Source organism: Aquila chrysaetos, chromosome 9 (genome assembly GCF_900496995.4).
Source record: "Aquila chrysaetos chrysaetos chromosome 9, bAquChr1.4, whole genome shotgun sequence".
Taxonomy (NCBI): Eukaryota; Metazoa; Chordata; class Aves; order Accipitriformes; family Accipitridae; genus Aquila; species Aquila chrysaetos.
The window spans coordinates 39,375,688-39,944,842 of NC_044012.1; the positions used below are offsets into that span (position 1 = coordinate 39,375,688).

Consider the following 569,155-nt stretch of genomic DNA (forward strand, 5'->3'; position numbering starts at 1 on the left):
CATTTTGATCAGATGCTCATTCTTCCCCCAGCAGCCTACTCTCCCATGGCCACCTCAGCACTAGGTTTACCTGCAACGCTACGTATTGTGTAGATATATTGCATATTATGTAATATGCACTTTAATATAATATATTATGTAATACATATTATGTATTATGCACTTTAGAAACAAAAAAAGTCACACAGGATATGTAAAAGCAAAGCCCTCTGCCTCCTGTGAAATGAAAGCCAGAGATGATTGTTCAGTGACAAAATCGAGTACTGTAAGTGTTGCTGTTTGCTCTATGCCAGGCTACGGAGACGGAACAGGACTGCAGCCTCCTGTGCATCAGTGCACAGTCCCTTGCCAGCAAGAGCTGGATTGCCTGTATAGCACCAGGACATAGGAGTACAGTGAAAGGGCTTGGCATAACAAGAGATTTGAAAGTTTGGGATTCGTTCATTCCTGTCACTGACAGGACCAAGGAAAATAGTCTGGTTTGTCTTTCAGATCCTAGATTGGGTTCCAGGACAATTACAGTCAGATAAAAAAGCTGTAGCTTACTTCTGCTTTGATCACACTTAATCAGACAAGCGCTACTGGGCAACTATGTCAGACGCTTTGAGAGCGAATTTATGCCATAAACCATACTGGCCTTCAGGAGGATTTAGACAGCCCTGGATCTTGCAGAATCATTTCCCCAAACTGTCATGTACTTTCAACAAAACTAATTGAACTGTCTTGCTAATGAACATGCAGCTCCGTTTTGAGAATGTAAATCAGCTGGCAAAACACCTGCCAAGTCTAGTGTCTTATCCTAATGTAATGGGTGACTAAATACACATTCCTATGCTGGAGATTTAAATAATCTTTTAGAGCACTGCTGAGAGTACCAGCGGCCTTGGCAGACAGAGGAAAACATACCAAACAAGGTATGATGATGAACAAGGTGCAGAGACTTGTAAAAAACATCTTTTTTACTATTATTGTTGACAGATAATTTTTTTTTAATTTGAATTTTTATAAGGCTGTGTAAATACTATCATGTTCTTGTAGAATTATTTGTCTAACTCATCACAGTCCTTGGGATAAAGCTGACAGACTAATGGCTCTCCTGGCAGCTGCACACCACTACTGTGGCTGTGAAAATAGTGCAGAAGCCGGGTGTTAAAGAAGGTTTGGGAAGGTCACCCTGTAAATACAGCTCAGGTCTGAGCACAGAACTGTTTGGTGGCTCCTGAAGGGAGAAGCAAACCATTTTGCTTTAGCTCATGGCCACAAAAGAGCTCTGTAATACAGGACCTGATAGGGAATGTACTCTATAATGAAAGCAGGGAAATGAGCAGGAGGAGTGTTACATTCCTAGACATTGTGATTAAAAAAGAAATGTGCTGTTGTAGGGAGAGGACCTCTCTCACCTGGAGAACTAGAATAACTGGGAAAAGCAGAGATATCAGGTGCACAATCCTTAGTTCAGGTCTCAGTAATAGGACAGGGAAGTGGTGTAGCCAAGGAAAGTGCAAGTGAAACGTACCTGCTTCTAACTGGGACGGGGAGAGCTTGGCCTCTTTTTGCTGCAGGGTTGGAATGGTCTGGCTTCATTGCTGTCCTAGGAGAACATCCTGCCTCAGGCTGTTATGGAAGTTATTTACAAGAAAAGGCTTTGAGGAAAAGAAAAATCTAAGATTATTTGAATTTGTGATTTTAGAACTATTGTGAGACTAGGCAAAACTTTCCTTTTCTTCATTAGATGGCTCTGGGTCTGACCCATTAGGGTCAATGGGGTCATATTCATGTAGCAGAACGCAATCTAGCCTGAGGTGCCCTGCACTAACTGGCGAACAGCCAAACCTGAGCGTGGGTTCTTCATGTCACCAGCAGAGCTGTCCCACTGGGAGGGCTTTGCAAGCAGGGGGCTGGCAAAGGCCATCCTGGCCCTGGGCCACCCAGAACATTGTGCAGGAGGTGTCAGGCTAAAGGCCAGGGGGCCCCAGCAAGCTCAAAGTGGTCTTGAGACATGGGACAGTGCTCCCAGTCCAAGGACACCATCAGGGCACAGCTTGCCAGTCACAGGATCTCACATCCAGATGGGAAACCAAAGGCAGAGGCACGAAATAGGTGTGAACTGACAAGGATGGGGGGGGTGACACAGAGAGAGAGAGCAGCCAACAGGGTGGTGTGGCTGCAACGAGGAAGGGATGTTCACTGACGGTGAGGTGAACATGGAGACATGATGCTGTTCACACTCAGCTGTGGTCCTCTGCAGAAGCTGTAGGTCAATTTGAAGGCAGAGTCACACAGGAAAGCGTCCAGGCAACAGTGGCAAGAATGACCTGAGGCTTACAAACATGACAGAGGAGGAAAGATCAACAAAACTGTTTAGAAAGTTTCTACACAGTGTCCCTGACTCTCTACAGTTAGGCCTGGTGTTGTTCTGATGCAGGACACCCACTTATACTGTAATGTTCAGGGCATCCTACTGCAAGGGGAGAAAGATGGATGTTTTTTGCTCACAAGCCTGCCAGTGAGCTCTCAGCTGCCATACTGTGTCAGCCAGGACAGCTTGTTCTACACCCTTCAAAAAGTCAAGAGACCTCACTTTTATACCAACAGCCTGATCCCATGATGCTGCATGAAGCAGCCCCATTCACCTGCCCATGCTTCCAAAGGCATAGAAGCAGTGTTAGACGGCAATATAAGCAATGGGCAATACTGATGAAGAAATGACCTCAAGGAGACCAGAACATGGTATAGGACCCACTGTCTGCCACGTATTTCACCTGTATCATAATACTGAAGATGTAGAAGCTATTCTGGCTGAATATGCAGTTATAGGCAGCTAAACAAAAGAACATGTAGGAACAACTGTGTAATGAGAAAGTTCAGCAGAGAGACATTGACTGCTCTGTACAACATGTGAAGTAGCATAGGAAAGGCACTCTATTTTAAACTAAAATATGTGTCATTACCATGAAAAGGTAGAAGAAACAGAATGCCAATGAATCAGAAGTGCACTGGATATAAATGGCTGTGAGAAAATCACCCCTACCACAGAGAAACTCTGTCCAATAGAGCTTAGCTAGAAATGAGGCAGAAGTCATCAAACTTAAACAAGTTTGGCAGCGCTTCTTGAATAATTCACCATGTGAGTACAAGTTTTTGTAATGAATTGAATTAACTGAAGCTATAACACCAGTCTCTACCACTATTTACTGTTTTTGCACTGACTTTTTGTAAGCATACATGTTAAATATTAAACCAAAGACACTTGCAGGCCTTTGCCCCAAAGCAGTCCCAAATTCTTTGTGAATGGCAATGAATTATTAATACTATTCTGCAGTAGAGGGAGACAGTTTAAAGATCAGGGGTGGGGGGTCTGTCTTTGGCACCTCCCATCTTACAACAACATTCATAGCCTATTCTAATCTCCACACCACTCAAAGCGTGAATGGACCAAATGTCTGTTGAGCATTTTATTTTGTGCAAGGAAGCCATCCATTTTCTATCCATGTTCTTCAGCTTTAGAGCAAGATCCTGATCCTGACAATATGTGCCACTGGGATTGGAGGCACTTTCCAATATGGTTACAATATCTCCATCATCAATGCTCCAACTTCAGTAAGTACTGCTAGTCTGAGAGCCTCCTCCTGAGACAGACACTTCCTTAGTGTCCTCAGTCTGGCTATAAACAGTAGCCTGCCACTGAAAATACGCAGTCTGCTAATACTGAGGGTGAGAAGGGAAGGATGTGTTGTTCCCTCTGTATAATTCACATCTGAGGTACAGGACTTTGTTGTCAAGAGCCACCCTTGAGCAGGACCTAGTGTCACAAGAATTTATTCAGAAGCCTTGTTTCAACTGATTTAGCAAATCTAATTCTAAAATTTTCCAACCTGCATCCTTTGAAATTGGCTTTTGCCCTTAAATTCAAATCTGGACCCATGAAATACATTTTTAAATTATCCAAGATAGCTACATACAGATACAAACCAAGTACAACTTTTCAACAGCTACAGTTTTACACTCTAACCCTCTGTTAAAAACACATCTAAGAACTGGAGGCCATTTTTCAACCGAAGGTTTGGAGGCATGAACACAGAATAAACAGATATATTGATAAGGAAGCCTTTACATTTCTCAGTGCCCTTCATCCCTATGTCATGGTTATGCAGCACTGTCATTCCCTCAGTACATCCAGATGTTCATGAATGAAACCTGGCTGGAGTGCCCAGGCATTCCCCTTGAGAGCAACGTGATACTGCTGCTGTGGTCTTTCACTGTCTCTGTGTGCCCTCTGGGAGGACGCACTGGGGCTGTCGTTGCTGGTCCCATGGCCATGATATTGGGAAGGCTGGATTTTATTTTAAGCTTTGCAGCTTCCATTAGTCCAAGAGGAATTATGAGCCCTACAGCACAATACCTGCCACAGTTAAAAACCATGAAAACATGTTTTCTATCACAGATCAGCCTGCCATTAACATTCTGGCAGGGAGCTGGCAGGGAGAAACTACCTAATATGGCAGTATTTAATGTCTCAAAACCCAATGGGGAACAGTTCTTTCCCCCACATTACCTTCTCATCATATTCTGACCCAGCTGAAGTGCTACAAGGATTTCAGCTCAACTCCATATCACAGTAACCACCTACATAATCACCATCATTTTTGTGCTCAGCTTTCTGTCAACCTTTTAAATAGGAAATCATGATAGAACAGTAGATCAGTCATCACATGGCCTACAACAGAAGGGTCCAGCTGGCAACCTCGAGAGGTGGCTGACTGCATTTGTCCTCATCTCCTCTGTCTACAAGCTGAGGTCAGCATTTGTCTGCCTTGTCCAGGTGTAAGCATGAACATTCAGCCCATGTATCTGGCAGAAAGTGCCCCAAAGAAACTCAGAGGAGCTGTGGCCTTGACCTCTGCATCATTTACAGCCCTGAGGTTGGTGCTGTGTCAGGTTGTTGGACTCAAGTAATGTAGAGCTAGAAGACCAGTTTATACTTACTCTTCTCCATTTTTTTTTCTTTTTTTTTCTTTACTACCCCTCTTTTTTCTTTCTTTTTGAGTGTCCACATGCAGCAGAGGATGCTGGGCTCTTGCCAGGTTGTAAAATGTACTGTGCAAATCATGTTGGTTTGTTTGTTTTTGTTTTTTTTCTCTAGGGAGCTACTAGGAGGGGAGGAGAGCTGACCATTCCTTTTAGCTAGAAATGTGGTGCCTGCCCTGATCCAGCTCATGGCTCTGCCTTGGTTCTCTGAAAGTCCCAGATACCTCTTGATTGACCATGGAGATAAAGAATCCTGCTTCTCTGGTGAGTTTAGGGTGACTGTTAGCCTCTCACTGAGCATGTGAGATCTACTGACTGGGCACATAAACAGTGAGAAGGTTGATTGCCTATTCTTAACATACAGTCCAGCACGTTCAGTCCGAATCAGATTGAAATGTAGACTTCTTTCCAAGACAAATATTCTGTTTGGTGACTCTGCCAGCCTCCTTAGATGAACATAAAAGCTTTAAGCCCAATACCATGGCTATGTCACTAGTCCCATGGATAATGTTTTTCTAAACCAGAGAACCAGACTTGGTCTGTACAAAATACGTGGTGCCATCAATGTCTGTAATTGCATTAGCTGCCGCACCCTTAAATAGTGCCCAGGTGGTGGTTGGGTATGTATTTGTATGAACATCCACAGTAATTCCGAACGCAGATGAATGTATGCTTTTTTGCATCCTGCTTTTGTGCACAGTCTTGGGCCCCGACGTTTTGAGAATGGTGCCACAACTTTTACACGTAAGAAGTATCATATCAAGTTCCAAATATGATCACTTCCTCTTTCCAAACTAAATAACATTCTATAATCTTAAATATTTTTGATCTATTGAGGTAATTGAAAGGCATCTTCCTACAAAAGACTTTTTTGCTACAATGGTAGGGTCAAAAGGTGGGACTTGTGTTCACAATGGCGAATATGTTTTGTAACTATGAAGTGAAATAAATACTGGTTGAAGAGCTCATGACCAAATCTGAAGCCAATTCATATTAAGGGATTTGCTTAGATTTGTAGCATACAAATCCCCATATACAGAGTGGCTGGAATTAATTTCCGGGGAGTATATGCTGTGTACCAAGAACATCTTAATTGCCTGCATGTCCCAGGGAAGTCACTTGAGATCTGAGTCAGAAGCGTGGCTGCTAAAATGGCACTGGTTGGAAATACTGTCTTATCAAACAATGGTCAGGGATTTGCACTCCCTTTCCCCCAAATCCTTCAAGAGGCTGCACCACAACTGGCCGCACCACAACTGGCCATCTCTGTGAAGGTAACACCATGATCACAGACTCTGTCCTACAGCTTTCTGCAGCCATCACTTGCTGCTCAATCCATCACCTGGCAGAGCAGGCAAACTGAAGGTAAAGTTCAGGGAATAAGGGGTTCCCTTGTCCTTGCAGCACTGCAGAAGCTCAGAGGCAACAGTGACCTGAGCGGAAGAGATGCTGGCTGAACAGGCTGCTGTTAAAGGTCTGAGAGCAAAGGACCCTTGGGAGCTCTTCCAAAATCCAGCTTTGAGGTGGCAGCTGATGAGTATCGTTGTGCTGAGCAGCGCCATGCAGCTCTGTGGGAATGATTCAGTAAGCAGCCTGGCAGCCACAGCAATCGGCGGCACTGCTGTATCATGAGACATCGGTGCAAGCTCTTGGGTTTAACATTTCTGCTGCAGGGGAAGAACGAATAGTGGTCTGCTCTGCCTGTGGAGATCTTCAAACCTCAGGTGCATAGTTCCCAAAGTACACCTGTGTATTATGGCAAGATTCAGAGGGACGCTGTCAAAATAGTCTGTATGACAGTGCATTAGTCATTCTCTGCGTGATCCTTCAGGAAAAACAATGGGATGTATTTTCAGACATTTTCCCTCACTGCTTTCTCCTCTTTTCTCTCCCCAGATGTATTTTTATGCAGCTTACGTATTCCAGGAGGCTGGAATTCCTCAGGACAAAATCCCATATGTTGTAATCAGCATGGGGAGCTGTGATCTGATCATGTCTGTCACTTGTGTGAGACTCTTAATGCACTCTGCTGACATGCCAACTCTGTTGAGTCAGTGAGGAGGCTGTTAATTACAAATTTTGGATTTACATTGCTTTTCATGCCAAGGAAGCTCTTTATGTACAGCAGCCAGGCAGTCTCTCAGCACTCATGTCCAGACAGGTTAATGCAGAAGTATTTTGTCAGACACTGCATCATCGTCACTGTCTGAAATCTCTAAAAAATGTAACTCTCTTGCTAGTGACAAGATAGTGGCAGAGTTTAGGCTGCAGCTGGGACATTCTCATCTCCCCTGAACACCCTTCTTGCCTGACTCCTGCCAGCAGACTCTTTCCTTTGACTTTTCCTTTCTATGCTAAGAAGTGGACAACATCCTTAAAGTAGTTGTAGAGCGAACTAGGCATGGAGTATTGAAATGGGAAGAGAGAGCAGGCAGGAAATATAAACACAAGTTAAATATCTTGTTTTATTTCCCTGGGTTACTTTGTGCAAAATGTGATTCTAGATTATGCTGGTCGGAGGCCACTGCTCCTGGGTAGATGTATCTTCATGGCAGGATGGGCCATTGTCTTCATGGTTGCTCTGAGCCAGCAGGTAATAAACTTAATTATTTAAGTGGAATGGAGTTGGGCTTTGCCTTTTATATGACTGGGGTGTTTAGTGGTGGCAAATAAGTGTAAGTGCCCTCACTGTTTTTCTGTTGGTCTCTGTGGCTATAGATTCAGATTAGGTGGATGCCTTTATGTCAGCATGGCCTGCATTTTCACCCTTATCCTGAGCTTTGGAATTGGACCAGGTCAGTTTCCTCAGTGTTTTCACTGAAACTTTTGGGTCCTGCAGGGGCTTGGAGATGTGTGCAAGCAGCTTATGGAAACTCTAAGACCCTCTTTAGCCACAGCACACTCAAAAGAATGAGGCAATTTCTGCCAGCAGTTTTCAGCTGTTTCACGGGAGCTTGCATGCCCCTGGAAGTCAGTGTTGTGCAGGGACAGTCTGTGCCATTCTCTGTCTTGTTCCTCCTTACAGCCATCTTGTGATGGCACTTGGAGGCAATTCTTGTCTTAAATGGACAACAAGGTTTTGATTTGCTGCCCAATCCATTAGGGCTGTAGACCAGCATTTCTAATGCTTCACTTTAACCCTAGAGAATGACAGCTATGTCATCTGATTATTTACTTGCAGATACCTGAAAGCACAATTTCCACATCTATTTGTTAGCCTACTAACATGCATTTTCTTGGCAGAATCCATTAGTTTTTGTGGTCGTGGGGGCAGCACACAGGCTGTGTGCGTGTGCAGATGTTTGCGCCGTGTGTGAGTAGATGTGAGGTTCTGTTCACTTACATGAGTTTGAAAGAAGGCAAGTGAAAAAAGAACCAAGCTGCCACTGTCGCATGCCACATGAGTTGGCAGTAATTTCTTGTCCCAGTCCCTACGGTGCCATAGGGTTGAATTAATTATAAGCCATTCTCACAGTTGGGTCCTGGTGAGAATAATGTGGATTACAAAACCTTTCCTGGCAGTTTATTCTAACATGAGAGAGTTTGAATAATTAGCCAGTCCTTAATATTTAACCTAAAATTTCCCCACTGCAGTTAATCTCTATTACCACTTGTTCTGGCATTGTTGACTAGTGAGAATAATTTACTGTTCTCATAAACTTCATGTTGCTTCTGCTTGTTAGTATATGTTCTCTGGTTTTTAATATAATGTTAACGGTATTATTAACTTTCTTGCCATTTCTTTTTCCAGCTGGTGTAACAGGAATTCTCCCCACAGAGGTTTTTGATCAAATGTCCTGTCCAGTTGCTTACATGATCTGTGGCTCTCTGCTCTGGTTCAACCTATTTCTGGTTGGAACAGCCCTTCCACTCATTGTGGTGGGTTCCCAAGGCAAAGCAACCACCTGCAGCTCTTTAGTGTTTTGTACAAGAAAGAGGCTCTTATAGTGACCAGGAAAAGAGACAGGGCCTGGAATATCACAAGCTGCAGTCACACAGCAAGATAGCACTGCCATGAAAAGTATCTCTATGAGGAAAGTGGTCAGAACTCCTCTAAACCAAACTTCCTCCATGTTCCCTACTGTGATTTCTGATGTGAGGCTGGAAGAGGATTAATATGGGGCATGGATGACCAATATTCCTCCTCTGTCCTCAGCTGAGAACAGCTGGCACTAGAGTTGTGATGTAATTTCCCATGGTCAGACCCTGGCATCATTCCCTAAGGTGATTCCTGAAGTGAAAGGGAGCAGAACTCCACAATATCCAATCCTGTCTTATTTCCTACTGTGGGTCCCCATTCTATACAATTACATATAGAAAGACAGAAAAAGACATTTTGAGATACTACTCTTCCTGCTCTGTCAAATCTCCCAAACTGTGCTGGGGACCTGTTGCATTTAGGCATGTGAGGCCCTCACCAGGGTGTACAGAAATACTCCCCGGGTGAAGTGAGTCCACACAGGAACAGAGATTAGTGGCCTATTTGTCGTCGTACAGAATGTCACCAACACGGTCTTGTTTTTTTCCTCCTCCTCAGAAAAGTCTAGCACATTTCTGCTATGTCCCATTCCTTGTGGACTGCGTCTGCACTGCACTCTACATTGGGTTTTTCCTTCCTGAGACAAAGGGAAAGTCCTTCCTGGAAACCTTGGAGGAGTTCAAGAAATGGAACTTCAAAGCTCAGACCCATGTAGTTTTTTATAAAGGCCCTGAAGGGATCAAACCCACCATGTAGCAGAAGAGAGGAGGATGGTATCTGGGGGAAATTCTGCAGTGGTTGTGTTCTTTTGCAGGGACACTAAGAGAGAAGTAGGGTTAGGGACAATATATTACTCTTAGGTTCTTAGGTTCACCTTGAAAAGATATACGTGAACTGATATATCCCAACGAAAGTTTAATAATCTGTTTTCAGTTTTTAGTGCTAAGTAACATATACATATTTTAGAATCCATATTAGAGAGTGACAGAATGATGCCTTATTCTCTCATCAAGCAACACCATGCAATGCTTTAGCAAATTTCTCCTGAATTTCTTCTATATTTCTCCTCCAGACAAACAGTAACTTCCATCTCAGAAGCCTTTCTTTCCTTGCCCCTGAATCTGGGCTCCCTAACACAGAAATTAATATGATTAAGTTCTGTTTTCAGACACCAGATGGAATTCTCAGTACCTTGTCTTGGTGCTCCCCTTGTTTCTGCTATTAAGTGATTTCAAATAGACCCCTACTTGTTGAGCAATAGTGAACAGTTAATTATTTTCAGCTATAAAAACATGTGACATGTGGATTAGGAAGAAAGCTTCTAGTACTTGCTAAGTAGCTTATTATACAACTGACTTTTGGGCATTGTTTTGCAGACTATTTATTCTGGACTGGTTTTGTTCATGGCTTGTTTGTTGTCTTCCAGACAACTTGTGTTGCAAAGCACAAGTAATTCTCTAGTCCAACTTGTACTGCTCTCATGGACACTGCTGGTGCATCTTGTTGGGTTTTACACCTGCGCTCTGCTAAGGTTAGGGTGTGGTGAGGAGGTCTTATAGCAGCAGCTTATTTTGGATGTGGAGATTTAGATCACAGCAGAACATTCTTCACAGCATGTTCTTGTTGTCTCCATACAGCATATTCGAAAAGACCCAGATGTGGTACTGATTCTTTTTAGCTAACCTGGTACGGAACAGGGCAACACTCCTCATTTAATATTGCCTTTCACAGGCATTGGGTTGACTGGTGAAATTTCTCCCAGTTTCTTCTCAAAACCATAATCAAGCCATCTCTTTTCTTTTGGCTTTGTTGGTATGAAAATCACAGCACTGCTGATGGTTGCAGCAAAGAACACATACATTTTCAAAATAAGTAGTTAAAGTTTCTTTCAGTATATTTTTTAACTGCATTTTTTAAAAAATGCAACATTTTTGAATGACAAGACTAAACATTTCCGGAGTGTATTACTGTCATGCTGGTCATGAGTGGAGCAGCAGATCTATTGCTCAGAAGAGGAGTCTGTGCAAGAACTGTCTTTCACTACCTAAGGTTTATAACATAGGAAAAATAAAACTAAACTTTTGTTCATTTGTGATTGCTGCTATTTTAGAAGTCATTCGTATACAGACATGGGCAAGAGCAGGATCTCTGCTCTTGGACGACACTGAGATTTTGAAATACACAGGATTTTGAGACAAGACAATCAAGAGCAGGACTCCATGGAGCTGGGAACTGCAGAGATACTTTTCATTTCTATAGTTTGGAGAGAGCAGTAAGGGGCAGATGGAAAGAATAAAACACACAGTCAAAGCAAAAAGTGCTGGTACCATCATGAAGGTATCAAAATATTCTGTCATTCCTTTAGTGAGGACCAGAGAAAGGACAGGAGACAGAAGTGAAGCAAAGAAGACAAGGCAGTAGAAAAGATACAGGCTAGGAAGCAGGGGATGGACTGAAGAGACTGCCTGGGCAGAGGGAGGGACCTGGGACACACTGCTGAGATGTACACGTCAGAGAAGAATTGGTTAAGACTGGGAGAAGTCCTCCAATGTCCAGAGGTCCTCACCTTGGCGACTTTTGTGGCTACTCCCACGAGTCAGTATTGTTGTGCCTTTCCCCGGACCCCTGGAAGGTCGGAGGCTGTCTGCACCTGACAGTATGAAACATGCCTGTTCAGAAATTATGCACATTTACTTGACTTCCTGAGATTAGGAGCCAGTCCTGCAAGTACATGTGTCAGAAAACACTAATTCCAACCTCCAGCTTTTTTTCTGACTATGGCCTGAAATCAGGTGTCTTTAGACTGATTAAGCAAAGACAAACAGTGGTTACATTTTAATTGGTCTAATTGGTTACATTTTAATTGAAGCATTTAAGAAGTTGGTTAATTGTTACTGAATTAAAACACCTTCAACTGAAAAAATATATGACACTTGTTTAGGTCAATTTTCTTACCCTGTGAAGTGTTAAGCAAAAATACGTCTTGAAAAGTGATCGTCAGAGATTCATAGTTCATATTATTGTTTACAAATCAAACCACCATGCACTGTTGGATTGATTAATAACTATCAACACCAGAGAAAAATAGTTACTGCTGCTGTCCTCAGACAATGCTCCTCTGCACAAACCACCTCTCACTTCCAATCCAGCTGGGGCTGGGATTCTTCCAGACACCGAAGACACGCAGCATCCTAGCCTGGGGAACTGCCAAGTGCAGCCACTCACCAGGAGAAAGAATGTCCCCCTAAGCTGTTTGGATAACTTGTAAAAGCATTTTAACAGAACCATCTTGGAGACTGCTAGATAAAGAGGCCCTTTGAGAATTATGGATAAAAGTACAGATGTAATTTATTTATTTTACAGTCAGGATTTAAGACAGACATTCAACTTTCCTACCATCTACCATATATTACAGGGACACACACTTGAACTTTCAGGCAATGACCATTGCTCTTAAAGTGTCAACTGATCCCATAATTCAAGAGTTGAATGCATAGGCTTAGTCAGGCTTGGTCAAGTCAGGCTTCAGAAGGCTTTGCTGTATTGAGGCCTAAAGTAGCAGTCAGGAACTTTTCCTTTAAATGTGATAACTGATTACCCAACCTATGACCTGGGGAGTCCACGCCAGTCCACTCTAGTTTGCGCCAGTATCTGGACTTTGGCTTCCATCAGTGCCTTTTTTATTGTCCTTTACTCATCTCCTGCAGCTCATATTATTTGTCAGCTGCTGCTGGAGCTTCTCTTCCCTAGTGACCTGGCATGAACGCACAGCTTGCCAAAATTATCTGCAGTTTCATCAGTAACCAACACAATAATGACAAACCAAATAGCAAGAACTTCATGACAAACCAAAGGGAGTGGAAACACTGAGAAAGAATGAAATGACATGTTGAAATATTATCTCAGGCTACTCTTTCTCTACATATAGAGTGACTTTTTCCAAAGTAACCAAAGAAAGCATTGGGAAAGACCTAGTCTGCAAGTGGTGATGACTGCCTTTGCATGCAAGTTGGTATATGTTTATCTTTTTTTTCCCCAGATAGAATTTTTGCATACTTTTCCTTTCTGCTATTCTAAAAGACCTGTTGCATAAATTAAGTACAGAAAAAAAAAATCTGAATCAGATGTGGTTAAAATGATCGTATGAGGTCATATCTGAAAGACATCAAATATCTTGCAAGGAATTATCTTTAAAAAGCAAAGAAAACTGGATTTAAGAGCGTGTTTATATTTAATGTCTGATACATAACAGGGGAAGACAAACCAAGGGAGTTCAGAGCACAGCAACAAAAAAAAGCTATATGATTTGATAGATGGAGGAGGGCTGGAAGACTGAAAAAGTCCTCCACAATAAAAAAGTTATGAATAACAAAGTATCTGAAAGATGTAAACACCAAAGGATGGAAAACAATCCTTTCTAGTCAAGGAGGTATAGGAATGGATACCCAGAAAAGATATAACAAAAATGTTTTTAAAAAGCAATTTTAGGATGACTATTAAGTTAAAAAAATCTTCCTGAATTAAAAATCTATTAGACTAGAAAAGTCACCCAAGAGATGCAACAGAAGAAGCAAGCAGTGGTGTTATAGTACAGAATGGGGATGAGACTAAGAAATTTGCTGCAGGTGCAATATAAAATTTGCACTTAGAATAGGGCTTACTGATTTTTTTGCTGATGGGGAGTTTCCTGCTGATATGTGGCATTTTTTGTAGCACAAAGGATGGTAGGGATGTCTAGTAGTAGAGACTGTGAATCTCATTTCTTCCTAGTGCTTTGACAAACAGGAGATTATTGTGATTTAATATATGAATGTGCCAAATGCCAAATTTATTTAGAGCTGACTCCTTTGAAGCCAGTGATATTGCAACACGGATAAATTTGATGCCCATTCAAGCAATGGCATTCACCTGATTAGAAATCAGCTTGTAAATGTTTGGCAGTCATTGTTCAGCATTGCTTTTGAATATTATCTGTTCTAGAGATAGAAGTGCAGCATCATGCCATCATTGCTGGACAGAATATCACTAGGACACTCAGTAACAGAGAACAGTGGGAGTGGGAGGGATGGGATATGCATGTATCACAGTACTATATTGTGGGGGTTACTCTTAAGCCTCCTATCAGATATAGTTCTAAGAAAGGATGAATAAACAATGAAACCAGGAATGCCCTTCAATCCCCAAATGTTTATCCAGTCTCAGCCAAGTCACTGAGCAAAATATTCATTTAGGTGACATAACAAGTGGGAAAGGAGAAGGAGAAGAAAGGACAAATAGAATCATGCACAGAATGCTTGCACATTGCACCATGCTCCTGCAAATAGTTACCCTATGATAGTGCAGATTAAGATGGCCAAAGCTGAAAACAGAAGCACTGAAGTGTGTAACTGGGTTCTGGGAGACAGCTACAAGCTTTGCCTCTCAAATTTCTCACTGTCCTTTGCTTTAGTAGCTGTGGTCTTCTGTTGCACTCTGCACTGGCTCCTTGGTCTCAGAGGAGGCAGGTGCATGGCATTGCTCAAGCTGTTAGAGTTCCTGGAGGTAAAACAGGACAGCTGGGGGCATGTCTGAATAGCTCTACCAGCTTTGTTTGCTGTTTTTATTTCCTGCCAGAAAATGAGCTACAATCTCTTCCTCCTGGCTTTTGTCCTGGGCATTGGTGGAGCTTTCCAGTATGGGTTGCAGGTCTCCATTATCAATTCTCCTGCTGAGGTAAGCATGGACAGCTCAAAACTTGAGCTACCAGCATGGATTTCAGTGTTCTCATGCATTCCTGCCTCTATATGCAATCAATAACTTTTTCATTTCTGCTCTTAAAACTAGACTTATTGTGGTTTCTTGGTTCTAAGAGTGGCTGCTATTGCTCTTTTGTTTCATTTAGCAGAAGTTAAATGTCTGGTGCGACAGAACTGGGAAAGGGGAGGATGAGTGATATCTATAAAGTCAGCCATTTCCCCCTTACTGAGTTGGATTGCTTACAGGACATTCTCCTCTTTCCAGTGCTCAGGGAGTCCTTTGTACCATGTGCTTGGCCACATACACTAGGTCTAAGTGACTGTAAGGTGAAATAGGACAGGGAAGGACTGTAGCTCTACAGCTGAGGTCAGCACTGGTACCTGCAGCTGGAAAAGGAAAATCAGGGGACAAGTTAGTCATCCTGAATGGTGCCAAGGACATTGAACTCATACTATTACCACATTGGGAACCCTCATCAAGAATGAGGGTGCCATGGAGGTTATGAACAGTAGGTCAGAGAGACCCCACAATGGGCCACATCAAGCGACAAATCCTGATCTCACTGAAGTCAGTTGAAGTCAAACCTGGATTTCACCCAAGGCATCAGACAGGAAGCAGCAGGTGGACAAGAGAGACAGAGAGACAAGCAGGAATGGCAAGGAAGATCGGGTAGCAAAACAATCAGGGTTTAGCACATAAACAGAAGACCAACCTGCCACTCTCTTAGTGACACTCACCATTGATATTTAATATTGAGATATTTATTCATTGCACCTTGTTGGTAAGACATTAACTCTGGGGATGTTAGTGGCAAAATTCCCTTTGATTTCACTGGGGCTAAGATTTCAACCAAGGTGTTGATAGAAATGTATCAAAAAGAGCAGTAAGTAGGTAAGAGAAGTTAAAAAGAGGTGGAATTATGCAAAAACATGTTGACTGAGTCCATTGGTTTCTGTTTTTCTTTTAAAGTACATCAAAAGTTTCATCCGTGAGACCTGGCTGAAGAGATACAGCTTTTCTCCCAGCGAAGACATGATTACTTTGATGTGGTCCTTTGTTGTGTCCATTTACAGTATTGGTGGGCTTCTGGGGTCCCTGTCTGCTGGATATTTGTCTGTTAGATTTGGAAGGTAGGAATAGTGATTACATTAGTCTTTCTGTTTACACCCACAACTGCAAAAATAAGTGACTATGTCCTGGGAGAAACACTGCTTGTAAAGTGGCACTGTGAGCAGCCCAGACCTGCTTCAGATGAAGGATCAGTTCAGTGAAGAAACAGAATGGCAAAATCTGCCAATGATCACAAAGAAAATCATAGCCTCTCGCTTATAAATTCCAAAGCAAATCCAGTCCAGAGAAATCACATGAGGAGTGCATGCATTTTAAAGTGAATTTCACAGACAACTGCTCACAAAGCTTGCTCTTCAGTGTAGATATTGGCTCCACTAGAGGCATCAAAAGCTTCAACTAGCTTATCAGTCCATGACAAAGTTTTCCCATTCCCATTTCCCATTTACTTCACTGCAGCTGATCTCAGAGGCTGGCACAGTCTTTAACCATGGCACAATTCATGCCACTTCTGTCAGGCTGTGAATGACACAAGGACAATATTTACGCTCACATTAATTTAAATGAATTCCAGGAAGAAAGCCATGCTGTTCGCCAATATCCCTGCTCTGCTGAGTGCAACTCTGATGGGACTTAGCCGGCTGTGTGGATCCTTTGAGATGATCATTGCTGGAAGATTATTTTCTGGAGTGTGTGGAGGTAAATTAGCATTCCTACCTATGGTATTAAATAGTTGGGAGAACCAGTGACTGAGGGTCACAAAGATTTACCAAACTGAGTATACCGATCACTGATTTTTACTAAACTCTGCAAAGGGCCTGATTGCTGAATGCATTTTTAACTAAATAAGAAAACAGAAACATAATTAAATTAATCACGTGTGATATCTCCATTTCTCATTCTTTTATCTTTACATCCAATCCATATAAAAAGTACTGCCAACTTGTGAAAAAGCCAGCATATGCAATATTTCAGGGGAGCATGCTCACTATATAGAAAGCTGACCTCTGTTGTTTCTGTTGCTGCTTGTTGTGGCTGATACGGCCTTCCATATTACAGACAAGGGAATGGTTTTCATGCTGGGCAATTCTAATTTCCGCATGCCTCAGAAGATTACATTCTGTCAGTGTTTTCAATCCCTGAGCTATTGGATAAAGATAATACTAACCAGCAAAAAAAATTCGCTGAGCAAATGGAATATATAGCATTTGTTAACTTGTTGGTTTCAAGCACAAAGTAAGGCACATAGTATCCTGAGTAGACACTGAAATATATAATCTAGATTAAAGGGAGTAACAGCAATCCTGTATATGTGGCTGTAGGAAACATTGTAAGAGAAGGCCAGCCTGCGGAAGGACAGATTTCCCAGGGGAACATACTTGCTTAATGAAATATTTAGCAAAGATGCAAGGCCACTGTAGTGGGAACATGCTTCATGTCAGGCAGACACATACTCAGCACGGTTAAAAAAGTGTCTCAGAGCCTAACCCTATATGCTTTGCCTGTAATAGTCCCCTCCAAAACACCAGACCTATGGGAGTCTGAATTGCCCTAACAGTCATTTGTCACTGCAGGCTTAGCTCTGAATATCCATCTCATGTATGCTGGGGAATGTGCCCCACGGAAGCTCCGCGGCCTGATTGCCATAACAGCTTCTACTGCCACTGCTGTCGGAAAGTTTGTAGGATTTGCTCTGGGTCTCAGGTAAGGGGGTCTGAGAGCTATTTAATTTATTGTTATTAAAATATATGCATGTATCAATGCAAGCTTAGGATAGGCAAATCAGTTACTATTTTTAGACATGTTTTCAGGGTACCCTAGGCAGCCAAACTGAATTAGATCAGCCCAAATTCCTGACTTAAGTGAATGGGAGACAGAAATCATACAAAATATTTAACGCTGAAGAACACTGTTGCTTCCTAGCAAAGACAGATCAAAATACAGATAATAAAAACCTTTAACAGATTTAAATGGGTTTGAAAGAAATCTATCTTTTGTAAGAACTGACCTTTATGTTTTATTTTTTTAGAAGGAGCAGGGAATATCAGATCGATCCAAACTTTCTTGAAAATACACACAAACCGGCACACCCACTCATCAAACACACACGCAAAACCAGAAACATATGGTGGATTCATTCACCCTAGCACAGGCTCCTTCTGCCTGTCCTGTGCCAAAGATGGTCTGTCCCGTTCCCAGGGCACGCATCATTCTGGCGACAGTATTCTCAAAGCTGCAGGAAACCCAGTGGCTGCTATTTGGGGCAGTCAATATCAGGCTGATAACCCGTGGATCCTATCTTAATTGTAACTTGAGACTTTGGATCAGAATCAGAGGGATCAGCCACCGCAGGTTCTTTCTTCAGCGCTTGTGCAGGGACACTGTTTGTCCCTGTGGGCCCCCAGCTGCTGCAGGAGGAGGCAGTTAGCCTTGCTGCACTCGCCACTGAGCAACAGGTGGCTACACTGTGTAATTTGCGTGCTCCAGGCAACAGCACTCTGCTCTCCCCTTCCACCTCCCATTGAGATTTTCATTTTTCTGGGCTGAGAGATGCTGGAGACTCCTTGGCGCGAGCAGCCAGGACACACGCAGCAGGGCCGAGGGACCACCCTGTGTCAGCGTGTGCTCGCATGGCCAGCAGTTGCTCAGCTCCTCTCGCTCTGCTGGTTTTGTTTCAGAGAAGTTCTCGGAGTAGATGCTCTCTGGCCTGTTCTCATGGCAGTCAATGCGCTTCCCGCCCTCTTTCAGCTTCTCACCCTCCCCTTCTTCCCAGACTCTCCCCGCTACCTGCTCATTGACAAAAAGGACAAAGAGGGATGCATCAAAGGTAAGGAAATGGTCTTTTAGCTCTGAAACCACCTTCAGCTTAAATGAAAGACAGCCTCTTCTGTTTTGATATTAGTGCTCTCTTGGCACTAGTATTTCCCTTACCCTCTGCCAGGATCTTCTGAGGGACGTGATCACACAGAGCTTGTATTTCCATCAATACAGATTCTGCCCTGAACAGTCAGGGTGTGGATATGGTACTTTCTGGCTCTATGTAAGGAAGAGATGCTCTTTACTGTCATGCTATATCCGTAAGCATTCCAGTTCTTCAGTAACCCTAACAGCAACTACTGACATAAACAGAGAAACAGCCATTGTGGGTTTTTAACTATAAAAAGAGAGAACTCTTTAGATATAGACTTATTTTTTAATGTAGGAGTCATTTTTCCTTGTCTGTGTTTTGGTGTGTGCACTAGAACTGCACCTTTAGCAGGACGGTATTTGGGGAAGGATTGGTAAGACTTCAGGTGTGATTTACATTGAAACACTGTAAGCAGCTATTGGCCAAAGGTGAGGTTGTGATTATGGGTAAAAATAGATAGCAATGAACTGGATCTGTGCCTAATCTGAACCCAGATCTCTGGGAAGTTCACACAAGCACAGAGCCTGAAGCTCAAATAAGACACTCTGCAAGGCAGGAAGTAATCCTCTGAATTCATGTCTGTGCTGGTTAGCTTGGACCAGGAGTCATCTTCTCTCCTTGTCTCCTTCCAGCTGTGAAGCAGCTCTGGGGAGATGGTGACCATATGGCCGAAATAGATGACATGATGGCAGAGCAGGAAGCCATCCGTGGGGAGAAGGCTAAGAGCGTTTGTGATCTTTTTCGTGACAAAGCTGTCCGTTGGCAGCTCATCACTCTCTTCCTTGTCGCCTCCTGCATGCAGTTAATTGGTGTCAATGTGGTACGTGTGCTACTTCTCTCTGCTTTCTAGATTGCTTGCAGTTTCTTGGCAAAAAGTAAGCTCTGCAAAGAGTAGTAAAATGCTGACTGCAACAGTGGCTGTAAGGAGGGGATCTGTTGTTACTGTTCCTTATAATGTTTTCCCATGGAAGTTTGGGACCTGGGATAAGTCAAGAACTGTGTTTTAGCAAGTGTCATCTGAAGGCATCTCTATGGATTACCCTGCTATGATAAGAGAATGGAAGGGGATAAAATAAAATCCCAAATACAGAACAAGAAAAGAACAGCATAACCTCCTCTGGGTCTCTGAACTCCAGAATGCACTACCCAAAATTGTTCAGCCATTTCAGTACAAACTGTCAGGTTTGTAACGTACACTGGCAGTGCATTTCCATACTCTTACTTCTTTGGGTTTCTTTTTAAATCCTTTAACTTTGCACTTTCTCAGATTGCAGACAATTACAACATCCCAGTTACTGATACATACTCTCTAATATATCTTTTCTCTGTAACTATCTCTATCTATGTTTCAGTAGATAGTATTGAGTATTGGAAAAGTTATTGTATAAAATGAGCTTATGGTAAAAGCATAAAAGTTTTAAAATCCAGATTATCTTGATTCACCATCCCTGGAGGTATTTAAAAGACGTGTAGATGTGGTGCTTAGGGACATGATTTAGTGGTGGACTTGGCAGTGCTAGGTTAATGGTTGGACTTGATGATCTTAAAGGTCTTTTCCAACCCAAATGATTCTATGATTCTATGATTAATTTTGCAAATTCAGAAAGACTTCAAGATTCATAAGACCCCTTTCTATCCTCACTAGTGCAGCAGTAACTATACCATGAAGGACCAGTAGAAACTTAGCATATTAACAGTGGAGTTTCTTATGCTTTAGGAGTGCTTACATCTGGAAAAAATGATGACTATCAAAATCACTGCAAAGGCTTAAAGATGATGTAGAAAGATAATTTAAACCATTTGTTTAGTATATACTGTCCACATTTCTGTATGCTTCTCATCCAAAGTACATGAGATGCTAATACACGTGGAAGATGTCAGAATTATAACCTGTAACATAAGACAAAGGCAGTGCTGAAAGCAAGCTAAAAAAGAAGAAAAAGGCTGTATTTGTTACCAAGTTCAACACAGACCTGCTAGTAAAAACTGTTTGGCACAAATAAGCCACATGAAAACATTGAGGATTAGTTACTGAAATCAAGATTTTCACTTTTGTTAAGGGCTGATTAGTTATTTTCTGTCAAAAAAGACAGAAGCTGGTGTAAACATGATCACATGGGTAAAGCCTTCACACATTTCTATGCTTTCCAGGTTTACTTTTATGCATACAGTGTCTTTATAAAGGCTGGAATCCCCCCTGCTCAAACCCACTATGTCTCCCTGGGAGTTGGGATCACCGAGATCCTCACCACAGTTCTGTGTGTAAGTGGCTCTTCAGCTGAATTTCATTCTGCTATAATGCGTGGTTCATTTCAATCCTCAGAACTACTGTAAAAGGAGCTTCAGGAATCAAACTTCTGCAACAAATCAACCATAGTACTTTGCACTGATCACACAAAATCATCTCTACACACCATGCACACATGGGCATTTATATTCAATTTATGGTGGGACAGGAGAGTATTTCCCTCAAAATCACGACCCAGCCTGAGCCAGCCTTGGGAGTTCCAGTTTCCCCTGTAGGAAGGGCAGGTGACCATCCCTGAGTCCGCTTGCCAGTAAGACTAATGGCTGAAGGATTCATGGCAATTAACAGTGCAAGCATTTCCATTTTGCTCCCTTGCTATCCTTTGCCTGCAGAGTGCCATCTCAGGCCTCCTCTGCCTGGGCAATGCTCCCTGCAGCCCTGCACCTCCCCACCTTGCCCTGCCTCCCTGCAGCTCTTGGTCCTGCTCAGTACCCCCAGATGCCTTTACTCACCCTCCCAGAGGAGGTACCACATCCCAGTCCCTGACTCTGAAGACATCCCCTACCTGGCCAGTGAAGGCAGCTACTGCAGCAGCTCACCGGTGCCTGCTTTTAAGGTCTGTCCTTTGGAGCTGACAGCATGTCCTCCTGGTTGCAGGGTTTCCTAATTGAGCGTGCAGGGAGGAAGACACTGCTGTGGAAAAGCTACACTGTTATGGCCTTGGCTTTAGGGCTCCTCACAGTCACGCTTTCACTACAGGTAAGACCTCACACATTAGAGCTGTATCCTGTCTTCATGTTTTATTGTATGGCAGATATTACTATTTCCTTCCACCCAAATAACTTTTTAGTGGGAGTAGAAGTACTTTTGGGGCTAACCATCGTACTAACAGACATCCGTTCCCAGTCATGTACATGCAGATTAAAGCCAATAGCTTTAATACAACCATGATCACTGCCAAGACTATCTTCTTGTGAAGTTTCTGGAAGTAGAGGAAACAGACGTATGTTCAACATTGACACACTTAGCAGTGGTCAATGTTCTAATGGAGCTGGATAAATAAAATCTTAATTGCTTTTCATTTCCTACCATAGGATTCCTTTTCCTGGATACCATACTGCTCTGTTGCACTCATCTTTATTTTCATCATGAGCTTTGGCATTGGGCCAGGTTGGTATTTTCTACTGGAATGGTTTCATAAACTCATTCCTTCCTCACTGCAGCCTTTAGGAGAGGTCCCAGGCATAGCTGTTCCACAGTTAGTGTGAATCTCTACTCCTGATTCAGCGCAGGGGTAGATATTGCCCTCCATACTGTGGTAGGAGGTAAAACTTCATTTCATATTGCATTCCTACATGCCTTCCTCCTGAAGAGCCAAGCAGCACCTCAAACACTTCCAGGTCAGTTAAAACCATTAACTTCTGTGGCAATATGAAGTGTGAGTTACAGAAGCAGCTTGCAAAATTTCTAAACTTCCTTTTTTCTCCAAATTTTTTTTCAGCTGGAGTATTATGCCCCTTGCCCACAGAAATATTTATTCAGTCATACAGACCAGCTGCTTATGTTTTTAATGGTGCTACAAACTGGATCCAACTATTCATCCTTGGACTTTTGTTCCCTTTCATTGTGGTAAGCAAAGTAGGGTGTTTTGTTTCGGTTCAGAGGAGTTTAGAGCCTTCTTGAGCCCAGAGCATACTTCTCTTTTTCAACACTTCATGCAAAGGACAGAGCCCAAAGTAATTGCAGTTCTGATGGCCTCTTTCTTTTTACCCAGATTTCTAGTAAAAGCCCAGCAGAACCACAAAATGCTGCTAACTGTACACACAGTTAGAGTGTGACACTGGCAAACACAGAAGTGGTGACAAGAGGCACCAACACTGTCAGACATCATCTGAATGTTATGAGGGACTCCCTTCTTTTCCCCCCTTGTCCTGTATGTGCATGTCCTTTGGGGTTAATGTGGAAAATCGGTAGTCCCAGAGATCTCACCCAGCACTTGTAAGTAGCAGGAAGCTAAAGCCTTTGCAGTTTTGGACTGTGCAAGGAGGGGCAGAGCTAACACAATACGTACCTTCCACAGTCTAGCACAGACTGAGAAGGATGGAGCAGAAAGGAAGAGTAACTGAAGCTCAGCGCTTCTCTGAATTGTCAGTGACAATCAATCTCTGCCGAGCATACAACTTTCCTCCTTAAAACAGGGAAGGAGAATTAGTTCATCTTACCACTCGGTGCCATTCCCCAGGTGGCAGCAAGCAGGATTTACATCAACTGAGTCCATGACCAAGTTTTTTAGTAAATACAAAACCAGAAACTTCATATCATAAGAGAAAGAAATCTAGATCAATTTATATGAACATGTTTTGTCTCTTTCTTTTCCTACAGGAAGGTCTTGGTAGTTTCTCTTTCATCATTTTCCTGACATACTGTCTGTCCATGGCTATCTTTGTCTTCCTGGTGATGCCAGAGACCAAAGGAAAGACCATGCTGCAGGTCATGGAGGAGTTCAACCGCCTGAACTACCGTGGAAAGAAGAGACAGACAGCCCTACAGCAGAGTAACTGCTCAGTGATGACTGTTACTAGACTTTAATAACAAACTCTCCACTCCATATTTTGCTGTTTTATTACTGTAGTGCCCAGAAGCTTCACTAAGCAAGAGAGAATCCATTGCTCCACAAACAGCACAAATGTGTATTTTAAAAATAATCACCTGCAGTGTAGGATGCAGGATGAACTTGGTCGTTCTCTCCAACTGCTGAAATATGAGCCAAATTAAATCGTCTGCAGAAAAAAATTAAACATAGTGTATAAAGAAATAAGATCTTTGTCAGTCCCTGCAAGTTAGCAGCTGTGTAAACAGAAAACACAGGATCTGCTAATTTTCTTACCAAAACCAGGACTCCACAGCTACTGGAGGAAGTGAGTGTGGAAGGTTCAAATGTACAGCATACTTGTGAAACTGAGAGAAGGCAGCAGAGTTTTCACGTTGAAATTATCTGCTCCTTTTAACACGTCAGTGCTGCTGAGCTTTCCCAGAGAAGGAGCTTCAGTCCAGGTGAAAAGAAGTGTTTAGCTCTTTAATCCAATGGAAGAAGAGTATCTTGCCTATCAGTAGGCAGAACTGGTATGCAATGTTCCTCCCTCTTACAATTAGACTTGAGACCAAGTACATGGTATAGGGGCAACTAGGACATTCTTGAAGAGCTTATGACCATAATTCTGTGACCTGGAGCAAGGTCTTCACCCTTTGTTTTTGGAGAGGGGGCAGGGGGAACTCGTTGCTACATCTGAAGAAAAAAGGTGTAAAGGAGGTATAAAGTCCTGGTGTAAAGGAGACACTATGCTAGAGAAGCATCCCAGCATAACCTGTCACCTCAAGCCAAACGTCTTGCTTGGTAATTGCCTAGATTTTGGAGATTCTTCTATTGGGACAAATGTGGATATGTCAGCACTGAAAGAAAGCATGAGCAAAGAAAGCAGAGCTGCAGGAAATCATGAGTGGGCTAATCCACAGTGGGCAGGTTCTCCTTCTCCATTAGCAATAACTATGTAGCATGTCTTCAGCCTGGAGTTATTTCATGTCAGAGAGAAGGAACACTGGGTTTCAATGGAACTGAGTTCCCACGAGTTAACTGGTACTGATGAGACAAAAAAGAGTGGTGCCTTTCCCAGAGAACCCAGTCTGTAAGTCTGAGGGTTTGCTTCTCTTTCCAGGTCTCTGAATAGTCCACATTTTCATTACAAAACATGATGAAAAGGGCTTCATTTTTTGTGTTCATTGCTATATGACGTGACACACTCTTGCTCTTCTTCATGCTTTGCAGTTTACTGATAAGGAAATAAAAAAGCAGTGACTAGGAAAACACATCCTACTGATCATGCCTGCATTTGGTTTTCATTGATTGAAGAGTCAGGGACACAGGAGGGCCCATCTTCTGGGAGTGTGTTATTGGGGTCAGGGAATATTGTGTCTGTCTTGTTCTGGAAATGAGATCTTCACTATTGACTGTTGCAGATGCTGCACAATAAAATTTGCAAAAGGACCTGAATATTGAGTGGCAGTTTCTTTCACAGCCCTAAGGCTCTGCTATTTTATCTTCACACCGTCCTCTAACAATATTTCTAGCAGTGCCAAGAGCTAATACTAAGAGCAGTGGACTTGCCCAACACAGCCATCCTTCCTATGACAATCATCATATTACAAGAAAAGCTAGACAAAGTTTATACTTTCAAGGCTGGAGGTCACGGGTTGCACAATACCACAGTAAAAACCAACATAAATTCCTTCTTCTGGTCAAAAATGCAGGAAAAAAAAAGAAGAAACATTTAAAGTATAGTGAAAAGAAAGGATTAGGTAAGACCTTGATTATTTTAAAAGTCTTTATTTGGCCTGGTCTTTCTCAACCTTACTGCTTCCCAGTGAGGAAGTTTTTAGTGTCTTACAAGACACTAAAAACTCATTGGCTTATACATGTCTTTCTACAGCATGATCTTGTCCAGCATGCCTGACTTCTTCCCTTCTACTAGTAAATACCATCTGCAAGAGGGAAAGCGTGGTAAATCATTAACACTGCCATAAACTAGCATGGATTGGGAATAAAAGTTAAAGAGGTACTTGTGAATCTGCAGTGTATCTATTTGATTTCCAGGATCACACAAGTTCAACACGTGGCATCTTTGAAAACAAAATCCCTCTAAGCCAAAGGTATTGGGTGAGCTAAGTACTGGGTCTGGAATAACCACATTTCTTGTAGTGTTCAAATCCTAGGTGGAAAGACTCATCCTGTCCTCTTCTTTAGGAAAATAAGTAAAAGATCTATACTAGGCATTTAAGTCTTGCTTTTTCCATACTACAGCACTGAACAAAAGTGTGAGGCCAGATAGAAATGAGACGGCAGTATGAGTATTCTGGGAGAAACACGAACAGGAGGAAGAGGAACAGGGACTGTTTGATCAACTGGATGTTAAAATCCGGCCACAGACAGACAAAGTGTTTAAAAACTGCTCCAGAAAGTCCCAGAGCTGCCATGTGTGTCCATCCTTCCAGCAGCCAAGCTACCCATCCTCAGCTCAAAGAGCAAATCGTCCTTTCCCCTCCAGTTCATTCAGGCTTATCTGCTCCCTGCCCGTGGCCCCACTCTAAGGTGCCTGAAGACTGCTGTCTGAGTCTAGCAAAATGGTTTGCTGTTAATCTGACAGAACTCCTTTGAGAGGGAAAAGAAAAATAAAAACAGAATTGCAAGGGACAGGACAGCACGAAAAGGTCTGGAAACAGAGATATGACATTCAAATTTGATAGAGGAAACAGAAGATGTTAAAAGGAAAGATAAAATGAGAGAAACAGCAAAAGAGAAGGACAGTTATTTCAAAAGTAGCTTTTAGTGTGTCCTGACAGAAAGTAAGAAGTAACACTGAATTGTTCAAGTATCTCATTAGACCTTTCTGCCACAGAAGTTGGGAACAACAAAAGTTTACAAGAGTTCAAAGAGGATCTTTGGCAAATGTGTGGAAGGAGCAAATCTAAAGACATCATCCTGACCGAAAAAGTCTCAGGGCTGCACATCACTGGGGCCTGGAAGACGCACAGGGAAAGCATCACTGCACACTTGCTCAGTTCTTATGCTTTTGCCTACAACTGCTATTTGCAACTGACAGCTCTGACATATTCTGCTGGACACAGTTCTGGTCTGATCCTAGAAGATAAAGTGGCTGGTGGTGGTGGTAAGAGAGGACAGGGGACAGCTGTACAATCTGGCTGCAGTCTTCTCTGTGACAGCAAAATCTTTGGCTGAGGGGAGGGCACTGGCCAGCGTTGAAGTGACTGGAGATTGAGAGGAGGGATTTGTAAGAAGCAAGAGAAAACCTAAATAAAGAAGGGATTTTTGCAGTAGTAATTGAAGAGAAAGGTAGATTCTGGGGTGGTTTAGAAGAGAAAGTGATAACATTTGAGAAGTCTGTGCTAAGAGGGGAAGGAATAAATTACAAAACCACAGCTGATGTGGAGGTGATGAAGATTTCAGGAACAATGAAAATGGAATGGGTGGAAAGAAGAATTCAGCTTGAATTATTTCACTGTACTGATGTGCAACAAGACACCCGGGTAGAGGGTTTGGAGAGAGAGCGTTACTGGGACATCCAGTAGGAGAAAGGTCGAGGTGTGAGTCAGCAAGCTTGCCCTGTGCTGCAGGGCACACAGCCCAGGGGACAGCGTGGAGCTGTTGTCAGTTGCTGTAATGTGAAAAGCAGACTGTAGGAGGAATGTCCGTGCTTCCATCGTGTTGCCTTCAGAACTGTAACCCCACCTTCACATCTCCCCTTTCGGCACTAACCATAGACAGTCAAATCTTTGTAGTATGGGGTGAACTACGATGTATGCAGTGTCATACAAAACGTTATATGTAATGCATAGAAGCCTGAAGGAAGCAAGAATTAACTTACACTCTTTTTAAATAGTCAAGTCTTTAGCTGATTCAAACTCATTTTTTTTAAGGTGAAAAGTACTTCTTAAAATCAATTCTCAAGCCAGAACAGAATGAGCATCCCACTCCGGCACACTGTAGGCCATCTCCGTTGTTACAGAGAGGTAAGAGGGAGGCTTCTGAGTGGTTCTGGAAACAGTGTGACCCTCTGTAAAGAACTGGGTGTTAGCAAGGACCCAATACGCCAATATTCAGATACTTCATGTCCTGCAACCGCGAAATTGTTCAAATCACTTCAAGCAATTGAAAATCTTTTGGCATGCAAGAAGAGGTGTTACAGCTCAGCTACAATACTAAGTGGCTTATCTCTGTAGGAGACTGGAAAGGAGGAAAACACACTCTGCCTAAGCTGCTTGACAGAGAGGTGAAGAGGGACTCAGCTCTCCTGAAGGAAAGATGGTAGCACTGTCTGACTCCTCGCACAATAGGAACATGCAGTTATTTTAGCAGTGCGAGTAAGGAGGAGCTCTCCCAATACAAGAAGAATGTACGTTTACCGGTGTTGTAATCAGCTTGGCATATCTGGGTCTTAGAATAATTAAACCAGCAAGAAGAGGCCCTGGCCAGTGTTGGAGGAGGACACAATTCACTAAAAGCCACAAGGTTAGAATTTAACTTCTGTGCTATGATCCCAACTTCTTATAATCCAAGCATAGAAAACATATCTCTCATCTGACAGACTTGACAAGGGCTTTCAGAACAGGCAGGTTTTCAAGGGGAAATGGCTGTTTTCCTCTCAGACCTGGTGAGTATCCAACTTCTTGTCTTCTAGCCCTAGTCACTAACAGCAGCATGATCTTTAAAGATTACAGCAAAGGGAATCAAACAGTCCTTCCTGTAACAAAAATGAGCAACAGAGCACATGCTTGGGACAACACTGATTCAGCAATAAGACTGACTACATGGCACCTCCAGAAAATATATTAGAAATACAAAAGAGTGAGAGGTTTAAAAGAGGACCTGGGAAACCAGGAAAGAATGAGCATTTTGAGGAAGGTAGAGAAAATAGTAGCAAGGAAAAAGACAAAACAGAACCTTCCTCCCCCACTCTACTGCCCTGCAGTCTCAAGGATACTTGAGGATACTCATATGTTTAGGGTGTGACCTGACTAAATGCCTGAAAACACGTGCTTTTGAAGAGTGCTCTAAAATGCAGTGTACATCATGGAAAGACAGCATTTCAAATAGGAGTCATTCAAGTAGGGACTCTAAAAATGCAGTTTCCTATGGGGATAATAAAAGTGTAAAAAATGTAAAAAAAAGTAAGTTTTAAGAGGACAGACTTGATTAAACTCCGGAAACCGGTGAATGATGTCTCTGAGGAGGCAAAGTTGAAGGAAAAAAGGGATTCAAGAAAGCTGTAAGTTCTTACTAGTACAAAAGCAAACACAAACTATCTGAACAAGGCTTTTATGATTTTTTATTATTATTTCTGTGGCTAGCAGAACTAACAGTATCTGAAAAAGGCTTTTATGATTTTTTTATTATTATTTCTGTGGCTAGCAGAACTAACAGAATTAGAGACGGCATCTTTTCAAGCTGCTAATAACCAGGAGAAGAAGATAAAGGAATGTGCAGATTTGCATCTTAACAATTTCCCAGCAATTTTGCTTGATTATTGAAAAATTCAAAATGGGTTTTTGCATTTTAAACCCTTCTTAATCATTGAAATGTGACGATATAAGATCTCATAAATTATCTCATGGTCTGAAAGCCATGCTGGTATCAGGAACTTAGGATGTGTTTCATCATCTTTTTCAGGTTCAATACCAGAAGCTATTGCTAATGATTATGGTGCTAGGAATTGGTGGAACCCACCCACCTGGTTTTCAAATGTCTGTGATCAATTATACTTCTCCGATAAGCAAAGCCTTCATAAAGTCACATCTGTAACTGCTCTTCATGTGACTAGGCCTTACACTTTGAAGATACTCTAAAAAATCTGTTAGGTGTTGCTATGTGAGTTTATTCCCAGCTCTTTCCAATGCCATACTGTCCACTGTCAAAGGACAAAATGAGTTTGCATGATTGTTAGGAGCTCTGCTCCAAAGACAACTTCCCACAGAACTGTGTGGAGACAACATATTGAAACACCCTCCTTAAAGATTATGCCATGGAGAAAAAAGATTAAAAACTAGCTGATTGAGTCTCAACCTTCAGTTCAGCCCTTTTCTCTTTGTATCCACTACCTGCAACAAGAACACTTGCACTTCACTAGAATCAATAAAAGGTCCCAATATTTTGGTGTAGGAGAGCCAGGATTCAACAGACTAAAGAGTACAATTAATTTTTGAAAGATTCTGTTACACTATTAGGCTGTATGAGAGGAAATATCAATCCTAATTTGCAAATAAGTGTCCCATAGTCATGCTTTTAGTAATGACTATTAATCTATTTTTTTTTTAGGTTGTAAACATTATGAAGAACTATTGTCATTAGTGCCTCAGTGAAATGAAAATCTCTTTTTCTGTCCCAGTACATTCAGAAGTTTATCAGCGAAAGTTTGTTGGAGCAATACAGTTCTGTGCTGCATCAGGAGACACATTATTGTGGTCCTTCATCGTGTCTATGTACTGTGTAGGTGGAATGATAGGGTGTCTGTGTAGTGGGTATCTGATTGCAAAATACGGAAAGTAGGCATATTTGCCAACAGCTTGCTGATCAGCACTGCAACAAGGGAAGAAATTAAATATTACTCACCTAATATAATGGATTTCAGAATTCTCACTGCCCCCTTCTGGTGCAGACTTTACTCAGCATGTATAACTACACCTAGGTACATTAGAGAGACAAGAATATGCAACTATTTCTGATTCCCTTGTCACAGTTTTTGGTGCCATACAATTACTGTATTTTTGCTGAAATTTCAGTTAAAAAAAACCTCTGAAATTCTTTTATTGGGCAATAATATCCTAGGGAGCCAAACAACACTGCAGTAGTGCAGAAGGGGATAGATATTCTGTAGGCAAAAGCTTTTTTTTTTTTTAATTGATTGCAGCCTTTTAAAAAATTGTGCAGGTTCATTCCTCTGTAAGAATAATCAGAGTTTCAGCAAAGATAAGCAGAAGTCCCTCCGGCCACATTCAGAACCCTCTCTTTGAGGGTGGCCATAAAGGACAAAGCCAGAACTCCTTAGCTTGAGGTGGGCAGTGAAGCAAGTTCTCAGTGAAGCTGGATTTGCCTTGTTCTGGGGACACGTGCGGTGTTTGAGATGGGAGCCTTGCCCACAGGAAAGAAGTGAAAAAGACCAAAAAAGACCATTCTTTATCAGTATTTATCCTGCAGGAATTTCCTTCAGCCTCATGGTGTGCTCACATAGTATTAGCCTGGAAAAGAGGAATCTAGCTTCTCCCTTTCCACTCCCCTGCAAAGACATCATGCCTTTTCATAATCAGATATGGTAGTCCTATAAGCGATGGATTTAAACATGGCCATGGCTTGGTCTGTAAATCCAGAGGAGAACAGGCAGACATTAGTCAAAGACGAAAAAGTAAAATGTGGATCATACCCATGTTGTTTGCTGTTACAGGAAGAAACATCTGCTGTTCAACGATGTGGTCCTAATAATAGCCACGCTGCATACTGGCTTCAATAGTAGAGCCAAGTCTTTTGAGATGATCCTGACTGGGCGCTTCCTCAAGGGCATTGGTGGTGGTAGGACTCCCCACTACTCCATGTTAATGTGACTTCTTTGGGGTGGATACAGAAATCTTCCTGCTGGGAGTACCTGGGCATGCACAGTAACCCCAGTGGAACAAGGAACAGATTGGGGAAAGGTAAGATGAGCTGTCCTTTGCCTTCAAGAGTTCTTGTTGAGAGAGAAATCTGATGAGTTACCTAAACATCTTGCTTAAAGTAAAAGGTACATTTTCAGTCTATTGTTGTGGAGGATATATAGCAAACAGTTCAGGAGAGAGGAGAGAGCTACCTTTAGTCGGAAGTGAAATGAAAAGGGATCCTCTCTCTTGCTTTCTGAAGCTTTAGCTCTCTCGTGTCTTCTTCACTTTAGGAATAAATATGAATGCCCTCGTTCAGTATGCTGGAAAGATCTCACCTAAGAAGTTGCATGGATTTGTAAATGTGACCTCCTCTGTGTTTCTTGCACTAGGAGAAGCTGTAGCAAGAGTTCTTGGATTATGGTTCTTGTGCTGCTCCTTCTCATCCTATTTTCTATTTTTTTTTTTCTTCTGTATGGCAGGCAAGTGTTGTTCTCCCAGTCCTAGAAACAGACATACACTAAGGGTGGGGTTTTACTTTGCTTAACTACAGCTGTCAAAAAGGATGCATCTACCCCGTACCAGTCACCGAGGTTTCCATGTCATTCACTGGGGAGAGAAAGGCCCTTCTCTTGAGAAAGGATGAATCCATCTCTGGGAGTGGACCTGCATCAGAATTCTTTGTGCAGGATGGCAGATAGTCAGCCTTAGCTTTCATGTCCAAAATAGCAGGGAAGAATATCTTCTGAATACAAACTCAGAGCTCCTCTGCAAGGCTTTTTTTTGTCCTGCCTTGTAGTTAATCTTTTTTAATCAGGCTTTCAGTCAGTGAAAAACATTTTGTAATACCGTTGGTCTGGCATAGCTTTCCTCCAGCTCTCTGCCTGCCTGACCTCTTCAAACCTCACCTGTGTCTTGTTCTACTGTCCTTTAAATCCCTGGATGGCATCCTTGCTGTCACCTTTCCCATTTGCTATCCCATGCCTCCTGCAGCAGCAGCAGTGTGTACTGACCCTTCCAACAGCCACCAATTTCCACCCTTGATACAAGTGATCCAGCTACATAGTGCAGCTCTCTAGCTACTTCCAGTCTGGATGGTGGAAAGCAGTGAGGAACCCAGCATCACGGCTTCAGCAGTGCCAGTGTTTTGCACTGATTGCAATCTTGGTCTCAGCCCATAAACTTTCAGCTTCTTTCTGTTTCACAGATATCTTCTGGTTCACAAGAGATTTAAACATTTCTCTGAAGTTGTCTAATTCAATAAGACAATTAGGTTAAATCAGTAACAATTTTCCCCATGCTATAATTTGCTTGGAATTTGTTACTTGTTTTTCAGACCAGGGTGCAGTTCAGCTTACCTCTGTAGATACAACACTGCAGGTTACTTTTGGCCTTCTACTGTTTTCAGTAGAGAAAGGTAAGTAGTTCTAGTGAGCATCTACTACAGAGCTCAGTGTCATGGGCTTTTTCACAAATATTGCTTCTCCTGTATGTTTGGATCAGCTGTGCTACAGCTATAAAATTAATTTTCATTCTCTTCCTTCCTTTCACCTTTGTCTAGGATCAGTTCCTCTGGATGCGTTACTGCAGTGTTATTCTTATCTTTTTATTCATCATTGCCTATGGAATAGGACAAGGTGAGTACAACAGTAAAAGCAACAACAGGAAACCTTGGACCACATGGATAAGCACAGGCCATGAATGTATGGAAGTAGAACTAGACTGTGTGGATATTATCTTTGAAAATCAGCAGCTTAGTTTGGACTGAAATTGGGGGAGTCTCAATTTTTGATGAACTAATGACCCAAGAAACAATTTCTTTAACAAATTATTTGTAATTATTCAGACCCTGATGAATCAGGACCCTGTTTCCTCTCACTGGATTACAGCTTCAAGCCAAAAATTACTTGTTAATCAACTCACTAACACTTGTTTTGGAGGGTGTGAATGCTGTTCAGTGCACACAGGCTCAACTGGTCCATCTCTGTCTTTGCCTAAGGTCAGAGGTAGCCTCTTCTAAAATATTACAGTTTTCTCAACTCACCTGTAAAATCCTGCTCTATTAAAGAATGATACCTGATAGCACACATAGTCTGTCTCTTAGCATTGCTCTGTCCTTTCTCATCCTCTCAATGTCACTCTGAATCAGCTACATCTGTAACGCCAGAACCAAACTTACAGCTCTCTATTAGGACCTCACTCTCCTAAGACCAATATTAATGCCCAGAGTTGGTCCTAAGACCAACTCTGAAAGTTCCCTGACTAAACACTACTTTTAGTTATTACAGTCTCCAAATTCAAATGGCAGCCTTTATTATTGTAAAAGCTGTCCATGAGGACCATGAATATCTTGAAAACCTAACAGAATTCCCATGGTAGCAGAACCCAGGTGTCTCCTATGGGCAATTGAGAGAAATAGGCCATTAGGGCCATTCGTCTGCATATTTCATACATCTTAGGTGGATAGAAACTGCACTTCAGGGGTGTCCATCTCTCTCCATGGACCCTAAGAGAAGTCTGTAGGGGAATTCAGATAGACATGGCTGTGCTGATGAAATTTAAATGATCTCATGGTATCCTGACTTACTGGGGCTGTGTTTGACCAGTGACATTGGTTCACTCACTTTGAGGAAAATGGTTAACTACAACGTTTCTATTGCTTTTTTAATGGTTTTTCCTCAGCTGGAGCCGTCACATCTGTCATGAATGAAATCTTCATCCTCTCAACAAGGTCCTCTGCTTTTGTAATTGGTGGAATTGTCATTTGGCTAGGCCCCACTTCCACTAGAATGATCTTCCCCTTTGCTGTCGTATGTAATTTGATTCAAATCTTCTCTTTGACTCTATCCATTTAAACTGGTTTTCCAGGTTGGTCTGGACAAGGAGTAGGATGAAATGCCTTGTAGATGATCAAAGCTGTGAATCCCTTACTACTACTGGCATATGGAGGCCATTTATGTAAAACCCTTCCCTAGACTTCAGACATCATCTGCTGCCTCAAGAATAGATTGAAAACATTAATAAATATTCCTTCTGTAAAATCAACTTATTACTCATTTCACAGGGACAAATAAAAAATTTTCAAGAATCTGTTTGGGCAAGGGAAATCACTCATCTTACTCTATTTTTAACTCCAGGTGCTTCTTGGTCCTTTTTGCTTCCTCATCTTTATTGCTGGTCATTTCAGTGGTTCTCATCTACCTGTTCCTCCCAGAAATAAAAGGGAAGTCAACCACTGAAATCACAGAAGAATTCAAAATGTGCCAATTTAAGAAGAAATGTCATCAGAGTGTGGAGAACAAAGCTACCAAAGAAAAGACATTCTGCACCAAGCTCTGATAGGCCACCATAAGCAACTTCCACTGACAAAAAGCCCTGTCTCAAAATCAAACTGAAAGCTAAACCTTAACATGGACTTTTCTCAATAAAATGTAATCTAAAAAGTAATCCACAGATAGCTTGTCATTAATCCAAGTAGTCCTATTTTATATTCATCTTTGCTTTTCATGGTGAGAGACAATGGCTCCTTCCTAGAACAGCTCTGTAGCAGGAAGACATTAGTAACTACACACAATTCTCAGAACTGGCACATGGAAAACATTTTCAGGCATAACATATAAATTTTATTTTAAGTCTTTCTCCTTTGCTATCATTTTAAAGAAGCAAGATTTGTCTCTATGTTTGTTACTTTGTAAGAAAGCTCTGCTCAGGATTAAGTGCAGGATGAAGAGAGGATGAAACATAAACATAGTTCTTTCAAACAATTTTCATGTCATGTCTTTATGGTATCACACTGTAAAGGACCTAATATTGATCATAAACACTGCACATGAACAAATGCCAGGTGGAATAACAAAGAGAGCTCAATATTGTTCTATTTTCTTGAGCTGACATCAAGTAACTGTATGTCCTGATTGTCTCTATAATGACTGTCAGGGATCAGCCCCAGTCCCTGGGCATTTGGTACAGAAGAACTCTCACCTGCATCCTCTGGAGCAAACTGACTGCACCTTCCATGCATACCAGTTGTAGCACAATCTGGAGCAAGTTTTTGTAGTGTAAGCAGTGCTCTCAGCCTTATTCTGGGTACCTCATGGATGGCACAAGGGTTAACAAACATACAAGCAGTGCTGAGAGCTAGAGGACCAAAGCCCTGGAATGAGACAGGGAGTAAGACACTTTGAGAGAGTACTGAGAGAGTAGACACTTTGAAAGTTCAGCCCATTTTATAAATAATTAACTGCTCAAAAAAAAAAAAAAAAAGCAGAAGCTGTGATAGCCAGTGTCTGCTAGCTGTATATTGGCCTAGGACACATTGCATTCTGCTAGTGCACATCAGCATACAATAATACACTTTACCACTGCTACGCTCCACAGCACCCATGTACTGCTGCTATTCAAGAGCTGTTAGTCCTGATGACCACTGCAGCATTTAATCACTTTCCTTCCCAAACTCTTCTACCTTTGTATAGGGCGATCAATTATTTTTCCATTTTCTGTCACAGTTACAAGAGGTATACCGTGCCTCCTGTTTAGTAAGACCATAAGACCTACCTTTCTGCAGTTTAACCATTCATATTGATTATCATTACGCTGGAGCACTGAATCAAATTTGAGTTTTAGGGGGTTTTCTATTTAAAAATTTCAAATAATGTGCTTGCTACTTCTAAAGGAATAGCCACAAAAGAAGCTCTGATAGTAAAGCACCAGTGTGTGTTCCAGCAACTGAAACCTGGGTTAGATTTTATATTTGACCTGTATCAAAATAGGGATCACTCACACTACAAAATGTTCTCATTCAGAGGAACCTCTCCTGTTGAGTCATTGAAACATTTAATCCATCCGTTCTAAGCACTGTCCAATTGCTGCAAAAAACATCAGTCAACAGAAGTCATATGAAGTAAACAATAACCTCAGTCTCAGAGTCAGATGATTACTTAAGCAGAAGGTGCAGAAAAGGCATGACAGAAAACACTTCCTCAGTCTAAGAGAGTTCTGTCTGTCTGGGATCAAGCCACCCTTTCGATATAAGATGGAAAAGCTCCTTTCAGAAGTGGTGAGTGCTACAGCTGGTGGTATCGGCTGTTAATATTAAGCTTTCAGAAGAATTGAGAGGTTGCTGTTGCAATTAGCATTCCTGAAGAAAATACAATACATATGTACCAAACTGTTTTCAAAATAATAGGGTGGACAGTGGATAATCATTCTAATTTTGTTACTGTGAAAATTAGAGCTAACATTTAAAATAAAAAATCAAAAGACACAGAATTAACTTTCTGGACTAAGCCATCATGAAAACTTTGAAGGAAGTTCCAGCTGGGTAGAGAAACTGATTTTTAAAAAAATTGTAAAAGTCCTCTAGTACTTAAATAGTGAAGCATTTCCATACTGTTTTCACCTGCTCCCACACCTTCCCATGTACAACTGATACTATTAAGCTTTCCTAGCTAGTAGCCTGATAGTGATATGAAATTGTGCATTTGAAAAGAAAGTTTTTGTGGATTGGCTAATTAATTAATGTGAAGAAGAGCTTGTACTATTCCTTGCAGGTTCAGTACCAGTGGTTGTTTGTAATTCTGTGTTGTGAGTTGGTGGATTCCTCACAATTGGCTTTCAAATCTCTATGAACAACTACTTGGCCATGGTAAGAAAACTTTAAGCAGATACAGCATCTTCAGGAGTCATTGGTAGTAGGGTCAAAATGTAGAGGATGCTTCCCAAAACAAGTTGCAAATTGTTTCTATTGGCTTTCCATTCCCAGCTCTTTCCATCCCCCTTCTCTGCAGAAGAAAAGAGTAAGAGCTACACTATAGCTGCCTTTGAGTGGGCATACCCAGGTAACAAACACATCGGTCTCACCACTTAACAGCCATTAACATGGGCAGTCAAAATTTTCAAAAGATATCATGTAAGGTAATTTTAAATGAGGTAATTTGGGTACCACAACCACCTAACTAGCAGATAGCCTGCTGGGAGCTATCTCATCTTGTCAGCAAACTGCATGAATTACTTCATCAATTTACTACAAATTCTTTCCAACAAATCTGTCCAGATACAGCATGTCTTTGTAATTCTACTTGAAAACACATATGCATACAAACACAAAGCCCTTTAATGAATCAATACGCTACGTTATCAGTGCAAAGATAACTTTGCTGCCAGTTTATTGTGACCATAGTTTCTCTGTTCAGGTTCAAGGAAAGCACTTCCAAGGTGCTGTAGCCAGAGCCATGTGATCAGACAGGGAAAGAGAGAGATCAGAGACTATATTGATGTTCTGAGAACTGTATAGTGTTAATTAAGGTTTATATACTAACAACTGTGAGATAGGATCTTATTTTCTGCAAGATTGTGAACACAGGATACAACCATATGTCACTAGTGTTCTCATACCTTGCTTGTTAATATTATGATGTCTGAAACCTTAGGGGAATAACTAATTAATAATTTAAATAAATCTGCTTGTACAAATATTATGATGCATGAATAGCACAGTTGTATCAAGCTTTCCTCTTTGTTCTGCACAGCTATGAAGAAACTGTGGGTGAGGGAGAGCACCAGGCAGAAGTGGATGATCTGCAAAAACAAAAGGCAGCAATGGAAAACATCAAAATCCTGAGTGTGCTGGAAGTGATGGAAGACCAAAATCTGCACTGGCAGCTGTGCATTTTGATTATTGTGATCATAACTCTGCAATTCTCTGGCACTAATGCAGCTGGGTATCTTCCCCTCTCCACACACTAAAACAACTCTTAGGTGTCCATAAGAAAATTCTGTAGTTTAAGCTTGCGGACACTATAAAAGAAGTAGTATCTGGGTGGGAGTCAAGCAGTCACGAGATTTACTCCTGGTCATTGACTGGCTGCTGATTTGGCTTTGGATGTTTTTGCCCATCCATCTACCACTCTTTATTTGGAAAACTGGCATTCACTATCTATCTACCTGACAGAAAGAGAGATCTTCACTGAGCTGGCAAAGTGCTATATAAATGCATCATGTTATTTAAGAAAAGTTTTGAATTATGGACATTTATTCTGCAATAACTCTGGGTGCAGACTGAACATTTGAATTATGGACATTTATTCTGCAATAACTCTGGGTGCAGACTGGCTTGTACATGTTAACCTGCCCACAACAGCTCCTGTGCCCGCACACCTCATTGATTCCAAAAACACTAACAAGGTGCTGCCTGTATCCAGGATGAAATCTTATGCTTCTTTTTGCCACCATGCTCTCTTCCCCCATTCCTTCTGTGGTAGTGCTTCTATACAGCTTGCAGCTTCCCTAACAATGTTGTAAAGGGGAATTTCTAATGCCTGAGTCACCTGTTAGTTTGAAAATAAGAACAGCATGAGACCAAACAGAACACAAATATAACATTTATCTTCTTCCATGCTGTTCTTTTCCCAGTTTGCATAGATTTTACAATGTGGTGCAATGGCAAGTGGTAGTACTTCTGAACTGCGCTGAAGAGACATTAAAGCCATGGAGTAGCTAACTAGATATATGGAAAAATACATGTTAGGATCAGTGTACCAGATCAATAGTGTATTCTGCCATGGCAACTTCCATTTGTCAGTTCCTTCTCTCTGATTTTACTCTCCTCTTTCTCTCTTTCATATCTTCTTTTCAGGAGTCCCAACCTTTCTGCATATACAGAAGAGAGAATTTTCTGTTGTAATCTTGGTCAGCGTCACTTTGTCTTTGCTGGTCCTTTTGCAGGAAACAGTCTCAGCAGAAGCACAGCTGGAACATCGCAGAGAGACTGTTCATCCCTGTCACACAGCACCATGTCAGGTTTAAAAGCATGAGCTTTGGATCCCTCTGTTGCTCTCTTACAAAGTCCAACTATGTTCACTGATATAGCTCCAGTGTCTCCTGCAAGAAGTCAATCCTTCATGGGTAGTCTTGCTGGGCATCTTCACTACTTCGTGGCTTAAGGAGCCTTTCCATCTCAAGCATTCATCCTCCCAGGCTGCAAAAATGCAATGTACCAACCCTCAAGAGGCCTGTTCTCCCAAATGCTCATGATTGCTGCATCTCTTGCAGTTACTGATAAACCAGGCAGTATATGATTAACCTGCCAATATCGATGTTTGTGTGTTGCTTTAACCCCATGCCAAGGCCTCTCTTTCTCATACTTCTGCAAGCAACATCTCAAATTATTTTGACTACTGACCCTGCCTATCTTTTACTCAAAAGAGATAAAACAAGTAAGCTAGGCTTTTTTCTTTTAGCTTTTTCGTCTTTGTACTACTGCTTCAGTGTCATTGCTGTGACTGACAGCTTCAAGAAGAAGTTGGAAATTTAGATGCCATCCAGCCTTACTTATTTCAGTACAGGCCCATGCATCAGGGCCAAAATAACTGTTATGAGGCTGCAGCTGGCATCCAACAGAACTGAATACAAGCAGTGACATCACCATTAGTGTGTCAGGGTTATGCTCGCATCTGTTCAAAGAAGTTTATGTTCCGTAAATATTATGGCTTTGGTAGCTGTTGCTGTGGTTGTCAGGAAAGCTAATAAAACTGTCTAGAAGCCAGAGCACAGCGTCTTCAAGCTACTGCCTGCTAGAGCCTTCTCATCCCATATTTTTGTCTCTTTTCTTCAGTCTGCCTGGAAATAGTGGGGCTAGAATAGCTGTAGCAATAGTGAAAAGAGAAAGGAAAAATCTACACGTGACCTCCCTCATCTTCTTTAGGAAATTCATGTATCATTAACACCTCTATTTTCACTTCTGTAGGTCCAACACTAAATGATGATGATAGGTGTATCTCTTTTTTTTCTGGACCACAACTGACTTGAATCAGATGATGAGGAGGACTGAAACGAAAATTATAGCAGTTTCTTTCTGTTAAAAGCATGTGAAAAGCTTTTAAAAAGACACTTTCTATTCCTAACCCATTCTTGAAAAGAAGTATTTTCTCAACAATCAACAAAAAGGACAGGTCACTGGTGGAAATGTACCCTCTTTGCTTGCTTACCAGTCCTGACATCAGAGGTGATATCACACATGCAATCCACTGTTTCCAGTGCAAGTTTTTTTTCTTCCGCTGTGTTTTCTAGGTCTATTTCTGCACTTCTGAGGTGCTGCGCACAGGTGGGTTTGAAGAAGGCCTTATTCTGTATGTATCACTAGGGGTTGGTCTCTGTGTGTTCCTTCCCACTCTGCTGTGTGTAAGGCACACTGTATCAGTGTGTTACTCAGGCTTTAGCTGTGCTTGCAGTGAAGTGAGTGCTTTTCCTGCCGTTCCAGACCTTTATCATTGAGCAGTTTGGCAGGAAGACACTGCTGTGCAAGGGCTATGCTTTCATGGCCTTGGCACTGTCTGTCCTCACTGTTACTCTCTCCCTTCAGGTAAGAAGAAATTTTTAACTATTTTATTCCCATTGCTGTTTCACACCTAGAGACCGGCGTTTCATGTCACAGCGACAAAACAAAATGGATGTAGACAGCTACAAAGTGAAACTTTGTCATCATTGTCATCATTTCATCATCATGTTCAAAGTGCTTTAAAAGGACAAGCAAAAAAAAAACCCAAAAACTTTCTCTGGTTTATTTCCAGGAAAACCTCTCTTTGTGCTTCCTTATCTTTACTGGGATCCCCATCAGCTCAGGCATCTTCATCTACCTCTTCCTTCCAGAGACAAAGGGGAACTTGGTTATGGAAATAACTGAAGAATTTGGTGCTTTACTTTTTAGGAAGAGACCTCATTCCTTTACAGGAAATACTTTTCCTGAGGAACATATCACCTACACTAGCTTCTAGCTGGTTAGCAGAAGGACCATGTGTTAAGTAAGGTCATAAAGGACCTTGATGCTTGCAGACTGCAAAACAAAACAGAGGTAAATTATTTGTTTTCCATTATTGGAAAATATATGAGTATTCCTTCACAGGCCCAAGTGGAGTCTTCATGAATGAAAGTCACTCTCGTATCACCTTAAAAACCTGGGAGCAGTCAATAATCAATTAGTCATCATAACATAAAATATGTGCTATGCTAAACTTATAGATTTCACTTAGGAAATGTTTTGTGTCTAAATGCTTTCTTTAGTTCCAGTCTCCGTGATTTTGTTATTCAGAATTTAATTTGGAGTTTTGTGTTATAATAAACTAAAGTCTCAAATCAAACCTAGAAGAAACTACTGAGTTCCTCTCAGTGTGAAATTAAACTGCAGATGGCTTCAGTCATCCACAATGTGCAATATAGTGTAGATCAAGCTGGCTTAGAACCAAGCCCAGCTTTGAGCTCTTTAGACAAATTTGTGACACACCTCATGAAAGTGAGTTTCATGTGTTTGTCCATTTCACAGCAAGCATTTCTTACACCTCTATATAGAACAAATTAAAATATCTCCTTAACTGCAATAATTCCTTAAACATGAAACCATGCACAACTTTCATAGTGTAACAGAGCTTTTTCTAGAATATAGGTGAAATTTTTAACAGAAATGGTCAATTCCATTGACTTGACAAAAAACAAGAGGTAAATTTCTAGGATAAAATCCTCCTAAAATTGCTGATAAGGTGAAACAGTACCATGCTATACAGTCATGTGCAGGTCAGAATCACTGGAAATCCCCCCAAATGTAAGAGAAATTTCACTGTGAACTGGTGGTATTTGCTGCTCTTTGAGCTCCTCTGTAATTGTTTTCAAGGTGTGTAGCAATCCTTATTACATAGCCCCCCCCTTTTGATACAATTTAAGAAAAATTATGTAATAAAAAGGAAACATTAACATTTTGAAACAATAACTAGTCAATAGGTATGCAACTTGCATTTTTGTACAACCAAAATATTACAATTGTTGGTGTTCAAGAGAAAATACTTACAAAAATGCCAAATCATTCTAAATGCTACTGCAAGCCAGAATAAACAGCATTTGCTATGCAGTTGTATAGGCAATAGTTGGAATTACACAAGTAACCAAGGTTTTATTATTAACATGCATTTTTTCTCATTTCTTTAGACTCACAGTATTTGCAGTAAACCCTTCTGTAAATAATTGCATTCTGTGTTTTATGAACTGAAAGTACAAGTCCTGAGGGTGATCTTGGGAGTTTACTGAGGGCTTCAGTACAACTCCGTTTCCCCATCTGCCCCCACCCCAAGCCTTGGGGGTGGGGGAAAGTCCCCTGGCATGAGTAAGAGCAAGCAGAACACTTGAAAGAGAAAGCAGGAACAGCACAGGGCATCAACCACACACAAAAGTCCCAGGCAAACCTTTTTCTTCCAAGTGCTCTCTCTAGCAGAAGCCATGTAGAGCTACAGTTTGAGCTTCACCTCACAAGAGAGGAGCCTCTGGGAAGCAAAGGTGACTTTTCAATGGCTGCAACACTGATTTTGGAGTTGTTCTGTGTCAAAGCTGAAACCTGAGGCATTAAGATCCCGGTTGTCCCATCCTAACTCATTAGGGAATATTTACCTTCTTTGACTACTCTCATAAGTGGGTCTTAGTTACTGGCTGGTTTAAGTGCCTTCAGGACCAGATGCTCTATTCCAGAAGCCTCTGCCAGGGCACGATATCTCTTACTGCCTTTTCACCACACCTGGCCGACAAACATCCCCATAAACACCAGACAAGAAATACCCTTCCTCAGTACAGTCTAACTGGTACATAAAGCAAGAACAGCAGAATTAGGCTTTGAAATTTGCCTATTTTTCATCTAATAAATTATATTTACTATACCAATGAATCTGAAACAGAACACCACATACTTTACTTAATAATAAATAACAGTACCTAAACCTTGTACCAGCTGCTTTTTGCTTTGTGCAGATTATGGCAGATATACTCATCGGTCTGTATCATAGAAGTAAAGTATTTTACTGTTCCCGGAAAACTGTTTAGATTTTTTTGCCTGAACTGTTCTCCTTTCCTTTTCCAAAGCCCTTACTGCCCCCCAGGGTGCAAACTTCCTCTCCTGTGAAACTTTCCCCCTGCAGGCTGGACTAGGTGCAATTATTTCTTGAAATATTTAATCCAGCAGTGTTAACTTTGGCCAGTTGAAGTAAATATAAGTGAGTGAAGAGGAAATAATAGTAAAAATTTAACTCTGGTCCCTGAAGCCAAATGCCCACTGCCATACCAGCAGGCAGGAGACAGAGACACAGAAGCCTGTGATGACAAAGACACATCACACACTGGACAACCAGCCCCTAGCCAGAGATGACCAGCTTCCTATCAGACCTGGTAAGTACTTGGTGGGGTATTTACATCTGTGACATTTTTGTATGCTACTATGTTTCAAAGACAAAAAATCAGTATCTATCTCAGTAAAAACAACAAGGCTCCTATTCATGAAAAGCATCTCAGAAGTGGTTCTGCCCACAGTTTTGAGATACTACAGATGTTTGTACTTCATATGCTCTGCCATCCATCTTTGCCATATTTTTATCAATATGTTAATGTTTCTTAAATGTTTTGACTTACTGGAAAATATTTGCTTACCCTCAAACATAATTTGCTTTGCTTGACTGCTGAAAAAAGAGTTTTGTTAAATATATCACTAATTATTTAGTGCAAGAGATGGCAGGCAGAGGTTTTGAAAGGCAGGGAACAGGACTGGGTGTTGGCAGCTGTGGCATCTTGACAGGGATATTTGTGGGAGCCTGCAGCATTTACATCCTGGCTATGGCTGTCTTGAACCCTCACACATCAGTGAGGCACCTCCAATTGGGATAATATCTCTTTGAGAAAGAGCTCCCAGCTCCTGCCGAGCACACTTAACCACTCGTCCAGGAAAGAGGAGTATGTCAGAGCACCTCTGAAGGGCTGGCATTTTTTCATTCATTCATGGCATATTCACTATGTCCTGCAGCAAAGGCTGCTGTAGTGTAAACCTAAGTACCGTGCTGGTTGTGTATTTTCGGATCTGTAACCGACTAGAAAAAATCAAAGTGGGATGCCTGTTCTCAAAGCTCCCAAGAGATTAAGATGAGCATGCTGCTTGAGACAGGCAACAAGGGCAAGAGTTGAGAACTGATGACGGTAATAAGAGCTAGAAAAGACGTTTTCCTCCTGCAGCACAGTTTGAGCAGAACCAGTGCAGAAGGAACATTCTGTCCCAAGACTTTTCCTTGCTGTTCACGCCTCTCCATCTAGGTAAAAAACCATGGGCTGCTACATTGATGGAAACCTGAGTGGAAAAACATGCTACAAGCAACATTAGTCTCTTTTTTTGCTGATTTCAAACTTCTTTTTTTTAATTTTTAGCTGCTGTGGGCAATTTCAGGAGGCTTTGCCACAAAACTTGAGTTGAGGGATCACTGGCCACTATTCAAGGGCCTGAAGGGTAGCTAGCACAGCAGCTGCTCTCTCAGATAAGATAGGAAAGGTCTGGGTACAGAAGGCCTGGTCACTACTGTGGACACAGGTCTGAGCTGCAGATAGCCTGGCCACTGTCCAGATAGCAGCAAGGAAAGTAAGACCTCCCTCCTCAAAACCACTCTCACATGTATTAGTGTGGAATGACCTTCAGCTTGCTACTTTGTTGACTAATTATCAAGAAGGGTAGGGAAATGTTCTGGTTTCCATAGATAAAGGCTTCATTTCCTTGGGTTGGATGTAGGGAAATCACAGGAGGATGTACACCTCACACCAGGGCAAGCAGAGGGAACATGCCTATCTGCAAATCCCTTGAACAAATGAGACATTTCTGCAGAATGAAAGACACATTCCAAGACCAGCCTGATGTGGCTACAAGCTTAAGAAGATTTTGTTCTAACTCTGCAGGTACAGTATCGGGGGCTCTTTCAAATGATCCCTGTCCTGGGGATCGGTGGAACATTCCAAATTGGCTTTCAAGTTTCTACCATCACCTACACATCTCAGGTAGGCAAAGATGCATGTGGCACACTCATTAATGGTGGCACGGAGTCTACATTCCTGTTGAGGATGCTCCTTTCCAGCAGTCAGCAAGGGTTTAATCACAGTATTCTCCTCTCATGATTCTTTCCCATTACTATGCTATCATGTAAAGCAGAACATGTCAAAGTGTTGAAAACAGAAGAAAAGAGAGACCTGCAAGCTGTTGTTTATAGACTGTTCCTCAGAAGACACACACTAACTGGGGTGGCATCTGTCTTCCTTATAAACCTACAGCACATGTGCCTACTTCAGTGGTCTCATTTGACACTATTCTTCACTACAGGTCCATCCCTCAGTTCCTCAGATTTCAAAGACAAAAAAAACAAGGAATGAACTCCTTTTAATGGCAAAATGAACACACCATACTCTGTTACACTGTGTCTGTTAGCTAATGCACACTTTTAGAGTCTATATGAAATAGTGACCTTAGCTGAAGCAACAAAATTATGTTCTAAATATAATAAAATGCATGCACTAGAATCACAGTTATTGTTAATGAAAATTCTTTTTTCTGTCTCAGCATGTTAAGGCTTTCATTAATGAAACTTGGCTGAAGCGATACGGCTACCCCATCCATCAGGATAACCTCTTGTTCCTATGGTCTATCACTGTGTCCATCTTTGGTATAGGAGGTCTCTTGGGTTCTTCAGGAAGTAGATACCTGACTGTCAAGTACGGCAAGTATGTATGTTTAAAGACAATTTGTCAATTGAATCTTAGCTTAAGGAAATGACAGTTGAGGTTTTAAATGTGAGACAGACTTTTAGGCTTAGTCATGGCTGTAATACAGCCAGCTTAGCAGTGGTGTCAACAGACTTTGCTGCTTCCTGCCCTTGTCCTGTGGAACAGGTTAATCAACTGTGCTGCCAGCCTGTCACACCAGATGCAGTTACTCAGATTGGGTTAGTCTCAGCAAGGAGGAAAGGCAGCCCCCTGGATGAATACAGAATGGGTTTCTTGGAGGTGCTACTCAAAATATAGCAGCATTGAAATGCTCCTAAGTGCTACATCAATGTGTTTGATGATGGTTTTCAAGTGAAGAAAAGCTTTAAGACTTTTCTCCACTACAAAACCCAGAAGTGTTCCCAAACTCCCAGGTCTAGCTGTGTGCCAAAGCACACTGTGAGTCCAGAGTATCCAGTGCCAACAGTCTGGAAGGGCTTATTTTGTCCCGGACCACATATGTATAATTTCACAAAACTAGCAAGACAATTTCACCCAAGACATCCTACGTGCCAGGAGCTTAAGTGCCATTTTCCTTCTGATTTGCAAAAATTCTTTTTACTTTCTTGCACTTACAGAAAGAAATGTCTCCTGTGCAACAATCTGCTCATGATAGTGGCAGCATCCATCATGGGCTGCAGTAAAATAGCCCAGTCCTTTGAGATGATTCTAATTGGACGCTTCATGTGTGGAATGAGTGCAGGTAAGTGATTTCTCCCACAGGTCAGCAGGGTCTCCCAAAATTTTATATCTTTATTCAAAGTAAATAATAACCCTCCATTAAGAAAATAAAATATTAAAGTCATTGATCCCTTGTCAGAAGATCTTCTATAACACCCAGAAATAAAGAGCATAATTACTACTAATTTCAGTGGTACCAAAGGAAATTCAGCCTTCCTAAGTGCATAAATATTCAGAGCTGTCAGGAATGTTTTGATACAATATGAAACAAGTGTTTTTTCTGATGGAAAAATATGTATAATATTATCTTAATTTTGGTTACTAGTACTGGAAATTATATGGTATATGGTTTAAAGCTAGTATTCTCATAAGGCTCCAGACAACCAGGCTGTTCAAGGCCATGGCCAATTAATTTTGACTCTGAACATATTTCAGGTATGTTCTGCAAGTGTATTCAACTTGTTTCAAAGCAGTAAGTCCTTGAGGTTAGTACAAAGAGCTGGGCATAATCAAGCAAAATCACTCCTGGCAGGTAGACCACATGCAGTGAAAGCATCCTGGGCTGGTATTAGTATGCCTTCTATTTGTCTCCTACACAAAAAGTTGCTTTTCCATTCAGTTTGTATGTTCACAGGATGCCTATTTAAACTTACTTCATTAGAAATTAATGTCTAATTTTCAAATAACCAGATTTTGTACGTTGCTTCTCTGACATACAGTTGTATTGAGAACTACCCACGCACTCACCCTGCTATGGTCTAGAACCTGTATCATGCCTCATGCAAAGACCTAATTTTTATTAAAGAGATTGTGTATCCTCATTGCTTTGCCATCACGTAAAGCCAGGAGAAGAACATGTTGCTTTCAAAACAGATATAAGGGGCTGTGACTACCATATCAGGAAAAGGGTCTTGTTACCAGACTAGTTTTCAGCATGTCTGAGTTATTAAGTACTTCACATATAGCTGGAAGCATCAACTCTGCCTGAAATCATCAAAATCATTGCTGGACAGTGGAAAAGAAATACTTGTGTTTCCCCCTAAATCATGCACAAATCAACATTGAATATAGCACTGTATATTTTAATCTGCTATGCATCTACCATACAGCTCTTCTATAGCATTATGTCAGAAAAGGTTGAGATTATGTGGGCTAACTACAAGCGTATTAAATATTACTACAGCTGTTTAGTTATTCAGCACTTGCATACTCTGTGTTCTTTAAAATACGCTAAGGCTCATAAGAGATACTATGATGAGGCTATTACCCACACCCAAAAGGGAAAACTGTACATTTCTTAAGATCAGGAAACTGCACTATACAAAGAGGACCAAATACTTTTGTAGAAAGGGTTAGAAAACCTAGTACCAAAAAGTCTTATATCTGGGTGGAGGTATGAGAAACAATTTGGTGCATAAGGCAGCTATATTCTGTAATGCTTAACTATTTACAGGCAATTTTATTTCCAATAGTTATGAATGTCTTCTTTCTTCTTTCCCATAATTCTCTCCTCACCTCAAGGTCTTTGTGTTCCTCTACACTATCAATATGTTGGAGAAATTTCCCCTAGGAAGTTACGTGGATTTGCGAACTCTACTTCATCTTTATTTTGGTCACTGGGAAAAGCCGTAGGGCAAATTTCAGGACAAAGGTATAATACAGTTTATTTCCCACCCACTTAATTTCTGGATCCCCTCTATCTTTTCCTTCCTCTGCTTTTCCATCCATTCCTTTCTCTCCTCAAAACCAATGCAATGAACTTTCATTCTACACATATGTTTTATCCCTGCCAGGGAGCTGCTGGGCAGCCAGTCCCTGTGGCCCCTGCTGATGGCCTCCTGTGGACTTCCAGCACTGGTCCAGCTGATCACTCTGCCCTTCTTCCCTGAGTCCCCACCATATCTTATCATGCATAAAGGAGACCAGGAAGGCTGCAAAAAAGGTAACCAAGGGCTCCAGTTTCCTGTTCCCCACTTGACTTTCAATTGTTTTGTGAACCTTGCTGTCCCCGTATGGAGAAATTAGACAGGACAAAGTTTCTTCCTGCTCATTTCCAAGATGACTGTGAATACCTACTAAGTATATTTTTGTTGTAGTCCACACATAGAACATGAAAGTACTTCTCTTTATAGTTCTGTATTACAAAACCTTTCGCATTCAGCTGACACCACCTGAGCTGTCAGTCTAATGATAAATGATAAATTATAAATGATAAATGGCTGTTTGCACTGCCGGGCTCCACAGGGCACCCCTTAGCTCTGGTTGTTGGCTATGTACCCTGCTCATACCCTGGGAGAAGGAGGAAGGGAGAAAAGTGGACCCATGGGCAGGGAGGGAGTCATTGTGCACCCCACTAGGCCCCTCTGTCAGAACAGGTCCCTCTGTGCAGGAGGGGACCAGGGCTCTGGAACACCCTATAGGACATCTCTGCCTCATACCACAGCCACAGCCCATGCATGCTGTGCTGCCAGACACGTGCATTACCTACTCAACAAACTCCTTGGGCAACAACCAACAGAGACGAATTAACATGGCAGGTCTCGCTCTCCTTCTCCTCCACAGCCATAAGGCAGCTTTGGGGTGAAGGCCATCACCAAGCAGAGATTGATGACATCATGAAAGAGAAGGCAACAATGAAAAACACCAAGATCTTGAGTGTCCTGGAGCTAATGAAAGAACCAGCTTTCCGTTGGCAGCTGTACATGATAGCTATTCTGAGTGCCACAATTCAGCTATGTGGCATCAATGCAGTTGAGTGTATTTCCCCCTTAAAGTCTCAGAACACTTATTGACAATCTTAAAGGAGACATCATGGCTCCCAGAAGCTCCCTCCATTTTTCTCAGGCTTCTCAGGCCACAACTTGCTGTCCGCCAGCCCTCCTACAGGACAGCAGCAGCCTGCAAAGTTTGGCCGGGTTCATGTGACATCCCTCTGCCCAGCTCTTGGTCCTTGCTGGAGTTACCTTCCTCAGTAGTTAGGCTTATTTAACAGCCATGTTTGGAAGCCGTTACAAGGCTCCAGCACCCACTGTTACAAATGAGCCCACCCTATCTTGGCAAAATCTGCAGTGTAGTTTTATGTTACTGCTCCCTGCAACTGCTGCTATTTGCCCCCCCGGCTCTTACCATCCTAAGATGCTGGGATGGCAGTATGCTCACTCTACCTTTAAAGCTAATCAACAAGCATGCTTACTGTTCTGGCAGCTTCCGCAGTTCTCCCCTTCTTCCTCACAGCAGCACTTTTCTGGGATCATTTTGAAGCCACAGCTTTGCAATTGCCAGCGTGATTCTTCTACGTCTACGATCACAATGCAGCAACATCTGTAAAGGAAATAACACAGTTTAACTGGAACCTTTATCATCTCAGCATATCTCCAAACAGTAGCAGAGATACTTGAAAAGAACAGTTGCTTGGTTTACCCCCTCATGACTCCATAACCCATGCTCTTCTTTCTTGAGAATATCCTACAATGATGTTTTTGGATGGGCTCCAGAAGAGAAAATAGACCTGGCTGTTTCTGAAAGCACCTAAATCAGGACTTTGCAAACCTAATAACATTGCAGCAGCTGGAGGTCCTTTTATCCCAGCATTTTATCTTTTATCATAATAATTAATTAATTACATTTTATAGTGTTTTTGTCTGGCAATAAAGTGAATCCTACCAAGAATGCAGAATTCTAGCTCGCTCCAAAGCTGAGCTGCACGCTCCTTGGTTAGCAGCTCCTATCCAGGGCAGTGTCACACAGGTATGGGTAAGAAATCAGTTATTTTCCTCTCTTAATGTTTTATGGGGGTTTTTTTCCAGATCTATTTTTATACTTTTGAAGTCCTCCAGGCAGCTGGCTTTGATGAAAAAATGATCTCCTATATGTCCCTCGCTGTTGGACTCTCTGAACTCGTGGCTACTGTAGTCTGTGTAAGTCACATTACTACAGGAATGGGTCACAATTTGCTCTTCTGGCACTGATACCGGTGTGATTTCTGTCCTTCAGAGCTCCATCATTGAGCGACTGGGCAGGAAAGTTCTCCTAAGAGGAGGCTATTGGATCATGGGTTCACTGCTAGCTGGTATCACTGTGACTATCTCCCTACAGGTAAGGAAACAATTCTCATGGCAGATTTCTCTATCTATTCTGTTGATAACCTCTGCTCACAGGCACGATCATGCTGCTGAGAAAGGAAAGGGAGGCTTAGAAGTGCCAAAATAACTTCTGTGTTAACAGCTTACCCTGTGGGAGGGCAATATCCTAAAGGTCAAGTTTGTCTATACATAGGATTTAACTGCCTCTCAGCAAGTACTCTCTTGTACTCCTGCCTTCCTTTCAACATGATCCCATGAGCTCAGCAAGGAGCACATAAAACACTGGGAGACTAGGACTGAACTCTGATTTCATCAGATTGCAAGCACCAAATACTGGCCAGTGTAGATCAAAAGACAATTCTAGGAAAATGGCCTTTTCTATTCATGCAGTTTTTAACAACAAAAAACCCAGACTCTTTGTGTCAGTTAATCTGAAAATTAAGTTTGCTGCAGAAGATACTGGGAATGCACTTATTTGTTCACAGACTGGAGACCGGTTCATCTCTGTAACACTGTGTCATTGCTGTAGCTTCTTCCAAAGCAAGTCTCCTGGGTTACCAGTATCCATCCAAGAGCTACTCTACAGACACTACTGTAAAATTAGCCTTGAAGCAAGGTGGCAGCAGACTTCTATTTTTGTTTCATTCATGAAGGATCTCAAACATAGGAGGGAGAAATCTTTTTTCCTAAAGCATCGAGTCTTCTATCTTCTTGACTAAGATCTTGGAAAGTTCCTTTTCAGTACCAGTTATTGAACCTATCACTTAACAAAAGTGAAGAAAGATATGATTTGGCCTTCCCATATCTCTAACAACTGGGGGAAGCATTGTGGGGTCAAGAAGAAAGGAGGACAGGGCAGAAAAGTACAATTCAGGCTTCCCTTTAATTGAAGGCTTCCAAGCTTGACAGATGCTCTGCACCAGGAAACCTGCTTCTCTGCTCACCTAACAAAAACCTCACTGCTCCATCCACAGGAAAAAGTACTCACATTTCTCTGCCAGTTCCCCCCACACTGTATATTTTTTCTTGAGGTGACAGTGTTAGAAAACACGCAGCATTTCTCACCTATGGTTATCAACAGATTTCACCCAGAAGTTCATTATGTTTTTTTTCCCAGGACTGGTATTTCTGGATGCCATACTGCAGCCTTTGTCTGATTATCTTGTTTGTAGTTGTCTTTGGAGTTGGGCCAGGTGAGTACTTCATTCAAAAAAAATAAAGGAATCAAGTCATGTGAGTTTATTAATATGGTTAGGAAAATACTGCATAATATTGCATAACATTTAGCATAAGTAAATTCATTTAACCTAATCTTGTAGTCATTTAAACCTTGTGGGTCCAATCATTGGCCAGAAACTTTAATGCCATGAGGTTTGGCTTTTGCTAACAAGAGGAAAGGAAGAGAGCAAAAAGTATTTGCTGGAAAAATACAGCAAAAATAGAACAAAAGCAGATGGGTAAAAGATTTTTTAAAAATACTGAGAAAAAAAGAAAGAAAAAGAAAAGCAAGTGTTCTTTTAAATTCATTGTTGTATAATGTTACATCTTATCTCACATAGACAGCAGTGCAGAAGACCTACTTTGGAGTAATTCTTTTCCTAGTATATAGTATCCGCTCGTCTTTATTTTTTTTTTTTAAGCCTATTAATTTTTAAAATATTTGCCTTCCCATATGACAGGGCTGAATTATTTTCCTAACTCATAGCTGTCGAAGTCCTGTGACTTCAAAACAGAACCGAAATGCCCAGGAAGTGAATCTGGGAAGATCACTCATTGGTGATGTAGCAGTATAATGCTGAATTCTTGTTAGTAATAATAATTGTTATGCCATCCTTACACAGCTTCTTTCACAAGATGTCAGACTTTCTCAAGTGTTAACTGCTTAATTCTTGAATCTCCTCAAAAAATGTATTTGAATAATTTGCCATTTTAATAAGCTGATGTCTAGCAGTTTATAAGATGCCACAAACTTTTTCTTTTCTAAAAAACAGTGACATACTCAAGTCTTTTGAATGCCAGTCCATCACAGTAGCATCTATTTGCTGACTGTGTAATGGTAACACTCAATCCAAATGTCCAAACCAAACACATCAACAAGTAATAATTCTTATTCTTCTTTCCTTTCAGCTGGTGCCACAGTTTCCATTAGGACTGAAATTCTTAGGCTCTCATGCAGACCACCTGCCTTTGTGATCAGTTCAGTTCTCAACTGGCTGGGCGTCTTTGTGATCGGAACAACCTTCCCATTCATTGTGGTGAGTGACTTTCCCTGGAACACTCCCCAGGGACACTAAGCTCGAGCTGGCCATGGGAGCAGGAAGAAGAGCAGCAGGAGGTGACAATGCCATGTCAATTTAGAGTGGCCTTGGCACCTGCTCTCCCCAGTCCACTTTTACAACTGAAGGGCCCTGATTTGCCAAAGATACTTATTCAGACTGAAGTATTTGTCAAAGGTCAAAATGCAAAGACCTCCTTACCAAATTCAAAGTACTTTGGGACCCAAATACAAAAACTGTGCCAAGAAAGTGACAAAAGAAGAGATGTGCTCATCTTGCTCTCTTTCTCACTTTGCTCTTCCCTGCAGGAAAGACTCAAGCACTTCTGCTTCCTCATCTTTATGGGGGTACTTTTCACTTCAGGGATAATTGTCCACCTGTTCCTTCCAGAAACAAAAGGGAAATCAATTGTGGAAATCACAGAAGAATTCAATAAGCTAAACTTTAAAAAGAAGCGTCTTACAACAACTCCAAATCATGCCACAGAGGATTACACCTTCTGCACCAGGCTTTGACTGGCCATTAGGGAGAGTGAGGCTTTCTTAAAAGGAAGGAAAAAAACATATTTGTCATTTTCTGACTAGCAAGTCAGTCCAAATGGACTGTCAGCTTTCATATCTGTCACTTACAAGGTTCCCATTTTGCCAAACAAGCATCTTTCTCAAGCACTCCACTCTGGACAGCTTAGAAAAGGGATGATGGCTCATATTAACAGGATAGACTCATGTGAATCATGAGCATGTTGGCTTAACTTGCTGATGTGTAAATCTCTTCTTAACAGAGCAACTAATACACACTGAAACTACATGTAGAATTTATAAACACTCTGCTGACCACAGAGAAAGGGAAGACCTGTGATCCTCTCTCTCTCTCTGATTTCTGAATGTGTTTTTACAACCCTGAAATGGGAATAGTGAAGTTCTTGGCTTGCTATCTCTGGCTAGTGTTCAATCCATAACAGATTAAAGAAAAAATTTAGTGGAATAGGAGAGTAATTCTTTGTTTCTCTAGACTCAACTGAATAATCAAACCTTGCCAGGTTCCCATGCATAACACCATGTTGTCCTTGTGTTGTATCTAGTTTGACAGACTTCTACCCTTTTGGACTGAAGTTTTCAACGTCAGCAGCCATCCTTGCTTTGACTTAAATTTAATTTTTTGCTAAAAAATTCAGCCATTTGATTCTAAGCTCAGACTTGTTTATGAAAAAGTGTGGGGAGAAAGTTCCTATACAACTCTTCTCAAGGAATAGTACCTTTCAGTGGCAATACAGCTAAAGGACTCATGGATAGAATCCAGTTGCTATAAAAAACACAAGCATCTAGAGTCATTTTAGATTGTCTGTGCTATCTTGCCCATCACCGTCATCATCTCCAGTCTGTAGCTCCTATTCCAGGATCAGAGTTCCCACAGACATCTCATAGGCTGTGAATCCCATAGCAATTTATCTGCTACTTTGTGTGACTCAGCTACCTGGACCCAATTTACCCCAGAAGAACTGCCCCAGACTGGAACTCCTGGCCGTAACAGAATACCTGTTGCTTTACAGTTTCTCTTAAAGACATCTGTACAGTACCTTGCTGTATTTACAGCAGACTGTCAGCAAAAGCTCAGTCATGTCCTCCAGCTCTTGGATACATGCAGGGCTCCTGCCTAGGGTGTATTTCTCTATCATGACTAAGAAGTGATCACATATACTCATATTTCAGGGATGTGCAATCAGTACAGACTCTTCGGTTATTGTTCACTGCAAGTGTACATGCTGATTGACAGCTGTAGAGATGACTGTAAATATTTTATGCCTTGAATATTTTGTCAGATTCATATAGCTAGATAAGATTTACAGTAAAAGTGGGGAATGTAATTCTAACATAAGGAACTTCTAAGGCATTCATTTAAGCATTTCCAACAATAATTTATGGTTTAATTTACAGTCTCTCATAGGAGTTTTACAGATTTTTACAAGCATGTAGTGTGCACAAAGAAACAAAGTGAGAGACTATGTTAAAGAATATCATATGCAAGTTTCTAACTTCCAGATTTAGTGTGATATACCATTCCCAATGATATCTGTTGTAGGAATGGGTGCAATATAATGGCTACACTGATCTATAGTCAACATCTGTGCTTGAGTTCACATACTACAGGCTTTCAAACTGTGAATGATCTTCAAGGCAATCTAATACCGAGTTCCTAATTCCTCTTCCTGCTATACATAGTTAAAGGTGAGAAGTGTTTGTGAGCCTTATGGGATAGCATGATCTTGTGAAGTACCACAGGGATTAATTTCACCAGAAATTTTTTTTCAATATGCAAACTCATGGTTCTTTTCTTTTCTTTCAAAAGTGTCTAATATTCTGCATGTTTCCCTCTATTAATGAGAGGCTCACACAGTCCTAGTAGCAAAGCAATACTATTAGGAAGAACACAAACAAAGCTAAGGCTCACAGTGGAGCATGCTATACAAATTAACATCCAAACTCTAGACTTGCACAGTAAAATAAGTGGTTTTATCTCTGATATTGCTTTGACCGGCATATACTTCAACTCAAAAAAGGTTATTCAAAATATTAATTCAATTGTTCATCTTAACTGCTGCTTATTTTTAATTGAAAATGTTAAACATAATAAAAATGGCAGATTGCCTTTTAATAAAACTTCTGGCCTCCACAAATGGTTCTTTCCCAACATCAGGATCTTCCTTAGGGACAGCTGACTAGAAAAAAAGGTATTGGTGTGCATACCCTTACATGATTGGGGTTTTTCGTTATTCCTGTCTTTAGTATTGAGGGACACTTAAGACTTCTCACTAAAAGATAATCTACAAAACATGAAGTGTCATTAAAGTCAGAAAAGCTCAATAATTTTGTAGTGTTCCATATACATACAACATGATTAAAAACTACCAGTTATTTTGGAGACAACTACCAATATAGAAAGGAAACCTCAACTTTTTGCAAAACATAATTCTCTTTTCCTAACCAGTCATTCTGAAAACATCCTTCATTCCATTACAACAATACCTGAAGTCTTTGGAAACATAAGCAGAGTGGCAGCATGTAGCATTGCTGGAGTCACTCTCTAGTGAGCCACTTCTCTGATCTCAGTTATTCATTAGATGTTATTAGGAAAGCCTCCCCATAAGATCCTCACCAGGAAGCGAGCAGATGCCCTATGGAACATTAATGTGACAACGAAGTGGAACAGCTATTTGGAGCACAGGTCAACCTTTGCCTGTGCTCAGTGGAGCAAGAGCTGTGTTCTGGTAACAGTCTGGTCAAGGCATGAAACAGCAAAAAGGTATGGTTCAAATATACATGGGAGATGTCAGAGGCAAAGAGTCATTCAGAAGTTTCAGGAACACTACATGTACATTTTCTTGCAGAGACATCAGCTGATTGGTAAGATACACCTCAAATACTGACTCTAACTGAGCCAGATAGAAACACTTAAAAACCGTATCAGTGAACTGCTGTCACTAGACACAAAAAACATAGATCTGGTGTGTATTAAGGAAGGCCTAGCACAGCTTTGCATATGTGTGTCACATGTGACTGTAAAATTGCAAGATAAACAAGTAAACAACCTGATGTTGTAAGATTTACGGTCCTGATCACAATTATGACTAAAGGATATCTGTAAGATATCTGCTAACTACTTATTAGCACTAAACTGTACATCTAATAAAGGGGGCCTCACTCAGCACTGCGTGAGTAATAAGACCACAGAAGCAGTACAGTAACTAATCAACATAAATACAAATGACATTAAGCATTAAGGGCATTACAGGATGAAAACTCTTAACCTATCAAAAGTAGGAATCCTAAATTAAAGTACAAGAATGAAGAGTAAAAGTTACAATATGTATAATATATACTAAGTAGAAGTGGGTGAAGTAGAACAGAAGAAAATATGTGCAACAGGCTGCATTTGAGAAGGAATGCCCCATGCTGGTAGCTACTTATTATTGGCTGCTTGTGTCTTCCCCCAGTATCATCTAAGCAAGGCAGATACTAGCAGCTAACATGGCATTTCTTTCCTTTGTCAAATGCATGTTATGTTGTTTCAACTTTGTATGACTTTACAGAAAAGGAAATTAATTCTTAGCATCAAAGGGACAGTCTCATTTGTGCTCTAACAGCAGCTTATCTGCTGGAGAACCTAATCTGAAAAAAACCCGCCGTGAACTCTCAGCACACATCAACAACAAAGTCAACTTCATGATGACGATCGCATAACAATGGGAGAAATGGCAGGGTGGTGCTACATGCTACATTTCAGACACTAGCTAGAGAATCTGTGAATATTCTTTGCATGTGATGTATTTCCTAGCAAATATGAGTATTTGCATCCAATAAGCCCTTTGTGATGTCTTCATCCTCATCCTCTTTAACTGAAGTGTAAATGGCAAATGATAACTAAGCCATTTACCAATTTAGTACATACAAAACCCTCTTAACTATGAAATAAATGAAGTTAAAACCTGAGAATTTTCTATCTGAAGGAAGAGACAAAGCTCCAGCTATGGAGGTTACAGGACAGTTTCAAAGCACTCTTTTTTTCTCACAGACACAGAAATAAATATACTGACTAATGGAAATGCCAGACGAAACTGTGCATGACTTTGAAATCTCCCTCTCCCAGCAAAGGAAAATCAGCTCCTATGAAGTATTTAGTTGGTCAAGCCTGGTGTGCCACTGTAGAATCGTTAAGTTTCTAGGCCGTTCCAAAATGATGGAGCATTTCAATTCCTTTAAGTAATGATTAAGTTACGATGTGCTCCAGTTGCCGTCACATGAAGAGAGAATAGCTCTTTTCTATTATATATCAAAGTCCTATAGCTCACTGCCCAAGCTCCATCTAAGATTCCCAACAGATAACATTGTCTTTAGGATTCTCAGCTTTATATTGAAAACTAAGTGATTATTGGAATCCTGTTTAAAATTGATGTCTCAGTTCCCTCTACCCCTAGCACAACACAGAGTTCATAAAGTATACTGGTTCACAGCAAGGGAGACCATCTTGTTTACTTGGGCTAGGCACAACCATTGGTTGAAATATTTAATCCAACAATTCTAAACTTTGTACAACAGCTGAAATATGTGTAATTAACTCAAAAACCTTTGAAGTAAAATTTAACTTCAGTAACACGGGACTAGTTCACTGACACTGCTATTGCATAATGCGAGCATTTGGTTCTTTTGGCAGGTACTAGCCAGTAAGCAACAGGAATCGGCTCTTTCATAGGATATGGCTACCTTCTTCTCTGACCTGGTGAGTATCTGGTCACTTTTTCTCAGGCCTCTGACTTATAAAGGACAAAGCTAACATAATACTAAAGATCCAGATTCCTTAAAGATTGTAAGCTCTTTTGGGACAGAGACCATCTTTCTCTTCTTCATTTAATCATCACCAAGAACAATGGGGCTTGGGGCCATGAAAATCATGTTGCATGGTCTTTTCTGTGCAACAAGATAAAATAAAATAAAATAAAATAAAATAAAATAAAATAAAATAAAATAAAATAAAAACTAGCAAAAGTCCTGGCAGTTCTGCCACTGACAATGGTACTGTACATTTGTTTTCTGAATTACTGAAAATAATACTCATTATTAAGCACTCTGATTACTTCCCAAAGTAATGAGTAGATTAACTGTACTGCAAAAGGCTAAGAAATTCATGACATAAGCTTTAAAATAATTTTCCTCATTTCATCCATCAAGAGTTTCCATAGTCTTAAACAGGGAAGAAGTTATAAGTATTTCTTGCTCTATTGCTCAACTGCCAGCAAGAAGCTATTTTGCTTTCCTTTTTAAGTATTAAAATTGTTAATTTGTAAGTCTATTGCAAAAAAAAAAGGAAAAGTGAGAAGGTGAGTTCTTAATTTGTTTAAATGCTTTTGTCAATTAGCAAATCCATTTAATTTGAGACAGGATTTTTAAGGAAATTTAGAGTCGTCTGGTCCATAGCTTCTTGGTTCTTGTCATGTGATAACTTGGAAAATCCAGCTGTGGACTAATTAAGTAACAAGCTCTTGAAAGATGGACCTAAGAACCATAAAAAGGAGCATTCTTCTCAGTATCTCCCAGTTCAGCATTATTCACATTCACATTACTTTGTTCCTGCCTGGCTGCATTTTCTACCAGCTTCTCTTCATCCAGGCACTGATCTCCAAAAAGCTGTGAGCTCATGAAGTTCATATGTGACATGAAAAGAACACAGAGCACAGTGTCCTCTATACAGAGATGGTGTTACTGTCCTGGTCTGTGATGTGCTGAATAAAAAGGGAGATGCAGTTAAACACCAAAGAACCCTGAACATATCCTGATGGGGCTAAAATGGCAATTGTCCTAGGTTTGTTTTACTAGGTACAGTCTAAGCTGTATGAGGGTAACTCCATCTAGCCTTGCAGGCACTTGGAAACAGGACGGATGACCAGTGGTATCACATACCTTAAAAAGGTCTAAGTAGTTACATGTTATGTTTTTTCCTTATTTACAGTTAAAATTATTTAATTCAGCAAAGCAGTCAGCATATTTCAGTCCCTAATCCTTGACCAAGGAAATTATAGATGGACAGTATCTCCCTAGCCTGGAAGATGCCAAGCCCTTCAATATGCAAGCACATACTTTCATGGTTAAATAAATAGAAAAAATAAAATATTGAGAAAGGAGAAATGAAATCCCAAATCAAAGTTGGGAAGATTTTTATTTGAATGCAATTACAGGGGCTATTCCAAATTATTATCTTCTCTTTGTAGTCCATGCCTTTCTGAAAAAGCTGAATGTTAAAAGGATCTTTTCTTTATTATGCTTAAAGATACGACACAGTCAGAAATGAAAGCAGAGAGTACAATAAAATGTTGTTGAGTTTTAATGCTATACTTTTGTGGCATAACATTATGGTTTGATGTCCATAGGTTATTGTAGATTGCAGACAAGGAAACTGATTCCCTCTTCTCCGCATCCAGGACTGACACCTTTATCCAGCCAACCTGTCAGATATTGCAGGCATACAGTGAGAGCTGTACTATCAGGAACACCTTTTAAAAAACCTTTTCCTTCTTGCAAGCAAAGTGGTGGATTATCACTCTTATACTAGCACGTAGTCTTGCTATGGCCCTGTGGCTGATGATTGCACTTTGGCAGTAGGTTAGAGGGATTTTGGAAAAATGTTTAAATTCAAGAGGATTTGAAGTGGACAAAGGAGAAGGACAAATGTGGCTACAAAGACTCTGGCCCTGCACAAATCCAGACTAATAAGAAGCTGATGGAGCATTTTATTTTTGCTTCGCAGGTTCAGTTCCGGGGACTATTTCAAATGATCTTAGTGCTAGGAATTGGTGGTAGTTTCCCATATGGATTCCACATTTCTGTCATCAACTATCCTTCTGTGGTAAGTGGGCATCTCCCTGAAGTTGAAAACACAAAATGGAGAGCCTGAGCTCTCCATTCTCCCACAAATATCGAATTTACTGAGCATTCAGCTGATACATCTATGCCTTTTCTTTGCCTAACAGTAACATCAAATGGGTAGAGGCCTTTTTCTCCTTTAAAGAACAGGACGGCATTTTCTGTTTTAAATAAGTTCTTACCACATAGTATACAAGCCTCCAAAGGAAGACAGAAAATGTGCTTTTATCATGCTTCCTGGGAAGCTTACTGACTGATAAAAACTTCAAGATTTTGCAATGTGATCTCAGCTAACTTGTTTTACTAAGAAAGTTAGTCTCAAAATAAGTCTAATATTAGAACCACAGGCTAGATCTGAAGTACAACGGCCAAATAATATGAAGGGATCTTATACCCATTATCCACTCAAATCTCATTTTATTTTTCAGCACATCAGGAAGTTTATTAATGAAACCTGGATAGAGCGACATGGCTCTCCCCTCCATCCTGAGACAATCATGTTGTTGTGGTCCTTCATTGTGTCTGTTTATGGGATAGGAGGATTCCTGGGGAGCATCTGCTGTGGCTACCTGACTACAAAATACAGGAAGTAAGTGTTTCTTGTAACAGCTCAATAGTCAGAAAGTACAGGGAAATACCAAAGTGAACAAATAAACTTCTTTTTGGTTGAAGCGGTCTAATTGAAGACAACTGATTTGGTTTGCTAGAACATCCACTTCTTTCAAGCAGCAAGCAGTCTTCTATCTTGTTTATCTGCCCTCCCCAGTGAACCATATTTCTGTAAAGGCTGCATTCATCATCACATCACCAGATCAGTGCCCCTGGGAGTAGCAGGATAGTGTACCTGCCTCGTGTTCTCTTCAACATCCCCTATGACTCTCACAAAGATCTCCCCAGCTTTACAAACTCCAAAAAAGGAGCTGTGTGTCTTGTGTTGTAACACATTATATGCAGTTACTCTAACCACTGTGTGGAAGATATCCTTAAGTGTCAAATAAGAGCCAGATTTCCATTTAAATACACTCATTTTGGGGTGATGGCATTATAGTAAATATTCAGATCTAACCTAATGAAAATGTGAAGAGAATAGAAAAAAAAAAAAATTACCTGTAACTACGCTGTAAAGATGCAATCAGCGCCAAAACAAATTCTCCAAGAGACATCTCTGTTCTTCGCAATCCATTTTACTGAAAATCAGTTCCAAACTATTTTTCCCACTGAATGGAGAAAGGATTCCTCACCAGTCTGGTCTGTTCTCAGTGCCTTGTGTGTAACACCACTAATTTCATTTGCAGAGAAATTGGCAAACATATCTACTTGGTGTGACCCACTTAAAGATCTGCTCCACAACCCACTGATCCAGAGGCCCCTCATTTGGGTCTCAACAAACCATCTTAGCCTGCCTGCAATTGTGTTCTTTCCTATCAGGTAAGTGCCCCCAAGAAATTTCTTGTGGGACACTGCCTCATCCCACACTCAGGGCATCTCCCAAGACTGGAAACAAGATCGTGCACTTCTCCCATGGGTTATTTAACACATGGTAAACTAAGTGCTGAATCACAGTCTTCTAAACACAAGATCTCTGTGAATCTTTAATGTATGCAAGAGGACTCTTGTCTAGCAAACATCACAGCAAAACAACTGAGTGCAAAAGACTTTGATTTGAGCCTGAGACATCAGGGTTATGAACATACCAGCCCACGATTCACACGGAGTGTCTTTTGAAATATGCCTCTTAAAACTCTTTCTGCCATCTCAGACCACATCCATTTAGCCATGAGTGTCTTTAATATGAGTCATTCTAGAATGGGAGCCATGGACTTAGATTATTTCTGGGGAGCAACCTGACATTTTATGAGGAGTTCTAGCCATTTAAAAATCTTGGTGACAAGCTGGGCCAGTTCTTTGATCTCTCTTCTTTCCCCACTTGTACTGTGGAAATGCTGATTAAGTGTTCCAACTGTTTAAATTCTAAGCTAAAAAGTATTAACAAATTCAAATCTAAAGGATCCTGAAATCTTAAAGAATCACTTTGAATATCCAAATTCAAAAAGTCAAAATTATTTCAGCCATTCCTCAAAACAGCAGGAATGGCTGTACCATGCTTCCTGTCACAGCAAGATTAGTCAACAGGGTACAAGAGGTCCTCATTTCACACTAAGTTCTCATTGGCTTGCCTTTTTTTTCTTCCCCCACCCAGAAAAAAGTGCCAAATGTGCACCAACCTGATCATGCTGGTAGCTGCACTTTTCATGGCCTTCAGTAAAACAGCCAAATCCTTTGAGATGATTCTGGTCGGACGCTTTCTCTATGGCATTGGTACAGGTATGTGCTTATGCCACTGTGGAGTGCAAGCATACCTGCTGTCCCAGGATTGCCTCTACAGGTATTGCCATTCTTGGAGAGACATTTTTAGAGCAAATATACTAGGCACTTAATAAAAGGGAAACACATCATCCCTTTTGCAAGAAATTGTAATCCAAATACCCGAGTGAATGGAAACAATGTAGGAGAGGATGAAGTCAGAAAGTTAAGCTTTTCTAAATATTTTAACAGTCATTTATCCTCTTCTATGTTAAAGGTTTTTCTCTCAACATACATCCTCAGTATGTAGGAGAGATTTCACCCAAGAAGTTGCGTGGATTTACCAACTCCACAGTTGCTGTTTTTCTGACACTGGGAAAACTCACAGGACAGGTTATTGGACTACGGTAAATACTCCAATCTTTCTATCAGGTTACACTAAAAATAGTAGAAATGTTTCTATAACCTTATCCTCTCACCTAGTCAGTGACTGAGAAACCCTGTCATCTTCCCCAAAACAGGCCTTAGCTTATGCCAGAAGAAAAGTTTTGATCATAATTGAGGCAAACATATAGTTTTAAATATAGAAGACAGAAAATTAATTACTCATAATCTGATTTATTCTTATTTCCACACCCTTTCTACTAGGGGACTTCCCCTTAAAAATTTACTATACTTACATGAAAAGTCTTAGCAAGATGTTTTGATCCTGTGGTCAAACAGTGATCAAATGAGTCTCATCAGCTCTCTAGTCATTATATTGGATCCTGATGATATTTAGAAAGTTCTTCAAAATGCCAAATAATTCCTTTAAAATTGCCAGAAATAAAAATAGTCAAATTTGTGAAATTTGCCAAATTATCAATGCAGGTTTTTGTTCCACTGCACCCTTGAATGGAATTTGAGCAATCTTCATCACCCAGAGAAACTTCCTGAACATTCACTCCATTATTTCAGCATAATTTTGTTTCACATACACTTTCCAGGGAGATTTTAGGAAGCGAAGCTTTGTGGCCATGGTTATTAGCATCTAGTGGACTTTCAGCATTGGTTCAACTGGTTACCCTCCCATTTTTCCCTGATTCACCATCCTACCTCCTGATACAGAAGGGTAATGAGGAAGCCTGCAGGAAAGGTAGAGTGTCTACTTTCCTCACTTACTTCACTTCATTTGATATGTTAGAGTGACAGCCTCTGTCGAAGACAAGAAAGCAGGGCCGAGCTGTGCAGCACAGTGAGGTGCCACAGAGTAATAGCGGAGGCAATTCTAAATAAAACAGCTGAGGTCCCCACGGCAATACATCTGCATTAACTTGGGGCCTCACTCAGTTTAATTTAACCCGTTAAGAAAGATAGATATATATTAACATGTCTAACATTTCCCACTTTGGTGGGCCCTACTTTATTTCTTTAAAGGAAATAGTTTAGGCAGTTCAGTTTTTATTAAATAAAACATACTTAAATGTTTACTTTGTTTACAATTAAGTCAGCTCAGCATTAGAAAGTTATGCTATAATTACAACAAGAGAGGCAAAATTCTTCCGTTTGCCTACTGCCCCAGAAGCAACCAGATGGCAGAAGCAGACAACACTGACACCACCACCTACACCAATGGACAGGGAGACTAAAGCGTTTAACATAACCACTCGTGATGGAGCTATACTGGTAGAATAATCCACTCCCCTCTTTCTCCTCAACAGCCATCAGGAAGCTCTGGGGGGAAGGAGACCATCAAGCAGAAATTGATGACATTATGAAGGAGAAGGTTACAATGACAAGCACAAAAACTTTGCGTGTCCTCGAAGTAATAAAAGAGCGATCTTTGCGCTGGCAACTTTACATTTTGATGACTGTCATGACCACCTTGCAGCTCTGTGGAATCAATGCAGTTGAGTGCTCTCTTTATCCCCAGAACAAGAGACAACTCTAGGCAGCATTACAAACCCCTCTAAGTTAATGTTATCATACCAGCTTAGAATTGCACCACAATTGCAACACTTTTTTCACAAGTGCATTTCCTCTCTGCATTTTTCAGATATACTTCTATTCTTTTGAAGTATTCCACACAGCCAAGTTTGAAGAATACCTTATCCCATACGTGTCCCTGGGAGTTGGGTTGTGTGAATGCTTATCCTCTATACTGTGTGTAAGTCTCTTCAGACTTGAGTTTGAAGGAAAAATTTAATGTAGTCAATGATTGTACTTTTCCTCACTTGTAACTGGGCTCAGGGAAGATTTGCATAACCTAAGACACATCTTCCTACTTCTGCAAAGACAGATGCGGGATAAAGGCAGATCTTTTCCCAAATTATTTGCACAACTGTATGTCTTTTGACTCATTTTTATTCTGTAAAATAATTTCGTGATGTTCTGGACTAGATGTGTGTATGCATGTGTGCACAATTTGATATATACCAGCATGCAAGAAAGGACACTGTCTAACAACAGCCTAGGGTTGACTAATAAACACAGCTTAATTAATAATGAATTAGCTTTGAAGAAACAAATCAAATTCATTAGGAATTAAGAGACTCTCAAATGACATTGATTTCTGGCTATTATTCAGATAAGTCTTCTGTGAAGAACACATGGAGAGGGGAGGAATTATTTCATTTGAGAACTGGGATTTATGACCCATGTTTTCTTCTTTTCAGAGCACCCTTATAGACCGATTTGGGAGGAAGGTGCTGCTATGGGGAGGATACACGCTGATGTGTTCTGTGCTAGCACTCCTTACCATGACCCTGTCACTGCAGGTAAAGAGGCAGCAGCCTTCTGGCCACTTACCCAGCATCAGCCCACCTTTCCAGTCTTGCCTCACAGGATATGTACAAAAACTTGAGTCAGTGGCAGAAAATACAGAGCTCTGCTATTCTGTCATGTATCTAATGGTTTGATATCACTGGTTTCTCACTTTTAGCATCAGTTTTTCTGGATGCACTACTTCAGTGTTATCTTGATCTTCCTGTTCGTTGTCTTCTATGGAATTGGACCGTGTGAGTATATCAGTGGCAATGTTGGGAGGACATTTTGTATCATATTGGTTGGTGACACAACTGGCAGAGGAAGAACAATCTAGTCCCATGGTAAAAAGTTCTATAAATTAAGGAGAGAAGGGCAGATATGTACAAGTGGGAGACAGGAAAAGGATACAGACACCTCGAATTTTATTGCTGATCACAGGTTCTAAATAATTTAAAACACAGTGTCATCTTCTCCAGAGGGTTTGAGACAGAGATTTCAGAATGATTTTTAAAATACTCAGCTAAACCCAGGATTCTAGGCATTGCCATGTACATTATAGTAATCATAACTCATTAACTTAGCAAGTTAAGCTTTTTGCCTACCAACATGCTTCAGGTGGAACTGACCGCAGGAGCCAAAAGGGGAGTCAGTTTTATAAATTACTGCATGCTAATAATGGCTACCAGTGCAATATGGAACTGCACAAATCCACTGGCACCAGAAAAAGAATTCCAGTATGTACGAGAGAAACCTAAATTAACAGCTGAAGTCTGAAATTAACAGCTGTAGTCTCCTTCTGGAATCAATCACCCATGTAGCAGAGGCCACCTGCCAGCAGGCCACCTATTCTGTGTGTCTGACATTTTCTACCACTGCCATTGTAAGGATCTTCTAGCAGAGGAAATGTGCACTGAGGAACTAAAGATACACGTATACCTGGTTTGTGTTTTGCTTTTCTTTTTCAGCTGGAGCCACTATATCTATCATGGTTGAAATCTTCAGCCAGTCATTCAGACCATCAGCCTTTCTGATTGTTGGCTGCATCAACTGGATGGGACTGTTTGTACTTGGGATGATTTTTCCACTGATTGTTGTAAGTGACTCTAACTGGATCCCTCCCTCCAGGCTAATCCACTTCTGAATGCTGACAGGGAGCAAAATAATAGCAATAAATTAAAATGACATGCAAAGCTTACAGCTCTGTCCAAATACTAAACCTGCTCAGGAATCCCCCAGGCCTGTCAGAGGAGCAGCAGTTGGACTGAGGTCAAACGTGGCCGGTAAAAACTCATGCTTTGATACCTGTCCTGGTTTGTCTATTGAGCACACCTTTGAATTTTAACTACTAAGATACAGACTTGTACCCAAGGACAGGGAAATAGAAATGAGATTCTTATATTCCTTACAGTGTCTCCCATTTCTTCTTGCAGGATAACCTTGGACCCTTCTGCTTCCTTATCTTTTTGGGAATCCTTGCTTTATCAGCAATTTTCATCTACCTGTATCTCCCTGAGACCAAGGGAAAGTCAATCATGGAAATAAAAGCAGAATTCAACAAGCTGAATTTTGGAAAAAAAGAAACCTCAGTCACTGAAAATAGCTTTCCTAAGGAACAGTTGTTCTGCACTAAACTCTGAACATCCAGAGCAGAAATTTGCATCTCTTAGGAAAGACAGGAAACAATGTTGCAATAGAACTAAACAGGAAACATTAAAAAACAGACTGCAAGGTCTTCTGTCTCTTATTCCCTTTTTCTTTTTTTTTAATATAGATAAGAAATTCATTATGCTAGTGTTTTATTTCTTGCTGTTATCTAAATATTTTCACAGGAAATTTCATCACTCCATTTTAAGTTCTACTGGATATAATGAGATTTTTTCTAAAAAAGCCCCCAACCTTTTATGCTAGTCTACCTTATAAAGTTTTAAAACATTTTGTTAGCAGTTCATAGGGCCCAAATCCTGCTAGAAGAACATACATACAGGCTCTGCTCACATCCCTGGACCCACAACCCTGGGCCTCAGTTGGTCTCTCTTGTTCCCAGGAGTCCTGTCCAATGCCACAGGTACCTGAACGGTTTGTTATTAAGCTTTCCTAAATGAGACCTCACTAGCTCTAAGCACCTCATAATCAGCAAACTGCTGACAAATAGCTCAGAGTATCAGAAATATGAAGGAACAAGTGAAATAATTTAAGACGAACCAAGGGAAGGAAGGATTAAGACATCTAAATGATCATTAGTCATGAGGCTGGGGAAACACAGAAGTCTAAAATATTTGACTAGCAGGCTGACAGAGGAAAAGCTAGATACATGGTTTAGGGTGACCCGAGCAGATACAGATTCACAACATAGCACAGTAAATTAGGAAAAAAGTTTCCAGCCATGATAACAGAAAAAAATATTGAAGGTGAAATTGTACTGTGCAACAATCCTTCTGGAGATGTAATGGAAATCTCAGTGGAGAACACCATAGTAACTCTGGACAGGGAGAAGGACCTGCCAAACAGAGATATTATTGTATGCAAAAGAAGTAAAATGGCTGGTATAAAATAAAGCACACTCCCAAGAGCATCTGTGGTGTCTAAGGATCTGATTTCCAACCTGGTACATCAGCCTCTGGGAATTACATCAGATGTTTTCAGAGGAGAAAGAGTTTGTTTTGGAAATGTTTTTCTTGTTATGTAAGCAAACTGTGAATAACGAGTGACTATTGTACCCAGCAGAAAAAATAGGTTGTGAAGTTCATTGGAAATACAGTCCAAGTTTTTCCAAGTGACCACGAACAAGTATAGTATGATTTGTGACTAAATGCTTTGGATCATGCCACCTGCTTTCAACTAATCACTGCAGAAAAGATTCATCAATATTACAAACAGCAGTTCCTCTCCTTACAGATAGAGCTGTCACTTGAGTTTGTTTTTAGTGCTTTGACATAGGAAACATGCCCTGAAAAGGCTGTTTGTACAAACAGATTTTATTTCTGGATTTTTTTTCAGGATTTTCATTATTTTCAGAATGCTTTGGATACAGGAGGCACAATCCACTAACATAAGCTGTAGATTAACACTGTCACATAGTAATTCATCTCCTGAGTTTTTATTTGCTGGCTTTTTACAGCAAGGGCGCTACAGTGAAGGAACTGACTTAAAATCAACATACCCCACACAATCAACTTAAACATGTTCATATGGAGGTTTTTCACCATTTAAAAGTATTTGTTTAAATTACACCATTGCAGTACAAACATTTAGCACAAACTATAGAAAGCTCTCCCTCTTTTCCACAGACCGGGGAATGGAGTGAGTAGGAAAGCCCTTAACTCACAGAAACTACTGGGCATAAAGACACCCATCACCTTTAACACGGAGAGATTAACAAACCATTTATTTTATCTCTGTCAGCATTTTCAACCTGCTTTCCACACACACATCTCACTGCGAACACCCCCTACCAAATGCCATATGACCCCTCTAAATCACTTCTTTCATGTAAGACTCTACTAGGCAGCAAAGAGAACTGATCCCAGCTCTGCCACAGCCACATGCTCCGCTCTAGATAAAACCCTCTCATTTTAGAAAGCCGGTGGATTTCCTGTCTCTCAGGAGATCCTGTTGACTGTTATGGGACTATGTGCACAACGAAGGAGCAAGTTGAAAACAAGCTTCCTCTGAGTATGTAGATTCCAGTGCTCACCACAGTGGAAAATCAAGACCCTGATTTTAAGGCATCTTTGTCATGATTTAGTCACAGTTCAGGAAGGTTTCCACAACATGTGTTACTGGGATTTTTCTGTTATGGTCTATTCCACAGAAAGAGCCCCAGACCTCACAATTAAGGTGTCCATCTAAATTTTTTAAATAATTATGAGACTTGCATGAAGAGGCACATTATCACTCCCCCACTCTCAAACAGTCCCTGAAACACTTGCTTTTTCAATGGTTTTCACGATCAGGCTGTATCCAGTGTCATTTTGGATGCTTTGATTTCCAGAGTGCAAAAAGCCCGCTTCCCGCCCCCCCCCGAAAGCTACACCTTGACTATCTGCATTAGCAGCCAGCAGCCTGCAGATGGCACATGCAGCCTCGCCTTTCCCCAGGCACTCCCACCCCTCCAGGTGCACCTGGGGAAGGTACCACCGGCTATTTAAAGGCTCCTGAGGTACTTACTAGCATGGTGGGGTAAGCTGTCTTGTAGGTGAGTTAGGAACAACGCCGTGTAGAAGGTAAGCTGAAAGCAAGCCCTCTTGCAATCCAAAGATGCCTAAATTCATTGTTAACACAAACATTAGTAAGGATAAAGTTCCAGAGCCTTTCATGGGAGAGCTCACCCAGCAGTTATCAAAAGCAATGGGCAAACCAGCACAGGTAAGAACAGATGCTCAAATGTTTTCCTTATTTAGTCAGTTGTGCCTATGCAATGAGCTATTTCTCAGCGATAGCCTCTATAAACTAATATACCTAATGGCTCACCAGTATTTAGAGCCTTCTCTCTGTACAGATGTCAAATACTCGTTTGCTGTGACTTAGCTCTTTTGAGGTCTTAAAACACCTAAAGTATTTAAACTAGCTTTGTGTATGATGATATTCCATGTAGGTCAAGACACTGGATGTGTGGGGGTATGTATACACAGGTATCTCTGTGAATATCTCAAGAATCTAGCTGACTGAAAGCAAGCCTCACCCTCTAACTTCCTTGCTGAGTCCTGATGAATATGTTTGTTACCTGCCACCAAATTGCCGGTACCCTAGTGGTTACAGCTGAAGAAAAAAGAAGGCATTCAGCTTGCTTGGACATTTAGCAAAATACCCATGTAACATCTTGCTACTTGTAGTCAAAACACCAGAATAAAATCTGCTTGCTGGTTTCATTAGCAAACTGAGGCATTTTTACCTGCCAAAACCCCTGGCAAGATGCTACTGAGGTAAAGTACTGAAAGACTGTTGTTAAGGGTCTTATGAGGCTTTCATTTTCTTAATCCTGAAAGGTCACTAGTCACTCTATCCGTTGTTTACTGAAGACTGTTGATGAATACAAAAAACAAAGGGAAAGCTTCTCTATAGAGCTATAAGCTTTATAACATGAGCTACTCAGTTGCTGTAGCAGTAGTAACTTAAATGAATCGCCTGTAGATCTTTAGCAGCTTGGTGAAGTACACTGTCTATATATTCACTAGCAAATGAGTGTTTTCACAAAATGTTTCTTATTTTACTTTGGGAGTGATGCTTTGGAACTGTAGAAAGAATGAAGTTCTGGTGCCTACAGAAAGGATTCCGAGGGCTCCCCAGCAAACCTTTTTCTGCCCGCTGGGACATCTGAAGTTCTTGAGCAGATCTTTGCTCTTCATGGAAACAAAGCGCTCTGAAATGGTAGTCACTCTGGACTACTTAAGATGGCAACAGATGTCTCAGAACCCCTTATCAATCGTTTGATAACTGACACAGGTGGAAGTGTCCTGAGAAGTGAAGAAGGGGGAAAAATGGACCCAAACATAAAAACCAAGTGGGATAACTGGGAATATTAGAGCAAACTTCTGAATGTCTTAAAAATGGTAAGAGGAAAATTGAGCAGCTGGCATGGTTTTGTCAAAACCAGGAACAGTTTAAATAGTTCCACAGTAGTGTCATGCTCAGATCTAGTCAACACTTCCAATTAATAACTCAGTGGACTGGGTGTGCAGATGACAATAGCTTGTATGCACAGGAGACAGAGTAAGAATTCAAGAATGTAATTAGAGGTATCTTCTCAAATCGAGAAGCTTTCTTTCAATAGCTGATTAGTAAGTCAAGCTGCACAAAAGACAAAGAATAATTCATATAAGCAGAACAGATTTGGGGAGCATTATGGGTTACAACATGAATAAGAGTTAAGACAATACTTGGGAGGAGAGGAATTTCATATCTGTTGTGCACAAGGTGGAAGTAAGCCTCAGCAGGAATACTCCATCCATCCTCTCTACTGTGAGAAAGAGGTAGGCAGATTAGAGATGCACCAAAGCAAAAACACTAGAGAAATAAGAGAATTTAAGGATCAACAGATATTCTGGCTCTTCTAGAAGAGAGAAGGCTGAAGAAGGAGGCTGTTATGGAAAAGATGGGAACATTTTTTTTTTTTCCTTCCTCTCTGGCATAAGGCAGGAAGCAGCTGGCTTAACCTGCAGCAAGATTTCAGTCAGATCTTGCAGGAAAATTTTAAAAGTTTCTGTGACTTCCAGTCAGGTTCTGCATTGGACTTGTGCCATCAATCCTACCAGTGGTGGAATGGTTAATAACACTGACATTTCTTTGACCAATTAGAAATTCTCAGTTCAGTACTGATAATTAGAATATTTCTATTTGTTGTTTTGTGGCTGTAGACTTTAAAAGACAGTTTTATATGGTTGGATGTTCTCGTCAAATTGATTTGATGTCAAGTTAAAAAGCCAGCCAACCTGGAGAAGCCTGGTTCTACTGTATCTCTTCCAGGCAGATTGTTTGATGTCTGATAAAGGGGTCCCTCTTTCTCTAGGGACAGTAATGGAGCTCTATGAAATCAACCAGTCTCATTAGACATGTAGGAAATCAATCTCTGCCAAATTTGGCCAAAGTTAGTTATCTTGGGGAACAGAAGCATGTTTTAGGCTTGTATAAGCCTTGTCTCCACAGAAAGCAGGCTAAACTGTAAATGGGAGCAAGATTATTTTTTTTTTCCAACACATGCAGTAATATAATGAAATTCTTATGTAAAACTGATGTGTTCTATCCCTCTTCAAAAAACATTTTTTTATCAATCTAGCAAACAAGTACTTGCTGTTGGGGGGGGGGGGGGGGGAGGCGGTGTGGAGTGGTGTCATCTGGTGGTTCTTGCATAACAGCTCCTGAATATAAAGCTAGAGGCCAGGGCTGGGATGCAGCTGGAACAGGTTTGTGCAGCAGTGTGGAAGGGATATGTAATGGGACTTAAAAATATACAGGGAACAACAAAGATTTTTTTTGAAGAGGACATGCAAGCTCTTCGTGACAAAGGAGGCAATAGGAAAGGGAGAGTCTTTTAGTTATAACACAGAAAGAAGGAAAGGATTAGGGTGGGCTGGAATGCAGAGCTTTCCTCTTGCAGGAAATGGTACCATTTGAAAAAAATACTGATTTTTATTTCTCATCAAATAGTTTTTTTTTTCTACTGGAGAAACTGTTTCAAACACTTTCAAACTGCTCTAAGAAGAAAATAATGCTGATTAATACTTCAGCTTGATTTTTTTTTTAATAATAATCTGCTTCTGGGGTAGATGTTAAAGGCATATAGGTACCTACATTTGGTATAAAACTGAGAGCACAGGGTGTCCAGCCAGGGAAGAACAGGGCCAAGCAAGTGGTACCTCAGCAGGATCGCCTTGGCTTATCCTGTACTGCTGTGGTCTGATGCATCTTGCACCCAAACAAGCTGTAAATGACAGCCAAGGCTAATTACCCAGACAACTCCTGGTACTCAGGCTAGCTTGTTTTACCAAGAGGGTTAATTGCTGCTGAGTTTCAATGATGCGCTGCTAATAAACGTGGGTAAGAACAGAACAGAAGCCAGATGGATGCCAAAGGAACTGATCCCTGGATTCCTCCTTGTGTGGATCTGACACTGTGTATTAGCAGCAGGGAAAATTGCAGGCTCGTCATTAATATTAACATAGATACTTTCTTCTATTTTTCCTGCTATCAAGAACAAAAGTGGGATTAGGCTGTATTTTGTTTAATGAGGGGGATGTTGATTTAGACCTCTGCTGTGTCAGTTCACATGTACCTCAGCAGGGAAGACTGCAGCAGGAGCCAGTGAGGTGCAAAATCTCTCTGGAACGTAGGGCAGCAGCAATGCAATTGCACACCCCCACTTGCACCCGGCCTTCCCGCACAGGCAGGGAGAGCCCGGTGGCTCAGAGGAGGTTCTGGAGGTATTGCAGATCACTGAGCTCTTGGAGCACCTGAACTTTCTACCCAAAATTCAGAGTTGGTAAAGATGTTACTGCAGGGTCCTCCTTCTAACAGTGCACCTGGGCTGAGCATCCAGAACCCATCATTCAGTAGGTAATTGGGCATACTGGGGTTGAAGGTTGCAAGACAGCAGGCAGGGAAGGATCTTTGCAACAGGGTAACTTAAGAACAAGAGTGAAACTATTTGCACTTTAGTAAGTGGTGAAAAGCATCTCTGAGTGCCTGGGGCTGCTCTTTTTTATTATTATTATTATTTTTATGTGCTGCTAGTACTTTTAGTTAAGAATACGGCCATTCTGCAATAGATGAAGGAACTGTGATGGCAGTGCCTGCTCCCAAAGGGTATGTTGTGGGAATGTGATTGTATTTCACACCTTCTCATCTTTGACTTGCAGGAAAATGTTTAGGAAGCCTGGAAGTGCAATGAAGTACATGCAGGAGAATTTCAAAAGCTTAAGTGATAGGCATGCACCTATTTTCACTGCAGTTTAGGCACACAAATACCTTCATGGATTTTCAAAACTTTGCCTAACATGGCAAAGGAAAATAACATTCTTTTCTTATTCTTCCAACAGTATCTAGCAATACAGATCTCTCCTGATCAGCTGATGTCCTTCGGTGGCTCCACAGACCCTTGTGCTATGTGCTTTCTCTACAGCATTGGCAAGATAGGGGAGCAGGAGAACAAGGTGTACTCAAAATTGCTTTGTGACCTGCTGAACAAACAGCTGAAAATACCACCTGACAGGTGAGCTCATACAGCAACTTGTCTGACATGACTTTCTACAGATTAAAACTATTAATCCCACATTTGTCCTTCAGTGTTCCTCTATTAACATTCTGCTTGAAGAGGCTTAATGCCAAGTCAATAGAGCAACTCTCCAATTAAAAAGAAGAAAGGAGCAATTGCATGAGCTGCAATGCCCATGCCCAAAAGCTGTAAAATTTCACTTAGTTAAAATGATGGAGGCTCAGGCACTGCATGTACTCACAGATCTCATGTGTGCGAAACCCCAGGTACAGGCAGAATAGCCTGGTGTCATCAATTGATAACTTGAGTAACATGTACTAACACTTCCCAACTGCCTGTGGGGTACAAGTGAAGGTCTATTATAAAAGCTTCTGCTTAAATAAAAGCATTTCTAGTCCTTTTCCTGAAGGTACACCAATCTGCTCCAGAAATGACTGTAAATAAAACGCAGCATCCTGAGATCTCCTTAAAAGAAGTAGAAAAATACCAGGAACCCCAGAATGCAAGTAGGCAAGGCATTAAAAGGGGGGAGGGGGCATATGGAATATGCAACACTCGAACATACCTGCCAGAATTTGCAAAGGAAATGTGTAACTTGCTGAGACGCAGTGCAGGCCTGAGAAGCATAAAGCCCTGTGGGACAGTCTGCAGCACGGCTGTGTGTGTCCTGCTGCAGGAACACCCTGGCCAGCCTGCAGTGCTCTGCTCTCAGCAACTAATGGTGTCTGCCTTCCCTTTCAGAATTTATGTCAGCTTCTTTGACATCAGTGCTGGCGACGTAGGTTGGAACAACACAACCTTTGGTTGAGGTGCCCTCGGGTGGTAACAGCTTATTCCTGAACCCTCACAGTGGTTTTTGAGTGCTGCACTTCTAGTCATGTTACCGGTATCTGGCACAAACGCAAAAGGCAGCAGTACCTTAGTTGCTGCTACCCGCTGCTGTTTAACATCTTGTCTGCTGCTTAAATAAAAGTAAAAATCCAGCAGGAGCCTTATGACTGAGACTGTCTTATTCTGGAAAGGCCTGTGGTTGAGATAGAAGGTGTTTTCTCAAAATACTCTTAACAGAAGCTTTTCTTTTTTAAAAACAACTCAGTCTTTTGTGTGAAGATGAACACTCCATTTGGGTATGCCTTTGCCCTATTCATGCAGGACAGCCTGGCCAAATTTAAATACAGTTATATTGACCTGATTTCAAAATACACTTACATTTAAGTCAATAGATGTGGCTATCCATGTGGCATATGGCCTTCCCTTCAAAAAGAGGAAAGACTTGATTGCCTCTTATTTAAAAGGGATGGATTGCAGACCAGGTCTTCCTTAGATCTTAACACTACATGCACCTCTAGCTGCTTAGCAGAAAAACTCATGCTGCAAGAGTCTCCCAGGGCGCTGGATAGGCAGAGGGAGTAAGTGGAAAAACCCACTGTTCACTGTTCTGCCCTCCCCTTTTCATCCATTGAACAATTTGCAGTGACAGTGAAGATTAGAGCACAGCTCAAAATGAGGCAGAGGCACAGTGAGCCATTCCCAGAGGCCAAAGCAATGAATTACTTACAAAAAGAAGATTTCCATATAAATATTTATTATTCAAGCCCTGGGTCAAATAAGAGCATTTGCTTCCAGAGTGAAACAGAAAGATTGAGTACAGATCTGTTTCCTGAATCTCTAAAATTAGGTGTATTGTGACTTTTTTTTTTCTGGAAGAACAAACCCACCTCACCCCTGTTCTGAGCTCTGTTGTGAACATCCCATTTTGTCCCTATCACAGCTTTGCTTTGCAGCCACAGTCTTTAAATACAAGCCTGTACTTCAACCTGCAAAAATGCTTTGTTCAGACAACAAATGAAAGCTGCTTTGGTGAAGCAAAGCAGCACAGCCAATGAAGCAATATGCTACTTGGCACCTAAATACAGTGTATCTTATTAAATATTTTTAATTCCATTTAATGCCTTGCAGAGCTGCCCAAGGAAGAAAGACATGGCATGAGGTAGGTAGTCTTTTGGCAGAATTGCTTGCGGAGAACAGCTACGAAGCCCTTAAACACAGCAGAACTTTCCATGGGGAGGCAGTTCCCTTTTCCAGAAATCAGTCTGCCTTCTTCATAGAGCCACCTGGTCAAAGAATGCTGCCTCTGCCTGTTCTTGAAGCCACAGCACCAGCATTCTCTGATGTTCTTCTGGTTCCCCCTTCCCGGTCCGGTTGCTTTGTGCTCAGGTTTTGACTGTGATGCATGTGGGTATGTACCACTGCAACCTGTGAATGCCCCAGCCCTGCTATTTGCAGTCAGCCTCCAGGAAAGGCTTCAGCCTGCCCCACATATCCTCTGAAGCCTTTCTATGCTAGATGCTTTCAGAGTTATTCTCAGAGCATCCAAACTCCAAAATGTGTGTTCCTAAGGTACCTCATGGCACTAGTACAATTAAGACCACCTCTACTTGTTAATGGTCCTTATACCCTCTAAAATGGAACGTAAAAGCTTTCTTTGTCTCTGGCACATCATTAGACTGCTCTTTAGTATATTTCTGCAAAACAATTTACCTTTCAGTCTTTTGCTCTTAGACACATTTTTTCATTGCTCCTATTTTAATTACAGGCAATTGTGTTTTAAAACAGATGCTGTTCACCAAGAAAATGTATTATGAATGCATGAGTGTGGAGCAATCACTGGAGCGAGGGGTGTGCACGAGTACACTGGTATTTGGTTAACTTCTAAAGATGCATCTTTAGAAGCTATGAAAATGTACGCACTGCTTCTTCCTTAGTCAAGGGGGCAAAGGAGAATGAAAACACAGATGTGTCTCTGTTGTGTGGCAGCATGGCCAGGGTCTGCTGCTTTGGGCCTGGCAGGCTGCAGAGCAAGCGCACTGGTGGTGCCAGAATTCCCACCCCACCTCTATGCAACAACTCTGGGAGGCACTACACAATGGCAGGGAGCTGACGATATTAGTTCTCAATAGCACTGTTAATCACTAAAAAAATAAATGCTCTGGTCCTGCCAGTTCTCGGTCTTCTAGCCTGTGCCACTCCAAAGCATTCCCATACAATACTGTCCCTTACTTTTTGTTCAGGGCTACATGTGTTCACATGTGTAACATGTATGTATGGTCAAGCTTTCTAGCAGCAGCAGTGCTGGGACTTTGTTAAAAACTAACTCGTCCTCGATTTCTGTGTGTAAAATGTCTGTGTGGAGAGGGCTCTGGGCCTGATCCTCCTTAGCCTTCCCGTGAGTCATTCCAAGCACTGCGCTGCAGTCACGGCGGTGTAAGAGGCAGGGTGGGGAGTCGTGCCCTCTGCAGCCTACGTGCATCACATCACACAGCCCAGCAGAAGGCTCATCTCGCAGGCTGCCTCTCACCTCCGAATAGACACGCACCGTTTCATTTCTAAGCAAAAACAGATCGCTTCTGCCTTTTTCCAGCAGAAAAAATGTGATGTGAAAATGAGGATGCTGAGGAGTAATAGATCACTCTCAATTTGACTGAAAAACGTTAGAGAATAATTAACAGGTCAGCAAGTCAGACATTTCTCTTACATCCCGTTAAAGCTATGCACGCAGTTAGAACAAAAACCGTACAAACGTGCCTTCATTTTGCAAAAGAAAAAAATTCCCTTCGGAGCCAGGGCAAGTATCCCTTTTTGCAACTGCCAAGCTAGGGCCTCTAGCCCTTTTTGGCCCTGATCCTGCAAAAGCCAGTGGGAGTACTACAGTGGTAGTACCACATGCGCTGATACCAGGTTATGTATGAATTGCCCAGCGCGGCAGGACTCAGTTCCAGGGAGGAGCTACAACAATCCCCCCAAAAATGCTCAATGGCAGTAACAAAGCAAACAAATCACGGCGGAAAGGGGGGAAGAGCTCTGGCCGGGACGCTGCGGCGGGAGGGAAGCCGTAAGCCGCAGCAAGGGCAGCAGACGGGGCGGGGGGGGGGGGGCAGTCCCCGCCGCCCCGCTCCCTCCCCTCCCCGTCGGGCGCGGCCCCTTTAAGGCCGGCGCGGCTCCGCGCCCACTAAAAGCGCTGCCGCCGCCGCCTCGTTCCACTCTGCCGCCGCCGCCACCGTCGGTCCCTCCGCATCGCACCGTTCCGCTCCCGCCGCCGCCACCATGCCTATGTTCGCTATCCAGACCAATGTCTGCAAGGACGCCGTGCCCGACAGCCTGCTGGGCGACCTCACCCAGCAGCTGGCCAAGGCCACCGGCAAGCCCGCGCAGGTGAGGGCGGGCGGTGGGGCCGCTGCTGCCGGAGGCGGAGGGCCGCGGCCCGGCGGGGGCTGGGCAGGGAACGGGGCGAGCACGTGTGCGGCGCCCGGCGGGCCCGGCGCCGAGGAGAAGGCCCCGGCGGGGCGGCCGCGGGGCTGCGCCCGCTCTCTCGCCCACCCGGGGCGAAGCGGGGATGGGCGGAGGGGCCGCGGCCGCCGAGGGCAGCGTTTGCGGGCACAACGGGACTGCGGGCCCCGCTGCTCCAAGGGAAAGGGCTTGTGCCCGTTCCCCCACCCCGGCAGCCCTCCGGGGGGCGGGGGGCGGCGAGGGAGCCGCGGCGCGGCGGCAGGCCTCCCGCTGCCTCCGTCTGCGCTGCAGCCCGTCCCCAGGCCCATCGGCCTGGCCGCCCGGAGCAGCGGCCTGACCTACGGTGAACTGGGTGCTCGATTACCTACAACGCCGGAGATTTGTCCGCGCTTGTGCCCGGGAGTCGGGATTTCGGCGGCGGAGTTGTGCCAGCGGCACGTTTTGGGGAAGGGGCTGGTATCTGCCAGGCCAGGGAGCCTGGCAAAGCGAAGTAACGGATACCGGAGCTCTCCTCCGGGCTGCCTCCTCGCCCCGAGCTGCTCCCGGTTATCGCGGGATCAGATACGGCCCCTCTTGAGCCAGACCACTGCAGCCTGAGAAGCCAAAGCCCCGTAAGGCTGAATTGCAGACAGGCCCGGTGGCTCAGTCAGTGATTTGAGGGTGTGAATTTTGGCACACAAGTACGGTTTTAAGGCCTTTACCTCCAGCCACGTGCCCTTTGCCCTGCGCAGCGGCAGTGTAGCCGTCTCACCTGTGGCTTTGCACAAACACAACCTTCGTTCTGAGAGCCAGGCTCGGGGGGATCCACGCAGCGTGCACTGCGTGCCACCCGTGTGGGCTGCAGCCCCTGAGCCTGGCAGAGGGCAGCGCTGGGGAGCTGCCTGGGCCGCAATACAGCACACAACTGCACTGTGTAAAGTTGGTACCTAAAGCAAGTTTGCATCAGGAGAGGGAAGGCGAGATTCGCTGTAACTGTTTGTTCTCTTACCACAGTACATCGCTGTGCACATCATACCTGATCAGATGATGTCCTTCGGGGGCTCCACCGATCCCTGCGCGCTCTGCAGCCTTTACAGCATCGGCAAAATAGGAGGGCAGCAGAACAAGACTTACACCAAGCTCCTGTGTGATCTGATCTCTAAGCACTTGCATGTATCTGCAGACAGGTAAGGCTGGGATGTGATTTTAACCTTATTTTTTTGGCTTTCTGAAACTGCTTTGAAAAGTTTATTTTAAAATACAAAGAGCCAGGAATAAGTCCGTGTGTTTGAGAAAAAAACAAGTGATCGTTTGCAGTGTTTTCATGTCCAGTTAAGAGTTTGATGCCTACATCTTTCCCTTGAGAGTCCTCTGTTAAATGGCTTCCTGTTCTCAGAGTAGAGAAAAAATACCAGAGGTCTGACAAGTTGTACGGCGTGTCTTTCACCCCTGAGGTGTGGTGTCCTCTGGTGATGGGAGGCTGAAAGCACAAGGGAGGAGCAGTAACGGGCTGGAGCTGAAAGACAAAAGTAGAAACCAGCAAGCTGTGAACAGCTCCCTTGCAGGCTGCGGAGCCTTGGGAGAGTGTCTGTGTACAGCGGTGAAGGTCGGGAAGAACCTGCTGCCAGTGATGTGCTGGGGTTGGAAGGGAGAAGTGCAGAGCCAGCCCCGAGGGCCTGCTTGGCTTTCGTAAGGCTGCCTGTTTGACACGTGTGAAGGACTGCAGCATTTGGAAACAAAAGCGTTTGATCTCAAATATCTTGACAGGCTGCTAACCAAAAACTGTCTGGTGTCTGGACAGTCCCTGACTGAAGAAGACTTTGTATTTTAAAAAAGAAAAGAAGTACAATTCCAGGGACTCTGAGGAGTATTGACTGTTTGGAGGCTCCACCAGAGAAGTTAGCTAGATTTCAGTAAAAATTAAGCTTGAAATTTCTTCTGAGGAATGGGAAGCACTATCCTCTGTCCTGTTGTCCTGTCTCACTCATTTATATGAGTTAAGGTCATTGTTTGTGTCTTCCTGTGCCTCTTCTGCAGGGTGTACATCAACTACTTCGACATGAACGCTGCCAACGTGGGCTGGAATGGCTCCACCTTTGCGTAGAGCTCTCCCGGCTGTCTGAAGAGGCTGCTCCTGGACCTACCCTCATCCTGCCCCTTAGCAGAGACCACCGCACAAATGGCCCCGTGTTGCATTTTGTGCACTCTCACAGATCGATGGCTCCTTGCTAGTGTGTTTAAATATTGCTGCTTCAACATTCCTGTTTTCTCTGTGTAGAAAACAAATAAAGATTTAGAAGTAAGCTGTCTGGTGTAGGCTTTGGTGCATTGGGGATGGAGCTGGGCAATCAGCAACATATCTGTTTCACTCTGCTGAAGCAAACAAAAGGAACACTTTGAGCTTGCTTCTGTGTCTCAGACATGGTATTTCAGAGTACACTTAGACGGAGTGGCACGTGCCTGACAGCACTCCAGGGTCATTTTTACCTCGCTGGGCTCCAGAGGCTGTGGGTGCCTTCAGGGTTTCATGTTGCTTTGGGTTTTTTTGGCTGTGTCCTCTGTTGCCACAGCGGAAGCAGTCCTTGGGCCAGCCCCGTGCCTGCTGCTTCAGGGAGGCTTTCCTTTAACAACATGCTACCCGTGTGGGGCCAAACAAGCAAGCAAGGAAGGAGCGCTTTTGCTCACTGAGTTGAAACGCTGCTATCCGCATTACTTACGCCGCCTCCCTTCAGGCAGCCAGGGCTGGCCCCCAGCGCTGCGGTAAGCCTCTGCTGCTCTCTGCCCGCAAGTCCCCACAGTGATGCTGTGCTCTCCTGGGCCTCGGTGTCGGGGTGAGTGTGTGGGGGGGACCCGCGACTGTGAGGTCCTTTTGTCCCCTCAGCCGCCCTTCCCGCCTCAGCCGCCCTTCTTCCCCTCAGGGGGCGCGCGGCGCCGCCCCTCCCCAGCCGGCGGAGGCGGCGCGCGCCCCCGCCCGCGCGCCTTCTGGAGCCTTCCGCCGCTGCCTCGCGCCACGCGGGCGCCGCTGACGTCATCTCCGGGCGCCCCGGCGGCGCGGCGCGGCCCGGCCCGGCGCGGCCATGGCGCTTTTCTACATCAACAGGTAACTCCCGTCCCAGGCGCTGCCGGCCCGGCCCCGGCGTCCCTCGGCGGCACGGACTCGAGTGGGGGGGTGCCTGGCCGGACGGGCCCAGGCTTGTGCCTGAGCAGGTTTTGTCGTGGGCTGTTTCAGGTACGGCGGGGAGGAGGAGAAGCAAGGGGAGGAAGAGGAGGACGCTGAGGCGAAGGCCCGGGCTCGGGTCCTGCTGGAGCGGCTGCGCCAGCAGGCGAAGGCCCGGCAGCTGAAGAAGCAGCAGGAGGCACAGCCCGAGGGAGGGGAAGGCGGGCTGTCCGGGGGAGCCGACCCGGGGCTGAGCCCCGGGGGCGGGAAGAGGAAGAGGAAGGGGGAGAGTGAAGAGCTGAGCCCCGGAAGCGGAAAGAGGAAGAGGAAGGGGGAGAGTGAAGAGCAGTCCTGTGCGCAAGGACAGAAGAAGCTCAAGAAGAAACGGCAGCCTCGCAGCTCTTCTGAAGAAAGGGCGGACGCTGAGGAGGCAGCAGATGGCAGCACTCCATCGAAGAAGAAGGACAGTAGAAGAAAATCGGACGTGCCGCAAGAGAGGACTGAAGCAGGTAACGCTAAACTGAAGCCGTAGGATTTTGGTTCATTGGGGTGGACAGTTCTCAACGGAGGAGTAGACACAAGTTACCCTTTGAGTAACCTGCTGAATTTACCTGATGGTAAATTTTGTTTTCCTCTGCTTAATATATTCCCAAAGTAATTTGCTTTCTAGGGGAAAGCCCCATATTGCAAACTTTGGGGATCAGTTTAGTGTAAGGGAAGGAGGGAAGCATGTCACCTCAGTCTTCAGTTGCCTCCATACCAACGAAGAATTGTTCGGCTTTTGCACTTGGATTTAGGAAGAAAGAGGAGCTTGCAAGATTTGCTTAAGTCTGTTGTTGTAAAATGTTCCCTACATCCCTTTCCTGTAGCACGTTCTGACCTGTAGCTTTGTATTCTTGTTATCCAAATTCCAGATTCTGAAGAAGACATCAAACAACAGGAAAATAGAAGCAACCTTAAAAATAAGTCTTCTCAAAGGAAGAAAGCAGATGAGGAAACAGAGGGAGCTGAAACAAGGAAGAAAGAGAACAGTCAAAGAGCTGAAGGCAGTCAGAGTACAAAGGAGGAGCTGTCCTTAGCAGCCTTGGAGGAAGAGGCAAATCCTCCACCCTCCAGTTTGGTGGTTCTTGGAGACTATGACAGAAAGCCAGTGCAGAAGGTAACTAGCTTGACTGAATTTTGATGATGGTCAGGAAGGAGCATGCATCTTAACAGCTTATTTTATGTATGGTATTGTCTGTTTGATGGCAGAAATCCTTTGTTATTCTTCTTTCCCCACCTCAGGTTCAGCCCTTCTTACCGCAGTGGCTTGCTCAACCCAAACTAGTGCAAAAACGTATCAAAGATAATCTAGTTCCAATCGGAGATGTCCCAGGAATTCATCCCCGGCTGTTGAAAAAGCTGCAGATGAATGGGATAGAGTCCTTTTTTCCAGGTAATTTGATAGTGCTTTTGTTTCTTTCTAAACTGACTTAGGTAGTTCCTACAGTCTATTGCTGTATATTTTGTGTAGTCAGTGAAGTAAAACATAGAAAAGAACAAGCTTAATGCATCAAAGTGATTGTACTAGTTTTAACCCTTCTTTTTCAAAGCTCTACCTAGGCTGAGTAACCGAAGTGTGTTATCTAGTCATAAATGTAGCTCCACAAAATATGACAGCTTGAAGTAAGTAATAGCTCACAGCTGCCAAAAGAGGGAGGTCTTACTCGTGTCCTCCCGTTTTCCCCCCTTCCCACCAGGCTTGTGCTTTAGTTCCTTACCTTCCACCATCTCTGCTACTAATCGGACCTTTCTAGAAACCCGTTCGACTCATTAAAGCAGCAGAAAACAGTTCAAGGAAAAAAAAAAGCAGTTGGTTTTCCATTATTTTACCAGTTTTGCAAAAAAGCGCAGTAAGTGCCAGCTCCTGAATAAATAGAAAGCACAGCTGGAAGCAGGGATAAGGAGAGGAGGGAGGAAGGTGGGATCTCTGACCTGCAGTCAGTTACTTGGTCCAGCTGAGCCTGGAGGCTTAGACTGTATCAGAGACTCATCAAGGTTACATTGGAAAGGCAGCGTGTGTCTTCTTTTTTTTTTTTTTTTTTTAAGTATGCTGTTACATAACATTTTAATCTAAGTGCTATTGCTTATTTTGTCCGGGAAGATCATAACAGCTTGCTGATAGCAATTGCTTGTGTTCTCTCATAAGTGAAGTCCAGCTTATGGCACTTGGTAGTAGATGAATCAAGCAGTGTCACGCCCTGTCTGGTAGAGATGGTGTCCACTGAAGTCATACCTCATATGCCTCACTGAGTATGGTCTTGTCATGAAGCTAGATCCCCTGGCTGCTAAACCTCATAGATAAACCAAAGTTGGCCAGTTTGTCAGGGCTTGTCATGGGACAGGGAAAGGAGAGAGTTCATGCGTGACAGCCAAAGCTGTTGTCTGTACAGGACTGTTTGCTTCAGTCCTTGTGTACTCTCTTGCGGCAGACTTGAATGACTCCAAAGCCTATAGGAGTTGTGCATTTTGCTCCTTGGCAGGTAAGGCTGCGTTGCCGTGTTGCATGTTCTATGTTTATGTAAGGGCAGTTTGTACTTCAAAGAAAGGATGCTTACAGACAAATATTCATAGGTTTTAAATCTGCCCAGTGCCATCCTAACGTGAGAACAAGAAGACAGATATGAGTTGGAAACAATATTTAACACAGTAGCATCCTACCTGAGCACTAGAAATAGTTGAATTCTTGGAGAGGGAAATCTCTGTATTCAGTGCTAAGCTTCCATGAATGAACAAGAACCAGGTGAAACCAGATAGCATCTCTATTGACAACTGGTTTTGATTTCTTCCTCTCTTATGTCTATAGCAACAACAGCATAGATGTAGAAACAGATTCATTCTATATAACTGCTTTCCTGGCTACACTGGTTTTAGTCCAGCTAACTCTGTAGTTAATGTTTGTTTCCATTTTTCTTCAGTTCAGGCAGAGGTGATTCCTGCTATTCTACAGAGTGCATCCAATGGGTATTTGGTTGGGCAGGGAGGATACCGCCCCAAAGACATCTGCGTCTCAGCACCTACAGGCAGTGGTAAAACCCTGTCTTTTGTCATACCCATAGTACAGGTGAGTTTACCCCCAGTGAAGTACCTGTAGGGAAAATGCTGGGGTTGCTTTTGTTCAAGCAAAAGTAGGTCAGAAAGGAATTTGTGGATGCAAAGCAGCAGATTTTTAGCTTGGAGCTGTACGAGTCCCCTTCATCTCATGAAGGCATAGCATGAGAAGTTGGGAGGGTGGAGGGGAGTAAAACAGAAACATAAAACTCCATGAGGATGTGTCAAGCCCATCTCTTCTCCCTACCTTAGATACAAGAACCTCCTTCTCTCCCCACTGCTTTCAGGGACTCATTTGGCCTTTGTTTCGGCAGGTTCTGCTAGATCGAGTAGTTTGCCACGTACGAGCTCTGGTTGTTCTGCCCACCAAAGAACTGGCACAACAGGTATGTGGCTCTTCACCTTCTCTCTGAGTGGAACTGGGCCGAGGGAAAGGCTGGTGCAGAGAGTACTTTGCTTGGCTGTTCTGTGAAGCAGTTTGAAGATCCATCAGTGGGTTTGATGTTGTTAGCGTAATGGAAGGTATTACTTTAACTGATTTTGTTGTGGCTAACAAAGCCCATCTCTTTGCAGGTGAGTAAAGTGTTCAACATTTACACTGATGGGACAGGTCTGAAGGTCGTTTTGATTACTGGCCAGAAATCTTTTGCAAAGGAGCAGGAGATGCTTGTCCAGAAAAAGTAGGTTAAAAGTTCTTTTGATAAGGTTTATAGAGATCGTAAACTATTTAATCTCAGTAAGCAGAGGTCAAAATATAGGCTATTGCATCACACCATCGTGCAATAACAATTTTGGATAGTGGGTTTATGTGCTAGACACTGGTCATTCTGTCTTTGACAAAAGTGCCTGCTACTACCCCTTTTTTATGATTGTTGTGTTTTACTAGATTTTGGGGGGTCTTCACCAGCTGAGTAGAATGCAAACATTTACCTTATACCCACAGGTACAAATGATTGTTACGGGATTTTGCTGCAGCTAAGCTTTTTTTAAGAGCAATGCAGAATGATGCTTTTTGTTTAAAATGAGGGTTTAGTGTCCAGCACTGCCTTTGCGTGCTTTCCACGTAAAGTGCATATTTGAATTCTGTTCTTTCTCAGTTAAGTGAGTAGTAGGAAAATCTTAAGCTCTGCTGACCAAGGATCTCTGTTACGTGCTTTATGGTGTAGGGAGAAACTTACTGATGGGCTGCTTGTTCTTTCAGAGTGACAGGCTACTGCAGCCTGGCTGATATTATTGTGGCTACACCAGGGCGGCTCACAGATCACATTAGCCAGACCGCGGGGTTTAGCCTGACGCAGCTTCGCTTCCTGGTGAGTCAACTCCACAGGTCTCCCATCTTAGTGCAAGGCCCATTAGAGCTGTAATTCCTGCTTTGTTCTTGCATGGTACATAAATATATCTCTGTTGGAACTGTTGTATGGTTCCATTCTGCGCTCCAGATTGCTCAGGCAGCGGTCTCAAGATGAGATGTTTTATTCCAACTCGTGACACCCAAGCATCCACCTACTTCCCCTTCTCTCCTAGCCTCTTGCAAACACAAACTCAGAGTGAAGCCTTATTGGTCAAGGTCAAGGTAAATTATCAGACTGTAGTAGCTTCCACCACATAGAAGTCTGCAGAAACATAGTTGCAATCTTATTTATGATATGGAGATTTTTATCTCTTTTTCGGAGGCATGGAATGGATTTATGTGCAAATGAACTTGTGTGTAGTTTGAGTGTCAGGCTGGCTACTGAGCCGCTGAAACAAAAGCAAAATTCAGTTTTGGGATAGAAACTTCTGTCTTCATTTGAGGAAGGATAGGCAAAGAAAATACTTCTATTGACTAGAAGCTTCCATTATCTTACACTCTGGCTCAGTTGTTATAGATACAAAAGGAAAATAAAAGCTCCCTAGTGCTAGATGGTATTTAATAAGTAGTGTTTTTCGTCCTTGTGAATTCAGATCGTAGATGAAGCTGACCGTATGATCGATGACATGCACCAGAACTGTCTGAACCAAATTGTCAAAGCTGCATTCCAGGTAGAAAATGACTCTGGCTCCAACATGCTTTTTCAGAGGACCAAACCAGGGCCTATAACAGCAGCCAGGTAAGTTGCAGAATGCGTTTCTTTGAACTGGTAGCGTGGACACCAGCACTTAGATGTCACTGCCCTGCTTCACAGTACTCTCTCACAGGCACTCCCAAAGCTTGCTTACTTTGAGAAATGTCTGCCAAAGTAAGGCAGCTGCTTTTTCAAAGCTTGAAAAAGCAGGCAGTGAACAGCTGATAGTACAGGATGTCTTTTAGACTGAAGCCCAAGTATTGTATTCTCCAAGCTTTCCTTAACTAGACTAAGGGAGCATCAAAAGAATGCACAAATATTGCAAGTCTGTGATTCTTTTGCATGGTAACTATTTGAGTTAGTTGAGCTGGGTAATGGGTTTGAAGAAAAACTGTTGGAATTATCTATCTGCAGCTGCTGCTTTCATATAGCATGGTAGAGATGTGTCAGAAACAGAGATCAGCAACCAAGGAAGGAAGCGACTAGAATGAGGACACAGGTAACTAGGATGCAAGAATGTGTGCAGGGGTAACAGATGCAGGTTGTGCAGTTGGTTGAGGGCGCTGATCAGTTCCATCTGTGAACTCCACCATAAAACAAGGGTGTAAAAGAACCTACAGGAAAGGCCCAGAACAGGAAAAGAGAGTCAAAAAGAGTTAATTGCTTCCCTCATAACCTCATCTGAAGGCACTTGTGGAGGAGCTCCTTTGCCCCGTCCTCAAAGCTCAGTTTCTGTGTGCTATTTCTTTCAGCTCCTGCTATCCTCAGATACCCTTACAGAAACTGCTGTTTTCAGCCACATTGACTCAGGACCCAGAGAAACTGCAGCAGCTGGACTTATTCCAGCCTCGCCTCTTCACGTCTGTCTATTCTGAGAAAAAGACATTTGGAGTTGGAACAGAAACTGAACAAGATACTAAGAAATACACACTCCCCGAGGGGCTATCGGTATGACATTAATTGTCTTGAACAAATTATACTTGAAGATTTGTTTAGCTCTGGAATATGTAGTTGGTTTTACCCTATAAACAAAGATGTCTTCCATATGGTTCCTTGCATGACAGAGGTGCTGGGCAAAAGTGGCTTTGGGAGTATTTATGACCCAGAGAGCTCTACCTTTTGCGTGTTTGTTTTCTCAGTGCTTAGCGTTCATCTCGTTAAGACTGGATTAATATTTTTTTTTTATTAAACTCTCTTCATGCAGAATTAAGATATGAAGTAATAATAATGTAGTAGCACTTATCAACAGTCCATATGTATAACATGCATTTTGGGGCATGTAGATAGAGGTCACCCTGTAGACAAGAAGGCAGTGCATGTTGTTACTTGCTGTGGAGAAGTGAGAACATTAGAACAACACAGATCTCCTGTCTCCACCCTGTGTTGTATCATCCCAGCCTGTAACTGTGACTTTTTCTAAAGGGGGTGGCCTTGTTCTAAAGGGGGTCTGGTTTTGCTGCTATTACTCAGCTGTAAAACATCAAAGCCTATGTAGGTCTTGGACAGGTAGTGGGTTTCAGAGTAGATAGCCTTGGCAAGAAGTAATTTTTCTCTCTGAACTTCTTCCCTGTCGACTGCAGCAATGTTACGTGCCTTGTGACCTGAATTCTAAGCCTTTGCTCCTCTTGTATTTCATGCTGAAAATGAAATTTACCCGTGTGTTGTGCTTTACCAACTCCAGGGAAGCTTCTCACAGGTGAATATATTAATGAGATCACTATAGTAGGTATCTGTCAAGTAATGCTACAGAGGTAATGAAGTGACTGTTTCCATCCCGTTTACCTACAGGTTGTTCCTGCTGGTTCAAGCCTTTGGTGGCGTCGCTGTGGCTGAATTTTCTTCTCGGTTACCTCCAAATGAAAGACAGAGAACCATGAAGGAATTTGAACAAGGAAAAATACAACTGTGAGCATCTTAAATGAGTTTCCTGTGTCTCTTCCAACATAGGCTGTTTCCAGTGTGAGGAGCTAGGTAGAACCAACACAGTTAAATGAGGTCTTCTGTAAAACAGAGCGTGCAGGAACCAACTTGCAGAATGGGTGTGAGACTTGGACTTGTGACTTGAATTGTTACCCTGCCTGTAACTTGGCCTGTTCTAATCTAGCTGTAACCTGAATTTCTGTGTGTTATTTTATAACAAGCAGTAAATGTAACTGCTTGTTCATATAGTTGCCCAAAACACATACAGTTCAGAAGACCTTAAGTTTAATGTGTGTGCTTGGCATCTGGCACTTGTTGGAAGAAAATGGATGTTGGTGCTAGAAATATATATAGTATTAGTGCTTCCTACCGAGAAAATCCCTGATCAGACTGGCATACAGACTTACTTCTATCCATGTGTTTGATTTGCCTTGTGGTTTTGGTAGCTGTATGGGATTGCATCTGTGGAATGTCTCTGAGAAGAAGGTACATACTTATTTTCTGGATTTTCTTTTTATCCAAACCCGGTGTTTAAATTCCTCCTTGACTGCTGGAATTTTGCACCTCGCTGTCTGCAGAGGTCACTGAAAGTGCCTTTATGGAATGTTCAGATAGCTTACAGGTTTGTAGCCTCCATTGTGGTGGGAGCCGTCTGGCTTAGTGTCACATGCTTGGAGAACCTGGAAACTCCCAGTAACTTTTCATGCCCAACAGTAGGTGGCAAGCCTACAGTGATGCTTGGAGGTCTGCAGGCAGTTAAAAATGCCAGTGGCAATAAGGAGTGACTTACAATGCTGCTGTCGTGCTCAGAGGTCAGAGGCTGGCTGCCCAGGTTGAACAGAGATTAGCAAGAGTTGTGCTGAGTTCACTTGTGTTTCGCTTCTGTGGTAGTGCAAGAGATGTTACCTGAAAATGACTATACGTATGTTTAAAACCAGGTTAATCAGTACAGATGCCACTGCACGAGGGATTGACGTTAAAGGAGTGAATTATGTAATAAACTATGATGCACCGCAGTTCATCAGAACGTATATTCACCGGTAAGACAACCAGGAACAAAGGGAATGTGTCTGAGCTTGGTTTACTTTGAAATGTTTAGCAAAGGTGACGTGCACTTAAAAGGGTTTTTAGCTTTGGATTTTTTTGTACTTTAATATGCAAATAGCTTTCTAATTGAAATTAAGCCTGTAGCGTCAGCAGAGTAATGCAGCATTGAAACAGAGCGCTAGCACCCTATTACAGAAAATGTAGTTTACAGGAACTAGAAATACTGTCCTGGACAGCATTGAGTATTGGGTTTCTAGATGTTCAGAAAACTGCAGTGGCACAGCAGCGGTGAATGAGCCCTGGAAGTGTTCACCCTTTGTAACATATGGCTAGTCCTGCTGTGCTAACCTCAAAAAACTTGGAATCAGACTTTCTTAAATCTGGAGAATTTCAGAATCAGACTCTTGATGCTGATAATGGCAGTGACTGTGTGGCTAAACTGACTTGATGCTACTTTTTCTCGTTTCAGAGTTGGAAGAACGGCTCGTGCAGGAAAAGTGGGCGTCGCTTTCAGCTTGGTCCTTAGAATTCAGGTACGTCATTGGTGTGGGATTCATTTGGTAAGGATGCATGCAGGGGCATAAGGAAGATAAGGTTCATACTACTTCCCTCCTTTTCCAGTCAGCTGAGCTTTGTACTTGGAAACTTCAATTATTTCCTGACTAGGCAGCATGTTCCAAAATGCGCTCGTTTTCTAGCTGATAGGCAGTGGGGTGTCTCATCTCCTGTGTCCATTTTGTTATGCAGGAGCGGAGGTTTCTGCGGATGTTGAAGGATGCTGGCATTCGAGACATAAAGAAGCACCCGGTGAAGGGCAACTCACTAAAGCCGTTGGTGCAGAAATATGAGGAAGCTCTCTGTAAGCTTGAGAAGACAGTCAAGGTAATTGAAATGAGGAAGAAAAAAAAAATCGAACTACGACTTGCACAGTTTATTTTAACTCATGACTGGCACAAGTATTAGTGTCCAGGATCCTTTAACTGAGACATTTCCATTTCACTGTGAAGGCAGCGTGTGTGGGTGCCTCATTATGAAATACTCAGAAAGGGTGGGGAGGAGAGAAAGAGGTTTTCTGTTAAAGGAAAGGTAGGCAGCATCCCTGGAGGTATTTGAAAGACATGTAGACATGGCGCTTAAGGACATGGTTTAGTGGTGGACTTTGCAGTGTTAAGTTTACAGTTGGACTTGATCTTTTCCAAGCTAAATGATTCTATGATTATTTGTGGTGTTTCCTTTTCTATTCTGCCTTTCTCTTACCTCTGGGGAGCTGGGATTTTGGCAACTACCCAGAGGAGGGCAAACAAAATGCAGAGATTAAACCTTTCGTCATTACAGAGTTATATGACTGTAATTTACAGCTATGCTGACTAGAAGTTTGGGTATTCCAAACCAGGAAAGCATTTTCTGCAGGCCATTCTTTATACACCCGTGGGAAGGTTGAGAGCTTTCAGACAGAAGCAGGGTAGCATTTAACTTGCGAGATGGGTGGACTAGGGATCCATAATAGACTTTCTGTGCTGTATGATTTAGGCAAGCGTTCTGCTCTCTAATTTGAGGACTCCTTGAAAAATGATGATTTTGAGTTGTAGACTAGGAATGTTTGAGAACTGGGGCAGAAAGGATTGTTAAATTGTCCCATTGCTCCCCAAAGTCCCTTCTGTGTGACTCTGAGACAGGGGCATCTTCAGTCACCTTCTCACCTTTAATTTTGAACAGAACGAGCGAGCACAGAAACGAGCCTGAATGAATGGAAGCTGAGAAGGTCGTGTTTTGTGGCACTGAAGCTGCTGAGCGGATAGGTCGTGGGCTGCTACCCAGCATGGTAGCAATGAGACGGTTGCTGAACGGTTGGCTCCTCAACCTTATCCTATGCAAAGTCAGCTATTACAGGCCTCATTCGCCTTTCAAGGACACTGCAAACAGCGTTCAGTTACTGGTTTAAAACAACAAAAAAAAAATTTTGAGATACAGTTGTTCTGAAGAGGACTTTGTGTCATATCCTACTGGTATATGTAAAACTGCCCCCAGTGAAGAGAAGAGCCGTTACACAGCACTTGAGCATGGGCCTGATGGAACTGCCGATCTCCAAAGGTGAGGGCTGTGCCCTTCGTGCCTCTGAACTGCGACAACTAATGGTTCCGTCTTACTGCACAAGCAGCTGTATCTGCAAATGCATAAGCACATATACAGTGCCTACAGCAGAAGTGTGTTTGAAGAGCTGCTCTAGGCTGAAGTGACTGTAACTTTTAAATAAATACTATATATATATTTAAAACAGTGTCTAATAAAGATTCCTGAGTACAGGGATGGAGATTGCCTTGAAGGGCTTTTTCACTTCTATAGTCTTGTGCCTTTCTTGTCATTTTGTTTCCTTCCACTATTCACTACCAGTGGTAACGGCAGGTCTTACTAAGTGTTAGGTTGGCGTTAATGCAGACTAAAATGTCTGACGTCCAATATGAATATATTGGAGTCAGCTAGTATCGTAGCAAGCCATAAATCTGTATTTGAGACGTGCCACTGCTATTTTTAGCTGCCCCTGGCAGAAGGCTCAGAGCTACCACGTAGCTGCAGCCTGCACCTACCCTCTTAAGACTTTGGGCAGGAACCACCCCAGCTGTGGTTTATTATTTTGTAAAACAAAGTAAGGGTACACCAGCATTAGCAATACATTGTTGGAGCAAAACGAAGGGCTGGCAATCGTGGAGGGTTGGGTGTCGGGAAGGGTGGTTGCGTCTTGTAAAGGTAGGAGCAACGTGGGGTTGTTTTATAGCAGTGAAGTAGCGTCTGGCTTCCTACTGTGTGACTCTTGAGCAGTCTTTGCATAGCACGGCTGCCTGGGCTGGCGTCAGAGTAGCAGAAAAGAAAGTTCTCTTCTGCAAGAGCTGTGAGCTCCCGTCAGCAAAGCAAGTATCTACCTCTTGTGCACCTACACCCATCAGCCTGGCTTTGGTTTTCCTTCTCGTTAGGCAGTTCAGGCCAGTTACTAAGACAAGCCCGAGTTTCAAACGGGAGCCGGCAGAGCCCGGTTGGAACTCTGCCCTGGAAAACCGCCATCGCCCCTGGCGGGCGCAGCTCTGCCCGGCCCGGAGCGGTCCTGCTCTGCGCCACGGTCCCTCCGGGCCGAAGCCCCGCTCCCGGGCCGAAGCCGGTAACGCGGCGGGCGGGAGCCCCGGGCTCTCCCCGGGGCGGCTCCGCCCCGCGGCGGGAGGAACCGGGGCAGCCCCGCCCCGCCCGGGCAGCGCGGCGCTGGCGGGGCGGGGGCCGGGCGGCGGCAGTAGGAGCGGTGGCAGGGATGGGGCTGGAGCTGTACCTGGACCTGCTCTCGCAGCCCTGCCGGGCGCTCTACATCTTCGCCCGCAGCAACGGCATCCCTTTCGAGTTCAAGCAAGTGGAGCTGATGAAGGGTGAGCGGGGCCGGGGCTTGTGGCGGGGCTGGGGGTGGTTCTCTGTCCCCAGTCCCTGGGTTAGCAGGGGGGTCAACCGCTTCCCCCCCCACCTCCGGGCTGCTGGGCACGGCCGTGCTGGGACCCCGGGGTCCCCCCGCCGCTCCCCATCTCCAGGGCAAACCGCTGGTTGCCAGCAGCCCCCCCCCTCCACGCAGAGCCGCTCCGCGGGTGGGACCGGGTTACTCAATCGTCCCCATCAGCGCAAGATGCTTCAAGAGGGTGGGGTGGCCCTCCAGCTGCAGAAGGCTTCTGGTGTCAAAATAAAAGCAAAACCCGATTTCCTAAAGAAACCCTGACTTGAAGTGGCAGTCTCGGTGCCCGCGCTCCTCCGCAGCAAACGACGACTCTGCAAAGGCGTGCGGTATCTTTGAAATCGGCCCCACCGCAGCAGAAAGTGGGTCTCTGAAAAAAGGGCTGCTTTTCTGAGAAGAAACGCTCAGGATGGGCTAGGTCTGAGGCCGTTCCCCATCTAAATGAGAAACAAAAAGCAACAGAGATGGGACATTCACGTATGGGCGAGGATAGCGGAGATGTACGGTTCTTGCTCTCTAATTCAACTTCCTTAGAAAACTTTGCGCTCCGCTAAGCAGCAGCGGTTGCTGCAGAGCAGCTCTTCTCCCCTTCTTAGCAGGGGTTAAGAGCCCCTTGGGAAGAGCCCTCATGTGGGGAGCTTGCTGATGTCTCCCCAGGCAGGCCAGCCAGCCACCTCTTGGGTTGTTCCTGTTTACGGTCAGGTTACTTTGAGAGGATTGAGGACAGGCTCGCGAAGGCAGGGGAGCGAGGCAACACAGCCATCGGGGATCTGAACGCCGAGAAATGAAGGGAAGGTGGTTTAGTTTGTATTCAAACCATCTGATAATTGGTAGGAGCCTGCCCAGGAGGTATCATATATTTTCACCCAACAGTGCCTAAAGATCTGTATCTTCTTTCTTTGTAACTGAAGCTGGTAAAAGCTACCCTTCAACTTTTCCAGAGCTCTGCGGGAGTTGAAATTAAGGTAATGTATTGGGCATAAGAATGCCTCGGTAAGTAATGCTTAAAACCAATGAAAGATGAGAAGGCTTCTGGGGCTGAAATTGATAAAGGAACAAAAGAGGCTCCAGCCTGTGTCTTGAAGAAACCTCAGGCGTGTTGTGGTTTAGTCTCTGGGTGTTCCCCTGCACGCCTTAGCTGTGCATTGATTGCACCTTACTGCGGCTTTCCTCAGACCTGTCTCGCAGGAAGATGTTACTAGTTTTTGTGGCTGGGGGCAGGCTCATCTAGTGTCCTTCTCCTTCTCTCCCAATAAATAAACTGTTGTGGTGAGACACTGGTGCGAAGGACAGGAGACTGGCAGGCAAGTAATGGGAGCATCAAGGAGAATGGAACAACTGAAATACAGGTATCAGGGAACTGAGAGGAAGGAAAGTGAATTAAATCCCAGTTTCCCAGTGCTCTGTGCCCCGTGGCATCAGCGTTTGCTTTTGGTCAGTGTATTTCAGATGGGTAATTTGGCTTACAGCAATGCTAGAGGTGCATCCCGTTCCTGCAGTGTGCACGCCTCCCACGCCGTGGGGAAGCACTCCCGGTACCTGCAGCTGGGTTAGCTCGGCATCCAGCTGCTCGGCAGACGCGTGTGGGCACACCGGCCCCCAAACGAACACTCACTCAGGGATACGGTGCGGGTGGCCTCGCTGCACTAGTGCCCATCGCTGCACGGTGTGTAAGGACCAGGTGAGGGAACATATACTCAGATTTGAGCTGGTGGGTTGAATGTGTCCCCTCAGAAAAGCTCTTGGGCCCCCAGTAGGGTAGGTCTCAAGGAAATGGGTAGAAAGAGTGAGAACGGATAGAAATCACATGACACTCCAGGGACATCCGAGGACCTGGAATTTGCGCGTTGCGTGCAGGAAATCCCAGTGGCTTTTTGAAAGGGGGTGGGGAAGACGGGCTGTGAGCCAAGTGACAGAGGAATAGTCAGAAATGAGGTTTGCCAAGTAGTGGGAAAACTAAAACTGCTTCCAGAGCATATCCTCTAGCACAGAGATTCTCAGGTGACTCACGTAGCGGGACATGGCGTGGGGTTAGACGTTAGAGAAGCTTGAATACAGAGGTACACACGTGTGACTGAAGCCGGCAGCTGGAAAAGGCTGGCACGAACAAGTCACGTAAAACAAGGCTTCTGGGACTGAGTTCAAACGTAGTGGAGCACGCTAAGACCTCAGATGAACAAAGCACCTTCTTCTTGTCAGGTTCACTCTGCCTACCTTTTGGGGAGGACCTACAACATAGTTTAAAAGCACACTCAAATCCATGTTTGCTCTGCTAAAGATACGCAAAACCTGCAAAGAGAGCTGGTTAATAGATCTGTAATGAAGTACCCATGTCTTTATATGGAATCATAGAAATTTATTTTCATCTGAGGACTAAAAAGAGAGTTGAATATAAATTATGTTATCTTCTGGGGGAAAAAAAAAAAAAAGTCTGCTTTCTCACTGTCCTCGTGGTTCCTGTTTCTGATACCAAGATCCCTTTCCTCCAAGGATCTCAGTGTTCACTCTGGGTTTATACGGGACAGGTACCTCCAGGCACAAACTTAGAGCTGATAGAGCCCTGAGTTGACAAGCGCTGTTGGTATGAAAGGGCTCTTAACCGTTCTGACCTTTGTTGAGAGGTGGTTCTGGTATGCAGGCAATAAGCAAGTAAGCTGACATCATAGGGCAAACCCCCTATTTACCTTGTGGCACGTTTTGATTGCTTATAAACTTAAACGAGACTGTATTTGTACATTCAAAACCAGGAACTTGAGGCCAGCTGGTCCCCACAGATTCCTCGGGTGTTTGCAGACAGGTCCTGAGCATCACTGCCAAGTACAACTTCTCATTTCCCTCCTCAGGGCAGCACAGGACAGAGGAGTTCCAGAAGGTGAATGTCCTGATGAAGGTGCCTGCGCTAAGGGACGGTTCTTTCACCTTAGCAGAGAGGTGAGGCTCAAATAAGCTCAAAACCCTGCTGCAGTATTGTTTATCCTAATGCTTGGATTCTCCCAGTGCAGTGTTTGGTCGCTACTGGGACTCCAGCCCAGGTACTTCTTTGCCGCCTTCCTACTGGTTCCACTTGTACATAACATAAACCTGTGTTTCATGATAAGCTTTCTCATGTAAGCAACTTGAACAGCGTTAATCGTGGAAAGATCTGTGAGCTGCTGCTCGGAGCTAGCTTGCAGGTAGGCAGTGTTTCTAAGCTTAAATACCTGCCCACGTGTCCTCCTGCTCTCTGCCTTCAGCTGGAGGCTGTGGTTCGGTGCAGTAAATTTGACACAAGGCACCCGCTGCTGGATGGCCAGGCAACACAAAGCTCGGATTTGGTATAAACTCATTCTGTGGCTCATATTTGCTCAAAATTATTGATGGGGTAATTGTACCAGCAGGCCTCGTCTGTCTCGCTGGACTGATGTATCTATCACATAATTCCTGTCCACAGGCAGCCAGTGAAGCCAGCACAAACTCTCTCGTGTGCTGTGCCTCGCTGGCAGTTACGTGTCCTACACTTCTACCTGACTTGTTAGGTTTGTATTGCTGCTGGTCCAGCAATGCGAAATTTGGGGGAAGGAGAAAGGATGAGGTGCTCTTATCTCAGGTTATCAGCTCACCGGTCTGTCTTGCTCTCCGGGCAGCATTGCAATCCTCCTGTACCTGGCCCGGAAATTCAAGACTCCTGATCACTGGTACCCATCTGACCTGCAAAAAAGGGCTAGGGTTGATGAGTACCTGTCGTGGCAGCATGTCAACATTCGTGGGAAGGGGAGCAAGCTGTTCTTAATGAAGGTAAGACCATTGTATAGCAAAAACTAAGTGCTAAGAGCTGTGAGTGCAATGGCCCAGGAAGTACCTCCTGTGTGCAGGGCCTTTCTAAGCAAATGTACAAGCCAGGTGACAGACAGGAACAAAATTAGATCTGGAATTGACTCGCCTGCTCAGCTGAGCCTAACTGAAGTGTCCCGAATACTTCATGCTGCAGCCACAGGTCTGGGCACGCACTGAGATCCAGAGCAAATTCGTCCTGGGTAAGCTGCTAACACCAAACACCGTTCACTGCCTTCTTCTCAGCTTCATGGAAAGAATAAACCTCCCATTGGAAAACAAAATGGAGTTGCTTGCAGATGGTGCAGCCTTCCCTGGAGAGGAGGCTCTCGTGGCTGAAAGTTCAGACTTTCTAGGGAGGAGACAAGGACAGGCGGGAATTAATGACTGACATTAATGTTAATCTGCCACAAGAGATTAGCAGTACCGGTTGTTCTCGCACGTGGCTGGCGAGGGATCCTTAGAAGGCAGCAGTGGGAGGGTGTGGACTGAGTTTGGAGGGAAATATGTAAAAAGCAACTTGTTTCTTCTCCCTGCCAGGTGCTGCTGCCTCTCCTCACAGGCCAGCCACTTCCTCCAGAGAAACTGGAAAGTGTTACTGAAGAGCTGAACGTTGTCCTGAAGCAGTTTGAGGAGAAGTTCTTGCAGGACAAGCCCTTCATCGCGGGCAGCGAGGTCTCCCTGGCAGACCTTGTAGCACTGGTGGAGCTCATGCAGGTGAGCATCAAGCCCCCCCACAAGCTGGGTTACGGACAGGCCAGGCCAAGGTGTGGCTGCAGCAGCACCACCTCTTTAATGGCAGATCTTTCTCCCCGCAGTTAACTCCTTAGTGGAGTTAAATCTTGTTCCTTTTTGACTTGGACCATAATCGAGTTTGCCAGGGAACACCTACTTTGAGACAGTTCTCTCTATAGAAGTATGGACAAAATTCCTCAGGAAAAAAAAGATAAATTACAAACTAGGCAGAGAAAGTACAGATATTTGGAAGAGATGTGTTGGTGTGCACGGACCTCTGTGTTCTGCATTAGACAGTTCTTGGATTAGCCATGGCAGTGGTCTTTCGCAGCACGTCCCAGGGGATGGCAGCTGCTGAGGATGACAACACTTGCTTCCTACTAGCTAAGAACCAGAGACGAACTTCACCTTATGTGACGACTGTCTGCTGCCTTGAGCCAAAAGCATATCTGTGTGTCATTCTGGACCTATCCCTGGTAAATGTGTTGTTTGACTCGCTCTCGCTCTGCAGCCTGTAGGTGCTGGCTACAACCTGTTTGAGGAGAGGCCGAAGTTAGCAGAGTGGCGCAGGCGGGTGGAAGAAGCGGTGGGGAAGCAGCTCTTCCAGGAAGCCCATGAAGGGATCTTGAACGTCAAGAACTTGACCGCTGATAAGATCGCACCCGAACTGCTGGAGCATTTCAAGCACCAGCTCCTAAAGCAGGCCAGCCAGAATTAGGGGGTTATACTCTAAGTAAAATGGATTCTTTTCTGCAGGCTTTTTGTAGTATTTCAGCATTTCTTCTAAAAATCATACAGAAACATCATTCAACAAAATGCACTTCAATCACAGCCTTTCTGCAACTTAGAAGGGAAGAAAACTACATCTTAGACTGCAGTGAGCTGCTTTCCCCTCTTGTCCACTACAGGTATGAGCTGTAGCTCTATAGGCTTTTTCTTCCTTCAACACCACTGGATCTGTTTGAGGACAGAAGCAATTCGGTCCATGTGGGAACCGGGGCCAGTCAGAACTGCGCTTTCCATCCCTATTGAGTTTTCCAGGTCACAGCACTATAGAAGGGGCAAAGGCTTCCTGAGGGTATGGCAGAGCAGATCTGTCTGAAACAAGGAAAAATCATGGAAAATTACTTTCACTTTGTAAGATGCTCAGTTGGAAGATTTTTGCTCTTTACTAAAGAGACGGGCCAGGACCCAGCCCTTGGTGGGGACCCTGCCAGGGCTCTCCTAGAACACCTGGCCACTAGAGGCAGCTGCGTCACCTGTGGGAGCAAAGGGACACAGTGCCTAGGAGCAGGGAGGCTGGGCAGGTACCCAAGTGAGGCCTCCAGCTTCTGGGAACGATGGGGTTAGTCCCGTGAATAAAGATCCTCAACCATAGACTCATGCCATACTCTACAAAGAACAGCCTGCACAGTTGAGAAAAGCTGCTTTTTGAAGTGAAGCTGCTGCCAACCACACGGTCGCCCTCTGCAAACCGTATCAGTGCTCTGGCCTTTCCCCAGAGCGGTTTTGTCAGCTCACTGGAAGCCATTCAACGAGGCTCTGATGAGTGCTGTCGTGGCTGGGCCAGCATTGGTGGCAGAGGGAGCTGTGCTGGCCAGCCCCGGGGCGAGCAGAACACACAGGGTATGAGCTGAGTAACGCCTCAAGTACAGTTCCACTGCTCTTCTGTCATGTGAGATTCTCCAGTAAAGTTAACAATTACACATACCGTGTGTTGTAGCTCTGTTTGGATTTGTAATCGGGATTTGGAAGGAAGTGGCCCTTCACAACCTCTTGCCTGTGTCCCTTTGTGCCCCTCCTGCCTTCCTGTCTGCCTGTCCCTGTGACCTTCCATTTCCAGGTACAAGCCATGAGGACGGTTCCAGTTTGCAGAACTGTTTTTTTCCTTCCTTGTTAAGCTCTGGTTGTATCTGGAAGTCCGTTTGTCTCTGCTGGCTGGTTACACCATCCCCAGAGATGCCCGCATAGTATGCTGGCTGTGAGATGTCAGTCATCTTAATACAAGTCAAGTTATTACAGTGCTCAGAAAAGGTGAAAGTAGCTGCTCAAACCAGTCTCACACATCCTTTCAGCTGGACTTACTGGTTTTGGGGAATGAGCCAGCTGCCTCTTCTGCTTTTGTTTCCTGAGTAAACCTGCCCTTTAGTTCAAAAGGGCACCACAAACCACAGCTTGCAACACACATCTCTGTGGGCTGAGCTAAAGCAGCCAAGCAGGCAGGCTGGTCCCTTTCCGTTCTTCCAACCTGCAGGAAATCTTAAATGTCAGTGGTGAAAAAGCAGGTTTGCCCCCAAACTCTTTCAGTTTCAGTTCTGACACAGGCAGGGATATTTGTCTTCCTATCTGATTTTTTTATTGGTAAATTTGCTGAGGAGAGCCTGCAAAGTCAGTGACAGCAGCTTGCTTCTCACCCTGAGAGTGCTTGCATGGTTGGTGCCTGAGCAGCCACCCCTGTAGGCACTGCACTGCTGCTCTGCGGTAGCAGCTTGCCTGCAGTGCTAAACCTACAGAAAATGGCCTGTTTACATTGTACCGCCAACCACTTCCTTTTCTCTGTAACCTGCAGCTTACCGCAGCCACCAGCTGGGCTTCTGTGCACCACCAGAATATAGGAGGTCCTTCTTTGCTACCTCACCAAAGCTGCCCAGCCTTGCTGTACTCTCTCCTGTTAGCACATTTGTCCTTTGCCTAACTTCCAGATTCCTGACCTCAAACTTTTCCGTTTCTTGTAGAGAGCAAACTTCCTACCAGCACAGTAAGTGCTTCACACAGCTTCTGTTCAAGTAGAAGCAGGCAGAGAAATAATCAAAACCAAGAGCCTAATCTACAGAGTGCTAATCTTGCCAGATCTCAAACTGGGCTTGGTAGCAGGACTTTCTTGATACACATCTCCCTGCAGAATCTCAAGATAGGGCTGCTGTGCATGCAAAACCATTGCATGAGCCAAAGCAAATGAAGTGTCTTTTTTTTTCTTATTTATGGTACTTGCAGCACAAGAGCTCCATATAAGAGAGTCCTGAGCCAATTTTCTGCTTGTTTGAATAAGGCACAAGTTCCTTACGTGTCACGCATTGCGTGCTCTTGCAAGGACATGTGCCTTCAAAAACAAGCTGGAACTATGTCCAGAGCTTGTTGTCTGGTGCTCGTCTGCTGCCAGCATCACAAACGATAAATGCACTCGCCTCAGTCCAGCGTGGTCATGGTGATAAAAGGAGATTTTAAATTGTTTTCCCTATAGTCTTCTCTGTCTGTGCTAAGCCCACCCGAACTGTAGGTTCACTCTCCCAATGAAGCTGTGTGCAGTCAACAATGGTATTTGGGGCCCTTCTGTGCACGCAGGACAAAGCACCTCCCCAGAGTAACTCCTTGGATGGCAATAGAGTTGTACAACAGATAAATCCGCCTTCTTTTTTTGCTCTAAAATAAATCATGGAGATAAGGCATCTCGTCCTCGTACTTTGCCTTTTGCTATCCCTCCACCTCCCTCATTTTGTTAATTTGTGTCATCTGATCTTGGCCATTTCCAGCTCCTAGGTTGAAAGCCCAAGAGCTGCCTGCCAAAATCCAACAGGTTGTGCAAGAGTTTTGCCTTCCTCAGTGCAAGGTCTATTCCGTGTCCACTCCCCTTTCACCTGAATATGGAGAGAGGTTATACCTCCAGTGACAGTTTAATGTGCTGTTCTGAGTCAATTTCCTCAATTCTTGCCAGGGGCTATTTGGAAATAGGTAAAAGCCTGTGATTTCTACAATAAAATGAAGTTGGAACACATAAAATGGGAGGAATGTTTGAAAAACAGATACACATCCTGAGACCTTTTCTAAACAAGAAAGAAACTGCAAAACTTACTGCATTTATGCTGTTCCCACTTCCAAAAAGGTGATAAAGTACAGGCAGGAAAAATGGCCTTTGAGGTGACGGAGCCAAATGAAAATACAGCACTAGGAGCACTAGCCTAGGGCCAGGAATAATGCAATCAAATGCCATATAACATGACCAGAGAAAAATACCTCTTTGGTTGTGTGCAGTGAACCCACGCTGCTAATCTTGCTACCCACCGCTGAGACCAACAAATTCTTCTCAGTGATATCTCTGAGTGGGGATATGCAGCTATTTTGAAGCACAAAGACTTCTTGGACTATTACCTGTGCAGAGCCACACTCACGCTCTTTTTCCCCACTCCCTTAACATTTAAGATTTCTTTGCACTGAAGGAGTTTGACATGAACTCAAGCACCTGCCACAATACTCTATGAGCCTTCATCTCTGGCGTGTTGGTGCTGCGTGCAGGTGCTTTAGAGGGTAAACTGTACTGCAGGGGAGCTGAAGGGCGTACACAGCCCCTCTCCCTATTCTGGCCAAGAAACTGAAATACTCTTATCGTGCAGTTCTAAATCGGAACAATGACTCTGAAAATAGGTGCGTGGTACAGCAGACTCGATACTTCATTTTGAGACGCAGCTCGTTCACCAGACTGGCAGACTGAATGGTCTAACAGTAAGCCCCATTCCTAAGGAGTTCTCAGAGCTGAAGTCTTGGCAAAGTGGTATAAAGGGAAGCACCTGAAAGTGTTCCTAGTTTCTAATTTATCTAGTTGACGAGCTCCTGGCTCAGTATCCAAGCCTTTTCACCACCCTTTGTAATGATCCTTTACACAGTTCCCTCTCCCTGAGGTTCCTGTGGCTCTTTCCAAGGATTCGTGCGTGATCTGCAAGCTCTCTGGCACAGCACTGATAAAAAGGTGTCAGCTGAGCCGAGGTGGGTTTGACTGGGGGTGACTTTGCTCCGAGTGGTTCAGCCGCTCTATCTTCCAGAAGTCCCTGTGCTCAACCAGCATGTCACCTTCCCTGAATCACACAGCTGCGAAACGCTGCGGGCTCCATGCAAGGGCTTGAATTCAGTCTGAGCTTCTTTAGTTCTCCTCCGCTTGCGTGGAAATCTGAAATGACAAATACCAGGGGGAGAGGAAAGTCACTTCGCTGTGAGTATGCAGAGGTAATGCCCACAGAGAAGTCCTCCATGCTTCACTGCCATTCAGGCGTCACTCGCAGCGCCGGGCAGCGACTACGTGACCAAAGAATTATCTTTTGAACTGAAAACCACACTGAGATCTAGCGGTGCGAGATTAACGCTGGCTTGGAGGACGTCGTGCAAGGGCCCTGTTTGCGGCGTGACGCGTCCCTGCAGGACCGCGTTACAAACCCGAGCGTTTACCTTGCGAGAGCCGTGGTGGGATGCCGCGGGTGAGAGCGGGCTCCCGAGCCCCTGTGCTGTCAGCCAGGGCTGCGGCAGGCCGGGGGGAGCCACGACAGCCCCTGCTCCCTCAGCACTTAGCACCGACCTCTCTTTTGAGCTTGGTAATTTACCACTGCTCCTAAGTTACCATTACTCGCGCGTTACCTTCTTTTCCCGAAGCTGCCCTACAGGCACAGTGCCAGCCCTAGCGTGACCACGGCTGCCCATCTGTGTGGGACGGGGAACCCTGTCGTGTCTCTCCCCCCCCCCCCCGCCGTCTCCTCTCCCCGGCTCCGGCCGTGCCTCCCCGCCCCCGCAGGGAAAGCTCTCCTGGGGTCCTCCGGCATTCTCCCGTCCTTCCCCCGCAGGAGACTTTTGCCCCGAAGCCCCCCCTCAAGGCGCAGGCCCCGCTACCGCCCGCCCCTCACACCAGGGGAGGCCGCCGCCGCCGCCTCCCCTCAGCGCCGCAGCCCGGGGGCGGGCGCCTCCCGCCTGCCCACGCGGGGCGGCTCCGGGCGGCGGGTGACCGGGCCGGGCGGCGGCGGCGGCGGCAGGATGGGGCTGGAGCTGTACCTGGACTTGCTCTCGCAGCCCTGCCGCTCCATCTACATTTTCGCCCGCAGCAACAACATCCCCTTCGAGTTCAAGCAGGTGGAGCTCTTCAAAGGTGGGACGGACGCGCCCGCCCGCCCGCCACCGAGCCGCCCCGCAGGCGGGGGTGGGCGGCGGGCGGCGGGGCGGCTCGCAGCCCGCCGGGGGCCGCGGGCTCAGCGCCCCTCTCTTGCCTCTTGGCAGACTCGGTGCTGGGGAAGAAGCCGGCGGCGGGGAGCGGCGCGGAGCAGCCCCGCACAGGTGAGGGGAAGGGGCGGGGGGGGGGAGACCCACAGCGGGCACCGGCCCCCTCCGGGGCGTCCGTCCTGTCAGGCCGGGCCCGATCCCGGGCGGTGCTGGGTGCCTGGCGGCGGCCCCGCGGGCGAGGAGGGGACAGGCCGCGCTGCGGGGCGCTGGCAGCTACCGGGCCCTGTAACGCGATCCCCGGGCGGGGGCTGTCGGAGGGGCCGGGGCCGGGTTGAGCCCCCGGCCGTTGGCAGGGCCGAGCGCCGCGCTGGGCCCCGGCCGCGACCTTTAAGGCAGAAGGGCCCGTCGCTCCGGTCCCGGATCCCGCAGCCCGTGGTGTGTGTGTGGGGGGGGGGGGGGGGGGGGGGGGGGTTGCTTTCACGGCCCCCAGAGGAGCCCCTTCGCCTCCCTGACAGAGGAGCAGAAGTCTGCAGGGGTGCCGGGCCGTCAGCCCTCCGGCTCGGCTCCCTGAAGAGGGTCCCGCCGCCTCCTTTCACTCTCCTGCCCCGGGCTGCTGCTTCTCTGGGAATTGAGTATTGAGCCGGTTTGGACTGTTCCAGATGAATAGCGATGCAAGGGTCCTCTCCCTGCTGAGGCAACGTCAGCCCACGTTTGGGGAGGCTCAGCCTCAGCCGAAGGAGGACACGCTTGAACCCTGGAAGCTAGCAAAATGCTGGAGCTAGTGGAAGTGGGACATCACCTATTCGTGAGAGGGATGCAGGGGTGCAGAGCTCGGAGGAGGCTTATCTGCGGTCTCACCCTGGTGTCCTCTCAGGACAGGGTCCCATCCTGCCTGGGGAGGGTGAACAGGTCAAGCCTGCCCAGGCTTGTCCATCGGAGTGGAATCTGCCCCCAGCCCCTGGAAGCTCGGCTTGGCCCATTGGGAGGGAAGGACTAGCTCCTCGGGTAACCTGAGTGATTTTAAATGCATGCGCTGCCGAGGGGCCTGAATACAATGGTTTGACCGTGCAGCTCTTATTCCCAGAGCGGACTCATAGCTGTGCCACATCTATTTTTGTGGATCCCCAAGGAATGTTCCTCCAGCCATTTCTAGCAAATTAGTCACAGTGACAGCCGAGGAGTGCTCTGGGAACTGTGTACTTAGCAGAAACACTCAGCTGTTCAGACTTATCCAACTGTATAAGATGACTGTTGCCTATTTACATATTGCATTTTCCTAGTAAATTGTTATTTTTTTGCCTAAGGCAAAACATAGTACTTGGAAATCCTTGGCTGGGGAGATGATTAAGCAGGGACGTGATTGGCAAATAGACTAACTTTTTTTTCCTTTCTACTTCTGTGAAATCTTTTCCACTGCACTTTTTACCCACCAGTAAATGTCTTTCCCTGCACTATGACTTACGCTTAATAATCCCTCCTGCATGCAGCCTGCCCTGCTTTTTGACAGTGTACACTCTGCTTATTGAAGTTACTCCTCAAAGCCCAGCAATACACACAGTGTGTGTATATATATATCCTTGGGGGACATCGAGAACTAATTGCACCAGATGCAACTGATGTTAAACAGCACTGTAAGTCAAGTCAACATCACAGGAATGATAAAGATGGGCTACCTAATACCACTAGACAGAAAGGCTGGCTCTGCTTGCTGGAAGAGAGGCACAAGCTTAAACTCTGCTAAACGGCAAATACAAATATTGGTCTGTATTTTAATACAATAAGCAATCGGTCCCAATGAAGCAACCTGGAGTTAGTGTTCATACCGAGGCTTTTATCAGTTTGCAGCTCCGTGGCGGGGTCTCGGCACAGGTCTTTTATGTATGTATGCAAAGATCCTGTACGAGCCAAAGCAGATAAGGTCCCATCTCTGGGCTGCGGTGCAGTCTGTGTAGCAGACACTGACCTACTGTTCAACCTGCTGTAATGACATGTTAGTCCCATCAGGGTACTAATATGTTCAGTATTCCTGCTAGGACTGCTGCACAATGAAAGCAGGCTGAAATCTGATTCAGGCTGCCCTGACCCACTGCTTACTTCTCATATTGTTGTTTCTCAGTTGCCCGCTACCTTGGATAATAAACACAGACAGCAGAACAAGCAGTCAGCTAGGTCTGAGAATTGACTGATCATTAGTTGTAAGCATTATTGACTTGCAACTTTCTGCTGCATTTTTCCAAGGACCGCCTGAACTCTACAGATCTCACCAGAGCTGGGTGTGTGATGACCGCTGGCCTTTGGAGCCCTTCTAAAAGCACAAGACCAAGCAGCTTCCCAGAGCAACTCCTTGCATGACAGTAGATTTACACAAATTTGCTTCACTGTTTTTATTATATAAATCATGGGCGTAAGGCACCTTGTCCTTATACTTTGCCTGCTGGCAAGCGGGGCTTGATTTTCGGGGATTTTTTTTTAATATTCAAATTCAATTATTAGGCTTAACTAGCACTTTCTGTCTGGCTCATATTCTTAAGAAGCCCTTTCTTCCTACCTCTCCTGACAATGCTGCCTGGTTCTGCTGTGCATGTGGAACCTCTTACCCAGCTAAGCTGGAGGCCACCATCGCTGCAGGTAGGCAGAGATATTTCCCAGTGAGATGGAAGACATGGGTTTGAATCCCTTCAGACCGCAGATGAATGTCAACCTTAGTCTCTGATGAAGCTACTTACGTCAGAATTTGAAAAAGCACTTCTCAAAGAAGAAACAAGGTAGAAGCTAGAGTGGTAATGTTTGCTCTGCCTGATTTGTCTCAGTATGTGAAATCAATATTGGGAAAGTAGCCTGTAATTTGTAATGCAGCAACCTTCCTTTCTCCCACCTCTTCCCAAAGCCAACTGCAAATAAATGTGATAGTCCAAAGGCTGGTTTTATTTCTTGGAGACTATTTCCTGCTGCACTTTTGTCCAGTAAAGCAGACATTGCCACTGCCTCCTGAATGGGGGCAAATAGTTCTTGGGAATGTAGATCACTGTCCCTTAGTTAACGGCCCTTACTTTTTTTTTAACAAAGGGATTTTTGTACAAGATCTCCTGCTGATCATGCTGATTTGATCAGAATTTGCACCCTGAATGTCATGTTTCCTAGAGAGCACTTAAAACAAGCAAAGCAAACAAACTCCTCACACCTTTTCTTATGTAGGCGTTCCTGGACTTTTGTACAATTCCCTAGCATTTAACTGCTGACTGGCAAGTCCAGTGCCTGCAGCAGGAAACTGAAGACCTGATTGGATAGTCAGCTGTTAATGCCTCCAAACTCCAAGGGACTGTGGAGTTTAAACTCTTACAGGATAGTGTCTTCCTCCTGCATTTTCCTGACAGAGGTAGGTTGACGTGCAGAGCCAGGAGTAACACAGAGCCAGGCGTAATGCAGGGTAGAGGTGTTTGAGCTTCCCTGCCCCTAGCGAATGTCCACCGTGGCAGAGTGAATTATTTCATGAGCCTACTGTTGTATTGCTGGCATTCATGTTTTTCCCATCCCAGCAAAAACTCTGGAAACATCCTCAACTGCGTGTCTGCTGAGGGATCAGCTCTGTTGACAGCATTTACTTTCTTTGTAAATGCTCAATTCCCTCTGCTCTTCAGAGACAAACAAACAGGAAAAAGATTTTGCTCTGTGTGTCTGTAAGCCAGCTGGGTTCTCTTTGATTAATTAGCCACTGCAGTGGTCTCTGTGGGCACAAGGCTTTTCAGTTGCTTTCCATCATGACTCCATCCTAGCTAGTCAGCCACATTTACAAACTGCAGGAAGATTACTTTGTTTTGGTGTTGCCTGTGGGAACAGGAGTAGGAGTAGCAACTGTCTGCCCTCGTGAGGATGCTCTGCATGCAAACTCAGCTTTTCCAGACCTTGCTTCCTTGTCAAATATTAAGTATTTTTTAGGTACTCAGTTGTCTTCACCCTTAACTTCTGTCTTCCCCGCCCCCTGTCTCTAAAGCCGTAGGACACACTGTTCTCAAGTCAAGTCAGCTCTTCCTGGTTATCTGCAATAGTGTTTTCAATACCAGCACCTTCATTGTGGTATGTCAATGCCTCTCGGGGAGTGATTTTTTTCACTAAGTTTTGCAAGTATTACTGGTACCCGAGTCAAGCAATAGAATTCCTGTATAGAAATGTGAACTGCTCCATGCCACGTGCCTGGCCTGAGCTGACCTCCCTCTGCAGATAGCTTTTACACTGACTCTTCAATTTCATTACCTTTTAATTGTGAAATATGACCATACAGGGAAAACCTTACACAGTTCACCAATTGTCCAGTTGGCTACAGGTATTTGATTTATCATTCACTGGCAGATACACTTCTAACCTCTGATTTGTCTGTTCATGTTCTTAGGGCCATCAAACAGTGAAGGAGCTAGCAAAGTCAGCCTCTTGAAGAAAGTACCAGCACTAAAGGACGGAGACTTCACCCTAGCAGAATGGTAATAACTCAGTCCTTAGACTTCCTTGGGTACCAGTAATCTGTGCAGCATTTAGGAGATGTCATTCCTGCTAAATGATTAAGGATCATAGAATTTATGAACGTGTTGGTTGTTTATTTTTAATAGTATAACCTCATTTGCTCTGTCTCCATTTTCTGTTTGAATTATCTTTCAGAATGTAAACAAATCAGCTGACTTAACTTCTTGATCTTACCCTGAATGCACTTACTTCAAAATGGGATTGTAAACATTTCTGGGAAATGTTTAAAGCTTATAAAAATCCTTTTTACCCTAGGAAAAAATTCTGTTTATCTGAATAAGTCATAAAGGCCAAGTGAACACCTGCTTGATAAAATTTAGGGTTTACATTATAAGATTAATATGGAGACTGGTTAATGGTGTCATAATACTGACATCATTGAACTATAGTAGTATCAGCGTAGTAGGAGGGTCTGCATTTTCTTCTGTTTTGTCTGCACAGGATTTTCTGTAGCATCTCTTTTTGTATTAACAGCCTACATATTGTTCCAGATGACTAAGATATTTTTCCATCTGACTTCTCCTGCCAGTTAGTGAAAGTATAAACATCTGGACAAACACAAAAAGATTCTGTAGGCTCTCCTTCTTGGGACTTCCACTGACTTCAGTGGAAGCTGCAGGCTAGAGGCAGATCTGATGAAAAGGCAACATAACCCATTAGGGAGTTCCATTTAGTACACAGGCACATAAACATGCGCAGGTCTCGCAGACATGGGTCAGAACAGTCGAGGAACAAGTGAGGTTAACATTGCTGATAGATGATTATGGAGGTTTATTTTTTGTTTACCCCACTACTGTCCAGCAGTACTCTGCACCATAGAACAGTGCTGTGATTTTCCAGCAGGTTAAAGTTTTCACGGGAACTGAGGTGATGAAGTGCCATCTCTGATGTCAACATGAATTAGATGCCTATATATGGTCCCTAGTCTCCATTGGAAATCCTGATTGGAATGCTTTTTAGTGGAAGCAGCAAGTTCAGAAGGGGCAGGAAAGAGAGAGCTTAGGCAAAAGCCTTCTGCATCATAACTCCCTGACCACTTTCTTGTCTCTTATTAATGTCTGAGCAGCACTGCCATTCTGCTGTATCTGAGTCGAAAGTACAAAACTCCCGACCACTGGTACCCATCAGACATACAAAAACGGGCCCAGGTAGATGAATACCTCTCATGGCATCATGCTAACATCCGGGCTAATGCTCCTAAGACCATGTGGATCAAGGTAAGGAGACTCAATATTAAAATGCAAATAAAGTGATGTTTTCCTGGCAGAATATTAAGCATTTGAACAGCCCCAGTTCACAGAGAGTTTGTCATGCTGAAACAACAAACCTAGGCCATTCCTAGCTGAGAGGAGCTGTCAGAGAGGGAGCTGTTCCTAATTGCTCAATGTCAGGATCTGGCAAAAGCAGCTTTGGTCATTTTGTTTTTTTCCTTAAAGTAGGTCTGGTACAGAGGGTCTCAAAGCCCAACAGACTTCCATTGCCTGGATTTGTGAACAAATATATAACAGATTGGATATTGCCTCCAAGGGCCTCCCCCTCACTGCACAGCTGTGCAGAGTGTGCACATAGACAGAAGTTTTGCTTCTTTGGCAAGCATGTGCTTCATTGCTGGAAAGGCTTGTGTTCTTCATACAGCAAGTCCCTGTGGCCCCATCAGGGTGGAAATCCAGAAGGAGCCTTCTGCTTCCAGCACACTTAGGTACTTCTCTGAAATAGGCTCAGGGATAGACAGAATAGAGACACAGAGAGAATGGCAGAATTTCTTTATTCAGTGTGGTCAGATCAATTTACATTTAGGCAAAATTACCAGAATCACCCTGCAGCAGAAAATCATTTAGTATCAGATGATTTTGCTGGACCCCTATTTCAAGCCAACTCACCAGACTGTTAATGCAACTATTCTTGGAGAGACCCAGGTGCAAATATAGCCCTGCAAGTACAGCTGTAGTGTGGAACTTCAGATGAAATCAGGGTTGCCAGTAAGCAGGTAAGAACTTCACTCTTCCTGTGTAAAGTTTGTCCTTGTTTGTGCCTTACAAAGCATATCAGGACTCATTTAGCTTTTTTGATTTATTGACATTTGAATTTTTGGCTAGAGGGCACAGAGAAGCAATTCAAATATGAGTCAGATTCATACAAGAAGCAGTTTCTTCCAGTCTCTGCAGGCTGTTATTGCAGTGCTCCAAGGGAAAGAAATCCAACTCATTGCTGCTGCTGCTTAGATAACCCAGATACAGAAAAGGTCCTCAGAATAACTGAAAATAGGGAAGTATAGAAAGCCACCATGTAACAGAAGGCATATTAGCTAGACATGGGAGAAGGTGGACTGCCCTGAGATACAGAAAAGAATGAAGATGCTGTTTCAAGTGATTATACCCGGCGACCCCATCATGCGTAATTGGAACCACTTAGGAAGAGAACTGGCCATGAATTTTCTGATTAAATAGATTCCACATGTATTTGGCAAAAATCCTGGCTTGGATTAAGCAATCCCAATTTGAATTGTTGAATATGCTAGCAGTAAGTAAATATCCAGTCCGTTCCCACTGATGGAAATTTATATCTTTAATTTTGCTTCTCTAAATAAACTGTATTTCTTTAGTTGTGGTGGGTGGAGGCAGCGTAGTTGTGAAGCACTGCGGGCTCTGATGGTGCATACGCCTCTGTGAATGGTGACAAGTCTCACAGAAAGGCAACTACCTCCTGTGCCAGCAAGTCCGTGGAGACAAGGACCGTGCTTATATGATTGCTCTGGAAAAAATTTCTAGTGATTTAAAAAATGATGCTTGGGAGGCCACAGAAAGGCTGGTGTAAAAATGGTACTTGCCCACTCCCAGCCTCACTGGCTACCGTCACACATTTCCTGCCTCTCCAGCCAGTGTTGATGCATTCCAGTCCCTCCTACGCTCCCTGCCACAGCCACCACTGTGCCCTCCTTTCCATCACGCTGCAGGACAGGCAGCTGCCTGCCTGTCTGCTTGCCTCCAGCACCCAGTTACACAACAGGGTGGATAGCACGGGTGGCTGGTGGGCAGGCAGCCTGCCGAGCCGTCTTGGCAGGCTGTTGAAACAGAGGACATAGCAGGGGTGACTGTGGCAGACATTTGTCTTCCCTGGAGCTGTTGCCCGTTTTGTAACCCACCAAGGTGGAGCGGGAGGGCACAACTGCCAGGCACAAAACAAGATGAATCCTTGATTTCGTTCTCCACGTTGCTGCCCCTTAGCTGGAGGTTACTGTCAGGGCAGATCAGCTGCTTAGGACTGCTTCTGTGCTCTCTGTCCATGAGCTACTTGGAACTGTAGCAGCCTGTGAAGCTCTAGCATGATCCCCTCCTGCAGCTTTGCTGCAGGATCACTGATGATCATGAGTAGTTCATGGGGTGTAATGTAATAATGTAAATGATTCCCACCAGATCCATGAGAAGATGGATGACTGTACTCTTAAGTCTCTTCTCTCCTCAGGTGCTGATTCCCCTCTTCACAGGGCAGCCACTGCCCTCTGAGAAGCTCCAGGAGGTTATGGAGGGGCTGTCCACTTCCCTGAAGCAATTTGAGGAGAGGTTTCTGCAGGACAAGGCTTTTATCATCGGGAGCGAGATCTCTCTGGCAGACCTTGTGGCCATTGTGGAGCTGATGCAAGTGAGTGCTGGAGGGTTGTAAGGAAGTCTCAGCACAAGGGAAAACAGATGCTGCTGGGCAGGGAGGGGTGCAGCATGTGGTAACACTTCACTAGAAAGAGGAGTAAGGGCATATCTCAACAGAACTAGCCTAAGACAATGAGGAGAATATGGGAGTGGGTTCAGAAAACCAGTTAAAAAATAAAAAAGCTGGCGGCAACAGATCCCTTTTGTTTCTTTTCTCTAACAATACTTCTCCTTCATCCTTTATTGTGACTTTATTTTTAACCTCCAGAGATGGAGGTAATATATAAAAGTGAGAAGCAATAGCAGACAGGTCTGATGAAATAAGAAAATGATACAGGAATATTTTTATCATACAAGAATATTCTTCTTCAGATGGTACTTGCCCATGCCATGTCTGGACGATGCAAGACTGAATCTCAGATGGAGGCAATGAAATTAAGTCCATTACAAACTGGTTGTTCTCTGCCAGACTGTCAGGGCCTGGATCCTGCAGCCCAGAAGTGATTCTTTCTCCCAGTTCTATATCCCAGAGACTGAAAAATAGCAGTTCTGCTTCTCTACAGCAGTGTGTTCCAGAGAGTGGCACAGGCAGAAAGTAGAAGGGGGATAGATTATGTCAATTAAGACATCAGTTCAATTAAACGCTTAGCATTTTGTGTTGTGGTTTTGCTATATAATATAGCACTCCGTACTGTGGACTGTGCAGTTGTCCCTAGAACTGTCAGCCCTCCATCAATGCTGTAGCTGAAAATCACTCCCAGGAAGCCGTAGTCATCTCTGCTGCTCCTAACAGCTGTTCTGGCACTCAGGAATTGACTTGTAAGTGCCCTTTAAATATAGGCTAGCTTCTGTGTCCCCCAGATAGATACACCCGACCAGAGGATTTTTTCCTCCTTCCTAGTGCTCCTTTATGAGCTCTTCTTCATTTTTGTTTTCCTCTACCTGTACCTGCAGGTAGACTTTTGGTGCCTGTTGTCTTGGTGAAACCAAGATGCCTCACTGTTGCTCTCTCCCCCTTTCTGCAGCCTGTTGGAGTTGGTTGTGACATCTTTGAAGACAGACCTAGGCTGATGGAGTGGCGCAGGCGGGTGGAGGATGCTGTGGGGAAGGAGCTTTTCTTCCAAGCCCATGAGATGATCCTCAATATCAAAGAACTGAGCAACATTCAAATTGATCCACAGCTGAAAGAGCATCTGGCACCTATGTTGATGAAGATGTTGAAATGAATTAACCTATCTTACATTTTTCCTGCCCTTTTTTTTTAATTTCTTCTCTGACCTCCAGTTCTACGTGTAACTGGAAAGAGCACTGTAATTCTAACACAGAAATTGCAAAATTGCAGGGTGTTTCCCCCCCCACCCCCCTGCCAGGCCTTTCCTGTATCTTTGGGGGTGGTAGCTGGGGAAGGTTTAAGACCTGAAACATTAATTTTATACAGAAGGCTGAGGCCCTACAGGTCACTTAACATGTGCATCTGGGTTTTATTTCAGCGTCAGTCTTCTCAGAGATGGTAGAGACACGAATGGTATTTCCTGACAAAATTGGAGCCAGCCTACAAACTGGGAACATTAAGAGAACTGTATAGGATGAGGATCATTGTTTTCATGTGTTTTTAACATTTGCAGCTCCTTCTCAAGTGACAAGCACTGCAAAATGTGCCTGATCCTCATTTTCCCAGCACATGTCTGCATAGACAAGTACAGCACAAAACTACAGGCAGTCTCAAAAGTGAAAAAAAGACACTGAATTTTTAGTTTTTCTTTTAAATTTCTTATTGCTGAGGTATCTTGCTTGGCTGTCAATGTACATTCCACACTTCTTCTATTTGCCTTTAGGTTCCTGTGAAAAGTTTCTTCATATTCATCTACAACTGTGAATCTTCGTAATTCTTCAGTCTAACCACTACTCTCAATTTCTGAAAGCCTGGGTTTCGTTGGTGCTCAGTCTGCCAGTACACATATGGCAGGAGCTGATCTTGGAGATTCATGCGGTAAAGACCAAGCAACTTCAAAAAGCTGAGGGTGGCCACAGCCTTCGAATAACTGCCTACCTACTCTGTTGATGTTATATAGGGAATACACTGAAAGAATGCATTCACAGTGATTTCTTGAAAGAGAATATAACAGCAATCAAATTGGGTTTTTTTGTAATAGCAATCCACATTTCTCCTAGAAAATGCAGAGGGGGAATAAATCTAGATGTGCTTTTCTGAGACTGTTTTGGATGGAAGTTCACCAAGTAAGTCACCCTGTGCAGCTGAAGTAATAAGAGAGATTTTGTGCATTGAGCAACATATGCATCACAATAAAAGGGCAAGAGTTGTTTTGGAGCTTTTGGGCTCTTCCTTGGCTGTGTTTATTTCTGGTTAGCTGTAGCTCAAATACAAACCCCTTTTGTACTGCAGCACAATTTATGAGGTAAAACTGAGAGAATCCAACCATTTCTAGTTTCTTCAGTTGAAAATAGCAAATTGTAAAGGATGCAGAAACTGGTGGGTTATATATCTCTGCATATTTCCACTCATAAATAGTTGTTGCCCTTGAACCTTACCCTGAAATCCTTGCCCAAGAACTCTTCCTGGAAAGAATAAGACAAAATGAGTAAATAATTCAGGAATAGCTTCTCTTGCTAATCAAATAGCTTCTTTTCTTTCCAGTACTACGATGTCTTGGCTAGTGATGTTTCTGCTGTTAAGTTCTCTAAAACCAGATGTGTTCTGGTGATGGTTTTCACTAAGGTTTCAGTTCTAGGTACTACTGATTTAGTCCAGAGCCTAGGGAGATCTTTAAATTCCCTGTTTGGAAAGAGGACTCTATTATATACTTCAGCTTGCATTAGCAGGAAATTTTGTTTTGTAATTATGTTCTCTACAAAGAGAAGAGACCTAACTGAAGGCCCTCTCTTTTCATGAACCAAAAATATTACAAACAGGCACATGTTTATTCCCACCCTTCTTTTCTTCCTAAACATTAGCTGAATAGTATGTTTTTACTGATGTTTTATTCACAAAATATTGTCTACAACTGAGTTAAATTTTAAATGGGAAGTGGTTGATTCTTTTGATAATTTTGAGAGTGGAATTGCTAAGTGGGTGATGACACATGCAAATGTCTGCAGGAGGGAAAAAAGCTACCATGATTTTCCAAAGGCTGAGCATGTTTGAGAGCACTTGCTGCTGTGCTGTCTTCTCTTGGTTGTATGTTCATCCCCCTACAAGCATTTTAATCGCCCTCTCCAAGACAGAAGCAATAAAACAAATGTCTTTAGTTTAAAAAATCTGGGAGGCCGTGAACAATCTGCCATTCACATGGTGAACGATCAAGAGCGAAGGACAACGCGTATCATTAAAGATGTTCGCGACAGCCCCGTGTCCTGTTGTAATTGCTGAGATCTGATACTTGAATCTTCTCTTTTCCTTTTGGAGGCCGCCTGATATGCTGGCTTCTTGTCATGTGGGGGGTTTTGGCCTTGGAATTGGAAGAGATTTTTAGTATTTGAAGGAATGAAAGAGAAGTAGAAAAATGGATCCTAAATGGCATCTTACTTGGAGGCAATGGCTCCCAGCAATCAGGCAGTGGTGGGCTTGCACCCGGGGTTTGCAAGGTGGCTGAATACCCCCACTGCCTTCATTCCGGTGACAAACTCGGGATCATCTGTTCTCTTTACAAGATGATATCTTTCTGTAAATTAACCCTGGAATCTAACAGTTTTCCTGGGTTATTTCTTCTGCTGCTTTCCTGGATTTGAAGGGAGCGTCTGTATTACCGCTTACCACTGCAAGCAGCCACCCCCTGCCAGCCTGCCGTGCCCAGTCCCCTCTCCGGTTGGGTCTCTGTCTTCACAAGCTCTCTCCTAGAAATCTTTTTCCAGCCTTATTGCTGGCTGGTTGATACACACTGCTCCTCATGTCAGTATTGTCATTAGCAGAAGTGAAGGCCAAGCAATTACCCCATCAAAAAAATGAGCAATTCCATCAGTTTTCATTAGGATTGTCTAGAACTGTAGAAAACCAAAATGTCACATTATACAGGGCAAATTTTCACAACGGTGCTGTTTCTTAAATGAGATGACCTTTTAATCTAGCGGGTTCATAACCTTTTGCTGTAAATGAGCACGTGTAACCTTCAGTGGACAGTAGTTCAGCTTCTGAGAAACCTCTGATCTCTAGATTAGACACCTCTGATCTGTAGATCAGACCGTCCCTGCGAGCCAGCCTGCTGGGGTGACTTTTATCAACTTCGGAGCTCAAAGTCCTGATTGCAGAGGCTAGTTTGGTAATTATATATACTGGATAAAACAATAAACCTCTCTGCTTGCCTTTTAATTTCTTGTAGTGCTGGTTGGTCCGAGAGATCACTGCTCTTCCATTCTTAACCCTCCCTGCACAGACAGGCGCGGAAGCATCCGTCGCGGTGACCAAAAATGACTTCCCACCGGCAGTAAGGGCCATCGCAAAGCTCATCTTACCCTAACGTTCAGTGAGATGACCCATTTTGCCCTCGCAGTCTCCCGTCCACGTCCCGCCAACGCACACCGTAAAAAGCAAAAGGCCCGAAAGCCAGCTGGTGCGAACTGGGGTAAAACAGAGAAAAGCCGAAGCCCCGCCTGGGGCCGGTGCGAGGCGAGAGGCGGGTGGAAGGGCGAGATGCTCGTCGCGTTCCTGCCGGCGGTCCCGGGAGCTGTGGGCATGGCGCAAGGCCCCCGCTGCCGGTTCCCGTTCCCGTTCCCGCCCCCGCCGGGGCTCCGCTGCCCGGGCCGCTCCGGGGGCGAGGCGGGGGCCGGGCCGGGCGGGCAGAGGCGGTTCGCGGCTGCGCTGCTCCGGGTCGAGGCGCCATGCCGTTCCTGGAGCTGGAGACCAGCCTGCCGGCCGGCCGGCTGCCGCCGGGGCTGGCCCAGGAGCTGTGCGCCGCCGCCGCCGACATCTTGGGCAAACCGGCCGAGGTGAGTTGGGGGGGGGGGGGGGCCGGGGGGGGGGGGGCCCGGGGAGCCGGGGCGGCGGTGACTGACGGCGGCCCGTTGCCGGCAGCGGGTGAACGTGACGGTGCGGAGCGGGCTGCCCATGGTGCTGGCGGGCTCGGCCGAACCCTGCGCCCAGCTATTCGTCTCCTCCATCGGCGTGGTGGGCTCGGCGGAGCAGAACCAGCGGCACAGCGCACGCTTCTTTGACGTCCTGACGGCGAAGCTGGGCCTCGGCCCCGAGCGGTGAGTGCGGGCCCGGCCCCGGGGCGGCGGGGAGGGAGGGGGGGGGTCCTCTGCCTCGGCACCTCCTGCGCCCTCAGGGGGGCAAGGACAGCGTGCCTGCCCCCGGGGGCAGGGAGGGGGAGACCGCCTCTTCGTCAGGTTTCTGTGGTGGGTAGGAAACACAGCGAAGAAAAGTACAGGAAGATGGTCAAAGGGATGATGATGGTGACGATGGTGTAGGTTCCCACGTCCTCCGTGAGGAGCCAAGACTAGATTGCAAACGTTAAGTGCTCTTGGCTGCCGAAGCCCAAGGCAGGCTGTTTAGGTCCAGGTAAAACCACGGACTGCTTTGCGCTTGTTGAAACAGTCTGGGAAGTACCGTTCTCTGAAGGTGAGTAGTTCCAGTTGGTGTAATTGGTGCAGAACCCCGTGGGAATTGGTGGAGCTTCGCTGTGGGGTCACCATGCCAAATGCTGGAACAGGGCTGTTCCTGAAGGTAAGCCATGTCCCTCTCTGCCCCTCTTCCCCGTCTCCCCAAGGAGAGTAATAGCATTTCCCTGCCCCTTGCATGCTGTCAGGGTAGATGGCCGACAGGATTACAAGCTGCTTGGGTCCTTCAGAAGTGTATCTCGTACAAACAGTGTTGAAATTCAGTCTGCTTTTCAGTTTGCGTGGATGGAATCTGGCACCTGTTTGTACCCTGCCCGTACACAGCTCATTTTTGCTTCTGTTAAATTAACACCGTGAAGTGTGAGCCAGCGAGAGCTTAGTGCAGATTTTCTACCTTGTTGCAAACTGGGCATAATATTTATCGTAGTTGTAAAATAATGTTTCCTGTCCACTGCATTTTTGCTTTTATACCCAAAAAAGGATTGTCATCCGCTTTTACCCACTGGAGCCCTGGCAGATTGGCAAGAACAGAACAGTCATGACGTTCCTGTGATCCCTTGAGCGGCCAGTTGGAACAAAGCAATGATGAAGACGACCCAGAGATGACCAGCTCCGTCTATCTACTTGTTTCCTCTTATGATCAAATCTGTGTAGCTCTGCACCTTCACCTGTACGATTCACTTTTGTCTTTTCATCCCGTGCACACCAAGCTGAAGAGTGGGGCAATCAGCTATACTGATTTTACTAAAATAGTTCAAGGTCTTTGTCTCAAGCCTGTCTCATAGCCCAAAGGCTCTCCCGGTGCCTATGGCTAAGCCATTGCAGTCTGGTAAATGGCCATATGTGGGTCTAGAAAAAGCTCTCATAGCAGTGAAAAGTTTAATTCCAGAACATATTTGGCTTTATTGAGGACCAGAGAGGTTCTTGGGTTCATCCAGATTGCCTCGTACTTTGCAAGGCAGAAAGATGCTCTCTGTGGCAGCAGAAGGGTCCCAGGCTGGCTAAGTCAAATTCTTCTCTTTTCAGGCTCCCTAAGAGGCCTTTCTGGAAAGGGATGTGATTATCGGAAGGGAAGTTTATGCATTTATATAATTTTTTATTTAAGGCTTATGTCAGATCTTGTGCTCTGTGCTCTACCATTGCCACCCCTGGTGGCTGCTCCTACAAACTTTTATTTGTCTGCAAGATTTTCACAGCTGAATGTTTGTGTGCTGATGGCAGCGTGTAGAGGAGGGAGTTGCTTGTGAAGAATTGCGCTGTGCCACAGGAAAATATTTTGAAGATTCTGCTACTGCCAGCTTTAATTCCTGTTATCTGCCCAATTGTTCAAAATACTTTTCCTCACCCTGCTGTTACAGGGAGTTTTGGGACGACAGAGCATCTCACTGTGTTCTGTGGCTGGTGTTTTCAGCTCACTGTCCCTGCAGAGAAGTGTTTTGGGTTTTTAGGACCCATATACTCCCTTGCTTTATAACTGGAATACACATGGCATTTTATTAAAACAGAAGCACGGTACTTTTTATGTGTAATGTCATCTTTGCCTTCCACTGGTAATGAAAACATTTATCAGTTTCCTTTCCACTTTGTGACTTGGTCAGGTTGCAGACAGGGAGCCCAGAGGAACTGAGAGCATGCCTTTGGGACATGGGAATGCAAGGCTGAAGGGTGCTTCTGCGCTCCTTTGTCATTCTGATTGGAGTTTTATTTGATTATGACTTGAGGTCTCAAGATAGTTGAAAATATTCCTTCTAATTACCATTTGAAGTTGGTTGTTCCCTGTGCAGCATAAACATCTTCTATGTTTGCAAAATCTGTCAGGAATATAATACCAAACACAAATTCATGTATCAGGCTGGGGGGACTACACCTTATCTGGTTAATAAAATGTATCAAAGCCTCTTTTGTTAAGTGTCAGTTTATTGGTTTACAACATTGGGGTTTTGTAGGTCTTAGTGCTTGGAGACAGGTATCATGGCTGCCCAGGTCTCTGCATTTTCTCAGGAGGTCTCTTCAACCAGAAGTTTTTGAAACTCGGGTGATGAACAGGTGAGTGAACTGAATCTGAGACACCCATGTAACTCAGGAGTACTCTGTTGCAGAGAAGAGGGTGGACAGCCCTGGCGTTGCAAAGGGCTTGACCAACTTGAGGCGAATACTCTGAAATGCAGAAAATAATATCGCTTTAATTCTGATCTGTAGGCAGCTCATTTCCTGGAGGTCCTTTTACCCCATGAAGGAACAAGCACAAACTCTTGCCAAAGCCTGTGTTTCCTTTAGAGAAGCCCTGCTCTGCCCTGTGCCCCAGCTCTCTCCTTTTTCAGGGCAAGTTTGCCACTGCTAGGCACTACTGCAGGCTCTGTGCCTTCCCCTCGCCCTCGGCTGGTGTGGTGGTGCAGACCCCCCGGGGCCACTCTCACATCTCAGGATAAGCTGTGCAGGCTTTGGGAAAACCTCCCATTCTGCTGTTATCGTGATTACAAGTGCAGAAGCCTGGGGCTGGGGTGGCCAGGCACCCCCTGGCCACACCTGGGCCATTTGCTGCCTGAATTTTGTATCAGAATGACTCCGCACAAATTGTGGCCAGAATGTAAAATATTGACCGAAGCCAATCATCTCGAGACCCTATAAATAGCGATCCCAGGTGAGACCTTTTGAGCTCTCTGAGACCCCAGTGGGCTGTGTGACCCAGTATCTCCCCCTGAGCTGGGACGCCTCTCTGGGTAGATTTCATGGGGACTTAAAGGCTTGATTTTGTGAGGTTCGCTGACCATCTGTTGAATGCTGGCACATAAAAGCGAGTAATTAATGAAACTCATGAAAGGGAAATTTTAATCATAGGTTAACCTCTGTGTGTGTGTGTGTGTGTGTATGTAGGTAAAATTTGATTCAGAACTGTTTTATCTGTGTGTGTGCATTTGTGGTTTTGGTTCAGAACTATTTGTCTCTGTGTGGTTTGGTTCAAAACCATTTTGTGTGTCTGTGTGGTTCAGAACTGTTTTATCTGTCTCTGTGTGTGTGATTTGATTTAACCTCTGTCTGTGTGCAACACTTCTGTCAGTTTCGGGTGATCCTTGCCATTTTCTAATCTTTAACTAAGTCGCAAATTTAATTGTAACAAATTCCATCCAGTCACTCTGTTAAATTGGCTGATGATTAAGTACTGTTAAAATTATACAGCCTAATCTTGTGATCTATCTCAAAAATGTTAATAAATCCTAAATTGCTGCTAAACCAAAGCCATGTAACAAAATCTCATTCGTGACACCTGGGAGTGACTTTCCCGGCATTGCAGCGCTGAGCAGGAAGAGATAAGGAAGGAAAGGGAAAGCTTGGAAAAAAGTATGCCACGCAAAGATGTCTGAATAAAATGGCTCCTCAGCGTGACTTTCCCACCCATTTCCATGTTGTGTCTGCCTTCTGGCGTTATCTGACAAAACATCCTAGAATAATGCACAATCATGGCGGAAGTGCTGGGTCAAGGACCATCTTGAAAATGATATGGTTCATGGACTTTGAGCTTTCTTTTATAAGAGCAGTTAAAATATTAATCAAAGGATTGATGATTTGGTTATGAATTGTTTGCACCTTGGTCTGGGCCAATTGATAACTTTTTTGGTGCTGGGGCTTGTCAGCACAATGAGATTCAGAGAGTCCTATGAGCTTGCGGCTGGCTGTTTTCCTTCATAGACTGCTGGTGCTGAATATGCTTTTTATGTTAATGTGGATCTGAAGAGATGGCCTATTTTTCCTCCAATGAGCTAATGTTAGAGTAGGTTCGTACAATATTTTAGGGCTCAAGAAGCATACCCTGCAAAGAGGTTATGCAGCCCCGTGAAACCCACCCTAGAGCACGCACACAGAAAACAGCGGAAGCAGGAAACACTTTGCAACATCTCTGTTGCTTGTGTTTCCTAGCTGGAGAAAATCAGGTACGCCACCCTTACCTAAGGCTCAGCAATAATGTTATAAAATCCCTTTCCCTTGAACGCTATGTGCAGATTGTCCCTCTTCCACGGTAAGGAGCCTGCCTCACATCTGGATTTAGTATCTGTCAGCTACGGTAGATCTTTTTACCATTGCACTGACTCTGTAACTTCCCAGGTTTAACCTCCTAAGATTGACTAATATTTCTGCTCCCAGAAATGGCCTCTGTTGGTTTGTTTGAGAACTCTGTGTAGGCATGTTTGCAAATTCAAAGGTAAGGACCTGATTTTGAACGCTGTGTAACCATTTCCTAGCTTCAAACCTTTGAAGCAAGGACAGTATTTCCGTGTATTTGCACAAGAGGACCAGCGAGGCCCTAAGCACACTGAAGGGCACTGCTGACAGAAGAGTATTACAGAGTCACGGTAGCTTTGGAAGTTATTCTCCAAGCACAACAGTGTGGTGCTGCTGTTCACAGCAACCCTGTTCTTAGTTTGTCAGGATGGAAAGATAGGCTTTATTTTTTCCCAGGAATGGGACCCCAGAGTTCACACATTCAGGACGAAGAGGACTCTTCCTTGTAGTGCTAAATGCTGATCGAGTGAAACGCCTGAGCACAAGCTTAACTTCACCAGTGTGATGTGACCCGTCGTAACAAGAGATGGCTTTAAACCTGTGGTTACATCCCACAGACGGAGCAAGGCCCGAGCGTGCCCTTGTCATCCTGTCTGCTCAGAGGCTGTCCTGCCGCTGTGCCCGCACCAGGCGGCCTCCCTCGGGCGGCAGATGGCACGCCTTTTCTTCAAGGCTCGCTGCGATATGATCACCTTGCATTTACATAAAATTATTTCCACCAGGAGGCATCGCGGTTACTGCCTGCCTTGGGTCGCTGCCTCACGTTGTCCCGCTGCCAGCACACAGAAACAACCCCCCCCCCCCCCCCCCCCCCACCTCCCAGGGGCATAAAATCACGTTCCTATCTCCGTGGCTAGCACCACGGCAAGTTTTAGCGAAAACCAGTAACTCCGGGATGATTTCCACACCCAGCGGAAAGGGCATCGGGAATTTGTTGAAGCTTTTCCACACGCATCCCACGCACGCACAGGCCTCGACGCCTGACAGACCCGGCTCTAACTGCAGCTCCGCCCGCCCGCCTCTCCGCGCCTGCCCGTCCCCAGCGTCCCGATTGGCTGTCTGCGGAACGGCCGCTCGGCCAATGAGCAACGTCTTTATTGGCGCGCGGGGCTCCGCGGGGCTCGGAGGAGGTTTGCCGTCTCCGGGGAGCCGCCGCTCGCCTGAGGGAGCCGCTCCGGGACCCCCGCGGCGGTCGCTCCCCGCCGGCCGGGAACAGCGCCGGCATCCCGGGGGCGGCCCTGCGAGGTGAGTGTCCCGTCCGCCTCAGCCCGGTGGCAGGCGCCGGAGGGGCTGCCGGGGCTTTGGCCCTGCCCCCGGGCAGGGCGCCGGTGAGGGCTGCGAGAGCCCGGCCTGAGGCGGCGGGTCGTCGCCAGAGGGGAGCGTGGGCTTCCTCCCTCCCTCCCCCGCCTGCTCCCGGCCCTTTGTGCCACTCTCCGGGAAGAGCAGCCTGGCAAGCAGCGTGGGAGGCGTCCCCGCTCCTCTTTGCGGAAAGTGACCGTATTTCGGTAAAAACGGCTTTTGCTAAAATGCGGTCGGTGGCGATCTTTGCAATGTTAAAAACAAAAAACCAAAACAACCCAAAAATCAAGTGGGTTTTTTTTAAACGAACGTGTATTTGCAGTGTACGGATCCCAAGTGTAGCAACAACAACAAAAACCAGGAAAGCCCAAGTCACTCCCTTTGTTTCTTATTCTGAAGTTGAGAATCACACAAGCAGTGGGAGCCGGAGATGACGTTTGAGATTTTTACTTAAGTTTTAAACTACTGAGGTAAAAGAGAAAAGATTTTGAAGGCAAAAGGCTTTAAAGAGGTATTGTTGCCTTTTGAGGATGTGCTCCCCTGTCATAGCCACAGATTTACAGCTGAGACACTCTTGTAACTGAAACAATTCAAACCGATTTGTAATACTTTTTATTAAAGACTAATTCTTTTTTTCCCTGCCTAATTGATGCAGCTATGTTGCTCTGAAAGTGCTTGTAGTGACATACTTAATTCCTAGATGTTATGACACTTGTAACTCAGTCCACGGTTAGGTTTATAGCCATGTACAGTGCCTGGTTAAAAAAAAGAAACAACCCCCCCACCTGCCTGACACACCAGTATAAAAGCTGTGCAGAGGCAATATCCTTGTCCTGTTTTTTCAGAAGCGTTACATTGTTCTGTTCGGTTATGCTCTCTCAACTTGTGAACACCAGAGAGGAGAGGTGCTAAATATTTGTTACAAACTTTCTGTAAAAATAAAATGTAGAGTTAAAATTGTTTCCCCACCTTTTCTGTAGTTGCAGTTTCACTGGCAGTCTAACCATGGAAGTAAACTCTTGACTGTAGTCTCTCTCCTGTTGACTTCCTCTGCCGTCTTGAGCAAGATTATGTGGATTCAGCAAAAGACTTGAGCATATCTCTGAATATAGGCATATTTGTAAGTGAACTTAAAAACACTTGATTTACATATGTAATTGGTTTGGGATCATACAGTCTTATTTATTTAGATGTCATAAGCATCTGCGCTTTCTGTTAAAACCTGCAGTGTTCAATATTTCTGAAAGATAACCCTTACTCTCTGTGCGTATATTTTATCCATATGCAAAGTAGACAAGGAATCCTTGTCTTGAAAGAGAGTTGAGGTTTTATTAATGTTTATTTAGTGATTTAAAGAGAAAAATGCTTTATTGCTGTGCAGTTGTCAGTCTGATTTAGCTGCAAGCAAGAAAAGTAAGTGGTGCATGGGCAAGCAAAATATCATTGCTGAATGAATGAAATTCCTGTCAAAGCATTATTTTCTCTACATGCAGAACTAATCACGATGATGTATAAGTCAATTCAGCTTATAGTTCAAAACTCCCACTGCTTCCTGCTGTGGTTAATTCTGGACTTATTCTTCTATTAATGTGGTCTCCAATATTAAAGACACTTTTTAGCCTGTCTTGCATGTGTCATCTTTTTGTTTGAATTGATGGGGAGGTTTTATCACGTAGCAGTGAAGTTTTTCTAAAACAGCAGCACAGAACTCTTTCATATTTTTTGCCTTTACTAATATAATGTTTCAGGCAGTTAATAGAATATAAATTCTGGGTTTAGTTATGAGGAGAAATGACTTGCAGATTATAAATGTATATTTTTGCCTTCAAACTTTTCATCAGTGGTAAAAAGACTGGAAATATTAGTATCCTTCCTTCAGAATGAAGAAATACTAGTTAGTAAAAGTTGAGGTTCTTTTGTTTGCATAAATTTAATAGATCTAAGTGCATATGCAGTAGCTATAACTTGCTTTTGCATTAGAAGTAGTCTGTAGAAGTTGGTCAGCATAGTTGGAAAAGACAACTCTGTTATAAACACTAGTTCTGTTCTAGCAGGGATAGCAGTAATGAAAACATTTTTAATCAGAGGAGTTTCCAGGTGCAGACAATATTTTGAGCAATGGGTTGACTAGCCACTCTGGCCTGCTGCAAGGTCAATCTGACACAGATAACCTTCATTTTTTTCCTTTTTCTGTTCTGTAAATATCCATTAAGTGCTGTGGTTTCTAGACATGAGAGAGCATTCTGGTTTGTGCTATAGTTAAAAGGTGCGGAAAACTTCCCTTTTTTTTTTTTTTTTTTTTTTTTTTTTAAAGGAACTGAAGATAAACTCATAAGCTATAATGATTCATGCTCATAAAATGTCAGAATATTCAAGAAGCTTTTTTGGTTTTAGCTTTTGTCATTAAAGGGATTCATGTTGTAATGTTGTTAATATAATGTACGTTCATAAAATATTATACAGCAACTGAATAACCTTATAGCTGTAATTACATTGCCAATACTTACATTCCCCCTCTCACTGCCAGGACTAGAGTCTTGAAAGCCATCCTGAAGTAATGGATGTGCTTAACTTCATATTTTATTCTCTGTTTCTAGTTAAAATTCAGTTCAATGTTATTGTTCCTATGTGGTAGGGCAATTTATCTGTTGGCATGGGGTGGTGGTGACATAGGACAGTTAATTGTTATTGATTAAATTATTCCCAGCCTGTCTTTTACTTCTGAAAGCTTTCTTTATGGACAGAATAAATATTCTAAACCTGTTTGCTTTCCAGACATGTTTGTGTTAGGCCCTTCCTCCTAGTCCTGGAGAAAGACAGTGTGAATAGCTGTGAACATGGTAAGGGCTTATTGAGATGGTTTTAGAGATGTTTTGGTAGAAATAAAATAGAAAAATTTCTCTTTCCCTCCAACTAAGAATAAATTAGCATAATGAGAACTTTATTTGTGGAGTGATTGTAGTTATTGATAAATGTAAGAATTTGAAAAAATTCACTGTAATGCACACGTCTGTTCTAGGGAAGCTGTTGCTTGCAAGACACTTGAAATTTTGTTTTTTTCATCTGATTTTGGGGGGGGAATTGTTTTGATATTTTATTGTTTGCAATTAGTGATGACTAAATTCATTACAGTTCTTGTAACTTTATGTAGAGATCTCTCAGTATTGTCCATTTACCAAATAAAGTTAAAATTAAAAAAAAAAAAAAAGAGAAAAATCCAGTTTGCAAAGGAAACTGTGACACATGTAGATGTAACATTTATTGTCCCACCTTGACTGTCATTCTAGATTCGAATCGCAGCACTGAATGCGAGCTCCACGATTGAGGATGACTACGAAGGTACCTTCAAAAGTCATAAGACACAGACAAAGGAAGCTCAAGTAAGTAAACCCGCAGTTTTCTTAATGAAGTTTTGTCTTGATGGGAGTTTTGTCCTGTCATTGCAGGGATCGTTCAACCATAATTCTTTGTTTTTAAGAAAGTTGTGTTACTATCTTACCTCTTGAACCCTCCTTTAGCAAGCTAAAACTTCACTCAAATGAGTTATATTAGGTCGGTAAGGCTAATGCTCTGCTATACAGTCTAGATGTGGACTGCTATATAGCAGAAAGTATTGAAAGTGTGAAACCACTGATACTTATAATAAATATATTGTAATAAGTATATTTAATAAAGTTGCCCTACAAAATAGGTTCTAATTTTTTAAACCACAGGAAGCAGAAGCTTTTGCTTTGTACCACAAAGCTTTGGACCTTCAGAAACATGACCGATTTGAAGAGTCTGCTAAAGCTTATCATGAGCTGCTTGAGATTCGTCTTCTGCGAGAGGTCAGTGACCTTTAGAGAATGAAACTCTAGAAACTATTTTTATTTTATTTTGTATTACTTAATTTCTTATTGGCTCATTAGAAATGCCAGTGTTATCAACTGGCAAGTTGTTTGCTGTTCTTCTTACTTGTCTAATTCCTAATGCCCCTGTTGCATTTATTTTATCATTTCTAGGCAGTTCTTTCTGGTGATGAGAAAGAAGGGCTGAAACATCCAGGCTTGATGTTAAAATATTCCACCTATAAAAACTTAGCACAACTGGCAGCACAACGGGATGACTTAGAGACAGCCATGGAGTTTTACTTGGAGGTACAGTACAGCTGAAATAAAACACTGGGACCTCAGTGTTTGCAAAAACTTGCCAAAATACAGATATACACCTTTCAGCATATATCATTTGAATGTGTACTTTCTGACATTATATGTGATATAACTGGTCCACCATTCAGTCCCCAAATCAGTGGTGACCCTGCTGAAAATTAAAGCAGTGCCAATCCCTACAGACAAGTGGCTGTGTGTGTCTGAAATGTGAATAACGTTGTTTGTTATGCTTTCTAGGCTGTAATGCTAGACTCTACTGATGTCAACCTATGGTATAAAATTGGTCGTGTGGCGATAAAACTAATCCGCCTACCTTTGGCTCGTCATGCTTTTGAAGAAGGTCTCAGGTGTAATCCTGATCACTGGCCTTGTTTAGATAACCTTATCACAATCTTATACACACTCAGTGACTACACAAGTAAGTACAGTACACCAAAAAAAAATGTCAAGATATGTGTAATTTTATGTATCAGTAAAAAATTGTAACAATGCAATCATATAGGAGAAAGTGTATCTTGCGTAAGCAGTACATCAGGGTATGACAGAGACTTTTACTTCATGATAGAGATTTTTTTATTTCATGATAAAGTAGAATGGTTTGTATCAATTCTGGTTACCCTAAAAAATGCCTGTGGTCTCTTAGACCAGAGCTTCTGCAAGAAGTTTCCCTGTAGACTGTTCTCTTGGCTTTCAGTGTATGTTAATTTTGTCTTTCTAGTCATTACCAGCCACATAGTTCCAGGATTTGGGTATAAAACTACAGTCTAGTTCATAGTAGTATGATTAGTTGTAGTTACAGCAGTTGATACAACTGACCCTAAGAATTTACATTTGAGTAGTATCCAGTGGATGAACTGATTCAAAGGAAGTTTAGGAGAGAAGTTGCAAGGTGGCAGAAATGTTCAATCTGATCCTTTAGGTTTGTCCTACTGGAATGATCCTAATTCTCTTCACGTAATTACCCACGTGAGCAAAAACCTGGTGGAATACATTGCTCGTTACACTAATGGAATCTGCAGTTAAGACATTTGGTAACATGAAAATGGTATATGATTGTGATTCTGCTTTATGATTCTAATTTCTTTTGTGCAGGAATGGAGTCTTGAAAGTAAATAAAAGATGTACTGCAAACGTTGTTTAAACAAAATTAGTGATATTCTTTTTCTGGATATAGTACTTGGGAAGACATAATAGGTTATTTTAACTGTATGCGTGTAATTATTTGACATGTTACAAAGCTATTGCTCTAATTTATGTAAATGTCATATTTAGTTGGAATTTGTTGTATATGAAGCCCAGAAGTGGGAGCTTTTGAATGAACCAAAACGGCGATTGACCATTCAATTTCTATTTCTCTGTCAGCATGTTTGTACTTTATCTGCAAAGCTCTGGAAAAAGACTGTCTATATAGCAAAGGATTGGTTCTGAAGGAGAAGATCTTTGAGGAACAGCCCTGCCTCCGGAAAGATTCCTTAAGGATGTTTCTCAAATGGTGAATGTCATCTTATAGTATATACTGCATTTGGAGTGTAAATTTGGGGGTTTGGGTAGTTCAGAAAAGCTGGTGAGATACAATGCTTTAAGCTATATCAATATCTCGCTGACCTGCCTTCTAAATAATAAATCAGTGTGAAGTATTGGTGCTGCTGACAGAATATTCTTCAGTAATTACTTTTGGAGGGAGGTAGAAAGAGGCAAAAAATCCATTGGGTGCTGCTCACGTATTTTCATACCAAGATCTCTTATAATCATCTTCCTTTGTTTTATTTTACTTATTTGCAGCTGATATCTGCAGCATTCATTTTAGTTTTCCTAATTAAAAACCCAAAACAAACAAACAAAAAATCCAACCGCAAAACCCACACGTTACTGCTTTTCCAAGCAGTTACACATTTGGGACTTGATACAATTTTCTCATATCAGTATGTTTCAGTAAGTCTTACTGATTTTTATTGACAAATGAGTACAGTCAGAAGACACTGTATGTTTCATTAGTACCCAAGATGCAGAAATTCTTAGTTTATTAAGCTTTCAGACCACTGTAACTCTGAAAATATTTTGCAATATTATGCTTGAGATTTTAGTCCTTTATTATTACTTTTTTTTTATTGCAGGATGTAAAACTTTTAGTAAAAGCTTGGTGTCAGGTAGCTCTGCAAAGTAGACTGTCTCTTTCTGTGTGAATTTTGTAGTATGAGTGGGTAGGAGGAAAGGGAGAAAAGAAGGTAGAGGCCTGTAAAATTCACAGGATCTGTCTTAAGTTAACAGACCATTCAGCATCAGAGCTGCTTCTTATACTGTAATATGTTGCTGTGATGATTAGCAGAATTCAAGAAAGTTAAGTTTTTAGTTTAATTATAGTTCAGTCTCACTGAATAGTAGTTGCTGCATGTGCAGATAACATCAGTACCCTATATAAGTTGTATGTAGTAAATGGAAGTGGAATGTGCATCTTGGCATACATCCTTAAGTTATGCAATAAATCAGTCAAAAACATGTTTAACATTTTTGACTACTATACTCTTAACATCTAAAATGTGAAAGTACAGAGTATTTAGAAGATATTAGAAGAGAAAGGATAACTTAAATTTTAAGGCTCTAGGATTCTAAGTATAGCAGTAGACCTCTAACAGAAAGTCCTGTTTAGTTATTAAGCTGTCTTAGGTCTGGCTCTTAAAATAAGTTACATGCTGAATTAAGCCAGGGCTCTTAACCACTTGTTTTTTGTTTCTGGATTGTGATATCTCTGAAAAAGTGAATTATTTTTCACTTTAAAAAATTCCTTCCAAGATTCAGACTATACAAATCTGTGATGACATGAATTCCTCAAAATAGCACTTTGGAATGAAAGGGATTTCTCAGCCATACCATTTTTTTTCTGAACCAAAAACTTCTGTCCCAGAAAGAAAACAAAACTTCCTGCTTTCCTTTCATTTCTAAGTGTTTGGAAAACAGAACAGGACAATCTCCCTTTATCTTTTAATTTTTAAGGCAGAACAACGATTTCGAATGGTGAACGCTTCTATATGCATGCTGTAAAGTTTGTAAAATAATGTTATTTGAGTGCTTGTTTTAACACTGCTTATTTTTGTTACCTTATAGGAAGATATCAAATGAATCTCCCCAGGCTTTAAAAAAACCAAAACAACAAAAAACCAACCAACCAACAAAAACTTTAACTTGTCTTCATTTCTTATTATTTCGTAGTGACATGTCTATCCATAATGTAAATGTGAGTGCAGCTGAAACAGGAAGAATCATAGATGAAGCACTGGAGCTACGTAAGAAAAGACAAGCTTTGCTAGTGCGTGACAGAGAACCAGACCTTAGGCTCGTCCAGCCAATTCCCTTTTTCACGTATGTCTTTATATTTTCTCTTTTTAAAAGGTTTCTCTGAAGCCACTTATGCTGACAACTGTGTTGCACTTCAAATTTCTTCAGAAGACTTTTTTTTTTTTCTTGTAGAAATAAGCAAACAAACCAACCAACCCCCCAGTGTTTTCATATTTTGTGAGTTTATAGGTTGGTTTGGTGTGCTTACGATTTTAGCATAAACCCCATATCTATCAGTTTTCAACCTTTGAATTAAAACCAGTGATGGGAAAAAAAATCTTAACTAAGAATGATTTGGCAGCCATTCTAACTGTATTACTGGATTTTTCATATATGACTAGTTTGCATATGAACTTCAAAGTTCAAAGTAAGTTTAGCTTTTTAAAAATTGTTTTTACTATTGGGATAATAGCAACTCAGAAACAAATTAAAGTTCTTTATTTGCAGAAAGAAATAAGGATACTAATATGTTGTTATATATGTCTTTATTAAGGCATAAAGGATTGGGGTTTGGTTTGGTGTTTTTATTGCACATATTCTTCTGGAATATTAATGGACTCTGCAGGTAGATCCTGTTGTAGAGAAGTTGCTTCTACTTGTGGATAAAGGTGAGATCTGTTGTTGATTGAATGGTTCCTTTGACACTACTTTTTTTTAGGATTCAGTATAGAGTAATTTCCTCAGCAACTACTGCATAGACTTTTTTTTATTAGAGACTTTTTTTGAGATTAGGCACATTATTGACTCCCATTTCCTTCCTACTGCAGCCAACTCACCAGTTTCCTCTGAAAACTTTAGCCTGCTGCCACAGTTTGTTCTTGTTTTTCTAAGTGGTGTATTCTGAAGAAAAGTAGCTAAGGACCTCTGTTCCAGGCCTGAAATTGTCAATGGTCCACAGGAAATACAGAAAATTACTCTCCAGCTTTTCTAGTTGTGGGGCAGATTTTGACACTTAAAGGTGTATTCCTCTCCCACTGAAAAGCTGTTCTTATCACCTCTCAGCTATAGGAGAAAAACAATGTTGAATGCTGTTAGGTTTGTAAATATAATTTAGAAAATAATGTGGCGAGAATTGATGGAGTTGTGATGCCATTGTGTTTCCACGTGCAGGTGGAAGTGTTTAGGAGAAGCTTTACTTGCCATGTATCACCACCTCACCACATGTGATCCTCCTCGACCCAGTCTGGGAAAGAGAATTGATCTCTCGGAATACCGAGACCCAGTTCAACATTTGATTCTTTCTCCTACCTCTACTCCTGTCAGTGTTATTCAGCCAACTCCTGTCAGCACTAATCCGGTGGTGACAATGCCAGATCCTGTATTGCCTTACACTCCAACACCACCCAACTTTCCAAGTCACAGTCAGAATTCATTGGAACCAGGAGCTACTGTAGGTGAGCAAGGTACTTCAGTCTAAGATTCAAGATATCTTTCCTACTTATCTGGGTATTAAAAACACTGCAGAATTCATTGGGAAATGCTGTCTTTAAACTGCATGTTGGTGGATTCAGAACCTTTTTGGCATATGTATAACATCTCGTGGAAAATGTGAAGTTGAGCTCTATAAAATTAAGTTCTGTTAACCCTTCACATTAAAAAAGGAAGGCCACCTAAACTGCCTGAAAATCATTGATTCCTGATTAAGACATAGGACCAGTGTTCAGGACAATGGACTTACTTTCCTATCTAATGGAATTGAGAGAGTTTGATTTGTTGTTCTTGTTACTCCAGTGCAGGAGTATCTAACCTCTTCTGGTTTTGTGCTATTGACTCATGCTTCAGTTTTTCAGTCTTTAAGATTAGAAGAATCATGACTCCATTCCAGCAGTGATGCATATCAAGCTTTTAATGTTGTGAAGAGTCTTGAGCTCCTTAGAATGAATGAGCTGTTATAGAAAAAGATGACTGGATTATTCTCTGCTCATGTGTTACTTTAAGAACCTGAGAGAAGTAAGCTGTCAGCTCTATTTATCTGAAATCTGTAGCAAGAGGTTTGACTATTTTATACTGTAGCTGTATAAGTATTTACATATCTAAAACTATCAAGGAGTTTCCAGTATTTTGTTGATATTCATGGGAATTTACAGGTGTTTGTGAAGCTAAAGGTAGACTGCTCTGATTCCCATTTCAGAAACTTCTTGAAGGCTAAACTAATGAATTCTAATGAATAATGAAATGCAGAATTTTCAGTAAGTCTGCTTCTTGCCTCAGACCAGCATTTTTCTGCAAAATGAGATAGCCAGTTTATCTTAAAGTGAATTTTTTTATTATTTTTAAATTTGTTTGCACTGTCTTAGAAGGAAACCAATGAATCTCAAGTGCTGCTGTAGAATAAAGTGTTAGCCACAAATAATTTTTTTTTTTAATAAAAAAATAATCAATTTCTTGTTTGGCAATTTAACCTGTCACTATTTTTTTAAATTCTGTTTCTAGGTGACATATCTGCAGGTGATAAATCTAAGAAAGGTGTGAAGCGAAGGAGAATTACAGAAGATAGTGGTGAAACAGCAAAAAGGAGATCTGCTAGAGTCCGGAACACCAAGTGTAAAAAAGAGGAGAAGGTTGACTTTCAAGAGCTGTTGGTGAAATTCCTTCCTTCCAGGTACTGTACAGCAGTAACTTTCATTATGAGAGTTTCAAGAGCTAAGTAGAGGAAGCTCTTTGGGGTTTTGTTTGATTGATATGCCCCAACCTTAAAGCCACTAAACCCATGTTATTCTTTGAAGCCCATGTGATGTGTTGTCTTCTCATAAATTTAATAAAATTGTTTTTAGTGAAAATTACTAAAAACTAATTGAAAAATAAGAAAGCTTTTATTAACATGAAACTGAATTAGAGGACAATGCAGATGTCAAAATGGATAAGGTAAACAAAGAAGGTAATTTTGGCTTGGACAAAATACAGGGACTGGATGTAAATCTCTGAATTTGCTTCAGTTAATGTACTTTCACTGTTAAAATATGCACAACATGCCATGTTCAGGTTTCACTTACTACTGAAAGAAAGAATGAGGATTTTGTTGATATTGTGGGTTTTGCCCCTGCCTTTCACACAGATTAAGGAAATTAGATCCAGAGGAGGAGGAGGATCCTTTCAATAACTATGAGGTGCAGTCAGAGATCAAAGAGGAGAATTTCCAGCATGTTGGACCACATAGAATGTCATTTGATTCTACAACATTTATGGAATCTGGTAAGGATTTCATTATAACCCTCACTCTTTCTCTGTTGTTTCTTCCATATTGCATGCTTTATTTTCTGTGGTTTCCTATCATATCTAGAAGATACTGAAGTATATGCTATTTTAAAAAGTATAATTTTATGGCATAGAAATGTCTTGGTAACAGGTTTGTGTTTTGGTTTTTTTTGTTTGTTTTTTTTTTTTTAAGTCTTGGGGGCTGCTTAATTACTGTGTGCAAGAGCTCAATTGCGTGGAGCTTCCCATTTAAATAGACAGGAACACATTAACGTAATTCTGCATGTACGCAGCACAGGAGAACTGCGGCAAGATTAGTGCATAAAACACTGTTGAGACTTAATTGTTTCAAGTTATGGTCTGCCTTGACCTTAAACACGTATGGCTTTGTGTCTATCTGCTTTTTTCTAGAAAAGCAGGATGTTCATGAATTCCTGCTGGATAACCTGAACAATGGTGGCATCTTGGAGCTGATGATGAGATATCTAAAAGTCATCAGCCAAAAGTTCCTAGTGAAGTGGCCTCCTGGCTTGTGTGAGGTGGTCCTTAGTATCTATAATAGCTGGAGAAAGCATAGTAGTAGTCTTCCCAATCCATTACTGAGGGACTCAAGTAATCAGCATATCAAGGTAATGAAACACTTTTCCTTATGCTTCTGTTTGCTGCTGTGTTGCTCTCTGTGCACCAAGAGTACCTAATTGAAATCCAACAATAAGACCCAGATTTCGCTTAGCTGTCTCTGGGGAGCTGCTTGTCCTAGCTGTAGCATCTTTCAGAAACTGGTATACTGCAGCTTGCCTAACTGTTTGTTCCTGAGCTCCTGAACATATCTGGGTGATGCTACATGCAAGTATACCCTATACATAATATCTGTGTGTATATATATGTACACATGCATATAGATGTAATATAAATACTATAGACGTAAATATATTTTACTCCTTTACTCTGTTGTTGCTCTTTCTTTTTCTTCCCTCCCTTGGCTTCTGATATGACACAAAGTTTTGTTTTGTCGTCAGGTGAGTAGAGATGCTGCTTTGTTCACACTGGCTGATTGAGTGTCAGCATTTCTGCTCTAAATAGAGTAAATACAGTTTAATTTTAAAATAACCTGCAATTTACAGTAAAAAAAAAACCCAAACAAACCAAAACCAATTCCACCCCCCCCAGCATCACCGTTTTATTACCTTTATAAATCTGTAGATTTCACAATACAAATGGAAAAAATGGTAAGTTTGTTAAATTAGTGTTAAACTGGCTTAGTGACACAAGATGATACTTCTTGAATTAAAAACCAGTACTGATACTTCTTGTCCACTGAGCCTGCCTATGTTATCTTTTCAATGTTAGCAACGTGTATTCATTTAGAAAGTTATTTGCCTTTGGTATGACTGCAGTTTGAAATATTTTTTTTCAGCTCAACTGTGTTTCTACTTTTTTGCAAATGAAAAATGAATTCTGAAAACTATGTTCCATTGACTTAGCAATACTTTGTTTTGTAAACTATGTAGCAGCTGTTAAATTTTTTTATACATCCTGTGGCTTTTGTATTTCTGTATATTTTTCATACCTACATACCCTTTTTTAAACAAATGTAAATATATTCATAAATGTATTCCCTTGGTTCTCATTATGACTGCGTAACTGCTTGCTTGTATGTAAAATTTAAAAAGTCAAGACTTTGTAGCTATACTATTAAACAGCACTGTCCTCATGCTTGTCTATTCTTTTTCATCCTTGAATTTATTTTAAACTTGATCTGCAAGCTATCCTGAGTGTAATAAATACAGGTTTTTAAGATTGTAAAAGGCTATTCTGGTAATGTGTATGGACTTTTGAAGCTTTTCACAAGCACCTGTTTTTTACAGCTGGAGCTGTAGCCCTTATTTGTATCAATTTAATCAGGAAGTAGTATATTCTTCACTGCACAAAACTACCTGGCAGAGATCCATGGTGTTGTGATTTTTAATATATTCCTGAACTTTATCCAGCAAGCATTAATAAGCTGGTAAGACTAGAGTACATACTTGGTCTCACGGAGTTAAATACTGAAAAAATTATAGGATATAGACTTTTTATTTCTCAAGTATCAGTACTTCTACTATATTCTGGAAACATGCTTTTAGCATGATTTAGCAATTTAATATAGTTTTCTTTCAGCTGGATACAAAATTAAGGATGTCACTTTTTTCTAACATCAGGCAATGCTGTTCTGACTACCTTCTTTTATAAGCTGAGATTTTTTTTTTTATGCTTCTTCTAAGTATTGTTTTATTTTTTACGTGTTGATTTGTAAATGCTATTATACACCTTAAGACAGAGGAAGAATTAGTTATAGCTTGGGAATAGAAATCCCAAGAGGACAAGTTGAAGGTTTTCTTTGAAGTACATTGCAAATTTAGTGGTAGTTTTTTTTTTATTCTTCTTTTAATGTGTTTCTTCCTGTATACTCTTTTTTGCTATCTCCATACTTTTTCTGAAGGATATGATGTTGATGAGCCTTTCTTGCATGGAACTACAATTAGATCAGTGGCTACTGACAAAAGGGAAGAGTTCTACAGGTGAGAACTGGGTGTTACTTTCTTCAGACTCTAAAAACACTCAAGGTATATGAAGAAATGTTTCCAGGAATTCATTGGATTTTGAAGCTATTTTTTTCTTAAGGAATATCTTTCAGATCTGTATTCTATTGGCCTATCAGTTGTTTGCCTTAAAGTAGATCAGTACTTTTGAAATACTATTATGTGGGGCTCTTTTCATGGGGTGCTAGCAACTTTATGATAAAATGTAATTAATTGATTTGCAGTTTCTCCACGAAATTGCCCTGCTGCCTCTGTGAATGGAAAGTTTGGTCCTGACTTCCCAGGAACTCATTTCTTGGGAGACCTGTTGCAACTGTCATTTGCATCCTCACAGCGAGATTTATTTGATGAAGGCTGGATGGAGTTTGTCACTCGGGTGTATTGGCTGAAAGCTCGCTTTCTAGCACTGCAGGTTTGTTTTGATTTAATAAATAAAAATTTTCCCAAATTAAAATCAATGTTGTTCAGAGACGCTACAGCTGATTTAGGAATCTCAACTCATTTAAGCATGCAGATAAAATCAACTCAAAACATAGTGATTTCATTTTACTTTTTAATATAATTAACTATCCCTAAGGGTATAGGTGGAAATGAAGTAGGAGGTCTCACATGCTAAGCTAATATTCAGATATATTTAATATGTAAGTCTTGGTTTATATTAGCTCATGTTTAGCTTAAAAAAGCAAATTTGAACTGAAGTTGTTTGGAGTAGTATTGTGTAACTGCAGAACATGGAATTTTTGGGACCCACACTAGTGGATACTACCAAAGTCCCAGACAGTCCAAAATGCAGCTTTCAACTGAAGCAGACTGTATGTTTAATTACTCTCCCCTCTGCTTTTTCAAGGTAGCATGATTCTTCTTTTGGAGACATTTAACTTAATATGCAGATTTTGAAGCAGAGGGTTTTAAACCTATCTCTAAGGGAATAATCTGAAAGAAATGTTATTGGATCCCAGACCTTTTTTTCTCTCCAAGTGTTGCTTCCTCAGGACATCAGGGTTTGTTTATGCATCAATCATGTTTAAGTCAATTGTTGACTAATCATGTGAGTCAGTTTTGTAATTGTGAACTAACCAGTTCCTTCCATTTTTATTTTTTATTTCTAAGGATTCCTTTCTGATAAACTTACTTGAGGGGAAAAATGAGAGTTCCTATATGGCTACTGCCATTTTTTCTTTAGATACACAGAGTAACATTTTGCCTATGCAGCTTGCATTCCTCTCCTGACCATTCAGCTTCAGTATCTACTCCAGTTGGACAGAGCGAGTAGAATGCATTCACTTTGCAGAATATAAGAAAGTTTCTTGACTCAGTGTTTTTATTTGCACAAATGGAAGAGTTATTTCTACTGTTTTACTCTTCCATGTTTTTAAAGGAAAGGCATTTTAGCAATCCAAATTAATCTTTCAGATTTATGCAAGCTGAATTCTATTTCTCTGATTTGTTTTACCTGTTATTAAAGTCACTGGTAAGATATACTGGGGTGTTTTGGGTTGTTTTTTTTTAAATTGAGATTATGAACTGGAATTGGTTTTTATTTGGGAGGATGTGCAGTAATCACACTAGCAGTGCTTGCACTGAATTTCAACATTTTCTACATGCTTTAGAAAGCCTTGTTGCAGACGGAACTGTAGGGTTTTTTGTTTGTTTTCCTCTGTACTGTTTCTGTAGGGAGACATGGAACAGGCACTTGAAAACTATGATATCTGCACTGAAATGCTACAGAGCTCCACTACAATGCAAGCTAAAGCTGGCAATGAATGCAGCATTGTAATACGGTTACCTAATCTACATGTTGATTCTGTTGTTTCTTTAGAAGAGGTAAGAATTAATTTGTAGGTGTATTCTTCCCACTCCATCCCTCCCAGTTTTCATAGTCATCTATGAATTAGCTCTTTTGTGATGGAAGTTTACCATACCTGTCCCTAGAATTTTTCTAAGAATGAAAGGACAGGTTCATAGTTTAATGACGATGTCAAGGCCATCATCTCCTTTTCAAAAAGACGCCTTTTGGATCTCTTGGTCCTGTACAACTTACTGCTTTTATGCAAAATAAAAATATTAGAGCAGCTGCATGTAGAATGGTAGATTATTAGATTACTGTTTCATTTTCTGTTCTTAAACAAATTTCAACTTTGCTTAAACGAGCTCTTTACTTCAGCAGTCTGTTTTCCACACAACAATTTCCATACACTTTTAAACAAAGGGATGTCCATCTTCTATTCTTTCTGTTGCTGTTTTGGGGGATGAACTCCAACACAGGAGATGTCATCTTCACTTTGAAGTCCATCTGATGGATGTATTCTTGCAGTACAGAAATGTGTGATTTTGGGATTTGAGGCAAAAAAGTTTAAAATCATTATAGTACTGAAGTCATATACTATATAATAATTAAAAATCTGTGTAATGGGTGAAGTGTTACGTAGTAGGTGTTTTCTTCCTGGTTTATATTCCTGGATGTAGCTGTAGAGTTCACATAGCTTTACAGCTAAACTGCTAGGAGAAATGTCAGTAGTCAAATGTATATGAAGACAAAATGAAAGTTGGATTGTACCACCTGTGATGTTTGCAGATTGAAAAGAACCTAAAATCTCTGGAGAGATGCCAGTCTTTGGAAGAGATCCAGCGACTGTATGAGGCAGGGGATTACAATGCAGTGGTGCATCTGCTTCGTCCAACATTATGCTTTAATGGTTATGGCAGGGCAAAACATCTGGAATTTGTAACATCCATACCAGAGAGACCAGCACAGCTGCTTCTCCTACAGGTTTGTTTTGTTTCTTAAAAAATCTTTTTTACTAATGGATTAGGACTTACTTCTGAAAACAGGATGAAAGGAATTCTAGAGTGAGTGTTAATGGTTAATGAGTCTTATTTACAAAGCAAAACATGGAACCTAATCTGTAAATGGTCTGAACAGCATAGTTTTATCGACATCATTAGCAATATGCCAGCTTTTGCTAACTGAGAACGAGGCTAAAGATACAAGATGTCTGAGGCCTACATGAAGTGGCCAGAAAAATTGTGAATTCAAATAAACTTGAATCATTTGCAGAGTTATCTTATGGGTGGATTCATGCTATCTGCATCTGCTGTGAATACTTCCTGCTTTTGCTGATGTTGACTATATGGCAATTTACAACCATTTTGCAACTTAAAAGTTACCTAGCATGTGAATGATTTTTATGATGTAGTGTATCTGTCCTGCGTGAATGAAAAACCATTGGTAGGTACATCCAGTATAATTGCTATAGATTTAGTCCATTTGACACTATGAAAATAAGTGTACAAATGAGCTCAGCTGTAGGAACAATTTGAGCCTATTAGGTTCTCTGGGGGAAAAAAAAGGTTGCACAAAAAAAGACTAATGCTCTTTTAACTGGATTGAACCAAATCCTACAGCCTCTATGCCATCTCATGACCGAAACTTGGCAAAGTAGAAAGAAGCAGGAGGATGTTGCTATAATGCTAGCCTTATAGTTGCTATTTTGTTATTTATGAAGTAATAAAATGGTAGCACAAGATCATAAAGATCCAAACCCTGTTTCTGTAGGGCCTCTATTCAACTACATATCATTAGAATTCTGGACCTACAGCTATCCCTTTCCTGAATAATTTTTTTTCTTGCATCTCTTACTAAAGCAGAAAGATTCAGTGATGATTTTTTTGAAATTTAGATCCTACTTGTATATTTGTCATCCGTGGTCCATGGACCTCCTATTGTCCTTTTTTAATGTCATATTTAAAGGTGTTCTGTTATCGTTTCATTGAAGTAACCACATTAACTGTATATATTGTGTTGCTTTGCTCTGCTGCGCGTTCATGGTTTAAAATAAACCCTTCATCCTTATAATAGATTTTTTTCATATTTACATTCCCTAGGACTCCCTGCTCAAACTGAAAGATTACAAGCAATGCTTTGAACGCTCAGAAGTTGCCTTGAATGAAGCAATTCAGCAGATGATTAATATGACAGCAGCCTCTGCTAAAGAAGAGTGGGTTGCTACAGTAACACAACTGCTTACAGGAATAGATACTTCATTATCATCAGTCAACAGCATCCTGAAAGATTCTTCTGTAACACCAAGCCTCATTCGATTAACAAACAACCTGATTCAGGTAACCTGTTCAGTTGTGCTAGGAAAGAGGTATTGTGTGCTACAGACCTTCAGACATGATACAGCTGCTGTCTTAATTGCCACCCACTCGCAGTGATGTTTTGGGTTAAATTTTTGTTGGGGGAAGGTCGGGGGAAGATTTTCATTTCAATATGTTAGAGATGCATTCAGCACACCTGTGCTAGAATGAGTAGCAGCAGGTACCGTCAAACACCAAGCTGCCTAAAATAATCAAAGAATGGTAGTAAGACAACCCAAGGAACAACACTATTTCCTTACGCTATTTGAAATGGTGATAATGGGAAGACTGATTGAGCTGGCTGGGTTCAGTTTGTAAGTTATGGCACTGATCTTGGCTGTATGTGCTTTGGTCTAGAAAACAAGATCTCATAAGCCTTATGAACATGGTAGAGTTGCTTGCAAGTGCTGGCCAAGCTAAGATTTTTTCCAGTAAAAACAGAGAGGGTGATGAGAAGAGGGCAAGGAAAAAAGTGATGTGTGAGACTGTTTCTAGCGTTATGAATACAGCTAATTTTAGCCTTTTAAAGAAGGTACCTTCAAAGCTTAAAACTACTGAATGAATATTTTTTCAGTCCAGGTAACAAATGGCAGACTCAGTTCTGTTAAGAAGCTAGTCTAGTCAATGTCAAAATTCAATGTGCTTGCAACTCTTAAATCTCCACTTACTTGAGTAAAAGCCAAGGACCTTCACTACTCACAAAATCATACTCTCATTGTGTAAAGTTGTGTGTGTCACTATGTTACAAATGTTATGGAATTCTGGAGAACAAGAGTATTCATTGTAATATCCTAAATGGTTTCTGTAGTAATAATAAATATGATTCTTTAGCTACATAAATACCAATAGAAAAACTGTTGTATGTGTGAAAGAATGTAAGAAAAGTGTAGGACTTCAGAAATTTCTGGCAGTGTGGCAATAAAATGGGCAGTTGTCTGTGAGAAATGCTAGGGCAACGGTTCTGTGACACAGTATTGTGTTGCTCTGAATGTATTCAGTTGGTCTTTCACACTTGTTGTAAGACCTGGTAAAGAATTCAGGAATTCTTTTAACTACGTTCCTCTTCCTTGCTGGGTTGTAGATAAATTGTACAGTAATGAGGCCTACTAACACTAAGAATTTATGCTGTGCATTTGCTTACTTTGAATTGTTTGTATATGGTATTAACAGAGAAATAACTAGTTGGTAAATGATGATGCAAGAGGAATGTCAGGGTAGGGGAAATGATCTTCTACCCTTCCCCATACCGGTTGATCTTATTTGTAGGACTTTACCATCACTCATTGTGAGAAGCTGAGACTCAACTTTAGATTGTTTCCTTAGGATAAACTGCATTACCAACTTTGGGTTGTTTGGAAAGGATTCACACCTGATGTTTATTTTGTATCACTTTGTGTGTATAATGTCTGTTTCTTCATTAGATCATAGACTGCAGCATGTCAGTCCAAGAAGAACCAAAAGAACCATACGTCTCCTCAGTGCTTCCATGGATTATCCTGCACAGGATCATCCAGCATGAGGAAGATGCTTTTCGATCCCTTTGCTCCCAGCAGCAGCAGCAGCAGAACCAGGGAGAAGAAGGTGGGTTAATTATTCACTTTTACATATTGGAGCTGAGCTCCTTACCATCTAGCTCTGGAATATAAATGAGAAAATACTTGTTTGTCGTCTTATCTTGCTGGCTCAAGGGAGTAGAGGGGTATGCAAAAATCACTTTCTTATCACAGAGGAAACTTCTTTTTGCCAGATGAAGCATTGGCTATGTCCTGGTTTCAGCTGGGATAGAGTTAATTGTCTTCCTAGTAGCTGGTACAGTGCTATGTTTTTGAGTTAGGTATGAGAAGAATGTTGATAACACTGACGTTTTCAGTCATTGCTAAGTAATGTTTAGTCTGAATTCAAGGATTTTTTCAGCTTCTGATGCCCAGCCAGCAAGAAAGCTGGAGGTGCACAAGAAGTTGGGATGGGACACAGCCAGGGCAGCTGACCCAAAGTAGCCAAAGGGGTATTCCATACCATGTGACGTCAAATCTAGTATATAAATTAGGGGGAGTGGGGTGGAGGGATTGCCGATCGGGGACTAACTGGGTGTCGATCGGCAGGTGGTGAGCAATTGCACTGTGCATCGTTTGTACGTTCTAATCCTTTTATTATTACTGTTGTCATTTTATTAGTGTTATCATTATCATTATTAGTTTCTTCTTTTCTGTTCTATTAAACCGTTCTTATCTCAACCCATGAGTTTTACTTCTTTTCCCGATTTTTCTCCCCCATCCCACTGGGTGTGGGGGGGGGTGAGTGAGTGGCTGCATGGGTCTTAGTTGCTGGCTGGGGTTAAACCACAACAGGCTAGTTGGATTTAACTCAGTTCTGTGCTACTTTAATATTTACCAACTTCTTTCTTCCAGTGAGTCCAGATACCCCTATGTTGCCTTCTTCACTCATGCTGCTGAACACTGCTCATGAGTATTTGGGAAGAAGATCCTGGTGTTGCAATTCAGATGGCGCTCTTCTCAAGTTCTATGTAAGTGTTAGCATTGTAGAATAATTTAGGTTGGAAGGGACCTCTGAAAGTCATCTGGCCAACCCCCATCTCAAAGCAGGGAACAACTTCAAAGTTATATTAGATTGTTTATTGCCTTGTCTTCATGTTAAAAATACACTTTTAAATCCGCTTTCCTTGTTCTCCCAGACAAACACATGAATGTTTCAGTCAGTTTAATCTGAATAGCAAAGGCTTGTTATTCCAGACCCATCGGTATGCTTTCTAAACAGGACTTTTTGTCAGACAAGAGATGCCTTTGGATAACCAACTCTGTACTATAAAACCATCTTAAATGGGAATTAGTAAATGATCTACCTTGCCCTGAAAGAGAAAGCACTGGAGTAGTGTTAAGTGATTATTCTGAGTACTTAGGAGAAATGTGGGCCTGTATCAGCCACTGATTGTGATAAAACTTCAGTTGAATGACTTGAATTTTGTGGTGCTTAGCTTCAGAAGATGCATCTTCTACTGTTTAAAAATGAACAGAGGTAATGTTTGAAGCTAATAAAAATTTCTGGTGCTTATCAGCATTCATCCAGATGACTGGTAATACGGTAATTTGTCATTGTTGTATATTCTTTCGTGTGGTAAGGTCAGAGGTGGTTTGGGTTTTATTTTGGGTAACGAACATATAAAACGCATGCAGCTTGTGACCTGTGCAAAGGGAACACCCGAATACTGAATCTATATCCAGTTTTATCTTCTCCTTCTGTGTCTGGTAGCTCAGCCACACCCTTGCCCTGCTTGCAGCAAAGGTTTACTCTGATTTAAATTCAAAATTTTATTTTGGATATCCAAATAACATTTTGCTCATAATAACTCTTAATTTTTAGCTGTCCTCTGAGAATTAAGAGTAACAATTCTAAATTCACAACTGTTGATGGTGAACAATTGCCCCAAGTCTGCTAGCTAGAGAGAAAGAGAGTTCGCACATGAGGAATGTCAGGAAAAATAACAGCCAAACCAGAAAATCCCATCTTTCCTGCTTATCTCTCAAACATCTTGCTGGAAGGTGAGCTGTCTGTGTGGCTGGAGCATGCTTCCTGCTCCAATATTCCAGCAGTGACCATGACTTTTGTCCCCCAACCAGGAGGTAAGTTAGGTAGGATAGAACTGGCAAACTTTGAGCAAGAGGTGTGTGCCATCTCAGCAGTGCGTTTTGGTGGGTGTGCACTTCAGTCTTTCAGACAGGAAAAAAAGCAAGTGGGCTTAGCAGAGTTTGCTGTAGGAGCAGATAACCCTGGTTACCCACAAGGAGTGTGATCCAGAAAGTAACCAAACCATAGCATGGAGAATGAGCCAGTTAATTTCCCAGAAATGAGTACCAGGTATCTTGAATGGAAAAATGCTGTTAAAGTGATTGCCAGTAATGTTGCATAGCTCTTCTTCCTGAGAGAGACCAGTTTTCTTGTGTACCGTGCCTTTATTTCCTCAGAGTTCCAGTATTTGATAAGGATTTTGCAGTTAAGTAGATTGAACACTCATAATTGATGGTATTAGAATTCTACTCAGTTATGCATAGGTGAGACAGACATGATGTGACAATGCAAACTTTTGTTTCCTCCCGTGTGCTTCCATGTGCTTTCCTCCCATCAGCTTCAATTATATTCAGGTCTACTTTTCTTTTTTCTCCCAGTCCAATAACACAAGGATAAAAGGGATTTAAAATAATAGACTGAAGGAGGAAAGGGAAATACTTAATGTCATATGTAGCCACTTCAGGTGTTTTCTGTTGAACAATGCTGAGTTCATCATTAATTCATTATAATGTATAGTACCACTGAAGATATGCAGAATTTAGATACTGCTAAAGATAACTGTCTTGTGCTTTGAAGGATGATCTAATCATTCATATGAAGTAAAAATGCAGAAAAGACTTTTTTCAAAGCTTTTGTAAAGCATTGCATAACTTATTTTGTTCATTGTAGGGTTTTTCCTAGGTTTTGATTTTTGTTTTATTGCTCTCCAGAACACAAATGTTGCTAGTTCAAGATACAGAAAGAGCTTGGGTAGAAGTCTTATTTGTGCTGAAAGGGGGGAGTGATTATCCTTGACATACCTTATCATGTTGTCAAAGATGTTAAATGTAAGAATGGATGCAGCAGAGATGTGGATAGTTGGTAGTAGGGATGTGGATAGCTGACAGCAAAGCTGAGCAACTCAGTACATGGACTTTTTTTTTTTTTAATCAAAAATACTGTAACTGTTGCTTTCAGATGAAGCTTGAAGTATTTTAAATTTGTATAAAGCAAAATTAAATTTTTAAGGACATTTTTCTCTTACCACAGACTGTGAGACCAAGTTTCAAGTATTAGTGACCTTTAAGAGGAAGAATGTGGGTATAGACTTTGCTTTTAAAAATACGTTGAAGGGTGATTTCCTAGAAAGACAAGAAGTCAAGAATCATGCTCGTTTATGTTCAATAATCAAAATGATATTCAAAAGTCTTAATTGTGAGAACTCTTACGTTAAAGAAAAGAAAAAATTAAGAATAGTGAATGTAAGAAGAATGACAGCATACCTAAGTATTAGAATAAAAAAGTTATGTCCTGTTTGGAAGTCAGTTTTCTAAAATCTGGTGAGTAATAGAAATGAACACTTGAGTGTTGATATAAAATTAAAAATAAACCTGAGAACAGTTTATTTCCTGTCATAATTCCCCTTGTTCTGTGGACTTACCTTGCTGAGAATAATAATTGTTTTCTTCTGAGTTTTCTCCTCTGTTTTGCTTCTTGCACTAGTATTTTATTTTGTTCCTAGGATTTGAAAGAGAAGTAGGAATAACCAAGCAGTCTGATAGTACTGTACCTCATTCACAAGCTGAGAAAAACTACAGTGTTACTTTAAAATTGCTGCTAAAATAACCCAGTGGGATTCCATATTCATCTTGTTTCAGTGATTCTAAAGAAGTTGCTTATTTCACAGAACAGAATTTGTCAAGTGTTATGTAAAGTTTGCACATTTTCAATATAGGTAAATACTATTTAACATGTAAAAAAGAGTATATTTAACTGTCAGCCAGGAAAACTGCGTTTGGAATTTTGCAGTTAAACTTAGTTATATGTTTCTTCCAAGTCACAAGAGTAAAGCTTTGCAGGCCATTGTGTGTCCTCAGTTACGCATGTGGAATGCTACTGATTGCGCACAGACTGTGTGGTGTTACCCAGATTTGGTCCTGAAGCTGTGATGTATTTGGCTGTTCTGCTGTTGATAAATTTGATTTGTTTGCTTATACCTGCCTTGATTTTATACCACGGACTGAGAAAAATCGTAATTCTATTGTTTTCATGTTATTAACTAAATGTAACTTCAAATATACATCTAGAGTTCATCTACTGAACAAAGATGATGAGAATGAAGAATTACTTCAGTTCTTCACTTCCCTGTGTGTGAAGGCCGTTCTTTGATCTGTTTTTTAAATGAGTGTGTTAAAAGATCTAATATGCTTGAGAAATGGGTGTCTGGGCAGTAATGCTGTAGCATTATTAGATGAAAGGAGTTACCCATTCATTGTTGACCTTTTTAAGATTATTCCTTCAGGTCTAGTTGTTAGACCAGAAAAGAAATTTCCTGTGTATTGCTGTTGCCTCACTTTATCCTTAGCTTAGAAACTAAAGTGCAGTCAGGTTTTCACTGTGCAGTGTACTGACAGTCTGGGGTAGCCTGGCTGCTGGCAAAACCCAGATACACAGTACCATGGCATTCATTGGGCAGTGCTCTACAGGGATATTTCAGTGGCACTTTACAGATTCAGCTTGACTTCACTGAGGTTTATTACCTTCAGCCAAGAGAAAATCATGACGAGTTCTGCATAGAGCTACTCAGGAATCTCTTTAATTTCCCTTCTCAGCACTCCCTGGAGCTTATTAGCCACAGCTCAGTGCCAGACCACATCTACCTCTGGATTTGAGCAGCAGTGTGTCTAGGACAGTAATTTAGACAGCTAGGAAGGATGGTGTGGAGAGCCTGAGGGGTTCTACAGGAGTCAGCTCACCCTGGTAGGGCTGGAGCTAATGAACAGTGTTTGAACTGAGGCTGATTTAGTGTAGGACTATTAGATTATCTCCGCATCCTGCTCTCCTCAGTCTCCCTGGTATTAGGAGCATAATGCTGATACACCTGAGTTGTCTCTGGATGGGTCTGCCTTGGGTGCAGAGGGCTTATTAGCTCAGGCCCTGTGCTTCATGAAAATAGATAGCCTGTTTCCAGACTCGAGCTTGCGCTTAGATGCGGTGCTCCGAAGTGATGAATCTAAATTGTGACTGTATAGTCTGCCTGTATCCACAGCCTGGGGACTCAGATAGTATGCTCTGTGAACCTGGATAAACTACAGATAATTGAGAGCTGTGAATGTAGTTACAGCTAGATCTTTGCAAATGTCATCAGGTACTTTGAACAGAATCTTCAATTTTCAGCCACAGAATTGCCTACTTCTTAAACTGAAATATTACATAGTATTATTGAGCACAAGGATTTAGTTTTCAGAGACGAGTGTGTTGGAAGGGTAAGGAAAGACAAAGATAAAATGGAGTGAATTATTTGAAGAGAAAGGCAGCTTCAAGAATGTTAAGCAAAAGTATGTTTTAAAGACTGATATTAAATGATCGCTTTCTGTAGGTGAACTGTCTGCTCAAGGTAGTGTGCAAGAGAAGATATTAATATGTAGTTAAGTCCTTTAGTAATAGTCAAAGTCTGAATTACTAAGAACTATCCTGGGTTACTGCCAAGAATTATAAGAACACAGGAGATTGTTTTGAACACGATTCAAATGAGAATTCTGTTAGTGGTGTTAGATGTGATTTTGTTTGCAGCAGTAGGAATATCATGCTTTTGTTACAGTATCCTGTGATGCTTACCTCTTCCTTTCAACTTACTTATCTACACTTTTGGTAAATTTCAAACATTGTTCACAGATTCTTACAGGAAAAATAGTGGAAATCAGGTGTCTGCTGTGACTCAAAGATGATTGCTGTGACTCAAAATTTAATTGAAATGCCTTCTAAGAATTGTCTTTACTCTAATTTTTCAGGGTTTTGACTTAAAAAATAGTACCTTGTTCTTAGCGCGGATCTTTTAAGCAAAAGAAAATTAACATTTTATAGTTAATCTCAGCGCTTACGAATGAGCTTCTTGCATGCAGAATGACAGAATTTTGCCTTGTGATGATGTGCAGCATTTGTAGTGTCAGGAAAGCCAATCATAATGAGAAAGTTCTTGTAGCATGCATCGTCTGCATAAATAATTGAGTTTACAATCCTAGATGTTGAAAAACGATAAATGGTGATAAACAGGCAGCTGAAGTACTTTAAAAGTAATATGATGAGCTTTTATACGAATTGCAAATAGGCGAATGTTTTGCATTTTCAATTTATGACTGCAAAATTTCTGTTGAGGAGACTCTTAAGCAGTGTGTTGAGGAATGGGTGTGGCTGGTTTGGAGAGGTCATAACTTGCTAAAATGAATAAATGAAAGCTGATGCTTTCTATCAGAGGAAAAATGTTAAAGGAAATTACTTACCAGTTAATCGAACTCTCCTGGTCATATACAGCTTCCTAAAACTTTAGAGGCAAATCACAGTGGAGAACTTGGTATTTTTCTGTACCCTTCAGTATCCTAAATGATGATTACAGTAGAAGCATTTCTCTTCTACCACCTCAAATGAATTTTCTTTAGACATAACAGGTGCATTCTGATACTGGGGACACACATGACATGTTACTGTTGCATGTGTAAGATATTATGAATGTAATTTCTACTTACACATTTCATTTAAATTTAAATTTTGTAGTGGGACTTGTTGGAATTGATTCTTAAACCTCAGTGATTAAGTGTGGGTTTTGTTTTGGTTTTGAAATAAAGATGCAAAATCCCACTACACAGGTTATTCTTGGTGAACATGTTTTTACTGACTTTGAAATGTCTTCCTGGAATGTGTTCTTGTTTGGTTTGCTTTTTAAGGAAGCTTAGTGAAAATTTTCAAAGAATTACCTTTTGTCTTTTGGCATTCAGTTGCAGTTTTCTTTAATGAATGTTTTAGAGCAATAACATCTTCCAAAATATGCTAGTGTTGGGTACTTTTTCTTGTAATGTTGAAGTTAAAGATAGCAACTTGCTACAGTGTTTAGTCATTTGGGATCAATCCAGCCACTTGGTGTGTAGCCATCTGTATAATACTATTCATACTATGCATTTGTATATCCCTTTTAGCCAGATTTTCGTTAGCCATCCCTTCTTTTTCTGCAAAGTCCTCTCCATTCCCCTTTTTCCATGCAGAGGAAATTGATGTTTGTGAATTAGGGCAGAAGTTCTTCTGTGCCTTTTCCTTATTCACAGGGTTGACAAACGGTAGCGTTTATGTTCATAGAAGCAACTTGCGGTGTAGTGGAAAACTTTGAATGATCTTAAGTCTGAAACATTAAGCTAGTATCTAATCTCATTGATTGAAGACAAGAGTTCGTGAATTAACATAGGGAGAAATGTAAAAGCACTTTATTGCAGTTACAGTACCATTTAAAACTCTTGTGTGAGACTAGTTTACAGAAATATGGGTAATATTTGGTTGTAATTGGGGAAAACTACATGTAGTACCTTAGTGTCATTTTCATCATCTGCCTTCAGACAACTAGGCAGCTTGTCTGCAAGCTGAAGATTGCATTGACTTTTTCATTGATATTTGTGGTGTTGTAGGTTCAGGTACTACAAAAAGAACTTGCAGCATCCACTTCTGAAGATACTCATCCATACAAAGAAGAGCTGGAAACAGCCTTGGAACAGTGTTTTTATTGTCTATATGGTTTCCCTAGCAAAAAAAGCAAAGCAAGGTACCTAGAAGAACATTCAGTACAGCAGGTAAGATACATATTATTTAATGTCATGGAATATCCTGAAGTGATGAAAGATACACCCTTGTTTGGTTTTAATGCACCTTAATATATTTTTGAGAAAGATTACTTTTATTTCCTTGTAAAATTTATGTATTCTACATATTGTAGAAAATAAACTAATTTAAAAAAATGGAAGCCTTTATGAATATAGAGGGTCAGATATTTGAAGTGAAATGCTAGTATAATCTTATTCACAGTAGTCCGCCCTTTTTAAACTATTGACAAATTGATTTTATTGAGCCATGACTTTCCTGTTTTCAACAGAGAAGAAGTTCGAGTTTGAGGAAAATTAGAGAGGAAAAAGGTCAGCTTGGGAGAAGAAAACTTTAGCAGCCAACCTTGCAGTTTATGAAAGTGAAAAATGTCACTGTAAAAAGTTATGCAAGTAAATTATAATATAGCTTGTTTTGAAATCTATGGTGTTAAATATCTGGTAGCTTTTTATGAGAAATGTGTGAAATTCAGTTGAGTTTGGGAGAAGAATAGTTAAAGAGTGCCTTGGGAAGAGGGTTGTAATATTAGGGAAGGGACAGAAAAAGCAGGTTGGCAGTCCTCTGCCTTGAAACATCATTGATTTTGTTCAGAAAGCTCAGATGATTTTTGCATTTATCAAACACAAGTGATTAGAGAGTTATAAATGAAGAACAGTTTCATACAAGCAAAACAATTTTCTGGCTCCTTTGAACAGACCTTTTTAAATACACAAATACTGTTATGTTATTACTTCTTGAATATTTGTGAATTCTGTCTCTTAAAATTACCTGTTAGAAGATTAAGATAATGAGAAAATGGGAATAACTAAGAAAAAGGGAAGGGTAAGGACATTACCCTCTGTGCACGCCCTGCCCCCCTCTCCCCCCATCTGTTACATTGGGGCAATTCTGGATGAAAAAGTTCTTATTGGAATGATTGACAAATTGATTTCTAGTAATGTGATTTCCCCATTTTCAGTACAGAAGCAACATTTACGTAAGGAATGAGATGAACAATAAAAGGAGAAAAACTTAGTCTAGCAGAAGAGAACTGTAAATTTATTTTATTTTTTTTATTTACTATTTTGAGAAAAGAAAAGTGAAGGGAAAATGAGGAATAAATTCTGAAAGTACCTTTCTGTAGAGAGTTTGAAGATTTTTGAGTCTCGGAATTTTGTCTGATTCCCATTTCATTTATTCTCCTTACTTGAGTTTGATATTGAAGGTGTAAAGCTTTTCTCCTCCATGTCTTACCCATGATCTCAATGTCACTCAGGATGCTTGCAATTGACTCTTGCTTATAAACAACTTTTCTGAGCAACTCTTCTAAGCAAATAGAGTGACTTTATTTTTCAGTGGCATACAATAAGTTACAGCTCAATACCTTAGTCTTAAATCAGTGAGCAGTATGCTATATTTGTGAGCAGCATAAATTAACGGTGCCTTTAGTCATTCTGCTCTTGGGAAGTTTGTTTCCTGCTAGAGTAATATGTATATTCTTATGAACTAGAAAAGCCATAGAAACTCATCATTAGTAGACTATTGAATTTTGGAATTTGAGATAATTTTTTTCCTGTCTAATCTACCTCCCTCTTCAGGTTGATCTAACATGGGAAGATGCTTTGTTCATGTTTGAATATTTTAAGCCTAAAACTCTTCCGGAGTTTGATAGTTACAAAACCAGCACGGTGTCTGCTGATTTGGCCAACCTTTTGAAGAAGACTGCTACAATTGTTCCTCGAACAGACAAGCCTATGCTGAGCCTAGATACTGTATCTGCCTACATTGAAGGAACATGCAGCAAGGTATAATGAACTGCTTTAAAAAAAAAATAAAAATTGAAAGGAGTAAAAATTATTGTTGTTATTTTTATGTTGACTTTAAGATAGGGAGAGTGATTTATTCCGTGATGTTGGATTTCGTCGGGTAATTGCATTTAAATGAAATAAGAATGACACCAGCAAAGCTTTTAGTTTTGGAATGGCAAGATGTGATATTGATTAATAGGGAGTCAGTATGAGATGTTCGTTAGTGTTTGTAGGTGCTCTGTGTATCTGTGGAATGCTTTCACTGTCTTCATATTCAATACCTTCTATGATGAAAAGGCTACTATCACTACACGGAAGAAGCAAGTGTGCAGCTCATTTAATATGAACATTTTATTTAATATGAACCTTTACTTTTTTTTTTTATTTTCAGGCACCATCTCTCCCAGATGGTGCAGACTATTCTCCACCAGTGGTGACTGAGTTGTACTATCTTCTGGCAGACTATCATTTCAAGAATAAAGAACAGTCTAAGGCCATTAAATTTTACATGCACGACATTTGTATTTGTCCAAACAGGTTAGTATTATTGGATCCTGCTGCACATCATTCATTCTTCTCACTTCTTTCAGTACTGAAAAGCAGACAACAAAAGATATTTATTTTGGTTTTAGGAGTTAAAAAAAAACCAACAAAACCAAAAAAATACAAACCTAAAAAACCCACCTGCGATCCATTATCATAAGTCAATTGTATAATTAAAGGCATCTCTAAAACAAACAAAACAAAACCTAAACCCTAGTGTTAAGTGTTTGATTGTTTTGAAATTAAAACCAAAAAATGAAAGGGGAGGGGGAAGCTAAATTAAAATAAAGAATAACTGGGAAGGGCAAGGACTGAATCGATATTTCTTTTACACCTTTTGTTCTTTGTTTTGGCATGTTTATACATGACAAGGAATGAAAAATGTCACTGGTTAATAGCATGGCTATAGCACAAACAGCATTCTTTAGTGGATTAACTGTTTAGGCTGACCTCTTTCTAAAAGTATTGATCTTGCTGCTAGACAACTATTCAGAGAATACAAGCTCAAGTATTTAAGTGCTATTCAAACTAAAACACCTTGTTTATTGATAATTTACAACTTACTGAAATACCACCAAGATTAAGCACTCTCGTCTTAAAAATAAAGCATGTTTTGAATAAGTCTTCTAAAATGAAATTAAATAATCTTTAAATTTACTGATTAAATATAGGGTTTGCATATTACGTGTTAGCTATCATTTTAATTCTTCTTGAAGTTGATAGATGAGGGTCAGTGACAAAAACTCTAGATTGATAGGTTTGAGACAAAAAAACTACTTGTAAATCCAGTCACATAACAGAGACAAAAGGGAAGGTGAAGGCACAGAGCAATTTTACATGTGAAATCTACAAGGAAATAGCTGTAGCTTAATGTTTTATTGAATCTTCTAGTCTGGGAACTGTGACTAGCAGATTGCTAAAACTCTTGTTTGAAGTCTGATAAAGAATTTACCAATACCCCCCCCCCCCCCCCCCTTTTTCTGTAGTTTTGATACTTTAAAACCTAAATTCTTAAATAAATTAGTGGAATGCATTTTTACTTTAATGTGTGACATTTTGTTGCTCAGAAGATACTTTATGTGGTAGCATAGTATTTTTTACCCCAGTCATAGGAGGTGTTACTTCTTCAAATGTCTGTATTACAGTTCCCCTTCCATTCCCCTCAGGAATCTGACTATTGAGGTCACTTGACCCAGAAATGGGTTTTCAATTGAAGTCAGGAAGAAATTCCAAGAAAAAATGTGAGAACATTATGATTATTCCTTTGGTGTTAGAATCATGGTAAAATTGAAAAATTCCAGAGCCATTGACCCCAGATGTTAATGTGAGATTATGGAATATGGAAACTACTCTTCAGACTGTGTTGTCAATGATCTAATAAACACAGGACTAGATCCTGAACAGTCCCCTCAGTAAGCAATCTTTATTGTTCATCAGAATTTTCCTACATGAATGCCTTTTGGTTTTGTTGATTTTTATGTTGGAAAATGATGATGATGATGATAAAGACCATTCACAGTTCAGTCCAACAATACAAAATGTCATAATGGCTGTCTGCTGGCCTACAGAAATAAAAGGTGACAATGTTTGGACAGGACAGCATGGTTACTGAGAAAGGAAATCAATCGGAGTGCTGCCATTAGAAATACAGATATGCTATTTTTGCGTGGCAAATAAAGCTTGTTGTTTCATCTGTTTTTTATGTGTGACAATTACTGGGGACAGTGCTTTATTAGGGAACTATTTTTAATAAAATCAGTATGGTTTAGGCTATACAGCCTCTGTTCTGCTATGAGGGGAGGAGGAGGTGCAGAAATCCGTTTTGAGAGAATGTATGATGAAAGGAAGAGAAAGTTGCGGATATAACAAAATGAATCTTGTCTCTGCTATTCAGTGTAATGTTTAGGGGGGAAATTGTTCATGTGTTATGTTCTTGCTTGCATAGGTTTGATTCATGGGCTGGGATGGCCCTGGCTCGAGCAAGTCGTATTCAGGACAAGTTGAACTCTAATGAATTGAAAAGTGATGGCCCAATCTGGAAGCACTCTACTCCTGTCTTGAATTGCTTCAAGCGAGCCCTAGAGATTGACAGCTCTAATCTCTCCTTGTGGATAGAATACGGCACCATTTCCTATGCCCTACATTCTTTTGCATCTCGACAGCTTAAGCAGTGGAAATCGGAACTCCCCCCTGAAGTTGTGCAGCAGGTGGGATCTAACTGAGAGCAGTATGAAATTTTAAATTTAATTTAAATATTTAAATTATCTTTTCTAACATTGTAACTTTTTAAATTAAATATTTACATGCTGTATACCACATATTAGACTGTATGGTTACTTAGTAATATTGGAAATTCTAATATTCATTCATCTAAGCTGCTGGTGTCAAGCAGTATTTAAAGTTGTTTTTTTTTTTTCTTTCTTCCTGTGTAAAATTAGTTTGAGCCTGATCTTTGAATTATCTTTTGAAGGTGACACAAAATTATTGTAACCTTCTGGAAAGGGGGATTTTATTTACCTTTCCTTTCTGTAAATGTCATGTAATGTTTCCAGGAAAAGGTGAAATGTATACATATTTAAATAGTGAAAAGATCAGGAATTGCTCTGGTATCTGTGTCCATATGTCATCTCTTGTATCTAAAGACATCCTTCCCCTTTTCTCTGTTTTTGGACTATTTACTTAAACAAACAATCAAAATTAGGAGATTGGTAGAATTTTCATAGAAAAAGTTGTTATAAATTCATTAGCTCTTTATGCATGACAACGATGAGAAAGAGTTATTATGAAGTTTGTTGCTAAGCCAAAATGAGCGATTCTAAATACTCGCAGACAGTGATAAGAGTTGCTGGGGAAATGTTTTTTCTGTCTTTTTGGACCAGTAAACTCTATTTCTGATTGAACTCTTCCAACTTACAAATATTATGTAGTCCACAACTGGCAGCAGAATGAAAAAAAGAAGCGCTGCTCCTGAGCACCTGCTGTAATTTGTAAAAGCTCTTAGTGTTTGAACTATAGAGAACGGTATTGCGAACATCCTTTGTTTCCAAGAGAACGTATTTACAGCAAGGTGATGGGTCTTGCATCTGAGCTGCCTGTGTAACTGTATTAACATTGCACTTCCCAGAGACACTTACACAGCATTTGTTCCTCTAAGAAGAAAGACAATGTAAGCATGCATATTAAAAGAGAACAAATGGCTTATTAAATAGTATGTTTGAAATGACAACTAACAATAGATTTTTCTTTCTGAGGGTTATTACAGCCAAGAGCTCCAAAACTAACTACTCAGAAAATGAAGTTATTACATTTTATGCCTTCGATCTATCAAAAGTTTGGTCTTACTGTCTTGCAAGCCTCTTGGCTATGAGGGACTTGCTGAAGAATTCCAGGGATAATGCTGGAGTTATTTCTTATTATCAGATAAAGGGCAAATACAGAGCAGCCATCTTAAGTTGTGGATTAAATCAGAATGTTTATTTGAGACTACTTGAATCTTTCTTTTTTCAAGTGCATGTATTAAAAACTCATAATTTACTAAGAAAAGCTCTATTATAGTAAAAGATAAATTGGAACAATATCATCTCCCTTCCAGAGATATATCTCTTCAGGAATGTGTTTCTCATACATAAAAACTTTATTATTCTCGTCTCCTTACAAAATATTTAGGAAAGGAAAGGCTGTGTTATAGTTCTTGAAGTGCAACAAGTGCTTAGGATTCTGTTATAGCCCAACAATTTAAATTTATAAACTTCTTTTTCAAAGAGAGAAAATTACATTAATGCATGGCAGTTAACTTCAATTTATGCTGCTGGTTTTAATTTCTTGGGGGGGGGGGGTGTGTTAAAAAGAGTATTCTTGCCATATTCAGCTCAAAATTAGATGCATTGCAAGCAAGATGAAATACATTTCTTCACAAATGATAGTGGTCCATAGTGGCTCTAGCAGACTTCAGTTGCAGAACAAAACAAATAATTTTTTTTTTTTAAGAGTTAAGATAATTACAGCTCTGAAAAAGTGGTAAAATTTTTCTAGACATGTATATTGGTTATTTTTCAGATTTATATTTATATGCATATTCTTACACTTCCATCTTACTGTTTTGTTCTGGTTATTTGTGTCAGCAGTTACTGGAATGAACAAAAACCTATCCTTAAACACATTTTGTGGGTCATCAGGATGTATTTGATCACTTGGATATGTTCTATGTCTTCTAGGTTGAAAGCGTTTTAAGTGATGTACCTTGTTTATGCACTTTTATGTGCAGGAGTGTATTTTTAGAATTTTTCATCCCAGCCACAGTGAATTCATGTATTCTCAACACTTTGTTCGATCACAGATGGAAGAGCGTCGAGACAGTATGTTGGAGACAGCCAAATTGTGTTTTACGTCAGCATCTCGCTGTGAGGGAGATGGCGATGAAGAGGAGTGGCTTATTCACTACATGCTGGGAAAGATTGCAGAGAAGCAGAAACAGCCTCCTGTTGTCTATCTGCTTCATTACAAACAGGCAGGTCATTACTTGCATGAGGAGGCTGCCCGATATCCGAAGAAGATTCACTACCATAATCCACCAGAACTTGCCATGGAAGCGTTGGAGGTAAAAGAAAGTTAAATACGTGGGCTTGAAAACCTTGTTCTCTACAGAAAATGGAATACCAGTTATTATTAGTTCATACTATTAGGCATATGTACATGGTGCTCTGCATCTGGGAACGTTTACAGGACTAACTTGGAGAATAAAATGGAGCCTGTTGTTCAGGCTGGTTTTGTTTTAAAGGCAGTTTATGCATACAGTCTCAGTTTTGGACAGAAAGGCAGAAGTTCCACTTCTGGATTAGGCTGCACACAGTTGATCAGTCAGTTTTTATCAAAATCAAACATGGATAGGTTTCACAAGGATCGCATACCTGTGAAAGTCAAAGTTCATGCATGAGTTGGAATAGTAGCCACAACACCTTTGCTTTCACTGCGTTGTCTGGTAAAAATACTGTATCTAGAACATACCCAAGGACTTGCTTCTAAGGAGACCAGGTCTGCTTTCATTGTTGTATTCCATAGGTTGCAGTTGCAGAATTTTTACGGTGTTCAGATCTTGTAATTTACAAGCAACTTTCAAAGGCAGGAAAAGTCTTATTCAGGTAAGTTTAGGTAACAAATGACTGTCTTTACTAACTCCTGCAGTTTCTACAGAGAAGAGACTATTTGTAATAGGTTGCAGAGCTATGAATTCTCTGCCAACCAAATGGACTTCGGTGTTTTCTAGGTATACTTTCGACTTCATGCTTCTATTTTGAAACTTGTGGGGAAACCAGACTCTGGAGTAGATGCAGAGATACTAGTTAGTTTCATGAAAGAAGCTTCTGAGGGACCATTTGCCAGGGGTGAGGAGAAGAACACCCCAAAAGTTGCAGAAAAGTGAGTGCTAATTTCCCAAAGTATTCTCTGAAAGCATACTTATAAACTACTGTATAATAAACTATTAAAATGAAGCTGAATGAAATATAAACAAAACAAAGTGATTAGAATTATTTGTAATGTTTGCAGTTTTCAGGTATCACGAACAGTAAGATTACATGCTACTCTGAGATCTTCTCAGTAATTGGCACAGTGTAAATGGGAAGGGAACAAAATAGAACAATTTTGATCTTGTGATCCATTTTGAAGCCACTCTTATTTATTAATAAAATTAGGGGTTTTTATCAACTATTAACAAATGCAAAAGCAAAAATAGCCTTTATTTTAAAGGATAAGAGACTTTAGACCTCATAATTTGTCTCATTAACAACTACAAAATAAAGGATGTTTTACTATTGACCAGTGACAAGGGAGGAATATAACCTGTACTTAAAAATCCATCATTTAGTATTTGTTAGTAAGATTTGGTTCCTGTATTGGAAATGTCATAAGAACATGTAGTCGTCTTTTGTTCTTTGTACATGTCCCTGGTATGTTAACACTTTATTTTTTTTCTTGCCCCTCCCAGGGAAAAAGCTTGCATGATTGATGAAGACTCTCACTCTTCAGCTGGAACAGTGCCGGGCCCTGGGACTTCCCTCCCCTCATCCTCTGGTCCAGGTCTGACATCCCCACCTTACACAGCCACTCCAGTTGACCACGATTACGTCAAATGTAAAAAACCCCGTCAGCAGGCAACGCCGGACGGTACAGTCCCTGTTCTCAATACTGGCAGCACAGGGAGGTGCTCTAATCATGGGGGGTTTGACCAGGAATGATCAAACTGCTCATTTCAAGGAGGGTGATGGGTATGTGGTAACACGGGCAATATTGAAGCTCATTACCTTTATAAATTCAGTGCTTTAAATAGAATCAATGTACAGTCAGAGCTTTAAATATAAAATTCAAAGTTGTCACCTGCCACCATTGGCAACTGTCACTTAGTCAAAACGGGAATGTCAATAGGAGGAGTATGTAGCTGACTGAATTTTCAGTGATTCCCCCCCCGTCCCCCCCTCCAGAGCTAAATGTCTGTCTGAGGTTATCAGGAAAGATGTGGGTTCAGTCTTCAGAAAACTGCACACTGTGTTTCAGTGCCTGTGTGAAATGACCAGGTGAAAATTTGAACTGTGGCTGAAACAAGACAATTTGTTAAAAAGGCAAAACAGTATTATCCTTTTTTGAAGGAGGCAGGTGGCAACTATTTTGAATATATTGTGTATCAGCACGAAGTGATTTGCATGACAGTCCAGTAGACTTCATCTTTTAATTTTTCTTTATCATTTACAATGACTGGTTAGCAGCTCATCTCTGTAGACTATAAAGTGATATAATAAATAATTGGCTTATAAATGCAGAAGGTAGGGTGGTATCACAGTGTTAATGAAGATTTTGCCATATACATATGTAGTAGAAATTAAGTTACTATTTAAGTAACCTGACATTATTATTTGGCTAGGAATTTTACTCTGATTCTTCTCTTCTGGCCATTTGTTTATCTATCTGGATCTGTGACTATCAGCACTCAAGAAGGACTAAAATATCTGCAATGTATAGCTTAGTGTTGGTAGAATGTGGCAGGCCCCACAGAAATGCTCTGCGTGATATGAATTTTTTTCTGGAGGGTGGGCTGCTTTCTATTGTCATTTTCTGAAGAACAGTAATTTGTACATAACTTTGATATAGTTTTGAAACAAATGTTCATATGCCTGGAAACTCTGCAAGGTGAATTTATTCCTTTTCCCCAAGAAAACTTGGCGAAATTGACAGAAGATCCTTCATCTCTTTCACTAAATTGAATAGAAAAATGTTCATTTTATTCATGCTTACATTTCAATCAGGAGTAATTAATTGGACTGTTTTAATATCACATGTAGTGTGTTAGTGTGAATGGGTTATGCAGTGATTAGGCTCTTATATTAGTCTTTTGATGTCTTCTGACACAGCAAACACAGAAGGGAGCAAATATTTAAATATTTCCTAAATAATATTCCCTGAGAGAAGCAGTTCTGCCTAAGACTACATCTGCTTAGGTCCTGAACACTGTTGAAATGTTCCCAGGAGATACATAATTTAGATAAATATTCCAGTATGTGTCGTTAGTACATTCACTCAAAGTAAGATATTATGGACTGTGGCATGCGAATTGCCCGATGAGAGCAAAGTTGGCTGCTTAGCAAAGCCTGAAGGTGCAAGCTAAGGAACGTCTACCTCTGCCACGGCTGAAGTAGCAATTCTTGGGTCTGCTAACTTAGCCTAGCTAGGACTAAGCTTTGCTGCTGTCAAAGCAATTCTAATGCCAGGTGCTGAAGGAAGCAGAGTTAGGGTGACGTTTAGGAAGGCTGTGTATAACCGTGACAAGTAGAATTGCAAGGTATTGCATCATTCATAATGTTTTATAAGTTGCTGGCACAACTAAACTCTGGGTACAGCATACTGAAGAGCCCCAGGAAACTGAAATACATGCTTGCCTTGGGGCTGTTACAGATGGAGGGAGAGCTAACAGGCTAAACAATGCTCAGAAGTCTTCCACTTTTACATTATTACATATACTGTGCTCCTCTGCATGGATTTGCATTTTACTTGTATTAACATATATACGTTTAAAGTAAAATGCTCTTGACATCTTACACATGATCACATCACTGAGGAAAACTGGTGCCTGTGTCTCTGTTACATCATTCCTAAAAATAGCAAGAAAATATCCATCATTTGATTACTCTTTATATTTTTTTTTCACCATTCTGATAGCAAATGAAACTGTCTATATTGTTGTTCACAATTTGGCCTAAATTCAGCCTAGATATTTATTCTTTCTGAGGCCTGACAATGCTCTTATTTAGTCTTACTCTTGTGTAGATATTGTTGATCATATATGACATAAACAAAATAAGAGCATTTTACAGAGTCTTACCTAGAAAATTCTCTTCGTGTTACCACAAGCAAACATGCTAGTTGGGATCCCTGTCATTGCCGACCTGTGAGACCTCTTTTGACCATTTTTGTGTGCTATGCTTCAAGAAAACATGACCCGTGAGGAAAGAGAGAAGGAATTGGGATGGTTTGTCTAGAGGGGAGAAGGCTAAGGGGAGACCTGACAGCAGTGTGACCTAAGTAGCGTTGAAGGCTGTGCAAAGAGTTGGAGGCAAAAAAACAGGATTTCCATGTCTGTGGGAGACTGAACACACAATATTAGACTTAAAGTGCATTTTCAATCTGGACATTAGAAAATGGTGTTAGAGTAGTATTAGGAAATACTATTTAGCAAAAAAAAGGGAAACACTATAGTATGTTCTTGGGGATAGTATAACACTGCAACACTTCAGCACTAGAAGTCTTTAAAAAGTGGCAATACAGCCATCTGCCAGCAATGATGGAGATGTAATTTATCCTGATGGAAAAAGGAATGGACTAGTTGAACTCTTGCAGTTCCTTCTGAGCCCTATTTTTTCTATTAATTTTATGTTGTTTGTGGGGATTTTGATTTTTTTTTTTAAAGATATCCAACAATGTGCCTTCTAGTGCAGCAAATTATCTCATTATAAGCAGGAGAGAATTACTGTACAGCCGGACATCTCTTCTTGAAAATATTGGGACTCTGATCTTCAAGCATTCGTCTGTAGATAGGTAAAGTTGTGAGGGCAGACTTATTTTGGATACATTATATTTAAATGTTCATTATAGTTCTGTAGCTCTCCAGCACGTTTTGCTGGTGGAAAAAGACGAGCAGGATATGCAGAAATCACCATTAAAGTTGAGAGTATTGAGAAGCTTTATATGCAGTGAATGCTGGTGATACCAATTTTAAGCCATATATTTAATAGAAACGGAGAAAGCAACCAGTAAATAACAGCTTGTAAAGTAACTAAACTACTTTTTCCTTGTGGCAGCTGCTAGCATATATCTCTTTCAAGGAGACAGAAGTATTGCCGAGTGGCAGCTGTTATTTGCTGGCTGACTAGCTGCTGTCATGTGTGTAAAATAGGCAACTTCCTTTCTCTTTTCTTGTCCTTCCATTTGGCAACATCTTTTCCTTCCTTCTGTTAATCCTGTCTTTCCTGTCATCACCCCTACCTGTTGCTGTTTTATAACCCTCCAAAATGAAAACTTGCATTTGACAGTAGAAGCCTGAGGTTTAGACTCTCTCTATTTTCCAAGAGCAAAGTAGGAAACAAGAAAAAACAGGAACTCAGCAGGGACCAAGGCTGTCATTACCTGAGATGTCACCATATTTACACAGCTAAATGGCCAGTGTTACATATCAAAACAGACATGCTCATTGTCTTCCTGTGTACAAGCTGGATGTATGTAGTCAGTAAAGGCCAATTGCAGTACAGATTTCAAGCAGTTTAAATTTACCTGAATTTTGTGCTAAGCATTAAAGTTACTTCAGAAAGCAGTAAAAGTATTAAAATAAAATTAAAAAAATCTGAATGAGAAATCTATTTCCCAAAAAGTGGACTGGGAGATTGTTGTGAGGTCTTTTTTGCTGTAGTATGCTGCTGTTGTGCTGATATTCAATTCCATATTATTGTGGTGGTATGCAGATGATGTATTCAGTATCCATTGCTATTGCAGTGTTAAAATGTCATATTGTTTAAGTCTTCATCCATGTCATGTAGTATGTTGTGTGTAGTTAGATGTAATCGTCCTTTTTTGTGTTTGTCTTTTGCCTGATTGCTTTTGCAACCAATATTGCCCGTGCTGCCTCTAACCTTTATACAAATCTCTGTTCCCCAGGCATTCTCTTCCTGCTTTTACCTGTCACGGCTTGCTTTTAATAATTGGCAAAACCTGCATGATAAACTCACTGGGAAAGGCTACTTGCTTCATGCTGTGGGAGAAGTCTCACTTCATAGTTTGTCGGTCTGTAATTCTGCAAACTGAAGATGCACAGTTTTTTGTAAATGGGGGTTCTCAACATCCTGATGAGACAAAGGTGATCTCTGAGAAACTTTTTGCACCAGGTTGTCACTCATGCCAAACTAAATAAGCTTCTAAGATGGAGTGGATATTTCTGTGCATAAAAAGAACATCCACATTGCATTTTGTAACACTAAAATCTTACCCTTCAAAATTCTCTCTCCAGCAGTTTAAAATGAAATCTTTTGGTCTGCAGTACATAGCCTTTTTTGGCACATGGTACTGAATGTTCATGGGGACTGCATACTGGACTACATGAATAATGAATCAGATACAGTTTATTGCAGTATGCTCCATTTTTACCTTTCCTCAGTTTAACCTCTCTCTGATTAGTAAAAGTATCACACTGACATTTAGTGTGAGATTATGTAAAAAGAATTTGACTAAATAAATGGAACATTGATGAGATACTCTTTTGCTCTGCACTTAAAGACAGAAGAACAGCAATATATGACTGCAAGTTACCAAAACACATTCAGTGTTCAGTGCAGCCAGACAAAACATAGACTCTCATCTTTGACTCATGTTATAAGAGAACTCCCTTTAAACATTCAGAGGACTTGCTGTCCTCAAGAAATTAATCTGCTCCCATGCAAATCTCTGCAATTCTTTTGTTTTTAATAATGTGCAAGTGCCTTTTGATACAAAGCTGAATGTTGTCTTCTGTTACGGGTGGAATCTGTTTCAAGAAAGAGAATTGTGTGATGCATCATGTTTCTGACTACAGATCAATAAAGAAAAAATGCTCATACATACAAGTAAAGAGAAGAGGGGAGATACGGTGCCAGGCAGGCAGGACAAACAGAGAGACTCTGTACATACACAGCCTGTGAACAACCCACCTTTATTGCATGAGACAGGATTATTTTTTTTAATAATAATATATAGTTAGTTATTCATAAGCGCCGAACTATGCAGCAGGATTGTTCTTTACTGTAAATTGAGTTAGCATATGTATGTAGCTCTTTAGAAAAGCTTCTTGTCCCCCTCATTTCTGATTTTTGACTTGTAGTTGGTTGTTCATGACATTTCAGGTACCATCTTGTAATAGCTGGGCATACAGTTTCCTTCAGATATTTAAGACAGAAAAAGATATTCAGAAAAAGTGAGTTACACTCTGTTGGCTTTCTGAGCCTGTTACCTACCGCTATATGCGGATATTTCAGAGATCTTCTCCCTCCTGCTTTTAATTTCCAAAAAGTTTCAAAGGATGGAGGGCAGACAACATGATTACTGAGCTGCATAGTAATTAATTGACAAAGGCAGAATACCTCATTCATATTGGCACCATGAAGCTGTACTTCAGCTCCCCTGAGAATAAATTATGTAAGCTTGTACGATGAGAGATGTTACCTGGTCAGCATACTTAGCAGTAAGAGCTCTGTCATTAGGATTGTATGTTTGCTAGTTCAGGTCACTTAACACTTTAACACATCACTGTCTCTTCTCTTCCCTCCTTCAGCCCTGTGAGTGGACACAGTTTAGGTAACAAGGTTTACGGTATGTGGTCCACAGGGCTTATGGTGCCCATGGGAGAATGCTGGCACAGAGTAATGGCTAGTGAAGTACTGAGCTGTTTTTTTTCCTGTTGTATTTTGAAATTAAATAGTCATTTAGATTCCCCAAAGTTTAACACAACTTTTTACTGTTAATTGGTAGGCATGCAGGTGTTGTGCCTGAATGCTAATGGAGCAGTAACAATGACATGGTAATGGCTTTTTCTGGTATGGAGGAATAGTGGGGAATAGGGATTTTTTAAGTCAACCCAGTAAACCTATTTCATTCAGGATAAGATTAATCTTAAAATGCTCTTAAGCATAAAATTAAGTCAAATGGACTACAGGTATTTTTCTAAGACAGATGTGTTTCAGTAATGATAGTTACTTAAATATCCAAGTGACTGACAGGATTTAATTGTGATACAATGAAGGTCTTGGCAGTATAGATGAACATAAAAGTTCTTTCTTCCCAATGACATCTTTCCAATAACAATATTTTTTTACTGATGTCTTGGGAAGTTAACAAGATTCTTCCTTTTGACCTTTTTACATTTTCTGTCCAGAGCTGTTCTTTTTCACCTGTTGACAGAGTAGGTGATACAGTCTGACATGGAAATCCCTGAAATGTCACAATTTGAGTACATTATGAGGAATGAGTTTAAAAAAAAAAAAAAAGGCTCTCAAGTGCCGTTTCCTTAATCTTTAGAAATAAACACGAAATATTTAACTTTACATCGAATAGTGATTTCAGCTCATCATGTTGGAAATCTTCCTGAAACTTAGGAGTCATGCAACAAAGTAATGACGCAAAATATAATAACACCAAAGAGAGAATCTGGTATCAGGACATATTTTTAACAGGAATTCTGTTGCAGTTGCTTGTGCACAATTTAGTAGACCTTTTTCCCTATTCTCTTTTCTCTATTTCCATGACAGATAATAATTTTGGGACATTAATACCCAGTTGTATTTTTATCTTAGCTTTTGAAATAATAGGAAACTTTACAGGAAGCGACCCCAAAAGACTATTTAGTCCTTGATTTATCATTTGCTTATAACTGAGGGATTACTTCAGCTTTTTGGAAAAGCTTGTCTTATTGCTATTGCCAGATGGAGGAACTTAGAAAATACCTTAGGTAAACAAAATACTAAAATCAGTAATTTTTTAACTCTTAAATTACACTGAGTTGCATTAAATTGTCTTTAATTATAGCAGAAATTATTAAAAAGCACGGATGTTCTCTTCGATTTGCATCTTTCAAAATGACAGGTATCAATAGCAGTTGGGAATCTGGAATTAATTCTCATGTCTCACGGGCTGCAGTGGTCTTTGGCATGTAGGTTGAATAACACTAATGACTGTCTCAACTACAGTCAACTTACCAGATGAAGGAAAAGCTGAAGGAAAAACACAATGAATGTAAAAATATATGCCATGTGTCTGTCTAGTATATATAAAAGATATTTGTGAGTTAGGCTAGAAAAGCATAATACTTTCATGTATGAAAAATATGTAGGGTTTTGTGTTTTTTTTGTTTTTTTTTTTTTTTTTTTTTTTAAAAAGCAGAGTTAGGATGTGACTTGGTGCAGTTGCCATGAGTTCTGCATTACATACTGCAGTGTTTAGGTATTGACAGAGCTTTTTTATTGTATTATATTATATTATATAATTATTATATTAAGGTACATCTTGGGTAACCTAGCTATTTGTCTGCCAGTCCTTGAGAACCTCCAGCAATTCTATAGGTTCTTTATGCAATTTTTTTAACTGTATGTAACAGATAAGCTAGAGATTAAGGAAAAAAAACAAAAAAAAAAGCAATTTTCTTGCTGCAATTAAAACCTATTGCCTCTTGCTCTGTACTTAGTGAATATGAAAAGCAATTACTGTATTTTTATTTTGGTTAATTGTATGTATTTGGAAATTCTCCCTCATCTTTTTGATGATAAATAAGTCCAGTTCTCCCAATGTTTTTCTTATATGCCATCTCATTAATTTCCTCATCATTTTTTTTCCTCTCCTCTGAATTCATTCTAGTTATTCAGTGTCTGTATTTGGGACGCACATTTTAAAAAAGACACCATAATTAAGCTTAATTTTCATTAGTGCTCAGTAGAACAGGAAGACTCTTACGTATTTTTTCTGTGAAGTTACTGATTATACATTCAAGTGTGCTAGCTTACTGAATTGCTTTTACAATAGCATGACATTTTGGCCATTTCTGGCTTGAGAATCACTAATTCTTTACAGGCACATGTGAATATATGTGCTGGGATACACACACATTTTCTGCTACTGATCTTGTTACCTTTTAGGTGCTTATAAATGCATTTATTTATTTATGCTCAAATAATTCTGTGGAAAATGAAGGCCAGCTGGCTAATAGCTTTGACCTTTTATCCTTTGTAAAGATAGGTACTACACTTTGTTTTTCATTCCATGGAACTTTACCAATCCTCTGTGACTTCTGAGAAATTAATACTAATAACTGGTGGCTGCTGCTAATTTCTGAAATACTGCGGTGTTTTTTATCAGGCCTGTTTAGTTTGAAAGCATCTACTGCATTCAGGAAGTATCTAAAATAATAGGAAGTTGTCTCAATAGTAGTCTTCCTCTGTTTTTCAGTGATTAAGGAGCCAAATGTTAATATCATTATTATTTTTTATATAGTTAATGTGTTGAAAGAAAAGGAGAGTGAACATACATACCTAGAGCTACACTCATTTTAGTAGAAATTTCAAATAAAAGTAGCTAGCTAATTGTAAGGTGCTATTTACATTTGTTCCCCATAGGGAAAAGCTTCCCTGTCATGCATACGTTTGAAATTCAGCATGCTCAGTCATTGTCTGTCTTTGCATGCTGGGAAGTTAGTGTCATTTCCTAGTGATCTGATATCGTTCTCGCATATTGGTCTAGCAGATCTTGATTTACATTCTAATGCTTCATCTGTCATAACCCACACATCAGAGCTGACCTCCAGGCTTATGGCAACATTTGGAAATTTGCAATTTTTTTTTTCTTTCCCTAGATGAGTAATTCAGCCTCTTTGTCACAGATGCAGAAACTTCCTTTAAAAAAAATATCAAGGGAGCTACTGTAAATGTTTTCCCTGATGCCAACTGGGAGTTCAATAGTATCCATTTGTACCACAGAAGGTTATTAAAGCTTTATAAATGAGTCATTTAAAGCTTGACTGACCTCTCTTCAGAATCCTTCCCTTCCCATTCTTTATAATTATATTCTTTCTGTATAAAACTTGTCATCATTAACCAGCTATATAACTTCCAATTATGAAGCAAATACTGTTCCCCCATTCTTTTTCAAGATACAGTTTTATTAAGATCTGTTCACTGAAAGGGAAGGTTTTCTTTGTGTGGTAGTGAAAAGCCTACGGAGTGCATCAAATTTGGTTTAAATTTGTTGGAATCCTAATAAGCAGAACCTGATCTGCAAGCTGAAGGTCTGCAGAGGGATTTATCTTGATAAAATAAATTCATAGGAGACCCTTAGCTCTCTCCTGAACAAGTGCAATTCAGATGGAACAGAAGAAATTTAATTAAATTATCAGCTCATCTCAAAGCAAGGGCTTTTGCTTTTTTAATTTTCTTTCTTGATCTTATCAAGAAAATTAATGAATAAGAATGCAGTGGAACTACCTAGACAATGGAGGTAACATGCCTCTTGGTTAAGCTATTCCTATATCTTAAGCAGAAACTGGAAATTAATCTTTTGTGTGACAGATTTAGACAGAATTGCCTATATTGGAATTTTGTGTTGGACGCTGAATTGTGTTGGCACAATATTACAGAAAAATGCCAATTTCCCATCTCAGTAGGAATATGCGTGCATCTTTCTGTTGGAGATACTAAACTGCATTTTCTAGTCATGCAGGCTTGCGTCTGATTACCCTTGATGGAGAAGAACTTGGGTTATATCGGGCAGGTTTCAGACATGGGTGGAAGGTTTTCACTTGCCTGTTTGTTCTCAGGTGTGAATTTTATCCCCCATGATAAAGTCATGATCCTGTACAATTTCTTCTGTGCTGTAACAGCTATCAGCAGATTGACAACTTAGTTGTAACCGTAATGTAGTCAGCAGCCAACGTACACTACTCCACTCTCTCAAGACAAAGTCACTTCTTCTGTCTACTGCCTTGAAGTCCAAGAGTTTTCCTATCTATCTTAGACCTGGTTCTTTGATGGATTGTTTATTTGCCATATCAAATCACCTTTCAGAACATTTGGTGAACAGCATCTAACACCTGAAGGATAGATGGCATCAGTGAACACTCCTGTAAGTCTCTGCCCTCTAATGGTACTGGTTTTTCTGTCCTTCACAAGTAATTTTTACCAGTATTGTTGTTCATGGTTTTCTCTTGTCAACTGAGCTTTGCTTGTGTCAGACTGAAAATTATACTGGGTGCTTTTCAAGGTAAATGGCACGGTAAACCTGGGAAATTTTATAGGATCATACTAGCTGAAATATTGCGTCCTCAGCCTAACTGCTTTTGAAAGTTGAGCATCATTGCTTTTGAATCAAATTCCAAGATTATATTCTAGGAAGAAATGTGGTGGGGCTGGGACCTCTCTATTACATTAGCGTTAAGTAATACCTAGTGAAAGAAGACTGGGGTTTTAATTTCTTAGCACAAAGAAGTGAGATGAAAATGATAAGTTGAAGTAGACAACTTAAAAGAAAATAAATACCTTTTAGACAACAGAATTGGTGGTTGTTAAGGATCCTGTATTGCACTTGTAAGAGGTCTGCAGAGTGGCTGCGGTTTTATGTTGCTGTTACCAGCAAGTAACGGCTTGATGAGTATGAAATGGTGCATTCCTTCCTTATCTCTTTTGCAGAGAGGAGTCAGGATAGCACTGCAGCCGTGCTGTCTGACTCCAGTTCCACACAGGATATGTTTAATGAGCCTGCCAGTTCTCAAGACAGCCTGAGGAAGACTTACACAGAGAAGAGGATTTCTACTACCTGTGCTGATACACTGATGCCCAGCAAAGAGACCCTGGGATCTACAGAGGAAAAGAGTATGCCTGATCTAATAATGTCAGCTGATATATTCTCATTAAAATGTTTCTTCTGGCATGGAGAAATACTGAAATAAACTGCACTGTGACTGAGGATTTTAACTAGGCATTATTGCTGCTTGTATGTGTGTAGCTTAAAATTGGAACTGTGCTTTGCTTATATGGCTATCATCCCAATTTGTACTACCTGTTAAACCTTACAAAGAAAAGAATAATGATAAACTGCTGTCTGTGGTGGCCCTTTGACTGGCTTGCCTTCTTTTAGGTTATTATTTACTCTTTTTTTCAGTGTTTCACATCTCTAAATAATTTAAGTAGTTATTTGAAGATAATCTCAAGCAAAACAGTTGTTTTTCTTTCCCCAGGTATAGGTGCCCTTTTTGTTCTGGCCCATTAGCAGCTTGATATTCAGTACACAGAAGAGCACAAGTAGTGGAATTAGATGTTTTATTCCATTGGATACTTCAGTGGAGAAGCAGAATTGCTCTCTACCAGATTTTTCCATGTATAATAGTACTAAGTGTTCTGTACTCCATGGGAAAAATTGTTTCAAAATCCATTAGCTGGAATTTCCCTGTCTGATGTTTGTACATTTGGATGTGGCAGTAGATAGAGAGGCTGGACTTCAGCAGGGAAAGACAAATAAGACCAATGTCTAAATTTTGCCCACCTTTCCGGGTTGTGGCCCTTTGTGGGATGTTAAGTCTTTTTTTGCAGTTCATGCTATACTTTAGTCTTTTCCAATTTCATAGATCCAGAAACTGTGGTATGTGGATAGCCCTGATTCACTTCACTGATCTCTCTCACTAGGAACAACTGCTGACTAGTGATCTTGTTCACAGACTTGGATTAGCTTGGTTTCTTGTTTTTAAGAATATTTTACTTCAGTCTTGCCTAAGCTAGGGAAGTCTGTGGTGATGTTTGCATCAATATGGTGAAATAGATGGCAGTTCCTAGTTTTGTAAAGTAGTACTTACATAATCACTAAATCCAGTAATCTTTTGGGTACTAGACTAAAAACATGTCTCTCTTCCAGGCTTGCAGTGAGTTGTGTTATTGTCATCAGTTGTCTGTCAGAAAAACTGTGTTGAATGCATTCTTACATTACTAACATTTATTAGAATAAAAGTTGTATTTTTCCATAAAGCTATCTGTAGAGTAAAATTATAATGGACACATAGATTGTGCAAGTAAATTTTGAAAAATTTCTGTTCTGGAAAATAAGTTTGATTCAAAGTTCAGCCTTATCAGAGAAAAAGTAACAGAGCAGCTTTGTACTTGAGGATGAAGTATACTTTAGTATATCTGTAGCCTGCTAGGAGATAAGATCTAATGTAAGAGGCTCTTTATCCTAGCAAAGACAAAGACACAGTAAACTTCCATGACTAAAAATCAAAGGTAAAAAAATTAATCTGCATGTAGCATGCATGTTTTCAGTAATAATGACTAGCTAACAGGAAACATGGAAGCTCTTACTGTGTCAGATCTTTTCTGAAGAAAGATTTGGTATCCCTCAAGAAAAGATGGGTCAATTGAGCCATGAGTTACCAAGTTAATCGCAAAAATATTTGGATGGAACTGTAGGTCCTACATTATCCAGAAGGCCAGGTTAGCTGCTGCTAATCATTCTGTCTGAGCCTAAATTGTATTCTGGAATTGTGTTCTTCTGGGTAGATTGTTAAGCATAATAATATATTTCACTTGGTAGGATGGCTTTAATTTTCTGTTCCTTCTTCCTTTCTTTGCAATAGAATTTTACTGAATTTACACTTTCATTTTGTTGCTGTCCCCCCTCCTCCCCCATCTTCCAACAGTATATAAAATCCTGCATTGTGTAAGGTGTGCTGATTTCTTACTATAGCTCAGGGAAAAACCCAAATAAAGACAATGGAGAGACCAGTGTGTGGCTCTGTTAATGAGATGAAGATTACTTATTCATTAAACATCAGGAATAGTCATAATTGTTTCAGGAACCACTCAATAATTCTGTCTATGCCTTAATGAAGAAAAGGATTACCATTTGTTGTATTTAATTTTTGTCATTTTGTATATTTTATTTGCCATTTTATCATTTTCATTGTCACTTTTGTCTTCTCTTAATGTTCCAGTTGCAGGAAAGTCAGAAGAGCTGCTGGAGAGCTCAGAATCTTACCATCCTGCTGAACCTACTGGCCAAAAGATTCTGGTGGATCCTCAGTCTGCTTCTGGCAATCCCATCAAAGCTGCAATCCCCCCACCCTCACAGTGGGACTGCAAAAAGAAAGCTGAACCTTGTGGAGATGCATCTGAATTTCCTCATGGTCTTCCAGCAGACCTTGAGGAACAGCGGAAGTTCCTGACAGAGCAGTGTATTGCCTCTTTCTGTTTGTGTCTCAGCCGCTTTCCCCAGCACTACAAGAGCCTCTACAGATTGGCATACCTGTACACATACAGCAAAACACACAAGGTAAGCAGACCATTAATACAAAGCTGACTAACTGTGTTTATTGCCCGAGTAAACAAACTGTATTGTCATTTGTACTAATTCAGAAATCTCAGTGTTAAAATACAGTAGGTAAGTTCGTTTAATGCAGTTTGGTTTGGAACTGTGCTCTGGGAAGTCTTCAGCTCCTAGGTTGTCTGATTCATGTGTGTGAGGCCAGTTGAGTAGAAAATTTCTTTTTTTATTACAGAGCTAAGTGATTTTTTTGTCATTCAGCAGAGAATTACCTTTTAGATATGTCTCTTAAATTAAGATCTTCTTGTGAATATGACAGCAATTATTTATTTTACTGAATAAGTGGGCTGAAAAGTGACTTGGAAGGAGAAATTCATCAGTATTGGTGTAAACACGTCATGTGACACAGACTTTCTGGGTATCTTGGGTCTTTGTCTGTAGAATGAAAGTTTTCCTGTTGTCAGAGCGTAGAAGTCATCTTGAGTAAGAAAAAATTATTTACTGTTTAGAAATCACCGAGTGAAAGTCAGTCAGAGATCCTACTGCTCACGAGCCAGTGATTTTGGATTAAACAGGAATAACAATGTCTTGGTAACTGTAATAGTGTCAGTTCCTATTTGAGGTCAGGGCAAAATAACTTGGTTCCTCCAGCATGACCCTTGCATATTCTTCATCATAAAATTAATTTCAAAAGCCTTCTATGAATTATCATTGTTTTGGTTTTAGAATTATGTCATTCTTTATTTTACTTCTGCATACTTCTGTTATTATAATCCTTTGTCTTTATGAAGTATCAGTTAGTAAAATGCTTATGAATAGTATGTTGAAATTATCAGAATCATTTCACTAATTGTCATAATCAAGGTTTGAACTCACAGATTTCGTATTTGTAAGTCTTATTTTATGTCATATGCTGTGCTGCATGGCTTCCTGAATTCTCTTCTCCACCAGTACTGAAGCTTGTGTGAATAATAGGGAAGGGAAGGTAATGGAAACAAATCGTACCCCTTGCCTCATAGTAGAAAAGCAATCAACAGTACTGCTGCAAGTTGAGCAGTAGCATGTCTTACCAATCTACTGAAGGTGATGCATATTCCATTTGGCTGTACAGTGATTATCCAGAAAAATGTTACCATTTTTTTAAAGATAGCTTGTTTTGAAAACATTCTTATGCTGTTTGTATGTGACAGTTGTTAATTTTTCCATGGAGCTAATCATTAATAGGAGCCGTAGATTCCTGCAATCTGTCATTACTGTTGCTGACAAATGATTTTGTATTAACATTCAACAAAAAAGGCTGCCTGTTTTCAATTTATTGGTTCAAATAACATGTCCTTGCCTGAGGAACTACTTGCAAAATATTTTCTTCTTTTTATTTCCTGATGAAGCCTTCTCTTTTGCTTTTTGTATCTCTTCTTATATAAATACCAACTTAACAATTTGTAATATTTTTCTGTATGAAATATACATTGTTGTCTAAACCTATCTCCTCTTGGAACTCAGAAAAATTGAATGTTGCCTGTTTGAGACTAGTAGTTACCAGGTTGGCTTCAACTAGCATTGTTGGGTTTTACTGTCCTTTTTTATTACTTCTCTGCGTAACAAACAACTACTTAACACTGCAGAAAAAACTTCTGACTGATACGTGTATACTACATACTTTTATGAGGTTGTAATTTTCTTTCTTTGATGACTCATTCAGGTTCTTTTGTAGAGCAATGTCAAATGTCTGTGTTTTAATGGTACACTAGTATGTCTTCAGTGGGAGTTATGCTCCTGAACAAACGTAAAACACAAAATGCATCTATGCATTTTCAGGAGTAACTGGAGTAAGAAGTATGCTTAGATGTACTGATGATAAGCCTGATTTAAAAAATTAGATAAATTACATCAGGTTGAGTTGCTGTGGGGGAAGAGTGGATTACTGGTAAATTTTAGAAAGCTGAAATTAATTTTTAAATGCATATAGCCATCTTGGAAAATTCAGCATTTATGTACCAGTGCCAGGAATTTGTATGAAGAATTTAGACTGATGGCCAAAATTCATGGTTGGCTGGGAAAGGAGAGGATTGGCAGGTCTCCATAGTGCATAGAAAAACAAGTTTTCCATATGCAATCTGTTTTCTCCCATTTTACAGGTTTTGCTGTTGTGGGATTAGTAAAAATAGTTGTTCAGTGCTTTTTTTAACATCTTTTCAAAATCTTTCAACATTTTGTTTGGCTATGTGTTCTGTTTTTTTTTTTTCCCCCTGCAAAATCCTGCTTACTATTTGGACGCTATTTCTCTTTGTTTTATGCTGTTACCAGAGCAAATTTGTACATAGCTGGTTCTTGCTGGAGTAAATGTGCAGAAAAGTGAGGATGAATTTTCAGAAGTTACTTCGTTGCCAGTTTGGGCAGTAGTTTTAGCTTCCCATTCACCTTGTCTCTGTCTTGAAGTAAAGTCTTAATCCTTTGTGATATTTACCTCCAAAATGAGTGTTGGCACGGTTTGGAAGGAGAAGATAGGACTTGGCAAGACGCTGTTCGTCAGTATAACTAAAAAGTTTTGTGAAAAGTGTTTGCCTTATGGTCCTTATGGATCAGTACGTAGAACTGGTCTGATGGTCTGCCACCAGCAGATTGTCAGGAAATAAAAATATTTACCTACATGCTTTTTTTATCTTGAAATAAAAACCACTCTAAATCCCAGAAGAATCTGCTCACAGATAGTTTGTATGACTTAGGTTTTTTAAGTTTGTATCTTCTATTATGTGCATTATTAACAGAGCCCTTAATGGGGAAATTTGTCAGGTATAACATAATGTCAGTAGCATGACAGTTTAGTCAAACTAGGCATAATACATTCTTGTAAGAACTACAAGATTATATATATATGTAGGTTTAATATATACTTGGAGACAGGCATAATCTGTAAGCATAATAGATGTAAGCATTTCAAGTAGCAACAGTTTGATAGTAGTTCATTCAAAAGGCTACTCTTCAAGGTCAATAGTCTTTTTATTTTGCTTTTATTTGATGCAGTAGCACTAGGGTTTTTTTGACACAAAGCCTTCTAACAGACTATAAAAGAAAAATAGAGGGAAGGATTAAGGTATAGCAGGATATTTTCTACACCTCTCAGCCGCACTTCATGGAGTTTCCAAGTTAGGTAAATGTGGCTTCTGACACTATCGAGTTAAGGGGTATCCATCTCAGGTGACTCAGATTTCCACTTGGTTGACCATAAGAGATTTTCCTTTTCCACTTTAACAACGCTGGTAAACTTTTTTGCAAGTTATTGTACCCTGTCAGTCATCTTGTCTTTGAATCTTGGGGTGATAAAGATGTGGGAGGCAACAGCTGAAGTGGAAAGAGTACTTCATAATTGCCCTGAGTCAGACAGCCAAATCCAGCATTTCAGACTGGCAAGCAGTATGCCAAGAAGAATAAATCCTTTTTGCTATGTCCTGGATCCCTTCACCCACTCCTAATAACTTCATCAGCTAAAAACCAAGCAGAGCAGACTCTGAAATCTAATGAGTTGAGACCTGCTCAGGCGTATTTACTAGGAATAACTGATCATGCTGATTTAGGGGAAGGGTAGTGGAAAATCTGTAACTACGTCTTTTATTCCTATTAGTTTTGATTGTGTGAAGTTACCATGTAATTGCCTCATTTGTCTGAATGATCTTTTTTCCTCCTAGCTAGGTTACTGTCATCATCTTGTTCAATAAAAGCCTATGAATTATACGTACTGAATACATGTTATGGATGGTCAGTTTAATGTGCACAGCAGATCACCAGAGCATGATGCTACACTTAATGATTTCTTAACATTTTCATTGTAAAACTTAGATTCAGGAATACATCCCTAGCTAAAATTTGTTTAGACTGGGATTTTATATTTAAGCTTTGTAGTGGTAGCTTTCTTAAGGGTTTTGTTTTCCTTTAATTTTTATGTGATAGTTTTAACTGTAAGATTCAGATTGCCACACATTAGGCAGTTTTTTACTTCATTTTCACACTTGGAATTTACTTATGTTTCTGATGACTATGATTGGCATAAAATAAAGCATTTATGTGCCTGGATCTTGGACATTATGATAGGCTTATTTTTGCTGGATTCTGATTTTATTCGAAACAGGATGACTTTCACAGAAGACCAGATTTTTGTAGTTTTTTTTCTGGTTTGTATTTTCTTCTGTACATATTTCAAAGTATTTTGCAGGCTTAGGTTAACAGGATTACAGAAATACATATTACAAAAGAAATACCGTAGGAAAAAGTTAGTATAGAGTTAAGTTTACATACTTTGCTTGCTTCAATCTTAATTAAATTTGACACTCAGTGATAATAATTAAATTTACTGGTTCTCCTGACTAGCCAGAAAGTGCCTTGTGATGTTTATGAGTGAACATGTATTTGTTCCATACCAAAAGAAAACTATCCAAATCCCCTCAACTGTCTTACACTATAATCATGAAGGTCCTGTATAAGTACCTATATCAGCTCTCTGAATGAAGGATTTTTGACATCCGTAAATATCTGGTTAGTATTTCTAGTGTTCAGTGCTTTTACATATGAATCCATAATCAGCATTTTGCTAGAGGGGATGCTCTAATTCTGGTAAGACATTGGAGATTTCTGCACGATTACTGTCATTAGGACAAAAGCACTTATGATTGAGCAGGGCTTTTACTGTTTCACCAGAGTCTTGTAAAGAAAATAATCTGGAAGACAGGGTAAGAACTTTGATAATAACACCCTCCCCCTACTTCCCCCCCCCCCCCCCCCCCCCCCCAAAAAAAAAAAAAGATATTACAACTGGAATATACTTCTTGGATGGACATGATTTAATCATTTATGATTCACAGAAGCATATTTCCAGCCCACAGAACACAAATCAGAATTCAACATTCTCATTTGTCTCTATGAACCAAACATCTTCCTCTTTATCTGCTCTGTAGTGAAGTTGTCTCCAAAAAAGCCAGTCTAATGCAACTCAAATGCTACTTTCTAATACTGAAATAAAAATTGAAGTAAAACAAAACTTCCATCAGTGAAACCTTACAATTAATAATTGTCCCATCTGTTAGTAATGTTTTGCCTGGAGCCAACAGCTGTCCCTAGTTCTCAACTACACAAGAGATGTTCGTGCATTGAACTTAGAGGGGTGCTTTTATAAATTTTTGATTGTTGTTTATCATTTGGTCTCCTGCTGATACTTTCTTGTTAACTCATTGAGCGTTATTAACCAAATTTGATGACAGGCATGGAATTTTCCAGAGAGGTTAAGTGAAATTACACGGAGGGCAACGGCTGGGTAGAGGTAAAAGGCCTGAATGCACCACCCCACTAAAAGAAGGCTGCAGTTTAAGCCTAAAGGTGCCTCTTCTGCTAAGCCTGGGTGCTGGCAGCTATGCCTCACAGGTAGTTAGCTCTAGGGAAGAGCTGCAGGATGGCTTCCAGAGTGTGTGTGTGGGGGGAAACTGGAGGGACTGAGGGATAGGGGGGGGCTGGGGGAGGCAGTGGGGGGCCTTGTCTGTGGAGAAACGCTGCAGGATACCCAGGACAGCGAGTTCCAATGTTTGCTTAGAAACTTTATATTTTCATATATAAATTATTTTATATTGAGCATTAAAATTCAGCTTTTAACAAATTAATTAAGGTGTTTTAAATATACCTGTAGTTCAGGTTTCTGTAGGTGATAGGAGATGGAGGGTGGATCTCAGTGAAATGAAGACAGGTTAAAAAAAAAGATGAGAAGGCAAAACTAGATGATATGAAGCTGGATTCAGCAGCTGTAGGGGACTGACTAGTCTGCTGGGGTTGATCAGTCTGGATGCTTGCTCTGAGAAGCAAGCTGGCTTCTCTCTCCTGAGGGATGGCTTCTCCAAATCACATGCCTCTACAAATACTGTCAGAAGCAGCTACGTAGAAAATGAGAAATGACAATGCAGGTTAATAAGTAAAAGCAAGTGAGCACTTTGTAGTTCTACCTGTGGTGGCCTTTCTGTCCCCTGCCTGCAACTCACCTACCCCGTTTTGTCCACAGAACCTGCAGTGGGCCCGCGACGTGCTGCTGGGCAGCGGGGTCCCCTGGCAGCAGCTGAAGCACATGCCTGCACAGGGCCTATTCTGCGAGAGGAACAAGACAAATTTCTTCAACGTAAGTTTATCCAGCTGATAAACACACCCGTACTTTCTCAGCCATCATCTTAACACCTGTTTCTCATTTGAAAAGTTTGCAAAGGGACGGTACTGTGAAATTCAGCAAAGGCGCATTAAACAAGCCATGAATGGCTAAAGGAAAGGCAGAATTGTATTACAGAGATATTTACTGGGATTTTCCTCTCTTGAAGGGAACCACTTTAGAAGGATTATTTTCGATGAGCTTGAAAACATGGGGAGAGAAGCCACCAACATTTCTTAGTTATGCATCATTTACCATATACTTGATGGTTCAGCCCTCTATAAAAATTCTAATTCTGTTCATCTTAATTATCCTCTTGTTTACTGTTTCTCAACTAGACTTGGCAATTCTCATGACAAAAAAATAGTGCTGATTGCTCTAAGAAATTTCCAGAGTTGGAAGGAGCTTTCTTGTATTCAGCTTTTGTAGTGTGGCTCAGCAGAAAGAGTATTTCCAAGTCCGACAGTGTAGTAGCAGCACTGTCGTATAGATTGTCCCTGTGTCTGTGATATCTTCTAGCCCACAGGGGTGTCTGTGCCTCTCAGTGACATGGGACACAGAATACTTCTGAGACTTACATGAGCATTTATCTATCAAATTCCCTGCTGTGATTACAACTTAAAACATTGCTGTTGTCTCCAGTATCTCTGGCTTTTCTGTGGTATGTTCTAGGGTTTTGTGCCTTCTGCTCTTTTGTGATAGGATTCTGTAGCTGGTTTGTGGCTTGCAATGTGTGGTGACAACCTGGAGATGTTCTGTTTGTCTTTCTGGACTGTGTAGCTGTTACATGGTTGCTTATGATGGCAGTGACAGAAGGTTATGTCTCTGCTTTCCCATCCAGTTCTTCTGTTTTAATATTTTAATTGTGAAATTTATTTCCATTTTGTATCTGTTAACATCTATCTTCATTTTTGCTGTATGTTGCGTTAATTAGCACTTCTGTGCAAACTTCTGTTAAGTATAAGGTAAGTGCTCTTCTCTGATTATAATCCCTCAGATGGGTTGAACAACTAAGGAATACTGACAATGGTGCAAAATTGTATCGTGGATCAGTTTGTAAAAAGAGCTTCTATGTCATTCCATCTTTCTGGATATAAGTTTTGATTAACAAATACTGTAAGCCTGATAGGGTATAGACCAAACAGTTGTGACCTGATGGATGACTATGTGGCTTTGTTCTGGTTATTTCCCTGCAATATCTGCCTGCTTTCCTTACAAGAATCCTGCAGTGTGATTAACACTTCAAGCTGGTGAATACTTTGGCTCAGATCCAGATAACGCAAGTATTCACATAGAAGTTAATGAAATTATTCAACATGCTTCAAGTGAAGTGCGAACTTTGCATGATCGAGGCTGACTTGTTCATCATTGCAGGGTTAAGTGTCAAGAGTATCCAATGTTTTCATGTATGAGGAAGATGAGCAGTAAGTAGGGAAGTGAGCGGTGTGTATAAGGGAGTGTTTCTACTTGAAAACGTGAATTACCACATTAAGAGAGATCAGTGGTTGACCTAAATCGTGTCTAGTTTTTGAATATTAACGTTAGATAATTTAATTTAAAGGTAGATTCCATTGTATCCCTAGGTGGATGTTTCCAGCATTATTTCAAAAAATAATCATTCCTTATTCTGCATATTGATCTTTTTATACTCTGAAGGATGAAAAGTGCTAGTATGGGTACTAGACAGCTGTATAATAATTCTATTTTGTAAATCAAGAAAAACTTAATTCCCATAATTTAATATTATTAATTTTCTTTAATAAGAAGTAAAATACACTTTGAAAGAAAAGAGAACCTTCCACAAAGGGTATATGCTAGCCCAGTGCAATATATTGGCAATACTGTTAGAAAAGAGAAAAGATGTGTGAAAATTACGTTCTCAGCTTGAATGTGGGTCTGCCAACAGATGAAGACAATGTTAGTCTAGAGTCTTCTATGGAGACTGCTGCTGCCAGGCTTGAGAAATGTCAGTTCGGGGACTCAACTCCAGTGTGTCTCAGCTATGGCAATAGTATAACTAGCACATAGAGTGCCTCAGACAGCAAAACAACGTGTTGAGGCTTTTGTGAATGGGTGCTAACGTCTTGATTTATTGCTGCATGCATGTAGGTTAGTCTTCCTGTTAACAGGTACAGTGTACGCTATGAGTTTAGCATGGTAAAATATTTTGGTGGTCTCATTTTCTACCCAGCTATATTTTCAAAATCCTCTTCAAGTAACACTCTGTGTGGAACATGTGGCAATAATCCAGTACAGATGACACAGACATAGCACAGTGAGAAAATCCAGATCCGAGAGAGAAAGAGCTACAAGTGCCCATGTAAAAAAGCTGTTAGTGTCATCTGACATTCCAGAATTGGACAAACCTCAATCTGTGAACAACTTGGAAAAAAAATCTCTCAACGCTGCGTTGACCTTGTCTGGGTTAAATCTCAACTAGTTTGTTCTCATGCAAAGCTCCTAGCCAGGCAGTGGGTAAGCAAATGTACTGCACCATCTGGGTCAGTGCTCAGAATACAGACTTGTGTGTCATCCATTGCATACAGATGGTGTTAGAGCCCACTGTCCCAGCTAGTGTCTTCATATACAGAGTCGGGTGATAAAACAGAAATTACAGAGCTCTACAAAAGTAAGTAGTTGCATCTAATCTTAGAAATTAAATGGCCAACCTTAAGATTTTCTAAGCTTATTAATGTCCTCCAGGGTTATTTTCAAGAGAAACACTTTGCCTGAAGTGTTTATTTGCTTCCATTAAATGCATTTGGTTTTATTTTTGAAAACTCTTTGGCCTTCATGATACAAAAGAGTTAAATGAATGTCTAAGTGGCTTTCTGTACATACTTTACTATTGAAATACCTTTTTCTTCTGGAGCAAGTGGCACTAGTGTTTTTAATCCCTTGTACAGAAGATTCAGGGTTGTTGAAATTATAGCTGACTCAGTTTTATAAGTACAAACAACAGTGTGCAACAGAGAAAGCTAGCAGCTCAAAGACAAGCAGGGACTGTGCCAGCCTGCTCCTCCCAGACATTTTATAAATCATGCATACTCCTAGTAGAATTATTTATGAAATGTTTATGATAGCACTGTATGAAAAGAAATAAACCTGGGTAAAGCTGTCTCCTGTTAAATTTTACTGCAGAACTGCTGGTCTGAATCTGTGTGTCATGGTCTGTTGTCTAATTTGTTAGCTGTCACTCAGCTGCAACCGAAATCTCTTTGAATTCATTTTTTACTGTCTTCAGAATGAGCAAAAAAGGCATGTTCACTTAGCCCTGATTTCTTCTCATTTGACATACTAGAATAATGTCAGGATGCATAGAACTTACCTTTTTTGGTTTTAAGAAAAAAAAAATGCTAACTGCATTATGGTACCTGTTTGTTTCCCAAACAGAAAAGAATGGCCCTGATTTTCTACGACCAGAGGTTTTTGCATGTTGACGGCCCTGCTAGCGATGGCAGTCATTGTATGAATGATTACTGCAGTTAGACTTACAGAAGTTTTAGCTGCGTTGCTATAAATGAATACCAAATCTTTTTTGTTTGGCCAGTTACACGTTTCTCTATAACTGCATGTACCGGTACACTCTAGCTTTTCTCCTCTATCTGTGTGTGTGTGTGTAAATATAGAGAGACTTTTTTTTTTTAAGAGGGCTCCAGGATGGTTTCTATAGTAACTAAATTAGAAATTAATTCACCAGGAGAAAAAAAATAATCACAAAAAATTGCTTTATATAGTAGGGAACTTTTTTTGTATATTCAGATTTCATGCCACTATTAATAAAACAAAGTTAAACTTTGTGCACAGATGATGGGTATTCATCAGTCTGTGGGTGGGTGGTGATTGTGGAAGAAGCGTTTTGATGGTTGAGCTCAGTGCACCAGTAACTTCTTCATATGGTTTAATATACAGTATTTGTATTTTCCTGGCACATCTTCTGTGGTAATAATAATAATAATAATCTGTTGTAACAAAGATCGTGATGTCCATCTTTGGTAACTGTTCCCCACATATGAAAGCTGTGCATGCAAACAATATACTATAATGCAGGCATTCATGTGCATGAAGTCTTGCTGCAAACTGTTAAGGATAATTGTTCTATTTTTAGCTCCAAAAGAAACACAGTATGTTTATTCTCTCCTGTATTCCTGAAGCTCTTCGTTCTGTGGTCTGAGTAATCAGGGTCAAATTAAGGTAGCAGCATCCACTGGGAGTCAGACGCTGAGAGAGCGCAGTGATTTCACTTTAATTAGCCATTGTTCATACCAGGTGTGACTGGGTGCTGGCAGGAGACTTCTGCTGTGCAGAACTGCAAGTTCTGGACACTGACTAGTTGAAGAATAAAGTCTAAGTTTAGTGCTGCAAGGTTCTAGAGGTAGTTCTTATTATAGCATGGTGATTACCAGTGGGTGCTTCCTCTGTTGCTCTCCCTGCGTAGCAGGTTCTTTCCCTAGTTGTGTTTCAGGTTGAGAGTTACGTCTCTCTGTCTTACCAGAGAAAAGTTGTTTCTGAAAAGGAGAGCAAGGTGCAAGGGCTGACTCTGTTTTGGGATTCTGTACAACCAGAGCCATACAGGTGAATTTGAGATGTAGGAAAGAAGGCTGTTCTGAAGTCCCTAATATAGGGGACTGTTGAGGGGAAAAAAGGCAACATGCCTCAGCTTTCCCAGAAGCTGGGCAGTTATATCAAGGAAGTTTGCCTCAATTGTTTTTATACCTTCCCTTAGACATACATTACTGGTCACTGTCAGAAATACGGTACTGAGTGAGTATATGGGATTTTCTTTTGATCTGATACAGCCACCTTTTGTTTCTCTCCCAGCTTCTGAAGTGTAACCTTAGCATTAATGATTCCCATGACTTGAATTAAAATTAAACATTTGTTAGAGATTTTAATGTCTCTAATAGAGAAAACTGGATATATATCATCGAAGGGAAGAAGGAAATCCATTAGGGTGGTCTGAACCTATCCTAGACATTTGTTCTGCCCAGTCTGAGGTTGCCACTAATGTTGACCTGAAGAACCCCCAAATACCACGCAGGGCCAAGGGCAGCTCTTCAAGGCTGATTGTGGCAACTTGACTGAAGCCTCAGGTTCAGTGTTTCCTACCATGTACTGGAAAACTGAAACTGGAGGCAACAGCAGACTAAAATCACCTTCCTAGAACTTTTACTGCTCTGCTTTCCTTCCTGTCCTTGGCTGGTGATAGATCTGAGTTACTCTCCTCCTGCTCATAGTTGGTGTGTGTCTTTTCAGTTGGCAAATGTGCTTACAGCTCCTAGACATCTGCTATATGGAACATGAGTCTTCTGAGAAAAATAGTGCCATTTGAATCAGGTTGGGGGAAAAGGAAAGAACTTGAAGAAACTTACTGTGTTTCCACGTGAGTTGAGATTTTGTCTCGGCATGGTGAGAGTTTGAGTTTAATAATGGCTCTAAGAGAATTAATGGTTGTGTTTTAGCTTGATCATGATTGGTTGCAACTTTCTGAAAAAATGTTGGACTTTTTAGTGCTTCTAACACTTTGTGTGAAAATGAGTATGAGAGGTTGCCAACTGAAGTTTAAAAAAAAAAAAAAAAAATCACAAGTGACATCCCAGAAATCACAAGGGTTTAGTTATTCAGTTTTGCCCTTCTTGCTTCTGAGTGTTTTAGATGCCATTTTTATGCAACCACAAGGGAACAGAAACCATAAAGGAATCATTTAAAGAAAAACCCAACAGATTTTTGATTCCAGCAACTAGATAACACTTGAAACAAGTTATTAGACTTAGTACCATTTAATAGGCAGTATATTATATATATATATATTAAAAAAGTGTTTGGTAGAGGTGACCTCCAGCATTAACACTGACCTTCTGTGTAGTTGCATAAAACGAAATAATAACGATACCATAACGACAACACATGTTAATAGTCTAATATTTTTATGCTTCTTTTTTTCTTTTTTGTGCTTATGGTAGGCAGATAGGGACATCTGGTTAGAGGATAGTTAAATCCCTACCTACTTTAAAAGATAGAATTGTCTTTAATCTTTTCAGGAGATGGACATATTGTAGGCATGAAATATGTGTGTTTTCACTGTGCAGGAAATAGGCCCTGAAAGAGTGAGCTTTCTGCTTTGTAAAAGTGCCGTTCAGTAAATGCAGATTCTTACTGCGAGCTTTCTACTGACTGTGAAGTATTTGGACGTTAAGTAAAAAATATCTCCCTGCTATGTATTTTCTTCTTGTGCTAGGAAGAGCAAGCTACTTTATGAAATGATTTGACAATTTAGAAACTAGGACTGTCAGCAGCATGCTGGTGTGCTGTTAGGAGGCACTATGCTGCAGGGAATCTTTGCTGCAGAGGTGCTTGTGTGAGCCGAGGCTCTATGGGTCATCCAGTACCTCTCCTTAAGAAGAGATAACGGAGGCCTTGCTGTACTGCATTGGAGATATGTTGGAGCTAACATGCTGCCTGCCTGGCCCGCTTCCTCAGTAATTTTAACTAGTATTTCATCGCTTTTCCTACGTTCCTGAATAATGTCATTACAAAGCTATTGTTCTTCATCTGTGTGAGGAAACCATTTCTGGTGTGGTGAAGACATACTTGTGTGGAAAGCTGCTGAGGAATAAATAAAAAACCCTCCAGGAGTCTCTTCTGAGCCAAATGATTGTATAATCCTATGCCTTGATTTGTAAGTAGAGTCAGCTGTATAAATGGCAGGTGTTTTATGGTTATAGTATAAGCTAAAGTTTAGAAGGTTGAAGAGTGAAACCAAATCAGTGTCTTCCCATCCTCTGTTCCTTGTTTTTCTTCCTTTTTGGTCTTTGTTACTTTTCTCCACTTCCCTCCACTATATCTTGTGTGGAGCAACACCATGTCACAGGTGTGGTGCTCCCAACACCCATCATTGAATATCCATTGAGCCACAGGATAGAGGAACTCGTACTGAAAAAATCATTGTCTCACCTGCTTGCAGATTCAGGAAGGCATATTTGCATTGATTAAATATAATTCATATATACAAGGCTATTTTTGCATCAAGTCTAGAAACTTTTTTTTTTAATGAATGCTTAAATTTTTGATAAGTTGGTTCATTAAAATGCATAATGAGGTGATAGCCTGGCCCTTCTCTCAAACTGTGACTGAAAGTCAATTTTAGAAAAGTGAATGTATGGAAGAGAATTAGTTTTCTCTGACTCCATTAAATTTACTCATCTTAATGTCTACGTTTGAAACAGGCAGACATTTTCTGTGGGGGAAAAAGGTAGCTTTTCGAGAATCTGCATATTTTAGTCAAGTAAGGATATTAATTTCCATTATTTTTCTTGTCTGGCATGGTAAGTGGCTTCCACTGGAGGAAGGGGAAGTGGGAAGAAATTGTGATATTAGTTGCCCCTACAATAAGAGTAAAAATTTCATTATTTCTTTTCTGACTTCACCCTTCATAGTTGTTCTTTTGCCAGTAGCAAGCCGTTTTCCTTCTTTGTCCCCCCCCCCCCTTTTTTTTTTCAATTGTAAAGTTAATGTAATTCTACTCATACATCTCCTGCCCAGATTTTCTAATGTTTTAATTGGAAGAATGCTTTTAGTAGGTACAAAGGCGTTTGTTCTCTCATTCTCTCTCACTTGCTCTCGTGTGTGCTCACTCTCTTACGCAACCTTAATACCAACTCTGAAAACAAAGGTAAGCAAGGAGTTAACTGTGCAAGTGAAACTTTCATAGTGATTGGATTAAGACCAGAAACCAAGCAAGCAATGAAGTCTTAAAGTTGCCTATAAAAAGCTAGATAACTTTTTCAACCTCTGCCCAACATGTTATTTACAGTTCTTCACTCCATCCTCTTGGAAAAACAGAACTCATCAGTGAAAAATGTCTGTCGTTCACAGAGTTTTCTGTCTCAATATATACACTCTGTTCTTTCTGGCTAACTTTGCAGGCTTCCAAGACCCAGCTAGTAAAGATGCCAATAAATCTAAATCCCTGGAGATACAAGCATGGGGTTTTGAACTGTCGTTTGTGCCAGTGGATATTAAACAGCTATTTTTTTCCATTCTGTTTCCCTAGGAAAAGTTTCTTCTTTTGTTGAGTAGATTAATTTCCAGATGAAGGTAAGCTAGGGAACAAATAACCATAAAATAAATGAAGATACAGCTTTGTAGAAGAGAGATTGTCATGGAGGTTGTAGTGTGTCATTGTCGTGGAGGTTGTAGTGTGTTACAGGACATAAGGCAGTTTTAAAGCTGGATCTTAAAAGTTTTAACAGTAACCATTTCACCCACTCTAAACAGTATTTGAAAGGCGCAGGGTTGCTGGAAGAGTGTCCTTTTAGAAATGTGTAATGAATAAATCCATAATTTGATTTTTCCATCTGCCAGCTGTGTATCACATATGGATGAGAGAGCTACCTTTAGATACCTAGTGGGGTTAGTTTTAAACCTAGGTTAGGTTCTTTCCTTTTAAAAAAATCTAAATAGGATTATTAAAAAACGAAATAGATTTTTAAATACAGTAAGAGAGCAGAGTTTTAAAGGTGATGGGCCATGAAAGGTCTTTAAAATACATGTATTTTAATATTATACGTCTGCTATGGGGTTATAAGACTAGTTTTTGCATTTTCTTATTATGAGTTATTTATCCTAGTTTTATTATAGAAATAAATGGCAAGAACAGTTATGTCAGTGTACACTGCTGCATAAACAAAACAAAACAAACAAAACCAGCAAAGAGGAAATTTCAAATCTTAGAAGAAGATCTAAAACATGAAATTGAATCTTTTTAATTAGCTGTCGTTAACATTTTCCTTTCCCTTACAAATTCCTATAGGCTCTGACTGAAAGCTTTGACAGAACTCCTTTTAGTATCAATGTGTAAAGTTCACACAAGTGTGTTGAACAGGCAAGTAGTATGTATGTGTCTGAAGTCATACCTTGTCTTTAAATACCCTCTCCTTTTGTTCTAAAACTGATAGCATTACTCTGAGGAACATAAATTTAATGGATATATAGCCAGAATCAAGACATACTCAGAGCAATTTTCTTCAACGCTTTTTTTCTTAGGTGAAACTACGTGTGATATAACCAAGATGAAGTATGTTTCTTCTTGGTGAGCTGTTTCTACCAGTTTTGTATGTCAAGAGGATTCTGTGACATTAATCAAGGCAGTTTCCTCTTCTATATATTTAATTTTGTAGATATTTCCAGGACTGCTTTTGAGGTAGATATCAGACTGTATCTGATCTTGCTCAGTACAGCACTTGTCTGTTCCGTATTCCAGGTATGACAGATTTTTTTGTTCCTGTATCTTGTCTGTGTAAAAATACCAATCTCACCCTGAAGGTTAAAGGAGCCAAATGGCAGTAAGTGAATATAAAACCAGCTACCATCAGACAAACGGCTCATACTACCTTTCTGAAACCCTGTGACAATTTCATTCTGCACCTGTGATGGTTTTAATTTACCTGGCATTATGGTGATTTATTATAACTTTCATCCTTATAGAAAGACAAAAATTAATAGTGAAATTATTTTATTAAAGCAGCATATTTCATGAGGAATATTTCTGGAATTACAGTTCTCAGCAGAAGGATCTAAGTATTTTTTGTGGATATACATTGCCTTAGTGTAAAAATGAAAACAGAATAATGTGGGATGAGAGCAGCATGATACAAGTCCATGTGTACATCTGTGCAAGTGGATAGCATTTAGAGATAAAAATTTTTAATTTAATGGCTACAGCAGGATATAATTGGCCAAATTAAAAAGGTTAAGATGGAGAAGATAAGATGGCAGATGATGATAGGTAAGAACGTATTTTGTTGTTGTGCAGTAGCTAGTGTATGATGAACGGTTTGCTAGCTGACTGCAATATCACTGCGTGGAGCTTAGATGAAGATACTGAAGCAGGAGTTCTCTGAGTAATAGTACTCCATCTTTGGCAAAATTCCTAAAGTTAGAGGAGTAAAAATGTTGAATATTGTATAGTGTATTATTGTTCCAGACTGTTTGGCTCCTGTGGAGGAGGTAGGATTTCCTGGCATAATATGAACACTTTTGGAGTTTGCGTGATAGCTACTATGTGAAACAGCAAGGGTTGACCACTTAAACAAGGTGACTTTCTCAGTCTCCTGAAAGGAATTAAAACAAAATATGTTTGAGTGGGTGAGCAAAAGTAATGAAGTTCATAGTGGTCAGTATTTTAGCTTGCTCCTCTGAACACTCAAATGTATTACTGTGATCCCAGAAGGGAAGTTCCTATAAGAGCTTGAGTGAAAGATGGCTTATTTTGCAGGAGCTTTATGACCTTTGTTCATTTCAGTTGCCTACACTTTGTCTCCACCAGTTTGCTTACTCGCCTCCTGTCAATAAACAATTTCACAAGTTTGGCTTTTATGAAGTTGTTTAATTTTTCTGTAGGGTGGAGGAAGCAAAATCAGAAAAAAACACAAACCTTTCACTTGAAGCACTTCCTAACAGTTACTCAGAATGAATTATGAATTTTGCTGGCTATTTGGTTTGCTGACACAGAATAAAAATCAGAATTGAAAACTCCTACCAGGTCATTTTCTATTTAAATCTTTATCTCTTCAGCTGCTCCCTGTGTGTATATTCAAAGTATGTCAGCACTTATACTATGATCTCCTGCTTAGTAGACTGGAACTACTGTGAGTCATTAATATAATGGCGTTTTCTTAAGTATTCAGATGTTTGAGATAATTTAATGAGGTTGGTGAAACAGCTAAAATGATTTCTGTTTACACATGCCTAGGTTGTTCCTCCTGACAGACTGCACTAAGGGTTTAAGAGTATGTGTTGGGGTTTGTTGCTTGTTTTTTCTTAATGCTATAACTATCAATTACAATATTTTAGGGTCACTGAGCTCCTCTTATTCCAGTGATACTGACTGTGAAGTGACTCAAGTATTTCCAGTGGGAAAAATTTGGACAAACCTGAAGAGAGGACAGGTTTTTATGTCTATGTAGCTCATCCATGGAGAAGTGTGTAGCCATCCCTAACTCTGTGACACTTCAACACTGTCTTTTATTATGACTGATCTGCCTAATATAAGAGTACATCTGTTTATAATCTATGTACGTATCACAGCTAGTGGCAGATTAAGTATTAAAAAACTTCAACAGAATCATGAAGCAGATTTTAAAAAGAAATACAGATTTACAGGCCAATACAGTTGTATAATGAAGGTGGGACTTCTGATGTGAATGCAGTGCAATGATTTCAAAAGCATTTTCTTTGTAGCATAGGAGAAAATACTCATAACAGGAATGTAAGTGTTGAAGTAAAATGTACATTCCAATTACTTTGTAAGCTGAAATACTGACAGTGGGATGAACTTAATCTTTAAAAATGGTATTTGGTGACACATAAAGGTGATATTTTCATGCATGTAATGAAGTAGTTGTTTCAGCAGGCTCAAAAGAAAAAACATCTGACTTTCTTTGCCCTTAGTCTGACAGCTCTGTACTACAGGTCTTACTGAAAAGTACTTCCCAACAGGTTTTAGGTCAGGATATTTTCATTGTCATTTTCTTTCCAATAAACAAGAAAGCAAAGGTATTTTTCTGAATTAATTATACTAAAGTAAATGTTGCTTTTGGGACCAAAAAAAAACCCTTTCAGCATTTCAAGTAAAATGTGCAACTATGTATACAGACTGATGTTTTGAAAGTTAAGCTAATTCAAAACAAAGACTGAGATTTTGGAAGGTTAAGCTTTTACCAAATTTTTTTTTTAAGTTTTTTTTAAATATTTAAATTGCAACAGCAAATAAGCAATATTGCATATAGTTTGTAAATAAACACTAAGGTGTAAAAGTATTAGAAACTGATGAAAATTGAAATTAACAGTAGTCTTGTTTTTTGTATCAGAATTGATGAGAATGAAAAACTGAACAATTAGTGTTTGATTGGCACATTTGTTCCTTATTAGTTCTTCCTTTGCGTGAATCTTGAACTAAACACGTGGCATCTCCTCTGTATGTTTTATAATGAGATGTTCTTGCTGCTTTGCAAGAACAGCAAAGCAAGAAAAAATATTTGTGAATAATTTTTTTCACTTTAAGCAAATGAGAATTCACCAGTTAGTGCCATATACAGGAAGAGTCTTCAGGCTTTGCCCCCCGTAGTTCTTGTGGCCATTGTTGTATGAAGGGCTTTTTTTTGGGTTTTTTTTTTTTTCATCCTAACCTTGCAGCAGTAAGTCCCCCAAAACAATAGTATAGAAAGGAATGAAATTTTTCACCATTTCATAACTGGTCTTCAGTCCTTGCAGCACAATGGATCCATATATCTATCCGAGAAAGGAAATACAGTTTTCTCCATCGGGAGCGGGGAACACATAGGAAAATGCATCCTGAATGCTTTGTCATCAGTAAAACGGGTTCTGCAGGCAGTGAATTCTTGTCTTGCAGGGATTAAACAGAAGCAACAGTAAAAGGACTTTTTGAGTTTTACTCTGTATGCATGCACGTGTGTGTGTTTATGTGTATTTTAGGAGAAAGAACAGTTATAATGTTGAAGAACAAAGACTTTTTAAGGCCGGGTAAAAATGAAAGAACTATTATTTTAAAATATATTAGGCAATATAACTAACCTTAATAGGAGAGAAATGTTATCTTTAACAGTGGCTAACTGGCTAGAGGACTTAGTCCTACTCCGGTGACTGAATTCCAAAACTAAGATTTTGGTGAGAAGACAGTAGCATAATGAGATACTAATGCACTTTCTTCAAACATATTGTTAGTTTATTCAAATGTCTTGTAGAAGTGTGAAAGCTAAAAAGAATGAAATAATACTTTTGAGTCCAGTCACAGCTATTTCCAATCACAAAGAGAAGAGTGGAAATGAGCTTTAAGATGCATTTGCTGTACTTCACTGATGAGGGACTGCACAGTGTGTTCGAACTGGAGGGTCTAATGGGCCTTGATCAGGAAACATGTGTGGGTTCTCAGCGTTGCTAGGTTGTGTTACAGAATTTCAAGTGAAGAGATTTACAAAAACCAGTCTTGACTGCTTCAGAGATCATCAGTATCTGGATGAGAAATTTCGGAAAGTCAGTTCCCATGTTGAAATTTAGAAGTTTCAACTACTATGTCATAAAAGTTATGATTTCAGCTTGTGCCACCTGGCACCCAGGCACTTAGGAAGCAAAAAGATTTGAATTAGGGAAGAAAAGAGGAGACAGACAGACAGAGAGGTCTTAACTGCCTTACACGTTTCATGCCCAGAGAGTTCTCAGCCTATGATTTAGACAATCAGTCAATGTGACCCTGCTGAAAAAGTATGGGAGAAAAAGGGAGAATAATTTTAAGCAGAAGGGTGGGTTTCTTCTTTGTAGACTAGTAATCAGTGAATACTGCTGTCTTTCTGAGATCTTTGCTAGAAATCACAGACAGTATATTCTGGGCACAGCATTACTGTGACAATGTAGGCAGGTAAACCATTCACATGTAGGCCTATTTTCTGGGTTATTTTGTCACTGTCTTTTCAATATGTCACTTCTCTCCCTTCAAAATCTGACAAGTCTCTGCTTGCTATTTGTGAATAATTGAGCCAGAAAAAAAATTTCCTGCCTCTGTATGTTCTTAAATCGATAAGGTAAAGCAAAGCAAAGTGTCTTTCTTCCTGAAAACTTCCGTCTGAGAGCTGTCTCCAGCGGCAGACTGAAGCTGACAAAATGAAAGGCCCACCAGGAGATGAGTCTGAATCTGAAGTCTTTTAAGCATGTGGGCAGCAAGGTGAAGACAGCAAGATGATATACCACAGTTTTGTGTTCCAAATCTCCTTTCAGTTTCTCTTCTGCCTGTTGCTACCTTTTGACATATTCCTCTCCTATTTTTCCATTTGCATTTATTATTTCTTCTTCTGTTTGCCCCTTTAAGAACAGCAGTTTAAACGTAGAGTGTGGACAAATAATTAGGTATTATTTTGCATTTGTCTATAGACAAAGACAATATATGGTCCATATGAAATCCCCAAAATAATAGCTTTATCCATAGAAATTCCTGATCTTAAGAGTAGGTTTGTCAGGTATAAAATAATATCAAATGGGTTAAAATATTCTTTTACAATCAAAGTTGTGGTTTTCAAGCAAAACAGTAATTGTCAGAAGGGATTGAATCGCCCTTACTCATTAAATATTGGAAAGAGACAGGTTTTGAAAAGGTACAAGTGCTCTGAAGGTCCAGATTTGACACTTGCTGGTTTATGTTCCGCTTTGAAATTCAAAGAGAATAAAATTACCTCTTAATAAACAAGAAATATAAACCTGCGTATAAACAGGATAGCATCTTTGGATAACAAAATTGGTGAATCTATTTTTCTCCCCTCCCTTCTCTTCACTCTCCTTAACCTCTGTCTTTCTGTTACCTACTGACCACTGTGTGGGTTTAACTTTAGTGCAGGTGTGTTGTTGGTTTTGGTGGTAGCAGCCAATTCTGCTGCTCAGCATTAGTGGTCTTCTTACAGTAGTTCCAACAGTGACGGACAAGAGAATTTTGCCTGGAAAATACTTACATAAGACCACAAAATTTGCTACTCCGGATTAGACTGGGTTTTCTAGGCAAATATTCTGATCTGGTAGCTATTGTTATCTGACTGTTTGCAAGAAGATGAAAAATACCTAAGTTAAAGGAAGAAAATACTGTTGCTGAAGAAGAATACTTTCTAGTTCTTGCAGGACTTCCATTGCACTGGAAACTTGAGATTACTCTTATCTCTACAAGGGAAAAAAAAAGGCTATATATAAGTGAAAACAATGTCCTACTTCCTTGAAAACAAAAGATGAAATCGACTCTTCCTAAGTGGAAATAGAGTTCATGCTAGGATTTACAATGCATATCCTCTGAACTGAAGAAATAATTTGAAAGTGGAACAGAATTTCAAATATATTGACCTTAACAAACTCATATGCTGTGTCTGCAAGGAAAGCTAGCACCCTTATCTCGACAGTGCAGAGAGGTCTGGAATCTTTCTGAACATTTGTTATTTACCCCAGAACATTTCATCGAGAAATCCCAGTGTGCAAAAGTTAAAAATGCTTCAAAGTGTAAAATCACTCCCATCTGGCTCCAGGTATTGTGGCACTGGAGAGCGCGGGCTAGAGCTTACATCCCATAGGTGATTCTGGCTGAGATGTTCCTCAAAATTTCTCTGGTTGTTACTGATTTAAAGGTACAGAAGATTTAAAAAAATAAGGGTGGGGGAGCGCATTTGATGAAATGAGACTCTTAAAGAAGGAAACGTGGACTGAAATATAAACTTGCCACTTTTTAATGGTCTGGAATAGTGCTTTGCCCTCCTCCTTTCCCATCATAAAAAACTGAAAGAAGAGCATAGGATATGGTCTTTGAGGATTAACAGTTGCACCTAGGATAATTGTTCTTCTTTCTCAGAGTTGGTTTGCTCAACTGACAGTATTCATTATGAGTATTTATTTTTAAAAGGACAAATGTTAGGTCATCTTGTTGACTCTGGGCATGTTTCAAGTTCCCTGTAATTGCTCTATCAGTCTTTTTCCCATCCATCCTTCCTTGCCAAAATGCATAAAGTCACATTGTTTTGTTCCTGTATCACCTAAATTAAGCTGAAAAAGCAGTAGATGTTAGCTGTTTCTACAGCCCTCATTTGCACAGTTTCTCCACCTAATTAAAGAAGAAAATACTCTATCGTCTTTTACCCCCAATCAGCCAAAAGACTTGAATAGTGTCCCAAACACTGTGCTGTGTAAAAATAATGAAAGGGCCTTTGATATACGTAGTGTTATGTCTGAACCAAGAATGTGGGCGTAATGGTGCCAGCCATCTTCTGCAGCAGCCATTTCACCAGTGAGCCTGGAGCAGGCAGCAATGGGAGTAGGACAACCTAAGCCAGAGGTGTAGCTTAGAGGTGTGCTTGTGGGCGCGTGTGAATAACTCGAGGTTATTTCTGACACGAGCACTGAACACTTACTCCCTTTTTGGGAACACCAAGTAAATAGTTTTATCCACTTTTTGCCACAACCCTACTGCATTTAGGTGTCTCTCTAACTCCCTCCCATATCCAGAATGTGGAAGTCCCATGATACATTGCTGGTTCCCGCAAGTACAGGGGATGCCACGTACACTTCACTGAGCGTCTGTATTTTTTACCTTAGGTAACTAAATTGGAATTCTTTTCCTCAGTAGCACCATAAGTTATGAACACCTGCATGTGCAAAGAGCGCAAAATTCATTCTGCTTGTGATGGTTCAGACAACTGCATAATGTGTGCTGTAGGAGTCTGCAATGCAAACCTGGGAAATTTCATGGTGATTAATAAAAATGCTGATTGAGAGAGGGAAGAATTGGTAAGAAGCCTTTGGAATTGGACAGAATCGAAGATAATCTGTGGTGAAAAACATATCCTTTTAAACTCTAAGGAGACAAATTTGTTTCATTAATTTAAGTTGGTAATGGACCTTTACCAAATAATGTTTCTATACAAAAGCAAAAATGAATCAGACATGTAGTAAATGTTCCAATTAGTGATATTTTTAAGATTTGCTTGTTTATAAAGCATTTTGAAATCCAGTAAGTATTATCATAATTCTTGTTTACCTTCTATTATCATTTAAAGATGTCTGTGTTCTTGCTGCTTTTTATGGTACCGTGACTGTTCGCTGCAACAGCTAAGAGGTATTAATTAGAAAACAAAATCCTTACATTGCCATGCTTATGGCTTACAGGTGTTTAGTTGTGCAGAACTTTTATATGACATAATTTCCAATCTAGTGAACATCTAGTCCTTGGGCTATTACCTTTAAACACTTTACGATGTATTTAATTCCAGGTACAACCACCACTTAATTTGCATAAATAAATGACAATACATAGGCGGAAACTCCAGTGCAATAGAGGAGATAGGAGCTCTGCTGTTAACAGTGACTAAATGAGCAGCTGAAAAAGGGCAGGTCAAAAAGATGCCTGTTTGCATAAATATATAGAAAGAAAGTATTCATTTCAGTCCTGTATTTAAAACATAAATCCATGTTATGCAGTCAAAAGAGTAAAGGTTAATGGGTTTTTGAAGTGGTAGTGCCAAAGCTGCATTGTTAATCAGTATAGAATGGGTTATTGCCTTTGGTAGCAAGATGTAAGAGGCGATGAAGAAAGACATGGGTTATTTTAAAGAGCGGTAATGCCCATAGTGAAATCTTAGCTTTACAACAAAGAAGCGGACTCTTTAAATGGAGAGATAGACAAAGGCTATTGTTGTTTAATGTAATTTTATAAAAGATAAATAGGATAGCTAAATTATTCTTCAGCCTTTTTTTCAAGATGCTATTAAGCATAAATATGTGTGTGTGTATATATATATATGAAGTATGCAAATAAGTAGGAAGGGGCAAGCTATCCGGGGCTTTCAGTGTGAGAAGCCTAGAATTGATGTGTTAAGAGGAACACGAAGAAATTAAAAGATGGGTGAAAAGTGGCTAAAATCATGGGAAAGAAAGGTAATCTTAGCAACTGACTTCTGCAGAGCATATAGGTACTGTCACAGTTGTGGAGCAGGCTATTAAACCTGAGGTGTTAGTAAATAGGATGGATTCTGAGCACTTCAGAATAATCCTAGCAATCAGGAGGGGGGGAAAAAAAAAAAAGAAACAAAACAAACCCCTGCAATGCTTAGAAAGACAAGGAGGAAGTCAAAGCAATTGCCCCTCTTGCAAAAGTGAGAGAAAGGAACAAGTAAAGATAAAGTGTTTAAACTTCTGTGGTGAAGGTAATCAGGAGCAGAGCCTGGATGAGTGGCTGGGAAAAGAAGGTAAGTTCAGCTGTGCTAAGCTCAGATTGAGAAAGACCAATCAGACAGTTTTTGAGGCAGGATTAGATGGACTGAGATTGGCAGCGGACTGGTGTGTGTTTTGGGTCTCTCTTAATACGGCGTCGACCAAAATCATCGAAAGTAGGGAGAGGGAAGTACGGGGGGAAAGGACGAGGGCAGACCTTTGTTTCCCCCCTCAAACAGTTTGAGAAAGGGAGAAGGATGTCACGAAAGAGGTGGCAAAGGACTGGTGAAAGAAACGTGCCACCAGCCCCCTGGCACTGCAGAAGCTGGAGATCAGTTAACCCCCCCCAGGACTGGGGGGAAGGGACGATGTGACAGCATCTAAATACAATGAAATGGTGTAAGAGGGTTGTCCTGCCCCTGGGTGAAAGGTGTTTCGGTGACACGAAGGGGAGCCCGGAGCGTCGCGGGGGCGACCGCACAGCTGTGCTTGGTGCGTGCGTCGGAGGCCCCGCAGCCATGGCTGCAGCTGCCGCTGGCGGGGAAGCCGCCTGCGAGGAGGAGGCGGCCGGTGGCAGGAGGCCTCTGCCTCTCCCCTCCGCTCCCAGCACCCGGGCGGGCTCCGCCGGCTCAGCGCTGCGGGGAGGAGAGCGGGGACCCGGCCACGCCGGAGAAAAATAGGTCAGGAACGGGCCTCCGGTGGCGGCGAGGCGAAGGGCGATGGAGCGGCACCAGCGGGGTTAAACTGGGTCAGGGAATATTTTGGGAAGGTTCGGCGGACAGGTGGGAGCAGATAACTGGTTTTTATTAATGCTTGCAAACCGACGGGAGCAGCTGTTTACTCACTTGCCCTAAGTGGGATGGCTCGGAGCCAGGCTCGACAATAATCGGGAGCAACATCCTATGTCAAACAAGACCGTCCTCCGGCAGGAGTGCGAGCAAACAGCTCCAGCACTGCACGCCGCCCCCACTTGCAAAGAAGGAGGAGGGGGGGGGGTGTGGAAATTAAATAAATCGATAGCCGCGGCGGCAGGAAATCTAAGGTACGCGGTTTCCAGAGGCCGGGCGCGCTCCGGTGCGAGAGGAAGTGTGAGCCGAGCCGGGGCTCGGCCCGCGCGGTCAGGTGGGGGCGCGGGGGCGGCGCGGCGCGGGGGCCCGGGCGGGGGCGGGCGCGCTCGCTCCGGCTCCGCGGGCCGCCGGGGAACTCCGGCGGAGCGAGCCCGCCGCCTCGGTAATGGTGAGTGAGTGAGAGTGCGGGGCGGGGGGGGGGCCGCCCCGCGTGGGGCGGGTGCGGGAGGCTCGAGGGAAACTTCCACCCACCCCCCCGCCGCCGCTGCCGCCGCCCCGCGGGGAGGCCGGGGCCGGGGGGCCGGGAGGGGAAGGCGCCTCTCGCCCGGCGGAGAAAACGCGCCGGTGCTGCTGGCTGCAGGCAGGGAGCCGGGCTTGCGGGGTGATGCCTCCGGGGGGAGCCGGGCCCTCCCCGGCGGGAACAGATGAGGTGTTGTAGTGAAGTTTGCTTTCTCTCTGCCGGCAGAAGCACAAATGGCTTGCCGGCTTCCCCAAATCGCAGGGCGTTTCTCGGCGTGGCGTGCCCTTGCTCCCTGCCGTTCGGCTTGGCCGCGGGTGTTAAAGCCCTTCCCCGAGCAGCTGGTCGTTACCCGCGGCCGCCGCGGGGAATCCCTTCCCCGGGGCTGGGCTGGGCTGGGCGGGCGCCCGCAGGGTTCACCCACAGCGCCGAGCGGGCACCGATGTGCTCTGATGACATTTGCCGTCGTGGTTGGGAAACACTTATTTCCTTAGTTTTCGGTTCGCCTTCGGTTAGAGGCTGTAACAGACCTGCTTTTGCTGCGCAGAGGAAAATCCTGACAGCAATGGCAAACGGAGGAGTCGAGAGAAGTTTGGAAGGGGGGGCGAAAGGGTGAGGGATTTTTGTTTTCTTCTGCCTGCATTGTTTGGGATTTCTCGGTCTCCTTCCTCCAGCCCCTTAGCGGGATGAATTATTTAGCACCCTCGTTTTCAATTCAGCCCTAAAGCTTGCAAGGGGAGGCTTTCATGTCTAGAAGGAAAAAGAGATGGTAGGTCTGTAAAAATCACGTCTGGCACAGAGCAACCCAGCTGTGCTCTCTGGTGTGCACTCTGCTGTTCTGCCTACGACAGCCAGGCTCACACTGGAGATTCCCCTTCTTAACGGTGACCTAACAGAAAAGCCTGTTGTTCAGTATCTATTTTGCATGAGCTACTATGCTGTAGCAGTCACCGCTTCATTCAGCTAAAGAGAGCGAGAGAGAGAGGATAAGAGGATTCCAATTTAATTAGCAGTTTGTTAAAACCAGTCAGCTTTGGTCACATGTTTATAATTTTAGAACGTATGTCTTAATTGCAGTAAATTCTGGTGTTGTGCATAAAGCAAGTGCCACTTGCTGTTTGCGGCATTGGCTGTGGCAGCTTCATGTTTCTATTTTTTTAATTTACTGCAGCATGTGTTTATTTGTGCAACGGCAGATTTTTGTGTGTGCTGTGGGTATTTTGCGTGAAGCAGATCTAGGAGATCTAGGAATTAAAGCATATGCTGTGGAGGTTTTTATTACCCAGGGAGCTGCGAGATGTGTCTCTTTTATTGGAGCATATTCAGGTTGACATCTTGAATACCCAGATATTGTTCTGGTTGTTTTCAATAGCAGGACTTCTGTGTGTTTTTAGCATCTTTATCGGAGTTTGAAATACTCTAAATGTTGAGGCCTTCCTCGCTCCTCCTCCCCCTCCATAATTACTCTGGTTGTTCTCAAACAAATAGTTCCTATCTCGCAATATCCCTGAAATCAAACACCAACAGACTGTACCCTGTCTTCTGCCTAGCTAACTGAGTCACTGCCATGCTTTGTGCTAGATTAAGCTGTCGTAGTATTGCTGCTGGTTGAATATGGAAGATCCCCTGTGTATACTGTGATTTACGTTACTGTAAATAGGGTAATTGAATTATAGCTTCTCTGCAATGTCTTGTTCCTCTGGTGTTATCAAAGATCAGTCAACTTCAGTTGGGGTGCTAGGCAGGCTTCTGCCTAAATGTTTACTTGAATTAGATATTTCCACTAACTCTTATAATTGGAAAAGAACTACTTTTGTTTGTTTGTTTTTAAACCCTGTATTGCTGAGGAAGCCCTGGGAGTCTCTGAAAGCAAGACAGCATTAGGTGTTAACACACATTCCGCCCCCCCCCCCCCCAAAAAAAAACCCCAAAAACCTTGAATAGCAGGTTAATGAAATTCTGTTTTGTTGCATGAATTCCTGTATCAGAGGAGAAAAGATATTCCGAGGTTAGCTATGGGGTGTATAACACTAAGAGATTTTTTTGCCTTTTATAGCAGTCAGGATTCATTCAGGGCCTCCACTTGCTGGACAGAGAAGGGAAGTGTTCTATGGACGCTGCTGTAGTGGGTGGAAAAGAGATAATGAAATGAGTTATCTGTCAGCTCCTAATAACTTAATTTGAAGATCTTAATTGGCGAGGATGAAATGTGCAAACTCACGTAGAGCTCTAGTTGTTTGCGAGGATATGTTTTCTCCAAGGCTTGCCTACTTTTTACCACTGCATAGGTCTTTTTCTGGTTCGTAACTGCTAATATGGGATATTTGTTTCTTAGTACCTATTTTAAATAAGCTGCTTTCTGCCCTCAACTTCAGCTGACAAACAGTTTGAAATCCAGGATGTGTGCTTCTGTCATTCCTAAGCCAGTATGAAACCTCAGACAGAACTGTGACCTTCAAATATGAACTGTCATATATTTGCAAACACATATCTTTATAGAACTGGCATAAAAAAAAAGAATAGGGAACCCCAGTCAAATCTTACAGGATTCTGATTTGAGATTAAAAGGCTTTTCCACTAGCTCCTGCTGTCACTTTACCTCTGTCAAAACACTAGAGGAGTTTAAATTTTTGTTCAGTTCAGCTCCCTGTTACTTTTGCTCTCAGCGTTGACAAAAGATGCAAGTATTTCTCTGTCCTTCCAGATAGTGTGTGCATACCGAAATACCAGCTGGTGATGGAACATGCCATTCTTGTTGCTTTCGAAAAGGCTTTTAGAATTTGATGGCTAATAGCAAACAGTTGAGTATAATTTTTTTAGTACCCTTCCTGGTATGTATGGCATTTTATGTTTTCTCCTGGTTAGTGGTACTTGTTTATATTCATGCTATTAAAAATATTGACAGTTCTTCATTACATTTGCATATGCAGCTCTCTTAATTGTTGTAAATAACTTCACAGTCTATTCAGTGAAATTTACTAGCTTTTTCCATAATCTAGATTTGTTCCTAAATAAACTGTAAAACCCCCTACCTATGTATATTTTGAAGGCTGTGGCTTGTAAGCTACTAAACATGAGTCTGAGGTCATAACAGCCCTAAAGAAAATTTAATGAAAGATTGTCAGTATCCAGCCAGAGGTGGTTGTTACAACTACATATTGATATGTCACCTACTAATGACAACATGGCTCTTCTCTGACCAAGTTGCAGTATGTACAGTACACAAATCTGTTTGGTTTTGTGTTGCATCACCTCGAACCTACTTACTTTTTCGTACTCGCTAGGTTGTTCGACAGAAGCTATGCCCAACAGGTTGCTGAGGAAAAATGTACTCTTTTGAAAAGTCCTTACGTGGGCCCCCAAAGTTAGATGATGTGGCTGCATGATCACCCACAGTGCTCTGAGATAAGAGAAACTCATGTGTCTGAAGGATGCATCTTAGCCAAAAGGTATTGTAAGGAGAATGTTTCTAGGTAATTTTACATGAAGATGAAATTTTATATCAAGATGAAATTAAGCTGAAGGCTCTTCTCTAGCAGTTTTAAAGGATATCACTTGATTGTATTTTATGAGCTGCCATGTGATACTGCTTTAGAGTGTTTTGTCTTTTCAAAAACTGTGATGGAAACTAGTAGCAAGTGTTCTCTGGACCTTTTGATTTATGTTCCTTAAGGCTCGAAGACCTCTTTCAGCAGGACCTCCTAATGCCTTGTATTGTAGTGATTTGATGCCGACAAGAAAGAGCATTGAGTGCTTCATCAGTGTTGTTTTCTGAAATGATAGCATTTTCCTCTGCACTACTGATCTAACCTGAGACCCTCTAGCTTTTGGTATTTTCTGAGATTTTGAGTCTAATTCGGTGATCTATTTGTAAAACATACAGGTGGATGATGTTACTTTTTCTAAGCACTGTATGAATATGCTGAAATATTTTGCAAACACTGGGGTTTTACAGCTTCTCATCTTGATATTTTAGTGTGTGCGTCATTCTGTAGAAGAGAGTCTAAAAGCTGAAAGACACTCTGTGCTGTCAGTGCAGGGATGCTGAATGTCAGCTGTGGGGCAGGAGTGGGCAGTTAAGCATTTTTTTTGCTGAAAAGTAAGGGATGTAGGATTGAAGAGCAGGTTTTCTTGGCATAAGAATTTGAGTATTCTGGTAAAAGAACTTTATAGCACTCTGACAGCCTAGTTTAAAATGCTCAAAATCAGTTGAGTCTTATATGTGGAGACTGCCTTGCTATTAAAAGGGTAATCACTTACATTTTATGTATTGGGTAATCAGTAGTTTACATCTAGAATGTGGATGTTGAAGTAGGTGAAAATGTGTTTATTCAAACCCTGTGAAATCCTTCAAGCCTACTGAAATAGTAAAAGGTGGCATCCTATTCTAGGAGGAGACACTTTCTGCAGTGTTTCAGCATGAAGAATCTCCAAACAACTCATAATTCTACGTTAACAGTGTGCCAAATCTCAACAGTTAGCATACCTCTTAATGTTATGGAGTTCTGGTCCTCCTTTTCTTTCTAGTCTCATGTATACTGCACTAGATGATGGAGGTGAATCAGTGTAAGCTGTCTGGAGATAGACAACTTTAGGCACCTGTAAGGCAGGTAGATAAGGTTTAGCATTTTGCCTTTACTGTACTCATCCACCCAATTCGAAAAGTAGTGGAAAATCTGTCATCTTTTGCTTGTAGCAGCTGCCTTGCCCTTGGCCCGTTTGGACATTCCACAGATTGTATCGTTCTCCGCATCCTTTTGAACATCTGTCTTATGTTTAACTTCTCCGTTTAAGCGTTGTCCTGTTGTTATTCCCAGAGGAGTGGAAAGGCTACCTTTTGGAGAGTGAGGCATTTGAGACTTATCTCCAGACTTTAACTCTTCTGTCCCTGCATTAGATTGCTAGGTATTTCTAATCTCTCTTCTTCGTACCTAGGCTTTGTTATGCTGTACTGATCTTGTATTCTGTTAAGGCAGGAGTGTTGTCAGAATAACGTTAGCAATACACTGTGCCGGGTTCACTAATCTTGGCTGTTACCAGATGTAGCCAAAGATGATAGCTGATGGTTCTGTGTTTTGAAGCAGTTTTTGATTTTCTTAAGATTAGGCTGAGGTAACCCTCCCTCCACGAAATAGAATCTAATACTGGTTAAAATGCATGTACGCTACTAACTCTTTATTTTGTAACCTCTGGGAAGATGGGGACAGTCACTCTAGTGACAGAAGTGTAGGTGGGTAGGTAAAAAAATCTCACGATCCTGAAACCTGCCCTTCTCTAGGAACCAACAGCTTTGTGTTAGCCCCAATTCTGTTTCTGGTTCTGCAGCACCTCCCTTAGGAATAAGAATGAGTAGTGGGGCTCGACCTTGGCATGCCACTGATAGAGACGAGAACTGCCTTGCAGACTTGCCAGTTGGCATTTGTAACATTTGTCATCTTTTATGACTTAGTCATCATCCTTTGCGTTCAAGGGAGATGGTAATTTCTAGTGTGTAGCCATCTCATCCTAAGGTGCAGCCTATAATAGCTCAGGTGAGCCACATTCCCGAAATGCCTTTTTCTCTCTGTAAAAGGTTTCTGGGTGATACCATTAAATGTATGTGTCTATATCATATCTATAAAATGTGGAATTAGATTAAATGAATCCCACATGTCAAAAAAAGAGAGTTTGCTAGTGTCTGCAGGGGAGCTAGTGCAGGAGTCTGCCCTCTTCCAGGCACATGGATGGACTGTACCAAGCTTGTTTCATTAGCTTTGAGTACCATTTGCATCTGATGCCAGGCAGTCTGGTTGTAGCAGGTATGCAGAAAAGATCTAAGCAGAAAAATCTTCTTAAAACAAAGAAAGGCTGTCTGTTAGACAAAACCAGAACCCCCGTCAATCTCTAGATGTGCCCTGCTAACCACCTACTTTGGTGGTAAAGAAATCTTCCTGCGTCTGGCCCCTGAGGATGCCTAAAGAAATGCAAAATCCTGGTAAAGAGTTTTCCTGTTGAGGGTTTCATATTCTTTTATTAGGTTTCTGCATCAAATTATTTGCTTATTAGAAGATCTAGAAGCATTCTGTACTCTTTGGATTTCTGTGCTTTATATCCTCCCAAAGAAAGAATTCCAGGCCCTTTCTGACAGGGACAGGACATAAACTAAAATGTACCCCAGAAAAAGATATTGAAGTAACAAAGGCAGAATAAGAAATTCCAACATGGGTGAGCAGACACCTTGCTCGGTGTTTTCTTTTGAGTACATAAAGTGCCTGACTAAATCTCTGGATGACTTCTGTTCTTCTGCATCCCTTTGACAACCTTTTTTCTCTCCTTTTTAAACCCTGGATTGGCTGCAAGACACAGTGAGTGAAACTTTGCTGATAATTTAATTCCTTTCCTGACCAGTCACTTTTTCTCTCTTTCCTAAAATACAGCTGGTAAAAGGGAGCAACTTCTGGAGGAAATAAAATAAATGTACTAAAGTAATTTGTCCAAAAGTCTTTTTATCAATAACTGACCTTCCAGCTTGAGGAGTTGTCCAGCTGTCCAGAAGGGAACCTTTTTTAATGATGGCAACGGGGGCAGGGAGGGAACGCAAAAAAAAAAAAAAAAAAAAAATCAGTGTTCCACAGCTATATCTTCAAATCCACCTTTGCTTTAGCACCCTCGATTTGCAGAGTAGAGAAATGAGGGGCTAGACAAGAGGGAATCTAAGGTTTGTTTCTTAGAGTACTCTGGGGAAGGATACTCCACCGGCACTGCTGGCGAATTGGAACTGGAAAATTAGTGTGGGGAGCAGTCGTCTTCATCCAGGGGATGATGCATTATGCACATACCTCCTGTGTTTCCTGGATTTTCAAGTGGGTGATGTCTGCCTGAGGCACACCGTCACAGAGCTCCGGAGGGAACGCAGCTGTGTCATTGCTTGAAGAGGATTGCACCTTCAAAACAGGTTTTAAGAGAACAGCCTGTTGCTCCTTCTCACTTTCTTCTCTGTCTGTCTTTCCATTGTAGCCATGGAGTAGAATGGATTCTTTATTTCCTTTTTTTATAGTCTAGTTAGCCATTTCCCTTTAAAAAGAGGCGATGTGACTTTCTGTTGACGTTGTTGTGAAATCACATGGTACATGGGAACCATCTGAGTAAAAACTCCTCAAGCCTCCTGACAGAGTGAACAAAACCCTCTAGATTCTGCCTGGCAAACGGCCAAACCCAATGTTTTGCAAAACTATCTGTAGACCTCGGTTTCTGTTTCACAAATTCCACCTGAAGTTGTAACTCATCATCTTAACAAGGCATTTCTGGTTTTTTATAATTGCTTACGCAGCAAGGAAATTACTCCCTTTCCCTGCCTCGTGTGTGTATGTCCCTGACTCACGCTCACACATGATAGTCTCTCCAAGTGGATATGGCTTGAGTGTTCTTTTCATAGGGTTAAAACCAATTTAATGTCAAGTCAGCTGTAAAATGATTGTTCTAGAAATTGAAAAATCTGAAATTTAAGACTCTGAAAATGCGTTGTATTTTGGAGAGAGAAATAAGAGGTGAAAATTGTCCATTATGTATCTTTATCAGCATATGATAATTGGAGCATGTGGAGCATTTTCATTTGTCAGTATTTTTCATGCTGCTCTCTTGCTAAAATAATGCTGCAGAATTCTAAAGTTTTTCCAGAAAGCATACATGCTGTTTATTCAGTTCCAAGTGTGTGTGTATTTAAAAAAGAAGAAAAAAAGAAATGGACAATATTTACTTTGTAGACCAGGAATTGTAATGCTGCTTGGTTGTGACTTAATTGAAAGGAAGTTGCTGCAGTTTTGCCTTATTTCTGTTTCCTTTTCCAGGCTGATAAAATGTCATTTATTTATTGTCATGCTATTTTTATATTCTGTTACTGTACTATGTGAACAAGACTAACAGTAGACAAGAGGAGTGCTGCTTAAATACTCTGAAAAAGTTTGTAAGATTCTTCTGAAATTGGCTAAGTTACAGAAAGCAGGGGCTGCTTTTTTTTTTCCTTGATGACACAAGTCCCTGCAGCTAATAATTTTAATATTCTGAATATAGCTGCTTTCATTTCTTAATACTTTTGTACCCACTTGCATTCCTGTTCACAGGGGTGGAATTGTTCCACTACATACTGAATAGCTGTGTGGATGAAATGAGGAATTGAGGAAGAAAAATAATAGAATTGTCTGTAGAAAAGAAGAAAAGCTAAAATCAGGTGACAGTAAAATAATAAGAGATATGGCAGCATGTTAAGATTGGATGAGAAAAGGTGGTTTAGTAATTTGCTAAATGGGGGAGGGGGCAGTGGTTTTAATGGTTATACTCAGAACTAGCAGGAAGTCATGAGTAAAGCAAACACATGCTTACTGACTTGAAGATTAAATAGAGCGATGCTTACAAAGAGGAGTAGGGATGTTCAAGGGTCCGTGCTGCACTTTCCTAGCTGAAAAGAGTGAGGTTTCAAATCCTGTGTGTTGAAACTGTTCAGCCCGAACCATATTCCTTTCCTTTTCAGGCCGCCAGGGCAAGATGTTAATGTTGACCTAAGTAACTGTGAAGAGAGGGCAGGAGTAAAGCTAGTAGTACTTCAGTATGTTGTGCTTAACCCTGTATTAAAACAGAGACTTAAAAAATAAAAAAGTTTAGGGAAGTGTGAGCTTTCCAGGGATTATGTAATTGTACTTAGTTCAACTTCTGATTTTAAAATATTGTGTAGGTTGTTGCATTATTAATTGGTGGCTTCCCTGCACCACTTTATTAGTTGGTTTGTTAGTTTTGTCATATTTTCTAACAATCTTAAAACAGTGCTTGGATTAGTTTTGTTTTTACTAAAGGCTCTTCTTAGTAGGACATTACTGAGACTGACAAATGAAGTGTTTGTTTTTGCTTTGGTCACTTGAAGGCAGCAGTGGAATTGAGTTTGTTTTATGTGGTGCAACTTGCACTTCTGGGACTCCTTGGGAAAAAAGAAAGAAAAAAAAGGGGGAATTGAGTCGTAGGTAATTGGAGGTCTTTATTTGTAGCACTAGTTTTTATATGTATTTGCTTGTTATATGTGAATTGGAACATCTGAAGCATGGCTAGCATTTCTCCATTTCATTAAGAGAAACGATGGAGCACTGAGAGAGTAAAGTTTGATCTCGGCTTAGAAAATGGCTTACTCTGAACCTCTGCAGTGTCAGCAGCAGCTGTCCCCAGAGAAGTTTGGGTTTTGTTGAGAACTGACAGCCTTTCCTCCTCAGAGAGGCATTCCTAAACCCCAGGGAATCCCCTCCCGTAAAGTTCTGGAGTAAGCAGCGTGGAGGAATAATAAGCACTTCCTTCCTTTCTATTTTGAGTCACTGAGCTAGAAAGTATCCACTACTGCTGTAGCTCATGCTCACAAAACCCTGTACAGCGTGGTCCTCTTTTCCTCACCCTCCTCCCCGAGTCTTCAGTTCCTCTGCGAGGGGAGGTTGTGCAGCAAGTTTCAAGCTGAAAAACAACTTTAAAAACTGTCACCAGGAATATGGTGTACTGACTTCATTATTCAGTTTCACATTTAATGTAAAATTCAGTATTAAGTTATCCACAGAGTTTTCACATGCTCCCAGATCAGGCTTGCTTCCCCCGCCCCCAGCTCTTACAGAGTGTTTGTTTAGCCAGGAAGGCATGGAGAGCAGCTTGATGTTTTGGATCCTGAGAGGCATTTTGGAGTTGTTGGAAGCATCTCACTCCTTCCTCTAGTTTCATGTAAACAGCTTCGCTGGCTGTTGCAGGAGGGAGGAGAACCTTTCGACTGGGGGAATGGTGGCCAGCAAACACGAGCGGTGTGTTGGACGTAAAATCCTTTTGGTGGCCAGAGCCGGAGACATTTTGTCAAGTGGCCTGAGTGGTGATAAAGTAACAAAACCTTTCAAAGGACTGCAAATGTTTGTCACAAGGATCTGTACTCCTCTGTGTGTGTACTTTCAAGAGAGGTACTTTGCTAACAAATCTGAATTTTCAAATGATGATATGAAAACTGTAATTTTAGTCAAACTGAATAACTTTTTCCAGTCTCCTCCCCAGTTACTTCATTACAAGCTTTCCATTTGTATCTTTCTTAAGTTTTGTTAAAAATAAAAAGCCTAGCATTCAGCTTTTTAAAAAAGTTGCAATATATGATCTGAATTCAGAAATATTCCTCCTGAAGGTTATTGATACTTAGGAAGGAAAAATTCATGCCTGATGGGCTTAGTTAAACTTCTCTTTGGGAGAGGTTTGAATGAGACTGTTTCTTCAGTCTCTGACTCAAATTGCAGTCTTAAAAAGAATTCAACATCAGTCATGAAGTAAATTCTGATAAACTCACTTTAACATCAGTGTTTTGCATATTGCTTAATAAAATCACAGTGGGTGGAATGAAGATTGTTCTGACTCCTGATGGCAGGTTTCTTTCTGCTTTTGGCTTGAGGCTACATGTGAAATAGGCAGGTATGTTACATAGGACAGTAATCTTATTTATTGCTGTTTTGCATTTATAAAACTGCAAGTCAACACATGAAAAGGTAGCGACTTTCATTTTAAAATCAGACCTTCTTTTGTAATGCCAATGATAAAGTAAACTCAAACACTCCTAGTGTGAGTTTTAATTGAAGCTCTTCCAAGGTGCCCTGTTGTAGAAAGGCAGAAGAGCAGCATTCCCCAAAACATGCAACTTTGTTTCTGTCAGATGGACTTTATAACTTTCACAGCTTTCTAGCTGCAATTAGCATATTCTGTCATTGCAAATGGGTTTACTGCATTATTATGATTTCTGGGGTAGCATTAAAATGTATACACAGGACATGTGAGAAGGAGCTGCAAGATTATTTTCAACTGATTCCACATACGGCATGTGAAAGCTCCCTTCAAGTGATCTGCCTAATTCAAATGAAGGATGAGATAATGCTGAAAAAGACCAGGAACCTACACATTGGCTGTCTTCCATTCCTACAGTATGCATCTAAGTTGACCATAAATTGTTTTGTATAGTTAAATTGGCTAAGTAGGTTCTTGCAATGTGGTGCCATTATGAGGCATTCAGTTGTTTTAGGATTTGGCAGAAACCCAGTTTACATATGTGCAGAGAAGCAAAAAATATCAGCTCCAGAATGTGTGTGTTTCATCTGTAGCCTGAAAGGAAAGTCACTGTATAGTTTGGGCGAAGAAAAAGCTTGTCTGTTTAAATTAAGTATGTGCTGTTTTACAGAACTATTACCTACAAGATCTGTACATGCTTGAAAGCTACTGAGCTGCATGAGCAGATAAGATCTTTGCCACCAAGCCACAGAAGGTACTTGTGGACGTTGGTAGTTGGGCATAGGAGGAAGCGACGGTTGTGCCTCAGGGGTCAGTCATGGTTCGGTTTTAGGTACTTTCTAGAAAAGGGAAGCTACAAAAAAAAGTCTGCAAGAAAGCTTCAGGGAGCAAAGAGGAAAAATGGCTTTCTCTCTTACTCCCCCAGTGATCACAGTAGAGACCATGAGGAAAAGCAAGAGTAAGAAAATTTGGCAGAACAGTCTGTGCATTATATCTAGTTGAAGTCATTGTTTCCTATTTAAAAACACTGATATTTGTGTGTATTTTTTTTCCCAAGTTCCTATACATCCTATGGAGTAGAACTGCAGATTCCCTGAAGACGTGCGGGGGGAGGGTCCGCTGTAGACAGGCCCATTACTTATCTGCTTCTTTTGTGGTCAAATGTCATTTATGATTGTAGTAATCATTTTCTTTGCTTCCACCTTGCATTAAGTTCTGAAGAATTTTGCTCACACTAAAAGGAAAGCTAAAAATATCAAAGCAAGACCTTTAAACAAGGATAAAAGAGTAAATATTTGTATATCCTGCTCTCTGAACAGGTTTGGAAAGCAGAATTCATTTTCAGTCAGGTACTGATAGCAAGTACTGCTATCAGTGAAACTATTCTTTCCTGCATTGTCACAAAATGGTATACATGACCAGAGGATTTTCATCTTAAAGAGCTACTACAGGAAAAGTTTCAGAACTGAATAAAGCACAAGGGAAGGGTTTGGAGTGATGTAACAGCAGTTTTTGTGAAAGGTCATAATATAAGTTACATACTAACATGCAAGCATAGTAATATTTGCATTGCATTTTTTCAAATATGGTTGCCTAGTGCGTTGACAGCATCCATGTTAAACACCTGAAAAAATCTCCTTAGACTTATTAGACATTGCAAATCTGAGCTGACTAACCATAACTAAATTGTATTTTCTATCAGTCTCCAGCCTTGCTCCCCAAAGATTCCCTTGTCCCAAAATTTAATTAGAGGGATTTGAATCTGCCATTGGAAAATGGATACTGCTGAGGAATCTGATTCTTCCTATCGGACTGGTTAGTGCCATGGTGAACACTGATGATATCAAGGCAGTAACCAAGTTCTTAAGACATTCAGTAACAGATTATTTGAAGGTAGAAGCTTGCTGTGGCTGCACAAAAGTAGCAGCTTTCAGGCTAGGAAAGCTTATTTTAAGTTACTCCTTGTTTTTTATGGTAGTTGAGCTTTGGCTTAGGAAGACGTGTTCACGGACATATAAGAAAAATGCACAGTATAATTTAGGCTTTGCTTGCTTTTTTTCTGGGAATAGTTCAGAAGAATATTTAGGTGTGCTGTGGCCTCCTGCAAGCCTCCCTCTTTTGCTGCTGGCAGGAATCAGTTGACTTTAAATCCAGATCTCCCTGTCTGAAGGACCACAGTATTTATCTATCCATTTTTCCCCTGACCCTCAGTGAAATGCAGTATGCTGTGGAATCCGATTCATATTTCAAGATTTCTGTCCTTTTCAGTTGGATCCCTCTGTAGAGGTTTCCTCTTTTCCTTTTTCTGCAGGGAATCTGGCGCATCCCCGTGGATGAGATCGACCGCCCCGGCAGTTTTGCATCTCATATGAACCGCTCTATTGTCTTACTACTCAATGTGCTGTCACAACTAAAGGATTACAACACCTTGCTGAAAGTCTCATCTATGCTACAGAGAACCCCTGATCAGGGAAAGTATGATATATTTATTTTAATCCATTACTTTGTAAAGCTTTGAGTATATTTTGTTCAATTTGTAACTATTTTATTTAAAGATGTTCTTAGTTTAGGAAAAAAAGTGGTTAGACAGATTTCCTCAGGAATATAGTGGAATGATGGGTAATTTTTCTCAGGATTACAATTCCGTAATAGAGTCTAGAATTTCTCTGAATTTCTCTTGAAACTCAGAGCAGCCATACAGCTGCCTTAACAGACTTGCAGAGGTTTTCTGTCATGTGGAGGGATTCACTGGTGGAACAGAGCATCGTGACTTCTGCACCCCTCTGCTGGCCTCTTGCATAAGAGCTATGTCCAGTGAGGGAGGTCACAGCCCAGGCATCCTGCCTTCCTGTAATCCTTGACAGACTGAACAATGGTTATGTGCCTGTTGGCAGCTGATGCTATTTAAAAAGCTTATCCTATTCAGGGGTGATCTAATTTTAATTGCATTAACCTTATTTAAGAAAAAAGAAGCCATTTAATGTGAGCTATATACAGATTTGTATCAATGTGAAGACCAAAATAAACATCTAAGGAAAACATTGAAGCAACTGAGGTAAAATTCTAGTAGTTTGCCAAGTGGGAAATGTTGAAATTAGTCTCTGGCAAATGCTTAAGAAATCGAACTGAATGATTGATGGCAATAAGTTGGAGGCAATGAAGGTTTCTTCATGTGTTTTTGAGTGTGAGTGCATGTGAATTTGCATAGATTGTCGTATGTCTGGGAATATGTCACCACATGTCCAGCAAGCTTGAAGCCAAAAATACTTTGACTTTTAGCATATCAGAAGTACTGGACCATAGAAGGTTTAAATTCTGTCCTAAGCAAGCCCACATTTGTACTAAAAATATTATGTTATTTATAAGTCTAGACTGAATTTAACAAACAAGTAATTGGACATGTTGGATCAGCCAGTGCCAGCTATGGTGAACTATAGTCGTTACAGGAACTTATAAATGCAAATATTCTGGGTGTGTCTGGTGGTATATGCCTGTAACTACCCTATTTTTAAAAATAGGGTGTTTTTAGCTGAACTTTAGTTATTACTGAAGTAATGAGGAGCCAGTTTTTTGTATCTTTTTGCTGAAAAGCAAACCATAAAATTACCAATTTAATGTAATACTTTAGAGAGAAAATAGGCGTTTTAAAAATGTTGGCTTTTTGACTGGAATAGTACCCTTCAAAGTTATTTACTTGATTTTTAGCCCTCATTAAAACCAACCAATTCTGAAATAGAAGTTCAGTTTTCCATCAAACTCACTTAAGTGGGATTGATGGCTGGAAATGTTTTCCTTGAAAGTGGACTAAAGCACTGTGTCAGAATACACAGAAGTTACAGTGCTGTAGAAAATGAAATGAAGCTGTAGAATGAATAAGTTTTACATGCACAATATTATCTTTTTACCATGCTAAATAGGAATAAAGGTATTACCACACCAGTGTTTTAGCTCTAAAAAAACCTAGATTCAAAGACAACTGATATGACCAACGAGAAAGGATTTGCTCATGTCCTTAATCTCCCATGCACGGTTTATCCAGAACATGAAAATCACCTGACAGTTCAAGATAGCTTTGTGTGACTAATACTCTTTTTCAAGAAAAGGTTTGAACAAAAAGCTGGTATTTGAGGGGCACAGAAGGCTTGATACAAGAAAACTGTAATTCTGGTTGTCTGTTTTGCTCTCAGTTTGATTGGTTGGTTTGTTATTGATTTGGTTTTGGGTTTTGGGTTTTTTTTTCTCCCCTCTGTTTGTAGATAGTGCTCTTTTGCTTCATGCACGTCATCTTTGGTGATTGTGGGGAGGGGAAGAGGGGAGGGAAGCATAGCTAAAGTGTTATGTTTCAATATACAACTGTATATGTTTTGTTTGCTTTCTTCTAACTTGTTTTAAAATTGTTGTGTTGGGGGGTTGGTGTTGTGTTGTGTTTTGTTTTTTTTAATGTCCTGGTTCTTGCTTTTAAAGTCCTATAAGATTTTGGCAGTTAGTTTAATTTCTGTTCTCTTACTGTGGCACAGGAAGTACTTGCGTGATGCAGATCGCCAAGTTCTGGCCCAACAAGCCTTTGTGCTTACAGTGAAAGTGTTGGAGGACACTCTCAACGATCTGACGCAGGTAAGGCAGCAGTGTGTTTAATGGTCATTGATTTAGTAATTAGATTTTTCTAGGTTCAGTTTACTCATTCCTTAGATCTCCTGAGGCTGAAGGGCTACATTACTATCACTTATTTCTAATGCCTTTTGCTTATATGCAACCACACAGAAAACTTTCTTCCAGCATTGTTGTTTTTCGTTTTTGAAATCCAGTCACAAATACAGTTGTTGAGAATGGATTGCAGTAAGTTTGGTTTGACTGTCCCTTAAATTTCAAATCAGGGTAGTTACATGGAGTATAAGACGAGCTACATTTTCAGGTGGGGTCTATTGGAAATTTCCTTTTTAAAATGAACTAAGATTCCTCTTGCAAAACAAAACCAGACAACTAGATATGACATGCCTAGCCATTTTTAACTGCTAGACCTTGACAGCACCACACCTATTATTACATTTAATTATAATCTAGATTTAATTTTAAAAAGTCATATAGAGACCAATCAGTTTCCAGGTTAAGATGACTGGAAATTGGAAGTTTATTTGGCAAACACATTCAAGGAAGAACTTGTTCCTAAGGGTTTTCCAAGTTAACAGAGTATAGGTTTAACAAATTAAGTGAAAACATCCTTAAGGACGCTGGAACTCTGTGTATGAAATACTTTGTTCATAAATCTGGATGGAAGAATTGTATCACTAGCAATTTTTGAAAGAAGAGATGATGTACTAAGGTTTTCTACCTTTGGACCATCACCAAAGTAAAGGTCCAAAAATTACAATACTATAGCAGAGTTTAGCGTACTTCTTGATGTACTAACAAGAAGAAAGTTATGTAAGAGCAACCAAAAGGAAGATTCTTAAATTTGAGGTTGATCTGCAGCTGCCAAAAGAAACAGGTTCAGTTTTTACTGCAATATGTTAGAAGAAAATTTTGTGCTATTAAAACCTTGGATTTCGTTTAGTTGGATCCCATAGTATAGGCTGAAGTAGTGGCGGTGTGGGGAAACATTGCAGCTTTGGTTCAGCCTATGCTGTTGATTTTCTTCAGCAGAGGCAGTAATGTAAAGGTACTCACGGTCCATTCATGGTAGTCATAGCTGTGCTCAAATGCTTTCTGATTTCAATAATAACAGAGAAGAATGACTTCTTTTATTAAGGTTTCAGAAGATCAGAATTCCAAGTCTTCTAACCTTGCTTCAGGAAGGATGACAACAGACGTCTCTAATAAAGCTAGTGCTGAAGAGGGAAAAGATGTCCTTCCCAAAAAAGCAGTTTTATCAGATGGAGTAGTACATAGTACTGAAAATGGAGTAAAGGAAGTGACCCAGGGACAAATTCCCAATGCTATGGACATATTGGAACAAGATGACAAGAATGACAAGGAAATTAAAGAGCTCCCTGGACCTGGTTCAGTTGAGCCTATGGATCTTGATGGATATTCCAATGACCCTGAAAAAATTGATTCTTCATGTAAACGCAGTGAGCCAGACCGTCTTCAGTCTGGCAGGAACTCGAAGGAGAGAGCTCCAGAGAGCCGGACTCCAGAACTTTCTTTGGAAGAGCTAAGTATCAGCTCAAAACATCAGCAGCAGGCAGCTAAAGGAATAGTTCAGGCAGTACCTACAGAAGAACCTGTCCAGAGATCAAGCAGGAAGAGGAAATTACTTGAGGATGTGGAATCTGGGAAAACACTTCTGCTTGATGCCTATCGAGTATGGCAGCAAGGTCAGAAAGTTATGGCCTATGACCTGGGTAAAATTGAGAAGATCATGTCTGAAACGTACATGCTGATTAAACAGGTGAAATATTTTATCATTAATTGTAATTTCTCTGTGTGATGTCAGACGTGATTATAGAATAACAATAATTGCCAAACAAAGCAGTATAAAATTGGCCCTATATCTGTTCAAAAGTTGGGGAGATAAATATCTCTGAAGAACCACTCTCTTGACAAGACTGTTGCAGGGGGAGGGTGGAAAGTAGGACCCTCCACGTTTTGGAACTAAATATCTGAAATCAGTTAAGAGCTATAGTACCAATTATATGGGGTTTGATCATGCTAAATGTTAGTTTGAATTAAGAGGGAGTTGTGTATCTTTGAATATATACTCATGAATAACTTAAGATCACTATTCAGCCCTAGAAGTGCTGCTTCTCCCCCTTACTCCCATGCTCTACATCCCCATTTCATCTGAATTTAATTAGATTTATAGATGAGCTAAGTAATTACAGCTTCATTAGTTGTGATTCTCTGTTCAGGTGGATGAAGAAGCAGCACTTGAACAGGCAGTCAAGTTTTGCCAGGTGCATATGGGGGCATCAGCACAGAAACAGGTAAGCTCTGTGAAGTCCCTGGCTGCTTGTAACAAGCTTTTATTACTTAGTCTGCATGATCATGTCTGTTGCTGAGTGTTTGCAGCAATTAGAAATATCTACTTCCCTTGTATAGTTGTCATCTATGATAAGTTGGGCCACATTAGTGTAGGGAGCTCATCCCTTTTGTTAGGGTCGTTGCTGCCATTTATGTCAGGGCTTGAAGGATAGTTTGCGTGCCCAAAAGCTTTTGGGGAAACCCCAAACAATTTTCAAATTGAAATATTTATGGCTCACTACCATTTTCTTAAATGTCCGTGTCTTTCCTCAGCATTTCATGGATGGTAATTACTTCTCTCTGATCCCTAAGGGCTAAAAACCTCATCAGCTCTTCCCTTGCTAATATTGCACTCTGCTCCAGAGATACCTAATATCTTTCCTCTCAACTTGCATGGTCGAGAATCTGATTTTAACTGTTACATTACTCAGTTTGGTTTTTAGCTTGTGGTTCTGGGTTTATCCAGCAAACAGTTATAGAGCTTTAAAGAGATGGTTATTTATCAGTCCTTAATGTGAAATCAAAGCTGTCGTGGTTTAACCCCAGCCAGCAACTAAGCACCACGCAGCCGCTCACTCACTCCCCCCCACCCAGTGGGATGGGGGAGAAAATCGGGAAAAAGAAGCAAAACCCACGGGTTGAGATAAGAACAGTTTAATAGAACAGAAAAGAAGAAACGGATAATGATAATGATAACACTAATAAAATGACAACAGCAATAATGAAGGGATTGGAATGCACAAATGATGCGCAGTGCAATTGCTCACCACCCGCCGACCGGCACCCAGCTAGTCCCCCGAGCGGCGATTCCCCGCCCCCACTTCCCAGTTCCTATACTAGATGGGACGTCATATGGTATGGAATACCCTGTTGGCCAGTTTGGGTCAGGTGCCCTGGCTGTGTCCTGTGCCAACTTCTTGTGCCCCTCCAGCTTTCTCGCTGGCTGGGCATGAGAAGCTGAAAAATCCTTGACATTAGTCTAAACACTACTAGCAGCAACTGAAAACATCAGTGTTATCAACATTCTTCTCATACTGAACTCAAAACATAGCACCGTACCAGCTACTAGGAAGACAGTTAACTCTATCCCAGCTGAAACTAGGACAGTATCCACCCCTTATTCTATACCATTGACGTCATGCTCAGTTCCCATACCTTTAGTTACATCCTGGTCAATCATCAACACCTTATCTATCACTTTGAGACATATGAACAATGAGATATATATATACATACACAGAGATATCATTCCTTTAGTTTATGGGTTATGTTCATTAAATGTTCATTGAGTTCATTTAGTTCCTGACTCTGGGCTCCATCCGTCATACCAGTCTTTCTGGGCAGGAGGGATGGTGCAAAGTCCTCTCAGTCGGTAGAGCAGAGTTGGGCTTCAGTGCAGTATGACGAGCAGTTGACATTGGACGCAGCAGGAGGATGGTGTGCACCGTTGGATTGTTGCATGCTGGAGTCAGTTCTGGTTCCATCACTACTGCGCTTCGCTCAGTTTTATCACAGTTTTTCTTGCTTGATCTAAGTGATTCTTACTATAGTACTATGGATATAGCATATAACAATTATAGTAATGATAACATACAGTAGCAGGGTTATATAGCAACTAGTATCATACAGTTTAATTCTGGCTATTCTCACCTAAAATTAAATCCCCTTGAGGCACACATCGGACTTCCCCATCTTTTCGCATCACCCACCAAGTGCACCCAGGCCCTTGAGCAAAAGCAATCCCACGAATGGGTTTACCTTTGCCTGAGGCAGGAGTAACCCAGACTGTCTTCCCTAACATATTTTTTGTGTGCACTACAGGGACTTTATCCCCTTCTACAGTACGTAAAAATTCTGACTGGGCAGGGCCACCCCGATTGGCAGATCCTCTGGTGTTGACTAACCAGGTGGCTTTTGCTAAATGTGTATCCCAATGTTTGAAAGTTCCACCCCCCATTGCTCTCAATGTAGTCTTTAACAGTCCATTGTATCGCTCAATTTTCCCAGAGGCTGGTGCATGATAGGGGATGTGATACACCCACTCAATGCCATGCTCTTTGGCCCAGGTGTCTATGAGGTTGTTTCGGAAATGAGTCCCGTTGTCTGACTCAATTCTCTCTGGGGTGCCATGTCGCCACAAGACCTGCTTTTCAAGGCCCAGGATAGTGTTCCGGGCAGTGGCATGGGGTACAGAATATGTTTCCAGCCATCCGGTGGTTGTTTCCACCATTGTGAGCACATAGCGCTTGCCTTGGCGAGTTTGTGGAAGTGTGATATAGTCAATCTGCCAGGCTTCCCCAAATTTATATTTCAGCCATCGTCCTCCATACCACAGGGGTTTTAACCGTTTGGCTTGCTTAATTGCAGCACATGTTTCACATTCATGGATAACCTGTGCAATAGTGTCCATGCTCAAGTCCACCCCTCGGTCACGAGCCCATCTATATGTTGCATCTCTTCCCTGATGGCCTGAAGCATCATGGGCCCATCGAGCCATAAATAGCTCACCCTTATGTTGCCAGTCCAAGTCCACCTGAGCCACTTCAATCTTGGCAGCCTGATCCACCTGTTGGTTATTTTGATGTTCTTCAGTGGCCCGACTCTTGGGTACGTGAGCATCTACGTGACGTACTTTTACAACCAGATTCTCTAGCCGGGATGCGATATCTTGCCACAGTGCGGCAGCCCAAATGGGTTTACCTCTGCGCTGCCAGTTGCTCTGCTTCCACTGCTGTAACCACATTCAGAAGCATGCTAATTCCCAGCAGTAGGGCTAGGACCGTGCTGGTATCAACATCCCAAGAGTATTCAAATTTTTCAAAATTCCCAAACACCATTGTAACTGGACTGAAGGAGAAAGGAGAGGGGAAAAAAGGTATCCCACTCATAGACTGGTTTTCCAAGGAGGAAAGGTAAATGGTATAATTATTAATAGTTTCCCACAGATGGCTCCCGCCGTATAAAGGTGACAATGCTGAGTGCAAATACCGGATTAATTCCACAACTGATGACTTTATCATACCATAAACCAGTGTTATACAATACATCAAAGCAAAAACCTTAATCCACCTCCCACGGATGATAAGCAGGAGAAGAGGGACTACATACAGCAAGCGAGGTGATGCATAACAGAACTTCAAAAACCAGAGCAACAACTCTAAGAACACATAAATCAACATAATGACCAGCGACTATAAGACCAATATAATGAATGCTTATAACAAATTTGTTTTAACGAGCTCTGGTCAGGTTTGTTGTTATCTCAACCCTTCGGGCCCCACGTTGGGCGCCAAAATGGACTGTCGTGGTTTAACCCCAGCCAGCAACTAAGCACCACGCAGCCGCTCACTCACTCCCCCCCACCCAGTGGGATGGGGGAGAAAATCGGGAAAAAGAAGCAAAACCCACGGGTTGAGATAAGAACAGTTTAATAGAACAGAAAAGAAGAAACGGATAATGATAATGATAACACTAATAAAATGACAACAGCAATAATGAAAGGATTGGAATGTACAAATGATGCGCAGTGCAATTGCTCACCACCCGCCGACCGGCACCCCGCTAGTCCCCAAGCGGCGATTCCCCGGCCCCCCTTCCCAGTTCCTATACTGGATGGGACGTCCCATGGTATGGAATACTGCGTTGGCCAGTTTGGGTCAGGTGCCCTGGCTGTGTCCTGTGCCAACTTCTTGTGCCCCTCCAGCTTTCTCGCTGGCTGGGCATGAGAAGCTGAAAAATCCTTGACATTAGTCTAAACACTACTAGCAGCAACTGAAAACATCAGTGTTATCAACATTCTTCTCATACTGAACTCAAAACATAGCACCGTACCAGCTACTAGGAAGACAGTTAACTCTATCCCAGCTGAAACTAGGACAAAAGCCAAGAAGAAAACTGGATGAATGACATGTTTAGTGGTCATTCATTTTGCCAGCAAACCATCAGCTGAAAGCCCCAAAGTATTTTCTGGTTTTGTACTTCCCGTAATTTTTCCCACCAGCACACAATGAAGCAGTTGTTCAGCAGATTTTGACTAGAAGATAAAGCACGTTTAGAAGAAAAATCTATGTTCCTGGTTAATAGTCTGTGTTTTAATACTGCTTGGGGCTTTATGCATGTTTTACGCTATGAAAAAGTAGTATGTGTTATCGATTGCTAGCTCTCAAAAAGTAATTAATATTTGTCTAAAAACATTTGAAAAAAATCTGTTGGAGTGCAACTTAGAAAACTTTTGTTGTCTTTGAGTGTTTCAGAAGTGGTGGTCTGTATCATGCTTAAGTGTAAACCAGGAACCATCTCTAAGGTTTTCTGTACAAGAAAGGTAGATAACTATATGAATTTGTTGAATCATGTTCAGTACTGATTTAAAGTAGAGCTCTTTCAGAAGTGTCTTGAACACATTTGTTTTATGAGCTGCAGAAATTTATTCTGGTTTTCTGTGGTTTGTCTTTTCTGTCCCTCAAGTATCTCTTCTGCTATTATTTCATCTTCTATCATCTGTAACTTCATCTTCCTGTCATGTGTCTTACCCAGTAGACGTGTGCAAGGAGAAGTACATGCTATTGACTAGTCTAGAGATACCCACTCACTGCATTCCAACTTGCCAGTTACCAGAAGAAAAGTATTATGGTTGCAGGGATGGGGAGAATTGCCTACTTCTCCATCACTTGATTCTTTCCCTCTGCCTAGGCACTAATTTTCATTAAAATGGAAGGACAGTAAAAGTCTTTCAGAATTTCTTTTCATCCTCCATAGTTGGATGAGGCTTTTCTACTGTAAAAAAAACCCATCTGCTTTGCAAAAACATAAGCTTTTGAGGAGGTACATCTCTGATGTTAGCAAGTTAAGTATTGTCTTAGGTATTCAAATCCTTTTTCATTATCTCACCTGTTTTTTCAAAATAAATGCATTTTTTAAACCTCTAGATAGTTCTTCTAGTTCCTGAAGCAAATCCCCTGTCTATCACCAGAACACTGCCTCTGTTCTTTAGATCTTTTCAACGTAACCTCAAATAATGCACATTGCCTGGTCCTTCCTTCAATGTGTTAATGTACATGACCAACGCTTCTCAGAACTAAAGTGCAACTGTGTTAGAGGTGCTGGTTAATAGGTAGAAGAACTTAGAAGGTGAACCTTCTGTATTATATAGAGTTAAGAGGCTGGCCTTTTAGGTTTTTCCACCTAGTGGAGCTGAAGAAAATTGAGGCTGTAGGTCAACTCCTGTAACAAGGTTTAGTGCTGTCTACTCTGCAACTTTAGGAAAAGCAGATATTTCTGTGTCTTTTGTGAAAGGTTCCAGTTTTTTTGTTGTTGTTGTTTCCATTTAAGATATGTGCCTTTCGGTGGAGCTTGAACCTTGTGTTTTCATGCACTATTCTCTTGAATGTATGGGTTCTTGTTCTCCTCATCTCATTTTGATGAATATTGTTTTACTGGTGATTATTGCCTTGACCAGGAGGGTAGAGGAGGTTCAAACCCTCAGGGCAGACTCCGTTACACAGCATTTATTCAGACAAGATTACCTTCACACTACATTTCTTCCTGAAATGGTGTTAATTTTAGTTGTCAGGAGGCATGCCAACCTGTGTTTTTCCCCGTGCTGTGTAGGAAGTCTGAGTCTTGAATAACGATAAAAATTTTCAGTTGTTAATACTGAGATAAAAATTATCTAACAGTGTGTTTAGTTAAAATGTGCATTTGTACAGTGCATCTCTTAGCAGAGTAACAGGAGAGGATGTAAGAGTAAAGAGAGTTTATTAGATTTTCTTGGAGGTAACTTTCTCCAATTTGTGCCCCTCAGGAAGTCAGTAACTTTTTTCCATCGAACTATAGAAATGAACAGCAGTGTTGAGAGGTATTCCAATAGAAGTGTTTCTTTGCTCCTAGTCTGGTATTTAAGATTTTAATTTTTTTTTTAATAAAGAAATCTGGGCTCAGCATGGAAAGGCTTTTTTAGTTTATCTTAGGGAAAAAATAGGCGGCATCACACTGATTTATGACTTCAAAATAAAAAGAATTTGCTAATAAGCTGCTTTAAAAAGTAATGTTACTGTTTGCTTTTTGGATGTGTTCACCTTTTTAAAAACCACTCAACAAACTTGCATGTGTCAGCCAAGTTACTTGCTGGGCTTTCTTGAGGATTCTGGGTATGCAATTGCTATGCCAGCTCTTCCAGCAAAGTCAACAGTTACTGAGGCATGTGGCAAAACATCAGAATGGTGAAAAACCTGCACACAAACTAATCTTGAAAGTAGATAGAATAGGTGAGCTAGTATTTAACTGCACCGGAAGTTAGGAGATTTCCTGTTAAATCACTTGAAATAAAACATACCTCTTAATGTGATGCACTTTTGAAGCTTGTACGCGTTCCGTTTTAGGAAGCAGTCCCAGCTAATGAGACTATTACATGCTGCACTCTCATTTTTCGTCTGTTCCTAGCAGGATCTTGTAAGCCCTATGAAGCTGCCCTACTGCTAGTGTAACAGTATGAATTAGTGTGGAGACACAGGAATAGCCGCTCTCGTAGACATCTGTCTGTTTTCAACAGACTGAATCCTGTTTTATTTAAAATTGGCAAGTATTTGCCTTCTGTAAACAAATGAGTCATGTATAGAGCTGCCGCAGCACAGAGAAGTGCTTTGTTATTGGATAGTTTGAGTAGGTTTACAGGGCCTGTGGTTCTTCAGTCACTTATCCCAAGAAATTGACAGTCAAAAAAAAAAAAAGTGAACACAAAATCCACCTTGATGTATGTATTTCTCTGTTGGCTGTTGTATTTTACAGGTCCAGGCAGTATATGGTTTCTTTATGAAAGTTTTCACTTGCTACTAAAATTAGGATTTATTTGAGTTATGGCTTTTCAACTTTCTTCCAGACCAGTCAGAGTTTTTAACCTAAATATTTAACAACTCCGTTGAAATCTTTTTATATGCCTCTTCAGGCATAAGCAGGAAACAATACAGCAATCAGTAAATGGAATTTGACAAAGTGGGTTATTATACTTTTGTGATGACATCTAATCTTTTTAATAGCTTGGCAATACTGTGACCCTTTCACTTAATTTTAGAAATCCTCTGTAGTCCTCGTGACTAATGCAATGTTAACATGTATTGAGCCAATGAGACTCTTAACAACTTCTTCTACAAAGTCAGCTAAATACATAGGGAAGAGGCTTAGAAAGGTCGGCTCCCAGCTTTGAAGAAGGCAGAAAAACATGGTGATACAAAACCTTGCTACGGTAAGTTCCTGTGCTCCTGGAGAACTGTTGAAATTGAAGTATTCTCTATTGAAATATGATACATCAACGAAGAAATAAGTGTAGATGCTCTGTCATGAGATCTTGCATAGGGTGGTGACATAGCCTGCTCGTGCCAGGGACAGAAGATTGTGTTTCAGAAAGGGGTCCTTTATACATGTGGCTGCCGTTCATAGTTCAGGTGTTGCTTAATGTCTTTACAGGATGCTTAACAGTATGCTTGTGCTTGGACTGTAATAGCTTTAACAGAAAGGTGTACCTATGTGTACTCAGTACAGACTTGGATAAAATGCTGTAATGTTAGACCTCTAGTGGGGTGAGGAACCTTACCAGTTAAACAAAATCAGTTGAGCATCATCTTATCAATTAAACATCTTCTCAAACTTAATTGGATCCAACTCTTGCTTTCAGGAGTAATTGATGTTTTGCCATAGCAAACACAGTTTTGCTTTACCAAATCCTGCTAATGGGGGCTTTGAGTTTTTAATGTCTAATGCAGAAGCAGCTGAAGATGGGAAACAGTCATTCGAAGAGGCTACCAAAGAGAGACTTGTGAGCTTGAAGAAGCTGCTAGTACATACAATATAAATTAATCCATGTATACTACCATATTGGAGGGTGGGGGGGAGATCTTAACTTTATGAATAACTTGTACTGTGTTTGTATTTGGCTAGGTTCAGTGTTACTTTAAGAAGTATTTACTGTTAAACCATAATGGTGAAGTAAAACCTGAGCTTTTAACACTATCTAATATGAAAGTGAAAGGGGGGGAAGACTAAAACGTACGCAGGGTTTTTTTGTGTTTAATAAAAAGGAAAATACTTTATGGCGTGTGGGAGCAGAGTAGCGTGGACGAGATTCCAGTAATTGATATAAAAATGTATTCAGTGTAAGTTGCTGGGAGATATCTTTTGGTATTCCAAAATAATAATTTTTAAAAGTGATGTATTCATCAATTTCAGCACACTTTTGTTCAAAATCTAAAGAGTAGTGATGCAACATTCTTAAACTCTGATATTAATGCTGCTGTTTATCTTTCTTACCGTATCCTCAGAGAAGAGGACAAGGGCAATATTGTCTGATCAGTTTACAGTGTTACAGAAGATTGCCCAGTGAAGACTTTGAAAATAAATATCGTTTTATCTGTTACAACAGCATAATCATCAGCCCTTCAGAGAATTTTGTTTTGCTGCTTGTTGCATATTTAAGTGCTCTTGTTGGAAGTCGCTGAGTTGATCATATGACTAAACTAATATATGCTGAGGATTTAACAAAATATCTTCCCAAATATTCACATTTTCTAGTATCGCCTATTGACCCTTTAGCCTGTTGAACTGTTTTTAAAAACAAGAGGCCAAAGTTCCGGAGACTACTTAAATTTAGTTCAGACTATGGCAGCTTCCAAAAAAGGGTGTATGACCATCAGTAATGACCCATCAGGAGTGGGGTTGTGACTTAAAGATATGTAATAGCTTATGCTAGTATTTAAAGTCATGGAGTGAGTGGTCCTGCAATTGGAAAAGGTGGGAGAGCGGTAATTGAGGGAAGAAAGTAAGTAGTTCTGGTTGAATGTATGACTTGTGATGGTGTTGGAGTTTTCTGAACTTTTTTGTTGTTTAAAGTAGTACCTCTGGAAGACATGATAGTGAGTCATAGTATAAGAACATAGCATAGTTAAATCAGCACTTTAAAGTGAGAACTGCTGCTAGAAGTAAGCCTGCTTCCTTGGTGGCTGCTCTTTCCTCTGCCGTGGTATATGTTCCTCTCTGCTGGCACAGGCATTTTTATGGCCGTGCAGCACACAGGAGTGGAGAACAGGTGTGGATGAAAGTTATTCCTCCTCTTCTTGTCCTTTTCTGTTTAAGTTCTTCAGTGTGAGCAAGATTTTTGATACACACGCATCAAATGGGCTGAAATTGCTATGCAGTAGTGGTCACTGTGTCATTAGTAGTTAAATTACTAAAGTTACACTAGAGATTAATTCACTTTGTGGTCAAGCAGCATTTTGAAGTGTGCTTGTTCTTTTCTTTGATTTTTCTCAGTCTAAGAATGTTATCAAAAAGATAATCAGAGATCCTGAAAGCAGTCGGCTATTGCTCCGAGTTATAAGATATATTTTTAGTCTTGCCAACTATGATTTTCATGCGAAATTAATGGTCCCTGGAAATGGAATACCAAGGAGGCCTTGTTGAGGGACAATGAAAGATTTAGAGGCAGACTAGTTTGACCTTGATGTAGCATTACACTTAAATGTGTGTTCCTGAGGACCAAGGAGAGGATGTGCTGGCAGAAAGCAGTTGTGAGGCTTCTAGATAATGAGAGAATTTCTAATAAGCCTTTCCACTGACTGCTTAAAATTGGTCATATTAAATTCTTCATTTTATATAGAATGATGATGTCTGTGATACTGTTAAGGACGTGTCGACATGGGAAAGTTATTGCAGCACAAGCTAGGATGAAACTTCATAGTGCACAGAATATTCTATTAATGCGTGTTGAGATACTTCAGTCTAAGAACATATCTGTCTTCTTTTTTTCTTGACTTGCAATTTGAAAAGGTATTTTTATTACTGTGGACTTAATATTGAATGCCTTAATACTAAAATTACAGCTTTCACTACTGTTTAAATTGTCACAACAGGTAGCCTAAAGAGGACAGGTAAAACTTTGTGGTTGTGTGTTAGGATATACTGTATATCGCCAATCCTGAGAACTGAATTTATATAAAACAAATAGCTTAAAACATTGCAGACATCAACATTGCACACAGGGCTGGATTTAACATCTCTAAAAATACAAGAATGTTCAAAGGCAAAGTTCCAAAATGCCACTAAGTCTCTAGTCCTGTGTTGTGACCCTTGAGAATATGGGACTGTATGTAGAAAGTCCTAGTAATGGGTAGCGTTGTAGCAGCTGAAATTTCTATTGGCTTCTCACAGTATAGTATATCATCTAAATGTCACGAGAAGGGACTATTTCAACATTACTGAGTTATTTAAGACTCACTGCTGCCTTAGCCAAAAAATTCTTGCTCTGGGACCAGCTCCATCCCTGAAGAGAGAGGGAGAGAAAAGAAAATTTCAGCCACCCTTTCCTGCTCCAGCTGCCAAACCTCGAGCTCTCCCTGCACCATTCTGGCTGATCAAATCCTCCCTTTCTCCCTTAGCTTCACTTGCCTCTTCCAAAGTAACACATCCATGACCACCTTCTCCCACTGTCTGGTGCCAAGCTCCCAGTGCTCTCATTGTTTCCCTTTCTAAACCTGCAGTCAAAACTCTTCAGCAGCTTTCAGTGTCAGATCTAATTAAACATGATGCTTCCTGAAGAAGCTGCCACTAGAATCAAAACAAATAAATTTTATTATAAACACAAAGGCACAATCAGGTTATGCAAATCAGCCGTGCCTTTCAGGCTCCTGGCGGGCTGCCAACGTGATCCCTGGTTTTATAAAGTTTTGCTGCTTCTGTAATACAAAAGCAGTATTTGTTGAGGAAAGGCACTGTTTTAGTGCTGCTGTTACTGCCCTACTCTAGTTCCAAAACAACTAACTGAGGTCTTGTTTTCTCCTTTCACCGGTGTTTAACTCTTCCCAGTGCTGGCAATGGGTAATCTTAAACTGCAGCCTAGTACTGAAGAATTTTAGGGGATCATAGGTGATGGGCTTGCTGGGGGGGGGGCTGCAGCTGGAACCGCGCACAACCTCAGAAGCGCTCAGATTGACTCTGCAGCATCAGTGTAGTGGTGTTACAATCTCTGTGTTGGACCTTACAGTGAATGTGACGTTTTATTTGGAATGGAAAAAACTGTCTTCTGTGAGTGAAGCTAGAGGGCACTTCAGGGGATTTTTCCCCTTCTGCTGTGGAATGCAGTCAGCACTGCAGTGACATGGTCTTTCAGGCTTTTTTCTTCAAGGAGAAAACTTGTGAGCGACTTGTTTGAACTGCCTTGAATGTCTAGAGCATTTTCTTCTCAAATTCTCACTTTAAAAAAAAAAACAACCACAAAACAACAAACCACCAAGCTGTTCTCTTCAAGAAACAGCTAAAAGCCTTCTATAAAGGCACTTTGCTGGGGATGGGAGGAGATAAGTAAAATATTAAATAATTAGAAAATAATCATCTCTAGTTCTGCCTCGTGTTTTCCCCCCCTTTTTGTTCCACCCACATGCTGCTAATTTTCATCTTTTCTTCCTGCACATCAAGACGTCAGAGACTGCTTACAGAAAAAGTTGTTTTTCCTGAGTTGTCTGTATGCTTTATTAATGCAGCAAAGATGACAAGAAAGGAGGGGGAAGGAGGAGGTGCGGATAGGGGGGACAAAAGGACGAGCTCTTTCATGGTCTCACTCCTACCAAAGGGTGACCATTTTCTTCACTGTTGCATTTGCCAGTTGCCATGGCATCCCCCTCTCACTCTATCCTGGAGGTGTATTCTTGATATAATTAACAGCTCTCCTCCTTCTGTCTCCTGCAGAAAGCAATCATTAAGTGAACATGAAGGAAAGAAAAGTCACTTTTTATCTTTTACTTTGTCTATCAGTGTTTTTCATCCTACTACCTTATCTCTGTTGGTCCAATAATGATGTTTTTGTGTATGGAAGCATTGCTGGAATATGGCTGCTTGTGTAGAGCAGGACATTAAGCCCCTGCATGCATTTGTGTAAATGGAGGATTTTGTTAGGCTAGAGTGCAGTTCAGTCATATGTATGTAAACCTTCATTATTTTCTGTATATAAAACTGTAATCTTGGGAAATAAAACTGTAATCTTAGGAAATATAAGGTTCTTTAGAATCTGGATCGTGAATATTGCTGCTATTTCTAGTGTACCTTGAAGAAAACTTCCAAAGGACATTTCTTTCAAATATTGCTGCAGAGCGATTGAGAAAAAAATATGAATAGGCATAGTTTAATTAAAACACAATGTTGAACAGAAGTTGGAGTGGTAATTGTGGAACGTGGCCAGCATATTGTTTAGCCAGTTTGTATGACAGCTTCCAGGCTTTGTGGTGATGCGCTGGTATTCTTTTAAAAAGATGCACCTTTTTGTTAGGTGGATTCTGACTTCAGTCCCATTAGGGTGCTAAACTCAGACATGGGAATAATAAAAAAAAAAAAAAAAAAAATCAAACCAAGAAAATGTTACGTAACAGTTGCAGTGCCAGCATCTTTCATTAGGAAACTTCTGTTGGGAAGACTGTCACTTTCCCGTTCTATGGAACATTTGATCGTTACTTTTTCCCACAGGCCCGGAGGAGTGAACCATTCCAGAAGTAGTATCAGTAAGGTTCCCGTAGGATTTCTTTGTTTATCAAAATGTGTTTTGAAAACAACAATAAGTATGGTAAAAAATAAACCGTTGGTCAGGTTGTCTGGTTTATGACTTTGCAGCTAGTCTAGGAAGTAAAATTTTTGTCATGTTTTATCTTAATGCTCAATTTCTTTTTGCCGCTGCTGTTGTCTCACTACTGAAGTGCCTCACTGGGAAACTATAGGGAGCTGTTTTTTCCACTAACATCCCTGAAAAAATTCCGCACTTTTGCTGCTACTTTTCTCTGTGGAAGGCTGTCCCAGTGCTGGCTTTCCTGCATTTTCTTTACTTTGTTTTTGCATCAGCTTTCAACATGGGAAGGGTTTGTCCATAATCTCTGTGAAGCTGAATGAACTCTCCGAGAAGAGGCATATGCTGAAATATTCAAGGTTTTAACAAATAAGGAGACTTATTTTGTCACCTGTATAAGTCAGAAATAGTCACAGTTCACACAAACATGCATGCTCGTTATTCATTTAGATTTCAGCTTTATACAGACTTCATAACAAAGAACGTTTTTGCTAAGTATTTTAAAGAAAAGCAAATAAGATAGGGGATACTTATGGAAGTAATGGATTATTATTTTCACCGTCTATGACGTCTTTTGGATATTAATAAGCCTTAAATGTTTCTTGCATCCACTTTGATAGTATAGTAGTCAAGACAAAAGTAGTACTGCATGCTCTTCAGTACCTCATCTTGTTTTTAAAAATCCAGAGGGAAGTCTGATCTTGACAAGATGAACCTGCGATTACAATGAAAGATAGGAAGAAGACAGATAAAAGAGTTTTATTCTTATTTCAGTTATATGCACTTCTTCTGTAAGTAGCATCCTCATCAATGTAACAAAAGATTCCTTTCCTCTTGGTGACTAAAGCCACTTCGTAATAAAGCTACTGTATTTCAAATGCAGTGGTGGTAACAGACGCTCAGCACAGTGAGGTGGATTGGAGAGGGGGAAGGAGAATTTCTGTAGTTTTTACTTAGTGCCACAACAAAGTAAAAACTAAAAAAAAATCTAATGAGAAACCACATAAAACACTGGTAAAGGATTGTCACCATTCCTCAGTTTCCTACTGTATGTTTGTGGAAAATAATCTTTATTATGCTTTAGTGCTGGTATAGCAGTAGAACTAGATGAACATAAAGTGCTTCTGGGAAATCCAAGACTTCCTGTAATGAGTTTTTCTGGGTTTATTTCTCAGATGCAGTGTTACAAAGTCTTGTGTTTTCCTGGAGGCAGTCACCTGCAGGATGATGAAATGTGGCCCCATATGTCTTGAATAGTATAGTTAGTGACATTGCCCTGACCTGGGTTTTGTGAGTAGCATCACTTAGTGATCAGAGGCACTGGAAGTCTTGCCCCTATACTAAATTCAAAATCTCTTAAAAGAAAGGAACATGTGCCTCACTGTGGCACTTGTCTTAGCTTTCTGCTTACAGCTCTTGGGTGGTCTTCAGTTTCAGGGTCCAGTAAAAACATACGAAGCAGGTTTCAATCCCTTTTCTTAGGGCCATGCGAGTTGCAGAATACACAGTAGCCAAGGGTGTGTTTAACACTTTGACTCTTATTTTAAAGATCACTTTCTCTTCCTTTTTCTTCCACCCCCAGCCCCTCTTCTGAGAGAAGAAAGTCATTGAGCAGGTGTTTTTTTTTTTCTCCTCTCAAGGGCTCTGTTTCATTGGGTTGAAAAGAACTTGTCTATTTACAGAAGCCTTAGACAACTCTTCACCAGGTCACATCTGGAAGATTCCTTTTAGAGCCATAAATCTTTGGTTGCCATTCTTTGGTATAAGGCTGCACTTTTTGATTGCACATTAGAATTTTTAGTCATGATTTTACTGAGACAGAAACATCATGTTAGTTTCAGCTTTATTCTTTTGTGCAAATAAAATGTTACTCTCTTTATGAGGCAGGTTGATTCTCTGCAAAAAAAAAATTATTCTGCCCAAACCACATCTTCACCTGGAGGAACCAATTCAAAATAAAAACTGATGTATATTTCTTGTCCCTGATACGTCGTCTTCATTTTGAGAGAAATAAGATATGAATTTGGTTCTGTCTACATACACCAATAAGGGTTGTTTCAGTCTCAACCTTTTCTATGTGCTGGATCATCTACAACTTACAAGATGGCCTTTTCGATGTTTGTCACTGCCTCCATTGCCTCATTAAATGCGTGTTGGCCTGCCACTGGGATTCTACCTGACAGCCAGTTCCAGTGGCATTCCTCAGACTTACACCAGGGCATCATCCTTTCTGATGCCTTGGATGATGGGTTGGAGTGAACCCTTAGTGCGTTTGAGTGACACCAGTATGCTGGAGAGCAGGGCTACCTACCGTTCAAAGGAACTTCAGTAGACTGGAGGGTTGCATTGACAGGAGCTACCTGGAGGTTCAACAAAGAGAAACTCAAAGTCCTGCACCTGGGCCAGAATGACCCCTGTGCAACATAACTGGCTGGAGAACAGCTCTCCCAAAAAGGATATGGAGCCCTGGACAAGAGGTTGAACACAGGTCAACGGTGTGCCCTTATGGCAATGAAGTCAGAGCGAGCTGGCTTGCTTCATCCTGGAGAAGAGAAGACTAATGGAGGGTGGGGGTATGGAATTGCTATCTTCACCAGAGAGGAAGAAAACAGATGAGAGGCACTATTTAAAGTTGCAACAAGAGAAATCTGGATGAAGTGATAGGAAAAAATATTCACTGTGAAGGTGGTAAAGCACTAGAACAGGGGCCCAGAGGAGTTGCGGAATCTCCATCCTTGGCGGTATTTGGAACTGGGCTGGACATGAGCCCTCAGTAAGCTGATCTAACTTTGAAGTCAGCTCTGCTTTGAGCACAAAGTTGGACTAGAGACCTCCAAAGGTCCGTTCCAGCAGGAATTACTCTGTGACGTTGTGCCCCTTCTCTCACTAATCATTTTTCTTCTGTGTACTATCCAAATATTGCTGAGCTCCTTTCCAAATGTCCTCTTTCTGTCTCTGGAAATAGCTGTGCATTTTTATAGAATTATAGTCTGAGATGCAGATATATTTTTAACAAATATGTACCTAACTAGTAGTACCTTCGTGTATTTCTGCTGAGAAAATTTTGGATACAATACAAGCACAGAAACGTCAGATTCTACATAATGTATTATGTAAGTTAATGAAGTGCATGGGTGTGAAGGGTTTTCCCTCTAAATCACGGCTGAAAACATTTCCTCTAGTGATCTCACTTCTGGCTTAAAGCTTGCTTCTGCAGCTTAATTTCCCTCAGGTTTGTGTGATCCCATTTGTGTGTCTTGAGACCTTTAGTTCTGGAACTGATGCTTTAAACGTCAGAAGCTTGTTGCTTTCAGAGGCAGAATAGACCTTTTTTGATCCAATATGGTAATTGTTGTGACTATAGCTGCTATATTTTATCTTTTGTGTGCAGATGGAATCTGGCAGGTTTTAATCGTATGCTTTTTAGAGGTTGATTAATCAAGTTCAGGAACTTCAAAAATACATTCCACCAATTATTAAAAAAAAAAAAAAAAAAAAGTACTTGTGTGCTTTCTACCTCTGAATTTTAAGCGTGTATTTTCTGCAGCTGAAATTTACTCTGTTCTCTCAGTGAAATTCTGCTGACTCTTCTGGCATTGTAATAAATCTTTGGTCATCTAGGACATTAGGGCCCAATTTGATTTTGACACCAGAACTCCGTATTTCTATTTCAAACACTCATACTCTTATCACCGTGTTTAAAATGATTTTTTCTTCGAGGCAGAGGTATGAGACAGACAATTAAACAATTGAGGATTCCATTCAACCGTATCTTTTACGGTCCAGTAAGTCTCCATTAAATGAAGACTGTAAAGAGCATGACAGGCAAGAATACTTTATTTGGTTGCTGATAAAAATTACAGGGAAGATACTTGTTTTATGGGTACTTTTGTTCCCTTCTTTGGTAAATTTATGTCACCCTTCTACCTTCTCTCAATATAATCAGTGACACTGCATTGAATTCTTAGCTCTGGCTTTGGAGAAGAGCATTGCTCTTGGTGCCACTGCAAAGGCATCAAATCTTCCAGAGCATTGTTCCAAGTTGGACACCAATGTTACTCAGTTCTGCAGTCACTAGGAATTTATGATTAGGGGTTAGGCTGATCACTTATTTTGCAAGAAATACGTTTTTCTGCCTTCTCCTGTTTTTTCTCACATCGTTCATTAAGAATAATTTCTTTTAAGAATTTGCAAATTCTCTTAAAGCGCTGCAGGTCTGTTTGTTCAGGTCAAGGGTTTGTCAACATATTTTTAAATGAAAGAAATGTGTTTCTGTTCATAGGAGTTTGTAATTCATGCTTAATAACAGAGTTCAGGAAAGTATATTATGTTGTGAGGGATTTATCAAATAAAGCATTGTAAATGTGAATGTGAATAAATGACCAAGTGTTAGTTTGATAAATAGACCATAAAGAACAGAAAAATAATCCGTAAAGGAGAAAGATTTCTTTATAATAGTGACTGATTTTATATTCACTTTAGCGAGAGTGTTTTCTGTCTACAAAAAGTTGTACTGCTTGCAGTTGTCACTGAAGCAGGTAGCATATGCAGAATTACTGGCACATATTTTCTCACTGTCTCTGCCTGCCCTTTTTTGTTTTCTCTAGTCCACAGGAGAAACACCCACAACCCCAAAGCATACAAAGGACAACAGAGAGAGCTTCTTCCCAGTAACGCCAGCCACACTGCATCCTACCCCAGTGAATCCAGACACTGTGACTCCTGAAAATCTCCTGAGACTGAATGATTTGCATTCCAAATCCAAACCAGCCTCTTCGTCTTCATCCTCCTCCTCCTCAGCATCTTCAGTACCTCCATCCCAAGAGTCACACAGGGACACTGAGCATCTCCGGAGTCAAAATGTAGAGACTGCTCCCAGCATGAGTGATCTCACACGTGGTAAGTCTCAGGGAGATGACAATGGTTTGGCCCTCTCTAATCGGTTTGCTGCGGCCACATGGTGAGTCAGTGCCTGAGTTCTGCTTCTGTCCCATATTATGATCACTAGACCACATTCAAAAGGCTACACAGAGATTTTGTCTTGGTCCTGAATTGGGCACATCTACACAATTAATACATATTTTAATTACTAGGGTAGATTAAAAGAGTGACCACTTGTCTATGTAACTTGCATGTGAAATCATGGAATAGCAGCCTAAAAATAGTCATATGTTTTAAATAGAGAATTTAAGTCTAGTAGCATAACCTTCCCCCCCTCCCCAGTTGTTTTATTTTCTTCAAAGAGGTGAGGATCTAGTTCTTTAAAATACCTTAAATCTTTAAAAAAGTTAGAAATTATTGCAATTGAAATAAACTGGTGGACAGCCTACATCTGACTTACAAGTGCCTGATTAACATAATTAGATGCATAGCTATCACTGCCCTGTATATGTGTGTGGAGACACATAACACCATGAAAATTCCAAGCTTCTACAAGGTTCATAAAGTTAGTGTATTATCACTGTTACTTTTCACATTTGAGAAAAGAAGCATCTGGCAGGACTGGAATGTTGGAAATACATTATTTATAGCCCTAGTATGTTTATGTGCAAGGTTAGAGTACAGAAAAGGATTGAAGAAACACAAACACAACAAATGTTATTTATTCTATAGCACGATCGTGTGATTTTAGGACTGTGTTATGTACTTGGTCCTATACAGTTTGTCTAGATGAGGAAAGAATTAAATGAGAATGCTGGTTTTGTTTTTTTTTTTTTTTTTACTGCTGTCTCTGTCTTTACTGCTGTCATGGCAGGTTGGCTTGTTAGCAGTAGTCAAAATCACTGTGCAGGGCAGTACTGCTCCACTTTGGGGAATGAAGTAAGATTAGACCCTATTTCAGACTTGCCTCGGATGCCCAAAAGAGATGGTTGTGCTTATTTGTGGGATACTGCGCATGTTAAGGTGGCAGAGCACCTGTCATAGCCTGTACTTTCTTGCAACCTTAGCAAGAACACTTTCTGAAAAAGCGTCTGCTGCTGCTTGTGCTCACTGCATCTGTTCACAAGCTTGGGCTCTAACACGCTCACAAAATGTCATAGACAAATTCACAGGAGCCCAGGTAAAGTTATGAATGAACCATATACATAACAGGTATTGTGGAAAGTGACGGGTGAGGATACAGTGGAAATAGTGCCCAGATTTGTGAGACTTAATCGTGCATAATATTAATTAATAATGAATAGACTCTGATCTAGTCTGGACATTTTGTTAATCTGTTATTGTGATGTTCTGAAATTTTTATCTTTATACTTCTGTTATTTAATTTCTTTCCATATGTAATCATCCTTGGCATCCGAATGCACATAATCTTCTGAATTTGTCAGCAATGAAGAGCAAATCAGGGAGAAATCAGTTTTCCCAATTTGCTAATCTCTGAGTACAGGACAAAACTGAAATTTAACGTCCAATATTAGCAGTTGCATTATAATCATCTAATTTTCCTTTTTCACAAATCCAGGAAGAGATTGTCTTGGGAGGGGAAGAAAGGAAAGGGGAGTGATAAGGAAGAAATGGCTTAGTCAATGTGTAAATGACGTTTGTTATTGTCCTTATGAAGCTAAGGAATGGAGTTGCATGGTGTCATAAGATATCTTGGCAGGCTTGTTCAACAGGGAGTAATTCGGGTTTGTGCCTAGACAACAGGGGAGAAAAAAAAATGAATCCTCTGTAAAGTTGCTGTACGCTTACTAAGGAGACTGGTAGGAATGACAATGCAGATAAGAACCCATACATGCTTTTGGTTTTCAAACAAAACTCACAAGCATTTCTGATGTGCTTTCCTCTCTGCAGTTTCGCAGGCCACATTGCAGTGACTGGAACATTTATTTTAATCTTTTGACTTCCTAGGCTTTGTTAGGGTTGTAAAGTTACATATTGTTCTTCTTTTGTGCTTTCTATACATCATCTTGGTTGAGGGAGATGGAAGGGTTAGCTGCCAGAATTATACCCCTGAAACAGTGTCTGAAGATCGAGAGGCTCTCTCTGCAGAGCTCTTATTCCAGTGCTGAATGCATGCATTGTATCTGGCTTTCTGGCTCTCAGACTTACCTGACAGGTCATTTCTCTAGCTGAGACACACACCAATTACTGCTGTGTCCTTTCTTTTGCTTTTCTTTTTAATTCTCCTATCTCTGCATCTACCTCCTCTAAAATAATTGTTACAACCGTTTTTCATCTGCCTTCCATTAGCTCTGTTTCTGTAAAAACTCCTCCCATTTTTAGAGTAATCTGTTTTCATCTTTTTTCTTTCTTGTCACCTCCTGTACCTATCTGTTCATGTGAAAGTATTCCACATCAGAGAGTATTAGCTGCTATTGTTTTCTGTGACTTCACCCAGAAAAAGGAATGGCTTTCCAAGCAGTGTTGATGCTATGCCACTCATTTCTTTTGTAAATATTTTAGTGAGATTTTGTCTAGTACATGACTAACTGGTACAGAATACAGCGTGATGAAGTCCAGCAGCAAAGTGATGATAGTGGTAGTTTCAGCACAGGAGCTTCCTACATTTAGGCATAAATGTACATGGGACTATTGGCCTTTGTGGCTCAGCCTATAATTTTCTGTGGGGAAACTAAAATAGGACAATTAAGATAAACCCTCTGCAGCCTGTCACGCTGTTCCAGTATTATACTGTTCTAAATTGCTGAAAAACCTTGACATTTTCTTCTTCTTCATTATCCTTATTCTAATAATGATTCTTGTAAGGAGTGAACAGGAAAACATTCACATCTGAGTTTTAATACCAAAAGAAGGTTTTTATACTTGGAATTATTTAAAGTTATGTGTTTTGCTTAAAGCTAGCTATTTACCAAATTGGAATATAATATCAGAGTAGAGGAGTAACACTTCCCCACACACGCATTAAATTTTTGTCCATTTAAGGCCTGAGCACTTCAATATAAAACCAGAGTCATGATATAGCTGTCCAAACTTAGAAATTGAGAGCTAAGGAAGACAATTCTTTCTGTATTGTGCAGGGAAGTTGCACTCAATAAGCCACATGAATATCCTGCTATGATTTCAGATGTTTGTTGTCTAGGCATAACAGGGCAAGTAGAGGTGTCAATGTATGTCAACCTGTAGAACTTTTAGAAGCACAAGAAATAAATGGGAGTGAGGACAGTTGTGCGAAAGGGTAAGTAGCACTATTGCAATAGTGAGCAATGAAGTTAAATTGTTTATGTGTGTGTAGGCAGCAGCAGACTCCCTAAAAGACGGATGGATGCTCAAAATAAAGAGGGGTTTGAAGTGGTAAGTCCTAAGAATTCGGTAATGATGTTGTAATATGGTGGTTCATCCTGTAGGCTTTTAACTGGGCATCAGAGTCATAAGAGTACTTTTAGGTGTAAAGAGCATCTTTTCCAAGAAGTCTGTGGCTTAGTTTATTTTAACAACTGATACATGACCTTAGGTTGATACTGAGTTCTCAGAAGACTGAGGCAATTTACGTGAGGGAGAGAGAAATACTGCAAAGAATGTCAACTCTATAATTTTGCATTCGTAGCATCTGTCTTCGTATTAGAACAGTGCATGCCACAAGCGTTCACCTTGATTCCTTATGGTTTCTAGATATCCAGACATCACTGGACATTCACAATATCTGTTTCTATCTGAGTGAAATAATGGAGATTGTAGGTTGTCATCTTAAGTTGAGTTTAGCCACATACTGATCTCGGTGTCTTCTGAGTTTGCTTGTCCTAAATTTCTAAAGACAAAACACGGATTTTAAGAGCCTGTAATTCAATGCACAGAAAACCTTCTGCTTACACAAAATGCCTGAAGTGTTTGGCCCTGTTGGCCATACCTTATTTTAACTATGGATTTCAATTCAGACTTTCAGGTATACTTCTTAAATGATTGGAAGTAGTAACATTCAATTGCAATCAGTGTCTTACCTTGTTTTTTTCTGCTGAATTCAAAATCGTGCTTTAGAGCACAGAGTTGTTCTCAACAGATGGCTCAAAAAAAGCTGAAACACAGAAAAGGTTAGGCTGGCCAAGGACCTGTGGCTTCATGTGAACCTTCTTCATATTGTAGTTACCTGGCATGAGGATCCTCTCTTAAATGCACATGTTCTTCTACTCCGTTTTCTTGTGTCACTTGTATGCAACTTCCTTTCGTTACTTTCTCCTTTGTTTCCTACGTTGACTTATCCTGGGTTTTGGCAGCTGTCTTCCTCAGTTCCCAAGGCTGAATTCCTCCAAGGCTTTAAAAACTCTTCGTTAAATACTTGTAAGCCCATGTCTTTTGTACCATCCTAGGGTAGAAGCTCCTATTCTGTTCACCTGTTAGTGACTGCAAAGTCACTAATAAAAATCAACCAGGCTGCCTTCAGCTAGCTCTGCATTTGCTCTCTCTGATCTCTTGCTGCTTCAGCCTCCTTGGCATTGGTATTCTCACTTCCCCTTGTCTGATCCTTGCTTTTCATGAAGCTTTTTCTTTTTCACAATGGGTGCACTCTGAAAACAGCTTCACTGCTGAATGTCAGCAGGAGGTTTCCTGTTTGTGAATGACTCTTAATTCCTCTTTGCCTGGTGCCTAGACAGTACCAGTCAGTCATGTCTTTTCCTCTTCCCTTTGGAAGTACACTGGTTTGCTTTGCTATCGCAACAGATGCATTCTGGAAGATTTTTTGAGTACACTTAATGCCTATTTCTGATCTTCAGTTTTTTTAATTTTTACTTATTCGATCCAATGCTGTGCAGAAAATCCTTTGAAATTAAAACTGTCGTTGTTTTTATGTACCCGTGTTGGATCAGTAAGAACAAATAGGACAGGAGTGGCAGCTTCCCAGCTGTGGCCCGTGAGGTGATGGTATGTAGCCAGGGGCTTGGTGCGGTCTGGGCAGGTTTGTGGTCCAAGAGGCTTTGTAACCCCTGCACCCTTAGATCCCCCCTGAAAATCCTGGGGAGTCACTGATCTATGGATATGTTACACTAATGGAACACATTTTCTGGAGACCTTTTGTAAAAGAACATGGTAATGATACTATATTGTTACAATATGTTTCAGTTTCACTGGTTTTAGATTACTGCCAGCAGCATAAAATTTACATATATTCCTGCACAAATGAAGACTGGAGAGAGATCTAGTTGTGAGCCTACTGCACAGGTATTACATTACTTACAAACTTCTTAGAAAATTGTGGGGTGTCATTATATTCTTTTAAGAGATTTCTCTAACAGCTGCTTTTGCTAATTTGCATTGTGCTTAGCTGGCTGTCAGGCCAAAGAAGGATGAAATACAGAGAAGGAAAGGCTTTACGGCTTTCATTAGATAACAAGTACATAAAATTCAGAAGCAGTAGACCGCAAATGAGTGACTGTTACTATCCACAGGTACTACTATGATGCCCTCCAAATGATGCATGCTTGCTGAGTCAGATATTAAAACGCAAATATCAATTAGCTGTATTTTTATAATGCCATTTGAAAGCTCATATAGTTGAATATCAAACTGTTGTCTTTTTGATCTACGCCCATACATTTTTTTTAATTGAAGTTTTGTTTTGTTCTGTTTTGTTTTGTTTTAAAAAGAGAGAGAGAAAGTTAGTATTGAACTTCAGGGCTTTTCTTTACCAACATGCATGCCAGCTTTCTGCACCTCTAGGAAACTTGGTAGTGGCAGGAAGTGTTTTTGGACATGGGAACTCCACTGTCTCTGCCATTAGACTGGGCCAGGGACTATTTCTAGGAAGCACTTTCAGAGCAGCCACCTGTTCTAAGTTTTAATCACATTAGTGTTGTGCTTGACAGCTGACCTCAACATTAGGAAGCATTTTGGGGTATGTCTCATATAATTGTACAGTAGACTCTCTGTTCAGGACCCTAGCGATAAATATAGCAGTATGCCGTGCTATTACAGTGCGAACTTCTGTTCACCAGACTGCTTGAATTTTTTGCATTTCGGGGGGCAATAGAACTTGTGTTCTGCAGCTTTTCGGCTCCAAAATTACCCTGACGCTTAATTTTTAACACATGGCTTTGTCAGCTTTGAATGTAATTTCCTGAATTTGGCATTTCAAGTCAAATACTTATTTCTACAGCTATGACTTAGTAGTGGTTTTTTAGAAATAAATTTCATGGCAGGGTATTTGGAATGAATTTAGAGAAAGAAAATGTGTAAGGAAAGGCTGCAGAGTATACCTACTGCATCCTCTGGTGAACCAAGGAGTCTCACTGCCTGCTGTGGTTAGTACCTCATGGCAGATACAGTTTGAGGGCTGATGCCCCCATTATTTCTGTAAGTCAGCATCCTTAACCAAACTGTGTTCAGCTGAACCAACCTGTGTTCCAGTGCAGTCTTTCCGTTGACTTAGTAGCACAGTATATGAGGAAACTCTGAGCTGCTTCAAATTCAAGCTTTCCATGGCCTTTGCAACTGCTGTATGGGGAAAAAAGCTGTATTAATTCCCAGCACACTGGAGGGTGAGGCAGATGGAATACAGAAAAGTAATTGTTTTCACATTAGCACTGTTGTTTGGAAATGTGGTAAGATACTTACTCCATTGTGCCAGGGAGTGAAGGATCAGACCCATTTCCATCACCATGAAAAAAAAAAAGTCTACCTTGTATGGTAAACGAGTAACAGTCAGTTCTGTGAACAATTGCATGTGCTGTGGGTGGCCATTAAAATACAAAATAAACCAGTTGTTACTGGGACTAGTAAAATAAGTATTTCCTAGTGTCTGTAGGCACACGGGATTCAGTCCTTACTCTTTTTGAAGTGGTTGGAAGGCAAGGTAGTACAGACTTGCTAAATCATAGTAATGTATTTTCAGGCGTTTTGTCTTGACACACAGAACTGCCGGGGAAGGTGTTTTGCAGAGGGATGAAGGCAAGTGGTGGAAGTGCTTTATTTAATCACTTGAGGCTGTTGTCTGTTCATTTCTCCAAGCATTTGCTTTTGAAATCATGTTAGTATGCTGTCCTGGAGTTCAAAGCTCAGCTCCTTCCTTTTTCCTATAATGAAACGATGTTTTGTGCATGCACTGGAAGTTGCTTGTATCCTTTAACATATCTGTGCTATAATACTTCAAACTGCTTCTGTCAGAAACTGGAAAACGTTTTTTTCCAGGTGCTAGTCACATTTTCTGGGCTTGTCTTTCAGTTGTCATGTAGTAGGCTTAGTGCATGACTAAAGGATTTTTTGAAATTCCACATAAAATGTTTTATAACACTGTAATGTTAATGTCTCTCATACCTGACAGCCTGATGAAATCAAATGATTAAGTGTACAGTGCAGTGCAGAGAAACCAGAGCAGCTGTTTACTGGTTACAGTACTACTGCTTTTAAACTTTCTCCACATCTGCAAATTGCCAAGTGAATATTTTTTACGGTGTTATTTTTGAGTTTATACACATCAGAATAGCAAAGTAAATTGTCTCAGTACAAAAACGGTTGCAGGAGTTGTATAATCTGTATGTTTATAGTGTGTGGATATATGTATATAGTGTATTCTCTGTATAAAGAGAGACCGAGAGCGAGAATATTAACTGTGATGAAGTCATGAACCCAGGCGCCCGCTATAGGCATCTGCAAACACTGGTTACCCTGGCAACAAGTGGAAAGAGGTTGGAGAGGAAAGCTGGAGTAGGTTGTTGCATTGAATTGTTTTCAGCTTGTTTCTTCCTCACTAAAGCAGGGAGATGTTGAAAGGTATGATGTCCCTCTTTCTATGTGTATACTATTTTATATGTATTTAGACAGTTGTTGGGAAAGGGAAGGCTAAAAAAAAATACTTGTAATTCAGCTCGATTGGAGATGAACTTTTCAATATAAATAATAATATGCATTGCAAATCTGTGTTTTTTTCTATGTGCTTAATTTTTGTGTGTTGTGTTGTGGGGTGAGTGTGCTAAATGGATCTCCAGAGTACAGTACCTGTCCCGTCTTCAGCCTGGAGAGAAGTGACTATTGCATATTATGTCTTCAGAAACTGATTTTATTTTAAACTGGGTTTGTAGAGCTAATGTTTGAGAACCTGCCAGGACAGTACAAGTACTGGGTATTACCAAAAGATTTGTTAACTGATATTAAAGCTGAGCTTCTGAACACCTTCAGAATGTGCTGTACTTACATTCTTGTGCTCTTGCACTTGTGCAGAATATTGTGGCTCGTGAGTTAGTGGAGTCTTTACCTCCCTGGGGAAAGTTTTTATTAGAAAAACTAGGACATCGTGTTCAGGGCTATAACAGCACCTTCCACAAGACAAATATCAAGATATTCTCTTCAGAAATCTGTTTTAGACAAATAATAGGAGATCCAACTGTGTGTTTCTTCTTGATTATCCTTCTCTCTTTTGCCCTTTTTGTCTGTAATGAAAAAAAGATGTAAACATCTGTGCACTATATTAAAGTATAAATAGTATAAATTATGATATATACACCTGAAACAAACAATTCTTGTCATTTTCAAGAATTCTTAAAAATATTATGTTTACTAACTTTATTTTCAACTTAGAAATAATGCCACTCAAGTGACTGTTTAAAAAAAAAAAAAAAAAAATTAAAAATTGCACAGTCCTAAAAGAATATACTGTATGACCCAGTCAGGGGATAGAATTCAGTCACTGTGTATTTAACACCTCTGACAGCAAGGGATTGATTAACAGACAGCGGTTCTTGATTTCTCATGTACTGAAAGACGCAGCCTAATGGAATATTAACAAGTGTTGTTTCCAGAAGTGCAGTGATAGAAATAACATGCTTAGTGTGCCAGACTCCTGCCCTTTCATTTCCATTCACTTCTACATGAAAAAGGGCTGACACATAATTTTATTCAAATTAAATCTAATTTTACTACACTATAAAACTGGATCTTCAAAACTTAACAAAAACAAATATGACATGGAAGATGGAGATGCATATGAGTATGCTGATTGCTCATAAAAGAACATAGACTGATACCAGTGTTTGTAGCATCTTCCTAGAAATGGGCTGCTCAAAAGAGCTTTTGTCAGTGGGGCATATTTTAGTTAAAATAAAGCACAGCAAATCATCTTAAGCAATGATATATCTTATAATTAAACAAGGATTGTAATCAGCATAAGAGGTAGAGTTTTGTCATTAAACAATAATGCAAATCAGAGCTCTTATTCTGAATGGTGAACTAATAAGTCCCTAATGTAATTTAGCAGATGAGTATATACAAAACTGTTCTCAGTTAGCAGTATAGTTGAGGTTGTAGGACTTGCAGTTTATTTGTATATAGTATTGTATCTGCTAAATTTATTAATGTTTTGTATTCTTGATTAGTAAGTGGGTAAGAAAGATTCTGTTAGTACTTACCCTAGATACTTAAGACTGTGATTCTGGAGTGTTGGAGTAAATTAAAAAGGAGTTGACTTCTTAGCTGTCTTGTAGGGTGATCTTCTGAAATGATCATTTTCATCTTGCTTTTCCTCAAATGTTGATGTAATGTTTCTTCCTATCTTTTGATCAAGTGTCTTGTAGCCATTTCAGTGTGGGAGTCTTCTGGGTTTAGACTACAGCTTATCGTCAGACGCTAGCAGTGTAATGGGATATGTGTATATTGGCTTCAGGCCACGTTAGGGCTGATTCTTCTTCATACAGTCTCTTGTACTTTGTCAGCATGTTGTTAAATCATACATGTATCTGGTATAAAGGGCAGGCAGATACACAAAATGATTCTTCAGCTATCCTCTGCTTCTTAAACAGGGAAACAAGGAATTATGATTTTCCTAGTCAAGATTCCTGTAGTTAAGTATTTCCTTCTGTGTTGTTTTTAAGCTGATTTGGTCTATTAATACAATACGTGTATAGATGCAAGTATTGTTTTCCTATTTCCAATGCTGTATTTTGAAGTATCCATAGAGAAATGTGCAAGAGAGTGCTGAGAATGAGAACTACATTCTTCTGCATTAGACCTTTCCATTTTGTGCTTGATAGTGAGTGGAACATCACAGAACAGAAGCTGCCTGTGATTTGTGCTGTAGTGCGTGACCTTTCCTTTTTGGGAACTATTGGAGAATTCTCTACAAGCAAACTCATTTATCCTAAGGCTTATATTGGCTATCAGCTACAAGTTTAGATGATGGGTTCTTTTCTTTACCAATGAAAATTAGTGGATGAAAGAACTTACAGCCTGCTTTGGTAAGCCTTTTTTTGTACAAATTATTCAAGAACCCTAGAAAATCTGATTCATTTAAAAAGTTGCATCTTTCAGACTGCATTGATCTGACTTTTACCAAGCTGTCAAGCTGTAATGTTGTCTTAAGCGTTTTCTGCAAGGGGAACTCTTGTACAGGAGAATATTACCATGGTAAATTCCAAGTTCTTATCTACACTGATGAAGATGGAGAAGTGTTTTCAACACTTGAGGGGGTGGGAGTATTTTTCCAATGGAAAAAAGCTGAAATATATATTCCTTTTTAAGACATCACACTGTCAAAATCCTAAATTAATTTAGAGCATGGACATACAAAGAATTTCAGAGCAAGTTAGACTCAATATACGTTGCATCTGCTGGTCTGTGATAGCTACTTGTGCACACCTTAGCCTGGGTAGATATAAGGTGGTTCAAATTAGACTAGACAGCCCTTTGTTTTTTGAAGGGTATCTTCATTTTTATCGGAGAATAAGAGCTTGTTTGTGTGTCCATAGCCTTGAAAGGCTTGCTGCTGTTTCAGTCTGCCCTTCGCAGAAAGGGCACCAGCAGCTCTCAGTAGTTCAGTGAAAATTACTCCTGTTATGTACAATATGCAGCTCAGTGTGTACAAAAACTGGTTTAACACTGCATTAATTTAAAAGCAGATACAGCTTGTACATTATAAAGAGATTATACACACACATACGTGGATTCTGAGTTACAAGCATCCCAAGTTCCGGAATAGCAGAAGGTGGGAATTTTAGACTAATGTATTTATGGAGGTACCGTGGACATACCAGTGAAAAGTGGGCATTTAGTGTAACTTCATATTCGTTTCATAAAAAACAGATTTGGCCCTGTTACTGGATGTTCCCAGTAATTAATCTTACTTACCTGTAAGCTGCACTTCAGCGTAGCCTGTACCTGTGGTTGCAGATCAGAGAGGGACCCACTGATCACAGCTGGCTCATCATTAAGGGTGATGGATTTTGCTCTGCATGTGTGGCAGGTGTTTCAACCCTCACATCTCCAAAAGAGAATGGTCAGTTGCATGTGTTTTTCTTGCAGATGTGCAGAGATAACAAAATGTCATAAACAAGATTTTTTTTTTCTTTCACTTTTTAAATGACATTTACTTTTTCTTAAGAGTTTGAATTGGTGACACCAAGTATGAAAAAGTTGGTGTTGTCATCTTAGCTTGCCAGTATTTAATTTCATTCAGTCACGTTATGGTTTAGAAATTAGAGCAAGGGTTAAAAAAAAATTTCTACCTGTTGGTTGGACAGCAGAAGGATTGTGGCTTAGGAGAGAGATCAGGATGTTTCTTAATCTGTGAATTATATTTCATTACTAAAGAGGAAGAAGAGCTTGAAGTGCCTTTGGAGGGGCTTGGATTTCAGCAACAGGAGTCACGGCTTTGTCAGCAGATGAAAATGGCTACTGTTGCACCATCGCCAGAGCCTGTTTGCTGGCAAGTGGAATCAGTGACCAGCACAAATTCGGGACATGTTTGTACCCAAGGTATGAGCTTTCTATGCTTCAAAGAATTCTGTAAACGGGTGGTTAGCTGTGGATCAGTCTGTAGGGATTGCTTGATTGGATAGTTGTGATTCATATTCCTCAGTTTCTCTGCCTGCCTTCCAGTCAAGTATTCCAGAGTTTAGAGGCATTCCTGGCAATGTCCCAGGTTCCTGGGAAAGTGCCTTGTCGTCCCTTAATGGTTATTCTTTTTGGTGCATGACTCACATGCTAAATACCACAGCAGGAAAGCCGAATAAAAAAACCCTCCCAGTACAAGGCTATCATGCTATATAGTTTGTGCATCCTTTAAAGCAGAATTCTTCTTTTAATTGAAGTCTTACACGGGGCAATATGACAATGCTTTGGATTACACTATTGCAATATTTAGCAGAAGGAGACGATTTTTCACAAAACCTGACTCAATCTGAGTAAACATAAAAAACAGCATTATAGCAGTTAATGCTTTCTATCCCTCCTCTGCCCCCTTCCCAAGAGAAGTAGGAGTTGGTGTTTTAATTGAAAAATGTAAAACTTGGTATTTCAGATGGGCATAATCTAGATATTCATGTTTGGGGTATCTCGTTTTTCCTTATTTGTGAGAGGTAGATTATCCTGCATCTGATGACTGCATCATTTCTGGTACTCTAGTCTGAAATGATTGGCTGCCCATAGAGACGGGTCACTGACCTGGATGGAAAGCTGTGCCTCATCCGTTGTGGCATTTCTTACATTCTTGTGTACAGTTGAGAACATACAATTCAATTTTACATCCCTTTAGTAGTTAGTTCTACTGCTGGTTGTTTTTCAGGGTAGCATCAGGAAGCTGGCATTTTATTTTGCTGTGTTTAAGTGGCCATGTCAGTTCCAGAAATCTGCAAGAGATGGATTTGACAAGACTGAATCTGAAAAAATGTATATGAACACCTGTCATTATTATCAGTCTGAGATTAGACTCTGGCGTTTTCATTCATATAACTTTAAAAAAAAATAGTTTTGACTCCATATGAAGCAGCATTATTAGTAAGAAACCAAGAAATCTTCTAACAAATTCTCAGTTTTTAATGTGAAAGCATTGTCTTCTACTGGTTATTGTTGTGTATATATTATTTTGTAATGTGATTGTGCCTAGGGAAGGGCGGGATCCCTCTTTACTTCTTGAGATGAGCCCTGTCTGAGCAAGTTTGTATTGTAAAGACCACAAGCTGAGACACTTGGGAAGTATGTGGAAATAATGCTAGCTAGTGTGGGAGACAGTGGCATGAGCACACCAAGGAGGTTTTTATGGCAGGATTTGAAGAGAGTAATGAGGAAATTTTGGCGGGTGTTACCATTTATTTTTCTCAAATTCTTGAGGAGTTGCTATCTCAATAATTAAAGAGGTAGCACTATGGTGGAGGAAATTAAGACTCATAAGTGAAGCTAAGTAGCTTTATTTGTTGCATTACAGAATGGAGAGGCAGTTAGAGAATGCAAAGATAAGATGATTGCATCTGAAACAAGTAGGAAAATTTGTAGTAGCCTTCTAACTAGATACAGATGGGTCAGTGCTACACTTCCACTTCTCATGCTTGGTCAGATTGAGTTTCTGCTGTCCAGTAATATTTTTTTTAATTATTACTGATCTCCAGTTGTCATTATAGAATCTTGAGGCACTTTCTTCTGTTTCTGAGCCTTGATTAAAGCAAGGCTTGAAGAAAGGCCTTTTGAGCCAGCCATATGTCTTAACAATGAACTGTTCCCTCTTCTTTGACATCTGAAATCCTAGATAGCTTCCTAACATGTTTTTTCTTACTATTTTCTGTTTAGCCTCCAGTTCCAAGCCTGAACTCAGCTCCAGTTCACAGACTTTGGGAAGTCAGCAGAACAAGACAGATGGCACCCGAGTAAAAACTCGCATTCTGCCCAACATGCCAAAGCTTTTCATACCTTCATCTGTCACCAAATTTCCACCTGAGATCACTGTCACTCCACCCACTCCCACCCTCCTTTCTCCAAAGGGCAGCATTTCAGAAGAGACCAAGCAAAAATTAAAGGTAAAAGGGCAACAGTAATTTTTTAGATTATTGTCTTTATCTGAATTCTCCCCTCAATAAAATACTTGTATGAAAGGAGCAACAGTTCCTGTCCCCAGTTCATAACCAGAGATCATATAAGTAGTGGAAGAAGATGCTAGCTGTTATCAGCAGGAGCCAGTTTTTAAGGACTGGTGAAATACTGGCCATGGGTGAAATCATAGCTATCGTAGTCCTTATCTGTTTTCTGAGGGAATTAGAAAGAATTACAAAAATGGGTGAGGGACCTAGTGCAGCCATTGCAATTCTTAGGTTAGTGAAAGCTACCAGAATATTGTGGGGAAGCCTACTGGTAAATGTTACGTTGTTTCATGTTAGGATGCCATATCTTTTATGGAAGTAAGAGAGCTGTTGAATGTGAAGGAATAGCAACCAGTTGGCTTTTATCCATGTGATCATGGGTTTATCCTGACTATTTAGCAATATATTCTCTCTCTCTCTTTTTGGGATCAGTCTGCTATTTTGTCTGCTCAGTCTGCAGCGAATGTAAAGAAGGAGAGCCTTTGTCAGCCAGCTTTGGAAATCTTAGAGACCTCAAGCCAGGAGTCCTCACTGGAAAGTGATACTGATGAAGATGATGACTACATGGACATATGAATGAATTCTGGCCATCATCAGCACCAACCATATAACCATTCTTCTTGTCGCCAGCGTCTCTGGCAGTTGAAACATCCTCGTTGGCATTACTCTCCATTTAATTGGCATCATTGTGTTCTTCACTTTCATTACCTTTGTTACCACCGCTACTGCTTGTATTGCCTTCAAAATCTTCGCCATGCTCCCCATCATGGTGCTTGACGGAAAGAATGATTGTTTACCAGGCAGTTAATTAATTTGGACCACGCTGTCACCTTTAACTTCAGTAAATACAAGGATGTTTTGAGCTGCAATTCATATCTCTCTACTGTTCCTGCTTCTTCAAACCAGAGCCTTGGAAGTCACTCCAGTAGCTCTTTTCTATAGCATTTTCTTCCTTTTAGTTGTATTTTTGCATTTTTCCCACTAGTTAAGTTTTTCGCCGAGTAATTCAACAACCTAATGTCTGTCTAGCCATGCCACGATTAGTCCAACAGGTTCTTCTAAGGTGAATGGAGTAGGAAAAATTTGCTGAGCCGGTAGAGGTTTTAATTGCATCAAGAAAGTCTATGGCTTTGTTGTGGGGTGAGAAGGGTGAGCTGAGAGAGTCTGTCAGCTCCTTGGCACTGCTGGGTGCTTTGTTGGAATTTGACTCAGTGACAATAGGCAAAGAACCAGCTTTTTCAGGCAGAGAGCTTGGCCTCCTGTTTGTGCTCATTTCACACCAATGTATGAGGTCCAGCAAAAATTATCTACCTGAATGTTGGCTTAAAGAACTGATCTTTCCAGAATTGTCTTACAGTCCTTTCTCTTCTAATGCCTTGGACAAGCATTTTGAATTGGGGGCTAGATGATATTTTTATGGTGGTATTGAAAAAACGTGAAAGATTTCAATACCATTTCAGTAATGTCTGTTTTTTACAGAATGACACGAAAAGGTGTTTTTTATCTATCTGCAGAGGGACTGCTCACAGTTATTTATATGAGAAAATAATGGTAACAAAGATCCTTTTTTTTCTACTGAATGTTAACTTTGTAAAATAATGAATGCAAACCATGCAAAAAAAAATACGTCACACACTATATATACACATGCGTGCGCCCACACACATATATATATGTGTATGTACATATATATATGTATGTATATGAAAAAAGAAAATGCATACAGCTTGCAATGTCAGATTTCTTTGTGTTTGGGGGAGGTGGTTTTCTGTAAAATGCAGAGCTTTGTATAAACTTTTGGGTTTTTTCTAATAAAGTTGAAATGTACTGTTGTCTCTGTTCATCTGAGAGGGCAAGGTACCATGGTTCTGGAAAAAGTATTGCTCCTCCCTTCCTTTTATTTCTTGGATAAGAAAGCAGTGGAGGAAGCAGGGTGGTGGGAAGCCTCTTCCTTTTCTGAAGACTGCCAGACCTTTTCGGATGGGTTTGGTCTTGTGTGACCTGGAACCCGGGTCAGCTAGTGTTGCCAAGACTGCCTGCAAAGGGTTGACTTCCCCATTGAAACATGCTCTGAATTCTTTTTCACCTATCTGAATATCTTTGAATGCTGATGAACAACATAAGGGGGAAGACAACACATGGTGAATGGGATCACATAGAATATTTGGCTGTACAAGTTGGCATTTGATCCACTACTACAGTGATCGCTCTCATTCACTGTAAGAATGGTAAATGGACCATGGATAAAAAGAAGCAGCATCAAACTTTGTATTGCAAGTTTATTTTCGTATTCTGGGTTGTTTGTTTTGAGCAAAATATAATTTATAAGCAAGTGAGCATGTCCATTTTGGGCATATTAGCAGCTGTTCGTGTAACTTGTTCAGTTACTACAAGTGATAAGTGAGCTGGATGCAACTGATGTGGAAAAGATCAGGTAACTAAATGGTAAAAGCAAATGGGTATTTTCAATAGTAATATGTTTTCAGCATTCGCTCTTTAATTTGGTGTAAGTTATTCTAAATATACTGTGTAGCCTACTGTATAGTCACTGACTGCTAATAGGCTAAGGTAGCTTTAGATAATCAGGCATGATCTTTATTTTTTTAGATGGTGGCACAGGAAAAAAGAAATCAGCTTCTTATGAGAAATGGAACACAGCTTGGCAGAAGTAGTTCTGAAAAGGGCTCGTTCACCCGAGTAGAATAGACTACATTGGCTTTTTGACTACTGTATATTCTTAAATATATGGCTAACTTTAAGATCGCATTCAAATTCTTAGGTCCGCACTTCTAGCATGGGTTTGATGTATGAAGACAGCATTTGATTTTCTTAATTGAATCTGGTCACTGGAAATGGTTGTTTTCCTTTATAATTCTTAAGGATTCCTTGGTATTACGCATTTTGCTTTTTGCCTTTTTTTTTTTCCTCCAGAGCTTGCTAAAATGCCTGGTCTCGAGCTTTCTTTTGTCTTCTAGTCCAGCTTTTTGAGGAGGATTTAATTTTTTGCTGGTTAAGGAAAGCTAGAACAGTAAGTAAAACTGTTCCTGTCAGCAAAGAGAGCTGAACTTTGCTGATCTCCTCTAAATTCATTTTAATCTTCAAACTATGCAACTGTGCAACATGTTTTGTCCTATGTTCAAAACTCTTACTGTTTTTCCTTTTTTTTTTTTTTTTTTTTTTTTAAATCTATGATCTTTTATTCCAAGTATGCTCTTGGGTAGTTCAAGGACTTAAGCTCAAGAAGTTACAGAGACTGAACTACACAGGCTGCCACCTTCAAAACCTGCCCTTCTGCTAATGACTAAGTAGTGTGTTGCTCAGCTGTGGGTCATCTTCCACGATGGGTATTACTGCTGATGTATGCTAAAGGAGCCATTCTTCTATATGTGTGAAATCATCTCTCTGTAAGTACCGTTTATGTAGTTCTTCAGTTCAAGGAGCCATATTCTGGAGTGAAGACGCTGAGATCACTGGATGCATTGACATATAATGTTTGTCTGAAACACCATCCCTAAAGGTACTTGGAGCAAGAACTTCAAATCCTTACAAACAGAAGTAATCACTTAATATGGCAACTTCTGAAACCTGGCAATATAATTTTGTGGAATTTTCAAGGCAAAAAAGCATTATGGTAAAACTGCAGTTAGTTATGCGTTTACTTGAAGTAATTTCTTTGATTTCAGTCTAATTCTAGTTGTAATAGCTTGGAATCCAAGTATAGGCAAGGTCCAGCTTACCAAGTTGCATATCAGATGTAAACACAACATCTGTCTTCAGGATTTACTGGGTAACCATTGCTTCTGAAATCTCAGTGTCCCCAGCTGTCTTTTCTAATGTGCCAGGCAAATAAATGGCAGCTACTGATACTGCTTTGGTATTTTTTTTGGTTTGGTTTGGTTGTTCCCTGTGAAGCTATATGAACAGGAATGTCTGGTGCCTAAAGTAAACTTAAAGGTAAGGTCTGTGACCCAAGTAAGGTGAGGAGGAGGCTTTTACTTCTTTTTTTTTTTTCTTTTCTTTTTTTCGCCTGCCAGTAATTGATTAAAAAGGAAATTCTTTTTGGCTACTGAAAAGCCAAACTGTTAAGACTTCCAGGCAAATAGCAAAAATGGTTTTGTTCCAAAGCAAATGGAAAAAGAAATTATCTTGAATCAGGTGGTGAGAGTAATTTGTGGATAGTTGATATACTTTGTGGGCTGTTATTGTTTTTACACATGGTAAGATAACCTTTCACCGATCACCATTGTTAAGGTATATAGTACTGGGATTTGGCTGTGTTTAATGCAATTTCATTTCCTGGCTCAAGGATTATATAATCTATGTAGAGTTAAGACCATCAAGAATTTCTCTCTCTGAGGCAAAGACTAACATTTTACTAAGAATTAATTTTGTTGGGCACAGCTGTCATTAGTGGCTTCTGCCCACTGAAAAATGCTGTTCTTCAAAAGCTAATAATGTTTCATTCCACAACCAAAATATCGAATCAAGGAAGATACCAAGTGTCTTCCTTAATTTTATCATGTACTAGGGTTTGTCAGTTGTTGTCTCTTGGTTGGTTTTCGTTGTTTTGGGTTTTTTTATTAGAATGAGGTTTGCTCATGAATAATGATATTAATGTATTTTGCAGCCAAAATAAACACCATATGGTCAGGGAGAAAGGGACCAGGAAAAGATGAGGAAGGCACGGCAGCCGAAGCTGATTAGGAGACAAAATGGACCGAATGGAAACGGAGGGGTCAGGTGAGAGTAGACTAAGTCTTACCATCAAGGGTGGGATCACACCGTTGTTAAATTGAATACTCTGGTTTTGGCAGTGGTGTTGATAATTCAATGAAGGTGAAAAATATGTGGTGTATGTAGCTTCTTTGTACAGTGTTATACACCGAGCATAGCTCATTTCTGTTCCTGCAGATGCTTGTCATATTTTTTAAGGAAAAAGGTGGCAGGGTAATGAGTTGAGATGCTCAGAAAAAGCAGGAGACATGAATTTTGTGATCTCTTACTTAGTCATGTAAAGCTGGGGTGAAGAAGCTTTGTTCTTGCAGTTGAAGGTGATGGTAAGAAATTCAGTGTAGGTGTTGAGTGTTAATTGCCATCTTTCCCTTTCTTCTAGCTGATGACTAGGAATCCACTAATGCTGAGCTTTGAGGCATGCGTCAGGATTTGGGGGGTAACCTTGGGGTACTGTACCACAGGCTGTACAAGCCCAAGTTACGCCTTCGTGGGTACTTCCCTCACTGGTGGGACTCGGCTGGCGTTGCAGGGCACAGCGCAACAGGTAGCATTGTGAAGGGTAACAGACCAGCATCTGCAGTTTTTTGGCTTCTGGAGGATGACTTAACCTTCATGTGAATGGCTCTTTCACATTAATACTTAGAGACTCCAGGCAAATCTCACCAGAGGTTTAAAAGACACATCTCTCCTTGGATAGACGTTTTTGTTCCTGGTGCTGGTTATCTAATGAATGTATGAGGATGACACCCCAAGAGCAAGTGCTTGTTAGCCGACTCCAGAACCCCTGTTCCACTGTCTTAAAGCCGTCTTAGAGCTCACTGACCTCTGTGCAGCTTTGTGCACATAATGTGGGGATCTTGCTGCCTGTGGATTTCTTTTGGCCACAGCTGACCTTTAAAATAGAGTTGGGGCCTTAGAGACTATATAAGGAGCATGCGTGTGTGTTTGACACGCACAGCCCCCCCCCTCCCCATACTACCCACAAGCCATCTATATGAAGCACATGAGCTGTTTGCCATGTCTTCAGGGGTTCAGTGCTTGCAGAGCCTCCGCTGCAGGCTCGGGTTGCAACCTTGCAGTGCTCAGATGCGACGGCTCAGTACCTATGGATGCATATTATCTGAAAAATATTTTCTGTCTTATGGATGGATTTATCCCTAATAAAATGCCCTGTATGATTAAGAAAAGGGTACGTGGCAGGTCTGGCTGGAGTGCGATCTAAGGCTGGGAGTGCATCTCTGCCCAAACTTCATCCCCTTGTGTTTTGGGAGCTACACTGTCTGCTCCGGTAGCGCTAGAGGGGGCCCTAGGACAGAGAAGAACAAGGGAAAAAAGAAGGGGGGGGGGAGACGGGAAAAAACCAACCCCCACCCCAAACCGTAAAATGGATGACCAGGATCTATCTTTAAACTTCTGAAAGGCTAAATTACATTGCTGGTTTTGACCTTACTTACTTCTAAGGGCCTTCTGCTGCTGTACCACATGTCTTTTTCATGATATATAGTCTGATTCAAAGCAGAGGGAATGAGAATCCTCATAGTCTGTTTACAGGATTCTGTCCCATGTTCCTGGCCATAGCAAAAAAAAAAAAAAAAAAAGAGCTCACTACTGTTAATATTGCAACTTAGTACGAAAACAGATCCGCTATAGACTTGCTTTTCACACTGCCCCATAACTATGGTGGGGTTTTGGGGGGTTTTTTGGTCTGTTTGTTTGTTTTTTTAATTCCCCTATAAAAAGCCTACTGGGTGTTTTCCATTTTCTTAATGTGCAGCGTATTATAATGGGCAAGAGAAGGAGTATCTTTTGACAGTTAATCTTTTGTAAAAGGACTCAAATAATGCTTTCAGCTTCATCAGTGTAATTCTTGATTAATTCAGTCCTGGTTCATTGCAGTGGCATGGGGTTTGTACTGGTGTAACTGAGCCCAAGAGTAGGTGGTAAACCTGCAACTTGTGGATCTATAAAGTGTTTTTAATATAGTTTCATTAAAATAAAATTCTAATTAGGGATGAAAATGTGTGTGCAAATGATGGAAGAAATACGTAGCTTTCAAGCTTGGAAAAAATCTTGTATAACAGCCTCTGTTATCTAAAGTAGCCAGGAGGTAAGATCAAGTACTGTAGTCATCTTGCAGAAATACCGATGAAATGGGATAGTGAGATGGCGCTGAGGCCACAAACTGACTGCAGAATCAGAAAACCAAAGTCACTTCTACCAAGGGGAAAAGTAAAATCACACTTCTGCCTGCATTTAAGATTTATCTGCGCAATTAAATGATTGCGTATACAGCTTGGTACAAAAGCATTCAATTATATAATCCCAGTGGGAGGAACACTTCACAATGTCTCTCTAAGTACATTGTCTTACTGAAGGAAACTGCCTATCTAAAACCAAGTCAATATACATGGTAAAAAGTAGTTTCTGCTTTCAGATTGGACACAGGTATGCCCCTCTCAATTTTTATTTCTCAGCCTGTTTTTTTTTCTCCGTTCTCTTTCAGAGACCCTGCAAACAACAGTGAATTCCAGTATAAATGGAATGTAAACAAAGTTCATATATGGTATAAGCATATGAGAACCACATTGGAATGGTATTCATTTAATTTTAGTTAGAGTGATATTATTCTAACTACAAGTGAAAGGCCATGTAGCAGGCCAAAGGTATTTTAGACATAGTGCTTCCTGTGTGAATGCTTAATTGTTATGTATAACTACAGTTAGCTTAAGAACCTGTCTACATATTCACATTCTTTTCTTTTTACTTCTCTGAGGTGTTTGACAGATATGGAAGGCTGTTCACAAGAAATAATATGCAACTGAGTTTTATTTGCAAATATGCATTGCATGAACTATTATCTAATATAGCACTGAACACATACTGTTCAGTAATAATTAGTGAAAGATGTTGTATGAGCAGAAAAGCTTCATACTTTAGAAATATTTTTGATTCCTTGTAATGTAAGTCACACCAGAGGTTTAATTTCCTTAAGTTACACTAAAATGTATGAAGAGTCACATTTTCTCTTCTAAATGCATCTCCTTCAATAAGATTGCAATGATCATTTTCTTTTTCCCTTAAGAAATAGCACTAGATGTATTCTCAAAGAATAGCTTAACTTGTTAATTGAGCCGACATATAAAACCACTATGCTATATGAATGTCAGAAAGCAGTAGTTTGAATATGGAAATTTGTCACTTAGAAATGTCTAGACTGTGTGTTAGATTTCCATTAAGTTCAAGTGGGTTAGAAAAAAAAAATTAATGTTTAGAAATTCATAGTGGAAGTTACTGAGCTTACAACATCAATTTGCAACGCTGTGCCCTCAAGAAATCAATGCAAGTTCAAACAAATAACAGTGCCGCTATGACTTTCCCAATAGACGGCACTGCTGGAAATGCTTCCTATACTTAATAAGTAAATGGGCTTTCCTGGGAACGCAACAAAAGAGTCTGATGTATTGTCTCACAGCTAGTAGCAGTGGTACAAGATGATTTTTCACTTTGGCTTTCTTGAATGTAATAACAGCTCGGGATTGCACAGTGTAAAGTATTGCTGCAAAAAGAAGTGCAGGAGTTTCTTGCTGATAACGTGGGTCCGGTGATCCCCTTGCTTCGCTAGCATAAAGAAGCCTTTAAATTCTGCCAGTGCAGTTAGAACTAGCCATTGGCATCTAGGCAGTGCTGTCAGTTCACGTTTTAATCGTGAGAAGACAGAGATGTGGGTCTTTCTGTAGAAGCCAGACAAGCCAAGTGCATTTACTGGTACACTCTCGGATGCACTGTGATGCTTTTCATTGTCTCCAAAATCAATCTTCCAATGAACTGAGTAAAGATTCTCCTACAATGGCAAGTTTTACCAGGGCTGTACTTTTCTTTGGAAGTTGTTAATACCGCGGGTTTTCTCAATGTAAGACGAAAAATGAGAAAGCGGTGCAGGGTTGTTAGAAAGCCTGTAGCCTCAGAGTCATTTTAATCCCATTTAAGCATTTCCACTGCCTCCCCCTCGGCCGCAAATATGTCCCGGTTCAGCTGGGCTGGCAGGTGCTCAGCCTGGTCTGAGCGCGGCAACCCTCCTCTGCGGGAGCAGAACAACTCCCCAGGCTTTGCTCCTCCGACATGTGTATTGGCAGCTGTTAAGAGGCAGACACAAGGTCCTTTAACAACTGCACATAATTCAGATGATGGCTCTGGAGATGTTGCCGTCTAAATTAATGAGTTCACTTTTAGACAATTGATAACTCGATTAAAATGTGAGAGAGAGTAAATCCTATGTGCTTATATGCACCCCTGCTGCATTTGCTTTTTTGGTAAGGTGAACTTGCAATTTTGGTGAAACTCAGAAATATTTACATTACCATTAAAATGCCCAGTTTGTGTGTATGGTCACATTTCAGTAATGACAACTCAGATACAAAGGCAGCACAGTGTAGCAACTGTCGTGTTATCTGGTATTATGAAGACAAATGGAAAAGTAGCTGTAAAGAATATGAAAATATGGAAATGTTATTTCCAAGTGCAGAGAGTCTGCTGAGGAAGAGGGATAGCAGAGGAGGACAATGTTTTTTCTCAAATATGTGCTTGATTGACCAAGGTACCTAAATATAAATATAAATGACTACTTTTGATTTCAATGAAGGTAGCGAAGGGCGTCATCAGCTTATATTTCACCGCTGGCTTACATTGCATACAATTTCTTCAGTGACCTAAAGTATTTCTACAACTAAAATTTCCATCGAAAACGGATGCTTTAAAATAAATAGACTTAACTTCCTTAGTACTTGCAAACTCAAGAGTTCACAGTTAACCACTGAAAAATGCGGAAGGCCAAAGAAAGGTGGAAGTATCTCGCTGGTAAAAATTTCAGCCCAAATGAAATTTGTGAGAAACTGAGTGACTATAAAGAACAGGCTTGAGTATGGTAGGGTGTGCAAATAGAATAATAATGTAATGTGAGGTTTTGATAACAAATCAAAGTAAACAGGAACAAACTATAGTTCTAAAATTGTGCTACATCAATTCGAGAGCAGTACTAAGGAAGTCAAAATTCCCCAATTAATTCTCCCTGAAATTATGATGGTTATGGCATATAGAGGAACTTTGGAGAGCAACTGGCATTATCTACAGAAGTTCCAGGAAGGGAGATCATAAAATGAAGTTCCGTTTAGTGATACCTGTCTTTGTGTGATCCCTGGGGCAGGGTGTTTATTGGGAATATAATTTTCTTTAACAGCTTTTTTTCTCCCTTCCTCAGTGGTTGATATTGTTCCAGCAAGGAAGTCCAGGTAGCTTTCAGAACAGTAGCAGCAGAACTGGTGATATTTACTGAATATGATGGACTAGAAGCTGGCTTATTCTTGGTGGGTTCTGTATCTGGGCTTTGTCAATATTCACTTTCCGCACCTATTTCATAACACCACCATTGATTTATTGGTTAAATCATAAGGGTCAAAATAACTGCATTGTGCATCAGAGCTTTCCCACTACCTGGTGAGTTTTTCAGTTAACCATTTATCTTCCATTTTCTAGCTCCATAAAATGGAAACTTGTCAAAAAAAAAAAAATCCCCACCTCCACCACCCCAAATGGCCACTGAGTTTGAAGCGAGGACATTTTTATATATCTTAAGTTGTTTATAATTTTATCTTCTAACCAATTTTAGTTAAAACTATGTTCTTTTTCATTTTGAGTGAATGAATATTAATATCCACTAAGAACCACTCCTATAGTTGAGTTAAACAAGAGCAATACAGAAAGTCACCTGGATTTTTGTCATGGTGGATAACACAGAGCTTCCCATGAGCAGAATTCTGGAGAAGACTAACAAGTGTCTGCTCATGTAAGTGTAGAACATGCTCAGTTTTTCGGAGAGTCCTTAGCTCTGACTGCTGAGAAATTGGGATAATTCAGTGCAGCAAAACCAAGTCTTTTTTTTAACCAAGATTTACTTGGATTTTTCAGTTTTTCCCATTCCTCAGTTGAAATTTCCTGTGTCTTGTAACCATTTAACAATATGTTACTAACCATCCATTATGTCCTGCCTTATTCTCTTTTAGATGAAAGAGCCATGTAAAAAAAGAATTCGCCAACCCCTGTGACTGAATTTGAGCGATAATGTCAATGGAATTAACACACTGCCATTGTTGAAGGGTCTCCTGTGGCTATATAAACATCAAGGTAACACATTTCCAAAGCAGAAGCCATCACTGCTGCAATACTGTTGTTTTGAGAATATTTCCTTACTGCCAAAATACTAATGTAGATTTAGTATTTTGCCTGGTGGGGGATGATGTTGCAGGGGGGGAGGTTGATAAAAAGGTTGATTTTGCTGCTTTTATTTTTGCTGAATTCTGGTTTATTTGCTGAAGAAAATCTGTTACATCGTTTGGCTAAACGTGGAATGAGATCACAAGTACGTAGAGGTTTATTTAAGATGACCTCTCATTGGCAAATACATTTAAGCGATACCTTTCTTAAGGGCCTAATTCTATTTCTGAAGAAGACCTGGAAAAGCTGAAGCAGAACTGCCTTCAGGAAAGCCAGGATTCTTCAGCCTGGGGAGAGTTTGCCCAAGAATAATTGTCTCCCGCACTAGCTTCAGCCATTAGCATAACTTTCATCTCTGCGAACAGAGATAGGCTTAGGCTTGAATACTTTTGGTACGTTGCTGAGTAGAATGTTAGTAAGATGCAAGTTTCAATTTTAACTTTGAGGCTGGCAAACAAATTGTGAGGCCAGGCTAGTCAGAAAACTTTTTAACTGTGATGATCCCACTGTAGGCTCATTGTCACGTAATGCAAGAGAGAAATAACTAATATGGATGTTGCACAGAAACTGCTTGTAATTGCTTGTGTCACAAAACTATTGACAATGGCTGCACTACAGAAGCCAGAGCTGGTCAGTTAGGACATGCAGGTAACAGTAATTATTTCCTTTATTAGGAGTTTCCTGATCCTGGTTGCAAGTGGAAAAGAACCTGTATTTTTGCAAGTATATTTTCATTTATCTTCGTGCAAGAAAAAATTCAGGCAGTAAGTGCTAAACCAGAACGTGACATGTTCCTTTCCTAAATACCCCTTGTTATGTGAATGTTATTTCTCTGCAGTCACCTTTAAACAATGAGTCAATGGGTTTGCTGCATTTCTACTAACCAGAGACCATAACCCAGGTATCAAAAGGTGGGAAGTCAATCTCAAGGTTGACCTCACCAGGCAAAGACAGACATAGCCCTCTCCAGAATCCATGAAATGTACCCACTGCCTCTACCAGAGCTAAATCAGTTCTGGAAAAAAGGACTTCAGTTTGCAAAGCTGAATCTGGCACTTCCATGAACATTAAGGCTGAAACAAAAGAGAGGGAGGTATTGTCCATCCCGGTTGTTTGTTGCAAGAACAATCCTGGGTTGGATTCCTCAAAGGAGAAGACTTTTCTGCACGGGGAATGTTCTATTTCTGGACTGCTCTTGGGTTATAAGGGATAGAAAAGAAAGTTGTGATGGAAGGAGGGAGGAGCTGCCCATGGCAGGAGTTTGTCAGGACACTGAAAATGACTTGCTGAATCATAAACACTGTGCATGAGTTAAATAAACCAAGTGGATGTGGTTTGTGTGAACTGAAGGCCTTTTTTTCTCCCATGAGGGCTGTTTGAAGCTCTCTGAAAGCAGAGAGGAGAACAGCTAGTAAACTTTGTGCTTCAGAATTGCAGAGAACCTGCGATTATTTTATCCATGGATCAATCTTTTGTCAGCCCTAACACAACGGTTGATGGCTTTAGTGTATCTCCACTGTCACCGAGAGGCACTTCTTGGGAAATGAAGCCCAGTGGGTGAATAACTTGACACCTTTCCTATCACTCTGGCCTGGGCCTAGGAGTGGGGAAGAGGAGTGCTCTACCAGGCTCGGCAGCATTTAGATAGCAGTCACGCCTGCCTTGGGAGTCAATATCTGGTCTTTTGTAAATTATGATGTGTGGAAATATAGGCTTTTCTTTTCGTAAATCCTCAGCTGCGTATGAAAGCTGATGGCAGGACCACTGAGGCCAACAAGAGGATACCAATGGCAGAAGCATGCACAGCCCATTGTATTTATTTTTATTTCACTGTACCTTACCTTTCATTTTTTCCCTTCTTTCTTTCTACCCTCACTTTTCCATACATTTTTTTCTCCCACCAACCCACTCTCTCTCATTTTTTCTTTTTGGCAAGTACACAGGATCTCCTGAACAAGTAAGAGACAGCTCTTCTGAAGAACAGGAGTTACGGAGCCCTTCTGCACTTCTTCTCTGGGCTTCTTCAGGAAACCTCTCTGCAGATGGCTCACAGCACCAGTGCCAAAACGGGCACCAGCCTTGTGACAGCTGCAGCTTTGGCCAGTGGCAAATAAGACCAGTGACAATGCCAGGTAGGAGAAAGTCCATCATCTGAGTCAGCTAATGTGCTCGTGATTTATCACCTCAGACTGTAGTAAAGTAGGGGGGGTGTGTGTGTGTGTGTGGGTGTGTGTGGGTGTGTGTGTGTGTGTAAAACTCAGCGTGATTGCTGTGGTTTATTTCTTGACACTAGGTCTCCGTTGTAAAAATTCTGAACAAAAGGCAGGCCTAACCACTGCTCAGGGTTGTTGTTGAGGTTCAAACTTGAGCATGAAAGATTATTTCTTTTTGCATTTCACTTGATTTGCACTTTGACTCCCTTCTGGATGATTAGTGTTTCAGCTCTGGAGCCCTCTTAAAAAACGTGGGCAGCTTTGAAATGTATCAGTGTAGGGTGTGAGCAAATTATCTCAGAGGAGAGGCAGAGCTACTGTCCCAAGAGATAAATGAGGATGAAGGGAGCGGGTAGAGAGGAAGGCTTTGTGTGTTGTGTTAGCTGTCCAGCGTGTTCTGTTGGCAGTTTCACTTTTTTGCTTCTAGTGGAGCCCTAGGTAAGTTCCAGTATCAACCCTGAAGCGACACCATTCAGTTCTGCTCTCTCCTGCTGTGCAGACATAATGCTCCCTCCTTGCAACTACTAGCTTCAGGCCTGGACCCTCACTCTGTCTCCCCGATGCTGATGAACATCATACCTTTGGACGATGCCAGCTACAAGTGAGAAGCTGTTGAGAAGGCTGGTCCCTCTTTCCCCAGATGCTTCATCCAGATTCTCTAGCTCTTAGGAGTCACTGGAAGAAAGAACTGGTCTCTTTCCAGAGAATTAAGATCACCAGTAAAGCTCTGAAGCAGTGTGATCATGTAAGAGAAGCCTGGACATTTCCCCCTGCTTGAATTTGTGTCAAATGTGTAGTGCTGTAATCCACAGTCCATAAGTAAGCCCTGGTTACGTTGCACTGGGAAGCAGTCTGTTCATACGCCAGTAGAACATACATTCTTTGTGGTCCCAGAATTCACGTAGTATTCATTTGAAGAGTCATAGGAATAAGACATGAGCAGGTATCTCAGAGCCTTCTTTGCTGCTCATGCGAAGGCAGGATTGTTCTCTGCAATACCACTGGTTTGTGCAAAAATCATTTAGAAGTCTAATACAATAACGGCTTGCTTGTTATTCTGTGAACAGGCTGCCCTTGCACAGCCGCTATGTTTTATCCTGAATACTCAAATTGCTTCTCTCTCACTTTCATCCCTACTAATGAAGAGAATTATATCCCTCTGTAGCATATTAATGCCTCTGTCATTTGTATGTTTACACGCTGCAGACATGTTCGTTTCTTCTTTGTGCACAGAGCCATCAGTCAGTGAGGCTTTACTTACCAACTCTTCCAATCTTTTCTGATGTTCAGTTCTTCCAGTCTCCCTCCAGTTCCCCAGTAGCTTTGATAATCAGGTGATAAGAATTACATGTAGTTTTACCAGTTTGTTTTACAGCAGACTAAGAGAAAGAAGCCCTGCCACTTCTCCGCTCAGCTATATGCTATTTTCACATATGCATCCTCTGGTTATATTTGGCTGCTTTTGTTTCCTTGTTGGAAACAAATGCATCACACTTACTGCAGAAAACCATATGAACTATCTATATTGTAGCCTCCTTAATATTACCATGTTTTTTATAGGTGGATATGGCTGAACATCACTGTCTTCAAAAGAAAAGCTTAAGTGATACTAAGCAACTCTTAGGGGAAAACCTGGAGGCGGAAGCGAGGAACTGCAGAAGTCAGCAATTCCTCCCTTGAACAACTCTTTGACAATATGATGCGAAGGGAGGAGAAGTAGTAGTTCCATCCTGGAGAGGAAGTACAAGACAAAGAGGTCAGAAAGACGTAACGGGGGACCACAAATGGGCTTAGATGTCAAATTTTTGCCTCAGGTTTCTGATAATCTAAACCAGTCCTCTCAAGCTGCCGTCGTAACTTCTCCACTCTGTCCTGTAGAGCACAAGCACTCTTTAAATCTGGTAGGCTCCCTCTGGTCCGTGAGTAGTTATTTGAAGATGAAGTAGAATATTAGCAACTTCTCCAAAACCATAGCTGCCTGCAGGGATGCAAGCAGGTTTGATACCATTGTCCAGTCCTCCTGATTGCTTGTGTTGTCTTTGGCTCCAGATCAGTTTGCACTTGGTGCACAAATACCAGCCCAGCTTCCATGTAGTGCTGACCAGCCTAGATGCCTGCACCTTACCCTGGAGTGTGATAGCTGCCTTTTTTTATGGCCGTGACAACCTATCACAATTCCAGGGGGACATTTTTAATCTTTTTTTCACTCCATCCATCTTTGACTTTGCATGCAACAAAGAAACATCTCTCTATGCAAAATGTGCATAAGCAGGGAGAGAAAGATGGGCAGAAGTTTCGACTCTAACACTGTTAAGTTCGAGTATACACAATTTAAGTTAATTAATGTAAGTTAGAGTATGTATACAATTAGTATAATTGATCATTTTTCCTACTTTAGACATAATAAAACCCCCTAGAATTCTGCAATGGAATTTTGCCACAGCTTTGTCCAGTAGAAGACTTTGAAACCTCAGACCATTGCAGTGGGATATTCCCCAGAGCGCAGGAGTATTCTCAACATTTCTTCTTCTGAGATTGCTTCAGGTTAGCTCTTGATCACCCAGAATTCATGTGGCAGGAACGTTGTGGAGAGGCAGGGAAATTAAATGCTGAATTGTCCTGCCATAACCAGTCCTTAACAAGTATATGTGAAACGTATCTGAAGATTTGCTTGATCTTGCTGCCTGCTTTTCCCTTCTAATAATATTTTTAACCCAGTCTCCCGGTTTCAGGCCAGCTTGGCAGAAGTATAGAAGTCACACAGATGAGTTAGGTCCTGTGGGTTTCTTGAACCCTCTGTCTGAGGGAATGGCTGCAATGTGAGTTAACATAATAGTAGACAACAGAGAATCCAAGTAGGAAAGCTCCTTTTTAAATGCCTCAGTCATGAGAAAAGCATCAGTTGAAGCTCAGGATGGGCCACAAGGTGCACATTGTAATAAATGCACAAGTGTGAGCATTCCTTGCACCCTGTGATAATCTGGCTGGTTTGGATTTTTACTTTGTATTAAGAGGAAGAAACTGAGCAGCACCAAGCAGTAAAGCAAGCTAGCAGCGAGGAGGAGGAGTGCTGCGAGCTCCTTTGCGGTGAGTCCAAACCTGCATTGCAGGCAGACTTAACTCTCACTGAATCTGACCCTGGCAGTAGCTCCCTGCAGAAGCTTAAACCAGTAACTGCAGTATTAGGGGGTGGCAAAACCAGTGACCTCATTATTGATAGCCATCTAATCTGTGCTCACAAGGAATGCTTGCTCTCAAATACGACTTCGATTTCGTCCTGCACACTCCCCAGCACTCTTCTTAGCAGAATTTAAATATTTCTGTTGAATTTACATTATATTGTTGTTTGTATCTACATTTGTTTGGCAGGCGTAGATTAGGTTGTAGAGTGCCAGTCGTTTAAAAACAGTTTTGCCATCACAAAAGCAAAGATTGTGTTTTTAAGAATGATGCCTATTATGTGTGTGTTAGTGATCGCTAGGTTAGAGAGGAGAACAACTCTTAAGTCATTTATGCCTAAGTAGATGAAATCCAGTATTTCCAGTGTAATGCAGTCGTTGCACATCTCTGTTGTCCTCAGTCCAAGTGGAACTTGTCTGTGTAACTGTTCGGATAGCTCAAAGCCATGCGTCGTCGCTTGGTTTCTCAAGGAATTGCAACCAATGTATTTAAATCATTTCAAGTGCCTGATGTTCTTAACAACTTAGAAGCATTTGTCCGTTATAGTAGGGCTAATTTTTAATTTATTTTTCTAAACACGTCTATCCAAAATGATGCTAGGCTTTTATATTCACAGCAGGGAGCACTGTGAGGTTTAAATATCCCTTTAATCACTAAGGATGTAATAAAAACAAGAAGAGTTCTTTGAGCTGCAGAGTGTTACCCAGGGAAAAATCTACTCTGGAGCTTACAAATGTGAGCTGAAGAGACAAACTGGGCAATAAAATCCACAACTACGGACCAAACCGGCTAAAAGCTGGTCTGTAGCTGCCCATCAGGAGCTGAGACTTGGAGGGGGGAAAAGGCCATTCAGCACCTCTAGAGCCATAAGAGCCAGGTCATAAACATTTCACAATCTGCTGGGGAGGGGGAGGGAGCCGTGGGTCTGTGATCCTGCCTGGAGCTTGTACCCTGGCCCATGACTGCAGCAAAGGATGAGTATGAGGAATTTGCCTATATGAGAAGAATGGAGGAAAAAATCTAGACAGATTAGGGATTGCAGGAAAAAGTGGTAGCTGTGATTGATTACGTTAATTCGTGTATGTTTATGACAGCCTCCTCCCACTGCTGACTTGAGGAATCCAGGAAATCTGACAGGTGCTTTTTTCTATTATTGGTGATGTTGAAGGATTCTTACCTGAATATTGTTGCTGTGGACCCCAGTATCATTTTGCTACAAGGTGATGAACAAGTTGGGTGAGAAAAAGTACAGCTCAAGAGTTTATCCAAGGACTTTCTGCTTAAAATGAATGCATATTTCCAGCTCCTTGTTACTGACTTCAGACTTTCCTACAGATTGTGTATGTCCCATCATAATGCTCTATATCAGCTTTCAAAAACTGTCTTGTGAGATGTACCGCATGAATGTCTTGGCGTTCATTTTGATTTTTACGGGAGACCCTATAAGTAGCTCAGCTCAGACTCTATAGGTTAGTTGGACGTTCCCTTCTTCCTGTGAGATGTATGTGCAGTTGTATGTATCTTATGGCTATATAATTTTTTATAGTTCGTTTTTAAAGAATCAAAATCTACTGCGTATGGTTTAATTGTTCTCTTCTCTTATGCTTTCTGGTAATGTTAATTATCTTCCTCAAAAAATTCTTTAGAGTCAATAGTGATGTTGGAGGAACTAAGCTCTACTCATAGAGCTTGCAACAGTTTTTATTTTTAAATTCCAAAACCTTTAAATCTTAACAATTTTAATTTGTTCTTTGAAGATAGTTCCTTTGATCGGGAATTATACTGTTTATTGATTTCCTGTTTTGATTAGAACCTTACTGTGATGAACAGTATATGGAAACTTTCTTAGGAAACTGATAGAATAAATCTGTCTTGGCAAAACAAAATAACTTGCAAACTGACTTGCGTGACTGAAGTCTGGCTTTTTACCTGTTGGTTTCATGGCTTTACAAATGCTTGTGCACCAACAAAAATAATCTTTTGCAGAACCCAAAGTAGCATGACAGTGTATCTGCAATCTCGAAAGTCCAAAAAGTTTAGATAAAAGCTTCTGGGTTTGAGCTGCTGCTTTTTCCTGAAAACGTCAGCTTTTTTAACTGGGGTTGTCGAAGCATTGGCAGCTGGGCTTCTGTTCAGCAAATCCATTCTGCTCAGGATTTTTTTCAGGTCTCAATTCCTAGTTAAGTGAACTGCCAGCAATATTCAAGCTCCGCGTGATGCTCCTCTTTCATATGAGTGTGTGCGCTTGTGCATAAATATAGAAGTATTTATGTACGGATGTTAAGGCAGAGCTATTTGCTGCCTCTTTTCTAAGGCTGATCCTTTATGGCTCCTGATGGAGAGCAGTGGGTTCTGGCAGGGTTGCTGTGTCCCCAGGGGTGGGGAGGAAGAGAACCTTCCCCCAGGCAGGAGAGGAAAGGCAGCGCTTGCACCGTGCTGCTCGGTGGCCCTTTCCTGGGCTGCGTTGCAAAGCCCTTCTTGCTGCTGTAGAGTCCTTTCAGTATGTATTTTTTGTGGATTTGAGCGGGACAGAGTGCTGAGCTGCGTCTGGGAAACACAATGGGTTGACAGGAAAACAGTGCACCTAACATCAGGAGTCTGTGAAAACTTGAAAGAGCTCTAGACAGAAATATTTTGCATTTGACTCTGGACTGTAGCCTTTGAGGCCAAACTCAGCCTTCGGTGTTAAGTGGCTGCTAAGTATTTCCCTTCTTGTCTCAATGCTAACTAACTGCTGGGAGAAGGGTGCATATTCCAGGAGGACTGGGGAGGGCGGATATGATAAAGGGGAGACAGGAGAGCATCCTCTTTTTCTTTAGTTCAGGAGCACAGCTTTGTGGCCAGATACCTCAATCCACAAACCTGCAAGAGGAAAGGCCTTGTGTTAAACTTATAACGTACAACTTCTCATTTACACGAGCGGCTTTCCTACGTTCCCTTCCAAACCAGATCCCATCGCTGCTGAAATACAGCCTCCTTCAGGGTGGGCACAGGCATGCGGCACAGCACGCTGCCCCTCGGTCCGGGGATCCTGTTGGGAATTAGCGTCGAGCTGTTACCAACACGCCCTCTCCAACCGTTTTGTTTTGCCAAATGTGATTTTTGCTTCTTGAGAGCACAGGGGAGATTTGGGGGTGATACAATTTGGGGCTCAGCGTGGGGTTTTCAGCCCTACAGAGGTCTGCCTTCTGCGGGGTCCCTTGCATGGGTCCCAGGGTAGGAACGTCTGCCAGGCAACGCACGTGTAACATGCCTGACGACACCAGACAACTTTTCCTGGGACAAAGCAATCAAACCCAACTGTAAAAAGTGGGGGAAAAGGTGCCGTTTCCCACCATCAGAAGAAAATGCTGTATTATGTGAGCTGCTGTAAGGAACTGGGTAGGAACTGTTCCTTATGCCACCACATGACAGGAAATTATATATACTACTTCTCAGAGGACCTCAAAACACTTTGCAGGCTTTTACCACTCCTGTAGCCGCTCACAGAGACTTGCTCATAAAGCTGGCCAAATTCAGGCCGTCAGAGCTCAGCCGCTCTGTCCTGACCGACCCTGCTCCGTTCACTCCATCAGCTCAGTGCTGCCTGAGGAGTTGCACTTCTATTTCCTTTTTTTCTCTGAGATATCGGTCACTAACGAGGACAAGGGGTCACATGCTTTGAGGCTGGCACAGCCGTAGGAGCAGTTGTTTCATCAGGCTTTTTCTCTGGAAAAACACAGCTTTTCCCCATGGCCCTGTGTGCATCATCAGGCCCCGTTCGCTCCGCAGCGAGCTGAGGCTGTATTTAAGGGGCAGGTTCGTGGATTCTGAAGCCGTCTGGAGAATCTGAGGCTGCTTCATGTTTTTAGTTAAGTATGAAAATAAGTAGCTATCAGTGTAGGGCTATTTATTTTATTTTGGGTCCTGTTAATGACACACTGTCTTTCCACATTTTCAGTGTTCATCCCATGCAGATGGCAGAGTATCCTTCGTAAAGAGCTGCCAAGACGCTCTGGAACTGTGGCCTACGTGTGCCAGGTGGGAATCTGCCAAGTGAGTCACATTTAAATGGCAGCAAGGCTATCCTCGTGTTTCAGAGGGGAGTTTCTCTTAAATGCAGTTCGCGCTTCTCCACGTTATTTTTTCTCAAACTCAGGCAGACAACACTGCTTCGCTTAAGCCCGGTTGTATTAAAGCTGACACGATAACACTTTCTCACAGCTGCGTGCGCAGAGGGAAGCCTGCAGGGGTTGGATTACTGGTTACTGCACCCAAGTGCTGATACACATGAGCAATAACCCAAGACTCCTTCTTTCCAAAGATTATTCTGTTGCATTTCAGCAGTCTCCCAGGCAGTAACTTTAAGCCTTGCACTTGAGCTTGCTCTCAGGGCAGAATGCTGTCCTGGAAGTTCTGCCTGGACAGAGGCGGTGGCGCGTCCTCTGCAGCCTCTTGCAGACGCAGATCCTGCCAGCTGAAGCCTCCTGCTAGCTGACACACGTTATCTGTTCTCCCGCAGTCTGAGAGCCCCAGACACCAGAGATGGCAAGATGATTACCCGTCTTGGAGAGCTCCCAGTTCAGAAGGTAGGAATGGGGAGGGGTAGGTGTGCAGACCAGTTCCCTACAGGGTCCTGTTGAGTGTTAAGGGTTAAAGCTTCCCGTAAGGCAGGAGAAGTGCCAGAAAACATTTGCCTTACTACAAAACCCAGAGGGGAATGTTTCTATCTAATCACCTCCTCAAAGAGATGCAAAGCAAAAGCTCTTGGCCTCTGCTTTTGTCATCACACATCCCCTCCCTTCTGCGCTGCCCTACCTCGTCCCCTTCAGCATAGCGGGAGAGCCTACTGTTAGAGCTAGGCACAGCAGGATTTTTACCTGCTGCTGTAAATGAGCTTGGAGCAGAGCTGTGTATGTCACTGACTTACACATGTCAGATCCACTCTCTCTCCAATCCCTTTCCACACCCCCAGCCTCCAATTTGCCAGTGAATTGTTAGACACCGGCACATTCACCTCGGACTTCCCAGTAAACTGCCTGAGGGCGCTGCACGGACAGAGGGGCAAGAGGGTAATGTGCTAAATTCCCCCTTTGCTAGTGATGAATTTCCTGGGGATTGCTCCTGTTAGCCACGCTTTCCAGCAATAGTAACAAATTCACTTTTTTTTTTTTTTACTTTTAAAACCTTTGCAGTGTAACTAGAATGGCAGGGAGAAAGCTAGTTGTTAACTAGTCATGGGTAATTAATGACTCCACCTTCCCCATCAATCAGCTGGGAAAAGCCAAAAGGATTTGAGTACTTGGAGCAAATGTGTGTTCTCTAGACATGCTGATAAGCAGTGTGCAAATGGAGTGGCAGCAGGAGACCATCTCATACCCTTGCGTGGAAGAAGCAGTAAGTCATGATACACATCCCACGCTCTTGTCAGGTGAAGAGTCTGAAATTCCCAGTGCTGCTGCTGTTGTGCAGTTTCTAACTGTGTGGGATGTTGATCCATCTTGCTGCTAGCTTGAAGCTGACCCAATTTTTGTTCTATTTTTCCTTTTCAGATTCTGATTATGGTTGTCTTTTCCACTTTCTACAATTAAAATACTAGCATTAGAAAATCAGGACATGGGGTGGGGGGGCAGATTTGATGCTGGCTCTCCTTTTGTAGCAGAGCAAAAAAGCATTTCTGCATCCTGTTTTGTTTGTGTCTGGTAGTGGCTTTGCAAGTACAAGCAGAGGAGATTTGACCTTGATACCATTTTCAGCTATCTTTTTCCTTCCGATTTATTTTTCCACATATGTGATAAATAATCTCCAGTTGAGCTACAAGTTGATGTTGCTCCACCACGTCATGGTCCTCCCCTTGGTGGTACTGAGACTCCCCAGCTCTGGATGTCCCTGAGTTAGCTGAAGGAGAAGAGCCTGTGGTCTTCTGTGTTATCCAGAAGTTTTAAAGGGATGTCAGGAAGGCTGGATGTGGTCCTTCAAAGGTGCCAGCAGCCAATGGACCATCTCCTGCTGTAAAATCCTCCTCAGGACTTCTCGAACTCTCCAACCCCTTTCTTTTAAACGTTCTTCCTTGCCACACTAGGCATTGGCTTTTCTCTCCCTGCCTAGTACTGGGGTGCCTACAATTCAATCTACTCTTGAAAGAGAGCCAGTCCCTCCTCTGATTAAACTCCTTTGTCCTCTTTGCATGTCCTTGCACTGCCTGCTCCAAACGGCAGTAAAAACAGTACTAAAGGGATGTTGTCTGGGTATAGGAACTGACTAAATAAATTCAGAATATGTTTTGCATGTCGGACTAAAAATCAGATGTCCCAAAACCATCACTGACAAAATAAAAACCCGTTTATTTTCCTGGGAGCAAAACTAGACCGTGAATCAGCTGCAGCCTTACAGCAAGCTCTTTGAAATGTACAGAGCTCCTGAATTTGCTGTGCAGGATCCAACACTGGCCCATTGAGACCGATATCCCGCTTTTGACCTCCACTTTCTGAACGTCTTCGACCTTTGTAAATGTTAGTATAGCCATTTCTGTATGTGTATGCATAGAACTCCCTTCTTAACCGAGGTGTAGTGGCTGTTCTGTGCCCTGAAGCGTGAGACTTGATTGCCGTCTCTTAGCACTTGTAAGCACTTATAAGTACAAAAGCTAATGGTGACACTTGCAGAATAAACTAATTAAGGGAAAATGCTCCAGTCCTTCAGTTTCTGCTCAGCCTTCCTTCAGTAAGAGCAGTGCCTTGAACAAGGCCTAAAACGGGTGCCTGATCCACCATGAGACTCTTGGATCACTTACAATAGCCCTGGAAGGTGCCAGCCCAAGGAGTTTGCTCCAGTAAAATGATAACGCTAGCGTGGCTGTGTCATTAAACAATTGCAACTTTCAGTTGTGAAGCTCAGCTGAAAAGGTACTGCACGTAGAGCAGCCTCGGTCCTGAGCTGCAGAACAGACGGGGTGCAGCGGTGAGGACCCTGCCGTAGAAAAAGAGCGGAGTAGGAAAATTAACTGTGCGGTTAAGGGCTGTGACTGCAGAGATTGGGTAGGTAAGTAACGTTATCTCATCAAATGGAGAAGACATCTGTTGGTGAATGAATGCGTTGCTGCAGCATCCCAGTTGTGAGAGCAAACTTTACCACAGACTGTTAATCACCCACTTGGGAAGGAACAGGCTTGACACAGTCCTGATTCTGATAGCAGAAATCAAGAGTAAAATGATTCTGTGCTCTGGAGATGAAAATTCTATCAAATCCATGGAACAACCAGAAGGAAATTTTTCCTGCTTGCTGTTTAAGGGATTGTTTTATTTTGTAGGTAAGTCTTCAACTGATGTTTTTGGTCTTGTCTCTATTTGTTTAAAAGTGCGTTAGCAGTAAATCAAGGTGCATTTCCCCTGTAGGGTTTCCTGTATGTCAAAGCCATGTTAATTCTCTTTGATTTTCTTCCCTTAGCCCCAGCCATTGCTGCAGATCCTTCCTCTCTTTGTCCCTTTGGACATCAAAGGATCGCAAGGGGACAGCCCTGGTGAGAAGCTCCTCCCTGCTCATTAGCCTCCATAAAACAGGAACTCACCTTGGCTAGCTGTGCTTGGAGTCCCATCCTCATCCCGGTCACTCTTGACACTGGATCTCAGAAGGAAGGGCTTTTGCTGGCTTCAGGAAATCAGACCTGCTTTTGAACTGGACTATTTTGGCTTCCCTTGTAAGAACTCTGGTGACTCTCTTGGCCGTGCAAGCTCCTAGCCTCCACAGTACATGGAAAAATGCAAGCTTTACCAGGTAAGTAAAGGACTCCTTTCTTTTCCTTATTGCACAGAAAGAGCCTAGACTCATGCCAAGAGCGTACAATCATTTTAGAAAAAGAACAAGTGCTCCTGAAGGGTTACCAGCATTTATAGGAGTCTGCGTGTGGCTGGAGAGGATTTCTAAAATGTTTTGGGTTTTTTTTTTTTTTTTTTGTAGGAATAGATGAGAAATTGTGCATTTGAGTGTTCTTTGTGAGCCTTGGAAGATCTTTTGTAAGGTAGCAAAGGTTTACTCACAACTGTGCCCAAAACTCCCTTATCTGTATCACCTTGTGCAGTGTGATCATTCACTGAAGGCTAGAGGTGTTATTTGTATATTGTCTGCAAAGTAGAGTTCCTTCAGGCTGAAGGCCAGGAAGGTTTGGAAATATTTTGTTATATTGCTAATGATAGTTCTGATACAAACTATCTGTTTTTTCTTTTGGTTTTTCTCTGCCCTTTGGAAGTATAAACCCCAAGCAGGCATACCTCACCTCTAAGAGGTTCATGCCCAAACACAGGATTTTTGTGATTTCCTTAGGGTTTTATTTATGTTTTTCTTCATCAGTCCGTCTGATAACACGCTGTTAACCTCTTCTGCGTGGGCCGTGATCAGATTGGGCACAGTGACAGATATGCATTGGGAAACTAAGGGCCAGTCCAGAGGCGCTGCATTTGTCAGTATAACTGAAACCCAAATCTAGTCTTGAGTTTTACTCTACATCAGAAGGAAACAACTATTGACCTAGTTTAGGTATGCAGTTCCTATGTACACATTAGAGCTGGCTGGGTATTCTCAGCTTCCTTTCTCTACCTCTGCAAGGTGTTATTTCATTCAGAAGCAAAATATATGCGCAACGACTCCAATAATTTCCACCTTCACTGTTGGTTTGGGTTTTTTTAAAGCAGTCTGTACTGTGTTGATCTGATTTGTACTGATTTCTGCCACTGCAAGAGAAGTTTGAGTTGAAAAGCAAAAGAGCAACAACGAAAAAAATATAGACGGTATTACGGTATTTTATCATGTTAAAAATTCCAACTATTGCAGAAGTCGCCTCATTTTCTTTTTGAGTTGTTTCGGATGTATGACCCCACACAGCAGAAATATTCCAGGTGATGACTGGGTGCATATGAGAGGTGAAGCCATTGCATTTGTAGAAACACATACTTTTGTTATTGCCAAAACGCTTTCTGGTTCTGAGAAATGACGTTCCCTCCAGAGGGTTGGGGTGTTTCTACTGACATTTATAAGATCAGAGAACGTGGGGTTTTTTGGTTGTTGGCAAGATTAATTTCTGAGATAGCTTTATATATTGACGTGCATTTCTTCCTGGTGGACACCGGATAGCTGTTAGCATTGGACTTCTTCACTCAGAAGATAACAGCAATAAATGTAATAATAACTGATTTTAGTGAAGGTAAGAAGCATACCTTTTGCCTTCTTGGAGTTTTCCCAGTATTGCAAACACTATCCCATACATTTTGGGAAGGCTGCAACAAATTTTCTGACATCATAATGTTGTCTCAGTAATTGATAATTAATTGAGGGACCGCTTTAGGTGAGTGGATTATACTTTATACTTCGGCATCTTCTATGCAAAGATCTTATCCCCTTTGCAAGCGTTACTGAATTGACTCTCATTTCTTTTTCTTTCCTTTCCACCTTCAAGATAGGAAAAAGATATGTACAGCCTATTCTAGATACAGAAACTGAAGGACAAACTGCTCATGTTTGTCTAGGGACTTTAAAATCAAGCACAGAATGGAGTGAAGATCTCTTAATTTTTAGTGGCTTTATCATAGCAGCTATCTTCCTTTTCAACCTCATCTTGGCATAAAGAATATGTTTTAAAATGTGCCACGTGATGTTACCACCACAATGATGATGATAATACTTCTAAAATAGCTTAGAACTAAAATTCTTGGAAAATGTTTAAATCTCTTTCAAATAATACTTAAAATAAAAAATAAGTTACATAGAAGAGGAAACAACAGAAGTACAGCTTTAACAAGTTCAGTTCAGTGCTTGGACACCCTGCCACAAACCTCTTCGTGCTGTAGTTCCAACATGCAGGCATCTTTGTGGGGGAGACGTGTGCGTGAGTCTTGGCGTTAGTTACACAGGCACAAACTAGGAGCGAATTTGAAGTGCCTTGCAAGCCAGCCTTTGGCTCTGCAAAGAAAACCCAAAGTGGTTCCTACAAATGGATTCACCGCTGCAGAATCCCGCTGAAGCCGATTGCACGACTCTGTAGTCAGCTGTGTGGATCCATTAGCAAGCTCACACCATCGCTGGAGTCCAGATCCCCATGCAAACTGTTAATGTCCTGTTTTTCAGCCTCAGACTGTGCACAAAAACCCTGCAGGGTGAAAGGCATTAACTACATTTTAAAATCTTTGCTGCAATGTTTATTGTATGTGCAGCTCTTTTTCCCCGTCTCCTGTAGCTTCTCGCTCATACAGGTGCATTGTGGACTCATTTTGGTAAAAAGCAGATTATAGCATCTGCCTTTGATTTTTAATTCAGTATTGAACTCCTTTCACTTCAATTCCGCTTGATTTCATTGGAAGTCTCCCCTCAATAAGGACTCCTGGGATCTGCCTTGTAGTAGTCTCATTTAATGGCACTGGAATTTGCTTACAAAAATGTTAATTGTAAAATTCATTTGGGGAAGGAGCGAGCATCTGTCTAGCTAATCAAAATCTGTTTACATGTATTTGTGACTCAATGACTCCAGTGGGAAATCAGCCCAATTTTATTGTAACTCCTTTTGATACATGTGCCGCACTGAGCTACCGAATGCATCGTCTCATGGCAGCTTTCATGTCTTTGCAAGAGGATATGGGGGAAGCTTTAGTAAGAAGATGTTAACAGGCTAATCTTAGTGAGCAAACTAGGTGTCACTTCTTAGCCAGTTCATTAATGTTGGATCAAAGCAGAAAAAAGGGTAAGAGGATATTTTTTTTAAAATGCCTAAAGACATTTACAAACTGACAAAATTACATTTAAATGGTTTTTACTTCCTAATACTGTGGGAAGAACCCGTGAGACTCGCATTGGGTTGTTTTTGTGGAAAGATATCGCTTTCTGAAAAAAGCTAATTCCTCTGGAAATAGTTGTCTACCTTTTATGCTCATTCTTTTAAAGACATTACTCAGGAAAGCTGTAACAAGGTGAAAATTCCCGTATTTCTGATATGCTCTGAATAAGAGCCGATCAGGCTGAGAGGCAGAAAAATCTCACTTTTAAACAAATAGCCGTGCATGATAATGCATCGCCCAGCAGAAGCGGCCAGCCGGCACTGGACTGAGGACAGCACTGCAGCTGTGAGCGGACCCAAGTCGAGCAGGCTTATCAATACCTCGTTCAGACCGCAGGGCAGTGTTTGTAAAGCCTTACTGGGTGTGAAATCAGTCCACCAGTAGCTATACCAGGTCAAGTTTTGACCTAAAATGAAACTTTTTTTTTTTTTCCCTGGGCTTTTCAGTATGGCAGCAGCACTCTCGTGTGTGTTACAATATAGTTAGGAGCGCCTACAGGAGGTTTTTAATCCAAACAGCTTTCAGAGGTGGTGGGTACCATCGACACCAAAGACAGTTCCTGCAGAATAGTTTCCCTTTCCTCTTCCCCAGGACCGTAGTTAGTCCTCTGCCTGTAACAGAAAGTGCAGGCATATTGCAGGCAGCTCCTCTGGTGTGCCATGGTGCGTTACTGAAGAGGCACCTTCCACTGCCGTCACAGGCTCCTCGGTGGTGTCCATCTCCAAGTCCAGTTCAGACCAGCCGTCCTCTTTTCAGAATATTCCATGGTCTGGCTGTCACCTCCCTTTCTTGCCTTCACTTACGTTTGGGTCTCCTGTCTGTCCCTTCTTTGTCCTCTGGAGAGATTTTTCACCTCTGCTACCACCTATCTGTCGTTTTCTCCCACTACCCGCTGGTACACTTAAAATCTTTTCAATCTTTTCAGCTTTCGTTTTATTCTCTTGGGTAAAGTGCTTTGTGTAACTCTGATCATACCAGAACCGGAATGACAGTGGATTGTGGCTACCTGCCAGTATGAGTTTTGGAACAAAGGAAGTCAGGTTGAGTTTGCACAACACACAAATCTTTACAGATGAATTTATCAGTTAAAAACAAACCTGTTGGAAAAGCCTTTATGCCTTCTGAGCCTACTAAGTAACAAAGAGCTTTTGAAGAAAAAGAATGGATTTTATTTAATTGTGGCACAGGCTCCCGAGCTCTCGGCAGCGCCTGGGACCTTCGTGGGTAAAATCATGGCATTCGGCTCCCTGAGCTGAACCAGCACTGTGCGGTGTGCGGTGGTTTGGGGCTGAGACGTACCGTGGCCAGACAGGAGGAGCGATGGCCAGACGTACGGACCCCGTCTGCTACAACAGCGTGTGAAATTCTGTAGCTCCCTGTACTGGAGGGAGGGAGCCGGCACTGGAGGGTACTGGGAGGGCCGATGCGGGCGCTGCGTCTCAGGACCCTGTTCCTCAGCAGGAGGGGCTGCTTCACGCCGGCTCCCCTCCTGCCTGTCTGAAGTTACCGTTTTCTCTCTCTCCTGGTAGACGTGAAAGCGCCGTGTGAGGCACTGCCTTCCCCCAGCCTGGAGCCCTACCCACAGAGCTCCATTGTGGTCACCCTTGAGGACATGGGTCTCTGGATGAAGTTTCATCAGATAGGAACTGAGATGATCATCACCAAATCTGGCAGGTGAGGGGAAGCAGGACAGCTGCCCACACCGCACCCCTCCACGCTGTTGTCGAAATATCCGAGCGCTCATTTTTTGAATGACGTTCCTTAAACTAGTTTTGTAGCCAATTATGCACATCTGCCTGCCCCGGCAGAAGAATTGCACTTTCAGGATGTCGTAGAAGGCCACGCTGTGAAGTGCAAAAGGTCGCCGTGGGGCTGATGTGCTGAGAAAACTTCTGTACTCTTATCTCAACACTTAACACTGATGTTCTTCCTGTTGCTGCATTGCGAGGTTGCTCTGGAAAGTGCCCTGGGCTTCCTTTGCCTGTCACAGGCAGCAGCAGTTGAGCAGTAAATACCTGGTTTTGAGTGTGCATTTGCAGACAAGAACAGGGTGTAGAATAGTAACGATCTGTGCGTGCAGACTACTCTAAAGTTTAAATGAGTCATGCGTTGTGGAGCTTGCAGTGAAAGAATATGAAATCGTGAAATTGTAATGTATTATGTCAAAGCTGCTGTGAGCTGAAATAATCCCTTTGGGTAGGGAGGTAGGTGTCAAAGCTTTTTTGCAGAGTCAGAAGATGAAAGTGGTGGCAGGGAGTACTGGAATGGAAAGCTAGATGTGCTCTTAGATGAGAGCACGTTTTCTACCCACACTAGAAAATGCTCTAATCTATCCTCCAGGTCTGTGATAGCTGCAGAAGGCTAGGAACTATGTGCAAATTCCGAATACTTTAAGATTCCCACTGTTGTGTTACAGGAATCGGAACAAAAGCAGTAACAATGTCAGGCCTTCAGTGGCTGCTGCCCTGTTAGTGCCTATTCCACCTAAGCCCATAGGATTAGACAATACATCAGTAAAATGGTAAAAATGTTCAATAGCTGGCCTGTAGAAATACTGCTACCAGAACTTTGCACAATAGTGAGTAAACATGACCTGCTGCTTGATCATTAGACAATATCCACTTCATAGAGAAATCCTTATACTGTATATTTCATTTCTCCTTCAGACGAATGTTTCCACAATGCAAAATCAAAGTCTCTGGCTTAATCCCATATGCCAAGTACCTCATGCTGGTAGATTTTGTGCCGATGGACAACTTCAGGTACAAGGTAGGTACTTTAAATAATAGAAGTTATGCTGTCCTTCCATCTTCATTTGAAATAGATTAATCTTTATGCTTCACTGGCCAGGCTGATAAATACGTTTTCTGTGGACAAAGTTCAGAAGTAATTGGTGGATTTTATGCCTCTCTGGAGTTATTTGTCAGTTTTGCTTGGGGAGCACCTGGAAAGGTAACGAATTTTCATTGTAAGCAGTACAGTCTTAATCATGATTAACGTCAGACTTCTCTGGCAGCCACTGGGAGAAAGGGAGGAAAAATGAGGCCTAAACTTGGAGCTGTTTTGGTAACAAGATTATGGCTTATAAGAGAGAATCTACTTCTTGTCAGGACTGTGCTTGAGAGGAGTCCACTAGATCAACAGTGAAGCAAAGTTGCTGGAGTTTTCCTATAATGAAAGTAATTTTTGCTAAGCTGTAGATTTCTGTCTTTCCCTTCACAGTGGAATAAAGATCAGTGGGAAGTTGCTGGAAAAGCAGAGCCCCAGCTCCCTTGTCGCACCTACGTCCACCCAGATTCCCCAGCTCCTGGCAGCCACTGGATGAAAGAACCTGTCTCCTTCCAAAAACTGAAGCTCACCAACAACACTCTGGATCAACATGGGCATGTAGGTTGTAGCTGGCCTTTGTGCTGTGCTCTCTTGGAATTCATTGCAGATGGATGTTAGGGGACATAAGTGAGATTTGTGAGAAATTAGATCATGTGGAAGTTAAAACATACTCAAGTGCCCTCTCTTCCTTCCTCAGCCGAGCCCTTGTGCTCTCTAAACTACCTGCGGGCGAAGGCTTTTGTCTGTACTGTCACTATAGAGGCGTGGTGGGGACAACATTCCCGGGCAGACATCCCTGGTTTGAAGTGGATGTCCTGGGAGTCTCCACGGGAGACTTTGCACAGTGTGTTGGCAATGGTTGCACATAAAACTTCCTCCTTTGTCTGTCTCTGTGCCAGATCATCCTCCACTCCATGCACCGTTACAAGCCTCGCTTCCACATTGTGCAGGCAGATGACCTCTTCAGCGTCCGCTGGAGCATCTTCCAAGTCTTCAGCTTCCCTGAGACTGTCTTCACTTCTGTTACTGCCTACCAGAATGAGCAGGTACAGCGTGCAAGTACTGCTCTTGGACACGTTGCTACTCTGTCTTTAGAAATCTTGTAGAGGAAGGTGTCTCCTTCCAAGCTAGTCACCCTGGGCGCCTGTGGTGGACAGTGGAAAGAAATAGGCACATTATGGTTCCTGTGGAAAACTTCTACTCTGGGATGAGATGAATCATGCACCTTAATTGTATTAAGTGCACTGTCGGTGATTAACAGAACCCTAAATGCAGTAAAAAGTATGGGCAAAAGTCCAAATATAGATACTGACCCTGTATATTTCTCTAGTCAGATGAATCCCACCCAAATTTCTGCTGACCCTGGCAAAATCACTTCTCACTTCTCTCTGTCTGTCAGTTCCTAATCAATAATGGGAGCTGCTGGGAGAGCTCAGATATTGTGGCAAGGATGTGCTCAAAACCCTCAGACAGGCTGTTGTGATAAATACTGAGGTGAAGGTCTTGAAACAACAGAGAACCCAGCCAGTCACCATGATACTGAATCTTGTTCCTTTTATTTTAAGATTACAAAGCTCAAGATTGACAACAATCCATTTGCTAAAGGTTTCCGTGAGCATGGGAAGAACACTCGAAGGTAAACTGTTTTTTCGTCTTAATTTATTTATAACTGGAGTTCACTTGTGAATTTTACCCAAGGCCATTGAGCAAAACTATACCAGCTAGCTCTGCAGAGCCTGCTGCGTTGTGCACTCTGCATTTGCCTGTATCTGGGAATGATGTCCCACTGTGCAGCCTCTTCCCGAGAGACCTGGGGTGTGGGAGGAGATACAGGATTTCCTACAGAAATGTGGGAAGTGTGACAAATTTGAGACCTGCACGCCCTTGCGAGTTGGAGCTAGGCTGGAGTCTGACACGTGAATAGCAGTGATAACAGGAGTCCGCAGTAGATCATTGTGTCTCTTTGAGATCAGCTTGATTCTGACATTTGGAGGCTCCCTCATCTCCTTTCCCTGTGTGTGGAAAGGCATCTCTTCCAACAGGAGATTTTGTCTGCAAGAGGAAAGATGGATACCAATACCAGCGAGATCTTCTGTCTGGTCTGAGGGCAGCTAGTGGTTGAGATTTAAAAAAAAAAAAAACCCACCAAAAAACCAACTGAAATGCAACCATACCTTGGCGATAGAGAAGGAAAAAATGGTTCTTTCCAAGCAGAAAATGTTATGAAAATATCTGAGATTTTGTTTTGTGTTGTTTTATGGCTGAAAAAAACCTCATTTCCTGATGAAAGAGGCCAAAACTGACTGTATTTTGCTTAAACTTTGAAAATGTCATGGATTTTCTTTCTCCTCCTAATAGGATCATTTCTGACTAAGCTTAGACTCATTTTCCACTTAGGAAAATCTGCTTTCAAGCGAAAGACCCACCCTACCGTACACCTACCTTTGTGCATCGTATGTATATCCAACATCAGACTACACTTACAAACTCAGCACCAAAACCTCTGGTGCTGAGTTTCCATGTGGATTGTGCCTGTTGTGCAAACATGAAGTGGGCAACCCCTTTACAGATTTATCCCCAGTATCCTGCAGGGCGAGGGCTCTTGCTGGAAGCGCACGCTGACGGCAGGCGGCATGGCTAACCCTGTAATTGGACTATGGCAAGCGTATTCCCCAAGGGCCTGTCGGGGTGCTTCGCTAGGAGAGGTGTAAGTTACAGAATGTCAGAGAGGTTCATCCCATCTTTTTGTCTTCCAGGGCTTGTCCAGCATCCCTTGCGTACTTATCTAGGCAAAAAGCTTACATACAAGCTACCCTCACGTCTTGTTTCTTTCCAGGGAAGGACGAGCCAAATGCCAGAAGCCTAGTCCAGCCAAGGGCCAGAAGAGGAAGCTGCCCGAGGAAAAGGAGTCTGGTGCTGAGGAATGTGGTAATATTGATCACAACAAACGCAGAGAATGATTTCCAAACAGTGCGCGGGCCACAGAAAGGAACAGCAACAGCAACGAGCCCCCCTCTCGGGGTGGAGTCCTTAAAGAGTGCTGTGTATGGCTTTGAGTCTCTGACCCTCTTTCTGGGAACGATCCACAGGAGACTGCTCGCAAGTCGCTTGTCATTATTGACTACTCATCAGTTCTCTCACCAGCCTCCCAGCCTGGCCGTGCTTTGTGAGCATGTATTATTGTAGGCTGTGCTTTCATAACATTCTCTTCAATAGCGATATGAGCTTGCAGTATCACCCGTTGCTTTCTTCTTGGTTCTCATCGGTGCGGTCGTGCCAGCGGTGCTGTTTGTGCAGCTGGGTTGTGATGCAGATGTGGGAACTGATACCATTAAAAAAAAATCTTTACTCTTTCTGTTAGGTTGTTTTTTAACTTTGATCATTCCTTGCTCCAGTTCGTGATGCTGCTTTCAGTAGCAAAAGGCAGTAGCACAGCTAAGGAGAGGACAGGGCAGGACCGAACACCACAGTGTAAGGGCAGAAAAAAGCTGGAAAGGGCTAGTCCCTTCAGACAGTATGACTGCAGAAGAGGTATTAGTGTGTTTCCTGCCACCGTCCTGCAGTTAATGCAGCTGCCAGTAGACCATTGTGAGCTCTGGCTCTCTCCTCCCCCTTCTCATTTTTTTCCATTCTTTCTTTTCCCCGCTGTGAGTCAGATTTTGAGAAAGATGAGAATGTAGATGTGAAGGAAGAGAGTAACCCCGTCGTGGTCAGCAGCGGATACCCCTTCTGGGTCTCGGAGCAGAACGGCAGCCATGCCTTTCCTGCGGCGTCACCGGTCCCAGCTGACCAGAGGGAAGGTCTGGCCAGAGAGCAGCAAGTGCCGACACCATCCTACCAGACGTATCGGTGAGTCGTACCTCCTGGTGCTCATGTCCAAAGCCACCCTTTAATTGGTGGGATTCCTCCTCTTCTGCTGGGGATTTCCTAAGAAAATCAGCCAGTGGGAGTAAGGAAGGATGCTTTTCTCTCGGCCAGCGTACCTGGGTGGTAGGTGCTAGATGAGCATGGAGATAACTCCACTACAAAGCCTTTCTGTGTTACTTCAAACCCACTGATTCTGGGCATACTCATGTCTTAGTAATGCTCTTTATTTCCCTGTCCTGAAATGCTCCCCTAGCCAGCTCTGTGTACCTAAGAGCTTGCCTGTCCTTTGGAGGAAGTGTGTTGGAGGAGTGGCAAGACTCCGGTGATTTTTTTCCCTCCTTCTTATCATTGCAAATTTGGGCATGAGTTCTAGTGAGCCAGAACTAGCGTAGTCTGGGCTTACCTTCTGTGGCATTCAGTTTTTCTGCGAGTGACGGCGAGGCTTGGACTAAAATCCCCACTAACGATAAGATGAAGCAGTAGGCAAGGGGAAGAGGGCATGCTAAGAGCTTGCCCTGTCTTTCCGCAGGGGATCTGTGTGGGTTTGCAGCGGTTTTCCGCTGCGGTAGGTTTGACTCGCTCTTCTCTCTGCCCTCGGGGCTCAGGTTCCACGAAGCTGGGGACAGCCAGCAGCTTCCCACCCGCGATGCCGCAACCTTGAACGATTTCCGGGCAAGGTGCCACCCCTTGGATCTCACCACGGTGCCCGAGCACGACTCCAAACAGCTCCCGGAGGGCTTCACCAACCTGCCTCCGCTCCCTCCGCCTCTGCCTCCTCCCCAGGACTACACAGGAGTGGTGAACATGGCTCTAGACTCTGTCGGGAAACCGGGGGCCCGAGCACCCGTGTACAGTCCCTACGGCACCGAGCAAAGCCTCGGGCAGTGGATGGTGCCTTCCCACGGCCAGTACAGGGCAATGAGCTACTCGGCCTTCTCCGCAGAGTACAATACACAGGGGGCTCCGGGACATGCCCATGGGACCGTGGCAGAGTGGAGCCAGTACCCTCTGTTCCCTTACGCCTGCTGGTGAACGGGGAAGACCCTTCCCGATGAAAAAACTGAAAGAAAATTGTAAATGAGATCAAATTTGCTCTGGGGTGTTGACCTTTTGAAGCCTTGCCTACGCTAGGCAAAGAGGTATTGCTGCAAGCGGTAGCATGGGACACCTCCGCTTCCTTGTCTCCTTGCACAACGACCCTCACCGTATTTCACAAGCCGTGGCTAAACTGGTGGCTGCCCCGGCCACGTCAGTGTGGGTCTGGCTGAATCAATGTGTTCCGCGGTGGTTTTTTTCACGGCGGGAGTAGGAAAGCACAGGAGCTGCAAGAGCGGTATTTAAAGAGCTGCCGAACTCTCAGTCCCAGGCTGTTTGCGTCTCGCATTTGGCAGTTGCCAAAATCCCTTCCTCACAGGACTTGCGTGCAAGGAGATAGGGGCTGAGGTGAGGCCATCCAGGCGGCCAAGAAGCTGTAGAGAATTATTGCAAAGACGAGCAAAACAAGCAATCCTGGTGTCCCCTTGAGCAGTTTCCTCACTTAGTATAGTCAAACTAAAGCTAGAGTCTTGCCTGCCTTCCAGCAGCATACGAGAGTAAAATACACAGCAACGCAGGTGCGTCTGGAGCGCAGCCGTGGGTTGTGCAGGCAGGGAAGAATTTGTCCCGTGCAGGAGAAGCGGCAGCAAGGCCGTGTGTTGGGTCTGCATGTCCCCTGTGCCCGTCCCTCTTCTGTCACCCCTAGATTGGAGGTTAGTGAAACACTCTTCTTTCTGCCGGTCGTGGAGGGAGGTTGTTCACAGAATGTGGGGGGCTGCTCTGGGCGTTTCCAAAGGCCTGCGGTTGTCAGAAACAGGGCCACAAACAGCAGTGCTGGCTGTGTCACTCTGACCTCTTCCTTTCAAGGGAAAGGAAACCTTTCACTGTGAACTTCTTCCTTCTTCCACCCCCTGCCACCCCTGGAGAATATAACTTATAGTTGTGGTTACTGTGCTACACTCTGAGCGAGCTTTGTCAACAGAAAATTCTCACCAGCCGGGCGTTGCTCATCAGGCATATACTTTAATTGATACCCTGTAGGCACTGAGCTGCGAGCTGCGTTGCTGGCGTGCTCGGCACCTCCCAGGCTGGCCGGCGAAGTCACCTTGCCGCTCTTTGGGAGTCTGTAGGGATCTGCTTCCATGTTTAGTTATCAGAGCGGTTTCACCTCCCTTACCTCTGTGCTCCCATCGTGGGGAGGAGCTGTTCTGCCAGCGAGCAGCCTGCGTGCTGCCTTGCAAAGAGGATTTCTTTTTATCTTCGTGTTAGAAGGGGGAAGCATCCCCTGTTTGCCCAAGTGACAGGGTGGCCCTGGCAGTGGGGTCTTGTTTGAGACAGGCTCTTTGCTTCTCAGGGAGGATAGACATGTTCCTCGGTGTTATTTAGGGAATGTTTTCTTGTAACACTTTAAATAAACTGCTGTGTGGCCTGTAGCCATCGCTACGCAGCGAGGTGCATCTTTTAGCTATCATTTAGCGTGTATGCCAGATGGTTTTCTCTCTGTGTGCCCATACGTGTGTGTAGCAAGATGTTGTCTATAAGCAGACCTGGGTGGGTTTGTGACCACCAGTGCATCAGGACCGGTGTGTGGGTACACCGGGAAAGGCCGTGCGCTGGTCTCTTTGGGTACCAGGTCGGCACTGTGCGTGTGCGTAGCGTAGAGGTGTCGAGCCATGTTTATTATTGTTAAAATGATTTTGAAAAGTAACCCTACAAATTGGTAAAACTCGACTACAATGACTGCTTCCTTATTTAAATAGTATATTGCCAACTGCTTTTGTTACCACAATTACAATACGTGCAGAGCAGCCAAGTACTTCCCCTCGGCTTCACAGGATGGGTGTGAGATGTGCAGCGTTTAAATAAAGGTCAGACTTCACCACAGTATATGTATATAATACCCTATTAGCCTCTCGTCTGATAGCACCCCGGCCAGTAGCGATTTGTACCTGCTGTGCATGACACGCACGTGGATGCGAGTGACTCACTAAAAAGAAATCTGGTTGGGGGAAAAAAATGTGGAGGAGATTGTTTTTAACCCCAGAACATTGTGATTTCCTGCTGTCCAAATGCCAGCTGACTGAAGGCAGGTCAGCTGTAAAAGGCCGTCCTCTGGGGATGAGAAAAATATTCTGTCTCTGACCATTAGTAGTTGATTTTGCCACCACTGTTTTCCGCATCTTGGAAATCAGATGAGAAGGCTGGCTAGGGAGTTCGGTGCCTTGAATCCTGAGCGTGGGGACCCTGGGGGTGGTACTTTCTGCGAGGCAGTCCTCCTGGTACCCCGCCGTGATGGCTGCCAGTGCCATGCTAACAAGAAAAAAGTAGTACATCACCCTCACAGGCTACTTGGTTAGATCTGTTTCTTTATCTTTGAAGTGGGGTTGTATTTCCCTCTCGTCACAGGGTGCTAATGAGGATGAAAACCATGCTGTGGCGAGTATGAGTAACTGAGGAGAACTGGGCAGTACAGGGAAACTCCTCTGCAAATATGGGTGTAATGTTCTTTTTTTCAAACCTTCAGAGTAGTGTTGCAAGTACTGCTGCCCCACGGGCCTGTTGGTAGAGCTGATTTGGCAGACGGCTCTGCACCGGGGTAAAAGACTCAGACTTGTGCCTAGGACGAGCCATTAATTACTCATCAGCCTTCTGTTGCAACAGGACTCCTTGCCCTTCTTCAGTGAATCATCTGGCTTATTAGAAAAGTACCTTTAGCTTCCTCGCTCGCCTGTCTCTGGTTAGAGACTGCGGCTTGGCTTGTTTGTGTGAAGCCTTTGGAAATTTTGCCCGTAGGTGTGTGCTCTGGACTCTGCTGCCGCCTCCTCCCTTTGCAGTTCCCACTGTCTTGTTTTCTTCAGCTGTGGCATTTAAAAGTCTGTATGAGCTCGACTGAAGCGCTGTTTTTGCACGCATGTGAGATAATGTAATGCCTCTCTGACAGCTTCAATAAAAGGAAATGAGACATGCGGAAGGCAGGCCATTAAGAGCAATAAAATAAACTCTAAAGTGTGTTTTTTGTGCATCTCTTTCAAGCACACCAGTGGCTCCGCTTTAGTCACGTTACCTGGGGCCAGTTTGTACAGGCATGACACGCGTTGATCTCGGCATTCATTGTTCTCTGCAGCGTATTCAGCGAGCCCCAGGTTATCTGCTTGCATTGCTAGATGCGAGTCAGTCTCTTGCACTAATTCTTTGCAGCAAATTATTTATTTTCTCTGTGTTTTCTGCTCCTCCGCTGCAGAGGAGTTACATAAGGATGAGGGCAAATGGACTATAAATGGGATCTAGGTAGATCTCCTATGGGAAATAAAGATCCTGATTTATTTTGGTTTCTCCTACTGGTTTTTTGCAGCCTTAAGCCTTGTCTGACACTGCTTCAATGCAGATGGGAATGACAGGAAAATGCTTTCTTGCCAACGCTGCAGTTCTTCCACAGACAGCCACATCCCAGCGAGCAGCCGCAGGCTCGGGAGAGGCTTCCCCGATGTGATGCCGCTTCCCCGCAGCGCAGCAAAGTACCCCACCTCCCCACGCCTCTCGAAAGATACGGCGGGTCCTCCCGGGGGCGCGGGGTCCCCTCTCCCCTGGCCCAGGATGTGGCCTCCGCGCTTTTACCCGCTTGGTCACCCTCTGGCTCTGCAGAAGAAGTTACCAGCTGGTTTCAGTAAGAGCTTATCTGATTCCCAGCTGCTGGAGGGAGAGAGATGCGCTCAGCTGGCAAAAGCCAAACCCTCTGTCTGGTGCCATCAGATCGACCTCCTGGGCTTGGCTGAGCCGGCTGCTCGCCGGCACCTTCTGCGGTGCCTGGTGTCAGCAGCCAGTCCTCACGTGCGCGGCGCGGGACAGGGTCCGCCTGTCCCCCTGGGGGCTCACTGGGGACCCGGGGAGGCTCCTTGCCTGCGGAGAGGCACGAGGATATCCTGGGGAGCAGCGTTTCTGTCCCCAGCTGGGCTGGGGCGCTTGAATCGCCTTGTAGCTGGACAGCCAGGCTGAGCCGGACTCGTTGCTTCCTTCAGGTTGACCCGACCGCCCAGCATGGGGGTGTCTGTCATTTGGTCCTTGGTGAGCCTCCCGGGAGATTCCCGCAGTGCATTTCCTCGGTTAGCATATGTACTGGCTCGCCTTAAGCAAACGCAAGCAAGCAGCGCAAACCCCCTTCCAGGAATAATAACATTCTTCAAGTCAAATGGCTTTTTATTGCCGAGCTTAAAAGCCACTTAATTTCGCGAGTCCCAGGTTGGGATCCCATACGGAGCCTCTTAGCGGGGGGAGGATGCAGCATTTGGCCGCCGACAACAAACAGCAGCCATCACCCTCCGTGCGGGGCTGGACCGGCACAAAGCCAAATACCTCCTGCCCAGAGCTGCAGGCGGCTGCCAGCCCCTCTCTCTGGGCTCGTCAGCGGCCAAATGTGCGGGGTGCAGGTGTCTTCGCTTACCTCCTTCCCCACCCTCAGCCTGAATTTACTTTGTAAACGGCCAAGAGCAAAGAGAGAAAGGCTAAAACTGTCCAGGGCCAGCTGGAGAAGGGAGGACAAAGGGCTTTCCCCAAAGCGTGGGGAAAGGGTGGTCTGTCGCACTTTTCCCCTCTGCCCTGAGCAATGCCTGCCCAAAGCCCACCCGGAGGCTGGCTGGGCTCCTGCGGTGCTCGGAGGCACGACTTTGCCGCGGTTTTGTTGCGGCTGTGCGGGGTGCCTGTTTCTGCCTGTTTCTCTAGGGCTCGGCTCTCGGTTCCCCGGGCTGTGCGAAGCAGGCGTGCTGCTGGCCTGGTTCCCAGCAACTCCAGGTAAGCTGGTTTCGCCGTCGTGCTTTGCAGAGATGTAGTAAGGTTTAAATGCGGCTTCTAGACTTTACAGCAAATCCGAGCAGGAGAAACCCAGGGAGAGGCGACGCAGCTGCTCGCAAGTTCACAGGACAAAGCGAAGCGAGTCAAAAAAGTGTTTCTCCTCTGCGGCCCGTGCTCCCCGCAGCAGGCAGCGTGCGCTGCCCAGAACAAATACTGAAGCGTTCTCGAGACCTGGGCCCGAGCAGCATCGTCGAACAAAATTTTAACCGAGGGTGAAACAGTCCTTCAGTGCAGGGGTGAGGAGAGGTGCTGCAGCCATGATGAACAGTCTTGCTGCTCAGCTTGATTGAGTGTTGTTCCTTTTTTGTTTTTCCAAGTCATGTGAGTTTGGTTTATGGCATGAAGTACTTTGCTGTAGGGTGCTGGATTGCCTTTGACACTTCTGTAATACTCCATTTTTTTTCTTTGAATGTGCAGGTGTACAACTACAGTGTTCCTGCCCAGACAGCACCCTGCTTGGTGAGTGTAATGGATGGATTTAATTTCCATCTCCTACAGTTCTTTGGGGACATGCTGAGATTTTTATTTCTTCCTCTCCTATTTTTACTGAAGAGGGAAGATTTTGTGCCTCCATAAAGGAGAGTGGGAGTGGGTAGCTGGCGATAGAGGACAGGCGCACCATCAGTCACGCAGCCAGGCATAAAACATTGCTCAGTTTTGGTATCTCTGCCTCTCATCGTAAAAATAAGACTGTACATGTAAAACACAGCAGCTGTTCACAGGAGAGACCTCCCGCATGCTGGCACTGTCACTCCTCCAGCTCCCATCTGTGGGGTCACAAAGCACCGGCACCCGGGATCTCCTCGCTGGGAGATGGCGTGGGAAGGGCAGTCCCGCGTGGAAATGCTGGTGCAGAGTAGAAGGGGGTGAGTCAGGCCTGATTTTTGTCACACCGTGGGGCCGTCCCCGTGCTGGCTCTGTTCGTGCTGAGCAGCCAGCCCTCTGCTTGCCCACAATCTGGTTTTGGCTCTGTTTTACCATCTAGAAGGGGCTCTGTGGAGACAGAGCTGTCCAGAGCATTCGGCAGCATTCGGGTGAGGGCGAAATGAGAATTGCTGCAGACCTGGTGAGTGTACGTCAGCCCTCCCGCATCCTTTGGGGCATCCCCGGTCGTCGTTCTCCAGGGATAAAAGCAGCGAACGATAGAGCAGCGGAGGGGATGTGATCAAAACCGCCCCGCGCACCAAAGGGCTATGCTGAGCGTTGCACTGACGTAGGCTCAATGACACTAATGCGCTCCCTGCAGAGCCCCTGGGGACACAAGGGCGTTTTGAAAATTGTGGCTGAGAAAGCTAGGCCAGGACAGCCCGGTTTTCAACTCACCAGGCTGGGCCGGCAATCTCGCGTGGAGCCGTGCCACATGTTTCTCATCCCTCGCTTCATCCTGCCCGTATGTCTGTTAATGGCCCTGTCCTGCCTCCCTCCTCAGGGACTAATTGCCTCACACTTGAGCAAATGTGCTTGGTGTTTAAAAGGAGTCTATCGATTTGTGCGTATTCCCGAAAGCCTCACAGGGCCCTGTTTCCTTTGAAGTGTAAAAGCATCTGTCTGTCTCCGTTTCTCCAGCAGCCTGCTGCTCCATTTGCATCTCCTGTCCGGCTGGCAGGGGCAGCCCCGGGAATCCATCCCTGGCCCCATGCAGCGCTCCGGTTTCGGGCTGCTGAGAGGACTCCCTGCCACGGGAAGATGGGGCTTGAAAACAAAGGTGCAAAGCTTCAGTCTAGGCGGGGGATTGAGCTCAGCTTGCAGCTCGGGGTGCTCAGGATGGAGCTGTTTCTGAAGGCCGGTTTCCAGTACCCCAGACTTTGGGAATGCTCTCGCTGCACATTTATCTGCGGTGGGTGCGTTGATTAGGAAGAAGAGGAAATAGCCCCTGCCTTCTTCCCACCGTGGTACTTAGCTTCTCATGGCAGACGGCACTGGTCAGTAAGGAAATAAGGTCAGACCTGGGCTGCCTCGGATAATCCACCATCCAGGAGCTGAACTGCACAGGGGGGACCAGAGGCTGTGATGATTCTCTGACACACATTTGAACAAATACTGTTGAAAAGCAACCGAGTCCCTGCTCTCTGTGTGGACAATTTGGCCTGTGATTCTCCCCATCCCGCCTCCCCTGGGCAGCGGGACCGGCCCTGGACGAGCTGCTTGTCCCCACCGGGGCGTTTTCACGTAGGCACAACCTTACAGGAGCGACTGTATTTCTGGAGCCAGGAGTAAAAGCTCTGTCACTCCTTGGTTATCCCCGGGGTGGTGGTGAGAGGACAGTACAGATAAATCCAGGCCTGAATTGCAGAGGCTGCCTTAGCCGCTGCCGTCCAGCACCTCCCAGATGGTTGCACTGGGTTTCCTATTTCAATGGGGCCTCGGCGGAGCAGCAGTGGCACCTCGCTGTTGGAGGCAGTAAATGGGCTCCCATCTGGTTTTAATGATCAGTAGCACTTCGGTGCTTGTTTATTCCCATGTTTTATGCTTCAGCAATAAAATACTGCCTCAGTTTGTTCAATCCATCCTGGTGCTTGGATGGAGATGAGTTCACAGCCTCTGACAAAGAGGTCCCAGCGGTACGCAGGATGTTGTTTTTTTTTTTTTTTTTAGACAGCTGGGCAGGATCAGATGATGTAGTGGCAATTAGTTTGAAATACAGACGTCAGCGGACAGTATAGAAGGTAGGGAGGGCAGCTCGTCGTGTGCCTAGCAAAGAAATCTTGTCCTTGGATTAAGGGAGACTTTTGGTTGTGGAGCTGGAGCTGTCCTCCCTTCTGTCCCACGCGGCGCAGAACAGAGCTCTGATGTGGAGTCCAAATGAAGTTAGTCCCAACTTTAAAACCAGGTACCTGTGGTAATTTGAGTCCCAAAGTGCTGCCCATGGCGGTCACTCAGCCGCAGCGTTGTGTTTTAATCCTCCCATCCTGTTACAACACTAAAATGGTGGGGGAGATAGCAGAAGTGCTGGCAGGGCCACGTCTCGCCGTGGGCATAGACCCGCTCCGCTGCAGGTTACCAGCACTGCAGCGCTCGCGGCAGCTATGGCGAGACTGGGAGTTGTTTTACAAAATTCCCTGGAGTGAATACAGTCTAATACGAAATTACTTTCAGGAGGAGACTGTTTGTAAGGGGCTGTGAGGATTTCTGATGTTGCTCCCTCTGCCTAGCACGCGCGTGTTACCTGCCCGGCGCGTCCGGGAGCAGAGAGCCCGTCTGCCGGCTGCTCTGGCGCCGAGGAGGTTGTCCTCTGAAGGGACGAGCAGTAACACCTTGTGCATCTCTGGCAGGCGGTGTCTGGGGATCTTGAATCATTTTTGCAAATGCTAGTTAAGCTTTTCAGCACGTCTAAACGTGACTTTCTCCCACGGGGTAGGTGGGGACAGTAAGGCAAAGAGAGATTAAAGACAGTAAACCACAGAAGGGAGAAATGGGCTCTTTGTCTCCCTTCTGACTTTTATGGAGACCTGGAAACCTTTTGCTTTCCCATCTTCCATTTGTCTTCTACCCTAACGGTAGAGCAACAGTCTCCTCCGCTTTATTTCCCAACAGTATACTCCTTGGAGGATCTTTAACTCTTACCTCTAAGGAGCATTGATTTTCAGCAGAAATATCCTTTTTCCCAACTCTTTGTCACAGCTTGGAGCTATAGGTAGCAACTAAAGAGAGAAGGATTTCAACACACTAATCAAGCCCTTTCCGAGTTGTCCAGCGTCCATTCCCTCGGTGCCACTGATGTTGCATTTGTGCCGATTTCCCCTGGAAGGTCTAATTTAGGGGGAGCAATTAAAGGAGACTTTTCTCGGGCTGCTTTTATGCATCAGGAAGAAGGAAGGTAGGCAGCAGCTGCTCTGTTTGGTTACGGCTTTCCCCAAGGTCATCCACCCAGCCGCTGCTGGAGCCAGGACCGGGCTCCCCGGCGTAGGTTTCAGGCTGACGTACATTTGGAGCACACCGCTGAGATCTGTCGGGTCCCAGCAATGCGCAAAGCGAAACCGGTCCCTCGAAGCCCGCCAGGTACCCTCCGAAACGGGGCTCTGGGTTACACCAAATGTGTCACCTCCAGCTTCCCGAACAAACACGGGGTGTCGGTGTGGAGGGAAGGGGACTTTTACAGAGCTGAGCGGGTTTTGCCATCCTCGTGTCAAGAAGGGCTGTCTGGTCCTCCCCAGGGTGAGCCTGGCCTCCCGCTTTCAATTGCAAATGAAGCAAACGGCAAAGTGTTTACGAAGAAACCTCCCTGGCCTCTGCCCTGGCCCAGAGCTGGGTCCAGCATCTTGGCCCTTGACTCGCCCCAGTGGTGTAAAAGCTCCCAGAATCGGGGCAGAGCTGTGTCACGGCGCCCTGGAAAGAAGGAAACCCTGATCCCTACGGATGCTCCTAGCAGCCTTGTGCCGCTGGAGCCGAGTGGGACTCCGGGTGGCGGGAGACAAGCGAAGGCAGGCAGGCATCCAGGCGCCATGCTCATCCTCACGCTGCTCCCAGCCCAAAAGGGGGGACGGTGGGGAGAAGTAACGCCGCGATTCCTGGGATTCGGGGTTTGGGACAGCCTGTGAGCGGCGGCGCGAACTCCTCGAGTCCAGACTATAAAGTACTTCACAGGACCGTCCCAATTGCCTGGCCTATTAGTTTTATGGAGGGGGGATATTGTAAAGGTGCAGTTGATCTCCTTTTGCCACGGTAATGAAAATGTAACCGTAGCGGGGAAAGGGAGCCTGGCAGGGAGGCAGCGGGAGCCTGTGTTTGGGTGCCGGGGGACGCTTCCCTGCGGGATCCCGGGGTCCCCGGGGCATCCGTCCCCTTCCACCGTGGCTGAGCGGGGCTGGCTGCTCTGCGTGGGTGCGCTTTGGCGAGGAGAGCCTTCGCCTCTTGCCCTGGCCGGGGGTTCCTCCAGGGTACCCCGAAAGGAGGAGGAGGATGGAGCTGGGTGGCTGCACAGGCAGGGGCACAGTGCCACCCAGTGACTGCGTGTGACCTGCGAGGGGACAGCCGGGACAGAGCCGTGGGCAGCCTGCGGTGGGTTTGCTGCAAAGGTTTTGAGGCCTGGAAGCTGCAGGGAGGGCGTCGCAAGGCGATGGGGAGTACGGGAGAACCCAAGAAACCGGCCGCGTTGCCGCTTCGTGATTAAAGTGCACGAGGGGCGAAGGTCCCGCGCTGTCACGGCGCGTCTGGAGCGAGGGTTTCGCGTGACTGGTCTTGTTGGGGTGCTGACGGAGGCTGAGTCTAGGGCAAGTTGGGGCTGAAGCGGCTCACGTTTCGGGAGGGACCCTGGCAGCCAAACAAGCGGAGGAGGAGGTGGTTACTCGGGACGAGCTGCTCTCCGTGGGAGGACGTGTCTTTGCTTTGGGAAGCGCAAGAGGGCTCCCGGGGCAGCGAGGCCGGACTGGAAGGGACCCCTCGTGTCAAGGTGTTTTGGGCATTAGATGACAGCCGCGTGTGGTGGCTTTCTGACTTGCGTCCCGAGGTTAACGCAGGACCTTTCCTCCTTTCTGCCCAAACCCTGCCTGCATTCCTTGCTGGGTCAAGCCCTGTGTCAGGTTCCCAGGCTTTTATAGCAAGCATCAACAGGCAGCTTGACTGGTGGGGTAAAGGGAAAGGAGCCAGGCACAGTGGGGTGCGGTGTCAGCAGCTCTCAAGGTGGCTCCCTGCGCTGTAAATCGCTGCCCCAGCGATGCCCCGACATGTTTCCAGCAGGGACTGTCTCTTGGAGGAGGCACAGACTACGGCTCTATTTTGGGTGATGACTACAGAGCCCACGGAGCGTTTGGCAGCGGGGAGGGGTGTTAAATCAGCCTGTCCTTCTGCAGGTCCATTCTCTCCTCCCTCCGCTCCCGTCCATTTTCCATAGCTGTTTTCAGTGTCGTGCTGCCACTGGGCTGCGGGACTGCAACGTGCGGCTGAAATCAGGGCACTGCAGTGAGGGAGGCATGAGCCCTGCGTGCTCGACAGATGAAAGTCCTACATCTTTACTGCCCTGTTAAGGACCGTGCACGCTTTCTGTTCCTAGGCTGCTCTCAAATGTGTCTTTATTTTTGTCTATTTAAATTTAGGCCAGCGTTGATACCACAAACACTGCTGTGGAGGTCTGTGGGCTACCATTGCTGTACAGCACAAACCCTGGCTAGAAACCCAGCACTTGGTCCCAGCGGTTGGAGAGCTGTTCCCATCCCATCACCTACCTCTGCCTCGATCAGATGGTCACTAGTGATGGTGAAGGTGGGTCACTCCGCCTCACACAGGCAGGAGTTGCTACTGAGTGCTGGAAGTAACCTTTATGTTGCTACTGGGGCACATCCTGCAACTGGGATGATTTCGGCCAGAGGTTTCCAATACTGCTGATATCCCGCGTGTGTTGGTCAGACCCGCGTTAGCCCATGCAGCAGAACCCCAGACCAGAGCCAATTTTAGCCTTTCCGTTTCAGACTCCCCACGATGCGTGCCACGTCCAGGCCAAGGTGTTATTTCTTGGAGGGAAATTATCTGTTAATTTTAGATCTAGTTCTCCAAAGTGCTGAGTAGCCACAGCTATTCCAGGTAGTTGGGAGCAGCAGGAGGTATTCGATCTTTGAGGGATGTGACTCTTTCTTACATTAAGGAGACCAAGTCTGATGAATTACATTTCCTTTGTGGCCGTGCAGTGCATTAGGCTGGATGCTCGGCAGGACGCCAGTCCTGCGCTGCGTGCGTATCGGTCATCCCTGCGGACTTGGAGCCAGATCACCAGCTGCGATACCTGGAAAGAGAAAAGCTGTTTCTCTGCGAGGTCAGTGGATTAATGATATCACTGGTCACAAGATGAGGGCAAAAAAGAGACTGTCCAAGATTACAGAAACGGATTCAGCGTGTAGAAGTCCCAGTGAGAGTCCCCTGAACTACCTCATAATCCAGATCAAATTAGTAAAGTAACAAAAAATACATTAAAAAAGCATGGGGTTAGAGTCAAGAAATACATGGGGCCATTACTTCACAGTAATGAAAAATGGGCAATTTTGATTTTTATGTTTTTAATGACAAGTTAAGGATAGTGACAGCATGCTCTGAGACCTGGCGGGTTTGTCAGGAGCATCCCCGGGGGTCTCGTTGCCCGGCTTGGCTGCCGAGCGGTGGTGGGCTGAACAGGAGCCGAGTGCCAAGAGTTTCAAACCAGCTCCTGTTGTTCACTTATGTCAGTCCCTTCTGTCTTTTCAAAATAGCATCCTCTCCTCTGACTTGCCGCTCCCTCCCGAGTCAGTCGAATCTTGGGTGCAGGGGCAGGCGGGGGAAGGCAAAGCAGCGCGTCCAGCGCTGCCTTTCTGCCCCCCCCAGCCCTCTGCCATGCGAGCGAGAGCTCTTCTTGCCCCAGGGTCTGGAGAGGACTCATTAGATAGCGCAGATTGCGAAACACAGTACAGTGGAGGGGTGTTGGCAGTCCCTGGGATCCACGCTTTCTCTTGTGCTTTAGTGCTTAATTTCTAGACCAAATGCGAGATCACAAGTGAAAGATTTTTCAGCGCTGACTTTCAGCTGCCCTTGTTGGACCAGCCAGGACGTACAAAGCAGGAGCCGGTTCCCTGCGGATACCCCAGATTTAGCTCTGATCCCGATTGTCTGGTGCGCCAGCGGCGGGTTAGACTAATAACTCGTGCAGGGAGGATTCTGGTTACAAAGTGCCTGGAATGAAGCGAGCAGGTGCTGGGAAGGTTATCTGAGGAGAGCGTGCTGTTAATTCCCTGCCGTCTCTCGCTCCCCCTGCCTGCCTCAGCAGCAGCGTGGATGGCATCTTCCACGCGAGGCCGTGGCTAGCACACGGGGGGCTGCTGGGTTCCCCCGGTGGGCAGCCATCACCGCACTGAGCGAGGGCAGTACCTCAAGCTTTTAGCTCCCAAGGGTCGTGCCGGGCTGGAGCAAGGAGCCCCCGCAAAGCGGAGATGGGTCCGAGTCACAGTGGTGGGCGCCGGGTTCCCGGGGTGGTCCAGCTGGAGCGGTGCGTTGATAACCTGACTCGAGGTGGGCGCGCAGCAGCCTGTGTTAACGAGTTACAATAATTGATGCAACTTTGGCTGTAGGCAAGCTCTCAGGGCTCCGATTTCGGAGCAGGAGGCTCGCGCTGTGACAGCTGTGATGGTTTCTTTCCCTGCTGCCTGCCTGTCCCTCTTGGACGCGCAGTCCTGCTGCAGGAGGGCTCAGCTGTTTGCAGTGACTGCCACGGTTTGCAGCTCGGGGTATTAAGGTAACCTGAAATTGGAACTGCTTTACCTTACCACGCTGAGCTGTGACTTGTGGTTCAACAGCTGCTATGGGAGCAGCTGATCTGCCCTCTAAAAAAAGGCAGAGGGGACAGTGTAAGGGACAGAAACCGCCACAGCTGCTCCAAGGTGAGCCATCCGGGCTGGTGAATACAAACCTGAAGAGCCTTCCTAGGTGCACGATCCACGCTATTGTAAATCATGTAAAAAAATTACAAGGAAGCATGTTCTTTTGCTGTGGCAGTATTTCATTTGAGTGCATTTAGGCATATTTCCTACTGGTAGAATCTAAAGGGGTGTTTGTTATTGCACCGGTTTAGAAATAAAACCTTTTAATTAAACAAGGGTGACAAACTGGTAAACCCAGTTCATCCCAGCTAGCTTGCACCTAAAAGTTAAGGCTTAACGCTGCCTGTTGTTGGACTGACCTAACTAAACTAGTTCAGATTTAAATTAGTGAAGGCCTGTATGCAGGTAAGCCAGAAATAAACCCAGCTTGAGTTACTGCTTTTTTCTCGTTACCTTCGACTTTTTGCTGAGTAAACTTGGCTGTTGCTGGAGCTTTAGGTAGCTGCTGGGCTGGGCACTCCCGGCACAAAAGCCGAGTCCTGACTGCACCAAGGGCAGAGCTGTGCCAGCCTGTGGAGAAATTGAGCATTAAGAGCAGTGGTCCCCAGCTGGAAAATTATCTGGAAAGTCAGTGCTGGGGGTAGGAAGCTGGGCAGAGGGAGGATAGAATCAGTTTCAGGTGCTGGGGATTTGTGTGAGGGCAGGTAGGAAGCAGCCTACATTTTAAAATGGAGAGACAAATCACAGTCCCTTGCAGCCCACTTGGACTATGGAATTTGTCCCTTCTGATAACTGAAACGTGCCACAGTAAAGCAACGCAGCTCCTACATCAAGGGGTAGAAAGGAGTTATTTCTAAACACATAATGAATTAAGGGAAGGTAGAGTGTTGTGGCCTTGCATCAATAGGAAGTGGTGCAGATTTATACTTGGTGACACCTGATGTGTTTTGAGACACAAATAAAGTTGTTCTGTACAGAACACGAGTATTTTAAACTTCCCCAAGCCCCCAGCTATGAAATCACTTCATCTCCCACTGCCTAGTAACAGTGTGTGTAGATGCTGCTTAGTGTCAGAGAAGCCTGGATATTACCAGAACAAAATGCAGTTGCTGCTCGTGGCCCGCCCTTGCATTAGGGAGCGCAGCACCTACGTTCACTTGCATTGTACGCATCTCACCACAGACAGGAATAGTGCTGCTGCTGTGGCACCCACGGTTGTAATTCAGGTTGTAGGAAGCAGACGGCTGGTATAGCAGAGGATACTTGGTTTTGCTATATAAATAGTAAAGCAAGAGCTACTGAAGATGTCACAAGAAGCAGCTGCAGCAATGGGCTAGCACTTCCAGCTTTTGCAAGAAAGCTAAAGGCATACAAAGTAGTTTGACACGGGATTATCAGTCAAGCCTACTGCATGCACCTTACCTGTTCTTGCTTGCATATCTGAAATACCGCTGTTTTTCTCTGTAAATGTTAACTTGCCAAATGTGAATATTGGATGATAAGACACTATGCAGAGTTGGCTATGAATGTTTATTAACATCGCATGGAAATCTGTACTCCAGAGAAGACAAACACTAGGCGCTGAACATACCTACAGAGCATCCAGGGAAACAATGCAAGCTTTTTAGACTTCTCCTTTGCAGCAGCTGAGTGTCTGACATTCTTCTTAAGTAAGTTTTTCCCCCACATAAGATCATCTCGAGTTTCAACACATTGTTAATGATTTAACTGAATAATCCAAACATTAAAAAAACCTTAAGTTCTAGTTAGTGCTATTGTTGATCTGGATTGACTGTAAAAAGACGACCTTCTGGTTTTGACTTGCAAAAGCAGGTATTTGTGACATATTATGCTGACACCTTCCCAGAGCGGCTAGAATGCCAGCTATTCCACTCTCCAGTACCTGCCCAGGTTACGCCTTATTCACTCGAACAATCAGAAGCTAAATTCAAACCGTATGCATAAACCAGTCATTCTTACAAGCACAGTCAAGGGTATCACAGTAAACGGTGGTCATGGTTTCTACAGAGACCTTTAAACGCCTCAGCAAAAGAGCAGCGTTAAGTACAGTGACAGGAAGCGCACTGAAGTGTCGGCTGCGAGGGCGGAGGAGACAGTGATAATCTGTATAACCAGAGATGCATCTTTTTCAGGTGAACCTCCAGAGCACAGCAGTATAGTCTGAGAAGAGGCACGAGGATGGAATAGGAGAGTATCATTCAGCCTGGCAACAGCGTTTTCTCCTGCTTCGTTCTTCCTTTGATGCCGGAAAACTTCCACTGGCACTCATTCACCCACAGAACAGGGCATCATAATGACAGAGTAAGGACTTGAATACTCTGCTTATATTGTCAAGGTTTTAAGACTAAAGACAACAAATAATACTGCAAGTTGAGGCAAGTTTTATTTAGACTGTACAAACAGGGCACTGGGAAAAAAAAAAACAGTGGCTTGATGTTGGGACCAGTTCTATGAAATAAGTGGAGTAAGAAATTAAAAAGGCACTAATCTTAAGAAAAGACACTCCATATATTCTAAGAATATAATTCATTTAATACTGTTAATCTTATAGCACAAAAAATAAAACAAGCTATGATCCCCAAAATAAACTTTAAAAGCTTACACTTAATATTATTGCCTGAAGATCATGGTCTTTAAATTACATATTGTGTTTTAAAGTTTACACAGTGAAGACTGTCTCAAATACAAGGCCACCTTTCCCACTGCAATAATTGTATCCTTGTCTCAAAACACACTTTTCATTTAACACAAGTAAACAGAAAATGACAACTATACAAGAATGCTTTCACTGGTCCCAAAAGGCAGTCTTTTAGGCAGGTCTCACTTTCAAATGCAGGTATTGAGGAAAATGCTTGAAAACTTGACTAGAAAACAAAGGCAGCCCACTCATTCCCAGGATGTTAATACAATATAAAAAATTACTTTACAGGCACGTGAAATGGCACAAAGAATGCTGTTTTTCCCTTTACAAAAATAATGCTCAGGCTCTTCAGAGCCCCAACCCAAACAGGATATTCCCTTTTGTTTATTCTTTCCCAATTTGTAAACAATCATGAATTAAATTAGCGCTTATCCAGTGATGGACACTGATTAAAACAGTTTTCATTTAAACTTTCAGACCGGTCAGAGGCTTCGATGTCTATATACACATGTACACAACAGGAGGAAGTCAAACAGTAAGCCTTTTGTGATAGTTAACTATTGTGGCACCAGGTAATTAAACCAGCTCCTAGTTCAAAAGCAAGAACAACTTTAATGGTGCATAGACTGAAGCCATCACTTGTAGGCTCTCATGCTTCATATTAAGTATACCCTACACGCCCAAGGAACATTTACGCTGATAGTTTATCACTCAAATTTAAAAGGCTTCATAAAGCAACAGACAGCACACATGTAAGCAAGCAACAAGCGATTGAGAATCCAGAGTCCTTCAAAGAGAAACACAAACTGATCAAATGCAGTCTTTATATGAAAATACTCGTCTTATAGTAAAATAGCAAAGACACGTTTTGAAGCAAGGTTACAATCAGCTTAGGCTGGTCAGTATGCTACATTTAAACCACATTTAACATACCTGAACCACACCACTGCTACTCAGAGAAACACTGTTCATCCATGGCCTAAAACCAGGTTCACAGAAATTTAAGAATTCTTGTCTTTGCATCAGATGCCACTACACACAAATTTTGCATAGTTTTGAAGGTAAAACATTTTGCTTTTTTGCAGTATCAGAACATAATTAAACCTAAAACAATGCTTGTGTTCAAAGTGTATTCCTTATTCAACGAGGGGATGAGTCAGGACATTTATTTCGGTGAAAAAAATCCAGGTTAAAAGCTGTGGTCGAGATCTCAAATCTCACAATATTTATTTACCATGCAAAGGAAGAATTCTACAATCAGTCTTCTGAAGAGCTGCCTGTAACTAGGTCAGGTCTGAAATAAGATTTCTCTGCAGCAGACTGAGTTTAGTGCAGTTTCTGTATTGAAAAGATGACTTTCAGTAGTACAATCTATGTAGTAAACTTACAGATATAGTTGGGGCACAGAAAAAGCATGACCTTCTTTAGTTAAGAGAGCTGCATAGCTTTTCTTTGCAAGACAAAATGTCAATGCCTATTGTCAAGAATTACTCTTACAGCACCAAACATTTCAGTCAATGCTACTCTACTTCACAGTTAATTTGGTAGTAAAATGCTCTACAAGAACTTCTAGACTGTCAGCCACTTGATCAATACTACAGAAAATAGCTAATAGATGAACGGAGAGACTTCTTTAAAAAAAAAAACCCGGCATTTTGAATGTCTTGTTGCAAATGCCATTTTTGCATTTCTTCAGTGCCTTCCAGTTAAGGATCTCATGGCACTTTCACATGAGCTAAGGACAACGTGCTTTTATTAGGATCAAGCAACACAAATCAACAAGAAAACATGCTGGAACTTAAGACAACAACTTTTATATAATTTGACATTTATAAGAACTGGTGAGATTTTGCAGGTGGTTTTCATTTTGCTACAATTGACAGCCTTCAAAAGTTGAAAAATGGGGGCTGCTGTTCTGTCAGCTTCCACAACAGACATTTTTCTTTAACCAGGCTGTCTGAAAAGGGAGGTTTTGTAGTTGGTAGTCTTTGCAGACATATATTGTGATAATTCAGTATTCCATTATTCTTAAAAGAGCATTCCAGTTCACCTACAAAACGCATTTAAAGGCGGTGGCACAGGATCACTGTACCTAAGCTTTCATATCCTGTACACAGGCTAAGGACTTAACCTGCATGGCATGAATTGTACTTCTTTAGCCGCAGCTATGTAGTTCCCTACTGTAAGTACAATTACAGCAGTATAGCTTATGTACAGAAAAAGGGAAAGCAGCTATACTGATAATAGACACCATTGTGGCCTCCTCCAGCCTGAGCATTAATTTATCACATGGGGGAACCCAAGCAGCTGACTCCAATTAACCATTTTCTAGAGGATGCTGGGAAGGGGAGGGATCTGGGGCATACATAAACCAGAGCCAACTCATTTGGAAGGTTAAAAAAAGATGGCAGCATGCAGGGGACTTGGGATGCAAGCAAGGAAAAAGAGGAAAAAAGAAGATGAAAGCAGCTCTGGAAAAGAAGCACAGCAACATGGAGACACCCTAGAAAAAAAGGTACTGTGTTCAAAAAGGAGCTGTCAACAAGCTGGGGCTGGCATAGCTAGGAAACTCTGGAGAGATAAGGGAGCCTGCAGAGAAATGGGTATAAAAAGTGTATGTTTAAATAAGAGGATTTTATCAGTATTTACCAAGTTCTTCTCTCCCACTTCTTTTCTCCCTCTCCACACCATGGCAACCTGATCAATCTGTCTACAAAGTAACAGCTTAGTGACAAGCACTTCTATACTAGTAAAGCTACACTTCCAACACTGCAGAAGAGCTGTATGTAGACCAGGCCAAAGTGTTTCCCTTTAAAGCTCACTTTTCTACAGTTAGTGCTTGCAAAAATCAACAAAAATGCATTAAGTATGTCAAACAGGTTACAAGTATCAACCCCTCCTAAGTTTCCTTATAAATAAATGCCTCAGCTTCAATGCAGCTCAATCAATGGTTATTTGCATTTAACACACACTGTTTCAGGAAGGTCAACAACAAGCTTAAGAGTTAACAGAAAAGAGCAGCTTCTAATACAACTGCTTAGAATACATAAGCTTCAATTATTGTTCTTTAAAGAGACCATCATTTTAAATGTACTACCTTCGGACAGGTTCTCTTAAAACTAAGTCGTCTTCAGTCCTAAAATTGCATTTTTGTTGTTGCTTTTTGTTGGACAGTAATGCACAAGTTGCATGTTTGATCTAAGATTAGGGCTCTTCCTACTGAGCAAGCCAGAAAAAAGTCCATGGAAGTCTCAACAAGAAAGATTTTCTTCCCATACTTCTCTGCTATATACTGGTGCAGTCTTCTCCAGCTTAAGGCCCAACAGTTTTAAAAGTGAAACTAAATTCTGGATGATGCAACTATGGTATGAAGGTCAGGCAGTGACTTCAGTTGTATGTATTCCAAATGTACATTAAAAGAATCGTCAAACTGCAGCAAGCTGGAAAATGCGCAATGCTAGCAATGTGCCATTAAGTCATCATCCCACCTCAAACAATGCTAATGATAGCCAGGAAAATGAAGCAGCAGTGTAAATCAGGCAGAGGGAATCATTCATTCTCATCTGGGTTTTGAGGGTCAAATATTTTGACATGTGTGAATGGGAAGAGCCCTTTTCGACCATTGACTTCTCCTTCCCACTGACCGTTTATATTCATCCTTGTAACCTTCACAATATCTCCAACCTGCATAATTAAAAAAAACCAAAACAACAAAACAAAAACAAACAAAAAAAAAAACCACAAAAGAAAAAAGTTATCACACATGGGAATCTCACCTCTGATACAAATACAAATCAAATGAAGAGGAACAACAAATACAAGCCCATCATAGGGAAAAAAACCCCACACTCTTCTTGGCATAAGGTTCAACTGAAAAGAAAAATTACTTTTCCTTAACTAAAATACCAACATTTTGCTGCTAAACACGATAATGTTGTCAGCACTCTTTTTCAGACTCTTAACTAAATGTATATTTACATATTCAGACAAATTGCTGAACTACACCTTTTCCTATAGGAAAGCTTACAACTTCATGCAACAATATTATTTAGCTCAGATATAAATTAACATCACTAAAGCTACCATCAGTAATGAGATGCAACATCCATTCAAAAAAAGCACAGTACTCATACTGGTTTTAGCATCAGCAGGCTTATTTTCAAAGGAAATTTAGTTTTTTCAAAGAGAGATTCCTATGGCAAAGAAACCATTACTTTAAGTTCTAGTTCTGATTATCACAGTCTAAGAAGCTTCTGTAATTTCTAAAATAATGGTACACTTCTGAAGCAGGCAAATGCAATTTTTTTTTTTTTAATTTAAGCATGAGATGTACAAATTCTAGCTTTATTTGTTGTTTTCACCTCTACTTCCTGGCAAGAATTTGAAACAGGAATGATGACATGTCAGGCCTTTCCTACCATAACTGTTCCTCTTCCTATTTGGTGCTGAAAGATGAGAAGAGCTAAACTGTGATCAAGCAAGAAACAGCCCAAATGGTGGTAAGTTATACTTTTATCATTGTTCAGTGCCTGTATTTGATTTGGATTAGGATAATTTACAAAGCAAAATATCCAATGTGACAATAGTCATTTCTCCCTTAAATGTTTCAGAATAGCTGCACATGTGGTTTGTTGCAGCAGCTCTCTAACTTTACACCTCCCTTCCTGTTTACTTCATTTACTCTATGTGGTGACTATAGTAAATATTAGAAAAGTGACATTAGCAGCTGATAACTAACATCACAAAAAGTAGAACCAGCCTATGACCAATGGCAAAGAGTTCCTAAGTTTCTTCCCTAAACTAGGTCCAAGCTCTGTGTAGCTGAGTCTCAGCTTACCAAGCTACTTCTGTGAAATCCAAAGGTAACTAGCTTTGATCTTATTTAAGGAAAAACTAGATTTTAGTCCTGATGCAGTATGTATAACAATTTGTCTACATTATTTAAATAGTATTAAAATTTAGAACTGATGCAGATAGTTTAAGGACCTTGGCCAAGGGCCTTAGATCAAAACTTTTCAGGTAAGACCTGTATATTTTCTGTTAAAGAAAGAAACCCTGAGTTTACAAAATAGTGTGCAGGTCACTAGATGATCTGAAGCCTGTTTAAACCAGTTACCATTACTCCAATAGATATTTTTTGAAGATCACCCAGAAGCAAGAACCCTTAAGTGAAGTTTAAGATACTATAATAAACTCCTTGGCAGTCACTCAGTGTTACATCTCTTAAAATAAAATTTCTCAAACTTTGAAACTCTTTTTAGAGATTTAAGCTTTATGTTGCATATTAGAATGAAATCAGGCATTTAAGCAGAATGTATTGCTCCTCCCCAGCCCCCCAACTTTTTCTCCACTACTTGTAGGGTTGCCCATGTCCCGGCTGCCCCCCCACCCCCAAATTTGAGACTGTCACACTTGGAACAATTGTAATCTTGTGGTTTTAAGAGAGGAGAAAACTCTCTGGACTCCCGTAAGTTCTTGGGATATAACCAAGACCGTGTTACTTTCTTAAACGGACATCTTTACTTCTGCTGTTCCTGAACTCAAACGTGAAGCCAGCATATACTATTAAGAGTTATACAATGCCCATGATAGTTAGCACATACATGTAGCATTAATTTAATTGGTATTCATCCCTTCACGGACTACTGCAGCATGCTTTAATTGTGTATTTGCTAAAAAGCCCAATTTGTCAGATTTTCACTGAATAGAAAGGCTAGAGAAAGCTTTAAATAGTAACAAGATGACCTAAACAGGAACCTAACACATGTCTCTTTAGGAAAAGGCTCATAACGTCTATAAATAATCACTGTTACATTGCTAAATTTAAATAACCCTTGAAAACAAGTCCAAGTTTTAGACCCAAATTCAACAAGATGCAGCCAACGTCACAATTAAAACCTAATAAGAAACTGCATTTGCACCACACCGTAAAACCAATCACTCAAACACTTTAATCTTATTTATGGAAGACAAAAACCCATTTGTAGTACAATGGATCAAAAACATGGACTTGCATTTCCTGAGAGTCTGACAATTTAATTCTGCTCACGTGCCACAGAGATCAATCCATTTTGAAACTCTAGAAAGATATCCTTCAATCTGACTCTGATTTCTACAACATGAATAGGTTTGGAAGTCTTGCTTCAGCTGAATGAAAAAAAAGTATTTACAATATAAGTCTATTGCATTGCAACAAACTGCCATGTAGATTAACAATGTAAAATGTTCTTTAGAGTGCTGGGTGGGCAAAGTTGCCACAAATCTGAATCTGCCATTAAAGAGTGCTGGCTGACAAAAGCTACTCAAAAAATACTATCATATGCCAAGAACCACTGGAATAGTAAATTGATTTGCAATAACTTTATATTATTTTTTGAGAGCTTTTTTTTTAATGAAAGCTTCTGAATATCCTCTTGCTATATTATAAAAAAAAAAAAAAAAAAAAAAAAAAAGCCGTTCTGAGAAGATTAAATGAAACAGCATGTTGAAGCAAGATTTTTGGAGAAGGAACCTTGATGTCATGATAGAATAATTCATGGATCTTATGTTAAAGACCTCCGTTTTGACAATGTCTAGAAGAATCTGGTCACATAGTCCCTCTATTTGGTAAATGCTTTTTAAACCATCTGTAACAATAATGTAATTATTATATATCTGTAATCTCAGCTGAGGTGTGATCTCCCACTAAAATTATTTAACACACTATTTTTTCAGAGAACATTTTAAGCCAGTCAGAAGGATTGTCTTATGATTAGGCACAGGACAGTCAGGAGACCTGGTTCTATTCTCATCTCTGCCACAAACTTCCTGTATGACTCTGGACAGCTCATGGCCCTTATCTATAAATTAGGATGCTTCCTTAGTCTCAGCATCTCTCAGATAAGTTAATTCACTTGTAAAGCATGCCAGCATGGCTGGATGGAAGTATCAACTGCTGAAATGAGTAATACTTCTGAAATGCAGCCATTTGGTTCCACCCAAATGATAAAAATCAAAATGTATTTTAGATAGCATCCTTTCATTATGTCCCTGTTACAGCATGAATTCAAAGCCCTGGGGAAACACAAGCTGTGGAACATGCCAGTCAGAAAGGTTACTTCATTCTCTCTAGACTCTTCCATACCTGTCTTCCATTTGAAGCTGATTCATGTACTGCAAAAGGTTTCCTGCATGCCATTTTAGTCACACAGTCAACCAATTCACCATATTTTACAGATATTCCAACAATTGTATGTTAATAGTTCTATGGCTGATAGAGTTCTGTAATATAAGTTTAAGGAGATAAAAATGCATTAGAACACTAAATCATCATTTTAGCCCACTGGGTCAATAGCTATAGAAAACATTGCTCTTGAATTTACAGGGTGTTGAATCTCAGTCATTATCCTAATTAGTGTCACAACTCACCTTCTTTGCTAACACTAGCATTAGTACCAAAACCAAAACAATTGTTCAGACCAGCTGCCTGTTCTGAAGAAGAATAAACAAGGCTCAACACCAAGAATTTACTTGATATCCCACTGTCCCCAAAAGGTAAAAATCTGAGCTACACAAAAGAGGCAGAGTTTAGCCATACTGCAAACAGGGCAAAGTGACACTGAAGTAGCTGGTGCTTTACATATTGGAAGATTCAAGAAACCAAAAGGGTGAAAGCACAGCTTAATTATCCTTCACTTCTGATGTTGTGTGCCAGAATAATAGTAGTTGATGCCCAAACCAGAGAATCGGGTAGTTCAGAGGAAAGATCTTCAACCATTCTTGAGGCATGAAAGCAGGTCAAAGGGCAGCATAGAAATGTTGAGTCCTAGATGCAATTAATCTAGCCTCATTCAGGAACAGAGTAAAGCAATAGAAGTTTGCATTTCAAGTATAGCTAGGACAATTGCCACAGTTGGGGTTGCAGCAGCACAGAGAAAGTGCTGCTTTTCATTAAATGATGGTACCCTGTCTCTATCTGATTAAGCCAGCTGTCATGATTGTACAGAACTTGGACAGCTCAAAACTCCCATAGACCATCATTCTCAAGCCATGCTGAATCTCAGTGTAGCACGGGATCTTGTCTAGGTTATCCATGTCACTTTCAGTTTCATCTGAAAACAAACTCTGCAAACAGTTCTGAAGGTGAAGGTATATTAAATTGTGAGGCACTCAGCACTAGCATGGTAGGAACCATCAATAACTTTGACCAGAAAAGGAAGTTACAAAGATTAAGACTGCACACAAAATCTCCAAAGTAACTGTTCAGTTGTATTTTCAAAGGTAGCATACCGAAAAGTTGGTGCATGTCAGCACAGGAATCCTGCTGCCAGTATCACTTTCAGTTCAATAGTTATCAGAACTAAAGCTCCCCAGTCAACACTTTATACTACATGAGTATAGGCTCAATATTTTGCTTAAAATCTAGACCTCGTGGGTTAGATGCGTTATAATGCTTAACACAGCAATACTAAGTTTCCTTGGCTTAAGAAAAGCACAATGCTTGTTGTCTAGTGAAAGAAGTAGCCTAATTTCCTAATTAAGAAAGTTCTACTACTAGCACATTTTGGCCTACTTGTCTCAACTTCCCTTTGAAGAGGAAAAAAGTTAACTGTAACCTAATTGTAACAAGCTCAAGAGAAATACTGTAAGTCAGTTATATAATTATGGTGAATGGATATTTATTTCACCAAAACATTTCAGCGACAGGTTAATGCTTGCTATATCATGAACAGATAAACTGCTTAATACTATAATGCTGGCACAGCTCTAGAAAAAGCCATAATTAGTATATAAATTAGTACAAAAACTTTGCTATAAAAATATAGTGAAGCTCTTGTTTAAAAAAACCCCTTCAGATTCCATAACACTGTCATGTTAAGTCTGGAGATGAACTCTAGGACTACTACTGCCTTCAGATTGGTCTATGACACTTATTACAGTGTTTGCAATATATTTAAGAACTATTTTTTAAACACATGGCAGACATAAGTCTAGTGGCTGCTGCTGGTCTCCCATTTTCTGGTTCCTTATGCCATTTCATTCCATTTTACAAGTAAATTTGGAATTTGTTGTTCAGGTCATGAAGCACCCCTCAAACAATTCACTCATTTTTAAGGGAATTATCCACCATTAGTTCATCTGCTGACTATGCTGTACATAAAGAACTTTGTTGTGTAGAAGTTAGTGATCGATCAACTACTTTGGATAGAAGCAAGAAGTACCCAACTACCAAGAGAGAAACTCTCTTTGAGATAAAACGTACCAGGTCTTAGCCTACTGGGCATTGCACACACGTCACGTGCTAGTTAGAGCATGCCAGTTTAAAACAAGGCTTCATTAGCGTATTATTGTTAACAGGCTGGCTGTAGAACTACAGGTTATTAAATGCCGAGAAACTTTCAGGTAGGCTTTGCTGCTCTGTATCATAGTAACAGTGCCAAAGAATCTCTGCTCTTACAGAATTCATCACCTTCTTAAAGTGCTGTCCTGTATAACCTTTGGACACAGGACTGCCCTCCTAGTTTGCCCAAAGAAAAGCAGGATTGAAGAACAGCAGTACATAACCCAGTAATGTAGAGTTCTAGTCCCAATAAGTACAGGACACTGTATCCCTGTCCTTCATATTCCTTCCTCTACAGCACCAGAAAGGAAGGAAATTGCTTCTTGGCTAAAAGGACACAAGTAAAGAAACGGATCTGGGTCATTTGTTGTTTTGTTTGTGGGTTTGGGGTTTTTTTTGGTGGTTTAGTTGGTTTGGTTTTGTTTTGTTTTGTTTTTTTTTTTTTTTTAAATACAGTATCCATGAAAATACTACACACATTAGTCGTAAAGTTAGTTAGTTGTAGTGAGAAACTGCAGACTTCAATCATTTCATTAAAAATGTTAAATCTGAACTGCCAAGGTAAATAACTCAACTGACAACAGTACACTTAAATCTTAGAAATACATATAATTTATTGTAGGATTTACTAATTGTTCACTGGTGCAGGGAGATGCCCAAAGTTCTATGTATACCAACTGTATGCTTTGAGACAGTAGCTATACTTAAAACTTTTATTTTAGCCTGTAAACAGATTACTATTTAATTTTTTATTTTTCAGAATAAAAGTAGAGCATATAATGCAGTAGGACCAAGCCAACATTTAGACGTTACTCACTTCAGTAATACCAATATGAATGCTAAATAATTTTAGCCCAGCAAAGTCCAAATTATGATAAATGCCATATTAACTAGTACCCTCACAGGAACAACACTATAGTTGCCCTTAAGCTGTCATATTTTAAATACTATTTAAAAGTTGAACACTCCATCATCATCCAACCAAACAGATCTCTTTTCAGATTTTCAGTGGAATATTCACTTGTTTTACAAGTTACATTTTCATGTGAGAAATTTAAAAAAAATATTTATACCTTCCTTACAAAACAAACTTCTCTGTAACAGGCTATGAATCTTTACCTTTTCTTAAAGAAAACTTCTGACAGCTTATGTAAACAATAGTGTGCAACAGAAAAAACTGGACTTGCCAGCAGAGAGCTTGTCCCATTTTCAAGCTGAACCCAGGAGAATGACATCCCTCCACTTAAAAGGAAGTCGAGCAGATTACTACGCAATAGCTTTATTTACTCCAGATGGTATTCTCTTCCTTTTAAGTACTGTCTGTGTGCTGACCACACAAAGCTAGAGCCAGCAAACAGATATTTTGCTCTCATATTGTTTTATCAGTTTAAATGAGATTACACAATCAGGCACTGTATAATTATACTAACGAGGTGTTCTACCTGTACAAGCTGAACTGCGATTTAGAGTACACCTACACTAAGGTGGAGTACTGTCAAATACTATTATTCTGGAAGAACACCCTTAACTTTCTTCCCCAAAACATTCCCATAACCTGTTCTTTCTCTACCACTAGCTAGTTTCAGTGCTCTTACAAAACAGAAGCTTCAAATGGTCCAAATTATTTAGTGACATGTAGAGCCCTGACAAGGTTGGGATTAAATACGTCATCAGGGCCCAGCAGGTGTTAGGCAATCTAAAGGAAGATCACGAAAAGAAGTTGGATTTTTTTCTTTAAGAGTAGTAATGTGACAAAAAAATACTGCTATAATGAGGTTGCTAAAGTTCCCTATGTGTGGATAGATATGGAGAAGCTCTAATCACTGATTTTAATGAAGATGTAGATCAGTTCCCAGAATTCTGCTTCTGAAGCCTCTTGAGAAGCCACAGTGTGGCTAAGGTACACTTGCAAAGAAAACAGACTACATAGGAAGACAAAATGTGCCAGTGGTGGGAGACACAAAGACATGAGGCAATAAGTGATTAAAATTCAGTGGAAGAGAAGAATCTCTCACGCAAAACTTCAGCAATTTGAAGGTTCAAAATTCAAACCTACATGTTGGTCAGAGAATTAATCCTACTGGTATACTAGAGGAGTAGCTAAAATGACAGGATTAACTAGATCACTAAAGACCAAGTCAGAAGAATCTGTTTGTCAGGGCCACCCTTCCAAGTGGTTCTGCTACCCTGCAGCAAAGCAAGTTCCCTGAAGTAATTCCATGACACACTGATAAGGTAACAAAAATCAACCGCTTGCCTTGCTTTGTTTTCAGAAGCATGAGTAGTTTTGGCAGGAATCTTCTGTACAGTGCAGTTGGCAGTGAATTTACACTTTGCTCTATGATAATTTTCACACACTGCTCACAAATAACAAGCTGCTAGATTTCATAAGACTCAAGGAAAATCCAGTGATACATATTTAACTTTTAACCCCATAAGAGTAATCACCTGTAGAGGTTTTACACATACAGGAGGCAAAACACTTAGGGCAACTATTATGAATAACTGGATGTCACCTCTCAAATTTTAGTCAAAAGTAACAGCTATAGGCAACAGCTTTAACTTGCAAAGTAACTGAGCAAAAGCAACAGGAAAAGTTCAAAAGTATTTTTAAAACCACTATTCTTCTACTAGCTAAAATGCTGTTGCTTCCTTTGCTTGCTTCCTTGCATTTGCTCCTTGAAGTATTGTAGCACACTCAAATTTAATCTTTGAGACTGGCACTTTTTCCAGGTGAGACATTTTTGAACTACGGGTTAACTAGCCTTCAGTATAATCTAAACGTAAAAGTAACAGTCTCAGCGTACTGGATGTATCTTCAAAAACTTCTTCCAATCCATCATTTACACCAGTTAAACTAGAATTGTAACATGAATTCTTTAGCACTTAAAGAATAAAGCTCTAAAGTCTTAAAGACATCCCTAATAAAAATAAAATAAAAAATGCTTTGGCAAGCACAGGAACTTACTAAAGGTTCAACACAAATTTAGAGGCTACACTACAGCCTTTCATCTAACCCCTTCACCCCCAATTTACGCCCTAAGGTTTCTCAAATTCCACTTTTGAAAACCAAAGTAAAAGGGACTAGAGCACTTCTGATATATTTCTGCCCAGATTTCAGCTCTCTGCACCAAATACTCGAGTGCATCTCGTACTACAGTTGAGGATCAGAAAACTATGTTTATCAGCAATCTTCACCTTTCTCTGAAGGATGCTACTGCCAGTTCTCAACCTGGAATGCTGCAATGATTAATGAAACATCTCTTTCCTTCCCCAAGTTTAGGTAGAGAAGCAAAGTCATCCTCTCACTAGCACATTCCACTACCCTTGTAACATATTTGCACTGTTGTTGAACAGGCAAGAAGAGAGCATAGATACAGGCCCTGAAGTAACCTGGTCACTTTTCTCAAAGGAAGTGGTATAGATGAAGCAATTTTTGTAGATCTTTCTTCAGAATGTAACCTAACTTCTTCTCGGTCCCTTGACATAGATAAGCAGACTCCATATGAAGTCATCCACACCAACTTTCCCACTAACAACTTTTAGTTTCTTATTTTACAGAACAGTTGAAAATGGTAAGACTTGAGAGGAAAAACTTACCTCTAATGCCAGCGCAGTCTTGTCGTAAGCACAGGGTACCCTCTTTTGGATAGCTTTGGCATAGACTGGTCCATTCTGTGTTGATGGCAGAGGATTGATCACTGCTCCAGGCGTACTGGATACTGAGGGAAGGGGACTTGCGGTTTGAGGCTGAGCATAAGCATGGGCAGGTTCTGGAATACCGTAACTGTTGGAATTCCTGTTTCCATGCTTCCCATGAGAAGATCTGACTAGCTTTTCTACATAAGGAACAGGAATCATCCCAATCCGACCATCCTTGTTTCTGGCACTCCACCACTGTTCTTCTGGCTTCTCTACAATTACCAGTATCTCACCCTTTTTAAATGGAAGATCCTCAGCATCATTGCCAGGAAAGTCATAGAGAGTCCGAACATACTCCACGTTTTCTTCTGCAGTGGACAGAGCAGGGGCAGATCCAGATCCCATTGGTGGACTTGGATACCTAAGTTTAAAAAAGATTTGGTATAAGCGATAGTTATTGTTTTGCATTTCCAGTAACAAAGCTAAGTACCAGTTTTACAGTACGAACACCAACTAGAGAAGAATTATTTATTCAGCTTTGTAACAAAAGTATTGGCTTGGTAGCACTGTGAGGCATTTCATGAGTAACTCGTGCTTTCAAGTAATTACTTATATAGCCAAATTAGCTTCCCCAGAAACCCAGTAAAAATCTAACATGGCTGCAGAAAATTGGGAGAAATAATGCAAAATCTTCATCCACCTGCTTTGGACTGTTGTGAGGATCTTAGGGTAGAATAAAATTAATTCTATAGCTTAAGTTATGAGAGTCATGATACATTAAAAAAAATCCTCTTCAGTTCATCACATCTACATTTTTAACTTCAGCATCCACTTCTGAAGAATTCAGTAACTCTAAATGCTAGACTTGAGGGAGCATAGCGGAAAAAGGAAACAAAAGTAAGAGGAGGGTATAATAAACACTTAAGCTAGAAGGTCAATCTTGTCTGATTGGTAGTACAGCATCTTTCTAACCAAATCCTACTACTCACACGCAGAACTGTGGGGACTGCCAGTCACATTTATACTGAAAACTCCTTTCTTTAAGAAAAGAGATAGGCAGATCCTGTATTTTTAGGAGACAACACTTTCCCCCTCTTTTCTGCAAAGTAGTACGGAATTAAGCTCCCTAATCTTATTTTTATAACTTCAACTCTCAAAGGGTTGTTATAGCAGAAAAATTATTAGTTTCAAAGTACTTATCTTTACTGCATATTTAAATACCTAATAACCTGAAAGTGACATCTTCATACAAGACAATATGAAATACTTGTGTCCAGTGATGAGAATGGAGCAAGAAGTGAAAAAGCTAAGCATCTAGAAATATTCCTTTGCCTTATTAACGATAATATTACTCTTAATTTATTCACATCATTGTTTATGATGCCATCATCAGTCCAATACAGTCACTTGACTGTGGTAATATATGATTGTTCATCAAATGAGACTATTTTCAGTGCAATCCATTTTCATCATAAATTTTATACATTTTATTCAAGGCAGCTGTCAGAAACCTTAATGTATATACACCAGAGCAGATACTTATTATCTAAGCTACAATAGCAAAAATCCCCGTCATTAGCCTACTTCAATTCTCTTTTGCTACTTGCAAAATAAGATGGATGTCAAATCCCTGATTTTTGCAAGATATGCCAGAAGCCCTAAACATAAAGATACATGCTTCTTTAAGACACCCAGCTGCAGCCAAAGCCAGGGAAGAGAGGGAACCCTTCAGAGAGCAGTCACTCTGCATAAGCAAGAGCTCAGGAACATCTGCAATGATGGTCAGAGCTCACTATTGACACAAAACAAATAGAAAGCTTAAAACAGTCAGTTTTCAACTGTTTTACAAGTTTAAAATGTCATCTCCGAGAGCTAAAAGTGTTGTATGGCTATATACAACAAACTATTTAATCCTACCACAAAAACTACCTCTTCATACTGTACTGTATGAAATGAAAACAATCAACAGCCTTCAAAAGCACAAGCACTGGAGTGCGATGTTCCCCTGAAAATGCCAGAGAAATAAGAATTAGCAATAACAGTTCTGAAGAACATACCTGTCCACCCCTATTCTAAATCTAGTCCATTAACTAAAATAAAAAACTAAATAAAAAACCAGAAATGCTACCTCTCATCCTCCCTCTTGCAGCAGTCTCCTTCAAACAGAATTTCAAACCCTCAACCATGTCACTGATTTTTCTAAGTGTTCAGAACGAAAATCACGCTAAGAAAAACCATCGAGTCAAACCCATTTGTAGCTTTATAAAAAAGCTTGTCAGTTCACAGTAGGCTAGGTCCCATGTGTCTCTGTATGCTGCGAGAACAATATGGAATCAAGACCTTGAAAATAAGGTGGTACTAAAATGTTCATAAAACGTTTCACGCAAGACTCCTAACAAATACCAAGTAAGCAAGTGGAATCAGCTAAGTTTTCAAGTGTTTTAGAAAGCCAAGTCAGTCATCGCCATAAATGATTAAGAACAAGTTTTTTCATCCAGAAAGGCACAACGGTATCCAAGTTAAGGAGAACCGAGATAAGCATAAAGATTGCTTCAGTATAGACTTTTTTCCTCCCAACTGTCCACAAGTTTAAACACGCGCATAACACTGGGCAGCTCCATCTAAGCGTTCCTGCAATGAAAGTGATTTTTTTTTTTCACCTACCCATCTCTCTAGCCACAGCACAATCACTACCGAGAAGACTTCTCAGCAACTTTAAGAGTTCTTGAAGCTAGTGCTTTCTGTCACATCCCTCCCATCACCTGACAGCTTTACGGAAAGACTTTTTTTGACCACTTGAGTTTTTCAGCTTGACAAGCTAATGTCAACCTTTGACAAGTTACTGATTGTCATTAAGAACTGGCCTATGCCAAGGTTAAATTGTGACTATAAACCTCAAAGTTATCCTTGCCCCCTAAGAACTGCAAAACATAGTAAGATTTTAAACCGCAGAATTTAGAAGCAAACCAATTTGAATTTCTTTTCTTAATGTGTCACTACTTTTCTAGCTTTTATTTCACTTCATTTTATCCAGGAAGCCCAAAAGCTTTGAAATATGATACTGGGAAAAGCTTTATTAATTAAAAATAAGGAATATGTTCTAGGGTTCTTGATAAGCAGTTTACTGATGCAAGTTGCAGGTATGTCCCATGTTGGGAACAGGACAAAGAATGAGCTCATAGCCAAGTCACATTTTCCCATCCTCCTAGAATAGCATTTCTCAGTATAGTGCATGGAGTATGCAGATATAGATGAACAGTGCCATAACCAAACTGTGAGAAATAAATGTTTTACATTTTGTTGGGGGTGGAAATGCCACCCTACAAGTTTTGGAAATGCTGCCCTAGAATGTATTAAAGCTGACTTAACAGGGTGAAGCAGTCTAATCACATAAAGGCCTGTTCTATTATAATCAGTGTGGATGCAGGGGCAGAGAGCAACTCAAGCTCAGAGGCTGTACCTCAATCACTGAGGAGAAGACTTGTGAACCAGCTCCTCAACCATCCTAGGAACAGAAGGACAATACAGAAGAAAAGGTTGACACAAAGCACGACCACACCCTCTTGGAAAGCAATTATAGCCAGTGGTACAGATGTACACAATACCTTCACATATGCCTACACACGCTGTAAGGACAGGCCCCGTGCATTATATGGATGATTTCACTGAAAGAGCAACCCATAATGGTCACTGAGACCCAGCGTGCTAAGAAGGACCACTGTTAGAAACAGCTTCAAACGTGGGCCATAAACAAATATTTCCTTAGTATACACAGTGTGGCCCTACATCTAATGCTAAGATCCTGGAGCTACTAGGCTGGACTAAGACAGCCCCCTCTCCTTGCGCCACCTCGAGCAAAGATAGCAGTGGGTGGGGCGGAGGGTGGCACTCACCTGGGCGCAGGCTCGATGAGGGTGGTGGTATCCAGGTAGTGGATCTTGTAGAACTCCAGCAGGGCGGGCAGGTGCTCAAACTCCTGGTCGCCGATCTTAAAGCGGCGGTTGGGCAAGGAATTAATGATGTAGTGGGAAACCCGGGAATTCTCGGACACCGAGAGCACGTAGTCCCCCGGGCAGGTGGACGAGTCTCGCACCAGGAACATGCCATGCCGCTGCCCTTGCAACCGCGTCTGCGCCTCCGCCCGAGACACCGGGCCCACGTACCAGCTGGAGCGGTCCGACGAATCGAAACGAGCGGCGGAGGACATGGCTCCGGGCGGGGAAGGGGAAGGGAGGGGGGGGGGGAAGGAAGGTGAAGAGCCCGAAGGCCCAGGCGAAGGAAAAGACCCGGAGAAGGGAAGGCCTGGGCAAGGAGGCCTGGGAAGCGGAGCGGGCCGGGGGCTAGGAGGAAGCGGCTAGTGCCCAGCCCAGAAGATAGGAAGCCCAGGGAAAGGGGGATAAGGGAGAAGGAAGCTCCGTGCCTCTGGAGGCGAAGGACCGAGCAGCGGCTGGGGTGGGGCTGGCCAGACGCGGCGGTCAGGGCCCCCGAGTCTCCCTCAGCGGCGGGGTGTGCAGGGCATCCTTCCCGCCTCTCTCTCAGGCCTGCGGCGGGCCCGGCTGGGCGGGTGGCGAAGAGCAGCGGCGGCGGCTGACAAGGACAGGCGGCCCGGGAAGGTGGCGAGGGTACAGCCTGCTACGGTGCCTCAGCGCCGGAGCCAGACGGGGAGGTGGGGCGGGGGGAGGCAGAAGCGCCGGGCTCCCGCTTTCTCCTACGGGTTCCCTCCCCTCCCAAAGCCGAGCACCAAAATGGCGGCGGCGCCGGGCGGTCGGAGTTCTCCGGAGACACCGCCCCGCGCAGGCGCCGATGCGGCTCGCGCCGCTGGCGGGGCGGGGAACGACGTGGGGCTGCCGCGCGCCGCGGGGGGAGGGGCGGCCGCCGCCGCCGTTCCCGCCTGAGGGAGCGGGCGGCCGCGCTGAGGGAGGTGGCGGGCTGTGTGTGGGGGGGGGGCGAGCTCCGTGGCTCGGTGCCTCGTCCTCGCCTCTGGAGGGAAGGGAGGGCCCTCTTTCCCCGGTCCCTCCGGGCTAGAGTCATTCTAGCCTTCCCCGGCGCACAGGGGCACCCCCGGTTGGGGGGGGGGGGGAGGTGAGTGAATGAATGTGAACGGCCCGGGGGGTGTGTTGAGTCAGGCGGGCTGTGAGACCCCCGCGCCTTCTGCAGCCCCTCAGAGAGCAGGGCCGGCCTCCCCATGCACGCTGCGGCACGCTTTACCACAGGTCGCCCCCCAAAAAACGCCCAGTCCTTGGGCTGAAGACATCTGAGGGGGGCCCGCCAACATACCTCCTCCATCTTCTCTCCATCCCTCTGTCCGCACATCTTCCTTCCTCGGTGCTGCCCAGGCCCTGGCTTTCCCTGCTTTGCCATGGCACCCCAAGGCACGGTAAGCTTCCCTTCCTTCCAGGGTCCCTCCTGCCCTGCCTTGGGCCTCCCGTCCCTCTCCACACCTCTTCACTCAGTGGGATGCCCCACAGCCAGGCACCCTGACCGCAGGCGGTTGGGACACAGAGATCACCTTCCCTGAGGTTTTGTTGTTTTTATTAGTTGATTATTTTTTTAAGGAACAAAATGGACCACTGTGATAATCTCCTCTGATCTCGAGAGAACTTCCTACGTGCTCTGAGAGACAGTTTCCTGTCTCTTTATAGCCTTGTTCCCAGATAACGGGGTCAAAGCCCTGTCTGTCTCGGGGCCCAGGCGGGAGGGAAGATGGTGTTGCAGCTGCTGAAGAGGAAGGAAACCCCGGAAAGGACTCAGCAGCCCTCACGGGCAGGGGCTGGGCAAGCGTTTGGCACATGGTGCAGCGTGAGCTGTTTGAATTTTAGAGGGAGGTTGGTGCGCGGTGACCTCAGACAAGCAGTGTGGGCTTTTGCGCGGTCTGACTCACATTTGGGAGGGCTGGCAGTGGCAATCGGCATGTCCAGCTGCAATAGGCAAGGGCGTGACAAAATAACCGCGCTAATTCCCCAGACGTGCTAGCAACCTTTGCAAATAGCATGATTTTAGCTCAGTCTCATGACTGTTTAATTTGTGCTTTTGTTTTTTCATTTTGTTTGGGGCTGGCAATGTGAAATGAAGCAGCAGTTGAAAGCAAAAAAACATTTAAAATGCAGAAATACATTTAAGATGACTGACTTGAAGTGCCTAATAGGACTGTTGTGTAGTCTTTTTCCAGCTTTGCTATCTTTCTTTCATGCTCTGCCTTTTCCTAAAGCTCAGTCACAACACGGTCATTTTTCTTCTCTTTGTTCTTCTTCCTACATTGGCAACTAGTGCCAACTGAGGTGTTTGGATTGGAACATACAGGCTGTGTCACTGTAGACATTTAGCACAGTTCAAATCAACACAAATGGAAGACTCATCCAGTGTCATTCTTATGCTTTAGACAAAATCATCCAGGAAAGTCTCATAACATCGCTAACACGAAACGATCTTAAAGTAGACCCTGAATACAAGTACAGGTATCATTTTACCAGCCGCTGAAATACAGCCACCTCCTGGGTGGAAAACAACAGCTGTTTAGTCCTGTACAGCAATACTAGCAAAACAGTAGACCTAGAGATGAATAATACCATCTGAAAATTAACATCTATGCAAAAATATTTCATCTGTTGCTAGGGAAGCTTACTTAGTAGCTATACCTTTGATCCATTCCTACTGGTTTAAGTGCTTGTATCTGCCAATGAGAGTCGGTTTTAAACACATGTAGATAGGCCACATTAGATTACGAAGGTTATTATGTTTTCTTCTGTCATTTGAACAGTTTTGGATCATTTTCTGTTTGGCCATGGCCAAAATATAGATTAAAAGATAGTACCTGGACTTGCAATAACATGCTCAATAATGTTTAAAAATAATTACAAAAGCCACAAGTTAGCAGCAGATTAGTCACACATAGTATATAAAAAGGAAATAAAAATTCCTATTGCTGCATTTTATTGAATTATAATTTTTGTTATCATAAAAATCAAATGTAGTAGGTCAAATACATAGTTATTTTGCCTCCATTTCATACAGATAATACTAAAATCTCCAGAGAGTTGTAACATGTCAGGAATAAATAGTATTTAATTATAAACCAGTTTTTGTACAATACTGCATGGGGCTGGACTGACGCTAGAGAACCAGCACACCCACCTTCCCATCCAGGCAGGATTCTAAGGCACGGAGAGGTTTTCATTTTGGAAGGAACTGCCACAATTAGCTGTTCTGAACTTGTACTCCTGCAGGCTGTGTGCATCCTTCAAGTACTTCCCCCCTCAGTTTCACTACCTGTGGTTGAACTAGGCCGGATCTTCTAGGTAAAAGATCCCACGTTCTACTTACTTACATATGAGAAAAAGGTGACTTGTTCAAGATCATTAATGTTATCTGATAAGACTGTGCTTCAACTTCCTAGACTACAGACCATCATCTCAGGTGTATTACATCCCTACAACTGCATTTGGTTTAAGAAGAATGGATAAATGTATGGTACCACCTTTACCTTTTTATTACATATAAATACATTTATGCTCTTTGTCTTACCTGTTGGCAGCCTCCACCCTCAGAGCATGGCCAAACAGTTGTAGCTCAACTGAGGAGGTGGGGAGCTCTTAAAGTGCATCAGCTGCTGATGAAATAAAAACTCAGTTGGCAGAATATTCCCTTGAGAAGGTCCCGTCCCTCTTGCCCTGTGCCCAGCTGCTCCTTCTTCCTTTCGCCAGAAGCTTCTGACTGCATCAGTTGGGCTGAATGCCAAATAGATTGTACATGTGGCTGGTCTCTAAGTAAGGAGAAGTAAATTTCTGTCAAGGGTATAGAATGAGAATCCTTATTTGTTTCAAATCAAGTACTGGGTATGCTTTCAATGCAAAATTAACGACCCTAATTTAAACCATGAGGAAATGGGAAAGAATATGTTGGATTTGGAGGTAGACAGCTGGAGAAGAAATAACAGTAGTGAAAGCAGTTATGAAACAAAAACTGAAGCAGTCACAATCACTTCTCCAAATGTGGAAGGCTGAAATACTTCAGGATACAAGTCCACTAATTACAACTATAGCAAATATGCCTATACAGCTTTACCTCTGTGCTGGCAGGAAATAGGAAAATAGATCATTAAGAAACCTAGTTGTTATTCTTGTGGACTTCCTAATGTATCAGCAGTTTAAGTGTTGGTATTTTGATCACTCAGTTCTGGAAGAGTTGTTTGGCTATTCTCTTACAGACCAGAAATAACTTAAAGCTTGCTTAGTTCATTGACCATCTGTCCACAATGTCTTGTGCTATACTGTCTCTGAGGACTTGCTGTAAAAAATGAATGCTTTTTACTGTAAGATACAAGACTGACATATTTAGGAGATCAGAGAATTTATAAATAAAAAAATATGGAATCAGCCTAAAATCCCAATGAGCACATCTTTTTCTTGAGATAACACAAAGTTTAAGTGGGCTCTTGAAGGCTAAGTTCCTGAAGCATCATTCCTGATAGGAAAACCAATGAATAATAATTATAGCTCTGTGTATCAATCTGTGATCTCTCCTGCAATTTCTTTATATAGGTAACTGTAGTAAACAAGAAGAACAAAGTGCTTTATATCTGCTGAGTTAGATAAAAATTGCCAATTTTAAAGCAAAGCAATTTTATTATTGTTTAGCCTATGTGTTAGTTTGAAAAGGTACATGCTGGACTAAAACGAGCTACTGCTAAATGATTAGGATGGTTTGAGCTGAGCTGAGCTAAGCTAAGCTCCGTGGTTTTTTACCTAAACAAAATACATGCAAATAAGATAGCGCATACCATAACTTTCAACAGTCACATTACGCGCAGATGAACAGAAATTTGGGGGATGAAAGCAACAGAATTTTTGTTTTTATCAAATGAAAATACGTAATACCTGCCCTTAGGTTTAGGTCATGTAACTTAGGGATATTATACCAGTAACTAAAAAACATAGGAAGAATAATTCAGACTTCTCTATAAGGTAGATGATCTGCTTTAAGGAAAAGTAATTTCCTTGCAACTGCATTCTAAGCCTTATATTGATTTGCTTTGCACAGCATCCAACAGCAAGATTTAATAAATAATGTAATCACAGAATTCCATATACTGATAAATGGAAAAACGGATCACCTGACTATCTAAAAATCAGTATTCAAACACAGGAGTGATAGGGTAGAAGCTGGAAAAAAAACCAACCCATGTGTTTTCTCAGGATGTTTCTTTATCTTAATAATTACTCATGGATGTCTTATAGTCTCCTGTGTCATCTAAGAATTAGCCTATCAGCTTGGTTATTTGTAATAGCAAGTTATACCCTCTAGTGGTTTACATAGGAAAAGGAAAAGAAGCCAGACAAAGATCGATTAGTTTGTTTTTTTTTTTTATCGTGAAAGAGGCTAAATAACATTTTCAGCTGTATAACACAGGGTATCACTGGTCTGTTGAGAAATGCTAGTTAAAATGGAAAAGGCACTGCAAGCATTAGACTTGAGTTAGATGTCTGGGTTTAGTTAGAACAGCTGAGTCTAGAATATGACCTGGACCACTAGTAGAATCACTTGTTTGCAGACCAAACAAATTGCCACTGCAACACTTGCAGTCTGGAAGGAGTGGTTCTACTGATGTCCATGTCAGAGAGATGTGTCCTTACATCTGAGGGCTACATTTGATTCCTACACATTTAAAGTAACTCTGTAGGCAAAATAGGAATACTCATCAGTCTCCAATATTGCAGTGTAATAGAATCTGTATTTCCAGACTCCTTGTGCAGTTCAGAGTTCATTATCAAAAGAAGATTTTCTGAAGAAGCTCATAATCAGGGTTTCTTGCAGTTACCAGGTCTTTTGTTTTATTTGCCAATTGGCAAAGGTTCAGAGATTGAGGTGAAAACTGACAGTGCTGGAGAAAATATCCAACAAATACCCCTCTTACCAAGAAAAAGCTGTTGAGCTTATTAAAAGAGTTGTGCAAATATTCTTCAATCTTTTCCAGAAGCCCAGTCTCCTAATGTGGAGTCATCTAGGTCCATTTTTAAATCATCTTTGTTTCCATACACAAAATATCCCTAAGAATGGTAATATCCAGGAACTTCTTCCATTTCTCTAAAGTAGCACATCAATCTGCAGTATTTGTCATAATGTGATGATACTTGACTAGTCATTCTGATTGTCACCTTGGTTTTGCCCTTCTCCTGCAACCCCATTATTGCTACAAGATGTAAAAGCTTTTGGTAGTTCTTAATGATCTTCTGGTGGCACTGATTACTTCCCGGCCCTCCAAGAGGAAGGATCCCGTGCTATTCAGGTATGACACTGGTTCAGATTTTACATCATCTTCTAAACTAATGTTAAGCAAGATGGTAGTCAGAAGCCAATTATTTTAAGGCCTCATGAAGGAAGGATTTACTATGCCTTATCTTTCTGAGCTGTAGTAATTCTGTATTATGTTGCTGGCATTAGTTCAGCTACTGCAGGGTCTTAGACCAATGTAATCTTCAATACCTCTAGTCATCTCCTTATTACTTTTTTTCTTCTGCTCTGGCAAACCAATCTCTGCTCTCTTTATCCTCTTCTAAAGCATATAATAAAAGAATGAAGAAAAATTGCCCATCTCCCAAGCTGGTGTAACTTCACTGATACTAATGTAGTACTGTAGGATCTAATTAAGCTCACTAACTTCAGACTCCACATCACAGTTAATAAAACTGAGACAGCAGTTAAAAAGAAAAAAGTTCTGACAAGGATTTATTAATTTACGCTTGTGAACAGATGTGTCTGACAGCTGAACGATGAGATTGCCATACTCTGTACAGAGAGTTTTTTCTAGAAATCTTCTTTCCACTGTGTTGACAGAACTTGCAGTATAGAAGTTCAGGAGTGGGTGTCAGTTCACAGGCTCTAACCCAGTTACAAAGATGGCTGCATGCCCAGATGAGATGAAGGTTCAGACTTTCTCGCTACTGTTCCTGTTTCTGTATGTTCAATCTTGCTGAAGAACCAATCAAGCTGTCTGACACCTGGCACAGGAGGGAGACACTAGGTGTTACCTGCCTGTGTTAAGCTGGCTAGGAAGTTCTATTACCAAAAAAAAAAAGGAAAAAAAAAAATTTGAAAAAGCTATTTCAAGCTAAAAGCTGGAAGGAAAGAAGCTAGTCAAGCTGAGCCTTCTCTGTGTTTTTTCCTGTCCATGCTGAAGGTTGAGAAAAGTCTCCTTCAAAGCAGAAGAACCTCTATACTTTAACTGGGGGAAAATGGCAGTTCTGTAGTTACTTTAAAAATGCTGCTTTCTCGCAGGTGGGCAGATACTGACTGTAAGTGGCATTTTGTGCAGAACACTTGCAGATGGGCAGATATTGATGGTGAATGGCATTTTGTGCAGAACACTTATATTTCAAACCTTTAAATACTTATTTATATATATAAGAAAGACATATAAAATCTCTAAGTATTTTCTCCAAGCCTTAATTTCCTCATCCACTGGCAAAAAATAAATATTAAAGTTTTCTAATCTTCACTTGAATTGTCAAATTCCTCCCAGTCTGATACGCTCATAACTTCCGATGGAAAATCAAGGTGATACTTCACGCGGTCTGCATGCCATTCTGAGAACCATTTCTCTGTTTCCATTAAAATAGCCCTGGGCAAAGTGAGAACGCAGGCAGCCATCCCAGAAATATCATCCTCCAGCTGGGGTCCTTCCTCCCAACAGTCTCTCTCTGCATCGTAAATGTGGACATAGTCCATGCGGATTCCTCTGTTGTGGGATCTGCCTCCCAAGACATAGATCCTGTTGTCTAAGACCGCAATGCCTGGCTCTCCATGTCCTGCAGGAAGTGGACATACATTTGTCCACTGATCAGTGCTTGGCCTATAGCAGGCAACCTGTAAAAAAAAGAAAGAGATTAGCCAAAATCAAACTTGTATCTTAGTGACAGAGCCTGGCCATATGGCAGACTATTTAGGAAGCCATGCAATATCATCAGTCTTTTGACAGGGTGTTGATAATGGAGAGAGCATATCACTGTGTAGTAAAAGTACAGTACTCAGCAGAAAACTGTGCATAGTTGCCATATAGCTTTGAATCACAAGTTCTGACCCTGCTGCTGGAGTAACAGCTGTACGTCATTAAAAAAATGTATACAAAAGTGAAAAAGATGAGGACACATGGTAATACAAGCTCAGACTTGATGCATCTGTTTGCATTAGGAAAAAATGTGCTGGAACATACAAATATGACATATCTGCTGAGCTGTCTCTGTACCATATGTTGGGAAGCTTTAGATTTCATTGGGTACTTACTTGGCTAACTGCTTTTATTTGTAAGCACCTTTTTATCACTCAGATATACTTTTCAGCTAGATTTAATTCTGCCATCTTTATTCGCTTTATAAGAGCAGTTACTTTTTGTGTCTTCTCTTCATGTCTCTAGCAGTTCTAGAAGCTGGAATAAGACTCAAGAGAATTCTCACCAGCCATCACTTTTCATCAGGTACTGTACATTTAATTGCATTATACAATTGCCATCCAACACATCCTTTACAAATCTGTCCTGCAATTACACATTGGTAATTCAAAAGTCCTCAACTTAGAAAAAAATGCACATGAGAAGACAATGTAAAGTAAATTTAGTTGATGTGCTACTTATTGGGTATGTGCATGCCAATGAATGTTATCCATCAAAGTTGTTTTAAAATTGGTAAGAATTCCAAGTGCTAGAGCTTTAATGCTTTGTGGGTTAGACTATGCGTTCAAGACAGACAGCAGTAAATAAATCATTGTAAGTTCTGCAACTGAGTGGGGGAGAGCTGGTGCAGTAGCTGTTGCTGGGCAGACAGTTTTATTTGCGTACTTAGTAGGAGAAAGACATTACATCAGAGTGCAAGCATCCATAAGAAACAGACTCTTCCAAGAAAGACAGGTATGACATGCTCTCACCTGGTGAACATCCCTTCTGTAGCCAGAATCATTGTTGCTTCCTCCAATTACATAGAGCTTTCCTAGCAGTGCAGCCATCCCATGCCAAGCACGTCTCACTGGACCATCTGCTAAAACGTCCCAGCGGTCAGTCTTTGGGTCATAACATTGTAGCTCCTTCAAATAGTCTTCTCCTCTCCTCCCACAAGTAATATACATCTTCCCATCCAGTGCTGCTCCAGCGTGTGCGTATACCTGTATCGCCACATGGGAAAGCAAGAGGTTGAGGTCTGGATTTATGTATTTCTCTCGGTTTCAAAGTATGGAATAGACATTAAGGGGGTGACATTCTTCATGTATTACGCAGATATCAACATCTGGAAAGATTTTCTTATAGACAATTCCTTTCTAGGTGATTATGCTATAAGTGTGAATTTCTGAATGAAATACACTAGAATTTCTAAAACTTCCAGAACTGCAGTGGGTTCTCATTCTTTATTGTTCCTTGATTAGAAGGTCATTCATACTATTACTTTTCTCCCTAGTCTACTTGGAAGCCTCTCTGTTGGAGATTTTTCTTATACAAGCAGTGTTATCAGAAATGCAAGATATCCTACTTAGTAGCACTCAATTGGATCTTAAGGATTTTTATATTCTCAGCATTGACACACATTTATTATTTGTGACCTCATGCAAGCTCTTCTGCCTCTGCATCCCTTTCGTAAAATGGCAGTAATATTTGTATTTTTAAGGTGTCCTGAGATTCTCAATTGAGAGGCATTACGAAATCACAAATATTATTTTGTGCTGGTCACTTGACCCAAAGCTTTTAAAAGGTACAGTAGAAATCAGCATAGTTTCTTGAAAGATTACTCAGGATTTTAGTTTTCTTCCCTAACCAAGATTCACCAAGCAGTTGTTTGTATTTATCTTCCTCCTTTGCAACACTTTTAACCTGAAAATGGAAATTCTTGCCTTTTTTAGCAGTGTTAGAGCTTAGAACAAACTTTTCCACTCATAACCCCAATTCCCATGTCACTATACCATTTCCTGGTTCCTGAGGTCACGACTGCTAGTTTGGCAATTGCTGTTCTAGAAGGATAAATGCTACTGATGACAAAAGACAGCTATTCACTCACGTATTTCAAATGAGTAATGGTCTTAGGTTAGCTCACCAAGATGTGATTCTGCATCACATAAGCTATTGTGACTAGAACTTGTTACCCAATCTCAGTTCTGTGTGCAGGAACTAAGCAGTCTATAGAAACTGATGTACCTTCTTCCTGGGGCATTATCGCTTCTGATCAGGAGTAAAGCATGTTGTCAGGACTGTGAGAAGCTTGTACTACTGTGGCTCATAGTTTACCTGCGTAGGAGGAATGGGAACTTCCTGTTCCCAGAGGTTATGTATTCAAGTTTAAATGGTTTTAAGGATGAGCACAATAAAGGTGCAGGGGAAAATGACAAGAAAACAGGAAAAATAAGCATTTAACCTCAAAATGTAATTTACATATATTATTATTCTCCTTTCTTGATATTCATTTATCCCATATACAGAGGCTACTGTTTTCCATCTGACTATCAGCAAATTTAAAGCTACACACGAGAAAAGCATCTAAAAAGATTAAATCAGGAATTGGGGAACTGTAGTAGTGTGTGTGGCTAATGGACTCCTTACCTCCTTCTTCAGAGGTGTCACATATTCCCAAGTGTTGCTTTTAGGGTCATACCTCTCCACTTCCCTCAGGTCTTCATGGTAATCTCGGCCTGCGACAGCATATATATAGTTGTCCACAACACAAACACTGAGGTCAGCATGCTCTTGCTGTAGGGACTGGATCTGGAACCATTTGTTGTGTCGCGGGTCATACCTTGTAAAAGAATGGGATCAAAGAAAGTTATTCATACAGGCACAGAATCATTGCTGGAATACCAGACAGTACCACAGATGTGGGTTACTGTACTGTTGTTGGCTGAAATTGAGCTCAGCTGTAAGTGGAGTGAAATTTGGCCTTGTCAGCATTTTATTATTAGCAAAGTTGTTTTATTCTATTTTTAGAAGATGTATTTTAGCTGACATAATCATGCTATAAAAGCCTAGGTTTTCCATTATTTTATACCTGCTGTCAGGTTATACATCAAAATCTCTGCTTGCACAAAGCCATTCTGCAAGGTAAAAGAGTCTAAAAATAGCACAAAGACTGAATCTGGATCTTCAAGAGTCCAAGAAGGGCATAAATATGTGGTGGGTTCTTTGATTCTTTTTCCCAAGTATCTGCTGCTCAAAGTGAACCTCATGATTCACTTTCAGATCAAAATATCTCTCTGGTCTGAAAATTTTACTTACAGAGAAAACTGGTTGTGAAGTGAAACTATGCATGCCATAAAATAAGGGAAACTCAGCTAAAACTAGTAAAAATTACCACAATATAAAAATAAAAGTGTTTGTTTTTGCAATGGAATGGACAGTGAAAGGTCTAAACTTGATCCTTCCTCCTGCTCTTTTCCCTGGCGCAGAAGAATATGAGAGGACCTTGGAATGCTGCTATTGTGCACGCAGATTCTTGAAAATCAGCCAGTAATAGCATTTTATTTAAAAACTCTTTTTGGTAGCTAAATCCCTTTGTATTGGGACCAAAACTACACTCAGAGGACTTCTAGAAAATCCTAGCTCAAGAGCATCTAGACAATCTAGGGTTCTAGGTTCACTACTGCTTCCCACACCTTTAATACTTCCCCCCTCCAACAAGGCAGAAAGTAGCACATGTAATACTCTTGAATAAGTAGCTGTTTCTACCCTATCAGGCTTGGCTTAGTCCCATCAGCACTGCTGGAAGCTTCCTGTTACTATGAGGCTCATTTGTTTACTTCTTGTGTTTTCTTTCAGTGAGGCCCCTGATCAGTTCCTAATCTTTCGGCTAGCAAGTGTACAGACTGCACTACTGGCTTACTGACTCAGAGATGGGCAACAGGGTGGCAATAAAAATAATAGCAGGATTATCCTTATCTTACCTCCAACACCTTGACTCTGCTCGAAAACCACTTACATTGTTGTCTCCGCCAATTAAATATACAAAATTATTGAGAACAGCAATCCCTTGGTTGGACATTCTGGGGGCTAGTGCAGCTGTAAAGTGCCTCCACTCTCCCAATAAGGGGTTCAGATACTTGGCTTGATCACTGAGGACAATGGATGGAGTAGAATGCATCCCTCCAAATCCCACTACACACTGGAACTCTGATCTCAGCTGTGTCTGGGAGCTCTGAAGCATTGGCTGAAGACATTCATTCTTGTGGTACATTAATGCATCTGCGACTGTATCTTTTAAAGGACATGGACTTAATTTGTCATGAAGCCTTTGCAGGATCTGGGGTTCCATCAGAGGAAAACGAACTGTCTCAAGTAGCTTAAGGGGCTCCATCAGGGAGACCTGATCTGTCTCCAGTTGCTCTGGAGAATAATGGTAAAAAAGTGCCCCATCATAAACTTCAAACTCATAGTTAACCTCCAAACGGTTGCTGCTGAGAAGGGAGTAGACCTTCTGCAAGGGTAGCTGTCGGTACACTTGTGTCCTTGAGAAAGCTGCAAAGTTCTTCAAAATGTAGGAATCCAGCTGATCACTCAAATGTCTCAAGTCGTAATGGTCAGCTAGTCTGTATACGTCGAGGATGTTCTCTTCGTCTACCCAGGACATGAGAAAATCACAACAGAATTTAATGACTTCTGGAATCTGCAAGAGAGAGAGATTTTTCATTTCAGACACCACTTGCCTCACACTCAAGAGACAGGTGACAGAAGCCCGGGATGACTGTAAGGAAGTGGTACACAAGATGACTGCTCTCCTCACAGTCTGATCGCCATGTTCACTTGTGCCCAATTCACCTTTCTCCAGAGAAAAAGAACTCAACATGGGTATGTAGATGAATATAATATAGACCTTCTAGCCACACTATACTGCAGGCCTACGAGTTTGGCTTCAGGTGCAACAGCAATGTGTCTTCCAAGACACATGGGACACTGGACAGCCAGGCTGCCTGGTTCGTTAGCGTGGTACCAAACTGCAGGCTGCCTGGGAGGCAGTCATGAAAACAGAAGGCATGGAGGACATAGTGAAAGCCAGGTTTATAGTCACTCCGTAATTTCAGAGCACTATAGACATACTGCATCAAAGACTGTATCTGTAACAAATATATCTACATCACTCAAGAGCACAGGAAGCCATTTGAAAGGAAAATTAATACGTAGTGTTGTCTTCTGAATACAATTTGAAGTCATATCTGGCAGGAGGGACTACTGGCAAATAAAGAAGTAACTGCTGTCCAAGAGCCCCTCTGCTAACAAAGTGGTGCTAACTATGTGTGTACAAACCAACCAAAGCAAGCACGCGGAAAGTTTAAGATTTAGTACCAAAGCCTTGTGCAGCGGTTAGCTGCAGGGGAAATTAAGAGAAAAAACTTGTCTTAAAGGCACATGAACTCTGCACTTGGTGCAGAAACCATAGTGGTAGGATTTCATGTAGTGACGGGGTCAGGGGAGGTTATGTGCCTGTGGACTCAATCTGGGGAAGACCTTGAGCAGCACAACAATTTCTGAGCAGCAAACCCTGTCCTTTACCATAGGCCAGAGGTATTCTGTTTCAGGGAAGCTTTCATAAGCAGATCAGTAGAAGTGAGTGCTAAATAAAATAGTCCTCTAGATGAAATGGTAAATCTTAAAGTAATAAAACCATTGGCACAAATAAGATGTGCAAGTACTCATTCATTGTTCCTACCCTTCCATTATTAGTTCCAGTGGATACAGCATCCCAGAGAAATGCTTCTCATCAGACCCATGCTCTTATTCACCCCCTAACCCTCCATCTAACCAGATATCCATGTTTTCTGTTTCTTTCATTGTTGCTTTTGTTTCTTGCTTCTTTTTTTGTCACATCTCCCAGTACCTCACCTGAAGCTGACAGGCTGCAGCTAAGGTTTCCTGTACACTGTTCACACTGAGTTCCAGCTCAGAAGTGTAAATGAAGTTCAAGATTTTACACATTGCATTGTAGGAGATGCCATGAATATGAACTTCTTCTTGTTCCATCTCTCTCAGTCCTCCTGCAAACATTCCTCTGTAAAAAAGACAATGGCACATGCTATGGCAGATTTGCATTGAAGCTATTTTCAGTTTGCTTATCTTACGTTGTCCCAGGAACATAAAAAAATATTCAGAAAGATAAAAACCTAGCCAGACACTTCTATGGCATTACCTCTTCTCTAAGCCAGTGATACCAAGAGTACAGGCCTTTAGGACCTAAGAAAATAATACTATTCATTCTGCAGGAAAACAGTAGAGGCCATGTGAAAGGTACGATTCACAGCTGAAGGACTTAAATACAGACCCAGTACATACGGATAGTCAATGGGCAGAGGCAGATACTCTGGGTGTGGGGGAAGAGGAAAAAGAGAGGAACTTGGGACTGTAGGAATTTTTTCTAAGCTAGAGCAGTTTTTCTTCCAGTTAGAAGTTTGCCTGGATTGCCTTGGGATTTATTTGTTTGTTTGTTTGTTTGTTTGCTCTATGAAAATAAAGTGAGTTCAAGAAACTGCTAGTCAAATTGACCAGAGGAGTGCCTGATTTAATGGACAGTGAGTCACACTATAGGGATGTAACAGAGGAGTGACCCACTTCCAGTGACTTTTTGTGTATTATGAAATGATCACCACAATGGGCAAAGTCTTCCAATGCTAAGGATATGTTAAAAGCCACCCAGAGTGCATTTATGCAGAAGACAGCTGTTCAGATAGTCTCTCCTCTTTATATACCTCCAAGTACCACAGGCAGTGAATTTAGTGGAGGTAAGCTCAGTGTGCAGGAACAAGAGCTTTATTTCTGTAGAGAAATAACAGAAAGATGAATAAAGCCATACTTAGTATTTTGAAACACATTCAGCTCCATCTTACAGGTCTAATTTTACATCCAGAAGCAGTGTGCCGAGACAGAAGATTTGGATGTTGCAGGTTTGAGTAATATTCAGACACATGCTTGTTACTGCTGTATGGAAGTGTACCTGAAATAGTCACAGGATGCAGCTAGAAGTATGCGATGAGCCTCAATAGGTTTCTCTTCCACTACCAGAACTACATCGAAGAGGATGCTGCTGTCTCGGAGAGATACCAAGCCACTGAGCAAGGCCTGAGAGTGCTCTGCACTGCGGTATGTGTTGCTGGTGCGCTGCTGAAGGGAGGGCTCGAGTTGAGCTTTGTGTGGCTGAGTCAGCTCCTGATCCTCCGCCATCCCAGGCAGAAATGCTCAGCCACCAGCTGTAGCAGAATGAAATCTGTGAGACAACAGAATCAGCAAAGGTTTGTGCCTTTTGCTTTACTAATGGTCCTCTGACCCCCGCCTGTCACAGAAAATAAATCAAACCAATTCTTCAGTCAATGGAGAGACAGTTCTACCCTGAATAAATTATTCTGAATGATGATACTGGAAACAGACAGGTGTACATCAGCACACCAAAGTGGCAGAACATGGTTTTTCAAACAAGTATTCTGACTCTTGGGTTTTCAGTCCAAGAGTCAAAGTATGTAGCATGTAGGGATATTTTTTTTTCTTAGCAAGAGTTTCACTTCCCAACCCATTACCAGAACCCCTTGTTTCTTTTGCATTTCTACATCATTTATAACAAAGAACAGACATATTTTTGCTAAATTGCCTAATATCCTCAGATAACATTGCTGCAATATAAACTGCACGTTCTGTCTTTCTCTTGATATTTTACCACAGAATCTGAAAGTTCTCCTCTCTCCCTGTCTTTGCTTTTTCATTTTCCTTAGCTGAGCACATTTCCAACTGTCATTCTATAAAATACTATATGAAACTGTAGGCTTCAAAGTGAGTTTCTTTATTGTGACAACTTCAAGCTAGCATGCACAACTGCTTTCCACTTCACTGTGATTCCCTGCAGAGACAGGGTATTTCCTCCAGTGTAGGCACTGTAGAGGGCTATCCTGTACTTTTTTCTAGGGCTGCCACTGCCACTGTAGGAAGGTCGCCTATGGCGCAAGGGGGAACACCTGTAAAAAGCTAGCTGGCTGTGGTTGTGTTTCATGTCTATGGTTAAGCTCTCAAAATCTCATGAGTCCTCTTCTACCATCCTGTAATTTACCCTTTTCATTGTCTTTGAAGAATGTCAGAAGTTGTAGCAGTTACAGCTCATAGACTCTATCCAGTTGTCAGAACGCATTAAAAAAACCCTCACATTACCAAAAGGAAGTAACTTAGCTGATACAGTGCTTAAGACACAGTTATAATAGCCTCTCCTCCAGCAGCCTGGGAAATAGCTTAGTGGCACAAGGGATAGTCACAAGGGGTTATCAGCAGTCAGAGAAGCAAAAGCAGAACAAACCCAGCAAATCCAAATAAACAATGAAGAAATGGAACCATTGTTTAATTGTGCCAGCTATAGACAGTGAATGCAACACTGGAAATCTCTCAAAGGACTGCAAGGTATTCTGTGTATGGTCAGTGAGGAAGGAGCTATCTGGATGACACCAAGAAATATGAAAATGTTTATTGTTCTGCCTGAGGGAAGTTACCCTACACTGTCCAAAACAAAAGGAAGCTAGGTGGCACTGCATGGTAAATGGGATGGAAAAAAACCTGAAAAAGCCTGTTAATGGTTGTCTGCTCTTTGCCAGCAAAACCAAGACAAGCAGCTCAGAATAGGAGCTCTGATGAGACAGCCTTCTAGGGAGCACATTCAGGTCAATTATACAGGGGAAACTATCCATCATCAGCTGAAGAGATGAGTAATGGATTATTTTTCATGACAGGTAAATGCTTTTCCTAGAAATAAGATGACTGCTTTTGAAGCAGACAAAACATTACTGTATCATTTGATTTGCTCCTGGGTGATACTAAAAGTGATGGATTGAGGCAAGGGAGATAATATAGTAAAGGCAAGTGAAGGAGTGAGTGTTACTAGATGTTGATCAGAAATTTCCCATTTCACTAGAAGGGAATAAATGCAGCAAAAACAAGGTTGGGTGAGATATGGTCCAAATGAGGAACAGATTCAGATAAACCACATTAACCCTGTTAATGTGGTTTAATGTGGTTAACACTCCAGAGTTAATGTGGTTAATGCTCCAAAAAAGGCTGCATCTTTTCAGCTACTTAGCTCTATCAAAGAAGTCTCTATAAGAGTAAAATCATTGCATCAAAAAGCAGAAGTGAACGTAACAAATGAACTATTTTCTGAATTCAAAGACTTTTGTTGGATAGGGCAAACAGCATGACCTTTGATACAAGCCTATAGTGTGTCATATAGTGTAGGGATTGGTGGAAGAGGCTAGGGAGAAATAAGTGAGATATATTAAAACTACACAGGCCATTGACCCCGTGTAACAAGCGTTAGCGAAGAAATGTATTGTAGAAGTGGTTTCCAGAGAGAGAGAGAGATACATGCAGGGTAGAGTGGGAAACTTGTATAATCATGCCAAGCCTTTATTTAAATCTACCTTTAATTAATATAACTGTAGAGTTACTATTCAGAGTACATTCTGTATCCAAATAATCTTAAAAAGGAACAGAAAGGGGGTGAAGCTTTCAGCAAGTAAAGCTGCAGAAAGGATGCGATCTTAAAAATATGGTAACTGGAACCAGGAAGATCAAATGGTATTATGAAAGAGAGTAAATAAAAATAAAAATCATTTAAATAATTCAGGGATTCTGAAGCCTGTATGAGCATTAGTTTCTGCAGAGCTTTCAGTGACAAATGGGGCTGTTTCAGAGATATGCAGCAAGTTTATCTCACTGCTAGTTCTACTAGATATGGACTTGAATTATCCCACAACTGTTAGCAATAGCTGAACAAACCAACCCTTCTAGCAGACCTGGGGTAAGGCCAGTGTGGTCAAACATAGATGCTGGGAGCGCAGCTGAACCATCCTCCACAGCTGATTTTTGGCTAGTCAACAGCTGAGCCTACAGGTATTTTGCTATGCTTTATTTTCTGAATTTTGGCAGTCCCTACTTCTTGTTCTCAACTTCTGCCCCTAGATTGTATCTTGGCTGTCACTGGTGAGCTGGACTGTCCTTAGGGTAGTCACTCATGCACGTACACCAACACAAGAGCTGCCTTGTGCATTTGGAGCACAGAGCCACTATAGTATGGAAATTCACCACTCTCTATAGCTACCTGTGAGGGTTTTTTGCCATCCACAGTTATTTGCTGCTAACCAATTTTGGGTGTGTAGGTTGAATACCAATGCTGCTGCAGAAAAAGGGTAGAATACTATTGAGCAGGTACAGTGTATGTGGTCTAAAACTTGCCAGCACTCATAAGCTCTTTTTGTACACAGATACATGAAGTTTCTTAATTACACTGTGGCTACTCAGACAACCTATATCCTGTGTACCTCCCTACTCTCCTAAACTGGGCTTCAAGGCTTATAAGTAAGTATGCCTGTCTATTGTCATAGTTTTAACCAGTGGTAACAGACTACTCTAGGAAAATTCTCACTGCAGTGATTTTCATGAACTGTTCCCAACTTAAAAAATTAAAGGTGGACATGTGTGGTATTAGTCTATGATGTCTGACTGACATAGGTGGTCAAGTCCTCTTCTTTGAGCCAAAAGCCAAGGAAAGCCACTTAACTCCTACCTAGGTAGCCTTAGAAGCTGGTAGAAAAGACCTTTAAGACAAAGAAGGGTAGAGAACCATTAAACAGCTTGTGGGGGAATGGCCAGCAAGATTCATTTAGCTGATTACTGAGTGTGCTCAGCTTTGTAATAGCTGTACAAGGAGCAGCTGGGGTTGGGTGGGTAGGAAGTTACAAAGAGTGGTTGTTGAAACAGGGTTAGTGAGGTTGTGTTGTGGGCTGCTTTGAAAGAAAAGTGAGGTGTTTTTGCCATTTGAGTTTTGTGGATTCAGTGCAGTGTGCTTGGTGAGCTGATAGTTTTGAATATTTCTCCAAGTATTGTTCTAAATGCTGACCACAAATTTGCTGGGGAGGGATATTAGAGTTAGCACAGCACCTTGCTTCTCACACTGTGTTGTATAACTGTGACCTGTGTGCTTTGTGCCTTTGTTACTGTCTAAAAATCTGGTAGCCAAAACAGTGGAAGTGTGCTGTTTAATGTGTGGATACCAGCTGGATGGGGGAATGACTGTTAATCTATCTAGGAATTGTTATGCATTGTAAAGTGTCCATCAGTCTTAAAAATTACAAGGGAATTTACTGAATAACCTCTGTATATTTTGAGCTGAAAGTAATTTAACCCTATGTCCTCAAACTTGTATTTTGCTTAATCTTTATTGCCCTTTATAAAAAAAAAAAAAAGCTAAATGTAGTCCAAGCAGTACAGTTCTGAATGGAGAGACAGAACAGGTTTGTTCAGCCTCTTGTATGCTGTAGAAAATCTTCTATTTACTGTTTTTCCTTCCTGGCCACTCAGGAACTCTGCTGGATTTTAGGGCTTGAGACACCATTTTCACAGACTGGCATATCTGCCCCTGTAAATGAAGGGGCTGTAGGCAGGCCCTTGGTAGCTAATATAAATGCACAGTCCCTTGAACCATGCAGTTAAGTTCCCTCTATTCTGAGCCTCTCTCCTATCAGCTTCTTGCTTGTAGGACGTTCTTGAGGCCTCTCTGTTCTCTTACTTCTATTATTGAGAAACTAACTCTGTGACTGAGCCAAGTTCCTAGAAATCTGAGTGATAAGTTTGGGGGTTTTTTTTCTCCTCTTGTGCAAGCTTCTCAGTGCTGGTCAGCTGTTAACAGTGACGTTCAGTGGCTGAGTATTGCAGAACTGACCTTAAGTTGGAAGAGATGAGGAACTCCTTCTATTCACCATGCTTCTTTAACAGTAGTAAAGATAAAAAATATTGTCTCATGGTCTGTGGGATGCTGTCTCCAGAAACAAGGGAAAGCAAGTCCTTGTTCCAACCACTTTGAAACTGCAGAGAAAATCAGACTAGAGATTTTCTTAAGGTGGCTGCACAAGGTATTTGAGACTGCAGTTATGTTGGTTTGCATTTGTCTTTTAGAGGACATGGGTTAATGTAGTGATTAATTTTAGGGTACTACAACTGAGTGCCCACTACATAAAGAGGAAGGAGGCCTATGAGGTCAGTAATTGTATGTGCGCTTCTATAGGCAATGCTAATGTAGGAAGACGTGCACTGTTTAGTCACTTCAAATCAAGGAGTTAAAAACTCAAAGCAAACAAAAAAATCCCCCATAAATGGCAAAACCCTCAGGGGTACCTAGAAAGATGTGACTGCTCTTTTTCAATAGACCGAAGTTTTCTATATTCCATGCCTGGATTCCATTTAGGAACCAGGAGAAAGCAGCCATGCCTTGCAATGGTAGACACGGAGGGAGTATGAAGGAAATACAGTATTTCCTTCTATTTCCTGTACTACATTCAAAGTTCACTGTATCACTAGTGGTCTCTTGTAATAAGCTATGGACACAGTGGAAGCTGCAGTGTCTCAGTGGCTTGCTGATAGCTCTGTGTGATTGTCTTGTATTCAGATTCCAGTACCACAACATGCTTCTGCAGATTACTTGTATGAAAAATGCAGAAGTGTTAGGCTTCTGATCATTCAACTGCAATAACTGCTTATCTGTACATGAAAAGAGTTGTGGTTGGTTTCTTTTTTTTTTTTTTTTTTAAACAAAATCCCCTCTCTGATCAATGACAGAATACTTGCTTTCACAGCAAAGGTATGTGGTTTATGAGTGAGAAGGTTGGCACTGGGATAGGAGGAATTGAGGGAATGGATTGTAGCTTGATCATTCAAATGGCAAAATGGTGTGAGACTGGTATGCTGGCTTGCTCTTGTGCTCACTGAAAATCCTTATCCTTTTAAGAACACAGGGTATAGGAATGGAGTAGCTCAACTAGAACAGGGAAAGGAAAAGTTAAAGGCATGGCAAAATAGATATGGTAGAAGAGAATGCAATGTCTGTCCTACCTGAATTTTTAAGCGCAGAGCAATTGTTACACCATGCTGTTTGTGTGCTGCTCCAGGAAAGAACATTCTGGGGAGTGGGAATTCATATGCCTTAAACCATATGCTTCCTGAGGTTGAGAAGAGTCCTGCTTCCCTAAGAATATATGTGGTACCTGGGAGCATTTCCCAGCAGCTGGGTCAGGGCGTATGTCCTGGATGCATCCTGCTGCCATTATAGATATACTCAGCTTTTATTTTCTGGTGAGATATGCTGTGCAGTGATCCTGTGCTTTAAACATAGTGTAGATAATTTACAGTGCTGAAGGCTGTTATTGGTATTGCATGGTATGATACATACCTAGGCAAGTATTCACCCCTTTTATGACTAGCATCCATGTCATACAGTGATGCTTACTAGTGTGTGGTGTGGGTTTTGTTTTGTTTTATTTTTTTTTTTGTACAGTTGTGCTGACAGCCTTAGTTCTCTACTGTAGAGAAATGGCTGGATACAGGAAGGATTATCCAAGTTAGTTTCTATGGAAACTCAGACATTTTTGTATTCAAGAGCTTGTAGCTGTCAGTTACATCTCTACAAAGAGGTGTTTTATGCAGATAGTGATATTTTCTCGTGCATCAGCTGTGCCCAAAATAAACTAGAGCTTGCTGGTGTTGGGTATCCAAATCTGTTTAGCTTACTGCCATATGGACAGGTGGTTTAAGCTTGGTGGGGGTCCCATGCTTTCTGAGAATTGTGGAATAATTTAGGCTGGAAAGAAACTTGAGAGGTTTCTAGTCCAATCTCCTGCTTGAAGCAGGGAAAACTTCAGAATCAGGTCAGGATGCCGAGAGCCTTGTCTAGTCAAGTGCAGAATCTCCATCCTTGTCAATAATTGGAAAACTGAGTGCTTAACCATCAGATTTGTTTTCTTTTTTATCCTGTCTCAATTTCTTTTCCTGCAATTTGTGACACCTGCCTCTCATCCTTGGCACCGTGTACCACAAAGAAGAGTTTGGATCTACAGCTTCGTGTACCCATTAGCTTAAAAAATGGCAACTGGGTCTCCCCTTAGCCTTTTCTGTATCGAACAAACCCAGTCGTCTTGCCCTGCATGTGTTTGTATCTCCTTGTATGTGCTCCTGCCCTGTATGGTGGTCCTTCACTGAACTCACAGGTTTTTCTTTCGGTATGGAGCTCAAAGCTGGGCATGGTATTCAGTTTTTGTGGGCTTGTAAGTGCTGAATAGAGTGGGAAATGATAATTTCCCATGACCTACTGGCTATGCTCTTGCTAACACAGCCCAGTATGAAGCTGGCCCCTATTGGAGGAATCATATTCAGCTTGCTGCTCATCAGGACCCCCAGGCTCTCTTAAAAAGCGGACTTCTAGCCAGCCTTGTCTCCAGCCTGCTCCAATATATGGAGTTACTGTGACCCAGGTGCATGACTTTTGCTACTGAAATTTGTGTGGTTCCTCTTGGTCCATTCTTAAAGCTTGTTGATGCCCCTCAGTTGCAGCTCTGTCCTCTTTCTTGCAGGCTATCTTCTTCATAGCTTTTTTCTAATACAGAGCAACCAGTATGGTGTGCTGACTGTGATCCAAATAGATTAGGCAATTAAAAGTCATAGTGCGTTGGAGGAAGTTTAAAATCGGTGCCCTAAGGCTTCCCACACTTTCATCTCTCCCTAGGGAGTAACAAGAATTAGGATCTAAGCCAGGCTTCAGCTGAAAGCCTGACAAGAAGACAAGATACAAGACTAGAGTAAAATGCTAGTTATGCTGACTCTCAGGGGTTGCAAATGCAAATAGGCAGAACCTGGCTATGTACCAGAATTTTAACAGGGCAGAGGGCACACAAACAAATAGATCAACTAGTCAGGGAGTGTGCAGAATGGGGAGGCAGCTGGGCCCCTGCCAAAACAGTTCAGAAAACAGATGTGATGCCACAAACAATGTAAATTGAAAAGCAAAACTATTGTTCATTCTAACTGGAGTGCAGATACTGGAATAATTCACCAACTGTATCATAATTTGTAATGGGCACTTGTAAGACTGTTTGCTACATGGCAGACAATTGAGTACACCATTATGGGTAGCCAAGACTTAAGCCAGTTTCATGCCTTTTGAAGAAAAGGGGAAGAGAAGAGGGGTGAAGGAAAAACAGAAGCTTTGCTCAGCAGTACTTCTTTCAGAATTATGCCTCTATGCATTCACAATTGTGCAAAAAAAATCTTCCTGAAATACCACTTCACTTTAGGAACCTTGTACAAATATGGGCAATAACCCAAACAACTCCTTTTGACTGAGGTCCTTGCAAAAAGAAACAAAGACATCTGGTAGCATATAATATCTCAAGATTAGTTCTGAACACTCATCAAACGACGAGATGCTTTTGCTAGGTCTATACACACAATCTTTCTTTAAGTCACTAATGGAAATATGCAAGCACATCACTCTGGGCTGAATTTCTGAGCCGTTTTCAGTTTCTAGCATTAGTAGTATACTTCAAGTGTGGGAGGAAACCAAAAGGCGTGGTTTGGGAAACAGCTTTTGCAAACTATGCTGTCTCACAAATTTTGGCATTCATTCCTTTCAGAAGCAAACACCTGTGGTTTGTTGTTTTTTTCCCCAAGCCTATTACAAGTTATTTCTAAGACATATTGAGAATAAAACATCTCGTATTTAATAAGTATATGGCTAAACTCCCATGAAATGTATCTATGTTTATATATAACCTGAAGAGTATGAGCTTTCTAACTTGAATATTTTGCCTTATCTATGAGTAACTTGCAACTTACCCAGATTCATAGGGTTGTAAAGTTTTCTGTTGTGCATTTTTGGGAGGTGGCCTGTGGCCCAAATGCTACCAAGAAATTGTAATAAGGAAAAAAATATTCAATACGGTGCTAAAATGGTTTCTCTTCTGGCTTCATCATCTTTTTAAGAGTTTGATTATCTCTTACTATTTTTCTTTTTCTCTCATTCCTAATCTTGAAACAAGATTTGCTTTTCACCCGAGTCTTTCAGCAGTCATGTTCCAGTTTGGATGGAGTGGCTGTTTGTGTTTGAAGGATGGTGTGTTAACCAACTATATTCAGAGATGGGGTACCTGCTTACCCTAAAAACAGATGTCCTACCATTAAGGCTCCAGCTTTTTCCAGAATTAGGAGGTAGTGTTTAGTTCTATGTCCAGATATATCCGGTAAATCTGTGAGAAATATGTTCTTTTGACAGAATTGTTTTCGTTATCCCAAGAACTCTCAGAAAGCCCCTCAAAAATCCTAAAGTCTCTTCCATAGTAAGAACAACACCACTTTTTTTTTTTTTAATGAAGCTTCTACAGCATCAAGCTCTCTAAGTAATAACTATGCCAAAATTGCCAGTTTATAAATTAGCCAATGGTATATGCTCTACGAATTGTGAGAGACTCAGCTAGTTGGCAAGACTTGAACCTGCTTTGCTGAACTGCTTAAACCACATCATGAATTTTTAATAGTCTAAAATACAAGGAGGAAAAAAAAATTAGAAAGTAATTAATTCTGTGCCAAATACAACAATTAAGTGACCTGGAAGAGAGCAAAGGCCTCTCCCTGCATGCTTCAGCTCTGATTTCTGTACCAAACATGAATTCATTCATATCATTTGCCACGTTAATTTTGTTCCTGTAGGGACCTGTGGGGTTCCCCCCGCCCCGTAACTTATACATTTCCCATCAGGAGCACAGAACGAGCCGTTTTCTCCGCAGGGGAAGGCTACCTAGAGTTGCCCATCATTAAAAGAGACAGCCTGACTCTAGACTAACCCTGTGACGACGAGGTGAAAGCCAGTTCAAGCGCACTTCTGGCTTTACTTTCTCTTCCCCTGTTGAAAACACCTTTGCAGGTCCTGAGACCCAACGTCCTCCCACTTGCTCATCCCACCTCCCCTGCGGGCACAGCCCGGGCAGCTTTGCGCGGGGACGTGGGTCTTGGCCTCGGCCTCGCCAAGGGGATCCTCAGGGGCTTCGCGCAGGCAGCGGGGCCCTGGCTGCTGCCGTGGCCTGGCTGGGGCGGCCTCGGTGGCTTCGTGTGGGCGGGCGGGCGGCAGGGCCCGCGGCAAGGGGCTCGACGGGACCGGGGCGGCCGTGGGGTCGGCAGACTCCGCTCCGGTGCCTGCCGCGCTTGTCCCCGGACCAGCTCCGGCCGTTCCCTCCCCTCCGCGCCCCCGCCTCTGGGCATCCCGGCGGCGAGCAGGGGGAAGCGGGACACCGCCTCGTACCGGGGGGGCTGAGCCGGGAAAGGCTCCCGCTCTCGGCGCCAGCCCCCCCCGCCCCCGCCGCCTCCCCGGGGGAACGGGTGACGCCGGGGCCGCTTGGGGGTCGCCGCCTCCCCGCAAGCACCGGGCGGCCCAACCGGGGGCCTTGCGCTCCCTCTTTCCCCCCCGCCCCCGCCCCGGTCCGCCGCCGCCGCCCCAGACACCTACCGAGAGCGGCGGCCTCCGCCAGCGGCTTCCGCCTTCATGTGCGACCCGGAAACCACGGCGACCGCGCGTGACGCGCCCGCCCGGCGAGGGAGGGGCGGCCGCGGCCGGAACCGGGGCGAGCGGCGGGGGCGAGAGCCCCCAGCGTCACCCGGGCACCCGCCAGCCCGAGGGGGCCCGGCTACCGGTGGCGCTGCTCTCTGTGTGTATGTGTGTGTGTCCCTGGGCGGGGGGGGGGGCTCGGTCGGCCAGCCGGGCCCGTCACCCTCCGCGGCGGGGCCTGGGGCTGCGGGCGGCGGGCACCCCGTCGCTGTCGGTGCCCGGGTCGGTACCGTGAGTAGCGTGCAGGGGCGGGACTACATTTCCCAGCGAGCCCCGCGCCGAGGCGGCCAGCTCTCGCGAGAGTTGGCCGGGCTGGCGCCGAGACTTCATTTCCCTCAAGCCTTCAGCGCGCCGGAAGTGGGTGCGAGGCACTTCCGCGGTGGTGTGCGGCCGAGGGACGGCGGGGGAGCGCGGCGGCGGCGGCGGGGCGGCAGCGGCGGAGGAGGCGGTGGTCGGCCTTCGCGGTGGCGGCAGGGATGGACGTGACCGGGCCTGAGACCGACTGGCGCAGCACCAACTTTCGGCAGAAGCTCGTCAGCCAGATGTGAGTGCGGGCCGCGGCCTCAGCGCTGAGTAGGCCGCAGGCGGGCCTCGGCCTCTGCCAGAGGGGCTTCAGCAGTTCCCGCTGTTCCCCGGGCCGGCCGCGCCCGGGTGGCTGTGTCCCACCCGTCTCCGCTCCTCTGCGAGTCCTTCCTGGTCCTCCCCTTGCTGCCTGGGTTCCTCCGTGGTCCCCGGTGTTTGCTCTCCCCTGGGCCCTTCCGCCGTCCCCCTGTGAGGGGGCCTCGTTACCGGGATTTGCTCAGACCCTACGTGGGGGGTAGCCGTGCCTGTTCTTTGACTTCGTTTCTCCGATCCTGCTTCCCTTTCGCTTTCCTCTTCCCCAGGAATACTGGCTTCCTGTCCCGCTTGACGGCATCTGCTTTAGGGCTTCGATTTTGGCAGTGTGCATAGTGTTACCGAGTTTGACATATTCTGTCCTATGAAAACCGCTGTTACTATCTTGCATCTGACTTTTTAGGGCAAAAACGAAATAAAAATGTTGGTGATTTAATGCAAAGTTCAGCTTGTTGCCTTTTCAGTTGTCCTTTGTGAAACAATTGCTTTACTTGAATTACTTTGCTGCTCTGCATGTTTGTTGTATTTTCTGGAAGGCTCTTCTACCCTACGAAAGGTGGTTATTACAGAAGTGAAAGCACTGTTCAGTGCTTCTAAAGTAATGTTGAAATCCTTATTTGTGTGTGTTTGAAAAGGTTGATCTTGCCTTGTTGCCTATAAGAGTCAATATTTAAAAGCAGACTGTCTTTTTTTATGACATGTAAACAGTATGCTATTTGACTGCATGTGGTTTTACTCCCTGGTTGTGGGCTTTACTTAAGGTGCTGGTTCAGAAGCAAACTGTTACGGTATTCATTAAAATAAGATAATGTGTGTCTGTCAAAGCCATGCAAGCTTTCTCGGTGCTCAGAACTGTTGTTTTACTTTTTAAACTTTCTGCAAAGTCATTAATCTTGTTAGATTAATCCCTTGCTTTTTCTTCTCCTCTTCTACTGCTTCATCAAAATAAGGAAACAAAAGTACCCTCAAATGCTGTGTAACTTTGAGGAAATAAAGATGAGTAAGCAGATACAAACCTTAATGCAGTAAACCTCCGGTTTTGTGTTTGCCCTGCAAACTGCCTGTTTTTTCTCTGAGCAGGAAACAATGCTGATAAATGTTTCAATGGAAGCATAGAGCAAGAGATTAAGAAAATTACTGCTACTGACTATTTTTTAACTTTAAGGTTAATGCCATATGAAGAGATGACAGTAATCTTAAACTTCTAATTTGTGTTGTGAAAAAGTAGAAATAAAATGTCCTCGGTTTATTGTCTTTTACATATGTGTGCAGATGCCTGTGTATGATCTGTGTGCTTTTTGTCATAGATGTATTGACACAGCCTTTTTTCTTTTTTTTTTTTTAAGATTGTGTCTGTAAACGATGTTCCTTCCTTGCGCTCCATCCAGTTTTGTAGTATATATCATCTGTTTGTATTCATCGTCTTGTTTAAAAAGCAAACAAACTTATTACTGGGATAACTGTACAATGACAGTGACAGTTTTTTTTTTTTTTTTTTTTTTTTTTTTTTTTTTTTTTTTTTTTTTTTTTTCCTTCCCCGCTAGGTGTGCTAGATATCTGAAAACAACTTGGCTTGGTTTCATGTTGGTACTTGGAATAAAGTGAAGCTAGCCAGAAGTGGAGTTTATAATAGATAGGTTTGTTGAATGAGAAGTAGAAGCAATATATTGGCTAAAGAGACTTGAGCTCTGTATGCATCAAGTTCCTATTTCTTTCCATAAGCTTCCAGTTTTGCCATTAGTGAGGCTTATGTAGTAGGTGAAAGAGGGAGGTAATTAAAATAAATATCTGGTGAATCTGAATCATCTGAAAGTTTTCTGAATTTGTGGGAAGGTTGTTCCTAACAGTTACAAAAATACACTGTCTTACATGTGTGTATATCTTCCAGTTCATCCTGCAAATAGCAACCGATATTTATTTGTCAAGATGAGTATTAATACTTGGTCTTAAAAGCTAACTTAAATGTACAGAACCATTCACATAACTCATTTTGAGTGCCTTGTTACAGCTTCTGGATTTTACATTTGGGTTTCCTTTACAACACTGAATTTAAGTTGGGGGGTGGTTTGGGCTTTTTTTTTTTTTTAAAGAGTGACATTATGTGGATGAACATTTCAGGGTTGCTGTGTGGAATAGGTATCCTAGTGAATGTGTCAGTGGTCAATGTGTATGGTTTGGTTATCATCATTTGAGAGAAAACTGCATTTGATGACCTGAGAAACCCCCTTCAGTATTAGGTTCTTGTGTGAATGCAGGTCCAAGCAGGACTTTCATACTGTTACAAGATCCAGGAAAGCCTGAGCTTAGATAACTGAGGCCAGGGAGAAGCTTTGGCTTCTCCCAGGTTGTTCCAGGAGCCAGTGATGATGTAGGAAGTGTGAATATATACTTGTGCTTGCAAGGTACCCCTTTATTCCGGCCCTTACAGGGAGGAGTCACATACTGGTTCATTGGGAGTCTCCTTTCTAAAGGCCTTTCCTTAATATGTTTTCAAATGTTGGTGTTGCCTGAAGGACAGATCTGAACTGGGTTGTGTGGTGGTAAACTCCATACGTGGTTGTGTACAGTTGCTGCCCCAAGCTACTCCCAGGCTATGTTAGAAGGGAATCATGTTGAGTGTAGAAAAGGTGTGTAACTTGTGTGATGGACCGTTAATTTTGTGTTCAGCTTTTTGCTTGAAGTTTTGATAAGTATGTTCTGACTTAAGATTGAATAGGTTTAGCTAATGGTTCAGCTGGATGAGAAGAAAGAGCATGTGTGAACAGAAATAAGGATGGGAATGTGGAGAGCATGTGGAAGGAGGTAGAGGTGGAGTCTGAGGAACAAGCAGGCAGATTAGTGGAGCAGCTGAAGTTTTGGGGGGGTGGAGGGGGCAGGGAGAAAAGATGATCTGCATTACTGCTCTCTGTGAAACACTTCACAAAACCAGTTCATAAAGGAGCCTTAATTTTATATTCCAGCCTAGGTTGTCTGATGAGAATTCAGGCAAAAAAGGCCAAGAAGGCAGATGCTTCTCCCTTCCTGGGACTGTAGAAGGTGAGGGATTAATTTTATAAATACGAATTTTGGCACAACTGTAAACTGAAGAAGCTACTGCCTCTGCAATACCTCTTCATTCCAAGTGTTCGAGTTGCTATGCAGTGAACCTGTTAGGGAAATTTCTCAAAGTTAAAGATAACTCAGGGAAAGTGGTTATTGATAACCTTGGTTGTTCTTCAGTACTGCTGATGGCACAGCCAAACGCTTGTACTGGCACAACTTGGAAGGGGCGGCTTCTTACCTAGTCACCTCTGCTGGAGGATATCACTTCTGTTGGAGGATATGCTTGTGAAGCTATGAACGGGTGATTCTGTGTGTAGTGGGAGGAGTTGTTTTCATTACCTTTCCTTCCAGTTCTGCAGTAACACTAGAACAAGGCCTTAGAGAGGCTGGATGGTCCTTTACTTTTCCCTCTGTAGCTGAAGGCAGCGTTCTGGGGACTGAGGCCCTTCAGGCCTTTATGTGTTCTGTCCAGCAAACGTGAATAAAGTAATACGAGTGATTCCTGGTTTGGGTCTTCTGCTGATCTGTGTTGTTATGTGGGTATTCCTGCAGTGAGGGCTGCTATTGATGAAATTTGTTATGTCCGATCTATAACTAACAGAAATGTTGTGTGGGACAGCGTCATGTGCACAAGATCAAGTGATGAAAGTTTAATGTATTTGTTGGTGTTTACTTGGAGGTTTTTAAACCATGTGATGGGGATAGATGTGGCTAACGGCTTACCGGCACACTTTCTTTTAAACTTTTTTTTTTCCCCCCTGTTGTTGTTTTAATCAAGAAAGGTTTGTTGAACTGTTACAGTGATCAGATAGTCTATTTCACGAAACAGCATTTGGTGATGTTACACGGCTTAATGTGGTGTTGGGCCTGGAAATCATTGCCCTTTTGTGTCATTGGAACAACTGATTCATGCAGTCATGGTGTGAACTGGATAGGGGAGCTGGTATAGTTTTGAAGGAGAACGTGTTTTGCAAGATTTTTCAGCTAGATCAGCTGGCCAGAGTGAGAGATTGCACATTGCTGGGCTGGAAACAATTTTCTTGGGAACGGAGGGGGAATTCCTGAAGCTGTTCTTGGTGTTGAATGCTTCATCTTGTGAAACCGCAACTTTAACTGTTCTGCATGAAATGAAAAAGGCAGAGTTTTAATGTGCATCTTATGATGCATTTAGTAAGTGATTATGAGGCAGATGAAGGTCGAATTGGCTGGTACCATCTAGTTTTCAGAGTTTTGTTGAGTTTGGTGTTCTGCAAGGATATGATACATTATTTGGTATCCTTAACTCTGTGCTAAAGCTATGGCTTTTTTTTTTTTTAGTGACTTTCCCAGTCTCTTAATGTAAATATTATGTTGATTGCAGATGAGTATGTGAACAACAAACAAGTTGTGTGTTTTTTTTTCTTCCTCCTAGTCTAAACCTTTATTGGAATGCTAACAGATATGAAATGGAGCACTTGGAGTGACATTATTGGTAATGCAGATGTAGTCATTATAAAATGTCTTTCATGTAGATATATATAAAAGTAGATAAATTCTTTGCTGTGGATTTTTTTCCAAGTTCTCGATACCACATTGATGACAGCCACTACGTACTACCTAAATGTTACTTCCTTTACTTGTCTCTGCTTTTTCTTGTCTTTCTGCCTGCTCAGTTCTCGCTGCTCTTAAAATGAGAGGCTTTGTCATTGTACGATGGGACTGAGAAGTTAAGGAGGATTTAGAGAGTAATGTGGATTTAGAGGCATCCTTTCTGAAAGTGAAAGCGTTAAAAAAGGGAGGTGTCAATAAAGAATTGGATATAGCTTCTTCCTCTGCAGCAGAGCTCCTTTATGAGCAGCTCACTTTAAGGCTTGTTTACACATGGAGGAATAATTATTCTGCATTATGTTTGGATTCTGCTTCGGTTTAAGTAACTTTCATGTATAAACAGCGTTTTTTAGTGTCTGCCAGACCACACGAACAAGTTACTGTGAGAGAGCCTTACAGCAGGTAGCTATGTTCTACTGTCTTCTACTTTGCAGGCTACAGCAGGTTAGCTGTATGCTACTAGTTTGCAAGGTAAGGGTGTGAGTTGTGGCAGCCTAAGCTCCTGCATTTTAAGGCTATAGCATCTGCTCTTCTCACTTATGTGACTGTGTTATGGAGTTAATTCTGGAAGCTGAACCAGCTTACTGCTCATGCAACCACCGTTCCTGCTGCATGGGAGGTGGTAGAAATTCAGGGGGAAGAAAACAGTAGTCCCCCTTCAGACTGGCTTGAACTTTTCAGGGATCACTACCCTGACACGCATTTAGTGTAGGGTAGCTGCTCATGCAACAGCAGTTACTGAGAACTGAGTTGCTGGGATGTTAATTACAAGGTGAAAGTATTTCCTCGTAACTTGTTTGTGGAATTTAGACTGTAGCTGCTAGGCTGCTTTAAAACAGAGCAGGTTTTGCAGTGAAGTGAAATGTTTCCAAGAATGAGAATGCCTGGAGGGTTTGAATAGGGCTGTTCACCTGACTAAACTCCTTGTTTTAGGATGTCTTGTCGCATGTGTCACAGTTGAATTGCTTGCTACTTTTTGATGTACTGAGAATTCACCTTCTTTTCCACCCATGTCCTTAGCAGTGTGTGGCTTTCTGTGGGGTTGGGATTTTTTTTTTTTTAATTTTTTTTTTTTTAACTTTTCATCTTGCATGTTCAATATCCCATCCAGAGGGCAGATCTAGCTCCAATTTACTAGAGGTGTGATGGAGAAAGGACAGTAAGTCCCCGTGATTCTGGCTGGTAAATGGGAAAGAACAGTAAGGGAATTGAAAGCTTTTTATTACCAAACCTGTTCTTTTTCTTCCTCTCAACTTTCCATGAACAGGGCCTTCTTTTCATCTTACTGCTTCACCTGCTGCTTTCATGTTGATTGTCCCCTCCCTGCCCTGCACATCGGTGCACATCTGGTCTTCTCTGCCCCTGATCAATGCTCCCACTTGTTATTCTCACTCATTGGTCAAACTTCTATGCCTTTAGGCAATCTTTTTTAAAATTTTTTTATTCTTCCACCTTATGTTTAGAGGATTCTCTTGGAAATGCCTGACGCTAGGCAGGCTCAAGCCCGTTGTTCGCCAAACGGATTACATTAATCCTGTCATTCAGCTTTCCTCAAATGAACGGGTCCTGGTATTTTGTCAAAATAATACATCAGGCGGTAAAATAATGACTTGCTTAGCAGTTGTTCTTGAATTTCTGGAAAGAATAGTTCTGTTGCCTTTTAGAAATTAGTTGGCTTTTTTCCATTATTTGAAGGAATTTTAAAGGGTGGCAATTTTAAGGGTGGTCTTTTTGTTCTTTTTTTTTTTTTTAATCTATAAATGAGAGGGGGATAAAAAGCTGTTTCACAGACCTTTCTAATTACAGAAAGTATTTTCTGATGTCCTCCATTAATACCCGGGCTTGTTTTTTCCTCTTTTTTTCAGTGATGACGCTATGAGGAAGGCTGGTGTTGCGCATAATAAATCCAGCAAAGATATGGAGAGTCACGTGTTTATGAAGGCCAAAACAAGGGTAAAGCATCTGTATTTGTTTCCAGAACTTACGGGGGTGTCAAAAGAAATTTGGAACAATCCGCAGAAATAGCAGACCCAATGCACTTAGTTAACTGTCTCTGCTTAGAGTACCTAGTTATGCACAATTTTTTTGATTTATATGTGCTCCTTTTACCCTGAGGGGAAGTGAGGTGTTTTGCATCCAATATATGCATCAAACTGGACTTCAGCCCAAGGCAGCTTTGCTGATGCTGCAGCATTTAATGTGTATATGGGACCACAGTTAATTCTTACCCGAAGACTTGTGTGTAGTGAATTGCATAGAATTTCCTTTATCTACCATGCAGCACCATTCTGTATGACCAGTTTGGTGGTCAGGAGAGACTAAGATATCGATGAAAAGGCTGTGTCAAAGAGTAAGACCAAGGGAAGTGCTCTGGTCTCTCTGAAAGTCTGGTTATCATGTAGGGTTCTAGACTCTACCAAAATATAAACTTCTTTCCTGAAGCTGTGTTACAAGAAATTGGATACTGTTGCTGTCTCCAAACAAGCCATGTTTGAGAGAGAACTTGTCTAGGTGAAACTTTATAATGCTGATGTCACAAATTTATGCCTGCTGATGGCATCCTCACTGGTGAGTTGGTAGTTTCATGGGCAGGAGGGCTATCTCAGCCCTGTGCAGTTTCTTTTACGCATTATGAAGCACACTAATAGAATGCTGCGGAGAATATTTGTCTTGTCGCTTCTGACACTTCTATCATATGTTAGTCAGTGTACCAAGAAAGCAGGTTCAATCTTTAAGAAAAAGGAATTAGCGTGGATAAGAAGCGGAAAATGGATGTATTGGTTTATAATTATTGTCACGTATTGTCATCCTATTAGTGTGACTGTCATGGAGGTTCTTTCCAGTGAATTTTGTGGTTTCTTGGCTTTCTTGTACCATGGACCACAATGACCTATTAGTAAAAATATTCTCACTTAGTTATTGAACAGGCTGTTCCTTGCAATTGAACTGCTCTGAAAAGCCCACAGACATTGTAAAGTAAAATTTGTTATGTTGAGGAAGAATACTGAAGAACCAGAAAGTCATGTTTGCAATGTTTTTATTTCCTATGCTAAAATACTAATTTTCATCTTTAGGAGGAATATCTTTCTCTTGTGGCCAGACTTATTATCCATTTTCGAGATATTCGTAAGTAATTGTTTTGGTTTGGTTTGGTTTTTTTTCTGAGTAATGGGACTGTTCATCCCATCCTCCCCAAAAAAGTAAATTTTAGGGTTTGTGTGTGTGGTTCTGCATGTGACTCTTCACAAGTTGCTTTAAAAATTTTCCTGTGATATACATGCTTAATTTCTAAATACTGTTTCTTTTGCACATCCATCTATAATAGAAAAGTGAGAAGTTATTTAAACTTACTCCTTTTTCCACCTTCCTAATTTCTTCCTGTATTTTTGCTTTCTTTCCATTGTTTATATAGCTTTCTGGTTACCAAATTGGCTTAGGTTAATGTATTTTGTTAGAACTACAGTAGACAGTGGGTTTTTTTATTTTTTAAATTATTATGTGAATATATTTCTTGTAGAGAGTATATCTGAAGGGCCAGATTTGTGTGACAAGATTAACAAAGGCAATTAATTGTTCTTCCTTTGCAGACAATAAGAAATCTCAAGCCTCAGTCAGTGGTAAGAGCTTGTTTTTCTTATTTTTTTTTTTCCTTCCCTTCCCTCCCCCCCATTTCTAAATAGAACAGCTTAGAAATCAGGGCTGTGGTGTACTAAGAATAAGAAGGCTGTGGATTCCCTAGCTGGAATATTAAATGCTGCTGGAGGAAAGGAAAGGTAGCATAATAGTCTTGGAGTTGTTCAGTGATGAGGGTGACAGGCATGGACAGTGTTTTGGATGTAGAACAGGAAATTTGTTTCTTTCCCCATTTGTACTTTTGTTAGCTCACAACACTAAGATTCTTGAAAGAACAAGAGTGATTGAAAATAATCTGCTGAACAGCCCAGGTTTCTCTCCTTTACCAGCTTTGGGTTTCTCAGTGTGTTTGTTGCATGAGAGGCAAGCATTTGTGGGGCGTACATGCTCTGCCATTTGACTGAGATTAGATCTGATCATGTCTTCTGCCTCTGTGCTAATTCTTACAGCAGTGTCTGTTAGGAACATAATATGACCCTCTGTTTTTATCCCCCTATAGGCTAAATATGCAGTGTCTGTGATTGATTAACATCCAGCCTAGACAGCTGGAATTATTTTATAAGTATTCCTAAGAAAGAGGAGGTATTGCATTCTGTACCTGATTAGTATTGCTTCTGCACCCCATGTTGTGTTTTGCCCTCTTGAATTACCATTCCCGCTTTGATTTTACTTTTCTGCGTGCCCAGGATTCAGATTATGACAATCGTCTTGAAAGGCACTGAATTTATTCACTGCATAATAAATGTGATGTTGGGGGGAAACTGTATAGCAAAGTACTTCCTCTGGTCTGAGCACGGCTTCTCCATGTTGACCGCAGGAGGAAGAGGCTAATTGGATCTACAGTGGGATTCTCTTCTTGGTTTTTGAGGTTACAAGCTGGATATCATCATGGAGTTTTGTTGGCAGCTTGTTTTGACTTGCATATAAATTCAGAGGTGGCTAATAAGTTCCTTTTCTCTCATGTATTTAGAATCTATTTGGAACTTTGCAAATCTGAAGTACTTTAAATAATCTCCACTCTATTTACAGAGAGGCAAAGACGTGCCAGAAACCTCTTGTCTCACGGGCAGAGGAGTGAATCTTAGATTCTCAGGGTATTGGATCTAGTCATGGTCTGAAGCTGACAGTTTAGAGGGTGGATGGTGGAGAACAGAGGATTTTGGGGAGGCAATTGCATAGCTGCTGCATATTGGTAACTATTTTCTTTGTAGATCCAATGAATGCCCTGCAGAATCTAACTGGAGGTCCCCCAGCAGGGGCGCCTGGAATGGGCATGGCTTCCCGAGCTCAAGGAGCACCGATGAGTGGGATGAGTGGCCTTGGCCCAATGGGACAACAGATGAGTCTCCCAGGGCAGCAGCAGCCTCCTGGAACCTCGGGAATGGCCCCTCATGGTATGCCTGGTGTCTCTACAGCTACTCAGCAGAGTAAGTGTTCAGTTTGCCTCAACCACTAAAATTGTTAGATCTTAGTATGTAACTTAGTATGTTAGATTTTAGTATGTAATTCTTTTCCACAAGGAAAGGGTGCTGAAGAGATTTCATACTTCTGGCTAAAGCAGCCAAGTGAACTGCAGGAAGAATTGATTTCAAATACTGCTACCTGATGGGATAAGTGTCTTCCTTAGTATAGTGAGGAACAGTCTAGCTGTTGTAGGAGCAAATGCTTCTTTTGTCCTACAAGATGTCAACTTCAGAACTTTGTTTTTGTACAGCGCACCTATGTTTTCCATAGGTCCGGTGCTTCCTGCTGGTGACCTCTGTGCATATTTCCTCCTGCACATTTTTACATTCTTTATCGAGGCTGCTGACTCAATAGAGGCAGTGAGAATTAGAGGTTGGTAGTAGGAAGTGTCATTAATTCTGCTGTTAATGTGCCTCATCCATTTGAGGAAGCAGAAGTATATGCTGCTCACGAAGAACATTAATGTACTTTAGGGATTATCTTCAATTATTATGAATTATACTGGGTAACTGTATCTCGCACTGGTTGGGTCTCATGTTTTGAGTACAGTCTACCTTCTTTTTAGCCCAACTTCAGCTTCAGCAGATAGCTCAGCAGCAACAGCAGCAGCAGCAGCAATTCCAGCAGCAGCAGGTGGCTTTGCAGCAGCAGCAATTCCAGGCCCAGCAGTCAGCCATGCAACAACAGTTTCAGGTCCAGCAGCAGCAGGCGGCAGCAGCGGCAGCAGCCCAGCAACAGCAGCAGCAACAACAGCAGTTGCAAGCCGTCCAGCAGCAGCAACAGCACATGCTGAAACTGCAGATGCAGCAGCAGCAAAACCAACAGCAGGTGATGACAAACAATTACAATGGCAATTGAGGTGATCGATGTTCAGTTCAAGTGAGGCTTGGCTTGCATGGAAGTACTGAATATCAGCTCTGCCTCTTATTAATGCATTTCCACTCTAGGGTAGGACTTCAGTTTAGACTGGCAAGTTAATTGGCAACAATATATCACATCCCAGAGGAAAGGCTTAACAGTTGTTTGGTTGCTTTCTTCTGTCATAGCAACAGAGAATTAAAACCTATGTCTCTTTCTCTTTATAAACATCAGCATAGTCTTTCATTCTAACAAGAACAGGGATGTGGGAAAGAACTAAAAGCCCTTGTGTTACTCTAGAAATAGTGGCTGTTTTGTCATTGTGTGAATGACACGTTGCCACTTTAAAAAATGTGTGCTGAGCACATCATATATATGTATCAGCCTTAGGCACCAAAGCAGAATAGGCAACTTCAGCTGTCATGCTCTTGTGCGGTTTCTGGTAAATAGTGGTGCTGATGCAGGCTGGTTAGTTTAAAGAAGTGCTTCTGAGCTCATTTGTACAGGAGGAGCTGATGGACTTCATCTTTGCTTTTGAAAACTGTTTTAGTAGTGAGACAAGCTTGTAATATTGAAACCATGGGATGTGCACTATGTAGAGTTCAGATACATCAAGAGTGAGTGGATAAAAGGGTTGGGCTTTCCCTTTGGACTTAAAACCTCAGCCCGATGTATTAGGATTCTGTTTGCTCTTGGTTTATGCTATAAAAATAAGGCTGCTATTGCATTGCTGGAAGCTTTAGCAGCCTGGCTTTTCCTGCTTTTCAGATGCAGCAGCAACAGCAGCAGCAACAACTACAGCGAATTGCCCAAATGCAGCAGCTGCAGGCAGCACAGGCTATGCAGGCACAACAGCAGCAGCAACAGCAGCAGCAGCAACAACAGCAACAAATACCACAACAACAGATACAGCAGCAGCCACCTCAACAAGTAATGCAACAGCAGATGCAACAGATGCAGCAGCAACAACAGCAGCAGCAGCAGCAGCAACAGCAGCAGCAACAACAACAGGTTGCTCAGGCACAACAGTCTCAGCTTCCACCACAATCGCAGCCTCAACCCCAGCCCATGGTATCTCAGCCACAGGCAATCTCAGGACAAATTCCTAGTCAGGTTATGCCCGTTACTCTTACACCACAGCAATTAAAAGCAATGCAGGTAAGGGCTAGTGACCAGCTGATTGTTGGTTCGTTGTGATCCTCTAGAGAAATAAAAAAAAAAATATCTTTGACTTTTGCTAATAATGAAGTATGAAAAAATATAGCTTATGAAGAGATCTGTAGTTAGCATGTTATGAGCATGGAGAGTTTAAAGGTTTATGTCTGGGCCTGCCAGTAGAGAACAATTTTGTGTCTTAAGAGTAGGACTTCTGGAAATCTGTGAAAACCATTTATGCAGCTAATATTTAAAAATAATTTCTTGTCTTACTCTTGAAAGGACAAGTAAAAAAAAGAAACAAACTCTGGTTAAAGAAAAATCACCTCCATGATGTTAGCTGCTCTAGAACATGAGCAAGTGCTTTGAAGTGCTTAGTGCATGTGACTGGAGCCAGTGTTGGCTCTCTAACGTGCTGGCTTTGCTTCTGCTGTCATGTTTAGACGTTTTGGTCAAACTTTAAGATAGCGGTAGTTCCTGCCTTGAAGAGAATGTGGACAAGACAATAGTTTTACTCAGTTGAACCTCTTGCTGGGTCATCCTCTTAATGGTGCAGCTTTTTGAACTGTTGCATTAGTCAGTTTTTTCTGGGCTCCATATGTGCTGTTGAGCAAAAGCTCAGATGTAATCCCAAGACTTGCCTTTCTTTGGGCCTTGCTGGGGAGGAGTGGAGTGTCAACCACACTTGAGAAAATATTGACTCTCCGTGGATGAGTTGATACATCCACTTTGTGCTCCTACCAGCTAAGCTAGGAGTAGTTAGATGTATCTATTATTGTCATAGGAAGACCTGATAGTACAGGGAAGAAGGTACGAGAAGTCGTTGAATCTTGGGTGCACAGTCTATGGGAAGACTGTTCTAAATGTTAGAAACATGGGAACTTGTTTTCATATAGAAGGCTCAAAAACTCTAGAGTATGTATGTGAAGCTGATCTTGTCTCCACACCCTTTTTCATGAGTATAGTCAATACAGTTGAAACAGAAGTGTCATACCCTAATCAGATATGTATGTTTACTTCGTTCTTTCTTTTCATACTCAAGGTAAGAGCTCAGCTGGTCCAGCAGCAGCAGGCAGCAGCAGCAGTGCAAGCAGCTCAGGCCCAAGCTGCTCAGATGGGAGCTTCAGGGCAGGTAAGGGCCCAGGAGCCAGTATCACTAGTTATAGGCCTGTAGCAAGTGCATGCTAGAGATGAGCATGGAGATGGGTTTCTGGTGGCTTTCTGATGAGGGGTCTGACATCGGTCATCCCCTTTATAAAGGTGATATGGGCTTTTATGCTGTTTCTCCTTTGCCTGGAGTCAGAGGCAGGATTTCGTTGACAACCCCTCTGTGCATGCTCTCTGTCCCGAGTAGGTAAGATTGTTGCCTGTACTGACACAGGAATGCACATCAATAAGACGGCCTACTGTGGTCATGCTACAAGTCTGACTGTTGGTACCTGGACTGTATCATCTCTTCCTTCGTTAAACTTTCTTAGGTGACTTCTTTGTTGTGTAAACTGGTTTCTGTACTGTGAACCTTTGCCTGCTGTCTTTACTCACGTATGATTTACCTTCCATCTCCATGTATCGACCATAAAAAAATAGTATAGACAATGAAATATCTCTGCACTCCCCTTTCATTCCTTTCATCTTTCATTCTTTTTCTGAGTGAAATTGGCAGTAGGTATAGATTGCTCTTGTTCTGGATGTGAATTGTGAAGAAAAAATGGCATGTGTCACAAGTGCAGATTGCATATAAAAAAAAAAAAAAAAGAAAAAAGTGCTGGGTGAAAGCTTATTGTCTAACACAGTTTTCTTATCCTGCAACACACTTGTAGCCCCAGTGATTGTTCCTTGATGTGTGTCTGGTATGAAGGAGGCATGGGGAAAAAAATTGGGAATGTCTTGAGCTGAAACCTCTCATCCCATTTTCCACAAGAATATGAAATAGTCTTTTGTGGCTTACCTCTGTAGTGTTTCATATTGAGGCATTTTACAGACATGGGTAAGTACAATTATCACCACTTTGTAGATGAAGAGGCTGAGGCAGACAGGTGAAATGAGGTTGACTAGGATTAATGGCAGAGTTCTTTTCATATAACCAGGTATTCCATGTCTGCATGCACCATTTTCCGTTCAGTGCACAAGTAATATTATAGATTCAGTAAGACATTTGGAAGCTTTTTACATGGACTCTGCTAACAATTGGTTCTCCAACATACATCTCGCAGACTTGTATCAGGAATAGTGTGTTGTACCATCATAACTCTCGTGTGGCCCACATCCTTGTTGGTGACTAAGTTCTGTTTCTGTATTGGTCGTTTTGCTTGTGTCAACGTAACACAGGATGTAAAAGCTGAGCAGTGGTAAGTACAGTTGGTACAGTACTGGCAGCAATGCAGAATTCTCTTTCCACAGTTGAAATGTGAATTAAAACTTCTGTTTGTTTCCTAAATAATTTCCAGGTGGGAGCTGCAGGGACTTAGGCTGACTGGAAGGAGACTCTTGACTTTTTTTTTTCTTTTTACTAACTTAATGGTGCTCTTTTCAACTTCTAAGGAGATGGATTGTGCTTATATAGAATCACCTTAATTCTTGCCCCATTTATTGAATTCATATGCCAGTGGCTTAACAGCACAGCGCATTTGAAAAGTTTTGGCCGTTAAGATGGTTGACAGCGGGTTTTGTGTTGCAGCTTTATTCAGACATATGTAGTAAACTCAGGGATTGCTCATTATCTATGATGGATGGAGTTTAGAAAATTCCACATACAGGCTTTACTCCATTTATGTTCATGCCATTGCAAAAAGAGTCTACTAAAATTCACTTAACACTGTGAAGTCCAATGATTAAATGGGTTTCTTGTACTTGTGTAAATATTTTCTGTATATAATATTTAGTTTTAAGATTGTGGCTATGTACAATATTACAATGCAGCTTCGGTGTTGAGAGTGTATATGCATTTTCTTTAATTTATAAGAAGTTTCTTTTAAGAGTACATTTTGCTTTGTATTTAGTACATTTTTCACTAGCACCAGTGTTTTTAATAAATCTGCCTTGATTTCTTAATTGGGTTCAGGGAAGCTTTTGTTATAAACAAACCCTATCCTAATCTCTGCTTGTTACATTTAAACTTGGTCTCTAGGGGCTTTCAAACTGCAAATTTTGGTTGATATAGTTGCGTTTTTCCTTTTCAGTAAAGTTTCTGTTCATCCTTCCTACATAAAAGTAAAAGCAGTCCCAGGTTTAAACATGGATCCATGTGAGTTCTGAAGTTCTTCTCTGAAGCTGTAGATGCCATGCAGGTCAATGTTACCCTGCTTGGGTGTCTAGTACTTGTAAGCATGTAACTCACAGGTGAAGCGAATAAATAAAGTAGTGTCCTAGTGACCACAGAGCGCTACACAAGTGCTTGCAGCACCAAGAGAAAATCTGTAGTCAGTTGGAGTTAAGTATTAATAAAGTTTAAATCGCTGTTCTGGTGCAACTCCTTCAGGTGCTCAGAATGCAGATTGGCTGTTGCTCTTTGAAAGTCAGAGCTGCCTTTAGTGGAGTGACAGTGGCACAGAACTTATATACGCTCACCAGAAGCTGCATATTTATGAAATTCTGAATCTTTGGATTTTAGATGAAAGAAAATTACAGGTTCAGGATTATAATTGTTATATTCCACTTCATTTTTATCAAATAATCAGTTTTGTATCTTACAGTGGAGGGAGACTCTTCCTCTGCTTGCTCTCTTTTTATGGGGTAAAATTCTCGATTCTGTAAATTGAGATAAATCAATTTAACTTGTGGAGGAGGATTTGCCTTCAGTTTAAATCTTTTTCAAAAGTACTTGAACACTTCTGGTTGTCTTCTGCTTTTAGACTGACAAGAACAACTCCTGCATGGATATATTGCTTTGCATAAAACAGGTGCAATCTTTGGAACCCCCTTTGTCAGAGGGTCACAGATTTCATAAATGTAAATCAGCTGGAGAATGGGAAAAATAGATTTTTTTTTTTTTTTTAAGAGAGTGGAATTGGTGTCATTTTATATATACACTTCTGTTCCAAAGCACACATTTCAAAAAACCAAAAAATATAAAAAATCAAACCCAAAATGGTGTGCCTGTGCATACATGTTTGACCAACTACAATACCATAAACAGCTGAAAGCCTTTGAATCTAAGTTTGTCGTGCTGGTGTTCCGTGGTTTGCCAGGCACTTGAACTGTGAATATGCTTCTAATTTCCTTGACCTCAGAGGTTGTAATCTAAATCTTCGCACTTTGGTGGTGTGGCATGAGAAACAGGACCGAGATGGGACATGTGGGTCACCATAACATACCTGGGATTTCACACGCTCCAGAGATCCATGTGCATTCACGAGGGTCTAAGATGGGGTGATTGTGCCTGGAAGGATATGTTGATTTTTTTTTCCCTAGCAATTTCCCTTTTTCTTTTCTTTTTTTTTTTTTTTTTTTTTTGGTTTTTGTTTGTTTGTTTTGTTTTGTTAGGGTTGTGTTGCTTCACCAGCTCTCATGTTGATACTGTAGCTCTTCACTGCACTTTGTAGCATCCACCTGTGCTTTGTGCCAGTGCTGGGTTGTTGTGTTTGCTTGTGGTGGCTGTTGCATGCTGTGTGTGTACATGTGCATGTGTGTGTGATGTCTGAAGTGCTCATTTGTTTCCCTTTTGAAATCCTGTCTCTGACCATCCCTCTTTCCCTGGATGGAAAGGGACTGCATTGCTCTGATGTTGTGAACTAACAGCTGTGCTGAATTTGACACTATTTTCTTTACCAGTTATTGCTTTCCTTTTCAGTCTTGCTATGTTGTATTTAATTTTATTTATTTTTAACAATTGTAAGCACATGCATTCTCTGACTCTCTAGAGACATGTTGCTGGCTGCTTCAGTCCATTTACATAGAACACTAAGCAAGAATGCCCCAAACTGATTACTGAAAGAAGATTTCATTAACTTGTAGGTTAGTTAGGGCCTGTGTAGGTTCCTTGGTAATATGTATGCTGGAAATAAAAATAGCCCAGAGAACTCCACTGTACATCTTTGAAGTACCAAACAGAAGCTTTTACTGACAATTGAATCTGCCAGTTACCCAAATACCACCTCAAAAATATGCTGTATTTGTTGTAAATTCACAGCATATGTGGTGTAATGTCAAATTTTAAGTAACAGGGGGCTATAAAGATATATATGATTAAATCTATGTGGCTCATGCAGGCTGATGGTTCTGAAAGGTACTTCTAGACACTGCAGGGTAGCATAATCCTAATGCTATTTTAGAATAGAAATCCATTCTAATGCTAACCTTCATCATTTGTTCTAAATGATTATACTTTAGGGTATGCTCACTCTATACACCTGGAGAATCAAATAGTGCATGAATTAAGCTTAAGGCAGATTATGGACTCATAACAATATTTTAGCACAGCTTAGTAATAGAGGAATGGGTATTTGTCAAAATGATGGAAATTACAAGGATATATTTGACTTATTCAGTGAGTTATAAAAGGAAGGAAATAGCTTTTTCAAATCCAGAAGTCCTTTTTGTTGTCTTTGGCATTGTTATACTGTCATAGGTTAGGTTGATGTGAAATTTTGCTCACTGTGGAGCATTCCTACTAACGGTTGCTGTTGAACTGTCTGCCAGATTCTTTTATAATGAAGAGCAGCATATGCAAATACTGCTAAATCCTTTGAGTCCACAGTGGGGGAAAGCACATCAGAAACCTATGGCATTATATAGCTTCTTACATGGAGCATTCTTGACAACAATCTTAGAGTACTTATTTCCAAGAATTCTAGAAATTCAAGATGTCAGGCAAAATTTGGGAAAAGCCCTTCATGCAAATGATAGAATAATCCACCCTTGACCCATCAATCTGAATCAGCTCTCTCAAGATACCTAGAATTCATTAGATGCTTTCTGAAAATGGATAGAAAGGGTATAAAAAGGAGTTTGATTTATAAGCTAGCATGTTAGGTTAAACTTTAGAGAAAAGCTCACTAACCTTCCCTTCATGCTCCCCCTCCCCCTAATTCCTGGAGGTTGCATGTGCTTCTCATCCTGCCAGTGCACTGCATTTCTTGTTTTGCGATTACTTTTGTCTGTTGTCCCTCTGTCCTCAAAGATGATCACCGCACCTATGGCCCGAGGTGGGATGCAAATAAGACCACGGTTCCCGCCTACCACCGCTGTGTCTGCTACGCCGCCAAGCTCCATTCCTTTGGGCGGACAGCAAATGCCACAGGTATTTACTGAGTCAAAGCACATTGTGTCAGGAATTGTGCAAAGCATTCAATACGTGATTGTATAGTACTTGCTTTCAAGCAAGGGGAGGTTCACTTTTTCATCAAACAACTTACTTGCTGGTGTTACTCAGGGTATTGGGCTGTTTAGGCTTTTTATGGATCCTTTTTCATTTTAAGTAATAGGTTTTCTGAGAGCTTGGAATGTCAAATAAAGCATTTTTAGAGCGGCATAGATCTTTATTTTAACATTTAAAATGTTTCCATGTTCATAATTGATTTAAGTCTCAAATTAGAACTTTGTGGTTTCTGTTTAGCCTTTGTCCATGCTCCATGAGTGTGTATTTATGAGGGTGTTGCAAGTCAGTACTGCAGTGTACTGGCTGAGTTGTGTCAGGGACCTTACTTATCATGTGTTCATGCTCTGTACAGGTGCTTCTTTCATCAGTAGGAAACTTGGCTCATTTCAGTTTGAGTAGCTTCTTGGCATGGTATCAGGGACCAAGAAAAACGGAGCTGTTCTCTTCTTTCACGGTTGTGTAGGAGGAACTGCCAGAAGGATTCCACTTGTGCCTGCATCAGAGAAGAACCTGTGTAGGCAGGCTGGCAGCACCTATCCAGCTGTTGCTGGAAGATGCATGAGGTCAGAGTACTGCATCTGCCTGGTGCAGGTCCGGATCTGCTAAATACCTCACAGTCATGTTTTGCAAGTAAAATGTGTCATTTTGGGGGGGCAGGAATGGGGAGAACTAGAAGGAAGTAGAACTGAATTCTTACCAGTAAGTCTCAAAACGAGGCACTGCTCTCTGCTCTGCAGAAGTTTGCTGATCCCCATGTGATTGGTGTTGGTTTAAATACGTATCATATTATGATGGTGGAATAGCATTCAACTGCATTTTTCTATCTGTTATTCACGAACATCATGTCTTGTTCTTCTAGATGCTAATTTTCAAATTTAATACCAGGTGCAGTTTTAGTTCTTAATATCGCTGCGTTTTGTTTATAGGTTTAATGAAAGTTTCTCCACTCTTTGCATTTTTGTTTCCTTTGCAAGCTTGTCATGGGGCTGTGGAATGTCTGAAACTCTGCTTCCTAGTGCTGCTGCATCAAGTTTAGTAGGCACAGCCTTTTCTTCTCAGGAATTTGCTAAGGTAGATACAGTGACCAGAAAGATTCTGCAGACCTAGGCAAACACCTCTGTCGTTTTTGATTTAAGATGGATGGTCATTTCAGTCCAGGTCATTTTTTATATGTTAACTGAAATAAAACCCGGGCATAGCTGTTGAGTCAAAGGAGAATTTACTTTAAGCTTTATTATCTGTAGCAGTTTATATATACTGACAAAATCATCTCCCATATGAAATATTCACAATGTTTGGTTTGACGATGAGGCCTTCCGATAGATATTTAAGTATTAGATTGGCTTATATTTAATATCTGAGTCATAACAGAAGACCTCTAGTTTAAGCATTCAGTGCTGATCTTTTAGTGCTGTCATGTCTGTGGTTATTGAGGAGCTTTGATTTCTGACACCAAGTGAATTGGTCATCAAGGAGCGCTCTCAGTAGCGTGCCAAGGATTGTGAAAATGATGTAGAAGACTGAACAACTAGAGAAGGCAGAAGAAGAAAGGAAATTTCTTCATGAACAGTGATTGGACTGAAAATGGCTCCTAAGCAGGTGGTAGGATGAGTGACTGTGTCATGGTTTAATGGTGGTGGGAAGCATGTTTTTAAAGGCAGTCTGGCATGTCGTTTACTTGACGGCCCTGGATCAGCATGAACCTCTAGTGTTGTCTGCCAAAACATTTTGTTCACGTTCTAGGTAGATTAGAAATTAGAAAAGTTGTCATTTACGCCTTTTAATTTTGTAAAATGCTTAGATAATATTGTCTGTTGGATATAACTTCCCTGTCATCAGAGCCCTTGCAGCTGTTCACAATAGGAGTAAAGGGCTGTAGCATCTATATGGTTATTAATTACTCATTTAAGAGTCTGTCATCTCCTTGACTACAGAATCAAAAGTCATTTAGACTTGGTGATAGGTAGTTCAGAGCGTCTTTCTCTTCAGAAAAGAATCTTGGTATTGCACTGAAGAATCTCTTTCAACAAAAGGACCAGATGTGGTATCAATACTGTGTGTCTGTCTATTTTTACCCCATATGACAAAAATGTCAGTCTGTCGTTTTTTTATTACAAGGCTCAGTTGATTCTGCATTAAGTTTTTGGTTTGGTTGGGATTTTTTTGCTATTATGGTCTTCTCAATCAAAAGAATATATTTACTGATATGGCATTGTATTCCACAGTCTCCTGGTCTTTTGAATTGCCAGAGAATTAGAACTGACTTTTTTTTTTTTCCTCTTAGCTGAAGTTTGTGGCTGAATAGTTACCAAACATGAACTACAATTGATATTAGTGGCACTTTTTGAACAGCTAAGAGAAGTTTCATAAACTGTATTTCAGTTGGCTCAAGAAAGCTGCTGATCTTGAAATTTTAAAAGATTAAACTAACCTAATACTTAGCTTTTGCTTTAGCAATTAAATAACTAATGTGCTAATCCCAATCATTCTCCTGTATCTCTAGTGTCAAAAGCTTCAACTTCTGTCTACAAATTTATTGCAGTCTGCAATAGTATGAACTTCCAATTTATTGTTGGCAAAGAAATCTTCAGCAAACTGAAAATATAGGAAAAAAGGTAAAACTGAGTTAATATTAAAATAAAGCAAGGGATACTGGCCTGACTGGGAATATGGAAACCTGTATCTGAACTTATCTGAAGCTCTGCAGGGTTTCCATTTTGTCACGTAAAGCAGCTTACTGGTGAACTTTAAACCCAGTTTGCAAGAGAGTAGGCAAGGCTGTGCTTACTGGCTTAACAATGAAACTGTAAGTACAGTAGTGTAAGTGCTTTCTAGAGTTTTCCTTTAGACTAAAAGTGTTTATACTGTTCCTCATTATTACCCATCACTTCCTTGTTGCAGTCTCCTTTTCCTTGCTGTTAGCGTCTGCATATTGTACGCTCTCGCTACTGGGAGCTTCTGAAAAACTCTCGTTAGCCTTATCTACTGAGTGCTGTTCCTTGCCTGAGACTCAGCAAACTGGAGGTAGGCCTCATAGCTAAGTTTACCTTTCAGCATGGTGTGTTCTAAACACTAAGAATAGCTTTGATTTAGTAGATATTAAGTGCAAACTTTTGTCATGTAAGCCTAAATATTGTTTGGGCAAGACTTCAGTAAATTAGGGCTTGGTGTCATAATCAGGTCACTGTAGAGTCGCAGAGTAAATTCACATTCAGTGGGCTGTAATAGCTGTCCATGAATATGCTTGTAGATGCAGAAACTCTCATCCTGCAGTGAAAAAATACATAGTTGTATACCTTTCATCTTCAACATACATAAGGAAATACAAATGGTCAGTAACCATGGCTTAACTCTGGAGTTAAATGAGGAGCTAAATTAGTTTAATGGAGTTAAAGCTCCAGAGGGAAGGTTTTTTTGTCTTTTGGGTTTTTTGGTGGTTTTGATTTTTTTAAGCCTTCTTTTTAGTGGGAGTCGGTTGGAAAGAGCATGCCCTAGAAGTTGAAATTTCATTAATCGTTATAATCTTAATCGATTATCCTGCGAACAATGTAGAAATCTAAAGCTGAAAGCATCTTTAGATCTGTTCTATAGAAAGACATCTGAAATTATTATTAGCAAATTAACTGCTTTCAAAGAAAAGTAAGGCAGTAAGTTCAGAATTGCATATTTCTGAGTGCATGTTTTTGAAAATATTGCAATTTTGCTTAATATTAGACATTAGCCTTTGGTATTCTGAAATTAAGCTGGCTGAGAGCAAACCTATTGCAAGAAGGGAAGCTGTTTGCCTATGCATGTACTTAAATGAGAAGGGTTAATGCAAAAAAAATCTAATTTATTCTATGCTTATATGCACAGTAGATGCTGCATGTTCTTTCCTTTGCTTTTCTGCAACACTTGTAAATTAATGTGAAGGGACCTTGGTGTTGAAGTAGATACAAAAGCTTAAATCTGGCAAAAAAACCTAATGAAATCTTTCTCCTTCCTTCCCAAAACACAAGGATTTAAGTTTTCAGAAGTAATTTTATGTAACCAACTTGAGACACTTAAAAGGGGCCTGATTTTCAGGAAGTGATGAACCACTCAAAAGTGGTCTTAGTTTGACTTGATGAAAAATGGGTGCAGCATCCGTATGGGTAAGTTCTGAATCAATTGCTGTTTAATAGAATGTTAAGTAGAATGTTAAATAGAATTGTAAAAAAATCAGGGAGTGCTTTTTGCAGTGTTCATCCTAGCTTCCTTCCAAACAGTGGTGAGATGTTTGGTATCTGTGGGAGGCAGACCATGCTTTTCAATCTTAGAAATGCTTTTCCGACTGTTGAGGAGACACACTGTTAAAGAATCCACCTCCTATGAAAAACAGTAAGCACAGTCTCAGTTTTTGTTGATTATGGAGAAAAGGAAGCTGATTTAAAACATCGTTTCAGCTTCACTTGTTCTAGACGTTATCTTTGTAGGAGAGGTTGTGAAGGTAATGGGGTTACTGAAGATTAAAAAAATATATAAATCATAGCATGTCAGGCTGCATTTGATTTTAAACTATGCTTTAATGGATGATAAACTGGTATCTTCAAGTTTAGTAGTTTTACATTTGCACCTAGCTAGGGATTGAGGCCTTTTTTTTTTTTTTTTTTTTTTTAAGTGGAGCGTGACCTCTTGCATAGCTGTAATGTGATATTCCAAGGAAAGCATTTCCTGTCATATTCAGTGTGTACATGCAAAAGTAGACCAGGCAATACTTACTTTTTAATATTTAAATGTCATGTCCTCTGGAAACAGTTGGATGATTTAGATGGGTATTTAACGAGTGACTGAAGGACAATGCCAAATTGCAGTGCCCATGAAGTGTCTGGGACTTGTGGACTTACTGGGACCTTTGCTTAAAAATGGTTTAGACTGAGGGACACAGAATTGTTAATTCATAAAGGTGCTAATCAGTGACTTGCAGAATGGACGCATGGGTTACTGAGTTACAATATGTGGCCTCTGCGGGCTAATTCAGTTTATATGTGCTTACTTATAGCCTCAGGTCATAAGAACTCTTCATGTGCCTTAAACAAAAATGATCACTGATATCTGCATTACTATACCATGCTCCTGGCCATGATACAGGGGTTTTTTTTGTTGTTTTAAGTGATCAAGGGGAAGAATGTCCCTTAGAAGAAGGGTGAGAACTTGCTCTAATTTGAGCATCATCTGGCTCTGGCACTTTAGAGTGTACAGAATAAACTTAGTTGTTACCCAGAGTTTGGTGCTGTTCTGGAAATGCTGTTATTCATCTTTTTGTCCTTCAGGCACACCTCGTCATTCTCCAAAGGTCAGAAAGCTACTTCATTTTTTTTTTCCACCCAGCCACGCAGTTTGAAGTGTTTCTGTCTCCACCCAAATTTTCAAAGCTGAATATTTAAACAAGATGTTGGTGGTTTGGCTTACCTAATTTTTTTTTTTTCTTCCTTCTTCCTAAAGAAAACCAGTTGGGAGGCTACAGTCAAGTCTGACAGACCTTTGAAGGCTGTAATTAAAATGTCAAAATAAGGAGGGTTTTTTATGGCTGTTAATTCTCAAGTTAGAACTGTCTTTTCTTCCTGCTCTTCTTTACTGTAGTTCTAATAAAGTACAGGTTTTTCAGATGGCACTTCTGACATTTTAATTGCAACATCATGGTTTGCGAAATGAAAAACAATTATTATACAGTTATTCAAATTATGTGCAGTTTTAATGGTTACTTCTAGTAAAGTTGATATGAAGTACTGCCCTGAGAGCCTCAAGAGTGGTACAGGTGGGACTGTCATTGTGGGGGAGAACAGGAAACTAACACTTTCATTTCTTGTAGGCCTGAGGATACGCTTCTTTCCCTAGGTAAAGCCTTTTAGTTAGGTTCCCATCCTCTACACCCTTTTGTTGTTATTGATCTTACCTTTTTCCACATTTCAGGTCAGCCAGAACAATATTACCATGATGTCATCCCCATCTCCTGTGCAACAAGCTCAAACACCTCAATCAATGCCTCCACCACCACAGCCGCAGCCATCTCCTCAGCCAGGCCAGCCAACTTCTCAGCCAAATTCAAATGTCAGGTGAGCTAGACTGCAACTTTTGAGGACCTTTTTCAGTGCCGTAAAGGTGAGGTTTTCAGAAGCATTCAATATGTCTTACTCCGTTTCCACTGAAGTGCATGAATTTTAGTATCAACTTCAGTGAGAGCACAAGTGGGATTGTGCCAAATACACTCTGAAAACACCCATTTTAAATAAAGAAGCTGTGTACGAAATCCTCACCAAGTCTACTAGCAGAGCTGCAGTGCTATAACAATGCTTAGTAAAAGCATATCTGCTCACAGGCTGATCATGATTCCTTGTCAGATTCTGGCAAGTTTGATTTTATGCTTATTTTTCAGCTCTGGCCCAGCTCCATCACCCAGCAGCTTTCTCCCCAGTCCGTCGCCACAACCATCCCAGAGCCCGGCAGCTGCACGAACACCTCAGAACTTTAGTGTCCCATCCCCAGGTCCTCTGAATACTCCAGGTAAATGATCTGAGAACTATACTGCAGACCACGAGTTGGGGTATGTTCTGGTAACTGTAATAGTTCCCAGGAAACCTGTTACTGTTTGGCACATTGTAAACTTTAAAGAGCTCTACAAAGCAGCCAGCATTGCAGGTAGTGAACACGTCACATGCACCACATAACACAACAACATGGATATCTCAAATCAAAATCAATCAAAACCTCTTTTCTTGTCACTGAACTATGTAATGGGGTTTTCTAACTTCCCCAGTCTTTTGAAAAAAGAATCATACTTAATTTAATAGAGCAAGTTTATAGAGGCACAATGATTCCTTGGTTCCATGCAGGAAGGAACCCTTAGCAACAGCATGCAATTGTAAAGGATGTAACCACTTAATCACAGGCAGCAGGCTGCTTTGCTCTGAAACACCTTCCTAGGTGTACTATGACATTTGCGCTCTTCTGTCTCCCAGATGTAATAAGCAGTTTCTGACGCTGCGAATGGAAGTAACATACTGGCTCCTTTTCATACCAGTGTTGTGTGCTCTGCAGTTTGGAAAGCACTGACTTAAGGAATACTGCAGCAAATTCAGCGTGTTGATTTAGTGTTTAATGCACAGAGTGAAGGCAAAATGAGGACATAGAAAATGGGTATATGAAACTTTGGACCTTTTCAGAAAAAAATGAATCAAATGGGAATTGCTGTTCTGTCCACAGAACATGTTATTTCTACACAAAGACTAGAGGGTTGGACAAACATTAAACTGTGGAGGGCATCCAATTGTGGATTTGGATATTTCACGTGAGCTACACTTTGGAGTGCCACATTTCAGATGTAGATTCTGAAATGTGAGAATGCTCTTCTGCAGTACCTTTTATCATCCCTGTGACGTGCAGTCTTTACTTCTTGCCAGGAAATCCAAATTCTGTCATGAGTCCAGCCAGTTCTAGCCAGTCAGAGGAGCAACAGTATCTGGAGAAACTCAAACAGCTATCAAAATACATTGAGCCACTCCGGAGGATGATCAATAAAATAGATAAAAATGAAGGTGAGGTTCCCTATATTTAGTCATGCATTTCTCTCTCTCAGCTATCTCTTCTGATGAACGAAGCAATACCTTGCTTTTTGTGATGGTTTCTATTCCAGGGATTAAAAATGACAGTGAAAGTTAGTTGCTCTTTCTTGCCAATAACTGTAAAGATTTTACTGTGAAGAGTGGGTAAAATCCTCATCCTTAAATTCCCATCAGTTTTCCTTTACTTCTGATGTTTTTGAGACACAGAGAGCTTATGCAATGGATATACTTATGATTAGATGAAAGATCTTTGATCCTCACTATTTTCTTCAGTGTTGGCTCATGTTTTCACTTTTAACAGTATACTGTATTTCTGTCTGCAAGTATGGAAGCTATTCTTGTAGTCAGTGTTTGTGTCTCTGATACTATTTCAGATAGGAAGAAGGACCTGAGTAAAATGAAGAGTCTCTTAGATATCCTGACTGACCCTTCAAAACGGTAACTCTTTTTCCTTTTGGCTGGACATCAGATTCCCCAGCTCTTCCAGAATTTGTTGTTTAGTATCCAGCAATATTGGCATTGAGGCTGTCTGTGGGGCTCAGATAGCAGAAACGCTTCAGCGAAGGTGACCGTTTTGTGGTGATAAAATTTCTCCTTTTCTGCAGGTGCCCTCTGAAGACACTGCAGAAATGCGAAATTGCTCTGGAGAAGCTGAAAAATGATATGGCTGTGGTACGTAATTCTTTGCACTAGCAAGAGATAAACAGTTAATTCCAAAAAGTCTTATGATTTGGCAAGATAATTTTTTGGATTTGCTGTTGCTCATACTGTTAAGACTTCAAGTAAGGTTGGACAAAATAAGAAAACAGGAAAAAAATGGGCAAGCATTTACTTCATGTAAGTCACCTCTATGTATCTTTTAACTGAACTTTCAAATTCTTGTGCTTTGTGGAAAGACTTCAGTAATTCTTTCTGTGATCTTTTGCAGCTGATTTCAGAACAGACTTCTAAATGAAAGCTGCAGACAGCTTTTTTCTTTTTTTTTTTTTTTTTTTCCTTCTTAATGTTACTGTATGCAGTTTTGAGAATCCTTTGCATTTCATGGATTGGAAGTTTACTGCTATAAAATTTTGCAGAATCAATATTAGAGACTTCTTTTTTGGTGATGATTAAAAGAAAAGGCGCTTCTCTTGTGTTTTAGCCTACTCCACCACCTCCCCCAGTGCCCCCCACCAAACAGCAGTACTTGTGTCAGCCGCTTTTGGATGCTGTTTTGGCCAACATACGTTCACCAGTCTTCAACCATTCCCTTTACCGCACATTTATGCCAGCTATGACTGCAATTCATGGACCACCAATCACGTATGTATCATTGACCTGCTGTTTGTCTTAATTATTTTTTCCTTAAATAACAAACATTTATTTGTAGAAACTATTAAAAGAAAAAGATGGATTTGTGGATGGGTGTGAGTTATATCTTTCCTTTTTACTCCTGTAAAATATTTGACAAATGTGGCGTTTGCATAACATTTTAACCTAGTCCTTTTGTGGGCTGTATTTTACATAGGGCCCCAGTTGCTTCCCCTCGAAAAAGGAAATATGAAGAGGATGAAAGACAGACCATACCAAATGTCTTACAAGGGGAAGTTGCAAGATTAAATCCTAAATTCCTGGTGAACCTGGACCCTTCCCATTGCAGTAATAATGGCACAGTTCATCTCATATGCAAGCTAGGTAAGCAAGAAGAAACTAAAGGCTGAAATCAGAAAGAAGTGCTGAGCTTGATTGTAGAAATTTGAAGAGTTTTTTGCTAGCAGTCTTGAATATTGCCAACCTGCAACTTCTGCACAAAGTCTGTACTTAACCAGATTCATAGCATAGACGTGCTATACAGCCTGCTTCAGGGTATACCTGGAGATGTCAAACTTATCCTTTCTTTGCACTGAATTTGCAATTGGTAATCTCATTTAGTGTCTAGAAAATTACTTGTTGCTAGCAACAATCTTGATTCCTGATTTGACCTACACTGATAAGTGAGAATTGTTCTGCCTCCAACAGCTAGGACAGAGCTAGAGAAATGTTGAATTAATTTTTGGGAGGGTTTATTTCAATCTGTAGTAATGATCACTGACAAAGTGGTTATGTTCAAGAAAGAAATTCGGATTGCATCTTTTTTTCATCTCAGCTGAATGATCATAAAATAATGTAGTCTATTAACTTGTTTTGCTCTTGGACACCAATGGGGAAAGTAGATTCTTTCCTCCTACCCTCCATTTGAGAAATCTGAACTGGTTTTGTCCTGAATATTAGTACATAAGGCACTTAATTTTCAAAAATGAGCTGTCTAACTTAGTGAAGTTTAGCTGATGAAATGGTGAGATTGGCAAGGTGCAGAAATGTGTAAGAGATGTTTGCCAGGCTTATTGTCAACGTATTTAAGGTGTTGCTAAAATGAGCAATGAGATTGCCTTCCAATAAAAACGGAGATGTACAGCCTGGTTCCTCCTTGGGGTTCAGAGGCTAGAAACCAAGCTGAATTGGGTACAGAAAACCTCTCTGTCCAGCAAGGAATGCTTTGTTCTGATGGGAAGTGTGTTTGCATTCTAGATGACAAGAATCTTCCAAATGTCCCACCACTACAGCTCAGTGTTCCAGCGGACTATCCAGATCAGAGCCCTCTGTGGATAAAAAATCCCAGACAGTATGGTATGAGAATGCTAGCATGACATTTGTTGGGCTTGTGTATGTGGTAGTAGTGGGGAAATGTGAACACCTAATATTACACTTCTAAAAATTATTATTTTTAAAATTTTATTTATTTTATTTTTGTTATAACTCCATTTATCTGTTATCTTTTTCTTCCAGCAGCCAATCCCTTTTTGCAGTCGGTGTATCGGTACATGACTTCAAAACTATTGCAACTTCCAGACAAGCATTCAGTCACGGCACTCTTAAACACCTGGGCACAAAGTATTCGTCAGGCCTGCCTCTCTGCTGCATAACATCTCACTTTCTAAATTGTGAAGCAAGAAAGAAGATCTTGACAGCTGGCCTCTTCCACATGCCACTGGAAAATCACAGGCATTTTGGGGAGGGTACTTCAGAAGAAAGAAGCCTTATGTTGTTTTGTTTCTAGGTGTCAGGTTCAGTAGAGAACCTGATGTTAGACTTAGCTTTCATGCTTTTTATCTTCCGCCTCTGTGGACTTTTGCCAGCATTTTCAAATATACAAAATGTGTATATATGGTTCTTGAGACTGTATTAGGATGAGTTTTTATTGTCTTCTTAGAGAAGAAATTATTTGTGGACTTCCGTCAGGGAGTCTGGTATAAGAGGGAGTAGGGAGAAAATGTCCTAATTTGCTTCAAAGTTTGCTCAGTGCCAGTATTCCTTTCACATTGTATGTTTTGTGACCTGATAATGCCCCACAAATAAATTAGCTGCAACTAGAATGTGCTTGCAAACTTCTCAGTGGTTGCAGGAATCTTTTTGCCTATTAGCTTTGCCCAGAGACAGGATAAATTGCAGCTTTTTAAGGCATCCCTCAAATATGTGAGATAAATCTGGATAATTATACTTTGGGGTGGGTGTGGGGAAATAGAGCAAAAAAAGTAATTTATAGCTTGTTTTAAACACTACTTTGTATAAACAGTTTTTGGTTAGCATGGACCACATGTTTTTCCAGAAGAGTGAGGTGATGAGAAAGAAGAGATGATAATGTGCACACTGACTTCCTCTATAAAATCAGTAAATGTGTACATAAACGTGGGGGGAAAAAGCCCAACAGTATAAAGCCCTAGTAACACAAATCAATCCAGCAGGCTTGTAGCTACATTTCTTCTTTTACTAAGGGTCTCTCTGAGGCATCTGGCTTCCTTTGGGAGTTGATGCAGTTCAGTGACAATGCTTCTATGCTACTTCAGTTTGTTTAAAAAGAAAAGGAATAATAACAACATAGCTCAGGAGTAGAACTGACAACTAATATTTTGTGCCTTGAGCAATGATGGGCACTCACGTCAGTCATCAGCTGCCTTATTGTTGGGCACTTCTAATGAAAACATTTGCCATGAGTAACTCTTTAATTTCATGCATAATGTGATTGTTTTATTTTCCCCATGCTTATAATATAAGTTGCTCACTCAATTTCCTGGTGCAGAAGAATTTCAGATTTCACATGTTCCCATTATATCCTGCTCCATCTCCCTGTATTGTGCAGCAAACCTTAAAGAGTAGCTGGGCTCTCTTACAGTAGTGTCAAGAAATTGCTATGACCTTCGTAAATCTGTGTGGTGTCATCGGTTTTAGGATGTTTTTAAATGTGGGTACTTAGTAAGCACTGACTGAGGCAGCAAAATGCTATCAGTATTTTGTACATGAACTAATGCATTATCTGTTTGTTTCTATTGTAATAAATTTATTATTATTCCTGTGTTGAATGCTAACATTATACTGCTTTTCCCATGTTGATCCTTAGAAACCAGTTCTGTTGTGTCCATTGGATGATGGTTACTTTGTTCTATGGTAAGTGAAAACTCATACGCTTTGAGTTAGGGGAGGTAGTCATAAATGGCTCTTCATCCCATGCAACACTATCTTTACTGTCCTTGTAGTGAATTGGAAGACCTGGTCAAGAGATTAGTAATGGTGTCTACAAATGAAAGACATAGGTTTTTTAACTGGTACTGTTACATGGCTGACTCTTTCCTTAGGGCAAAAGAACCAGCGGCACCAATATAGTTTGTAATATATAATTAAGTCATAACCCAAGAAATGAGGATAGAAACAGGTGGGGTTTTTAAAGATGTTGCCAGAGTCTAACACTGAGACATTTATAGCATTTATTTCTTAACAATTTGGTTAAAACATATCTGGAAATAGATGCAAAACGTGCATGTCCCTCGGGTTTACAATAACTTTCCTAGTGCAGTTTTCAGAGCTGTCACTGCAGTACCTTTCAGTTTTCCTTCAAACAAGATGTAATGAGATGTTAGAGCAAGAGGGTGGGGTCGGCATCCTGACATACAGCAAATTCTCATTTGGGAAATAAATCATGAAAACTGGAAGTAGGTCATGTACCCACAACATGTCAAATTAATAGCCTTTCTTTTCTGTTGATGGACAAACTGTCATAAGCTTCTTATAGATCTTGCTAAAATAAAAAATACAAGCTTATTCCCAAGTCCTTGGAAAGTGGCACCACAGTGGGAGTAAGTTAGTATTGATCTTTGGGTACTTAGCCAGCTGTTGGGGCATTAAAAGTGTATTCAGAAAATGCCCATTATGAAGAATTCAGGGCTTCCATGTCTTTCAGAAACACACAAATCTGTTATGAAATCAGAAATATACAAGTCTGCTCCTTATCTTTATCTTTCTTGAACAAATGGCATACAAAATTAATTCATAATCAGCTTTTACTTGAAATGAGGTGACAATAGCAACTGAAGAATATATTGCAAAACTTCAGTGTAAATGTTCAAAGCAGTAATAAGGAAATGAGAGTGAAGAGTAAGAGTGTTGAATTAAAGCGCACTTCAGTGAAAATGGCTTCTTTACGTAGCCTTAGTTTCTTCAGTCTCTCAACAAAGCTGTTCACTGATGTTTGTGTGAGTGGTGGCAAAACTGCCTTTTTTTATAATAGGCACTGGTGTGGCAATCAGACTGCAGAGAGGAATGCAGCAAATCGATGTTACTGTGATCACCTGAAACCATTTCTTTTTCAGTTAGGAAAGGTACTGGGTTAGCTCACCAGTAGGGCAGTAATCCTCAGTGATTGTATGGACTGTCCCGTCTGGCTGATGAGAGTTTAAACTTCAGTGAGAACTTTTTTCACCAAAGTTTTGGTAATTTGAATGAATTACTGTGGTTCTTCATGGAACAAGGATATCGTGTGATTGGCTGTTCTTCTGTTTTTCCGAGCTTGTTATCTGAGGCATAGCTTTTCTGTGTTGAAGTCTAGCTTTGTATCTTTGCTATACGACCTACGCTGACGTTGTCTAGCACAGCCAGGCAGCAGGTGCATCAGTAGCTGCCGAGCCTAGCGCAACACGTCCTGCCTTTTGGCTCCCCAGGGCTGCTCGCTCTTGCTAGGCTCTCGAGACTGGATGCTTAAGGGCAGAATGTGGGGAAAATGTTCTTGCAGGCACCCCTTTGGGGAATTACTGTGCTAATGAATACATCTTCCTGTTTTGAGGCACTGTGCCTTTGGTTTCTGGACTCATCCTTTTCCCAGTACACTGCTGAAAACATATATGCCTTAATATTAATGTGCTATAGTTATCTTACAGGATGTGGTGATGTTTAAATTTAGGAAAGTGTGTTTTTCTCAGTCTTCCAAAACTGTTGACTCCTACTAGAATGTAATGTTAAAACTGCTCTGACCTGGTTCGTTCTGCGCAAAGGAAAAGCGATTTTCACTTGTAGATCATTTTTATGGGCCAAATTTGACCATAAAAGGCATGAAATGTACTAGAGAGCCAGTATGGCTAATACTGACAATGTGAGCTAATATAACTGATTTGCGTATCAGTGGACTAAATTAAAAGAATTCTTTGATTCCATTCTGATAAGTGCTACCTTCTAGAGACTTGTACTACCATATCTCCTCTCTCTGTTTCTCACCTGTATGAGATCTGTGAGTTTTTTTGAGAATATCGTCTTATATGGATGGCACCTTAAAGCGCCAAATATTTGAGAGGGGCTATAGGAAGCAGTGCAGTTCCTGTCACTTGAGTCTTCTATATAAATATTTGAGAGTCAGTCAAACTCTAAATAGCCAGTGTCTTCGCAGAGTGATTCAATCTTTGGAACAACCCACTTAAAGAAATGGTAGAGCACATTCCTTACTCTAATCACATCTTTAAGAGAACTGCAGATCTATTGCTAAAACTTGTTGTGTAAGACAAGCAAATCATTTCTGGCTGGAGGAGAGTGGTAATAAGACTGAAGGGCCCTAACTAACTGTTCTTGACTGCTTTCTTTTGTTCTGTGTTATTTACTGTTGTGTTTGTTTAGGCAGCAATCGCCTACCTTGCAGATTGTCATATCAGTTAGCACTTGGATATGGGCTCTGTCATACTAAAGAATTTACTAAAATAAAACCCCTTCTGATTCTCTGGGAAGTGCTTTCCAGTTGAGGGGACTGACCTCCAACTTGAACCTGATCAATCTTTTAGACTTGTATTCCTCAATGCATTGTTTTCTAACTGCAGTAGCCTTAGAAAATTAGATCTGACAGGACAGGTGGTAACTATGTATGTTAATCTTCATCTGAAGACAAGTGTCTACTCTTCATTGGTTTAGGGCTAATAGAAAAATACGAGGAGCAGTTTTAAAACACAGAAGAATGGTTTGTGTTTAAAACTTGCTCTGTGGGTGCATAAGTATATAATATACCTAAAATTAAGATAGAAAAATCCTTGAAACCTGAAATGGCAGTAATACTGCTGCTTGCTGGGAAGTGTGAATGACAGGATACCCAGACCATAGTTTTGGTGTTATGTTGTGTTCCTGCCACCCCCCCACCCCCAAATGCCATCCTTTACAGAAGTATTTTCTAGATTCAGAAGTTCTGCATGGCCTTTACCTATAGAACTTGCACCTCTGTGACTTCCACTTAACATCCTGCAAACGTATTTGGAGGAAAACTGATTTTAAAATCTTTAAAAAGGAAGATTTTCAGAGTAGAGTACCATATAAGCTATTTTAAGTTGCTTCAAGAATGTTAGATTTCTAGAGGCGTTTCCTTACCTGATTTGACTGGTTAGTAGTCTCCTGGAACGTTTTTGTTCTTGTGGATGTCATCCAAACACTATTTCAGATGTACTGAGGAAGACAGAGAAGTTACCTTTCTGCTGTTTTTCTGGAAAACTTATTATTCACCATAAACAATGTGGGTTTTGTAGGCTCCATGAATTAGTAGCAGTCCGAATTTGGCTTTGTATGTGTTTCTAAATGGTTCACTTTGATGTCAGTATGATTAGTAAAATGTGCATGATAAAACTAATAGAAATGGTTATAAGGCCACATAACAAAATGGTAAAATGTCTGATGACCAATTTCTGATATTTCTGCTACCCCAGAGGTATGGTATGCCTTTTTTAGCAGTCGTACATGCTGAACAGTGATTTGAACTGGTCATTGCAGATGAAGTAGAAATTTTGTTACCTGCAGAAAGTAGAGGAACGATGACCTAAGTCCTATGACTGCAAAGCTGATTATGGGAGTAGTCTGGAGTGGCAGTTTAAGCAAACAAGTTTGCAAAGCCAAGGCCCCGAAGTATCAAATTGCTCAAATCAAACTTGCAGCAGGAGAATTTATCTACAGCATCACAGCAGGACACTGACTAGTAAGTAAGGAAGTATCTTCTCTTACACTTGTGGAACATCCTGAGATGCAACCCTCGTGCAGCACTAAGGCTCAAGCAAATTGGTGGTTTTGTTAGCAAAAACTGGTTATTGCAGGCTTACTTTTATGATACTGAATCCTTTGGTTCCTACAGCATGGTTTTGGATGTTTATTTACATTTAGCTTACAGCTGGTCTCTTACTGAACCTCATTTCACTTTGATTAGTTCTCTCTCCCACATGCGCTACTGTGGCATATTTTTAGCGAGCACAAAAATCGTTATTTTCCTGACTGAGTTGCCTTTGGAAGCTGATCTGATCAGGATTCCCCTTTGTGGCATCTCTTGGTGTATTGCCCCAAAGAACACTTGGTGTTAATAAAAAAAGTAGCTCAGGGAATGGAAATTGCAGGAAGGGGTGAGAGTGAACATGGGGACCAAAATATACACGTAGCTGTGCCTGCTGTTTTGCCTGTCAAGGGCAGAAACAGGCTGGTGGGGAAATGGAGGCCCTTAGTCCCGGGGAAATAAGGATGTTTTGGAATCACAAAATAGAGTGTGAAAACACCTGCTTTTTATTGTTTAGTACCTGAGGTTGTGCCGTTTTCTTAACAAGACACTTGACTGAGATCCCCACCCTTGATTACAGATGTTTTGAGGGATGGATTTTTTTTTTCAATTGCTGAATGTGTTCCCTCCAGAAACCTGACATACCTTTTACGGAGGAACTCTCTTTTTAGTCACATTTGACTCCTCCGTCATCATGGGGGTAAGTATTGTGATGATAAGCTGGGGGTATAACATGAAGGTATCTAACATGGAGATGCACATGACTCCATTAAGAAAAAAAAGTCAACCATTTATATAGTAGTGTCATGGAAGTTGCTGGACAGCATATAGACTTGCTTCTAGAGGACAGCACTAAATATTTCTACCACTGTAATGTTAAATAAAATCCACCCCCCAACATTCTCAGCATTGTATTGCGTTTATGTTTCAGAACTTAAAAGATTCTCAACCAACGGCAGAGCTTGTAATAAAAAAACCCAACCAAACAAAAAAACATGAACTGTGAGGTGGTAACCTAGAAAGGGACTCCCTTACTCTCTAGAACTTTGAAAAAAACTAAGCATAATTTTTGCCTTGTGTGTATGAATAAAATCCTCCTAATTACAGCTTATGCTGAGTAAAGTGCCTGGCACCATATCTCACAGCAGCTTGGTGTGAGGAATAAAATGTCTTGCTAAAAATGCTGTACTGCAGCAGCAGGCAGTACAGGAATACTGCATTCCACTTTCCTTTTCCCTGTGCTTCCAACCAGTATAGATAAAAATATGAATTTTGTGCGCAGATCTGGTTGGTTAAAATGTAGCTGAAGCTAGCGCTGCGAATAGGGGTGCGTTCCATTGCTAGCAACACACCTCCAGCTTTGCCTCACCTGCTGTTGCTGTTTGGGGGGTGGTTTAGAAAAAATGTGTTTCTAGATCAAACTAAATGACCCTCAGCTATTCCATTTTTCTGTATAAGTGGACCAGAGTGCTCTGGATTAAAGTATGGCTCTGAGTTACAGAGTATAGGTCATCAATGGCCCTGGGGTCAAGATACGCTGCAAGAAAAGGTGACGGGATTTCAAGACTTCTTGTGGCTCGTTCTTCTCCAGTTGTAAGTATTGATGACAAGGTAATGGGCAATCTCTGTCACAGCTTTTAATTCATCCTGCCTGCAGCAACAGGAAAACATGGCATGCCTTTTAGTAGCAATCCCCGATTCATTATGAGTTTAATGAATAGTGAGATTTATGAAGGTCTGTAATAAAGTGGGAAAATACTTTTTTTTTTTTTTTTTTAGTGTCATTTAAGGAAGCACAGAGAGTAACAGCTGCTGCTGAGGAGCAGCTGTTGCTGTCCCCCTCCCCAGTCCCACCATTATGTTCTGTTGTGGTCACTTGCAGGGAGGCAGAGCTCTGCTCGGCTGGCTGCCCACCCACCACAGCAGATTTGGGGAGGTGGGCGTGGGGGCTCTGGCCAGCTCCCTCACCCTGTCCCGGTGGTATCAGCTGGGCGGCCCTGGCCGAGGCAGTGTGTGGCAGTGCCGGACGGCGATGGAACGGAGCTCCGTGGTGTTTAACTGGTCCCAAGTCAGACGCTGCCATGAACGTGTTAAATGTGTTATATGTAGGTGCTCTCGTATTTGCTTCGTAAATGGTTTCTCTCCTGTCTCGCTGCTGCGCACAGTCCTTAATGCGCGACAGTACTGCTGCTGCAGCGCAGCGGCTTGAGATGGGAACCAATGGATTCCTTAAGTATTGATGGAACAAAAAAGGATTTCTTGCCCTTTTCGTGTTGGGGAGAGGACAACAAAGTATTTGTTGAACTCTGAGAGGAATGCTGCTATCTGCTGGCCAAAACTGCCAGGTTAGAGTTACAGTAAGCAGTAACTTCTGTTTTTACAAGCAAGTATTAATACCCCATTGAACACAGTGGCTCCAGAAGAGGTGCAAACATACGGAGAAGAAAGTAAGTAAGTGCGTGCATGCTTTATGGAGGCAGAAGACATAAACCTGCCTGGGTTGGGGAGGCCTCAGGCAGGGAAGAGGAGGTTTAAGCCCAACACTGGGCTACGAGCTGCCATTCTCGCTGCCTTGTCCCAACTTCTGGGTTTTTTTTCTGTCGGTGCAACTTCCTATAAATTTCTTGGTGCACTGCTATTTCTGTTGCCTTTGTAACTGCTCTGGTTGTAAGCATAATGTGTAAGTAAGTAAGTCAGTCCTACAGCTAATTCTTGCTTTAGAACAGTGTAAAAGGCTTCAATCCAGTTATTGCTGAATCAAAAATATTTCTACATACGGTACAGTTCATTTCAGTATTAAATACTGATGGCCCATTCTTCCCCCCCTCAAAAAAAACCCAAGTCATTCACCAGATTCTATACGAACACCTTTATAAAAATAAAATTTACATTTATTATCTCCACTCCACACGACCACATCATTGTTTATAAAACTCAATTAACTTTTTAATATTAAAAAATACTTTAGGAAGATCTGATATGATAATTCAAACATTTTAGTCATTGAATCCCAGGCTCATCCTTAAAACATTTATTTTTACAAGTGTAAGCAAGCCGAGAGGAGGAAATTAGTGTTCATGTGGTTTCCATCCTTCACAGAAAAAAGTCATTATTACGGCATAAAGAAAATATCCAATCAGGATAATGAATGTGCAGCCTACTGGCCCAATGTAAAACCAGGATGCAATGAAGTAGATCATCAGCAAAGAAATGAGAGTCCTGTAGCTAGCTAGAAACCTCAGACTGATTCTTGGTCCCCAGTTCTGGCTTGTTCCGTCCTTCACCACAGGACTATACCTGATTTTCTGTATGAGATGGGGGTTGGTAAGATGATAGCGACAAAGTCTGCCAACAAAATCTTCCCTGGAGCAAAGCACATCCATCTGATCAGCAAACTGAGGTAAGAAAAGTTTAAACATTAGTATTCTACTGCAACTACTGTCATAAAGTAAGTGTAACTTATTTTACGATTTTCTTCGTTTATAGGATGAGGATTATAGGAATTGGGGGGGGGGATCAAAATGCATTTTTAAACAAACTGCTTTAGTGCCGACTTGCCTTGTATCTATCATACCTATAGGAAGAAAAGGATTTGCTTTTCATGTTTTAGAAACATTCATTCTGAATGATACTCCATTGTTCACCAAGAATAAAGAATACATTTAAAATGTTATTTATCAATGTTTTGTGTAGGAAAAGCAGAACTACAGGTAGAGAAGCAGGCCTGATACTATCAGAAAATACCCATCTAGATCACAATAAAGGAGACAGCAAGAACAAACGAAGTGTCATATATGTGCAAGTGCAGTGAAGAACAGAAATTTGCAATGGAGAATATGAAAGGAGGCAGTGCTGTACTTACCCTTTCGTTAAGCACCGAGGATAAACGAAATAGGAGGCGGACAAGAGTGGCATTTTCGTAGCTTCGGATGGGCTGAAGCTCAGTATCTCCTTGATACTGCACCTCAAATCTACGTAGGCCATTTATGATCTAGAAACAGGAAAATAAACCCCTTACCTTGTAGCTTCCATCTGAAACACCTTTATACTGGCACCTCTCTTAGCCCCAAATAAGTTGCATTTCTCTTGGTGTGGAAAAAGAACTTGTCTTTTCAAGAACAATCTAGGGTAGCAATATGGAATCTTTCTTCTCTCACCTGGTACCTGCCAAGGGGTGTAAGAATGAGGCCATCCTCGCTTTCAATGCAGTCTGGAAGCTGTTTTTTTCCATTCTCATCTTGAGCTGTCCCACACTTCATCATCATCTGGGTCAGTTGGGCTTCATTCAGCTACTCAAGAATAACACAGTTCTAAAGCATGTCTGATCTACTCCCTTTTATTTCATTTATTTCTCCCTTCACAAACTCCTTAGTACCGGAAAACTTCAACAGCCAGCACGGATACCAAGAACTGCTTAATAACACCTCAGTTAGACATTAAAAGGAGATAAAAGTCTCCAGATTTCTTGTCTCTGCTTGTCAAATCCAAAAAAGGTGTTCTGTTTTATATGTCCCTTAGTCCTTGAGAGCTGTCAAATAGCTGTCTTCTAGGTCAATTATGTATGAGGGCATGTGGCTGACAGAGAAATTCATCTGTTCTTTTAAGTTTAACCAAGGAAACAGACTACTTCTAGTTCATCCATTCATCTATAGCTGCAGTTATATGTTGTATTTTTATAGTTCTTTACAATTAGAAGATAGTGGACGGTTTTTAAAATCTAAGCTATGCCTTGCCTGTTTGTAAACATGAGAACAGGCACAAGTAGAGACAGGTTTGGTATAAACTATAGAGTCCAAAAGAGTGGTCATCTGTAACAAAGTAGGCTTGATATTTTGAAATTCAGAGCATCTAGTTCCATCTACATTGAAATGGGTTTTGAAGTAGTCAGGTAAAGTCAAGCCTACAAGATGTTTACAACAAAATTTGCTAGCAGAGTCTCTGGATGGCTTTATAACCCCACAAAGTACAAGAGAGGCAAAAGTACATTTGAGGAATCCTGACCCTTGTTCACACTGCCACACAGGGAAAGTTCTTAGAAAGATGTTACGTACCTTAAAGATTTGGCACAAGTATTCCAGTGCCTTCTCTAAATATTCATCTGTTTTTTTGATGCTGTCTTGCCCAATTTCATCAAGGTCATTGCCTGTGTAGGAACCATTCATCTCAGATGGTGTAAATCTAAACCATGAAAAGAAGGACTGGCTAGCCATTGTTTCTGCAGAATGGTCTGATATGGATTTTGCCGTCTGCTGCGCCTGACAAATTAACTGAGCCAGTTTTAGCACCTAAAACAAAAAAAATTGTGTGGGACAAACATAAAGGATGGCTAAGCATCAATACACGGATAAAACTGTGCCTTGATATCTGGCAGCAAGAGCAAACCCAGCAAACTCACTCTCTTAACTCAGATAGACTTGTGCTAAGACTGTTAGTTGCATTTCCAATAGGGCAAAGGTAGTTTTTAAAGTTTTCCACTCTTAACTTCTCATAATATGGATGCTCAGCATTGAGAAAACACCTCTCAAAGTAGAAAGATATGTGGAAAGAAATTTGTTGCTTACCAAATTTCTGACTTCTGTGCCAAACATTTGTTTATACTGGAAGTCCTGTCCTTCCAAGCTGTAAACATGACTCTTCACCTTAAATGAGGCATCTGTTATAGTTGCAGGCCATGATGAGAGGAAGCTCCCACCAAGTGTGGGGGACATAAAAAGTCGATGTTGACGATGGGGAATAACAAGTTCTGGCTCCAGGAATAACTGTTCCCCTAGAATTTGAGAAAAGTAGTGAAGATGATTATGTAATACTCCTGGTTTTGGCTGGGGAAGGTCTAGCTACAAAGCATCTTAAGTCTGCTAGGCAACTTGCTTTTAGGTAGGCAGGTAGTTCTAGGGGGAAAGAGGCCTTAATTACTTTTTTTTTTTTTTCATTTAATCCTCTCTGCCCACAGCAGAAAATGTCAGAGGGCATTTAAATGCAGTCCATACAGACAGCACTTTAAGCCTGTAACTTTTTTTCAAAGGCAGTGGAGAATCATGACACTTAAGACATTGATAATTGTCAAATCTTGCCTCTCCCAAATTTACTGTATCCTAATTATCCTGAAGAATATACATGACTAGCTGAGTAGCTGTTTTGCTAAGTACAGATACCTTTAGAGATATAAGAAATTTTAATCCTGAGGTAAACAATCAAGACAAGTGTAAGAAAAACTGACTTTATTGCAAATACCCAATATTGTATTCTTTCTCCTTTAAAGAAAAATTGTAGAATGAAATCTAAATGATGGTGGTTAGAAAAGAACTATAGACATATTAAACCAACATGACAAACATTAGTGAAGACATGCAGACTTTTGAATGGCAAAATAGCATGCAAAATGGGAGATAAAGTCTATTCACCTCAGTGCTTCTGAGGTGAGATGTAGCCGTTGTGAAGAAAGATTGAGACAGGACAGCGTAAGATGTCAAAATATCATTTACCTTTCAGGATCATTTCAGCTAGATTGGGCTGAGCAAAGACTTTGGCTACTCGGAACACCATGAGAGCATTTTTTGGACTGACCAAGTCTGTTCGAAGAGCTCTGTTCAGAAATCCTACAAACAGCTTAGTATACATGAGTAGGTTTTCTTGAATGAAGGCAGCCCTGTCAAAGCGAGTACAGGATTTGTGAGTACAGCTATGTAAATAACTGTTATTTTGTCTTCTGCCAAATGAATCACTAAGGGACTGTTTTATACTGTCTCTGGAAAGATTGTCTATTTGCACTGAGATGAAAGAATACTCCTCTCAAAACGAAAGCCTGTGTTGTAACAAATCATCTCTGATCTTGTATAGGAAGCTAATTCAGGTTGGTGGATGCTTCCTGAAATTCTACTGGTTTACTCAGGATCTGCATAAACTTGAGTCTTGGTTCAGATTACTCACAGTTGCTTTCCTCCTTACCATTTCTCTGACACACTGCGAGGCAAGGGCTCTGCGCTTTGTGGCGGCTTTTCTGGAGCATATCTCCAAGGCTGCAAGTAACTTAACCACATCTCAAGAACCTAAGCAAAATCACACATAAAAACATGTGAGTATCAATACTTTTTGGAAAGGAAGACTGAAGGCGTTTTTGTTCGTTTCTTTTGAACCTAGTGAATATTATCTTAATGACACCTAAAAGTTTTCAGGAATAAAGCTCTCTAGTAATCTGAGTATCTTTGAAAAAGAACTGAAAGAACCAAGTGCCTGTTGGTTAGGACCAATCTGGATTTTCTGTAATACCCAAAAGAGACAGCACTCAAACAGCTACTACAAAAAAAGAAAACTTAGTTGGTGGCTACATCTAAGGTGCATTTAACAGCTCTGGTAGTGTTCACTGAATCCCTATTGAAGTAAGTAAACAAGATGCTACATTAATATAATTTCAGCTCTCGTCTTCTGCATAGGCGTACCCATCACCCTGAGGAAACAGTGGAGTCCTGACTGCACTGAAGCCACTAATAGCTTTGCCATGGCCTCTGTAAACGTTTCTTCTGATATTCTGCCTCACATGTGTACCTTAAACACTGTGATATAACCAACTATAGGTCTAGTGAGCAAGATCTAGCCCTGTTACATTCTGTGTTTTTAAACTCCTACATTAATTACCAAGAGTCACCATCTGATGTATTTCTTTTCCTGCTTGCAGGAGGTAATATTTGCAGTATCTTGCTATCGTAAATTAACATCATATTACTTTTGTTTATGACCTATCATATTAGATAAGATATTAGGACGTATAAGAATGTATCTGTTTTAAAAGTAACACCTATTTCTTTTCAATCAATAGCCACTTTCAGTGTCAGGAAAATCGGCCAACAACCTGTAGTAATTCTCACCAAGATCTATTCAACTTCCTTCTTATGTCTAATTGGCACTCTAACATTAAATGTAGATGTTATATAAAGAATTTCACTACTCTAGAAAAAAAAAAAGATTTAAAGACCAAGAAATAGCTGCTAAACAGTAATAACTAATTACTAGTTCTGTTGAGTACAGACTTAGAAAGAGAAGCAGGTACATACTGCTCTGAAAGAGGCATCCAGAGGCCAGTGGCCAAAACAGTGTTGCAGAAAGATATAAAGTTTCTCCTGGACAAACCGAGGAATTACAACCCTGCAAACAGATTCAAAGACAGTCACATGTATAAACCAGCAGCAAATTTTGAAAACAAAAAAAACCCCAACCCAACCAACCAAAAACCCAACACACTTCCACAAATGCAAATACAGAAAGGACCGACCCAAACTTGTTCTTTACCTGAAGCTACTTCTGGCCACTGAATTTCAATTCAAATACATAAATATAAAATTCTCCACTAACCTTGGCCAGAATCCTCTGGTAGCATTTTCTTTTCTCTGACTTGTGCCAAGATATAGACTAGTGTAATAGCAAGACATCCCCCCCCCCCCCCCCCCCGAAGCTCCCCCCTCCCCATCTAGTGGATGTAAGAAACATAATCCATTAGTTCTCATGTACTTTTAATAATGTATTTCTGTATTTAACCATCAAAACAACCTAATTCAACCTCTTGGTGAAAAGCACAGCTTTTCAGGGAGAAGCTCTGTATGTTTCAGAGACAGGCTGCTCTTGTACCTACCTTTTAAACTCCTCTAGTGGGCTGGCTGTGTGGGAGTGGGCTGACGGGGAGAGAGGCTCTGGTTTCAGGCTGTTGCTGAAAGCATGCAAATGTTTCACAAGCAGTCTTACCACTAGCACGTGCTCTTCAGTGGGCTTAAATGACTCCTAGATTCAAAGCAAAAGACAGGAAGATAATGAGTATCACATGCTAAATGTCCAGGAGATAATTCAGGAAAATCATATTCTCAGATCAGGAATCAAAATACAAGAAATGCTCTCTTCCTTCTAGGTTCTTCACCGTAGTTTGGTGCCACCTGATTTTAGACAGACTTGCTGCCCAGGACAAGCTGCATCAATCTTCTGCCATCAGTTCACTAAGAAACAGTAGTGTATTTTTGATAATGTGATTGTAAGAAAAAGTATCTACAGTACTCTAATGCACTGAATTTCAGGCTAGCGTTAAAGAACAGAGTAACTTCTAGATTTCGACTTACCCCTTTCTGAAAAAAGAATATTCAGCCTTTCATTATGGTTATAAATTCATTGCTGTGGACAGCACAACAGATCCTTTGTTTATGCTCTTGGCAGGCTTTACTGAGTTCTTCCTATGCTGGTACTCATCTGCCTTATAAGAAAGAATAATCCTAGAAAGAGTTATGGTAAGAATAAGCACTGCTTCAAGTCCTGTGTGATCCTGTTGCTTCTAGCATCATTATGGGCAGAAGTAGCCTGGGTGGGAGTAGAACAAGGAGTGATGGTGAGCCACAGTGATGTTACTAGTAAGTGAGTGTATGATATAGCAGGGAGATGAATGAGGTAAAAAAGAGCTAGTTCTCCTGGGTGCCCAGCACCAGAGCTGGTCTGCTGCAGAATCTGGGGACAAAGCACTAACTCCTTTGCTACTGTAATCTGCTTTAAGAGTAGTGAACTAATCTCAATCCACTACTGAAGGCAGATTTTAAGATAACATTTGTTTTCCAAGTTTCACAGCTCTCACGTTTCTCAAAAGTTGAGAAGAATGTACATGAAACAAAAGTTACAGCTGCAAGTATAATGGAAGATGCTGGAAGAGTGTATTAGACAATAGCTGCAAGAGGTTTCCAGGATGCCAAATGCAGCCATGCTGAGGTAAGACACTGAACATGACTCTAGGGGACTAGCAGGTGTTTTTGTACAAAAAGTTTCCACTTCTTAAATCAATTCAACAGTATTTCCAGTTTTGGGGGCGTGGAGGAGGGAGGTCTGTGTGTGTCTTTATGTCCTTTCTCTGCAACACCTGAGGCAAAGCAGATGCATTTTTGCAATCTCTTAAGATTTTTAATACACTGTAAAATTCACTCCAGGAAAGGATTCAAGGCTTCATGACAGATATAGTCATGTAGTACAGCCAGATCTGAGACTCCTCTAAGAGAGAGAATAACCTGTTACCATTTCTAATGAAGGCTGGTCTTGTGTTCTTGACAGCTCCTGGTAAGTCAGCATGTTTTCTACAGTCCTGAGGAGAGTTTATATAAGAGGGTAGAACTCTGAGAAGTTACTTGGTCCTAGGAGTTTAGATCAGGATCTCCAAAAGCAATTAGAGAGGTTGAGTAGTCTGCTATAGGCCTTGAAAGGGTATAATTTAAAAAAAAATTCTAGGCTCCCCTTGAAGGTACCTTTTGAACTTCTAAAACCCCCAGTACCACCATTTCAGTACATCATTTCAGGTGATGCTAGTAGTTTTTCCACTTAGTAATTCTTATAATTTCCTCTTAGCCTGGATCAGCACTATTACAAACATTACTGGTTTAAAAAGTATTTTTCCTCACAAGTGTTTTTGTTGTCAAACCTGAACTTACAGGATGGACATACGCCATTCTTTTCTTAACACAGTACTTAGATAGACATAATAGTAAAAAAGATTTAAAGACAAGTAGTAGTTCCTGTTTTCCTTTCTAAGCAGTACCTTGAGATATCATAGCACTTCATAAAAAAACATAAAGGATTAAACAGCAGGAAAATTCCATGTAGTGCTAAAGAGCTTTATAGTATATATGCTTAGCCCTCCCCTTTCCCAAAATGAAGACCCAATGAATAAAGGGCTGAAGTAGGGAAAGAGGAATCAGCAATCTGTTCCAACAGGAATGTTTTTGCATGCACATTTCCTGAACAATCTGCAAATGTACCACTCATGTGCTTTTGCAAAACTGGACACTCAAGTTCACATTGCCACTACAAATTTAGTACTAGTCAATGACATTTCACTGACTAAAAAAACCTAGATGTTACCTACCTTAATTTTAGGTGACAGCCATGCAAATTCTGATCTTCTCTTCCACGCAAGGTTTGCTTAAATGACTAGTGTGTGAAGGGCAGAAATCTGCCATCGGTGAAGCCAGTTTTGGAGTCAAAAAATGTCAGCGTAGCTGCTAAGCCTCTTTCTACAGTGCATTTCAAGAATGCATCTCTAAAAATGGAGTTCCTAATTAGTCCTCATAATATGCTAGATTTTAAGTATTTCCTCCATGACCTTTACTAACACCCCTCGATATCTGTTTTCACTGAAAATTTAGTAAATCTCAGTGCAGTTCTCAATCAAGTTGTAAAACCACACCTCAGCAGAAAAAGCTGCTGTACAGCTAGCCCCAATACACTTTGCAGATTATATGATGGAACAAGATTTTTAAAAAGGAAACAAAATGAAAAGATGGTAATACTTGGTATGCGTGGAGGGCCTGGTAGCTGGATTGGGCAGGACTACCGTGGTGTTTACTGGAGATACTGAGTCGGTAGTGGAGAACCTCCAGCTGAGACAACAGAAACAAAGGAAGGGGGGGGGAGGGAAAAAAAGGAGAGAAGAGAGCAAGAGAAAAAAAAAGTGAGAATGAGCCCAAGGAAGAAGGGTGGGGGGAAAAAAATGAACATCACAAATACAGTCAGGGACAACATATCACAATAACAACTGCAGCCACAGTATCCTCTTCTCTCTGGTGTTCAGTAGATTGGTTCCACAGTATTTCATACCCTTTATCAACTTGGAAGTACAACTGGTAGCAGGTGTCAAAAAAGTATAGCTGTAAGTGGCTGTGGCTGTTCTCTTTGCTACCTTCAGAGCAAGTGCTGGTAGGGAATATGGAGCTTTTGCCAAATAAACTCCCCATTTCAGAAGTTAACTGAACTGCAGCGACAAGGATTTACACACTGTTATGGTGTTTCATTAAATAATGGAGTAAAAGCGTTCAATATTCTGCAAGCTTTTTTAATGCTATTTTGAAAAATTTCATCATTTCTTCCTGTGCTGCCGGAGAAGCAGGGTTTGTATACTGGGAAGAAACTCAAATTGATACTTCCTTCTTCCCACAGAACAGGAAGAAAAAGAGTTTGCCCAGAGAAGTTGTGGATGCCCCATCCCTGGAAGTGTTCAAGGCCAGGCTGGATGGGGCTTTGAGCAACTTGGTCTAGTGGAAGGCAGGAATGGCAGGGGGTTGGAACTAGATGATCTTTAAGGTCCTTTCCAACCCAAACCATTCTATGGTTTTATAATCACTGTGAGCCTGTCCAGTAAGTTTCCAGTTCAGAGAAGTCCTCTGTCTTCTCTTTCTACTTAAAGGCCATTTGGGAAGGCTGCAGGTTTTGTGAATTTCCTCAAAAGAGGAAATTATTTTTACTATTAGGGAAACATCACACATATAAAAAGGCAAAAGACATACTTAACATACAGTGTTATATGCTGATGCAAAAGGCATCTTGCCTTAACACTGAAGTCTCTGCAAGCCTCAGCCCGATCCCTTCTTGGATGAATAAGGCAGAGAGTATCTTTTGACAATGTGATGGTGAAGAGGATACTGTAGTGACAGTGACACACATGTATGAAATTAATGAAAAAACATAAAACAAACAATGTACACTACACAGATCCCAATGACTATTGTCAGGCATCTAAACTAACTCTCCAGATCACACCTCTGCTGTCTTTGAACAGCCCCTACCCAATCTCCTCTAGTGCCAGTTTGGTATCTTTTGGTTTTACGCTCTTAGCGTAAAAAGCTCCCCAACAGCTCAAACACACCATCTGCTTTGTAATTGACTCCCCTGCTACAGGAATCAGCAAGAGCCTGTAGTTTAATGGGTGTTCCACATGCAGTTGCTGGGGTCTGTGGCACCTGGCATTGGAAGGTCAGGAAGCATTACACAAAGTTTTATCAAATAACTTCTTTTTAAGGGTTGTGATTACAGCAGAAGGGAACAGGAAAAGAGATGCTGCACGCTTGGGCTCTGGATCATCCGAGAAAGAAAAAGCAAACAGACGATGTAAAAGAATAGGAAAATAGTTGAATTAATGGGGAAAACAGTGAAACTCAGCATAGCAAATAGTGTCAACCTCAGGTTCACACCAGACCCAGAAAGAATTCAAAGCAGTGAAGTAGAAAAGTACATCTTGTCAAAAGAAATTATTTACTATTAATTCCCATTCCATTGCCTTCTATTTGTAAAGGGAAGTCTGTGATGACATTAACACGGTTTAAGGAAAAAATCTATCATTCCTTGAGGCACTTCACAGGAAGTTACATATCTGGGATCTGGCTTGGCCCATCAAAGCAAACAAGTCTGGCTGCTGGACAAAGAAAGAGCAAATTCTGTGGAACCTCATCCCACCTTCCAATACAGGTATGTAGCCATTTCAAGTCGCTGATGGTCAAACAGGTCTAGATCCAGGGATGAGTGGTCACTAATTACCCCTCCTTCCAAACGCACAGAAGGCTAAATGGAATCAAGTGAACCTGCATAATTATTAATAATTTTAAGAATAAGGTTTAGGGTGATCTTGGGTTTCCAGTCAAGCCCTTTAACCCTTATGTTAAAACAAAACTTGCATTTCTGCATATTCTACTTCCTCATTTGAGGAACTACGAAGCAGACTATTCTCCGTCAGCCCACTCTGAGACCAGTCTACAAAGATTAGTTCAAGCATCACAGGCTTATGAACAGTCCTGTCCCCAACTGGTCCGGAACCTTTCCTCAGTCCTGCAGGAGGGATCCTTTGTCCGTTTATGGATGTCACGGGGAATTCCAGTCCCCTATTCAGGTGCTCTAAGCCCAGAGAGTGAAGACTTCCTTTTTTACATGCCCATGATTACCTCCCATCAAAGATGAAGCTAAAATACCATCAGGGAGTTATGGCCTCAGGTTGTGGCTCAACATACCTTGTGGAGGATCCTGAAATGGTGATTTCAGAGAACTTTAAGCTCTACCTAAGCCCTATTCCACCACAGCATTAATAGTCATTGTCTATAATTGCTGCTCCCTAGCGTTAGAAGAGAGTGTCTGAAATACAGAGGGTGAACAGAGGAGAGAAGTTTAAAGCAATCATTATTTCTGGCCTAAGCACAGCGCTTGATGCACAGACTGGACAGACAGACAGACCAAAGGTACTTCCAAGCAAAGCCTTTCCATCACAGGTGCACAGCCATGCTGCTGGGAGTCCCAAGTGGAGACTTTGCAACATTAGTGAGTTTGCATTTTGACCTCAACTTTAAGAATAAAAGACAAAACCCATCACACTTCAGCTCTCCAATGTTTTTCCTACCAAAATATAAATATATTTATTTTATAGTCTGTGGAGTGAAGGATCAGAATTTCTCAGTCAATCAACTTTCATATTGCTCTTTCACACAGGAATAAATCCTGAGTAGCTTTTATATTTCTCTCCCCTTCTATGAAAGTCCCACTGTGACCCAGAGGGAATTCAGAGGATCAACATTTTCTCCTTCAAATTCCCTTTACATTTATAATGCCTTTGATCTTAGCCTCCCCAACACTTACTTGGTTTTACATGCAGTAGTTTGTTATTGAACAGGCCACCACAAACTGCTTAAACCAGTGTATTATCTGAGCAAGAGATATTCTGAAGATATCTGAAGACTGTAAAATATTCTGAACTCTGTAGCTACAGAACTGCTTCTGACACCTTTATGGTGAAAAGCGTATTTTGGAACATGAAACAACAAAAATGGTTTATTCACTTAACACTGAAGGAAAATTTAGTAAGATTTCCTTTTTTAATTTGGATTCATGCTAAAAAATGGTTATGTATCTTAGAAGTTACTAATTGGTATTTCAGTAACAGTTGCTATCGCTGCTGGAAATCAATTTTAGCTATGTTGCCCCAGTGGGATTTAACACTATGCTTTTATAGTGGCATCTTCCCCGTCATTAGTAGTTTAATTCTTGGTGTTCAGATTGTTGTGACCATCCCACAAACTTGTCTTACAAAAAAAACCAAACCAAAACAAAAACAACACAACTTCTGCAATGAAGGCAAATCTGGATGACACACTCACAACATTGTTCATAACTGGACTAGCAATTTTGACACACTCATGTAGATACTCTGATAAGTTATTTCTTTCCTTTGGACCAATATACGAAAAAATTCTCCACAGAATAGGAGATTTACCCCAAGATAAGAGGTCAACCATCAGATGACACTCATGAATGAAGTACAGACTATTACCTTGACGTGAGGGGACTGCATTTTCTGATACATTTCCAGTGAATAATGATGAAGCCACATTTCAACAAAGATCTGCAAAACAAATATTTTCTCAGCTAGGGAAAGAGAAATAATCCAGGACTTGTCAGTCACAAGCTAGGTATAAGGGAAGACCATAGTATATAATCTGAAAACTAAGCTGTACTGGTAAATAGACAGGCGCAGATTCAGAGATGTTTCAGGTTATCATCATGTCAATGCAAATGACCAAGTTGGCATACTGTTAGCACCTGCTAAGCATCAATATTTCAGTTCAGCAACATGGTAGGAACTTGTTTCAGAACAACTGTTAAGTCCAGATTCTCCTTTCCCTTTCCTTGATGGTGAACAGAACCAACTTCTCTGCGCTCAACCTTTGCTTAGAGCATAGGATTGATGTAAGATTAAAAAAAAAAAAAAAAATCGGGTTTAGAAGCTTTTCTGGAAAAAATTACTCAAATGCTTGAGATCAGTTGTTGGATATACAGTCTAAAAAAAAAGATATTAAGTGCCTTTCTAAATTACAACTTAACAGTTTAACAGTGGTTCTTTGTTTCAGTAACAGAAAACAACAGCTGCACTGCTCAACTCCAAAAACAAGCTAAAGCAAAATGGCATAACTGTCTCTGGTTTAAAAAGGAGAGATTCCTCAGTCAGCAGCAAGAAATGCTGTGGGGTGTTTTCCTCCTTAAATTCAACTTACCTGGAGCAGCGTTTCTGATCTCCAGATCTCCTGTGAAGCTGGGTCAGCATTCACAGAAGGCTGATGGGCAATGTGCCGTTTCAGCAAGCTGGTGTGATGCATGCCATAGGAAGTGAAAGGCACTGCTGGAGACCTTGAAAGGCAAATGAAGGGAAATACTGAAGTCAGTAAGCCTCAGTAAAAGCAATGATATATTTCCGTGTAATCACCAGCTTATAAACTGGAAAGCGGTCTTTAAGAAGTAAAACTGCATAGTTGATTACACATTGCAAACTTCTGCAACGTGTTATAATTACTAGTCACTTTAACTATAAACAAACACTACATCACTATTCATACTGCACTGATCCAGCTTTACACAGACCTGATGTTATGTTCAATAATACATGGGTTTTTTACTTTCTCCTATTCAGTTTGTTTTCTTTCACTCTGCCTTCCATATTCATAATTCACCTGCTCTGTATTTTCCTAGGTATATGCTAAGGCTCAACAGACCATGGAAACTGATATTTGAAATATATTTAAAATGCAGTTATATAAAATATAATGGCTTTTTTTTTTACATTTGTATAAAATTGCTAATATTGAGAACATTTTATAAATTCGAGTAGCAAAACCAATTTTGAAAACGTGGACTTCCGCACACTTGGCCATTACAAAGAACAAAAGACTGGGTGCTTGTATTGGAGCATTTTCCCTTCAACTTTGTGGGTTTGGTTTTATGCCATTATCGCATAGATATATAGAACTTCAGTAAGTGGTCAAAAATCTTTCATTCTCTTCCTTCCGGTTGTGGCTAAATAGCTTGACCATGCAAAAAGTCACCTGAAATGCAGTCACTCATATGATTTGATTACTAGTATGTGTCTTGGCTTTTTATACCAGAAGTTATGAACTAAGAAACCTATGAGCACTATCAGTCTGCATCAAAGCCACAGGCATGGTCCTGACGCAGCAATTTCAAAGAACTGCAAAACAGGTAATGAGAACATTAAGCAATTAAAGATGGCAACCTCAGAACTGAAACAAAATCACCAACTGTCAAGTTGTCTGGCTTTACAGCAACATTAATAAAAGATGCAAGTTTCCTTGTAACAGTGTTTATCACCAGTGCCATCTTTACCACATACCATATGTATCTGAAGGTAGTAAAAACTGTCAAGTACAGTTAGATCTGTCCTACTCCAGTTGCAGGGCACAAAACACAACTAGAGTTGCTGAACTGATGAATTTTTGTTGCTTGTACATGCCTTTTCTTCTCCAATAATAGCTACCTTTCAGACTTTTAACTGAAACCTTTACGGTGAACATAAATCTATTTAATTTTTTATAAGTACATACAGATAATAAAGAGCAGAGGTCTTTTCTACTTATCAGAGATTTTGTTCCAACAAACTGTATTTTGTAAGCACTGTTCCTGCAATTTGCCTCTGGCACTGTAGTCATTACCTGGGAGTTGGAGAAGGGATGGCTCCCCCGGGATTTGAAGAAGGTGGAGGAAGGACGCTTCCTTCAGTGGGTAGGAAACACTTCAGGTATGTGTCCACCAAGATGAAATAAGCACTGTTGGAAGGGCTGACATGATGGGTGACGGGTGAGTTCTGAAACAGACACACATGATATACCTGGAGTTATATGCTGCTACTTTAAGCCGCTGCTAGGGAGTGTCTGTTACACAGCCAGACCCATTTAGTATAAATAAGCAGAAGCCCAGTGGTTATCTCTATGACACACATGATATACCTGGAGTTATATGCTGCTACTTTAAGCCGCTGCTAGGGAGTGTCTGTTACACAGCCAGACCCATTTAGTATAAATAAGCAGAAGCCCAGTGGTTATAAAGGGTGAACTGACAACAAAGACACTTTGGAACAATGGTAAAATAACTAACTGTAAGAGAACTGTTGCTGTAGTAGTGAATGTAACCAAGTATGAGAAGAGTGCAGTGTTATATAGCACAGGTAACAACAGGAAGAGGAACCAAATAACCAGACACCATACTACAAAGCTGTGGTTATGACTGTATAAGCAGTGTTATTGGATAGAGGGGTAGGAAACCCATCTGGAATCCATTGCCTGCTCCATGCTAGCCTGTTGTTGGACAGACTGCTTACTGGTATATAGAATCATAGAATCATTTAGGTTGGAAAAGACCTTCAAGATCATTGCGTCCAACCATCAACCATGCCCACTAAACCATGTCCTGAAGTACCCCATCTACTCGCTTTTTGAATACCTCCAGGATGGTGACTCAACCACTTCCCTGGGCAGCCTATTCCAATGCCTGACCCTTCTCAGTAAAGAAATTTTTCCTAATATCCAACCTAAATCTCCCTTGCCTCAACTTGCGGCCATTTCCTCTTGTCCTATCTCCGGCCACCTGACAGAAGAGACCAGCACCCACCTCACTACAACCTCCTTTCAGGCAGTTGTGGAGAGCGATAAGGTCTCCCCTCAGTCTCCTCTTCTCTAGACTAAACGGCCCCAGCTCCCCCAGCCGCTCCTCATAAGACTTGTGCTCCAGGCCCCTCACCAACTTGGTTGCCCTTCTCTGGACACGCTCCAGCACCTCCATGTCTTTCCTGTAGCGAGGGGCCCAAAACCGAACACAGGACTCGAGGTGCGGCCTCACCAGTGCCCAGTACAGGGGACGATCACCTCCCTGCTCCTACTGGCCACACTATTTCTGATACAGGCCAGGATGCCATTGGCCTTCTTGGCCTCCTGGGCACACTGCTCGCTCGTATTCAGCTGGCTGTCGACCAGCACCCCCAGGTCTTTCTCTGCCGGGCAGCTTTCCAGCCACTCTTCCCCAAGCCTGTAGCACTGCATGGGGTTGCTGTGACCGAAGTGCAGGACCCGGCACTTGGCCTTGTTGAACTTCATACGATTGGCCTCAGCCCATCGGTCCAGCCTGTCCAGATCTCTCTGTAGGGCCTCCCTACCCTCAAGCAGATTGACCCCTCATCCAAATCATCGATAAAGATATTAAACAGAACGGGGCCCAACACCGAGCCCTGAGGAACACCACTTGTGACCCGCCGCCAACTGGATTTCACCCCATTCACCACAACCCTCTGGGCTCGGCCATCCAGCCAGTTTCTCACCCAGTGAAGATATCTAAGGTGGGTATTTTGTTTATTATCCAGTCTTACTTCATCAACTGAACCAAAGCAATAACAAATTCTAAAAGTACAGATAAAACTGCTGTTAATTCAGCTGGACAGCATCTCAGCGGGCTCTTAAAGCATTGTGAAGAAAGGCTAATGCTGTTTTAAGGGAAAAATTGCTGAAAGGTACTTACCTTCTGTGTAATCAAACTAATTGCAAAGTAAAACATGTAATATTCAAATGGATCTGGAAGAACAGAGTCAAGGATCAGATAATAAAAAACAGGTACAGCTGTTAGATATCTGGGGATGCTGACTAGACATTAAATTTTTATTTTGTCAATGCTAAAATAACTTGCTAGAGCTTAACAGCAAATTCAGCTTTGCCTTCTTGCTTTCCAGCCGACTCAAACATTGGTAGTTGAGTTTTTCTCTATGTGGCAAGGTGCGTTTGCATTACTCTTCTCAGCACATTTGACTATCTCAAACTGAAACGAGTGCAGCTGCAGCTAGACTGCTTCCAACAAGTACACTAGCTGCAAAGTTAACATGCCCTTTTTCTATCATATTGCATAAACTATAAGTAGTTACGAAAACAAAAATTGTGAAATACAGGCTCTACTGAAATCACTGGGAATTTTGTTGTTGACTTGAATAAGGCCAGAAATTCCCCCACAAGGGTTTATAAGAAGAGGACAAATTTATTTTTCATTGGAATCTAAACATTTCTAATCAGCCCAAACTCTTACCACGACTGTGATTTACCACAGACACGTAATAAATACACAACAGAAATGCTTATTATCTCAGTTTTAGATATTTAAAAGGAATTAAACATACAACTGTTAAAAGGATACTAAGGGCCAAATTCAAACCTAAACCACCAGATGAAGGAAACTGGACTTTGTTGTGGTATAAAGAGCATTCTGGTAGGACTTGCTCTTGTATTGAAGCCTTCACAGGGCCCTGAAAAACAGAGTAATGAAATATTAATCTGGCTACTCAGCATACTTGCAGAGCATGTTTTCAGATAGTGAAGTTCTGCTGCATTCCAGCATTCTGGGATGATATCTACATTCAGTGCAGTGGGATTTTACTGCATTGCAGTAGTTCCTTGTGCAAATGCATACTCTTTAGATAACTGCCAACTTTCTCACTGAAAATGAGTATTCAGTAGAAGAAGAAAAAAAAAAGAGCCTTCACCAAGACTTTTCCAGTTGGAGTGGGAGCAGCAGAAGACTGGTGTTTGCTTGATGACTGGTGGTTTTATTAGGGTAACTGAGCTGTGGACCAGCAATTACTATATACTTAAACGACGTTTCCTTTTGTTAAAGGCTGTCGAACTATCTGAATCAATTTCTATATAGCAGGTAGCTGGTAGCAATGGAAGAAACAAAGTGAAACAACTCTGCAGATAAACACTTTTGTTTGAAATGTCACAGTTCATAACCAGGATAGCAGTTAGTCTTCAAACACATGGGCACAAAGCGCAGCCAGGGAAGGCACTGCTCTGTGACGAGCTTGGAAAACTATTTTCAATCCTGCAACTACTGGTAACCAAGATAAAGCACACGACTCTCTGGGGACAGGATAAGAATCACAATGCAGCCTTCTTGGCTGAACAGCACAAATATCTAGCTGCTGACAACCACCATCTCCTACAAAGTTTATGGCTGGGAACTCTCATCTAGCAAGTGTTTAAAGAAACGGTTATGCTCTAAACCTTGAGCACCGAGGCTATACCTGGGCCTATATTGAACCGTACATATAAAGTGCGTGCAAAGTTCCAATAGCTGCAACAACTATATTCTCTTTTTACGGATTTTTCAGTTACTCACTGGAAGATATGAGACTGGGAAATCATATCTGTACTCTTCTGCTTGGAGTTTGTAAACCAGCTTCATCATTGGGCCACTGCAAACAAGCACCAGAATGAAAATCCATGGTAAGAACCCTCTCCTGTGTCACTTTTGTGAATTTATATTTGCACAAGAGAAAAAGGTCAAACATTAGTTATTTGTTCACCCTACAGTTTTTAATCTGTGCTGAAATGAATGAGTTTACCTGGGATCCAAGAAATCCAAAGCCACAGAATATTCAGTGGGATTTGTTCTTCCTTGCAAACAGCGAAGATTCCAGCCCACGATGATGCCATCCAGGCTACCAAAAATGCTCTCCACCAGCCCATGGGAAGATGCCATGCAGTTCCTTTAGGGAAAACAGACACAAATAGTTAATGTGTACAATTCCTCACTTGAACAACCTCTATTGCACATACTACAACGCACAAAGATACTGTCTGCCAGCTACTTATGGCTGATTTCCAGATTATCACTGGGCAGAGCTTCCATTCAAAAGAATGTATTATAATACGGCAATTACAGGAAATCTATCCTGATTTCTGATCCTACTAAAGTTGCGATGATACTCATCAGCATCGCGTGCAATTACTTGTCACATTTTAAAAACTAGTTTTCCTCGTAAATTGGGGCTGAAATGTATTAATGAAGTGGAGTCAACTGAAAAAATCTTTTGATGACTAGAAAAGGTTTTTTACTCTTGGGAAACACTGGCTTCCTACTGTTTCACCTGGGGTCCCCAGAACTCTGGATAAGAGAAATAGGAACAAAATAAATAGTAACGTGAAAAAAGCAAATTCCCCCAAAATACGCCGGGCAGCGAGTTTCTGGAAAGGCAGCGGCCGCTCACCTTGGCGGGAAACTCCTCAATGACCGTCTCCAGATCGTGGCACCGCTGAACGAAGGGTTTGTTTACACAATCTGCCTTCAAAGTGGCCTGTGACAAACCATAAGGGAAATCAGATCACCGCTGCCAGAACGGACAGTATTTATCACGGCCGTGACGTAAAAACCCCCTAACCACGGCGTTCCTGTTGACGCGGCCGAGGTTCACGCTTGACCGACTTTACAGCTCGCACAGGTACGCGACAAAGCTGACGGTTAACCAGAAACCCCGCGAGCCCAACCGGAACGGGACGACCCGCTGGGCCCGGCCCATGGGGCTCGCTGGGCCGCCTCCCCCGTGAGCTCCCGCCGCTCCCCACCCACCAGCAGGAAGCTGGGCTGCTGCAGGTGCGGGCCGGCCATGCCCCCCCCCCCCTCTCCCCGCCACCGGCGGAGCCGCCTGTTTCCGGGCCGCGCTGCAGGAAGAGGAGCGGAAGCGGCCGGTAACGCTTCCCGGCAGGAACGCGGCGCCGCTTCCCTCACGGCCGCCTCCCGCGCTCGGCGCCGGCGCGGCCTTTCTGCGTCATCGCTCTCGCCCGGCGCGCCGCGGTGACGCCACCCCCCCCCCCCCCAGCTCCCCGCGGCCGCGGCGCCTGGCGGAGGGGCGCGTGCCGCTGTTGCCATGGTGATGGCGCAGCGCTGGGCGCCCTCCAACATGGCCGCCCTGAGGGGGCCTGCGGGGCCTGGGGGGCTTCAGCCCCTTCCCGAGAATCCTCGGGGCGGGGGGGGGGGGTTGGGGCTCCGGGGTGCTCTGGAGGTTTTTTTGGGGGGGGACGTATCTGATAATAGGGACCGCGGTCAGGCAAGCACACAGCAGCGCGGGGTTTGGTGGCGGTGAAGGCGAAGCCATCACTTGCTCAGATATTGGTGTTTGGAGAGAGAGCGTCTTGTGAGGAAATTAAAAGCAGCGTGGGCAAAGAGAGGCCTCACTGACAATACACGCTTCCTGATAATACATACTTCCTGACTGCTTTCAGAAGAACATCACAATACTGTGGAGGAAAAGTGGGATTGTTTTTTAAATAGAACTGTATTAAACGGCCAGAAAACTATGTCAGAAGATGCGGCAGCTATGCCGAGGGACTCTGTTAGAAATGAGACCTGCATGCATCAGCTGAGCTATAGGAACCAGTAATTACACAGTTCAGATTAAGAGAATTGATAAGGGAAGCTGAAGTCACCAGGAAAAACACTTGGTTATAGACATAAGGGTAATCACTTCTCAGTGTATAAGGAGAGCAAAAGAAACCCTTGTGATTGTAATATCCCACTGGTAGATAGAGAAAGTAAAATTAAAATTGCTAATAATGCAGAAGAGCGTTTGATGCATGCTTACGATTCATGTTTAGAAGGAAGCAAGATGATACGTTTAACTGCAAAGCCCCAGTAATTTGTGTGCAAGAAAAATAAATGGGCAGAAAAGCTATCGGCTGCTCGTGTTTTTTAAAATTGGGAATTGGGGGGAAATTCCATAAAACCAGAGGAATGCTCATGTTGTGCCAGTATCCAGAGAGAGATTTCCAGTCAGAGGTCCAGAAAAGTATAATTATTTTATAAAATACCAAGACAGTTATGTAATTAACACCAGTAAACATGATTACAGAACATAATCCTCCTCAGACAAGTTTGGTTTTGTTCGCGACAAGATTTACAGGTTTTGTCAGGAAAGACCAATGTGGGTAAAATGTAGATTTTCTTGATCGTTCTGACTGGTTTATGTGAGGAGGTGCAGGAAAAGTTGAGTGAAATGGTCTGGTTTATGTTGTGTAGGAGGTCAAACAAAATGATGTGGCCTCATACTCCACTGCTGTCATTAACATTGAAACAAAGCATAAAAAATTGTGTTAGAGAGAAAACCAGAGAAATTCCTTTTGTAACATCAGCTCTGACCCTGCAGGGTGACTTTATTAATCCAGTTTAATAGGATTATTTACCAATGTAAAATGATTCAATATTTACATAAATGTTTACACGATCAGAATTAAAAATGGTACATTATTTCTTGGTATTGACATGTGCTTCCACTCCAATCTGCTTTTCCCAAACTGGATCTCAAAACTGCTTTTTGATCTTGGCAGTGACTAAGAGGAGGGAAGGCAGCAGCTCCAGTGGCAGTAGAGCAATCCAGTTCCTGACTGCTGAAAAGACAAATTAACAGCTTTTCAGACAACCCCATTTGGAATCCTGCCAGGCAATTAATTTGCTTATTCCTTTCCTTTTTTATATTACATTTTTTTTTTTTTTTTTTTTAAACAAATGTCCAGTGTTTTGAATGTAGCAAGCTGGTAACAGATGACAGAAGAGTTCTCTGACACGTACAATAGTGTGATTGAATAGAACTGTTTGAGCTGTATTTGCTGTGATGCATATATGTATACGTGGCCTGGTTGGGATGCTGGCCATGTTTTAAAAGTGCATTTGCAGATGGACGCTGTCTCTGGCTGAGTGAACACTTTTCCTTGAAGGGCCGGTCCCTCCTCCAGGTGGTGATAAAGAGCTATTTTAGCTCCAGAAAAAGCTGTTGGGACTTGATGGCAAAGCTTCTGCAATGTGTTTATTTAGCTATAAAAGTTATGGGTATGATTGCCAGTAATTAAGGGAAGAGTAGACCTGATGTATTTTCAGTGGGTGATAGAATTGGAGAAAGAAAACAAGAAATAAATGATTGGGTGAATAAGTGGAAACAGAACAATGGAGGTGCTTGGTAGGGATGGCTCAGTAACACTTGTGCAAGTTAATAAAATAGCTGCATGGGAGAAATTTATCAAATTATTTTAAGAACTAGGGGAACTGCTGAGGAGAACTGCAGAATGACAGTCAATTTATAACTATAAGTTTGTTCTGGAGCCTACTGAAATCAATGGTATAGGTCCATTATCACTCTTACATATAGCATTTTCAAATGTATGTATCAGGATTGTATATGTATTTTTTCCCATTTTGCAGATGGAGAGACAGAAGCCCAGAAAAGTTATGTCACCTGCTGATATGCCACTTACCTAGGTTTCTTTTTTCCCTTTCTCCCATATTATAGCTGTCTATAAGCCACGGCAACAAGAAGGGCTTTTTTGTTTTGTTGGTATGTTTGTCCTGAGAGGAATTATTCCTGAGATAGTTTGAGGTTGAGTTTTTTTTCTGAAAGTGTGAATTCCATTCAGTAATCTGCTTTGGTGCTTGCTTTGTCATTGTGCGAGAGGTTTCTGTTAGGCAAAGTACACAGCTGAAGTGACCAACTTCAGCCATGCTAACACTTCTCCTAGCTAGCTTCAAAGGTAAGCCAGCATTTTGTCACCTTGGTGTAATCACTACAGCATTAGTTTCAATCAAACTCTACAGAGTTAATTAAATTCATACAATTGCCATGAAGCTGAATGACTCAGTAGGGCACAAGCAATTTGTGCGTAGTAGAGTGAGCTAATATAACACTTAGTGCCAGAAAATCCACTAGGAAAAGAGACTTTCTAAATCCTCTGATGGCACCTTGCACCGTTACTGATGCTCCGGTTAAACATTTGGGATATATAAGAAACCAGACTTGTGTGGTTCTGGTGCTCGCCATACTGTCTCAGGAGCTCATACGGCCTTCTTTTCTGAAAGCAGTACTAAACAAATTCAAATTTAATCATATGGGGCCCTCACTGCATTTTACAAACTTCAGTGGGAATTCCGGGTATAGAAGGAGTGTTACATCAATGCTTTAGTAAGTGGCTTATTCATTTTAAGATGAAGCAGTGTTTGTAGCGAAAGATGCCATCTTATATAAAGCCAATGGATGGATATCAGAGGGAGAAACAGACAAGCTTTCGGGAACTCTAGCTTCTCTTGAAGTCTGACTCAGATGCAGCAAATGACAAGTCCAAGCTGGGAACAAGTTACCATAACTTTAACCTGATTATGTTAATCAGTGAATCAGAGAGAAAAAGATAAATTAGAAATAATCTAATTTAAAGAAACAGCATAGGTTTCTGATAAATTAGACAGACCTTGTTGCTTGTGCAGGATTAATTTAATCTCTTCTTGTAAGGACAGGTTAGAGTGTTGTAACAGCGAAGAACTCTGTCAAATGTTTTCTTTTGGCTGGAGAATTCTTTGGGTGTTGATATGTCAGGGATGGATGAAATGATTTGAAAACATATAGTCTCTTCAGCTGTGATGGGAGCAAAACCAGGCTACCAGTTAATGACAATTCAGCTGGAACAGAGCCTGGAGTCATACAGGTGAGGAGAAAAGGAGAATTTTCAGAACTGTAATAATGTTTCTGGTCCAACTGAAGCAAGTTCTCTTTCCAAAGCTGTTCAGCTCATGCAGACATCAACATTATACTATCCCTAACATGTACAGACCTGCTAAGGCTGTAAGTCAAAGTTTCACATGGATAAAGATGAGACTTCCTTTTTAGTCTGAGGAAACATTAACCTACTCATTGTATGCAACGACTTCTCTTCTGAATGAAACTTCAGAAGGCTCTCGGGATATGTTTAACCATTGCAGGGCAATGTATCCGCATGTCTGCCTATTTTTAGTATATAGCTTTTTGAGCAGTCTATTGTACATTCAATTTATTTAGCCAGGACAAAAATTTTAAATACTAAACGTCTCTCTCAGGGTGAATAAATACATATCTAGGAGCAGGATCTTACAGAAAACTACAGATTCTCAAAGGATAGGACTTTCTGTGGATTCCTCTTTGGATTATAAAAGTTCGTCCTTGAGAAATACAAAACAATTGCACTTGTGCACTGCAGATGCCAGGACACTATCAGGCAGAAATGGAAGGGTTCACAGAAATGTTGCTCTAGCTTATCTCTTACGTTGCAGCTCTTCTATTAGATCAGATATCATTTTCTTTGTCTTTTAACATAAAGTAAAACTTGCAGTAATTCTTGGTTTGAAAAGACCGACAAGCAGGGGACAGTGGTGCATTGGAATGGGTACCTGCTGAAATGTGTAATCTCCAGGGGTTGATGGAAAGCCACAGGACAGCTCTGCAGGGAAAAGTGTTCTTTGAAGACTTGCATCATATACAAGAGGGAGAGAAAAAAGACACTTTTTTTTTTACATATCAGTTAACTTCTGTTGGGGTATATGCATTAATTTCTCCTAATGATTTCTGCAAATTTATTACATTTTTGCCTAGTTTCTGCTAACAGAGATTGCTTAACATGATACATAATAGCATGGTATCACTAGTCTTGAGAGTACCTTAAGAATAGTCTGGTTGAATAAGCAGTGTATTTTGTGCCTTTTTATGTGTACTTTGAGTTTTGCAACTTTAGCGGTCCCATTTTGAAGATTTTCTTCTCCATATGAAGTGCTAGAAATTTGTTTTTAATTAAAACTGGGTTTCTTGCATAATCACATGAATCAGGGAGCTTGAGGCATAAGTAATCTCAACATTTCAACACTTGGGATAAAATATGAGTACTGGTGGCAGAGTGTATAAACATAATGCATTATGCAGGGAGCTAAAGCAACTCTTGGATCGAGTTTGAGGAAGTTTGAATATGGTGAGCATTACTACTGAAAGTACTTTCTGAGTTTTGCTTAATATAAGGGTTGAGGTCTGGGATTTGGGCTTCGAGAAGTAAGGCAACATTTAATGTACCATTTTCCATTCTAGTTGCTGGTGATCCATATTCTGATTTTTAGTTTAGCAAGGTTAGCCTGGGGGGAAAAACACTTTGTTCCATTTGCAATAAGCTTTTCCTGTTGATGTTGAAGGAAATGGCACCTCAGGCTGATAACTATGGTTTCATTTTGTTTCTAGATATTTCCTCCTATTTCTAAAGCAAGATCTTGATGCAGTAAGATAAGCATGAATTGCTCAGCATTGACTAATACTTGAAGCGTGCAGTTAGAGCTCTGCTTGCTATTTATACTTTGCCAAATTGACATTCCTATTTCTCAGTTCACTAGGTTTCTGCAAAATGCCATTGACGACAATGTCACCTTTTCTTATCTGAGCTGCAGTTCTATACTGAGGGCTAGACGTGGGCACTGTGAAGAAGGGGGATTGCCTTTGGCTGCACCTCCATCATACAACTGGATGTGCATACTGCATCATACAGCACTAAGGGAAGGAGTGGGCTTCCTATGAAATGCTCCTCTGACTGTGGATTTTGTTACAGAGCACCAAATCAGCCTCTAAATTCTGTGCATTTCCAGCTGTAGAGTCTGGGCCTTCCAGAGAGAATCTGATGTATGTCAGGTAATCCCTTGACAGGACAAGGGGTAATGGCTTTAAACTGAAAGAGGGTAGATTTAGATTAGACTTAAGGAAGAAGTTCTTTACTGTGAAGGTGGTGAGGCACTGGCACAGGTTGCCCAGAGAGGCTGTGGATGCCCCATCCCTGGCAGTGTTCAAGGCCAGGATGGATGGGGCTTTGAGCAACCTGGTCTAGTGGAAGGTGTCCCTGCCCATGGCAGGGGGGTTGGAACTAGGTGATCTATCTTTAATGTCCCTTCCAACCCAAACCATTCTATGATTCTATGGTTGTTCTTACTTAGAACAAATGTCTCTTCGTGTTCCCACACATTTCCTAGTGTCTTCCATAACCACATGATATTCAACAGTGTGGTGGAGAAGCATCTGTCCCTCAGCAGAGGAGACAGTGATATTCCTTGCTAGGCTGTGCTGGGTACCTACAAATGTGGTTGCTCTTTCTGTGTGCCTGAAAGGCAGCTTCTCTATCTGCAGGATTTGTTGTAGGTGAGTTTTCCCAAGGATACTGTATAGCCATCACATGGCAAGATGTCCTTGGATTAGTTTAACATCCAGGTCCTTTTATAACCCCAGTACTCCAAAAAACCCTAAACAAGTAAATGCAGCTCTAAGCTGCTTAATAAAATGAAATATAATAAAGAATAAATAACAGCCTTAGGAAGGGAGGCAGTTCAGAACCATAATATGGATAGAGTAAGCTGTAGCTGGTTGGTTTTGTGACTGATACAGTATTTCATGTTATTTTTATCCTTCCAGTTAAAACCAGATACTGCTGTTCTTAAAGAGCAGTGAATCTATTTAATGATACCTTTAATAATCTCCTCTTTCCTTTTGAAAGCAGTATTTGGGAAGCAGAATGTCTCTCCCACTAATGGCTGTCTGCCAACTGGCTTTCATCTTTATCTTTTCTGGTTCTGCAGTCATTTACCCATGTGAAGCATTTGCTCTTAGAACATGCAGTTTTTAGCTCCTGGCAGTCAAGATGAGAGAAATCAATGTAAATTGCTGGGGTGAGTGACCAGGAGGTGACAGTCAAAAGCCTTGGATATTGGGTGCTTCAGCCTGACAAGCAAGATGAAGTATGCATGAATGGGAAACTGCATAGAGCTCATGAAGGAGTATCAGTTACAGGACCTCAGAAAAGAATATAAAAAAGAGCAAATAAAGAAGATCCCCTGAGATAGAAAGGAATTATTTCTCGAGACTCATGGAAGAAGCTTCTGTGAATACTGGATGGGGCTCTGGGTCTGCAGAAACCAGTGGAAGAACATGGGTTGACCTCAATGCTGGGAGATCATTGTCTTCAAAACTGTTTGCCTGTGGACCTTTTAAGATAAAGACTAAGGAAGCTAAGTATTCTCTGACAGAAGTTTAAGTAAAAGCATCTGCTATTGAGCAGCTTTAGGAAGGGAAGCCTTGAAATGGCTCCTGGAATTTGTTTGTGTGCACTGATCTACACCACTGTGATTTGGGACTAGGCTCCCTGATATCTAAAGGAGAGACACTTTACTTTGACTCTGATTTGGTACTACCAGATCTGAGTGCTCCAAGTCAGGTGAGCATTCATGAGGTCTTTTTAAGAAGGTGGTGATTCTATATTTTTTTGAAATTATGTGGAGCATCCCTGAGGGAAATGTTATATATCACACATCTTGGAATAAAATCATGGAAGTTGGCATTACTGCTGGTCAGTTGAAAGGATGCGTGGAAAAGATTATGAGCAGATTCTCTGCATCCCAAGACATCTTTCTACTAGAAGAATATAGATTCGGTTACTGCAAGACTTCCAGTGAAATATCGGGAGTATATGTGTATTTGACCTAGAAATTAACATCTGTCATAGATAATTGCTTCATGTAAGTTTGAATATTGTCTTTGAGCTTGGCCTCTGAAGCCCTCTGAGTTTGTGAGATGGATGCTGTTGGTTTTACTCTGTCTCCTCCTCTAGAAAATTCAGCCCTGCATTTCAGAACTTCTTCTGGTGTTGATTCACCTTTCAAAGCTTTACGCAGGTTTATTCTCCACCCTCTTTTCTTTATTTGACTTAACTGTCTGTGTGGGAGACCACAGATTTGCATGAAGAAGTTTACAGAAATGGCCTGGACGTTTGTATTCAGTCAAATGCACTTTTAAAGATAGTTTGGATTGATATGATCTTTAATTCCGTTTCAGAAGCTGACACTTTCTTGTTCCCTGAAAATGGAAGATGGATGTGTTTCTTTGCGGTACAAGAGAAATTACGTTTAGAAGCTCCTTTTCTAACAGTGGTCATGTAACACCATTTTGAATGCATCAGATTTCCTGTATTTGCCGCTTCAATTTTTTAAAATTTTTTTTTCTTGTTTCAAGTGCCCACACCTGTAAGCAAACTTGTCACAATAAAATTTCACAGTCATATGAGACTGGTACTTGCATAACATTAGAATGGAATTAAGAGTTTCTGCTTTGGATGCAGAGCCAAGCATTCAAGAGCGTTTGAAATGTTGAGATGAGAGAAACTGTCTTGGAACGGGCTGTTCTTACCCTGAACCAGATTTCTTGGTGTACTTCCAGAAGTGCTGAACTAAACTGCGAAATGGGACCCGGAAGAAAAATTTGGGACCCAGCAGGACATAACCTGTTCTTCTATTGCTTTGCTCCCTGTGGCGTTAGAGCCAACCCAAAGCAAACTGTCTGCCAGGGGCACCAGGCTCATGCCTGCCATGTGTGAAAGCAAGACACAGAGTTATCTGGAGCAGATAAATTACCAACCAACGATTCATCTTATGCACATGAAGTTCTCAGTTGTCAGATTTCCCAGGCTGAAGTTTATTTTGTACCATGAGACTGAATTGAAAACAAACCCTGTAGTTCTTCACTGAGTGTCAACCTGTAGGGAGGTCAGTGGCATCATTCCAGGTGCAGGATGGTATCTAAAGGCTTACAGGAATATTATAAAAATAAAACATCACATTGTTCTATTCTCCAAAATACTAAAACATTATAAACTTGCATCTGAATATGAAATTTTGAATAGGGAATGTCACAAAAGGTGCCTTTAAAATCATTCAAGTTTGGAGAATAAGTAAAATGTTTGCCTGAGGGGAAAGAAATTTTTATTCGCACATGGTGGGAAATGAATGTGATTTGTAGGATTACTGTTGGTTAAAATAAAATACAGTTTATTGCATAAAGATGAAGGGATTCAGACGAGTGCCGTGTGCAGTGTAATTTCTGTTGTGCAGTATTAATATATGGCTGTTAGCTATCAAGATCTCCTGTTCTAGGAAGCTCAGAGACAGAGTGAGAGTAGGAATTGTGTCTGGCTTGGGCTATCAATCAAGGAAGATAGAGTTCAGGCTGTGTGGGCAGGTACCTCATGTCTTCATATCCTCTTCTCATATCCTTCATATTCAGAAGTTTAGGGCTGAACAAGCCATAATAGAGGAGAAAAAGACGTTGGCAACCTTAGGTATCTAAGGTGATGTTAGCTTAAAGTTATTGAAATGCTGTTCCCCAAAGCTATGAGAGGACTTGTAGACAAAAAGGTCAGCTCGATTTCATCCTGCCAATATTTATGCTCTCTAGTTTGCATGGAAAAACAGCTGAACCAAATCTGCTTCCCCTGACTGCCTTACACTTTGCACCTTATCTGAACATCTCCAAGGGCACGTCAGCTTTCTGTGGACAAGGGGTTCACACAGTGTTTAAGCATGTGCCTAGATTAAGTATGTAAGGAATCCCACAGAAGGCAGTAAGCATGTGTTTATATGCTTTGCTGGATTGCCACTAGTTATGTAGCTTTTCAGAGCCTCAATTTCCCCTTTCTGTAATGAAGGCTTTCCTACTTCACAGCAGCATAGTGACGAGAAACTTTAAACACTGGAAGGTTGCTCTGGCACTCAGGTGACCGTATGTCATAAACACCTTCAAAAGAGCTCTTCTAGACTTCTGTTTTTCTAAATAGACAATTTCCATCAACCTCCACATCTTATTTACATAAATTCTTCTGCAGGTCATGAAACAGCAAGCCATACAGTATGCTTTGAGGAATCAAAAGTAAGGTAAGTCAATAAATGATCCTGAAATCAGTGCTATTTATGAACTTCCTCATTTTCTTAGATAAAAGGACATGCTTGATGCATGATACCTTTGCCTTGTTTTACTTTTAGTTTTGGAAATAATAATAAAAGGAAGAGTAAAAAGTTCACAGATACAGAAAACAAGACTTCTATGTAGGTAAAGACAAATTTTTTTTTGATTGTCTGACTTTAAAAGTGTATTTGAAATTTGTTTCCTGTCTGGCTGTGAAACCGTGGTATGTCTTTCTAAGAGCTCTGCAGAGAGGAATACAGTGCCTTTTTGATATGCACACTGCATTTTAATCTTCAATTCCTGGTTGTGTTAGTTTTTTGACTGTGGAAAGAGCTGTATAAGTGTTGTCTTACAGGTGGAGTGAGGAAGAAGATTTCCTCCTTGGTTTTATTCTTAATTTTGCCACTGACTTGCTCTATAGCCATAAGTTAATAATTTGTATCTTTCTGTGGATAAATCACTTTTATCTTTCTCAGCCTCTGCTTTGCTAAGGGTAGATAGCAAGGTTTATGTGACTGTCCTGTGTACATTGAGGCAGACTGGGATTCTGCTGCTGGGTTGTTGTATTCTGCTGCCTTCACCTGAGATAGTCACTTGAGCACCAGACACTGCTGTAGCTTTGTACATATTTGAAGAACAGAGGACAGCATTTATTGTGCTTGGGTAGGAGAGACTTTGCCTTGTGCTCTTGTGCATGAGAGACAGAGGTAAGAGAAACAGGCTGATTTAAGAGGGAAGTAGAGACACACAGATGGGGAAGTCTGATGACGTGATTCAGTCCAGGTACCTAGATAGGTTTTGTGGCTAGAATTGTCTAGAAGAACTTTAGGACTGAGATCAAGGAAATTGTTAGCTCCTGTTTGGTGCATGCAGTGTCCAGGATAACTCGCTCTGTGCAATTCTTTGTACACAAAAAAGCATAACCAGAACAACCCAGAGGTTTCTGAGTGTTGGTCATCTGCAGGGGTTAAAAAATCAACACCATCAATGCCAGAAGAGCTATGGCTGGACCTAGAGCAGTACCAGTCATCTTCTCCAGACCTACCAGCTGTTCCGTGCAGCACAGGGACAGGATGATGTAATGTCAACAATGTTATTGAAGCAATGCTTAAGGAACAGCCTGGGGAAGATCCCTTAGCCCTCTTCCTGTAGGTGTCCTCATCTCCCAGTCTATTAACTAAATTGAACATTAGTTTCTAAATGTACTGAGGCACTGATGGATCATGCATAGATGTTTCTCATAATACAGCCCACCTGATTAGACAGAGTACTCATCAAAGCATTACTAGAGAACAGCAGTAGCTCTGCCATGGGGGACTGTTGGGTCCATCCGCACCTAAACTTTACCAAGTTTTGTGGTGTATCCCATTGCATAAGACTTGGTACAGGCACAGAGTTAGGGTTAGGAATCTAAGAAAGAGAAATCCTATATGTACAGTGAGAGAGGAGCACTCAAAAGGGGTTGCTAAAATAGTTGGAAGGCTGTTGGTAGGGTTCCCTCAACACTGTGTGACCTGGGGATGTGGCTGAGATCCTGGCTTAGAGCCCAGTCTAGGTTTAGAGTCAAGATTAGGGCTCTGAGAATGAGAAATTCAAGCCATATAGTAAGAGTGGAGTTCAAAGGGGATACTAAAGTAAAGCGAGGGCTTCTACTAGGGCTCTCCCCTGAGTGGTCCTTTGCCTGGTGGACTGGAGTGCCCTATGGTTAAGTGCCAGCCCAGGGGTAGGTGAGGGATAGGCCCAAGTGGCTCTTAGGCTGGGACAGCGGGGTCATAGAATCATAGAACCGTTTAGGTTGGAAAAGACCTTTAAGATCATCGAGTCCAACCGTTAACATAGCACTGCCTTCTCAACCAGAGCTTTATACCCCTCTGGCTCCTTCTGAGTTGTATTTCCTGTGCTAAGTGTGGATGGTGTGCATGCCAGCACCAGTCCGGTCACCACAGTACACTGGAAAGTGTAACCAGAACCAGAGGTATCTCAGTGCCCTGGCGGGGGATCCACCCAAGCTAAAAGGTTTAGGGCTGTCACTGCTAGAGAGAAAAAGAACATGCCATGACTATGTTCCCTAGCACAAGCAGGGTTAACACAATACAACCTCAACACCCACTCATTTTTCTTGGGACAGAGCTACTCTCCTATGTAAACAGAGATTAAGTAAGTTAATTGCATCCTTATAAAGGACCCTGCTATCAAATTGTGTTTAGAATTGCACAGAGGTCCAGGGAGAGGGCAGGGTTCCCAGTTTCACTAATGAACTTTGTTTTCAAGCCTGTGTTTTGTTATTTTTTTTTTTTTTAAACTCTTCTCTATTTCCCAGAAATGTGTTCTGCTTTTCAACCTTTAGTATTCATATCTCATGTATCTAGCATGCTGAGAGATTCCAGCTCCATGCTTCTTAACTTCCTGTCTTTGATAGTTTAACCTCTAGGCATTCACATTGCTTCGCCACCATCGGCGAGCTGTAGTTTTGTGATTCCTTGCCTATGGCTAGCCATTTCATATTGTTCTCTGCTCTTCTCAGAGTATTTGGATTTGACATTCCTGTTACTTCTAGTAAAAGGAAGTGACTAAACACCAAGGAACACAGAAGAGGTGACTCATTGTTTGACGTCAGATTGCATGAATGTTGCTGTATATTGCTAGAGAGTGCAGAGCTGCTGGAGTGCTAGTTCTTCAGCATATGTAAAGCTGTGGTCATATGCATTTCTCCTTGTTAGGGAGTTCCTGGCAGTGTCTTGAAAAGCCAGCCCCCTGACAAGAATCCCTTTGCTTTGTCTACATTCTGGCTAGAGCAGAGTTAAGTCAGCCCTGAAGAAAATCAGAAATTCACTAGTTACCTTTTAAATACTTCCATTTCTTTTAAATCGTTTTACTATCACTGACACCTTATGGCTGATCAGAGATGTCAAATTACAACCCCAAGAAAAACAAAACTTCTGTTCTCTTACAAGAACAATATTTGCAGGATGAGAATTCATGCTGCACTGTTGCAAATGAATAGGCATCAGCTTGGAGGAAGGAGGAGACTGAGGGCTAGTTCCAACTTTTGGCCTTGTCATTGAGGATACTACTGTGACAGTGGCTTCAAAAATGTAGACACTGTCCTCTGCAGCAAGTAGTCACTGTTAATCCTCACTTTGCTGTATCACGGAAGAATCACCAATGGAACTGCTTGGACTCAAAAGCAAGTTTTGTCTTTAATTTCATGTGGAAGCTGGCTATTACGAATAGTAGCTCTTAGCTGTAGTCTGACCTAAGTGTTGTTCCCTGTTGGAAATGATTTCCAGTCCATCAGGTGCTTTCAGTGAGACAGATATGTTGTCACTGCTTCTGTTGTGATTGTCAGTTCAGCACTTAACACCTTTAATCTCACTTGACTTCAAGTGTCAACATAAATATAACTGGGATAGGAATTTGCTTTTGAGTTTCTAGTGGGTCATGGGAAATGAAATTTATCATTTGTAAGCTGTGATTTGAGATGTTTCTGTGTTTATGTTCAACTCTTCTGTCATGGCATATTTGCATTTATCAGGAGATCCCATTTAACTGGCCAAACATCCATGAAGCGTGAGCTAAACATTATCTGTAGGTGCAGGGTTATGGTTGAACAGATAAAGCCTGTGTTTTTGGATAAGAGTAAGTGGTTACTCAAATCTCCCTTTTTCTTTCTTGTTGTAAGTCCCCTTTTATTTCATATTCCAGGACTCCTGCCGGGCTGTGGCTGTACTTCAATTTGTTTTTCAGAAAGGCCCTGAAAAGTTGGCTCAGTTGACTAAAGCGTCCTTCACAGGACAGGCAGCTCTTTCAGTCTCAGAAAGTTTCTTTCTCTCTGATTGTTCATTTAGAGTAGCATTCCCAAAGCCTTTATTCCAGGTCCTTGCATGGGCTCCTCCCTGGGACTTCAGGGATCAGATGCTGCAGACAGGACCGTGTTAAAGGGAGATGATTAGCAGTGGGTTTCAGTAGAAGTATTAGTGCTGCCTGCTTTGAGAGCGGCTCTTTCCCAGTAACCTTACTGCCCTGGACTCACAGGAGGTGCAGCAGTAGGTGACAGGCCTGAGAGCACAGAGTCCTCTCAAATGGTGAAGAGAGAGCGTTTCTTTCAGGTCGAATACAGCTACTTTGACAACTCCTGTTTTTCTAGAGGCTCGCCACTGTTATTCCACTGCTGGAATAACAGCAGTCTAGGTGCCCTAGGGTGAAGAGCCTGAAGGGATGCAGCACAGTGAAGATGTGGACTGCTTCTCTATAAATTCAGGCATACCCAGGAGGGTTCACAGGCACTGGAACGTGACCATTGGTGCTGACAAACTTGCCAGCACATTCCTAACAGTGAGTTTGGCCTGTTCCAACCAGCCATTTCCTCAAACAGCTCCTGGGTGTGGGTTGGAAGTTAGGGAAGTCAAGGAGCTATTCTCAAAAGGCAGATTGCTGCAGCCATCCAGTTTTAGGACAAACCAATTTACTAGCATGGACACAGCTGCTCCGTACCAGCTGACCTCTGTGTGCCCAGCTAATGTCCTAGTATAGATGTTGTCATAGAGCCCAGAACGAACCAAGTCTCAGCTCATGTTCAAGCAGGGCTTGATGCTGATGGTGTGATAGTCATTGGATCTTTTAAGTGGGTCACTCACACTTTTTCCTCATCTCCAGATCTAGAAGCTGGTCTTCTAATTGGACCTAGAGGAATCACAAGAATGCCTTTGAGGCTTGCAAAAGGAGGCATTTGAAATGCAATATTGCGGATACTAAGGCAATATTTAATTGTTAGGGATAGTTCATTGTTGGGTAATACTTAACCTGCTTTATTGTGGTGCTAAGGCTTTTGGAATTGTAACAGCATTAAAAAGCAGATAAACCCCAGGCAGTTTCCTTAATTTTCAAATAAACAATAAGTTTGTATGTATTCAGTGTTTTGCATGTAGGGGAAAAATCACTACACATTTATTGCTATGCTCTTCCTGCTGTGGTCTTCCCTGGGCATCCACTGCCAGCGGCTGTCAGAGGCAGGATACTGAGCTATGGGCTCTCAGTTTGACCCACCGGTCTGTTTTTGTGTTCTTACATAAAGATAGTCGACATCTAAGACTATTGTATAGAAAGGGTGGAAACTGAATGGAAGCAAAAGAGACACATATTCTCCAGGTGAAACAGTATATATGACGATGAAACCAGGACAGGGCCTGGTTGTCCTGTCTTTACATTTTTTAAGTTTTCTGACTATAAGCACTTTTGCTTTTACTGCTTTTATATTTTCAGAATGGCTGTTTATTTGGCCTTGAATAAACAAGTCTCCAAAACACTGTGTTGGGCAATCTTGGCTGCTAACTTGTGTGTGATGTATGTGTTTATGTGTCTGTCTGTTCAGTCTGACTGAATTTCAGTGTCAGGCAAGGAAATATAAAACGTGTACGGTCTGCAGAGAGTCTGGGCTTGGCAGGCTTCTGGAGTCCAGCACAGATCTGCCCTTGACTCTGCAGCAAGTTTCAGACCTTGAGGAGTAGGCAGAAGAGGGGAAGTCCGACTTGGCTCCGAGACTGAGAAGTGGCACCTTTTTGGCACTTGACATGAAAACAGAGGCTGACATCCAGGAACTGAGTATCACTTGCCTCTTCTTAGTCACCCCGGGTTGTGGGGAGTGGGAGTAGGCAAAGGAAGGAAAGAAAAGTGCTGATTGCCTTTTGGCAGGAGCAAAGGGCCTGCTGAGAGTTGAGTCCAGAAGTGTTTCTTTTGGACTTGGGGTACTCCTTGGTGATGGCTACCTGGCTTTGAAGGAGTAAGTTTCCTTATTCCAGGAGGTGATAGATGCTGGGCAGAGCTGCTGAAAGAAAAGATATGCCCCTGTGGCAGAGGCTTTGCCATGTCAGGAGGGAGTTACCAGGGAGAGAGTGGCCCCAGGCACCAACTGACCAAGAAGGGAGATGAAGTTTTAATAATAAGGCACTGCCCATGCTTTTAGGCAACCCAGAGGATCTCTGTAACCAATTATGGATTCCACATGGCTTGGGAATGGAATGGTTTGTGGCTACGCAGCACTCAAGAGGCTGCACCAGGGCTTGCCAGCTGGGAAGGATGCGTGTACATGATGTGGATCTCAGGAAGGAAAGCAGCATGGAGGAGGATAGATGCTGTCTGTGTGATGGGAACACCTGCAGTCACCTGATGGGAAAGCCGTGCATCTCAACCCTCTGTAATTCATCCTGGGGCCTGAAGCGACAGAAAGGTTGGTCGCTGCTGGTGTACAGCATCCAAAACACTCTGCCTGAACTAAGTACTGAAAGTGGAAGTATTGTGAAAGCTGCTGGTGCAGACAGGAAAGGCAAAGAGGGCCAGAAAGGAAGCCACGATGCAATTAGCCCCATGGCTGTGACACCTTGAGTTGGGTTTTGGTTTCTTGATTTCAAGAGAGGATGATGTGTGAGGCTGAAGGATGAAGTCCATTCCCTTTTTGTTTCAGCACCATTCTGGCTGCTAGTATGAAGCTCTGGAGATGCACACTGAGATCTTCTTTTTGTGCTCCAAGAGCTTTCAAATTAATTTAATTTTCATTAAAATAGGACACCCTGACCAGTTACTGCTGGAAGTCCTTCATTCTGTAGCAGTCTAACCCCAGATGTTTCTTCTGTGTGCATTATTTACTTAATGTCCTTTCTACACTGACCCTGGTGCACCATGTAGAAACTAGTTTGTCTTTGTTAAATGCTGCTGCTTCCATCTGCCCTTTGATATAGAGCCCAGTAGCTCTGCTTTTTATGACCAAAAAAAAAAAAAAACCCCACCAAAAAACCAAAGAACATCTCAAGGTTTTCTTGAGTCAACTTTTTTCCTCATGCCACTACCTTTCTTTTGATGACTTCTGTGAAAGTCTATGCATTACTAGCTTAGGGTTTGAATCCAGAGAAGGCTTGTGGTGAATAAAGCAGAAGTAAATTAAAGCAAAGAGATGAAATGTACTGTGGTGGTACAGCTCCTGCCACATGATTTGGAGAGGGACTATGTCCCTGTTGGGAACTTTGATTTCTTTACCCATCAGGAGCCTCACTCAGGACTGTGTTTTTTAATGTTTGCTGTTGCACTGTCCCACTTCCCAAGAGGTCTCTCACGGGATTTCCAGGAGGTGGTAGGCACCAAGCTGTATTATTTTACTGCTCTAATTATTTCTGTTTTCTGTATCTCTGCTTTTTTCCATTTGTATTACCTGTAGTTAACAGGTGTATAGGTCTTTCTCTCTCTGAAAGAATACTCAATACAGTCAGCTCAGATATTTTTGGGCATGTTCCAACATTGTTTTGGCAGTCCTGTAGTACTATGCATAGCATCCCATACAGCATTCACCAGCCTAAGTGCTGGTCGGAGTAGCCAATCCAGATTTTGGATATAAAAAAAGGGAGGAAAAAAAAGACTTGCTTATAAAAATTGTAACTGTCTAAAATATATGGCTGACAATAACTTACTTGCATTTTTCCAATTTGATAAGCTGAAAATGTCTTCCTCCAATATGGCAAGAACCTAACCAGCTGTTGTGCAAAGAAAGGTCTTAAAATTAAATATACAATGTAGAAAAGAAGGGAAGGATATGCATTAAATTCTGAAAACAGCTTATTCTCTATTGAAATAAAAATATGTAGCACTCATCCAGCTCAGCTCAGATATTCTTACACTACATATTTAACATTGACAAAGATTAATATTCCAATTCTGAATGCAGGGAAACAGGGGTTTTTTCCATTCCCATTGCTCATTCTCATGAATGAGCAAAGTTGAATTTTTGCAATTTCTACCCCATGATCCAGCTGAGTAAATTTTGGGACTAGAATATTAGCGTGTCCCTAGAGGAAAGAGTGTAAAATTTTGAAGAAAGAAAGGAGCCATTTGCAGTGATCACTGTGTGGGAAAGTGGTTAAGGATAAATAACACAACAGTTCCAAAGGGAATTGTGCAAGAGCCTGGAAACACCATTGCTTGAAAGGATTTGAACACTGGGGAATTTCCAAAGTAAAACAGCAGTGAAAGATGAGCAGAGGAAAAGAAAAGGACAGAAAACAAGCTCCAGAAGACTGAATTTCTCTGTGCATGCTGCTTCTCCACTTCCTGGTGAAGAAAGCAAACACTTTCTTGTATTCTTGCACAAGAAAAGGGTTGTTTCACACGCGCTCCCAGGGCCATTCAGAAGTCATTATAAAGCAATGCTGTTGTCCTTGGGACCGAGACAGAGCTAGGAGCCTACGTCTGTAGTTGCACAATCAGCAATGACCCTCTTTTTTTTGCACCAGAACATGGCAAGGTCTGTTTGTGGAGCTGCTTTTTCTCCTTCTGTCAGCCTCGCCATTCCTTTGCTTGTGAAGTACACGAGGATCGTAAGGGCAGTTAAGAACCTGCTCTTCCCCCCTTCCCTTGCAGAGAAACTCAGCTTGCACTGTGTTTGCTTATGTGCTGGTTCTCGTGAGATCCTTATTGACTTGCAGCACTCACACATCTGGCTTGTATTTCCAGGACTTATCCTTCCCGAAGAGCTGGAAGCGCAGCAGGGAGAGAGGGCAGCGGTGCTGAGTGCTCAGGCTGTATTTAAGCTGGTTCTCATGAGAGGGGAGACTATGGCAAGCGTGAGTGAGTATCTCTAGCAGCTTGTGGCTTCCCAGACGCGTGTCCTGATCCCTTCCTACCCTTTCTGCACCAGCTGCACATGTTCTCCCTCCCCCTTTCAGCACCAGCTGTGAAGCTGGTGGATGTCACTGGATTCCAATGACATGGTAGGAAACTGCAAAACTCCCGTGCGGATGCTGTGTGCATGCTCTTGTTTCTCAGAAAGAGCCGCAGGGATAGGCAGAGAAGGGGCCTGCTGTCTCTAGAGGAAAGTGGGACCTGTTTGGCTCTGTTTGCTCTCTGGTTGACCATTCCTGCTCATTTTGGAGAGGAGATGAAATCCAGATGCTAGTCTTGGTCTTTATTCCTGACTCAAAGATTTCAGTGTGATTAAGCACTTTGAAAGGCTCACTGTGTGCAGCAGTACAGCTCTGTCATTTACCTGGGAATCCCAGAAAAGCCTGGTCTCATTTTCTTTTCAGTTCTCATTTAGGGGATTTTTAACAAATATTTCCCCTCCTTGCTCCTCTTTCTGAGAGGATGAGATTGTTTTCAGATGGTCTCTTAAGACAAAAGTCCCTGTTGTTTCTATATACCCTTAACTAACACCAAGAACTTAAAAAAAAAAAAAAAGAAAAGAAAAAGTTGTACCAGCTGAACAAACAGCCTAACGCAGATGTAGCAGCACAGTTGCTTGGGGCTCAGTTATGTGCAGCCTGTGAAGTGTTTGCCCTCTATCTATCATCTCCTGCATGGTGTTAGCACGTAGCAGCTGGCTGTGTGAGGCAGAGCATGGACCAGGAACCCTGAGCGTGTGGGGATGGCAGGGGGTGGGAGATGGGGGGATGTTTGGTGGGGGAGAGTCTCTGCTTTGTGCAGGTGGAGTTAGGAACCAGGTTGATAGGGTCTGGAGAAGCAGGTAGAGGGCTTGGGAGAGGACACACAGCAAGTTTGTGGGTTTTGCCAGCTTTTAAGTAGTCATTTACACGTATCCCTCTTTGCCTCGAAGAACAGCCCAGCTCCAAGCCCAGATCTTTCAACCTCCCCTGGCATGGGGGTATTGAAACCAGCGGAGTTTCCAAAGCCTCTGTGTGAGGTTAAAGAGGACAGCTCAAGCTGACCTAAGGATTCACCACTGCCCAGGCAGGGAGGTCCCTCTGTATTTCCCCTCTGGGCTTGTTGCACCTCCTCTCACCAGGAATTTGACTTTTAACAGGCTCCTTTTGTTCAACTCCTCCTGAGCTCCCAGGGCTCAGCTCTCACAGCAGATCGCGGTATTTCGGGTGTGCTGCCTAAAAAAGAGGAGAATAACTTCCCTTGATATGCTGACCACACTCCTGAAGGAGTCCAGTATTTGCAGGCCAGGTTTGCAGCGTGAGCACGTTGTGGTGCACGGTCAGCCTGGCTCCTGCTGCAACCCCAGGCCCTTCACAAGAGAGCTGTGCTGAGCGTGGTGTTATTCTGCTGGGGTGCAGATCTTTGGCCTGCTCTTTACCAAACTCCATGAGGTTTCTGTCAAGTTCATCAAGGTCCCTGTGGATGATGCTCTGCTGCTCGGCCCGTCAGCCACTCCCCTTAATTTAGTCTCAGCCAGAGATTCGCTGAGAGTGCCTTTTTGTCCTCACTGTCTGCCTTTTTGACTTGCCAACTGTATTTCAACCAGCACACCTCTTTCAGAACTTCCTTCTAGGGCTTTTGGCATTAAAGAGTTCAGGATTTGGGCATGTTGCTTTCTTCAGTCTGTAAAGATCCCCGGCAAAATCACGCATCAGCTTCCTCAGCTGATGTGCTTCCCTCGTACGTTCAGAGTGGCTCGTGCTGCCTTGTGCTGTGCTCTGTGCAGACCAAGGGACCTCCAGGCTGCACAGGACCCAGCGAGCAAACCCCGCTCAGGGCAGCTTTTGACCTGAGCATGGCAGGGAACCATTATTCCACTGACTGTGGCTCACTGAGATCTTATAAAGCGTATGATGGCAGCTGTATAGGTTGTTACATATAGGTACATGTGCATTTATCTATAAATATATTATATTTAGTACTTTCATGTGAGTTAAAACCCTCCACAGATATCCTTTGGGGTCTCTACTGTAATACTTTCACCTAATTTAGCCAATAGAGAGTTCAGACAGAGTTTACTGTTAGTGTCTTTGGATGCACACAAAGCTCCCTTTTGTATTCTAGCGTCCATACTTTCAGCTGCTACAGTAATTGTACTAATGAGGTTTAGTCTTTAAGAAAACTGCTGGATTTTCTCCAGAAGAGCACTCAAGAGTTAAAGACTGAATCAGAAGGTTTCACTGTTAATCTAATCTTCAGAACAGCTGCACTGTTATAGAAATAATAAATGCTGATGCTGTGCAGTAAACTGCCTGGATATACTCATCGAATCAAGTTAATGGAGAAAAGTTTCCCTTAGGCAGTGGTCTGTGCCATGTGCCCCACTAAGTAGAGCTGTGCAAATAATTGACTTTACATATGTTGATCGAACTGTAGAATAGAGGATGTTTAGGTGTGGTTTGGACAGAGCATTTCTTTCAGGTATTACTTTGTAACCAGCAGGAAAGAAAGAAGGAGGCAGCAGTTCTGCCTTTAGCCTAGGAGAATTCAACAAAGATACAGGAGTCCCTGAGATTCTGCTGGGTCCTTTTTTTGATTTCAGTGATGTGAGAAATGGTGTGTGTCCTGTGACCGTCCTGTTCAAGTGCTTTCCATTTGTTCATGCTTGCAGCCCACAAAGAGAGATCCCTCACAGTGAGAAACTGAAGGTTAGGGTGGCTGAGGAAGATAGTGCCAGTGTTGGACTGCCGACACATGTCCTCTTGAAGTACCGCCAAGTTTCTCAGCTAGAACCAGGACAGTTGTTCCCTGGTATGCTCTGAAATTAACAGGAAAACCAAAAAGCTTTGATTCAGAAGATACTTACATGCTAATTTTAGTGGATGTCCATGAGTAATTTTAGGGCATGTTTCCCTTTTCTGATTTCAGTAACAAAAGAAGCAATTTGGTTTTCCTGAATCAGAGGAATTTATGGGCTTAACTTGCATCATGAATTCCGAGAAATAACAGAGGAAAGAGAGAGATGAATGAGAAGTTCTTCAGTATCAGAATTTCCGGTTTCTGAGTATCTGTTTTTCCAGATGTCCGAAAACTATACAAACTTGACTTTTGTGGGAGCAAACCCATGGCCCTCAATAAAGAAAACTTGTTTGTGTGCAAAGGCAAACAATGTGCAAAGGTTAGTGTTTCTGTTTCTGAAAAATTGTACTCAGACAAATGGATCATGAGCACCAACATCAATGGAACTCACAGCCATGTCTCTCAGAAGATTTGAACAGTAAATTCCCAGCATGTTCCCTATATTTTTATAATTTGATTATCATATAGAGACAACTGACATTCCTGGGTTGTAAATAAATGTGACTGGAGGAGGAGATGAGCAGTGTATGAAATACATCCAATTTCGCTTTTGGTTGCATGCTCTTGGAAACTTTCCTAGATTCTTGTCCAACAGTTTAAACTTAATTTAGAGTTGGAAGATGTAAAATGCACTTCTTCTTTGTTACAATAAGAGTTTGGTGACTGTAAACAACGCTCTGCAAGCAAACACCAGCAGAAAGAGGCATCCTCTTGAGTATGTTGCAATGTAATTTGGACAGTGTAGAGAAAAAGGCAAAGGAGGACGTTTAGGACACTGGCATGACAATGCCTCATGAGTCTGGTGTGTGTTTAGGGTTCTTTTAGTTTATATCTTTCAAAGATGAGATGAAGAGCGATAAATTGGGGGTCAATACCTGTCCTAGTTTCAGCTGGGATAGAGTTAACTGTCTTCCTAGTAGCTGGTAGGGTGCTATGTTTTGAGTTCAGTATGTGAAGAATGTTGATAACACCGATGTTTTCAGTTGCTGCTAGTAGTGTTTAGACTAATGTCAAGGATTTTTCAGCTTCTCATGCCCAGCCAGCGAGAAAGCTGGAGGGGCACAAGAAGTTGGCACAGGACACAGCCAGGGCACCTGACCCAAACTGGCCAACGCAGTATTCCATACCATGGGACGTCCCATCCAGTATAGGAACTGGGAAGGGGGGCCGGGGAATCGCCGCTTGGGGACTAGCGGGGTGCCGGTCGGCGGGTGGTGAGCAATTGCACTGCGCATCATTTGTACATTCCAATCCCTTCATTATTGCTGTTGTCATTTTATTAGTCTTATCATTATCATTATTCGTTTCTTCTTTTCTGTTCTATTAAACCGTTCTTATCTCAACTCATGGGTTTTGCTTCTTTTTCCCGCTTTTCTCCCCCATCCCACTGGGTGGGGGGGGAGTGAGTGAACGGCTGCGTGGTGCTTAGTTGCTGGCTGGGGTTAAACCACGACAATACCTTAGTCAGCTTTTCTTTGTGGAGTAGAAATGTCTGGATTTCTGTCCAACGATGTTCTTTTTCTTCCCTTCAATCAATAGAAAGCGGCACTGAAGAAAAGCAGGCATGGAGAAAACACAATGCTTGAAATGGCGTTCATGCCACAAATCTACTCTTTTGCTGCAGACAAGGCAGCAACCTTGTTTTCTTTAGTCTGGCCCTGGACTGTCATGAATCCTGCTTCAGCATAGAGGTCTCCATCTTCTCAGAAGATGGCTCCTTGATTTGCATCTCCAACTTTATTCTGCTGAATGAAAAGCATGTGTACAGCACATGTAGATGCTGGTGCTCTTTGGGATTGTCTCCTTACCTCCAGGATCCTGAGACTGGTTATGAGGGCTGCCTTTCAACCAGCAACCCGCTTGCTTTTCCTCAAACATGACTGATACCAGTCATCATCTGAAACTAGCTTCACTGTCAGAGAAGCAGGCTTTACACACGGTAGCCCGGTGTGTCAAGAAGATTTTGGAGCTTGAGGTAAAATTACATTGGCTTAGTGCAATACACTGCTGCCAAAACAAGCAAAGGTGCACGCTGTCCCCAGCAAGGCTGAAGGAGAAGCTCCTGGTGCCTCCAGAGCCCACCCTGGTCCCTTTGGTCACCAGATGATGGGATTAGACTAACTGCCCTGTGTACTCTCCCCACCAACTCAGCCCAATGGCCGAGACCCTTCAACACCTCTGCAATAACACATCTGCAATGGCAATTTCTTCCCAGCTCCTTCACTTAGTATTTAGGCTCTGCTCTTAAAATCTGAGGACTTCCATCCTTTGATGATTTTTTACCCATAAGGAAGCTGTGGTGTTCACTTCCACCTTATCAATGCCTATACCTCAGATGCTAAATAATTTTCAAATTTGGTCTCTTGGTTGAAGATTTGGAAAAAAAGGTAACAGGACCCCAACAATATAAAGGACAATTTCAAGATACTGTACCTGTTTATTAGTTAATAAACGGTAATTCTGTTAATAATTACAATTCTAATTAAAATCTCCTTGAGTATATCTTGGCCTGTAAGGGTCTTTAAGCACCTGAGCTCCTTTTCATACAGCATAAAAAGCCCTTCACGCTGGCAGCGGAGGACCAGAGAGTCCTTGCAGTGAAGTGCTATGTGTGGAGATTTATACCACGGCAAACTGCACTCCCAGACAATGATGATAAATGTGAAAGTTTTGAGAAACAAACAAACAGACAAGTAGAAGTCACGGTCCCGAGCTCCAGCATGTGAACAGCTAAGCAGCCTCTCACACGGGAGGGTCAGTGCAGACTTTGTAGCATAATATGGTCAAAGTTTAGTGTTGCACCAACAAGACTGTAAAGGTTACACATTGAAAGAGAGAATGAGGCTCAGGCTTCATTTATGTATCTAGGAAGACAAATGGGTTTGCCTGTGGGAGGCATCTCTTAGTTGGAATAGATCATAACCATGTCTTGGCCTTCCTAGACACGGTCTGGGAGATGACACTCTCTCTTACCTTTCTCGCCTCTTCCAGGTCTCCTTCTTGGCAGCACAAAGGTACTTTTCCAGATACAGATGTTTGATGTGCTGAGTTGAAAACCAAATTTGATGAAAATTTGGAGACTGGAGTTGAATTCTCCATGGCATTTGATGAAAGCAGATGGACAAAATCCACTTGAGCTTTGAGTCTATTGGTACTGAGTGGTCAGGGTTTCCAGCCCTGCTATGAATTCCCTATGAAAGGGAAGAGCTTTCCCAAAAACCACCAGAATGATGACTCTTTAAGTGTTATACTATAATTTCTCAAAAATGAAACATGAAAGTCATGTAGGGATTGAGAAATTTTGCAAGATCAGCAATGTTTTGAAATGGGGTGAAATGAAGAGTCACATTAGAGCTGTGGAGGCTTGTTACACATGCCAAGCATATTCGCCGAGACAGATAGCGATGTGGAGACCAAGAAATTATTCCCCAGGGACAGTGGTTTTATCTTGGACAAAAAATGTTTTTCTTGGACTAGTCTCCCTTCTCCGAGATAACCTTACGGGAAGATACAACACAACTGCAAAAAAGACGGTCTACTCTATCAAATCCATCTCTTGAGATATGATACATGAAATTGTATTACTTAACTGTGAGATAAAGTTTAGTGGGTGAAAGTTCAAAGTCTGTACTGTAATAGAGGTGTAAATCTGCGCAGGTGAATTCCCCTTCTCCCAATCCAGCTGGAAAAGGATCAGAGACAACCTCTTTTAGAAAGACAGGCAGATGTGGAGCTGTATCTTTAACTTTTTAAGTGCAATGAGAACTGTACAATTAAGAGGCTTTTAAAGAGCTAGCTGGGACCAGTTGCACCGTGTAGCAATTCGTGCTGCTGATGGCTGCTCTGTTAGGAATCAGGTCTGGTCTTATTTAGTAGCTGTTCACTTCACGGGTGCCGTGGTTGCTGATCAATATGGGCTGGATGCCAGAGCTTTTAGCTCTAATGTTTTGCAGAAGTGCAGAGGTGTGCTGCTTTATTCAAGGTATTCTGTTATGCTCTTTTACAGAAGGTGTATTGTGTGGACACCGGCAAGATTTAATGATGAAAAAAGTAAAGAAGCAGGATTGTAATAAACTGTAAGGTAAAGTAAGAGTAAATATGAAGGTTGCAGGTTTGTGTATTGTATTTAGCTTTTACTTCTCTGAGCAGTCTTACGGAAAGAGAATACCCCCCCAGTTTGCAATGTAGGATTGATGTAATTTTCGCAGTGATTCACCATGTAGGCTGCCTTTGTTTTGTAACTTGCTCTGTGTGGCAAGAATGTGAAGACAATAAGCAGTGTAGAGATTTCACTTGGAAGGGCTCCAGCAGTGAATGCGTTAAATGTTTTCACCAGAGACTTTAAAAAAAAAAAAAAAAAAGGGCATATGGTGGCTATGCCAGAAAAAGTTTACTTTATAAAAGAGTGACAAGCCTCTCACGCGTAAGACAGCAGGAAAGAAAGAGTAGACCGTTTCCTTTGTAGCAGTTTGTAATCTTAAAAAGAGGGCTGAGCCCACTTGAGCGAGACCTCCCTCCCGAAACTGCCGGGATCCTCTCCTTCCACCCTGAGCAAAGCAGGCGCCTTCGCGAAAGGAGGAAAAGCCTCCGGGCTGCCTCCAACGGCGTAGGACTAGCCATGTCTACGGGGAAGATCTGCTGCTTGGTGCTGCTGACCCTGGGGGTGCTGGCCGTGGTCGTGGCCCTCGTGGTCATCCTGACTCAACCCAAGTGCGGTCCTCAGCGCTACCTGCACGGTGCTGTGGCTGCTGACACCGAGACCTGCTCTGTCATCGGCCGGTACGTGCACGGACCTCGCGGGTTTTCGGGTTCTGTCTCGCGTACGTCGGGGACTCAGACTGACGGGCGGGACGCGTCCTCGCTACGGGAGCGAGCTGGGTTTCTGCCCCGTCCCCGCTTCTGGGGCTGAGCAGCAACGCTGCTGCCTGGGTGCTCTCCCTCGGTAGTGGAGCAGCTCAGAGAGCAGATGGAGCCCTGCCCCTGCGGCTGATGCTTATTTTCCTTATCCGATGTCACAAAAAATGGCAGCAAATTGGCCTTTTGGAAGGTACCAATATTTATAGTGTACAAATGCAAGGTTGTTTTTAAGTAGGGAAGCGGGAAATTAATTGTTTTTTTCACGGTGGTAAGTGGCTTAGGAATGAATTAAGGAAGAAGTGAGAGGAGCTAGCAGAGAGCCGCAGCTGGGCTTCCGCAGAGGCAAGGAAGGCAGGCTGGCTGAGTGGGTAAGGGGGACTGGGCATCCCAGCCTTTAGGGTGCGTGTTTCTGGACTGAAGCCTGCAGCACGTGTGTCTGCTATCGAGGAAGACGCTCTGTATTGAAAAGCAAAGAGCAGATTTAATCGAAATTCAGCCAAGATAGTGTAAGTACAAAAGACATACTTATATTGCTTGGAAGGAAAGATGGAGGTTTAAAAAACTCTCTAGCTGCCCAGGGTGTAACGCTTCAGTTTGTGTAACAGCTTCTCTCTCAAACATTTTGACTCCTAGGTTATTATTTTACCATTACTGTACTTCAATTCTTAAACACTTGCGTACATGAAAGTAGAAGGATGGAACTTCACAAGCTACATGCGATGCTGGATGCTCCAGCAATGGATGCTGGAGCTGTGTGCTCTACCTTGTGGCTGGAGGAGTGAGATCAGACGTAGTGCCCTTACGCCATGCTTGCCATGTCGCACATGTCGTTCTTGAAATGACATGCTGACACAGCATTTGTGAGTAGTTGGGGAAAATGTACTGTGGCTGCACATATGTCAAGGAATGAGATGGGGTTTTTTACGCTATACATTATGGGATTATCCAAAGAATCTGCTGGAAAACGACAGCACTTGTTTTGCAGCTATTGTAATTTTTATCAGCTGGAAGGCACTGAAGTGAGAGCCACAAAAATCTGTGTTGAGGTAGACAACTGAGAAGCTTTGGCTAGCTGGCTACTGCTGCTGGGCTGTCATGTTTTCTTCCCTCTCTCCGCAATGCTTCCATAGCCTCAACCATTGCTGTAGCTAAGCCTCCAACACACTTGCTGATAAGGTCTACAGAGTCCCTCCAGTCTGACAGACCACCTTAGATTTCCTACAAATAGTTTGCCAATGATCCCCACAAAATTCTGCCCTTGCTCCAACTTCCCATCACACATTTTCCCCCAGCCTGGGGCATCTGCAAGTCATGTCCTGCTGCTCCAAATGTATCCGCTCTGTCCCCCAGCCCTGCCAAGCCCCCTGGATCTCCCCAGCCAAGACTATTCCCCTCCTTCTCCTTGGCTCTGCACTGCTCACGCTCTGCCTGATGGTTAGCTCTACTCCCTTACTGTTACACGCTGTCTGCTGCTTTTGCTGGTATCCTTTGCCTCCAGCCTTTCTTGGAAACCTTTGTGCTCATTTCGTGCTGTCCTTGTACTTTGAATGAACCGAACTCCTATGTTCTCCCAGCTTGAGCTATCCGCTCATGTTCTTGCAACAGATCATAATAGAAGAAGTAAAACTGTATATAAAAATGTTCCTCTGCAACAGAGTTTGTGATCAGAAGCTTTGTATAACATTTGCCCCTTTCTTTGTCTTTGTCATATTTCTCTTTGTCCCCACTGGCCCACAGTGGTAGCTTGTAAGGAAGGAACATCTTTTCTTTGGAGGAAGCTTGCTGCATGCTTTGTACTGCACGTGATCTTGTTCATTTTCTCCCAGACATTTCTGTCCTTTTATATCTGTATGTCACATTTTAGCTCTTAGCTATTAGCACTTGATAGTCACCACTAAATTAATGCCCATAGCAATCTACAAAGTGAGAAAATGATGTTATCTCACTGGTATAAATAAGGAAGTCTAACATGGCAATTATACTGCATGGATGCCACATCAGGGTCACTTTGACCAAGGTCTCTGCCTTTCAGAGCAATCTCCGCTGCTCAGGGTACATCTCACACTGCCCTCCTGGGTGACTCTGCAGGGTGAGGGTTTCCTTGAGCCTGACCCAGAGGTCTTGATGGCAGCATCAGTAGCTGAGGAGCATATAGAGGCCTCCTGCCTAATCTTTGCTGAGCAAGATTTTAGCATCACATGGGAATTTGTCACAGCAGTAGCAATAAAATCCAATTTCTCGGAGTCATCTTAGCCATTTGGCCCTGCTGCCCCCACCTGTGAGCTGCCACTTCATTTGCCACTGAAGTTCAGCAACAAAGCGCGGGCAAAGCCAAGCATCCCTTGATGCACAACTCTAACTCCTTCCTGGACACTGCCCAGCCAGTCAACTGAGTGTTTCTGAGATTACAACAATGCTATTGACTTCTGCTGTTCAAAAATAATTCAACTCCCAAATTCATGAGACTTAGGAAAGATGAAACAAGAAGAAATAATTAATCTTGGGTTTTTCTGTTTCTTACTAAGTACTGTATTTAGTTCTTCACTCTTCTTCTGCAGTTATGCAAACATTTGAGAATTTTTACACTGGTTGTTTGGACTTGGAATACTGTAAAGATTTTGAGCGAGCAATCATGAATGGTGAGATTCCCAAGGGCACAAGAGCCGGGACCTGTACTGCGGCTCCTGAGTCCCTGCTGGCCCCTTTGCTATCTGTGCTGCTGCTGCTCTTTCTCTTCTGCCTAGTGACTGCCTCACCCCAGCTCTGTGGCTGCTCCTTCCCACATGTACCCATCTCCCTGTGCGGGTGTTTGAGCCTGTGCCGTCACTGCTCGTCTTCTCATGCTACCAACACGCCACCATCCCCGCTCCCAAATTGCTCAACCTTATGGGCTTTCTTCTGCCCTGGTCCTGCCTCCACAGCTCAGCCACCTCACTCCTCTCCCATCTCCTCTGTTTGAGGCAGGACGTGGCCACTATCCTTGCTCGTGGTCCAGCCTGGGGAGCACTGACTACTAAGGATAATAATCTCTTTGTTTTTCCATGCCCCAAAGCTGCGGCTGTTACCAGATGCAGTTTTTTTGAGGAAGCTGTGCTTAGCCTCTGCAGCTCAGGGTTGGAACAGGCTCATTTCCGCTATTATTGCTTAGAAATCACAGGAGAATTAATCTACCAAAACCAGTTAATTCACTGATGACCACACACATATGCATTTTTGTATATATAAAAAAATTTGTATGATCAAAATTTTTAATGATCGGGTTTTTTGTTGTTTTGTTTTGTTTTGTTTTTTCCCCAAAGCAAACAATTTGGCCAAATTAGAGTGAATTTTTTGAACTGGAGGCAGACTACATGTCTGGTTTTGTACCTGCACATTTCAGAACCACCTAACAAATTTCTAGAGGAGTTTAAAACAAGTAAAATAAGATAAAAGAACAATTTTCCAATTTTTTGGTAATTGCTGAATACTTTTAGTGGAAACATACAAAAAGGAAAAGAGTGACCTCCAGCACGCCAGGAAAAACAATTAGGCTCGGTGGCTTGGGTATGGCAAAGCTACAATCAAATGAAAACCACATGTTGTAATTGAACCTGTCAGCCTGCCCGCCCCATGGGTGAGAGCAGGACTCATTGCAACTAGTCCCTAAAGGCACATCACAGAGAGATTCGACAGTGCCGGTTTGTCCCTGCTCTCCCCCACTGACCCCGCAGACCCTCTCTCTGTTGGGACCCTGGGCTGCCCCCCCGCAGCCACCCCTTTCATCCTGCAAATCCCCCCCCCCGAGCTCCCAGGAACCCATGTGGGGGATGCTCGGAGAACCTCCACTGCAGGATGGGAATGAAATCAATCGCACTGCTCTGGCGCCTGAAGTCTTGGAAGCTAAAAGCGGCAGCTAATCTCTGACCTACTTATAAATTTTATTCTTTAATTAAAAAATCTTGTTTCCTTTAAAAAAGAAAAGAAACTCAAACCACATGGTCTGTGAGTTGTCATTAGTAGTAATGAAATTCCTGTGGCGTTACATGATGCTGTGTTAGTTTAAGATGCTGCTGTTTAAGACAGAGTCTTTGTGGGCTCCTAATAGAACTTTCAGTTGAACTTATTGAGAATAACTGAACTGAACCTCTTGCCTGAAGACCAATCTTGTCTTTTAACAAGTGGGATGGTGGGTTGGGGAAAACACCTCAAGGCCCTTGTGTTAGACGGGTCAGTGAAGGAACCGCGTGCCTCTAATACGTTAGTACAAGCAGGAGATGGGGGACAGACTCACAGCCCCTGTTTGCTGCTCTTTTTCTTCAGTTGTGCTCAGCTGTCATCTTCAGGCTTGGGTTTTCCAGCTCTGGAGATGGCGTTTGTATATTCTGGGGCTGCGTAAGGTTGGACTTTCTGAAATCTTTATGCAACTCTTTGGCTCCCTGCAGAAAGTGAGCAATCTCAGCAAGCCTCCAGCATGTCATCATCCTTGTTGGCAGGTCCTGTGCTAGACTTGCTCTTAGCCATCAGTGCTGAACAAGGTTGGGTCTTTTGCTGCAAGTGGTTTTACTGCTGGGAGTTGGGGACTGAAAGCAATGTTGTGCAACTGTCTGGTCCAGACAGGGGCCCTGTGCTGGAAGAAAACTTGTCCCTGAATGAAGTGAAACACTTTGTTGAAGAGGGATCAGAGGCTAAAAGGCACGTCAAGAGCAGTTTTTAACCCAAGGGTGTGGATCTGACATCAAAGTCCGCCTCAGTAATTTGTCCTCATGTCAAGAAGCCATGAGGAGACAGGAGGAGGTGATTGCTCTGGCAGTGAGCGGTACCCAAACCCACCTTCACCTCCAACTCTGAGCCACGTCTTCCCTCCTGGCAATGGAAGAGGCTTTTTCCATCAACCATGCAAAAAGCTTTATATTCCCTACCAATGTGCTGTCCGAGCTCTGCCATCCACTGCTCTGCAGCTGCTTGTTTCCCAAATGGCAGAAGCAAGAGCCAGCATAAGGCCAGGGAGAGATTTAGGAAAAGTGCTCATTCCCAGCGATGGGATTCGCTGCAGCAAGGCGAGCCGACCTGACCTGGCCCAGCAGCCATCTCTGATCCCACTTCTCCAGTGTCGCTTAGCATAAACCCTGGGAACTGGCTTTTTCTAAAACAAACACCCTCCTGGGGGATGGGGTGGTGGGGAGAGTGAGAATGGTGAGAATTTAACAGTCAGAAAATGTCTGTGGTCCTGGGAAGCTCAGTTCTAGGCAGAGAAACTGCTGCAAAAGTCCTTTTCAGTGATGGCCCAGCAGCGTTTCTGATCAATGTTTACATCCCAAAGGATTTGCTTTCCCTTCCTCTTGTATTTTAACAGTTTTAAATTTGGCAACTGGCCCTTTTTTACAGAAACAACTGTTGCTTTTGCTCTTCATAAATCTTAAGCAGGCAGCTGGTATGTAACGGGTGGTCTCCCAGGCCCCAGCTTTACCATAAAAAAAAAGTCAGTATAATTTAATACCTTAGCATTTCCAGTGTATTTAAAATGGCTTCAAGGCTCCTTCTAGCCCAGGGCAGACCAGCAGACTTGGTCTGCAGCCCAGCACAGCCCATCTTTGCTGTGAGGACTGCGTGAGCTCAGTGCCATCATTCACCCCTCCTGGAAGGGTGAATCTGTTTTGCCGCTGCTGGAGCGGGACTTGGTTGTTAACATCCTCTCCTGCTCCTGACTTTAAGGAAACTCCACTAATGGCCAAACCCTAAAGCTAAAACTGAGTGGCAGGAAGGATATAGGACAAAACATGTTGTTATCAGATCTGGTCAGCTGTAGCACTAAGATATCTCGAGAGAGAGATCTGGTAAGGTACCACAATTTGATTGAGATCTCATGCGTCTCTAAAGAGTTTTGCATTATAATTAAGCTAGTTGTAGCAGTGATCCATATAAAGGGAGCACCCTAATGGGACAGGGTGTACTCTGCCAGTACAGCTAAGTGAAAAAGACATAATGGCGCTAAATTCCCCAGGCATCACTTCCAAGGAAGTGGCAGGGCTCTGGCTGAAAGTGGGTGAGCCAGGCGTGGGGAGCCAAGTGTGGTATACCAAGAGCCAGCTCAGAGAGTGTTTTTTGTTGTGTTTTCATCTCCAGAGAGACTGGAGTGAAAGCTGTCAGGACTGGGGGGGCCAGTCTGCAGATAGCATAGAATGGTTGTGGGCCCTGGCCCCTGCACTGATGATGGGGGACACATATCAGGCCTCCTGGGTAAAACAGCAAAGCAGCTCAAAAGAAATCTTGTTAATAGCCCTGATGAGGATTTGGTTTTACCCTTGCCGGGTTCAGTTTTTTCTGAGCTTGAGCTAAAAGCCTGATTTTTAAGGCTTGCTTTTCCTTAGCTACCACTGTGCCTGTCCTGCGTTATGGGACACCCCCTGTGCTGGGGTGCAAGTGAAAAACTTGGCAGGCACGTGCACCCCCCCCCAGAGCCAGGGAAACAACATCAGTGTGGTGTGTGAGTCCTCCAAGATGTGTTTGTGAGACTTGGGGCTGCGAGTGCTTCCTGCCAGGCTGGGAAAAGCCAAGGTAATGCCTAGTTTTGGAGAGAAATCTCAGCTCCCCGTCCCCCAAAAGAAGCAGCAGGCAAAGGACCATGCCCAGCATCACACAGCCCATCCCATACTAAGATGGTCTCAGCTGCTGCACGCTGCGCTAGTGGATGGGAAGCCTTAGCTCTCCGTCCCGTGGTGCTCACCGAAAGGCAGCAGGTGACTGGTAAGCCCTCCTTCCCTTGAGCAAGAAACAGGTTTGACTACGTGTTGTTAGATGCGGTTATTTGCCACCAGAGGTGACAGTTGCCACCAATATAGATACAGTAGACAGGAATGGAGAGCACTTTTGGATTATCCGGAAATTCTGCTTTTCTTGTCATCTTGTTTACATTGCAAAATGTGATTAGTGAGGGCTAGTGACCAAGGACAAAGCAAAACATGCTTTGCTTTTCTGTGAAAAGGTGTCCCTGTGTTGTCCCCTGGTGTCATTTTTGCTCTATATTGTGTTGACACCAAGGACTCGCAGCCAAGAATCGGGGCACCACTGTGCTAGGCACAGAGCAGGAACAATAAAGACTCGCTCTGGCTTTCCTGCTTTCCTGAGGCTCACACAATGTCAGTGTCTTGGGCATGACCCATCTGTAAGTTACTGGGTGGACTAGCAGGCCGGAGTAATCACTGCTCATAAATAAGCACTTGACTTGCCTTGGCCATGCCAGGCAGGATGTGTCCATCCTGGCAGCGCTGCTGAAGTCCTCTCCGCTGGCCGGTGAATGTCCTCCTCCCACTTGTCCCTTGATGCTCTCAGGAAATCTGTGTCCCTTCTGCCAATGGCAGTAACAGTCCAGGTTTCAGCTCCCCGGAGAAGTTTTCTGCACTCTTTAGTAATTAGCTACACCTTTTCTGCTAAGACTGAGACCTCATTTGTGCTCCCTGATCTCAGTGGGAGCCAAGGGTACAGCTACAAACTGGAGTTTACAAGGCTTGTGTTATCCTGGCTCTATGTCTAACTGGGAATGTTGGAGGGAGGGAGCATGGATAAGGTCATGCTAAGAAGCTCTCAGGTTTCTATGCTTTGTGCATATAGCACTACATTTGTGGGAGTTAAAGGGTATTTAGCCCACAATGTCGCTTCTATAAACAAATACTTGGAAACACCAAAAAATCTTAGCATCATCCAGAAACAGGCCATCTAGGCGTACAAATATTAAATTAATAAATTGCTTAACTGTGCTCACCCTTTAGAGCACGCTAAGTTAATGCAGTTCCAGTGCAGAGCATGCTGGTGTGATGCAGATCTGTGTGTGGGGGGGAACAGCTCGTCTTTTGGAGCAGGCAGACGACTGTCACCAGATGACACAAGGAGGGATGAGGATCTTCATCAGGGAGTGCTCCTCCAGGCACAAGTGTTTCTGGGGACATGGTGAGGGGTGGATGGCACTGGCTTCAGAAGAAGAGTGGCAGGAGTGTCCCAGGACAAGAGGTAGTGCAAGATGTGCAACCACTTACTTACACAATTGTGAATATGGCTGGGAACTTGGGTGAGAATCTGGTGCTTTTCAGGCTTTGGGGAAATGTGTCTGATGTTCCATGTTAAGGCCTTAATGCATTGCATTGAAATGAATACCATACAGTCTCAAAGTTTCTTTTTTAAAGTTGTTTTTCACTGCAAATTATCTCAGAACCATGGTTTTCCCTGGCACCAGGCTTTGTACATGTGCTGCCTCATAGCCCATAACCCGGGGGCTCTGGGGTGCGCTGTCCCGGGGCCAGTGCAATGGTCCTTCTCCCCTCTTTTCCCAGGTTTCTAACATTGTGTCTGGGCTTTCTGCAGGGGTACCTCAGCTTCTCATGAAGCCCTCGTGTCCTTCCCTTCTATTGTTAGGAATGAAAAAGCTTCAGTTTCAGAAAAACACCACCCAGGGACATTCGTGGTGAGTCCTACCCCTGCTGCAAGGCGATGAATGGGCGAGCCTGAGCCTCAGTCTCCATTTCCAGAACTACAGCCAGCGAGCACTTGCTGCTAGGAGGCTAAAAGTCGTGCAGACCCCAAACAGAAAGCCCGGTGGTTCCCTACCATTTCTTTTCTCCCCACTTGTCCACATGCCAGGTCCTTACAGGCAGTAGTTCCAAAGGCACTTACAGAAACAAAGGAAAGCCACAATCAGTGTGCCTGCTGGCAGCATCCTGTTCCCAGCCCCAGCAGGTCCCCGCCGCATCAATGGACGTAAAATAAACAGCAGTCTCTATATGTGCCCTGTGTTCCTGTCGCAGCCTCTGGGAGCAGTTGCACTCCAATTCATAAACTATTCGACTTTCCCTTCTGGCTTTGCCTTATCTAAGCAGTCTCCCAATCCAAACAGAGAAACCTTCCTAGCAAATACCAGTGCTGGCTACCGGCAGCCTGTGCAAGGAAACCCCACCCCACCGCATTTCCACTGCAACAAAAAGGGGTTTTTTTACAGCTGTGCCTGAGGGAAGCATTTGTTGAGACACGTTTCTCTAGCAGAAACTCATTGCTGTCAATGGCATGAGGCTGCCTTAATGCTTGTGTGTTCTTTGGTGTGGCTGTGCCTAGGTGGAAACAGTTGAGGGTTTGTTTTTTTTTTTTCCTGTTTGGTTTTCTGATTGTTTTGCCTTTGGGGATACAAGGACGGGCTAGGATTTTTGTGCTAATATCACATAAGCCCAGGAAGGCACACTACAGGAGCAACGAAGTAAGGCCTGAATTTTGTGCTAATTGACATGTTGAGTCTCAGGAGTTTGCTTCACATGGACCCTGCTTCAGCGCCCCTGTCCTGTTGACCAGCATATGCCTTTTTATTGGGAACGGTAGGTGGGGAGCTAGAAATCAGTTGTTTGCTTCACGGCATGTGGAAAGCTCTCTCCTCCGCCGAGAGCATCCTCTTCCACGTCTGGGAGCTCCTTGCTGTCCCTTTTTGTCAACAGCTTTTGTGAGCAGCTGCGGTTCTCTCTGTCCCATCACTCTCTCCTCAGAGGAAGACCAGCCTTGCACAGGTCTGGCCCCTGGCTGCTCTTTCCTCCTGCAGACTCTCCCTTCTTTCCCACCAATTTTTCTTTCTCACTTCCACAAAGGAAGGCACCTTTCTCTACTCTCACACCCTGCACTGCTGCCAGTAGCTTTCTCCAACTGCTAGTTGCTCTCATCAAGTTAAGGCTGCCTTGCAAGTGCCCCAGGGAGACATTTTCATGTGGCTCTTCCATTCCATCATTCCTGGATTTTAACACTGTCTTTTTTCCTCCCTTTCCACCACAGGGACATCCTGAAAAGCGGAGGCACAGCTGTGGATGCTGCCATCGCTGGCTTGATCTGCACCTCGGTGATGAACCCTCAGAGTTCAGGCCTGGGTGGTGGGGTCATATTTACCATCTATAATGCCAGCACAGGTATGGGCCAGCCCTGGCCTCTCCATGGTGCCCCGTCTCCCTGCAGACACCCAGCTGCTGTGGAGAAGTCAGAATCCTTCATGTTCTCTTAGAGCGATTTTTTTGAACATAAAAGTTGCATCCTTTGATCACAAACCATGCTTTTGCTCTTAACCCAAAACATCCATTACAGGGCGCGCATCTTTTCACAGCAAGAATGTGTGTAGCAGGGGAAGGAGCTTTGGATTTCAAATGAGCCGACTTTTTACCTTTCCTTCCCCCTCAAACCAATCCCAAATTATATTTCAAAGCAGTCACATAGCTGACAGCGCAGCAAGGTGTGAGAGGGAGGCAGGCGGGAGTGGAGTGAGGCACGTGTGCTGGCAATGGGCACAGCAACATGGGGCTGTTGCTGGCTGGGACTTCAGGGGCTCATCCTGCACCAGCAGCTCAGGCAGTGCCCGCCGACACGGGGGGCTGCATCTCACGCTGCCCTTGCTGGCGTGGGTAGGACTCCCTAAAGCGGCGGTGAGAATTCCTGTCCCAGGAGATGCGTCTTCACTTCAGAAATCTAAATCTAGCAATGTTCAGGACCCGCTGGGAAGCCTTTCTGTGTTTGGCTGAACCCCTAGTGTTTTGTTCTTGCTTTTATGTTTTTTGTGTGTTTTTTTTTTTTTAACTGTCTTGGCTCCCAAAAGCCCCCAGAGCTTACAGATCTAAATAGTAAAATCAACAATGAACACAGTAAAAATATTGTAGTCTTAAAAACCCTGCCAAGTAGTCTCACAGAGTCACGGGTCTGGAAATGCTTGGGTGTATCTTATGCAATAGCATAATTTGGCAAAACACCTATATTTTTCTTTTTTCCCTTTTGGCAGAGCCACGTATCTTTGTCTCCTATTAACAGTCCTCTTGTGCCATCTGAATTATCCTGCTGCACAGAGCCACACATGGCCACGCGTGGCTCGGGTGCTTGGTACGCTAGGTAGCACCGTGGGCTCCTGCAGGACAGCTGGCTCTGCAGACTTTGATGGAAGATAAATACAAGTCAGAGAAGGAGGCAAAATAATAGGCTAGACCTGAAAAACAAGTGTATACAAGTGGGGTTTTTGTGGTTTGTTTTTCCTTTCAAGCTTCCTGATACATAGAGGGTCTTTCAGTATCACCATTCTGCTTGTAAACATGATGGACGTACCTCACCATCACTTGAAAACGGCCCACTAAGGAGCATGAGGCTCGTGTTATGTGTCCGATGTCCCACCCGTAGAGAAAGTGCAGGAACCTGCAAATCAGATGTGAAAGAGCACATCCCAGCCCATGTTCCCGGCCCAAAAACCCGCAAGGGGACCTTAACCGGCTGGAGACAAGCCCTGGCCTTGCGCCTGTACCTTCGTTGCCTCTAGGTAGGCACTGCTTGGTTCGCTCTAAATAAAAGCATGGGAGCAAACGACAGCGTGTGCCGACTGCAGCCTGACCCTGCAGGTGTGCTCGACACATTTGGCAAAAGGCTTCAGGGCAATTCAGCACGGTGTCGCGGGCTCTGGGCGAGCAGGCTGTGCGGTGCTCGCAGCTGGCTGAAATGTGACGTTCACCTGCTTCAGGACGACGATGTTAAGCTTTTCCCCTTTCTCCTTTCTAGGGACGGTCGAGGTGATCAACGCCCGCGAGACAGTCCCACGAGAGTTTCCGCGGAATTTATTGTCTCACTGTGCTGGTATCCCCATTGGTAAGGGCGCAGACTGGGCCGTGAGAGCTGTGTGCCCTCCTGGTGTGTAGTGCACAAAGCTCAGGGTGGGGGAACCGAGGACCTTGCTGACTTTATCTGAAGTTCTATTTAATTGATCGCGCTCTTCCTGAATTGACTTTTGCAAAAGTAAGAAAAAATACTAGGTCCATAAAAATTCCTAGGAACAATTCGTAGTACCATTGGCAACCTGACCAGTGAGGGGGTGGGGAGCAGAACATGAGGAGAAATCACAGCGTAATTTCTCTTCGTAGGAAGTCTGCATTTCAAGACCAGATCTCCCAAAGCACTCATTTCCCAGCAGTTCTTACAGAGAAAAATAACGTCGATAGCTGCTCAGACTTTCTGGAAACAAAAGAAATCAATCTAGTGGACTTGCCCATATCCTTACATTGGGGAAGTATCCTGAGAGCATCAGGAGTTGAGTTTCTGGGCTCCGGCTTAGCTGAGCTACCTTGCCCCGACCCGAGGAGGCTCCACGTCCGTTTGCTGTTACCCGTTTGGCAGCAGGCACTCTCGCTTTAGCAGCACATCTTGGATCTCTCCACATTTCGTGCTGTATTCATTCCCCTTCCGTAGCACATTTTCTTTTGGGGTGCGTCCTAGTTCCTGGAAGAGATGTTCCTGTCCTTGGAAGAAGAGCCTGAAAAGGAATCAGGAACAACTCTGGTTGGAAGGGACATTTGGAGGTCTCTGCTCCAACTCCTGCTCAAAGCAGAGTGATGCCAGAGTTAGCTCAGGCTGCTTGGGGCCTTGTCCTGTCACATTTTTTAACTTCTCCAAGGATGGAGCGTGTCACAGCTTCCCTTGTTCTAGTGTTTGACCAGGCTCCCCCTGCATGGCTGCTTTTTCTCTTACCTCCAGCTGCCATCTCCCTTGCTGCAACATGTGCCTCTTGCCTCTTGTGCTTTCACCACGTACCTCCGAGTCTGGCTCCAGCTTCTCTATACCCCTTCTATTAGGTAGTGGAAGAAATATATGAACAGAAAAAGGAAATTAAAAAAAAAGCCACCTGCTTTTAGAAGCCTTAGTCCTGCCTGTACAAATCCACACTTCCACTGGAGTGCTTTCAGAGAGGTGAAACAGGCCAATGACTTACTGGGTGTGACAGTGCTGTTCTGCTTCGCAGGTTCCCTCTGGATTGCTGTACCAGGAGAACTTCGTGGGTATGAAGAAGCCCATAAACGATATGGCCGCTTACCATGGAAAGCCCTATTTGAACCAACCATCAAGCTCCTTTCAGAGCCACTTCTAATTTCCCCGGTTATGGACAAAATGATCCGTCACCCACAATTCTCCAGAGTAGGAAAAAGTCTGTGGTAAGACCCATGAATTAAATTGCAGTGTGAGGACCACCGTTCTCTTATCTTCAGACCCTTCCTCTGACATGCTGACATGGAGAGCAGGCTGCTGCTGCAGCTTCTGCTCACTAAATTCTTGCTCTAGAGAGGAAGGGAATAACAGAAGTTTTTTAAAAAACTTTTTTTCTGTCAGCAACTTTTTGTTTTTGTAATTTAGAATGGCTTGGCACAGCAAAACTGTCTGCTAAGCACATCTGCTCATGAGGAGGAGCTGCCTGTATGTGGCCTGCCTCCATATGTGTGGAAATCGTCCCCTGACAGCAGGGCCCTACAGCAGACGCTTTTCTGGAGAAGCCCCACTGACCCAAGCCAGGGTCAAAGCATTAGGTCCCGTGGAGGAAACTTTGTCTGGGGAAAGAGTGCCTGGTGCTATGGGTAGCGATCGGCTGAGAAGAACTTTTCTCCATGTGACTGCCGTTCAGCACTAGCTTGGAAAGTATACCACATGCATAAACCAAATCAGCTTTGGGCAGGAAAAAGAGATTGACCCTGGGGACTGAATAAGCACATGCTGTAAACTGATGGATGTTCTTCTTTAACAGCCCACTGATATGTGACGGTCAAAGCTTTTTGAAGCTTGGAGACACCTTCAGGTGGCCAGCGCTGCAGCAAACACTGAAAGCTGTAGCGGAAAATGGAGCTACAGCATTTTACGGGGGACAGATAGGAAAAGCCCTGGTGGAGGACATTAGGAAGGCCGGTAGGTAACAGCTATTCTTAATGCTAATAGACAGGCCTTTTCCCAGCAATCGGCTAACAGTGAGTTGGTACCAGGGGAAAGCCAACACATGCCATTTGCTTGCCACTTGGGGTGGTACCTAGCATGGGAAGGGGCCACCTTTCCCCAATTCTTATAACTCAGGCCCAGAAGCAGGGCTGAGAGCCACCTACTGCTCCAGCATTCACCCACAGTGCTCATGCACTGGCCTTTCCAACGCCCTTAGGCTTTGTGATGTCCTGGGGTTTGGAGGTAGATGAGGACACGTGAAGAACATTGCTGTGCTTGTTAGAAGAAATTTGGAGCATACGGGGATGGCTCTCTACAAGCTTTACCAACGCTCTGATGTAGCCAGCCCATAGCACCTTGTAGAAGTTAACGTGCTAATGTCAGCTACCCATCTGGTTTTCTCTTGAAGGGTCCAATATCTCACTGGAGGACCTTCAGGCATACAAAGCAGAGGTGTCCTCAGCTCTGAACATCACCCTGAACAATCACACCACAGTGTTTTCTCCTGGACCGCCCATGGGAGGTGCTGTGCTCATGTTCATCCTCAAGATATTGGAAGGTAAATTCCTAAGGGAAAAGGGGCAGCAAGAGGTTTGCAAAGAGCGTTGCTCTAGAGCATTAGAAAAGTAATGGGCGGAAATGGAGTTGGTGAGCCCGAATGGGCCCCAAAGCAGCAGTGTGACCATACTATGCAGCAGGATGATGAACTGGCTCATTCTTACACTGGATCAGCATCACCATAGCTGCTGCAAAGGCCAAAGGATACACTATTTTCCCAAGGCTTCAAGAGGAATTGAAGTCACAGCAGAAATTAGTACTTGGTTGTTTCTGTGTCCACATCCTGCTAAAGCACAGGGGAAACTTGATAAGAACTGGGACGGGGAAAGGAGGTTGCTTTCAACTTTTTTTTTTACAGTTCTTGAAAAAACATTGCCCTGCATCTATTAACAAAATTATTTCATGCTGCTCCGTAGAGTATAAACTCCATGAAGCATCACTCGCGACACCTGAGGAGAAGGTAGAAACCTACCATCGCATTGCAGAGGCCCTGAAGTTCGGCAACATGCTAAAACCCCACATGAGTGACCCAGCCTTCTCCAAAGCTCAGGTGAGCTGGCGTGGTGCGTAGGGGCAGCCACAGACACCCACAGCACGGACAGCTGCTTCTACACTGCTGCTTGACACAGAAGGAGCAGGGAAGTCAATTTCCTGCTTTCCTTTTTTAAAACTTGCATTGTCACGAACTCATTTTAGCCTACCTGCTAAGCCCTCAAGCAGGCTACCTATTGCCCAGACTATCCTGCCTGCCAGCACAACGCTACAGTACCAAGCAACGCTCTGACACCCTCCTGCTTTGCAGCCATGGAAGAAAAGAAAATACTCAGAAGTGCTAGTCAAGAGGAATGCTGCTCAGTTGGCCAAGGCAGAGGCAGGATTAGGCCATTTACTTTGTCTGCAGTTTCTGTTCGGCTGTAGCTGGCGCTCACTTGCCTCCTAAAGGATGTGCACGTGCTCATGCCAATGCTGAGGTGCCACAGTACCAAGCTTGTTTCGTTTTCTGCGATGACAGTGGCCTTGGGGTTCAGGCTGGGGCTGAATGCTGCCAGTGCAGGTCTCCAGGCTCTGACTATCGGGGCTGAATTCCCCAGGCTTCTGCGTGCCCTCAGACAGACATGCCTGTGCTAGGGTGGCACAAGCTCAGTGTCCTTGCTGTGATTGCAGGTGACTGCGGGGAACATGTTGTCTGACAAGACTGCTGAGCTTGTCAGACGCCGAATAGATACCCGTGGTGACCACCCACTCAACCATTACAACTTCCTAGAGTCCTTCTACAACCACAGCTACAAAAGCAAGGGCACAAGCCACATCTCTGTGCTCGCTGCAGACGGCAGTGCCGTGTCCGCCACCAGCACCATCAACTTCCCGTGAGTAGCCGAGGCGCTGGTAATCGAGTCACAGAGGCCATGTACCAGGTTCACAGGGTGCCTGCAAGGGCTATTTACCAGAAATGCAAACCTCTTGGGCTTCACTTGATCTAGGCAGTCTCTTACTCGTGAACGCCTTTTTCACGTGACAGCTAAGGTCTTTGAGCATCAGCCCAAAGGAACATCATAATTCACAAAGATGTAACAACTTGCTGAGCTCTGCTGGGTTTCTGTGGGTTGGGCAAATCCCCACATGCACTGGTAACGGGGAGCTTATCTCTGGCTCCAGCACAGCAGCACAAACACCTTTTGGACACCCTAGCTGGGCCAGTTGCAGGCTGGGAGGAGACAGAGGTAACCCACAGGGTGCCACGTTCAGTTAATGTTATCCACAACAGGAGAGCACCGGGCACTGACAAGCTACTTCTTTCCCCCCTGCAGGTTTGGCTCCTTTGTGTATTCTAACCAAACTGGGATCATTTTAAACAACGAACTCGCTGATTTCTGCATGGCAAACAGAAGCATTAAACCAGGTGAGCGTTCTCACCCTCAAAATAAAACACAGGGCCAGGAGATGGATATGCAGGCTGTGTACAAGTGGGCAGGGACTGTCTGTAAACTGCAGATCCTTTCCTAGGTCTGGATGAGAGCAAATTTGTTTTAACTAACAGAGGACAAAGCCCTCTAGTGTGTCTGTCTACTCACATATGCCCTTACATGGAAACATGGGAGTTTTGTCTTCTGACCAGGGAAATCAGAGATTAAGGAAAAAAAAAAAAAAAAAGCTGAAGCTGATCATTAATTGATGGGGAGGGGAGGGAAGAAGCTTGCTGACTTTTTAGGCTCATCTGTGAAAAAGTATATAGTTGCTGCACAATCAGTAATGCTATAGGCTTACAGTTAGTTCTGTAACACAGCAGTGTTGATGCCGCGTTGTTGCTCTGTGAAATAAGCTATCCCTGATGCAATCTCCCTTGGGTCTGCTGTGAGAGAGAACATCAGTACTGCAATGGCAGGATTGCTGCTAATGGTTCCTCTGCTGGTTAAATGAGCTGCAGCAAATCCTGAATACTTGTAGGATGCCCTGTCCTGCACCAAGAGATGCTTCCTATTTAGCCTGTGCCATAAAGGTCCAGTTTCTTGTGAGATGTGTTCTCAGCACGAGGAAGCTAGTTTTCTGGAAGACTTGAGCTTCTTCACGAATGAGCAGCAACTTGGTTTGCCATGGGGAATGCAAGAAGGGTGAGGTAGATAAACTTGTGTGTCTCTCCAGCCCCCTTCACAGCCACGTGGGAGGAATAATACTTTCTGCCTCTGCTCTAGGTGAGAGGCCTCCTTCAGCAATGGCGCCTTCCATTCTCATCTCCAAGACAGGAGACATGCTGGTGATCGGAGGAGCTGGCGGGACCCGGATTATCAGTGCTACTACTATGGTGAGTGAAGAGGTACCACACAGTAACGCCTTCCACTTAGCAAGGGGAGCACACGCTGTCCTGAACAAAAGGAATGACTTTATTGCTGCTAGTACCGCTACGTGGAAGGCAGCAGTGAAGAGGGCCTGCTGCAGACTCAGTCTATCCTCGCCTTCTTGCCTGTAGTATTTCTGTGGCAAGGACAGGGGCTAGCTTCAGCTCTGCGGTTGAATTGCACTACCACCAGAAGGGAACAGGAACGGAGGAGGTCGAGAACCCACCGCAGTCGCCAGTTCTTTCAGCCCTTCCAGATTTCCAGCCGTGATCGGTCCCACCTGCTCTTTCTACTCAGCTCTCCTCAGGTCTCGACTCCTTGGTACTTTGTTTTATTTGCAATTTAGAAGTCACTAATGGCTGCTGGTTGGAGGCCAGAGCAAGAGCCGCCTCGCTCAATTCTTTTTTGAAAGGCAAGAAGTTAGATTAATTAAATAGCAAGCTGAGGAAGTTATTAGGAAGAGAGGCATTGCCCAAAACTTTGGGACCCCAAAAATAAACTGATAAGCTACATGATGGAAAGAACAAAAAAACCAGAAAACCACCACCACACATACACACAGAGTAACAAACCTTAATGAAAAAGAGCTTGCTGAAGCATGAAGTCTAACAAACATCTTGTTCAGCAATCGAGAAATAAAAGCAGATAAGGCCACAAGAGGAAAAAGAAGATTTTTTTTTTTTTTTTAATTATTATTATTCATCTTTCTTCAACTGGAGAGAAGCATGGGAAGGAGTCCATGCTAGGACCTGATCTGAAAACAGAAAGAACAACCCTCAATAGAAAGATATAAGATCCATCAGTAGCTACTGAATTCAAGGACACCTCTTTGGCTCAGGAAAGGCATTCTGGGAAGTATCATTGTGTGCTCGCTCTGTTCTTATAAAAGCCCTGAGCATCTGCTATTGGTCACCATGAAGACAGGAGACTAGGCTGGTAGGACTTCTGGTCTGACTGAGTCCATGTTTGCACCATCCTGCAGGGAGGATTTATAGCAGAGCTGGTCTGGCTTAACACCAGTGCGGAGGATGGCAGCATGTGACCCAGGTTCTTATTCAGTATCTCCAGTCAGTCAGTGTGGAATTTGTTTCATTGCAGGCGATTATAAACAAGCTGTGGTTTGGCTATGACTTGGAACACGCCATTTCAGCTCCCATCATGCATACCGAAGGTGCCAGTATCCTGTTTGAGAAACATTTCAGTGAGGTGAGTGGCCTCGCTTGGATCTCCTTGTCTTCTCCTTTTGGTGAGAAGGAGATTGCTTCTGCAACTCTCCTGAATAATCTGTATTTTGCTTCTAGCTAACCTCCTTCTTGCTTAAATCTCACTTTCTCAACCTGACCCCACATACACATCCTTCATTTTCACACCTGGCAACACCAAGACCTCAGGCCCCTGCCCCATTCGCTCCATTTCCTCTTCTCTCCCCCCTACAGGAGGTTAGGAGCGGCCTGCTGAGAAGAGGACATAAAGAAAAGTTAAATGAATTTGCAATGAATGTTGTGCAGGGAATTTCCAAGGAAGGAAAATGCATCTCTGCTTACTCTGATAAAAGGAAGCTGGGGAAGTCAGCTGGATATTAGCATGAAATGCCATCACAACTCTCAAAACCACAGAAGATAACTAGATTCAGAACATGCTTTGGCTTGGACACGTCAATATTGCCTGTTCCCATCAGGATGCCTCCTAAAGTATGGGCAAAACTTGTGATTGCATCTAATTCCAGTAGACTGCAAGTCACCCTCAGGCAATACAAGGATAGGTCAGCCAGCCTTGTTTAGAGCTACACCCTCCATGACTTATGTGATATACGGAAAAACATATTTCTTGAGCACATCAGGTGCTGAGAATAAGAATACAAAGTGGGAAAGGAAAATTGGTCCAAACCCCACTGGGAACACTGTGAAATAACCCAGCTGTATCTTCCATTCCTGCTGGAGAGTCTCAGTTAAGAGCAGAATTGGTTTCTTTCAGGCTGTTGCCACAATAAGCTTATTATCACTGGGCTCAGCAATGTGAAATAAGTAACTATTTTGGTTATGAGGATTACAAGAAGTGTCTATAGGGTCAGGATTTTAAGATCTTAAGCATGCAGGCTTAGAGGGTGGGTTTGGAAAGGGAAGAGAGCAAAACTCCACACTCGCCCTCTTGGTCTTCCCATCCAAAGAAGCCCTCCTTTTCCCAAAGGTGGCAGATGAAATCGGTGCAGCGTGGCACAAGTCTGCTGCCCTACTAATCTCTGCCTTGGGGATGCAAAGGACCCCACAAACTCAGAGTAACTGCACCGAAGCTTCCTTCAACCCTGCACGCTGGTGACTTTGAGAATAAGCCTCCCGTGGGGCGATGTGAATTCCCAGCTCCTGGGATGGACAGGCTTCAGCTTAATTCCCTGGGGGCACCTCTCCCTGTGGCGAGAGGAGTCCCAATGTGTGCCAGCTCTCCCTCCTCAATGTCGGCAGAAGAGAAGTCGTTTGGGAAGGCGGGTGAGGATTGCAGTGGAAGAGCCTTTGGTTTTGGAAGCTTTATAACTTTCTTCAAAATGCAAAGGATACGTGATCAGAAGACTTCTTTGTAGCCATGAGCTCAGCCTGGCCCCACAAACACCAGGACTGCTGAGAAGTGATGCAGCGCTATCAGGTATTAGCAGAACACTTTTCTCCCACAGCCTAAGGACATGCTCCAACTCCCTGTTTACCACAACTAGTCTCTAGTGTTCCCTTAAGATCACAAGGAAGAAATGGTAGGACTACTTAAGAAATGTCACAGACAGAGAAAACTCTTGGAAGAGAGACCTGAACTCCCGCATCTGGACACAAAAGGTCTTTTGTAGTTACTCCATAACCTTGCCCTGCTCAAAGTAGCCACGAGAATCAAACATTTAAGAAAAAACCCCAAACAAACAAAAAAACCAACCCCAAAACCAAAACAACCCCCCAAAGCTCTTCTCAAATACCCAGAGGCAAGTTCCCACAATCCCCAACAACTCTATTTTCTGAAAGCTTATGAGCTGTACTTCCCTGTGGACACAGACAATATTGTGTGTGTGTTTCTGAAAGTGAAGCCAAACCAGAGCAAGGCACCAGCAGAGCCCCCTCCCCTTCACACATTGGTTCTTACCTCACACACAGCCCATGGCATTCCTAGTACAGAAACAAATAAAATCCCTCTGTAAACACCATAACAAGTATTTGAGCACACACTATTGAAAAACCAAATCAAAACAAGGCCATCCACACACCCCCTTACAAACAAGGCCAGACAGGTTTTAAGTCTACTTTTTTACCCACAAAGTCTATCCAATAAAGCCATAGACTTTTTTGAAATATCAGCCTTCACTTGCATTTTAACGATGGGCTGAGTGAAGCTGACTAGAACCAGACGTGTGTTTTCCTTCAGAAATTGTACACTGAAGACCGTATAGTATGACCACAGCCGTATCAGAGCTTAATGAAAAGGTATTCCTAAGTTACCAGATCATTACCGCAAGCACTTTAATCATGCATCTGGAAGACAAATTTCTTATGTATGGAGCCAGCTCCATGCACTGCCCCCCTCCTTCCTCGTCCAAGTAGAATTTATATTAAATCCCCTAGTTGAGGAGGGACTGGTTTCTTCATCAGAGCTGCTTACTCAAGCCATAGAAGTGGCCCAGCATGACAGCACTGCTGAATGTGAATAGAGAAAGGGAATAGGCCTAAAGTTTGGGGGGTGGGTGGGCAGCATTTACGTTCATTTGGAAGGGGTTACGTTGGGGTTTTTGGTAGTCATCTTCAATCTGCGTCATTTGCTGAAGTTTTCTACTTTCATCAACTCCCTTACCTCAGCTACCAGTTCCGGGGTGCATTGGTTCTAGTGTCAGAAATAACACCCCAACTGCAGAGCTGTCACAGGGGAGCACTTACGGGCACCAGACACCGGCTGTGGCTCACGTTTAGGACCAGACAGATAAACTAGACCGGATGCTGGCTTTAGCAAGATCTGTAGTTATTTCTAGCTAGCCCAACTGAGTTTGGTTTACAAAAAGCAACCAAGAATGGCACTGGCTGGAGATGGGGAGAGCAGTTCTTGCTTCCCTATTAGGCTTCAGGGCAGCCCTCAGCAGTGCCCTGGGCCATACTTTATCATGTTTTGCTAGCAGAAAAACCAAGTCACCAAGTAACTAAGTCTCCAAGTACCTTCACTTCTGACATACCTTAGGGTAAAGCACACCTCAGTAATCCAGCCTATCACCTTTCCAGTGCAGTACTATCACAGCTACTTCCCATCACGAAGACATAGGAATATTATCTGTAGTCCAGCGCTCACTGCAGTTTAACTACTTCGCTACTAACATTGAAACTGAGCCAATTAAGCAGTTTTAAAACCCATCACAGCTTTAATTCGCAAGACAGAAAGGAATGAGAGTGCAGATCTCTCACTGCAGCAGGGACTTCCAGTCCTGTAATCCTCACTAGCACAACATGTGGTGAAGCTGAGGGATTGTACCTCCCTGCCACCTCCTCACTGCTGCTGAAATTTGCTTGGGTCAAGAGCTCCCAGCGTGATCTTTCGCCATTCATGCTCGTGCCAACAGGAGAGCGTTATTTTTGTACTTAGTCAACTTACACAGACTTTAAAAGCATCACTGTACAGAGGCTGCTCTATTTTCTAACAAAGTCTTTAAATTATATTTTTAATAAAGTGTTTTTAAACCCGTCTGGGAATTTCTCCTCTAAAACTGTTGCCTAGCCTAACACACAAACAGTTGTTTGAGGGAGGACTTTCACACAGGTGTTTGCAGCAGTAACAGTTGTTCATGCCGGAGACTCAGTACGCCGCCGGAGAAACCGAAGAACTGTGCAGAAGACTGTATATGCTACTCGTCTCTAACAGCCTGGTTTTGGCATTTCCCTGTAGCCCTTCCAGAGGCTGGACTGTTGCCAAAAGAAAATTGTGGTAACCTTAGACTGAAGAACAGGGGAAAGAGGTGAATCCCCCAGTTCATGACCCGAATTGCCTTTTAACAGTACAGCTCCCTTTAAAATCAGCTGGAATCGGTCATGGCAACATGTCCTATTCTCCATACCCTGCGTTGTTTCAGGCACCTTACGCTAAGACGCTACGTCTCTGCTCAGAAGCTGGGGGGGGGGGGGGGGGGTTGCGTTCAAAGGGGTGGGACACGAGCAGGAAGAAATCTTTTCTTGTAGCTGAAACATCCAGACAAGCTGAATAGCCTGCAGCGTACAATCAGGAGGTTTTACAGTATGAACCACTGACTGACATTTGCCTATTGATACACAGACAGCCTCAATGCCGTGTGAGTAGTGGAATGTGGTATCAAAGCAGGTGGCAGAAATGCATGCCCTATGTACAAATATGTCCAAATGAGATGTAGATAATTACAGCATGCAGAAGTACCCGTAGGTTTGTTTTTTTTTTTTTAAAACATGTAGGATGTAAATGCAAGCTTTAGCCCAGTTTAGTTTTAACAACTCAGTCCTCTATAGTGATACTGCTAAAACAAACAAAACAAACAAAAAATCTATTTCTGCAGAGAGTCAAGAATTCAAATGCATTTATAAGACTAGTTTTCAACAGAAGTGTTTTTAGCCATGGCAAAATCTGAGCTTTCCATAAGGGAAGTTTTGTAATATAGGTTATAAATAATAGGGGAGTTTTCTGACTAGCTAGAAGAAATTCAGGAACATAAGTAAGACTGCTGTACCACAAACTGTTAGAAGCAGCCCAGCAGCAGTTACTCAAACTTGTTTCAGAAAGCATGTTTGTCCAAAGCTGTTTCCCAGAAAACAGTTACCTTCCGCTTTCAGAGCACAAGTTTTTTCTGTTGTAGTTCAGACTAACTATAGTGACTGTAAGGTTTCAGTAAGCTTATTCTGCTGCACAATAATTTTGTTTTTATTTCTCAGATCACACTTGGCCAAGAAAGCTCAGCCAGTCCTAAGTCCAAAGGACCAGGCATTTCCAACAAAAACCAGCTGATGCTGTTCCATACACAAAGTTGTATCAAAACTTCCTAAAATGGCCTGCAAACTGGATTTAAACAGCAACCTGCCGCTGAGTGGCATCTATTGTGGAATTACAAGAAGTAGAAAAGTCAAAGTTTCAGTTCAGCAACGAAAGGATACATGTTTGGCCCCAAACCGATCTCATTCTTAAAGGAACACAATGACTCTAGGTTATTTACAGTCACCACCTTAGCTGCACCTAACCCATCATCATCAGTAACAGCTCAGGAAAAAGGAGCAGAGAGCATACCCCAGGCAACTTTTGGTAAAAGCCACTCATTTAGTGGAAGTGATATAAGCAAATATATATGTCAAAGTCATGACTCTCTGATTTAAGCATGAGCTAGCTATCACTTTATTCCTTGAAACTAGACTGTCTCAGTTCCAGAAACTACTGGGAAAGAGAGGGTGCCTGATGCCTAAAATTTCAGCCTTTCAGTTTCTCTTCAATGCATTCTGTATTTTAAGGTTCTTAGAAACTGACAGGAAGTTTCAACAAGCCAAACAGATGAGTTCAGTTAGTTTTACTTGTGTTTCAAGGATTTCATAAACATCCCTAGAGCTTGACAACATCCTGGAACATTGGGGTTTGATCTTGGGCTAAGTTTATCTGATGTGATGTCCATGCTGGTAGGTGAACACCAAAACTCCCTCACGCGTAGGTACAGACACTCTTAGCTGTTCCGTACCAGATATGGATTTCTGAGAGGTCATTAATTGTCTGATTAATGGTAACTTACCTTCAAACAAGAGTAGCTGCAGTGTGCCCTTTTTTAGATGTGCCATTTCCTCAGACTCTGGCATTTCAGGCCTGCAGTATGATGCGGCAAAAAGCAAACTGGAGAAAAACAAGCTTGTTTGGGATATTTAACTTTTTTTTTTTTTTTTTTTTTTTTTTTTAACTCATAGCTTCATGAAAGGAGTGAAGAAAAGAGAAAAATCTCAGGAGAGCTTCTTTCATGCAGACTCTCACCATCCCTTTTCACAGTAGCAACTGTGCAGGCAAGAAAAATGTGTGACTCCATATTTATTTATTATAGTTGTGCTCAGAGTTTTACAGGTAGCATCTTCCCTTTAGACCTTCTCAACAGAAATATAAAAAAGTTTGAAGCCATTTCCCCATTTCCCCACTCATCTCCAATAATCAACTGAAGTGAAAAGCAGAAGCATCTTTTGTTAAAAGAAAGAGTGGTGAGTTTGTGAAGGCGTATCCCAGTCTAGAGCTGGGCTTCCTGCTATGGCACAGATCTGTTAGTTTGTCACTTACAAAACCCAGTCCTCAGAGTCCTGTAACTCCCATCTACTCAACAGGAAACAAAACTCTTCTCTAGCGGTGACAGGGAGCTGACGCTGTGCAGGGGAAACACCTCCTGCAGCTGAGCGAGCTGGACCTTCTTCACAAACTCTGGGTACCCAACCTGTCTTCACGGGATGGAGAGGAGGCAGGGCACAAGCTCTTCAAGGCAGAACAGGCTCTTCAAGTAAGTACTGCACGTCCTGGCAGACATGCCTGTCTTAGCAAACTGCTGTGGCACGAGGCACTGCGGTCATGGCTGTAGAGAACTGTCCCAGCTCTGTCAATAGAACCACAGGTAAATTTGTTCTCTTTCGTGTGAGAAGTCCCTGAGTCGCAGACCTAAAGGATCTTCCCCCCAAACACACCTCAGTGTCACTAGACCACTGAAAAAGGGAGCCGAGCCACATCAGTATCCTGCAGGGAAGCCACCTTTCCGGGAATCGGAGGCTGCAGCCCATCCTTTATCTGTTCTGAGAATGGCCTGCACAACTGCACCGCCACTCACCCGCGTGGTATCGTGTTTTCTCTTCTTTAGCTGTTCTTCTATACCCTGGAACGCAGAAGTGAATGAGGACAACAGGAGAGAGAAACTGCACGCGTGCTGTAGTCTGCGACCTGCATCCTCCGTGACTACCCAAGCGTTCAGTGCCTGTATCAGGTGGGTCTAAAACTACATGCTGTTCCTCCTCTTCCCTTCGCTTTCTGGGATGACCTGCTTTTGAAGAGGTGGAATTGAGAAGATGCGGTATTTGTGGTGCTCAGTGTGGGCTACCAATACTATTCCTGGTCACAGAGCATTCTGCCTCAGATATTCATACACTAACAGCCAGAACGGATGGATCCTGTTTGGGAATGGGGGAAAACACAGGACTTGTAGAGAGCAGGGCATCCTTCCCAGTACAGGCAGATACCTCAGCTGTTACTTTAGTAAGAAGCTTAGTAAAGGAGGATCTTCTGCATAGTTTGGTGAAGAAAACTGCCTTACGCAGGAGCGTTTTCCCTAATATAGAGATATGGGACAAAATATGTACAAAGACTGCATCTGTCTCAGGCCTCTGGGATGTGTAATTCCTCCGGGTGAATGAAGCTGCCAGCTCAGGCAAGCGGTATGCAGAGCGAGGCAGATGTTGACATCAGCTCTCAGACTGACAGCGCTGCACAGAGACCTTTACTGTGAAAATATTTTCAAGTTTGTTCTTGAGTCCCTCTGTGCATCCTCCCTCGCTAGCTCTGTGCCACTGCTTCAGGATTCAGCTGGAAGGCTGCACAACGGGACAAGAATTTCCTGAGGGTCACTGGATTTAGACTGCTAAATAGTTTGGGCCCTGATGTGGTTTGCTGTTTTGCAAGTCCTTTGAGCCAAACAACATTGCAAGAAGATATATACCCTCAGTTTCAAGATGTAGGTCACGCCTGAATGCACTAAGCTTCAAACCCACGTGACTGAGCCTAAAGGTACACTTTGAATAGCTTATTGCAACCCAGTACTTGACCTGTGCCAGCTTTAATACTGCTTACCTAGGAACATTTGGCAAAGCTTCATGATTTTCCACAAGCGCATGCCTTCCCAACACTAGGAACCCAGCACCATGCAAGAAGTTCACGCACACCCCAGACTCTAGCTAGACAAACCTCCTCTATTTGCTGCTCAAGCTCCGTGATATTGGGAAACAGCTGATCGTGAATTCTGGGCTCTTCCACTGCTTTCTTCACATCATAACCAAACCAGATGGAATTCATGATAGTCTGTGAGAAGCAAAAAGCCTTAACGTTAGTTACTTGTCTTCAAAGAGGCCTTGTGGCAACGTGGGCAGAGATGTCTGAAGGATGTTTGCCAGAGCACATAAGAGGTGTAGTTTCTGGCTCCTCCTGCTTTCAGCAGTTCCTCTCTTGGCTAAGCAAAACACAGGTATGTTGCAGCAAGTCAGCTTGTATACGCTTAGGAGGATTCCCCCACAAAGGCACCATGAGTTACTAAAATTAACGTAGTAAAAGGATCAGATCCTCGAGCTATTGTAGCTGGATTTATGCTGCTAGGATTAAGCTAGTGCTAGGCTTAGACACACCGCAGTCACCTCGGCAAACATACAGCTACAGCTTCCCCTGCTACTGTGCAACTGGTTTCCTTAAACCTGGCTCATCTCTGCATGCTTAAATTGCAGGTTGGGGCTGCTGGCAAGTGAAAATAGCCTCAAGATTAAGGTCTTCGAAAGCTGCTTGTAGCAGTTTTTACGGAGACTTCTCCTCTACCTCAGCCAGAAAGCAACATCTATCCCGGCGCTCTGAACTGCTGTGCGTGCTGGCACAGGAGACAGCTTTCTCCTGCGATCACTTTTGGGCTAGCTGGGCATTTGAGTGGCTGCCACAGCAGCTCACAGAGAGCCTGCCTGCCTGTCAGATGGCCTGACATCATGCCTGACCTCAGTTCTTACTTAGCTTCTCTGTGTGACTTTCATCCAAAGTTGGATGTTGGATGGGAATGGCTCTAAACTAGATAAAGAGACTAGTTTGTGGAGATCCAGAGAACAGAAGACAAAGCTAAACCGAAGTCACAAATCTTCCACGAGTGGCAAGAACAGCTTGCCAAAGGAAAAGACCCGGAGTCACCGGAGCAAGTAATTTAATAGCACGCCCTTTGTAGCTCTGGCAGGAGTTGGCGTTGGAGGTCTGGCCCTCAGAAGGCCGGGCAGGAACCTCCCTTTCAGACCCCTGGCCCACCACAGGGAGCCACAGCCATGGTCACATCACAGGTCGAGACTTGAGCCCTTTTCCCCAAATGCTGCCTCTCCCCCCACCTTGTTTTGCCTCAGCCTCGTCCCCAGTCTGCCCATATCGTCACATACCAGTGCTGTTGCTGTAGTTATTTTTGTTCCTCCAGAAGCACCGACCACCATCTTGACCTTTTTCGTTTTATCCACCAAGATGGAGGGACACATAGAGGACATCGGCTGTTTACCTGTTGGGGAGACAGATGCAAGAGAGGCTCAGCTTTCCACCTGCAGCTTAAAAACCGCCAGCTCCTGCTCCACGTCTAAACCCAGAGCCTCAGTATCCACCGTCCTGACTCAGCTCACATGTCTTGTTTGGCCCTTGGGGATCCCGCTATCCCCTGTACCCATCTCCTCCTTGCTCCTGCGGTGCAAAGCTTAACCCTGGTCCTTCACGCAGAGGCTGAAGGTGCCTTCCTCCACAGTGCTGTCCCGGCTGGGGCTGTCTGTGATACAGCTGCCTCCGGTACACCACGGGACTTCCCTTCCCGTCCTTTCAATTCCCTGTGCCTCTCCAAAGCGTGGGGTACAGGAGGGTAGCAGAATCCCAGCCTGCTTTAGCAGCAGTGAGATGGGTCTGCAGGAAACAGCGGTGGAGAAGGCAGATGGCTCGGGTTAGGTACGCGAACTGGATCTATCCAAAGCTGCCCTACAGCTCCCAAGGCAGCGCAGGGAGAAGGCTGGACAGTGCCATCGAGCACTTTGCGGTCAGCTCCTGCTGCTGCCTCCCTCTTAAATCAGTTCAAAGAAATCTTTTGCAGCCCTCAGTCATTTAATTTGACATGCACCGAGCTCCCTGGGAAAGGATTTCTGGTTGTTGGAAGGAGGCATACACAAGAGTTTTTCTTGAGACAACCTCTCCTCCTTCAGGGTGCACCAGAGGCGGCTGGTTGTGTGCTTTTGGCAGGGATGCCAGGTGACTCGCTTTCATCCCTGTCCTCAGCAGAAAGCCCCAGATCTGTGCCTGATGGCAGACGTGTTGCAGCCTACCTTGCAGGCACCACAGTGTTGGTATGCAAGATAGAGCCAAAAGACTGAGTCAGGAAGGTAGTTTACAGCTACCTGGTGCTATGAAATTTGCTGGAGAAGGAGGGATCCCAAATCCATTGATTATGCTAGGTGAGCTGAAGTCATCCATCTCATCATTAAATATGATTCCACTCACGTTGGATCGTACATCAGAGCCAAAGCTAGAGAAAACAAGTTGGCGCAGACATGTCAAAACCAGAGCAAATCCAGAAAGAGCTTCAGGTGAATTACTGCAATGTGAAACATGGGATTTGATTGGAGTAACTCTCCACTCCCTCCTGTTGTAAAGGACATTCTGTCACCCCTTGGGGGAAGGAAGCGGTTTATGCCGTGAGTACACAACTACACAAAGAGGAAAGGCAGCCCAGAGCCCTGCCGTGTAGCTCCCCTGCAAGAACCCCAAGGGGAAAAACAGCACAGCAGCTAAATACAACTAATTCCCCTTCCAGCTGGGCAGTACTACACTCCATTCAGAGGCAGCATAGCTCAAAGGCTGGCACGTTTGGGAATGATTGGGGTTTTTCTTAGATCTGTCAAGCTGGACACATTTTCTATGGACAAAAAGAATCTTCACCCCCCGGCTTCAGGCCATACGCGCAGAACACGGCTCTTCCTGACAGCACTCGAAGCCAAACACTGCACTTCCAGGCCAGCTGTATTAGCTCAAATTCCTTCCAGAAGTCTGGGAAATCAGAGCCAGCAGCGATACCGCTGCTTATGGGAAGATCTAGATGCAGTGAATATTTTCTTGGTGGGCGAACCCAGCATGAGAGAGGACGCATCTTGTCCTCTGACCCAACCACACAGGCCTCGGTGTTAAGAACTGACCTGCAAGCTCAGCAGGAGAAGCGCCTACCAACAGTGCTACTCATCACTACCCCACCAGAGAGACGACAGTTCAGTGATGTTTTATACCAACCACAGAACCACGACTAGGAAGATGGCAAAGGCCTACATGGAAGTAATGTCTGAGCTCATACTATTGGTTGATGGTGCTGGTGGCGGACACAGCACTGCCATCATCAGCCACAATGGAGAGGTGGGATGTACCGGCATTATCTCCAGTGTAATATACTGGCTCATAGTAGTCAACTGGATGGGAGGTGTTGTCTGTGATTTTCCTCCGGAGACTATCCGCAAAGAACGTGGACGTCATGTTTCTGATCGCCTGTCAGAGAAATCCAATGCAGTTACTCAGCAGATTAAGTTTAAGAGACATGTAGTTATGAGGCTGATATCCAATACTTCAGACCACAGAAGAATGGCAAATCCCAGCAGTGAGGCTATAGTTTTCCAGCAGGGGCTTTCCTCCTTCTTGAAAGATGGACATTGTACCAAAGAGCATTTTAAGCAGTCACAGAAGCAGCTGTTACAATGCACCCCTTTGTGTAGGAAGTTAATCAGCATCCATTACCGTAGATCTATGGAAAGCTGTCCTCAACACTGCTGTGAGGCGTAGGCAAGCAGTGTTACACTCGCTTCAGAGATGAGAGGAAAGGGATCAGGTTGAGAGGACTAGGCCAAGGCAAGGTCTGGTCATTGCTCTGTAAGTTGCAAATTTGCGTCCATCAAGCTGGGCTGGGCTCAGATCCTGCTGCTTTTGCAGAGTCACGGAAGTAAAAGCACAAAGTGTGAAGTTGGGAAAAGCAGGGCTCCTGCCTCACCCCTTCCCATCCGTTGGTCCATTTACTATAGGCGGGACGGTGGTTAGAGAGCCACAAGGTTACTGGGAATGGCACCTAGTGAATAAGGCTTCAAACACTATGAAAACAGGGAGGGTTAGCCCTAAATATACTCAAACACTTCTCGTGAATTGAGGATTTTGCTTTTCCTTACATCAGGAAGGTTTCCTCCATTTATATTCCTCACAGCTCAGCCATGAGTCACATAGGACTTCACGTTTTGATTCAGAGATATTTCAGTGCCTGTCAATAGTAGGTGGCACAGAGCATCCCTGACAAAGTTTAGTCACCCAAAAACTTTAAGCCATGTTCCAGCCAACCTTGGTGTTGCAGAAAGAAAAGGCTTTTGCCAGGTACCTCTGTAACGTTGACAAATTTTGGATCTCCCAGTGAAGTCCTCTTGGCGTAGGCAAAGCGAAAGGCCTCCACAATGCGGTGGTAAGTCAGACCTTTCTCCTCCATGGTTTTGACGCTGTCAGCAGAGAAATTATATCCTGGCAACAGAAGACAAGCGATTGTGAACACAAAGGAAAGTACATGGTCAATGGACTGCTAATAAACCTGCGTCAAATGGTATAATCTCGAAGCCCACTCTCTCCAGAGATGCAGTCGCTGGACTGTCCTTATCTCCTCATGGAGAACACAGGAGCTCTGATAGTTTTAAGCACTGTGGGAGTCACCAGCAGCATTCGTACTTGCAGCGATGTTTTCCAAGGAAGCCTCAAGTACAAACTGATTTCCACCCATGCAGGTATCAGGGAAGCGCCCCAATCGGGGACATATTTTTCCCCTCGCACCTGTATTCCAAGTCGGAATGTGACATCCTGACTTTACAGCAGAAGAGGAATGTTCCCGCACGTCTGATCCCTCCTGGGGGTCTCAGACTTCTGACCTGCTGGGTGGCTACCAAGGGAGGGCCAGCTCCCAGAACAAAAAAGGTGTTGTCTTTGGAGCTCTCCTAGCTCCTGCTGCCTGTCAGGCCCTGCTCAGTGGCACTCTCACCTTTCAGTATGTTGAAAATGAGGGCTAGCACTGGGCCACTCAGGGGGGCACTAGGCGTGTAGAGGGTAAACTCTCCAAGTGTGACCTGTATGGGGTCTTCGATCACTGTCGCGTTGTAGTCCCGCAGGTCATCCAATGTGACAATGCCCCCTGGAAAAGAGAAGGAGAATATAGATGTGGGTTTATGTGGTCTCTGGTGGGAAGAGGAGGGAATACTCCATCACCATGCCTCACAGCAAGGACAGGAGGGAACACGGACAAGTCCAAAAAGTCGCAAGGTAATGAGAGCAAAGATGGGTGCACAGGAGATTAATTTATTCCTCGATAGATCTAGCTGAGGCTCAGATAGCCTAAGCTTGAAGTTGGGCTGATTTATGGCAGCCCAAAATCTGGCGATCCTTTTTTTTTTTTTTTTTTTTACAAAGGACACCAGCAACGTCAGGTAACAAAACATCCTTGAGAGTCCCGTTTACAGGAGGAGGATGCAGCTTTTGGGTGCAGATGCTTTGTGCTACCCCACAAGCGAATAATTTGTATGTTCCATTGCCTTTCTTATCAGAAGGGTGAAGGCGGTAATTAACCATCACAGATAAAGCCAGTAAATGACTTACTCATGAGGTTCACTAAAACTAGCCAATGCCAACTAGTAAGGTTAGGATACTACCACCATCTAGTGGCATCGAGAGATTAAATAAGCTCAGAGTTTACAGGACCACGTATGTAACATTTTAGGTAGAAACTTGTTGGATTCAGGCTCTGTAAACAGCACGTATCTACTACGCCACATCCAGAAACGCATAGACCTGCTAGACTACATGGTACAGAAATGCACAGTATATACTATCCATTCCTGACTGAGGTTCAAATGCATCCATTAAAGCGCTAACGGCTTCTCTTGGGTGTCCTGTTGCCACAGATCCCAGAGGCCGCGTTTCAGGCAGCAGGCTTGACCTGCTTCCAAGGCTTCTGCAGGTCACCGGCTCCTCCCTGGATGCTGAGCCGCAGCAGCCAGGTCCCTCACGCTGTTTTGGACAGGCGTCCTGTTTCTCACCTGCACTGCGGATGTCATCGATGATCTGTTTCGCCAGGCTTCCTGTGTAAAAGGCATCTGCTCCTTCACTGGCTATAGTCTCGTACGTGTTGGCCAGTTTAGGCATCTTGACGATATCGCCCTCATGGAGAATTTTTCCTCCTCTGCAGAACACTTCGCTAACAGAGAAGGGAGATTGAGAAGATCAGATCTCAGAGACAAGTTCAAAACTATGTGTACCTGTACCGGCTGACACAGTATTTGAGTGTTCATGCTAGAGGCTTCTTGGAGAGAAGAGAAACTGCCTGAGCCATGCCCCAGGGATCCCGATATCTTTGCACCGGGACATAAAAATGAACAGTGGTTTCTGACCTGGGATTCCACATCGCTCAGAAATTGCTCAGTGAAGCCTGCAGGAGGGAGTGTTGATCTTTTTCACCAAGGCAGGCCATCCTCCCTACCTGCCCAAGGGGCCAACAACTGCCTCAAGATGCCCAGGAGAGGCCACATTCCTTGAACTCAAGCAGTTCAGTTCAGAGCACAGACTATGAAGCTATGAGGCTCAAAGCTTCCAGTGAGTCCAGGAGAATGCGTTTTGATCCCTGTTTGTCAGAGCACTTTGAGGTAGACAGTTTCCTCTCTAGCTCCCTCGTCATGGATCCTGAACGTGCTGCTGTGGACCTGCCAGATGGAAGTACAGGAGATAGGCCCAGGCTGTACATCCCAATTGGATTGGAAACTAACGTGCAGCTGGCAGAGATTTTAAGGAAAGGAGAGAACTAAGCACGATCTCCTGTAGGGCTTGACATAGATACTAAGGGTTTGACTGGAAGAAGAAGTGGAGGAGCATTTAAAACCCTTCATGTTCATAGTCATTGCCAGAAGTGGATGGTCAGAGGCATTGCTTGAGGAAGGCTGACTGCAGAGTAAGAGATGATCCTAATTCCTACTGCCTGACAGCAGATGAGGTGTTCAAGGAGACTCTGCAATTGCCCCAAACGCAGGTAAGATTAGCTTGGTGCGCTTACAGCGTGAGGAAAAGCTGGGGATTCAGAAAATACATTGCCATCTGACAGATTCATCCCAGCATGTACCCTAATTCCACCTCTGCTCAGAAAAACGGACTTTAAAAGCAGAATTTATCTCCCTTTAAAGGTCAGGGCTGAACATTCCTAAAATTGGCCACATGATTTAGCACCTTTAGGTAGCTGGAATAGCATCAGCAGGTACAGTAAGTACAGTCACTGCAGGGGAGGCACACTCCTCACAGATCCCACATTACACAAATACAGAGACTTTTCAGCTAGGATGCAGTTACCCCAAATTTCTCTGCACAGAACAGCAGCCGCTCTACCTATGACAGGGAGACTGCTCTACCTACCACAGTGAGGGATTGCTTTCAATTGACTCCTCTCTTGATTTGATGGCTGCTGCAAGGCCTTTCCCAATAGGGAATCCTTCTCTTGCCAACTTGATGCTGGGCAGAAACAGATCTTTCCATGCCAGTTTGCCATGACGTTTGTGAGCTAGTTCATACCCACGAATTTCTCCTGGAACAGCAATGGACAGTCCTCCTGGAGCAGATAAGGAATGTATTAGTCTTCCATAGCAAGAAAAGAAAGCGATTAATGGAGTAGGAGGTAGAGCAGGCTTCTCTGTCAGCCCTGGTTTTAGGCAGGGATTACGGATACTATGACCAGCTCATCTTATGCATAAGATGCTAACGGAATTATTCTGACATTTACGCCTGCATATTCTAGACTGTTGAAACACCTCTATCCTCTTGCTGGTAAATCAAGTTTTTGGGTCATTTCCCCTCAGTAGGCTCTGTACCAGAGAAAAGCTGCTCAGAACACAGAGGCTATCATAGCTGCCCGCAGTTTCCAATTCTTCAGAGTACACACTACCATAAGAGGACACAGACTGCGTACATACTTAAGCCAAAAACTTTGCTGCAGCATTGTAACTACAATTGCAATAGATTGATTACTACATTGCATAGTGATGCAGCAGTTTGCTTCAATCCTGATTTTATTGGCATGTCCCAGAAGTTCAACACACTTCTCAACCCCCCTCCAAGGTGCTGTTCCTCCTTGGTTAGAGGAGTGACCACGAAGAGAACTAGTTAGTATTTCTTTCTATTTCTGATTAGAAAATACTTCCCTGAAAGAAAATTACTACTACTTCTCTGGAGCCCCACAGCCATTAGTTGAAGCCACCACATAAGGTATTTAGGGAGGACACTTGAACTGACAAGAACTAAGCTGATCCCCAGAGATTTATCCAAAGAGGTGGAAAGATGGCAGATACAGAACAGGTCATACTCAGTGCTTTGGATTCACCTGCATTTTCATGAAGTGAAAAGCGGAAAGTGCTGAGGTGACCGAATAGTTTGAAGGACATTAATTTTAGCTTCCTTGTTAGGATGGAATTTGCAGATTGTGTAAAGTAGAGGACATTTCTAGGGGAGAAATCCTGTAGATATGCAAGAACCTAATCATAAGAAATGTTCTTAATTTAGACATGTCAGTAGCAGCTAATGTTGGAGCTATGTGGTCCCCTCAAAGCAGTGAAACAGCCTTTGCCATACCTTTCAGAGCGAGCTGTGTGTTGTTCCCAAACATGTCCTTCGATGCTCTTTTTGGAGCCACCTCTCTTGCATTAATGATTTCCACTTTGCCTTTAATGACAGAGCAGGGAAGATGATGTTTAGCCCCGGCCTCAACACACAGGCATGGTCTCTGCTGAAGAAATCTGATCAATGTGAGCCAGTTTCTTGACAATTGTTTTGAGGACAGCACGTTCCCCCAGAGGCTGTGGGAGTCAGTCTTTTACCTTCACTCAGGTAGGATAAATTACCTGCTTTAGACAAACAGTTCTCAAACTGTTCCAGATGCGTATGGCCCTGTCCCTTACCTGTGCTGCTGTAGATGGTAAAGAAGAGGCCCCCTCCAATGCCCATGCTGTGAGCATTCATGAGTCCTACACAAAGCAGAGCTGCAATCGCAGCATCCACTGCTGATCCACCTTGCTGAAGGATGTCCCTGTGCAGCAGAAGAGAAGGCATCGTATGGTGACATGTTACAGTGTCTCTGAGCAGTGGATTCATCTCGTCAGAGCAGCTATGATGGATTCTCTAATGCACATTTGTCCACACCCAGTCTATAGGTTCCTCAGGAATAGGAAGTTTTGAGCTTCTGTCACCTTAGAAAACAGATCCTAATGGTCTAGGTGCAGACCAGATCAGCCCTCATTAGAGACACATCCAAACTAGCCTGAAAACACCGAGATGTGTCAAAGTACATGTGGGGACAGGCATCCCAGACACATTCATTACACACGAGAAATAACAACTCTCTGAGAAGCCTGAAATCTGCAGCACTTGCACCTAGAACTTGGAGGACAGCTTGATAAATCATTTTTAAAAGGAGGTTGAAAAGCATCTCTTGTTCCCGTTGTTCATGCATCTAGGGAATCTTTGCCTGCTGTGCTGTTTTTGAGCAAACGCAGTAACATTGGTCAGGCATGGTAAAAGCCCAGGTTTTATTATGGCCTCCTCTTTCTACATAGAGATTAGAGGTTATCTCTGCTGGGCCACTGCCAGGCTCGCACCTGGACATTGGGGAACCAACGGTTTTGTCTTGTGTAAGAGCTGTCAGAGCTAATGAGAGTCACAGCACACTTAGCGGGTACCTTCCAATTATCGAGCACTGCCCCGCATCTGTAGCCACAGCCGCCCTCTTATAAGTGTGCGTGTCCCCTGAGTCAGAGCGCAGCCCGAAGAAGAGTCCCAGGAACAAGATGAGCCCCAGCAGGGCTGCAGTCAGGACTCCGGCCACCACATAGCGCTTCTTCATCTTCCTGTGGGAAGAGACAGGATCATCAACCTTGCTGCTTCTGGGGCACATGGGAACTAGGGAGCAGATGATCAGGCACAAGAGCAGTCTTTTCATCTACCTTCTTTCGTATCCACTGTTTCCCCCCTCTACCCCCCAGCAGCTGACAGCTCTGCACATGGAAGGGCAGTTTGAGAAGGAGCGGCCAGGGGAGGTGTGAGCCCAATTCTGGCCTCGACAGTTACATCAGGGTGATGTCCTGTTTTGAGGTGAGGTAGAATATCAAGAGGGGAGGGGATGCTCAAGATGTCCTGCTACGTTTACCTTTCAGCGGTGATAGGACAACCAATTGCTCTTTGTGACTTTACGCTCCGAGGATTTTAGATGCTCGGCAAGCATTTAAGTTACTGCTCTGCTTGGGAGAACAAGGGACCCAGCGTCAGATTGGATTTGATCTAGTTCCCAAATCAAGTCAGCAATACCAGTCAGAGACTTTTTACCAGATTCCCCCCTCCGACACACGCTGGCAGGCCCATTGCCTCCTCTGTAATGTGAGTCAAGGACCGCATCCTGCCCACAGCCTGGAGGCAGGCTGGCTTTGCCAGGTGAGCAGCCATCTGGGTTGACCTCTTCCTCCCTTCTTCATAGCCACACCGTGAGGCTTTATATAGGACTTCTTTCCATCTTTCCAGCCCTTGCTTTTCAGCAGGTTTCCATGAGTTCTGAGCTGTGGGCAGTGAACAGCTTCCTCCCCTGAACCTCTCAGAGAGGGTCTCCCGAATAGTTCCTCACTCAGATTCATATCAAGACCTTTTCTGAGGGCATTGCCGGTACCATTTCTCTATGCCCCTGCCACCTCTGTGCAGAACAACCTTTCTACCAACAAAGCTTTTATCATCTTCCCCTTTACCCATTACTGCCATCCTATTTCCAGAGTGATCTACTTCAGTGGGCACCCCACGGATTCCTGGAAGCCCTTTGGTAACAGCTCTGAACTGTTACAGTACCGGCAATGAAAAGGCCCCAAACCAGCAACTATCACTTGGGTAAGAACCTGTCTTATAGCAGGTAGGTAACTTCATACACCAAAAAAGCAGCAGATTCATAGGTGAGAAGGGAAATCCATGGAGCAGAACGTAATTGGTGTTAGTCATGACTCACATCATCTTCAGAGGAAAAATTAAAAAAAAAAACCCAAAACCAACAGCTTCCTATAATCTGCTTTTAAATACCATGTCTGTGAAGGAGTCTCTGACCAGAAGGTTGTCAATGGCCAGCGCAAAACACATCTTAGTCATTAGCAAGCAACCTTGGCCAAAGCTATTTGGCACACCCCAGTGTGAGCAGAGCACCCCCTCCTGTTCCAGGCCCTTGGCCAGAGCGCTTTTCCAATGAGCCTGCCACTTCCAGAGGACGATGGCCAGTGCTCATATCACCATGTTTCCCAGTCCTGCACACAGCTGCTCTTGGGGTGCAGAGGGTTAGATTTAATCTGTGAGCGAGAACAGGACACCGAGGAGCTCCCCGGCAAGCATATTCCCGACACACACGAGCCGAGAGCCATTGAGGGGATGAAGAGTCACTGCCATCTTATTGGGACTGACAGTTCATGAAATACAGCTTGAACAGTTACTCTTTGACTCATTTCCTTTCCCATTACAGGATTGTTCCAGCAAAAAAGACCTAAATTCATCATATTGCCTTCAGGACCAACTTCCCCCTGCGTAGCGCAGCTTTGGGTTTTCACCACGACTGCTGTACTTGTGCAATAGCCGAGACGCCCTTTACTTTACCGAAGCACCTGCCATCCTCAGAGACAAGCCAATCCGTGGTATCGTGTGTGAAGAGTAGATCCACCAACCCCACCCTCTGTGGATGTTCAACAGCCCGAAGTAGAGCAAACTCCAGCCGTCAGAGCAGCACTCGGTGCCTTGCGGCAGCAGCACACGCAGGGTTAGGGAGCGGCGAGCGTGCCAGCACTGAGCTAGCTGGAGAAAACAGGCCAGGCCAGCCAAAGCAAAACTTCTCTCAGAGGGGGAAGATTAGCAAGCACTGCCCCCTCAACCTCACCCCCACTCCTGTTACTTAAATTAGGAGACAGGCATTTGCTATCCAAGCCCCGTATCTGTGAGTCTCGGTCTGAGCGCTAAAGATGTCCATCTCCAAGTAAAGCAGCTCAAACCAGGGTGTAAATCTACCGTATGTGCTGTTCTGTAAACAAGTGTCAACCGAGGGCAGTAAAAGGTAAATGGATTGAAACCCCTTTCCAGGTTCTAGAACTTGATTTACCCTCAACTACTTTTAAAAGAGACCAGTGGCGCGTTTGCAGAGCAATGACTGTGCAGGGAAACAGAGGAGCCATTATGTCCCCAACAATAGCTCACACACAGCCTCAGAGTTTAAAGACAGTTTTGTTTGTTGGCAGAGTTCAGCTTCAGCACTGGCAGTCTCCTCCAGGCTCCACAAGAAATGCCATGGGATCTTTTATCTGCGCCCCAGCTAGGCAGAAGGTACTTTGTTTCATCTGAAGGCTGCTCTATGCCGGGCTGTCCCGCAAGCCTGGGGTGACTCAAGCCCCGTAGCTGGTGCGTTAACCCGTAGGCTCCTGGCTGGGGCTGCGCAGTTCTCCTCCACAACTGCCGGGCTCCTGTAAAGATTCACTGCCTTGTCAGGCAAATTTTTCTGAGGGCAGGAGAGGTGAAGGTGGGGAAACCTCAGTCGGTACATCTGCTCTCATCTTTCACCTCCTCTCTGGATTCGGGTGACGCTCGTGAGCATCTCTTAGACCCTTAAGAGCTGCACACTGAGTGCCCAGCTGCCCGGTGAGCGCACAGACCTCGAAAAAGGCCCTCCAGCCCACTTCATATGCCTCAGGCGCAGCTCCGGGCCTGCCGCCAGCCCCCGGGGCAAGGATAAGAAACGCACCGCCGGGAGCAGGAACGAACACACAGGCTGTGGTGAAGAGACGCTGATTGCTGGGCACTGCTCCTGCCCCGCACCGTGGGACCACGTTGCCCTCCGGGCTGGGCCTCTGGGATCCAAGTGGGGCCAGAAAAAGTGAATGCTCTTAATAAAAGTGCATCTGTGCAATCTGTCAGATTGATCCTGCTAAGGAAAAAGCAGATGTACGAGCTAAAGATCTGCAGCTTTCTCTTCTTCAGCAGTACAGAGAGCAAGCTCAGCTGAGGAGAATCCTTTCCACCTTAACTGCTAGCTCATCTCCCATAAACTCCTTAACGTATTTCAGACCTGACTCTAGAGAGAAGCATCCCTTGCACAGTCCTTACTCCTTCCTAACTGTGTCACAGCGGAGAGCCAAACAGGCTTTTTTTTTTGCCGTACAGCAACTGGGAGATGGATCAGGAGCCTGCCGATATCCATTCTCTAACCCACCTCTCCATATTTGCCCTGTGCCCTGGGGAGGCGCGTTGCAGAACAGCTGAGGTTTTGCACCAGTGGCTTTTTTGAGCCTTGGCTCTCAAGTTGAGTCCCCACTACTTTGGATTTATTGTTGGGAGTGGAGCAGCAGCTGCGGGCCACCACCTGGGCTGACTCCCCAGCTATTGTCTGCTGAGGCTGGCTTTAACCTCCAGATTTCTGCCAAATCCAGCTGTTTCAAAGCTTGGCTAGCACTTCAGTCACACAGCGCTGCTTGGCAGCAGCAACAGATCTCCAGGAGAGAGGGGCTATAAAACCATTAAAAGCAATATGATTATTTCTCACTGTTATAAAGGTCCAACAGCCAGTCCTAGTCATGGAATTCAAAATGTAGTCTGATAGTCTGTCTTAGTTTATATTAGGGGAGGGGGAGGACCAGCAAGTAGCAGAGTTATGCTTGTACAAGCAATCCAATTGAGCTGTATTCAGATACGTCACAACATTCACAACCTTATTTAAACATGACACTGTTTTTGAATTAAAAGAATCCCAGTGCAGCAGGCTAGCTAGTGTCAGGCAGGGGATACAGGGTCTGACATCTCTGCCAAGAGGGCTGGGGCATGCGGTAGAGATGAGGAACCTGCCACGGTCGGGGAAAGCGCCGGGAGAACTGAAAGAGGAGAAAGAGGAGATGTACCAGCCAGAAAGCAGGGGAGAGAGAACAGTGGGATACCAGAGGATGACAAAGGAGTCCAGGTATGGGCAGGCACCGCCTTGTTCTTGAATGAAGTAGTGAAGGAAGCATCCACTGACAACACCTAAACTTTAACCACCAACTTTTAACCCAACAGGCTTCTGCTTTAAACCCATCTTGCAACAGCTGCATACCTCAGCACCCCTCCTAAGAGTTCCTCGTACTTCCACCCCCAGCCCAGTAGCCAATACTTGGCCATTAGCTTTGAGACATCCGTCCTTGCTTTCCCCAGGCAGCACACGTTACGCAAGGATAGATGGGACATCTTGAATCTTGTCACAGGACATAGGCTGTGCTCTTCTGATAAAACTCAAAAGTCTAATCCATATCAATAACATTGCCATATTTAAATAATCAATAACAAACAGTTGAATTAATGTTTTCACACACTACTGTTGTGTAGAGTGAACTGTCAGTGACTTTTGAGTGAGAACGTATGTAAAGCAAACAGCCGCAAGATCGCCACAGCGGCCTTGAAAGAGCAGAACGAGGCTGCTAGCAGAGGCCCAAGGGCTGTTCACACAAATGTCCCGTTACTGATCCAGCATTATGTGACAACCTAACGAAGGTGCCTACAACTGATTGCACAGGTGGAGCCATCTCTAAAGCGTATATAAGACAGCTACTGGCACTGACACCATACTTGAGGATCGGGTATGCAGAATCAATCACTGACGTCCTGTCTTGCTACAGGTTTAAGTACTGTTTGACAGGACAGGCTACGTATTCCCAAGGGCTGTTCCCAGCATCCTGCCAGGGGGCCAGGCCATACTGAGAAGTGAAGAAGGAGTTACATCCATCCTTGGGCTAACGGCTGGTGGGGGGGTCCATGTCAACCACCAAGCTGGTGCTGGTTCCCCACACCATTATCACCTCGCTTTCCTCCTCACTGCGAGCTCACTGAGAGGTAGCGTAATGAAAAAAGCAAATTATTCCTTCATCTGTGGGAAGCCCTTGCACTAGGAGTCTATGTGCACACAGAGTTAGCCAGAAGACAGTTTAAATTCTCAGGTATAACTGTGCTAACTGTGCATTCCTCAGTTGTCGGTAAGGACAACAGCCAGCAGCTTCTGCTTTCATCTGCAAGAATATCCAGGGTCATCAGCCTCTGAGCAGCTAATTAGCTGGGGTTATCTGCCCTAAGAGCTTGCACTGAAGAAAATTAGGACAAAACCAGCGTGAAAGTACACTGGGACTGTCCATGGCTATTCCTGGTGAGTTCAGCTGTTCCTTCCACTTTCAAAGGGAGAAAAGTGTGCAAGATTTGTTTGCTGTTTGTTTTGTACTTTGCTTAGATACCTGTTTTCTAGTAGTCCTGCAAGACTTAGTATGACTCTGGCTAACTAAATAGGATCTTTGCCCCTTTCTTACTAAAACTGGTTGTTATGCCTTCTAGGGCATGTTATGCCTTCTCACACACCAAATCCAGACCTTAGGTTGCCCATTCCCCATCAACCACTCCTTCATTACACAATCTACAGTTCTTCGGTTCTGGCAGGCTAATATATGCCATAATTACCCAAAGGCCAGACACAAACACCTTACACATCGAGGATTGTGTAAAGACTGCAAGCATAGTTGTAACATCAAACCTGCTTCCTGCTTACCAGGTTAGAGCTCTCCAATTGCAACGGGGTCTTTGCACCTCACCACAAATAGTCCCAAAATAGTGGTGGGTGAGCTGGTGCAGGCTGTACATACCTTTACTCTTGGACTGAACCGGAATGGCTCAGATGCGATATTCCTACCCACCCATAGGTTTGTATTAGCCCAAATGGCAGAAAACTTTGCTAGCAATACATTCATGCCTGCTCTTCTACAGCTTTGTTAGGAATGACATAAACTTACTGACCGCTCTCCTTTTGTGAACAGTCCCAAAAGGAAAGGGTTTGTTTCCCTGTGCCTTCTGTCCCGTGCTTACACACAAAGGTCTGGTCCCGTATAAGCCTCCCCATGCAGCCTTGCCCTGCAGTTATTGCAATAAGACATGAACTTAAGCCATTTGAGATTCTAATCTACAAGTTTATGTGCCAAATATTTTTTCCCCTCAGGCCTTTTATTATGACCTATAGTAGCAGTCACGAGGATGCCTCGGATCAGGACTCTGGTTCTGCCACCAACCATGCAGGCAGACAGACAGAATCTCCCATCCAGTACCGATCTTCATGGTGACTAGCAGGCATTTTTTCCATAGCTGTTTCTACCTTGTCCACACGATGCCTTCTAGAGCCTTTAAACAAGTTATTAACAACCACCTATTGTATCTAAGGCAATCATTCCCAATTCAAGTCTTACACCGATTTCTGTAGAAAACTGTGACTCAACTCTTGAAGTATCTGGAATTCAAAACAAGCAGATATTTTTGGTCTAGTCAATTCTAGGCCACACAATGAGACAGGAGATATGTTCTGGTATTAAGCTGGAACATAAAACTACGAAGTTCTTGTACTTACCCGTCACGAGATATTTAGGTTGAAGTCTTACGCCGTCTTCATCTCCACCAGTGACAAGGGAACTAAAGCAGAGTTCAGCCAAGCCATGAAGAAGCCCAAAGAGGCTTCCAGATTCAGATCTAGGCACTGGTCCTGCTTGGAGCAGGGGGACAGAGCAGTCCCTGGGGAAAAGCAGTAACTCCATTCAACTCAGTTAAAAGCCTTCCTCATAGCTAGCACCTCCATGTGGGTTCCTTTCCAGCTGGCCTGCGCCCTGTGTGACTTGCTGCCTCCCTCCCCTCAGATGCAGGTTAAAAGCCTTTAGGACCCTCTTTAAGCCCAGCGTCGAGGGCTCATGTGCACACAGATCAATTTTAAGGAGAAAGGCCTCAGCGCAGATCAGTGGTCCCTACTTACTGCTGTGATGTTAAGCCAGAGATGGTCGACGCTGAACAGAACTGAGCAAAAAGTCCCTGAATAAAGCAGGCTGTTCCAGCTGGCTTTCAGGTATGCTGTTCACCAAGAGAGCTATTGTAATCAAGATTTGCAACTCCTCCAACAGGCATTAGGTTTTCTGAAGCCTAATGGCATGTATAGTATTCTGTCCAATGTAGAGTAAACTCAAAGTTCACTGAGAAAGAGACAATCATTTCCTCCGGAAGCAACTTTTTCCCCCCAAAAAAACTTTCCTGTTTTGCTGCAGAAATTTTAGCATCAAATACAACATTTTTTTATTTTAAGACACTTCAGCAGAAACTATGAAGTGAAAAAAGGCAGAAAGGTGGAATAAATGCAGAATACCCCATTTCACACGGTTTTCACAGTGTTTTCCAGTTGGGGATTCTCCCAGAAATTCAGAACTGGCAAACTCAATCTCAAAAATGCAAGTTATTAAAATCAAGTTTTATAAACTCATTCACAACATCACTGTTACATTCACTCCCAATTTAAAATCAAAATTCTTCATTAAAATAATTCTATTCTCTCAACGGTTGCAAAAGATGTTTTCAGATGCTCTTCTGCCATTAAACTAGAAGTCATTTATTAGACTTGAGCTTATTCAGACGGGTTAGTCAGGTCCTATCATTTTCTTTTGGCAAGCTTTCATCTGATATATTAAAAAAAGTCACATCATCCCGTATTCTGTTGAATAAGAAATCTGGCACTTCCAGGCCAAGGGGAACGGCTTAATGATAGTAATGTCTAAATCCCCCTTACCTCTTGAGAGTATTTGCAAGTCCGTCCCGTCCTTTTGCACAGATCTTTATACACTGATATCCTTTGAATATCCTCTCTCAAGCAGTGAACCCTTTTCTAGGGACAATACATCCTTGTAGCAGTAACCACTTATCTTCCCTTAAAAGCTCTCCGAAGCGTACTATACTATTTGATATTTGTACTGCTCTGCTCACAGAGATTAACCCATTGAAACTCATTATGTTTCAATTCACAGTACCAGAGGAATGCATAAGTAATCATTGACTAGGTGAAGAATCAAGAACCCACACATTTTAAAATGCCTATTTTAGGATCCACAAAGCTTGCGTATCACCAGCAGAGTCATTCTGTGTTCTTGGATTCGGTTACGACGTGGTGGACATGTGAGTTTTCCCATACCTCATCGCTAGCTCTTAAATTCTGATCAAGCAGCTGAGCAAATATGTGGTCATCTTAAGCAGAAGTGCTCCCATCTCCACGGGGTCACGTACCCTCTTGCCTAGCCAACTGGCACCCTTGCGGTTCAGAAAGAGACTGGATTTTAAGTGTGTCTGTACCTCGGAGCTTAAACCCAGACACCCTGGTGGATTCAGCTGATTACATCTGGTGGGAATAACCTCTCTGCCATGCGTGAGCAACTGCCGGCAATGCGAGGGCACCTGATGAGCTCACATATCTGTTCTTCAGCAATCACAGCAACACACTACCTTAAATTGTCATTGGGTTTAGCTGAGATTAATATTCCAGCTGCAATGAGAAGGTGCGATGCCTGTTCTGCCACCCCTGCTCCCACAGCAGCACCCTCTGGCAGGAAGGATGACAGAGCAGGGAGGTAGGGATGAAGAAACCTGCCCCTCCATCACTAAACCTCACTGAAGCTTTTAAGCAACAGCCCTACGTGTCTGCTTGTGCCAAGTCTAGAAGCACAGTTGCAGCCCACCTGCCATTGAACAGTGTAGCATAAGCCCCAGGAGCAGCCCAGACCGAAGGTAACGAGCTGCACGAACTGTCTTCGGACTCTAAGGACTCGGCTACTAAAGCTTATGCCGCTGCGGCCGTCCGTGACTTGCTAGAAGCCTCAGACCCAGCTTTGAACGCAGGAGCTGAATGCCCGTTCAGAATGCAGTACAGGCAAATCACAGAGTGCCTGAAACTTGGGCACGGCAAGGATTCCAGCCCACATGTCCTAAGCCTGATTTTTAGCCAGAAGGCTGTCCTGCAAACGCAGGATGAAGCAAAGTCTGCCTGGATGCCAGTGAGCACTGCTAGATGCTATCTCTTGACCTACCAGGATCAGTCAAGTGGTTAATGTCTCAATTCCAAACCTGTCCAGTCCCTCCGCCCCACTCCAACCTTTGATACGCTGGATCCTTACTTACTTCAGAAGGATGGTAGCTATACTGCAATGACTCATTAACAAAGTTTGGCCTAGCTCCAAGAGTAAAATTTTTGAGAACATGAGCCATATTTCCTCTGCTTAAAAATACATATTCTTTTCTGTAATAGCAACAAAACGGAGTTCTACTTAACATTTACATTTGATAAAATCAGTATTATAAAACATGATCATTCCAGCCTCGAGGTATTTGGAAGGGATTTAACATGTGCCCCATCTTTCCAAGAGGACTTTTAAATACCCCTCTGAAGACATAGTATCAAGACGGCGGGTCCCCTCAGTTATATTGCTTATTGTCCAAGAGATCTTAAGAAAAAATAGAAGCTTCCTGAAGATAGGTACTGGCACAGAAAATGTTCTGCAGGCTCAGAAAGATTTGATGTATCTGCTGTTCTACTGGCCAGTCTGAAGTACACATTCAGAGTCCAGGCCATATTCAGTTAGTAACACATACCGCTCTCACTGTACCTAATTTATTGATGTGAGACCCATGATGCTCCACAGAAAAGATTGCGACAGGAGCTTTTCCAAAACAGCTATCCTCTGAAAAAGCAGACAGTGTGGAAAGGTATCTGCTCTCTGCTCCAAACAAACTGAACTGCACTTTCAGGCTGTCACACCTTTAATATTAAATGATGAATGTTTTATAGGGGAATTCAAGATGCAGTCTACTGAACTGAACCCTTTTCTTAATTTACTAACCCCATAGGTGTGATGGTACCAGTTTTTATGCTTAATAGCAACTTTAGAACTATAATACTATGTCCCCGAAGTAGGTCTAGGTCAGAAGAGTGTCTCCCTGTCACCACATTTGTCTCAGAGCGTGCAAGGTGACACGGAAAGGCTGCTAGCTGTAAGAAACTCCTGTTCTAAATCATAATTATCCAACTGTTACTCTTTACCCCCACTGCTGAAAGGCGAGTTTTATAACAGTGAGCCACCAAAATTTAGCAATTTCCTGTGCCCTTCTTCAAGGGCAATGCAGTCTCATCCGTGGCATGTTCTTACTGGCACAGAGCTGGAACAAGTTGGATGCTCCTCAGCAAGTTACTCTTTCACTTATGCACAAGTAGAGTTGAGGATGGGGTCAGAGAAAGTTATGAAACTTGAAGTTAGTGTTTCTGGTTCCGATAAGTGAACAGCTTGCTATGTACAGGTTGCGCTATGCACAACTACCACATTTCAGTTATACCTAGTCTTTGGGAACTGTCAAGTATCTCTGTCTAGGCATTAATATAATGGACAGTCCTGTTATAACTCAGCTCTGCATGTTTCAAGCAGCAAAGCCACGCCTCAAACAGGAATACCATGTTTAATGCAGGTGCATTGCTGCCTTGTTAATCTCAACCCATTTCAAAAAAAGAAAAAAAAGCACCTCCTGCAGGGCTTGCCACCTCTTTCTGTTTGTGATGTTCATGGCATGGTCATCTTTAACATTCTCCAAAAATTAGCACACACTATTACACTGAAACATGAGCAATGGAGTGAAATCACCACTTGTTCCTTCTTCTGAAGTGGTGCATCCGTCGGCGTATGAAGCAATGCCTTCACAGCTCTTGTGACAGAACTTGCAGATACTGAGAAGCATCAGGCAACCTGAAGGCACTTCTATATAGTTTTACTTTTTGCTTCTTCCCCTACCCCCTATTGATTTTTTCCATAGGAATTTCATGAGGCAACACCAGCAATGACTCACATAACACAGATCACACAATCACATCTACTGTTCAGACTCCTCCTTTTTATGGCAGAACATGCAATCCAAGGTCTCAAATTCCTGATGTTTTAACTAATGGGGGGGGGGGGGGGGGGGGAGGAACCAAAACCAAACAAAAACCCAACCAAACGAAAAACCTAGATTCCAAAATAATAAATGAACTTGAGACTGCATTCACTGAAGAGGTTTCCACAGACTTCAGCAGAACTTAGAAAAGAGCTCAGTTTCCAACTGAAAAAACATTGTAGCTACCTGCTTAAATACACCTGCTTTTGCTAAATCAAGACCCTACAGATAGAGGAGTGTCTTAATTGCCATGCAGCTGGTTTGAATAACTTTGCCTCTCCTGGAGTAGCCGCAGTCCGACTCCTGCTTGTTGTGGACAGCTGGATGAGGAAACGCAGCCCAGGACTGGGACCTTGTGCTGGATTAGAAAGAAGAGCCCTGGTCCCGGAGACCCCACCTTTGACATGTTAGAAGGGCTTCAGCACAAACAAAACAGCTCTATGGGGACTGAGTGGATTTTCAGTGGGGGATGTTGCACCTCTTCTACTAGAGGGGTAATCAGAGCTGTTGGATTCAGCTTTAGTAATTGGCATGAGATGGAGATACCATGGCATAAGAAACAGCCAAGAGCAGAAGCAGGTCTTCGTTTTCCAAGCGTGCATAGGAGAGGGCCATTCTTTTTGTTCTGATACTGAGCACACAGTCTCCTGGGTGCCGTTCTGGTCCTTCATGTGTCTAAATATTCATTTTCCTGGGCAGAACCTGTTCCTTCTCACACAACTACACTTGCCCTTGATAGTTCCTTGCAACAGAAATTACTTTGCAAAGAATTAAATGTAGCCTGCTTGATTTATTTCAGGACATTTCTTTCTGCTTCACAGGCCGGTTTCCCCTATACATGACTAATCGCGACAGGCGCTCTGCTGAGCGCTCTCCCTGCCCTGCATCAGGAGCTCTGTTCTCTCCCACAGCATTGCCCTTCCACTCTGCTTCTGGAGGACACTCCCAGCGTCAATCCATCATCCCTGCAGCTTTTCTGGCTCTGCACCTGCTTCCTGGCCTTCCCTCTTGCTGTCAGGTAAGAAACCTGCCAGTGCTTGACCTCCCATCCCAACAGGGTCTGCATTTTCCAAGTTACCACTTAGAAGTACAGAATGAGATGGAAAGAGGTATGCAAGATCTATGGGTTTCAGCCCACTCCTTAGACCTAGCTTTCTCTGAAGAGGACTACTTGCCAGCAGGACGTTGACTTAAGTAAGAATTTCTCATCTTTAGGACCCCGTGAAATCTGCCTTCCAGTGTTCGTATAGCTCTGACCTCTCTGGTAGTTCTGAGAGTCTTTCCTCTTTAAGATTGCTAAAGCAGCACTTCTCTTATCAGCATACCATGTCACTCATACTACACGCAAAACCAGGGTCAAATTGTGCCTCAGTCTTATGACCCTACATACCAACCTTTCCAACCCAGTAAGGAGTGAAGACCAACATCGAGGTGGGTGGTAGATAGGGTACATTCAAAGGCTCGGGTGGGCCATGCAGAGGTGAAGTATCTTGCCCAGTGACCTGATTGAGATACCAGGTCACTAGAGTCCCAGCTCCCTAGACTCCCAGCTCCTTTCTCTGATCTCAGCCTCTGTCAGAAAACCCGATTCCTCTTGAAACCATCAGTTCACGTACTGCTGACCCTATCAAGCCACAGCGTTAAGTAGCTCCCCTGAAGGGTGAATCAGCAGCTGTTCAGATTGCCTGGACAGAGACCCTGCTGCCCGTGACCTGGCCTGCATTAACCGAGAGAATCCAAAGTCAACACAGTAGATCAAGACCTGGCAATCCCTATAAAAGATAAACACTTGCTCTTCCAACCTGAGCCTGAAGGCTTGTGAAACAAGGGTACACTTTAATAAAGTACGATTAAAGAGCTGGAAAGGTACGTAATAAAGGGAAAGAAACAACTCCTCTATTTCACACCCCAATCCAACCAAAATATGGCGATGATAAGATAAAATCGTGCTGTTTACTCACTACTTTAAAAGTGCTGTTCTCCCTGGGTGCAGTTCACCTTCAGGCAGCGACACCAAAAGAAGATGCTTCTGCCTTGCTCTCTTGCCCCTTATCCCTCTAGGGTTTCCAGAAGCAAGGATTTCAAAAGCAGGATCGGTCACACAGAGCTGAGTGGCCACAAGACTTTATATATGGGAGCGGTCAGAAAGGGAGGGTGATGTAATGAAGTCATATCTTTGAGCAGTAAAGGCATGCCACCCTTCCCCCTCCTCGTCCCTGAAGAACTGCTGCCTCACAGGGCAAGCTGAGAACAGTGGTCAGACACTTTCCGTGCCGTACTTTCTCACGGCAAAGGGAACGGCATAGAGGGTGGAGAGCAAGGAAAGACCAGACTTGAATGGAGACCATACTTTGATGTTGGTTAGTCCCAGGAGTGAATCCCTACTGGCAAAGTTGTTTCTTTCCTTTTCTTCGTGCACCGAACAATACTCTGCCAGTTGCTGGTTTTGCTTGTGGCACAAGCCCTGACAGCAAGGACACCCTCTGCATTAGAGCACTGTTGCCCCCATACCCACCCTGTTAGGGAAAAATCCCATTCCTACTATTCTTCGAAGTTAGCCGATGCTGGAGCACTGCCCAGCTCCACGGCCATAGGGGCTGGGAGCTCCGTGGAGGAGAAGGAACGTGCATCCCATAAAAGGTGGTGTCCTGGACACCGACTTGGGAAGCTCTTGAGAGGCACATCCTGCCCTTCTCCATCAGAGGAAGTCTTGTAGCCTGTGAATGGGGAGGAAATCTCTCAAGGATGTACCATCGCTCTCCAAAGGGAAAATAATTCATTTTCAACTTCCTTCATTACAGTTTTGTTGATCTTTCACTGAAGGGCTTGTTTGACCATGAAAAGCCATGTCATGCATTAGGACAAGATTTTACCAGTTCAGAGCTTATGAATTATCGGTCGAGTCTCTCTGGAATACCTGTATAGAGATGCCAAGTCTAACAGAAGATGTGCATCTTCTCAGCTAAGGCAACTGGAAAAGACAGGAGCCAGCCCAGGCTTTCACAAAGTGAAATTCATAGAGTTACTGTCACCTACCAGCAACCGCACCAAGATCTGCAGGCAGGGTCATGCAACAGCAGCCACATAAATGCCACCAGCTCATAGAATCGAAATCCCGCACCGACAGGAACCTCCACGGCTAGTTCTTAGGTTTGGGTGGGGGAGGGAGATGTGGGAATGACTCTTGCAAGCAGAGGTGCTTGTGCAATGTGTAGCGAACTAGAGAACGATCTTACTTTTTCCCCTTCCCAGGTTATTTTTCAGCCAGAGATCTCCCCCGTCGTCTTCACGTAACACTGTGCCAGCCTAAGTAAGGGAGCTATTTAAGACACTGTAAGGAGTATTCCTGTACACCAAATCATGGTCCAAACCTCCTTTACCGCAAGGAATGGGCTTGCTTTGATCGCATCAAGGCACTCAAAAGCAGATATATATCTGAGTTAGATCCCCTTCTAACTGCTAGGAAGGCTGCATAAGAGGGTTGTTTTTTTTTTCAGATCTAGGACAAACTAGCCCATTTCTCCTCCATATCAAAGACTTGCTCGCTGTATTTGCACTCCCCTGCAAATTACATACACATGATCTCAGTAAACTACTCTCTCTTGTTCTGTTGCTTTGGAGCTGTTGGGATCAAACCATAAACAATTCACATTGAATTCTTCTCGTATCCTTATCCAGAGGAGAAATCTGCACCCCTGGCAGGCATTTTCCAGTACGACCACAACTGCAGCAGACCCCATCCCTCCCAAGGAAAGCTCCCCATTTGCTCAAGGGGCAGCATGTCTTTTACAGGATAGTTTGGAGACAGCCTAAACGTGCTAGATGGGTGGCAGAGCGAGCTCTAACCAAATTGTAAGCACAAAGAGGAAGGACAGAGTCATAATAGGTCCCTTCCTTTATTTCTCCACTGATACTCATGCTAAGAGAGGGAGAGACACAAGGGAGACTGTGTGAAGCTGTCTACCAAATAACAGCCTCCAGTACTCGCTGCACCTACAGGAAGATCCCCAAACTCCATAACCTGTCCAGATTGCCAAATTCTTATCATCATCGCCACAAAAAATTTTACTACTTAACAGCATTTTTAAGCCACTATCAGGGCCAGGGAGCCTTACAGGCCAACGTGAGAAAACATTCACATCCTCACTTTAGAGACAGGGCAACAAGACAATCTTGCCTGGGGCTTCAGAGCAGGTCAGTGCCCGGGTTGGAATAAGGAATCTTCCCCCAAGATTCCTTTAAACATATTGCTAGACATCACCTCTCTTCCCTGTCACGTGTCCGATATATACAGTAAATCCAGACACAGTTGGAAGTGACAAGTGCAGAGGCTGACAGTGATCTAATTGCACAGTGCCTGGAGCTCCGTGGGCTGTTGTTTTCACTGTTTCTCATGGTTTTGGCTTCTCCCCCACTGTAAACAGGAAGAGAATAAAACACGAAGGTAACTCCATCTCCTTGTGAAAAATGACAGCAGATTAGATTGCAGCAGAGGAGCCGGGGAGAAGTTCAAAGTGTTTGCCACTTAATAGAAAACTTGCGGATTACTATAGAAAGTTGTTGGCTGACTAATTGCTGTTAAAGTCTAACCAAAACAGGAGGGCCCTAAAACCAGAAGAACGAGGACTTTTCCCAGGAAGAGCCAAGGTCCACTCTACAGACCGCCACAAATCTTTTTTCCATTCTGCCTAAGAATCAGTGGGAGTCAAAGACGTGAGGCATTGAAGTTATTCCTGGACGTGAATGAAGACCGATCCAAGGCTCAGCCCCATGGAGATCTGTGTGTGCAGCCCGCCCAAACTTCGTCTCGGGAGAGCCTCCCTTGTCGAGAAGCCTCCCTTGTCGAGAAGCCTCCCTTGTCGAGAAGCCTCCCTTGTCGAGAAGCCTCCCTTGTCGAGAAGCCTCCCTTGTCGAGAAGCCTCCCTTGTCGAGAAGCCTCCCTTGTCGAGAAGCCTCCCTTGTCGAGAAGCCTCCCTTGTCGAGAAGCCTCCCTTGTCGAGAAGCCTCCCTTGTCGAGAAGCCTCACTACCTCTTTTCGCTTTCTCAGCAATTTCTGCTGAAGGATCAGCTCTACTGCTCCCGGAGCAACAAATGAACCCTCTCAGCATAAAATTCAGCACATCCTGGTAAGCCAGAATCAGTCCTGGGTTACCTTCGTACGGCAAGTTTTCAACTGGACCACTTCGCAGCTCTGCCCCATAGCAGCGTCAGGGTTGCAACCTCTCAGAGAGGGACGGGGCAAAGCAGCAGAGGCAAGAAGCAACGCAGCCATCTCCAGATCTGTCATCCCTACTTGTCAACCCGCATCGCCGGGCCTGCCGGTGCCTGCCTCTACCGCTGCACACTGCAGGGCCACCCAGCTCACATGGGGACGGGAATCAATCCACCTCCGAGGGTGCTGCAGGAGCAAAGAGCCACTGATAGCTCTTCACATGCTATGTGGGAAGAATTTTCACCGAGTGCCTGAGAAGGCTTTAGATAAATTGCTAGTTTGCACTGAGTGTGTAGGAGCTACGTACTTTCTGGCTACACCTCCACCAGTCTCCAGAGGGCAAACCCATCTCTAGGACGAACACCCAGAAACAAGAGCTTTATGGGCTGGGGAGCTCTGATTTACCCCAGGACCCTTTTCCCTGCTGTGGGCAGGTTAAGAGGGTGCTCAGCAGCAGTACAGATAATTCATGTAGCACTACACAGGAAGGTCGCGTACCATGCCAGAGAGCTCATGCCGTAAGTGAGAATCTGGATTTACATCTGGTTTATTCCAACGGCTCTCAGCACCTCACACTGTTTGCTCCCCAGAATGACAGCCTTGGGAAACAGATAGATTTTCCTTTCTAAAGATGTCACTCCCTGCAGCTCTGAGTACCCCCTAGTCCTTCAGGCTCACAGATAGTCCAGTTAAGACAGTTCACCTCCGTGTGGCCCTTTGCGACCCAACAGCTTCGACCTTCCCCACGAGGGAAATGCGTGGTACAGATTTAATCTTGGTGAAAACATCCTTGAGCCATAGCCCACACGTGGGATGGACACTACCGTACAATGGGGCAGGCTTCTGTCACAGCCCTGTCTCGAATGGCCTCTGCATCTGAGTGCAGAAACCTGGCAGGTTTGATGCTTGCAGCATCTCCTCCTCTGGGCAAAGCATAATGTAGGACCGTGGAAGGGATAAGTGCTCTCCTGTCCCGAGAGGGGCAACCTGCTATCAGGAGAACGAGACTCACATCTCAAGTACAGGTCCCGAAGCCCGAGATGGCAGAAAAGTCTCCCTGTCTGGTCTATCTGACCCCCTGCCCAGCCTTTTTTAGGCTTGTTTATTTTGGTGCTGCAAAAGGCACCGGAGGCGACCATTGCTTTTGAGATATCAGAATCACAAGCCTGTGCCTCAAAGCACACGCAACCTTTCTTGGAAACTGGGAATGAGCCAGCTGGGCTGGAGGCAGAGGCTTTATCGGCACGGCTCCTGGGAAGACCCACTTGCCGTGGTTTTGGGAGGAGCACGCGTGCTGCAGAGGCTGGACACGCAGCACCGCACGGCGACCAAGCTTGCACGTGAGCTTGGCCCCATCAGCTCCGTCCCACGTGGATGAGCTGCTCTGCGTTTGCTCCACAGCCTCTCTGGGTTGGGATGGGGCAGATGCTGGATGTTTTACCATCTGCTGAGCCCACGCCTGCTGCCATTTCCACTGCCAGTGGGAATCACAGATCCCTTTACCACATTTCAACCTGATCTCTGGGGAAGGGTTTGTTTGCTTTCTCAACGTGCCACGGCTGCAATTAGCTGGCAGAGCAGGCAGCAGGCCGGTTACACCTGCACGGCACAAAGGGATATGAGCGAACAAGCCGCTTTTAACCCCCTCTTACCAACTGGGACCCCTGACCACTGCTCCCAGGCAATGAGAAATGGCAACAGATGGGAAATCACAGGCATTTCTCAGGCTCTGCCCTCTCAAAGATCAGGGTGTCTCCCACAGGTCGAGGGGAGGGGTACTACAAACATAGGCACCCCCTAAATCACCAGAGCCACAGCAGCCAGTGCCACCAGGCACAAATGGACATTTGCAGGGGGGCAAGTGGCCTCCCCAAGGAAAGTCCCTCACCTTCCCCTGCAGACAGAGGCAAAAGGGCTTCCCGCAGGCTGGGGCGATATTCCCACTCTCCTCCCTTCCCTAGACGTCAAGCGCACGTCCCCGACACCAGCCCTCTGACGCCTGGGGAGACAGTATAACCATTTTCCGATAGCCGTTGTGCCCCCGTTTCCCCCCTTGTCCCCTGCACGGCTGCGGCACTGGGGAAGAGGGACGATTTGCCGGTGAGGTCAGCCCTGGCGTGTAACGGGGGTTTGGGGGAAACAGACCTTGGGGACTCGATGGGGCTGCTCCCCCATGAGAGCTCCCGTGGCCAGAAATGAACTTCGAACTCCAGCAGGGCAGGGCTGGCCTGTGCAGAGACAGGAGTCTAGATAAAAGAGACTTCTCTTTTTTTTTTTTTTTTTTTAAGAGAGCAGGAAGGAGCAGGGAAGAGAGGCAGAGTCCGGGGCTAGGTCTGGCTGTTCAGATCTGAGGCTACCAGAAACGCTGGCTGCTCTTGAAAGGGCTTCCTGCCTCCCCCCGTGCTGCCCCAGCTGCCTCGCTGGCCTCTGCCACAGAGATGCCACCAGCCTCGAGCTAATTTGGGCTCCTGGGGAAGAGCACAGAAACACAATGGTGACGCGAATGAAAAGCAACGGGGAGGACGACACCCAGGAGACTCATCCTTATCAAGGAACAACCTGATATCAAAAGGGAGCTGTGAAGACGGGGAAGAGCTATTTGTAAAACCCACAATTAAGCCAAATCCTGTGGTTTTCACGTGTTGATTCCCCAGGAACACCATCCTGAAGACTGCCCCAAAGGGGGTAACGCTGTGCCAGGCCAGGCCGTGTGCCAGATGCGCTGCACGTACAGCAGCAACACACCCACTGCGCAGTCGCCGTCTGCCCCGTGCGTGTGCTTTTTAATTACATTTTTTGTTTGCAAAGCATCTCTTATAGGAAAGACAAATTGCATTACTCTCAGCTTATTAAAATCACACGCAGAGTTTCACAACTGCTAATTACACCCAGGCAGCAGTGTCACTGTAATTAAAGCTGGGACACGCGTTTGGGGAGCTGAGAGCCCAGCTGCCGCACAACCCCTTTCCCTGCACCGCTCTAACCAGATGGGCTGGCCAGAACCAGGCTCAGCCGCCCCGATGAGCTCAGCCCTGCCCAGGACTCGACCCGCCGCCGTACCCGGGCACAGCCGCTACCGCGCCGGACGACGATGCACGTAAAGGCCGCGCACCTCCTGAGCGCAGGGGAGCGAGTCCCCTGCTCCAAACCTCCCCAGGTTACAGCTGGGCACCCGCATTGACTCCGCTGCGCGGGCAGGGGCTGGGCGAAGCGAAACACGCAGCCTTGGGGTTGCGGCGCTGAGGTTTGGGGAGTGAAAGGGGGTTTGCTCCTCTTTCTGCTGCTAAACGATTGCAATAAATCACGTTGCCTGCCCGAGCCTCCGTTTCCTTGCACGTAAAATAGATTTTTGGGCTTCCCTGTGAATTAAGGGGCTCTGGGGACAAACGGCGGAAAGGACTCTTGCTGGCACCCGTCTCTCACAAACACCTTAAAGCCCGTGTAAAAAAAACCACCTGCGCCTGTGGCACACCAACAGACTTGGGAGCGAATTACATAGGGGAAGGCGTGAAGCCCTAGAGACCGTGAGTCCCAAAGTACTAAGAGACAGCAATAAAGGAGCTTACAGACCTGTGAGAAGCCAGGAGCTCGCTGGAGAACCAACCCTTCTCTCTGCACCGCTTGGTCTCAGAAGAGCAACTGCAGGTGTGCAAACAGCCGTGCAGGCAGCACAGCAAAACACCTGCGCTGAGCTCAGGCGCCTCAGAAATAGAGCTCTGCAAAGCACAGCTGGGACCAATTAAGTTTTGGGCAAGTGGGGGCTTGACACCAGTGCTGGCCTCCTGCTGCCCAGGGGATGCTGTGGAGAATACCACCTCCAGGAAGATGGAGCGCTAATTAGGGAAAGCAGATAAACACCGCATCTGTTTCGAGAGGAGTTTCCTTCCCACTGAAATCCTCGCAGTTTCATTGCTCAGCAGGATGCAAACACATCCTTAAATGACTTCCTGCAGCCCTGGTTTCAAAGATCAGTCCCTTCAAAAGCAATAACACGCCAAGATCAATAGCAACCCCAGGAGAGCTCTGAGCATGCCAGCTCCAAATCCACTGAGCTATCACTACAGCCAGTTACCTATCAGATGCTAAGGGGTAATTCTACCTTTTCACATTTGAAAAGGCTACTGAGACTTCCTAAGCAATCAGGCTTACTTAAGTACCAAGAAAAAAAAAAAAAGAGTAGGAAAATTTACATTTCAGAAACAGCATGATGTGCCTGTGCAATATATCCTGCAGAGGCAAACCAGCAGATATAGCTCACAAGCAAAGAGGAGCAGAGCTCAGACTCCTGGATGGGATCCCGAGAACAAGAACATGTTCATATTCCTCTTGAACGATTTTACTAACAGCTCCCTGAAGTTGCTGATAGGAAGTTCTGGGAAGCAGTTATCAGATAATCATTTTTAATCCAGTACAAGTAACAAGCGAAGAACAAATGCTCAAAACTTCATGCAGAAAAAGCTGAGTGGGTGCCCTATGGATGCTAGAGGCAGCACGCTCAATATATTTACTTGTGGCCCAGTAATGAAATGGCAGAAGATAACATATGGAGCTAGCAAAGGACGTCAGGAAAAATTCAAAGAGCTTGTGGAAAACTTGAAAACATCTGTGAAACAGGGCAGATGATAAGCAGATGAAATTCAATATAGAGAAATACGTAATGCCTGGCTGTGATAAACCAGTATGAAGGATGGATACGTACTGATGGGTTTGAGTTAGCAGCTTTTTTCACCACCGTTAAATATCTTACACAGATTTGTGGGAAAAAATGCAGCGAGAAGGAAGCAGGAATTTGTTAGCTCCTGATTCATCCCCTCTTATTTAGAGCTTATAAATGAAACTGGGTCTGTAAAGAGGAAAAGTATTCCTTTGAAAAGGATAGAGAGGACAGAGGCAGAGTTAAGAATCAAAGCTGGCATATCAAGCTACAGCTATAGAAGCTTTTTGAAAAAGCAACAACTTAGTACAAGGGACTTACCTAAGAAATGGCATAACACAAAGATTATGCCCAACAACCTATGCCTATATTGAAAAACAAAGTGTTTTACCGTCCAGGGCATTCACTTAAGTACAGCTAACTGTAGCTCCCCTTGGAATAGCATTGAAATCTATCCAAAGAGGAGAATTCCAGTTCTGACAGAGGTCAGGATTTTCGTCCCTTAAAACACGTGTGCAGCGTCAGAGCGCGCCACGGGCACACGGCGCCTGAAAAGCAACGGCGGGATTCCCGAGAGCTTCGAGCCTTCCTCTCCCCACCTGGAGCCTCGGGCAGCGTCCTACCGCCCAGCCTCGTCTCACCTCCAGCCTCCGAAAAGAGTCGCTCCCCCCGCTCCATCCGCCCCACGGACACACCTGCGCGCTTCGATCCTACCTGGAGCTAAGTGGGATTTTCCACGCGGGCGGTGCGGCATCTCAGGGGTCCTCCCAGCACATCCCTGCCTGGCCCAGGGCTTGGCGCCTGGCCCGGGGAGAGGAGAGCCTCTTCTCCAGAGCAGCCGGGCTGTTCCCCTGTGGGTGAGAGGCTGGGTCAGTCCCAGTTCTTGGACTGGGCACTAGATGGCACAGATGGGAGGAAATTCAAAGCCTGCCGTCCGTGGCGTTTCGGACAAGGGGGTCCGCCAGTTGTCCGTGCCACGGGCCGTGGATGTGCCGCCAGCAGCGGCGGCAGCATCCCACGGGGGTATCGCCCTCCGCGGCGTGCCCCCCTTGCCGCTGCCCTGCCGCGTTCCCTCTGCATCCCATCCTCTCCCGTCCGGCCAAAGGGTCGCCTGTGCTGCACCGAAGCCGGACGGCCCCGCAAGGGCCGTGGCCTCCGGCCGTGCCCCTGCCTCCTGGACGTGACCTCTGCTATTCCTCACCAAGCACAGGCTCACCGCCTCGGGCGTGCAAACACCTTGTTCGCGGAGTAGCCCTATATTTGGCTCAAACCGCGTCAAAAAGAGAAGGGAAATCCTCCCTGGGGTCGACTGGCCTGTTTCACTGTGAGGCTGCGCCTTGGGCATCAGCCCGCAGGATAAGAAATACCACCCGACACCAGGGAGCGCGGGGAGAGACGCCAAGAGCCGCGTCAGTCCCAGTTCTTGTACTGGGACCCCATCAGCGATCCCTGTGGGTTCGAGGTGGGTCTGGGGAATGGCACCCCGGCACCTTTCCTTTGTCCTGTGGGATGATGGTGCAGAGGGAAGCACTTGGTCACTGCTCGTACAAGCATCTTTCACAAGGTAAGCTCCTCTAAAGCAGCTCGCTTTTCCCTCCGGTTTTCTTCCTTTTCAGCATTGCTGCCTGCAATCACTGAGGCAGGACCTGTGCCCCGGAGCCTTCCCAACCTCATCTTCCTCAATTTCTTTAAGGCGTGGATGAAATTCCTTAGAAGTGAACTGTGTGGACTGACGCGATGAGGCAAACATGGGCTAAGCCACGCAAAACTGCTGTGGTAAGCACAGAAAAGGCCAAAGCATTTTTTTATGGTGAGAAAAAAAAGAGTAGGGGAAGGTGGAAGGTTGTACACCGGCCTCTGCTGTTCTGACATTAGAAATTCACTTTACTTCAAAGGTTAACACAGTTAATGCATCTGGTGAAGATCACAGGCTCTGACAGCCCGTCTGGAAAGGCTCCGTCTGTAGCTCTGCCCAAGGGACAGCGCGTGCAGGATGGCACTGAGGCGAGCAGCAAGCTTTGTCCACAGGGCAGAAGCGGCACACGTGGGCGTTATCCAAACCAAACCTGAACCTGGCAAAGCCCAAAAGAGCTTTTGTGCCGAGCAGCTCAGCGGTGCCAGGTATTAATGACACGGACAAGACTCCTAGGAAAAAGCCTGTTTGCTGAAGGGAGCGGCACCGGACAAGCTACGCTGCAGCCTCCTGGGAAAGATCAAGGCGGGCAGCGCTACCCTGTCCTGTCTGTCTGCTCATGGCACTGCCCTGCAGACTGAAGTGGATCTCGGGATCACCTAAGTTCAACCCCCCCAGGGCGAATCCCTCAGAGCGTCTTAGGCGAGAGACAAAACATAAATCAGATGCCAGCAGTGTAAGATCCAAATTCATCGATGGTGTGGACAGGGCAGTAGGTCAGTTTGGCTCAGTGGCTCTTTCAAAGGCTGGAGTGGGTGACACTGGTGACCAGGGCACCAGCTGGAGGGATACTTATGCCAGCTCCAGGGGGAAGCTCCGGTCCGGTGTCCAGAGGCTGGCTGAGCAGTACAGAACAGCCAGAGAAGCCCCTTCAGCGCTGGGCTTTCACCAACAGCCTTAGAGACTTGCTTCTGAGCACCCATCTAAGTCTAAACGTTGGGTCAGTGGCATGTAACAACCTGGCTTTGAAAGGTTCCTGGACAGAGGAGGAAATGCTTCAGAGAAGGCTTTTATGCTCCAATTCCCACTTCGAGCCCTGCTTCTTGTACTCTTCTATTGCTCTTTAAGTACTTGGGGTTTTTTTAGCTGAGAGATGTCTTTTTATCTTTGAATATAGATGGAGAAAAAACTAGTCAAGCTGGAAAGAAATAAAAACAGCTGGTCACTTTTCCAGGCCTGCCGTGAACTGTAAACAAGTTTTTAAAAGTTTTTTAAAAAGCGCTGAGGTCTTTGGAGAACATGAAAGTCTGAGTCAGTGGTGTCATCCTCCTCAGCAGAAGGACTTCTTATGTGTCATCCTGATGGCTGGACCCGCTTCACCCTGCCAGAGGCAGCGATGGTGAGAGCACTGAGCTTCCCGTGCAGACACCGCTCAAACCAGCCGCCAGCATTTTCACGCACGGTGCCTGCTCAGATCAGACCTCCACGGTCTGGCTGGCTGGCCTCCAGCACCTGGTCCACATACTCCCCCAGAGGCCTGTGGTTGCTCTCAGTGGTTTAGCACTGCTGTTAAGATGCTTAGAGCGAATATAATCTGTGCACTTAGCGGTTTCAAACTCCAAAAGAAGCTTAGCAGCACCAGGCGTTGCCTTCAGCCTCTCCTGTATGGGCTTGAGATGGTTTAATTCTTTTATGAAACGGTAACTCCAGCCCATAGCCTTAAACTGTGGAGGTCCCTTCTAAGCCAGGTTTTCTAAAAGCTCTTTAGAAATATTTTTATGAGACACACAAAAAAAGGGGATCCCAGAAGGACATACTTACTCTAAGATCAGATGTTTCTGCCTCTTAAAGGCTGGAAATGCGAGAGCCCCATGGCAAGGCGCATTTTAAGTCCTTGCAGGGCTTTCCCCCGCTGTTTCTCCCGTCTTAGATCAGCTTCTCAAATGGTCTAATGTACGGTAATGCCTAGAGAGGTCCCAGGGCCTTCCCCTGCACCTCCCATCAGCCTTGTGAAAGCATCAGCAGGCAAGCGGCCACCGCTGCGTCCCAAAGGCAGGTGGCTGAACAGCAAAGCAGCCCCTGGGACCACAGACTGCCCCTGGACGTGCCGCTTCCCGGCGTCTGCTTCATTAACTGCATTTGCTCTGCTTTTTTTTTTTTTTTTTTTTTTTTTTACTTTACTGCCGCCCTTTACAGGCTGATCAAAAGCACAAGGTGTTACGAAGGGGACCTTGTGCTGTTGCCTTGAAAAGGCTCCTGCTGGTCCCAGCGACTCTCCCTTCCCTTTCTGTAGGGCTTCTTGTGGCTCTGCCAGGGGAAAGCAGAGAGCTGGGGAGGACAGCAAAGGTGTCCGGAAAGCACGCGCGGAACCAGGCAGCAATGGAGAAGCAGAGAAGGTGGAGGGAAAGAGCGGGGAAGTGCGAGCCTGGGGCAGAATGTGAGAAGAGTCACGGCTTCCCACCACCTCCCTCCCCAGAAAGAAAAGAAAGCCCCCCCAGGGCTGGAAGAGATACCCCACGCTGGAGGTGTGTGATACAGGACAGGACCCCAGTCCTCCCAGAGCCGTGATGGGTGTCTCTGGTGGTGCTTTCAGAGCTGCTGCTCTTGCCTTTCTGCCAGGCTCTACAGCAGTTCAGCGCAAGACTGTGTGTCCAAACCTCACGGTATCCAGCTTCACAGTCCGGCTTAATTTAATCGAGATAAAATTCATCTAAATGAAATGGGTGCAGCATGCTCCCGGAATGGAGGTAACAGAAATCCTCCATGTACCTCAGATACCTAATTAATTCATCATGGAAGTAGTGGAAGCTCAGAATTCTCCTGTGCTGAGAAGTCAAGTTAATGCCGTGCGTCACTGGAGCGGAATGGTGACCTTCCCTGTGCTTGCAGTAATGTTGTCCCATTTAACTGTGACCACGAGATCACAAGTTGTTAACATTCTCTGTTCGGGCAATATACAGACCAACAAATCTGCTTTTACGGGCCCTGCTAGAACTTGATTAATTTGCTTAATAATGAGCAGACCAGTGTCCATAATTACTTAGCAGAACTCTGTCACTTTTATAACCCATCACTGCAGAGACGCATGCCTCAGACCCAGAACACCACCAAGGGGCCTCATGGGCTGCAAAGAGAGCCCCAGCTGCAAGAAGCAAAAGGCTTAAGGCCTAATTAATATTACATGGGCTATCCCTACCATTTCTCCATCAAGTGCAGAGTCTCAGCAGTGCCTGTCTGCACGCAGTTGCTACTGCCAGCACTGATGCTGCGGGAACTCCCTAAGACCACAGCCCAACTGATGCTGTGTTCATCTTTTATCTCCCCGCCTCCACGCGCTCTGCAGAACCATTAAGGGAATTTCTTCCCCGCAACGGCACTGTCGTGGACAGGTGGACCTTCTCCAGGTCTGTGCTGCTTTGTTCAGTCAAGAGTTTATGGGTGTTTGGACTATGAAGCTCCCCACGTACATTTCTCCTTGAACAGCTCATGGCCAAACAGTAAGCGCATTTGCCCCCAGATATAACGGAAATAAACGTGGAGCCTGGACTAGCTCTTTGCACGTATCTCTCCACGGCTACAGCTCCCTTCCCTGCAGGAGGCTTGGCTTTGAGGGATCTGCCAACAAGCTCAGAGCCACGAGAAATAACAACTTGGGAGCTCAGACAAGCTGGTTTGCAGGCAAACAAAAGCTGAAGCTGTGAAAGTGTGAGGCAGTCAACGCAGTGTCTGGCAGCACAGCCTCACCGCCGCCTTAATCTTCTTTCCCTTCTTAAGCACTAAATTAATCAATTACATTTCCAGCCCAGCAGCAACAGTCAAAAACGTAACCTCCATCATATACAAGGCAAATATAATTAGGATTGTCATTTGAATCCAGCTTGACCAGCATACAAATCAGAACAGCCTCAGTGAGCGTGCGGGTGTGCGCGCCTGGTTCCTCCCAGGCAGGGGCAATTGGAATTGCAGTCACACCGCGAGCACCGCGGGGTATTTCAAGGAAAAGGGCAGTGGCACGAGCTCTGGTTGCAGCCGTCCAGCTCCCAAACAGGGCAGAAGCGCGTTATATAGCGCAGTCTCAAGGCAACCCTCCGGTTGTGTCAGGGAGGAAGCCACAACCTTCCCAGCCACAGCACGTGAGCTTGAATCTTTCAGCCTAGCACTGCGTACGCCACAGACCCTATAGAAATGAGACGATACAAAAATGAGAGTCCTTGACAACCTCTGCCTAGGATGCCAGTGTGAATTTGTAAGGGGTGAGCAGTTACCATCCCCTCCCCAGTCTACTGATGGGCAAACCAAGTCACAGGGGGCTAAGTATGCTGTGCGCTGGCAAGAGCGAGCCAGGAGTGTTCGATGAAAGCATCAGCCCCAGGCTCAAAAGCAATCAAAAAAGCAAAGTGAGTGCTAGGAGACAAACGGAGCAAAACCGCAAACCTCCCTGGGCTATCGGATAGCTCCAGGGTGCATCCGTGTCCCCGTGGCTGCTGTGGCAGTTCGCTAGAGGCTACAGCAGGTCTAGAGGAGCGGCAGGGAGGTAGTTTAGGATGATCTAAGGTCTGAAATGGCTTCCGTGTGAGACCAAGACCATTCAGCCTGGGAAACAGAAACCTGAGAGGGGACATAGCACAGGTTTGTCGTTCGAGGGTGGCTTAGCGAAAATTAATAGGGAATGACTGCCTGCTGCCTCTTCCAAAATTTGAGCTACAAAGCATCAAATGAAAACAGTAAGTGACAGATGCGGAACAAAGTAAATATTTCTTCACACAACGCACAGCTGAATAGTGCAACTCACTGCCATAAGATGCTGTGGATTCCCCAAATTTGCTCAGGCTCAAAAAAGCTTTAGGAAAAACCCATAAAGGACTATTAAATGCAGAGATCCCCACCTCAGGAAATTCCTGAACTACAGACGGCTGACGGTGAGGAGGGTATTCAGGAACACACCAACCTGCATCCCCCTGCTCTTATGCTCCTCGCTAGGCATCCTCTATTAACCACTGCTAATTCAGAATCCCATGGGAAAGAGATCTGCAGTCTGATCCAGTACAGCCGCTCTTCTGTTCCTGGCACAGACCTGAGTTCTCCTTACTTGCCCGAAAGGCCAGCAGCTGGGAATGTTCCCATTACTGGGCAGCGGGATGACAACAAGGAGATGTGCTTACAGCACAGAATTTGAGTGAATAGCAAGAGGATCTCTCTCTGCTTTCTATTTTTCCCATTTCTCATCTTAAGAGAGATTTTTGATAAAACTCTTAACTCAGCCATGCTGGACCCAGCTAGTTGCAGTTGGCAGCGCCATATACACCTGTGTTCAGGTTAGAAGCAAGTTAATCTCCTTCTGAGAGGTGCTAATAGATCCACTGGGATGGGGTGGAGGAATCCTCTTTCCAAGCCTCAAAACCACAGCTTGTGGTGGCTGTGAGATGCCCCGCAGTCCCCACTCCCTCCTACCCACCAAGATCATGAGCTGATCTAGCTCCCTGGAGAGTTTTCACGTGCCCTTGCCACCGCAGCAAAGAGGAAAGGGAAGGTGAGGACACTCCTGTAGATTGGTATCCCCCAGGTCTTGCATCCTCACCTACTGGCTCCGTCTCTCCTCGGGCTGCATAGGACCAGAGGATGCAGTCTCTGACAGAGTCTACTCTTCCCAAGCAAACTCCTGCCTCCTCCGGTTATACGCAGCAAACCTTGCCGACCATCTTAACTATAGAAATACACCCACTCGCTGTCACGAGCCCTTTGAAAGTGCACGCACAGGTAGGGCAGGATTTTCTCTTGGGCTACAAAGAGCTGCCAGCCAGCCATTCTCCTTCAGTAAAACCAAGCGGAGCGTTGGTGTGTTTCTCATTAGCGCCTACTATTCATGCTATCGTAGTGTTTCCAGTTTTAAAGCAGACAGATGAGAGACAGCTGAACCGCTTCCGCAACTGTTTGTTTGTTAAGAGGATTTGATATGTGGTGGGATATTTTCAAGTCACACGCAGAGGAGAAGGTATCCTGGTAACGGTGCCATCCTCTGAGCCGCTTGCTTGCCCTGGTTCTCCCGCTGCCTTGGAACAACGCACGCGGTCTCATCCCCGTCTAAGTGTAAACTACAGATTACGTTTCTTTCTCCTCACTCTCAGAGATAAGGTGTGAGACAATTCAGCCACACAAAGCCATTCTGCTATTAAACTGATCCTTTGGTCACAAACCCTGCTATTGCTGCTTCTCCTTTCAGCAGCACTCACAGAACAGAGCAGGCAGAAGCACAGCTCTAAGGCAGGCTATCCAGTTGCCAGACGGCGGGGAAAGGCCGCCGTGCAACTCTCCGTTGACACCTTTACCCATCGCTCCAGCCAGGCAGTTTTCGTCCTCCCCTTTGCTCCCGGTGACACTCCTGCAGCCATAACGCTGCACCCCATACAAGCGATTTTCTCTTGACCCAGCCTCTCTCAAAGCTCTCCGACCAGATCCTGAAGTCCTTACTCAGCATCTACTCCCTCCAAACGGGATTAGCCTGAGTCAGGCTCAGCAATATCTCAGGATCTGTCGATGCCAATTTCTCTCTTGCAGGCACTTAGCTAGAGCAGGGAGGGGAATAACAGGGAGATGGACAGTCAGGGCTTTTGTCTGATCAAACGTTGAGTAAAGCTCTGAGAAGGGCCGTCAGAATTTGTCCCATCACCGTTAGACACCTGCATAAACACTGTGCCAAAATTGATGCATTGGCCAGGCTGCTTTATAGTCCAGCCCCATTTTGTCCCTGTCTATTCAAGCCAGACTCAGGTGACCAGTCGAGTATTTAAAGGAGGCTGCAATGAGGCAGGGCACCCACGTCTCCGTCCCCAGTCACAGCTCTGAGGAACGCTGAGAAGGAAAATGAACCTTGCTGGCTCTGTACAGCAAAGAGCCACGGCCATCCCCATTCCCCCAAAGCGAGGACCCAGTGGCCACGAGAACAGATTCTTCTGCAGATGCATCGGACGATACTTGTCCAATGGATGCACAAGGCAGTGGGAACCCCAGGCTGTTCCTATAGCTGTGTGCCCTCATATTACAGCTACCAGACACTCCTGCTCTGCGTGCGGGACTTGCGGTCCACCACGGGCACCCGGGCTCAGTGTGGTGATAGCCCTGAACAGAAGTGAGCCCATGGCTCCAGCTCCAGAAAGTGGAAGGTTAGGCTGAGCCACTGGTGATACTGGGAGCATGACTCAGCTGCTTGCAAAATCTCAGTGGCTGGGGATGGGATCCAGGCTTTGTTTTTTACCATCCTGTCAGATGGCAGTGATTTTGTCTGAGGAAAAGCATGTGCTCAACTTGCTGTGCACTTCTGGGGGAGGGAGGAATGCATACGAGGGAAACACTTCTACCCACGGCAGGTAAGAAACGGTGCCAGCATCGTACTATCAGTTGCAGACGACGGGCAGCGGGCAAAATTCCTGCCACTTTCTAGATTCGTAAAAACACCTCCTCTGGGTCCAACAGCAGACTGATAGAAAACACAGCCCGCAGACGCAGTCCCAGCCAGCCGGCGTGTTTTGAACCACTGTTCATCTTGATAACCTTCTGCAGCGTTCAAAGAGTTTGCCCAGGAAAAAACAAACAAACAAACAAACAAAAGCTCCCCGAAAAGCCTGGATGCAAGGAGCGGTCCCGGCAGCATCCTCTTCTCTCTTTGTCTTCTCCACCGAGCATCTCCCGGCGGAACGAACCGGGAAGAAGGAGAAGGAGGAGGAGGAGGAGGAGGAGGAGGAGGAGGAGGAGGAGGAGGAGGAGGAGGAGGAGGAGGAGGCGCCTGCGGGAGAAGAGGCAGCCGGGGCTGCCCAGCCGCTGGGGAGGCGGGTGCTGGGGCCGGGACCCGAGCAAATAAAATACCCCCGGGGCGTTGCTCGCCCGGCCGCGCCGGGAACTACCGACCGGGCAGCCGGGGCAGCCCCGCCGCCCGGACCCCCCCGCCTCCCCCGGCCCTGATCCCGCCCTTCCTTCCGCTCGCTCCCCTTTCCGGCGCGGCGAGGCCGCGCTGCGGCATGGGTTCTCCCGGCTGAGCCGGCAGAGCAGCCTGGAGGAGGAGAGCACCGAGGAACCCTGCGCCGGCAGGCTGGAGGGCGGCCGGGGAGACTTCCATCTCTCCTCCCTGCTCCTCCACCCGCAGAAGCTGCCCGGGGTGCTGCGGAAAGCCTCGCCTGCTCCCTACGTGCGGCGGGTGGGCTGGCTACGGGAGATCCAGGCCACCATCCGGGAGCGCAAACGGGAGCACGCCGTGCACATCCTCAGGCTGCTTAGGAAGGTAAACGCTGCCGGCGAACCGGGGCCCGGGGCGGTGCGGCCGGGATGGGCGACAAAGGGCTGTCCGCGGGGCCGGGGTCTGCAGTCCCCTCTGCCCGGCGGTGGGAGGCAGGGAGCAAGGGTTTCCAAGCCCCCCCCCCAGGTCCTCGGCGGTGTGGGTTTGCAGCCCCCCCCCCCCCCCCCCGCCTTGGCGGTGCGGGCTCTTTGTGCCGCCTTTGGTCGTTCCGTGCCCCGGCGGTCCGGGAGCCGCCTCGTTCGGTCCCCGGGAACGGGAGGCGACGAGCCGGCCTGGCTCCCTGCCACCTCCCCCGGCCGGGGACAGGGAGAGAGGGGCTGGGAGGAGGGTCGTGTCGCTCGCAGAAGAAGGGGTGTCCGTCCCCATCCGCACCCCTCCGTGCCAGCCCCTGGGCGTGCTCGGGATCGATCCCCCCCCCCCGGGAGAAGAGCCGCTGTCATCCCACTGCCACCACGTCCCAATACACCCGCCCAGCCGGGCTGGCCAAGAGCTGTCTTTTGCAAGCCCCCCAAAATGGTTTTGGAGAGGAGCTCTGGGACAGCCTAGGCGGAGGGGAAGAGGTAAAGGGGTCAGTGTATCGGTGGGAGCTTGTTTCTGTCTGCCGCCATTCAGGAACAGAAAAGCCAGTGTGCAGACAGCGTGGTGCCAAAGCGATGCTGAGGACAGAGCCCTGCCGCTGGAACAGAGCCATCTCCTCCATCACTCAGTGCTACCATCACTCCCCAGGCAAGCTCAGCTCCCCTAAACTGCAGGCAAGTCTGCAATCAGTAGCACAGGGGACAAATCCTCCCTCTGATTTGGACATAAAATACCATCAGTTCTTAGCTTCTCACGTTGCTTCACTAGATAGTGACCTACTTCATCTTGGGAACATACTGAGTTTCTCGCCATAGTGGCAAATAACCTTCGGGTGTGAGTACATTGGAGCGGGGACTGGCTGGCTGGGAGGCATTAACAGCCCTGTCTCTGCTCTGAACATCCTGGGTTTTACAACACATCCAGTGGTGGTCAATGCCCTGGGCTACCAGCAAGTTGCACTCTCATGAGTAAGAATTTACAGGACCAAAAATTACATCTCTACTTTTCCCGTCCACTGCCGTAGCGTTCACATGAGGATCGTTACCAGCACCACAAACGCTCTTCTTGCCATGCATGTAGACCGATAAACCCTCAGCAGAAAGCCTGTATGTGTGCACTGGTATGGCAGACAAGGGTCGAATAAGATTTCAAAGGCAGTTTTGGAAAGGCACTGTTACAAGAAGCTTGTGAAGAAAAAGAGGCAACCACGCACTTCACGACTGTGGCAATGTAACACGAACAGACTTCTGTAGGCTATGCCAGAGGCCAGAACTAGAGAATGTCATTTTCTATAGTGCTCAGCACCTCTCCTTGAGACTGAAGCGCTGAAATCCTCCACAGACCTTGGAGGTCTCCAGAAGGTCCATCTGTGAACAGCCAGGGTTCGAATGCTAAGTCAGAGGGCCATCTGGAATGGAGGATCGTTTCTAAGCCCTCCTTTCAGTGCAGCCTGCCAGCTCCTTTCAGGATCAGTTAAACACTCGGCTTCCCCACATCTGTGCTGAGAATTACCGTGTCCAGAACACTCATGTTTTGTTCACTGCCCGTCCAGTTCCCCTTGTTATTCATGGTCCCCATCTCTGCCCATCCATGTCGAAATAGTGACCCTCTGTTCATCTGCCCACGACAGAGCAGTGGGACACGCATCCTGTAGTCACAACACAGCCTTCCTCCGCCAAGTAAGATGGGAACCCATCCAACGCCACCCCAAAGCCTCTGGTTCATTTTGTGCTCAGACATTTCAGAGAGAAGGCTACACCACTAACGCGTACCACACCCTTCAAGAGCTAAACACAACTGCCGGCCAGTCTGGGGTCATGTAATCAGAACCAGTCCTCCTCACATGCCCAGTGTCAGCTTCAAAGAGCATTATGATCAGAGTTTTTTCTCATTTACAAATTTCCCTCGCTCCTCAACTAAATTCGGCCCTTAGCTCGGTCCCCAGCATGTCCTTCCTTACACAGACTGGCTTACCTCGGCAGTAACACGCTCTCGGGAGTCACGGATTAATGTGTCCCAGGTGAGGCTCTGTTTGTTACCTGTAAAAAGAGAGACACCTTGTTCACTCTAGCGGACAGCGAGGCTATTTAACACCATACCTCATCACTGTGCCTTGGGCCAGGGCGCGAACACCCCAGAAAAGGCAGAGCAATGGTGGGACTGGAATCACAGCATCCTCAAGTGAGCAGACACGCTCAGCCAGACCAGAGGACACGGGCTCCCGATGCAAGGCAGACACAGACCTTGTCCAGCCCTGCAGGTGTACGCCGTGGGATGTAGTTGTATCTGCCAGTGGTTTTGGACCTGTGGTCTGCAGACTCCAAAGGGCTGTGGACTGCTCCTTGAATGTTGGGAGGGTGAAATAAAGTAAAACAAGCAAGCCAAGCAGAAGCAGATCCACCAACAGAGATGCAAGATCCCAGCATTTTAGAAGACTGCACAGAGATGCAACTGCAAACCACGGGTGTACGCTCACGTACACTTGCTTTGTACAGGAACACTTGGACAGGTCCATTGCACATCATCTTACCGGTCTCAGAAATACCCACCTGCAAAAGACAGACCAGCTTTCCTGCTGGTCTAACTGGGCAATGCTCAGCTGAAGCCAGGGGACACAACAGACTTACAGCAGCAAAAAGTCTGGTACAATCTGATTTCCCTGTGCCGAGACAATGGCCAAGTGTCATTTTTAAGATAACAGCACTAAGCCAACTGAACTGGCAAGACTTAAAGTATTCTGCTGTTTGCAGCCACCCTTTAGGTGGTACAAATTTTTTCAAGATATTTGGGGGGGGGGGGGGGGGGAGCTGGGAATAAGTAAGACGAACCAGAAAATGCCCCGGGCTAAGAATTTATGGACTATCAACATGAAGTGAATATTTACAGCTATATCATTTATAAAACCCTTGCAGGCAGGATTTATAATGGGAATGCAGATTCATCTTAATGGTATAGCTCCAGTTGGGGGAGTTTAATTACTGCTCTGACATGCACTGCTGCATGCCCAGCCATGCCATCCTCTCGACAGCTTTCTTCATCTGTGCGTATTACACTTGGCGTAGGAGGCTCCATTTCCCTGAAGCCTTATGCTTAAGGGAGACATTGGCATGATGCCTTGGTACACTCCTGGCCCACATCCAGCTGTCTGTGGCTGTCTGTCCTTCAGGACTGATCCACCACTTGGGTTCCTTGGTTGCTCCTGGGTATCATCTGTGTACACACAGTGCTTGGGCTGTAAAGCATTCGATTTATTCTCCCTTTCTCCACCAGATCTGTAGCCAGGGTCTCTGGTGTTGGGCTCTCTGCTCGACCTAAGCATATCCACAGCAGGAGAGACTGGATACAGCACTGGCTTTGATTGCTGCTTAGGGTTAAGATCCAACACCTCTGCCAGCTATGGCTCCATCCCTGCTGGTGATGTATGTGTGTACACCCTGCTTTTATTTTCCTCTCTCTTTTTTTTTTTTTTTTTTTTGAGCTCTCAGTGCATCTTTTACTGGGTGGTGCCTGAAGCACACATTCAGTGGAGCAACGCGAACATATGGGGCACCCATTTGCTTATTCATTTCTCCTGGCAGCAGCATAGAGAATGGGCATAGGACTTGTTTCCTCCCTCAGCTGAGCCCTCCTTGTCAACTGAATCAAACCCAGCACTATCCCTATTAGGGAGCTTTTTTGTTCTACATTTCTGCTCCTGGGGTATTTTTTTTTCTGCCCCCAGGGTATTTTAATGTGAGTAAGTGATCTCTCTTTCCCAGATGCCTTTTTTTTTTTTTTTTTCTTTTTCACAGCTCTGTGGTACCTCGTGCTTGTAATAACTGTGTCATATATTAGATCTTAGCTTTCCTCTAAGCAAGAAACAGCTTAGTTCTTTGCAGTATCCCCCATCTGGCCCCTGGGGAGGCCTTTTGTTCCCAAAGATGTTGAGGTTTCTTCCAGCATGTCCAAAGGTGCCCCATACCCTGGTCCATGCAGGTAAGTTGCACGGACCACAGATGTTGCCCTCGCTCACGCTGTGGACAATAGGAAAAGGACTCCCCATGACTGTCATGTATAGCTACCTATAAATTTACCATTACACCCAAAAGACAATACTGCCAGTGCTTAGTGCTTACTGAGAAATTCAAAGCACAGCTAAACTCATACTGACGGGCAGGACTTTTTGGCTCAGCCAGCCACCACCAGGTCGTATGGCAGTATCTAAATACCTGAGAAGGGTTTGATTCTTCCAGAAAAGCTGAGATTGGAGAAGCAGGTTTAGAGCCAGCCTTCCTGTTCAGCTTCTTCAGCAGATTCACCCACAGAGGTTGACAAAACTGTGAGTTGCTCTAGACCTAATTCTCTCTGGGCTCCAGCCAGTCTGGAAATGATAGCACTCTCACCTTCCCGTGGGAGGTGGAAACAAGGTGGTCAGTCCCTAGGCTGACTAGCTCAACTTAACACTGCAGCTCATTCAGCTCTCTGGCTGTCCACAGCCCTCGTCACGGTAACGCTGGGTTAGACACAGCTGCTTCACCTTTGTTGGATAGTTTCCTGTATCGAGCAAACCAGCTGGCACCTCATCGGATTTGCTTTCTGGTTTCAAAACACATCACGGTTATAGCTCCAAGGAATCCCGTGGATCTGACTGACTCTTTCTCTTGTAGGACCTGGGACTGGAAGGAACATTCCTCAATGAAGTGCTCTACAAAAACGCGACCTTCCTCAACTTGGTGGATCCCATCTCCCATGACTTGCTGATGAGCCTTGCTAGAGATCTGCAGTGTCCCAAAAAGGTGAACCCTTCCCTCAGCTTGATGAATACTTTGCAACGTAGCACTGATGCAAAGAGAGCCCTAAGGGGGTGGCTGGTGCTGGGTGGTGCTCAGCAATCCTTCAGAACCAGCCCGTGTATGCCCTTAGAGTGGTAGCATAGAGATTGTTGTGCATATTTCTGTAGAAATCGGTTAAGACTACCTCAGAACATAAATGCAAATGAAGGAGGGGGCGGTTATGCGCACAGAAATCAGGAATTTACTTTTTGTGCCAATAGTAAACTTGATGACAGGGTGCAGGCCAGATAAAAATATACGGGGCGGATGGTGGTGCCGTATTCACTGTGATGCCCCAGAGGTTTAAAGCAGCTGGCTTATGGGGGCTCATGGGGCTGCAGAGGGGAAACCAGATCTCTGCCCCTCTGCCCAGGCTGGTGGCTCTGCAGGAGGAGAACCACCTCTCTCTTCCCGGGCCCTTTGCCATGTGTAACTACCCTAATCCAGCATTACATCCCCCCTGTAGCCTCCCGGATCTGCGAGTAAAGAACGGTGCTGTAGGAATGCATCGCAACTGAGGGTTCAAGGAGCAAATGCATTATGTGCACGGTATCCCTGCACTGCTCCGGCACTTTCCTTCAGAGAACGAGGAGAGCAGAGACAAAGAAAGGCAAGGCTGAGTGCGGACAAACATCACAGATACCACAGTCCCACTGCAACGCCAGCATCTACTTCTGTTACCCTTTGCCACCACAAACACTCGGATTCGCAATACATCCATTTGCTCATCAGGCTTGGCAAGTGTCACGTTTGCTTTATAAGAGCAGAGGTAGAGTGAATTTCTTTATTCAAAGAGAGATATTAAGTACACACAGCTCAGAGCAAACAGCAGTGCCCTAGGGACTACATTGAATGCCTGGTGTAGATTAGTGGCATTTCTAACCTTGTTCTGCCATCTCCTGAGACTCTCTGATAACAATTAACAAGTCAGGTCTCAATAGACAAACTACGTTGAGCCAAAGTTTAATCATCATCATTGGGCTGCAGTGCAGCCTGAAAAAAAAAAAAAATGTTCAAGTGTAATTTTCGTGCAAATTTTATAAGCATCTTCAAGTGGGTGGGTTGCAGCAGTAGTACCTCTTAACCATACTTCACTTGACGTCACCTCCAGCTGTTCTACTTGACCATCTCCAACCTCATGCTGTGCAGTGCCCTTCAGGGGAGGCAGCACGAGGGGACACTACCCTACTCCAGTACCCAGGTGCCTAGCAGATAACCCACTACAATTTTTATATACTTGCATATACCACCCCACCCTCATTTTCTATGTCTTATAGATGCACATGCTTATCTGCACGGACACATGTACCATTACATAGATAAGATTTTCCCCATTCCTAAGGAAGATGTTGAGTACCTGAGCTGCCCCTCAAAGCCAGCAGGAGTTTAATTAAGGGGTTGGAGAGGCTCAGTACCCTACAGCACCAGCACCCTTCCCGGCACAAACATCGGCAGACCACGTCCCCTCTCTGACCCTGGCTGAGCATCTGGTGGGTGTAACTGCATTACGGGCAAGCAGGCTGAGAGCAATTCCCAGTCTCTCAGTGGAAATTAAATCAGCGAGGACACGGGAAGGAACGGGAGGGTAATTCTCGGTTGTGAGCCAACAAACGCTTGCAGAGCATCGTGCCAGCTTCCGCGCTGAAGCCCGGTGTGCACGTGCACCCAGCTGGAAAGGTTTGCTGTTGTAGGTGAGAGCGGGGTGCCAGTTTACAGCCTTGCCAGCACGGTAGTAGTCTAGAACAAGGCACCTAACCCAAGGGCAGGGGCCAGTCCCTGCGGGGCTCCTGGGGGAGCTGGGAGAGGGATCAGGGGGTGCTCAGCTGAGCTCTGAGGCTGGGATCCCTCGCCACTTGGCGCAGCGGAACAGCCACGTGCTGGCAGCGCGTCCCTGGGGAGTTCAGCTGATTCGGTGGCTGCTTAGGAAAGTCACAGTGCGGCTGTTGGCCCACAGTACAGCACTTTAACCGCTTGCGATAAGGAATAAATTAGCATACTCCCTGACAGCTTTACTATGTGTTTACCTATCAAATCCCTAAATGCACATGTTGCACCACGGCTGGAGGGCTGAGGAATGGGAAGGCAGGTGTCTGTCAGCATTTGGAAAATATGATAGAGGGGGCAGAAATCCCAGCGTTCAGCAGCTGCCATTTGCCATTCTGCTTCACCAGGGGAAGAAAGGTGCTGTTCGAAGTCATGGCGACAGAGAATGCATGCAAAAATAAACCCAGGAAGGTAGCGACCATCTTGGCGCGATCTTTTCCTGAGGAGTTACTGCAGGGGCCGAAGGGAACTGCTGGCATTGGGAAGCTCCCAAACTCAAACCTCCAGGATCAGAATGGACCGGAATGACGTGAGACGTAGCATGGGGAACTCTCAGGTTCCCTGTCCCAGCACCTCCCAGCTGGAGCACGGGAGGGAACAGAGTCAGGGTGCTGCTGCAGGAGGAGCAGGGATGTCACAGGGCACGTCTCTCCCAGCAAGAAGCATCTCAGGGGTGGGACAAGGGTGCCGACTGCTGAACTTTCCGCATCAGGGTAACAGATAGTCACTCCAAAGACAGTATGCAGTTAGAGTTTGGGAAGCACGGCAACACGGTAATTGATAGAGATTTAGCAGTCCTGTAACACAATGAGTCGGCAGCTTGTCTGCACAGCCGGGGATGAGTGCTGCTGAGGATACAGCAGTGAGGAGCTGAGGCACTCATGCTGTCCCTGCACTGGGCTTTTTAGAAAGTGGAGATCTTTTGAAGAAAAGGGTGTAGGGGGTCCCTGCACAGAGCCCTTCTGGCACTGTCAGCCACTCTGTCTTTCTGGGTGTTGCCTGGCCTAGAGCCAGACCCCCTGCCACCGCTCTAGAAAATAACCCCCTCTTCTGAGCTCCACTTGCTCCTGGGTAGGGTGTAAAATTGTCACCCCACTCTGGGCAGGAACATGCTGGCTGGCCCGGGGTCCTTTCTGGCAGTGCAGAACTACTACTGCTCCTCCTCCACCCCAGGAGGAGATGGCATGAGGCAGAGGCACCTCAGGCCTTCTCACCATTCCTCTTCCATCCCCTCTTCTCTTCATCTCCTCCCTTACATACACGCCCCTGTTCCACTACCACCTCTGTTCCTTTCCCATCTTCTTCCGTCCTCCCCCTGACCTCCTGTTCTGCTGTGGCGCAGGCAGAGTCTAAGCTGTCCCTTTGCTTTCAGGAATACGACCCCTGGAAATCCTCAGACAGGATCTGCAGGCAGCTGATTTACCACCTAACCCCCCACTCGAAATGGCACCGGCACGGCGTGCCCCGGAGGAAGTCCCAAGTGTGGTAAGCAGCCCGGCAGGGACGGTGTGGATGGGCACAGAGGGGGATCTGCCAGGAGAAACCGTGCTGCAGCCAAGCTCCATCCCGGTCTGCCACTACTGCCCTTCTCGGAGAGAGGCAGGACTGAAAACCTGCATGGCAGCCACCGCTCAGTCTCTTAGAAAACCTCTAGCCAAACGGCACAGGGTCAGTACCAACACCCCTCTCCTTGATCTGGTTTGCTATTTACTCCTTTTTATGTAGTCTTACAGTTCCTCGACCTCTCCCAAGTGCACTGAAATCAATCCCGCTGATTGCACGCTGCAGACAACCCTCCCGGCAGGGCTTGTAAGGCGTTTGGCCCTAGAAGCATGGCCAAAGCTGGCAGCCTTACAGATACACCCACGTGCCAAGCTGAGCTGGCCCCCAGCTCTGCATCCCGCTTTGTCCTTGTCCGTCCCAGTATAACTTCTCTGCCTGCGGGGAAGGTCTCCCATTACGAGGCACGACCCCATTCAGTAGGAACCACTTTGGGATGGCTGGGAGAGAAGTGACTGTCCTTACTTACCTCCCAGTTCTCTGCCAGAACCAGGAGAGGGACCTGAGATGGTGCAGAGCCTCACGCACAGGGGACCCAACTCAAAGCCCGTTGGCCACTGACAGCTACCGGGTGGCAGCTGCTTTCCACTACCACAAACATATTCAGACACCCACACTTGTTGCCTCCTTGACACTCGCTGGCTTTTCTAACCAGATAAAGAGCAATCCCTACTTCTTGTAAATCCACCCCTTTCTCCTCATTTTCCTCGAGCAAAGCTTGTTCCTATGACACAGATCACCACCGCTGAAGAAAAGACAGAGAAGCGACTGAGAGCTCATGTCAGCCCCATTAGCTTCACAGGAATAAACGCAAGATTGGATAAAAAAAAAAAAAAAAAAAGCAAAATTGGCAGCACTCTGAGGATGGCCTTGGGCTTTCTTGAGACTTTCAGAGTCTTTGATGCATGTGCCAGCAACTGAAAATCCCCCATGGGAATTGACATTTCCATCGTACCTTTCGTTCTAACAGGCAGATCCCCAGTGCATCTTAAGGAATAAAATCCCCAATACCAAGATTTCCAGGCCATCTGTCTCTCGTACCTGTAGCCCCACTTTGCCACCAAATCTGAGCACTCTGTGAGTTTCGATGCTCTCATCCTCAGCATCTCACAGGGCAGGACTGCTAGGGACCAGCTTGCAGGTGGGAACCACAGCACAGACCAAGAGACCAGAGCTGAGCGAGTCCTTTTCCAGACCCAGTCGGTTAGATGACATTTTCCCTGTGGGATCCTGCAGAACACTGGAGACGTAGGATGTAGAGAGCAGGTCTGCCCTCATCCCTGTCCTCTCCCAAGGTAGAGAGGCTTAAAGATAAGAAGTGCTGGAGACAGGGAGAGCTCTATAGAGGGTGGCTGTCTCCATTTCTTTCCAAGCTCCCTTTTGCTGAAACCCAGCCTCCCTCTGGTTTTCCAAGTGAAAAATCCCACCCTGCTGCCGCCTAACTCAACCCTCTGCCCCCGCGCTCCCGTTTGCAGGCGGAACAACCCTCTTCTTCAGTTGGACTCCAGACTGGAGAGTCAAACTGGAGGTGTTCCCTCTGACCGCCCAGCCCAGGGAGAAGAGAGAACCGCCTGCTGCAAAGTCATCACTTCCAACACAGAGAGCAGGTCTGTGGCCAGAGAAGAACTCCGGGCCCCGTGAGCCCAAAATCCCACACGCAGGGGTCAGGCGCAAAGTATCGGCCAGGTACAGAGCATCTGTAAGCGCAAGCAGGGAGAGGACAGCAAGACAACGTGCGGTGGAGGGAAATATAGGTCTCAAACGGGTGGCCCTGCCTGGCAGCCAGGCCCAGCTGCAAGGTGTTACGTAATGCCCCAAATACTTTTGATTAAATATTAAACGGCAGAGCTTCCTCTTTTAAGACTGGAGAGGAACTGGTTTGCAGTTTGCGGCAAAAGGCGCCTGCAGAGTTGGCATCCGAGGCCGCTGCAAGAAAATGGATGTTGCCAGTAGCAGGGAGGCAAGAAAGAGCTGCTTCATTTGGAGAGATCAAGGCCTCATTTTGTCCAGCCAGGCTGTTTTTACCTGATCTGAATTCTCCACTTCCCTCTGTCTGCTAGTGGGAGTATTTTACTATAATCTCTGTCTCTGAACCCGCACCCTTGGCTTGTACCTTTCCTGCCTTCAAGGTCCCATAAAAAGCATGGGTGTAACAGCAATATTTTGAAGGCATTTGTAAAACCTAGTGGGGATTTGGGACAGCGAGGAGGAATCAGTGTGTGGGGACCGCATTCAGGAACTGAATTCTCCTCTCGCTTTTGCGGTCTCCTGGGCTTTGGGTTCTGGCTTTCACAGAGCTGATGCAGGACCCCCTCGTTCTCTTCTGAAATGCAATTTCCACTTTCTGGCAGCATGTCAGATGGGTCCAGGAGATAATTAACAAGCCCAGCCATACAGAGAGCTTAGAGCATCTGCCAGGTTTTAATTAACGTTTGGGCTGTTAAGGAGATGTGGTATGGGAGATGGAAAGGACCTGCAATACTGGAGCCGGATCACGCATCAGGCATCCCTCCCCGCTGCCAGATAGCAAACCAGCAGGTCAGAAACAAACTAAGCGTAGGTACGTCCCCATCTACTCTCAGTGGGACCTAAAACATCCAGCAAGTACAAACCTGAGCCACCCATTAACTGATAAAGCAGAAAGAATAAGATACATTTCTTCAAGCACTCCTGTTTTGATACACAGCCAGGACAGCTGGAACCGTAAATTCTATTAAGAGCCAATCATATTTCCACCGAGCAGGAATAGTCTTATGCTGTTCATGCTATAGAGCCCAAGGAGATACTAAATATTCACAAATAGACCAAGTTAGCAAAGCATCAAACGTGAGAAGCTGCAGGCACACAGAGATATGTTCCTCTAGACCTCCTTAACCACAAACCTGCTGCCCACTAAAGCCAGAGGTCCCACCTGCTTCCACCACCACCTTAAACACTGATATATTCAACCTAGGGCTATCTAGGACTGCAGCAAAGATGCAACGTGCCTTGCATGGGACACAGCGGGCTGCTCTTTATCCTGTTTAGCTGTTCCTCTAAAGAGCTACCGACAGAAGTGACTGTAATATGGCACCCGGCCCCGAGCCTGGGAGAGAAGTCAGGCCACATGATATTATCAGCCGAGTGCCCCAGGCCAGAATCGGAGTCCATACAGGAACGTGGAGGGAGAAGGTTTATTGCGGTACAGCGGACTCCATGCGACAGCAGCTGAAGCAAGTCAGAGATCCAGCCCAGGCTGCGTCTGGTTTCTCTACTCGATTAAACTGTCAGAGGTGATGCTGGGAGGCAGTTTGCCCTCTTCATCCATGCTAGCGGGTTCTTGACAGTGGTTGCCTGCCTTGTACAATGAAGGATTAGCAGTGGTCCCAGCTGTGCAGTCAGCCAAAGAGACTATTTCAGCTGCCCAGGTGATACTCAGAGAGGTTTGCCATAGTGAAAGCAAGGGGTTCGATTCTCCTTTCCTGCAAAATCCTCGTCTCAGGTCTGCAGCTACCAGTCAGCAGCTGACCTTGCTTGGGTTGGCTGCCTAACCAAGCAGGGAAGTTGAGCTCTTGGGGAATTATAAAAATTAAAATTCAGGGGGGTTTAAAATTAAAAAGCTGGAGGATAAGATTTCCACAGCAGGGACCGGCATGACTTTACTGCACAATTGTCAGTCCCTTATATCCTAATGGGAATTCAGTTTTAGCACCATTTTAGAGTTGTATAGATCACTCACACTTAATGAGCAGAATACATTCTGGAGTGTTGTATAACTCCAGCTTCGCTTTCTCATTAAATTGACATTTATGGTGTAAAGAGTAGTGGATTAAGAAATGCTCCTCTCTGCAGATACAGGCTTTTTAGGCTATCACCACCACTTCTGTCATATTTTGACAGATGCGCAATTTTTGGATGTTATTAATTCTTGTTTTCACAACTCTTGAGGCTTCCTTAATTCAGCATTGCAGGAGAACTACGTGTTCTAGTGCAAGTGCCACCATCTGCATCCCTGAATCTAAGGGGTGTATTACTTTTTGAGGGCAAAGCCACACTGGACTGCAGTTCAGAGCGGAGAGGCAGAAGGGTACCAGGTGAAGGCAGCCTTTGTCCGGAGGGCTGGATCACAGCCTCGTACTGCGATGAAGAAGCTGTGAATTACAACTGAGCTGTCCTGGCAAAGCCATGTCAGGGAAGCTTGTGTATCTTCCACTTGCTTCATCCCCAGAGCTGCCTACTTCAGTGTAACTACTTCCTTTCTTGAGTGCAACGGGTCAAACCTGAATCCACAAAACATGCAGGCAGTAAACACAGAATGATCTTCACAAGCAGGGTGTTCCTGGCACAGAAAAAAATCCCAGATTTTTCACACAGTAACTGGTTATGGAAGAGCAAAGGCAGTTGTGTGCACGGAGTTAACTCCCAAACTGCATGCACCTGGGCTTTCCTTTTCACAAGTCTCACCACAGTTTTACTTTATTCATCTGAGTAAATTTCATCTTGGCCAAGCCAAAGCGGGGTGAAAAATAGAGTATCCCTTCCAGGCTCATTGCTCTGTTTCTCAGTTATTGATGTGCATTGCTCAGATGTTGCAGCATTAGATGCACTTTTAAAATGCAATGAAAACACTTGTGTCTAGAAGCCTGCAAGGAAACAGCTCTAAAGGGCTTTGGATTTTTTTTATTTTCTTGAAAACATCACTTAAGGCTGCGGATGACAGTTCTGGCAGATTAGATCCTAGACTTCACACAGCATGAGGTGAATATTAACTACAGCTTCGTGTCACCCTTATGCAACAGGGTAAATAGGCACCATCATTCCTGCTTTAGAAATAGGAAGCCAAGTCAGAGAATACCAGTCAGTTAACTAAAGCCATATGGTAATAGTCATATGGGAGTGCAGGAACTGCCCCACACAATGTTTTCAAGAAGCTGCTGCTCTCAGAGATGTCAGCTGGACAGACATGAACTGGTGAATAAATTGTGGGGAGAGGCAGGACCTGTCCCCTGCCCTCATCTTCCAGGGCAGGGAAGCCCAAACACTACCCATGATCAGGGTTCCCAGCAGCATCAAGAGGCAGGTACATCTGCAAAGGCTGTTAGAGATGGTGGAAGGGGTCATCCAGCAGCTTGACACTGCTCTGTCACAGATCAGAAGAAAAAGTCCAAGGCTGACAGGCAGGAGAAGCAGGACGCTTTGATAGAGACACAGACAATGAGTGAAATAACGGAGGCTGGGTGTCAAATGGTAGTTAAAAGGAATCAGCAGGGACCTCGTGCCTTCATGACTCTTACGCAGTTGAAGCTCCGACAAGAACGTAGGCCGATACACGACATTTACAGTGAGGAGGCGGCATTATTCCCTGCTTTGCTAGGACAGACCTAAATAACGAGGGGAAACAGCCAGAGGTCTTGGATGGATCAAGCGGCAGCGGGAGGAAGGCCAAGGGTTCCCAGCTCTCTTGAACACACCTTCAAGGACAGAGGGAAGATGACAGCAGAGCCAGGAGGAGGAGAGGCACTCGGCTGCGTCATCACCTATAGATATCCACGTCCCACCCCAGCTGCAAAGGGAGGGTGGTAGGAGAAAGTCTACTTTTGCTCTCCCTTCTCTCCACAGCGGGGGATGTCTTCACAGTTGATCAAAAGAGCTTGGGTGCAAGGACGGAGATGCGACTAAGGGAATTCTCATGGAAGTGGCCTGTTTGTGCGCTGCCCCCATCTTTACAGCGGTTCTGGCCCCAGCCTCAGCACAGCTCAGGCTGCCTTAGTCTAGGTCAGCGCTTTTGAGGCTTCTCTTTCCATGTCTCACTAGAGGCAGCTAAAGCCAGCCCTGCACAGCAGCACCCTGTACCACAGGGAAGCAAAGCAAGGAGATTATGCTAAGCAGGCAATTAAAAAGCCTGGAGTCCATCCCCTAAATCGCTGCTCAAAGCAGAGAGGTTCTGTGAAAGGAAGAGCAGCCAAGAGATACCCGACTCATGGCTAATTAGCCACTGCTGGCAGGGCCTGTTAACGAAGGGGGGCATGCACAGTGATGGGAGTCTCTGGCATCAGGAAAATTTTACATTTGGAGGCAAATGAAATGTAAAAATAAGAGGGAGAGGGCGAGAAAGCTGGTAATTCCCCATAGAGACAGGCAGGGAGTAGTGGGCATCCCTTATTACTGAAATCCTGTCTGACTCTTGCTGTCTCCTCCCAGCCTCTCTCCATAGCATGGACACAAGGAGATGAGGCTGGGACTCCAGGAACCTGAACATTTTGGGGCTAAACAAGCTCCTCCAAACCCTACAAAGCTAACAAGAGGTCAAGCACCTCTGTGGCTGCTGCAAGCCCCACCAGAGCAACAATCGTGAGCCTTTACACCCCTTCCCTGCAGCCACCAAAGAATTCAGCTGATGAGCAAGAAGCTGAAGGGATTCAGTGCTAATAAAAAAAGTGTGCTGAGCCCTCAGCTTCACGGACTCAAAGCAGCACCTGGAAGAGGGCCTAAGGGTTAGGCTCCTTGGGACAGGTCCTGGAGACAAACAACTAGCAATTAATTTCAGGTCTAATTGTTTCACCTCAAGACAGCTCTGAATTTGCTTACATTAGCTGAGTTCTGAGGAGGCAGGGACAGCGACAGAGCCTTACGTGGGGAGAGGAAGATTTTTATCCCAGAAAAAAAGCCAAGGGAGGTGCGAGATGGTCTCATCCCTTTCCTGGCCTACATTTCTGACTGAGAGATAGAAAGCCTTCTTCTGACACCTGCAGGTCCCTCAGACCCTTACGCTGTCTGGACTGATCTTCGGTGGATCTCACCTGGCCAGGCTCATGGTGCAGCCTGGGGACTGCTGGCCCACTGAAGAGTAGAGCTGGTACCTAGGGAAGGGTAACTGGGAAAAAGGGCAGACCCCAAGGAGGGCGTTGGGAACGATGCAAGGAACAACTCGTTTCACTTGGGAAACAAGGAGATGGACCTAGAAGAGCTGTCATCCCTCGGGAGGCAGGCACCGTTCCTCGCTGGATGCTGCATCTAGGTCCAGGCAGGCAGTGCAGGGACAGGCTGCTGATTGCCCTTGCTTCTTGCTCAAAGTTTCACAGAGTTTCTCACTTGCAACCATTTCTCTAGCATCTGAGGGAGTGGGGGTTTGTTTCCTCTCTAGGCTTGCTGCAGATAATACAAACACAGTCTGCTTCTCTGCATCCAGCGTCCAGATCCTTGTTAGATGCAAATCCCCACAATTATAAATCTGCACACAGCACCAGTTGCGGTAGCATTAGGTTAATCCAGCCTCCAGTGCTTTGCAGTCCTCTGCCCACAAGCCCCATGGGCATCAAGAGCCACGTCGCTAAGTAGCTGTTTTGTCTCACACAAAGAAAAAAAGCTTCTGCAGCTGAAGCAATCTTTAAGCCTATTTTACTTGCAGAAATTAGGGGATAATAGATGACCTATTTCCCTGGAAATAAACCTGTCATTTTCTCAGCTGCTGCACAAGTGTCTGAGAGCTTGGTGTCCTGTATATCGTGCCCCCCCCCCCCCCGCCCCACAAGAGAAATAGAGCTTAGCAGAGCCCCCCAAATACACCAAGCATCAGATAATTCAGAGTAAAAAAAACTACCCACGTCTCCCTGTCCCTTTTCTGCCAGCAGATATATTTACCTCTAAAGCAATAGAGGAGAAGGAGCGGGCAGCTATTGTGCACCCTGCCCTAGAGATGGTATTTAGCTGCACCTCTTGGAGCTGCACAGAAACACCAAGGAGGCAAGGAGGAGAGCTGCCAGGGTTCACAGCACGCGTGGGGCGTCAGATCTCATGCTTCAGCACTTACCAGAGAGCTGAGAGCCTGGCCGCAGCATTAGGGGCTATGTCCGCCAGGGCGAGGCTTCTACGGACACATCCCTACAAAAGGCATTTTTATAGGCAAGAGAACAACTTAAACACAGGAGGCCCAGAGTCACCCTGGCAGGTACAGCAATGAGGGCAAAAGGAAGCAGCAAAAAACACAGGAAAGGAAAGAAAAACAAGCCAGCAAAGGAGGGAGGGAGGGCTCTGGCACAGGACAGGAGGCAGGAGGGTTTAAGCACATTCAGCCAGGAGCAGTCCAGTCTGGAGAATCAATTACGGGAAGATAATTTGTCTGCTTGATTAAAGCCTCCTTGGGGTATTGGCTTGTTGCTGGGGAGAGCAGCAGAAGGTACCCGCTCCGCTCGGAGCACGATCCATGAGTTATTACTGCAGTCCCTGCGTCGCAGGCAACGGGAGGGGAGGCTTTGACGGGCAGGGACAGACAAGCACGTCGCTCCTGTCCTTCTGACATGTCCCCTCACTTATCGCTGTCTGCGCTCAGAGCCAAGCCACCCAAAAGGGGACCCCGAGAGCCGCTCAAACTCGTCCCCCGTTAAGAAAGCCGCCGTCGCAGACCCAGCAGGAAAAGCGGCACCTGAACGCTGAGGCCCGGCAGAGGGAGCGGTGCTGGCTCAGACGTGCCCTCCAGTGGTCCCCACTCCCTCCTGGTTCCCATCCCCGTATCAACTGGGGGGAGCGCTGGGGCTCGTTCCTTGTCGCTTTACAATAGGAAGGTCAGAGGAGGCTTTGCACAGTCTCAGGCGAGGCTTGGGCTGGGGTGTCCCTATGTTTGTCTCCTTTCTGTGCCTACACCCTATCCCCCCCCCCCCGCCCCGGGATCTGCCATGGGTTGACAGCACTGGGGAAGAAAATTTCCAGGAGCCACAGGCTGCTTTCGCGCAAAACACGCACTGAAGTAATTACAGATTTGCTTATCCTGTATTACCCCACAACCCCAACAGAGTCTCATGCCAGAGGAGGCTTCTGTCTCATCTCTTGTACCAGCCCCTGCTGGATTTAGGGGACTATTTCCCTTACGCAGTCAGGTTTACACTCCGGATTCATTTCTCCCTGCTTAATCTGACCAATATGAATGCACACCTCCACTGGGCATTTGCTGCTTAGTTTTGCTAGAACAACAAGTACTCCATATCAAACACCCAGATGAAAGATCCAGCACAGCTTAGGGGGTAACGCTGTGCTAGGGGAGACCTGAAACTCTTCCAGCTTTGAGGCCAGTCCCTGATAGATTTTATACAAGTTGAACCCTTTTTTTGTGGTAGATTGTGTTACACCACTGCCAGTGGTTGGTGACAAATTATAAAAAAAAAAAAAAAAGCACACATTGTTTTTCCAGGAGAGTTGAAGAAATACAGCTCCCAGGCAGCCTGGGCTGATACCAGGCATCCCTTGGATTAGCAGGAAAAGGGAGGCTAGCCCAGTGCCATGCAGACTGCAGCACGCACAGTTCACAACTCCTACTCTGCTACTGCAGCAGCTAAGAGAGCTGCACCACTGCTAGAAGCAATGTGGTTGATTAATTCTTCACAGTCCTGTTTGTGGGGCCCTGATATTGGAGAGATATAAAGTACCATCTTCAAGTGAAGGCCCTTCGGAGAACTCACTTGCGTGCTTTCAGACCAATTATAGTTGGTATATATAATATATATAATTATATATTATTTCAGTACATCCGTCTCTGCTGTTTTGACAGTACAGACAAGCGCGGCTCCCCTTGCCCCTTCCCGTGATCCACTGAGGAGTACTCCGGGTCATACGAAGTGTAAACATTTAGTAAGTAACACATAAGGCTCTTGTAAACCTTTAGGTCTGAGTATAAGTTATTCCATACCGTTATTACCTCCGTACCATGAGAGCTCATTAGCTCAAATGCATATTTGCAGATACAGCCTCAGCCTTGCACAGTGAATTCCCATGGGAAGCACAGGGACACAGAGAAGCAGCCCGAACAAGGTGCTGCTAAACCCAGAGCAGGAATTCGTGGGCTTGAGAATTGACAGGGCAGGCCACGAGGTCTTTCCACCTCGCGCTCCTACAAGGAAGCGCAGCTACAGGTTTGCCAGCGTTGAACGTGTCCACGAAGGGCTGTTGCCCGCACCGATGCACATTTATTCACTTGCGTTATCACGTGCTCATAGGGGATTATTAAGGACTGAAATTTCCAGGATGCCATGAACCGCATACATAAAGCAAAGCTACAGAGGCAGCGTCACATCCTCTCCACGACTGCAGAAGGGCCTGGCAACACTAAGGCTCGTGGGGACATTCTCACCTGCCACGGGAGCTCCTGCGGTGCTGCAGCCTCCTCCGAGGAAATTGCATGTCCCCATGTACCCATTGCTCTCGGGGACTGGCTGTGCCACAGGTGTGCAGGATGCTACAGAGAGCCAGATAGGAAGAGTGGGGACCTTCAAATTGGTGGTTAATTCTTAACCCGCCCTGCTCCTCCCAAGCTCAACAAGGCACTGGCAGACCCACTGAGGACATGATTAATGACACTAGTGGGGGTCCTACTAGGGCTCCCATATCATTAAAGCTAGTTGTGCCTGAAAGGACAGCAAGACTAATATTTACACTAGAGGATTAGGTTCTCATATGTTACACCAACACATATTTCTACTCAGATCTTAAAACACCCCACCGGCTTCTCTAGCCCCACAGCTCTCGCTTCTCACAGCGCTCTCACAAACCCCCAGTCCATCGTAAAACTCCACATCCCGCTCCCTTCGCGTACCCAACAGTCCCGTAGCACAGCTTTACCTGCTGTACAGCTTGCCTACCTCCTCCTCGCTCCGCTCGCCAGGCAGACAGCAAAAGAAATGGCTGAAACCATCTCTCTAGATTTCTTTTAGCACCCTTATGCCCTCCCCGCCTCCTCACAGCTGCAGCAGATCCCAGATGATCTGCTGACCACAGAGACCCAAATAGGCTGCCACTGGTGCTGCTTACTGACTAAGTGCTGCTTGGGAAGGCTTTTAAAGGGACATGCAGTAAATCCACTCCTGGAGTGCAGTTTGCCTATAGATTGTTTTCCCGATAAAATACCCATTTCTCAGCCTTTTAACCCTGCTGTCCCCTGCGGTAGCCCTGCGGCGCGGTCTGTTTGCAACAGACCTCGGCATTCACCTGGAGAGGTGGCACGCACAGTGCAAACCAGTGCACTTGGAAAGTTTGCTTGCCTTGGTTGGTTTTGCTTTCTGTGCATGAGTGTCTGTACGTGCACGTACAGACAAACCCTTTGGAACGTGCTCGTGGAAGACACTTTAGCATCCTATGTTGAGCCAGTTCTGGCAAAGTTTATGTGTAAGTGATGAGATCATACAGGAAAGCCCCAGGACACAGTCTGCCCCGAGACATGGTGCAAACCTTGGGCTCGTTTCCCCAGTGAGCTCCATTAACCCTTTGCTTAACGTTCTAGCCCACGTTCTTAATGAGTTCTCCCCTGTCGCAAGTACTTTCCCACTTGGGTGAGAGACGGATGAGAGCGGTCCCCTTAACGATCTCTCTCTCTCCCCCTTTCCGTCATCAGCCTGAAGACCAGCCTGCAGAAGAAGGTGAGCCAGGACTCCATGGATTTGTCAGGGATCCCCCTGACCATGCGGGATGTCCACCGCATGGCCTACTACCTGCAGAACAACGGGGACCACCTCACCTCTGTGGACCTGAGCTTCACCGAGCTGAATGATGACATGGTGCGCCTGCTGCTGCCCTTCCTCTGGGCGCTCCCCAAGCTCACTCACCTTTCCCTCAACGGCAACCGACTGACACGGGCAACCATGAAGGAGCTGACCGACACCATGAAGGACATGAACAAGTTCCCTTGCCTGGCCTGGGTCGACCTCGGCAACAACGTGGACGTCTCCTCCATGCCGCAGCCGTTGCTCGTGGGCCTGCGCAAGCGCCTCAGCCAGCAGACCACGCTGCCTACCATTTATGAGGCGCTTGACTGCGACTCGGAGATCTCCAGCGGGCACGAGGGCAGCCAGCCAGAGGATGAAGCAGCAGGAAGCACCCCGCCACGTGCTTTTTCTCAGCGGGGCTGTGAGAGGTGACTGGGCGACGGGCTGGCGCTGGCGCACCGAAGCTGCCCCGAGGAGAAGTCTTGAGTACAAACATCAAGCAGAGGGCCAGCTTTACCGGCTTCCTTTGGCTCTTTTCTCTCGCCTTCCCTGACATCTCCCCCCACTTGCTGTGAGACGAAAGCCTGTTGTCCCCCCACGACGTGCTCCGCTCCCTCCCCTCACTGCCAAACCCATCGCCCACGTTCCAGAGAGGAACCGGTGACTTACAGTGAACCTGGTCCCCAGGCAGGGTCTCACTGGAAGACGGGAAAAGACCTGTCGGAGTCAAGAATATCCTCCAGCAGCCATTGGGTTGAGGGAAAGGGATGGGGGGGAACCTAAAACAGAAACAGGCTTGTAGTTTACTTCCTTTCTTCCTTTTCCTATGCACCTTGGAAACCTTGGGACCTGCAGCCTTGAGTGTGAAAGGAGGTACCCCAAGAGCCTAGCTGCTGTGGAGCTTAGTTGAAGGGCTCAGAGGCCAGAGCTGGAGCCCGGCAGTGTGTCTCCCTCTTGTGTCTGGCTCCTTTTGTTTTGTTTTTTTCCTATTGTGTGTTTTGTATTAACGTCTGAACAAAGGGACTTGGTCAGAGACCATTGGATCGCATAGGCTGGGGCGGACACATGGCTTGGAACTGCAGCATCAGGATATTTGCTGTGTGACCGGGGTGAGAGGGAGGGGAAGGAGGTATGTGTCGGTGGGAGCATGGGGGATGGGATGAGTTGGGATGGGATGGAATGGGAGGAGGGGGGAGGAGAGGGAGGGGGAACAGTCTTGTGGATTAGCAGGATTGGTTTCAAAAACCGTGCTTTCGTACTAAAATTACAAGTTCCAAGTGAAATGGAGGAAAAGCAGACAGCTAAACGCGTAACTGTGGCACTAGAGGAGCAAGCAGTGAACGTGCCAGAGGTGGGCACCTCCCAAAGTAAAGCGCAAAGCTTCGGCTCCTCGTGGCATGTTGCGTACCTCGTAATACAGACATGATGTGAGCAGCTGCATTGCCATTTCCAATGCTGTCCAAAAACCAAACCACTGATGCAATATTTCTAGTGTTTTCCACATCGCTCATGCACTATGTAAACATAATAAACAGTTCTCTTGGAAATGCGTGTGAAGCACTACGGAGTCTCAGCGTCTGGGTCGTTCCCAAATTGAGCCAGCAGCCCAGACACTGCAAGAATATGGACCAGGAGTCCTTATGCAGTGCCTGCGCAGTGTGGGAGAGGATCAGCGGGTACCATTCACATTGGTGAGAGTGGTTCATTCCTCTAAGGCAAGTGAAATGTGGATGTTCGTTTGTGGTGGGCTGCCGCCCTTTGTGTTGCAAGGCGCTAATACCAATAAACTGATCAGACTTTAGCTGATAAGTCAAGTCCTCTCAATTGTCCGTCCCACAGGAACTCAGAGAGCAGGTATGTCTTTTAAAGAGTTAAAAGTTAAAGACACTTTAACTTTAAAGGCATATTAAAACCCCCATATAAATCCTGGCCCTCCTAAATTAACAGTGGTAACTTTGCCCTCCTCTGCTGATTCTCTCTGGGAGTCTCAACGCGTATAAGCAACTCTCATACACTAAGCCACAGAAATCCACATGAAATAGATACATCTTTCATGTTCCTTGCTGATTTTACAAGACATTGCAAGATGAAAATCGGTGATATTTATCAAGTGATTTATCCCCTTTGGACCAAGAGTGTGAAGGCGCTGGAAAGTATCGGTGTCTCTGATCAACCGCTGAAAGCCCCAGATAGATCCAGTCCTGAGGAAGAAAACTGGGTTTAGAGTGCTGAGTATTATTACAACCTGACACTGCAAATGCTGGACCCGATCCTGTTTGCACTCGGGTCACTGGATGCTTTGCCGCTGGAGCAGGACCTCACAACCTTCATGTGGCTAACTTGCAAACAGAAGTGTTGTAAAGACTCTGTCCTGCTGACCAAAAAGAGCAGAAGATACAACAAGGTAAAGCAAATATAGCTAGGGTCAGGTGCTACCTGCCCCATCCCAGTGGAGGTAGAAGAGAAAAGGCCCTGAAATAGCCAGAATATGATGTTTGGCCAGCAGGGTGGGGAACAGGGTATGCAAATGTAGCCAGACCCCAGCACAACCAAAGGTGGGAAGGGAGCATGGGCTCCCCTGCACGGTTGTCACCCAAACCCACTTTTTAGCCCTTCTAGTGAATCTGGCGAAGTGGAGTAATTTCTGTGGCAAAGACTGTATTCGGGGAGCATGAGATTGTTTTGCAAAAGGCAAAACAGAGCTGCTCAAGTGGCCATTCCCATTACTGGGGGAAGGGCCGTGCTGCTTCCAGAGGTCACTGCCTGACTCTCTTCTCACAACTTGTTTTTCCCTTCTCAGCATGGTATCTGTTTCCTCCCCTGCTGTGGAAGAGATGGTATTAATTTTTTCTTCTTTTCCTTCCAAAATACCTTTCAGCAAAAATGAAAAGCATTTCAAATGTCAGCAAGATCCGCTTAAACTCTTACAGTCTAAGCAGAGCAGCGCTCTGCGCCAAGAAGAAAACTTGGGCACGAAGCATTTAAACGAAGCCTTGGAGCCACCTGGTGAGTCAGTGGCGTATCTAGAAAGAGGGAGCAGGGGTGCTGAGCGTTCGGTCTTTGGCTCTGAGCACTGTCTCTGCCAGGCTCTGCATCAAGGCATCTTCACAGCTTTTCGGTGGCACCCCGCCAAAATGAGGCGAGACCCCCAGCGTGCAGCCCACCGCTGACGCAGCTCTTCCCTGCAGTCCCCGGCCCAGCCCCAGGCAGGATCTGCGCAGCCTGTTTCCAGCCCTGCTGAAAGTCCTGGGTTTGGTCTGGGCTGTGCTAATCAGCAGGATGGAGATAAGACGTTCAGCGCCTTGCAAGGGAATTCCGTGCTAATCACTGGCGATGCCGGGCTGCCAGTTGGCAACTCCAGGAGCTGGAGATAAAGCGTGGCTTGAAACAGACTGGTTCAGCTGAGCAGCTGTGGGATCTGTGTTTATTCCTCCAGCCGTACTTGGTTGCTTTGCCATAGAAACCTCCCAATGGAGAACTGGTTGTGAATAAATAAACGCGAACGCAAATTATGAGGTCCCGGCCTAGGAAACTTCCAGCGCTTCTTGGGTGAACTCCGATGGGCAGCAGCTTAGTTGTGGAGAAACTCACAGCACACCCAACTGTTCCCTGGCAGCTCCTGACTGCACCGACAGGCGAGGAACACTGCGGAGCACGGTGGTGTGCATCCAGCTCCAGAGCCGCGAGGTGCCCCCGTGCCCCCCACCAGATGAGATGCACGCTCAAGGAGCAGGCCCGGTGGCCCCAAATCCAGAGGAAGCTTACTTTCATAAAAGCCGAGTTCACAAACCGGAGAGGATAACACAACCCAAATGAGCCTTTCCTTGCACTGAATGAGAAAGCTCAGGGCTCTCAAAGGGGATTAAAGGGATGAGCTGCTAATTCAGCTCTCCTCACCGATACCCAGAGGGACCGGCTTTGTTATGCTCCTAAATCAGGGCACGTCTGCCCTGCAGTGAGCCTCTGTCTACTGCTGGATAACACAGCGGGAGAGACGGATCCCTGTCATACTGAACACTCTCCTCAGCACCGTACTTGCTGGTGCAGGGCTGTAACCTCAGCTGCTGAAAGCAGCACACACACTCACTGCCAAGAGTCGTACGCCAGGCTATCATCTCCATCCCTTGCAGTTTCCCAGCCTTCCTCCCTCCCTCTCCGTGCAGGATGCAGATGGATGCCTGCGATGGGACCTATGTCATGTAGCGGAGAGGAAGCTGCAGCTGCACAGGGTAGTATCACAGCCCCTTCACCACCCCTGACCTCCCACTAGGCGATCAGTCTCGCAACAGAGCTTAAAGTGAGACATTTAAGCACGCCTTTCAAAAGTAGTCTTCTGGAAGGAGAGGTCTTTGGGTGCAAAGCCGTGCCACGCCTCCCCACCATCTTATTTTTCCCAGGTTTTATAAAATACCCCCCAGAAACCCCTCCTCCTCCCTTGGTCCTTTTTCAGACCTACAATCACATAGTGGCAGGGCGCGAGACAGCGAACTCCCATCTCCACCGACGCGCGCCGACAGCGGTTTCCTAGCCAGCACCCCTCGCAGCGGGCAGTTTCCTACCTGGCACGGCACACAACCCTCTTCTCCCAGGGCCACCTGCAGCATCTCGCTTGAAAATGCCGGTGAGCGTTGTCAGCCGGGGCTCTGCGAGGGGCCAGGCAGGCAGCAGGGAGCTCTAGCAGAGCCAGCCCGCCAAGCCCGGCCACAGCGAGGTGCACGCACGTGGGGACGCTGAGCAGCACCGCACGTAATGGGGCCGTTGCTGCCAGGCAGCAGAGGGAAGAAGGAACAGGCCAGACTTTTACAGTTACTCAAACAGAAATGCACTTGTTCCCTCCCTACCTAACCGGACAACATCTTCCTCGCTCCTCCGTCCTGTATTTTACGGCAGCCTCCGACCACAAAACCCAGGGTAACCATCTTGGCGTGCTCTAGGTAGCAATATGCCTAGCACCGAGGCCACCCTCGTTCCTGTGACTCTAAATAACTGGTAATCATTTTGTTGAGGTAAGGATGCAAAAAGCAGCTGGAAGCACGGGCTTGTCTGATCTATTTTTGTTTCACACACTTCAAAACCTGTCAAGGCCCTTCTCTTCTGCACGGCCAAGGCTCTTTTTTTCAACTTAGAACTCGTTCCTCATCACAAGCACTTGGAAGATAAAGGAGTTTGCACTGTTTGGGGCAGGTTGACAGGCTCCTTAGTGGACAGCTGCTGACAAAGATGCCAAGACATAAATTGTTTCATCTTAAGAAAGCAAACAAGAGAGGATTAAATACTTGCCTTTAGAGATCACTGTCCGCCACCAGATCACATTTGTTTCACAGCTCAGAAGAGGCAATGGTGTGTCTCAATACGAACTCATCGCTACGCTATCTTGACGGCGCGGCAGGTATAACAGCCTTCAAGGGCAGCTGGCAGAAAGCCCGGCTGCCCCAGCTCTGAGCAGTTGGGGACGATTATCAATGAACAAGAGAATCTGTTTTGCAGTTTACTGGCATTAAACAAGTGCTCTTGAAATAGATGCAATAGCCGGTTTAAGGCTGCCAAGAGGTAGTTCACAAAACAAAATAGACCGGAACACTCTTAGCTGAGGCCAGCACTCCGGGAAGCCATGGCCGCATCTTGATCTACTTTGAGACACTAAGTACTCGATTATGAATCTCTTCTGTTCCTCTCCAATTTGATAGTATTCCAGTTCAGGAATACCGATTCAAAACCAGAATAGCCACAAACCACAATAACAACACAGTAACTCTTCCCCAGAAGAGTGAAGAGGAAAGTCAGCTTTTCTTCCAGGTGCATTTACTCTTTTCCCAAAGCCCGGCACTCCCCCTGCTGCATCCAAACTGGCCTGAAGAGCAAGTGAACCACTAAAACACTGACGTTTCTTTCTACGGCATCAGGTTTATTCTGCTTGCGTGCAGGGCGTGTCACAAGGGTGGAGGATAGATACTTTGCTGCTTACCCATGAGCCAGTTTCTCCACTTCTGGGAGGATTATTCCTCCCCATCCATTTTTGAGGCAATCTGCCCCAAGTTGGGTACAATGATAGGAAGCATTTGGAAAGCTATCGAACAACTACGTGGGCCTTATTCAACCTGTGTAACTCCCCTGAAACACATGGGGTCTCATCAAGCACAAACATGGCACAGAAAACTGGAAAAAGGCACTTTCCCAGACTAGCAGCAGCAGCTGCCTTTGGGTCTCCATGTCAGACTTCTGAGCGGAGCTTTGTTCTTGATCCCCTGAAATCTTTTGGTTTGCAGAGCCAACAGTTTGATGTGTGCACCTTTGTCTGAACTCTGCTGCCACGGACTAAGTCAGAACCAAACTGCTCATTTTACCAACAGTTTTGGGGGGCTTTAGTTGTTCAGCAACTGCAATTGAAAGAGAGAAAAATGGAGGACACCAACGGAACAGCTTTGACATGCGACCAGATGCTCAGAGGCAACAGCCCAGAGGGTCTCCAGCTGTAAGGTCCCCTCGCCTGGGTCTCAGCCCTGGACCGGCCCATCCCTCAGCTCCAGTATGAACTCGAGTATTTTAGAGAGGACTGCTCTGTGCCAGTGCAAGCCTGTCACTGGCAGCCCCCGAACCTCCTGCCTCCCCACTGCTAACAGCAGGAGGACAACAGGAGCGATGAGACGTTTTGTCACCTTCGGAACTGAAAGGTCAGGAGCAGCATCCTTAGTTTATGCATTGCTAATGCCTGTGCTGTTTCTGTCCCTTAGCAATATTATTAGCTCACTGAGTTGCCTCTAAATCGGTGGTGCTCGCTGACTTTGCAGACTTTGGCTGTTTTCAGAAGACCATAACAGAGCATCCCTTGTGGTAACGCGCAGAAGGACCGTCTTTAAAGCAGGAGGAAGGAAGGCAATCCCTGGCTCCTACCTGCTGTTCCTGCTGTCCCTCACCAAGCAGAAATTAAGCCAAGCCAGAAAAACTCAATCCCTAACCACCAACCTCAGCTGTCCCGTAGAAGGGAAGACATTTTGCTGTACTGGGACAGGTGCTCTGGAGCTGGGCGGTCACTCGTCTCCTAGAAGTGGGGACAGCAGGATGCGTCCACCAGAACATCTTTTTGAGGTACGTCCACCTTGCACTGCACGGGGTGCCCGTGCCCCTGGGCTAGCACTGGGGCCGAGGAGGAGGAGGAGGAGGAGGAAGAGGAGATCCAGGCACCAGAGCAGAGTCCCCTGCAGCCCGTGGGGTGACCACAGTGGAGCAGGGGGACATGCCCTGAAGGAACAGCGACCTTGGGAAGGCCCCACGCTGGAGCAGGGGAACAGTGTGAGGAGGAAGGAAAGGCAGAGACAACCTCTTACGGACCGGCCACAACCCCTGCCATTCCCCATCCCCCTGTGCCACGTGGGGAGGGGAGGTAGAGGAGTCAGGGATGAAGGAGTAAATCTGACCCTGGGAAGAAGGCGGGGGTGGGAAGGTGGTGTTTTAATTTGTCTTTGTCTCTCACTGTCCAAACCTATTTTAATTGGCAATAAATTAATTCTCCTCAAGTCAAGTCTGTCCGTGACAGTAATTGGTGAGGGATCTCCCTGCCTTTATCGTGACTCATGAGTATTTTCATCTCATTTTCTCTCCCTGCTCTGTTGAGGAGGGGGAGTGAGAGAGTGGCTGGGTGGGTGCCCTGCGCCTGTCCGGGGAGACCCCCACTAGGTAAAACGACCAGAGCCATCGCGGGGTTTGGGGTTCAGAGAGAGACAGCCAAGCTGTAAAGCAGGACTGGGGGTCTGGGTGCTAAAGTAAAGCTAAAGCTGCTACTAGAATTATCCCCAGTGTAACCCTTAGACTGGGGGATCGGTGTGTCCCATAGCATTAGTTTCAGCCTAAGGATAGGATCATGTTCCAAAAAGAGATAGCTGAAACACACACTAAAAGCAAGGCTCAAATAAGGCTGCAGAGGTAAAGCGAGAGCTGTTCCTTGGACCCTCCCAACAGTCTCTAGCCAGAGGCTTCAGCACGTCCCATGGTATAAATCTCCGCCTGGGTTTAGGATTAGATTTCATGTATTTGGAGTCAAATTCTGACATGAAAAACCTCTGATGAATTCCTTAGAGCTTCACCCGCTTTCTCCATGTCAAATTTGGCTCATTAACTGGAAAAAAAGGTTGCAGTGAAAAGACAAAACAAAGAGAGCACATCCTAACAAACGCAAGGAAGCAGCAACATTTCCGCTATGTGCATTCACTCCTTCTTTTCCCAGACCACAGTACTCCCTACTGCTGTATCCACACTGCCCTCAAAAGCAAGAGGTGAACAAGACTGCAGACAAAATGACGCATTCCTGTCTGGTTCTAAAGATGTCTCTGATGTGCACTTTTATATAGTGTTCTTCAAAAGGAACAATATTGGCTAACGACTGAGCTTTGCAAAAAAAAGTCTTGCTGTGGAGCTGTTCCAGAGACACTTGAGACACGCAGAAGGGAGCTCGTTCAATTGTGAAGCAACAAACAGCAACACTTTTTTTGTTATAGAAGAGTAAAAATCTCCACACTTCAGTTCTGTTTCTCAGCTGGATATTGTGTCGGGGAAAAAAAAAAAACTATTCCCCCTGCAGTTTATTTGAGATTTTAGAATACTGTAAAGGTATCAATAAGCAACCTAAAATGCCACTACATGAGTCTGTGCATTATCCAATTCTCAGCTTCACAGCATGTCTGCTGAGGGCCATCAGCTGCAGTACTCCAAAACCTCTAAAGACGCCATGGGCTCATAACAGTTGTGGCCTGACTTGTGTCTCTAACGCAGGCTAAATACTGCCAACCTCCCAAAAAACTCATCCCCTCTCCCCAAAAAGCCCAAACGCAACCACCTTGCCAGCTCCTATTTTTAGACAACACATATCTTCTTTGTTATTTATAGACGTAAATTGCACTCAACACATTCAAAACTGGAATACAAAGCCAATGCACATTTGTGTTGCAGAGGTCTGCTCTCTTCTGCCAAGTGGGGTGGAGAGGCTTCTACCCTGAAAACAGAACCAAGTCTCCTGAAAGGAGGATTATAGATAAGCCTAATCCTCTAATCATCAGCTTTGGTTGCACCTGGGCAGAGAGAGTTTGCAAGGTGTTCTTACCAGAGTAACCAGGATCATTTGATCAGTGATTTATCTTCCCCATATCCTTGCAAGGAAAGTAGTACGACTATCATGTCAAGCAACTTACCTATAAACCTCCAGAACAGAGGCAGAGACTGTAACTTCTTCTCCAGATTCACAGTCTCATGTCTTTCCATGAAAGCGCTTCTCCATAAAGACATTTTTCACTTTTACCTATAGTGAGTAAACATGTTTGCCAGAAGCACAGGAATCCACAGCAGGATCGCACCTACAGCTGTTATAAACTTACAGCTAACATTCTCTTATTCTCCAGAAGGGAACATCGGTCCGTGTCCTTTAAGGATAAAATTAAAGGAGGAATTAAGGAAGGAGGATGAAAATAAATCAAGGTAGCACAGATTCAGCAGGCCTTACTGGAATTGCCTAACAAGGAGGATTGATGTTTTTTGCAGGAGAGCAGAGAAATCAGAAAAGAGGGTACAAAACAGCTGTAACAGAAACAACGAAACGGCACTTTTCCAGATGCCACTGAGGGACTTCCAGCAAAGCAGCCTGAATATCCTAAGAAGTATCCGCTCCAGTAAGCCACCACGGAGTGGCTTACTGTTCAACGGGAGACTGATGCAGGAGGTAATGCTCAGAGACCATCGATTCTGGGATGATCCAGCGGTTAGAGCACTCACGGGGCCTCTGAAGACTTTGTCCCTGAGCTCCAGGGACACTGTTAGGCCAGTCACTTAAGGATAAATATTGAAAAGTACTTAGGTACCTAGCTCATTGGTTTCAGCAGGAGTTGCGGGCCCAAATCTGTCTTCAGATCCTGGTCTGAACCTCTTCGTGGCTTGGTCTCCATCGCCCTTTGTGAAATGCGAGGTGACAACGTCTTCATACCCTGTAACAGTTACTGTGTAAAGAAAAGCACATGAAAGCAGCGGTCGGGCACTTTACAGCGTGGAGCCATGAACAAGCTAAAGGGACACTTGCATATAACCCACCATCTCCCTGCAAATCCAGGCATTCCCATTGCCTTCCCTTGGCATCACCAGCCCAGTGCTGTTGATATTCCTGCTGAGTGCTCTGTCCCACTCCCTGTTAACATTTTAGGCACTGTGGGACAAAATGTGAGGAGTTTTGCCTCACAACGAGCAGTGGTTTGCTCTGGAGTAGATGTACTAGTATGTCTCCACTGAGCTGGAAATAGGGCAAACTCCCAACCAGACAACAGATTTCAAGTCCCCAGGCAAGGGAAAATGAAGAACAAATTAAATGTTCACTGCAAGCAGTTCACTAAACAAAAGAACAATAATAGTGTTTTTCTGCCATTCTTTTAATTTCTCCCAGGATAACTACACATATTCTGGATACAATCTGTTTCTTTGCCAGGGCTTCAACATTCTCCCCTGAATTTAATGATGCTGGAAAATCTCCACTTTTCATAGACTCCGATAGTCTCTGCTGAGCAGCAGAGGGCTGTACAATACTTGCTTATGCAATGACTGGTCCTGTGCCAGGAATAATAGCCTGTCTACAAGGAACAACCAATTCACACACAAAACCAAAATACTTTTCTCATTAAATGTCTGAATTAGGTGGAGTAAAAACACCCCGAACCTACTGGTCATACTGCACACTAATGTCAGCGTCCACACTGAGTTAAATAATCCCACACCCTAGTCTTCGAGGAACAGTTAGCATGAGCAGAGGAGCGTGGCACTTCCTTATTCATTACCTCCAAAGTACACTTGACACTATCAAGAACTATAATTACAGGACCAGGCAACAACAGGACACCTGAAGCAGTTAAAATGCAACTCGATCTGGGAAAGTACTTGCAGACAAGCACTGCTTTGGCTACTTCAGGCACCAGCATGCTGTAGTCATAGGGTAGCTCTTCTGTCCACAGGCGTGATCTGTCCATGCGCTGATGAGGAGGTGGAGAACAGTATCATCTTACTTGCAAAGTAATCTGCAGCACACTGCCCGTATCAGCATGTATTTCAAGGCTACTCTGGACCATGCTTTAAACATGGTGTATCCGTATTTCCTCCCAAAGAAACACTGAAGGCAGGAGGGTCCCATAAAGTTAGCTTTATCTAATATGAGAGGAGGAAGATCAGGTGTTACTGTCTGAAATCAGCTTAGCTGCAATAAGGTGCAAGTCCAGATCTAAACTTTTGCCTCTGTCACGATGGAAACACCAAAGAACCCTGGGAGAACCCTTCCTCCATTTTGACCCATGGCTGAGAAATAAGCAACCAAATCATTGACACTGTCTTGTAGACCTCAGAATTCCACCCTTTGCTACCTTACCAAATCATTACTCCACTGGGATGTCAGCCTTCCATCCTTGCTCACGTTTTACTGGCAAGAGGAAATAGGACATCTCTACTTTAAATGAAAGCTCACTGTGAAGCGTAAATAGCAAAGAGATACAGACCAGACATTTATCCTGATCAACAGCACCAGAAATTCACATTTTCCACTCCACCTGTCCTTCTAGAAGAGGTTTTATGGAGGGCATGGGACATCTAGGGGCCACATCCTTTTACTTGTGCTTTTCACTGGCAGAGATTAAGAGGCTGCTGCCTCTCCCGCAATTTTGAGAGTTGGTATAAGCCAAGTTCTGTTATCCTGGAGAACAGGGCTTTTACAATGTGGCATGTAATTACACTCAGAGAAGAGACACCATAGCTTGCCACTTATCTCATTTACACAGCATCCCTTCCCAGCCTCTCTCGGTCATAACACAATACCCCACAGACTGATACTTTGCAGAGTACCCTTGGAAAATAAAGAAAAGTACAGCTTTAGGATCAAATGTAAGTTAGACACACCTGGAGAGCAGAACTGCACATGTATGGGATGAAAGCACCTGGTCAGTGAGGAAAAGTCCTACGGTTCTGTGCAAACCAATTTTTTCAAGTGATACCTTCTCCAACCATTTAACTCTTCTCTGCCGTTATCAGGGTCTCCCCTGTTTTTGTACCACAGCACAATCTCAGTTTTGACTTAGGAAGACTGGGTGAATTTCTGCCTGCACTTCTCCATACGTCATTTTGCATGGCTGCAGTGTAGCTTCTGTGTCCCACAAGAGTACTTCAAAGGCATCTACACCGATTATATCAAAGGGGCAAGTTCATGTCAAATCTTCAGGCCAGTAGCTTGTCTCCCTCTGTCAAAAGCAGGAAACTATGGTGAGCCCTGAACCCACTGAATAGGAAGAGGTTTACAAGCCCACACACAAAGCAATGGCAAAGAATGAAAAGAAATGCTGCAATCTATGACACACACAAAAAAACCAGTGACAAATAAGGGCGGATGTTAAAAACAGACAGCTGTGTCTATCCATACTATTCTCTGTCCAAGAGAAACAGATCGCTTGAGTTGCTGAACTCGAGGAATCTGCACCACCTACCTAAGTGCACATGCCCAGTTAGCCAAGTACCAAGGAAAGACACAGCATCAAGCAACAGCTGGAATAACCTGGGTGCGTACGAAGCCAGCACTCTGGAACACGGAAGAGGGAAGAAAATAAGCTGAGTATTTTCATGCTAGAGTTTGTAATAGCACTGAGTTTATGGATTTTATAGAGGTAGTCACATTTCTTGCATTTTTTCCTTCCAGAGGGTTCTGGTTTCTTTTATTTCATCCTTTTACCGACAGAGCCATCTAGTGGATGAGACATCCTTTGTTAGAAGGAAATTTTGATTTATCACACTGTAAGGATAGCACACACATTGCACGTAGGATCTTCAAAGCAGCCTGTAACAAACTAGCATATCAGTTAGTCTAGTCAGAAATTGCTAAGTGATATGTTTATCTTGGCTGGGGCTTAAATTCCTACCAGTGTGTGAAACTTCAAACTTTTCAACGCTAATTCACAATACCTTTCTGAAGAGGGTAAATAGTTCATCCTAGACTCAGCCCTGACCTGAATTCATAGTGCAAAGCTTTTCGTTCGTGCAAAATCCAGTATCTTCTTCAAAGCTGATGTGGATTAGATAAGTTACATGTTTTAAATAAACCTTAAAAGCTAAGACAACACTGGTTGGAAAAAAAAAGTTTAAAAAAAGTTTCATTGCTGTTTGCTCAGTGGACAGTCACAAATACAGAGGGTGAGAAACATCAGAAGGGGTAGGAACTTAAAGCAGACATACTGCAGAGTTTGTTCTATCAGTCAAACCTACTGGGGAGGGTTATTGTTTCTTTCTGAAATTCATGGTTGTCCCTCTGCTCTCAGTGCTGCTGAATGCCACATCAACTGTTTCAGAGAAGAGAGGAGATGTCAGTGGAGAGAACACAAGCTTGGCATTGCACAGGCAGGAGGAACAGGAACTTTAAAAACCAATAGAAAAGGTAAGCCAATCATCATTAGTGGAAACAATCCCCAACAAACCTGCTACTGCCAGGCAGCTTTAATTAGCTTAAACAGTATTTAGCCATTATACTCTTTAGGGTTCCCCTTGGTGTTTCAAAGCCTTTGCCATTCCGGTAGCTGTCTGTGGTCAAAATGTGCAATTTCTCCCTGCCCTCTGCAAAAGAAGCTAGCATCTAACCTTCAGAAAAGGCTACATGCTATTTAGCAGTCAGAAGGAAACAGCGATACCCGAAGTCAATGGGCCAGATTTGCAGCCTTGCCAAAATGTTGAACCTCTTCCAAACAATACTTTTAGTCAAGTGCCCCATTTGTGGCTTACTTCCTTTTCCACATATTAATAGTTCTTTTTGGAGGTTTTATAGAAAAAGAAAGCAGAGCTTTGAGGGCTGGGAAGTACCAGATAGTCCTGGCAAAAAAAGATGCGGCAATCCTCACCGTTAGTTTCCTTGAGAGGTTACAGGGAAAACCAACAGAAGCCAGACCCAAAGGAGTTCTAGCAAAGTGACTTCTCTTTGCTCAAACTGCGAGTATGCCTCTTGTCTCTCCTGTTACTAAACAAGGTAACGGTAACTTCCTTTGTCACTCACTGTACATTAGCCACGGCCAGGATGGCACCCTTTAAGCAGAACAGCTTGCCATCCTTCAATACACACACACTCCATCCTATACTATTTTATATTTATGGCAATTAATTGTTGCACTAAATAATCTCAGGTTTCTATTAGGTGTTTGCTGCAGAAGAGATGGCAGTTCTAGCTGCTGAAGAAGCATCCTATAAAATCTTGCAGCAGACACTTGACTCAAGTTACACAGAAAGTAATCATGTACCATGCCATTCCGGTTCTGCCTGTTGACGGTGGTGTAACTCCACTGTACAAAAATTCTGACTTGATTAGCAACACAATCACAAGCCTGATGTATTAAAAGCAATAAAAACCCGTTAACAGACTGCAAATAAAAGACATTTCAATTAGCCATACTACTACCTGCTAGGGAAGTGAACATCTTGTATACCACCATACAGCAACAAGGAAAGCCAGTGGATGTCAACAGAAATACCTATTCTTACCTACCAAGGCATTAGCAGGGGATGCTACAAGCAGACAGTTCAATTCTGACCATAAAACTCATGGTACAGCAAGAGGATGCAATTCTTTTCTCCTTTGTGCAATAAAATGTCAGTCTCAGCGGGCATCTAGTATAAAGACTCAAAATGGACTTCAGCTTCACATTGATTTTAAGATGGTCTTTCTCAGGACAGTCTTGTGAAATTCAGAAGGCTTTACTTAAGCATGGGGAGGAAATTCTGTGAAAATGTCTTCCCTCCCGCAGTAAGAGCTAGAACCAAACTGATTATTGAAGAATTCCAAACAGTACAAACAGCTGTTACTACTAGTGATTAGAAAGGTTGTAGTTTGCAATAGGCCACTGCAGTTTTACTTGCCCATATCTTACACAGATACACTCAAGAGGGAAATGGCCTGATCAACTGATTATCTGTCACAATTCACTTCTGGAGTGACTGTCAATTTGAAGAATGACACATTTCCACAAGGAAGTGTTTAATACCATTACTAAAGCCCCAAATTGCTCATTTTAAGTTGGAAATACTGTCTTCAGGAAAGCATCACTGCTATATGAACATGACTCGCGTACCATGTTTTGAAGCAGGGCTTTGTGAAAACTGTCTTGTCTCTTGGACAAGTTCCTCAGCCTAGGCATGAGATGACACTACAGTGTTTTTATACCTAAGCTCAAGCAGATCTTAAACACATTTTAAGGAGGTTTCTAATGCAAATGTTTAGGATCATTACTACCCAGAAGAACGTGTAGCAGGGTTTTTCTAGTGATGCGAGACCAAATACAGCTTTATTTACAGACAATTCAACAAATTAATACATTAATTCACCTTCCATGTCTGCACACAAGGGAGAGTCTTCACAGCATCAAAGCAGAAAAACCAAGGCTAGCTATTTTGTACATGTACAGACTGATAATTGATTGTATGCAAGTTTGTGATTAGGTTCAGAAGTGTTACATTTAAACATTACAACCATTTAAGTCAGTAAGAACAACCACACTATACTTTTAGCAAAATAAACTAAAGTTACAACTACATTTGGCTTCCTGCAGATGAGCTGATAGCGTCTCTACAGAGTGATAGAGATCAAGACCAAAAGCTAAAGTTGATCCTAAGTTTTGTTCAAAAGATTAGCATTTGTATTAAGTTATATTTAAGGGATAACCATTTATAAGACTTTCCCCATATACCTGCACTACCTTTCAAATTTACAAAACACTTCAAATTTATCCTTGAAAATGTCTATTTTATATTCTGTCTTCCTTCTCCCAGGCAGAGGGAAGAACTACTAAGAGTTAGAATAGAATTTTTCACTGCAAATATAGACTCAGGCTATCAAAGTTGTGTGATCCTAATGAAAAATTCTCCCCCTATCCAAAGAGAACAGTAAGAAACGCAAGAATACAAGCTCAATGTACAGATCTGAAGATGGACCTCTATCTATTGTAGGTCCATATAAAGCAAAAAAACATAGTGCTTTGCTTCTCAGGAAGCTGCCTCTGTTTCACTGTATTTTCCACAAATGCAGCTGCTAATATGACTTTAAAACATACTATTTCAAAGTTCTTCATCAAGAATGCCTTCTAATCTTTAGAGAATGAATGACAACAGGACTAAACAAGAAAAAGGAAACGTGATGATCTTTAAAAGTCAATGTATCACACAAATACAAAGTAGTCAAATCTAGATATAAAGTTCACTATTTTCCAGACAAAGCTGTTTTAAGTTTGAAATCAACCTACAATGTATTTGCCCAAGAGGAGTCCTGTCATGTAAGAGCAGACAAGTTTTTGTCAGAAACATTTATTAAACAAAACTGATACCAATGCGCATGTAGTCAAGTTAATAACCCCTAATTGAAAAAAAAGCACGTCGGTCAAGACCAAAATTATCTTCGCTTCTGGAAAATATTGCCACGGCCCATACCACGGCCTCTTCCTCTTGCAGCCACTGAAAAAAGAAAACATCAGGGATGACATGAATTTGATCTAACTGCATATTTATCTCAACAGCTGACAAGCAAAACATAAATAACACTCAAAGTCTCTTGCTTAGAAGCAAGGAAACGAGGCTATCCTATGAAGTTCAGAAAGTGGCATGACAGCAAAAAGTTTTCTGCGAAAAGAACCAGAACTAACGGTTACACAGTCTTGCTACTTTGAACAGATGCAGTGAGTATTCATACACTTTGTGGTCCTCCTAAGCTGCCACACAAATATGTATAGCCCAGGAGATTTAAAACCCCACGGTCTTCTAAGGTTTTGCAACAGAACACAGTGCATTTCAGCAGATGTTACTCCCGCACGTGACCTTACTGCATTTGCTAAAGTTAACCAAGGAGTCTGCAGCCCATGATCATTACTCAATCTTGTTATAACTAGATTGTTTCCCTGAGAAAGGTACAAATGAGAGTGAACTACAAAACGGCTAATAATCACAGCTTCCCAATAGTTTAAGTACCATCTTAATACCTGAATTTGTTTTTCTACAAAAGCTTAACAAGAACACCTGAATCCTTCCCTGAATATTCTAAACAGCTAGTGGCCACAATCACTGGAAAACAGAGGATAAAGTTTTATATAAAGCTTCTGTTTAACAGGACTGCTCACCATATCTGAATTATTGTAACATCAATATTACATATTCAGGTAATTGGGCAATTTGAGCCTTGACTCCCACCAGAAGATGAAACTTACAGAAAAACAATGTATGAACCAGTAATCTTTCAGTTTCTTACAGCTTACATTTCCTCAGCGATAAAGATGACAGTTTTCCAGTTCTTCTACAGCAAAATGGTGGTCAGAGGAGGACCATAAACAAACTGTACGCACCTTGAGCTTTGAGAATAGCTGCTTTTCCTCGCCCAGCTCCAGAACCCTGGTTTTTATTCTTCATGCTCTTTAGCATAGGAGCGTTCTTCAACATATCTGGTAAAATGAGAAACCGTATCTTGCTACCTCTGATGTACACCTGTTCAAGCTGTGCCACTCGTCCATCTCTATATGTCACCGTTATGTTGGACATCTGGAAAGTAAAGATCAGTTAGTGCTCACAGAGGCCTCTAACAGTTCTGTGTTCTTATTTCTCTTGCCTGTAGAATATACAGCCAGGATTCAAGTATCAAAGCCAAAGACTTTCCAAGCATACTGCTTTCTCAACTGGAGTCGTGACACAAAGCATCCAGGACCATTTAAACATATTCCTAAGCCTGCTACTATTCAAGCAGGCCCAGGACTTTTGCTTTCTCCCCAGTTTGCAAATTAGTTTTATCAGCTTTGTTAGCTTTTTTTGTTATATTGAATCAGTTTTAATAAAGCTGTTCTAGTCCTAACTATTAAGGAAGCGTTTTGATCTCAACAGCTTGCTTAAAGTCAATCAAAATTAAGCCCTCTTGGGACGACTAAAGTAACATGCATTAAAAAAAGCTTCTGTTTCTTAAATCAAGGCTTGTGTATTCTTATGCTCAGTGGCTTTAAATAAAGAACTCCAGCAGAAACATTGTTCACAGAACAGAACCTTAAGAACACTGATGTTATTGACAGGAATGCCCCATCTGACTCTAAAACCAGAAAGAATAAACTCTGGCCTCTTTGGAGCACTCGGTAATCGTGAATGCATTTCGCGATGGTAAGACAGTGTGCATGTAGCAGTACGGTTAGTCTTCTTTATCCTAAGACTAAAAGCAACAGTCTTTTAATCAAGCTGCCAATAAGCTAGCTATCAGCCTTTCCAGGCACAGACCAGAAAGCCTTCCCTCCATCCTTCTGAAGCAGGTATACCTGACAATTCATGTTGTCTTCAGCTTCAATAAGTTTGCCTCGGTAAACTTCTCCTGTATTGGTCTCGCATGTCACAATATGGCCTTCAGCCTCGTGCAGGACTTTAATTGGCACTCCAATTGACATGTTTGCAGTGCTATGGCTCTACACCTGAGACAAGAAAAAAACCCAAAGGACATAATTACAAAGAAAGTTGTAGACTAGGTTTTTACCTACACAATCTATGATCTTTCCCAGTGTAAAGCACTGATTTTTCTCTCTTGTCCAAACGCACCACATGCACTGACGAGGCATTAATAAAACTTCTCTGGAAAGATGCCTATGGGAGGAAAAAGACTTAAAAGATCAGAAAAAGCTAGTCTTTCCCAGCTCTCTTCCGACCTAGGAAATTTGCTTGTAAATACCAGATAACGGACCACTTGTATACCCAGGTGCACCTCACATGGAAATAGCCCCGGGTGCGTCCCATAACGGCACAGCCTGCCTGACCGCCTACGACCTAAGCCGGACCTGTGGGCAGCGCAGCCCCGCTCGCAGACCACATCACCTCAGCAACGGGCTCTACCACGAGGGAGCCCAGCCCAGCCCAGCCCACACCACACGCACACACCGCGGCCCCGGCGAGCGCCCCGCACGACCCTCCTTCACAGGAAAAGTCCCCAGCCTCAGCCCGGCCCCAGGGGCAGAGGAGAGCCCCGGCCCGGCGGGGTCACCCACCCCCGAGAGGCCGAGCAGAGCCCCCGAGGCCCGCGCAGGCCGGCGGCTACCCCACCGCCGCTTCGCCCCCTCAGGCCCGGGCGCCGCAGGCCTCAGGGGAGGCGGCCGCAGCTCGGGAGCTTCCCCACAGCGCCCGGAGAACGAGGAGGGCCCTGCCGCTCCCGGGGACCCGCGGGACGCCGGGGAACCCCGCTCTGGGCCGGCTCCTCCGCCACTCACCGCCCGCCAAACCGCCTCAGCCCGGGCCCGCGCTCACCCCCTAATGGCCTCCTCCAGCTTCCCGCCGTGCACCGCGCGCCGGAACCGGAAAGCGGCGGCGGCGCGGCCGCCTCCTTTCTCCCCCCCCCCCTCGCCCGCCCGCCCGCCACCGCCAGGGCGCCCGGGGGCCACCGGGCCGCCTTGCCTCGGCACCACGGTTCCGCCGCAGTCTTGTCCCGCCGGCCGGGGTGGGGGGCAGCCCCGTCCCACCGGCGGCGCCCCGTCCCCGGGACAGGGCTGGTTACCGGCGCGCCCCGCGCTTCCCCGCCCGCCTCAGGTCTCCCCCCGGCCCCCTCCCGCCGCGTCATGCCCCTGCCCACCGACCCACCCCACCGCGGCGACGGCGCGGGGCAGGCGCGCCGGGGCCCGGCCCCCCGCAGCCCCCGCCTCCGCCTCCGCCCCCGGGGCCGGGGCCGGGAGGAGCCAGCGCCGCGCCGAGGCATGCCGGGCCCCTGGGCCGCGCCGCCGCGCGGGCCGGTTCGCCGGGGCCGGTAGCGAGCGGCCGGCAGCCGCCCCCCCCCCCCGCCGCCATGAAGAGCCCCCGGGAGGCTGGGGAGCCGCCGCCAGGTCAGTGCTGCTCCGCCGGGGCGGCGGGGCCGGCCCCGACCGCCTTACCCGCAGCCCTCCTTCCGCGGGCGGCCGCCGGGGAGAGCGGGGTGCCGGGCGGAGCCCTTCCTCGGCGCCGGGGGCGGGGGGGGGGGGGGGGTGTCTCCGCGGCGGGGTCCGCCTCGGCGGAACGGGCTGGGCGCCGGCTGGGGCCGGGGGGAGCGAGCCCCGGGTACGGCCCTGGCCGCGGCGGGGAGCGGGCGGCTCTTGCCGTCCCGTTCGGAGGCCCTGGCGGCCTCCTCCGCCCTCCCGGAGCCGCCGGTTTCGCCAGCAGCAGCAGCAGCAATGTGGGATTCCTGGCTCCCGCTGTAAGTTCGTTGCGCCGGGGAGCTGGCGAACCGGAGAGGTGTTTTCAGTGATATTTACAGCCACAGAGCATGCTGGCTTCTGGCTTACCTCGGGACAGCTGACAGTCATCGCTGAAGAAGTCTGGGTGTGCTGGGAAACAGGATGACTGGAAGCTGAACATCCAAGAAAATTAAAGTTATTACCCTTTGAAGTCTTCACGTAGAAAACGTGTCCCTCTTCAGTTAATCTTGGGACTTGACAGAGGCCCTCGGTAGTAACAAAAAGGGGACAGAATCGTAACGTGCCAAGAAAAAAATGACAGCAAAATACTTACAGATCCTGGTTTGAGGAGAATCTCAGAATTGGGTTCTCATTTTTTCTTTAGGATACTTAAGAGCGCCTTAATCTAGATTCATTAAAAAGACTGAATATACCAAAGGGTACGCCAGTCTTCAAAGTCATGATTGAACAGTGGCACAACTATGAAAAAATATTTGGAAAGAGTCCAGAATCTCTGTACTGGCTTGTCCCTACAGCAGGCTATAGCTTTGTTTAAAATAATAAAAGATTACACGCTAGGCCAGTCCACATGATGTCAAAGGCATTTTTATTCCCATCTTAAAATGTAGTTGACCTCGTGTCTTCAAAGGTCTTTTCTAGGTCAAAGGTAAGGTTGTTGAGAAAAGCCCTTTACGATTAACTCATTTCGATCAACGTTGAAGTAGCAGTAACAGGCACAACACTTCAAGTCCTTCGAGTGGCAAGGGCATTTCTGAAACTGAAAACACCACATTGCCAAGCCTATGAAAATAAAAACTGAGGCAGAGGAATGGAGTTACTTGTATTCTGGGACTTTTTGGTAAAGGTTGTGCTTTTTCCCTCTCCCTTTGTTGAGTTATTGAGGGAGTTAATACAAAAAGCCAACTGGTGCCATTTGTGAGCTTTGTTAACCTAAAACTACTCACATAAATTACAGTCCCTGAGGAAAAAGGCATCTGTAGAAAAGGCTCAAATCTGTGGGGCTAGGAAGAGATCGATGCCTAGAGATCTTGGTTGTGTCTGTTTTCTCACAGTTTGGTTTAACTCTTTTTGTGGCACAGAAATACATTCAGACACAAGAGAAAGGATGAATACCTGTGCCTTACCTTCTATTATTTAGGAGGGGAATAAAGCTTCGTAGTTAGGGGCTGGTGGGTATGTCACCCCACCAAAAAAAAAAAAAAAAAGAAACTTTCAAGGAAAAGGGGGTGGACTATATGGCAGAGTGATCCAGGTATGGAACAATAAAGGAGTATCAGATTAAACCAAATGCTTAACTGTACAGAAATAGCAAACCTACATTCCCCTAAGAAAGAAAAAAATACCTGCCAATCAGATAAAGTAAAAAAAATGTTCCTAAGTTTCTGCAGCTATAGTGCTGAGGACAAGCTGACTTAATGCCGAGGTATGGAAAAAACATTTCTGTATGGACTGACATCTTTCGTGTTTTACTCACAACGGGGTGTTTTCACTACAGTTGACTGCATCCAGCTGAAAGTGCCGGTCATTCAGCAGTTGTACCACTGGGACTGTGGGCTAGCCTGCTCCAGGATGGTGCTTCAGTAAGTGACTGTTTTGGTTTGAATGGGTGGGAAATCCCATCCCGTGGGGAAGGTAGTGGGAAGCAGTGTCCAGGGAGAAGACATGTGTTGAAGCAGCTGTAAGTTTAACTTAGTCTTATGAGAGCACCTATTCCCGGGTACCCTTGGAGAATTACTGCTGCTTGGGCCTGGCACAGCTCTCCAGCAGGAGCAAGGGAAAATAAAACTAAGATGAACTTCAGACCCTTTTGAATAATTGACTGTTTTGACAGACGCAAAATACCTGATCAGCTCTAAGAACTTTGCAGGCTGGCATGCATAAGCTGATAAAAAGTTATCCCTCTTTCCTGTTGTTGTAATTCAGAACTGATACTTAGCACAGTAATACACCTGATTCCTTTCTGTGTTTTCAAGTGATGGGTAGGTGTATCCCAGTTTCTGAGTATATACTACCTCTGTCCTGCTGAGCCCCCAGTGTGTGGGATGAGTGTGGTTTTGTTCCAGGAGTAGTTTCAACTTCAAAACAATGCACTGTGTTGCCCCTTGGGGTTTTTTTCGTTTTGTTTTGGTTTTTCTTTTTTTGAACTAGTAGCTGTCCTGCTGAACTCCTCTTTCCTTCCACAGAGGAACATGAGCTTAGGTGCAGGAGAAATACCTATTTAGATGTCCACTTAGTAGATATGAAGCAGAAGATTTTCATTTCTCTCCATCCCTTCTGCCAAGACGTTAGTCCGTGTGCTGGTAATTTCCCATCTTGACTACTGTAACCTCTGCCTCTTTATTCCCTTTACCTCTTTGCCACTCCAGTCTGCCCAAAACTCAGCTTCCTAGATTAATCTTCTCACCCTGCTGATCTGACCTTGTTTGCCCTGCATCCTCAGTTCCAGTCCTTTTTTTTCCATTTACTTCCATTTGTTTTCTGACTTCCAGAACTCTCTGTAACTGCCTCTCCCCACCCCTTTGCAACCTATCCCAAGCTTCCTCCTGACTTCATCTCCCCTTTATTGCCTTTTGTGCCATCAGTGCCTAAGACAAGCTTCCTTTAAATATTTACCGACTTCCTTTACAGTTCCTCCTTTTGAAATCCATCTATTGCGTGAAGCAAAAGTTTTAGTCTTTAACACTTCTTTCTGTGTTTGCTCTAATATGTTTGTACATTTAGACTGTAAGCCCTTCAGGACAGAGTTCTATACTTGCTCAGTATAGCTTGCCTACTGTACAGCACCTGTACTCTTCTAGCACTATAAACCAGTCAAGATACCCATACATTTCCAATTATAGAAAGTCAGCAGTAAATCCAGTTAAATATTCCCTACTCCCTTCCCTTCCCTTAAATTTGTGGCTCCTTTGTGGGTTGTTTTTTTGGGGGTTATTTCTTAGCCAAGCCCACTGTTTCAGTTTTTACGTCCTGTGCTGTGGAGGCTTGGGCGCTACAGCACACGTTTTGCTTTTCCTAAGATCTGTGCTCCCCTTCCCCTGCCTTTCCTAATAACATAGGTACCTGAATCATTTGGACAATGATGAATTTCAGAAAGCCATCCAGGAACTCCAGTTAACAAAGAGTATCTGGACTATTGACCTGGCCTACCTAATGCGGCACTTTGGTGTTAAGCATAAATTTTGCACCCAGACACTTGGAGTGGACAAGGGCTACAAAAATCAGGTTAGTATTCTTATCTACTGGGAGACAGCAGACGGTTTTAAAAGTCCTGCGTGTTACGCTATAAAAGCTTTGCTGTGTTACTGACAATTAACCACAGTTCCTGTAAACAAGGTTTGCCTGTTGCCAAAACTGGCACAAATCAGTTCCAAAGGCAAGGCTAGATATGATCCCACATATTTTACATCTTTGATTCCATAATATGAATTTTATAAAAAGTTTTCATGTAGTGCTCATGAAAGGTTCCAGCCTATTTGACAGCCTTGGAGACTGAAGCCCTCTATTTATCTACAGAACAGGTACAGCCTGGGCAGCAGCAGTGCTAGCTTCCACACTTTCCCCACCACCGTGCCTCAGCCCTGACCTGGAGGAACCACCTCTAGAGGTGAGAGGGGAACTCAGCCTCCATGTCCATTGAGAGCTTGGCCTCTTCAGGACTGCCAACGAGGGGGCCAGTGAGGGCCTATAGTGGCGATGGCTTTTCTAATGCAAGCTCCTGCCCAGTACGAACCAGACAGGCTTCTTTCATGTAGGGAGCTGAATAGCCACTGGATGGAAATTACAACAGTAACTGACCAGGAGTGAATTTAAACTTACAATTTAGAGCAGGAATCCTTATCCTGTTACCAGTGAACTAAGGGAGAGATCTCTTATCCCATAGCCAGATCTCCAACTTATGCAGGCCCTTGCTAGCAGGGATTGTAAGTGGTAGATTACCTAAGGTAAACATCATTCCAGTTCATAACTTCTATTATCTCCACAGTCGTTTTACAGGAAGCACTTTGACACAGAAGAGAATCGAGTGAATCAGCTTTTTGCACAAGCCAAAGCCAGCAAGGTGCTGGTGGAGAAGTGGTAAGCTTATTGTTTTCGTTCTTTTCTCTGTGGAGATTCTGTGGGCCCCATGCTTTTCTTGGAGTCACCAGGCTAAACTGGTGAAAGAGACAGAAATCAAGCCCTGAGCCTTTTTTGTGAATTACAGAGTCTGTCTAATATATGTCTCAAAAAAAAAAGTGGACATCAAGAGTTAATAATGAAGTTTGAGGAAAAATAGTCACGACACAGAATGAGTTATTTGAAAATGCTGACGGGAGTTGACTATTGTTTGTTTTGAATTTGATTATCCATTAAAATTACCCAGTCCGGAGTGGCTACAGCACTCTAATTGGCCATTGTTGGAATTAAGGAGAGTGCTACCTGAGCACACAACACCTTGTTCCCAGAGCTATGCAAACATTACAGCTCTCTGTTCCTAGACAGACATGCAAAGAAAAAGCTAGCATACGAGCTTTTGCCAAGGGGAGGATGAAATAAGGAACCTCTATAAAAGAGCTGCAAACCCAGGAGAAGGGGAAAAACTGCAGAATTGTTTCACAGCCAACAGTGATATTCTACATGGGAAATAACTAAGCATCCATGTTCAGCTTGAGTTGCATCCCTTTTTATAGTGAAGCTGGATTTGGATCTCTGTTGTCAAAGTGGGGTAAATGATTACAGGTAAGAAAAGAAGAGAGGGTGCAGGGCAGCCACAACAGCATTTGAGGGCTGTAATGCAACTTCCATTTAGCAGAATCGTTAAGTGTCCTTTTTAACATACACGAAGTCTGTATGGCACCATCTATTTAACTAGAGATGTGACAGGACAGAAGGGACAGTCAGTCCATCTTGCTTCAGCGACACTGGAAAAGATTAAAAAGCACTTGAGTTCAGTCAGGTAGTGCACACTTCCCCGACATCTGGAATGTATCCAAGGGATGAGTTTCTAATGCATATGGAATACACCATCTGCCTCAGTGAAGGACAGCTTTTAACAGACGAGATTATAGGTTGTTTGGTTAATACTCGTTCCCTGTAGGAGGTACTATAGAAATAAAGCCTCAAGAGCATCAGGTAGTCCAAAATTGCAACTGGGAGAAACGTATTCATGTGTGACAGAGGCAAGTTTGGGCACATCAAGTTGGTTAGCGATTATACAATCTTTAACCACTCAGTCAATAAAGATTTGGTGCTTCAGAGATAAGCTTTTCTAAGAGCAAGAGAGAACACTTCACTCACGATTTTCCCACAACAAAAGTCTCTCAAGTTACTGAACGAGTTGCCAGCTCCTTTAATACTCTTCTCTGGGGCATCTGATACATTCTGAGATTATACTTACATTACTGCAGAATCCAGAGCTGTTGCTCTGCACTTCAGTAGCAGCAATGAGATCAAAAGGCCTTGAATGACACAGGCTTTGTCTGTAGGAAAGCTTGCACGGTTTAACAGCAAAAAGCTGTACCTGTGATATAAAAATAACCATGCTAGCTACATGTCCTAAGTATTGTCCATCATCACACACTTCATTGCATACCAGTCTTTCCTAAACTGGTTAATAACTGTGTCTGATTTTCTGCAGCACAGTAACTGTTCAAGACATCCAAAACCACCTGTCCCAAGGTCATGTAGCCATCGTCCTAGTGAATGCAGTCCTGCTATTGTGTGATCTTTGCTCAAGTCCTGTCAAATACTGCTGCTTCCTCCCTATTGGACAGAAGTGCTTCTGCAGGAATCCTGACTACCAGGGCCATTTCATTGTGTTATGTGGCTACAACAAAGCCTCAGGGAGTATTTACTACAACAACCCTGCCTATGCTGACCGTAAGTAGCCTGTTCCTTTCGGGTGGATTCTCAGCCACTGCCTTACTAACATGTCTGTAATATGGAGCCAGAGCTGGACTTCCCCAAATAGTGTACATGATATTTCAAGCATCACTAACCAATTTGTCAGAAGGGGTTTTTCCACATTAATTAAATCAGTGCTGCATTTCGTGCGGTGATTTACTTGAGGCATTGAGATACGCATTCTAGCAAACTTGTTTGGCTTTCAGATGGGTTAGTGAGAGATGCTGAACTGTTGTTCAGAATATAACAGGATGGCCAATTTCTTACCTATTTACAGCATTAATTAATCCTTCAGTGAGGATTGCCTTTGTGGTGAAAAGATCTGCCTGAGTAAAACTGCAACCTAAGCTGATAGGTCTAGTCTGTATACTAGTTACTTCTCTTTGTAGAGGCCACTAGACGTAGTATAAGAGCCTGTCACAGGCAAATTCTTCTGAATTTTTAGTAACAATTTTGTTCCTCCTTAACAGGAACATGCTGCACCAGCATCAGTAACTTTGAGGAAGCCAGGACAAGTTACGGCACTGATGAAGATATTTTGTTCATCTACACAGACAGCTGACATCCACACCTGATACTTCTGGTCCTTTCCTGTGCAGCCTGCATGGCAGGTGGCTGCTTGTCTCAGGACTCCCCCTGCAGAGACCTTGCTCCTGAACTGCAGTGGGATCTTAAACAAGGGAGGCTTTATAGACATTGATAGGACTATATTGCAATGCTGTCTTTACCTTTTTTTTTTTTTCCTGATGACGGATCTGATTTTGCAATGTATGTCTCAGTTTTTGGGGTTTTTTTTCTTCATTTTCAACACCGCACATTTGACAGCAGTTTTAAAATACAGGCCCAGAGCCTGTTCACGTTGAGCTTATTTTCAAATTAAAGACATGAGAAAAAAGCACCAAATTTATGACCTTTAACACTTGGTAATACATACATAGGTTTAGGTAAACAAAACCAGGAAAAAAAGTAGAAAATGCCTGTTTCTCTCTCTGTCAAAGCATCAAGGGCTGATCTTCATCCTAAACCTAAAGATTTGAGGTTCAGCAGGGTATTATGGAAGGAAAAAAATACTAGCTTAAACCACTTTCAAATAACAAAAGATGCCTTTCTGGCTCATAAGTATTGTCTGCGTTGTAGGAATGAAACACATTTACTCAAGGAGACTTCCCATGTACCAAGTTCACCTTACACAGATTTAGCATTTATGTCACTGCATTAAATTTTGAATCATAGTTATTGGTATTGTTCCCTTGTACTACAAACTCAATCTCTTGACTAAATCCTCTAGGATGACTGCTTAGAGCAGTCTGTATTGCCTCAAAAGTTTAAGTGAATGTATTTTATTTGTACCTAGAAGTCTTTATTGCTCTTTGCAAAAATGTCTGAACATTATGCCACCCACATGTGCCAGTTTCTGCAGAATCCATTCTAAATATAAACTTTAAACTTATTAACCAAATAGAGAAAATGATCATCCACACTAATGGTATACATTTTGTGTGTAAATTGTAAATATCTGACAGCATATACTGGATTGTAACTAAAACTCTGAATCGTAATTTGAGCCGAATTTTACTATTGGTTTTAGCTCAGTGACCTAAGAACAGCTGAAATCGATTAAGAAAAGAGGGAGTATAAACATCTCTTTGCTACAAGTAAAAAGGCAGGAACTCACATTTTCTAGTCTTATACTACAGCTGTATTTGGATTAAGTTGGAGTTACTGTATTCAGACATTATCAAGTGAAATTGGTAGCAGCCCATTCATAATCCTTTCAGGTATTACCTGGGTTTAATTACTTTGCTGAGGAACACTGAAGTGTAAGAAGTAGCCACCTATTTCAGATTCATCCATCACAATTTCCTACAAGTCTTGATCTCCAGTCCCACCTATGTTGAAGTGGGTAGAAAAATCAATGTTAATTCTGATGTAAAGCTAGCAAAATTTTATTTTGCACTTAAGACAGAGATCCCACACCTTTGGCATGGTTTTAGGAAAAGAACTGTTCAAGTTCTGGAACTGTGTGGAATAACAGTAAGAGGACATTGTTATTTAGTGGTGGAAATAATAAATAGGAATCTACTTTCAGCATGGTAAAAAAAATTTCTAAGAGAAAATATTTTCTTCTATCAGTTGTTGACTTACTGAAAAGTATCTGGGAAGTGTTCAGTAAGTATACTTAGTAGAATCAAGAGCACTCCTTTGTACAAAGGCTAAAAATAGTAGCAGATTTAAAATGCAGTAGCCTTTAAAAAGTTCCAAACAAAAAGTATGTGACAAATTTTCAGTATATCAAATTTTGCTTATCATTGGTGAAGTTGGAATACATAGTGGCACACACTTACACTTGCAAAATGAGTAAAAATTAGGATGTGATTTGTGAGCAGTAGAACATTAGTGGCACCAGCAGAATCCCAGAAAAAACTACACAACCTATTACAGATAATGCCTTCCGACTCCTCCAGAGTAAGTCATGAGAAGGCTACTGATCTGGGAATTTTTATGTCCGAGTCCAAATTCATGATGTTTGATTTAGAGAGATTGTATTAGCTATGTTACTAATTAACAGGTATGTAAACTACAGGTTGATGGAGTACTTCCTTAACCCATGCATTTTCAGATAGGTCGTTCATTCAATACCATTAAACTGCCACAGGATTTATTTTAGAGCAGGCTTGGTTAGCTAAATAAAAACAATTCTTACAAAAGGCTTGTAACTGACATTTAGCCTCTTACTGGTTCAGTTATCCAAATGCGAATCTTGAGCTTATACATAAGACAAGAACTTAAGGGCATGCTAAGTGTTCTGAAGTGCACAGATAGGTGTAACAATATCGACTGTTAAATATTTAGTACCCAGGGTTTAAAAACTTCAACAAAACTGAAAGATAAAGAAACAAAGCTGTTTAAGCTAATACAGACAAAAGGAAAGCTCCACCATTGGAACAGGATCTCTTACAGCCGCCAAACGGAAGATGGCTATGAGAGGTGAAAACACAAGGAAGCAGCAAAAGCCAAGTGAAAAGACTGAGTATTTATATGACACAAATTCAGAGTAAGAAGCTCACTGCACAAGCATTCAGAACATCGGCATTTTCTGAAACTTTGTTTCCCATTACAAGATAGTCTATCAAAATACTAATTCTGAAAATGTTTTGTCACTTTGTTTCCTTCATGATGTCAATAGCAAAGGAAGGGGTATTTTACATGCAGGGATTTTATACATAAATATATTTTTATTTGTAATTAAGCCATTCTCAATAAAGGTTTAAAGTCACAGATAACCCTGTAACATAATGTAGCAAGTGCATTTATTAACTAGCTTATTATGAAAGTGTTGGAAAATCTTTAGAGGACGTGTTACATACTTAACTGGAAATGGCACAGCTGAAATTATAATTTGGAAAAAAATTTAAGAGTTCAAATATTTATTTCAGCTATAAATTCATAGTTGCTAGGCTTGTATATAATTGTATTCCTTCTGCACTTCTGAACACCTACTGCATCACCTGAATCGTACAAAACAAAATTTCAATATACACTAGTAGCTGAGAATAGCAAATGTATTGTTATTATCTATATTCAACAGCTGTTTTGTATACTCCGCAACCACTGAGTATCCTACTGGAGTGCAGCTCCAGGGAAGTAGTTTTCATTACCAATCCTGATCCCTAATAGCATCTCCGTGGCTTTCTGTTCACAATGAAAAGTATGCAACTGCACCAGCCTTGCCTATGCTTTAGCCAGTGTTTCTATTTTTGCCTTACAACATAGCACTGAGCTTCTGAAGATATTAAAAGCATCTGGCTGCGGCACTACTTTCGCACTTTGAAGGAGCCCATCAAAGACATTGGTCCAACTGTGGTTGTAATATGTAGTGTAAGGGGAAATAGAACCAAAGTAGTCTTTCTTTACAGTACCCACAGATCTTCAAACAACTAGGACGTGTCTGGGACATTACTTAGTTCTAACAGAACTGCATCAAATAGTTTGTAATTAAAAAAACCAGATGAAAATAATTTATGCCTCCTTTCTCCCTAAATTATGCATTGGGGTAGAGGGTAAAAACTGGGAAGCAGAAGTACATAGACACACAATGCAAAGCTTATGTAAAAATTTTTATGTCCTCTGAACTCATCATCTCCATCAAACTCTATCACAGTATGCAGCACTGAATATATTTCATCATCATTTTATATCAGTGTATTCCTACTGGATATATTTCTAGAAAGGAACAAAAGTTTGGACTCATTAGTGTAAATGGCAAAAAAACCCCCAAAACCAAGAGGCCATTTTTCAATTATTTTACTTAACACAGTTTTGAATCCTATTATTTAAAAGTTGGTTACAGGAAATTAAAATTACAACATTAAAATAACAACTTGTGATCCACAGTACAGCTATCATCCAACAGTACCTTTTAATTTGTTATGCAATATCTAATTGTAATGAGATGCTCTCTCTTACTCTTTGATTATACTGGGTATAAAATAAGGCTGGACTGCTTCAGTGAGCTTGTCTGCATACATTTCATATCTACCAGTCATCTGGAAAAGAAAAATCAAAGCTTCAGTTCTTGTAGTAAGCTATGAAAGTACTTCAGCAGAAAATATTTATGGCCACCATTTTTTTTTATGACGACCTATTATTTAATTGCCCCAAACAGTAAAATCATAATTCACTCAAAATGCAAGACCTCCAGTGCCTCAGCACAAACTAATATACTTCTTTTATAAAAGAATTCGCACTGTGTTGCCTAAAACTATACTTCTACTCAAAAAAGAGAAGTGTATTTCCACTCTAAAAAGTAAAACTTTAAAACGGACACCTTCCTGCTTTGCAGCTGTCCTTCATTGACAGTCATGTCTGCTGACTAATTACTTAAGCTATTTTGGTTATCCTGGATAGCTGAAAGTTGAATGTGAAAGGTGGACTTACTTTCTTATGCATCAACAATATTCTCTTTTAAGTAACTTATGCCTATGAAGGCAAAGGAGTGTGTCTGTAATTATGTCTTCACAATATGCCCCTGACAACTGATGAACCCTGCTGTCAGCAATGTTTGCACAGGTGCCACTGATGGTATTTGGGTTGCTCTTACTTTATCCACTAATAATATGAAATATTATCATTGTTTTGGGTGATACAGTAAGCTAGGAGGCTGAAATATAGCACTTTACATAGTGCTATCGTCCTCTTCTGAAGTGCAGTCTACAACATTGGCTCTGAGGGGAGCGAATTACTTCTTTCTTGCCAGAGTGTAATTACGAGAATTTGTTTAACTATTTTGCTGCTGTAAGTTTAGCAAAGACATTCTACTTAACATCCCTTTCAGACATCATTGAATGCAAATTGCAGATACCAGAGCAGGTTAAACAGGTTCCTACTTGCTATCAAGGGGTTTCTGCAGTGGATAACCGATGACTTCATACATCCTCATTCCCCTCATATCAAGAACTACCTCTGTCTTGACCACAAACGAAAGGAAAAGGAAACAGATATCCCCTGTCACCTAAACAAAAGCCACAGCTGTGCCTTATGTGCCAAAAGACCAACAATAGCAATCCACACCATCAACATAAAACTAAGGTGCTGAAAGTACAAGAATTGAAGACAACCAAAAATAAGCAATTCTATACAAAACAGCTAAAGGTCAGTGTTTTGCTTTTACTGTTTGTTTTTCCTAATCAATACAATTGCTTTTGTTCAGATACCCCTATTAAGCTGTTACAAGCAATGCTCCATGTGCTTCCTGACACACTAAATCTCTACTCTGCAATAAGGGCCTCAGATTTCAGTGGCAAAGCAAAACTAAATGCCTGCCTGACTTAAAAAAACCTGGGAATCTCTCAGCACAGTTTAATTCTACTATGTCAACAACCATACACCTACCACACACATCTGTAAAATAATAAATGCAATTCTGTCCAGAAGATGACCTGAAATTACATTTTGTCTTTAGTCCCTAAATACAGATTGGCAGCATTAGCAAAGAAATTAAGGTCTACCTGAGAAATGACTATGTTTTAATTTAGCATTTCAAGTTTATTCAGCATTTCAAATCCACAGAAAATTTGTATTTTTGAATCAAATTGAAAACAAAACACAGTATGTATTGCACTATATTGTAATGCACAAGGTGGTTCCAAATAAACCAGCCCTGTGCAAAAATTGACACTCCTTGCAAATGATTACTTATTTTAAATACCAGATTATCACTGGAGAACCTACACATATTGTGACAGTTGCTAGCCAGGAGTTGTGGTCTACTTTGTTAGGATTCAAATCATGCTGATCTTAAGAGCGGACAGGAAAAACTTCTAGTCTAGCAGTACTGAGGACTGGAATGAAAGACCTGTCTCCACAGAAATAAGCAAGATGTTTGCTTCATCAACAAAGCCTATTTAAGAAGTTGCCACCTCTTTTTTCCTTTTGCTTGCTTGCTTTGTTGTTGCAACAGAATATTTGTGGGCCTGCTGTAAACTTGATCAGATTCAAAGAAGAAACTACAGTGTCATTTGTTTGTTTAAAAAAAAAGAAAAAAAAATCTGGTCACTCCACTAAACCAGTGTACAATATAGCACCCCACATAGCTTGTACTGGCACAACAGAAGGGTTAGCAAACTGCAATGGTGAGGTGGCAATTTCTTAAACCAGTACTGCTGCTGGACAAATTAAATCAAATTACACCTCAGGAAAGATGATCCAAATTAGGTTTATCTCAGAATACAAAAAACCAGTAATAAGTAAGTTTGTTAAAGCCACATGGAAAGGATTGCCGCCATCTTAATCTGATTTACATAAATTCAAAAGCGTGTTAGGGTGCTTCAGAGATGAATGTACACAGTTCTTTCTCTGTGGCTTCAACATGTCCACAAATTCAGGGAGTTAACACTGCAAGAAGTTTGCATTCAGAAAGTTCTCAGAAGCTTAAAGATTCTTGTGGGTTTGGGTTTTCACTAAATTTCGCCAAAACTGACAAGTAAGGCCTATAAGAATATAAAGAACTACCATATTAGGTCAGATCAAAGGTCCATCTCAGCTCAATTACAAATGCCTACGAACCCTGCATAAGGAAACCTCACATACTTCCCCTAGCAGTCCTCAGAGCTCCTGGCAATCTGCACTTAAGGACCAAAGGCTAAGTTTTTCATTTAAAAGCTATTGGCCTAGTTTCCCTGAATTTGGGTACTCCTTTTCGGAATCCATTTATACCTTTGGCTTCCAGAACATCCTGTTAACTTAGTTCAACAATTTAAGCTCTGGATTGTCAAAAAAAAAAAAAAAAGGCTGCCTTTTAACTACTGTAAGATCATCATGAAAGCTTGTTTGTTCCAATATCATATGTAAGTTTGTTTCTTTATAAGCAGGCTTACCTTAAAATTCCATTTGTCACTGACTTGCCTGCAAAGATTTAGATCCATCTCTACCACCAGAAGTCCATCCCGAGTGCGAGAGAGTCCTGGGGTCCTGCTGCCATCTGGTGCAGCTACATAACTTGAGCCATAAAAATGGCCCAAGTCATGGTGTGCTTAAAGAAATTTTTAAAAAGTGTGTAATGCCATCTGCAAACAAGTATACAACTTAACATGCAGTACCATATAAAACCTGGCTCAATTTATTGTGGTTACTCACTCACTGTGCTTTATGCAAGATATCATCCTGAAGAGTCACAGCACAATCCTAAGGTAATTGCAGTTTTGACCAATAGTTACTTTCATGCACAGTACAGCTTTCACATATATTGAATTAACAGGAAAAAACTCACTGCACTGCCTTTTAAATAATGCATGATTATGCTCTCCCGTTATTGAGTCTCTGAACTAAAGGAAAGGCTTTGCTTTCATTGTTTTTTTACTTAGAATTTAAATTAATTCTAATTGTCAAATCATACATTTCCAAAACTGCTGACAGAGATGCACCAATTCAATTTTCAATACAAGGTCAGAGGTGAAAACACTGGAATTTGAGGCACAGAAAAAAAAAATCTTACTTCATATTGCACAACTCTGAGTTGTGCCAAAAATCAGCCACATCTGTTGTACTACTAAGCAATGGATACCGCTGACCTTTTTCATGCAGCTGCTACACTTAGCTCCAAAACTAGCTAAAAAAAAAAAAGCTCAGGCCCACTCCAGATGAAGCCAAAAGCAGTCATGGTTGTCACAGGACAAATTATAGTGTTTCAACATACAAGTGAAGTACATACAAGCAAATCTCATGCTCTTCTTTGAGCATTCTCTTCTTTAACTTCCAGCAAATCTGTGAACCAGGGCAAAATGGCTTGGCTGGGGATTCAGGCTAGGGCTGTTACTGTTAATAATCTTAAAACTATGGATAATATGTCATGCATACACTGAGAACAAAGGCTAATTTGTGGGATTTCTGTCGCGCAGTCCTACAATACTGCACTGACTCCAAAACTCTTAGTCCTCTGAAAGTATATAGAAACCTTAGGTGTGAACTTCTGGTGACCACATACTGTGGTACCACCAACTTTAATAGGAAGTGCTGCTTCTCTCCAGCTTACAGAACAGCAGTCTTAAGTAAGGCTGTCACTAGCTACCATAGCTGTCATGGGACAGACACTTGCAGGAGAGCTACCATTTCTTCAGACTTTCTAGTTAACAGTTATTAGCAACCACTGAATGTGATTTCTGAACATACCTTTTCCACCATCTCCGGAAGTAAAGGCATTTTTGTAGTATTCCTGTGAAATAAAAGGAATCCGTAGGTGGCAGTGTAATTCCACTTCATTCAAGAAATCCTTGCTAGTCTACCATATTTAGTATGGAAGTTTATATAAATCTATTAAGATTTTTTCTGGCATACTATCAGCACTGTCTAAAGGGAGTCATCAGAGGGGCCTAGTTCCTATGATGGATAGGGCACAAAACAAGATCTTTTTGTATCACTGCCTGTTGTTCATACACTTTGGGGAACATGTCTCGTATCAGTTTCACAAGTCTCAAGAAGAGGCAAAAGAGGAGACATTTAACCAAACACATTTTTGCAGGTCACAAAAAGGCGGCAAATGTATTCCCATAACGGCAAGAACAAGTCAGGATTTTTGCAGGGAACCTTACAAAAGAACATAAATGTAGGATATTTTGGACTAACCTGAAGGCAAGAACAACTTATTGTGTGCAATATTAGTTTCCATTATAGAACTTCAGCGTCCAGAAAGAGGTAGTATCTGTACAACAGCAATCAGTTGTGTACGACTGACTTGAGGATACATTTCATTTTCAGTCATTTTGGCTAAAAGAATACTGATTTCACCATAGAAACTAGGAAAATTAGCAAAAGGGTGGGTGCCTATTACAAAGAGAGAAGTTCAAGAACAGGAAGCAGCTGCAACCAAAAAGTAGGCTGCCAGCAACAAGGCAGCTCTCAATCTCTTTATCACTGTCCATCTTCAAATCATATTATAAACACTAATACAGCAGTTATACAGTAGAAGAATCTCTGCATGCTAGTGCTACTCAGTTCATTACCTTGAATTAACTCATGCTACAATACCTAAATTATGAAATGAAATGAAAAAAGTGAAGATACATACCGTTCCTACCCTGTTGATGGGACATGTAAAGCAGTGATTAGCTATGGCAGCATTTCTTGCTTCAATTGGCCACAGGGACTCGCTGCAATACACAAAAGAGGAGGCAGGTATTCATTACTTGTCTACTTCAGAGCTAAATTTAGATTATGACTGTTTCACACTGTACCTTTTCTGTCAAAGAAGCCAAAGTTAGCTGCTAAGACTGATCTTGTTCTTACAATCAAAATCTCCCCACAGATACAGCCAAGCACTATCGTTATTTTCTGCTCAAATATAGGTATAAACAGGTCTATCTGATAACCTTGTAAATATGGCTTTGTCATGAGAAAAAAAAAAAAAAAAAAGAAAAGAATTAAGACATCTCCAGATTTTCAAAGCAATTAAAGTGTAAAGTGTTTTACTCTCCAAATTATGCAAAGGATTTACACATGGGCTTTCACATTCCATTACCTTTAATATACCAAACATCATTCTGCAGCAAAGCTGTTAAGAGATTCATACAAGTTGTCTCCTTTTTTCCCAAAATGGTCCAGGAGAGGCTTTTTCAGCAATGAGTGGAAAAAAAATAATTATGGGAATAATAAAAAAAATGAAAGGAAAAGAAAAATCTATTTCCACCAAAATTTCCCACTTGTATTTTTTCATAGCACGTTCCAGTAAGTAATTTTTCCCATGGTGGGCTGATGAAAAAGAAAGCATGTTTAACAAAAGTATTCTGATAACTTCCCAGTAATTACCTATTAAACCAGTCACTAAATTTACATAAAACCAAGAACTGAGAAATGAGGAATAAAAAATTCCTTCTCTTTTACAAGCCTCTACTTCTCTTCCAAAGGAGATTTCAATTCTGACTGATGTTTAAAACTGAAATAGTCTTCTTTTTACTAAATAGTTTGATACACAGGGATCAGACTAGTTAACAGGAGGTCTGGAAGTACTCAGAGCTCCAAAACAAAGGTGATACAATTTGTACACTCCTGTGACAGCATGTACCTGCCAGATTCTGAATACCAAGACAAAGTTGCAAGCATCTGACTCACTAATCTCCCAGTCAGACTCAAGAATCTTAAAGAGATGGTCATTGGACTGATTGAAAGGACTTGGTTTATTGCCTCTTTTCTCAATTGCTTTGAGTCTGGCAGCCAGCTCTTCTAAGAAAAAGGGATTTTATTGAAAAGCTCCAGCAAATTACAAATTCACAGAAGAAGAGAGACAGGAAAAAAAAGGTTATAGCCAAGAAGCGACCCCAGAGACAGTTTTTACATGGGCCTCAAGAGTCCTCTTCCTGCAATAAAAATTATATGCTTAAAAACAATCACGTGAAAGCCAATAATGAGGAGAGCCTGAAGCACCCAGAGTACCAATGAAGTGCTGTATGACAACAGGGTAATTTCTGTTTGCTCTCCTGTTAACGGGCTATAAGTGGACAATCACAAATGTTATTCTAGTAGTGACATAAATGCCCCCAAAGCATTCATTCAGCTATTTTCAAAGGACATTTTCTAACGTTATTCAACCGAAATTATCTTGTATACCAAAAAATATTAAAGACATTTTGAGTGACAGGTTACTGCATCTGACCTAAAATTCTACTCTCCAGGTTTGCAAATACATGGTTCTCTGCATCTGAACTGGCTGTGGGTATGGAAATTTTATCTCTCTAATCTGTTTTTCACCATTTTTACCCTATTAGGAATACTCAGTGTCCTCAGAATTTTCTAGCTGGTCGACGACAAAATTGGATGAATATTCTTGGACCTTGTTACAGAGACAGAAAACCTCCAAATTTACATTAAACAGGTAAAGAGAAGGGATTGGGTGAATCCTGAAGAAATGGAAAATACTAAAAAAGATACTCCTCTTACATTGCTAACTCTTCTATCATCTTGTATACCCAGTTAGCAAGTCTATATTGCCTGAACATTTCATACTTTAAGGTTTACAAAACAGACACCGGAAAAATCTCTTCCTCTAGGTTTAAAGAAATAAAAATGAAAATATTCTGCAATTAGTTCACACACACAAGCCCAGCTGAAGGGAGAGAGAAGAGAAACCATAAAGAATTTTCAGTATGATATGAGATCAGTATGTCGTCTTTGCTACTGGATATTATACTTGTATTACAATATCATCCATAACAATGAAATACACTCCTGTTAGCCTCCTAAAAAATTATCTTTGGAGCTAGAAACTCAAAGACAGTTCAGCTAGCCCAAAATATGGGGTTTTAACTCACAAAGGAAATGTCTGTTTTCCAAAGAACTCTGCAAAGCCAGACTTTCCCCCACTGCCCCATACAAAGCTGAAGAGGGTTAAAAATTTTATTATTTATAATTAAGCATTAACTACCATCACTTCTTCAGTCATATGTATGTAAACATTATACAATACTAAATTACTTTCCAGAGCCTACTGTTATGAGGAGGAAAAAAAAATAAAAAGCAAAATAAAAAAAAATAAAGAAAAAGCACAGTTCTATCATGTGTTAAGCTGATGTGTAGACACATTCTGGAATCCCACACCTCAATTTACAAATAGTCTAATTTGGAATTTGAAAGTATTGAGTAGTATGGCAAAGAACAGAATACAACGAGAATGAAAGGAAGGCATGGTGATTTTGTCAAGAAGAGTGGTATAAAGAACCACTGAAACCATTTCTAGAAGGTTTCTACCTAAAGAAAGCCCCCCCCCCACTGGCCCTAAAGGAATGCAGTTATTTTGCATCACTTTATAGTATCCCAAGCAACATACAGCCTGTGTCAGACAATGCTTTGGAAGCATGGCACATTCAAAGGTTATTATATTGAAATGTGACTGATGCTGATAATGTAGAGGCAAAGCATATTCAAGATCTAATCCACAAATTAATCATTATGAGCTAGCTAAAAAGTGCATTTTCTTAGCTCACTGAACTGGTTTTCTTTTTTCTTTTAGGAAATCAAGTCGGTAGGGTGCAATTAATGTCAATCTGCAGAAGATTATCTCAAGGGAAACCGTTTACACTGGTTCAGTCTGGTTCAAGAGGCCTGATAATCACAAAATTGCCAACAGTTAAAAAAAAAAAAGTTTCTGAGAAAAGGGTTTCTCAGCTTGGCTCTGAAAACTGCAATTTGATACCATACTTATTGGCTCCTAGGTGGATGATGCAAGCTGGCAAGCTAAGCCTGAATGTAAATTCCTACTGCCTATCATAAAGCAAAAATATTACATGGATAATCTAAATAAACTCCCATTAGTTTTCAGAATACCAGCTGGATGCTTGTTAATTCTGTCTCAGAGACAAAAGACCTGCAGATGTACAACTAAAGTTCTGGAAGAGAATCAGTGACTATGAGCAGACTGGTAGCCCAAAACTCCAGATGGAGAAGAATGCAGATTCCTTTCTGAAGGCAAAACAAAGAGGTGATGCCTCAGATTCCAAGACCTCAGCAAGGTGCCCCTGAGGCACCTGGTTCAGTTAACCCAGAAAGCGTGCAACGGCCTAAATCAGTTTGTATTTTACCTGAGCGTTCCAATAGTGGCTGAAGGGTTAAAGATGATCTCTGCTCCATTCATACTAAACATGAGCCAGTTCAGAGGGTGATGGCGCCCATAGCAGATATTCACAGCAATTGTTCCAAACTGTGTCTGAAACACTGGGTGTCCTGTATTTCCTTCCATATAGTAAGTAGACTACAAAAAACCAAATAAAACAAACAAAACCCCACAAATACAGACTTCTTTAAAAAGCAAAAAGAAATACCCCCAACATTGCTTTGACACTTCCCAATTTCTGATTACCAGCTTCAAGTCATTAGACCGTGAGCGAGGACACCTTTCATTAGTACATAGCTGCCCTGTAATGGGTATATAGCAAAAAGTGGCTCTCTTAGGCTGCTGAGATCAAATTCAAGCCGCTTTCTGTTTCCCTTCACTCATACTACACCTAAGCACTGTCTGACTTTGACATAAACACTTCTATTAATGCTAGAAACTTCTACAGAAGCTTAGAAGAGATACACTAATTGCCAAACTTTAGGCACCTCTCTTAGTACTTTCACCACATAAGAAAATTCTCCTAAGTCATCATGATCCTATGATTCTGATTGAAAAAAGAGATGATGAATACTGTTTAAAGAACACGGAATTCCTTTACATTCACCTGTTATGTAATGACAGGCAGTAATTTTATGAATGCTATAAGGAACTATCAGTGTATAGCTAAGATTGGTTATTTACACTTCCTATATGCCTATTGCCCTAAACAGACAGAAGGCTTGAAACTACCACCAGGAAAATCACAGGATAAATCTAGAGAACACTCCTTAAAGAAAATGGAGCCAACTGTTGGCTTAAAGATCCCATCTACCATATGCTGTGAACTTTCATCCTATCATATCAAACATTTCTAAACAATTAGAAATGCACTGGTTCCTGTAAAAGGCACTAGTGAAGAGAAGGACAGATCATTGTTAACAGCTATAGAGACAAACATTCACAGAGATATTATAAATGAAATGTACAGAAATGGTTCTTCACTGATACAAGAAAAGGGTATGTGTGGAGTCACTGACAGTTGCCTGCTTAGAGTTCAGTGGTAGTCAAAAACCCAAGAAAATCTCAGACATCAACAGGAAGCATATCGAAACATAACAGAAAATAACATTTTGCTGGTTTATAAGAATTCTGCGTGCCCATGGCTTAAGTACTCCGGGCAATTCTAGTGTCTGCATCTCAATAATGTACTAGGTGTAGATATACTAGATAATGTAGATATACTAGAGATAGAATAAGTAAAGGCAACTGAAATGATGAAGGGGATGGGGCAGCTCCCTTGTGAGGAGCAACTAAAAAGGCTCTTCAATCTGCAGACAGAAGGCTGAGGGCAATATTATGAACACGATTTACAAAATCACAAAGGCAGTGGATAAGATGAATACAGAAAGCCCAAAGCAGTAGCAGTAGTGGGTATTGACTGAAATTACACTCTTGTACCTGTTTTCAAAGAAAGTAGCTTTTTGCATGCAGCAGGCAGTGCACTTCTGAAATTTGCTTCTTTGTGAAAACAGGTATTATCATCAGGTTCAGAAGGGATTAGACAAAGTCATTGATAAAAGAACCACAGATAAGAAAAGAAATAGACAGGAACATGCCACCCAACATCCCTAACACAATGACTGTGGATACCGAGGGGGTACAAAAGTTGCAGTGGCCAGACTTATTCCTAATAGTACCTTTTTGTGATGATCTCAGAGACAGAAAAGCAAGGTACATAATCCACCAGCCTGACCCAATGGGGTGTGCCTCTTATCACATAAGAAAGGTGTGTCGTAAAACAATTCCCTTTTTATTGAAACTATCTGTCCATTGTAACAACCACTGCCATTGGTCTTGAAAGAACAACCATATCAGGCCTAAAGCAAGCACAGTTACACCTGGGGAACAAACTAGGGCCTCATGTAAGTGTAGGAGAATGGCATGATAGATACAGTGGGATCATCCTCTGAAACCAAGAAGGACTAGAGATTCAGTATGCCCAGTAAAAGTGACATCTCATGTTTCTTATCAGGTGTCACGAAAAAATCAGTGCCCAAGGGACTGTGCAATATCTCCTTTCATGTCTGCAGAGAGCACATCACGTGGTGGGCACTGACACAGTCCTTTTTCAAAACAATTCTGCCGATTGAATATATTTCCTTTTTTTCTTCTATTGTCAGTTTTCTTTTATTACAATAGGAAAAGAAAAACAAGAATGCTGTTGCTTCAGGGAATTCATCAGTTCTTATTTCTTTATTCCTCACCAGAGGTCACAATCATCTCCACAGCAACAAACTGTGATGTCTCAAGAAGGATTGATTTTTGTTTATTTATATGCCCTCCCACACATGGCTGAATAGGTTACAGACAAATCTCTTTCCCCTTTCCATTTAGTTCTCACCGATTCAACAAGGATGATTTTAACAAGGCTCCTTTCCCTATCTGCTCTACAGAGACAATCCACAAAAATAATTTCAAATTCAACGCTTCCTTGGAGGTTAACTTTGTTGATAAAGAAAACAACATTAAAGTCACAGAGATGAGCATAATCCTTCCCTGTAGTCTTGGTGGTTTCTAAAGTTCCTCTATCAGAATTGCTCAGCTCAGAAGAATGGACTTAATGCTTTGCTAACAAAACTAGCTAAAAAGACAGTGCTGTTTTGGCTAAACGTTCCTTGCTTCTATAATGAGGTAGATACAAGAAATGTCAAATCATTATAGTATACCTGCAAGATATAATTAGATTGTTTTGTGGCAATTCTGGCATTTAGGATTATAAGAACCAAGTCCTTTTAGGAATTATGCAAAACTCTTAATGAAAGTCTATTTATACTTCACATGGAAAAGTACAAATATATTTTCTTAGGTGCCTTTCATTACAGTTTCATAGCTGGAAACAAGAAGTTTCTTGGAATCTGCTGATGCTCCACAAAACACTGTCTGGAAAACTGAAAGATATCATATTTTAGCACAAGCAAAAGGAATTTATTTTTTGTTTGATTACACAAGGAACAAATCAAGAATGTGGAAAGTAACCAAAATTCATTTTTATTAGTGCTTTTATTTTATATGGGTTTGTTAGTTACTGTTTTGCTAGCTAAAAGACAGATCTGATAAAATAATATTAAATATCAAAATAATTACTAAAGATAGAAGTCAACACTGGTGACTGACAGGCCTGTGCCAGAAATCTATTGTGTAGAAACCTATTAACAGTTTCCTCTGAAGAAACACAAACCAGCCTGATCAGGTCTGGGAGCCCAGGTCAAAACTTCCAGAAGTCTTTGAACACGAAGTTTCAAGACACAAAAGACTTTTTAAAATTAATAAAAAAAGCAGTTTGGATTCTGAAGCCTCAGTTTAGTGACTGGAGCATTCAGACAGGGAACAAAAGCAACTGCAGGTATATAGCAGCTCCCGGTGCTTAGAAGAAATGCCTCTGTTAATTACTCACTTTAGCTGACAAGGAGAGATTTAGTTAGGTAAGACAATGTATTTTTAGACTTTGGTTAATTTTTAATCCTGATCTTTCTGCCTGTGATAATTCTATGGATGGATAAACACATTTCAGATCTACCAGTTTTCTTCTGATGTTGCCTTTACTACCAGTTCAGTTTCTGAAGCTGATTCTGGAGGATGGCCTAAAAACTGCTGGGGGCTTTTAGTAGAAGTAATGTGATTAGTAAACAGAAGATGCCGTAAACCAGCTATTCAGTCAGAAGTGTAATGAATTAAGGGATTCTGCTGAAAGAAACGTAAGCAAAAGAACTGTCATTTCCAAGACAATCTTACAGAGAAACAGAGATCAAGTCCATAAATAAACACCTGAGCCACAAAACAATTGCCCTCCAAATTAAAATAAGTTCAACATGCACACATGCAAAAACTACCTCAGCCAATCACGCACAACTAACATAAAGCTGTGACTTCAAGAATTCTGTTTTAAAGATCCTAGATACTTTTGTAGCTTCCATCAGGCCAAGGAAGAGTACATGACAAAGATTCAATGTTATTTGTCCTTTAAGAGTCATCACTCTCTATTCTGATGAATTAACTTACTATAATTTCACCTGAGAAAAACTGATTTCACACTTAGTGAACCACATTTTCTAGAAGTACGTTACATTTCCTGATAAAATAACTCTGATACAACACATGCTGACACGAACAAGAGCTGCAAAGTAAGACTAGCTTTATAATCACAATACTGTATCTTACCTCATTGAAATCTCCAACCCTTGGAATGTGATTTTTCCTACTTTTGCCAAGGACAGCTCCAGAATTAGAAATGACCACTGCAGCATTCCACAGAGTTCCTCCATGTATTTCATCCCGCTCCAGGATTGGAGATACCACAACCATATTGTATTTCTTTGCCAGCTATACAAATGAACACAATCCTTCTATTATATACAAGCCTGCAGTAATTATTTTCATTTTTTGTTCATAAAGAAGGATTAAAAAAGTTTTCATCTGGTATATTACTCTGACTGTTATCAAGGACTAATGCTTAACGCACACTGGCATGCCCACATTGCCAGTTTCTTCATCAAAGATGGATACATCACAGAGAGCTTTCCACCTGAATCCTTCAACTAGAAATGCAAGGTACCAACAGGAAAAAGCATCCTAACAGTAATGGTCAAACCATGAAGCTGACCTCTATCTATTCACAGGTATAAGAGGTATATACCATTCTTCCATTCCGGTATACCATGCAAGTGGTGTACCAGAACGAAAGACACCACAGCTAGCTAAAAACAGTTATTTAAATTTAAAAAAAGAAAAAAAAAAAGAGGAAATGTAAAATAGCATTACATGTTAACTATAAATGTCAAATGACATAGGTGTGAGTGAGAAATAAAGCAACTTCTGACTGTCAGTTTACTAGCACACTGTCTTTTCCTTCAAATCACTTCTTTATTTCTCCAAACTTCCATAGTGTCATTAATTCCATAGTGAGAAGCAACACGTACTTGCCCTAGATCAGACTAAAGATATTATGCTGTCTACAAAAGCTTAATAGGTCAGTGAATATCTCGGCAAATTTTACATCAAAACAGTCTTTAGTTGTTTCAATCACTTGTAAAAGAAAATAATTTAAATTCCTTATTAAAAAAAAAAAAGTTGTCAGAAAACAAAAATAAACTCTTCCACCCTTGCAATCAACTGGAAGGGAAAAATAAGAGCCAGACAGTAACAAATCTCCTTAGGTCCATAAAAAGCCCCCTACATTTTGTGTCATTTCACAGGAAGATGCAAAAAATTTGTGTGAAAGTATTCCCTGTTCAGAAAGGGCTAGCGATTTTTCTCCTCACACTTTCATACAAGCATTGTTTAATATTCAACTGTTCTAGGCAAGAAACAGCTTTTAAATGGAAATTAAAAATATTTGTATGAAGAATTGTTCCTCCCGTGTAAAATTCAGGAATAGTTAAATGGGTGGTTTCACATGCCTTCCATGGTAGAAGGTAGTCTATAAATGCGAAGTAGTTTAAAAAATAAACATTGAGCACAGTTGTTGTTGTCCATTTCTACTTCACTCACTATCATAATATTTGTCAAGCAAGTTACTGGTACATAAAGAAGAAAACCATGCTAATCAGTGGCAGTTATGGGCTGGTGTTGAAGGCTGGATGTGGGCGGGGGTTCACTTGGTTGGTTTTTTACCTCTTGACAGAATTTTGTTGTTGGCCCATCCTCTGCTGACTCAGCAAATTCAGTCCAAGGAAGCTTCTCTCTTGTACAAAAAGCAAAGGGCATGGCTAGAAAACACCAGTGCAAGATAAAATTTACAAGAATGTTCATGTCACTCAAGAAATACACAGTTTGCATGAACACAGATAAAAAATTAAACACTTAAGAATGATTCCACTGTTTTCCTTGTTTAAAGACAAAAGCTATTTTAAAATATTTTTAGCAAGGGCAAGGAGTTTTGGGCCCACACAGAGTAAAGCAGAAGAGACAGAATGCACTTAGTGAAGCCTTACCAGAGGTAAAAATACAAAATACACTCCAGTCACTAGTGTACACTTTCTGTGAATAACCTGTTTTCACAAACATTTCACGGGCCTTCATTTTGGTTTTTGCCTCTATTAAGCCTCAAAGACTGCATTTTAATTAAAATTAGATTTTTTAATTTTAATATTTGTCTAGAAAACCCCCTAAGTTTTAGGAGAAAAAAACCAGGATGAAAGGATTACAAAGGACGACACGAAGAAGGAGCATGCCTACAAATATCGTGTATGTTGCGGCATACACCAGTCTTCAGTACAACAGACTTCACATACATCTTCCATACAGTTCTGCTAACTAAGATTCTTTGCTTTTTCCTTTAGAAAGCAAACGAATAAAGTCAACTGTTACATCTCGGAAGATCTCTGCTCTTTACTTACAAGACATACTTCCAGTACAGGACACCTGTTAAAATAGAAGGAACTTGATCTCTGACAACCTAGAAGGAATCACAGAAAATACTCACTCCAAGCCTCTTGGAAACAAACTATGTTGACCCCACATATTGCAGCTACTTCCACAATCTCCTCAATTCGTCTGTGCAGTGCAGCCACCTGATTGTGAGAAGTGTCACACTATTAAAAAAGCTCTATGTTCTAACTCACTTGTGTTTACAAGCTTTGTTCACATTACATTTATCTTGTTCTATACTTAGTCCCATTGCTTTCAGGGGCAGTAACTCAAGAAGTTATCATTCCTGAACACTGATAATAGAAAGAATTAGATATAGATTTTTAAAAGCATTTAGATGCTGAAAATAGATAAAGCAGTCCAATGGAATTGTAATTCCATGGTTACAACATTTAAATATATGGCAAACCATTGCTGACTGACTTGCAAATAGCTAAAAATCTTAATAGAATCAGCAAAAATTTAAACTTTGCTGCTCATTGTAAACAACCTACTGAATGATGTTAAGTGAACGTGAATTCAAGTCAAGTACTCAGAATCTTAAAACATGAGGTAAGGACAGTCTATTTCCTTGGTTATCTCCAAATCCTACTCAAACACATGGATCTTGGATACTCTCTAGAAGTTATTACCTCCGAACTATTTTCTAAATCCCTCTGTCCTAGGAGCTCGGTAGATTATTACCAAGAAAAAACATCAAAGCATTTATTAATTAGTCAAAAAACATTGTTTCAAAGTACTTTTTCTTGAGTATTCTCCTTAAAGATAAGCATAGGTGTAGCACTTTGCATTGATATTTTCAGGTGTCAATAAAAAGGGACACAAGACAAGTCAACAGTGACCTATGAACTCAACAACTGTACAGTGATTTACAGAAAAAGTTAACTAGTTATTTATAAGGTAAAATCATTAATATAATGGGTAGTCTTTCCAACAGATGCTACAAAGAATCCACAAACTCGATCCATTCACCAAATTAATTACTTGCATCTGTGACAGGTAATCTTTCCAAAACAAATTACTTCAGAAATGTTCTGTCCTGTCACTGTACAAAACTGCTACTCCAGGAAATTTTATAAAGGTGGTATTTTCTTTCACTTTTTTAAAGCTAGTTTTAGGAGGCTATTTCTATACATATATGTCACACCTCAGTGCTTTTGTGTCCAAGCTGTTAAGAGATGATGGTCACCTTGTAATAACATTTCATTTACTGCTGTAAAAAGAATAATGAACACAGCTTTATTAATCTGTGTTTACTCTAATGGATTTTCCTATAATGGAACATTTCTCAATTAAAACAAGAACTGCACCTGTGGTTTCCATGGGCTGCCATCTCTTTTGATTTTGGGTAAATGATTTTCTGTTTCATTTTAGAGGCAAAGGATTTTCACGTACCAAATCAGTTACTAAATAATCAGCTTTGGAAAAACTGCAAACAAGTTGTTCACTAGGTAAACACAACACAAGAGGCATTTCTGAGAAACAATAAAACTGAACTTGTCATTCAAATTTCTTACAGTATGCTGCATTAAGATAGTGATGGGTCCTACATGGCCAGAAAATCAGCAGACATTTCATGATGGAGTTTCTAACATCAACAACTGAACTGTGTTATTTCTCAATCCAGTAGAAGAGGAGTTACACACAAATGGCCCAGATCCCAGTTTGTGTACCTGGACTGCCACTGCTGTGTCTGTGGGAAGTGGAATTTTATTCTGTACCAGTCCCACTCGAACAATGCGTGGCCTTCTCAATTGCTCTGGAGCAGCTTCAAATCCATAGCCTTGTAGTTCAAAATCTCTTTCCTGAGCTGCTGATAGAGCAGCAGCTGGCAAATTAAGTTTTCTGGATTGAACAGGAAACAAAGACATTTCAAGATGAGATGTTCTTCTTTTCTGCTCTGAATGCAATGGACCAAAAGGATCACAAATACTGTCTACCCCTACAGAGACACCCAAACTCCCATGCCCCAATACGCAACTATCAGACAAGGGAACAATCAGACAGTAGCCAGGTCATGTGCAAACCTCACTGCTCTCCTCCATGGCAGCAAACCCCAGTGTCCTCTTTTATAATTGTGATTTCCAGACACTAATACCTTGCTGCACAAATCAAGGAGCTTACATGTACAAACTTTCATCTGCCACCCCCAGGTTATAAACACTTTCCCTCCAACACATTTCTTCTCATGTTAGATCCCCACTTTTCCAGCTCCCTCACCCCGAAGCCACGACCTCCCCAGTCCCCCCTCAAAACTACCCCCCTCAGGTCTTTCCTTCCAGTCAGCCACCTTCTCATACAACCTCCCTACTGCCCTGCTTCCCAAACTTGGATTACCTCCAAACTACCCCTGTTATCTCACCACACCCTAACCTCACCACAGTACCACAAACGCCACAGACCCTATCCTTTTTCCTTTCAGCTCAGCCCTGTGTCCTGCGCACCCGTCCTCAAACTGACGCCTTCCCCCCTCACTCCCGGCCCGGGCACCCCTCCGGAGCCCGAGGGGGAGGAGGGAGACGGGGAGGGACACGACCCCGAACCCCCCTCCCGCGACGGGGGAGAGGGAGGCGAGCCCGTCCTGGCAGCCCACCTTGCCTCGCCCCCGTAGAGGATCCGCTTCACCTCGGCGAGGTCCTCGGGCGGGATGTGCTGCTCCAAGCAAGTCTCCACAGACTCCAGGGTTCCCGCCATAGCGCAGGGCGGAACGGGACGAGGCGAGGCGAGGGGCGCAGAACGGTTGGGCACGCGCTGACCGTTAGGCACCCGCGCGCCCCCGCGAACTTTGCCCCCCCCCCCCCCCCCCGAGCCGGGACACGCCCCTTTCTCCTCAGAGGGGTTTTGGCGGGCGCGGCGGCTCTCCTCCGGGACTGGTGAGGGGCCGCGAAGTTTCTCCGCCGTGGCGACGGAGCCCCGGCGGCGCAGGCGGCAGCGGTAGGGCCGGTCTCCTTTAGCTGTCGCAAGGCTGGCTAGGTTGTGCGCCCTGTGCACCGGTGGCTAACCCTGAGGTGCCCCAGAGAGTTAAAGAGGCACGGATGTGGCCATTCCCAGCTACTTGCCGCTTCTGGACCAACTCCTCAGCGTCAGAAATAACTCATCTAAAAGCGGAACATTTTAGGTGCTTTTTGTAATGATACCATTCAACAAAAAGGCTTAGAAATAGGAGGTCATAAAATGGCAATGGTTTTCACAGATATGTGTGTGTCCGTTTCAGTTGCAATAAGACTCTGAACAGGAGCCAGTAACAAATAATTTTGTCTTTAACATAGATTTGAGGCCAAATATAATTGGAAATTCATCCCAAAACCAAAGCTGATGTCAGACAAAGGACTGAACAAATTAAGACCTTGATCTGGGACAAAAATAGTGCATCTAAATAAAGGATATTTCCTTCTGCAGGTACCAAGTGGACACCCTGTTTAAATTAGTTATTCCCACCGAACTATTGGCTATGCCTTCTGCTTCAAAATGCAACTGAAATTCACAACATGGTAACTGGTTTTCTCACTCAAATGAAGCACTAAGTCCAGGGATGGCTACACACGTCTAAATTTATCACACCGTGTTTAAGCACTGCTTTATGTATCTTCTGGAGGATGTAACAACATTCAGCACTTAGCATTTGCAGTTGTTAGGTATTTTGAGTTAAATATTAAGCCTTTTAGGCTAAATAAAAAAAGGATGTCAGGGAGACAGTGTCTAATATTTAACTTGAAACAGAAAGTGTCCAGGGGTAGTCTGGTTTCATCAAGGCATTTTGAGATATGTGATTCTTTTGCTCTAATCCACCCTTTTTAACCCCCAAAGTTGCAGCAATGCTCTGTATGCCAAGTGCACCAGGGCAGACGTGCTGCTCTGCTGCTTTGTTAGGGGCAGGAACTCTTTGGAGTGACTCCTGAAGAGCAGACTAACTCTTTTAGATAACTCTTAGACAGCAGTCGGGGAAAATCCTTTAATCTTTGGGGGAAATTTCAAGGTAAGCTAAAAGAGGGATGATAGTATGTTATAAAGCAAAAAATGGTGAATACAAAGGAGAAGGAAAAAACCCCAAACAACCATCATTTGAAAGGAAGGAACTTTTTTAAAGCCTGGATACATAGTACATTGTGTAAGTACTTGCCCCGTACTCATCAGTGTAGCATCTCCCTGTTCATGACCAAGGGCCTAAAAACCTGTTCTTAGGCATTATTTTTCTTTCCCAAACGTATTTCTGAAGGGCAGTAATAAGCAGTGACTGATACTTACATGGTATTTTTCATCTGATGATCCTAATTTGCTTTAATTGCCAATTTTAAAGGTACATATCAGTAACATTTTGTTCCATTCATGGCTGGCAGATCTTTAAACATTGCAGGAAGGGAGATCAATGCAAAAATCAGCTGACAATACAGGAGGGAAATTAGGAGACCATGTAAGTTCATTTCCATATCAGCATACCCAGGATGTCAACAGATAAAGCATTTCTGGAGGATTCGTAGAAACAAACAGAAGGGCCTGGGTTTCTCTGGGAACTGTTCTTTTATGCCTGGACTGCAAATTAAAGGGAAAAACAGCAGGTCTATTTTGTATCCAGCTCCTGAAGAAGGTCACATAACTGAACTTTTCTCTTCAAGCTTCTATTCTTAGTGTGAACTTTCACTGACTTCTCTATTGGTGCCTTGTTTGTAATTTAGTAAATTGTACTACATGTAGGAAATGGACTTCACAGCAATAAAACTGAAGCCCCTGAAAAGAATACTCACGAACAGTTGAGACCTGAAAAAACAGTACATTTCCTGTGCACCATATCAACCATCCTGCAACAACACAGTGAGGTCCAGACTGCGTGAATAGGAAATGACAAGCCTAGAATTGCTAATAATGATGAAAGGAGATCGGGCTATTCCATAGGGACTACGTGTATATAAAGGTATAACTCTAGCCAACACAATAAACCTTCAAAGCACAAAATGTTAATGTTGAGCAGGAAAGTAACCTAATAAAGGAAGATGCCTTCCATATCCCAGACAAAGCGTATTAGAGAGCTTGGATTTAAGTCTGAATGTTCCACCTCAGTCATTGCAATTATCTGTCAAGTATGATGCTTGAATCCAGATCCCAGTTCTGGTTTTGACTTCTTCAAACCTCTGTATTTAAACTTCCTCCCAGTTCCACATTACCGGGACCAAGTAATTATTTGGGGAAATAGCTGAACCTTTTGGTATGAACCCAGGCTGTAATAAATGGTTTAGAGGAAAATAAGTATTTTATGGAACAAAAGTTCTTTAAAATGAGGGAAAATTCCTACAAAACAGTTCTGAAGTGTGCATGCTTTTCATCTCTATTGCCCTCAGTCAGGGTGGTCCACAAAGTCGCATAGAGAAGTCAGGACCACACAGTGTAATCTGTATAGAAAGCAGCTCTTGTGTGCTTCTGTGTTGAAACCCTGTGTTGCACAGATACCATCTCAGAACTAAAACTGGGTTTTGATAATACTGGTCCACACACTCTGTGCTGCAACACTGTTCCCAAGAGTTCCTGTAAAACCCCACAATAGCACCCTGGCATTAGTCAGAAGCACTCTGGAGAATGAATTTAAGAGCCAAATATCTAGAGTTCAGGCTAAAATTGGGAAAGACCCAAGAAAAGATTTAAACAAACAAACAAAGTCTTTCCACTGTAACCCAAGATAGGAGGGAAGGCCGAACTGCATCACGTATCAGAGCTGGTAGGCAGGATTGCAGGCAGAATTTCTGTCTTTCCTTGCTAAGTTAGTAGTATGTACATATATTCCCTCTGAAACACCCAGCTTCTTACAAACCGTGCTACTATCATACGAATCATGTTTCCAGACACTTTCTTCTGTCATTCCTTGAAATGGGTCACACAGAGTTCCCCAGAGCAGCTAAATATATTAATAACTCATGTCCCTAACGCAGTAACTGTCTCAGATCACCCAGAGGGTCATGCTGCTTGTTATTAACACCTATCAGGGGATTTAGGTGGTCGTGGACCCAGATGTGTCCTGCAAGGCCACACGATATTGATGCTCTGTCTAAGCTTGCTTTCTAGATGCTGCAACACCCTTTAAAATGACCTTCTACGCTGTCCTTTTCCAGTGGCCACAAAATAAAGTACTGAATTGTGCTGCAAAATAGATCACTGAAATACATCTTTACCCTCAAATACAGATTCCCTTGCTTCATATGGAGATATAAAACAATTATCTTGGAGCACACCTGATTCAAAACATTTCAAGTGTAAGAGACAGGCAGTGAAGGGTAATTAGCATAATAAAAGTTGTGAGAGAGGTGACAGGTCTCAAATATAGAGCGAAGATAAAACAGAAGCTTCATGCTACTTAATACACAGCTGAAAGAAGGAAGACAGTTGATAAACTTCCTTTCTGTTCTGCTTTGGTTTATACATTGAGAGAAATGAGCTTTAAGTGTGCTGTGATGTAGGAAAACCAACATTGTCCATTTTAGTCACTCCTTTGTACCATGACCTCTTACTAATAACACTTAACTTTGGTGGGTTTTTTTGGGTTTGGGTTTTGGGGGGGGGTTGCCTTTACACTGGTTACAGACGAAGAGCTCATTTCCTAATTCCACTTAAATCTTTACAAGTGTTCTTACCAGTTTTAGAAATGGGTCTGTACATAAACTTAAGCCAAAGTGAGGTTGAGGATTTTGATACGGATGGAAAATTCTGGTCTGCATTTAGATTCCCTGCCTTTCCCGTGGGCTTTGCAAAAGCCACAGGTACAATCACCTATAGAGCAGTAGAGCCAAATTATAAACCTCATACAGTTGGCTTTTCTCATCTGCTTTTGGGCTTCCCGCCGTTCTGAAGGCTGGGTGAGGGGAAGTGGCTGAAAACTGAGGAAGTTTATTGTTGACAATACATTTTATCTGCTCTCAGGCATGCCTGGGACCAAAGCAGTCCCTAACCAGCCCTAAGTCTGGGGACTGAAATGTAAGTTTTCAGTCACCTTCCCCTCCCTCCTCGCCTCCCTCCCACAGGAAAAGCCCCGCTCACAGTTTTCAAGGAGTTAACATACCTTTGGAACAGTCCTGTTGTTAGCGCTATTGTCTTTCTAGCTATAAATATTGTCCTTGCTTATTTTGACTAAATCACACCTGAAAAGGTATCTTTAAACCAGGAAGAGATTCACAAATTGACCACTTCTGCCAATTAAAAACTCCATTCTTCCCTGGAATATGGCTATCTCCCTGGTGCACAGGAAGTGCATTAAAGAAGTCATAAACTCTCATAAAACACATTTAATGATCTAACATTTAAGAGCAGCGTTCTTGTTCATTACTGTAACTTTCTGCTAAATTACCACCAACAAGATTGCTCATGGGCTCAAAAGGTCAGTGTTATTTTTGCTGTTGAAATCATGGAGTCTGGGAAACAACTGTGTGTAAATTGCTGATAAACTGGAACAAAGACAGAAGAGAAAAACACTGAACATATAAGAATGCAAGTAAACCAGCAGGAAAGGAGGGGAGGGGAAGAATCTCACGGACAGTTTATTAAAAGAACAAAAGAATAAAATCTGGCGCATTTGTTTTCCACGGGTTCAGGAAGCCTGGTCTTTAAGCACCTACTATAAATAGAGTGTTCTAATCCTTCATCAAAGCAGGTAGTAGTCTATACCAAAATGAATGAATTTTAGGTATAATTGGGGAAGAGGAAGATGTCCCTCCCCTCATAGTAGGAGAACGATCTTTTGTTTCAATCCTTGCAGAAATCAGATATTTCAAAGTGTAAAGCTGGAGAGATGAGGCAGAGTCTGGAACATGATGTTTCTATACTGCCAGATTCCTGGCAAGAATATTGTTAGAGAATGGAATTAGCAAACATCTAATTCGGGGTTGAATAATCTGATTTCGAGAAAGATGGCCTTGAATTTATCATGTGGCTAGCTTGAAAATCCTCAAGGAGTTCCCCTCTGAGTGGAAGGTTTATGTGAATTCTAGAAACTTTGAAAAAACATTTGATAGGGTTGATAGGGATATCATATAGAAAGTAATGGGAACTTACTTGGAATTCTGAAAAGGACAATTTTCAGTCATTTACCCCTGTATAAACAGTTTGAGTGTAAACTAATCCCAAAACGCTACCTCAGAGCCATCCAAGTTAGAATGAAATGCAGAATACAGGAACCTTACATTGCCCTTAAGGAACAAAAAAAAAAAAAAAAAAAAAAAAAAAAAATCACTGAAAAATTATTTCATACAAAAAACTGTACATTGTTTCAGGTGAGCTTATTAGATGGCCCAAACCCCATTATTTTCTAGGTGAGACAGCTTTGGTTAACAGCTTGGCCAGTGACAAAGTAGTATTAAATGATTCAGTACACCACTCTGGCTCTCAATTGTATAGGTTTGGGTTTGATGTTATTCAAAGCAACTCAACAAGGAGGTTGAAGAGGTTTGTTTCTACAGCCTGCCCACTGAACCGAAGGCCTCATGGGTAACTTTTAGGATAGGCACTGAATATTTTCAGGCAGGTCAAAGCTTGCACACAGCAGTCAATAACGGGTTACGTTAACCTTTAGTTTCACACGGCAGCACAAAAGGAATAACAACATCCACTAACAGTCAACATCTTGCATTTCTGGGAAGGCATTCAAGCTGTGAACCAAGAAATTATACTAAGGCCTGTCTCTCACAAAGGATGAGACCCTTCCTACCACTAGGATTATTATGGAAAAACCTGTTAGATGTCTACATACAGGCACTGTCAAAAAAGGACCTCCAGTGCGGATTGCATGGACTGGCCCAAAGGTAGAACATTCTCCATATTAAAATGCTTCCCTGCTAGCCTCTCACCACAGCTATTCAACTCACAGTTCTCACAGACCAGAAGTGACTTGGGCCGCAGCGTGATTTGAATGGCAGGGAAGGGAAGAAAAAAGGGAGCATCTGTGGGATCACTCTGCTGCAACATGATGTAGGAGCACAGTTTTGTGCTAAGAAGTGGGAAAGGGGGCTTTAACCCTTCAGGTGAATTTGTCCGATGAGTTGATGCTTACCCCCAGACACTCAGGAACACAGTCTCTCAAGATTTCAGGCCTTCAGCGGTTTTATATGCAGGGACTTACATTGACACCCTGCCTGGAAACTTCTCCTTCAGAATAATTTGATCTGCCTTAGGATTTATTTCTGAGTAACATACTCTTATTCCAAAGTGAGAATATCCATACAAGGTGCTTAACCAGAAGTAGTACTTCACCTGAACTGCAGACGCTACTGCAATCCAAATCAGTTGTCCAATGGAAACAAGCCCTTTTTTCAGAGAAGTGGGAAGATGACAAAACATGCCATCTTTCAAGGACAGCTCATGGAAGGGACACCATGAGGCCTCAATGGCACATTTGTGTAGTGAAGGACAGTACCTCTGGCTCACAGCAACAGGCGAAATTGGGCAGCTGGTTGCAGCTGCACTTGGCAAACAGACGGTAGTAACCTAAGCTTGACACTATAAATGATGGTTATTGAACTAGTGTTTTCATGAAAAGGCTAGATGCTGGCAAAAGGGCATGAGGAAGACAAAACAGAAGTTTAATTAACTTAACAGGAAAGCAAAAATCTCCTAGATAAAAGGAAAAGAGCCATTTCTGAGCCAAGTATTTAAAGGGTTCTCAGACCTTCCCAGGCCAAAGATTGTCTGCGTGTAATGCTGACTTCCTTCCAGCTCTGTCTGTGCCAGAAATAACTCGTCAATGGAGTATATCTCATTAGTGTACCTTTTACCAAAGCCATTCTTGCAAAAGAAAGTGGTACTTGCTGCTGACATGCTGCTGGCAAACGAGGAAGGAGGAAGTTGTGTTTATGAAGAGCGTAACACATTCTACTAGCCTTCTGCTTGAGCACATACGAATGCTTGCTACCTTGTAATGGCATGAACTGAAGACTTTTAAGAGAGAGAGAGAAAGCGTGTGTGCCAGGGCAAGAGTGGAACTGCAACAACCAAGGGAAGAAGGGGAGGATTGATTGGCCTCTTCAAGATCTTAGATATCTTCGGCATCTTTCAAAGGCTCATTAGCAGTTTACGTCACTGATACCGTCTTTCGTGTCATGTTGTTCCTAGCCACAGCAGAGTGAACCTGGAGTCATCTATTACGGTGGTCACACAACATACTGAAATCTGGCCAGTTGGATTGTAAGCACATGTATTGCATGTCGCCTGAAGACACAACTCTTGACTTGAGAGAGGCACTGAAAGAATCATATTACCTATATGGTTATGCATTCATCCACCAACTGGCTGTGGTTTGCCTGACATGCTCCAGCTCAGAATCTGAGCTTTAATTTAGAAAGAAAAGTACATTTCTATCTTTCACAGTTTCAAAGAAAATAATTCACACGTGAATAGAATGGAGCAGCTGAAATGGCATCTGCTGAGGTCCGCAGAGAGCCTGAAATCAAAGCTCTGAGAAGAGTAATTACCTTCCACCCAGGTATCTCACTGGGCTCCAAAACACGAAGACTGACTTTATGAAGGAAAAAAAGACAGAAATAAAAAGTCTGTGTTAACCATTTCATTGCTGGACAGCAGTCTATGGAGACTGGAATTTAAACTAGTTGGACAGAGATGAAAAGACAAGATGTATTAGAAACACAAAGGCAGCAGAAAGAAGGAAGGGAAGAAACTGTGGACGACCTACTGGTGGAGATAATTTTCCTGCTGAGCAATAGTTACCGTACCAACAATTTCTGAGGAAATTTCTAACAGTAACTGTAGGAAGGTTTTTCTGTTTGGTTTGGGGGATTTTTCTTTTTACCAGCTAGACTCCATACTGGACCTTTGGTCCAACCTCACAATGCAGAGATCTGTGGGTCCAGAGGAGAATACAGTACTAAATTTATAGCCCCAACTATCATTAAGGATGGAATGTAGTCATTTCCAGGAATGAGCAAGACACTCCTCCCACAGCCAAAGAGAGAGGCTTTTATCTTTTTTTCTTTTACACACAAGGCACCCTCCTGCCCCCCCACTGCACTGCATGCATATAGCCATTTCCTGAAACATTTCAAATTTGTTTTCCTTAGGTTATTTGTGTCTACAACCACCAGCTGGTCTGTGTCAAAGCCGATATGTTCAACATACTATTCCATTATCCTATTAGGTTGAACATGTCCTTCCTCCCACGAGAGCTGTTAAGATATCAGTCTTACAGAAAAGAGACAGCTTTAGTCCCACTGTCACCTCCTTTCTCCTTCGGAGTAACACACTATCCTCAGTGATCATATGGCATATAGCTAACTTTATAGCCTATCTTGATACTTTGTGTTCATACATGCAAGAAATGATACCTGGCCATTTAATATCCAGCTCTGTCACTGAACAAGCCACACACATGTATCAAGTGGGGGGAAAAAAAAAGCTCTGAAGGCTTGAAAGAGACAGTGCCTGATGCTTTTGTTTTTCAGATGGCAATTTCCTGTATTGTATTATAAGACTCTACAATTTGAAATGATCACTACTTCTCCTCCATCAAGATATCATTCATATTTCCAAAACTGCTCTCTTGATCTTAAAAAGTCTTGGAAAACATCTCCAATTCAGGTCAACGACATTTAAACTGAGGAAATGGTCACCTTTGGTTTTCCTCTGCAGGCTCCTCATGCCCCTGGGAATGGGAGAGCAGAAATTCCTGGCTGGTTTCCATGACCCCAAGGACTGAACATTCCTTGCTTGAGGAGCCTTCCCAACCCCTGCAGCAACTACAACTAAGGCAGCTTGTGTCAACAAAGATTATTCAAAAGTTGCCATTTAAAGTTGGTAGGGGTAGAAGGCAATGCGAGGGGGGAGGGAAGGGGGAGCACCACTGGTAGGGATGGAGGCAGCCAACACATAAACGAGCCTACATCAAAGATATGTAGGACCTCCTGGGGGGATACTTAACAGAATCACTAGCAACAATATGAGCACTAGCTCTTGCTTTTCTCTGAGAAACAACTCCAGGTGAGAAAGACCCTGAACAAGGGACCCTTCTTTTTACACACCAGAAAGAAATGTTTTTGGAAACAATACATAGCCGCCTTCATTGGCATGCCTCAAGATTTCCACTTACCTCACACCCTATATTTTCACAGGATCTCAGACATAACTGGTGAGGGAACAAACATCCCCAGAGTCACATGAACAGCAGGGAAACGTAACACACGCTCCCTGGACAGATCATCTGCAAGACATGGTCCACCCACAGAGGTAAGGAAGGGGGGCATAGGGAATAAGTGAGTGTGGCAGGGGTGTGCGATGGATAACTGGGCCATGCAGGGATAAAGAGCTGGGATAGCACGTTGTCCCATAAACTGCTAGCCCAGAGCTTCCTTACCAAATCAAATCTCTAACTGATCAGACAGGCTATTCACAGCACTCGCTGACAAAGGAGCTTTTTTTTTCCTTTATCAGTGGTAGCAGAAAAAAAGGCACTACTTGGCAAAAGACATCTTCCCCCAACACAGGCTCTACTTGATTCTGTCACCAGAGCAAAAGGGAGCCTGCAAAACTTTCATATCCATGTTTTACTACCTGCTTACTCACCTTCTACATCTTTTGTTCCACAACAGGAAGCAGTCACAAGCATGTCACTCACAAACATGTTGACGCTCAGTTCAGTTCCTCCTGGTCCCAGCATAATGACAACCACCAGCATCAGCTCAGTTCCAGGGACTGAATAAAATAAAATAACTTTTTAAAGCCTCCATCAAGCCAGGCTGTGCCCTGGGAAGCCCCTCTAGCACAGCCTCCCCCTGTGTTAATCAGAAAAATCAGTGAAGAGCACATATATGCTTACCTACTCACCCATCTTCCCCTCCTCCCCCGACTCAGCAGAGCATTATCAGGCATTTCAAACAGAGGTGAAGACGCGTGGGTAGGGTCCATATGGCTCCTTCAAGAGGCACGAAAATTCATAATTGTCCCAGGAAGACAGCGTTCATCTCTCTTACTGCTGCATCCCCTCCAGCTGTCAATTTTTTATGATCCTGTAACACAAGGGCTGTACATTCTCCCCAGAGAGGTGGGCAGTGGTAGGTGAAATTAACAGGCATGCACCTAAAACATAGAAAGTTAATGAATAAACTGGTATTAGGGCAGAATGGTAGAGGTTAATATCAGTAGTTCCCATTGAGAGTGGCTGGTGGATCACCATTTACACGATGGCGGCAGAGGGGCTTTTAGAGATGTTTATGCTGAGAAGCAGTCACTGTGAGCAGCGGTTTCCAACAGAGGAGAGCAGCAGTGGTACTGGTATTGTGGGATGGGACAGTTGGGGGATGCCAGAGGATCTCTTACATGTGCTGTGACTCAGACCATACCCAGCCTCTTTTCAAACACACAGGGGTACCATTTTTCATTTCCTTCCTCACTGGATTGCTTTTGTCACCATAAATCCAGATGTTCAGGCTTTGGGAGGGAAGAAGCAATTACACCAAAGGGATGCTCAGCACTGCAGAACTACATCAGGTTAGGCTGTGGTCCTGAAGAATTGCAACACTTATGAGATTCACTTGGACCTTGCATTCAGCGTACAAAAATATGATACGCTATCACATCTGCTGGTCCATGCTTCTCTGGTCACATTATGTGCTTAATTTCACGTTAACTATTACAGGTCTTCAAAGCTTCCTTCTAACATAGCGCCATTTCCCACCGTAAGCAAGCCCTCTTTAGAAACAACTACCAAACTACCTGGGAAGCTTTGTGTACACAAAGCTGTAGTTTTTGGTGTGGAAGTTCTCCCCAAGGCTAGAAGCAAAATCTTAGTGGAAGGATTCCTCACTTCTTACAGGTACAAAGAACCATTCTCTAGTCACGTTGAATCACAAGATCTTGAATTACCAGTCCTAGAAGAATGCTTACTTACAACACGGTGATTTAGCAGAATGATGGAATAAAAAGGTGAGAGAAGCAGCAGCAGAAAAATACCCTCCAACTGACCACAGTTTCAAAATGTTAGCACCCAGACCCTGGAGCCACAGATTACTGGACGGAGGCTGGGAGCAGCAATAGGAGTTGCCTGCAAATGGTATTCATAATGATTGTGCAATTTAACCCAGCTATCATGAAGATGGATGGATGTAGCATGCACATGTATTGCTGCCTGCACCAAACAATGGCTGAAATTGGGCAGAGGGAAAGATGACATAGTGCAATTTGCAAATAATTAGTAAGCCTGTGGCCTTTCTTCACCTTTCCATCTCCTTACGCATTACGCAAAATATTCATGTCCCAGGCAATAACCCTTCCCAGTTCAGATCTCCGCATCCCACTCTTTTCTCCTGCCTCTGATTTGCCAGTGATTCAGCTTCCCTTGCCCACGTATGCTTGACCTATAAGTATGTTCTCACTTACCTTCATACGCTCAGACAAAACTTCTAAAAATGACTACCATTTTGTCTCTCAGCTGCCTGCATAAAATTCCCAGCTTCCACATGGTCTGAATGAACTCGGACACATGATCAAATTGGTGCTTGTTTTTTCTGTTACTCCTTTGTCTTATTTCTATGTCTAATTTTTTTACACTGTATTCTTTTTTAGCTTGTTCAATGTGTACAGCTGCTAGCAAAGCAAGGGCCAAACTTAACAGCAAAAGAAATATTTAAGAAGATCATTTCCCTTCTTAAATGCAGAGAGCTCAATTTAACCCACAGAAAAAGTCTCTTTGATAGCTCAGCATCAACCAGACACAGGAAGCACCGAGGCAGTTATTCTTGGGCCTTTACAGAGAACTGGAACACAGTGTTTTCCATTCGTGCTATGGACTGTTCTGCCACATCACCTCGCTGTCTGATCCTTGACAAAAAACAGAGGAAAGCATTGAAAACTATCTAATGGCCGGCCTCTCAGGATGACTTACCTTGTTTAACAATGAGCCTTTTGGGTTTATGGAGCCTCCGCATCTTGTGCGTGCTGGGACATGTTAGCAGTTTAACTGAGGTGAAGAAAAATAGCACTTTTATGAATTGCCAGGCCAGTGAACAGTCAGAGCGAGAAAGTCTTGTTGCTCCTGACCAGAGTTGCTCACCCTTCAGGGGCACCTAACTGAAATACCATAACAAAGGATCAATTATGTTACAGCTGAGAAACACAGGAATGTCTTCCTGAGCACAATTCCAGAATGTGGTCTGCAGAGAGAGAGCTGGGAGGGGGGAAACAAGAAATCAAGCAAACAAAGGGGAAGACCCTCCAAAAGAAAAAGGAGGCCTCATAAACATGAAGTGAGAGGCCATGCTGACCTGTCCAAGGCAAAGAGAAAAGTTGCCACCCAGCTTGCTGCAAGTACTCTGGCAAGGCACTGTCCAGTTCAACTAGCCAGAACGTTTTCAGGCTACACCAGAACAAATAAGGACCTGGGCTAATAACCTTAATAAGCCAAACATTCAGGAAAATTTAGAGGCACTTTTGCTCTTAAGTTGCTTAACTGCTCTTAAAAATCCTTTGTGGTTGCCCCATTCCCACCTGACTTCTTAGCAACTCTCTAAGGGCCTTAGTCTTGATGCTGAGTCAGGTAGTGTCATCTTGGGGAGGAGTATCCTGGTGAAGACAACGGAGTCTCCATCATTGTCTCGTTTAAGAGTGGGGAAACCTGCCTGAAGTAAATGACCAGAAAAGTCAACGGAACAAGCTGCTTTACAGACCTGAGCTTTCTACCCAAAATTGAACAGGATTTAATTTCCTCTGGCCTCCACAGGATGACACAGCACAGGTGTGACCTAATCAGTGTAGTGATGATGGTCTTGCATGAGTGTCTCCCAGCCTAGTCCATCCTCTGCTGAATTCCCAAACTGCAGCATCCATCCCTTCTCAATGGTATATTACACTGGGTCCAAACCTGAATTCACGTTCACGCACAGGCTGTGACCACAGTGCCACAGAAGCCAGAAGACCTACTCACAGGGTGCTGTGAGATGCACTGGGCTTTGCATATTAACAGCAATAACTGTATTTGATATGGGTCTTTTGCAGAGTCATCTATAGGCTGAAGAGCTTCCAATGTCATCTCCACCCTGGCAAAACATTTGATCTGAGTGGGGACCGAATTAGTTGTGAACCTGAAAGCCCACAGACAGCAGAGGGAGCCCTCACTGCTCCCTGTCCTCCAGCTCAAGCATCCTGTCCGAGTTTAAAAATAAAAATAAAAATGACCCTCGGTGGTCATCAGGAAAAATGGAGGTACAACTATACACACGCTGCACTTGCAGTACAAATGCTGCTGAACTATTAC

At 43.0% G+C, this 569,155-nt stretch overlaps 21 protein-coding genes and 3 long non-coding RNA genes across 56 annotated transcripts; 17 read left to right on the forward strand and 7 right to left on the reverse strand.

The window, feature by feature from the left end:
• Window positions 1-4,801: 4,801 nt before the first annotated feature.
• Window positions 4,802-25,015, forward strand: LOC115346463 (solute carrier family 2, facilitated glucose transporter member 11-like). Its single transcript, XM_041126312.1, has 13 exons — window positions 4,802-5,292; window positions 14,621-14,719; window positions 15,713-15,873; window positions 16,386-16,510; window positions 17,386-17,515; window positions 18,490-18,638; window positions 19,352-19,539; window positions 20,871-20,981; window positions 21,625-21,726; window positions 22,062-22,137; window positions 22,290-22,367; window positions 22,469-22,596; window positions 23,350-25,015. The coding sequence occupies exons 1-13, from the start codon at window positions 5,266-5,268 to the stop codon at window positions 23,554-23,556; spliced, it is 1,581 nt and encodes a 526-aa protein (XP_040982246.1). The 5' UTR covers window positions 4,802-5,265; the 3' UTR covers window positions 23,557-25,015.
• Window positions 25,016-28,017: 3,002 nt separating this feature from the next.
• LOC115346477 (solute carrier family 2, facilitated glucose transporter member 11-like) lies at window positions 28,018-34,608 on the forward strand. The gene is given in 12 exon segments (XM_041126223.1): window positions 28,018-28,048; window positions 28,125-28,190; window positions 29,207-29,314; window positions 29,922-29,982; window positions 29,985-30,078; window positions 30,975-31,099; window positions 31,455-31,590; window positions 32,369-32,378; window positions 32,723-32,798; window positions 33,844-33,971; window positions 34,299-34,333; window positions 34,335-34,608. Coding segments are annotated over 11 exon segments (963 nt in total). The 5' UTR covers window positions 28,018-28,048; window positions 28,125-28,166; the 3' UTR covers window positions 34,501-34,608.
• A 1,506-nt stretch (window positions 34,609-36,114) lies between these two features.
• LOC121233557 lies at window positions 36,115-39,437 on the forward strand. The gene is made up of 3 exons (XR_005933243.1): window positions 36,115-36,217; window positions 36,923-36,998; window positions 37,689-39,437. It is a non-coding gene; the product is annotated as an uncharacterized LOC121233557 (long non-coding RNA).
• Window positions 39,438-43,170: 3,733 nt separating this feature from the next.
• Window positions 43,171-67,795, forward strand: LOC115346460. Its single transcript, XM_030026532.2, has 24 exons — window positions 43,171-43,356; window positions 44,899-44,997; window positions 45,554-45,714; window positions 46,335-46,459; window positions 47,959-48,088; window positions 48,231-48,379; window positions 49,000-49,187; window positions 50,244-50,354; window positions 50,431-50,532; window positions 51,637-51,712; window positions 52,647-52,774; window positions 53,104-53,307; window positions 58,043-58,069; window positions 60,092-60,190; window positions 60,636-60,796; window positions 62,408-62,532; window positions 62,789-62,918; window positions 63,498-63,646; window positions 64,212-64,399; window positions 64,547-64,657; window positions 65,166-65,267; window positions 65,432-65,507; window positions 66,222-66,349; window positions 66,687-67,795. Exons 1-24 carry the CDS (start codon window positions 43,333-43,335, stop codon window positions 66,891-66,893), a joined length of 3,000 nt encoding a protein of 999 aa, XP_029882392.2. The 5' UTR covers window positions 43,171-43,332; the 3' UTR covers window positions 66,894-67,795.
• Window positions 67,796-69,511: 1,716 nt separating this feature from the next.
• On the forward strand, window positions 69,512-74,831 carry LOC115346323 (macrophage migration inhibitory factor-like). The gene is made up of 3 exons (XM_030026237.1): window positions 69,512-69,621; window positions 73,788-73,960; window positions 74,705-74,831. The coding sequence occupies exons 1-3, from the start codon at window positions 69,514-69,516 to the stop codon at window positions 74,769-74,771; spliced, it is 348 nt and encodes a 115-aa protein (XP_029882097.1). The 5' UTR covers window positions 69,512-69,513; the 3' UTR covers window positions 74,772-74,831.
• A 2,995-nt stretch (window positions 74,832-77,826) lies between these two features.
• Window positions 77,827-80,532, forward strand: LOC115346500 (macrophage migration inhibitory factor). Its single transcript, XM_030026587.2, has 3 exons — window positions 77,827-78,175; window positions 79,244-79,416; window positions 80,267-80,532. The coding sequence occupies exons 1-3, from the start codon at window positions 78,068-78,070 to the stop codon at window positions 80,331-80,333; spliced, it is 348 nt and encodes a 115-aa protein (XP_029882447.1). The 5' UTR covers window positions 77,827-78,067; the 3' UTR covers window positions 80,334-80,532.
• Window positions 80,533-81,282: 750 nt separating this feature from the next.
• On the forward strand, window positions 81,283-91,795 carry DDX51 (DEAD-box helicase 51). 2 transcript variants are annotated; one of them, XM_030025429.2, is made up of 17 exons: window positions 81,283-81,329; window positions 81,459-81,662; window positions 81,714-81,895; window positions 82,301-82,545; window positions 82,671-82,821; window positions 84,344-84,489; window positions 84,791-84,862; window positions 85,050-85,156; window positions 85,678-85,786; window positions 86,421-86,566; window positions 87,274-87,469; window positions 88,102-88,217; window positions 88,310-88,426; window positions 89,380-89,481; window positions 89,958-90,021; window positions 90,236-90,370; window positions 91,205-91,795. In XM_030025429.2, exons 1-17 carry the CDS (start codon window positions 81,307-81,309, stop codon window positions 91,229-91,231), a joined length of 2,142 nt encoding a protein of 713 aa, XP_029881289.1. In that variant the 5' UTR covers window positions 81,283-81,306; the 3' UTR covers window positions 91,232-91,795. The 2 variants fall into 2 exon arrangements, with proteins under 2 accessions (XP_029881289.1, XP_029881288.1); XM_030025428.2 differs by having other exon boundaries at window positions 81,459-81,895.
• A 925-nt stretch (window positions 91,796-92,720) lies between these two features.
• On the forward strand, window positions 92,721-99,224 carry GSTT2B (glutathione S-transferase theta 2B). The gene is made up of 5 exons (XM_030025430.2): window positions 92,721-92,895; window positions 95,813-95,900; window positions 96,593-96,743; window positions 97,320-97,496; window positions 98,026-99,224. Exons 1-5 carry the CDS (start codon window positions 92,784-92,786, stop codon window positions 98,230-98,232), a joined length of 735 nt encoding a protein of 244 aa, XP_029881290.1. The 5' UTR covers window positions 92,721-92,783; the 3' UTR covers window positions 98,233-99,224.
• A 2,717-nt stretch (window positions 99,225-101,941) lies between these two features.
• Window positions 101,942-103,430, reverse strand: LOC121233527. The gene is made up of 2 exons (XR_005933164.1): window positions 103,323-103,430; window positions 101,942-102,453 (listed from the first exon to the last, which is right to left on the reverse strand). It is a non-coding gene; the product is annotated as an uncharacterized LOC121233527 (long non-coding RNA).
• Window positions 103,232-113,975, forward strand: LOC115345810 (glutathione S-transferase theta-1). Its single transcript, XM_030025252.2, has 6 exons — window positions 103,232-103,416; window positions 103,545-103,601; window positions 107,875-107,962; window positions 109,069-109,219; window positions 111,465-111,641; window positions 112,672-113,975. Exons 1-6 carry the CDS (start codon window positions 103,305-103,307, stop codon window positions 112,870-112,872), a joined length of 786 nt encoding a protein of 261 aa, XP_029881112.1. The 5' UTR covers window positions 103,232-103,304; the 3' UTR covers window positions 112,873-113,975.
• A 2,380-nt stretch (window positions 113,976-116,355) lies between these two features.
• Window positions 116,356-119,114, forward strand: DDT (D-dopachrome tautomerase). 2 transcript variants are annotated; one of them, XM_041125910.1, is made up of 4 exons: window positions 116,356-116,587; window positions 116,673-116,848; window positions 117,251-117,323; window positions 117,698-119,114. In XM_041125910.1, exons 1-4 carry the CDS (start codon window positions 116,480-116,482, stop codon window positions 117,776-117,778), a joined length of 438 nt encoding a protein of 145 aa, XP_040981844.1. In that variant the 5' UTR covers window positions 116,356-116,479; the 3' UTR covers window positions 117,779-119,114. The 2 variants fall into 2 exon arrangements, with proteins under 2 accessions (XP_040981844.1, XP_029881113.1); XM_030025253.2 differs by lacking the exon at window positions 117,251-117,323 and having other exon boundaries at window positions 116,376-116,587.
• A 3,274-nt stretch (window positions 119,115-122,388) lies between these two features.
• On the forward strand, window positions 122,389-246,949 carry CABIN1 (calcineurin binding protein 1). Of its 10 annotated transcripts, none has more exons than XM_030024446.2 (39): window positions 122,389-122,521; window positions 123,556-123,695; window positions 125,351-125,415; window positions 125,863-125,955; window positions 126,289-126,402; window positions 126,577-126,711; window positions 126,961-127,141; window positions 128,086-128,215; window positions 129,931-130,080; window positions 131,167-131,459; window positions 132,490-132,658; window positions 133,112-133,248; window positions 133,663-133,880; window positions 135,734-135,812; window positions 136,058-136,245; window positions 137,508-137,657; window positions 138,409-138,603; window positions 139,719-139,955; window positions 141,395-141,554; window positions 142,382-142,497; window positions 149,207-149,368; window positions 150,974-151,180; window positions 151,575-151,720; window positions 153,672-153,933; window positions 154,851-154,892; window positions 156,063-156,323; window positions 156,990-157,141; window positions 157,710-157,888; window positions 168,460-168,642; window positions 170,751-171,088; window positions 177,117-177,230; window positions 209,152-209,315; window positions 211,358-211,454; window positions 212,587-213,228; window positions 213,689-213,763; window positions 231,000-231,291; window positions 242,860-243,024; window positions 244,831-245,057; window positions 245,550-246,949. In XM_030024446.2, exons 3-39 carry the CDS (start codon window positions 125,413-125,415, stop codon window positions 245,691-245,693), a joined length of 6,600 nt encoding a protein of 2,199 aa, XP_029880306.1. In that variant the 5' UTR covers window positions 122,389-122,521; window positions 123,556-123,695; window positions 125,351-125,412; the 3' UTR covers window positions 245,694-246,949. The 10 variants fall into 10 exon arrangements, 9 of the variants coding, with proteins under 9 accessions (XP_029880306.1, XP_040981670.1, XP_029880307.1 ...); XM_030024447.2 differs by lacking the exon at window positions 122,389-122,521 and adding an exon at window positions 122,668-122,781; XM_041125731.1 differs by lacking the exon at window positions 122,389-122,521 and adding an exon at window positions 122,668-122,781 and having other exon boundaries at window positions 131,167-131,450.
• Window positions 246,950-254,419: 7,470 nt separating this feature from the next.
• LOC115346438 (T-box-containing protein TBX6L) lies at window positions 254,420-283,050 on the forward strand. The gene is made up of 18 exons (XM_041125908.1): window positions 254,420-254,445; window positions 255,106-255,211; window positions 255,908-256,028; window positions 256,793-256,882; window positions 258,055-258,250; window positions 259,892-260,087; window positions 265,452-265,531; window positions 266,013-266,921; window positions 267,043-268,799; window positions 268,937-269,263; window positions 273,840-273,984; window positions 274,977-275,079; window positions 275,533-275,697; window positions 276,039-276,185; window positions 276,705-276,775; window positions 277,976-278,067; window positions 278,796-278,988; window positions 279,612-283,050. The coding sequence occupies exons 10-18, from the start codon at window positions 269,248-269,250 to the stop codon at window positions 280,036-280,038; spliced, it is 1,359 nt and encodes a 452-aa protein (XP_040981842.1). The 5' UTR covers window positions 254,420-254,445; window positions 255,106-255,211; window positions 255,908-256,028; window positions 256,793-256,882; window positions 258,055-258,250; window positions 259,892-260,087; window positions 265,452-265,531; window positions 266,013-266,921; window positions 267,043-268,799; window positions 268,937-269,247; the 3' UTR covers window positions 280,039-283,050.
• An 11,628-nt stretch (window positions 283,051-294,678) lies between these two features.
• On the reverse strand, window positions 294,679-313,550 carry CRKL (CRK like proto-oncogene, adaptor protein). Its single transcript, XM_030025604.2, has 3 exons — window positions 312,679-313,550; window positions 308,744-309,206; window positions 294,679-299,508 (listed from the first exon to the last, which is right to left on the reverse strand). Exons 1-3 carry the CDS (start codon window positions 312,990-312,992, stop codon window positions 299,374-299,376), a joined length of 912 nt encoding a protein of 303 aa, XP_029881464.1. The 5' UTR covers window positions 312,993-313,550; the 3' UTR covers window positions 294,679-299,373.
• A 5,929-nt stretch (window positions 313,551-319,479) lies between these two features.
• KLHL22 (kelch like family member 22) lies at window positions 319,480-338,434 on the reverse strand. 4 transcript variants are annotated; one of them, XM_030025668.2, is made up of 7 exons: window positions 338,086-338,434; window positions 327,727-327,979; window positions 326,622-326,787; window positions 324,689-325,407; window positions 323,355-323,547; window positions 321,698-321,931; window positions 319,480-320,644 (listed from the first exon to the last, which is right to left on the reverse strand). In XM_030025668.2, exons 2-7 carry the CDS (start codon window positions 327,951-327,953, stop codon window positions 320,267-320,269), a joined length of 1,917 nt encoding a protein of 638 aa, XP_029881528.1. In that variant the 5' UTR covers window positions 327,954-327,979; window positions 338,086-338,434; the 3' UTR covers window positions 319,480-320,266. The 4 variants fall into 4 exon arrangements, with proteins under 4 accessions (XP_029881528.1, XP_029881527.1, XP_040982030.1 ...); XM_030025667.2 differs by having other exon boundaries at window positions 327,727-327,996; XM_041126096.1 differs by lacking the exon at window positions 338,086-338,434 and adding an exon at window positions 327,482-327,548 and having other exon boundaries at window positions 327,727-327,818.
• Window positions 338,435-338,546: 112 nt separating this feature from the next.
• Window positions 338,547-368,816, forward strand: MED15 (mediator complex subunit 15). 3 transcript variants are annotated; one of them, XM_030025665.2, is made up of 18 exons: window positions 338,547-338,728; window positions 345,294-345,381; window positions 346,503-346,554; window positions 347,016-347,045; window positions 348,273-348,488; window positions 349,091-349,353; window positions 350,152-350,541; window positions 351,581-351,670; window positions 356,657-356,776; window positions 362,786-362,928; window positions 363,249-363,376; window positions 364,273-364,407; window positions 364,809-364,872; window positions 365,040-365,106; window positions 365,576-365,736; window positions 365,942-366,108; window positions 366,982-367,080; window positions 367,243-368,816. In XM_030025665.2, the coding sequence occupies exons 1-18, from the start codon at window positions 338,661-338,663 to the stop codon at window positions 367,374-367,376; spliced, it is 2,415 nt and encodes an 804-aa protein (XP_029881525.1). In that variant the 5' UTR covers window positions 338,547-338,660; the 3' UTR covers window positions 367,377-368,816. The 3 variants fall into 3 exon arrangements, with proteins under 3 accessions (XP_029881525.1, XP_029881524.1, XP_029881526.1); XM_030025664.2 differs by having other exon boundaries at window positions 338,548-338,728; window positions 367,240-368,816; XM_030025666.2 differs by lacking the exon at window positions 356,657-356,776 and having other exon boundaries at window positions 338,548-338,728; window positions 367,240-368,816.
• A 6,822-nt stretch (window positions 368,817-375,638) lies between these two features.
• SMPD4 (sphingomyelin phosphodiesterase 4) lies at window positions 375,639-394,934 on the reverse strand. The gene is given in 20 exon segments (XM_030025662.2): window positions 375,639-376,179; window positions 376,647-376,775; window positions 376,942-377,073; window positions 377,836-378,069; window positions 378,346-378,551; window positions 379,267-379,430; window positions 379,730-379,830; window positions 380,833-380,923; window positions 381,408-381,553; window positions 384,085-384,174; window positions 387,882-387,953; window positions 388,603-388,735; window positions 390,052-390,203; window positions 391,907-391,959; window positions 392,570-392,678; window positions 393,551-393,626; window positions 393,777-393,895; window positions 393,897-393,920; window positions 394,422-394,508; window positions 394,781-394,934. Coding segments are annotated over 20 exon segments (2,484 nt in total). The 5' UTR covers window positions 394,820-394,934; the 3' UTR covers window positions 375,639-375,852.
• Window positions 381,981-386,271, forward strand: LOC115346035. The gene is made up of 3 exons (XR_003924995.1): window positions 381,981-382,047; window positions 382,371-382,516; window positions 385,918-386,271. It is a non-coding gene; the product is annotated as an uncharacterized LOC115346035 (long non-coding RNA).
• A 25,687-nt stretch (window positions 394,935-420,621) lies between the features above and the next one.
• On the forward strand, window positions 420,622-442,918 carry GGT5 (gamma-glutamyltransferase 5). Its single transcript, XM_030025670.2, has 12 exons — window positions 420,622-421,034; window positions 430,890-431,020; window positions 432,639-432,725; window positions 433,873-434,062; window positions 434,647-434,804; window positions 435,241-435,390; window positions 435,806-435,939; window positions 436,554-436,756; window positions 437,198-437,289; window positions 438,080-438,189; window positions 439,322-439,429; window positions 439,660-442,918. The coding sequence occupies exons 1-12, from the start codon at window positions 420,874-420,876 to the stop codon at window positions 439,804-439,806; spliced, it is 1,671 nt and encodes a 556-aa protein (XP_029881530.1). The 5' UTR covers window positions 420,622-420,873; the 3' UTR covers window positions 439,807-442,918.
• A 2,322-nt stretch (window positions 442,919-445,240) lies between these two features.
• GGT1 (gamma-glutamyltransferase 1) lies at window positions 445,241-512,219 on the reverse strand. Of its 12 annotated transcripts, none has more exons than XM_041126097.1 (17): window positions 506,480-506,573; window positions 505,992-506,096; window positions 489,672-489,736; window positions 478,414-478,550; window positions 456,730-456,897; window positions 455,953-456,080; window positions 455,627-455,716; window positions 454,418-454,610; window positions 453,058-453,215; window positions 452,007-452,156; window positions 451,362-451,498; window positions 450,303-450,490; window positions 449,356-449,483; window positions 448,369-448,481; window positions 447,158-447,271; window positions 445,891-446,075; window positions 445,241-445,802 (listed from the first exon to the last, which is right to left on the reverse strand). In XM_041126097.1, the coding sequence occupies exons 5-16, from the start codon at window positions 456,891-456,893 to the stop codon at window positions 445,932-445,934; spliced, it is 1,707 nt and encodes a 568-aa protein (XP_040982031.1). In that variant the 5' UTR covers window positions 456,894-456,897; window positions 478,414-478,550; window positions 489,672-489,736; window positions 505,992-506,096; window positions 506,480-506,573; the 3' UTR covers window positions 445,241-445,802; window positions 445,891-445,931. The 12 variants fall into 12 exon arrangements, with proteins under 12 accessions (XP_040982031.1, XP_040982032.1, XP_029881686.1 ...); XM_041126098.1 differs by adding an exon at window positions 457,197-457,284 and having other exon boundaries at window positions 445,241-446,075; XM_030025826.2 differs by having other exon boundaries at window positions 445,241-446,075.
• Window positions 479,437-508,886, forward strand: LRRC75B (leucine rich repeat containing 75B). The gene is made up of 5 exons (XM_030026550.2): window positions 479,437-479,475; window positions 487,242-487,604; window positions 492,344-492,472; window positions 495,705-495,817; window positions 507,249-508,886. The coding sequence occupies exons 1-5, from the start codon at window positions 479,437-479,439 to the stop codon at window positions 507,769-507,771; spliced, it is 1,167 nt and encodes a 388-aa protein (XP_029882410.1). The 3' UTR covers window positions 507,772-508,886.
• Window positions 512,220-522,643: 10,424 nt separating the features above from the next.
• SNRPD3 (small nuclear ribonucleoprotein D3 polypeptide) lies at window positions 522,644-527,265 on the reverse strand. Of its 6 annotated transcripts, none has more exons than XM_030024758.2 (4): window positions 527,244-527,265; window positions 525,654-525,803; window positions 524,706-524,898; window positions 522,644-523,824 (listed from the first exon to the last, which is right to left on the reverse strand). In XM_030024758.2, exons 2-4 carry the CDS (start codon window positions 525,777-525,779, stop codon window positions 523,763-523,765), a joined length of 381 nt encoding a protein of 126 aa, XP_029880618.1. In that variant the 5' UTR covers window positions 525,780-525,803; window positions 527,244-527,265; the 3' UTR covers window positions 522,644-523,762. The 6 variants fall into 6 exon arrangements, with proteins under 6 accessions (XP_029880618.1, XP_029880614.1, XP_029880616.1 ...); XM_030024754.2 differs by lacking the exon at window positions 527,244-527,265 and adding an exon at window positions 526,957-527,033; XM_030024756.2 differs by lacking the exon at window positions 527,244-527,265 and adding an exon at window positions 526,774-526,873.
• GUCD1 (guanylyl cyclase domain containing 1) lies at window positions 527,051-536,715 on the forward strand. The gene is made up of 6 exons (XM_030024751.1): window positions 527,051-527,195; window positions 529,039-529,123; window positions 530,600-530,765; window positions 531,526-531,617; window positions 533,158-533,399; window positions 533,894-536,715. The coding sequence occupies exons 1-6, from the start codon at window positions 527,159-527,161 to the stop codon at window positions 533,983-533,985; spliced, it is 714 nt and encodes a 237-aa protein (XP_029880611.1). The 5' UTR covers window positions 527,051-527,158; the 3' UTR covers window positions 533,986-536,715.
• Window positions 536,716-537,713: 998 nt separating this feature from the next.
• UPB1 (beta-ureidopropionase 1) lies at window positions 537,714-555,700 on the reverse strand. Its single transcript, XM_030024750.2, has 10 exons — window positions 555,521-555,700; window positions 554,601-554,772; window positions 552,983-553,070; window positions 552,172-552,266; window positions 550,720-550,881; window positions 546,488-546,657; window positions 542,986-543,067; window positions 542,091-542,133; window positions 540,800-540,954; window positions 537,714-537,970 (listed from the first exon to the last, which is right to left on the reverse strand). Exons 1-10 carry the CDS (start codon window positions 555,619-555,621, stop codon window positions 537,887-537,889), a joined length of 1,152 nt encoding a protein of 383 aa, XP_029880610.1. The 5' UTR covers window positions 555,622-555,700; the 3' UTR covers window positions 537,714-537,886.
• Window positions 555,701-569,155: the final 13,455 nt, after the last annotated feature.

What these genes read in the sequence shown, in the direction of transcription:
- CRKL (XM_030025604.2), bottom strand. Translation starts at nt 312,992, where the DNA reads ATGTCCTCCGCCGCTCGTTTCGATTCGTCGGACCGCTCCAGCTGGTAC. An exon ending in CTCATCGAGCCTGCGCCCAG is followed by an intron (nt 309,207 to 312,678) that starts GTGAGTGCCACC and finishes TTTTAAACTTAG; the next exon opens with GTATCCAAGTCCACCAATGG. An exon ending in AGACTGCGCTGGCATTAGAG is followed by an intron (nt 299,509 to 308,743) that starts GTAAGTTTTTCC and finishes TTAATTATGCAG; the next exon opens with GTTGGAGATATTGTGAAGGT.
- LOC115346463 (XM_041126312.1), top strand. Translation starts at nt 5,266, where the DNA reads ATGGAGATAAAGAATCCTGCTTCTCTG. An exon ending in ATTTTCTGGAGTGTGTGGAG is followed by an intron (nt 16,511 to 17,385) that starts GTAAATTAGCAT and finishes TTGTCACTGCAG; the next exon opens with GCTTAGCTCTGAATATCCAT. An exon ending in TCCTCACCACAGTTCTGTGT is followed by an intron (nt 20,982 to 21,624) that starts GTAAGTGGCTCT and finishes TCCTGGTTGCAG; the next exon opens with GGTTTCCTAATTGAGCGTGC.
- CABIN1 (XM_030024446.2), top strand. An exon ending in CAAGTAATCAGCATATCAAG is followed by an intron (nt 133,881 to 135,733) that starts GTAATGAAACAC and finishes CTTTTTCTGAAG; the next exon opens with GATATGATGTTGATGAGCCT. An exon ending in GCGCTCTTCTCAAGTTCTAT is followed by an intron (nt 142,498 to 149,206) that starts GTAAGTGTTAGC and finishes GTGGTGTTGTAG; the next exon opens with GTTCAGGTACTACAAAAAGA.
- LOC115346460 (XM_030026532.2), top strand. Translation starts at nt 43,333, where the DNA reads ATGACCAGCTTCCTATCAGACCTG. An exon ending in CTGTGACTATCTCCCTACAG is followed by an intron (nt 50,533 to 51,636) that starts GTAAGGAAACAA and finishes TTTTTTTCCCAG; the next exon opens with GACTGGTATTTCTGGATGCC. An exon ending in CTGACTACAAAATACAGGAA is followed by an intron (nt 60,797 to 62,407) that starts GTAAGTGTTTCT and finishes TCCCCCACCCAG; the next exon opens with AAAAAAGTGCCAAATGTGCA.
- UPB1 (XM_030024750.2), bottom strand. Translation starts at nt 555,621, where the DNA reads ATGGCGGGAACCCTGGAGTCTGTGGAGACTTGCTTGGAGCAGCACATC. An exon ending in CTCTACGGGGGCGAGGCAAG is followed by an intron (nt 554,773 to 555,520) that starts GTGGGCTGCCAG and finishes TGTTCAATCCAG; the next exon opens with AAAACTTAATTTGCCAGCTG. An exon ending in GTGACAAATGGAATTTTAAG is followed by an intron (nt 537,971 to 540,799) that starts GTAAGCCTGCTT and finishes TTTCTTTTCCAG; the next exon opens with ATGACTGGTAGATATGAAAT.
- LRRC75B (XM_030026550.2), top strand. Translation starts at nt 479,437, where the DNA reads ATGAGGCAAACATGGGCTAAGCCACGCAAAACTGCTGTG. An exon ending in ATCTGCAGTGTCCCAAAAAG is followed by an intron (nt 492,473 to 495,704) that starts GTGAACCCTTCC and finishes CTTTGCTTTCAG; the next exon opens with GAATACGACCCCTGGAAATC. An exon ending in CGGAGGAAGTCCCAAGTGTG is followed by an intron (nt 495,818 to 507,248) that starts GTAAGCAGCCCG and finishes TTCCGTCATCAG; the next exon opens with CCTGAAGACCAGCCTGCAGA.
- GSTT2B (XM_030025430.2), top strand. Translation starts at nt 92,784, where the DNA reads ATGGGGCTGGAGCTGTACCTGGACCTGCTCTCGCAGCCCTGCCGGGCG. An exon ending in GCAAGCTGTTCTTAATGAAG is followed by an intron (nt 96,744 to 97,319) that starts GTAAGACCATTG and finishes TCTCCCTGCCAG; the next exon opens with GTGCTGCTGCCTCTCCTCAC. An exon ending in CACTGGTGGAGCTCATGCAG is followed by an intron (nt 97,497 to 98,025) that starts GTGAGCATCAAG and finishes CTCGCTCTGCAG; the next exon opens with CCTGTAGGTGCTGGCTACAA.
- MED15 (XM_030025664.2), top strand. Translation starts at nt 338,661, where the DNA reads ATGGACGTGACCGGGCCTGAGACCGACTGGCGCAGCACCAACTTTCGG. An exon ending in TATCCATTTTCGAGATATTC is followed by an intron (nt 346,555 to 347,015) that starts GTAAGTAATTGT and finishes CTTCCTTTGCAG; the next exon opens with ACAATAAGAAATCTCAAGCC. An exon ending in TAAAATAGATAAAAATGAAG is followed by an intron (nt 364,408 to 364,808) that starts GTGAGGTTCCCT and finishes ATACTATTTCAG; the next exon opens with ATAGGAAGAAGGACCTGAGT.
- GUCD1 (XM_030024751.1), top strand. Translation starts at nt 527,159, where the DNA reads ATGAAGAGCCCCCGGGAGGCTGGGGAGCCGCCGCCAG. An exon ending in TGCTCCAGGATGGTGCTTCA is followed by an intron (nt 529,124 to 530,599) that starts GTAAGTGACTGT and finishes CTAATAACATAG; the next exon opens with GTACCTGAATCATTTGGACA. An exon ending in ACAAGGGCTACAAAAATCAG is followed by an intron (nt 530,766 to 531,525) that starts GTTAGTATTCTT and finishes TTATCTCCACAG; the next exon opens with TCGTTTTACAGGAAGCACTT.
- KLHL22 (XM_030025668.2), bottom strand. Translation starts at nt 327,953, where the DNA reads ATGGCGGAGGATCAGGAGCTGACTCAGCCACACAAAGCTCAACTCGAG. An exon ending in GCATCCTGTGACTATTTCAG is followed by an intron (nt 326,788 to 327,726) that starts GTACACTTCCAT and finishes TCTTTTTTACAG; the next exon opens with AGGAATGTTTGCAGGAGGAC. An exon ending in ACAGAAGGGATGTTCACCAG is followed by an intron (nt 320,645 to 321,697) that starts GTGAGAGCATGT and finishes TTTTTTTTACAG; the next exon opens with GTTGCCTGCTATAGGCCAAG.
- DDT (XM_041125910.1), top strand. Translation starts at nt 116,480, where the DNA reads ATGCCGTTCCTGGAGCTGGAGACCAGCCTGCCGGCCGGCCGGCTGCCG. An exon ending in CTGGGCCTCGGCCCCGAGCG is followed by an intron (nt 116,849 to 117,250) that starts GTGAGTGCGGGC and finishes TAATTGGTGCAG; the next exon opens with AACCCCGTGGGAATTGGTGG. An exon ending in GAACAGGGCTGTTCCTGAAG is followed by an intron (nt 117,324 to 117,697) that starts GTAAGCCATGTC and finishes TACCCAAAAAAG; the next exon opens with GATTGTCATCCGCTTTTACC.
- LOC115346323 (XM_030026237.1), top strand. Translation starts at nt 69,514, where the DNA reads ATGCCTAAATTCATTGTTAACACAAACATTAGTAAGGATAAAGTTCCA. An exon ending in CAATGGGCAAACCAGCACAG is followed by an intron (nt 69,622 to 73,787) that starts GTAAGAACAGAT and finishes TTCTTCCAACAG; the next exon opens with TATCTAGCAATACAGATCTC. An exon ending in CTGAAAATACCACCTGACAG is followed by an intron (nt 73,961 to 74,704) that starts GTGAGCTCATAC and finishes CTTCCCTTTCAG; the next exon opens with AATTTATGTCAGCTTCTTTG.
- LOC115346438 (XM_041125908.1), top strand. An exon ending in CTGCCTACCAGAATGAGCAG is followed by an intron (nt 276,186 to 276,704) that starts GTACAGCGTGCA and finishes TTTTATTTTAAG; the next exon opens with ATTACAAAGCTCAAGATTGA. An exon ending in GTCTGGTGCTGAGGAATGTG is followed by an intron (nt 278,068 to 278,795) that starts GTAATATTGATC and finishes GCTGTGAGTCAG; the next exon opens with ATTTTGAGAAAGATGAGAAT.
- GGT1 (XM_030025828.2), bottom strand. Translation starts at nt 456,893, where the DNA reads ATGAAGAAGCGCTATGTGGTGGCCGGAGTCCTGACTGCAGCCCTGCTG. An exon ending in AATTTGTCAACGTTACAGAG is followed by an intron (nt 450,491 to 451,361) that starts GTACCTGGCAAA and finishes TTTCTCTGACAG; the next exon opens with GCGATCAGAAACATGACGTC. An exon ending in TTGAGCAGCAAATAGAGGAG is followed by an intron (nt 446,076 to 447,157) that starts GTTTGTCTAGCT and finishes TCTGCGTTCCAG; the next exon opens with GGTATAGAAGAACAGCTAAA.
- SNRPD3 (XM_030024758.2), bottom strand. Translation starts at nt 525,779, where the DNA reads ATGTCAATTGGAGTGCCAATTAAAGTCCTGCACGAGGCTGAAGGCCAT. An exon ending in AAGACAACATGAATTGTCAG is followed by an intron (nt 524,899 to 525,653) that starts GTATACCTGCTT and finishes TTTACTTTCCAG; the next exon opens with ATGTCCAACATAACGGTGAC. An exon ending in AGCTATTCTCAAAGCTCAAG is followed by an intron (nt 523,825 to 524,705) that starts GTGCGTACAGTT and finishes TTCTTTTTTCAG; the next exon opens with TGGCTGCAAGAGGAAGAGGC.
- GGT5 (XM_030025670.2), top strand. Translation starts at nt 420,874, where the DNA reads ATGTCTACGGGGAAGATCTGCTGCTTGGTGCTGCTGACCCTGGGGGTG. An exon ending in AAACAGAAGCATTAAACCAG is followed by an intron (nt 437,290 to 438,079) that starts GTGAGCGTTCTC and finishes CCTCTGCTCTAG; the next exon opens with GTGAGAGGCCTCCTTCAGCA. An exon ending in TTATCAGTGCTACTACTATG is followed by an intron (nt 438,190 to 439,321) that starts GTGAGTGAAGAG and finishes GTTTCATTGCAG; the next exon opens with GCGATTATAAACAAGCTGTG.
- LOC115346500 (XM_030026587.2), top strand. Translation starts at nt 78,068, where the DNA reads ATGCCTATGTTCGCTATCCAGACCAATGTCTGCAAGGACGCCGTGCCC. An exon ending in CCACCGGCAAGCCCGCGCAG is followed by an intron (nt 78,176 to 79,243) that starts GTGAGGGCGGGC and finishes CTCTTACCACAG; the next exon opens with TACATCGCTGTGCACATCAT. An exon ending in TTGCATGTATCTGCAGACAG is followed by an intron (nt 79,417 to 80,266) that starts GTAAGGCTGGGA and finishes CCTCTTCTGCAG; the next exon opens with GGTGTACATCAACTACTTCG.
- LOC115345810 (XM_030025252.2), top strand. Translation starts at nt 103,305, where the DNA reads ATGGGGCTGGAGCTGTACCTGGACTTGCTCTCGCAGCCCTGCCGCTCC. An exon ending in GCAGGTGGAGCTCTTCAAAG is followed by an intron (nt 103,417 to 103,544) that starts GTGGGACGGACG and finishes GCCTCTTGGCAG; the next exon opens with ACTCGGTGCTGGGGAAGAAG. An exon ending in CTAAGACCATGTGGATCAAG is followed by an intron (nt 109,220 to 111,464) that starts GTAAGGAGACTC and finishes TTCTCTCCTCAG; the next exon opens with GTGCTGATTCCCCTCTTCAC.
- DDX51 (XM_030025428.2), top strand. Translation starts at nt 81,307, where the DNA reads ATGGCGCTTTTCTACATCAACAG. An exon ending in ACAGAAAGCCAGTGCAGAAG is followed by an intron (nt 82,546 to 82,670) that starts GTAACTAGCTTG and finishes TCCCCACCTCAG; the next exon opens with GTTCAGCCCTTCTTACCGCA. An exon ending in AGCTTGAGAAGACAGTCAAG is followed by an intron (nt 90,371 to 91,204) that starts GTAATTGAAATG and finishes AATTTTGAACAG; the next exon opens with AACGAGCGAGCACAGAAACG.